The 523,577-nt window shown below is 42.5% G+C and overlaps 2 protein-coding genes and 1 pseudogene across 5 annotated transcripts; 1 reads left to right on the top strand and 2 right to left on the bottom strand.

The window, feature by feature from the left end:
* Nucleotides 1–169,894: 169,894 nt before the first annotated feature.
* Nucleotides 169,895–364,706, bottom strand: LOC139378765 (TBC1 domain family member 22B-like). Of its 2 annotated transcripts, XM_071121251.1 has the most exons (14): nucleotides 364,507–364,706; nucleotides 363,701–363,757; nucleotides 359,682–359,865; nucleotides 359,283–359,520; nucleotides 357,678–357,842; nucleotides 333,900–333,970; nucleotides 319,328–319,456; nucleotides 316,925–316,990; nucleotides 309,142–309,256; nucleotides 270,767–270,873; nucleotides 247,857–247,932; nucleotides 223,380–223,507; nucleotides 199,838–199,933; nucleotides 169,895–173,923 (listed from the first exon to the last, which is right to left on the bottom strand). In XM_071121251.1, the coding sequence occupies exons 1-14, from the start codon at nucleotides 364,566–364,568 to the stop codon at nucleotides 173,795–173,797; spliced, it is 1,623 nt and encodes a 540-aa protein (XP_070977352.1). In that variant the 5' UTR covers nucleotides 364,569–364,706; the 3' UTR covers nucleotides 169,895–173,794. The 2 variants fall into 2 exon arrangements, with proteins under 2 accessions (XP_070977352.1, XP_070977353.1); XM_071121252.1 differs by lacking the exons at nucleotides 169,895–173,923; nucleotides 199,838–199,933; nucleotides 223,380–223,507 and adding an exon at nucleotides 242,705–246,210 and having other exon boundaries at nucleotides 364,507–364,699.
* A 17,231-nt stretch (nucleotides 364,707–381,937) lies between these two features.
* On the top strand, nucleotides 381,938–409,327 carry LOC139379169 (ceramide kinase-like; annotated as a pseudogene).
* Nucleotides 409,328–446,026: 36,699 nt separating this feature from the next.
* LOC139378764 (GRAM domain-containing protein 4-like) lies at nucleotides 446,027–523,328 on the bottom strand. Of its 3 annotated transcripts, XM_071121248.1 has the most exons (20): nucleotides 522,989–523,328; nucleotides 519,072–519,288; nucleotides 503,407–503,527; nucleotides 467,143–467,263; nucleotides 466,288–466,361; nucleotides 461,688–461,832; nucleotides 460,506–460,531; nucleotides 460,296–460,387; nucleotides 459,636–459,727; nucleotides 454,952–455,000; nucleotides 454,759–454,830; nucleotides 454,609–454,652; nucleotides 454,369–454,478; nucleotides 453,816–453,970; nucleotides 453,241–453,258; nucleotides 450,033–450,177; nucleotides 449,833–449,926; nucleotides 449,487–449,577; nucleotides 449,257–449,325; nucleotides 446,027–449,165 (listed from the first exon to the last, which is right to left on the bottom strand). In XM_071121248.1, exons 1-20 carry the CDS (start codon nucleotides 523,090–523,092, stop codon nucleotides 449,052–449,054), a joined length of 1,953 nt encoding a protein of 650 aa, XP_070977349.1. In that variant the 5' UTR covers nucleotides 523,093–523,328; the 3' UTR covers nucleotides 446,027–449,051. The 3 variants fall into 3 exon arrangements, with proteins under 3 accessions (XP_070977349.1, XP_070977350.1, XP_070977351.1); XM_071121249.1 differs by lacking the exon at nucleotides 453,241–453,258 and having other exon boundaries at nucleotides 522,989–523,298; XM_071121250.1 differs by lacking the exons at nucleotides 519,072–519,288; nucleotides 522,989–523,328 and adding an exon at nucleotides 503,819–503,890.
* Between the last annotated feature and the right edge of the window lie 249 nt (nucleotides 523,329–523,577).

Below are 523,577 nucleotides of genomic sequence, written 5' to 3'. Positions count from 1 at the left end.
TGGTGAAGTGGCTTTGAACTCAGCATGTCGCCCACTGAGCTACCCATACCCACCGAGGACACTTCCTGATGGGAGAGATTTACAATACAAACCTACTGAACAGCAGGCGGTGAGACATGGTTGAAACAGAAACAGGCCGTTAGATAGGAGAAGTTTTACAGCTACAGAAATATTGGTGTATGGTGAAATTGTACCTAGTCGCTGACCTTGGGTCAGTTTACCATTTTCCCCACTGATGGTTAAGGCTAGGGTTGTGGCTGGGGAAGCTGATCCTAGCTCTGTACCTAAACTTCACCCTGGAACACACTACATTGTTCAAACAGGTTCTCACTAATTCCCTTTTATTCTAAAGGATCCTGAGGTCCATGAGAAATACAATCCGTCCATGCATGATAGATTAATCAGGTAGAATTTGTTCTCTACTGCTCTATTGCACTTGGAGATTTCAGAAGAAATACTTTTGTATAGCGTTGTATCCAGCAGGATAGACCCGCTTGTCTCTGGTGCTGTAATTACAGTCTGCTACAGAGGGCCTCTCCCAAAATAAGCCTCCAAACACGTTCATTATCATGTTCGAGAAAATCAAAGGGGTTGTTTCTAGCTGAATGTCCTAGTTCATAACACAATAGTTATACATGGGTAGACTTGAATGTCTTTTATTTTTTTATTAAATTCACCCCTTTATTAAGGGTAACATAGGCCTACTCTGCATCCCAAATGGTACTGTATTCCCTATAGTATTCCCTATGGGCCCTGGTCAAAAGGAGTGCACTGCATAAGGAATAGGGTGCAAATTGAGATGCGAACATGAACATCCTCCTGTGGATCATATACAATACTAGCAGCCAGAACAGACAGCAACAACATAATTAAACAGTGTTATTATACATGTTCCAATGCTTCCAAAGCTGGAATCGTCTATGAATACCTGAGTGCCAGCCAGGGTGACTGGGGAACTGGGCTCTGATGTGTGTGTGTGTGTGTATGTGTATGGCCTCTGATGGCTCTCTGCTCATATTGTGGGTACTCTCTGATATTTTACACTGGTGAGAGAGAGATCCTTCTGATGACCAAAGTACTTCTGTACATCCTGTTCCCTCAGTGATCATCTTCAAGAGGGATGATGATGTACAGAAAAAGAGCACCAAATCTAGCTATACAGACAATGGATCCTCGAGGGAATGTAATAACAGTGATTATATAATGGCATTTGAGACATTTTGATGGTGCGATTATACGCCCGGTGATAATTTGCACTTAGAGAGCAAAATTTGGGACATTAAAATACCCTATTAGAGAGGTCACTACAGATGCTGTGTCCTTACACAGAGTTTAAATGGAAGGAACTCAGTGACCTGGAAATAATTTAGTAGGCCAAGATTAACCTCACTACACAATTTATCCAGTGTTAAATCAACACAGAGAGTGTTACATTTACTACTGTTCCAGTGTCTATATAGGTACAAACTTTTCAGTGTTAATAAATTAACACACTGCTCCTTATTTCCATATTTCCCAGGTTGCCTTGCAAGTGAATTTTAGAGTTACCACCCATGACTGTATTTCTTAGTGACAGAGAGATGGTTGTTGCCTTCACCAACTGAGATCTTAAGCTAATATTTTATCATAAAAATTACAATGCAATACATACAGTATTTCATAAGAACATATTTCAAATGCCTAGTTTTTACCATAATATAGAGGCCTGAAACGCATGGTTTACAGGTCACATTAGGCCTGCAAGTCACATTATGCTGACTTGCAAAGTGATGTGTAATTCCTATTGGAATCCAGCCAGTGGGGATAGCCAACATTTTGAATTTTTATTCACCTGCATTCAAATTGACTGCCAGGACTGGGAAGACTAAGATATGAGACTACTACATAAGGCATCTGAACTGGAACAACCATTTTAGTAACGGGTGCAATAAATCCAAATAATATATTGCATTTGTTTAGAAACGTGTTATTTATATTTGAGTAGCAAAATATGAATTAATCAATCAATGTCCATGAAATAGAACATGCTGGGAAATATATTTGATTCTATTTTAAATTTAACCTTTATTTAACTAGGCAAGACAATTAAGAACTAATTCTTATTTATAATAACGTCCTACCAAGAGGATTGGATTAAAAATGAAAATGTAGAACAAAACACACCTCATGACAAGACAGACACCACAACGCTACACAAAGTGAGACCTAAGACAACAACACAACATGGCAGAAACACATGGCAACAGAGCATGGTAGCCACACAACATGACAACAACCCGGTAGTAACACAACATGGCAGCAGCACAACATGGTAGCAGCACAAACATGGTACAAACATTATCAGGCACAGACAACAGCACAAAGGGCAAAAAGGTATAGACAACAATACATCACGCGAAGCAGCCACAAGTGTCAGTAAGAGTTTACATGATTGAGTCTTGGAATGTAGAGATGGAGTTAAACTGTCCAGTTTGAGTGTTTTTTGCAGCTTGTTCCAATTGCTAGTTACAGTGAACTGAAAACAGGGGCAACCCGGGGATGTGTGTGCTTTGGGTACCTTTAACAGAATGTTACTGGCAGAATGTGTGTTGTATGTGGAGGATGAGTGTTGCAGTAAATATCTCAGATAGGGGGGAGTGAGCCCTAAGAAGGTTTTATAAATAAGCATCGACCAGTGGGTCTTGCGCCGGGTACACAGAGATGGCCAGTTTACAGAGGAGTATAGAGTGCAGTGATGTGTCCTATAAGGAGCATTGGTGACAACTCTGATGGCCGAATGGTAGCATGGGAAGGATGATAATCTGAATCAGGGTTAGTTTGTCAGCTGGGGTGAAAGAGAAGTGATTACGATAGAGGAAACCAAGTCTAGATTTAACCTTAGCCTGCAGCTCGGATATGTGCTGAGAGAAGGACAGTGTACAGCCTAGCAATACTCCCAAGTACTTGTATGAGGTGACTACCGCAAGCTCTGAAGGGGGGACATTCAACCACATTATCTTTGTTTTGGAGGAGTACCGAACAAGGTTAAGGGCAGAGAAAGCTTGTTGGACACTAGAAAGGTAATTAAAAAAACAGGACAAAGACCCCTCAGAGACACCAAAACTCCTTAGCCGACCCACAAGAATGGAATGGTCTACCGTATCAATAAAAATAGCAGCACATTGCTTTCCCCATGTGACCTACTTTGTGTGTATGTACTGACATGTACTGGCTTGCGAAAGTATTAACCCCCCTTGACATTTTTCCTATTTTGTTGCCTTATAACCTGTCATTAAAATAGATTTTTGTATCATTTGATTTACACAACATGCCTACCACTTTGAAGTTGCAAAATATGTTTTATTGTGAAACAAACAAGAAATTAGATTTAAAAAACTGAAAACTAGGGCCTCCCGGGTGGCGCAGTGGTTAAGGGAGCTGTACTGCACCAGAGACTCTGGGTTCGCGCCCAGGCTCTGTCGTAACCGGCTGCGACCGGGAGGTCCTTGGGGGCGACGCACAATTGGCCTAGCGTCGTCTGGGTTAGGGAGGGCTTGGCCGGTAGGGATATCCTTGTCTCATCGCGCACCAGCGACTCCTGTGGCGGGCCGTGCGCAGTGCGCGCCAACCAAGGTTGCCAGGTGCACAGTGTTTCCTCCGACAGATTGGTGCGGCTGGCTTCCGGGTTGGATTGTGTATTGGAGGACGAATGACCTTCAACTTTCGTCTCTCCCGAGCCCGTACGGGAGTTGTAGCGATGAGACAAGATACTAAAACAATTGGATACCACAAAATTGGGGAGAAAAAGGGGTCAAATTCACACACAAAAAAAATAATAATAACTTGAGCGTGCATTTGTCAATACTTTGTAGATTACAGCTCTCTTGTCTCTTGTGGTATAAGCTTGGCACATCTAGCCACTGGGATTCTTGCCCATTCTTCAAGGTAAAACTGCTCCTTCAAGTTGGATGGGTTACGCTGGTGTACAGCAGTCATACCAAAGATTCTCAATTGGAGGTCTGGGCTTTTCCCTGTATTTAGCGCCATCCATCATTCCTTTATTTCTTCATTTCTGACCAGTTTCCCAGTCCCTGCCGATGAAAAACATCCCCACAGCATGATGCTACCACCACCGTGCTCTCGGGGTGATGAGAGGTCTTGGAAGCCCCATTTTAGTTTCATCTGACCATAGTATCTTCTGTGTACTTATCTGGCTCCTGATCCACAATCCTCTCCTCTGTCACGTGAGAACAGCTGGCTCAAATAGGAAATATTCTCAGAGCGATTAGCCAGGTTAAATTAGTTTGAGCGAGTTGTATTGAGACATCTACATAGCCACTAAGGATGAGTCACACAATGTAGGTGAAATAATACAACATACAACATCTGTTTTCTTTGAATCGACGCATATAGTACTACTCATTTCAGACAATGCGAGCCCGACCCATGGTACTGTTTCACATAAATGATGTTGTTTTATTCATTTGATCATGAGAAAATATTCACTCTGCTACAAAAGGGGAATAGGCCTAGTTGATATTGTGTAAGCTATGTATCTCATTTCTCCAACATACTTTCTGCAGTCATCAAAGGCCTATTGAATACTCCTCCGGGACAGTGAGGATACCCACCTCATGACCCCATGAACCGTTGGAGTTGGCTGGTTTTGCTCAAATAACAAAGGATGACAGTTCCCTTTATCACCATAGAAATGCTTTCCCTGACATTTTATTTTGAGAGTGAGAGATTGAGAGAGAAATAGCCTAGTGCTTCTTGTTAGAGCACTGTAACGGCATAATTCACAGCTCCCAATTTGGACTCTGCTTATTTGAAAACAGTAGGCGCCCTTGCCTTGCACAAAAACTTGTGTCTCTGTGTTTGTTCATTTATGGGGCTTGGCTGAGTCTCAGAATCCCTCGGTTGCTAATTTTTCTTTCTCTTTCTTTCTCACTCTTTCTTTCTCCTCTACTTGTTTCTCTCCCAAAGTCATTCAGTTGCTCATTCATTCGTTTCCCTGCTACTGTAAGTAGGATCTTAAGCGAAGGTAGCGGTTGTCAGCAGCAGCAGGCTGCGACTAAGTTTCAGGTATTTGCACAGATTGACCTCAGGATGGTAATTGAACGAGGGGACTCTCAGAAGTCATGGTGGAAAACTTTTCTGGGTGCTTTGCTGTGAGTTTTGCTCGACCCATCGATCCTGAGAACCTGAAGTAGCGTGCCACTGGTCTATCAAAGTGTACCAGAGCCATGGTTTTGGTAGACCAACAGTTTTGGTAGACCACTGGCTACCATGCTGCTTTTTGGGTACAAAATATTGTTGTGGATGAATGTTCAAGTTCCGGGCTTGAACTCCAGTAGATCCCCCACCAAGCAAACCAAAGTTGGTAGAGCCCCACCAGACAAACCAACCCTCTGTCTGTCTTCATGTCCTAGCAGAGCCCTGATCGGATCCCCCCTGCCCATCTAGATCTCCAGGATCATAGTCCAGCCTTCTTCTTCATATCTTAGAGCTGAGGCCTGATCCTGTCTGATCTACCCACAGCCCAGCCCTGTATCTGTCATAGAGAGCCGAGACCCACAGCCTAGCACTCAGCCCTCTGACTGTAGAAGACTGGATCAGCATGAAGGAGAGACATTTGTATTCTCAGAAAAACACAAATTGACAGGCCTGGTCCTCAGGGTTGGCTTTATGGATTCTGTCTGTTGCTCTTCTCCCCTCTGTGCTGAGCTATGCTCAGTCATGCGAGACCAAACCCTGGAAGCAGGATGAATACAAGAATCCCTTAAAGAGATTCAGGAATATGCACGTCTCAAATGGCACCCTATTTCCCAAATGGCACCCTATGGGCCCTGGTCCAAAGTAATGTACTTTACAGGGAATAGAGTGTTATTTGGGATGTATGCATGGTCTGTCTGTGGTATAAGTTTCCTGGAAAGAGAAAATAAACTCCAGGGCTGATATACGATGCATCAGGAGAGGAATATAACCTGGCCTCTTGCATGGGGGAATGCTTATACATCTGTGTGTATTATCTGTGATAGCCGACAGAGAGCGGGATATACATTCTTAATCTCTCCATGTTGTTTGTGGTAACATATCTCAGCCGCTGCCCGCCTGGCGCCAACACGTTGGCTGCTGATTCCAACAAATAGATGTTCGCAGCTCACGCCTCAAACTGCATGACCCGGTGTGCTTGGAGGCGACGATGCTCCCATTCCAATGAAATATGGTGTGTGTATGTATGTGTGTTTGGTATTTTATTAGGATCCCCATTAGCCGCTGCAAATGTAGCAGCTACTCTTCCTGGGACCTATATACACTACATGACCAAAAGTATGTAGACACCAGCGCGCTGAACATCTCATTCCAAAATCATGGGCATTGATATGGAGTTATTCCCTCCTTTGCTGATATACCAGGCTTTCCACTTGATTTTGGAACATTGCTGCGGGGACTTGCTTCCATTCAGCCACAAGAGCCTTAGTGAGGTTGGATACTGATGTTGGGAGATTAGGGCTGGCTCGAAATCGGCGTTCCAATTCATCCCAGAGGTGTTTGATGGGGTTGAGGTCAGGGCTTTTGCTGGCCAGTCAAGTTCTTCCACACTGATCTCGACAAACCATTTCTGTATGGATCTTGCTTCATGCACGGGGCATTGTCATGCTGAAACAAGAAAGGGCCTTCCCCAAACTGTTGGCACAAAGTTGGAAGCACAGACTCGTCTAGAATGTCATTGTATGCTGTAGCGTTAAGATTTCCCTTAACTGGAAATGAGGGGCCTAGCCCGAACCATGAAAAACAGCCTCAGACGTTTATTCCTCTTCCACCAAACTTTACAGTTGACACTATGCATTCGGGCAGGTAGCGTTCTCCTGGCATCTGCCAAGGCATCGTCCGTCAGCATCGTCCGTCAGACTGCCAGATGGTGGAGCGTGATTCATCAATCCACAGAACGCGTCTCCACTGCTCCAGAGTCCAATGGCGGTGACCTTTACACCACTCCAACCGACGCTTGGAATTGCGCATGGTGATCTTAGGCTTGTGTGCAGCTGCTCGGCCATGGAAACCCATTTCATGAAGCTCCAGACAAACAGTTATTGTGCTGATGTTGCTTCCAGAGGAAGTTTGGAACTCGGTAGTGAGTGTTCCAACTAAGGACAGACAATTTTTACGTGCTACGCATTTAAGCACTCGGCGGTCTCGTTCTGTGAGCTTGTTTGGCCTACCACTTCGCGGCTGAGCCATTGTTGCTCCGAGACATTTACATTACACAATAACAGCACTAACAGTTGACCGGGGCAGCTATTGCAGGGCAGAAATATGATGAACTGACTTGTTGGAAAAGTGGCATCCTATGGTGGTGCCACTTTGAAAGTTACTGAGCTCTTCAGTAATGTTTGTCTATGGAGATTGTATGGCTGTGTGCTTGATAGCTGAATGGCCGAATCCACTAATTTGAAGGGGTATCCACATACTTTTGTATATATAGTGTATCAATCCTCTAGAGTAGCAATAATTAGTGAACACTGACTGTTGCTTGCAGATCTGATCTGACGATGCATATTTAAATATTTTCTATGTATTGGATTTGCTCTCAGGGATTCAGGTATCCGTCGCAGAGATGACATTTTCTCCTTTATGCGTCATTACTCAATTCCACTGACATGATGAAACAATCATCTATGTGGAATAGCTTCAAACAATATCACATTTACAAGTCTTCATACAATCTGACAGTTTTGATTAGAAATTCTACCCTACCTGTGTCATGCACTAAAGCGGATACCTTCTAGTCATTCCCCTTACATACAATCCCCAACACATGTGGAATAGCTTCAAACAACATCACATTTACACACAAGTCTTCATATTCTGACAGTTATGATTACACTAACCTATCTGCATCATACACACGCGATCAACAGCAGATACCTGCTAGCTATTATATTTCCCTTACATAAATGCAGTGTTAGACTGTCAAAAAACAACCTAGCTACCTGCCAAAATATCTCAGCTGAGGCCTTCTCCTCTGCTGCCTGTCTATGAGCTACTCTGAAACAGGGGCTGTGTGTTTGTTTGCTTCCGCTACAAAGCAAAAACACATTATTGATGTGCAACTGCAGAGCTCTACTCACTCTGTAACTCAAGCTGTCATGCTGTCAAGTTGTCATTCAGTTAGTTGGTGTAGAAGAAGGCACCTAGTCGGTGCCAACCTTTATTAGTTTAAAGAGCAGAAGCACTTGAGATAATTAATAAACATCAAATAAAGAGGATAGTCTTCATTCATTAATGACATATCCTGTCTGCATCTCTATAACTTATGTGTATTAAACGGATGTGTGTGACTGATAGTAATCAAAGAGAGCACAATGTCAATACGCGGAGCAAAGATAAACTGTTTGTCGTCATCACACACATAGTACAGTATGCCATCTTGAATTACTAGATTAACATTTTGCTGATAACTCTCCCGGCTTGTCTCTTAATAGTGTATTATGGTCAGTTTGATAGTAGATTATTTATCAAGCAGTCAGGACGGCAACTGTTGATATACATTTTATCCACTTTCAAAAACATCCCTTTTATTGGCTTTTCATTCATCTTCAATGATTCAAGTAAATTATGCCTAATTAGAGTAAAACTCTACACAATGTCTTAGTTAGAAATCACCAGTCAGGCTTACGTGAATATACTATAATATACAGTATCACATATGTTGACATTTACAATATGTTTCACAGTTTTTTTTTTACTGCTATACAAAAAAACAACTAGTGTCAACCCAGGACAGGTTCGTGTGGAGGGAGTGACAGGTCTGCTGTTTGCCGTCACCAGTAGAAGTCTCCAGGTGTTTCTCTATCCTAACCTTCCGGACTGTAGGTGGACAGGTGACAGAAGGACTCTGCTCCGCGCTCACCTACTTGCACTTGTGTGTGTGAGTGTGTGAGTGAGTGTGTGAGTGAGTGTGTGAGTCTGTGTGAGTGAGTGAGTGAGTGAGTGAGTGAGTGAGTGAGTGAGTGAGTGTGTGCATGCTTGTCCACATCTGTATTCCTGTCTCTATATGCTGCTGGGAGACCGGACAAGCTGTGGGGGATGGGGACCATCGCCATGCTAGAGAGAGAGCTGATAGTCAGGGACAGTGACAGGTTGGTGAGGGCCTGCTGCTGGTGGTGGGAGAAGAAATACAGTGCTTCCCAAACAAGACAGATTCAAGGATTCAATCATGGGCATCTTCACAGTCCCATACCCCATTCATACTTCTCAGCATGTTTCTCAAATGGCACCCACAGGGCTCTGGTCAAAAGTAGTGCACAATGTTGGGAATAGAGTGCCATTTGGGACACAGTCCAAGTGATTTTTAATGGCTGGTTCCCATCTCCACATAGCTGTGGCTCTTTGACTAACACCTTGCTGTTGTCTGTTACTGATGTACTGGTATGTGACTGTTAGTGAAGGATCGTCCCATTACCCAGACTCCCCAGTGCTCAGCTGTAAGTTTTAAGTTCCTCGGCATACACATCACAGACAAACTGAATTGGTCCACTCACACAGACAGCATCGTGAAGAAGGCGCAGCAGCGCCTCTTCAACCTCAGGAGGCTGAAGAAATTTGGCTTGTCACCAAAAGCACTCACAAACTTCTACAGATGCTCAATCGAGAGCATCCTGGCGGGCTGTATCACCGCCTGGTACGGCAACTGCTCCGCCCACAACCGTAAGGCTCTCCAGAGGGTAGTGAGGTCTGCACAACTCATCACCGGGGGCAAACTACCTGCCCTCCAGGACACCTACATCACCCGATGTTACAGGAAGGCCATAAAGATCATCAAGGACAACAACCACCCGAGCCACTGCCTGTTCACCCCGCTATCATCCAGAAGGCGAGGTCAGTACAGGTGCATCAAAGCTGGGACCGAGAGACTGAAAAACAGCTTCTATCTCAAGGCCATCAGACTGTTAAACAGCCACCACTAACATTGAGTGGCTGCTGCCAACACACTGACTCAACTCCAGCCACTTTAATAATGGGAATTGATGGGAAATGATGTAAAATATATCACTAGCCACTTTAAACAATGCTACCTAATATAATGTTTATATACCCTACATTATTCATCTCATATGTATACGTCTATACTGTACTCTATATCATTTACTGCATCCTTATGTAATACATGTATCACTAGCCACTTTAACTATGCCACTTTGTTTACATACTCATCTCATATGTATATACTGTACTTGATACCATCTACTGTATCTTGCCTATGCTGCTCTGTACCATCACTCATCCATATATCTTTATGTACATATTCTTTATCCCCTTACACTGTGTATAAGACAGTAGTTTTGGAATTGTTAGTTAGATTACTTGTTGGTTATTACTGCATTGTCGGAACTAGAAGCACAAGCATTTCGCTACACTCGCATTAACATCTGCTAACCATGTGTATGTGACAAATAAAATTTGATTTGATTGATATGATTTGATTTGATTTAATACCATGTCTTAAGTGGAAGTGGACAATCAGCCTGCAGCGTGGTGGATGGAGGCTGTGGGCTGTGTTGGGTTGTCATTTAACTGCCTGCTTACCTACTGCTTGGCTGCTTTCTCTCTCTCTCTGTGTGTGTGTGTGTGCGTGCCTGCGTGCTTGCGCGTGTGGGGACAATATGTTTTTTCAGTTTTGTGGGCAAGATGTGCTTGTCCGTTTTGACCAAGATGTTTTTAATCATGCAAGTAATCATCACTCACATCATGCCTGTCTAGAAACATTCATTCTTCAATATTAATTTCCTGTAAACATCCACTTTACTCTACCTATGCATGTCACTACACAGACATAATCTTACCCCAATTAAACAAGAATAATGTGTCTATACAATGAATGACTCCTACGCACCTGGAACAGACACTATTCAGTAGTAAGGACTTTAAAAGAGCACAGACAGCCTTTTACCATTTATACAATGAACCAGACGTACATGTACTTTATAGCATGAGTCATAGGCATAGTGCTAACCTCACTGGGGATCATCCATAGACGTACAGGCAGAGCTAGAGGCCCCAGGCTTCCGTGTTTCATTCAGCATTCACCACCATAGTAGAATCAATACCTCTGTCATTCATTCATACACACAGACACACACACAAATTGACTGTATATATGTATTTAAATTACTTCTGAGTAATTTGTTATTTGAATTACATTGGGCTGAACTATGTATTTTGTAACAAGATACTTTCGAGAGCTGTAATTTGTATTTTCAAAATACAAAATACTTTTCTATACTATTTTTTATAGCAGTTTACATTTTGTGGCTCTCTTTCACCCTGCATTGGAATCAGCAGTCTGATGGCACTATGGTGTGACGAGAGCATCTGCTAAATGAATCAAATATAAATGTAAATGTAAAAATGAACAATTGCAAAGCATTCTGAGTATTATTCTAATGAACTCTGCCCTGAAACAAGACCGATAATAATACCCAGTGTGCTTTGCAGTTTATTTAGGTATGTTTATTTTCACATATACATTTACATTTTGGTCATTTAGCAGACAGTCTTATCCAGAGTGACTTACAGTCAGTGCATTCAACTAAGATAGATAAACAACAGCATACTATACCAGACAATAGGAACCCTACAAGGTGTCGAATGCGTTCCACAGGGATGCTGGCCCACGTTGACTCCCATGCTTCACACATTTGTTTCAAGTTGGCTGGATGTCCTTTAGGTGGTGGACCAATCTTGATACACATTGGAAACTGTTGAGTGTGAAAAACGCAACAGCATTACAGTTCTTGACACACTCAAACCGGTGTGCATGGCACCTACTACCATACCCTGTTCAAGGGCACTTAATTATTTTGTCTTGCCCATTCATCTTCAAAATGGCACACACATCTCAATTGTCTCAAGGCTTAAAAATAATTATTTAACCTGTCTCCTCCCCTTCATCTACACTGATTGAAGTGGATTTAACGAGTGATATCAATAAGGGATCATAGCTTTCACCTGGTCAGTCTATGTTATGGAAATTATGAGCCCTCTGAGCAGGTTAAAGAGACATGGCCAAATCCGGAGGAGCTGGAGGCTGAATATATTAAATTAGAGCGGGTTTAATACAGGCAGACGAGGCAATAAGGAATCAGTCACTCAGTCTCTGGTCCTGTAGACAAAATGGAGACTCATGACCAAACGATCAATCCCGTTGGCCCTCCAACTACAATTAAAGTCTACAGAGAATAGGTAGGACACGGGACAGGTCAGGATAAAGCTAAGAGCTATAGTCTGCCATAGCGCAGTGATCTAATTATTTTTACTCTACAGCATCTAACAGTGTAATTAAGGCCCCTTTGTTTTGCCTGACTCGTGCAAGCTGTCAAGGAAAGATTCTGTCCCCTAGCGGTTTTACCTTGACAGGTCACATAAACCTCAGGGCCCTAAAAGTTAGTGATACAGGCAGTCTGATAGTCTGACTATTGGTTTACTGGGAGGAGAGAGAGGAGTACATATGAATGAGAGACTGCATGGTGCTGGGAAAATGTCACTGTGTGTCTGTTCTGCTTTGCCCTTTTACTGGTGTCTGGCTATGTGTGCTAACCAGACCCGGGTCTGTACCAGCTATAGAGGTGTGTGCGTGGGGCGAGGCATCTATTTTCCTCTTCTTTACTGTACAGGTAGCACGGGGTTCTGTACAGGTAGCACGGGGTTCTCGGAGAGAGAGAGAGAGAGAGAGAGAGAGAGAGAGAGAGAGAGAGAGAGAGAGAGAGAGAGAGAGAGAGAGAGAGAGAGAGAGAGAGAGAGAGAGAGAGAGAGAGAGAGAGAGAGAGAGAGAGAGAGAGAGAGAGAGAACAACCTGAAATGATCTGAGCCCAAAGGCAGATCTCCATAATGAAAGCATTAAGGTAACTCTTATTTTCCGGACAGCATTAACAGATAATTCCACTATCCTTGAGAACTGTACCTGAGCCTCTCTCGATCTCTCAATACTATTTTAATTCAATAGTTGTTCTATATCCTCCTGGCATCATTTCTTATTTCCCTTCAAGGTGTTTTCCCCCTTTATTTTTCTGTACTAAACTCTATTCTCCTTTATGGGCTTCTGAGGTACAGTAGCAGAGGTAGACCATGTGATGTGAGCACATATGCTGAGTCGAGTCCTATGTGTCCTGACTCGAGGCCGACACTCACTCAATGAGAAAATCCATTCACCTTGTAGCACAACAGCCACAGGCATACAATACCAAGTTACCAATAGCAGGTTCTCCCCCTTTATTTTCCTTTACTGAAACAATATTATTCTTTATGGGCTGCTGAGGCCAGTATGCTAAATCGTGTCCTAGATGTTGAGTAGTAAGGCTTCTCATCCTTGCAGGACAAGGTGATACTATTGCAACCTCGGTTTTTTCCCTCAAAGCCCAATTTCCCTTTCAAACTGCTTGTGAAAACCCCTCACAATGATCTCTAACTCTGTTGTTAATGCACACATTTATTTTTACATTTGAACTGTCATTACAATTGCTTCATGGGAACATGGTCAAATTAAGTTTGTAGTGTGGCTACCACTGGATAGCAATCAATGCACTGGCCATGCAGTCAACGCTGCTAATTAAGAGGGTGTGAATGATGCTGAATGGCTGTAGACAAAGAAGAGCTCTCCAGTAGGTGTACCAAAACATTCAAGGTCCATTTTCTAAAAAGTGGGTTGACAAGTTTAGCAACTTTCAAAGCAAAATTACTTTTCCATTGTTCCTCAACTGTAGTATACCATTTTGTAGCTCGGAGTCTCTACTTTTATCCAATGTAAAAAACACAATTTCAAATGTTGCTACATAAGGCCGAATCGAGTCGTTCGGTCACATATGTAAAAAAGAAAAAAAACTAAAAATACAGAATTTCAAGTAAAAAATCTATTTGTTCGTGCCTTTGTTACAATTATGAAACAAACAGCAAATGTGTTGGAACACAGTAAAAGTTTATTTTTATAAGGCAAAACAAATAGGGTTAAAAATACACAAACCACCAAGGCGCACGGTCACGACATAAAATATTAGAAAATATCAGTAGCATAAACATCAGTTTAAGCAGCAACCTGCTTGTGAATAGTGAAAATCAGCACAAAAGCAATAAAGGCATTGCAATGAATATGTGTCAATATGACAGCGGTCAACATTTTTATATTATTATCAGGACACATTATTTATGGCCTCGCTCCTGCTTACATTATGGTGTCCGTCTTCACGCAACAGTTGGATCTCATTTAGCTGTTACCTTTGTCCTATCAGTCACCACAAATCTTATTCTCTTTTCACTTGATTGCAACACTTCCCACAAACAAGTAGCTTGCAGCTGAAACAGGTGTTGTTGGTTCTGTTCCGAGTGCATCTGCTCACCTGGCAGCTTCTCCTCCCCGGGAGATGTGAGCAATTTGGCTCACGCAAGGGCGCCCATGGAATCTTTGATGCTGCCGCCTTGGCCCTCATATGTCTCTCACGTAGCCCATGTGCCAGAGTCATGAGGAAGTCTCTCCTGCTCAGGGTGTTGTTCATGCACTGCTTGAAAAATACGTGTGCGTAGATAGCAGCCAAGTCAAGCATGTTGTAGACCACAGCAACAGGCCAGCAGCGAGTTCCTTCTTTCACTGAGTACAGCTGATCCTAAACATTAGCCAACACTCGCTCACCTGCTGCCCAATAGGGATCCTTTCCCAGATATGGAAATCCGTTCAGCATGAACCAGAATAATAATCATCAGAGATTTGATTTGATTTATTAGGATCTACATTAGCCGACGCCAATGGCAACACTTTAGAATAAGTGTAATGTAACAAAATGTGGAAAAAGTCAATGGGTCTGAATACTTTCCGAATGCACTGTATGTTTTTTCAACAACAGGTTACGGTCAATAATGTGAAAGGCTGCACTGAAATCTAACAGTATAGCTTCCACAATCTTCTTATTATCAATCAGTCATTTGTGTCAGTGCAGTACATGTTGAGTGCCCTTCTCTTTAAGCATGCTGAAAGTCTGTTGTTAATTTGTTTACAGAAAAATAGCATTGTATTTGGTCAGTTTATATTTCCAACAGTTTGCTAAGAGCTTGCAGCAAGCATTGGTTGTTATATGTGTGAAATTCGTTTTGCTGTAGTTAAGGTTATTTTTCTAGGCAATTATCGGGGTGATTGTCAACTGGCCATGGTAACTTCAACTATCGGGAGAAGGAGTGGAGCAGGCCCTACTGTCCGGAGAAGGCGGAGCAACAGGGGGAAATTGGTTATACTCTAACTCAAGATTTGTTTGTGATAGTGAGATTCTAACAACGACAGCGTGTTATGTAGACTTATTTAGGAAAAGTCAAGGACGAGTGGTACATGACTTAAAATGGAAATTAGGCACTAAAATAAATGTTTTGTCATTATGATGCTCTCAGCAGTTCTAGTGTTAATAGACACAGTCACTAAGAAATCCATACAGTTTTTGTTTAGGAAGGTCATAAAAACATAAAACAAGACAATTTATTTCAAAAGAACACAATAGCATGTTTTGAGTTTTATTTATCTGTGCTCAGTAGCCAAGGCTATGACTGTGCCATGCCAATTAAACTGCCATACCACAGTCAACACATACAGTTGAAGTCGGAAGTTTGCTAACATCTTAGCCAGATACATTTCAACTCCGTTTTTCACAGTTCCTGACATTTAGTCCTAGTAAAAATGTCATGTTTTAGGTCAGTTAGGATCACCACTTTATTTTAAGAATGTGAAATGTCAGAATAGAAGAGAAAATTATTAATTTCAGCTTTAATTTCTTTCATCACATTCCCAGTGGGTCAGAAGTTTAAATACACTCAATTAGTATTTGGTAGCATTGCCTTTAAATTGTTTAACTTGGGTCAAGCGTTTCAGGTAGCCTTCCTCCTGACAGAGATGGTGTAACTGAGTCGGGTTTATAGGCATCCTTGCTCGCACACACTTTTTCAGTTCTGCCCACAAATTTTCTATAGGATTGAGGTCTGGGCTTTGTGATGGCCACTCCAATACCTTGACTTTGTTGTCCTTAAGCCATTTTGCCAACACTTTGGAAGTATGCTTGAGGTCATTGTCCATTTGGAAGACCCATTTGCGACCAAGCTTTAACTTCCTGACTGAGGTCTTGAGATGTTACTTCAATAAATCCACATAATTCTCCTACATCATGATGTCAAATATTTTGTGAAGTGCACCAGTCCCTCCTGGAGCAAAGCACCCCCACAACATGATGCTGCCACCCCCGTGCTTCACGGTTGGGATGGTGTTCTTCAGCTCGCAAGCCTCTCCCTTTTTCCTCCAAACATAACAATTGTCATTATGGCCAAACAGTTCTATTTTTGTTTCATCAGACCAGAGGATATTTCTTCGGATAGTCTGCATGAGGACCAGAGGACATTTCTAGTCTTTGTCTGCATGTGCAGTTGCAAAGCGTAGTTTGGCTTTTTTTAGCGGTTTTGTGAATGAAAAAACACTGAACAGATAATAATCACCCCACAAAACACAGGTGGGAAAAGGCTACCTAAGTATGATTCTCAATCAGAGACAACAAATGACACCTGCCTCTGATTGAGAACCATACCAGGCCAAACACATAAACACAACATAGGAAAATGAACATAGACTACCCACCCCAACACACGCCCTGACCAAACTAAAACAAAGACATAACAAAGGAACTAAGGTCAGAACGTGACAATATAGCTTTTTGTGCATATGGACAATTTCTGGGATCTTTTATTTCAGCTCATGAAACATGGAAGCAACCCTTTACATACTGTTTTTATGTTTTTGTTCAGTGTAAGAGAAGAAAATAGAAAGGATATTTTTCCCAGATGGCTATTGCTGATTGTCACCAGTAGCCTACTCACATGACGAACACGCACAGTGCCACTGTTTTTATGAGCAACTTGTAGTTGTTTGGCAAAAATAGGTTCATTAGCAACCTTGGACTCTGCTCTTTCTGAAATCAAAACGTCTGGCCTGCATGGACCTCAGTAGGATGGCATGGAAGAAGTGCTCTTTGCTAAGCTCCTTTCCCTTCTTTGTCAAGACACACTGGTCATCAGTCTCTTCATTCTTTATTTGACAACTGATAAAATTGTCACCCATCAGACTATTGTCAGTTTAATCTTGTCTTTATTCCCCATCTATTATTATTATTATTATTATTATATGTGTGAAATTAGTTTCAATATAGTTTAGGTCTAGTTTGGAAAGGCCAGCTGAGCAGGCAACTGTTGTCTTGAAGTTCGAAAAGTCCTATTTTTTTATGTACAGTCTATGTGCTTATGGATCAATCAATACATTTTCTGACTGATTACAATTTACATTTGGTGTTCTAAGGTTTCTTATGACCTATTTTAACATAATAAATGCATTCATTTAGCAATTTCTTATTTATTATGGAATATTTAAACAATTGAAATATCAACGGCCATTCAGAAGTTATGGAGTTCAGTCACTTGGAGTGTTAAACCGTGTATCTTTTGATGAAAACTCTCAGTTATTTGCCATCCATCTGAGCATTGAGATTGCATGTCCAAAATTCTGGGGCTGGGCTTAGCGATGGGTCATAATATTACCGTTGCTTCCTTGAACCCATTGAAGTGAGCATATTGAGTTACATTAAGCAGTGGTAAGAAAGCAAATGCTTTCCAAGTTCACATTTTTTATCCAATTTGATCCAAATCCCAAAATAATTAGCTTAAGACATTTCTTGTTCGCATAGGTCCCTGAGGTCTTTTCCATTTCTCAAATAGCATTAAGATATTTTAGTATTATGGCGCTTCAAAATATGTTTAGAATTGATTTCTATCTTTGCATAAATAGAAGTGAATAACAACCTGTGGAAAGTACTGAAGTCTCCAATGTCTCTGTTTCTGAGGGATTAAGTTTTGAGATCTTTGCCTTTAGGGATGATATGGGTTAGGCAGATTGGGTTTGCAGTGGGAGTGCTGTTTGTACACCACAAGTGTTAGTCCACTGCTAGCCCGCCGAGCTAAATGCTGGGCATTAGTGCTTGGCGAGCTAAAGCAAGTCTTCTGATCTCAGGGAAGGTTATCATCAAGACTGTGTTGAAACAGTGACATCCCTCTCTCGCAGACCCTACCTTAAAATATCCATGCATGCCCATCCCCCATCCCTCTTGGGAAATCACAGCAGCTGAAGGGCTGTCTGACTGACTTGACAAACTCTCATGTGGACATTCCGTTCTATCCTCTCATCTGGCTGTGCTGCCATCATCATCATTGACTAGTTCTGAGCTCTGTGACAGGAAGGATGGAGGGAAGAAGAAATGGAGGGTTGACTCAGATGTCCCTACAGAGGTGGTCTCTTGAGGCCTCTCCTCTCCTCTCTTCTATCTCCTTCTCTTCTGTTACCCTCTTCAAACATAATTTAATGACATATGATAATTATAGGTAATTATCTTCATCATCATTATCCAGTCTACCACAAGCTTCCTCCAGTAACTTCTGTCAGCAGCAAGGAATGCAAGAAGGGAAATAACTATGTGAGAATGCTGTTCATAGACTACAGCTCAGAATTAAACACCATAGTCACCATCACCAAGCTAGGGACCCGTAACCCCTCCGTTTGCAACTGGGTCCTAGACTTCCTGAAGGGGCGGCCCCAGGTAGTGAGGGTAGGCAACAACACCTTCGCCACACTGACCCTCAACACACCCGTCAGGGGTCTGTGCCTAGTCCCCACCTGTACTCCCTGTTCACCCACAACTGCATGTCCACGCACGACTCCAACACCATCATCAAGTTTTCTGACAACATGCTGGCGATGAGTCAGCCTACAAGGAGGAGGTCAGAGACTTAGCAGTGTGGTTCCAGGACAACAACGTCTCCTGCAACATCAGCAAGGAGCTGATCGTGGACTATAGAAGACAGAGGGGAGATCGACGGGGCTGTTGTGGACAGGGTCGAGAGCTTCAAGTTCCTTGATTTCCACATCACTAAGGACTTAACATGGTCAACACACACCCGCACAGTCGTGAAGCGGGCACGGCAGGAGGCTGAAAAGATTTGGCACGGGCCCTCGGATCCTCAAAAAGTTATACAGCTGCGCCATCGAGAGCATCTTGACTGGCTGCATCACCACTTGGTAGGGCAAATGCACCTCCCGTGACCACAAAGCGCTACAGAGGTTGGTGCGGACAGCACAGTACATCACTGGGGCCAAGCTTCCTGCCATCCAAAACCTCTATATCAGGCAGGGTCAAAGGAAGACCCAAAAAATTGCCAAAGACTCCAGCCACCCAAGCCATAGACTGTTCACTCTGCTACTGTCCAGCAAGCGGTACCATAACATTGGCTCTCGGTCCAACAGGCTCCAAGACATCTTACCCTAAGCCATAAGACTGCTAAATAGCCAGACTGCTAAATTGTTCATTAATGGAACCCACTATCTGCAATATCTTGCACTGACCCTATACGCAGACTCACTAGGCTATACAGTGCATTCGGCAAGTATTCAGACCCTTTGACTTTTTCCACATTTTGTTACGTTACAGCCTTATTCTAAAATTGGCGAAATAATTTTTACCCTCAATCAATCTACACACAATACCCATAATGACAAAGCAAAAACAGGTTTATAGAAATTTTTGCAGATAAAAAATATATATACAGAGAAACCCTTTACTCAGTATTCTGTTGAATCCCCTCTGGCAGAAATTACAGTCTCTTATCATCTTCGATATCATGCTACAAGCTTGGCACACCTGTATTTTCGGAGCATCTCCCATCCTTCTCGGCAGATCCTCTCAAGCTCTGTCAGGTTGGATGTGGAGCGTCCCTGCACAGCTATTTTCAGGTTTCTCCAGAGATGTTCGATTGGGTTCAAGTCCATTGAAGGACATTGAGACTTGTCCCGAAGCCACTCCTGCGTTGTCTTGGCTGTGTGCTGAAGGTAATTTTCTAGTTGGAAGGGGAACCTTCACCCCAGTCTGACGTCCTGAGTGCTCTGGAGCAGGTTTTCATCAAGGATCTGTCTGTACTTTGCTCCATTCATCTTTCCCTTGATCTTGACTAGTCTCCCAGTCCCTTCCACTGAAAAACAACCTCACAGCATAATGCTGCCAGCACCATGCTTCACCGTAGGGATGGTGCCAGGTTTCCTCCAGATGTGACACTTGGCATTCAGGCCAAAGAGTTCAATCTTGGTTTAATTAGACCAGAGAATCTTGTTTCTTATGGTCTGAGAGTCCTTAGGTGCCCTTTTGCAAACTCCAAGCGGGCTGTCATGTGATTTCTACTGAGAAGTGGCTTCCATCTGGCCACTACCATAAAGGCCTGATTGGTGGAGTGCTGCAGAGATGGTTATCCTTCTGGAAGGTTCTCCCATCTCCACAGCGAAACTCTGGAGCTCTGTCAGAGTGACCATCGGGTTCTTTGTCACCTCTTTGTCATCTTGTCTTGTTGGTTTCAAAACTTCTTCCATTTAAGAAAGATGAAGGCCACTGTGTTCTTGGACCTTCAATGCTGCAAACATTTTTTGGTACCCTTTCCCAGATCTGTGCCTCAACACAATCTACAATCTACGGAGCTCTACAGAAAATTCCACAACCTTATGGCTTGGTTTTTGCTCTGACATGCACTGTCAATTGTGGGACCTTATAGAGGCAGATGTGTGCCTTTCCAAGTCAATTTAATTTACAACAGGTGGACTTCAATCAAGTTGTAGAAACATCTCAAGGATGATCAACGGAAACCAGATGCACCAGAGCTCAATTTTGAGTCTCATAGCAAAAAATCTGAATACTTACAGTGCCTTGCGAAAGTATTTGGCCCCCTTGAACTTTGCGACCTTTTGCCACATTTCAGGCTTCAAACATAAAGATATATTTTGTGAAGAATCAACAACAAGTGGGACACAATCATGAAGTGGAACGACATTTATTGGATATTTCAAACTTTTTTAACAAATCAAAAACTGAAAAATTGGGCGTGCAAAATTATTCAGCCCCTTTACTTTCAGTGCAGCAAACTCTCTCCAGAAGTTCAGTGAGGATCTCTGAATGATCCAATGTTGACCTAAATGACTAATGATGATAAATACAATCCACCTGTGTGTAATCAAGTCTCCGTATAAATGCACCTGCACTGTGATAGTCTCAGAGGTCCTTCAAAAGCGCAGAGAGCATCATGAAGAACAAGGAACACACCAGGCAGGTCCGAGATACTGTTGTGAAGAAGTTTAAAGCCGGATTTGGATACAAAAAGATTTCCCAAGCTTTAAACATCCCAAGGAGCACTGTGCAAGCGATAATATTGAAATGGAAGGAGTATCAGACCACTGCAAATCTACCAAGACCTGGCCGTCCTTCTAAACCTTCAGCTCATACAAGGAGAAGACTGATCAGAGATGCAGCCAAGAGGCCCATGATCACTCTGGATGAACTGCAGAGATCTACAGCTGAGGTGGGAGACTCTGTCCATAGGACAACAATCAGTCGTATATTGCACAAATCTGGCCTTTATGGAAGAGTGGCAAGAAGAAAGCCATTTCTTAAAGATATCCATAAAAAGTGTAGTTTAAAGTTTGCCACAAGCCACCTGGGAGACACACCAAACATGTGGAAGAAGGTGCTCTGGTCAGATGAAACCAAAATTGAACTTTTTGGCAACAATGCAAAACGTTATGTTTGGCGTAAAAGCAACACAGCTGAACACACCATCCCCACTGTCAAACATGGTGGTGGCAGCATCATGGTTTGGGCCTGCTTTTCTTCAGCAGGGACAGGGAAGATGGTTAAAATTGATGGGAAGATGGATGGAGCCAAATACAGGACCATTCTGGAAGAAAACCTGATGGAGTCTGCAAAAGACCTGAGACTGGGACGGAGATTTGTCTTCCAACAAGACAATGATCCAAAACATAAAGCAAAATCTACAATGGAATGGTTCAAAAATAAACATATCCAGGTGTTAGAATGGCCAAGTCAAAGTCCAGACCTGAATCCAATCGAGAATCTGTGGAAAGAACTGAAAACTGCTGTTCACAAATGCTCTCCATCCAACCTCACTGAGCTCGAGCTGTTTTGCAAGGAGGAATGGGAAAAAATGTCAGTCTCTCAATGTGCAAAACTGATAGAGACATACCCCAAGCGACTTACAGCTGTAATCGCAGCAAAAGGTGGCGCTACAAAGTATTAACTTAAAGGGGCTGAATAATTTTGCACGCCCAATTTTTCAGTTTTTGATTTGTTAAAAAAGTTTGAAATATCCAATAAATGTCGTTCCACTTCATGATTGTGTCCCACTTGTTTTTGATTCTTCACAAAAAAATACAGTTTTATATCTTTATGTTTGAAGCCTGAAATGTGGCAAAAGGTCGCAAAGTTCAAGGGGGCCGAATACTTTCGCAAGGCACTGTATGTAAATACGTTTTTTATTTTTAGTAAATGTGACCCGTTTCAGGAAACTAGGTGTATGTCGCGGGTCACTACTTCACAGGAGAGCCGTTTCAACGTAAACTTCTTTTTTTTTAATCAAAATGTTTTTGGGGGGCAGAAATGCCTTCTCTGACATGTGAACTTTCATGTGCCTTAATAACAAATGTGTATGCCATCTGTAAATACAAGTAAAATGGTTCAATTGTGAGCTTGAGCCTAGTTGCTTAAACCACAGAAAAAGCGAGCAACCTTCCCGCTAGCCATGATTGGCGGAGATAATAAGTGGGCTGGACATTTCGAGAGATGAGTTTGGATTGGTCTGCCATATAGCACGCTTCTGTCTATTTGAGCTGGTCAGTAGGTAATCCTGTCTAACGTGGCTTTATTTATTTTTTATTGCGTATTAAAACTTAACAAAAGATTTGACAATGCAAGTATCCATTTCAATAGAACTTCACTGCAACAACTGTTTCAGAGCACTCTCGTCTGATTGTGCCAGAGCACAGAATAACTGATGAATTTACGAACGCTTAACACCGGTTGAATATGTCAATTAACATCTGCAAAAAAAGTGTCATTAAATTGTTGCCAGTAGCACAGTTACAGTCACCAACACTGGATAACATGAAACACCCTAACCAGCTCTTCTAGGGCGAGTGAAATGGTCAAAGTTTGGGTGGGGGCTAAAGCTTAAGATGATTCTTTAGGCATTGTACAGTGTGAACTACAGTGACGACACAACAACGGGCCAAGCAACGGAAACGACACAGGACGTCTTATTTAATGAAAGGGGTTGCAGTCTGCCTTGAAGCATCCATTCATGTATACAAGTAAGAGTCTAGCTACAGTTTCAGATATTATACGTTTCTAATTTGTCAGAAAGTTGTTTTCATTGCAAGTTCTAGCATACTGTTGGCTAGCTGACGTTAGATGACTGGCTCGCTAGCTAACATTATCTTTATGATCTGTGTGTAGCAATGTTCTCAGAACGCCATTTCACATTGCTAGTTATAGCCTAATGTTAACTAGCTAACATTGAATCTATTTGGTTAACTTTAGCTAGCTTTGACAATCGGTTTGTATTGCTAGTACTCTATGGATTAGGAGTATGGTTCATTGTTTAGCTAGCATGTCTTAACAAAAGACTCCACTCGGCAGATGATTACATGACCCATCAAGTTAGCCAGATGTGTCTGACGTGATTACGGCTATCTATTGTATAATAATGCCAAAATATTTGTGTCTGGAATTTGTCTTTCAGCATCAGTAGAACACGCCTGACTCTCCTCCACCAGTCATACAAGGAGAATGGTCTAATGCCTCCCATCAAAAAGAGAGCTGGCCCAAGCAAACACAGGTTAGACCTGAACCATGAGGACTTGCAGCGAGTGGTGAACTTCATCAACAACTATGGAGAGGATTATGCAATAGTGTTACCAGGACACCACCCATGACACAAACACTTTCGTGGAAAGCTGCTGCCATCCAATGTGACAAAAGCAGCAGTGTGGCGTCTCTACAAGGAATTGATGATAACACTTGTATGTAAAGAAAGTGCAGTCGCAAAAATCATCAAGAGCTATGATGAAACTTGCTCTCATGAGGACCGCCACAGGAAATGCTCTTTAATTATTTATTACGTTTATTTCATATTTTTGTAGGTGTTTTTCTTAAAACGGCATTGTTGGTTGTAAGTAAGTAAGTAAGCGTTTCACTGTAAAGTCTACACCTGTTGTATTCGGCGCAAGTGACTTGATAAACTTGCGATTTGATAAACAATATGTTTTGATTATTTAATCGACTTCCAACATGATTGGCGCTACTTCTACTGATCTCACATTATTTCTGTATTTTCCAGAGGTACGTGTAGTCGGGCTGTGTGTTATCATTTTAACTTTCACTTTCCAAGTTGATGTTCCTGTATGCAGTGCTGATGCTCTTCACATTTGTAGGTAAGGGACACTTACCTGATAATGATGCATTAAAAAATGGTATTACGTTTCACGTTTCATTTTCTTTTCATTAACTTACCTTAATGTTCTATTGTTTTTTGCAGGTGCACTATCCTTCTGACCCTATGCAGCCAGGTCCCATCTACTTTTAACGTCCCTCAATTGTAGCTTGTTTAGTGTCTGCTGTGAAGTTATACCACAACAAGTCAACTACATCATTGATGAAAGCATGTCATCCAGCAAAGGCAGCAGCGTAGTCAACTACATGCAACATTTCTTCACCAATTACGGAGTTAGGGAAACACATGTGGACCTGAACTGTTATAACTGCAGTGGCCAAAACAAGAACAGGTTTGTCCTCTGGTATTGTGCCTGTCGTACAGTCACAAGCTGCACCACAGTCTGGACCTTCACTTCCACAGATCACAGGCCCCACCAAATTTGCCCCCGACTGGTGTTTCGGCCTCATCAACAGCGCTTCAGAAAGACCTGAATTAACACTTTGTCTGAGATTGCTGGTGTTGTGAAGGACATCACTGTGACAGGGGTCAACATCCCACAGCTGGTTGGACTGGAGGATGGTTCAGTGCTGGTGGAAAGCTATGGCTGGCAACAACACCCGACTCCGTACTTCAGGCCGTTGCCACAGATCAAGCAGTGCCAGCACTTCAGGTGAATATAATTTTCATTGCATTGTATGAGGTTATTCTTCTTATCTTAACTTGGGAGGTGAATTGATGTTGTGCAAGGTTGTAATGTCTTAATTATTTTGTTATTTCCTGTTTTACAGCTTCGATGCTCTGGAGCCTGGTGTTATTGTTGCCAAGGAGCATTCCGACTCAGTCAGGACCAGGTTTCAGCTGCTGCACAACGCTGACATGCTTCCTCCCGTAGATGGTCTGCCTGTACAAGCACCAACTGGACTAGACACAGCTAGACAAACTTATGAGAAGATCAGGGAGTTTTGCAACGAAGAGGCTATGGACATCACATGCCCTGCACCAAAGTCAAGGGCAGGACAGAAACAAGCTCTCCGAATATAGATTGCCTTGTTCATGCGTGGTTCGGACGGACCAGTCATCAGCACTATCGGCAGTGCCTCTATTCAAATGACTCTCTCCTAACACATACGTTGCTGCTACTATTTTTTTTATCCTGCTGCTCAGCCACTTTACCCGTGATTGTATGCACTACCTCATCCATCACTGATATTGTTATTGATATTGTTCTTGTACATACTGTATATTTTATTTGTATTGGCACTATATTTTTCTGATATTGCTTCTATATGCAAGTAACCATTTGGCTGTACCGTTTATACCTTCTATAGATACCCATCCACTTGGCAATATGTGACTGGGGGTTATAGCATTTCTTTCACATGACCCATCAATTTAGACAAGTGTATCTGGTTAGGCTTCATCTAATATTTATAAAATATTTTTATCTGGACACTTTCTGTTTACCTGGAATTTGTCCTTATTGTAGGCTACTACTTTTACCACTTTTAGTTTTAATCTTAACTACACTACTCACTGTTTAGCACATGACCTCACACGTGAATCCTTAAAGAGATGGGTGGGGCTGGCTTAAGAGGGTGTGAACAATGCTGAATGGGTGAGACAAAGTAGAGCTCTGCAGCAGGTACCAAAACATTCAAAGAGCATTTTCTCAAAAGTGAATTTACAAGTTTTTTACCTTTATTTAACTAGGCAAGAACAAATTCTTATTTTCAATGACGGCCTAGGAACAGTTAGTTAACTGCCTGTTCAGGGGCAGAATGACAGATTCGTACCTTGTCAGCTTGGGGATTTGAACTTGCAGCCTTTCGGTTACTAGTCCAACGTTCTAACCACTAGGCTACCCTGCCGTTTGTCAACTTTCAAAGCAGAATTACTTTCCCATTGTTCCTCAAATGCAGTGTATGATATATTGTTTTGTAGCTCTGAGTCTCTACTTTTATCCAATGTAAAAAGCACAATTTAAAATGTTGCTACATAAGACAGATTTGAGCCAGTTAAAAACTGTTTCGCTTTGTCATTATGGAGTATTGTGTGTAGGTTGATGAGGAAAATTTGTTTTAGAATAAGGCTGTTCCGAATGCACTGTATACAGTATACACACCACATACACACTCACTCACACACACTACATTGACACATCTACAGTACACAATGCCCACATATGTTCACATTCACTACATACAGTACGCATCAAAAGTTTGGACAAACAGACTCATTCTAGGTTTTTCTTTATTTTTACATTGTAGAATAATAGTGAAGGCATCATAACTCTGAAATAACACATATGGAATCATGTAGCAACCAAAAAAAAGTGTTAAACAATTCAAAACATAGTTTATATTTGACATTCTTCAAAGTAGCCACCCTTTACCTTGATGAAAGCATTGCACACTCTTGGCATTCTTTTAACAAGGTTCATGAGGTAGTCACCTGGAATGCATTTCAAATAACAGGTGTGCCTTGTTAAAATGTATTTGTGGAATTTCTTTCTTTCCTAATGCATTTGAGCTTGTTGTGTTATGACATGGTAGGGGTGGTATACAGAAGATAGCCTTATTTGGTAAAATACCAAGTCCATATTATGGCAAGAACAGCTCTAATAAGCAAAGAAAAATGACAGTCTATCATTACTTTAAGACATGAAGGTCAAGCAATTCGGAACATTTCAAGAACTTTGAATGTTTCTTCAAGTGCAGTCGCAAAACACCATAAAGGGCTATGATGAAACATGAGGACTGTAAAATGAAGACCCAGAGTTACCTCTGTTGCAGAGGATAAGTTCATTAGAGTCACCAGCCTCAGAAATTGCAGCAAAAATAAATGCTTCACAGAGTTCAAGTAACAGACACATCTCAAAATAAACTGTTCAGAGGAGACTGCGTGAATCACGCCTTCATGGTTGAAATGTTGCAAAGAAACCACTACTAAAGGACACCAATAATAAGAAGAGACTTGCTTGGGCCAAGAAACACGATAAATTAAAATAGTCAAAATTTGAGATTTTTGGTTCCAACTGCCGTGTCTTTGTGAGACTCAGAGCAGTTGAACGGATGACCTCCGCATGTGTGGTTCCCACCGTGAAGCATGGATGAGGAGGTGTGATGGTGTGGGGGTGCTTTGCTGGTGACACTGTCAGTGATTTACTTAGAATTCAAGGCACACTTAACCAGCATGGCTACCACAGCATTCTGCAGCAATATGCCATCCTATCTGGTTTGCGGTTAGTGGGACTGTCATTTGTTTTTCAATAGGACAATGACCCAACACACCTCCAGGCTGTGTAAGGGCTATTTGACCATGAAGGAGAGTGGTTAAGTGCTGCATCAGATGACCTGGTCTCCACCATCACCCGACCTCAACCCAATTAAGATTGTTTGGATTGAGTTGGATCGTAGAATGAAGGAATAGCAGCCAATAAGTGCTCAGCATATGTGGGAACTCCTTCAAGACTGTTGGAAAAACATTCCAGGTGAAGCTGGTTGAGAGAATGCCAAGCGTGTGCAAAGCTGTCATCAAGGCCAAGGTTGGCTATTTTGAAGAATCTCAAATATAAAATATATTTTGATTTGTTAAAAACGTTTAGGGTTACAACATTATTCCATATGTATTATTTCATAGTTTTATTTAACTAGGCAAGTCAGTTAAGAACAACATTTTATTTACAATGACAGCCTACACCGGCCAAACCTGGACGACGCTGGGCCAATTGTGGGCCACCTTATGGGATTCCCAATAACAACCGGTTGTGACACCTCTAGCACTGAGATGCAGTGCTTTAGACTGCTGCGCCACTCGGGAGCCCCCTGTGTTTTGATGTCTTCACTATTATTCTACAATGTAGATAATAGTAAAAAAATAAAAGAAAAACCGTTGAATGAGTAGGTGCTCTAAAACTTTTGACCGGTAGTCTATATATAGAGAGGGTTATTTGGGGTTATTTTGTGATGTTTTTACCCAATTGTTCATTCTATTCATTCCATGTTGCTATGCTAAACAAATCAAGAAGCTAACTAGCTGGCAGAGGTTCAATGATGACAAGAGACAAGAACTTCAATAAATAATGATTTAATAAATAATTCATGAATAGGCAACAAGAACTTTAGCAAATAATGATTTGATAAATAATGTATAGTATAAATAGGCATAAACCAGCTGATTTTCAAGTTAATAATATAGTTATGGAGGATAGCTAGGCTAACATTATTTATCCTTTGCTAGGTAGCTAGCTAACTGAAGCTACCACACGATCACATCAAACAGCTGAAATGACAGCAAACTTTGTGCATTTTTGTTTGTTTTACCGTCGTTTCTATATTGCCATTTCTTTGGATATATCCATTATAATGATCCTGATAAACAAATCTGCCTGGTTCAAAGCTGTCAGTTTCGTCACTTTCATATGCAAGGCATGGTGGAGATCGCAAAAAACAAAACATGTAGCACAGGTCAGATAGGCACACAGCCATGCTTATATTAACCCCTGCTGTACCAAACAAAATGTTATAGGAAAATAAAGTCCAAACACTTTATTTAAATGTAATTGCCTGGCTGGGCTGTGGGACAGTGGATTGATACATTAAATGGAATTATAGCATAATGGAATTGAGAATAACTCACTGCTAACTCTTCCCATTGACTGCAAAGTATTGAGAAAAATATAAACCCTATGACACTCATATTTTCCCATTGACTACAATGTATTGAGAAAAATGTCAGCTATTGTGACATTTTGTATTTTTTGCCAGGATGATGCCAGGATGATGTTTGCAGGGTGATAATGGGCTAAAGGACCGTCACTCACCATGGTCGTTAGGTCATCAGGTGCTGTAAAAAATACGTATCTGCAAAAACAAATGATTGCTAGCTAGCTAAGTTTTTCTTTGTTATCCTATTTCGGCTTATGTGGATGTTGGTTTAGCTTTCTGTAACTTTGTAAGTTCTGCATGGTGCAGTGCTTTTAGAAAAGGTGAGGTGTCCTATATTTTCCAATTGTCCCGTATATCTGGTTTTATACCATGGCATTGTTAAATACTGGTTTCTGATTGGCTTGAAGGGCACTTTATAGTGTTAAGTATGTCCATATAATGCATGGTATAATTCAATGGCTATAAAGTAAATTCTTACATGTTCTATGTTTGAGCTGCTTTTGAAAGCAAACGTCAAATTGAAAACATTATTGGCATTGTTGAATTAGATTTTCATAATACCAAGCTAGGACTGATGGTTTGGTTAGATAAATTGGGAAGTCTGTTTGTTTGGTTACCAAGGCAACTACTGTAGCTATCTAGTAAACCTGCTAGCTCTATTTTAATTTCATCTGATCAAAGAACCAGTTCCAATCCAAGTGCCAATGCCATTTAGCAAACTGAGTTTATTTTATTTTTACAGGGACAGTGCACATAAATAACGTTTCAGTAAAAGTGCCGGTTTTAGCCAGCCGGCTAATTTTCAACTGCAGTCCCTGGGCAGGTTATTAAAAACAATTACAATATAGCTAATAGCAACATAGGACAAGCAATACATATCATACAGACATAGCAACATAGAACAAAAAGCAGCAAGACACAATTCATAAAAGCAACAAAGTGTTTCCACACCTCACAAGCTACAGACAACAGACAACATGGAAAGTGGCAAAACACAGCTAGGGACCATGTTGACAAATCTGATTGACCCTTCACCATGTCTTCAAGCATTTTGTGAAAGTGTGATATGTGGTGCAGTTATGTGTGTCTGATGGCAATGTATTCCAGACATGGGAAGCTCTCACAGAGAAAACGGATTTACTAAAGGTGCTTTTCCATACAGTCACCTCTCATGGCAGACCTTGTTGATCTGCTGCCATATGTTTGGGTTTTCTGTTCAACAAAAATACTGAGTGGAGGGGGAGCCAGGCCATTTAGGATCTTGAATACAAGACATGCGTCGGTGTATTGCGTAAGATTTTCCCAACTCAGGAGCTCATGCTTTCTGAGGATGCAGCAGTGATGATGGCTATTGGGCTTCCTATCAAGCACTTTGAGAGCCTGTTTGTAAACAGACTGAATAGGTCTTAATGTTGTACAGCAAGATTGGGCCCAACTAGTCAAGCAGTATGTTAAGTGGGGGAGTATCATAGATTTTAAGTACAGTTTTGCTACGTCTGTAGTCAAACAATTTCGTATAAATTGGAAATTAACTAGGTTGAATTTGGTTATTTGAATAACCTTTTTCACATGATTTTTAAAATAGAGGTTGGAATCAAGCTTCTCCCCTGACACATAGACATCTAGCTCAGTAGCATCTGTTGCCCTCTTTGTGAAGGACATGCAAACAGTTTTTTTCACATTGAGATGCAAACATGAGTCACTGAGCCACTTTGTAACCTGGACCATTACAGTAGTGAGTTCTTGTGCAGTTTGCTCTTTGCATGCACATATATCACTGTATCATCTGCATACATTTGAACTTCAGACCCAGTACAGACAGAAGGCAGAACAGGCTGAACAGGAGGGGCCCCAGTATTGACCCTTGGGGCACGCCCACATCATAGCTAAGAGTGGGCGACAGCTCATTGCTCACTCTGACACAGTTCTGCCTTCAAGGTATGATTTCATCCATCTCAAGGCATCAGGGGAAAAGTTTAACTTGGACAATTTTGTGATGAGAATCTCATGGTTAACAGTATCAAAAGCCTTCTTTAGGTCCAGAAACATAGCCCCAACAACGCCCCCTTTGTCCATCTTGGACTTCACATTTTCCAGAAGAAAGCAGTTGGCCGTTTCTGTGGAGTGTTTCGCTCTGAAGCCAAACTGCATGGAGTGTAATGTGAAGGGGCTGTTGTTGAGGTGGGCAATCAGTTGTTCTGCTACACACTTTTCAACAACCTTTGACACCACAGGTGTCTTGTAACGGTCGTCAGTGGAAGAAGGTGAGGACCAAAGCGCAGCGTGGTAAGTGTTCATATCTTTTAATTAAGTAATAGAACACTTGAACAAAACAAACGACCAACGAACAGTCACGTAAGGTGAAGGACAAAAAACACTAAACAGGAAAATAATCACCCACAACTAAAGGGTGAAAACAGGCTACCTAAGTATGGTTCTCAATCAGGGACAACGATTGACAGCTGCCTCTGATTGAAAACCATACCAGGCCAAACACAGAATCCCAAATTATAGAAAAAGGAACATAGACTGCCCACCCCAACTCACGCCCTGACCGTGCTAAAACAAAGACAAAACAAAAGAACTAAGGTCAGAACGTGACAATACTAATGGTCCTGTAGTTACTCACGTTACTCACAGGGTCGCCTGATTTAAAGATGGCCGTTATTATGGCCAACTTCCATACCCTTGGAAACACCCCGAGACCAATAGATGTGTTGGTGACCTTAGTAATGGGGCCAATGAGTGACTCTTTGTAGTTTTTAAGAAAGGTAGAGTCCGGCCCAAACACATCTTTGGCTTTAGAGTTCTTTTGTGAGCTAATCACCTTGTTCACCTTTGACTCAGAAACCTCCCTTATGATGAAGACAGGTTGAGCATCATTTACTAGCACTGAGCCCAAGAAATGTTATAGGGCAATTTTTCTTCCACTGGTCCTGGCGCTCTTGTACAGTATTATGGGAGTTTGTAGATTGTACTCAGCGTGTAACCAACATATTTAGTGGATTCATCTGCAGTACATAAAGGGAAGCACAGAACTAGGGTTGGGCGGTATCCAGATATTCATAACATCATACCGTCCTTCTCTCATCCCTGAATTTACTGTATTAGCGGCTTAGCACACAATGGGGTGCCAAAAAATGAATTATAAAAAGCCCATTGGGCGTCTATTACCAGAATGCTAAGAAAATGAGCACAAGTAATAGCAAATTTCCATGGAGGCTGCTAGCTAAATATGCTCACATGTAATTTCTGCATGGCATCAGACTAATTTTCTGCTTCAGTTGCACTTCTCCACTGATGAGAAATCACAAAGGGCATTTTATCAGCAGACAGGGCAGACAGCGCTGACTGATGTGTAGCTTCAATTCTCCCATACTTTTCTCTTTGTAGCCTACTTTTCTCTTGTAAAATGCTAGATTAACTTTAAACAAAACATTAGGAAATGTAGCTGGCTACATTCTATGAGAAACATTAGAAATAAGATGGCCATTCATCTTTTTTTGCAAAATATACCGTGGTTTTTCATTGTAAGCTTCTTCACTTGTGTGGCTGCCAGACAAATAGTGTTGCACTTCTGTTGTCATCTGATGAAAATGAAGCTATTTTCTGCCAAATGTGTTACACTAAATTATTTTCTGTGAAGGAACAGTTGCATGCCCCTGATCACTCTATTGTTGCAAAAAAAAACTTTCAATTTTAAAAGTGACTCCTCCTGGACTCACCTGCTCCCGCTTTCTCCCATTGTGCTATTTACAAACTGACACTTGACTGGCTCAACTGTTCTGGGAAACTAAGGTAAGCTTCATAATGTAAAATAATGTGACAGATGAAATTAAGAATGCAATCTGCTTTATCTCATAACATATTGCAGAATTTGACTGCAGGTATTTACTTAACAAGTAACTAAAAAATATTAAAACGTATTGAAAAACTTCAAATAAAAGAATTTCAAAAAGGATTGAAAAATCTTCGTGGCTATTTCCAAATACCCGGGTGTACGTTATATACGGTATACCGCCCATGGCTACACAGAACACAACCTTCGAAAAACACAGAGAATTTAAATGTTGGTTGTGTCCCACAGGATTCTTATCACAATTGGCTGAGTTGATCTGTTCCAGACCAGCGCTGCCTGTATCCATTAAATAATAAAACGCCCGGAGGACTGCGCTCTGGGAGGAGGTGAATTTGTACAGATAGGAGGAAAGACTGTGACATTTTTTTGCAGCTATTTTCTAAAAGTAAAAGTGGAAATACAGGAGCATAGCACTGGTGTGAAAGAACATAGCTGGGGAATATTGGTCCAATAATAAATTCATATTGGACTAAGAGTGTGAATGCCATCACTACATTAGTGTGCCCATACTTGAACCTTTTCTTTGAAATCCCACATAAAATAAAAGTCCAAAAGACTGAGGAGTCTGACAGCAGAAAAGATGGTGAGCTCTGCCAAAAAAAGAGAAACATATATACTTTCACTTGAATCTAAATAAATACATAATGAAAAAGCTCAACAGAAGATTAGCACGACTACAACAACAAACACAACATAAAAACATCCTTCAACAAGCTTAAATACCATGACCTTCCACACATTCAACCTCAGTCTGGTGAGCATTCGGTGTGTTGTTGTAAAACATACCATATCTAGTCATTAGAGTGCATAACAAAGAGCTCTAGTCGCCGCTGAAGGTACAGTAGCAGTAAGGCAAAAGTAAGGTAAAGTAAAGTAAGGTTTGTCCACATTGCTCTGGCTCCATGTCCCCTTCTCACTTAGAGAGAGACAGAGCTATCCAATTACCTTCAGCACAGAGAGACCTGGCAGTGCCTGCCCCGGGTGAGGGCATCGCTGAGAGCATCAAACCCAAACGCTGAGTCTCTTTAAGGGTCAGAGGTCAGCACGCACGCACACACACCCTCACACACACAGGCGTCGGGAAGGCGCGCACACACTGTACACACCGTACAAACAAACACATGCACAGGCCCACGAGGAAGAAAATAGCTCCTCTTTAGAAGATGAAGTCTCACAGCAGCCTGTGTTACATTTTTTTTTATATTGTTAGCACCTGTATGAAGTGACCTTTCAGTTCTCTGTTTACTCCCCAGCTGAAATCTGCAGTCTTTTGTGTGTTTTCAAGTCACTGCAGTATGGAGCCAGTGTGTGGAAAACAGAGAAGGTCAGGACTCTACTCATTTTCTAGTCTAGTGGAAGGGAGAATGGCCAGCCATATTTCAACATTATGTATATACGGTACAGTCGGTGACTCCAGTTGGTCTGTTGATGTATTACATGATGAATGTTAGAACGCAATGTTAGATCATTGATAATAGGGAAATTGACATTTAAATATAATTTCTTATTATCAATTATGCAATAATAACAACAAAACAAATTGACCCTTTGGTGTAATCTTGTGTTAATAGCTTTATTACAGAATGTCACAATGCTGACATATAGACATTTTACTTTAATGTATTATAATCGCATACTGCATACTCTATTTTCCACACACTGGCTCCATACTGCAGTGACTTTAAAACACACAACAGACTGCAGAACACCTAATTTAAAGGCTACCCAGACTATTTGCATTGCCCCCCCCCCCCCCCCTTTTACACCGTTGATACTCTCTGTTGTTATCATCTATGCATAGTCACTTTAAAAACTCTACCTACATGTACCTATTACCGCAACTAACCGGTGCCCCCACACATTGACTCTGTACCGGTACCCCCCCAGCTGTATATAGTCTCACTATTGTTATTTTACTGCTGCTCTTTAATTACTTGTTACTTTTATTTCTTATTCTTATCCATATTTGTTTAAACTGCATTGTTGGTTAGGGGCTCATAAGTAAGCATTTCACTGTAAGGTTTACACCTGTTGTATTCGGCGCATTTGACTAATACAATTAGATTTTTATTTAATTTGAAGGTGTGTACTTATACTATAACCTCCAATATACAATATCTCTATTCATAGACTGTATCAACAATCATTCATTTAAAGTGGAACATCAAATCAAAACCCTCCAGTATGTATCGATGCAACTTTCCCTGTGAGAAGAGCATCCAGAGAGGTTTCTTATCTAACATGGACACCACCAGGGAATAGCATGTAATGTACAGCATTCATCCTCCTCCACCTCTCATCTTCCACATGCACCTCTCAAAGCCCAGAGACAGATTCCAACCTCAAACACACATTTAGCATCTCTGGCTCTACATGATTAGCAGTGATGTATCAAACACGCCCCAGATCTCCCTGACTCAAATAGGGGGTGAGGTCCCTGTAGGCTGCAGTGAGTAGTCGCTCTGGTTTCTATGGTCTCTCTAGGCTACAGGATAGATAGCTTCTCCCCATGGTGTGTTACATTTTTTCTTAGCTAGGAACACAGCTTGAGACTTGCATACATGTGAGTATATATTGAAAAAATAATATTAATCTCTTCTGCTACTGGTGTTTATACTCAAATTTGACCCCTATCATCTTTCAAGTAGATTTTCCTCTGATCATAGATATAGGATTGTACCCAATACCAATTTTAACTCAATTGCCTTCTCTCTTTATCTCCCTCTCCCCCAACACTCTCCCCACACACATAGGCACACAGGATTTGAATTCATGTTGTAATTATGCTCCTCTTAGGTTACATACACTTCTAAAAATCTGTCCGTTTTTACAGTATTATACTATAAAACTAATAGCAATGTACCGTATTCATTATTTACATAAAATTACCATAAATCGTAAGGCTCTCTGATTTTAGGCATAACTATTAAATGATACAGTAAATTCCAATTAACCTTTCAGTTAACAGTACATTACTGTAACGAATTGCAGTATTTCAAATGACACTGTAATTCCACTCCCTACCATATTTTTGGAGTGACAAAAACCATTTGACCACTAGTGGGTGCGTGGTATTGTTGTTTCTGGCTCATTAACATATTTTGAGAGGATTAATTTGTTTCTCATACACTGAACCCTGAGTGAACCATGAGTGAGAGTGCTGTACCAATTTAACTGATATGTGGTAGTGCACCAACAATTCAATATGTGTAGGGGACAGATTAGAGTGGCAGCAAGCCTAAAACCTTTAATGGTTGAGTATTTGCAGTGTTGCTGGTTTGCGCTGTAGTTTGGAAGCTTTTCTTATGGCTTCTAGAAATGCAAGTGATATTAAAGACAAAATACTAATATATTTGATATGCTGTAATATGAAAATACAGTACCTAGCAGCCAAACTCATTCATTCATTACAATTGCTGTAAAAAGATTACAGTAAGAGCATTGGTACCACAAAACTAATTACAGTTACATGCTGTACTGTACATTTACAGCATTATACTGGCAGCACAGTTGCCAGAAAATTAGTGTAATTATATAATAAGCTATGTTGCTGTAATGATTACATAGGTATTTACCTGGAATTTGTTACATATCAGGATTATTGCAAATTCGTAACATATTATACTAATTGTAGTTCAAATGGATGATGGACATCCACAAATGAATACCATATGAAACGTAACATATACTATATGGAGGGAGACAAATGTACATTTAATATGTTACATCTACACCCGATTCCAGGTTGCGATGTTAGGGTCAATTCCATTTCACTTGCTGAATTGACTGAATTGAAATGGAATTGACCCCAACCCCCTAATGTCACTATAGCTGTCTTTATAGAAACTACTGTATACGAGTCTGATCATTGAAGAAAATGCACATTTCTGATTCTACCAAACACTCATTATCTTCATGATTGAGACAATTATGAACAATCTCATCCAAACAAATGTCCTATTCATGTGGACACTTGTCAGTGTGATTCTGATTGAAGAGCGCCTGAGAGAATGAGCTGAAGTGTCCTCACACATGCAAACACATGTACAGTATGCACACACACGCATGCACACATCGTTCTATTTCTCTTTCTTCTGCCCCAATAGCTCGGTGGCGTTTTCCAGGCTGTAACTGATGATGAATGAGGCAGAAAATAGATTCTAACAGCCATACAAAATATTGTGAAAGCGGCTATTGGCATGTCTCTGAGCCCACTGTGTAACTGCTGCTGTAACACTGCTAATAGATCTAGACTGAAGCATTTTATTTGATTAATGTGGTGGTGTGAATATAAACCTGACTGACTGGTTGTGTGGGTGTGTGTGAGGGTGTGAGGGTGTGTGTCTCATTGTTATGAAGACTATACCTAAAGAGGACTGCGAGAGGAGGTGGGTGGATAAGATAGGCCAGTATCTGTCTGGGCTTAAAGGTTCTGTCATCTACTGTCTAAGAGGACAGTACTCGTTTTGGATTGTACCTCTGGAAAATATGGTAGAAAAGAGAAGGATAAAGAGAGAGAGCAAAAAAAAAAAAGTTTAACTTTGAGACATCCTCATTACACTAAAAACACAATTTTACCCCTCCAGCACCCTAAAAATGCATTGCGTGCCACCACAACCTCTACACAATCACAATACACCTTACAGAATAACACAGTTCAATACACAGTCGGGCACCACAGTACAAACATCCTCTCCAGCCGTACATATTACCATCTCCCCCTGACCCAGATCTTTCTTGTTAGCCATACTTGGCCTGGCCAAACTAAAAAAGTATACAAAACTATCTGAATACCCCACAGAAAAGTACACCCTCACACACACAGACAGTCTACCAGAGACAGCATTATGAAAATACCCTGGCACTCACAGAACAAATACACGATGAACAGTCTGTTATTGCACAAAACAGACAACTCCCGCACCAAGCCTGAGCCAAAAAGCCATTGGTGACCAGGGCTATGGTTACCCTCCACTGGCGATCCCGTGTCCTTTTCGGCACTGGTAGCTTATCTGGCAGCTCAGAGTGTTAAAGTCCTCTGGACCCTCCTGCCAGTTTAGATATGAGATTTTATTGGCATCCCTATTAGCCAACATCAATGGCGACATCTAGTCTTCCGTGGGTCCAACATATAACAAAAAAACATTACAGGTAAAAATAATTTACAATTTACATACATTTTAATACATGAAAATAGACATTAAAGACTTACACGTTACAGGCTTTGGGTTTCCCATTTATGATTTCAGGTAGCACGTAGAGCTCGTTCTAGACAAACAATTCTTTATCTGATTTTGTTTTGTTCCATTTTTTTGGTTTGCTTCCTGTCTCTAAGTTTGGTGTGTTTTTTTTTTTTTTTGCCTCTTATTGGGTAAGTTTAGTGGGCGCTCATGGTGGGTGTCTTTTAGGTTCCAGTTGTTGCTAGTCAACTATCAGTGGACACCCCCATGAGTGTCTTTCAGAACTCCTCCTAAAACCCAACCTGTTTCATGTTGGTTATTGGTCCGTGACTCTGTTAGTTCCCTCTTCTGTTTGAGCTACATTTTTGCTGGGGAATGTAATACACATTACTACATATACTGTACAAATGCCTTAACTACACTGTTTTTTTTATCAGTAACTTACTGTATTAATCAACAGTACTGCATAACGTGAATGCAGTAGATTACCAGAGAATGCACAGTAAAATACCATACATTTGTTTAACAGCACACTGTAAGACCTTTCTGTAATTTAAACAGTTAAACAATGTAGAATGCACAGTAAAATACATTAAATGTGTTTTACAGTATTATATATGGTGCACTGTGGGAAAATGTTGTAGGTGGGGAAAGAGTCACTGGCTCATTAATATATTTTAAGGTGTGCCTTGTAAGAGGCTACTGTATATTTGTTGCACTCATGAGTTATAATGCTGTACCCCCACATAATATAGTAATATACACTATTTTAGAAACTACCCTAACCTTGTCCTACAACTCTACTTTAACTTACTGGCCATTTACTGACAGAAATGTACTGTAATTCAGAATACTGTACCATACTGCATTTTAGGAGCACACTAGTGGGTGCATGGTATTGTTGTTTTTCATGCATTAACATATTTTTTAGATGTCTTGTAAGAGGTTATATTTGTTGCACCCGTTAGTGAGAGTGCTGTACCAATTTCAGTAATATGTATGTGGTAGTGGTTCCCAAACAATTTTATTTATTTAGCTGACAGATCAGTGGCAGCAAGTCACAAACCTTTAATGTTTGATTAGCTAGCCATGTCCTTTAGATCTTTTTTTAAATTGTTTTATCAATGTTAGGTTAGAAGCCTTTGTTAAGGCCTAAAGTTCAAGTGATATGAAACACCATATATTAGTTGGTATGGTGTGATTTATATAATAAAATATTCACTATTTAATAAAATATTCACTATTTAATAATATATTATGGCAGTGGTGCAAAGTCCTTAAGTAAAAATACTTGAAAGTACTACATAAGTTGTTTTTTGGGGGGTGTCTGTACTTTACTTTACTATTTATATTTTTTGGCAACTTTTACTTCACTACATTCCTGAAGAAAACTGTGTACTTTTTACACCCTGACACCCAAAAGTACTCGTTGAATTTTGAATGCTTAGCAGGAAAATAACATTTCCTAATTCACACATTTATCAAGAGAATATCCCTGGTCATCCCTACTGCCTCTGATCTGGCAGACTCACTAAACACATACTTTGCTTGTAGATGATGTCTGAGTGTTGGAGCATGCCCCTAGCTATCCGTAAATTTAAAAAAGAACAAGAAAATTATGCCATCTGGTTTGCTTTATATAAGCAATTTGAAATTATTTCTACTTTTAATACTTAAGTATATCTAAAACCAAATACTTTTAGACTTTTACTCAAGTAGTATTTTACTGGGTGACATTCACTTTTACTTTAGTTATTTTCTATTAAATTAAGGTACCTTTACTTTTACTCAAGCATACTTTTTCCACCACTGCATTATGGTTAATTGTGGAGCAATATTGTGGGAGAAGAAAGAATCATTGTCTAATTAACATATTTGAAAGCGTACCTTGTAAGTGGCTATATTTGTTGCACCCATTTGTGAGAGTTCTATACCCTGAAAATCAAATGTATATAACCTTAAAATGGTTGAATATTTTCTAAGCATGTTAAATGTGCAACCAGAGGAAAAAGAACTCTGGACCACCTATTCTCCACACACAGAGATGCAAAAAAAGCTCTCCCTCGCCCTCCATTTGGCAAATCTGACCATAATTCTATCCCCCTGATTCCTGCTTACAAGAAAAAATTAAAGCAGAAAGTACCAGTGACTAGATCAATAAAAAAGTGGTCAGATGAAGCAGATGCTAAGCTACAGGACTGTTTTGCTAGCACAGACTGGAATATGTTCTGGGATTCCTCCGATGGCATTGAGGAGTACACCACATCAGTGGCTTCATCAATTAGTGGATTGATGATGTCGTCCCCACATGGGTGATTATGCAACTTCGGGCACTTTGTCCGTGAAATTAAAACGTATTCTAACACCATTTTACCAGTATTGTACTTGTCTTTGATTGGTCTAGAACCTATATCTGATAATGTCTGCTATTGTACTAAACGGAATTTATATATTTTTGTCATTTTTCCCCAGACAGCCATAGACAAATGTAATTTCCATCATGTCATTAAACATACATTTTAGTTTCTGTACCAAATATTAAGTTCTGATCTCTGTAATTGCAAACAAAGGCTTCTGTACCAAATATTAAGTTCTGCTTTTCTGATGTATCAAATACTTGTGTCATGCAATAAAATGCAAATGAATTACTTAAAAAATCATACAATGTGATTTTCTGGATTTTTGTTTTAGATTCCGTCTCTCACAGTTGAAGTGTACCTATGATAAAAAATTACAGACCTCTACATGCTTTGTAAGTAGGAAAACCTGCAAAATCGGCAGTGTATCAAATACTTGTTCTCCCAACTGTATGTTAGCCTCATGTTCTGGCTGCAAGTCATCTGGTGACTGAGGGGGTGTGTTGATTGATAGGTAGATATCCAATGAAACTGTTCTCTTTAAAGTCTGTCTTCTATTCCGTTGGTTACATTTCCATTGCCATCTCTTGTTTCTTTGTTCTCGCTTTGTAAGCTCAGCGATGCATTTAGCTTCTCCCTTCTCTTTTTTCTTCCAGTATCTCTCCCTGTCTTTTTGCAGATATTCCTGGTATCGTATAGGATCATTTTTTATTTTTAGTTTCTATATGTCTGTGACCTCTGTGCTGTTTTATGTGGCATCTTCTAAAAATAAAGACAAATACTACTTAGCTTTCAACTTGTGCTCACCTTGGAGCATTTTCTAGATAAAATGAATTTAAAACATGATTAAATAAGCCTAAAGTTAAAAAATAAAATAAAAAGTAAAGTATAAACGAATAAGATAGTGGATTTGTGTAATTTCCACCACTTTCTTTAATTTCCACCACATTTACGTTTGTGATGGAAATGACTGTGATGCAAATGACATTTCCACAGTTTATGGAGAAAATTGACAGACAGCTTAGCATGCTTTGATTAGTATTACAGCTAGCATATTGTTTACACTAAATACATAAAATATAAAAAATGTAAAAAAGTTTTACCACAAATTAAAGAAATTATAGCCTGTTTGATAATGACTGATAATTAAAATATTCTCTACAAAAGCAATATTTACCTCGATTTTACTTAAACTTCTGGACATCACATCTGGAACAACTGTCCACTGCAGCCATGTGCTTTAGTGTCACAATATGTTTCCATGGAAACTAAATTAACAATCTCTTCACTTTATTAATGAGGAATTTGGCCTCGGTGGTGGAAATGACACCACTCCCAAAGAACAGGTATATTTTGTGTAAAAAACAATATAAAGGGCATACTCACAATAAATATAGATTTTATTTAATTGACTCTTTCTGTAGAACATGACATTATATAATGTGTAATTATTAATGTTTTCTCATAGGAAAACATAGTAGAAGTTTAAAAGTCTGGGTCAGGGACGAGTGCAAAATAGTGAATTTGAGGTTTAAAATGCATCTGAAAAGTAGCTAAAATACTTGATAGAGAGGTGTTTAAAAAAGTATGGGGTGATTCCAGTGTGAACTTAATTAACATGCAAATAATTGTATTTTTTATTTTTTTATAAAATCCCTAAAATTGACCCGAGGACATGGAAGTGCCCGTAGTTGCAGAATCACCCACGTTCCCCAACTAGAAGCCATGGGTTACAAGGCAGCATCCGCACTGAGCTAAAGGCTAGAGCTGCCACTTTTAAAGAGTGGGACTCTCACACGGAAGCTTATAAGAAATCCCGCTTCGTCCTCTGACGAACCATCAAACAGGTGAGCTTGCCATTCCCAAAAAGCATGTATTGAGTAATATTAGTTTTACACTTGAGACATGACTCTGCCTTTGTGCTGTAGAATAAAGTGTCGATACAGGACTAAGATCAAATCGTACTCCACCGGCTCTGACGCTCGTCGGATGTGGCAGGGATTGCAAACCATTGCAGACTACAAAGGGAAGCACAGCCGAGAGCTGCCCAGTGACACAAGCCTACCAGACGAGCTAAACTACTTCTATGCTCGCTTCGAGGCAAATAACACTGAAACATGCATGATTGCACCAGGTGTTTCCGAAAGACTGTGTGATCACACTCTCTGCAGCCGATGTGAGTAAGACCTTAAAACAGGTCAACATTCACAAGGCCAGACGGATTACCAGGACGTGTACTGCGAGCATGTGCTGACCAACTGGCAAGTGTCTTCACTGACATTTTCAACCTCTCCCTGTCCGAGTCTGTAATACCAACATGTATTAAGCAGACCACCATAGCGCCTGTGCCCAAGAACACTAAGGTAACCTGCCTAAATAACTACCGACCCGTAGCACTCACATCTGTAGCCATGAAGTGTTTGAAAGGCTGGTCATGGCTCACATCATCATCCCAAAAACTCTAGACCCACTGTAATTTGCATACCGCCCCAACAGATCCACAGATGATGCAATCTCTATTGCACTCCACACTGCCCTTTCCCACCTGGACAAAAGAACGTCTATGTGAGAATACTGTTCATTGACTACAGATAAGCGTTCAACACAATGGTGCCCTCAAAACTCGTCAATAAGCTAACAACCCTGGGACTAAACACCTCCCTCTGCAACTGGATCCTGGACTTCCTGACAGGCTGTCCCCAGGTGGAAAGGGTAGGTAACAACAAATCCGCACACTGATCCTCAACACAGGGGCCCCTCAAGGGTATGTGCTCAGTCCCCTCTTGTACTCCCTGTTCACTCATGACTGGCCAGGCACGACTCCACCATCATTACATTTGCAGATGACACAACAGTGTCAACAGTAGGCCTGATCACCGACAACGACGAGACAGCCTATATGGAGGAGGTCAGAGACCTGGCCGTGTGGTGCCAGGACAACAACCTCTCCCTCAACGTGATCAAGACAAAGGAGCTGATTGTGGACTACAGGAAAAAGAAGACCGAGCACGCCCCCATTCTCGTCGACGGGGCTGCAGTGGAGCAGGTTGAGAGCTTCAAGTTCCTTGGTGTCCACATCACCAACAAACCAACATGGTCCAAGCACACCAAGACAGTCATGAAGAGGGCATGACAAAACCTATTCCCCCTCAGGAGACTGAAAAGATTTGGAATGGGTCCTCAGATCTTCAAAATGTTCTACAGTGCACCAAACTCTGTAACAGTATCAAAGTCACTATGGCCTCATGGTGAAATCCCTGAGTGGTTTCCTTCCTCTCCGGCAACTGAGTTAAGGAGGATGCCTTTATCTTTTCAGTGACTAGGTGTTTAGATACACTAGCCAAAGTGTAATTAATAACTTCACCATGCTTAAAGGGATATTCAATGTGTGTTTTGTACATTTTTACCCATCTACCAATAGGTATCCTTCTTTGTGAGGCTTTGGATAACATCCCTGGTCTTTGTAGTTGAATCTCTTATTAAAATTATATAACTCCATTCCTATTCTATTCAGAGTTTAGAGAAATTAATTGAACAGGAAATGAGCTATCATTAGGCTGGTTAATGCGATGCATGTCTGTTGAATTTGGAAAAATCCACCCGCACTCAGCCACGCCCCAACTACTCAGCCAGTCATTTGCATTGCGGCCGTGGCATTCTACATACTTTTTAGTAAACCATACTTGCTAAATAGTATGCGATGATGAGTACATAGTATGCAGTTTAAGTATGTAGTATACTAGTATGGGTATTTGGACACATCCATGGAGTCTGTGAAGGAAGAAACCACATGGTAAAACTGGTAAGCAAGTTAGGTCCAAAAAACAGATTTTCACAAAGTCTAATTAATTAGTTGTGTCAAAGTTTTAGCTGTGTGGGCTAATATAGGGAAAATGATTGCTGTGGGGTAAATTGAGCCATTTGGCCAGGGGCAAGTTGAGCCAATGGTTGAGAAAATTGAAGTGTTTTCTTTCCATGGCGTAATGCAAATCATTATTGTAGTATCATCTAATATAAGGAGGCTATTTTACCTGAACTGCACAAGGTTCTCTACTCCAACAATTAATCCACACATAAAACGGTCAACTGAATCGTTTCTATTCATCTCCCATCCTTCCAGGATTTTTCCTCTTTGGACTTTATATGGTGATTGGCATCTAACTTTCATAATAAGGTGTTTTACCACAGCCAACCAACCGACCTCAGTTCATCTCTCAATCACCCACATGGGTATAACAAATGAGGAGATGGTACATGGGTATATGCTTCCATAAACCAATGAGGAGATGGGAGAGGCAGGACTTGCACCGTGTTCAGTGTCACAAATAGAACTGACTTCTATTTTAGAGCTTGGCAACGCAGACGCTCGTTGGCGGGCGCGAGCAGTGTGGGTGCAATGATTGAATAACATGTCAATTTATTTTGCAGTGTGGTCAGCCTGTAAGCCTGTGTCCACCACATAGGAGGGTGGGGCCTCCACTTTCCTCAGCACTATTGATGGTGTCTTTGAGTTTGTAATCTGCACACATTCACCTTCTGTTAGCTCTGGCCTCGCCATAGCACGGTGTCTTCGATTAAAGTCACCAGTTTGTGTTTGTTTCAGCCGTTTGTCTCTCTCAGCGAAGGCCTTCCTGTTAGGCCATCAGGGTTTAAGCTGAGCAGGCGAGACAGGCAATGGGGAGCGCAGCCTCCTGTCCATCAGGAGCTCAGCAGGCGACGGCCCATGATGCAGTGGTATAACTCTGTAAGCTAACAGAGACCTGTAGGGAACCTTGTTCTTTTTCAGCAGTTCCTTGACTGTTTTCACTGCTCTCTCTGCATGGTAAGGATTACTGGTCATGTGTGAAGTCATATTCTGCAGCAAAAGCAGAAAAGGAGCTATCGAAGAACTGGGGAGTGTTATCTGTAACCAGGACCTCTGTGACCACTTGCCTGGAAAAAATGTACACCAGCTGATGTGGTTATGGATGTCTTTGCTATTTCAATCTATCTTGAATAGTTACCTACCACTACCAGATAAGCCCCTACCTTTTTCCATGGCCGTTTTGTCAGCTCCGTTGCCATCATTGGTTCAGGATGACAAGGTGGACATTTTGCACACACCTCACACTGGGCCACCACCTTGGCAATCTGAGTACTCAGACCAAGCCACCGACTGTTGAGCTCTCAATCTGCATTTGGTTATCCCCATGTGTCCCTCATGCACTCTGTTTAGCATTTCCAGTTGTAGAGTCTCTGGGATAACTATCCGTTGTCCTTTCATGAGGTCTCCATTACAGTGGAAGTCACTTTGGTGCACCCAATAGGGCTACAGCAGCTGAGGCAGTTCCTCCTGCCTGGGCCATCCCTTTTTTCACTGCTGTACTATCTGTCGGCAGATGTGGTCTCGCTGTTGCTCCTCTGCAATCTGCTGCAGTTTAGTCTGAGATGCAGGTAGGCTGTCTCTTATTGCATTAATGGACACCTGTACCTCACCCTCTAGACATTGATCTGTTAATGGACTGTACCTCTCTGGGATATGTGGTCAAAAGCCAGGGAAAAATGCAGAGCGCCAAATTCAAATAAATTACTATAAAAATCTAACTTTCATTAAATCACACATGTAAGATAGCAAATTAAAGCTACACTTGTTGTGAATCCAGCCAACATGTCAGATTTCAAAAAGGCTTTTCGGCGAAAGCAAACGACACTATTATCTGAGGATAGCACCTCCGTAAATAAAGAGAGAAAGCACATTTCAACCCTGCAGGCACGACACAAAACACAGAAATAAAAATATAATTCATGCCTTACCTTTGACGAGCTTCTTTTGTTGGCACTCCAATATGTCCCATAAACATCACAAATGGTCCTTTTTTCTTCGATTAATTCCGTTGATACATATCCAAAATGTCCATTTATTTGGCGCGTTTGATCCAGAAAAACACTGGTTCCAACTTGAGCAAAACATTTCAAACTTCTTTTGTAATACAACTTTAGATATTTTTTAACGTAACTAATCGATAAAATTGAAGACTGGATGATCTGTGTTCAATACAGGAGTAAAACAAACTGTAGCTCGCTTTCTGGTCACGCGCCTCTAACTAACAGTACACTTCAAGTGACCCTCGTTCAAGATGGCCGTACTTCTTCATTACACAAAGGAAAAACCTCAACCAATTTCTAAAGACTGTTGACATCCAGTGGAAGCGATAGCAACTGCAAGAAGGTCCCTTAGAAATGGATTCCCAATGAAAACTCATTGAAAAGAGAGTGACCTCAAAAAAATAATCTGAATGGTTTGTCCTCGGGGTTTCGCCTGCTAAATAAGTTATGTTATACTCACAGACATGATTCAAACAGTTTTATAAACTTCAGAGTGTTTTCTATCCAAATCTACTAATAATATGCATATCTTATCTTCTGGGGATGGCAGTTGAATTTGGGCATGCATTTCATCCGGACGTGAAAATACTGCCCCCTTAATGGAGAGTGGATCTGCTGTGATCAGTGCCTTCCCTGGCATATACACCATCTTGTAGGTGAACCTCAGCAATCTGAGGCAGAAGCGCAGAAATCTGGGAGGCAAGTCATCCAGTGCTTTTGTCCCTAACAGAGCCAACAGGGGTTTGTGGTCAGTCTCTGTGGTGTCTCTGCAAGCCAATAAGGTATTGGCTGAGCCTGTCACATTGCCATGTAATAGTCAATGCCTTTGTCTCCACTTGTGCATACCTTTGCTCAGTGCCGGATAAGCTTTGTGAGATATATGCTATTGGATGCCAATCCATGTTGTCCTGCATCTGTGTGAGGACCGTCCCTAGCCCAAAGGATGATACATCTGCTGATACCTTTGTCTTAGCGTGGGGACAATACTTAGCGTGGGGACAATACAATCTCCTTTGATTTTGTCAAATGCCACCTGTTGCATGTGACCCCATGACCAGTCATTGTCTTTGGCTAGTAAGTCTGTCAGAAGTTTGGATGTATCTGAAAACTATGGGAGGAACTTACCCACATATTTGGCCATGCCTAAGAAGGTCCTGACTTCAGTCACGTTCTGGGGGATGAGCATATTTGTGATGGCGCTGATATTGTTAGGGTCCGGCTCTATTCCAGCTGCACTGATTTTGTGTCCCAAGAACAAGACCTCTGACTGTGCAAAGGTGCATTTTTAATTGAGTGTCAGGCCAGTCTCCTGGAGTCTGGTCAGAACTGCTGTGAGCCTTACATCATGTTCTACTCTGTCCCGTCTGCAGCCCATTCAACAGCTGGGACATGCGTCTTTGGAAATGTTCAGGACCGGAAATGATTCCAAATATCAAAACGTTAAAACAGTTCCGGCAAAATGGTGTTATAAACGTTCTGGTGACAGGGGTATCTGCCAATCCATCCATCGCACTTCCTAATCTGCGGTGAATGATGAGCAATTTTTTGTGGGTTTTTTTTATACTTCAAAATCAAATAGCAAAGTGATAATTGGTATGACATTCTTAAGACAATTGCATACAGCTTAGTAGAATCCCACCCTCCTCCCCCGGCTTCGACAGAGCTTAGACTGTTTAGTGCCAAAATTAAGGGGTTAAATACAGTACATGTACAAAATTATGTTTCCTGATCTTTCTTATATCTACCACATATTGACAGACTCTACAGAACAAACTTCCTTTTATGGACAGACTCTCCAGAATTCATTTTAGGTGGACTCTCTTTTGTTCCATGTAGTGAATGTTATTCAATGCATTTATACGGGCTACTAGCCCAATTTTTTTTGATACTTCAAGGTCTTAAAAATCAAACTCAAATAGCTAAATTATCCTTGATATGACCTTCTTAAAACAATTCCATATAGCTTAGTAGAACCCCCCACTTCCACTGGCTTAAACAGGGTTTAGTCTCTTGTGGGATAAAAGTGTTTTAAAAGTGTTTGTTAGTTACTAAGCATGTGTTAAATTACGCTTAAAATTATTAAAATACAAAAAAGTGATTGTGATTTTGTTGAATTGTGCTAGGGAAGTATAGATAGACATGGTTTTAAAACGGTAGTGGTAATATTTAATTTAATTAATATTTGTGGGCTGCTCAACTTGTAGTTATGCTCAATACCCAGGGTAAGTTGTGCCAAGAGACAAGCTAAAACTGTTATGTTTACATGAATCCTGATTATTTCCAGATACATAACATCCGGGGATACATAACATCCGGAAATAAATGTAGATATCCTTGTACAAAATAATACAATATTTCCATTGATGTGGTGATGCTGAATGTAAAAAATGGCTCAATGTACCCCACTCTCCCCTACCAACCAAGAAAGGTTATCAGAGTCAACATGGCACCAGATGCTTTTTAGGGTACTCTTGCTGATCCAAATTTGCATGTGATATTAGACTAGTTCCCTTTGGCATCCCCCCCCCCCCCCCCCTCCCCCCAACTCACACTTCACTTTTTAATCTTACATTAATTCTCCTAAGATTTGTACCACATTGTTTATTGTAGAGAGAGAGAGAGGGGTGGGGTAGGTGGTGCAAGGGTGAACACATATACATATAGACTAGTCTTGAAAACCAGACCCTAGGCAACAGTGGTCTACCAAGCGTTCCATGAAACTCATGAAAAGAGAGGAAAATTCAGAGGAAGAAAAAAAAACCTGGATATTTCTCTTCCAGTTTTTTTTTATTTGACCACTGCTACAAGCCTTTTTGATGCGGGTATAAGACCTTCTCCCGTCCTCCTTTCAGCAAATCCGACCATGAGTCCATCTTGCTTCTCCCCACCTACAAACAAAAACACAAGAGGAAAGTTCCATTGATCAGGTCTGTAAAGTGTTGGTCAGACCAATCAGAATTCTCGCTCCAAGACTGTTTTAATCATGTGGACTGGAATATGCTCTAGGTCACCTCTGTAGATAACATCAATGAATATGCTGACTCGGTCACCGGATTCATAAAACAATGCATAGATGATGTGATACCAATAGTGTCTTTCAAAACATTCCCGAATCAAAAAGCAGCCTTGTAGAAAAACGGAAAGAGATGCTGCCTATAACAAAGGCAAGGTGACCGGGGAGAATAGTTTGCTTAAACAGTACAAATACGACCTACGCAGATCAACCAAGATGGTGAGACACAAGTATAGGGACAAAGTGGAGGAGCAATTCAGTGGGTCGGACACAAGGCGTACAGTACATAGCAGGTGCTCCTAACGATCACGGATTACAAAAACAAAGCCAGCCACATCACGGTCACCAATGCCACCCTACCAGAGGAGCTTAACACCTTTTTCTCACGATTCGAGCACAATGATGCTGAGCTGCCAAGGAGAGCCCCCGATGACAACGTGGGCTACACAATCAGTCTCCACTGAGGATGTATGTAAGTCATAACGTGTTAACCATCGCAAGGATGCCGGCCCAAATGACATCCCTAGCCGTGCCTTCAGAGCATGTGCAGACCAGCTGGTTGTTGTGTTCTCTGACATTTTCAATCTCTCCCTAGCTCAGGCTACCTACCTGCTTCAATATGTCCACTATCATTCCTGGCAGCCTGCCCCCAGGTGGTGAAGGTAGGCAACATTACCTCCTCGATACTGATTCTCAAAACAGGTGCTCCACAAGGGTGCGTTCTCAGTCCCCTCCCGTATTCCCTGCATACCCATGACTGCGTAGCCTCACACAGTTCCAACTCCATCATCAAATTCGATGACACAGTGGTAGGCCTGATTAGCAACAGCGATGATTAGCCTACAGGGAAGAGGTAGGCACTCTGACTGCATGGTGCCAGGTAAACAACCTTTCCCTCAACGTTAGCAAAACAAAGAGCTGATTGTGGACTTAAGGAGGAACCAGACTGGAAATGCCCCCATCAATGGGGCTGCCGTGGAGACGATCAATAACTTCAAATTGCTCGAAGTACACATCTCAGAGAAGCTGAGGTGGTGAAGAAGGCACGACCGTAACTCTTCAATCTTAGGATACTGAAGAAATTTGGCCTGTCCCCGAGAGCCCTCACAGTGTTCTACAGAACCACCATCGAGAGCATGCTGTCGGGCTGCATTTACATTTTAGCAGACACTCTCATCTAGAGCGACTTACTGTAGTGAGTGAGTATATTTTCGTACTGGTCCCCCATGGAAATCAAACCCACAACCCTGGTATGGCAAGTGCCATGCCCTACCAACTGAGCCACACGGGACTGCAGCACAGCCTGGTACAGCAACTCCACCGGCGCAGACTGCAAGGTGGTTCAGAGAACAATACATGCAGCCGAACGCACCATTGGGTGTACACTGTCTGCCCTACAAGACACCTACAACACCAGATGTTGCAGGGAGGCCAAAAAGATAATCAGGGACCCCAGCCACCCAAGCAATGCCCTGTTCTCCCCACTTCGATCCCACAAACACGGGCAGAACAGGAGCATCATGACAAATTGGACTACTGGCTAATAGTTTTCTACCCTCAGACCATCAGGCTGCTGAATAGCCACCACAAGTGATCTAGCTGCTCCTCCCTCCCCCTGCTACTCCCCCTATGGACAGTTTCACCTCACACCACATCAACGGTCACTCAACTTACATGCTGCTCTCCCATGGACATTTCCCCCCACCCCCACCCCAACAACACTGTTGCATTTAGTATGTACAGTATATTCTAGGTTTTTGTTTATTCTAATTTGGATTGTTTTAATTTCACTTGGCCCCCACTCCCCCTCAACGGTCATACTGCTCCCCCTAAACAGTCTTGCCACTTGAAATGGAATGGATGGTCAGGGGGACATTGAGAAATCCTTTTTAAAGTGGATCTAGAGATGCACTGTGACTCTAGTGACATAGCTTTCAAGCCTTTCATTTGAAGCCTCCCTCCATCTGTCTATCCTAAAGGATTGTAAAGAGAGAGCCGTCATTATTGCTAAACATATTGCCACAACTAAATGCTAGGTTTTTTTCTGTTATGGTGAGAAAGAAAAATGAGAAGCGGACAGAGCCCAGTGGCTTTACAAAAACAGATAGTGGTGAAATGATGCTATAGATTTAGGATGAATGCTATGCAGAGTCTGTCCTGAATGAGCACATAGCCAGCTTAGAAAACAGCTCATCGCGGTAGGCCATATGCTTTGACAGCATGGCCTTGGTGTGAGTGTACCATAGAGGGCACAGTGCCTATAGTAAGTCTACAACCCTTGAACTTTTTCACATTTTGTTGCGCTATAAATTGGGATCGAAATATATTTAATTGTAATTTTGTCATAGATCTGCATAAAATACTCCACAATGTCAAAGTGAAAACAGCATTCTACACATTTTTACAAATTAATATACAGTACATTTACTTACTAAAATATAGTCTTTGCATAAGTATTCTCTCCCTTTGCTTAGGCAAGCCTAAATTAGTTCAGAAGTCAAATTTGGCGTAACAAATCACATAATATGATATACGGAAATAATAGGGGTTGACATGATTTTTGAATGACTACCCCTTCCTCTGTCCCCCATACAGTCAAGTGTTGAATTTTTAGCACAGATTAAATTACAAAGATGAGGGAGCTTTTCAAAGGCCTCATAAAGAAGGGTATTGATTGGTAAATGGGTAACAATAACAAATAACACATGGAACATACACTACATGGTCAAAAGCTATCGGACACTTGCTCGTCAAACATCTCATTCCAAAATCATGGGTTTTAATATGGAGTTGGTCCCCCCTTTGCTGCTATAATAGCCTCCACTATTCTGGGAAGGCTTTCCACTAGATGTTGGAACATTGCTTCCATTCAGCCACAAGAGGATTAATAAGATCCAATATTGATGTTGAGTGATTAGGCCTGGCTCGCAGTCAGTGTTCCAATTCATTTCAAAGGTGTTCAATGGGGTCGAGGTCAGGGCTATGCAGGCCAGTCAAGTTCTTCCACACCGATTTTGACAAACCATTTCTGCATGGACCTCGCTTTGTACACAGGGGCATTGTCATGCTAAAACAGGAAAGGTCCTTACCCAAACTGCTGCCACAAACCATGAAAACAGCCCCAGACCATTATTCCTCATTCACCAAACTTTACAGTTGGTACTATGCATTGGGGCTGGTAGCCCCTCCTGGCATCCGCCAAATGCAGATTTGTCCATCGGACTGCCAGATGGTTTAGCGTGATTCATCACTCCAGAGAAAACATTTCCACTGCTCCAGAGTCCAATGGCAGCGAGCTTTACTCCACTCCAGCCGACACTTGGCATTGCGCATGGTGATGTTAGGCCTGTGTGCGACTGCTCGGTCATGTAAACTCCCGACAAACTGTTCTTGTGCTGACAGTTTGGAACTCAGTAATGAGTATTGCAACTGGGGACAGACGATGTTTACTCGCTATGTGCTTCGGCACTCTGCGGTCCCGTTCTGTGAGCTTGTGTGGCCTACCACTTCACGGCTGAGCCGTTGTTGCTCTTAGATGTTTCCACTTCACAATAACAGCACTTACGGTTGACCGGGGCAGATCTAGCAGGGCAGAAATTTTACGAACTGACTTGTTGGAAAGGTGGCATCCTATGACTGTGCTACGTTGAAAGTCACTGAGCTCTTCAGTAAGGCCGTTCTACTGCCAATGTAGCCTATGGAGATTGCATGGCTGTGTGCTCGATTTAATACACCTGTCATTAATGGGTGTGGCTCTACTGGCCGAATCCACTAATTTGAAGGGGTGTCCAGATACATTTTTACATATTGTGTAGGTTCAGCAGATTTCCTTATTTTATGGGACACTTTTAAATGTGCCTTTAGACGCCATGCAATTCAATACTCATCCTTAAAACAAAAGCAATTTAGGTCAAAAGAGGTAATATTAATAAAGGAAATAGAGGGACTAACCGTACAGATAGATAGCAATAAAAGATCAAGTGTAAAACATTATAAAATTTAAAGCAAACTGGATAGGCTAGCCAGCTGTGTCGATGGTTCACATTTGGTGATGAGAGTAGCATACTTAAATTAGCTTTCTATATACAGTGCCTTGCGAAAGTATTCGGATTAGATTAGAACCAGGGTGTCTGTAGTGACACCTCAAGCCCTGAGATTCAGTGCCTTAGACTGCTGCGCCACTCGGGAGCCCCTAAGCAAAGTACAGTGCCTTGCGAAAGTATTCGGCCCCCTTGAACTTTGCAACCTTTTGCCACATTTCAGGCTTCAAACATAAAGATATAAAACTGTATTTTTTGTGAAGAATCAACAACAAGTGGGACACAATCATGAAGTGGAACGACATTTATTGGATATTTCAAACTTTTTTAACAAATCAAAAACTGAAAAATTGGGCGTGCAAAATTATTCAGCCCCTTTACTTTCAGTGCAGCAAACTCTCTCCAGAAGTTAGGTGAGGATCTCTGAATGATCCAATGTTGACCTAAATGACTAATGATGATAAATACAATCCACCTGTGTGTAATCAAGTCTCCGTATAAATGCACCTGCACTGTGATAGTCTCAGAGGTCTGTTAAAAGCGCAGAGAGAACAAGGAACACACCAGGCAGGTCCGAGATACTGTTGTGAAGAAGTTTAAAGCCGGATTTGGATACAAAAAGATTTCCCAAGCTTTAAACATCCCAGGGAGCACTGTGCAAGCGATAATATTGAAATGGAAGGAGTATCAGACCACTGCAAATCTACCAAGACCTGGCCGTCCCTCTAAACTTTCAGCTCATACAAGGAGAAGACTGATCAGAGATGCAGCCAAGAGGCCCATGATCACTCTGGATGAACTGCAGAGATCTACAGCTGAGGTGGGAGACTCTGTCCATAGGACAACAATCAGTCGTATATTGCACAAATCTGGCCTTTATGGAAGAGTGGCAAGAAGAAAGCCATTTCTTAAAGATATCCATAAAAAGTATCGTTTAAAGTTTGCCACAAGCCACCTGGGAGACTCTGTCCATAGGACAACAATCAGTCGTATATTGCACAAATCTGGCCTTTATGGAAGAGTGGCAAGAAGAAAGCCATTTCTTAAAGATATCCATAAAAAGTATCGTTTAAAGTTTGCCACAAGCCACCTGGGAGACACACCAAACATGTGGAAGAAGGTGCTCTGGTCAGATGAAACCAAAATTGAACTTTTTGGCAACAATGCAAAACGTTATGTTTGGCGTAAAAGCAACACAGCTCAACACCCTGAACACACCATCCCCACTGTCAAACATGGTGGTGGCAGCATCATGGTTTGGGCCTGCTTTTCTTCAGCAGGGACAGGGAAGATGGTTAAAATTGATGGGAAGATGGATGGAGCCAAATACAGGACCATTCTGGAAGAAAACCTGATGGAGTCTGCAAAAGACCTGAGACTGGGACGGAGATTTGTCTTCCAACAAGACAATGATCCAAAACATAAAGCAAAATCTACAATGGAATGGTTCAAAAATAAACATATCCAGGTGTTAGAATGGCCAAGTCAAAGTCCAGACCTGAATCCAATCGAGAATCTGTGGAAAGAACTGAAAACTGATGTTCACAAATGCTCTCCATCCAACCTCACTGAGCTCGAGCTGTTATGCAAGGAGGAATGGGAAAAAATTTCAGTCTCTCGATGTGCAAAACTGATAGAGACATACCCCAAGCGACTTACAGCTGTAATCGCAGCAAAAGGTGGCGCTACAAAGTATTAACTTAAGGGGGCTGAATAATTTTGCACGCCCAATTTTTCCGTTTTTGATTTGTTAAAAAAGTTTGAAATATCCAATAAATGTCGTTCCACTTCATGATTGTGTCCCACTTGTTGTTGATTCTTCACAAAAAAATACAGTTTTATATCTTTATGTTTGAAGCCTGAAATGTGGCAAAAGGTCGCAAAGTTCAAGGGGGCCGAATACTTTCGCAAGGCACTGTACTTTACTTAGGGGCTCCCGAGTGGCGCAGCAGTCTAAGGCACTGAATCTCAGGGCTTGAGGTGTCACTACAGACACCCTGGTTCTAATCCAGGCTTTATGACAACTGGCTGTGATTGGGAGTCCCATAGGGCAGCACACAATTGGCCCAGTGTCATCCGGGTTTGGACGGCGTAGGCCGTCATTGTAAATAATAATTTGTTCTTTACTGACTTGCCTAGTCAAATAAAGGTTTTTGTAATTTTTCAAATTTCATGCACAACGTAGAGGATGGAGATTTCGTACATGTAGTGTATATACTTTTCAAGTTACAGTATTTCATTTACAATATTTTTTTATGACATCACAAAATAATAACCCATATGACATTATTCTTTAGCTCACCTCTGACGATTCCCTACGTTCTCTGTTAGGAATATTGTTCCATTATTCGCTTTAGAACATGTTAGAGTTTCAGCGGGAAAACTCTCTGGAGACAAAGGAACATTCCTGTGTGAATATGAAGAGGGAGACCCTGGATCTCCTCTCCTTTAATTTACAACCGGGTGTGAGGTGTCAACCCTCCATCAACTCCCTCCTCCCCCCTCTGTGGGTGAGAGAGGGCCTGGTTACTGGATTCCATTGCCAAGCTGATCTGACCCATTCGGATCCTCACTGAACAGTCATGACACCAGTGATTCACCAAATTATATTTTCTATCAATAATGTAAAATTAACAGCTGTACAGAGAGACTCATGTGAAGGCCAAATTACAGAGGAGGAACTTCTTGGTGCAATTAAAGCCTTTAAGTCCGGGAAAACTCCAATTGAGGTATATCAAAGCTTTTTTGATGTACTCAGACTACCATTATTAGCATTGTTTTAACCACTCCTATAAAAATTGTAGATGATCAGATTCTCAGCAAGAAGGTCTGATTTCACTACTGAAACAGGACCCAGGTGGTAAATATAAAGATCCAGATCATTAAAAAATTGGATGCAACTTACACTTCAATGTTGAGAAGCAAAAAATTCTAGCAGAATGCGTAGCACATAGAATTAAAAAGGCATTGTCGGATATTATTCATCCTAATCAGACAGTTTTTTTTACATGGACTATACATTGGAGATAATGTAAGACAAGTCCTGGAAACAATAGAACACTATGAAAAATCTAGGAACCAGGCCTGGTATTCATAGCTGACTTTGAAGAGGCTTTTGATAAAGTACAACTGGAATTTATATATAAATGCCTGGAATATTACAATTTTGGAGAACCTCTTATACAATGGGTTAAAGTTATGTATAGTAAAATTGTAAATAATGGCTACCTCTCAGACAGTCAAGGGGAGTAAAATAAGGTTGTCCACTATCGGCATATCCATGTTAGAAATTATAGCTATTAAAATCAGATCCAACAATAACATCAAGAAATCCAGGGCCTAAAGACAAAGGGTGTCATTGTGCGCTGATGATTCATGTTTTCTTTTTAATCCCCAATTTGGATCCCTTCATAGCCTCATAGAGGATCTAGATCTTTTCCTAACCTCTCTGGATTACAACCAAGTGTACAATATTACGTATTGGATCACAAAATAATTCTACTTTACATTGCTGTGTAATAAAGTGGACAATACCTGTCTATCTGTCAGGCGGTGGGTGTAGCTGGTGCATGAAGTCAGGCGCAGGAGAGCAGAGATGAGTGAACAACTCACTTTACCAAAGAAAATAGCACAAAGTAAACACATACCAATGTTCAAACAATAACGGTTGCCACAAAACACGGGTGAAAACAGCACCCAGAAAAAAACAGCCGGAAACGTACCGACCTTAACAATGAACAATCACACACAAAGACATGGGGGAAACAGAGGGTTAAATACATGACCAGTAATTGGGAAATGAAAACCAGGTGTGTGGGAAAACGAGACAAAACAAGACTGGCAACGTCGACCGCCGAACACCGCCCGAACAAGGAGAGGCATCGACTTTGGCAGAAGTCGGACACTATCTTTAGTCAAATCCCAGTTTAGCTATTTGCTTATGGCCCTGTCTACACCTAACAACTTGTTTTTTAAATTATATGAGCAAAGAATTTCATTGCAAGCCAAACAAAAATTAAACGGGCCTCTTTATATAATGAATATTGTCGTGACGTGAGTATCATTAATGTGATGATGATTCTTTTATCAAATCAATTAACTATGTTTAATTATTACGATGATTAAATTAATCATGTTACAATCATGTTCATTAGCAATCTTGGGGCACCACGGAAAAAGTGTATTTAATGAGTTACCATTTCCAGAATTAACTTAAGAATATCAGAATATATCGTTATCATATTTGTCATCCGTGAAATACTATTACCTCATATCAGTTTCATTCTGAACATTGTAATATTCTATAAATCTGCATGAACCCTACTCTAAATGATGATTCAGCGATACACAAATTGGCTTAATTATTTATTTACTAACTAAATATGTAATCACACTGAATTACATAAACACACACAGGATAGATTATACGTTAATTACTAACATAATGCAATGAAAAGTTCCTAGTGGACTAACCCGATATGATGGCTTGGTACACAATGAAAAGGGAGGGGCATGAAAGGAAATGGAGAGACAGAGTCAACTTATTGTACATACGTCAAAGTTATGCAAATGGAAATATGAATATGACACAAGACCCGAACACTCATTTGAAAGTAATTGCAATGTATATATATTTACGGCTTATTTACGTCTTTGTCGTATCTCTCTGTTGAAATCACCCAGTCCATCTATTGGGAGTCAGTTCAACAGAAGTCTCTGGTTTGTCCACCAGAGTTCACAATGTCCTCAGTTGTAGTAGTAGGCTTTCTTTGTTCTGGAAGTGTCTGTTAAAATGGATCCATCAGATGTACAGGACGGTGTTGAGAGGTAAATGTTCCTCTTTTCTCATCTTCGGTCGAGTTTCCCAGACTGGATCCTTCAGATGTTACACACGCGGTGGTGCTTAGAGATCTTCCTTGTGTCTTTGGTAAAAGTTCTAGACTACTTTACAATACAGCTGTAGACTGTGAATGTCAAGTCTTCAACTTCACTCATCGAGTGTTTGAGGGTCTTACCATTTGTAACGTCTTCAGCTCGCGCTGCACGCATTCTGGTCTGGTAGAGTCTGACCATTCGTCAGCAGTGTAGTCATCGCTCCACGCTGTCTGGTCTCAATGGTTGATTATTCAGGGTACATCAGAATGCACTCCCAGGAATCCCAGTTCCACAATAAATGTTTGTTTTGTTCGATAATGTTGTTTACTCTGGGCACCTTATTCATCCAAGATACTCAAGATACTGCCCCCAGCCATAAGAAGTTAAGCGTGTGAACATTGTCTGTCCTCGGTTGCAACACTCACTACCAAGTTCCAAACTGCCTCTGGAAGCAACATCAGCACAATAACTGTTCATCGGGTCCTTCATGAAATGGGTTTTCATGGCGGAGCCGCCGCACACAAGCCTAAGATCCCCATGTGTAAAGCCAAGCGTCGGCTGGAGTGGAGTTAAGCTCGCTGCCATTGGACTCTGGAGCAGTGGAAACGCATTCTCTGGAGTGATGAATCACCGATGAATCTGGGTTTGGCGGAAGCCAGGAGAACCTGAAACTACATTTTGGTGGAGGAGGAATAATGGTTTGGGGCGTTTTTCATGGTTCGGTCTAGGCCCCTAAGTTCCAGTGAAGGGAAATCTTAGCGCTATAGCAAACAATGACATTCTAGGCTATTCTGTTTTTCCATCTTTGTGGCAACAGCTTAGGGAAGGCCCTTCCCTGTTTCAGCACAATTCCCCTGTGCACAATTCGAGGTCCATAAAAAAAATGGCTTTCGAAATCGATGTGGAAGAACTTGACTGGCCTGCACAGAGCCCTGACCTCAACCACATCGAACACCTTAGGGATGAATTGGAATGTCTACTGCGAGCCAGGCCTAATCGCCCAACATCAGTGCTGGACCTTACTAATCCTCTTGTGGCTGAATGGAAGCAAGTCCCCACAACAATGTTCCAACATCTAGTGGAAAGCTTTCCCAGAATTGTGGGGGCTGTTATTGGAACAAAGAGGGGACCAACTCCAAATGTATGTCCATGATTTTGGAATGAGATGTTCGACGAGCAGGTGTCCACATACTTTTGGTAATGTAGTGTAGATGGGAGGGGTTGAGGGTAGCTGAAGGATGGGACTTAAAAAAACTAAAGATAAATAACGAAAAAGAATCTGTGTCCTTAAAAATGTACAGAATATGGTATGTATAACCTGGAAGTCGAGGCATAAGTGTTTTTGTCCATTAGTTTATTCCAATTAGGGGAGTGGTGGTAGGGTTAGGGGGAAATAATAAAGGAAAATATATATATATAAAATATATACATATACAGTACCAGTCAAAAGTTTGGACACACCTATTCATTCAAGGGTTTTTTCTTTATTTGTACTATTTTCTACATTGTAGAATAAAAGACATCAAAGACATCAAAACTATGAAATAACACATATGGAATCATGTAGTAACCAAAAAAGTGTTAAACAATTCAAAATATATTTTATATTTGAGATTCTTCAAAGTAGCCACCCTTTGCCTTGATGACAGCTTTGCACACTCTAGGAATTCTCTCAACCAGCTTCATGAGGAATGCTTTTCCAACAGTTTATGTTGAGCACTTGTTGGCTGCTTTCCCTTCACTCTGCGGTCCAACTCATCCCAAACCAATTGGGTTGAGGTCGGGTGATTGTGGAGGCCAAATCATCTGATGAATTGAAAGAAAATACATAAAACAAAGTTCACAGCAAATTTTCCAGTGTTGACTCAACACTGATAGTGTTAAATTTAACACGGGTCCAGTGTCCATACGGGTCCACACTTTTCAGTTTTACACTGCTTAGTGTAACGCCTTATTTGTATATTTCCCTGTGTTCCTTTCCTTTTGAGTGAAGTGTAGAGTTAATAGTGCATACGTGTAGAGCGCTGAGGCCATGGCCTATGCTCAGTGGTGCTGAATGTAAAGCGCCACTGATGCAGCTACACTAACCTGACAGGTATACTTAAAGCAGTAGCGGTGGTTCGGATCAACTCTGTGGTTCTGAAAGGACGCCTCTGTCTAGCAAACTGTACATTTTCCTGTTTGTGGGCAGTGAGACATTTTGTGGGAACCGTTTGTCACACTGAGCATTCATTAAACCAGTCCACCAAGGAATACATCAAGTTTACATAACAAAGCGCCAAGTCTAGGTCCAAAAGGCTCCTTAACAGCTTCTACCCCCAAGCCATAAGACTGCTGAACAACTAATCAATTGGCCACCGGACTATTACAGTACATTGAAGCCACCCTCATTTGTTTTGTACACTGCTGCTTATCGCTGTTTATTGTCTATGCATAGTCACTTCACCCTACCTATATATACAAATTACCTCTAACCTGTACCCCCACACACTGACTCGGTACCGGTACCCTCTGTATATAGCCTCGTTATTGTTATGTTATTGTGTTATTTTATATATTTTTTTTACTTTGGTTTATTTGTAAATATTTTCTTAACTCTTCTTGAACTGCACTGTTGGTTAAGAGCTTGTAAGTAAGCATTTCACGGTAAGTTCTACACTTGTTGTATTCGGCGCATGTGACGAATAAAGTTTGATTTGATTTGAAATAAATCTCTCGTTTCTCCACAGTTGCCATTTTTTTTTAGCATTGGATATTGCCAGTATTCACCAACTCACTAAACAGAATCGCTGATACAACACTACATTACTTTCTGAATCGAAGCTTCAGTAAATGTGATATCCTCCTTAATGAGTGTGTGTCAAAGGAGATGTCATTAACGATTGAGTCCCGGTAGAGGTCGAGTCTGGTGAGACATCTGATAGAGTGTCTGTTTGGCTTCATGAAGAGACTGTTGAGAGGCCACTGGTCTGCCTGTTAGAAACCTCAGCAGCAGACAGACACCCTTACACCCACTACACTCTCTGCAAGAACTCGCTCCTCTTGGTTCATTGGTCAAATAATAAGACGATGCCTGTCTCAAAGACTGTGCACATTGAGTTATGATAAACCAGTTTGTGATCTAAGTCTGTTGTTGTCAAAACATCTCACTAGCTAAATTATACACTGAGAATACAAAACATTAAGAACACCTGCTCTTTCCATGATATAGACTGTCCAGCTGAATCCAGGTGAACGCTATGAACCCTTATTGATGTCACTTGTTAAATCCACTTCACTCAGTGTAGATGTAACTCAATATTAGGAAGGTGTTCTTGATGTTTGGTATACTCAGTGTATGTTCCCATGTTAGCTTTATGAATGCTTGGTTGATTTACAGTACATAATTGCATTGGTTATTCAGGTCTTTAGGAAGAAAATAAGTTGATAGTTGAGGCATTGGAACAGAGACAAATTATTCCTTGGTGTGGTCGGCCATTTCATTCATTAACCTGCATGCATAATACATTCTCATGATAAATAATGCATTGTTATTCTTGTAGCAGAAATCACGGTTTAATTTAGATTATTCTCAGGCCAGAGAATCATTAATTAATTAACCACTGTGGCCTCATTCGAATTGGTGGGAAAATCAATTACTTTTACACTGACTTCTTCTGATCCAAATGGTCTCTTTAATTTCATCTACACATACATGCACGCACGCACGCACACCGCACACACACACACATCTGTCATATCCCATTTCTTTCTTGGCTGATCAAAAGAAAGCGGATGTCAATCAAACACACGCCCCCCAATCTGGACCTCTCGTCCTTCACTGCAACACCAGGTCTCCACTCCTCTCTCTGTCAGACATCATGTGAATACTCACATGATGCTCTGCCCTCTTTTCTCTGATATGCCACTGAGGACAGCTGTTGGATCTTATGGGTTCTACATTTGACCAGAGTATTTAACCTGTAGTGTCTACCAACCCTTACAAAAACAGTGTTTATAATGGATTCACAAGTTCTATTTTATTTTTTCAAACTTAACTAAAGTTTTTCCTCTACTGTCCTGATGTCACGACTTCCGCCGGAGTCGGTCCCTCTCCTTGTTCGAGCGGCGGTCGACATCATCGGCCTTCTAGCCATCGCCGATCCATTTTCCATATGTTTCGTCTTTGTTTTCTACACACCTGGTTTCAATTCCCCCATTACATGTTCATTATTTAACCCTCTGTTTTCCCCCATGTTTGTGTGCGTGTTTGTTCTATTGCTCAGGCTGTTACTGACGGCTGGTATTTGTTGCCACGCATCTCAGCTCTCCTGCACCTGACTCCTTTCACCAGTTACCCACAGCCTTGACACTTGATCTACCAATATTCTAGAAACCTGACTTCTGTCCTGTCCTGTCCTATTGAAAACCTTTCCTGTTCTGTCCGGAGCTCTACTGCTAATTGTATCACACATCCCACCAGATTATCTGATTTAAGTCTTGTTGCTGCAATGTTGTACCTGGTGCTGGGTGTTGGTTGAGTTGTCTGTAGAGCTAGGCTTGTAGGAGATCTGACCAGCCTTTTTTTCATTCCTGAACCCTATCACCTCCACATCCATATGAAACTTACAGTATCAGACTGTTTCTTGACAGAGTGGAACTTCTTAATAGTAATCTCTCTCTCTCTCCCCTGCCCCCTTTCCTCCTCTCTGCCAGTTAGGACAGCTGTTGTAATGGTGAATCTAAACTGCGGTCCACTGAGGATGGATGGGTGAATGGATGGATGTACCAGGTAAATTAATCTGCTTTTGCATTTAGATCCAAGCCAGATCATCACATCTATACAGACCTGGAGGGGCTTAAATTGTGAACATGTGCTAACAGGAAAACAATGAGACATAAACACAAGCCATTGACCAACACAAGTCTCCAATCCTATCCATACTCCTCTCCCTCTTTAGATTCTCTGTCCTCAGGCCTAAATCATATTACAGAATAGAGGGTTCGAGGTTTTGTTTCTGTTGGTTGTGATGGTCTATTTGATAAGGAATCCCATGTGTCTGGGTGGCTGTAAAGGCTGGGATGGAACCAGCTGGCCTCATCTCTGTGTTCTGTTGGCTTCACGGAGGCAGGAGAGGGGGGGGGGGACGAGCGAGAGGGAGAAAGAGAGAGGGGGGGGCGAAAGGAAGAGAGAGGGAGAGGGGGAGCGAGAGAGAGATAAAGAGGGAGAGAGAGAGTTGGCCTGCTCTGTATTCTGTTGGCCCTACAAGGCAGGATAAATGTGGTCCTGTTTGATGCCAGTGGAGCAATGTGGGATGGGGGGATTGAATCACCAGGACCAGAAGCACTGCCGGTTTATACACCTGCCCATAGGCACTGTATGGCCATGCAACTGTACAGTAGCCAAATTACACTGGATAGAGAGTGGTTTATTGTGATTTAGGTTAATCAGCTTGTTGGAGAATAGCATGATAAACCATTTGTAGGTTGTCTTTAGTTATTCAAACAGTATTGTTGTTTTTAATCCTACAGGTCCAAGAAGCTTCCAGGAATTGTTGTATTTGAGAGTTGCATACGATTCACTGCACAGGGAAGGATTGTCTCGCTCCAATTCAGGTTTGGCCAATGCCCAACTTCTGATGGTGCAGAGGCTCCTTTTGTCTTTTCCATTTTGATACTGTAATAATAAGTACATAGTAACAGATGCTTTCCTTTGTGGTACATTAAGTTCAATCATGCAGACAAACCTAGTTTGTAGTGTTTCACAGGCTGTAAAGCCAAGCTTTTGCACAGTAAACAAAGGATATATGTTTTAAACTCGATCACTCTGAAAACTGTTTTACCTCCCTTGAATAATTCATCTCATTTGATGAAAGTAGTAGTAGTGGTAGTAGTAGTAGTAGTAGTGGTTTGTGTTGCTCTCTGAAAGTTACAATGGCAATGGTGTTATGTTTAGCAGAGGAAATAAGGATGGAGGAAAACAAAGTATTTTTCCCCCCTGGTATTAATTTGATTAGCTGACAACTTCAGGACCACAGCATGGGTATGCCAATGGGATGACGGTATTAGGCCTTATATTGGCCATATACTACAAACGCCCGAGGTGGCTGATTGCTAATATAAAACTTTGCTAATATAAAACGTTACCAACATAAATAGATAGATAAAAAACATAAATAGAGAGTAAAAAAGTCATTTTGCGTCATATTTGTCTAATCTGAACCAAAATATAAATGCAATTTCAAGATTTTACTGCGTTACAGTTTACACAAGGAAATCAGTCAATTGAAATAAATGTATTATGCCCTAATCTATGGATTTCACATGACTGGGCAGGGGTGCAGCCATGGCTGGGCATAGGTGGACATTCCTGCAGTCAGCATGCGAATTGCACACTGCCTCAAAACTTGAGGCATCTGTGGCTTTGTGTTGTGTGACAAAATTGCACATTTTAGAGTGACCTTTTGTTGTCCTCAGCACAATGTGCATCTGTGTAATGATCATGCTGTTTAATCATCTTATTGATATGTGAAACAATGTGCGCTGAGAGTCGGGAAGCAACTTCAGAGAGTGAGTGATTTAATCAATAAACGAAACAAAATACAAAACAAGAAACCCAAAAGAACAGACATGAAACAGAAACAATGATGCCTGGGGAAGGAACCAAAGGGAGTGACATACATAGGGCAGGTAACAAGGAGGTGGAGTCCAGGTGAGTGTCATAATGCGCTAATGCGCGTAACAATGGTGATAGGTGTGAGCCATAATGAGCAGCCTGGTGACCTAGAGGCCGGAGAGGGAGCACACGTGACAATCCCCCCTCCCTGACGCTCAGCTACAGCCGCAGGACACCAACCAAGATGACGATCCCGGGGATCAGGAGCAGACCGGTCACCTCAGCTAAGGCGCGGGAACCTATCGATCCAGCTGAGGCGTAGGAGCATGGCAACCTAGAGCGCCGGAGAGAGAGCATAAGTGACAGGACCCCCTCCCCGGTGTCTTCGGCTCGAGCCGCAGGACGCGAACCACAGGGACGATCCCGGGGATCAGGAGCAGACCTGTCACCTCCGTTGAGAAGCAGAAACCTGACAAACCGGCTGAGGCGTGAGAGCCTGATGAACCGGTTGAGACCTCCCTGGTTGCCTCGTTCGAGGCACGGGAACCTGTTCACCCAGCTGAGGAAAGGGAGCCTATCAATCCCACTGAGGTAATGAAACCCGTCGAGCCAGCCGAGGCATGGGAATCCGACAAACCGGCTGAGGCCTCCCATGTACAGTGCCTTGCGAAAGTATTCGGCCCCCTTGAACTTTGCGACCTTTTGCCACATTTCAGGCTTCAAACATAAAGATATAAAACTGTATTTTTTTGTGAAGAATCAACAACAAGTGGGACACAATCATGAAGTGGAACAACATTTATTGGATATTTCAAACTTTTTTAACAAATCAAAAACGGAAAAATTGGGCGTGCAAAATTATTCAGCCCCCTTAAGTTAATACTTTGTAGCGCCACCTTTTGCTGCGATTACAGCTGTAAGTCGCTTGGGGTATGTCTCTATCAGTTTTGCACATCGAGAGACTGAACATTTTTCCCATTCCTCCTTGCAAAACAGCTCGAGCTCAGTGAGGTTGGATGGAGAGCATTTGTGAACAGCAGTTTTCAGTTCTTTCCACAGATTCTCGATTGGATTCAGGTCTGGACTTTGACTTGGCCATTCTAACACCTGGATATGTTTATTTTTGAACCATTCCATTGTAGATTTTGCTTTATGTTTTGGATCATTGTCTTGTTGGAAGACAAATCTCCATCCCAGTCTCAGGTATTTTGCAGACTCCATCAGGTTTTCTTCCAGAATGGTTCTGTATTTGGCTCCATCCATCTTCCCATCAATTTTAACCATCTTCCCTGTCCCTGCTGAAGAAAAGCAGGCCCAAACCATGATGCTGCCACCACCATGTTTGACAGTGGGGATGGTGTGTTCAGGGTGATGAGCTGTGTTGCTTTTAAGCCAAACATAACGTTTTGCATTGTTGCCAAAAAGTTCAATTTTGGTTTCATCTGACCAGAGCACCTTCTTCCACATGTTTGGTGTGTCTCCCAGGTGGCTTGTGGCAAACTTTAAATGACACTTTTTATGGATATCTTTAAGAAATGGCTTTCTTCTTGCCACTCTTCCATAAAGGCCAGATTTGTGCAATATACAACTGATTGTTGTCCTATGGACAGAGTCTCCCACCTCAGCTGTAGATCTCTGCAGTTCATCCAGAGTGATCATGGGCCTCTTGGCTGCATCTCTGATCAGTCTTCTCCTTGTATGAGCTGAAAGTTTAGAGGGACGGCCAGGTCTTGGTAGATTTGCAGTGGTCCGATACTCCTTCCATTTCAATATTATCGCTTGCACAGTCCTCCTTGGGATGTTTAAAGCTTGGGAAATCTTTTTGTATCCAAATCCGGCTTTAAACTTCTTCACAACAGTATCTCGGACCTGCCTGGTGTGTTCCTTGTTCTTCATGATGCTCTCTGGGCTTTTAACGGACCTCTGAGACTATCACAGTGCAGGTGCATTTATACGGAGACTTGATTACACACAGGTGGATTGTATTTATCATCATTAGTCATTTAGGTCAACATTGGATCATTCAGAGATCCTCACTGAACTTCTGGAGAGAGTTTGCTGCACTGAAAGTAAAGGGGCTGAATAATTTTGCACGCCCAATTTTTCAGTTTTTGATTTGTTAAAAAAGTTTGAAATATCCAATAAATGTCGTTCCACTTCATGATTGTGTCCCACTTGTTGTTGATTCTTCACAAAAAATACAGTTTTATATCTTTGTGTTTGAAGCCTGAAATGTGGCAAAAGGTTGCAAAGTTCAAGGGGGCCGAATACTTTCGCAAGGCTCTGTAGCTCCGGTTCTATCACCCGGACCCGACATCACCTCCAAAACAAAACAAAAACTAAAAAATCACTCCCTGATGCTTCCATTTGGTGAGGTGTCATTCTGTAACAATGTGCGCTGAGAGCCGGGAAGCAAGTTCAGGGAGTGAGTGATTTAATCAATAAAGGAAACATAATACAAACAATGACGCATGGGGAAGGAACCAAAGGGAGTGCCATTTATAGTGCAGGTAATCAAGGAGGTGATGGAGTCCAGGTGAGTGTCATAATGCGCTGATGCGCGTAACGAAGGTGACAGGTGTGCGCCATAACTAGCAGTCTGATGACCTAGAGGCCGGAGAGGGAGCGCACGTGACAATTTGCCACACTTGTCAGGTGGACGGATTATCTTGGCAAAAGAGAAATCCTCACTAACACGGTCTTACCTGGTTAAATAAAGGTTCAATACAAATTAACAGGGATGTAAACAAATTTGTGCACAACAATTGAGAGAAATAAGCTTTTTCTGTGTGTGTAAAATTTCAGGGATCTTTAATTTCAGCTCATGAAACATGGGACCAACACTTTACATGTTGTGTTTATGTTTTTAAATATAAATCACTTTGATAATGTCTCATTGCAGATAATTCAACCATTCCGTAACATAAAAATAAGAACGAGAATACAAGGCAACATGCAATGCATCATACAATTACCATTCAATGAATGAGTCCTCAACACCATCTAGTTCCTAGCCATTCTAAGAACACAACCTAGCCAGTGTTCCATCCCCAACCCTCTCTGCGTCATGCCTATAATCTCCTGGTGTGAGAGGCTCCATGATTAATGTCTAATTGACTTGATGAATGGTTGTGGGATTGTGTGAATCAATCAAAACATTCTGTAATTTAACAGTATTGATCACACCGCTGCATGATGGCTTAATGTGAATACAAATAAGCTCCATAATGTTAGGATTTGGATAGTTGGCAACGCCCACTGGTTATCTATGTGTCCTACCATCAGTACCATGAGTAGTCATAAGGAGGCTGTGCAGGGTGTGAGATTAATGTGGTAATAGTTTGTTAACGTACCACTCTCTCCACTGAAAACTAATACCAGTTTCAGTGTTTCAGATATGTGGAGAGGAGAAAAAGGTTGGAAAAGAATGGTGGAGTTTAAGAGAAAAGGAGTAGGAGCAACAGGAGTTCGAGAAAGAGCAAGGAATGAGAAAAACATTAGCTCAGGAAGCTAAAACAAGTCTTCAAGTCTCAGGAAAGGTTACTCATCACCAGAGCATGGTTCATCTAACCATCTTCTTTTCTTCTACATAGACAGCCAGGCAATTTCCACCTCTTTCCACCCTCTGTGGCCTCAAGGAGATTCAACAAACCCACATGTCGCTCGCTCTTTGAAGATGATCTACTCTGAAAAGGGACAAAACCTACAACATACTGTTTGATATCAATATGACATACACATATAAGTCATGGCATATTAAATCAATATCAACATGAACTTGCTTTGTTCCCTTTCAGTCGGCACTCTCGGTACAACACAATGGGATGTCGCGCTCGATCGATCTCTACTTGAAGGATATATAACCATTCCTGACAAGGCCAATGAAAACCGTGCCTCGCCGGAAGCCCCGCCTTCCACAGGTGATAACCTAGAGGCTGGGATTCATTCCTGCAATTCCCAACTCTTCAACTCATACTGAGCAAGAGAAATTCCACGCTAGTAAAAACAAGGATTTCTGGAACATGAGACGCTCTGACTTTTCACCAACTAAACTGCCACTTGGGTATTTGTTGCACATCCTCGAGGCATTGTGAGAGTTGGTATTTGTTCTCTATAGTTTACAAAACCACAAACCAATCTAGCTATGAGTAAGCTGGCTAAAAGATGCAAACGAATCAACGATGCGGCTACAATGGGTTCGGGGTTCACAGCCATGCCCCCAGTCATGCGGCTATACTATTTCTCCCAGAGATACACACAATCCTTGCAATGTTTGTCTCGACTTGCCACAATCTCATGTGGCACTTTCTCGTACCAGTCCATTGTAAACGGCTGTGCACAAACTCCATCGTTAGACGTGTAGCATTCTTATGAAAACTTGGGGTCATTGATGCTAACTTTCCTTTCCCGGATGGCTGTACGCAGCGATGGATTTGGGGTTGGTGTCTGATCAGATGGAGCTAGCCTCCCAGCAGGGCGATAATGAGCTGGCTGATTCAGTCTCTTATGGCCACACACAGGGCCTATGTTTGGATGAGGAGGGATTATGGCAGCCACTTTCCTCAATACGGACATGGTAGGGGAGTCCCTAGTATCCAACACATCATTCATAGAACTGGGCATCTACGCAGATGTGTAGTTGCCTACCCTCCCCACCTGAGAACGGACCGTCAGGAATTCCAGGATCCAGTTGCAGATAGAGGTGTTCAGTCCCAGGGTCTCGAGCTTAGTGATGAGCTTTGTGGGCAGTATGGTGTTGAACGCTGAGCTGTAGTCAATGAACAGCATTCTCACATAGGCGTTCCTTTTCTTCATGTGGGAATGGGCAGTATGGAGTGCGATTGAGATTGCATCATCTGTGGATCTGTTGGGTCGGTATGCGAATTGGGGTGGGTCTAGGGTTTCCAGCATGATGGTGTTGATGTGAGCCATGACCAGCCTTTCAAAGCAATTCATGGCTACCAACGTGAGTGGTGCGGGCGATAATCATTTCTGCAGGTTCTTTGCTTTCTTGGTCACAGGAACTATGGTGGTCTGTTTGAAACATGTAGGTATTACGCGTCCTGTTAATCCGTCTGACCACGCGGATTTGTGAATGTTGATCCTATTTAATGGTCTTGCTCACATCAGCTACGGAGAGCCTGATCAAACAGTTGTCCGGAACAGCTGGTTCTCTCATGCATGCTTCAGTGTTGTGGCTGGGTTTCCCTTCGTAGTCCGTAATATTTTTCAATTCCTGCCACATCCGACGAGCATCAGAGCCGGTGTAGTAGGATTCATCGTAGTCCTGGATTGATGCTTTGCCTGTTTAATGGTTTGTCTGAGGGATGTCTTATAAACTTCCGGAGTAGTGTCCCGCTCCTTGAAAGCGGCAGTTGTAGCCTTTACCTCGGTGCGGATGTTACCTGTAATCCATGGCTTCTGGTTGGGAAATGTACATACTGTGACTGTGGGGACGACGTCGTCGATACACTTATTGATGAAGCCGGTGACTGATACTCCTCATTGGATGAATCCCGGAACATATTCCAGTCTGTGCTAGCAAAACAGTCCTTTAGCGTAGCATCCGCGTCATCTGACCACTTCCGTATTGAGCGAGTCACTGGTACTTCCTGATTTAGTTTTTGCTTGTAAACAAGAATCAGGCGGCTAGAATTATGGTCAGATTTGCCAAATGGAGGGTGAGGGAGAGCTTTGTGTGCGTCTTTGTGTGTGGAGTAAAGGTGGTCTAGATTTATTTTCTCCTCTGGTTGACATGCTGGTAGAATTTAGGTAAAACAGATTTAAGTTTGCCTGCATTAAAGTCCCAGGCAACTAGGAGCGCCGCTTCTAGATCAGCATTTTCTTGTTTGCTTATGGCCTTACACTGCTCGTTGAGTATGGTCTTAGTGCTAGCATCGGTAATATATACGAGAACTCTCTTGGTTGATAGTGTGGTCTACAGCTTATCAAGAGGTATTCTACCTCAGGCGAGCAATACCTAGAGACTCTTTGATATTAGACATGACGCACCAGTAGTTATTGACAAATAGACACACAACCCCACCCCTCATCTTACCAGGCATAGCTGCTCTGCCCTGCTGATGCACGGAGAAGGCATTCATCTCTATATTATCCGTGTCGTCGTTCAGCCACGTCTCTGTGAAACATAAGATATTACAGTTTTTAATGTCCCGTTGGTAGGATAGTCTTAATCGTAGATCGTCCAGTTTTTTTCCAATGATTGCACGTTGGCCATTTAATATGGAGGGAATTGGTGGTTTACCGACTCATCTGCAAATTTTTACAAGGCCTCCCACCCTCCTCCCCTTTTTCCACCGTCTGTTATTCACACTGATGACGGGGATTTGGGCCTGGTCTTGACAAGCAGTATATCCTTTGCGTCGGACTCATTAAAGAAAAAATCTTCGTCCAGTTCGAAGTGAGAAATCGCTGTTCTGATGTCCAGAAGCTATTTTCGGTCATAGACAGTAGCAGCAACATTATGTACAAAATGAGTTACAAACAATATGAAAAAACTAACAAAATAGCACAGTTGGTTAGGAGCAAGTAAAATGGCAGCCATCTCCTCCGGTGCCATTATTTTATTGTATTGTCCTTATTTTCAGCATATCAAAAAGCATATCAAGATCTGGATATAGATCTCAGCCAAGAAATGCATGTCCGGACTTAATATACTGTTTAAAGGGTTGCCGGTAGGGGATATTTGTGCAGCGGGGAATTGGGGAACACCGCACACTTTTGTGAGGTTTTATCACTTGGATGTCACTGCTCTCAGCATGGCTCATAGTGTGCTGACAGCTGGGACAAGACAGGGTCATTTGGCAGTGAGCAGGTATGCAATACCCAGACTACCGCAGCTTGCAGATGGGAGGTCTGGATGGTCTGCTGTGGGTCTTTTCATTTTGTATCTGTTTAGGGCCGGCTTGGGGCAGGGTGCTACATCCCATAGTGTTGTACCAATAGTACAGAGTGAAAGGAAACGTACCGTTACGACTATAGCTACTGTTCCCTGAAGGAGTGAAATGGGGAAGAGGGATCTGGGCTTGGTAAAGAGCGGTACTGAATTGAAGGAATTAATCTGAGCCTCTGAGCCTCTGAGTAATCATCTGTGGAAGGCGGGGCTTCCGGCAAGGCACAATTTTCCTTGGCCTTGTCAGGCCTGGTTATATATCCTTAGTAGAGTTTGCTCATCCCATAGTGTTGTACCTAATTTCCCTCCTTCAGGAAACAGTATTTAAAGTCATACCTGTACATTTTCTACACTGTAACTGACAGGAGAGAGCAATGCTTTTGTTCTGTCGGAGGATATGCTGTAACTTTTCAAACAGGTTGAATAAATACAGGAGTACAAGATGATGAGAGTTCCATTTGAGTCACAGCTCAGGCTACAGTATACAATATTTGTCAGGGAAGATTTGGACATCTGTTGGTTATAATAGCAGTAGTTAACATATCTGTAACATACTTCAATTGTAACATTCTAAATGACACGTCAGGCACAATCTTCTATTCAAGCAACTTACAATTGCTGCAAGCCTCCTTATTCAGGCTTTGACTGAACTCATCTTAGCTTCTACCTAACCTCAGGCTGTGAGTGATATTAATGGTGAATATACAAACTGCAGATCTAATTTGGTATTTTATTTGGATTCCAATTAGCTGTTGCTGGGGTTCACACAAAACATAAAACATGACAAAGTGCATGATACTAATAGACAAGAACAGCCACACAAACATAAAATAAGAACAATTCAACAACAGAAAAAGTCCTGTATCACATACAGCATATACCGATGTCAGGTTTTAATTTGACCCCTTTTGTCACAGGAGGAAAATAATCCTGCAGCAGGAGGATTTTAATATCTGAAAAAATACAGTTTGTAGAATTGCTGCCAGTGGGCCGCTGGAAGCAGTGTTTCTATACAATGTACACCGTACCTACAGTGCCTTCGGAAAGTATTCAGACCCCTTCACTTTTTCCACATTCTTTTACATTAAAAAAAGTAACTAAAACTAAAATTGATTATGTTGTTCCTCCCCATCAATCTACACACAATACCTTATAATGACAAAGCATTTCCTAATTTATATTTTAAAAAATGAAATATCCCATTTACACAAGAATTGAGACCCTTTACTCAGTACTTTGTTTAAGCACCTTCAGCAGTGATGACAGCCTCGAGACTTCTTGGGTATGACGCAACAAGCTTGGCACACCTGTATTTGGGGAGATTATTCCATTGCAGATCCTCTCAAGCTCTGTCAGGTTGGATGGGGAGAGTTGCTGCACAGCTATTTTCAGGTCTCTCCAGAGATGTTTGATCGGGTTCAAGTCAGGGCTCTGGCTGGACCACTCATGAACATTCAGAGACTTGGCCCGAAGCCACTCCTGTGTTGTCTTGCCTGTGTGCTTAGTGTCGTTGTCCTGTTGGAAGGTGAACCGTTGCCTCAGTCTGAGGACCTGGGCGCTCTGGAGCACGTTTTCATCAAGGATCTCTCTATACATCTTTGCCTCACTCCTGACTAGTCTCCCAGTCCCTGCCGCTGAAACACATCCCCACAGCATGGTGCTGCCACCACCATGCTTCACCGTAGGGATGGTGCCAGGTTTCCTCCAGACGTGATGCTTGACATTCAGGCCAAAGAATTCAATCTTGGTTTCATCAGACGAGAGAATATTGTTTCTTATGGTCAGAGAGTCCTTTAGGTGCCTTTTGGCAAACTCCAAGCGGGCTGTCATGTGCCGATTACTGAGGAGTGGCTTCCGTCTGACCACTCTACCATAAAGGCCTGATTGATGGAGTCCTGCAGAGATGGCTGTCCTTCTGGAAGTTTCTCTCATCTCCACAGAAAAACTCTAGAGCTCTGTAAGAGTGACCATCGGATTCTTGGTCATCTCCTTGACCATGGCCCTTCTCCCTCGATTGCTCAGTTTGGCCAGGCAGACAGCTCTAGGAAGAGTCTTGGTGGTTCCAAACGTCTTCCATTTAAGAATAATGGAGGCCACTGTGTTCTTGGGGACCTTCAATGCTGCAGGCATTTTTTGGTACCCTTCTCCAGATCTGTGCCTTGACACAATCCGGTCCTGGAGCTCTACGGACAATTCCTTCGACCTCATGGCTTGGTTTTTGCTCTGACATGCACTCTCAACTGTGGGACCTTATGTAGACAGGTGTGTGCCTTTCCAAATCAATTGAATTTACCACAGGTGGACTCCAATCAAGTTGTAGAAACATCTCAAGGATGATCAATCGAAACAGGATGCACAATAGAGTATTGTGTGTAGATTACTGAGGAGTTTTTTTTTTCATCAGTTATAGGATAAAGTTGCAACAAAACAAAATGCGATAAAAGTCAAGGGGTCTGAATACTTTCCGAAGGCAATGTACATCAAATCAAAATCAAATCAAATGTTATTGGTAACATACACATATTTAGCAGACGTTATTGGTGGTGTAGCTACATGCAAGCTTGTCACGAGTCTGACCGAGGGTGGCTCCCCTTCCCGGTCGGGTGGGGCTCGGCGGTCGTCGTCCTATTAGCTGCCACTGATTGTCTTTCCTCCCCCTCCTTGTATGTTTATTGTTAGCACCTGTTAGTGAATCATTAGTTGGGCTTTATTAGACAGCCGGCCCGCCTGTTTCTTTGTGCGGGATTAATTATTGTGACCTTCGGTTATGTAGTAGAGGAACGTGTTTGTTCCTGGTCGTGTATTCTACTGTACTATCTTCGGCCCCCGTGTTTGGGGCATTTTGGTTTTGAGCACCCAGTGTTGCGTTAGTGCATTAAAGAGCACAGTATTGCACTCTCTGTTTCCTGCGTCTGACTCCACACCCACGACACCCGGAGCGATACACAAGCTACAGCGTATCTCATGTGAATTCTTATGTGGATTATAATAAATTGACATATGTATGCGTAGATTTTTTTTTACGTTCGTGAAAATCATATTTTTTTAGATTTTTTTGTATATTTTGAAGGCAAGCAATACGCAGAATACATTATTGGTTTCCTTAGTCCCTGTGTGGTCCAGTGGTTACAGCCACTGACCCCAGCACAGTCAGGATTGGTTTGTATCTGGCCCGCTGCTCTTTGACTCAGGGTGAAAGTCTATTTTTGACGCATTAATTCCAAGTGGTTACAGGGTTATTTCTGCGTGGTTACAGAAACAACTCAAAGGTTGACAGTTTAGGCAATCATTTTGAATGGTTAAGGGAAGGGCTGTGGTTTGGGGAAGGTTTCAACAAAATAATGAAAAAATATGCGCCTAAGTATCATCAGTATTCATAGTATTCCTAGTGCTTACTAGAGCATTGTGAACTGCTGTAGAGCAGTGGTCTAAGTAGCGCGCTCCAGCTCTGACCTTCGTGAGTTTGAGCCCAGTGCTGGGCAATATAGTGGCCAGCCAGAGCTTACTTTTGGCCAATAAATGAATTGCATTTATTTCAATAAGTAAAACGAATAGTCATCAAAGAAAAGTGTCTAAGCTCAATGAAATCATCTTTGGATTGGCTCAAATGCATTAACATCTTGACGGCTTTACGAAATGAAATATTAAAGCCACACAATACAGGCTTTCAGTCCACACCAAAAACCAGAACTATATTAACAAATTATACATAGCCTAACTGTAACGAATCTCTTAGTCGTCTGAGGAGGAGTAGGAAGGATCGGACCAATATGCAGCGTGGTAAGTGTCCTTGTTAATTTATTAGACTGAACACACGAAACAAAATAACAAAGTGAAAGGAAGAAACGAAACAGTCAGGTGAATACACAAAACAGAAAACAGAAAAAGGAACTAAGGTCAGGACGTGACACTAACTAGAAAACGTGGTCTAGCATCCACACCAGAGTAAAGTTTATCGTTCTACAGTAGGCCTATATCGGTCAATCAACTGATGGCCCAAATCAGCTCATCAAGCCAGGGAAACACAGACCATTATCGGTTTTCACATCTTTCATTATGTGACAGTGGATAAGGGTAGCCTACAGAATGCAGCCTATTGGAATATAATCAAATAACAAGGAACCTATTGCAACCATTAATGGCAATAGATTCTTTCCAGCTAATGTCTCGTTAAACCATAAATACATGCTACATTCACCCTTCACAGCTGATCTCAATAGCAACCATTATTGGTGACCTCATTCTGCTACCTAAAATATGATGTCGGTGTTACCCTTAGTCCTGCTTGCAACCAAAGTATTTTAAGATACAGTATGTTCACCATTTGGTTGACATTGTAATCGGAACAAATTACTCATTTTGAAACAGACTGAGGGTGATTTATCTATTTGACAAGCATTCCATACAGTAAAAATAAAGTATTTAATTGTTTACCACGGCAAATCTACTGTGGTAATTTACCCTAAATGAATGTAAACTAATGTTGGTGTGGCCTAGTGTTATTTTATTTATTTCCTATTTCTGTTATCCAAGTGTCTGGTATGGTCAATTTTTATCAAGATTGGGGGTAAAATATCCCTGGAATGTCCATATTTGAAATGTGTAACTAAATCAAGTACACCGAGGGATTGAGTTATTTGTGCCAGAAGGCCACAGGCTGGAATCAAACCCACACCGACAAGGTAGGCCCATATGCGCTCTGAAGGCAGCAACCATAAAAGTTAGACCACCCCAGGTAACAATTAAACTCAATGTTGACCTTATGATACACTTGGTACCTGAGCGGACAGCGCAGTACATCACTGGGGCAGAGCTGCCTACCATCCAGGACCTCTATATCAGGCGGTGTCAGAGGAAGGCCCAAAAAATTGCCAAAGACTCCAGCCACCCAAGCCATAGACGGTTCACTCTGCTACCGTCCAGCACCCACTCGGACCAACAGGCGCCGAGACAGCTGCTACACCCAAGCCATCTCACCTCGATCACACCTATGACGTAATGAAGCAAAATGGTAAGCAGCATTATCTGGATATGTGTGCCTTCTGCTACCATTTCTGTCAAACCGTATAACGCATACAGTTTGACGCATACTGTTGATAAATCCAACGCAGGCACCACACAGAATGCACTGCAATTGCAATGCAATTCCATTGGAAATTCATGTACCAAAATGCATTGATGCTATCGGTTTGAGTGAGGCGTAAGACTGATAAATAACAATAAGACTGCTAAATAGTTAATAACGGTTACCCGGACTATCTGCACTGACCCCATCTTGCACCGGGTGGCAGGTAGCCTAGTGGTTAGAGCATTGGGTTAGTAACTGGAAGGTTGCAAGTTCAAAACCGCAAGCTGACAAGGTACAAATCTGTCGTTCTGCCCCTGAACAGGCAGTTAACCCACTGTTCTAGGCCGTCATTGAAAATAAGAATTTGTTCTTAACTGACTTGCCTAGTTAAATAAAATTTAAAAAAATGGATTTGTAACTGAAAGTTTGCAAGATTGAATCCCTGAGCTGACAAGGTAAAAATATGTTGTTCTGCCCCTGAACAAGGCAGTTAACCCACTGTTCCTAGGCTGTCATTGAAAATAAGAATGACTTGCCTAGTTAAATAAAGTTCAAATTAAAAAACTCACTAGACTGAGTGTACAAAACATTAGGAATAATTGAGTTGAACCCACTTTTGCCCTCAGAACAGCCTCTATTCGCCGGGGCATGGACTCCACAGGGTGTTGAAAGCATTCCACAGAAATGCTGGTCCATGTTGACTCCAAATCTTCCCACAGTTGTCAAGTTGGCAGGATTTCCTTTGGGTGGTGGACCATTCTTGATACACACAGGAAACGTAAGTGTGAAAAACAGTGCTGGCACCAACAACCATCAAAGTTACTTACATTTTTTGTGTTGCCCATTCACCCTCTGAATGTCACACATACACAATCCATGTCTCAATTGTCAAGCCTACGAGCGGTTTTCCCATACTCCTGTTTTACCCCCCCTCTAGTCCTTGGTTTCCCGGTTATGACCATTCTGCCGTGGTGGAAACCAGTCAAAATCTCTCCGGATACTCATTGACTGTGGGGCCGATGAGAGTTTTATGGACGCCACTCAGCTGTCCGAAATGGCATCCCCACTCAGTCCCTCTCCATTCCCATGGACGTTAGAGAACCCACAATACCACTCCCATCAACCTACCAGTGTCAGGGAACCATTTTGAGGCTATACAATTCATGCTAATTAAGCCTTCTCAGGTTCCTATGGTATTGGGATTCTCATGGTTCTAGCAACACAATCCACTCATTGACTGGACTGCTGGTGTCATGGGCTGGAGCCCATTCTGCCATGCCCATTGTGTGAAGTCAGCGCAGCCTGCCCTGGGATGTCTTCCTGTGGGCTCGGAAGTTACCCCGGACCCCTCTGCCATTCCCGCAGAGTACCAGGACCTCCGGGAGGTTTTTATTAACCTCTAGCGTCGAGCAATCCCGTATCCGGGAGCGTAATCATTATTACCATAACGCAACGTTTCCTATTCATGAAAATCGCAAATGAAATGAAATAAATATATTCAAACACAAGCTTAGCCTTTTATTAACAACACTGTCATCTCAGATTTTCAAAATATGCTTTTCAACCAAGCATTTGTGTAAGAGTATTGATAGCCTAGCATAGCATTAAGCCTAGCATTCAGCAGGCAACATTTTCACAAAAACAAGAAAAGCATTCAATTAAAATAATTTACCTTTGAAGAACTTCGGATGTTTTCAATGACGAGACTCTTAGTTAGATAGCAAATGTTCATTTTTTCCAAAAATATTATTTGTGTAGACGAAATAGCTCCGTTTTGTTCATCACGTTTGGCTAAGAAAAACACCGGAAAATGCAGTCACTTACAACCCCAAACTTTTTTCAAAATTAGCTCCATAATATCGACAGAAGCATGGCAAACGTTGTTTAGAATCAATCCTCAAGGTGTTTTTCACATATCTATTCGATAATCTATCAGTGGTGGCAGTTGCCTTCTCATCAGGAGAAAACAGCTGGAGATTACGCAATAATTGCGACGGAGGACACCAAGCGACCACCTGGTAGATGTAGTCTCTTATGGTCAATCTTCCAATGATATGCCTACAAATACGTCACAATGCTGCAGACAACTTGGGGAAAATGTGGAAAACGTAAGCTGACTCATAGCTCCTTCACAGCCATATAAGGAGTCATTGCCATGAGGCGGTTTAAAAAAATGCGGCACTTCCTGATTTGATTTTTATCTGGGTTTTTTTCTGTAACATCAGTTCTGTGGCACTCACAGACAATATCTTTGCAGTTTTGGAAACGTCAGAGTGTTTTCTTTCCAAAGCTGTCAATTATATGCATAGTCGAGCATCTTTTCGTGACCAAATATATTGTTTAAAATGGGAACGTTTTTCATCCAAAAATTAAAATAGCGCCCCCTATATCCAAGAAGTTAAGGCCCGGGCCACTTCGCTTCCTCCGCACCAACCCATGACTGCGGGATTGACCTTCTCCTAGGCACCACACCACCCCGGGGACGACTGTACTCTGTCAGGTTCGGAGACCAAGGCTATGGAGACCTACATTGACGACTCACTAGCTGCAGGGTGTATCCGTCCTTCTGCCTCCTCCGCCGGAGCAGGGTTCTTCTTTGTGGAGAAGGACAAAACCGCGCCCTTGCTTCGACTACCGGGCCTCAATGACATCATGGTTAAGAACCGCTACCCACTACCACTCATTGCCTCGGCCTTCGAGCCACTCCAGGGGTGGCATTTTCTCCAAGTTGGACCTGCGGAACGCTTACCACCTGGTGCGGATACGGGAAGGGGACGAGTGGTAGACTGCCTTCAACATGGTCACTACGAATATCTGGTCATGCCATTTGGTCTTACCAATGCTCCAGCTGTGTTCCAGGCCCCGGTTAATGACATTCTCTGTGACATGTTGAACTGGTTCATCTTCGTCTACGTCAATTACATCCTCATTTTCTCCTGCTCAGCCCAAGAACACGTGCTCCATGTCTGACAGGTCCTCCAGCACCTCCTGGAGAACCAACTTTTTTTGAAAGCGGAGAAATGTGAATTCCATCACACCATCCCCTTCCCTGGTTGCATCTTCACTGCTGGGAATGTACATATGGATCCTGGAAAGGTGAGAGTGGTGGTGGATTGGCCCCAGCCTTTGTCTAGAGTGCAGCTGATATGTTTCCTGGGATTTGTCAACTATTATCGCCACTTTATCTGGAGTTATCAGCCCCTGCTCTTCCCGGAGCAAGAGGAAGAGGTCGGCATACCCTCGGCCCAGATGTTTGTTAGCCGCTGTTGCTGTACCTGGAAGAGAGCCCAGTCGGCTATTCTCAAGACCACCTCCGGGTATCAACGGTATCCCCGGTATTGTCTCGGGCAGAGGGTACATTATGGCTGTCCATTCGCTCTGCCCCCTTGGGTGGAGTCCCGCAAACTTTCCCCCGTTTTATCAGCCCTTTCCCCATCTCCAAGTTTCTTAGCTCCTCTGCTGTTTATCTTCTGTATCCCCGTACTCTCAGTATACATCCCAACTTTCATGTGTCTAAGATTAAAACTATGTCTCACAGCCCTTTGTCTCTTGTTTCCAGAACCATCCCTCACCCCTGTCTCATTGAAGGCCAACCAGTGTACACAGTGAGGCGCCTCCTGAAGGTTCCATCACAAGGCAGGGAATTACAGTACCTGGTTGACTGGGAGGGTTCTGGCCTGGTGGATAGGTGCTGGGTCCCCGCTAGGGGCATCCTGGACACAGGCCTCTTCGCTGAGTTCCACTGCCGGAACCCAGTCAACCAAGTAGGATGCCAGGTGGCGCCCCTAGAAGGGGGGACTGTCACACCTTGATTTGTTTAATCTGTCTTTGTCACCTGATTTGTATCATCTATCTGTCTCCACCCTCCTCCAGCTGTCTCCCATTATCCCCCAGTGTATTTATATCTGTGTTCTCTGTTTGTCTGTTGCCAGTTTGGCTTGTCTCGTCAAGCCTACCAGCTTTTTTCCCGTGCTCCTGGTTTTTTCTCTAGTCCCTATTTTATAGTTTTGACAATTCTGCTTGCCCTGACCCTGAGCCTGCCTGCCGTTCTGTACCTTGTGACACTGCCCTGGATTACTGACCCTGCCTGCCATTCTTTACCTTTTGGACTCTTGGGCTCTGTCATTTGCATGCTCTTTGTTTTTGGAATAAACTTTTGTTACATCGAACTGTCTGCATCTGGGTCTTCTCCTGAGGTCGTGATAGGGAAGGACTCATAAGAAAGCATTTAATGGTAGTCTACACCAGTTGTATTCAATGCAACAAAATCTACTTTTCTTTGAAACACTAGGTTGATTATTAACCTGAACTAGATTACAGGCACTGGTTACAGTGAGCAGCTTCCTCTTGATGAGAACCTGTCTACATGGTCACCCAGTATATAAACCTCTCTGTTAACATCACACATATTATCAAGAATTGCACACATATTAACTGTTACCACTTGGTGGCCTACAGCAGCAGCAATAAAATGCTTTAGATGAGGCAAATTATTTTGCAACCACAACACTTCAACATCATTAGACATGAGATCCTCTACCCTCTACAGCAACACCTCCCCCATAGACATCCCTGTCTCTTCTGTAGATGTTAAATCCCTGTATTGCTACTGCTGTATTATGAAATTAGTTAAGTGAATCTCAGAGTTGGCCAACATACATTTTCTCTGATGTTAGCAAGTTATTCATTTTATGAACCTTATTTCTAAGGTCCAGCCCAGTCACGGACCAGGATGTCTTGCTCCCAGGCAGACTAAATAACTTTTTTGACGCTTTGAGGACAATACAGTGCCACTGACACGGCCTGCAACGAAAACATGCGGTCTCTCCTTCACTGCAGCCGAGGTGAGTAAGACATTTAAACGTGTTAACCCTCGCAAGGCTGCAGGCCCAGACGGCATCCCCAGCCGCGCCCTCAGAGCATGCGCAGACCAGCTGGCCGGTGTGTTTACGGACATATTCAATCAATCCCTATACCAGTCTGCTGTTCCCACATGCTTCAAGAGGGCCACCATTGTTCCTGTTCCCAAGAAAGCTAAGGTAACTGAGCTAAACGACTACCGCCCCGTAGCACTCACATCCGTCATCATGAAGTGCTTTGAGAGACTAGTCAAGGACCATATCACCTCCACCCTACCTGACACCCTAGACCCACTCCAATTTGCTTACCGCCCAAATAGGTCCACAGACGATGCAATCTCAACCACACTGCACACTGCCCTAACCCATCTGGACAAGAGGAATACCTATGTGAGAATGCTGTTCATCGACTACAGCTCGGCATTCAACACCATAGTACCCTCCAAGCTCGTCATCAAGCTCGAGACCCTGGGTCTCGACCCCGCCCTGTGCAACTGGGTACTGGACTTCCTGACGGGCCGCCCCCAGGTGGTGAGGGTAGGCAACAACATCTCCTCCCCGCTGATCCTCAACACTGGGGCCCCACAAGGGTGCGTTCTGAGCCCTCTCCTGTACTCCCTGTTCACCCACGACTGCGTGGCCACGCACGCCTCCAACTCAATCATCAAGTTTGCGGACGACACAACAGTGGTAGGCTTGATTACCAACAACGACGAGACGGCCTACAGGGAGGAGGTGAGGGCCCTCGGAGTGTGGTGTCAGGAAAATAACCTCACACTCAACGTCAACAAAACTAAGGAGATGATTGTGGACTTCAGGAAACAGCAGAGGGAACACCCCCCTATCCACATCGATGGAACAGTAGTGGAGAGGGTAGCAAGTTTTAAGTTCCTCGACATACACATCACAGACAAACTGAATTGGTCCACTCACACAGACAGCATCGTGAAGAAGGCGCAGCAGCGCCTCTTCAACCTCAGGAGGCTGAATAAATTTGGCTTGTCACCAAAAGCACTCACAAACTTCTACAGATGCACAATCGAGAGCATCCTGGCGGGCTGTATCACCGCCTGGTATGGCAACTGCACCGCCCTCAACCGTAAGGCTCTCCAGAGGGTAGTGAGGTCTGCACAACGCATCACCGGGGGCAAACTACCTGCCCTCCAGGACACCTACACCAGCCGATGTCACAGGAAGGCCATAAAGATCATCAAGGACATCAACCACCCGAGCCACTGCCTGTTCACCCCGCTATCATCCAGAAGGCGAGGTCAGTACAGGTGCATCAAAGCTGGGACCGAGAGACTGAAAAACAGCTTCTATCTCAAGGCCATCAGACTGTTAAACAGCCACCACTAACACTGAGTGGCTGCTGCCAACACACTGACACTGACTCAACTCCAGCCACTTTAATAATGGGAATTGATGGGAAATGATGTAAATATATCACTAGCCACTTTAAACAATGCTACCTTATATAATGTTACTTACCCTACATTATTCATCTCATATGCATACGTATATACTGTACTCTATATCATCGACTGTATCCTTATGTAATACATGTATCACTAGCCACTTTAAACTATGCCACTTTGTTTACATTCTCATCTCATTTGTACATACTGTACTCGATACCATCTACTGTATCTTGCCTATGCTGCTCTGTACCATCACTCATTCATATATCCTTATGTACATATTCTTTATCCCCTTACACTGTGTACAAGACAGTAGTTTTGGAATTGTTAGTTAGATTACTTGTTATTACTGCATTGTCGGAACTAGAAGCACAAGCATTTCGCTACACTCGCATTAACATCTGCTAACCATGTGTATGTGACAAATAAAATTTGATTTGATTTACAAACAGTGCCTTTGGAAAGTATTTAGACCCCTTCACTTTTTCCACATTTCGTTACGTTACAGCCTTAATCTAAAATTGACTAAATAATCTAATCTACACACAACACCCCACTGTGCATCCTGTTTCCATTGTTCAACAGTGAGATGTTTCTACAACTTCAACATATTGTAAATTCAATTGATTGGACATGATTTGGAAAGGCACACACCTGTCTATATAAGGTCCTACAGTTGATAGTGCATGTCAGAGCAAAAACCAAGCCATGAGGTCGAAGGAACTGTCCGTAGAGCACCAGGACAGGATAATGCTGAGGCACAGATCTGGGGCAGGGTACTAAAATATTTCTGCAGCATTGAAGGTCCCCAAGAACACAGTGGCCTCCATCATTCTTAAATGGAAGAAGTTTGGAACCACCAAGAATCGTCATAGAGCTGGCCGCACGGCCAAACTGAGAAATCGTGGGAGAAGAGCTTCCTGATGGTCACTCTGACAGAGCTCTAGAGTTCCTCTGCGGAGATGGGAGAACCTTCGAGAAGGACAGCTGTCTCTGCAGCACTCCACCAATCAGGCCTTTCTGGTAGTGACCAGACGGAAGCAATTCCTCAGAAAAAGGCACATGACAGCCCGCTTGGAGTTTGTCAAAAGGCACCTAAAGGACTCTCAGACCATAAGAAACAAGATTCTCTGGTCTGATGAAACCAAGATTGAACTCTTTGGTCTGATTGACTAGTGTAAAGTCTGGCACCATCCCTACGGTGAAGCATGGTGGTGACAGCATCATGCTGTGGGGATGTTTTTAAGCGGCAAGGAATGGGAGACTAGTCAGGAATGAGGCAAAGATGAACGAAGCAAAGTACAGAGAGATCCTTGATGAAAACATGCTCCAAGAGTACTCAGGACCTCAGACTGGGGCGAAGGTTCACCTTCCAACAAGACAACGACCCTAAGCACACAGCAAAAACAACGTAGGAGTGGCTTCAGGACAGGGCTCTGAATGTCCATGTGTGGCCCAGCCAGAGCCCGGACTTCAACCCGATCTAACATCTCTGGAGAGACCTGAAAATAGCTGTGCAGCAGTGCTTGAGAGGATCTGCAGAGAAGAATGGGAGAAACTCCCCAAATACAGGTGTGCCAAGCTTGTTGTATCATACCCAAGTTAACTCGAGGCTGTAATTGCTGCCAAAGGTGCATCATCAAAGTACTGAGTAAAGGGTCTGAATACTTATGTAAATGTGATATTTCATTTTTTTTATTTTTTATTTGATAAATTACTAAAAATATATACTAACCTGTTTCTGCTTTTCATTATGGGGTACTGTGTGTAGATTGAGGGAGAATAAAAAAAACAAAAATATTTGGAATAAGGCTAACTTAACAAAATGTGGGAAAAGTGAAGGGGTCTGAATACTTTCCGAATGCACTGTATATTAATATGCCAATTTTATGCCCTTTCCTGGGTAGCTTAACGAAGATAGACATAAAATTAAAAAGCTACTATAAAGCATATATCTAGCCTTTCATTTTTAACTGGGTCCATGTTACCCATTCTCTTTGTGTTCCACAATCACTCTAGTTTCACAGAGAGAGTAGATAATGAAAGATCTTGACTTGGTGTTATGAATATTTGCTGGTAGTGAACGTTAGCGCCACACACACCACCACCCCCCCCCCCCCCCCCCCTCCCCTCCCCTCCCCTCCCCTCACCCCCTATGATTCAGCTAAAAGCCTCAGGTATTTACCTAACAGCCATTAGCTGGGGCTATGTTTTCCCTTCTCTTCTCTCAAAGTGTTAATTTCCCTTTATCTCTCTCATTGATCGCCCCCCCCCCCCCCCCCCCCCCCCCCCACACCTACTGAACATCAAATAAAATCCATTCCCTGGGAGGGTTGGCTCTATCCAGCCTCTGCCTGCATCCCAAATTGCACCAAATTCCCTTTACAAGGCATTACTTTTGACCAGAGCTCTATAGGTAGCCCTAAGGAATAGGACGCTATTTGGGACACAGCCTCTGGACCTGCGTCCGAGTGGCTCTGTTTGACAGCTTACAAATGAACCTGACCCCTGGTCACCCGGAGTGGCCAGCTCACTGCTCTCTTCTCACCCAGACCCCTCGGCGTAGCAGAATAGTGTAGAGCAGCACACAAAGCATAGCGTAACACACACACACACACAAACATACAAGCACAAGGAGGCGCACACGCACATACACACACAAACTCCACCCAACCATATCCTAACCTCTACCCCTGGTGCACTTTTTCATGATGTTGACTTGTACATTACGATCTCCTAACATAGATACATGCTTTTTCCATCACTCTTATACATGGGCAATTACATCAATAGTGTATTGTTACTGTAAAATTCACCCCACCAAATCTTCCGACGTGAAATTTACACAAACGCCTGAGCAGAAAATGTATGTTTTACATTTGGAGAGAGAGAATGAAATATTCATGTTGAACCCTTGTGAAAACCTAATGTAGCTACATTAATATTTATCCACAACTTAACTATTTATTATGTTTGCTGTGGAAGAATGTTCCAGCCTCAAAGAAACCTGAGGTCCTTCTAGATGAGTGGCGTACTGGCCATGTCTGCAGACAGAAAGCGGAAAACAAAGCTGAAAACTCGTCAAACAGTTTTGGCCAGCTAGCGATGTGATCTTATTTTCCAGACCAAATAATGTATACTTTACCTGCTTGAATGGACCTGAATCTAAAATTGAATTGAACACAACCCTGGTTTACATTTGATATTGCATAGATAGACCCAATATCTAATGAACTACCAATGAAATAATATATATTTTTGTACATACAGTGGGGCAAAAAAGTATTTAGTCAGCCACCAATTGTGCAAGTTCTCCCACTTAAAAAGATGAGAGAGGCCTGTAATTGTCATCATAGGTACACTTAAACTATGACAGACAAAATGAGAAAAAAAATCCAGAAAATCACATTGTAGGATTTTTAATTAATTAATTTGCAAATTATGGTGGAAAATAAGTATTTGGTCAATAACAAAAGTTTATCTCAATACTTTGTTATATACCCTTTGTTGGCAATGACAGAGGTCAAACATTTTCTGTAAGTCTTCACAAGGTTTTCACACACTGTTGCTGGTATTTTGGCCCATTACTCCATGCAGATCTCCTCTAGAGCAGTGATGTTTTGGGGCTGTTACTGGGCAACACGGACTTTCAACTCCCTCCAAAGATTTTCTATGGGGTTGAGATCTGGAGACTGGCTAGGCCACTCCAGGACCTTGAAATGCTTCTTACGAAGCCACTCCTTCGTTGCCCGGGCGGTGTGTTTGGGATCATTGTCATGCTGAAAGACCCAGCCACGTTTCATCTTCACTCAAAATCTCACGATACATGGCCCCATTCATTCTTTCCTTTACACGGATTAGTCGTCCTGGTCCCTTTGCAGAAAAACAACAACAAAGCATGATGTTTCCACCCCCATGCTTCACAGTAGGTATGGTGTTCTTTGGATGCAACTCAGCATTCTTTGTCCTCCAAACACGACGAGTTGAGTTTTTACCAAAAAGTAATATTTTGGTTTCATCTGAACATATGACATTCTCCCAATCTTCTTCTGGATCATCCAAATGCTCTCTAGCAAACTTCAGACGGGCCTGGACATGTACTGGCTTAAGCAGGGGGACACGTCTGGCACTGCAGGATTTGAGTCCCTGGCGGTGTAGTGTGTTACTGATGGTAGGCTTTGTTACTTTGGTCCTAGCTCTCTGCAGGTCATTCACTAGGTCCCCCCGTGTGGTTCTGGGATTTTTGCTCACCGTTCTTGTGATCATTTTGACCCCACGAGGTGAGATCTTGCGTGGAGCCCCAGATCGAGGGAGATTATCAGTGGTCTTGTATGTCTTCCATTTCCTAATAATTGCTCCCACAGTTGATTTCTTCAAACCAAGCTGCTTACCTATTGCAGATTCAGTCTTCCCAGCCTGGTGCAGGTCTACAATTTTGTTTCTGGTGTCCTTTGACAGCTCTTTGGTCTTGGCCATAGTGGAGTTTGGAGTGTGACTGTTTGAGGTTGTGGACAGGTGTCCTTTATACTGATAACAAGTTCAAACAGGTGCCATTAATACAGGTAACGAGTGGAGGACAGAGGAGCCTCTTAAAGAATTAGTTATAGGTCTGTGAGAGCCAGAAATCTTGCTTGTTTGTAGGTGACCAAATACTTATTTTCCACCATAATTTGCAAATAAATTAATTAAAAATCCTACAATGTGATTTTCTGTATTTTTTTTCTCGTTTTGTCTGTCATAGTTGAAGTGTACCTATGATGAAAATGACAGGCCTCTCTCATCTTTTTAAGTGGGAGAACTTGCACAATTGGTGGCTGACTAAATACTTTTTTGCCCCGCCTACAATATCTTGACAAGGTGATAACATACAGTAAATTATCTACATTGAACTTATTGTATATTTTAACCAAACCCTCTGTTGAGAGCTGTTAGAAGATAATGAAGGGTATTATTTACAGAAGGGTGGAGAGGTGGAGGACACAGAGGAACAGAGGAGCTGGCTTACAGAGAGGAGAACAGATGTGATGTGTGTGTAGAGCCCAGCGGCCCAGAGCAGAACTGGCCCATCTTGGCCTGCCTCTCTCTGCCAGCACTACACACTCACACACACACATATTACTTCACTAACACGCACACGTGCACACACACATCCCCCTTCACCCTCACCCACATTCACAGAAACACACATACACTCCTCCGCAACATCTGTCCAAGGCTAGCCCAAAGAGAGACCCCAGCAGCAAGGAGAAGCTTTAACAGCGGTTTGGCTCGACTGACGAGACCAACACAGCACAGCACAGCAGCTGCCCTCAGACTGTCAGAGAGAGATGGGGAGAAGTACAACCGTTTATACATGTGTACTCTACAGTCAACAAGCTCTCACAGTCTCACTGCAGAATTAGACGTCTCCAAACATCAAAGTGTTTTGTTGCTCCTGCTGCTCTGTATCATTCAATTTTTCCAAAAGTCAAATTTCTAAGTTAAGGGTAAGTTTAGGTACTTATTAAGGTAAGGGTTAAGGTTTGGGATAGGTTTAAAACATAACGTTTAGGCACTCATTCCAAATGGTTATGGTAAGAGTTAAGGTTTGGGATAGGGTTAAAACCAAAAATAAAAAACTGGTGTCCACGACACAACCTTCTGATCCAGAGTCATGAGATTACGCCCATCCACAACAATCAACACTTTACTTGATGGTAATAGTTGCACTGTTGCCCCTAGAGGCCGGTTTTGAAGAAATTTCCCAATGTTCTCAGAACATGGATAGATGTCCAATTTCAATCTTGGACAATCTGGCTGCTATAGTATCAGAGCCGAAGCCTGTCACTTATCAAACTACTCATGTACGGTATGGAAGAGCCTTAGAGCTATGAGTGTGTGTGTGTTTGCGCACAAGTATACGTGTGTCACACACGTGTGAACTCCACAGTGAAGACTGAACTCAATCAAGCAGGCAACATGCAGATGTCATGCAAATACAAAGCCACTGGAGAAAATAAATAATATTTCCATTCCACTACCTCTACAGCCCTCAAACTCAACTGTGGACCTCGAAGCCAGTTCCACTGCTTTCTTCCATTGTTCCCGTCTAATCACGGACTGATTTAGACCTGGGACTCCAAGTATCATGTAGAACAGAAAACTAGCAGGCTCCAGGGCTTACCTCTTAGAGTAGGAGTTGAATACCCCTGCTCTACAGTATACCAGTCAATCCGTGTTAAACTGAGGAATGCAAATAGTGTACCTTTATCGGCAATCTGTTGTTCCTTCCTTAGAATGATTCCCTTTTGTTCTCTTATTCTTCCCTGAACAGGGTTGAGTAGCAGTGTTTGAGTTGCACTCCCCTCCATTCCCCCCTCCCCCTATTCCGCTCTCTCCCCTTCCCTCCATCACTCTCTCTCTCACTCTCTACCTCCCCATCATCCCCCTCTCCTCCCTCTCTCTCTTTCCCCTTCCTCCCCCTTCCATCCCTTTTTCTCCCTCTCTCTCCCAAAGTCATCCTAATTAGTGTTTAGAGGAGTACTCCCGTCGGCAAGGTTGTCAAGGCAATGCCAACCCATAATGAGAGGGCCTATCTCCTGCCATCAGCCGAGGGGGGAATCATACGCCTGCTCTGGGACACCCACCCGGCCCTGTGCCCGCCAACCCGCCACACGTCTGCCTCAAATATTATTAACAACATTTGCTCAATTACACCCCCTGATAATGGAGAGTGGAACCTCAGAGAAAGAGGTTCTGTAACAATTAAGGACTCGCCAGTGGGGGAATACTACCCTGTTGAGGAGAGATTTGTGTAGTAGTTGTAGTTTGGTCAATGTTTCGTGAGGCAGCCTGCTCCAACCCCTATACTGCAAACAAAGGAGCAAGGCCCCATCTCCCAAAACAATGAATAAACCCTTTTGACTTCTGTCATATTTTCTCTCCTCATTTCTTTCCATGCTGCCTTATTTTAGATGCATTTCTCTTGTTTATCTGTGTTTTCCCTTTGGGTAGCAGATGAAAAAACCCGGCAGAAGGGGAAAATGTGTGCAGGGATTTTAATCCATGCCCACGGTTGTTTTTTAAGCACCACATCCTGTGTACTGAGTGTGTGTTACACACAGGGTAGGGCAGATCAGTGTGTGTGTGTGCCACAGGCAGGCCAGTCAGAGCCTCTGAACCACAGCAGTGAACAAATCAATAGCCCGGCCAGAGATTATTAAATGTTTCGCTTACTAGTAGGTGTGGGGGAGTGGGATTATGTGCGTGCATTCGCGCGTGACCACCACCCGGTGATGATTCACTATGGCCCAGGTAAAGTGTTGGGAGAGAGGGTTGGTTAAATGGGCATCAGGGGGGGCTGGGCATCAGGCCAATGGCTAGATACAGTGGGGTCCAAAATGATTAGATCCCTTGATAATGATGAGAATAAAAGACTGTATAAAATATATAATACAAATGCGGTATGAAAAAAAAGAACTAACAGTATCAGTCAAAAGTTTGGACACCTACTCATTCAAGGGTTCTTAATTTTTTTACTATTTTACATTGTATAATAATAGTGAAGACATCAAAACTATGAAATAACACATATGGTAGTAAGCAAAAGAGTGTTAATTAAACAAATCAAAATAAATTTCAGATTCCTCAAAGTAGCCACCCTTTGCCTTGATGACAGCGTTGCACACTCTTGGCATTCTCTCAACCTGCTTCATGAGGTAGTCACCTGGAATGCATTTGAATTAACTGGTGTGCCTTGTTGAAAGTTAATTTGCTTCATAATGTGTTTCAGCCAATCAGTTGTGTTGTGACATGGTAGGGTTGGTATACTCGTCCTCGGTTCCGTGGACCCCGGGCCAGACCGTAGCTCCTGCAGTTGACGAATGCTTCAGGTGCGCAGAAGTGTGGAGTGAAGCTCACGTGAGTCCAGCTCACCGTCCCCCGTCAGAAGGAGCAGGCAGACCGCCACTGCAGTGCGACCCCGCAGGGGTTCCTGGTCCCCTATCTGATGCTGTCCCCAACCGGACATTGGGGGGGGGGGTCCGGCCTATGCAGTCAGACATCTACTGGACTCCCGACGTCGGCTCCAGTACCTGGTGGACTAGGAGGGGTATGGCCCAGAGAATCGTTGTTGGGTTCCGGTGGAGGACATTCTGGATCCCAACATCATCCGTGATTTCCACCTTCGCCACCCGCTCCTCGTCCTCAGGGTCGTCCCTCTGGTCGGCGTTGTCTTGTGGCTGGACCTGTGTGTTAGGGAGGGGGTACTGTCACATCTACTCCCTCCGGCGTTCGACGTCGCCAGTATACTAGCCACCGGTCCTGGCATCCATCATTACGCACACCTGCACTTCATCATAAGGCACACCTGGACTCCATTACCTCCCCTATATCTGGCACTCCTTTATGTTCTTTCCCCAGTCAGTATTCTTTACGTGACGACGCCACTTTTTTGTTGTCTCGTTCCATGTTTGTTGTTTTATTAAACACTCGACTCTCAGCGTCATCGTTACATTGTTATTTGTGTGACCACATTTCCAAAAACTCTATCTACCCTGAATTAAGATGCAAATATGTCTGCAGGAAGAAGGTGGTATCGCAATGATATGACGCCTTCAGTTTTTAAAAAAAATCTATTTTGGTTATTTAACTACAGTAAGTGGGTCAAAACCTGGTGACAGAATCTGATCTGATCTGTACTATACAGAAATGCATAATCATGAATATCATTCTCTTCATGGTGATGTATCCTGACTAGGTACACAAAGGTAGAAAAAGTAATTGCCTCCTGTGCATGTTTGGGTTTTATTCTACACACTGGCTATTGTTCTGAGCTCCTCCCCTAAACAAGTAAACATTTGGCTGGTCCAGAGTGGACCAAATCTGTACCAATCATAGACATCTTTCACAAGTTTGGACAGCAGAGCACAGTACAGTTGCATTCAGTACAGTAGTGTACAGGACGGTACAGTAAAGAAAGGTAGAGCAGAGTATTACATTATACTGAACTATACTACTTTACTGCACTGTGCTGTACTGCAACTGATTTGTGACTATGATTTCCAATTCAGTCATTCTGTTACAGATTTTTCAATCACTCTAACGATTTGGTAAGAGTGACGCATTTTAATCCATGAACAAAATTATCAGTAAAAACACATTGGTAGGTCTACTTTTACTACATTTGTTACTTCTGTGAACTTTCATAATAGGAAATGTTGCCTAGTGTCTTGACATTTACCAAAAACCAATTAGGAGAGAAATGTGAAAATATCTGAAAGATATGTGGGTTTTTGGTAACAGAATGACAAGACACTAGGCAACATTTCCTAAATTTACCGAAGGCAAATGATTTCTGCAAAACAATGTAAATGTTATTAGTTGGCAGGGGCCTTTACATTATTGTGTTTTGATGCATTTCTGATACCTTAAAAAACATCTACTAGAAAAATGCTTAAGGCCCCTTTTCCATCTGTGTGACCACAAATCAAAGCCTTTGCTTATTCCAATGTACCTATGCCTTAATTTCCCCAGAATATAGACTCTTAGCTTTCATTTGCACCAAATGTCATATGCTCCTATAAACTTCACATGTTGGCCCTCCTGGATCCTTTTACATGGAAATGACCTCAACCATTTCTTTGTGGATTTTGATGTGTGCTTGGAGTTGTCGTCTTGCTGGAAGATCCACATGCCACCAAGTTTCATCCTCCTGGCAGAAGCAACCAGGTTTGTGGCTAAAATGTCCTAGTCCTGGGTAAACTTCATCATGCCGTTGGTCTTAAGAAGGATCCCCAGGGCCAGTGGAAGCAAATGATTATTTTGCATGATTTTTAAAATACTTTTCTTGAGTGCTTAGTAGGACTTAGCTTACCATTCCATTCTCATTGTTGCTTGGAGACCTATGGTCGAACTGACATCACTGCCAGGTAGTGGGGACTAGGAAACTATCAAAGAATCAGTTATTAAAGCAAGGAAATAACAAAGGAAATAAATATCCCTCGGCTTCAAAATAATTACACACCGACCACAGAGGAACTATTTCTTTAATGGTTTTCCATTACTTTCTATTCAGGAAAACTCCCATTGTGAAGAAAAGTACATTATGGCCTCACACAGAGAAGGTTAAATGTACATGAAATGTTATAAACCGAAAGAAAAAAAGAACGTTAATCTCTGCCTACTTAATCTTTCCATTTGAGTATTTTAAATGATAAATAAAACGTATGATACATTTACAGTAAATATAAAGATGCGTTAAATGTACAGTAAATGTTATGAACCGAGAGAAGAGGCTTAGGAGTGGAAAGGCTAGAACGACATTCATCTCTGCTTTCTTACCCTTTATATGTATGAAAAATGGTCCAATGCAAATCTTATGCACAACCAGGATTGCATACGCCCAGCATTAAACAAGTGAGATACGCTGTATGAAGATGATGCATGCCTGTCTATGATAAACACTCCTACACGTTTCTATACATTTTAATGTATTTAACACGCTTTCACACTCAAAGTGGGCATTTGAAAAGGTTAGATTTTGTATTTATTGTTGTTTTGTTTTTTTTACCTTTATTTAAGAACAAAGTTGAGAACAAATTCTTATTTACAATGACCGCCTACCCGGCCAAACCCGGACGACGCTGGGCCAATTGGGCCAATTGTGCGCCGCCCTATGGGACTCCCAATCACGGCAGGATGTGATACAGCCTGGATTCAACCCAGGGACTGTAGTGACACCTCTTGCACTGAGCTGCAGTGCCTTAGACCGCTGCGCCACTCGGGAGCAAAACATTTTATTTAAACAAAGTATTTATATTACTGTAAGTAAAACCACTTAAATAGCTATTTATCCATCCACTAACTGTTTAAATTAGAATGGGGGATAGCTGCTGGAGTGTATGTTCGCCTTAGAGATTTCCTGGCATCATTAAGCTAAGTAATAGTAGCTCTCCCAGATAGACCCATTGGAAAGTAAATGTTATTTTGATGGCCCTCCACGTTCCTCTCAAAGTGATATCCCTTTCAGAGGTAGAGTGATAATGTGTCTGTAACAAAAAAGAGAGGAAGGAAACCTTGCAGTATATCACAGTCTCCGAGAGAGAGCGAGAGAGAAGTATTTTTTCTTATTTTGACTCTATGCTCCAAAGGTTTGATATCAAACAATGACTATGCAGATAAAGTGCAGACTGTACATAGTCCCCCCCATTTTAGGGGGAAAAAAGGTATTGGGACAAATTCCCTTATGTGTATTTAAGTGGTATAAAGTTAAGTATTTGTTCCCATATTAATAGTATGCAATGACTCCTTGTGAGTCTACAAATTTGTTGGATGCATTTGCTCTTTGTTTTGGATGTGTTCTAGATTATTTTGTGCCCAATAGAAATGAATGATAAATAATGTATTGTGCCATTTTGGAGTCACTTTTATTGTAAATAAGAATATAATTTATTTCTAAAAGCTTCTACATTAATGTGGTTGCTACCATGATTACGGATAATGAATGTCTCATGAATAATGATGACTGATAAAGTTACAGAGGCACAAATATCACACATTTCACATTACCACATCATTTTTAGGTCCATTTTGATAATGAGATCTTTAAGCTAATTATAATGTATAGTCAATGTGTGTGCTGTGCTGGTAAATTCAATTATTTACTAAGATCACTGTTACCACCAATTGTGTAGATTTTTTTGTAAAACATCAGTTATTTGATTAAGTAGAGGTTTCAAGAAATATTGGTTTACAAATCCCATTTAATTTACTTGAAGCCACAATCTGGAGTTTGTGTTTCAGCAAAGAGCAACCGCCACTTTTAATGGAGGATAAACCTTATTTTCACATATGTACCTGTTTTAGCACTTACCTATACTGTTATATGATATTCCAAGGAAGTTTTTGGTCCACATCCCACATATTTAGACAGTTTGTTATGTAATTTGCCCATAGGATCCCATTCAATTTAGAAATACATCTAAAATACCTTAGAACCACAAATATCCATCTCCTAATACACCAATATTACCTGTAAAGACCATGGAGAAATTATATATATTTTTAAGTCACTTTTTATGCTTAAACTCACTTTTAACATTTGAACATACATGCACGTAATTACAGTACTTATACTTAGGCTAAAATAAGTGGTATTTTAGTCAATTGCATTAAGATCAGTGATTTTAGTTGTATGCAAGTCATTTGACACAGTTTGATGATGTATTGGGTTACTGAATCTCTAACAGTTCTCAGTACAGTTTTTCAATGGCAAACTATGAAACACTCATCTCCGAAACCTGCTTATCATTACAGTAATGCATTAATATTTAGGAAATATTAGGACAAATACAATGTATACTTTAGTCATTTTGGTTTAATCTGATACAGTGCCTTTTGTTCTTTATCTAAATAATGGGTACATCTATATCTAAATATGGGTACATAAAAATAACATGTATAAATAACTATATTCAGAAAATGTTGTGTTGTGTGAATTACAAAATAGATTTTAATTTATATCTGTTTTCAGTGTCATGTTTAACTTTTATCAGGTAATTGAACCTTTATTTAACTAGGCAAGTCAGTTAAGAACAAATTCTTATTTACAATGACGGCCTAAACCGGCCAAACCCTAAACCGGTTTATATACAAATGTATACATAAGAACAACAACTTACAGACGCACACAAACAATGACTACATCTCATATGCCCAGACATGCATGCTTATACCCCCATCCCTAGTGCCTGAATTATTGTTTGCCTCTTGGCCTTAAATTGTATACATTTGTTTTTCTCTGTCACCTATGCTATTTCAATATTCCAATAATAAATCATTTAATTGTTCCACTGTGTTAATGATGGCATATTGATTGATTTCCAAGTTTTTAGTATACGTTTTTTGAAGATGAGTGATGAGAAGAGAATCAGCCAGCCCATTGGGTATCGCACTAGACCCCCATATGTCATGTCTTGAAATATGCAGACAGACGGATTAAAAGTAAGCCAACCTTCTAGCTTCGCCCACAATTTCCTGACTTTATAGCATTCCCAAAAAGCATGTGTTATTGAATCATTATTTGCTTTACACTTAAGACATGACTGTTGTTGTGCTATATCATTTGTGAATTGTGTCTTTTGTTTAATAAATTCTATAAATTAGTTTATAAGCGTACATTTTTGCTAACTGTAATTTTGTTAGTTAAGCTCCAACTTTCACTCCATCTTTCCCTCCAAGAGATTGTCAGTTGGCCCTCAGGTGATTTTATTTGGCCCCCCAAAAAATGTAAACACACACAGTATATAATCTTTATAGTCTTAATTGTTCGGCATAAAATGACCAGGAAATCGGCTCATTTTGATTTCAATTTAAGAAATCTGTTTCCAAGTATTCCCAGGCATAAATAAAGAGGCATATGCAATCGTATCCCAATGTAATCCAGGTTTGATATGATTCTGTTTTTGTCAAATACTATATCTGTTTGGGACTTAAGGTCAATCTGCAGTTTAAAATGATATTTAACTATGTTCCGGCCCCGCTACCATCCTCTCAAGGAAAAATCGGCCCATGGCTGAATGTAATTCAGTGTGTGAGTGTGAGGGCTACTGGTCTAGGGGCATAAATCCAAATGTCTATATACATGAACACAGTGACGGAGTTAATGGTTTAAGTGCTGTGTTCAACCACTCATTTCACATGAAACAGAGTCCAAGTCAGATTGGGTTTAACCCTGGGTTCAAATAGTATTTGTATTATTTAGCTGCGCTTGATTGAGCTTGCCTGGTGCAATGGAACCAATAGAATAGTCCCATAAGTGCCAACCCCACCCATCAAGCACTCCAAGCAGGCACAATAACACACTCCAAAGTATTTTGAAAGAAAACAAATACTCCTAACGTCCTATAGGCAGAAACTCAAACAGGACGTCCCAGTGACGAGCACCATTCAACGCTGGTCTGACCAATAGGAAGCCACGCTTCTTTTGATCACGTGGACTGGAATATGTTCCGGTCAGCCTTGGAGAACAACATCGACCTATAAGCTAACTCGGTGAGTGCATTTATAAAGAAGTGCATTGGAGATGTTGTACCCACTGTGACTATTAAAACCTACCCAAACCAGAAACAGTGGATAGATGGCGGCATTCGCTCAAATCTGAAAGTGCGATCAACCACATTTAACCATTGAAAGAGGTCTGGGAATTATGACAGTGTAGTTATTCCCTCCGCAAGGCAATCAAACAAGCGAAATGCCAGTACAGGGACAAGGTGGAGTCGCAATTCATCCGGCTCAGACACGAGACGTATGTGGCAGGGTCTACAGAAAATCACAGACTACAAAAATAAAACCAGCCAAGTCACGGACAGAGAAGTCACTCTTCCAGACAAACTAAACACCTTCTTTGCCCACTTTGAGGATAACACAGTGCCACCATCGCGGCCAGCTAACAAGGACTGCATCCCCCCTCTCCTTCTCCTTGGCTGACGTGAGTAAAACATTTAAACGTGTTAACCCTCGCAAGGCTGCTGGTCCAGACGCCATCCCTAGCCTCGTCCTCAGAGCATGTGCAGACCAGCTAGCTGGTGTGTTTATGGACATATTCAATCGCTCCCTATCCCAGTCTGTTGTCCTCACATGCTTCAAGATGGCTACCGTTGTTTCTGTACCCAAGAAGGCAAAGATAACTGAACTAAATGACTATCGCCACGTAGCACTCACTTCTGTCATCATGAAGTGCTTTGAGAGACTAGTCAAGGATCATATCACCTCCATCTTACCGGCCACTCTAGACCCACTTCAGTTTGCATAACACCCCAACAAGTCCACAGATTACGCAATCACCATCACACTGCACACGGCCCTATCCCATCTGGACAAAAGGAATACCTATGTAATAATGCTGTTGACTACAACTCAGCATTCAACACCATAGTACCGTCCAAGCTCATCATCAAGCTGGAGGCCCTGGGTCTCAACCCTGCCCTGTGCAATTGGGTCCTGGACTTTCTGACGGGCCACCCCCAGGTGGTGAAGGTAGGAAATAACATCTCCACTTCGCTGACCCTCAACACTGGGGCCCCACAAGGGTGTGTGCTCGGGGCCCCACAAGGGTGCATGCTCAGCACCCTCCTGTACTCCCTGTTCACCCACGACTGCATGGCCATGCACGCCTCCAACTCAATCATCAAGTAATGCAGAAGACACAACAGTAGTGGGCTTGATTACCAACAACAACGAGACAACCTACAGGGAGGATGTGAGGGCACTCGGAGTGTGGTGTCAGTAAAACAACCTCTCACTCAAAGTCAACAAAACAAAGGAGATGATCGTTGACTTCAGGAAACAGCAAAAGGGAGCACCCCCCTATCCACATCGAATGGACAGCAGTGGAGAAGGTGGAAAGTTAAGTTCCTAGGCGTACATATCACAGACAAACTGAAATGGTCCACCCACACAGACAGCGTGGTGAAGAAGCCGCAATAGCGCTTCTTCAACCTCAGCAGGCTGAAGAAATTTGGCTTGTCACCCAAAACCCTGACAAACTTTTACAGATGCACAATCGAGAGCATCCTGTCAGGCTATATCACAGCCTGGTACGGCAAGTGCACCGCCCTCAACCGAAGGCTCTCCAGAGGGTGGTGCGGTCTGCACAACGCATCACAGGGGGCAAACTACCTGCCCTCCATGACACCTACAGCACCCGATGTCACAGGAAGGCCAAAAAGACCATCAAGGACATCAACCACCCGAGCCACTGCCTGTTCACACCGCTACCATCCAGAAGGCGAGGTCAGTACAGGTGCATCAAAGCTGAGACTGAGCTTCTGTCTCAAGGCCATCAGACTGCTAAAACAGCAATCACTAACTCAGAGAGGTTGCAGCCTACATTGAGACCCAATCACTGGCCACTTAAATAAATTGATCATTCGTCACTTTATACAATGCCACTCTAAATAATGTCACTTTAATAATGTTTACATATCTTACATTACTCATATCACATGTATATACTATATTTTATACCATCTATTGCACCTTGCCTATGCCACTCGTCGATCGCTCATCCATATCTTATATGTACATATTCTCATTCACCCCTTTAGATTTGTGTGTATTAGGTTGGTTTTGGAGAATTGTTAGATTACTTGTTAGATATGACTGCACTGTCGGAGCTAGAAGCACAAGCATTTTGCTACCCTCGTATTAACATCTGCTAACTATGTGTATGTGACAAATACAATTTGACTTGCTTGGAATCCAGGTTTTGGTGTTAGGAGTCTTCTAATGGTCCTCTGAAGCACCTCTCAGCCCTGCCCTCCCCCTCCATCCCTCTCCCTCCCACAGCAGTTGACACTGGAGCACCTAATCACATTTAGACAGGCAGTGGGTGGGCGAGAGGACGATCAGTACAACTCCAACTCGAGTGCCTATTGTTTTCGACTCATTGCGCTGTGGCAGTTTAGATTTGCAACATTGCCCTTTTCTGTGTGTAGTGGGAGACTGGGTGGTGTCACATGTCGGACAGTAGCAGTCCTAGGAATGATGGATGTGCCTACAATGCAAAGGAATCACTGAATCCTACATATAGAATAAACTAGTAAAGTGGGGTCTGAAATGATTAATCCCCTTGATGAAGATGAGCAAAAAACACTCAAATAAATAATACAAATACTGAGCTTTAATTGTATACTCAAACATTTTAGAAAATGACATTATTTGCTCAGAGAATTACAATTGCTCAGAGAAATATTTGTTTTATTGGCACCACTGTTTTCAATACTGCACCTTGCAATTTGATTTGTGGCCATTAACCATTTCTTTGTGGATGTTTTATTTTACAGTAGGTATGGGGTTATTTTCTGCTTATGCATCATTATTTTGACACTAAACCCACCACTGGTGAGCATGGCCAGGGAGCTATGTTCATGTCATCTGACCAGAGCAACGATTCCAATCCATCTCCCAGTGCCTTTTTAGCAAACTCTAGATGTTTACATTTGTTGGATCACATGAAAATAGAGCTCTTTGGCCACGCACACTGCGGTGGTGAGTTTGGCCTTGAAATAATGATGCATACGCAGAAAATAACCTAATTTTAATAGTATAAAATAATATAACTTCCCTTTTTATATAGCATGCAATATATATCCCCAATATAGCTCAATATTTGTATTAAATATTTGATACAGTCTTTTTTGTTAATCTTTATCAAGGGTGCCAATAATTTCCCACACACTGTATATTCAGATTTATATGCATATTTTTTTCCAAAGGAATATGAATTTATGTTGTGAACATGTTTATGTACTGTATGTATTTGAACATATACATACGCACCCAATATGTTGTGACATATCACTGCCAGCTGTGTGCTCTGACCGTGCTCTCTGCTGTGAGTCTGACCCGTGCTGCAGCTCCTGGCTCTCTGCTGTGAGGCTCCAGGCTTCAGGATGGAGACAGAGAGAGAGAGAGAGAGAGCAAGAGAGAGTGAGAGCAAGAGAGAGAGAGAGAGAGAGAGAGAGACTCAGTCAATCACAACCCTCTTTTGGAACAGATCTGTCATCACCTGTCCCTCTCTTTCCCCCTCCTTTCTCTCTCTCCCTCTCTACCCCTCATCCTCTCCTCCCCTAACAGATAACCACTCTGACCTGTATCTGTCGGCTCTGGATTGGTCCCAGGTTTGGTTTAAATGCCCCAATTATTCTCATGAATTATGGTGCTCATCTCTAAACGCTGCTGGTGTGTTGGCACTGCTTCAGGAGAGGGGTTTTCAACACACTCAGAGTTCTAGAGCAATGCAATATATATTATAAGGAATGTGGGAATAGGCGTATTCTCATCATAGTTCTGTGATCAGTACATTAGTTCTCATTTCTATAAATGTAATTAGGAAATACAAAATGGTTAAAAAGGAAATAGGCCAGAAGGCTCAGTGATGCAGTGTTCTAGTCCTGATGAAAGGGAGAAGGCCTATATTTGATCAAATTTCTTCAATTTCATCTCGCTGCATGGTGAGTGTTTAAATTAAATGGAATATAAATGGAATATTTGATCAAATATAGGCCTTCTCCCTTTCATCAGGACTACAACACTGCATCACTGAGCCTTCTGGCCTATTTCCTTTTTAACCCTTTTGTATTTCCTGTAAAAGCCTAACCCATTAAACCTAGGAGGCATATGTTCAGGCAGCACGCTGTAGATTATAAGGTATTAAAAGGTATGAAATCTAGAAGGCCCAGTACATCACTGGGGCCAAGCTTCCTGCCATCCAGGACCTCTATACCAGGCGGTGTCAGAGGAAGGCCCTACAAATTGCCAGACTCCAGTCACCCTAGTCATGGACTGTTCTCTTCTCTTACCTCTACCTACATGTACATATTACCTCAATTACCTCGACTAACCTGTGCCACCCCACATTGACTCTGTACCGGTACCCCCTGTATATAGCCTCGCTACTGTTATTTTATTGTTGCCCTTTAATTATTTGTTATTTTTCTATTTTCTTATTTTTATTTTATTTCAGTTTATTTCAGTAAATACTTGAACACTCATTTTTCTTAAAAGTGCATTGCTGGTTAAGGGCTTGTAAGCATTTCACTGTAAGGTCTATTCGGTGCAAGTGACAAATAACACTTGATTTGATTATTATCATCTGGCCCTTTTCTTCCCTCCTGTAACTGATCATATCATATGTGGCCCCGTCGTTTCCTTCAGAATTAATCAGGAACACGTAAACTCAGCATTAATCACAGTAACCACATGCCATCCCCATTCCTCAGCCCACTGTAATGAGATAATAATCTCTTAAACAATTAATAACCCCTTGAACAACAGGACAGCCAAGGTCTGCGGTGGCGACAGACGTCCTTGTGCTCTCCCTTCCTCCCAACTCCATACGGAGTGTTATTTTAAGCCCAATAGCCAGGGATGATTGAAGGGTCAAAATTGGATTTATTAGTGGTGGAGTAGAAAGGGGAGAGCAGGGTGAGCTAGGGAGACCGGTTGAGAGAGAGAGAGAGACAAAGAGAAAGAGAGACATAGGGAGATGGAGACAGGGAGAGGGAAAGAAAGAGAGAGAAAGTGAGAGCGAGAGACACTGAAAGATAGCATGAGAGAGAGGGAGAGACAGACAAAGAGAGAGGGAGAGAAAGAGGGAGGGAGAGATAGAGAGAGAGAGACTGAAAGACAGCATGAGAGAGAGAGAGCAGAAGTGAGAGAGAGAGAGCAGAAGTGAGAGTGAGAGAGAGACTGAAAGACAGAATGAGAGAGAGACTGAAAGACAGAATGAGAGAGAGAAAGAGAGAGAGAGAGAGATAGAGGGAGGGAGAGAGACAAAGAGAGAGGGAGAGAGAGAGGTTTGACACATCATCGCCGTAGTCCTATGCAACATGTCCGCTCCGGTTCGTATCCAGGCATCAATCCACTTTATCACTTCCACATTTTTTTTTCTCTCTCTGTGTTTTTCTCCTTTAATGACCCCCCTGTCACCTTCGCAGTGATTAATTTCAAACACTCAGTACTTGCATGCGCACGTTGGCCAGCAGCCCTTCAGGAATTCAGATAATATCTGCTTTAAGGCATCACATTCTCCAACAGTACATAAAAACAGAGCGACCCACTCCCAGCGAATGAGGAATTAGAGAGCTGGAATATAGATAATTCTCTAGAAGGGCATGACACACTTGGAGGTAAAGGCTATGAGAGAGAGAGTTCACTCTCTAATGCACTGAGTAAAAACTCAACTCTCAGCTGCACCAAAGAGAGAAAATGCCAGTGATATGATTACAGAATACATTTACTAACTGGCTGTCATCGTAGAATCTGTCTCATACTATGTATGCATCTTCAACCGCAGGTGGTATCAGAATACAGTTACCATAACATACAGTTGAAGTCGGAAGTTTACATACACCTTAGCCAAATACGTTTAAACTCCGTTTTTCAAAATTCCTGACATTTAATCATAGTAAAAATTCCCTGTCTTAGGTCAGTTAGGATCACCACTTTATTTTAAGAATGTGAAATGTCAGAATAATAGAAGAGAGAATCATTTATTTCAGCTTGTATTTCTTTCATCACATTCCCAGTTGGTCAGAAGTTTACATACACTCAATTTGTATTTGGTAGCACTGCCTTTAAATGTTTAACTTGGGTCAAAAGTTTCAGGTAGCCTTCCACAAGCTTCCCACAATAAGTTGGGTGAATTTCGTCCCATTCCTCCTGACAGAGATGGTGTAATGGAGTCAGGTTTGTAGGCCTCCTTGCTCGCACACGCTTTATCAGTTCTGCCCACAGATTTTATATAGGATTGAGGTCAGAGCTTTGTGATGGCCACTCCAATACCTTGACTTTGTTGTCCTTAAGCCATTTTGCAACAACTTTGGAAGTATGCTTGGGGTCATTGTCCATTTGGAACATCCAATTGCGACCAAGCTTTAACTTCCTGACAGATGTCTTGAGAAGTTGCTTCAATATATCCACAGAATTGTCCTGCCTCATGATGCCATCTATTTTGTGAAGTGCACCAGTCCCTCCTGCAGAAAAGCACCCCACAACATGATGCTGCCACCCCGTGCTTCACGGTTGGGATGGTGTTCTTCGGCTTGCAAGCCTCCCCTATTTTCCTCCAAACATAACGATGGTCATTATGGCAAAACAGTTCTATTTTTGTTTCATCAGACCAGAGGACATTTCTCCAAAAAGTACAATCTTTGTTCCCATGTGCATCGTAGTCTGGCTTTTTTATTGCAGTTATGGAGCAGTGGCCTCTTCCTTGCTGAGCGGCCTTTCAAGTTATGTCGATATATGACTCATTTTACTGTGGATATACAGTGCCTTGCGAAAGTATTCGGCCCCCTTGAACTTTGCTGTATTTTCTTGTGAAGAATCAACAACAAGTGGGACACAATCATGAAGTGGAACGACATTTATTGGATATTTCAAACTTTTTTAACAAATCAAAAACTGAAAAATTGTCCGTGCAAAATTATTCAGCCCCTTTACTTTCAGTGCAGCAAACTCTCTCCAGAAGTTCAGTGAGGATCTCTGAATGATCCAATGTTGACCTAAATGACTAATGATGATAAATACAATCCACCTGTGTGTAATCAAGTCTCCGTATAAATGCACCTGCACTGTAATAGTCTCAGAGGTCCGTTAAAAGCGCAGAGAACATCATGAAGAACAAGGAACACACCAGGCAGGTCCGAGATACTGTTGTGAAGAAGTTTAAAGCCGGATTTGGATACAAAAAGATTTCCCAAGCTTTAAACATCCCAAGGAGCACTGTGCAAGCGATAATATTGAAATGGAAGGAGTATCAGACCACTGCAAATCTACCAAGACCTGGCCGTCCCTCTAAACTTTCAGCTCATACAAGGAGAAGACTGATCAGAGATGCAGCCAAGAGGCCCACGATCACTCTGGATGAACTGCAGAGATCTACAGCTGAGGTGGGAGACTCTGTCCATAGGACAACAATCAGTCGTATATTGCACAAATCTGGCCTTTATGGAAGAGTGGCAAGAAGAAAGCCATTTCTTAAAGATATCCATAAAAAGTGTCGTTTAAAGTTTGCCACAAGCCACCTGGGAGACACACCAAACATGTGGAAGAAGGTGCTCTGGTCAGATGAAACCAAAATTGAACTTTTTGGCAACAATGCAAAACATTATGTTTGGCGTAAAAGCAACACAGCTGAACACACCATCCCCACTGTCAAACATGGTGGTGGCAGCATCATGGTTTGGGCCTGCTTTTCTTCAGCAGGGAAAGGGAAGATGGTTAAAATTGATGGGAAGATGGATGGAGCCAAATACAGGACCATTCTGGAAGAAAACCTGATGGAGTCTGCAAAAGACCTGAGACTGGGACGGAGATTTGTCTTCCAACAAGACAATGATCCAAAACATAGAGCAAAATCTACAATGGAATGGTTCAAAAATAAACATATCCAGGTGTTAGAATGGCCAAGTCAAAGTCCAGACCTGAATCCAATCGAGAATCTGTGGAAAGAACTGAAAACTGCTGTTCACAAATGCTCTCCATCCAACCTCACTGAGCTCGAGCTGTTTTGCAAGGAGGAATGGGAAAAAATTTCAGTCTCTCGATGTGCAAAACTGATAGAGACATACCCCAAGCGACTTACAGCTGTAACCGCAGCAAAAGGTGGCGCTACAAAGTATTAACTTAAGGGGGCTGAATAATTTTGCACGCCCAATTTTTCAGTTTTTGATTTGTTAAAAAAGTTTGGAATATCCAATAAATGTCGTTCCACTTCATGATTGTGTCCCACTTGTTGTTGATTCTTCACAAAAAAATACAGTTTTATATCTTTATGTTTGAAGCCTGAAATGTGGCAAAAGGTCGCAAAGTTCAAGGGGGCCGAATACTTTCGCAAGGCACTGTAGATACTTTTGTACCTGTTTCCTCCAGGATCTTCACAGGGTCCTTTGCTGTTGTTCTGGGATTGATTTGCACTTTTCGCACCAAAGTAAGTTTATCTCTAGGAGACAGAACAAGTCTCCTTCCTGAGCGGTATGATGGCTGCGTGGTCCCATGGTGTTTCTACTTGCATACATATTGTATGTACAGATGAACGTGGTACCTTCAGGCATTTGGTAATTGCTCCCAAGAATGAACCAGACTTGTGGAGGTTTACAATTTTTTTTCTGAGGTCTTAGCTGATGTCTTTTGATTTCCCATGATGTAAAGCAAAGAGGCACTGAGTTTGAAGGTAGGCCTTGAAATACATCCACAGGTACACCCAATCGACTAAAATTATGTAAATTAGCCTATCAGAAGCTTCTAAAGCCATGACATCCTTTTCTGGAATTTTCCAAGCTGTTGAAACGTACAGTCAACTTAGTGTATGTAAACTTCTGACCAACTGCAATTTTGATACAGTGAATAATAAGTGAAATAATCTCTCTGTAAACTTCCAACTTCAACTGTATACGGTACTTTCGAAAGTATTCAGACCCTTTGACTTTTTCCACATTTTGTTACGTTACCATCTTATTCTAAAATGGATTAAATAAATAAAAATCCTAATCAATCTACACACAATACCCCATAATGACAAAGCAAAAAAAAAAAGTTAGAAATGTTTAAAAATGTATTAAAAAAAACTGAAATACCTTAATTACATAAGTAGTCAGACCCTTTGCTATGAGACTGAAAATTGAACTCAGGTGCATCTCGTTTCCATTGATCATTCTTGAGATGTTTCTACAACTTGATGGGAGTCCACCTGTGGTAAATTCTGATTGATTTAGAAAGGCACACACCTGTCTATATAAAGTCACACAAGCCAGGATTGTGTCAAGACACAGATCTGGGGAAGGGCACCAAAAAATGTCTACAGCATTGAAGGTTCCGAAGAACACAGTGGCCTCCATCATTCTTAAATGGAAGACGTTTGAAACTGAGCAATCTGTGGAGAATGGCCTTGGTCAGGGAGGTGACCCAATGGTCACTCTGACAGAGCTCTAGAGTTCCTCTGTGGAGACAGGAGAACCTTCCAGAAGGACAACCATCTCTGCCGCACTCCACCAATCAGGCCTTTATGGTAGAGTGGCCAGACGGAAGCAATTCCTCAGTAAAAGGCACATGACAGACTGCATGGGAGTTTGCCAAAAGGCACCTAAAGGCCCTCAGACCATAAGACACAAGATTCGCTTGACATTCACGTCTGGTGGAAACCTGGCACCATTGCTACAGTGAAGCATGGCGGTGGCAGCACCAGCATGTTTTTCAGCAGCAGGGACTGGGAGGCAAAGATTAAGTGAGCAAAGTACAGAGAGGTCCTTGATGAAAACATGCACCCAGAGCGCTCAGGACCTCAGACTGGGGTGAAGGTTCACCTTCCAACAGGACAACAAACCTAAGCACACAGCCAAGAAAACGCAGGAGTGTCTTCGGGACAAGTTTCTGAATGTCCTTGAGTGGTCCAGCCAGAGCCCGGACTTGAACCCGATCAAGCATCTCTGGAGAGACCTGAAAATAGCTGTGCAGCAACGCTCCCCCTGACAATGCTTGAGAGAATCTGCAGAGAAGAATGGGAGAAACTCCCCAAATACACGTGTGCCAAGCATGTAGCGACATACCCAAGAAGACTCTATGCTGCAATCGCTGCCAAAGGTGCTTCAACAAAGTACTGAGTAAAGGTACTGAATATTTATGAAAATGTGATATTTACGTTTTTGTTTTTAATCAATTTGCTAAAAATCTGTTTTTGCTTTGTCATTATGGGGTATTGTGTGTAGATTGATGAGGTGGAAAAACAATTTAATAAATTTTAGGAGAAGGCTGTAACGTAAAAAAGATTTTGGGAAATGTCAATGGGTCTGAATACTTTCCAAAGGTACTGTATTAGGACAGATTTTTACACACCCCAAAAATGCCTGGAATTTCTCATCATCCTTAGTGAACATCTCCATCTATTCAATCCCAACCCATCCCAAACTGCTTTACTGTATTCTGTATTGTTGCTCCCTACTGCTGGTATTCTGGCTCATCTAGTCATTCAGAAACGTCTGTCTGTAAATGATTAATGTGAAGTCTGTTCTATTCTGACCCAGAGCCAAAGATCCAGGAGAAACAGGGATGGTTGGGCAGAGGCCAGACAATAGGGGAAGGATCAAAGCAGAAATCAGTAAGCACTAGCTTACTCTTGCCCTTTGAAGCTCCCTATCAATCATAATGGTGAAAAGTTCCCCTTGTGGTTGCAATGGCATCCTGCAGGGGCAGATGTTACAGGTGTTAGGGCAGATCTAGACAGATCTAGGATCAGCTGGCCTACACACAGATCCCAACCTTAAGCATTAGAGGGGGGAATGCAAACTGACCAGAGATCAGTGTCTAGGCTGAGGCATACTGCTGTTTGTGATGCCCTTGCCTGCTGCAGTGCTATTGTTCACTCTCCACCCATCCACAGAGCAGTGATCTGAGAGGGCTGACAGATGAGGATATGTCAAGCTACCATCACTCTCCATTCCCCCTACTAACACTAGACACTATCATGTCTGTGCACATGTTGGAGACCGCATTGACAGTAATGTAATGGGATGACATTCAGAGAACAAGATACTGAAACCACCATTCAGAGATTCAGATCAACGACAGAACATTTCTCTGATTCTCCTTGACAAGAGACTGATGTGATACTCTCTCTTTCTCCTTCACTTTCTTTCGTCTGTGCATTTTATATTAATCCGAAAGCTTTTGTTCATCCATAACTGTTGTCTGGCAAACTGAAAAGTGCATACTGTATATACTGTAGCCTGATAACCTCTGTAAGTCATCTGAAAATTCTGACTTGACAAATCTGCTTTCTCTCTCTTCTCTATCCCTTTGTTCTATTTGTCTCTCTCTCTATTTCTCTTTTTCTATATCTCTCCTCTCTTCCTTACTTTGTCTCTCTGCAATACTTTATTCCCTCGCATTCTGTTTCTGTCAATGCAAAGGCAAATAATTGTATTATGATGGCAGGCACTTTCCTCCTTTATGTAGAATATAATGCAAGGAAAAACGATGTTCCCACTGCCAGCAGTATTTATGTACAGTATAATGTATAGGCATAATTCCAAGCCACTATGGAGCTATCCGAGCTATCCTTATGCACAATGTGTCAAGCTGTCTCTAAAGTCGGGCTTGCCTCTCGAAACGGCACTGAATTCTATACATAGTGCACTACTTTTGACCAGGGCCCAGTGTACTATGTATGGTATAGGGTGCCATTTGGGATATAGACTCAGGCTTCTATTGACCTCTGTAAATAACAATACAACATAGAAGCACATTTGTTCCCTGTGTGCACAAGTCATTGCGTTCCAACTCAAACAGCCTGCAGCTATACTTTTAGTGTGTCTGACGTGTTTAAGGATTACATGAAGGGAAAATTAGATCTGAATGTTCTGTCTAATGGGGGAACTTTCCCCTCGTATTATAATGCTACTCATAATCCTCCAGATAATAACAAAGTTCTATGTTGAATATTGTATTAATGACTAGGTGTTTGTTTCAAATCTGTGCAGGCTTGCCAATATTCCTCAAATGCATAGTTTAGTTTCGATATAGGGCTATAAAATGGAAAAGTTCTAATTTACTAGGCGGTGTGCAGAGAAACTTCTACTCAACTCCATCAGGTGGTGTGATGTCACATGACATTGGTCGAACAAATAACGCAGTCCCATCTAAAACACATTACTGCTCTTCCCTCTCTACCGGCTCTCTTTCTCTCCCTTCTCCCTTCCACACTGCAGGGGGATGGAGCTTATTCACACAGCAGCTCTATTTATTCTACTCCATTATAAAACTACACCAAAAGGTCCAGGTTACCCTCAATGTGCTGTCATAACAATCTAATTTTCGCTCCCAGTGTCTGCAGGCCTTTTGTTATTATTCAAGTTTGTGGAGACATTGGGTCAATGGGGGACCTCGCAAATGGGACACATCCTTCTCAGCCCCAATGTCCTCAAAAGCCTAGAAGCACGTTGGGATAACTTCCATTTTTTTTCAATCTTGTTTGTTATTGTTTGCTCTTGGCATTTTGGAGAGAAAATTATCTTTCGCAGATCCATTTGCAAGCAGTGCTCTCAGTGTTAGTTGAGTGGCCCTAGCCTGTTGCGCTCTTGTGTTGGTTAGGTAGCAGGCTGTGGTGTAGACACGGTGAATGGCACTTAATGGTTTGAGAGCTCTTCATATGAATGAGTACACGTAGATGTGTTTGCTTTTTCACAGTCAATTATCCTTTCCATTTGTAGATGTGTTTGCTTTTTCACAGTCAATTATCCTTTCCATTTGTACCATGACGTACTTTCATATTTCAATTGTCTAAAGACTTTTTCCCCCAGGGATTTTTTTTCTTCTCCCTCAAGCCAAACATTATCTCCATCTATTATTGTGGTAGCCCCCAATATTATGGCATTGGTTGAAGCTCAATGTAAATTTCAAATCTCCCTACCATCATCTCAAAGCCGATATGACACCAATCTCAAAGAAAATTCACAAATCAATTTGGAGGTACACAACACACTCCCTGCCTCTCCTCATCAGCCATCCGGCAGTTACCGAGAACCACATACCAGATTTGTTTAACAGGGTCATTAGCAATCTAGTTTTCAGAGTATTTTCTGCACCTACCTAGACCATTGGACTTAAAAAAATGTCTGATTGACAAAGTTTGTAAGTTTGTAGGTCAAATCAAATCAAATGTCACATACACATGGTTAGCAGATGTTAATGCGAGTGTAGCGAAATGCTTGTATTTGCCAGTGGTGCAAAGTACTGAAGTAAAACTACTTTAAAGTACTACTTAAATAGTTTTGGGGGGTATCTGTACTTTACTACTTATATTTGTCAACTTTTACTTAACTACATTCCTAATGAAAATAATGCAAATTTTACTCCATACATCCCTGACACCCAAAAGTACCTTTTGAATGCTTAGCAGTAGAGGAAAATGGTCCAATTCACACACTTATCAAGAGAACATTCCTGGTCATCCCTACTACCTCTGATCTGACAGACTCACTAAGCACATATCTTCATTTGTAAATAATGTCCGAGTGTTGGAGATAGCCCCTGGCTATCCGTACATTTTAATTAAAAAAATGGTGCCTTCTGCTTAGCTTAATATTATTAATACTTTTGTCTTGTTTTGTACACTTTGTACAAAATAATATAATGCAGTACTACAGGATATTTCTTAGCGTAGCTCTTTATTAGCTAGCTATAACTGGCATGATCACGTATCGCCAACCAGGATCAAACTGACCATGACCTAACCATTTGGGTGGTCTTAACCAATCATAGCACAGTATGATATGGCGGTAAAATGCATCCAATTACAATGCAGTATGTTTACACATATGAATATTACACTCCCCTTCTTTTAAAACATTTTTTTTTTTTTACATATTCTAAGGGTTTCTTTTGAATACATGCTCTGTAGTTTGAACTCAAGGTAAGTAACCATTTATATTGCATACTACACCAACTGAATCAACATAGACTCTGAAACAATGATCCAACATACTGTTACTTTTCAGACAAGGGATTCTCAGCAACTCAGCTTTCACTGTAGAAATAACATCTTAACATTTCAAACAAATACAAAGCATTTCAAGTGAACAGTTTACAGTCTGGAACTCTTTTAGGGCAGCGATCCGCCTACACCCTTTGACATTTCACAGGTCTAGGACAGCTCTGGGCTTGACCTCTCTTCCTGACCTTGTGCAATATGATGCTGAGCATGCTTCTATGTCAGTCAACAGTTCTTGTGGTGTTGCAGGTAAGTATGGTGTATGTTGTGCTGTGTGTGGGTTTAGTCCATCACGTTCTCTTTTAGGGGAACAGTTCATCTCATCAGTGTGTTGTTCTTTTGTGTTCAGTAGGTGACGACGATTGCGGCGGTACACCGCTCCTTCTGTGGTGCGGATGTGATATGAACGCTCAGTGTCAGCTGGCTGGATGACGACCGCTGGCTTCCAGAGGCTATATGCTCCTGGATTCTAACTGACTCTCCGTCGATCAGTGGTGGCAGTAGTCTAGCTGACCTGTCGTAGTATCGCTTTTGTTGTTGTCTCTGTGCGTGTTTTCCATGTATTTCCTTGTAGCTGACGACCTCAGGTTAAAGCTGCTGGTTGGTGCTGGGAAGGATTGAGCGAAGGCTGCAGCTCATCAACAGCTGGGCTGGTGATTTGAAGTTGTCAACTGGAGTGTTGCGGTATTCAAGGAGACTGAGGTAGGGGTCCCTCTTGTCTGCTTTTGCTTTATCCATGAGTGATTTAGCAATCTGCACAGATTTTTCAGCAAGGCCTTTACTTTGAGGGTAATGTGGGCTTGTGGTGACATGTGTAAACTCCCATGCTTTTGTGAAGGATTCAAACTCATTTGATTTGTAACAGGGCCCATTGTCAGATATTAAAGTCTCTACAATGCCATGCCTGGCAAAGGCTGCTTTCAGCTTGTGTATCACAGCTGCAGATCTGGTGCTGTGAAGCTTATCGAGTTCGAAGTATCTGCTGTAGTAGTCCACTGTTACGATATAGTCCTCGTTGTTCCAGGTGAACAGATTGGTTACCACGACCTGCCAAGTTCGGTCTGGGATACAGTGAGGTAACATTGGCTCTTTGGTGTTTGAGGGGCGTCGTTCAAGACATATGGCGCATTTACAAACAATGTCCTCTATTTGTTTGCACATTTCGGGCCAAAACAAAATGTCCCGTGCTCTCTGTTTGCACTTTTCCATGCCCATGTGTCCAGCATGGATCTTTGTCAAAATCTTTTCTCTGAGACTGGTAGGAATAATGATCTTCTCTCCTTTGAAAATTATTCTGTTGATCTGTGATAGTTCCAGAATTCTGAGACGCTGTGAGGGTATTTTCTCCTCTCCTCAGGCCATCCATCTTGTATGACTTTCCTCAGCTGTGCGAGTTGTGAATCCTTTTCTGTTTCTGCTTGGATCTACTTCAGTTTTGTGTCACTAACTGGTAAGTTGCTGTACACAGTGTGCACTTGCATGTCCATGCCTTCACTGAGGCTGCTGTCCTTATAGGTAAGAAACTTCCCGGAGAGTGTGTCTGCGACAGGGATGTCTTTGCCTGGACGGTGAGTGATTGTGAAGTCGTATTCTTGTAGTTGAAGGATAATTCTCTGTAGCTTTGGCGGGGCTGCGGCTAGTGGTTTCCTCATAATTGACTCAAGGGGCTTGTGGTCGGATTCCACAATGACTTGTCGTCCATATATGTACTGATGGAAACGTTTACATCCAAACAGAATGACATAGAGCTCCTTTTCGATTTGAGCGTAGTTGATTTCAGTTTGTGAGAGATTTGGAAGCGTAGCCGATGGGCTTTCCTTCTTGCAGTAGCACTGCACCTAGTCCATACTTCGACGCGTCCACTTGGAGTCTGAGCTCTTTGTCGGGTCGTAGTAGGCAAGGATTGGTCCTGGTTCTCTCGTGATCAAGTCTTTCACATTCTGGAAAGCAATGTAGTGGTGCTTGTCCCAGAGAAACTCACTGGACTGCTTTAGCAGTTGACGCAGGGGTGCATCGGAGAGGCTGGGTGCAAACTTGGCTAATTAGTTGACCATGCCAAGCACTGTTACCAGCTCTGCATGGTTCTTTGGTGGCTCCATTTATTTTATGGCTGAGATCTTCTGTGGATCTGGCTTGATTCCAGTCGCTGTGAGAAGATGTCCGAAGTAGCTGACCTTTGTAGCGCCGACTGTGCTCTTCTCGGGCTTGAGCCGGACTCCTCTCTCGCGGGACCTTTGCAGCATTGCGAGGAGGTTTCGGTCGTGCTCCTCTTTGGTTCGACCATAGACAAGGATGTCATTCACAATGGCCACAACTCTGTCGAGGCCTTCGTACACTTCGTCGATCTTTCGCTGAAACTCGTCTTGGGCTGAGATAATCCCAAAAGGCAGGCGACAGAACCTGTATCGTCCAAACGGTGTGTTGAATGTTGTGAGCTTAGATGACTCTTCTGTGAGCTTGATAGCTCAGTAGCCTGATCTAGCGTCCATGACACTGAAGTAGTGTGCTCCAGCTAGCTTGTGTGTGATGCCATCTAGCGTTGGTAAAGGGTAATGGGGGCGTTTGATAGCCTTGTTCAAGTCTCTTGGGTCGAGACATACTCGGAACTTGTTTGTGCGTAGTTTCTCCAACACCACTAAGGTGTTTACCCAGTCAGTCGGTTCTGTAACCTTGGTGACTATGTCAGATTGCTCCATGCTCGCCAACTCTTTCTTCAGACTGGCACGGAGAGCAAGGGAAATCTTTCTCGGTGGGTAGACCACAGGGGTTGCGTCTGGGTCAAGGTGAATGGTACATTCTCCTGGGAATAATCCTATTCCTTTAAAAACATCAGCAAACTCCTCCAGTACATTGTCTGCCTCTACTGGTCCTGTCACTGATAAAACTAGCTTGATGAGGTCCATGTCTAAACATGCTTTAAGACCTAGCACTGCAGGTGCTCTAGTGTCAACAACATAAAAGTCCAACATCATGTCACTTTCCTTGTATTTGCATTTGAAAGTGCATGTGCCTTTTACTGGGAGCTGTTCACCACCATAACCAGTCAGTCTGCGCGTGGTGGGCTGTAGCTCGCACTCAGATGTCAAGCTGTGGTACTTATTCAGAGGAATAATGTTTACTTGTGCACCAGTGTCTAGTTTGAACTTTCGTTCTGTGCCTTGTGTTCCTATCTCAATGTCAGCAAAGGCTTGCTCTGTCTCTGATATTTGACTTTTCTGTGTCACTGAATCAATAAACAGTTCATCAGCGTTTGACTCTTTGATTGACATTTCATATTCACTCACTGTGTGTACTGTTTTTCCATGGTAAGCTCTGCACACTTTTGCAAAGTGATTCCATAGGCCACATCTAGTACAATGTTTGCCCTTAGCTGGGCAATTTCCTTGTTTACCATGCACTTTGTATCCACATGTTTTGGGGCATTTTGAGTCTGTGTCACTGTTTTGGAATTATGTCTCTCTCCGTTCTAAAACGCGCTCTGTGTGCAGCGGAGGTGTGCTTTGATGTCTGCCTGACTGCTTGTTCATGTGATGCGCTCGTGCTGCGGCGCGAAATGGTTTTCATCTGAGCCTGTGCTAGCACTTGAGATCTGGCTATGTCGATGGCTTTGTCCAGCGTTACCTCAGACCCAACATTCAAAAGTTTCTCTCTCACTCGCGGTGAGTGTATTCCAAATACAATACGGTCCCTGACCATCTCATCCTTGTTTGCATAATCACAATCTTTCACAAGCAGACGCAGCTCTGTCACAAACTGTTCAAAACACTCGCTAGCTCCCTGTACTTTCTCATGGAATTTGTACCTAGCGAATATCGTATTGGTCTTCGGCGCAACATATGCTTCAAAACGATCATAGTATGTTTTCAGTACCTTTGATTCAGCCTCGGTAAGTGTCCATGTGTTGTAAATATCTCTCCCTTTTTCACCGATCCAGAAGAGCAGGTAGCTGCATTTTTCCTATTCTCCTCTGTCCTTCAGAGAACCCGTGAACATTAGCTTCACATGCTGTTTGTACTTACGCCATGCATTGGGTAAGTTTGTAGACTCCCAGTTCATTCGAGGTAAAGGAACTTCTGAAAAAAACGTATTTTAAGACATTTTACTGTGACACCATGTTTTGTACACTTTGTACAAAATAATATAATGCAGTACTACAAGTGTATTTCTTAACGTAGCTCTTTATTAGCTAGCTATAACTGGCATGTTCACGTATTGCCAACCAGGATCAAACTGACCATAACCTAACCATTTGGGTGGTCTTAACCAATCATAGCACAGTATGACATGGCGGTAAAATGCATCCAATTACAATGCAGTATGTTTACACATGAATATTACAACTTTCACTTTTAATACTTAAGTATATTTTAGCAATTAGAGTTACTTTTGATACTTACTATATTTAGAACCAAATACTTTTATATTTTTACTCAAGTAGTATTTTACTGGGTGACTCACTTTTACTTGAGTAATTATCTATTTAGCTATCCTTACTTTAACTCAAGTATGACAATTGGGTACTTTTTACACATCTGGTAGGTGCAAACGTTTATATTAAATGTATCACTCTCAACATATTAATTTCTGTCCATTAAGAACCAATGATGTGCTACCTTTTTGTAGCATTTCTCATTTCCACTAATGCTAACAACTTTTCAGCTGTATCTCAGTTCTTAACCAGGTACCAGCCAGGCTAGCAGCTGCAGTGGCTGTCGGTGCTGCCGTTTAAGTTTTTTTTATTTTTTTTATGAGCATGGCCTTATTTCTATTACAACATATTGGATGACTGCTGTTCATATTCCATTCACCCAGTTCAACGTAACATCGATAGGTTTAGACTACTACATGATAATCACATTTTCCCTATACCCATCATGAGGTTACTACAACCTAGCCTATGAATGAAAGTTTACAAAGTAGGTGCACACTGGTCGAGATACAGAGAGTGACACATTCAAAACCAACTTGCACACTCTTTCCTGCATCTAGCTGATCTAGGGTGTAATCATTAGTCCAAAAGTAGCAAACAATAGTTTTTATGTTTATCCCTGTATTATTACACTTGCTTCCATTTAAGAAACGATTTTCATCAGGATCGGCGGAATGAATACACCCCTCATCACTCGTAAACACAGTTAACTTTTTTTAGCCACCACTGTATTCCTTCTCGCATCTATGCGCTCTCCTCCTCTTACTTTTTCCCTTCGTTTGTGGACTTCAATGCACATCAGCACACAACACATCAGCGTTATGTGGCCAGTCGAAAAAAACTTTCCAAGCCAAATCATATCATAACCTCTACACATGCCTATATGGTCATCACCATATTAGCTAAAGTAATGTCATAGTCAACATAGCTAATAGACCTAATGTGTTTGTAAAGCCGCTACAATCATGCAGTAATGTTACAGTGTATAGCAACAGTTACACTGGCGGACGCCGGTGGCAATACATTTGTAAAACCAAAAGTTTACCTTGAATTGGAAGAGTTCCAATGTTGTGACTTGAGACTCCACTTGATAGAAAATAAAATAACTTGAGACTTGGATCCTCAAGACTAGGGACTTGGATTTGACTTGAGACTGATTACTTGAAATTATCTGGCCAGGTTTTGTAACATTTTGTCATAAATTTTGTTGCACAGAGTTGCACTTGAAGAAAAAAACTGATTGGCTAGTGAAAGGCACACTCAGCCCTCTAATTGGACCAGCATACTGTCAATCAAGCAATAATTACTATCATAGGCTTACTGTTATTGGTATGTCAACATTGTTTGAAATGTATTACTTACTTATGAAGCTCGAGTTTGGAATTTGTTGTTAAAGTTAATTATTACATAATCTAAATGTGTTGTAGACAAAATAATGAAAAGGGCTGTTTGGTAGCCTCAATAAATAGACAAAGATTTGTCGTTGAATAAGTCATTGCCTGTATATATATTTTTTTACTTGACTTGAAAAAAATATTTGACTTGCTCTTAGAATGCACGACTTGAACTTGAATCGAGACTCGACCTGTTCTCCTTGGCACTTGACTTTTGACCCTTGGACCTTATGACTTGAGACTTGCTTGTGACTCAAATAATAGTGACTTGGTCCCACCTCAAATATACAGTACTGCCCATTGATCAGCACAGAAATTGATCAAACAGGACCATGTTTTCAAAACGTATGTCAGTGTTACACAGGTAAGCTAATGGTTGTTATGTTGGGCACCTAGTAACCAAAAAATGACATGTATTGTTGAAATAAAGATTTAAGGAAATACAGGCAGGCACCACATGACTACAAGAAAAAAACAGCTTACTCAATCAAGCATAATGGTCTTGTAAGTATAAAAGCAAAGCTTGCTTTCAAATACTTAAAAAAAGCTTTAAAGGGTAGTGGAATGGGATTAGTGTGGTGTGTGAAGAATCCAATACTTTAACTTGTATGCAGTACAAATTACATTATTGTGGGTGCAGAATTTGGCTATTTGAGAAGGTTTTAATGCTAAGCAACCTGTATACACATTATTTGAAGTACAATTGACCAACAGAGCTACTGTAGTAGGTCAAAGTGTAACGGCAGATTTCCTCCTCTTCGTCTGAAGAGGTGTAGCAAGGATCGGACCAATACGCAGCTTGGTAAGTGTCCGTGTTTTTAATAGAAAAGACTGAACATGACACAAATACAAAATAACAAAGTGAAATGGAAACTAAACAGTCCTGTGTGGCACAAACACTGACACGGGAAACAAACACCCACAAACCAACATTGAAACCCAGGCTACCTAAATATGGTTCTCAATCAGGGACAACGATAAACAGCTGCCTCTGATTGAGAACCAAATCAGGCCAAACACAGAAATAGAAAAAACATAGAAACACAAACATAGACTGCCCACCCCAACTCACGCCCTGACCATACTAAATAAAGACAAAACAAAGGAAATAAAGGTCAGAACGTGACACAAAGCTGTGTGCTGGAAAAACTTGGTAGAGTAGACATCATGAATTTCCTTTCTTTTTTGGCTTCAGACCAATGCCTACTTCGCACTTAAAGCATATTTTTTTAAATTATACTTTCAGTTGGTTTGTTGTTACTCCAATTGATTGATAATGTTGACGCAGGGAATATTTTATGGAGAAAATCTTATTTATGAGGATTTGATGTGAAGTGAAATGCCTATTTAGTTCCTCTTCAGTGGGTTTTGTAGCTCTGGTATTGATTTGTCCTCTTTGCCAAAATGCCACTGCCAGAAAACAACTTAACATCATTTGGAAGTTTTGCTCTTGTTTCAAATGTTTCGCAAACAGCAGAGGAATGAATAATGATGTGGGAAAGAATCAGAACAGTGAAAACTCTCTTTATCATATTTGTTATTTTAATCAATCCTAAAAGTTCTCTATAAGCTTGTGTGTGCGTGCATATGCGCCCATGTGTTTGTGTGAGAGAGAGGCAGAAATATGTAATGAAATTGAGACAAAGCAAGAGAGTGAAAACTAAAGAGGGGGGATAGTGAAATCGAGAGAACGTGTGTGTGTGCTGTTTACACGCGTGCGTCTGTGTGTGCGTGCCTGCATGCGTATGTGTGTGTGCCGCCGCTTCACCCTCCAGCGCTCGACAGCTGTGCTGCTTCTTCTTCTCTGGTTATGGAGCGTGTATTATGGAAAAGCTCACCAATTAAATATTGAAATGACACAGAAATAAAGACAATCTGTGGAGTGCGAGGGGTGTGTCCGACAACTGCTCCTAATTTGCAGGCACAATATGAAACCCATCACGCAAGTCATCTCTTTTTTTCAGACGGCTTCAGATACCTCTATATGTTTGCATGAATAAAGAATGAACCAAGAAAAAAAACGTGTGGCTCAATTGGTAGAGCAAGGCCCCGTGTGGCTCAGTTGATTAAACATGGAGCTTGCAACAACAGCGTGGTGGGTACGATTCCCACAGGGGACCAGTATGAAATGCGCTAACTACTGTAAGGTGCTCTGGATAAGAGTGTCTGCTAAATTACTCTAATGTAACATGAAGGAATTGTTGTTATTGTCATCTTCAGTATCAAGCAGCGTTGCCACTTTTATATGATCTAGCATACTGTATAGGAGCATAACATGCTCCTGGCCTTCCCTGGCCTATGACACAGTACGTGTCATCTAAATGGTGCAGATTAATTAAAGCTCTATCTATACCTGTAGGCAAATTCCTCAATATCATGACGTTGGTATGACATATAGTTCAAGTAATAAGTTACCATTCTTCCTTAATTCTCTAAACCTACAGGCAGATACTCATTAGCTCACTCAAAGAAGAGATCTAACACGCAGAACTAAAATGAAAATTCATTTAGAGGCCACAATGGTGCATATATTCTCTTGTCAGGTCTCTTCATAGAAATATACACATAGATAGGACCTCTATAGTTTTATTTATGCTACAAAGCTCTGCATCGTGTCACAACACTTTCCTGCATGTGCTCAGGATTCCTATATGTTTAGTAAACTACAAAGCCTTGCATCGATTCACAGCATTTCCCTGCTTTTTCACTGAGTCTCATTGGAAAGAGAATATGCTCTGGTCATGTCTCTAGGGCTTCATTCCATATGCAGATGTGTCGTCCTCATACAGTTGAAGTCGGACGTTTACAGGAACTTAGGTTGGAGTCAATAAAACTCGTTTTTCAACCACTCCACACATTTCTTGTTAACAAACTATAGATTTGGCAAGTCGGAAAGGACATCTACTTTGTGCATGACACAAGTAATTTTTCCAACAATTGTTTACAGACAGATTATTTCACTTATAATTCACTGTATCACAATTCCAGTGGGTCAGAAGTTTACATACACTAAGTTGACTGTGCCTTTAAACAGCTTGGAAAATTTCAGAAAATGATGTCATTGCTTTAGAAGCTTCTGATAGGCTAATTGAGATAATTTGAGTCGATTGGAGGTGTACCTGTGGATGTATTTCAAGGCCTACCTTCAAACTCAGTGCCTCTTTGCTTGACATCATGGGAAAATCAAAAGAAATCAGCCAAGACCTCCAATTTTTTTTTTTAGACATCCACAAGTCTGGTTCATCCTTGGGAGCAATTTCCAAACACCTGAAGGCACCACGTTCATCTGTACAAACAATAGTACGCAAGTAGAAACACCATGAGACCACACAGCCGTCATACCGCTCAGGAAGGAGACTCCTTCTGTCACAGTAAAACGAGTCCTATATCGACATAACCTGAAAGGCCGCTCAGAAAGGAAGAGGCCACTGCTCCAAAACCGACATAAAAAAGCCAGACTACGGCTGGCTGAAAAAGCGTGTGCGAGCAAGGAGGCCTTACAAACCTGACACAGTTACACCAGCTCTGTCAGGAGGAATGAGCCAAAATTCACCCAATTCATTGTGGGAGGCTTGTGGAAGGCTACCCATAACGTTTAACCCAAGTTAAACAATTTTAAGGCAATGCTACCAAATACTAATTGAGTGTATGTAAACTTCTGACCCACTGGGAATGTGATGAAAGAAATACAAGCTGAAATAAATAATTCTCTCATTCTGACATTTCACATTCTTAAAATAAAGTGGTGATCCTAACTGACCTAAGACAGGGAATTTTTACTAGGATTAAATGTCAATAATTGTGAAAAACTGAGTTTAAATGTATTTGGCTAAGATGTATGTAAACTTCCGACTTCAACTGTATATGGGACCATATGGTCACAGGAGATGGGAGAAGGGAAAGGGAAATATTCTACTACAGGAATTATATTGTGTTATTTCTACATTGCCAATCATTTCCACCACCACCACTACTACTGATGCAAGTGTACACAGTCATTTCCATGTAAAAGGACCCATAAGTCCCCAACTAATTTTCCATCCTAAAAATAATGGAATTAAGCAAAAGCTTTAATTTCTTGTCAAAAGATGGAGAAATGTTTTAGAAAACATACTAGAAAAAGTCTTGAAAGGTATTAGAAATACTTCAAATCAAATGTTGAAGAGTTGAAGAGCCCTAACTAATATCAACACTTAAGTTTAGGATCATTTGATCCTTCTATATGTTTAAGAAACATTGCCTTGTACGTTGAAATTCCATTACCAAACACCTACATGCAGTGCCATCAGAAAGTATTCAGACCCCTGGACTTTTTCCACATTTGTTACGTTACTGCCTTATTCTAAAATGCATTAAATAAACTAAATCCTCATCAATCTACACACAATACCCCATAATGATAAAGCAAAAACAGGTTTTTAGGAATGTTTGCGTCTTTAAAAAAGTTTTCAGACCCTTTACTCAGTACTTTGTGGAAGCACCTTTGGCAGCGATTGTGCCTTGAGTCTTCTTTGGTATGACACTACAAGCTTGGCACCCCTGTATTTGAGAAGTTTCTCCCATTCTTCTCTGCAGATCCTCTCAAACTCTGTCAGGTTGGATGGGGAGCGTTGCTGCACAGCTAATTTCAGATCTCTTCAGAGTTGTTCGATCGGGTTCAAGTCGGGGCTCAGGCTAGGCCACTCAAGGACATTCAGAGACTTGTCCCGAAGACACTCCTGCGTTGTCTTGGCTGTGTGTATAGGGTTGTTGTCCTGTTGGAAGGTGAACCTTCGCCACAGTGTGAGGTCCTGGGCGCTCTTGAGCAGGTTGTCATCAAGGATCTCTCTGTACTTTGCACCGTTCATCTTTGCCCCGATCCTGAATAGTTTCACAGTCCCTACCATCGAAAAACATCCCCACAGCATGATGCTGCCACCACCATACTTCACTGTAGGGATGGTGCCAGGTTTCCTCCAGACGTGATGCTTGGCATTCAAGCCAAATAGTTCAATCTTAGTTTCATCAGACCAGAGAATCTTGTTTCTCATGTTCTGAGAGTATTAAGTGCCTTTGGCAAACTCCAAGCGGACTGTAATGTGCGTTTTACTGAGGAGTGGCTTCCGTCTGGCCACTCTAGGTCTTGGTGGTTCCAAACTTCTTCCTTTTAATAATGATGGAGGCCACTGTATTCTTGGGGACCTTCAATGCTGCAGACATGTTTTAGTACCCTTCCCCAGATCTGTGCCTTGACACAATCCTGTCTCGGAGCTCTACGGACAATTCCTTCGACCTCACGGCTTAGTTTTTGCTCTGACATGCACGGTCAACTTTGGGACCTTATATAGACAGGTTGGATGGGGAGCGTTTCCAAATCATGTCCAATTAATTGAATTACCATAGGTTGACTGCAATCAAGTTGTAGAAATATCTCAAGGATGATCAATGGAAAAAAAGTTCAAGTTCAAGCGTCTGAGTTCAATTTCGAGTCTAATAGCAAACGTCCTGAATACATATTGAAATAAGGTATTTCTGTTATTTAATTTTAATACGTTTGCAAAAATAAATAAAAAACAGTTTTTGCTTTGTCATTATGGGGTATTGTTTCAAATATATACAAATTTGAAAAAGGCTGTAACCTAACAAAATGTGGAAAAAGTCAAGGGATCTGAATACTTTCCGAAGGCAGTGTATCTATCTATTAAGATATTTTCAAATTTTTTCTACCTCATGAGGAGTGTTGATAATGAAAGTTCACAGAAGTAACAAGTAAAGGTAGCCCTATCAATTAATTTGGGTTTTCACTGATAGCAATTTTGTTTATGAATTATTATTTGATTAAAACTTCTGCAATTGAATTGGCTACAAAGGAAGATATTGCTGTCACACCCAGATTGTTTTTACCTGTCTTTGTGCTTGTCTCCACCCCCCTCCAAGTGTTGCCCATCTTCCTCATTATGCCCAGTGTATTTCTACCTGTGTTCTCTGTTTTTGTTGCCAGTTTGTCTTGTTAGTTCTTATCAGCGTGTTTTCCGGTCTCCCTGCTTTCTCAAGTTCTCTTTCCTAGTTTCCCCGGTTCTGACCATTCTGCCTGCTTGCCATTCTGCACCTGCCTGACTCTGACCCATTTACGAACCTCTACCTGTCCTGAACCCGAGCCTGCCTGCTGCTCTGTACCTTATTGACTCTGCCCTGGAATACAGACCTCTGCCTGCCTTTAACCTGTGTTTTAACTGTGTTTAATACTTTTTTAACTCAACGTGTCATGTCATAGCTGACACCCCATTATTCCTGCAGACATCTTTGAATCTTAATTCGGAGCAGATATTTAACAGAGTTTTTGGAAAACGTCACAAAAAGAGAGAGAGGATACAGTACATTTTCCTGCTGACTCTGTTATTTGAAAACACAAGTGCAATCAGAGGTAAGGTTTGACCCAGTGTTTGTGTGTATCTCTCTCACACACACACAAACTCACATACTCAGGTGGTGAGGTATGGGGCTTGAGGGAAACTTTCTCAGCCAGGGTAAAAAATAACCTAAAATATTGATATTATTCTCACCTCTAAAGAAAACTAAAGAAAACAGACATTCCTCCAAGCTTACCAAGTGACACATTCAGGGTTTTGAAAAACAGATTGTAGCTTTACAGCTTACTGCATATGATCATGCACATTGTGATTTGAGGAGGAAAATAGCTCAACCCGTCATCCACGCAGAAGATATTATCTGAGTGATATTGAAACACCTCAGTTATTGAAATCAAAATTCACAGAGCCATTTCTTCACACTAATGCGGATATGAACCTTTATTCCTCTCTCTTACCAGTCCCCTTCTAATGAGTGACATTGACTCAACCAACTAGAGGTCGATCGATTAATCGGAATGGCCGATTAATTAGGGCTGATTTCAAGTTTTCATAACAATCGGAAATCGCTTTTTTGGACACCGATTTGTTTTGTTTTTTACACCTTTATTTATTTTTTATTTAACTAGGCAAGTCAGTTAAGAACACATTCTTATTTTCAATGATGGCCTAGGAACGGTGGGTTAACTGCCTCGTTCAGAACCACAGATTTTCACCTTGTCAGCTCGGGGGATTCAATCTTGCAACCTTACAGTTAACTAGTCCAACGCTCTAACCACCTGCCTCTCATTGCACTCCACGAGGAGACTGCCTGTTACGCGAATGCAGTAAGCCAAGGTAAGTTGCTAGCTAGCATTAAACTTATCTTATAAAAAACAATCAATCAATCAACCATAATCACTAGTTAACTACACATGGTTGATGATATTATCTAGCGTGTCCTGCGTTGCATATAATCGATGCGGTGCGTATCGTTGCTCCAATGTGTACCTAACCATGAACATCAATGCCTTTCTTAAAATCAGTACACAGAAGTATATATTTTTAAACCTGCATATTTAGCTAAAAGAAATCCAGGTTAGCAGGTAATATTAACCAGGTTAAATTTTGTCACTTTTCTTGCGTTCATTGCACGCAGAGTCAGTGTATATGCAACAGTTTGGGCGGCCTAATTTGCCAGAACTTTACGTAATTATAACGTAACATTGAAGGTTGTGCAATGTAACAGGAATATTTAGACTAATGGATGCCACCCCTTAGATAAAATACGGAACAGTTCCGTATTTCACTGAAAGAATAAACGTCTTCTTTTCGAGATGATAGTTTCCGGATTCGACCATATTAATGACCTAAGGCTCGTATTTCTGTGTGTTTTTATGTTATAACTAAGTCTATGATTTGATAGAGCAGTCTGACTGAGCGATGGTAGACACCATCAGGCTCGTAAGCAATCATTCAAACAGCACTTTTGTGCATTTTGCCAGCAGCTCTTCGTTGTGCATCAAGCATTGCGCTGTTTATGACTTCAAGCCTATCAATACCCGAGAATAGGCTTGTGTAACCGATGTGAAATGGCTAGCTAGTTGGAGGGGTGCGCACTAATAGCGTTTCAAACGTCACTCGCTCTGAGACTTGGAGTGGTTGTTCCCCTTGCTCTGCATGGGTAACGCTGCTTCGAGGTTGGCTGTTATCGTTGTGTTCCTGGTTCGAGCCCAGGGAGGAGCGAGGAGAGGGACGGAAGCTATACGGTTACACTGGCAATACTATAGTGCCTATAAGAACATCCAATAGTCAAAGGTTAATGAAATACAAATGGTGTAGAGAGAAATAGTCCTATAATTCCTATAATAACTACAACCTAAAACTTCTTACCTGGGAATATTGAAGACTCGTGTTAAAAGGAACCACCGGCTTTCAAATGTTCTCATGTTCTGAGCAAGGAACTGAAACGTTAGCTTTCTTACATGGCACATATTGCACTTTTACTTTCTTCTCCATCACTTTATTTTTGCATTATTTAAACCAAATTGAACATGTTTCATTATTTATTTGAGGCTAAATTGATTTTATTGATGTATTATATTAAGTTAAAATAAGTGTTCATTAAGTATTGTTGTAATTGTCATTATTACAAATAAATAATAGAAATCGGCAGATTAATCAGCATCGGCTTTTTTTGGTCCTCCAATAATCGGTATCGGTATCAGCGTTTAAAAATCATAATCGGTCGACCTCCACAACCAACCCTCCACAATGACCCGATGACCTGAAGTCATAAAATCTAAATGAATGAGCTCCAGAAAAATGTATCTATTAGCGTCTCTGAGTCTGACGGGTATGGAGTAGAAATTTACAGCTCAATCCCACCGTTTTCCATTGTATTAGCGAGGTTAGACAAGTGAGAGAGCAGTGAGAGCAGTGAGAGCGGACAGCTGCATAATAGTAATCTCAATAAGCCACAGAACATGGCCTGTAAATGATTATAGTTAGAGAGTAAGAGAAAGTGAAAGAAATATTCGAGGAGCTCAGGTGAGTGTGTGAATACAGGTGTGTGTGTGTGTGTGTGTGTGTGTGTGTGTGTGTGTGTGTGTGTGTGTGTGTGTGTGTGTGTGTGTGTTACATCTTTATAAGACAGGCCGTCTGAGCATCTTCAGTCCAAATGGAGGATGATGGGAGGTGAGCTGAGGGTAATGGGAAAACTCCAAACCCATTGGCATATTTACATAGAGGATCCGTCTCAAATGGCACCCTATTCCTTTTATAATACACTATGGGCCCTGGTCAAAAGTAGAGCACTATACAGGGAATAGGGTGCCATTTGGGGCTCAGTTAGTGGCCTGTGAAGATAGAAGAAAAGGGCCAGAGAGGTTTCAGTCCTAAAATGAATTTATGAATTATCCTGCTTGTCTGATTTATTACGGAATTTGATTTAACACAAAATCAAACAAAATAAATCACTTAGAGATAGTGGATAATGATGTTTTCTGAGAGGGATTTCTGTGTGTGTGTGTGTGTGCATGCGTGCCAGATTGAGAGTCAACAGAAGGCATCATGGAGTTAGAAGGTTATTTTGGTAACATGAAGTCCAGCCCTGAGGGATCATGATTAAGACAGTGAATCAGACCTCAAATCAGACCCGACAACCTAGCATCCCAGACAGACGCATGCAATTTTAACCTCTTCCTACTCCACTCTGAGCATAGCCGCAAGAAGTAGGGGTGCTGGGGGTGCTGCAGTAGTGTAACGGCTGTTGGAAGGAGAGGACCAAGGTGCAGAGTGGTACGTGTTCATGGTAAATTTAATAAAGAAACTGAACACTAGAACAAAAAAACAACAAAGCGGAACAAACGAAACAGTTCTGTCTGGTGCAGACACACAAAGACAGAAAACAACTACCCACCCCCATAGTGGGAAAACAGGCTGCCTAAGTATGGTTCTCAATCAGAGACAATGATTGCCAGCTGCCTCCGATTGGGAACCATACCAGGCCAAACACATAGAAATACAAAACATAGAATGCCCACCCCAACTCACACCCTGACCCAACTAAAACAGAGACATAAAAAAGGAACTAAGGTCAGGACGTGACAAGTACTCCCTAAAAAATCGGAATAAAATATGTATATTAACTCAGCAAAAAAAGGTCCTCTCACTGTCAACTGCGTTTATTTTCAGCAAACTTAACATGTGAAAATATTTGTAACGAACATAACAAGATTCAACAACTGAGACATAAGCTGAACAAGTTCCACAGATATGTGACGACCAGAAATGGAATAATGTGTCCCTGAATAAAGGGTTGGTCAAACTCAAAAGTAAGAGTCAGTATCTGGTGTGGCCACCAGCTGCATTTGAGTACTGCAGTGCATCTCTTCCTCATGGACTGCACCAGATTTGCTTGTTTTTGCTGTGACCCCACACACTTCCACCAAGGCCCCTGCAAGTTCCCGGGCATTTCTGGGGGGAATGGCCCTAGCCCTCACCCTCCGATCCAACAGGTCCCAGACGTGCTCAATGGGATTGAGATCCGGGCTCTTCGCTGGCCATGGCAGAACACTGAAATTCCTGTCTTGCAGGAAATCACGCACAGAATGAGCAAGTCAGGATGAGCCTGCAGGAAGGGTACCACATGAGGGAGGAGGATGTCTTCAATGTAACGCACAGCGTTGAGATTGCCTGCAATGACGGACCCTCCACTTCCAAATCGATCCCGCTCCAGAGTACAGACCTCGGTGTAACGCTCATTCCTTCGACGGTAAAAGCGAATCCGACCATCACCCCTGGTGAGACAAAATCGCGACTCGTCAGTGAAGAGCACTTTTTGCCAGGCCTGTCTGGTCCAGCGACATAGTCGACGTTGTTGCCGGTGATGTCTGGTGAGGACCTGCCTTACAACAGGTCTACAAGTCCTCAGTCCAGCCTCTCTCAGCCTGTTGAGGACAGTCTGAGCACTGATGGAGGGATTGAGGGTTCCTGGTGTAACTCGGACAGTTGTTTTTGCCATCCAGTACCTGTCCTACAGGTGTGATGTTCGGATGTACCGATCCTGTGCAGGTGTTACACGTGGTCTGCCACTGCGAGGACGATCAGCTGTCCGTCCTGTCTCCCTGTAGCGCTGTCTTAGGCATCTCACAGTACGGACATAGCAATTTATTGCCCTGGCCACATTTGCAGTACTCGTCTCCTTGCAGCATGTCTAAGGCACGTTCATGCAGTTGATTTTTTTGCTTATATATAAAAATGTTTACATATAAAAATGAATAATAATTGAAAATGTATATTTTTTTCTCACAAAAGTAGTACACTGGGCATTTACTAGTCCTGTATTTATTAGACCCATATAGTCGTCTGTAGTGCTGACCTCAACAAATATTTGGATTGGTTTAGAGGTTCGGATTGTTGTGCCTGATCTAAGGTCAGCTTTTAGATTATAGGGGTAGAGTAATTCTGATTCAAGAGTAGTTAAAGCTGCACTATGTACGTTTGTGCCATCACCTGCAGAGAATCCTGTTTGCTATGGCTGAGCATGGAGGTCAGAACTCAACAACACAGCATTCATCCAGACAGCCTCCAGAGACTTTTAGAAAAGGGCTATTGTACAATATAATTGAATGGACATTGAAAATGTTCCTGTTTTCTTTGGTAGGAGTTGAGTAACTGACTTGTTTTCAGCCTCACAAAAGGAAAAATTAAAGCTGGATTCCTTCTTTTTATCTGAAACTCTGTTCTTCTCCCACAATGAATTCCTAGTGAAATGAAGCCACCAGACTAAGAACAGTAAGACAGGGACTATACAGTACATGCCTCTCCCCACCTCCCCCTCTCTCCCTGTCTCCCCATCTCCACCCACATCCCTGCCTACACCTCTCCCCGGTCTCTCCTTGTCTCCAATGCGACTCTCTCCCCTCAGCGCCTCCTTTCCCACTCTGAGGCCTGCTCGAGCACTGGTGAGTCACTGGGTAGAGATAGAACCCAGGCAGTTTGATGGCTCTCTCTCTCTTCTGCCAGAGGCTCAAATGTTTCCGCTTCAGCCAACATCCATGCCTAAACCCCTCCCACCCCCCATTCCTCTATCTCCCTCTCTTCATTATCTTCTCCTCCATTGAACAAATATACTGTAAACACTGGGTCTCTACTAGCAGCCCTAATCCAGTAATCTTCCCCTATAGCCAGTAGGACATGAGAAAAGTCCTCTCCTCTCCTCCTCTACCAGACCTGACCTGCTTAGGCACAGATCCCTTAGGCACAGATCTAGGGTCAGTTTCCCCTCCACCAACCCTAACCTTAACTATTAAGGAGGGAAAACAACAAAACTGACCTTAGATCAATGTCCTAGGTCAACGCCATGCTTCTTTCCCTGTATGTCCTGATGGGTTCTACATCGTTTAGCACAGCTAAGGGGTTACACCACTATACTATATTTGTAGTTCATGATACTGTTGTAGCTGCTTCGTGTCACCAGAGAAGATAGAAAATGTTTATACATTTAACTATTAATATTTCACTACTGCATCTGATTATGCTGTCATTTTCTCGTTGAGAGCGCTGAAGCAGTGTGACTGGCTGGGAACAATCGGTGTTGTTATGATGTGTTACTCAGTGCGTTTGGGATGGCATTGCTTTGTGCAAGCTTGTTTGCGCTCTCCCAGATGAGGGGATGTTTACAGACACAGACACATGCAGATATGCGCACACACATACACACACACGCACACACACTAACACGGTGAAACTACTGTGAAAATAATACATCTTGATAGATCCAGCCATTCTTTACCTCTAGTTAGCTCCTCTCCTCTCACCAACGTCTAAATTCTCTCCTGTATTTAACTCCTCCTACCACAATGTTCATTAACTAGTGTTACTTCAGATGGGAATCCACTGACACTGTGCCTAATACCAAATTAGAGAGCATTATGAAAAATACCCCACTTATAGGATGTGATCAGGGATCTGAGCCCACTTATAGACTTTATTAACCTTTCCACACATGCCAGCAGTAATATCCCCGTCGCCCAGCGCATGTTGGCATTTGTATGAGACATGGAGCTAGGGTCTCTGCTAAATGTCATAGCTATTGAAGCCACCCTGCCGTGGTGGCCTGGTCCACGGGTAATAACCCCCAATGGAGTGGCTGTAGATGTAGCTAGCTCCTATACTCTCACCAACGTCTAACAACTTTCCTGTAGTTAACCAGCACCTCCTTACATGATGTTCCCTAATTAGCGTTATTTCAGCTGGGGATCCACCAGCGGAGGCTGCTGAGGGGAGGACGCCTCATAATAATGACTGGAACGGAACGAATGGAATGGCCTCAAACACATGGAAAACCCTGTGTTGGATGCATTTGATACCATTCGACCAATTCCGCTCCAGTCATTAACACGAGCCCATCCTCTCCAATTAAGGTGCAAACAACCTCATGTGGGATCCCCTGACATTGGGCTAATATCAAATTAGAGAGCATTATGAAAAATACCCCGCTTATAGGATATGATCAGGGATCTGAGCCCACTTATAGACTTTATTGACCTTTCCACACATGCCAGCAGTAATATCCCCGTCGCCCAGCGCATGGTGGCATTTGTATGAGACATGGAGCTAGGGTCTCTGCTAAATGTCATAGCTATTGAAGCAACCCTGCCGTGGTGGCCTGGTCCACAGGTAATAACCCCAACGGAGTGGCTGCGGATCTGACTTTTACTGAACCTTTCTTCCCATGGCTAAAGATCCCAAAGTTTGCGCACAGCCTTTGCTCTACTCGTGTGTGATTTTGTTGGTGGGGGAGGGTTGTAATGTATGTGTGTGTGTGTGTGTGCGTGTGTGTGTGTGTGTGTGTGTGTGTGAGAGAAAGAGAGACGAAGAGAAAGAGAGAGAGCTTAATATAAAGAGAGAGAGAGAGAGAGAGAGAGAGAGAGAGAGGGAGAGAGAGAGAGAGAGAGAGAGAGAGAGAGAAAGAGAAAGAGAGAGAATTTGATACTTTTCGTAGGAGTTCTGAGGTGCTGAGGAGCATGTTGGCTGTGCATTACAGGAGCACATAGCAGAAACCTGATTCTCTGGCTCTCTTGGGGCTTTTCTCAGACAAACATGAAGTTCACTCTATATTTTATGACACAAGGAGTGTCAAACATGCAGGCAGGAGATACTGTACAGATGCTGACATTGGAAGGAGGTAAGCTTGTATTGTACTGTATAATTTATTGTATAGCAGTAAAAGACGTATCCCCAACAGGATCGTGCTTTGGCCACTCATATAAAAATGTGCCCTAATGTAATGGCATACATACAGTATGTTTGCTTACCTGTCTACAGAGCAGTCAGTGGGTTTGCCTTTGAAGGTCCTTCATTACCTGCCAGTGCCAGTGACAGACAGTGTAACCTCGACCTCTACAGTGCATTGTTGTGCCCAGATAGGGGCTAAGCCCTATTGTTCTGGTGATGCAGAGAAGAGGACCCTGGAGATATGACTGGCCACTGCAGATATAGATAGACAGAGAAATGACTGATATAGCCTGCAGGGTTAACTGAACAGAAACCATACACATACAGACAGATATACACACAGTACATGCAAATCTAATAATAAACATATGCACATACATCAAATCTCTGACACAAACACACAGATACATATTTGTAAAACATTATGCACAGAAATAGATAGACATAGTTGTACGTATACATTAAAGATACTGTGTGTAGGAATCCCGAGCGGTGCAGCGGTCTAAGGCACTGCATCGCAGTGCTAAAGGCGTCACTACAGACCCTGGTTTGATTCCAGGCTTTATCACAACTTTCCGTGATGGGGGTCCCATAGGGTGGTGCATAATTGGCCCAGCTTCGTCCGGTTTTTAGAGAGAGAGAGAGAGAGAGAGAGAGAGAGATGGTGGTTTGGAATGGACAGACAGAAGTCCTCTCATAGCATGGTGGTAAGACACAGTAGGGTACAGGGTAGCCGACATGTTAGTCTACCAGTAACACAACAGTCAACAATGGCTGAAATGGGTATACAGTGCATGACATGATTATGGCTTCGAGCTAAGGCTGCTTTCTCCTGATCTCTTCCTGTGGCAACCCAGCCAGAGGCCAGCCAACTGGCCAGGCGCCGCAACAACGGACACAACACAGACCGGTAGGCAATAACCATAAACCATGTGAGGTAGTTATATTTGTTAAGGAGAAACAATGTACCAGTTATGATGAATTCCCTGTTTTTGTATGCTTCCTAGAAATGTTTGGGCAGCAGGAGGAGATATTGATAGAATTTTAAAAAGATTGTTGTTTAATGTGACTATTGCTCATTCGGCTGTAAGTAATGGATGGTGACAAATATGTACTGTAGATACTGTATCTGGCAGGCTACTGGTTTTGATTGAGAGAGAAAGAGAGAATTAGAGAATGCGAGAATGAGGTGTGTGATAAAAGAAAATGAAGGCCAGTCATCAGAGATCAGAGATGAATCCCCCCGCATGCAGGAGATACTGTACAGATGCTGACATGGGTTTTTTGGAAGGAGGGAAGCTTGTATTGTACTGTATCATTTATTGTATAGCAGAAAAACACATTTCCCCAACAGGATCATGGGTTCGATTCCCGCTTTGGCCACTCATACAAAAATGTGCCTTCGTGTAATGACATACAGTATGTTTGCTTCCCTGTCTGCAGAGCAGTCGGTGGATTTGCCTTTGAAAGTCCTTCATTACCTGCCAGTGCAAACTCGACCTTTACAGTGTATTGTTGTGCAAAGATGGGTGCTAAGCCCTATTGATCTGATGATGCAGAGAAGAGGACCCTGGAGATATGACGGGCCACTGCAGATATAGATAGACAGAGAAACGACTGATATGGCCTGCAGGGTTAACTGAACAGAAACCATACACAAACACACACAGACAGATATACACACAGTACATGCATGTCTAATAATAAACATATGCACATACATCAAATCTCTGACACACATTAACACACATGCACAGATACATATGTATTACACACTGAGTAAACATAATAATTACATAATGTAAACAGTTCCGCATAGAAATAGACACATACATTAAAGATACTGTGGGGGGGATAGAGAGAGAGGGAGAGAGAGGTACAGATCGCGCAAGCGAGAGAGAGAGATGGATATAGGGAGCTGGAAAGGGACTCGGCATGTCTGCTGAGTGATTGACATTGACAACCACTTTAATGTCTCTGTTGTGGTCTGGAATGGACAGACAGAAGTCCTCTCGTAGCATGGTGGTAAGACACAGTAGGGTACAGGGTCGGCGACATGTATAGTCTACCAGTAACACAACAGTCAACAATGGCTGACATGGGTATACAGTGCATGGCATGGGTATTACTCAGAGCTCGGGCTACCCTCTCCAAGGGACACATTTATCAATATTGCTTACAAACTATCCTAAAATACGACTTACAAATGGAGTTTAGAATGTTTATACGCATAGAAAAAGTGTGATTTATCAAACAATTCTACTAGCCTCTTACGCACACCGGAAGGAGATTACCATTGATAAATATAAATTGTTCTCAGCCTCAGTGCTCATGTACGACCTTGGCTATTTGCATTTTGAAACGCCCCTAATTAACCATATATCGTCAAAATAATCCCTTTAAAGCCTGTGGGGAATATACAACGCTGTACAATGGAATATAAGAGCTCAACAACAAAAAAAGCTAAGAGGTACAAGTGTCAGAGATTGACACTACAACCAAAAGGTTGTATTTTGCTAGCTCAGTTGTGGCTTGACCAGTAAAAATAAAAACATAGCTACAAAGAGAGAACCATTAGGACAACTCGAGTTGCTTTAGCAATGGAAAATGTGTTTCAAATGAGTAGACAACACTCGCCAATAAGCCATCCGTCCTCAACAGCCCCCTCCTGTAAGGCATATAAGCCACCATTGCTGTTCTGCAGAAAAAGTCTGGCTTTTCACCTTTCCACCACATTCAGCAGCGTCTTTTGCGCATCACATAACCTATCATCTGCACACAAAGAGTTTTTGGGATGCTGATTTTATGACGATGTGGGTGCCGTCTATTGCTCCGTTCATATTTGTGAACCCATTGAATGCATCATGGCAAAGAAACCTCTCTTGACTTTAGCCTGTTGTGCAATGCTGTATGGAAACTGTGTGTTACTGTTCGTGTTGATGATGATTGCATCCAAAGCATTGGTTTATCAAGGGCTGTGAGATGCTGACCAGCAAGCTCTCTCTGAAAAGTGCCCGTTGCCAAAAACCCCAAGGGTGGATAGCACTTGGATGTGCACCGGAAGGGCACTGTTTTGACTTTTTAAAGTCTTAAATCCATACAAAAAAATCTATAAGATTGGTTTTGGGAAACAATATCTTTTGAGCCAATCTGTACTTTCTGCAGCAAAAGTAGCACCTGTCTCTAAAATCCTGCTCTCTGTGAAATGCAGCGTGCCTTCAAACATAGCAAAATCAGCCATCTCTCATTCAATTTCCCATTATCTCAGTCTTTTATAGTATTTAACCAATGGTTTCACTTTCACACGTACCTCTAATTTAACAAATTACTGTACTTGATATTATTATCTTACAAAATGCACTGATGTGGTCAAATTATATAGCATGTCAAGCAAGATATGTTGCATCAATTCACAATGGATATACAATTAAATCTAAAAATGATTTAATGATTTCTCACACAATTTCACACATTTTCAACATACACTGAGTATAAAAAACATTAAGAACACCTGTTCTTTTCGTGACATTGACTGACCAGGTGAATCCAGGTGAAAGCTATGATCCCTTATTCAATCGGTGTAGATGAAGGGGAGGAGACAGGTTAAACAATTGAGACATGGATTGTGTATGTGTGACATTCAGAGGGTGAATAGGCAAGACAAAACATGTAAGTGCCTTTGAACCGGGTATGGTAGTAGTTCGAGGGGCACCAGCTTGTGTCAAGAACTGCAACGCTGCTGGGTTTTTCAACCTCAACAATTTCCTGTGTGTATCAAGAATGGTCCACCACATCCAGACAACTTGACACAACTGTGGGTAGAATTGAAGTCAACATGGGCCAGCATTACTGTGGAACGCTTTCGACACCTCGTAGTGTCCATGCCCTGTCGAATTGAGGCTGTTCTGAGAGGGTGCAAAAATATTAGTACGTTTTTTTTTCCCTATTCTATGCTTAACAAGCAGTTCCCTTATTCTACCACCTGGCACTGTAAGTAAATTTACGCACACTCTCAAGCAAACGTTCATATTGATAACTTTCACACTTGCGTGGAAATGATACCACCCACGCATGGTTTACCCACAGATTTGTGCCTTCAAGTGATTAATCAATGAGGCTCCTGGTTCCCTGATATCTTCCTTCTTTTCTCTTCCTGTGGCCACCTAGCCAGAGGCCAGCCAACTGGCCAGGCGCCGCAATAATGGACACAACACAACATCGGTAGGCAATAACTATAAACCATGTCCAATGTTCCAGTTATGATGCAGTCAACACGGCCAGGTCTCTGACCTCCTGTCTCATCATTGTCAGTGATCAGGCCTATTGACATTTGTGTCATCAGCTAACTTAATGATGGTGTTGGTTTCATGCCTGGCTGTCCAGTCACGAGTGAACAGGGAGTACATGAGGCAGCAGAACACAAACCCCTGAGGGCCCCCGTGTTGAGGATCAGCGTGGCGGATGTGTTGTTACCTACCCTTACCATCTGGGGACAGCCCATCAGGAAGTCCAGGATCCAGTTGCAGAGGGATTAGTCCCAGGGGGGCATGCACTGCCCCCTCCTGTACTTAGTCCCAAAGTCCTTATTTAGTCCCAGGGTCCTTATTTTAGTGAAGAGCAATAGAGATTGCATCATCTGTGGATCTGTTGGTGTGGTATTCAATTTGGAGTGGGTTTAGGGTTTCTGGGATTATGGTGTTGATGTGAGCCATTTCAAAGCATTTCATGGCTACAGACGTGAGTGCTACGGTTCGGTAGTCATTTATGCAGGTTACCTTAGTGTTCCTGGGCACAGGGACTATGGTTGACTGCTTGAAACATGTTGGTATTACAGAGTCAGACAGGGAGAGGTGGAAAATGTCAGTGAAGACACTTGCCAGTTGGTCAGGGCATGCTCAGAGTACACGTCTTGGTAATTCGTCTGGCCCTGCAGCCTTGTGAATGTTGACCTGTTTGAAGGTATTATTCACATGCTCTCATGCATGTTTCAGTGTTACTTGCCTCAAAGCAGGCATAGAAGTTACAGTGCCTTGCGAAAGTATTCGGCCCCCTTGAACTTTGCGACCTTTTGCCACATTTCAGGCTTCAAACATAAAGATATACAACTGTATTTTTTGTGTGAAGAATCAACAACAAGTGGGATCATGAAGTGGAACGACATTTATTGGATATTTCAAACTTTTTTAACAAATCAAAAACTGAAAAATTGGGCGTGCAAAATTATTCAGCCCCCTTAAGTTAATACTTTGTAGCGCCACCTTTTGCTGCGATTACAGCTGTAAGTCGCTTGGGGTATGTCTCTATCAGTTTTGCACATCGAGAGACTGACATTTTTTCCCATTCCTCCTTACAAAACAGCTCGAACTCAGTGAGGTTGGATGGAGAGCATTTGTGAACAGCAGTTTTCAGTTCTTTCCACAGATTCTCGATTGGATTCAGGTCTGGACTTTGACTTGGCCATTCTAACACCTGGATATGTTTATTTTTGAACCATTCCATTGTAGATTTTGCTTTATGTTTTGGATCATTGTCTTGTTGGAAGACAAATCTCCGTCCCAGTCTCAGGTCTTTTGCAGACTCCATCAGGTTTTCTTCCAGAATGGTCCTGTATTTGGCTCCATCCATCTTCCCATCAATTTTAACCATCTTCCCTGTCCCTGCTGAAGAAAAGCAGGCCCAAACCATGATGCTGCCACCACCATGTTTGACAGTGGGGATGGAGTGTTCAGGGTGATGAGCTGTGTTGCTTTTACGCCAAACATAACGTTTTGCATTGTTGCCAAAAAGTTCAATTTTGGTTTCATCTGACCAGAGCACCTTCTTCCACATGTTTGGTGTGTCTCCCAGGTGGCTTGTGGCAAACTTTAAACAACACTTTTTATGGATATCTTTAAGAAATGGCTTTCTTCTTGCCAGATTTGTGCAATATACGACTGATTGTTGTCCTATGGACAGAGTCTCCCACCTCAGCTGTAGATCTCTGCAGTTCATCCAGAGTGATCATGGGCCTCTTGGCTGCATCTCTGATCAGTCTTCTCCTTGTATGAGCTGAAAGTTTAGAGGGACGGCCAGGTCTTGGTAGATTTGCAGTGGTCTGATACTCCTTCCATTTCAATATTATCGCTTGCACAGTGCTCCTTGGGATGTTTAAAGCTTGGGAAATATTTTTGTATCCAAATCCGGCTTTAAACTTCTTCACAACAGTATCTCGGACCTGCCTGGTGTGTTCCTTGTTCTTCATGATGCTCTCTGCGCTTTTAACGGACCTCTGAGACTATCACAGTGCAGGTGCATTTATACGGAGACTTGATTACACACAGGTGGATTGTATTTATCATCATTAGTCATTTAGGTCAACATTGAATCATTCAGAGATCCTCACTGAACTTCTGGAGAGCACTGAAAGTAAAGGGGCTGAATAATTTTGCACGCCCAATTTTTCAGTTTTTGATTTGTTAAAAAAGTTTGAAATATCCAATAAATGTCGTTCCACTTCATGATTGTGTCCCACTTGTTGTTGATTCTTCACAAAAAAATACAGTTTTATATCTTTATGTTTGAAGCCTGAAATGTGGCAAAAGGTCGCAAAGTTCAAGGGGGCCGAATACTTTCGCAAGGCACTGTATTTAGCTCATCTGGGAGGCTCGTGTCACTGGACAGCTCTCGGCTGGGCTTCCCTTTGTAGTCTGTAATAGTTTGCAAGCCCTGCCACATCCGACGAACATCAGAGCCGGTGCAGTACGATTCGATCTTAGTCCTGTATTGACGCTTTGCCTGTTTGATGGTTTGTCGGCAGGCACGGAGAGATTTCCTATAAGCTTCCGGGTTTGAGTCCTGCTCCTTGAACTCGGCAGCTCTACCATTTAGCTCAGTGCGAATGTTGCCTGTAATCCATGTATCTGGTTGGGGTATGTACATACAGTCACAGTGACTGATTTGGTGTACTCCTCAATGCCTTTGGAATAATCCCGGAACATATTCCAGTCTGTGCTAGCAAAGCAGTACTGTAGTTTAGCATCTGCTTCATCTGACCACTTTTTTATAGACCGAATCACTGGTGCTTCCTGTTTAAATGTTTGCTTGTAAACAGGAATCAGGAGGATAGAATTATGGTCAGATTTGCCAAACCAGTGTATGTGTGCTCTCCGTCTGGTCTTGGTCAGAACCCGTGCTGCAGCATTCTGTATGTTTTGCATTTGACCAATGGCTTTCTTGGGTAGACCAGACAGGAGAGCATTACAGAGTCTCTCTGTATCAGCCTGAGAGAGAAACGGCTGCACCTTGGCAATATTTTCCCGTTACTGCATTAAGAATATTGTACAGTAACTGGGCATGCATACTTCTCTCCCTGTGCGGCACTTGTAATTTGAATGCACCTCTGATTTTGCTGTTGCTTACTCATTTTGTTGGCTGAAGAAAATTAAATGTGGACAACAATCTTTGGTCTCATTTGGTCACGGACACATCAGGATCCGACCCAATTTAACCCCTGTGTGTGTGTGTGCGTCAATAATCACTCCCATCTCCTGATTCCTAACCTAGAGTGTGTGTGAGAGGAAGAGAAGAGAGAGAGAGAGAGAGCGATAGGGCGAGAGAAAGGGAGGAGGACGGGGTGTGTATTGAACACAAAAACACACACTAAGATAACACATACAGGGTTTGGGGAGACATCCATATCAATCAAACAACAGGGAAAGGGGGATACCTAGTCAGTTGTCCAACAGAATGTATTCAAATGAAATGTGTCTTCCGCATTTAACCCAACCCCTCTGCTGCCTTAATCGACATCCACGTCTTCGGGACCCGGGGAACTGTCCTCCTGAGAGCTGAAAATCAGACACACACAGGCAAAAATATACACATTTATCCCCCCTCACACATACACCTCCCAGGTACTCAATGCACTGGTCGATTTACCAGTGTGATCCCCGGGTGTGTGTTGTGCTCCATTAGGTATGGTGGTAATGAGCTGAGAGTGACTCCCTGTGACTCCGGCAGGGGAGCCCAATGGCCGCTGTGTGTGTGTGTACAGGCAGGGGAGCCTGACGCTCGCTGTGACTGTGTGTGTGATGGAAGGGGCACCCAGCAGTCACAGCCTCTTTTGCACAGTGGGAGTGAGTGAGTGTATGTGTTGAGAGCCTCTTATGCAGCTGAGCTAGGCAGCAGGGGCTCCAGTGGAGCCATGCATGAGAATGAGCATGAGCAGAGCAAAGCAGGCTGGGAGGGGTTGAATGGCACCCCGCTGTGTGTGTGTGTGTATATATGTATGTGTGTGTGTGTGTGTGTGATACATTTATAAAGAAAGAGAAAAGAGAAAAGAGAGAGAGAGAGAGAGAGAGAGAGAGAGAGAGAGAGAGAGAGAGAGAGAGAGAGAGAGAGAGAGAGAGAGGGAAGGCTGTAACCTCACTGTACCCCATAAGCTGCACTTGGGATCCTACAGTAGTCAAGCCAAAGGGTTTTCTGAGCTCTAGAGCTACTGGAATGTGTGTGCGTAGAACGGTCGACTTTGTGAGACTGCAGTGTACAAACAACATGATGCAAGAACCCGCTCAGACCAAAGCCTCTTGTATGTTTAGCTGATCTCAATGTTTATGGATCTGTGTCGCATCTTTGCATTGTGAATCTATTTTTCAAGTGAGCTGAGATATTGTTGTTGGCATTCTGTTGTAAAAAAGGCTGCTTTAATTGAAATCTTTCCAAGAAAATTGGCAATGAATCCTTTCTTTAAAGTCTGCTAGTTATTACACTGTCAAACATGAATGTTTTATGCCCAATATTCTCAGCTTGTCTGTTAAGCTCGTTCTTTCTCCATCCGTTCTCTCAGCGTGAGTCCAGACAAACAGCATGGCTTCCAACAGCACTTATTCTCCACTACCACACTACCACCCACACAGGCGTACAGTACAGCAGCCCCCCCCCCCCCCCCCCCCCCCCCCCCCCAATATATATATATAAATGGACTGGTGGTAGTGTGAAGAGAAGAATAGAGAGGCTGTCATGAAAATATGAATTCAAAAGCAGACAAACGCACTTCACTGGATGGCTGACAATGGGTTGAGTATGTAAATGTAATAGAACCTAGCTAGCCAAGTTCAAATAAATATTTAATTGCACATTACACTTAATGGTTGGCTGGCTGCTCGCTGATGAGGGGAATATGTAACGCGTCTCTGATCACTGAACACTAAGCCCTGCTGAAATGGTGGGTATTTCACATGAAAGGATGAAATTACAGACACAAATTGCAGCAAATAGGCTACAGAGATGTTGCCTTGTTAATGACGGCTATGATTCGTTTATGTAATTTCATGATGTGTCAGCTAGGACGCATTAGCATATTGCTAAAGGTCGTAGGTTATGAATGTCCATGTACGGCTCAGTAATGCATTAGCTGTAAGCAATTGAAGCTATAGCTGGTTTGGTAAAGTGAATGAGCACAAGGAATACAGAAATAGATACAATGAGTGAAAACAGGAATTATAGCACATTTTCCCCCAACATCAGACACCCCTTCACTTGGGACACACTAGCTGTTGGAGGACTAAATCACCTTGAGCTCAAAATGTAAATGAACTGGAAAAGAACAGTATGTTTTGCGACTAAATAGTGCAGTACTGTATCTGCTGTGCCTGCCATGGGGTTCCCCTTCACCAGGCAGAGGCTGGTGAAATACACCAACAAAATAAGCAGGTATTTGGTGTTCTATGTGTACACGCATGTAGAATGCTGGACTGACTGTTCTCAATGTGTGTGACGTAAAGGTGGATGTGTATGGTGATCACAAAATTAAAATGTTCATCCTGGATGAACAATTCCTATTCTATTCCAGGTTTAGGCACCCAGGGGAGCAATCCCACCACTGGGGAAGAGGTGATGGGAAATGCTGAGGAGGCACAAGAACCTGAGCATGAGGAGGCCGGACACCCTGGATAGGGAGAAGATGAGTGTGCCACCCGTCCAACATTGGACACCTTCTCCACTTCTTGTGAGAAGCACTTGGAGGAAAGTGGGTTGAGGGAAAAACCCAGACAAATCTATAACTGTGATGAGTCTGTGTTTCGTAGCGACCAGAGCAGGCACAAAGTGCTGGCTCACCGAAGAGCAAAACATGTGTACCAGCAGGCTCCGGGGACCAAGGAGTACATCACAGTGCTAGCCTGCTGCAACACAGCTGGGGAGGACATCCCTCCCCCAAGCCTTGTATAGAAGGTCCAACAGTAGCTACATTGAAAGGGACCTGTTTCAGGAAGTGGTTTCAGCACTTCATTAAGCATGCAGTAAAGGAACGCCCTCTCCTTCTCCTCTTCAATGGGCACAGGAGCCACATGGACCCGGAGGTGCTCCGGACGGCACTAGGGGAAGGGGTCATGCTTCTTTGTCTACCACCACACACCCCCATGTCCTGCAGCATCTGGACGTGAGATACTTTGTCCCTTTAAAGACTGATTCTCCAAGGTAGCTGGAAACCTCAGCCATTTCAACTACTCCAACATGGTAAACAAATCAGAATTTACCAGATTATTCCGCTACCCATACCAGCGCTGCCAGGACATGCTCTATGTGATGGAAGGGATTAAGAAGTGTGACCTCTTCCCTTTGGACTCTTCAGCCATTGAAGGATCCTGTTTAATCCCATCTCGGTCCCTACCGGGTCACAGCACAGCCTCTCCTGAAACCAGAAGCACTGTGCCGTCGACCAGCACACCCTCCCCATCCTCAGCCTCTGCTCCAGGCCTAGCCGTAGAAGAGCACCCCATAATAGAGGGGGTGCTGATAGCGAAGGACCTGGGGCACATCCTTACCGTCCTGAAGTATCGGCCCAGACCAATACAGAAAACTCCCTGTGGTCGCCACATGCCTCTCTGGGGAGGAATATGTGTGCCAGTGACAGGAGAGGGGTGAGAAGGAGAGGGACGAGGCAGAGGAGAAAGAGTGTCGGGCAGCGCTCAGAACAAAGAAGGCACAGGAGAGGGCTGCCATGGATAAGACCATCGATGCCATCGCCTCTGCTGGACCCCCACTGGAACCACTCCTGACAGCTGCATCACCACCGCCAGTGCCTCCCTGTGTGCAACACCTGTAGGAGCCGCTGGAGCCCCCAGCTGTAGAAGAAGGCTACGTGACTGCTCTCCTGGCCACACCACCATCGGCCCCTCAACCACACCACTACCAGCTCCTCCAAGCCGTCGGTGGTTTCGTCCACCACCACCACGATGCACACCAGCCCCCCCCCTGTCTTTCACCACCGAAGCGGCCTCCTCTGGACCAACTGCCTCCTCCATCTCACCTGGTCACCACCACAGCAGGCTCGTCTTGTGTCCCTGCCCCCTGCAATTTGAATACAGCCACCGCCACATGTTAAATTCTGAAAGAAATACTGTTTGTTATTTGTTTTATAAAACTGCTATGTTAAAAAAATATATATATTATCTTTACATACAGCATCTACCGTCCATATCACCAGCCCACAAGTCAGGTCCACCTCCTCCAAAACCTCTGCAGCTTCACCCAGTGGATGATGTAAAAAAAAAGAAAGAAACATGCTCTGTCTGACACTACTTTTACTCTCAACTGCAGCACAGAAAAGTAAGAGGAAAGCGCCACCGGCCACCTTTGTCACGCCACCCATGGCACCACCCTCAGGTACTTCATCATCTGTTTGTTTTCGTCTCGCTCAGCTTTATCAATTACTATTGTTGCTCTAGTACTTCTACATTTGCAAACCATGTTAATCAATCTTATTGCATGATCCATCTGTAAGCTCCCCACAGGACTGTGAGTCCGATGTGCCATGGGAGTGCTGTGACTTCTGGCAGCATTAGTTCCACTACAGGTGTGTGCAGTGGGATCCAGAGTTGGCGATGGAGCTGGATGTTTATCGTGATTTCTGTGACAATATTGGAATGGAGGTTGAGATTGAATTGTTTGTTTTTATTTGTTAAAAAAATAAATTTCTGAAATGTAATACAGTATATATAGTACCAGTCAAAAGTTTCTAATTCAAGGGTTTTTCTTAATTTTCACTATTTTCTACATTGTAGAAAAGTAGTGAAGACATCAAAACTATGAAATAACACATTTGGAATCATGTAGTAACCAAAAAAGTATTTAACAAATCAAAATATATTTGATATTTGAGATTCTTCTTTACTTGATGACAGCTTTGCACACTTGTGGCATTCTCTCAACCAGCTTCATATGGAATGCTTTTCCAGCAGTCTTTAAGGAGTTCCCACATATGCTGAGCACTTGTTGGTTGCTTTTCCTTCACTCTGCAGTCCAACTCATCCCAAACCATCTCAATTGGGTTGAGGTTGTGGAGGCCAGGTCATCTGATGCAGCACTCCTTCACTCTCCTTCTCAGTCAAATAGCCGTTACACAGCCTGGAGGTGGGTTGGGTCATTGTCCTGTTGAAAAACAAATGACAGTCTCACTAAGCGCAAACCAGATGGGATGGTGTATTGCTGCAGAAGGCTGTGGTAGCCATGCTGATTAAGTGTGCCTGGAATTCTAAATAAGTCACTGACAGTGTCACCAGAAATTCACCCCCACACCATCACACCTCCTCCTCCATGCTTCACGGTGGGAACCACACATGCGGAGATCATCCGTTCACCTACTCTGTGTCTCACAAAGACACTGCATTTGGAACCAATAATCTAACATTTGGACTCATCAGACCAAAGGACAGATTTCAACCGGTCTAATGTCCATTGCTCATGTTTCTTGGCCCAAGAAAGTCTCTTCGTATTATTGGTGTCCTTTAGTAGTGGCTTCTTTGCAGCAGTTCGACCATGAAGGCCTGATTCACTCAGTCTCATTTGAACAGTTGATGTTGAGATGTGTCTTTTACTTTAACTCTGTGATGCATTTATTTGGCCTGCAATTTCTGAGGCTGGTAACTCTCATTAACTTATCCTCTGCAACAGAGGTAACTCCGGGTCTTCCTTTCCTGTGGCGGTCCTCATGAGAGCTAGTTTCATCATAGCGCTTGATGGTTTTGATGACTACCTCATGAAGCTGGTTGAGAGAATGCCAAGAGTGTGCAAAGCTGTCATCAAGACAAAGGGTGACTACTTTGAAGAATCTCAAATATAAAATATATTTTGATTTGCTTAACACTTTTTTGGTTACTACAGATACCATATGTGTTATTTTATAGTTTTGATGTCTTCACTATTACTCTACAATGTAGAAAATACATATTTTTAAGAAAAACCCTGGAATGAGTAGGTGTGTCCAAACTTTTGACTGGTACTGTATATTTATTCAACCCACCTTCTGTGTTTTTTCCTTTACTTTCCAAGTGCATCTCTGACACACAAACTCCAACACAGTGTTTTCTTTGTTTTTGTCAATGCACATCACTGAAAGTTTTATTTGATGTTATTATTCATACTAATTTATATTTTAATATTAAACTGTTATCTACTTTCTGAAAACATACATTTTATCTTTAAAATAAATTATGAGACATCAAAATGCTGATAATAGTAGTATTTCCACTGAAATGTCAACCATGCTAATTGCTAACCGGTTAGCTAACATTTTACGACACCAATAATCACAAAACAGTGACGTCTTGATCACCAGATAACATTGAAGGTAATATATATCTTAAATGCTCGGGAAAATACGGGGTTCCAAGCTACATTATAAAAAAGCACTATTACCAAACGCTCAATAAACAATAAAGTAAGTACTTATTTCCGGAGTGGCCCTGCCTAGTTGGATGGGTTGGGCCAATGGCCTTGGTTGGAGGTCTGACCATGGGAATGATATGGCTCATACTGTATATGGCTCATATGGCAAGGGTTCATGAGTCACCCAGAATGCATCAGGGCATAAATGTGGATAACTTACAACAACATTATAAGTATGGGAAAAGCATACACCACTACAGTCGCGTTGGCTAGATCATATATAGATGGATAATCTACAGCAGATTAAAAATAGACCTTTATCCTGTGAATGAACCTCGACGACGTCAGACAAACATTTAAACGTTCAATGACTCCCTGTGCACGGTCAACAGGCAATGTAGAGCGATGCCAATCGCTCAGAGTAGACCTCCTTTTCGTGTCGCTACACAATGCTCTATGCCCTGTCATCCCAGAATCACTGACCTTTTAACAGAGAGTTAGATAGATAATACCAGAGTAAAGTCTTAAAGTAAACAAGGTAACGGCAAACATGAGTAATGGCAGGCATTTTACTCTCAGGCTTGTTGTGTAAGAGTGAAGATTTACACTTTGGGAAATGCTGCGCTTCAATGCTTTAGAGACACATCAATCAAATGAAAGCTATTCAGCCTTTCTCTATATAGACACCTGTTCAAGACTTCTAACACTTATACCACACTGAACAAAAATATAAACACAACATGCAACAAAATATTTTACTGAGTTACAGTTCATATAAGAAATAATACATTCATTATGAACTAATCTATGGATTTCACATGACTAAGAATACAGATCTGTTGGTCACAGATACCTTAAAAAAAAGGTAGGGGCGTGGATAAGAAAACCAGTCGGTATGTGGTGTGACCACTATTTGCCTCATGCAGCGTGACACATCTCATTCGCATAGAGTTCATCAGGCTCTTGATTGTGGCTTGTGTAATGTTGTCCCACTCCTATTTAATGGCTGTGTGAAGTTGCTGGGTATTGGTGGGAACTGGAATGCACTGTCGTACACGTCGATCCAGAGCATCCCTAACATGTCTCGTGAGTATGCAGGCCATGGAAGAGGTGGGACATTTTCAGCTTACAGGAATTGTGAACAGATCCTTGCGACATGGGGCCGTGCATTATCATGCTGAAACATGAGGTGATGGTGGCGGATGAATGGCACGACAATGAGCCTCAGGATCTTTTCACAGTATCTCTGTGCATTCAAATTGCCATAGATAAAATGCAATTTTGTTTGCTGTTCATAGCTTATACCTGCCCATAGCATAACCCCACCCCCACCATGGGGCACTCAGTTCACAACGTGACCACACATCGCCATACACAGTGTGCTATCTGCCCGGTACAGTTGAAACCACGATTCATCTGTGAAGACCACACTTCTCCAGCATGGCAGTAGCCATTGAAGGTGAGCATTTGCACACTGAAGTTGGTTACGACGCCAAACTACAGTCAGGTCAAGACCCTGGTGAGGACGACAAGCATGTATATGACCTTCCCTGACACAGTTTTAACACTTTGTGCAGAAATTCTTCAGTTGTGCATACCCACAGTTTCATCACTTTAATAATGCCACTTTAAGAATGTTTACATATCTCGCATTACTTATCTCATATCTATATACTGTATCCTACACTATCTATTCTATATTATCTATTGCATCTTAGCCGCTCTGTCACTTCTCATCCATATATTTTATATCTATACATTCTTATCTCATTCCTTTACTAGATTGTGTGTATTAGGTTTTGTTGTGGAATTTGTTAGCTATTAGGTTTTGTTGTGGACTTGTTAGATATTGCTGCACTGTCAGATCTAGAAGCATAATCATTTCGCTACACTCTCAATAACATCTGCTAACCATGTGTATGTGACCAATACAATTTGATTTTATCAGCTGTCCAGGTGGCTAGTCTCAGTCTCTACCAGGTGAAGAAGCCAGATGTGGAGGTCCTTGGCTGGCATGGTTACATGTTGTCTGGGGTTGTGAGGCCAGTTGGATGTACTGCCAAATTCTCTAAAATAAAGTTGGAGGCAGCTTATGGTAGAGAAATGAACATTCAATTATCTGGCAACAGCTCTGGTGGACATTCAACTCATGAAACATGGGACGAACACTTTACATGTTACGTTTATGTTTTTCTTCAATGTAATAGTAGCTTGTTATCACTTCACAACATTTTTTACTAAGGTTTTCACCATTAACATCTTAAAAACTGGAAATATTGTATGTTGGCGAGTGCTAGGCATGCTTACCCATAAATGCGGGCATCCCACACAGTAGATTCATATCCACCGTTTTACTCTGCAGGGGCTCTGATTGAGATTCCTCCTTATTAAAAACCCTCTCACTGCCTGGCTGCCTGTCTGTCTTAGGAAATAACCACCGTTGGCTGGGGCGAGGGGGTTGCTGTGGGGAGCTCTTTTGAAGTTGTGAACTCCTAATTTGTTTTGCCTAGTAGGCTGCCAAGTGGAACATTTGCAAAATGCTCTTTTAAATATTTTCGTGAAGAGAAGTCAATTCGGCATAGATGCTCTATAGATGGAGGGAGGGAGGAGATGAGAGGGATGCCGGTGAACCGCTAGAGAAAGAAAACAACAGGTGGAGCAACAAAAGTTTGGTACCTGCTCAAACAACTTCACTGATCTATACAACGGAGTTTATCAAAATACACTGAGTGTACAAAACATTAAAAACACCTTCCTAATATTGAGTTGCACCCATCCCTTTTGCCCTCAGAACAGCCTCAATTCGTCAGGGCATGGACTCGACAAGGTATCGAAAGCGTTCCACACGACTCCAATGGTTCCCACAGTTGTGTCAAGTTGCCTGGCACCTACTACCATACCCCATTTAAAGGCACTTAAATCTTTTGTCTTGCCCATTCACCCTCTGAATGGCACACATAACGCAATCCATGTCTCAATTGTCTCAAGGCTTAAAAACCCTTCTTTAACCTGTCTCCTCCCCTTCATCTACACTGATTGATGTGGATTTGACTGACATCAATAAGGGATCATAGCTTCCACCTGGATTCACCTGGTCAGTCTGTCATTGAAAGCAGGTGTTCATAATGTTTTGTACACTCAGTGTAGCTCTCTCTCTGTGTAATGAGTAAACAGGTGGGACCATAGCAACCAATGCATTAGAATATCCCATCCCCTCCTTTTCTCTCTCTGTGTATTTTCCTCTATGTGTACCAGTATCCACAGCCTGTGTGTGGTAGAAGTAATGGCCTTTATAAAAACACATAGTCCCCACAGCCCACCACGCTTAGCTTAGCGGAGCGGCAGAAGCTTCAGGAAAGAGAGGTCTGCTGCCCGGAACAAGGTTTAATGCCTAATTAACATTTCTGTAGCGAGCTGAGACTCAATGGGAGCCCAATTCTTTCTCTCCAATAAACAAGAAGAGCTAGGGCTCACCAGAGAGATGCCTGGGCTGTGGCTCTCCTGAACTACTCAGTCGTCAACTCAGCCAGAGAAGGTTAGGACGTGAAAAGCGCTTTGAAACACTGCCAGAACACACTCTGACACAATTAGCTAGAGTTTAGGACGAAGCCAGCATGTTAAAGGGACAGCTAGTCTTTTTTTGGTAATAGTGATGGGACAGAATGTGGTTCACTAGTTGAGTTTACTTAGCATCCAACACTGTTAATAGAAACACGAGGAAAGTCATGTTTAGAAGAATGAATGCAATATTAGGCTAGTGGCAAGGCTTCCAACATTTTGAGATACTCCCACCCAAGTTAGAAAAAAACACAACCATGTTTTTTCACATTTCTAATGTCTCCCATTTATGAAATGGATGACTGTGAAAAAAATGTTTTACTGCAAAAGTTGTAAAATTGATAGATATTGTGACACACCCACTAAACAAAAAATGTGCAGAATAATGCCTTGGTGGAGGGGAGATGGGCCACATAAACTTATGTAACCCAATATTGCAAGCTCTGATATTGCACAAATTTGGAATACAAGTAGTTAGTTGTCTGCCCTACATACACAAACAAACAGCATTATGATGTCTTAAAATCTTTTAGATGTAAAGTCCCCTGTTCAGGGGACCTTTGTGGTTCTGGTACCGGTTCCGACCGACATTTCCGCTTATAAATCGATCTGTGGACACCGTAGATCAAAATAATTGGGCGATAGCCCTGGCTCCCGCGGACATAGTAGTATATTTTCTGAGCCTGTGTGATATTGGTTGTGAAATCTGAAACCATTTGAAACTGGGATGTCCCTCCTACGATTTAATTCGCTCTTTCGACTGTCCATCAACTCCTGGCTGAACCCTACATCACAGCCACTGGCCAAGCACATGCCTGCAATCCATACATCGTAGCGCAGCAGGAGTGTCACGTTCTGACCTTTATTTCCTTTGTTTTGTATTTATTTAGTATGATCAGGGCGTGAGTTGGGTGGGCAGTCTATGTTTGATTTTCTATGTTTTGGGGGTATTTCTATGTTTCGGCCTAGTATGGTTCTCAATCAGAGGCAGGTGTCATTAGTTGTCTCTGATTGAGAATCATACTTAGGTAGCCTGGGTTTCACTGTGTGTTTGTGGGTGATTGTTCCTGTCTCTGTGTTTTGCACCAGATAGGGCTGTTTTGGGTTTTCACATTTCATTGTTTTGTAGTTTATTCATGTATAGTTTTCCTTTATTAAACAAACATGAATCATCACCACGCTGCGTTTTGGTCCGCCTCTACTTCACCCGAAGAAAGCCGTTACAAGGAGAGAGTAGTTGCCTCTCCATAACACTACCAGGGATAGATTTATAGACATTAATCTAAAATAATTCAGATTTTAAATAAAATAAAAAAACGTTCTGTTTGTCATAGACTAATATGAGATGAAAGGTGAGTTCCTAACAAGTTAAGGAGGCCAAGCAGACCTTGGTGAGATGTTCACAGCGATGGGGACAGAAGCATTGAGAGAGAGAGAGACCTTTAGAAAATATACAAATTTTCTCTAACACAAAATTACAAATATGTTTTTAACAGTTATAAGAAAGGTAAAATCTTATTGTCGTTTTATAATTTGGTTGTATTATAATGAGCAAAAATACTGCAACATGTAAAGTGTTGGTCCCATGTTTCATGAACTGAAATAAATGATCCCTGAAATAATTTGATCCAATCAACATTTACTGGTCGCGTTCACAGATTTACAGATTTATAGTTATAGCAGGTGTAGTTGAAATGCTTATGTTACTATCTCCAACAGGGCAGTAGAATGTCTAGCAAATACAATACAAATACACAAATAACAAAACATCTAAAAAATAAATGACAGAACGAGTCCAATTAACAATCCAAAGTAGATATTTTAGTGTGAGCATGTCAGAATCCAGAATATACAGTGCACCCTGAAAGTATTCAGACGCCACTTTTCCATATTTTGTTATGTTTTATATATGTTATCTTATATATATTTTATTCTAAAATGGATTCAATAAAAAAAACATCCTCTTTAAATCTACAAACAATACCCCATAACGACAAAGCGAAAACAGGTTTTTCAAAATGTAAATATCTTCTTAACATAAGTATTCAGACCTTTTGCTATGAGACTCGGAATTGAGCTCAGGTGCATCCTGTTTCCATTGATCATCAGTGAGATGTTTCTACAACTTGATTGGAGTCCACCTGTGGTAAATTCAATTGATTGGACATTATTTGGAAAGGCACAAACCTGTCTATATAAGGTCCCACAGTTGACAGTGCATGTCAGAGCAAAAACCAAGCCATGAGGTCGAAGGAATTGAGCTCCGAGACAGGATTGTGTCGAGGTACAGATCTGGGGAAGGGTACCAAAATATTTCTGCAGCATAGGAGGTCCCCAATAACACAGTGGCCTCCATCATTCTTAAATGGAAGAAGTTTGGAACCACCAAGACTCTTCCTAGAGCTGGCCGCCTGGGCCACACTGAGCAATCGGGGGAGAAGGGCTTTCGTCAGGAAGGGGACCAAGAACCTGACGGTCAATCTGACAGAGCTCCAGAGTTCCTCTGTGGAGATGGGAGAACCTTCCAGAAGGACAACCATCTCTGCAGCACTCCACCAATCAGGCTTTTATGGTAGAGTGGCCAGACGGAAGCCACTCCTCTGTAAAATGCACATGACAACCCACTTGGAGTTTCAGGACTGGCTTCAGGACAAGTCTGTGAATGTCCTTCAGTGGCCCAGCCAGAGCCCGGACTTGAACCTGATCGAACATCTCTGGAGAGACCTGAAAATAGCTGTGCAGCGTCACTCCCCCTCCATCCTGACAGCGCTTGAGAGGATCTGCAGAGAACAATGGGCAAAACTCCCCAAATACTGTTGTGCCAAGCTTGTAGCATCCTAGACTCAAGGCTGTAATTGCTGCCAAAGGTCATTCAACAAAGTAATGGGTAAAGGGTCTGAATACTTATGTAAATGTGATATCAGTTTTGACATTTTTAACACATTTGCAAAAGTTTCTAAAAACCTGTTTTTGCGGTGTCATTATGGGGTATTGTGTGTAGATGGATGAGGGGGGAAAGCGTTTAATCTATTTTAGAATAAGGCTGTAACATAACAAAATGTGGAAAAAGTTAAGGGGTCTGAATACTGTACAGTATATAATTTGGAAAGAAAATGGTATGTAAAGTAGTCGGAATATTAGGATGAGATATGTCAAGAATACAGTTTATACAGGGAACTGCCAAAATAATGGTAACACTTGAGTAAATGAGGGATACAAAGTATATTGAAAGCATGTGCTTCCACACAGGAGTGGTTCCTCAGTTAATTAAGCAATTAACATCCCATCATGCTTAGGTTCATGTATAAAAATGCTAGGCAGGCCATTATTTTGGCTACCATACCTATGCCCCATAGGATAACCATGCCCCAATCCACAGGACATGAGTGGTCACTGAATGGTTTGATGAGCATGCAAACAATGTGCAAGATCTCAGACCAGATCTCAACCCAATTGAACACTCATGGGAGATTCTGGAGCGGTGCCTAGCCACATTTTTTAAGTTTCTCATGTAAGAATGTTGTCGCATCCCCCCAATAGAGTTCCAGGCACTTGTAGAATCTATGCCAAGGTACATTGAAAATGTTCTGCCTTGTGGTGGACAAACACCCTATTAAGAACACTTTATGTTGGTGTTTCCTTAATGTGGCAGGTACATCAGTGGAGGCTCGTCCTCAGAGGAAGGGGAGGACAATCCTCCTCAGTGAATTTCATAAAAATGTTAATGGTAAAACTTAAAAGTTATCATTTTTGGATAAAACTATACTAAATATAGTCATGTCTCCAAATAATTGATTAAAACATACTATTCTGCAAAGGTCTACAGTAACCTCAACAGCACTCTGTAGGGTAGCACCATGGTGTAGCCGGAGGACAACTAGCTTCCGTCCTCCTCTGGGTACATTGACCTCAATACAAAACCTAGGAGGATCGTGATTCTCACATCCTTCCATAGACTTACATGGTAATTATGAGTACTTCTGGAGGACATCCTCCAGCCTGTCAGAGCTCTTGCAGCATGACCTGACATGTTGTCTACTCAATCAAAGGATCAGAGAATTTATCTAGTACTGAAAGCAAAAGCTACAGCTAGCTAGCACTGCAGTGTATAAAATGTGGTGAATATTTGACTCAAAGAGAAAGAGACAATAGTTGAACAGTTTTGAACAAAGTCATTTTTTTTCAATATGAAGGGGGAAGCAAGAGAGAAATATTGTCATTTTTTTCACTTTCAGTTTCACTTACTTAGCTAGCAAATGCAGCTAGCTAGTTTAGCCCACTGAGACACCCTTCTCAAACAGAGGGATGTTATGTTAGCTAGCTGGTTATGACTTTCCAACACAACACTGGAACTCTTCCAAGTCAAGGTAAGCTATTGGTATTACTAATTTATTGCCTCAGGGGCACGCCGGTGTAACTGCTTTCTGACCTGTACACTGTAGCCTTACTGCATGATTGTAGAGGGTTTACTAACATGTTAGCTCTATTAGCTATGCTAATTATGAGTTTACTTTAGCTAATATGGAAAAAACGATGAAGGCTGTGTGTAGCGGTTTGGCTTGGAAAGGTTTTTTCGCCTGGTGAACTGTATTTACACGTGATCAGGGGGGAACTCCTTCCACCGATTCTGTTGAAAAAGGATTCTCTAAATAGAACAAAACGGGGATAAACATATGTTGGGAAAATTATGATTAGATGACTGAACAAATCATTTTAAATGGAACTGTAACTAAGTAAAACTTATACTCTGTTTTATTATATCTGATTAACAATATGAGTTCATAAGAAGGGATTGTGTGATACGGACAAGGAGTAATTAAAGTTAATGAACACCATTCCAACTAGGAAGAAATGGTTGGGGACTGTGTAAACACATAAGGTCGTTAGCCTATGGTTGACCCTACAGAAACTTAGCTCTGGGGTTTTTAGATAAGACAGTGAGTGCATTCCTAAGTTTTCTGTTAATTAGAACTGTCAGCTCAGTGGTGATCGATAATGTTGAGGGGTCAAAAGTTATCTGGGAGTGTGTTAGTAAGTTAGAATGAACTTTTCACCTCACTTTGTCCCGGTCGAGAGGAGGGGATTCTGTTAAAGCAATGAAATGACGTCATGATCTGTATATAAACTGTTGCTCGTGGTTAAGTGTCAGCGCGCTTAGAGAATAAATTCTGTTACCTATTATTGAAAGACTGGTCTGCGTCTATTTGATGCAAACAAGAATATTATAAATTCTCATAAAATAGATTAAGGGTTTCCAATTGATGAAAGCACATTGGCATAATTAAATTACAGTAACAACATACCCCAATTTGTCCAATAGAAACTCTTGTTTGCAACTGATTACATCCTATATCATCTAGATGCAGGCAAGAGTGTGCTCATGATGGGTAATAGGGAACATTTGAGAATCATGTAGCCTAAACCTATCGCTGTTACATTGAACTGGGTGAATGGGATATGATTGAGTCTCATCCAATTTCTGTAATAGAAATTAGGCCATGCTCATGAAAAAAAAAATGTCCTCCCTCATCTTAATAAGGCTCAGACCCTTTTTAAATATATATTTTCGTCTAAAATGACATACCCAAATCTAACTTCCTGTAGCTCGGGACCTGAAGCAAGGATATGCATGTGATACCATTTGAAAGGAAACACTTTGAAGTTTGTGGAAATGTGAAATTAATGTAGGAGAATATAACATATTAGATCTGGTAAAAGTTAATACAAACAAAAAAACGTGTTTTTTTTTGTTCCATCTTTGAAATGCAAGAGAAAGGCCATAATGTATTATTGCAGTTTAGGTGCAATTTAGCAGTGTGTGTGTGCAAAGTTTCATTTTGATCCAGTGAAGCATTTCAATACTGGACAATATTTTGTATCAAGTCTGCCCAAATGTGCCATAGAGAACATACAACAATTATATGGTAATACAACATTTAAGTTTATACACCCAGGAATGTCATACATGATGGATCATTAGCTTATACACTAACTTTCACACATCTCGATGGCAGGGTGGGTATGGAGCTAGACACAGCAGGGGTTCAAACTGTAGAACCCAGTTCCTACATTTGAATATAACATGGATTTTATCAAACAAAACTATTCTACATTTTATCTCTGCGACCCTCAGGATGACAAATCAGAGCAAGATTATTGAATGTCAATTAACTTCAGAGGTGAAGGTATCAAACCAGTTGCCGTAATTAAAGTTTTTTATTGTTGTGCAGTCTTCTCAAACAATAGCATGGTATTTTTTCACTGTAATAGCCACTGTAAATTAGACAGTGCAGTTAGATTAACAATAATTGATGTTTTCTGCCCATATAAGGCATGTCTATGTCCTGGGAAATGTTCTTGTTACTTACAATGTCATACTAATCACATTAGCGCACGTTAGCTCAACCATACCGGTGAAGGGACACCGATCCCGTAGAGATTTAAACAGCACGGACCGCCACTGCTGTATATATACAGTCAATAAACAACAGTATATAAACAGAATATGAGGTGACCAGCATTCAATGACTATATACATGGGGCATTTGTCTCGAGGTGTAGGGTAGTGTACTGGGCAAGTAGCTGGGTAGTTCAACAGTCTGATGGCCTGGAGATAGAAGCTGTTTCTTAGTCCCGGCTTTGATGCACATGTACCGTCTCTGTCTGCTAGATGGTAGCAGAGTAAACAGACCGTGGCTCGAATGGCTGATGTCCTTGATGATCTTCTTGGCCTTCCTTTGACAGTGAGTGCTGTAAATGTACATTAACTGCCAGAGGGGGGACTGATGGTGGAGTGGGCCTATCGAGGACAGTTCTGGGAGATGCAGGATGGCATTTAAATTGGAGAGGTGTGTTGGTTCAATGTGGTGAACACCTGCCACATGAGCTTATCATCACGTGGTTGGATCCTCCCCATAATGTTACCAAGTCAACATGTACGGCAACTCCAGGGCAGACTGGGAGATTCAGGATGGCATTGACATTGCATAGGCACAATACCTATGACATGTGAAGGCCCACTAAGTTGATTGCATTTCTTGTCAATGCGTGTCAGGTTATGTTGTGTTATTGTAGTGAATACCTGCCTTATTTGCTTGTCATCATATGTGGTTGCATCCACCCCATACACCATAATGTCCCCAAGTCAACATATAAGTTATCTCCAGGGCAGACAGCCAGGTTGGTGAACATGCCAGCTCAACCCAAACAGCATAAGAGTGCACCGGAACATCCCAATGTGCATCACGAATGCAGTGAGCCAGCGGAAGGTCATGTTGGATTCAAGCAGCCATATTGGACGAGCAATGAACCAAAGCTTACTTCTAAATAATAAGGAGGTGACAGAAGAGCCCAATCCTGGAGCTACAAGCTGTACCACAGTCCGAGTTGCCTAATTGATCCTCAAAGTGGCTTGTGACTTAGAATACTTAGTGTTGCCATGCCAAGCAGTCTGCCATATCCAGACAATGGTGTTTGAGTGTAATTATGGCAGGCCTATTGGATTTCCAACAGTTAAATTACACAAAAATAGTATTGAGTACAGTACACAAATCTAAAAGATGTCTCTCATTTAAAACATGTACAGTAGAAGTCGGAAGTTTACATACACTTTAGCCAATACATTTAAACTCAGTATTTCACCATTCCTTTTAAAAAATATATATATTTCACCTTTATTTAACCAGGTAGGCTAGTTGAGAACAAGTTCTCATTTGCAACTGCGACCTGGTCAAGATAAAGCATAGCAGTGTGAACAGACAACAACACAGAGTTACACATGGAGTAAACAATTAACAAGTCAATAACACAGTAGAAAAAAAAGAGAGTCTATATACATTGTGTGCAAAAGGCATGAGGAGGTAGGCGAATAATTACAATTTTGCACTGGAGTGATAAATGATCAGATGGTCATGTACAGGTAGAGATATTGGTGTGCAAAAGAGCAGAAAAGTAAATAAATATAAACAGTATGGGGATGAGGTAGGTAAAATTGGGTGGGCTATTTACCGATAGACTATATACAGCTGCAGTGATCGGTTAGCTGCTCAGATAGCAGATGTTTGAAGTTGGTGAGGGAGATAAAAGTCTCCAACTTCAGCGATTTTTGCAATTCGTTCCAGTCACAGGCAGCAGAGAACTGGAATGAAAGGCGGCCAAATGAGGTGTTGGCTTTAGGGATGATCAGTGAGATACACCTGCTGGAGCGCGTCCTGACATTTAATCCTAGTAAAAATTCCCTATCTTAGGTCAGTTAGGATCACCACTTTATTTTAAGAATGTGACATGTCAGAATAATAGTAGAGAGAATGATTTATTTCAGATGTTATTTAAATTGTTTAACTTGGGCCAAACGTTTCGGGGAGCCTTCCACAAGCTTCCCACAATAAGTTGGGTGAATTTTGGCCCATTCCTCCTGACAGAGCTGGTGTAACTGAGGCAGATTTGTAGACGTCCTTGCGCGCACATGCTTTTTCAGTTCTGTCCACAAATGTTCCATAGGATTGAGGTCAGAGCTTTGTGATGGCCACTCCAGTACCTTGACTTTGTTGTCCTTACGTCATTTTGCCACAACTTTGGAAGTATGCTTGGGGTCATGGTCCATTTGGAAGTCCCATTTCTGACCAAGCTTTGACTTCCCGACTGATGTCTTGAGATTTTCCTTCAATATATCCACATAATTTTCCTCCCTCATGATGTCATCTAATTTGTGAAGTGCACCAGTTCCTCCTGCAGCAAAGCACCCCCACAACATGATGCTGCCACCTCCGTTCTTCACAGTTGGGATGACGTTTTTCGGCTTGCAAGCCTCCCCCTTTTTCCTCCAAAAAAAACGATGGTCATTATGGCTAAACAGTTCTATTTTTGATTCATTTCTCCAAAAAGTACGATCTTTGTCCCCATGTGCAGTTGCAAACTGTAGTCTGTTTTTTTAATGGCGGTTGTGGAGCAGTGGCTTCTTCCTTGCTGAGCAGCCTTTCAAGTTATGTCGATATAGGACTCTTAACGTGGATATAGATGCTTTTGTACCTGTTTCCTCCAGAATCTTCACAAGGTCCTTTGCTGTTGTTCTGGGATTGATATGCACTTTTCGCACCAAAGAAGGTTAATCTCTAGGAGACAGAAAGCGTCTCCTTCCTGAGCGGTATGACAGCTGCGTGGTCCCATGGTGTTTAGACTTGCGTACTATTGTTTGTACAGATGAACGTGGTACCTTCAGGCGTTTGGAAATTGCTCCCAATGATGAACCAGACTTGTGGAGGTCTGGTTGATTTCTTTTGACTTTCCCATGATGTCAAGCAAAGTGGCACTGAGTTTGAAGGTAAGGCCTTGAAATACATCCACAGGTACACCTCCAATTGACTCAAATTATGTCAGTTAGCCCATCAGAAGCTTCTAAAGCCATGACATCATTTTCTGAGCTGTTTCCAAGCTGTTTAAAGGCACAGTCAACTTAGTGTATGTAAATGTCTGACTCACTGGAATTGTGATACAGTGAATTATAAGTGAAATAATCTGTCTGGAAAAATTACTTGTGTCATGCACAAAGTAGATGTCCTAACCGACTTGCCAAAACTATAGTTTGTTAACAAGAAATTTGTGGAGTGGTTAAAAAACTAGTTTTAATGACTCCAACCTAAGTGTATGTAAACTTCTGACTTCAACTGAATATACAGGTGATTAAAACCACAATGGCATTGTAGCAGCCATATTGAATTTTGTACACCATAATGGATTTGGAGTCAAACGGATTTTGAGCCTAACATGCCGCTTGCATCGCGTGCATTACAAAATAAATTTAAACATACGTTATTCAATTATTGCACCCACACTGCTCGCACACGCCAACGAGCATCTGCGTTGCGAAGCGCTAAAATAGAAGTCAGTTCAATTTGTGACGCTGCAAGTCCAGCATCTCCCATCTCCTCATTGGTTTATAGAAGCAGATACCCACGTGCCATCTCCTCATTGGTTATACCCACGTGGGTGATTGAAAGATGAACTAGTTTGGCCGGTCGTCATGGTAACTATGAAAGTTAGATGCCAATCATCATATAAAGTCCAAAGAAGAAAAATCCTGGAAGGTGGAGAGAAGACTAGAAACGATTCGGTTGACCGTTTTATGTGTGGATTAATTGTCGGAGTAGGAGGACCTTGTGCATTTCAGGTAAAATAACAACTCAACATTTATATCCCAGGACAAATTAGCAAGCAACAGCAAGCTGGCTAAATAGGACAAATTAGCTAGCAACTACAAGCTAAATTGCCATGAATGTTTAATGCTTTTCGACCTGAAAAATCTATTTGCGCTCGATGACGCACGCACCCGGCCGGTTTGGGTACAGTGTAACATCAAATCTACAGAGGAACCTTTGACTGAAAATAAATGACAGTTTTAACTCTCAACCCACTTCTTTTCCTTAGAGCCGATTATATTACAATAGCCACAACGTCATAAAACATGTGTAACTGTATGTATTTTTGTCAGGTAGGATCATACATCACTGAATGAGAGCAAATTTGACTCTGAAAGTTCTGCATATTGTATCTCTGTGTTATCGGTCTACATTCCAAGACGCATTAAGATATCCTAATTCTGTTTCATTGTGTATGTAGTGCAGACAATTGACTACCTGCATTCGATATTTTAGCAATATCAGAGTTTGCGATATTCGTTTACATGAGCTTATGCGGCCTACCCCCCTTTAGCCAGGCATTACTCTGCACTTATTGAGTTTAGGGAATGTTTTCTTTAGAGCTGATTAAAATAGGCACGTGTAACTGTTCTTTTTGTTGTCAGGCAGGACCATAGAGTACATTTGCACATTGAGGTTAGTGGGTGTGCCACAATATCTACCAATTTAACTACTTTTGCAGTACAACTAGCAAAATCATTTTTGACCACTTTACACATATTTTGGGATTCCCCCTCTCACAGGAGGCTGGTGATGGGAGAACGGCTCATAATAATGTCCGGAATGGCGCAAATGGAATGGTATCAAACACCTGGAAACCATGTGTTGGATGTATTTGACACCAATTCACCCCTTCCGCTCCAGTCATTACCACAAGCCCGTTCTCCCCAATATCCTCTGTAAACATAATTTGCCTGATGTGCTAGTGGACAAGGAAAGTCTAATTTCATACAAGCGCATTTGTTTCCACATTTACTCTCCTCGCCTCCTCTCCTCAATCACTTTTGAACTTTAAAAAAATAGGTGAGGAGAGGACAGAGGTAGGAGGAGTTAGCAAAACCAACTGAGAATGATGACACAATGGGACCTTGTATGTTACATATTTACCTAGGGACGATACTCAATGTTTTACTGTATACTTTGGGAGCGTTCCACATTGCAGCCGATTTTAAAGGTGAGTCAAGACTGACTAATCTACAAATCATCTTGCATCATAAATATCTACTCAATATTATTTGTAGATCAGTCAGTCACAATTTACCCATGATACATCATGGTTTTGATACTCTTGAACACAGCCTTTATGTACGTACATTATATACATAAAATGAAGTGTATGATATGCAGAAGTCTGTGGCTCGGATTTTAGAATCTCACCCCACAAGGGTTGCATGTTGGAACACAGGTCACCTCTGAAGCATGGTTACATGGTTGCAAGTGAAGGACACGTATATAAAAAAATGAAATAAATGTGGAGCAGAAAAGTGAACACTTAGTTTTATGAATGGAAAAGTACATTTATAGAAAACTAAGTGCCCCACTTTCTGTGACATCAATACACAGTAGCTCTCTTTCACATTTCATTGTCTACATGAGTGGGAGTTCAACAGCCCCTCTACATCAGCGTGCCTCATGCAGCGTGCCTCATGCAGCGTGCCTCATGCAGCGTGCCTCATGCAGCGTGCCTCATGCAGCGTGCCTCATGCAACGTGCCTCATGCAGCGTGCCTCTTGCAGCGTGCCCCATGCAGCGTGCCTCATGCAGCGTGCCTCATGCAGCGTGCCTCATGCAGCGTGCCTCATGCAGCGTGCCTCATGCAGCGTGCCTCATGCAGCGTGCCTCATGCAACGTGCCTCATGCAGGTGCCTCATGCAGCGTGCCTCATGCAGCGTGCATCATGCAGCGTGATCCATGCAGCGTGCCCCATGCAGCGTGCCTCATGCAGCGTGCCCCATGCAGCGTACCTCATGCAGCGTGCCCCTTGCAGCGTGCCTCTTGCAGCGTGCCTCATGCAGCGTGCCTCATGCAGCGTGCCTCATGCAACGTGCCTCATGCAGCGTGCCTCATGCAGCGTGCCTCATGCAGCGTGCCTCTTGCAGCGTGCCTCATGCAGCGTGCCTCATGCAGCGTGCCTCATGCAGCGTGCCTCATGCAGCGTGCCTCATGCAGCGTGCCTCATGCAACGTGCCTCATGCAGCGTGCCTCATGCAGGTGCCTCATGCAGCGTGCCTCATGCAGCGTGCCTCATGCAGCGTGATCCATGCAGCGTGCCCCATGCAGCGTGCCTCATGCAGCGTGCCTCATGCAGCGTGCCCCATGCAGCGTACCTCATGCAGCGTGCCTCATGCAGCGTGCCTCTTGCAGCGTGCCTCATGCAGCGTGCCTCTTGCAGCGCGCCGCATGCAGCGTGCCTCATGCAGCGTGCCTCATGCAGCGTGCCTCATGCAGCGTGCCCCATGCAGCGTGTCCCATGCAGCGTGCCTCATGCAGCGTGCCCCATGCAGCGTACCTCATGCAGCGTGCCTCATGCAGCGTGCCCCATGCAGCGTGCCCCTTGCAGCGTGCCTCTTGCAGCGTGCCTCATGCAGCGTGCCTCATGCAGCGTGCCTCATGCAGCGTGCCTCATGCAGCGTGCCTCATGCAGCGTGCCCCATGCAGCGTGCCTCATGCAGCGTGCCCCATGCAGCGTGCCTCATGCAGCGTGCCTCATGCAGCGTGCCTCATGCAGCGTGCCCCATGCAGCGTGTCCCATGCAGCGTGCCTCATGCAGCGTGCCCCATGCAGCGTGCCCCTTGCAGCGTGCCTCTTGCAGCGTGCCTCATGCAGCGTGCCTCATGCAGCGTGCCTCATGCAGCGTGCCTCATGCAGCGTGCCCCATGCAGCGTGCCTCATGCAGCGTGCCCCATGCAGCGTGCCTCATGCAGCGTGCCTCATGCAGCGTGCTCCATGCAGCGTGCCCCATGCAGCGTGCCCCATGCAGCGTGCCCCATGCAGCGTGCCCCATGCAGCGTGCCCCATGCAGCGTGCCTCATGCAGCGTGCCCCATGCAGCGTGTCTCATGCAGCGTGCCTCATGCAGCGTGCCCCATGCAGCGTGCCCCATGCAGCGTGCCTCATGCAGCGTGCCTCATGCAGCGTGCCCCATGCAGCGTGCCCCATGCAGCGTGCCTCATGCAGCGTGCCTCATGCAGCGTGCCTCTGCTCTTATTATGAATGAAGCATGGATGACACCATGAAGCGCTGCTCTCTGGCTCTGCACCTCTAGAAACATGCCTCTTCTCAGTCTGAAGTGTGTGTGAGCACCTCTGTATGAATCAGGCCTTGCGTTAGCTATATTGCTGTGGTACTCGGTCAAGCTATCTAGCTAATCCTGTTTCATTCCCTGGGTAAAGCGGCACAGGAGAGCTGAGTCAGGAGGAGACGGATCCACCCAGCCCTCCCTGCATTCATCCTCAATTTACACAGCCTATTGAAATGTTAATTCAGAAGAAGTGATTCCATATACAACATTCATAGGCCCCACACTGAGTACAGAGATGACATACATTTTTACATGATTCTACTGCTGCATGGATCAGAGATGTGATTTACCCATATTAATGCATAATATGTATTACAGATGCGTGCGTGTGTTGTAAGACAGCTGAATAATGACTACACTGATTTAGGCCTACTGCACACACACCACTCAAGGATTCTATGAATAAACACATGATCCTAAATGGTTGTTGACTGTGTGTATTAGTTTCATAGTGATGCAATTCATAGTGATGGAATCTGTTTGGTGGCAAATTTGATCTTCTCATACACAATTTAGATTGCGAAAGTGCAAACCAACTTCAATAGTAACATATGTGTAGACTTCTATCACTACAACATGCTAATAGACCAATGTCTATGTGCTAGACGTAAAGGCATGTGGGTAAGCTGAGCTCCTCTGGATCAGTGGGTTTGTATTATGATTCAAGTATCTGATCCTGTGGGAGGATGTTCCCAGCTGTGCTACATGTGAGATACATGGTTTTGTCAGCGGGATGCTTTTGTGATGCGTCCGTCACAGAGAAATCTGTCCCAGAGGATTCCCAGATTTATAGAGGGTGCATCCCAAATGACACTCTATTCCCTATATAGTGCACTACTTTGGGTTAAACGAGTGCCAATTGGGACACACACAAACATGTACTGCTAAGTGAGATGCTTCACAAGGCAGCTAAACTAATCAGAAAATCTATACTTCATGAGACCGACACACATATTCATCAATACATCTTGACATTTTTAACAGGGCCTAAGATGGTAAGAGTGCTTTGAAAGGAGGATGCAGTGACCACACTCCTGTTCATCCAGCATTTAAATCAATACAGACAGTAAGGCATCTTTATATGGTCGCCATAACAACAAACTCCAAGACTTGGACCACGGTAACAGGTCTATGATTCTACCAACGCATGGAACGTTCTGTGGCTAGAGAGGGAGGGAGGGAGTGAGTGAGTGAGTGCGAGAGAGAGAGAGAATACCTGCGTGGTATTTGCTATAAAAGGAGAGGGGAGAGTTGCAACTCAAAATAACAATAACAATCAACTACAAACAGCGGGCTAAAGCTAAGTAGAGCAGAGTTACTCGACTGGGGGTTCGGCATCTGTTTAAGTCAATTAGCAGTAAAACAATGAAATGCAACTGGAAAACACAGTGCCTTGTTCAGCTCAGTGAGGGGTCTTAAACAGGAACCGTGTAGTCCACACTCATAACTAGGCTAATGTGTATTAGCTCATCACCATCATGGCACTGAGGACCCAGGGAGTTCAGAGACTGCCAGGGGCTTTCAGAGCCTCCTGATTAGAAGGGGAATAATCTGAATTACATCAACAATGATTTTTACAATAATAAACAAATGCTTGGCAATATTATGGTGCGTTTCCCTTGTCAGACTTTGCACCAGTGTTTTGGCCCAAAGATGTTTCCTTTTGTGCTTCCACCTCCGAGGCCTGGCCCAAAAAGTCACTTTTTATGTGTTGATGAGGAAACATCACTTTGAGCTTCTTATATGGCCCTTGACCTTACAATCAGTCAAACACCACTTGCTTATTCATTGGGGTGCAACATTGCAAAACGTTGCATATGCCTTTGGTTACTTCTACAATACACATTGTACAGTATACAAACAGATGCTTAGCTAGCTGTTTCAGTGGGCATCAGCCTTCTTACGCTTTGTGTTTTGGTTTCGTTGTGAAGGTTAAAAAACACTGGATGCGCAGCTTCTTCCTAAGCTCCCTATCCTCTCCTTGGCCGCCATGCTTCTCCCTGCCTGTATGAAAATGCAGCAGTGAGAGGAGCTCTGCTCTGAAAACAAGATTAATATTAAATCACGTCTGCTAACGAGGCGGACCGCATAATAAGCAGACAAAAGGGCTCTGATTCCCTCCCAGCGCTTCCTGATAAATAATACTGCGATTTCTGGAGGATATAGGACAGCCCAGGCTAGATTCATGTGTGTGTGTGTGTGTGTGTGTGTGTGGAGGGAGGGGGGGGGGGGGACTGTTTCACTGTAGTCTGATGGGTCAGGACAAGGAAGGGCAGGGGAGGGGTGTTAGGGATAGAGGATCGAGAGGGCATGCTGAGACATGACACACCTTCCTTGGACAACTTAGCCCAACCAACCAACTCACTCATTCTGCCCGCCCAATTATATGCAGGCTCATGCCTTTGAGCACTTTGTCCTAGGCTGCATCCCAGGTGGCACCCTATTCCCTATTTCGTGCTCTACTTTTGACCAGGGTCAAAGTAGTGCACCATATAGGTAATAGGGTGCCACTTGGTACGCAGGCAGAGACTCAGAAAGCAGGGCTGCTGAGTCATAAATTACGTCTGCACTTCGCTAATAATTAGCTTCTCAGTATTCAAATGTGGCTGCTGGAGCTTCTACTGTAGCCTACATTATGCGTGTGAGAGAGAGGAGAATATGAGAATATGTTTGAGCAGCCCACCATTGCTACACATACACATTATCATCATAGTTGTGTGTGTGTGTGTGTGTATATAGTCCAAGCATGCGGTTCTTTAGGGGTAAATGCGCCAAGCTAGCATGTTATTATTCCATTGAGCTGTCATTTGAATAAGTGGTTGTGACGTTTGGCGTTAGGAGGGAATGAGTGTCCAGGGCTCAGACCGGGGCTGGGGGATATCCCTCGAAGGCAATTATGTGTTCCACATGAGCTGGCTGGGCAGCATCAAACCATTATGTCTTTATCACTGCAAGACTTAGGGCTGCCAAGCCTGCAACAATTCCAGCCAGCACAGCAGCAGATATATAGCCTATAGCGTGAGGCAAAGGATCAGAATCTCAAGGACAAAACTTTGATGTGTAGCTAGTTAGATGGAATGTTACATTGTTCTTTGTAAAGCCTTTCTTACTTAATCATTTCTCAGTAAAAATAGACATCACTGCATAGGGGAAGATGGGAGGAGTGAGAGAGAGAGTGTTTGTGTGCTTACTTTAGCTATATGTGTTGACATTGGTTAATAGCTGTTAACCCAATCTCTGTAGCAGTATTAATAAGCGTCTACTTTACAAATAACTACACATCTAAACTCAACTCAAACTCATCAACATCCGTGTTATGACTTCATACCATGCCATCAGGAGCATTAGTTTGTAGGCCTTAGTCTTTTTCATATTGTAACATTGCCCACTCTAGATAAGTGGTTTTCAAACCTCCTCTGGGGGACCACCAGACATTTCACAATTTTGTTGTATCCCTGAACTAATTCACCTGATCAAGGCTGGATAATTAGCTGACAAATTGGGTCAGCTGTGCTAGCGCTGGAATACGTTGGCTGGGGGTCCCAGAGGAGTGGTTTGATAACCCCGGGTCTAGATAGCCTATGTCATATCTGTCACGGCTTGATATTTGCTTCAGCCTTGAAGTCACAGGGACATTTGTGAGCGTACAAGAGGGGCACTGTGTTTCCACTTGAAAGAAAAAGGAGAAGGGAACAGGCTGCAGTGTTCACTGAAGCAGATCTTTGAGCGACAGAAGCAATGGGAGGATGTCAGAGCATAGATACAAGTCTATTGGTGACTGGAGAGTAGCACTAAACTGTGTGTGGGTGTGTGCACGTAAGAACACTGATACAATTGCAGCTAGCTAGCATGCAATGTTTTGATTATGCCTACTGTACGGAGGTTGAGGATGGGGAAAAGCCCAAATACAGAGGTGTACAGAGATGGCCATAACTGTATGGAGGACTAAGTTAAAAGGCAACTCCTGAATTACTATTGAAGTGTGTTGTGCTTTCTGGCCCCTTGTGACTGCCGTACCATTACCCAAGTGGGTACTGCATTTTGGTAGTAGGAAGAGTAGCTAGCTACTAGTCCAGTGGCTTGTGTCAAGACATTGTCATTGTTAATATGATGACATGCTATTTATCAAATAATTAACTATGTTTATAATTACATGATTTAATTAATCAGGTAACCATTAACTCAGTAACCTGGGGCACCACGGGAAAAGTTTGTTTAATGAGTTACAGTTTCCCGAATCAACTCAAAGAATATCAGAATATCGATTTCATAGCAGTCACCAATTAATTAATTTCCTCATCAGTCTCATTCTGAACGTCGCATAATTAGTAAATCTGCGCAAACCCGGGTCTCACTAAATCATTCCGTACCACACAAATTGAGTTGATTTATTTTCTGGATACATTTGTAATATGCTGCTCATATGGGTCAGAATTATAATGCCTGTATTTACACTACCGTTCAGAAGTTTGGGGTCACTTAGACATTTCCTTGTTTTTGAAAGAAAAGTACATTTTTGTCCATTAAAATAACATCAAATTGATAAGAAATCTAGTGTAGACATAGTTAATGTTGTAAATGACTATAGTAGCTGGAAACGGCAGTTTAAAAAAAAAAATTGAATATCTACATAGGCGTACAGAGGCCCATTATTAGCAACCATCTCTCCAGTGTTCCAATGGCAAGTTGTGTTAGCTAATCTTAGTTTATCATCTTAAAAGGCTAATTGATCATTAGAAAACCCTTTTTTCAATTATGTTAGCACAGCTGAAAACTGTTGTGCTGATTAAAGAAGTAATAAAACTTGCCTTTAGACGAGTTGAGTATCTGGAGCATCAGCATTTGTGGGTTTGATTACAGTCTCAAAATGGCCAGAAACAAAGAACTTTCTTCTGAAACTCGTCGGTCTATTCTTGTTCTGAGAAATAAAGCCTATTCCACGTGAGAAATTGCCAAGAAACTGAAGATCTCGTACAACACTGTGTACTACTCCCTTCACAGAACAGCGCAAACTGGAGGAGTGGGAGGCCCCGTTGCACAACTGAGCAAGAGTACATTAGTGTATTACTGAGTACATTAGTGTGTCTAGTCCTCAACTGGCCGCTTTATTAAATAGTATCCACAAAACACCAGTCTCAACGTCAACAGTGAAGAGGCGACTCCGGGACGCTGGCCTTCATAAGACAAATGCCTTATGAACCATAAGCCATTCCAAATAATACCACATTTGATCTGTAGGCCCATCTCTTGTACATCTCTTAAGATAGTTCGAGAGAAGCTAAAGGATTGTTTTTTGATAAATCTGGAAAGCCGATTTTACATGTCCATTTAAATCCACTTCACAATGGCTTATCAACTAGAAACGTTGTAGGCTAATCAAATACTTTACCATGATAAGTTTCAGGAAACTATTAACAATTCATTTTTTTTCACTATGTAACGCTAATGCTTAAAATAACAATAAAAAACCTTCATGGACAAAAAGTCAAATTCACACCAAATGTGATATTTGGACTCATCACAATAGTCCCTAAAGAGTTTGAGATAATACCGTTGATTAATTAAGAGATTGCCACACTGTAGATGCATATTAAGACAGACGTTAATATGCTAAAAATACTTCTAAAATCTTATTTGCATGAACCATAGGACCAAATTACACCAAATTTGGAATGTAGGCCCATGGTACATGTCTTAACTTTTTTTTAAATGTGCCCATTTAAACCACTGTAAATCCACTCCACAGTGCCCCCCCCTCAATCTACATACAATACCCCATAATGATTCAGCAAAAACAGGTTCATAAATGTTAAAAACTATTTATTACATTTACATAAGTATTCAGACTGTTTATTCAGCACTTTGTTGAAGCAGCTTTGGCAGAGATTACAGCCTTGAGTCTTCTTGGGTATGATGCTACAACCTGGCACACCTATATTTGGGGAGTTTCTCCCATTCTTCTCAACAGATCCTCTCAAGTTCTGTCAGGTTGGATGGAGAGCGTCGCTGCACAGCTATTTTCAGGTCTGTCCAGAGATGTTCAAGTCTGGGCTCTGCCTGGGCCACTCAAGGACATTCAGAGATTTGTCTCGAAGCCACTCCTGCGTTCTTGGTTTCAATAGACCAGAGAATCTTGTTTCTCATGGTTTGAGTTCTTTTGGTGCCTTTTAGCAAACTCCATGCGGGCTGTCATTTGTCTTTTACTGATGAATGGTTTCTGTCTGGACACTCTACCATAATGGCCTGATTGGTGGAGTGCTGCAGAGATGGTTGACCTTTAAGAAGGTTCTCCCATCTCCACAGAGGAACTCTGGAGCTGTCAGTGACCATTGGGTTCCTGGTCACTTACCTGACCAAGGCCCTTCTCCCCTGATTGCAGTTTGGCCGGGCGGCCAGCTCTAGGAAGAGTCTCGGTTGTTCCAAACTTCTTTCAGTTAAGAATGATGGAGGCAACTGTGTTCTTGGGGAGCTTCAATGCTGCAGAAATGTTTTGGTACCTTTACCCAGACACAATCCTGTCTCGGAGCTCTATGGACAATTTGACCTCATGGCTTGGTTTTTGCCCTGACATGCACTGTCAACTGTGGGAGCTTATACAGACAGCCTTTCCAAATCATGTCCAATCAAGTTGTAGAAACATCTCAAGGATGATCAATGGGAGGGAACAGGATGCACCTGAGCTCAATTTCAAGTCAAATTGCAGAGTCTGAATACTTACGTGAATAAGTTTTATTTTTTATAAACATTTGCAAAAATGTGTAAAAACCTGTTTTTGCTTTTTCATTATGGGGTATTGTATGTAGATTGACGATAAAAAAAAAAAAATTCGTCAATTTTCAGAATAAGGCTGTATTGTAACAAAATGTGGAGAAAGTCAAGGGGTCTGAATACTTTCCGAATGCACCCATGACTGCAAATAAAGGAAAATAATTCTTACATGATAGAGGGCTTGCTTTATTATCCATCTGATCGCATGTCCTTTCTGTCATCCTGTGAACCCTGTTCATTGCTGCTCACAGCTATATTTAATATTATTTTTCATTACAGACTGGAGGAGCACTAAAGCAGAGTTCACTGATGATAACCATGGCAACCTTATGTACTGTACAGTATGGACAGCTCTCTGTGAACTGCGGTCTCTCTATGGAGACATTCTGTAGACATAGCTACAGCATGTAGAGCCATAGACATACAGCAGCTACAGAGTTCAGACTAATCCATTACAAACACTCCAAACACTCTTGGAACATGGCCACCATTATAATTCGAAGGCAAAATCCCAAATCACTTCCTATTTACCACTGTACAAATTAGTACCACTGTAGGGTGGTATTTGAGCCATCATCAATCTCAAACAACGTTTGTCAAACTCTATATTTCTCTGCTCTGTACAGCAGTGTACATGCCCTACAGCTGAATGTACCTCCGTAAAAGGGGGTCATTGTGAGTCCCATCTCGGCCCATGCCACCTGTACCAAGTGTGAGCGACTCAGGAAGTCCAGGTGATTCTAATGACTTTTTAAATTCCTGCTACTGTGAACATCAGTTAGCTTAATGAGAGAGAGGGAGGGGAAAAGGAGAGATAGAGAACGAGGGACTCCCTCCACACACGAAAAGGGCCTAATTACCACCACCACTCCACAGGATCACAACAAACCTGTTTACCAGCCAAGGCGTCTGTGTGGGGAGCAGCCGCCACACGCATATAATACAGAAGTTATTAATACAACAGTCTAGGCAAACAATGCAGAAGCTATTACAGCCCTTATTTATGCAGTTGCTAGGCATGCCTGGGTTGAAGTGCCCTCAGCCGAGGTGAAAGTCATTTAAATAACAACGTAAATACTTGTAATTTTCATGTTTTCATTGTGTGGTATGGAGACTTGAAACCACTGGGTAATTCTGGTGTTGAATATATACAGTTCTAATCTTATTTGATATTATAAATTGTTGGTTTGAGCCCTGAATGCTAATTGGCTGACAGCTGTGTTATATCAGACCGTAAACCACGGGTTTGACAAAACATTTATTTTTACTGCTCTAATTACGTTGGTAACCAGTTTATAATAGCAATTAGGCCCAAGAGGGTGTGGCATATATGGCCAATACATCACAGCTAGGGCTGTATATATTGAAGCATGATATTCAGATTTGATATTATAGTACAACGTGTTTACATCCATGAATATATACAAACAGTTTGGTCATATATAGCATTTATTTACACTTTTCTATTTACAGATCTTTGTTTCAAAATTAATTTGCTCTGTACACATACATTTAAAAAAATAATAATCACAATCCCTCTCCGCTGTATGAGATTCACACTTTCAGATGTCTTAGTCAGAAGTCAGAAGGGAAAGAGGACCAGTCTTAGTTTGGTCAGAAACATTTTAACATCTCTGAAAAGAAACAGAACAAAAGAAAGAGTGAAATTCAACCCTTAAAAAAAGCTTTAGTAGGGAGACCAAACATGTTAGGTCATGCCCCATGAGATGCTGACCGCAATGTCCAGTATGTGTGTCCGAGGGCTCCAGCCAGCAGACGGACACCTGGTCACCACAGTAACCATGGTAACCAAGGGCTTGTGACTTTTACAGAAGGTGTGTCTGTAAAGGTTTGTTGGGAGCATCAAACCAAGTTGAAACACATAAGGATACCAGAGAAGGCAGCTGCTAGACTTACCGATGTGATTCTGTGTACTCACTGGTTGCGCCCCAAATGGCACCCTATTCCCTATATAGTGCACTACTTTCGAACAGAGCCCATAAAGTAGTGCACTATATAGGAAATAGGGGGCCATTTTGGATGCAGTCACTGTCATGGCTTAGCAAACACAGAGAGTGAATGCATCAACTGAATAAACGTCCTCGTTTCATTTGCAGAGCTTAAATTAAGGTAAAATAAATATCTATGATGATCTGCTCTCTCTACATTAGGCACAACTTAACAGGCTCATGTAAACAGTATGTAAAAAAGGGAGGAGAGAGACTGATTTTTAAAGCGGATTGCAAATAATATATTTCGTACAAAAAAAGGGAAGAAAATGTACTTTTATCAAGTGCAGTTTTTGAAATTTCTAATCAATGTGAGAATAGGAAATTGGGCCTGGAACTGACATGGAGTGCAAAAACGTTACCGACATGATCAAAAGAAGCTGAGGAAGTTCAAATACTGAGAGTATTAAGCTGCCCCATCTATACATACACTCCCAACCCCACATACCAACAACACACATCATCGAGGGGCTCATGCAACAATTATTGATATTCAGTGTTACCTGACAGGATGTTTTTTGATGATACAAGTTGTACATATTATTTCAACATCTAATTTACATCATATATCAATCCTCTACACAAGGGGTATACAACTCTTACCCCACGTGGTGCAGAGCCTGCTGGCTTTCTGTTCTACCTGATCTTTAATTGCACCCACCTGTTGTCCCAAGTCTAAATCAGTCCCTGATTAGAGGGGAACAATGAAAAACAGGAGTGGAACTGAGTTGAGTTTGAGCAGTCAAATGAAGGCAAACGGAGAGAGTTAATGTATTACACCCTAACGCCCTCAGTCAGTAAGTGTTTATGAATAGACTGAATAACCAACAAAGCTACTGGACTGGATACAATGACCCATGTCAGCAATTTAGTTCATCTTTTCCAAAAATCTAACTATAGGCCCTAGTTCTGGGCTATGAGCAGTTACAAATTGTCGTAGTCCAGGAGTTTTGCCTGACCACGTAGCCTGACCAGAAAAAAACAAAACTCGTGGTCCTATTTCTGTGTTTTGGGGAGTCATTTTTAACCCTTTACACTCGTTGAAATCGGACAATATGGATAGGGCTAAATTGAAATGTTTCTTACAGAAGAAATATGAAAAACATATGCATGACCATGGTAGCAATTGAAAGGGAACAGTTAGGAGTTTATGGGAAAATGATTACACATGATTTTATGTGCGTTCTACATTTACTGTACTTTCACTGCATTTGTTGGTAACAAAATCTGAAAATACTCTGGATATATTCAGTAACATGATAAGAACATTCCTGGAAAATGTGGGGTAGGTGCAACATAAGACAAACCGATTACAAGGGTTTGAGAGCGAGGACTAACTGGTGTCTCCTTGTGGCCACATACCTCTCCAGTGTCCACAGTTCCTAGGTCATTTCAAAGCACTATGTCTTCAACTATAAGGTGCCTTTATGAGCTCTCCTAGCTGTGCCGTTGAGGAACTAGCGCAAATACACTTGTAGTTGTTTTGTTTGGAACACAACCCTGCATTCGCATCATCACACAATTACTGTTGTTGTTTACGCAGTCCAAAAACGGTCCATTATAAATCGCAATCTGGGTCAGGTGGGCCTCATTTGAAAGCTTGTTCTACTGCCAAAACTGACTAGCTAAGTTATAAAATGTGATATTACTTGCTTTCACAATGCAATTCAGGGAAACAGATGATAATCTTGGTGCGCAAAGAAAGGAGTCTTGAGTGCATTCAAGTGCGTCTGCCGTGGCAAATTCTCTTCACAATAGACAAACATAGGCTCATTCTGTTCAGAACAACGCAGTGTATGACACCATGCCATCTTGTAACTGTATATCAAACATAGTGATCATAAACGTTGACACTATATATGACATGAGTTTTATGAAATGTGAAGTGCATATTTGAACTCATGGGTGTTTGTCTTGCTTGCATGACAAAACGGTATTTATTATAATCCTCTATGCCTCACCTTTCAAAAAAATGTACAGCAATTTTCAGTTTTACCCGGTAAATTGACTGAAAACACATTCTCATTCACAACAAGGTCACGCGAGGTGCTCAAGTTCAGAACGGCTGTCAGTCAAAAACCCATACAGCGATGTGAAGCGCAGAGCAAGAGCTCTGACATGTATAGCACGTTACTGTACAGCCACTGCGTTCCAATTTAGTTGTTTACTAGTGCCCAAATCTGCCATTATCAACCCGTATATGGTTACGAGTGTAAAGGCCTACGGCCTGGAGTTGTTTTTTTTTTTCAGACCATGTGACCTAACTGGGAAATCTCCTGGCCTAAAAGGTGACTGCTCACCACTGCATGGTGCTGTGCCAACGTGTCTAACTGATAGACTGATCGAGTTAGTCAGGCAGAGTCACGCGACACTCGTCCCTCCCTCAGCCAACCGACAAATATCTGACATAATACAATAGAGTTCAGAGAGTGTTGTTAGACCTTAAATTATTAGACCAGCCCTGCGGACCATGTCAGAGTCAGAATGAAACCATCCATAATAATACATACTTTATGATTTCCCTATTAGCTAATTATTGACTTTTATGTGAATGTGTTTCTGTTTTTAACTAAAAAACCCACTTGTCTCTGGGGGATTGACCGCTTGTCTTAAACTGAAAGCATGGAGCGTGGAGATGAGAGAAGAGCTCGATGCCAGCTAGGGATGACTAGAATGATGACGTGTGTGTCCTCAGTTCCCTTAGGAATTAAAAGTGACAGATATCAACCTAGTACAGAAGGTCTCACTCTCTATCCCCCCCCCCCACACTGGGTTAGTTCAGGACTACAATTAATTCATTAGGTCTCGGGACATGTTGAGGCTGCTGTGGCCAGTCAGGGACAAACAGTACAGTACAGGACAGTCTAGAACAGTCATCCATGGGTCTGCAGCAAGATCTCCATTATCATACTGACTGGAGGTCTTTCTTTTTTGGTTGGGGTCTACTTCGATGGGACAGGCATTGATGTTGTTGCAGTGTTGCACAAATGTAATTTCATTGTTAAGAACAAAGAGAAGAGGAGTTAAGAAGAACAGTCGGTTGGAAAGATACACACATACCAAGAAGCACTGGTTGGATGCTTCCCAAATGGCACCCTATTCCCTACATAATGCACTACTTGGGGCTCTGGTCAAAAGTAATGCACTTTGTAGAGAATAGGGTGCCATTTGGGACCTAAATGTGGTTTTTGTTTTAATCTACTATTAGCAATGGTCGTGGACTGCCGAGGGACAAGAAAGTCGAGGAGGGGGTCCATCCGTCCTCCAGGGGGCCTCTGTCAGGGGTTCAGTAGCTAACTGTCAGGGGCCACATGGGCCAGACTCATCTCTTGTAGTGGTTGGGGGCGTCAGCGAAGGCAAACTTCAGCCTGTAGGCCTCGGCCAGGAGCACGCTGACCTCCTCGTTGCCCCAGTGCATGGTGGGTAGGTTCTGCAGCAGGATCATCAGACCCTGTGGGGCAGAGAGAGAGAGAGAGAGAGAGAGAGAGAGAGGGGAGTGCAGTGAGACAGAGAATAAGTGATATGGCCACAGAGAGAGAGTGAGACAGAAAGACAGCGAGGACCAAGTGAGAGAGAAGGACACATCACTCTGAACATTACAGTGTGTGAATGTGAAGGTGTCGCCAGGGGCAACAGTAGTGAAACCATCAGCTCAGAGGAGCAAGAGGAACACACTTACACTTTTAATCAGCGAGTAATTCTATTTAACAATCTGCTGTATGTCATTTCATTCTGAACAGAACTAATATGTTTTTCATTCAGTTCCACTGTTCTGACCAGCATAATACAATTCTGAACCGGTTTGAACCAGAATAAAAAAGTACCGGTTCATATAGTTCCTTTCTTAACTTGTGAAATCAACAGTTTTTACATTTAGCTCATTAAATTACTCAAAAATGTGTGCAGATAGAGCAGGTTTCTATGAACCAGACAAGCTAGCTGTTTGCATGCTCGATAGACAAGTGTAGGGAGTGAGATGTGACTGAAATGCAGCGGGGTTGGGGGAGCGCAAGAGATATGAGACATGGAGGCTTGGCTTAAAGCGCTGGGCATCATGATAAGACATGCATTACAATGTGTTTAGTATTTTAGTAGGCCTAAGTAATGACTTCACTGAATCAAATAAATATATCCTAACAAGGACGAACGTCGGAAAGTTGGCTCAACGCTGAGGCTAGCTCAACTCCTTGGACCAGAGCTAGCTAACAACCTTGTGTGCGCAGCGGCACCAGAATTCAAATCACATCTTACCTTATTGTTGTAAATAAATCCAATGTGAAACGGAATAATTATAGCATTTTTAAATAGCCTAGAAAACCAGATGGCAGGCAGACACAGGAAAGAGAAGCTTCTAAGTGACAGAGTAAGTTTTCTTGCATAGGCGCCTTGATGGTGTTTTTTTGTGGGACAGAAAAAAATGTTTGAAATTTAAAATAATGTTATTAACCGGTTCCCATGATTTGGATATGAAGCGCAAAAATGCTAATATAAGTACCACCGACTTGCATTGGATCTGTGCCATTAACGCTAAAAAGTTAGCATTTGAAACAATGGCCAGGTAAACAAAACCAAAGCATGGGTTGCTGTCATACCTGCTCCATAGACTGATTACAGTTAGAAAACAACATGTATTTGTAATTTAGGTGAACTATCCCTTTAACAATGGAGGGGTATTCTTAAAAAAATTATCACCTAATAGCAGAACAGTGTCATCTATTGGTCAGAACCTGGTATTATCAGGATATTTTCCTTGCCCAACAAAACGATACCAATAACCGATTTAACATTTTTTTGCGGCCTTTTAAGCATTCTAGTACAGTTAAATAGTTAACACACAAACATGGACGCAGCGTCCTAAGGCACTGCATCTCAGTGCAAGATGCGTCACTACAGTCCCTGGTAGGACATTATTTTATTTAATGCAATTAATGCATTACAATGTGTTTAGGATTTTAGTAGGCCTATCAGGACCCTTCTGCAAATAACAAATGTGTTTCTGTTCCAAGGTTTTATTTCTGTATCAGAAAGGGGTCAGATGGTAGGCGTGGTAGGGGCGATCCCGCAGGTGAAGAAGCTGGGCTGGCGTGATTACACGTGGTCTGCAATTGTGAGGCAGGTTGAACGTACTGCCAAATTCTCTAAAACATTGGAGGCAGCTTACGGTAAAGAAATGAACATTTAATTATCTGGCAACAGCTCTGGTGGACATTTCTGCAGTCAGCATGCCAATTGCACGTTCCCTCAACTTGAAACATCTGTGGCTTTGTGTTGTGTGACAAAACCGCACATTTTAGAGTGGCCTTTTATTGTCTCCAGCACAAGGTGCACCTGTGTAATGATCATGCTGTTTAATCAGCTTCTTGGTATGCCACACCTGTCAGGTGGATGGATTATCTTGGAGAAATGCTCACTAACACGGATGTAAACACATTTATGCACAGAATTTGAGAGAAATAAGCTTTTTGTCCATATTGAACATTTCTGGGATCTTTTATTTCAGCTCATGAAGCATGGGACCAACACTTAAAACCTGTTTGGGATAGGAGGCAGCATTTTCACATTTGGATGAAAAGCATGCCCAGAGTAATCTGCCTGCTACTCAGTCCCAGTTGCTAATATATGCATATTATTAGTAGATTTGGATAGAAAACATTCTGAAGTTTCTAAAACTGTTTTAATGATGTCTGGGAGTATAACATAACTCATACGGCAGGCGAAAACCGGAGAAAAATCCAACCAGGAAGTGGGAAATCTGAGGTTTGTAGTTTTTCAAAGCATGGCCTATCGAAAACACAGTGTCTATGGGGTCAAATTGCACTTCTTAAGGCTTCCAATAGATGTCAACCGTCTTTAGAAACTTGTTTGAGGCTTCTACTGTAAAGGAGGGGCTCATAAGGACTCTTTGAGTCAGTGGTCTGGCAGAGTGCCACAAACTCGTGACACTCGTTCACGTGAGAGGTAGCTCTTGTTCCATTGCTTTTCTACAGGAATTCTCCGGTTGGAACATTATTGAAGATTTATGTTAAAAACATCATAAAGATTGATTCTATACATCGTTTGACATGTTTCTACGGACTGTAACGGAACTTTTTGACTTTTTCTGGACCTAGTGCTCATGCCTCATGAAGATGGATTACTGGGCTGAACGCGCTAACAACAGGGAGGAATTTGGACATAAATTATGAACTTTATCGAACAAATCAAACATTTATTGTGGAACTCGGATTCCTGGGAGTGCATTCTGATGAAGATCATCAAAGGTAAGATAATATTTATAATGCTATATCTGACTAATGTTGACTCCAACATGGCGGATATTTCTTTGGCTGTACTCAGATTATTGCATGGTGAAAAGTTTTTTTGAAATCTGACACAGCGGGTGCATTAAGGAGAAGTCTATCTTTAATTCTGTGAATAACACTTGTATCTTTTATCAATGTTTATTATGAGTATTTCTGGAAACTGATGTGGATCTCTGCAAAATCACCGGATGTTTTGGAAGCAAAACAAAATCACCGGATGTTTTGGAAGCAAAACATTACTGAGCGTAACGCGCCAATGTAAACTCAGATTTTTGGAAATAAATATTTTAATTTTGTATTTATTTTTAATTCACCTTTATTTAACCAGGTAGGCTAGTTGAGAACAAGTTCTCATTTGCAACTGCGACCTGGCCAAGATAAAGCATATGTAACAGTATAACTTTAAACCGTCCCTCGCCCATACCCGGGCGCACCAGGGACCCTCTGCACACATCCACAACAGTCACCAACAAAGCATCGTTACCCATCGCTCCACAAAAGCCGCGGCCCTTGCAGAGCAAGGGGAACCACTACATCAAGGTCTCAGAGCAAGTGACGTCACCGATTGAAACGATATTCAGCGCGCACCACCGTTAACTAGCTAGCCGTTTCACATCCATTACACATAGCAGTGTGAACAGACAAAAACACAGAGTTACACATGGAGTAAACAATAAACAAGTCATTAACATAGTAGGAAATAATCTATATACATTGTGTGCAAAAGGCATGAGGAGGTAGGCAATAAATAGGCCATAGGAGTGAATAATTACAATTTAGCAGATTAACACTGGAGTGATAAATGATCAGATGAACATGTGCAGGTAGAGATACTGGTGTAGTCAGTTTTACTAGGGTAAGTTTTGCGGCGTGAGTGAAGGAGGCTTTGTAGCGAAATAGAAAGCCGACTCTAGATTTGATTTTGGATTGGAGATGTTTGATATGAGTCTGGAAGGAGAGTTTGCAGTCTAGCCAGACACCTAGGTACTTATAGATGTCCACATATTCTAGGTCGGAACCATCCAGGGTGGTGATGCTGGGCGTGCGGGTGCAGGCAGTGAACGGTTGAAAAGCATGCATTTGGTTTTACTAGCGTTTAAGAGCAGTTGGAGGCAACGGAAGGAGTGTCGTATGGCATTGAAGCTTGTTTGGAGGTTAGATAGCACAGTGTCCAAGGAAGGGCCAGAAGTATACAGAATGGTGTCGTCTGCGTAGAGGTGGATCAGAGAATCGCCCGCAGCAAGAGCAACATCATTGATACAGTGCCTTGCAAAAGTATTCGGCCCCCTTGAACTTTGCGACCTTTTGCCACATTTCAGGCTTCAAACATAAAGATATAAAACTGTATTTTTTTGTGAAGAATCAACAACAAGTGGGACACAATCATGAAGTGGAACGACATTTATTGGATATTTCAAACTTTTTTAACAAATCAAAAACTGAAAAATTGGGCGTGCAAAATTATTCAGCCCCTTTACTTTCAGTGCAGCAAACTCTCTCCAGAAGTTCAGTGAGGATCTCTGAATGATCCAATGTTGACCTAAATGACTAATGATGATGATAAATACAATCCACCTGTGTGTAATCAAGTCTCCGTATAAATGCACCTGCACTGTGATAGTCTCAGAGGTCCGTTAAAAGCGCAGAGAGCATCATGAAGAACAAGGAACACACCAGGCAGGTCCGAGATACTGTTGTGAAGAAGTTTAAAGCCGGATTTGGATACAAAAATATTTCCCAAGCTTTAAACATCCCAAGGAGCACTGTGCAAGCGATAATATTGAAATGGAAGGAGTATCAGACCACTGCAAATCTACCAAGACCTGGCCGTCCCTCTAAACTTTCAGCTCATACAAGGAGAAGACTGATCAGAGATGCAGCCAAGAGGCCCATGATCACTCTGGATGAACTGCAGAGATCTACAGCTGAGGTGGGAGACTCTGTCCATAGGACAACAATCAGTCGTATATTGCACAAATCTGGCCTTTATGGAAGAGTGGCAAGAAGAAAGCCATTTCTTAAAGATATCCATAAAAAGTGTAGTTTAAAGTTTGCCACAAGCCACCTGGGAGACACACCAAACATGTGGAAGAAGGTGCTCTGGTCAGATGAAACCAAAATTGAACTTTTTGGCAACAATGCAAAACGTTATGTTTGGCGTAAAAGCAACACAGCTCATCACCCTGAACACACCATCCCCACTGTCAAACATGGTGGTGGCAGCATCATGGTTTGGGCCTGCTTTTCTTCAGCAGGGACAGGGAAGATGGTTAAAATTGATGGGAAGATGGATGTAGCCAAATACAGGACCATTCTGGAAGAAAACCTGATGGAGTCTGCAAAAGACCTGAGACTGGGACGGAGATTTGTCTTCCAACAAGACAATGATCCAAAAAATAAAGCAAAATCTACAATGGAATGGTTCAAAAATAAACATATCCAGGTGTTAGAATGGCCAAGTCAAAGTCCAGACCTGAATCCAATCGAGAATCTGTGGAAAGAACTGAAAACTGCTGTTCACAAATGCTCTCTATCCAACCTCACTGAGCTCGAGCTGTTTTGCAAGGAGGAATGGGAAAAAATGTCAGTCTCTCGATGTGCAAAACTGATAGAGACATACCCCAAGCGACTTACAGCTGTAATCGCAGCAAAAGGTGGCGCTACAAAGTATTAACTTAAGGGGGCTGAATAATTTTGCACGCCCAATTTTTCAGTTTTTGATTTGTTAAAAAAGTTTGAAATATCCAATAAATGTCGTTCCACTTCATGATCCCACTTGTTGTTGATTCTTCACACAAAAAATACAGTTTTATATCTTTATGTTTGAAGCCTGAAATGTGGCAAAAGGTCGCAAAGTTCAAGGGGGCCGAATACTTTCGCAAGGCACTGTATATACAGAGAAAAGAGTCGGCCCGAGATTTGAACCCTGTGGTACCCCCATAGAGACTGCCAGAGGACCGGACATCGTGCCCTCCGATTTGACACACTGAACTATGTCTGCAAAGTAGTTGGTGAACCAGGCAAGGCAGTCATTAGAAAAGCCGAGGCAACTGAGTCTGCCGATAAGAATATATGCCCTTTATCGAACAAAACACACATGTATTGTGTAACATGTAGTCCTATGAGTGTCATGTGATGAAGATCATCAAAGGTTAGTGATTCATTTTATCTATATTTCTGCTTTTTGTGACACCTATCTTTGGCGGAAAAATGGCTGTGTGTGTTTTTGTGACTTGGCTCTGACCTAACATCATATCATATGTTGTGCTTTTGCTGTAAAGCCTTTTTGAAATCGGACATGATGGGTAGATTAACAAGAAGTGTATCTTTCATTTGGTGTATTGCACTTGTTAATGTGTGAAAGTTACATATTTCAAAAAAATATTTTAGAATTTTGCACGCTGCCTTTTCAGTGGAATGCTAGCGGAGCCCCTAGCCATAAGAAGTTTTTAACATGTTGAGTTCATATTTTTGTTCAGTATATACAGTGGGGCAAAAAAGTATTTAGTCAGCCACCAATTGTGTAAGTTCTCCCACTTAAAAAGACGAGAGAGGCCTGTAATTTTCATCATAGGTACACTTCAACTATGACAGCCAAAATGAGAAAAAAAATCCAGAAAATCACATTGTAGGATTTTTTATGAATTTATTTGCAAATTGTGGTGGAAAATAAGTATTTGGTCAATAACAAAAGTTTATCTCAATACTTTGTTATTTACCCCTTGTCTGCAATGACAGAGGTCAAACGTTTTCTGTAAGTCTTCACAAGGTTTTCACACACTGTTGCTGGTATTTTGGCCCATTCCTCCATGCAGATCTCCTCTAAAGCAGTGATGTTTTGGTGCTGTTGCTGGGCAACACGGACTTTCAACTCCCTCCAAAGATTTTCTATGGGGTTGAGATCTGGAGACTGGCTAGGCCACTCCAGGACCTTGAAATGCTTCTTACGAAGCCACTCCTTCGTTGCCCGGGCGGTGTGTTTGGGATCATTGTCATGCTGAAAGATCCAGCCACGTTTCATCTTCAATGCCCTTGCTGATGGAAGGACTCAAAATCTCACGATACATGGCCCCATAAATTCTTTCCTTTACACGGATCAGTCGTCCTGGTCCCTTTGCAGAAAAACAGCCCCAAAGCAGGATGTTTCCACCCCCATGCTTCACAGTAGGTATGGTGTTCTTTGGACGCAACTCAGCATTCTTTGTCCTCCAAACATGACGAATTATTACCAAAAAGTTATATTTTTGTTTCACCTGACCATATGACATTCTCCCAATCTTCTTCTGGATCATCCAAATGCTCTCTAGCAAACTTCAGACGGGCCTGGACATGTACTGGCTTAAGCAGTGGGACACGTCTGGCACTGCAGGATTTGAGTCCCTGGCGGCGTAGTGTGTTACTGATGGTAGGCTTTGTTACTTTGGTCCCAGCTCTCTGCAGGTCATTCACTAGGTCCCACCGGTTCTGGGATTTTTGCTCATCGTTCTTGTAATCATTTTGACCCCACGGGGTGAGATCTTGCTTGGAGCCCCAGATCGAGGGAAATTATCAGTGGTCTTGTATGTCTTCCATTTCCTAATAATTGCTCCCACAGTTGATTTCTTCAAACCAAGCTGCTTACCTATTGCAGATTCAGTCTTCCCAGCCAATTTTGTTTCTGGTGTCCTTTGACAGCTCTTTGGTCTTGGCCATAGCGGAGTTTGGAATGTGACTGTTTGAGGTTGTGGACAGGTGTCTTTTATACTGCTAACAAGTTCAAACAGGTGCCATTAATACAGGTAACGAGTGGAGGACAGAGGAGCCTCTTAAAGAAGAAGTTACAGGTCTGGCAGTAGCTCAGTGACTTTCAACGTGGCGCCTTTCCAACGAGTCAGTTCGTCAAATTTCTGCCCTGCTAAAGCTGCCCCGGTCAACTGTAAGTGGTGTTATTGTGAAGTGGAAACTAGGAGCACCAAAGGCTCAGCCACGAAGTGCTCACAGAATGGGACCGCCAAGTGCTGAAGCGCACATTGTGTAAAAATCGTCTGTCCTCAAGTTGCAACACTCACTCAGTTGCAACACTTCCAAACTGCCTCTGGCAGCAACATCAGCTCAAGAACTGTAAGTCAGCAGTTTAATGAAATGGTTTCCATGGCCGAGTAGCCGCACACAAGCCTAAGACCACCATCTGCAATGCCAAGCATTGGCTAGAGTGGTGTAAAGATCTCCGGCATTGGACTCTGTAAAGTTTGGTCTGGGACTGTTTTTCATGGTTCGGGCTAGGCCACTTTGTTCCAGTGAAGTGAAATCTTAACACTACAGCATATAATGACATTCTAGACAATTCTGTGCTTCCAACTTTGGGGAAGGCCCTTTCCTGTTTAAGCATGTCAATGCCCCCATGCACAAAGCAAGGTTCATACAGAAATGGTGTGTCGAGATTGGAGTGGAAGAACTTGACTGGCCTGCACAAAGCCCTGACCTCAACCCCATCGAACACCTTAGGGATGAATTGGAATGCCGACAGCGAGCCAGGCCTAATGCCCAACCTCACTGAGTATATGGACCAGAGAATACTCAATAGGACAACTCATTGGTATTCAGTGTCCTACCTAATGTGTAGAATAAGCCAGTAGTCAAAACCACCTCCCTGGTGACTGGCTGGTGAGAGTCCTTCATTAATGACGTAAACATTCTAATGACCAGCTGTTGGCTATCATTTATATTCCGCTAATGAGCTTAATAGACCTTAATTACACACATCTCACGAGCTGCTGCAGAAATCACTTTACTAACACAGGAGGGGCACTTCAGAATGAAGGGGGTACAATGTCTGTGTGTCTAAATCTTTTAAGTCACATTCAAAACAGCATCAAAAGAGGCCCCCCAAAAGACTCAAAAACATCTGAACAATTAACAGCCTCTCTAAAGAAGCAAGGCCAGGGGCAGAAATGCATAATGTTTAGAAAATGACGGGTCCGTTTGTTAAAGCATCCTCTTCAGGAAGTACAAGGCTTTTCAAGCCGACCGCTTACGCAAAGTACAGTTCTATGGAATCAAGCACCTGCACAAAAGGTAAACCAAAGACCCATTGATTCAATTGTACGAAGACGAAAATGCTCTCCTAACACTGAATAGGACATTCCTGGATGGTGCTCAGATTGTATTAAGTTAAATGAAAAGCCTGGTATGTCTCAAAAGGACTCTGCTATCTTTTCTCCCCACAGAGCTAACGAGATATCAAATTGGATAGATGGATAGAGGGTGGACTGTGTGTGTGTGCTTAGCGTATGGCTGTGCGTGTGTGTGTGTGTGTGTGTGTGTGTGTGTGTGTGTGTGTGTGTGTGTGTGTGTGTGTGTGTGACAGTGCTCCTGGGGATCATAATGGACTAACACATTACGCAAGATTTTATCTTTGGTTTAACCGAGATTAAGGCGCAAGGCACAGTCACAGACGCAAAGCCAAGTCACAGACCCAGAATAAACGTCACAGGCCCAGTAGAGGTAAAAGTTCACAACCCCGTCTCTCCAAGTTGTCCTTGTGTCCCGGTCTCTCTTCCCCAAATCACCTCCTAAGATAGCTCCTCAGCCAAATCTATCTCCGCTGCTCTCACTGCTTTCTGATTGGCTCTTATGTAAGGCAATAATGACATTTATTTATTTAGCCTCTCTGAAATCACTGAAATGAGGCGGCTATGGTTATTGAGTCCTGTCCGTATCGCAGGCGGCACATAGCGAACAGGAGCCAGAAAGAAGCAGTTTAATTATTTAGCTGCGCTTTTGGCTCACTGTGGTGGGTCCGGGCCGAGCCAGACACGCAGCCACGCACACTGATAAACTGCAGGGCCAAAGACAGGTCTGGCAGCAAGGCAGACCGCCGCACCACAGGCCGCTGGCGTGGGGAGTGATAACTGCTTTTAGGACATTTGTGAGTACGGATGAAAAACTGAGCCCCTCGTCAGCATCAGAGCCGTGTGGCACCCTGGTGCGGTGTTTATTGATCACCGATGGAGAATGCAGGGGCAGTCACTATCAAACTGCAAAGAAGTCTCAACACTTATACTGTATATCACTGATGGAGAATGCAGGGGCAGTCACTATCAAACTGCAAAGAAGTCTCAACATTTATACTGTTTTTCACTGATAGAGAATGCAGGGGCAGTCACTATCATACTGCAAAGAAGTCTCAACACATATACTGCATATCACTTATGGAGAATGCAGGGGCAGTCACTATCATACTGCAAAGAAGTCTCAACACTTATACTGTACAGTTGATGTCGGAAGTTTACATACACTTAGGTTGGGGTCATTAAAAATGGTTTTTCAATCACTACACACATTTCTTGTTAACAAACTATAGTTTTGGCAAGTCGGTTAAGACATCTACTTAGTGCATGACACAAGTCATTTTTCCAACAACTGTACAGACAATTCCAGTGGGTCAGAAGTTTACATACACTAAGTTGACTGTGCCTTTAAACAGCTTGGAAAATTCCAGAAAATGATGTCATGGCTTTAGAAGCTTCTGATAGGCTAATTGACATCATTTGAGTCAATTGGAGGTGTACCGGTGGATGTATTTCAAGGCCTACCTTCAAACTCAGTGCCTCTTTGCTTGACATTATGGGTAAATCAAAAGAAATCAGCCAAGATATCAGAAAAAAAAACATTGTAGACCTCCACAAGTCTGGTTCATCCTTGGGAGGAATTTCCAAACGCCTGAAGGTACCACGTTCATCTGCATAAACAATAGTATGCAATTATAAACACCATGGGACCACGCAGCTGTCATACCGCTCAGGAAGGATACGCGTTCTGTCTCCTAGAGATTAACGTACTTTGGTGCAAAAAGTGCAAACAATCCCAGAACAGCAGCAAAGGACCTTGTGAAGATGCTGGAGGAAACAGCATCTTCAGATACAAACGTATCTATATCACCTCCTATTGGGGCAGTAAGCAGACCCTGGGTCTCGACCCCGCCCTGTGCAATTGGGTCCTGGACTTTCTGAAAGGCCGCCCCCAGGTGGTGAGGGTAGAAAACAACATCTCCACCCCGCTGATCCTCAACACTGAGGTCCCACAAGGGTGCATTCTCAGCCCTCTCCTGTACTCCCTGTTCACCCATGACTGCGTGGCCATGCACGCCTCCAACTCAATCATCAAGTTTGCAGATGACACTACAGTGGTAGGCTTACCAACAACGACGAGACGGCCTACAGGGAGGAGGTGAGGGCCCTCAGAGTGTGGTGTCAGGAAAATAACCTCACACTCAACAAAACAAAGGACCCCCCTATCCACATCAATGGGACAGTAGTGGAGAAGGAGGAAAGTTAAAGTTCCTCGGCGTACACATCACGGACAAACTGAATTGGTCCACCCACACAGACAGTGTGGTGAAGAAGGCGCAACAGCACCTCTTCAACCTCAGGAGGCTGAAGAATTTTGTCTCGTCACCAAAAACACTCAAACTTTTACAGATGCACAATCGAGAGCATCCTGTCAGGCTGTATCACCGCCATGTACGGCAACTGCTCCGCCTACAACCGTAAGGCTCTCCAGAGGGTAGTGAGGTCTGCACAACGCATCACCGGGGGCAAACTACCTGCACTCCAGGACATCTACAGCACCCGATGTCACAGGTAAGCCAAAAAGATCATCAAGGACAACAATCACACAAGCCACTGCCTGTTCACCCCGCTGTCATCCAGAAGGCGAGGTCAGTAGAGGTGAATCAAAGCTGGGACCGAGAGACTGAAAAACAAGGCCATCAGACTGTTAAACAACCTTCACTAACATTGAGTGGCTGCTGTCAACATACTGACTCAAATCTCTAGCCACTTTAATAATTAAAAATTGGATGTAATAAATGTATCACTAGTCACTTTAAACTATGCCACTTTATATAATGTTTACATACCCTACATTACTCATCTCATATGTATATTCTGTACTCTATACCATCTACTGCATCTTGCCTATGCTGTTAGGCTATCGCTCATCCATATATTTATATGTGCATATTCTTATTCATTACTTTACACTTGTGTGTATAAAGGAAGTTGTTGTGAAATTGTTAGATTTCTTGTCAGATACTACTGCACGGTCGGAACTAGAAACACAAGCATTTCGTAACACTCGCATTAACATCTGCTAACCATGTGTATGTGACCAATACAATTTAATTTGATTTATAGCCACAGTAAAACAAGTCCTATATCGACATAACCTGATCAGCAAGGAAGAAGCCACTGCTCCAAAACCACCATTAAAAAGACAGACTACTGTTTGCAACTGCACATGGGGACAAAGATCATACTTTTTGGAGAAATGTCCTCTGGTCTGATGAAACAAAAATAGAACTGTTTGGCCATAATGACCATCGTTATGTTTGGAGGAGAACGGGGCTTGCAAGCCGAAGAACACCATCCCAACCGTGAAGCACGGGGGTGGCAGCATCATGTTGTTGGGGTGCTTTGCTGCAGGAGGGACTGGTGCACTTCACAAAATAGATGGCATTATGAGGCATGAAAAATATGCGGATATATTGAAGCAACATCTCAAGACATCAGTCAGGAAGTTAAAGATTGGTCGCAAATGGGTCTTCCAAATTGACAATGACCCCAAGCATACTTCCAAAGTTGTGACAAAATTGCTTAAGAACAACAAAGTCAAGGTATTGGAGTGGCCATCACAAAACCCTGACCTCAATTCCATAGAACATTTGTGGGCAGAACTGAAAAAGCGTGTGCGAGCAAGGAGGCCTACAAACCTGACTCATTTACACCAGCTCTGTCAGGAGAAATGGGCCAAATTCACCCAACTTATTGTGGGAAGCTTGTGGAAGGCTACCCGAAACATTTGACCCAAGTTAAACAATTTAAAGGCAATGCTGACAAATACTAATTGAGTGTATGTAAACTTCTGACCCACTGGGAATGTGATGAAAGAAATAAAAGCTGAAATAAATCTCTCTCTACTATTATTCTGACATTTCACATTCTTAAAATAATGTGGTGATCCTAACTGACCTAAAACTGGGAATTTTTACTATGATTACATGTCAAGAATTGTGAAATACTGAGTTTAAATGTACTTGGCAAAGGTGTACGTAAACCTCCGTCTTCAACTGTATATCATTTTAAGTGTATACTCTCTCCGGGTGGTATAGAAAAGCCAGTGCTACGATACTTCTATCTCTGTATCATATTGTCGAGCACCGTGCGATATGGTTGTGATGGCAGCAACATATGAGGCAGTCACACTCCCAACCTGTTCTCTCACAACTACCAGGCGAGACCTATCTTAATCATGCAGAAGTTTACACCTCCTCATCTCAGTGTAGAGGTCTTAATAGACTCACAGCCATAACTCAGCCAGGCATCCGATGCCTGACAAGCATCCGATGAGCTCCACACATCAATCTCTACTCCCAAAATACATTTGTGGAATTTGTTTATATACAAAAACCTTCATTCAATCAAGGGCATTTTTTATTTTTTTATAATAAATTACATTTAAAAAACTCACCACTACCCCCACTTCTATCTCTAAAAGTCCGGCAAGTGCCAATCGAGTTATAGGCCTAGTATGTGTACAAATTCTCTCTCAAAAAAGGAGCATCATTTCCATTTCTTTTGGGAGTAGAGATTGATGTGTGGAGCGTGTCGGATGCTTGTCGTTTAGCTGCTGGCTGCTGTGAGTTATGGCTGTGAGTCTATTAAGACCTCTACACTGAAAGATGAGAAGGTGTAAACTTCTGCCTGATTAATACAATGCCCCCACCATTCATCAAAAAACATGTAATTTTGTCCAAACTTTGGCTGTGAGTGGAAACTCATTTAAACTGCGTGTAGCTTGTTGAATCACCGTGCGCATGCATGCACGCCGGCACACACTCATTCACTCACTCAGAGGGAGGGAGGGAGAGACGGGGAGAAAAGGAGTTAGAGAGGAAGGGAGAGAGCGAGAGAGCTAGAGGCAGGGCCTCCCCTGTAAATTGGCTTTAAAACACTCTGTTAATGGAGTCTCTCGCATCGGCAGTATGATTCCACTCAACACAGGCATTTACTGAAAGGAATGAAAAAAAACAAGATAATACTGTGGATGTAATTGTATAAACTCTCTCCCTGCATCGTTCTCTCTCTCCCTCCCCTGCGTGTCTCTCTCTCCCTTTCTTTCTCTCCCTGCTTATCTCTCGTTCTCTCTCTCTCCTGCTAATGTGTGTGGCCCATTGTGTATATTATCCATAAAACCCAGGACCTCCTGATAAATAGAGCTGTTGGTAAAGTTGCGCGCAATCAATCACCCGTCTGTGGTGGTTAGTGTGTGTGTCCGTGTGTTGGTGCCTGTGTGTCCGTGCGTTGATGCCTGTGTGTCCGTGCGTTGGTGCCTGTGTGTCCGTGCGTTGGTGCCTGTGTGTCCGTGCGTTGGTGCCTGTGTGTCCATGTGTTGGTGCCTGTGTGTCCGTGTGTTGGTGCCTGTGTGTCCGTGTGTTGGTGCCTGTGTGTCCGTGCGTTGGTGCCTGTGTGTCGGTGCGTTGGTGCCTGTGTGTCCATGTGTTAGTGCATGTGTTATATACCTTCATTTAACTAGGCAAGTCAGTTAAGAACACATTCTTATTTTCAATGACGGCCTAGGAACGGTGGGTTAACTGCCTTGTTCAGGGGCAGAACGACAGATTTTCACCTTGTCCGCTCGGGGGATTCAATCTTGCAACCTTACAGTTAACTAGTCCAACGCCTGCAGAAGCAGGCGCGTAAACATTCATTCAAACAGCACTTTCGGGCGTTTTGCCAGCAGCTCTTCGTTGTGCGTCAAGCATTGCGATGTTTATGACTTCAAGCCTATCAACTCCTGAGATGAGACTGGTGTAACCGAAGTGAAATGGCTAGCTAGTTAGCACGCGCTAATAGCGTTTCAAACGTCACTCGTTCTGTACCTTCTAGTAGTTGTTCCCCTTGCTCTGCTTCGATGTGGCTTTTGTCATTGTGTTTCTGGTTCGAGCGAGGAGAGGGACGGAAGCTATACTGTTACACTGGCAATACTAAAGTGCCTATAAGAACATCCAATAGTCAAAGGTTAATGAAATACAAATGGTATAGAGGGAAATAGTCCTATAATTCCTATAATAACTACAACCTAAAACTTCTTACCTGGGAATATTGAAGACTCATGTTAAAAGGAACCACCAGCTTTCATATGTTCTCATGTTCTGAGCAAGGAACTGAAACGTTAGCTTTCTTACATGGCACATATTGCACTTTTACTTTCTTCTCCATCACTTTGTTTTTGCATTATTTAAACCAAATTGAACATGTTTCATTATTTATTTGAGGCTAAATTTATTTTATTGATGTATTATATTAAGTTAAAATAAGTGTTCATTCAGTATTGTTGTAATTGTCATTATGACAAAACATAATATTTTTTTAATTGTCCAATTAATCGGTATCGGCTTTTTTGGTCCTCCAATAATCGGTACCGGCGTTGAAAAATCATAATCGGTCGACCTCTAGTCAATACATGTTAGAATCCCCTTTGGCAGTGATTACAGTTGTGTCTTTCTGGATAAGTCTCTTTGCACCCCGGGATTGTACAATACTTGCATATTTTTTATATTTTTTATTCTTCAAGCTTTGTCAAGTTGGTTGTGGATCATTGCTAGACAGCTATTTTCAAGTCTTGCCATAGATTTTCAGGCCAATTTAAATCAAAACTGTAACTAGGCCACTCTGGACCATTCAATGTTGTCTTGGAAAACAACTTCAGTGTAGATTTGTCCTTGTGCTTTAGGATATTGTCTTGCTAAATGGTACATTTTTCTCCCAGTGTCTGTTGGAAAGCAGAACCAGGTTTTCCTCTAGGATTTTGCCTGTGCTTAGCTCTATTACATTTTTTTTTAAATCAGCAACAACAAAAAATCCATAGTCGTTGCTGATGACAAGCATACACATAACATGAAGAAGCTACCACCATGCTTGAAAATGTGAAGAGTGGTACTCAGCGATGTGTTCGTCTGGATTTGCACCAAACATAACACTTGTATTCAGGACAAAATCATAAATCCTGAACTTATTTAGGATTTGCCATAACAAAGGGGTTGAATACTTATTAACTCAAGACAAAAGAGCTTTACATTTTTTATGAATTTGTAAAAAATTCTAAAAACACAATTCCACTTTGACATTATGGGGTATTTTGTGTAGACCAGTGACACAAAATCTCTATTTAATCCTTTTTAAATTCATGCTGTAACACAACAAAATGTGTAAAAAGTCAAGGGATGTGAATACTTTCTGAAGTCACTGTGTACACTCAAAAGTATAGGCCTACAGACATTGAAGTAGCACCGATATTGCTATAGTATAGAGTTATACACTCAGTACACAAAGTCTAACTATTTTCTCTCTCTCTCTGCTAAGAGTGTCTATGTTTGTGTGTGTGTGCCCACGTCTGTTTCCCACAGTGACATTGTGATCTTTGATTTACACCAAACAAATAGCTTTATGTGCACATGCCAGTCAGGCCGGAATTAACTATCCAACTGACGCTCCAAGCATTTATTCAATACCAGATAGTAATGAAATCATAGAGAAATGGCATGGCGGCTGTATCGAAGCCATTGCTATTCTTGCTACATGAAACATTTGGTCCTCAATTAAATTTGATGAATTCTAGGAAAGAAACATAACAGGCTCCCCACTCTTCTGTCCACTTGACCTTTTGTCACTAGCTGACTGGTCCAAATGGAAAGGCACCATTGAGTATAATTTGATATGATAGCCTTGACATCAACTTTGTGAATGCTCGTAATTCTTAGCAAAACATGATTGTGCACTTTATCCCTTGATACAGCTACAGGCCAGAGTGTTGGACGGATCAAGAGTTCTAGCATAGCGCTACTGTGAGCCAGTTAGAGCCAAACTCTTAGTCAATGTTTTTGGAGTATCTAGGGGTATGGTGGTAATGTAGAATGGCAGTGAGTGCTTCAGCCTTCTGAAAACAGCACCTCGGGCACTCTGCAATTCTTCCAGAGCCCTGAACAACACATTGTGTGTGTGTGTGTGTGTGTGTGTGTGTGAGAGAGGTAGAGGCAGAGTTTGTGAATGTGTTAGAGAGAGAGAGAGAGTCAGTGAGAGAGATCGTGAGAGACAAACAGAGACAAAGAGAGAGAGAGTTGGTGTGTGTGTGTGTGTGTGTGTGTGTGTGTGTGTGTGTGTGTGTGTGTGAGAGAGAGAGAGACAGACAGACAGACAGACAGACAGACAGAGACAGAAAGAGAGAGAGAGTTGGTGTGTGTGAGAGGGAGAGAGAGCGAGAGAGAGTCAGCGAGAGAGATCGTGAGAGAGAGACAGAAAGAGAGAGAGAGAGAGAGAGAGAGTTGGTGTGTGTGTGAGAGAGAGAGAGAGTTGGTGTCAAGTAAGTTATTGAGGCAGACAGAGCGGGATACCAGTTACAGTCGCAACGGTTCCCAGCCACCTGAGGTGGATCAGTAGAGAACATTTTCAGAGAACGTTCTGCCTGCTAGTTTCCACTTAGTCATTTACCTGCTTAACCAATCGAACCCTTTTTCTTCTCATTTAATTACTTACAAAATGTTGTTGTTTTGTTGTTTTTCTGTCTCTATTGTTTCATTACACTGCCTATTAGGGGTCTAGGAGGGCATCAGAAACTTCCCTGAAGTAAGTGTGATGCCTCCATTCACCTCACTTCAGTGTGCCGGTGAACCGACTCTCCCCAAGTAGAGCCCCACCAGCCATATAATTTGGGATGCTTTTAAGGCATACATTAGGGAATGATAATTTCATATTCTGAAAAAGTTAAATCTGAGATAGAAATTAAAATGAAAGATAAATCACTATCTTAGAAAAAGCCCATAGAAAATCTTTACACGGTAAAGAAGAAAATATATTTTCTTAACTTAAGCAGGAAAATGATCTTTTACTTTTGAAGAGAGCCAACAACTACAGGTTAAACTCAAATAAAGAATACTACAGTGGTTCTTCCGTTAAAAGTTATGAGCTTATGCCGCGACCGTTAGTGGTAGATGGTGGCATTCTGTCATTGCACCACACTATCACAAGGGGGAGTAGGAACGCTGCTCTATCGGTAGTCTAAACCGTGGCACAAATTGACTTTTCGTAAATGAATGAAGGCGTTTTCAGTCTGAGAGTCTCTCTTCTCTGGCACAAGAGTCCTGCATCAGGCAACAACAACAAAAAACTGTCGGTGGTCCTGGAGTTAACAGAACTTGAGTAAATGCAACGGGGGAATTACACTTGACATGTTGCCTGAAGATTTTCGAAAATTAGGCACAGTGGGCTTTTGTTTTCTCTTCCTCTAAAAATAGAAATAATTCTAAAAAAAACAAATTGGCTTTATTTACAAATTAGTAAGAATGGCTCACCCCATGTTCAAGAATGGCGTTTTTCACTTTATTCAGATTACAACCGCTCACTTTCGGTTATTTGAAAACGAAATCTCCAAAATATAGTTATTTTATAAACAAGCAAATAAACCTGGTAAACACAGCCCTCACAAAACCAACTAATACACACAAAACTAGTTAAAAGATACACAAAACATTGCAGAAAGCCTATACAACTAAACTATTGTAACCAACACCTAAAAATAACTGATATGGGCACATAATGGAGTGAGTGTTAGAACACAACAAACTAAATGACAGTTAACAGAAATGTATGCTTAATCCAGTATAAACTAATGTACAGAATTGTTTATACCAGAGATAAAAATCAACAGCACAACGGCAGAGTCATCTCTTAAACTAACAGTGCTAGAAAGTCCAAAAGTTATGGGCGGAGTTAGAGTTGGCTGTTTTACAATATCAATGAATTACAATATCAATTTTAAGACATGGCATATGAGGGTGCGGTGAGATACCCAATGAGTTGGACTGATTGTACTTTTGTCATCAATCATTTTTAAAAACTTTTGCTAAAAAACTGGAAATCAAGACAGTGGATAAATCAAATGCATTATTATCTAAATACTAAAAAAACGTGGGCTACAGAGAGAGGCAGAATCGTGCAGTTCGAAGCTAGATGGCATGAAGTATTGCAAACACTGGTGATGTCCAGGGGATGAGAAATGAGAAAGTGTTATTGTGAGACGGGCAGGATGGGTGAAGTTACAGTGGGAACATGTGGGTCTGAGTAAGTGTGAGGTCATTAATATTTGTGTATGTAAATGTTGAGTTGTCTATTATTTTTGTATTGTCCAAAAAGTTGACAAATATTATTTAAACAATTAAAAATAAACCAAGTGTTATAAACCTGATGGCAGAAGAACATTTAAATGGCAACTGCAGTCTAATATTAAGGGAATGAATGATACAGTGTGAGTGAGGCATGTATTATATAATGTGATATTGTAAGTGTGAGTTAACATGCAACTTACTACATGGCCATACATCCTCTCTTTTTAATTAAAGCCTGCACTCATGTATGATGTCGATAATAAGAGTGCATTACTTCCAAGTTTTCTGCTTCACACGTTTGATTGGCTGCTGGAGCTGCAAGGGCCATCTCGTGCGTGTGTGTATGTGTGTATGTGCCATTGCTCGACGACTGTAAGTGTGTATCAGGGTAAGTGCTCCAGGGCTGTGGTGTAGAACTGTGAACAGATACAGATTACAGAACGCTGGAACAGCCATACAACAACCCCTGCACGACAGCGTCTCAACTCCAAGCCCTCACCATTAGAGGCTAAACTCAATTTAAATCAAGTCAAACAGTGGAAGATTGATTAGACCCGTTTCTATTTTCTTTCTCCCTCACCCCATCTATCCACATTTAAACGTGTTACACTGGTTTCAGACTCAGGGGGACTGGTCACAAAGATCACAGGTGTCTTTCTCAAGAGAGTAAGAGACAGACACACAGAGATAGAGAGGGTGACAGAGGCCTACGACTCTCTTCTGTACAGGGCTAGGCTGGGAGGGAAGGTGTGTGGGAGGTGTCAGGTGAGCCAGCCCCAGGTGTATGGCAGGACAAAGACATCTGTATCGGACAAGTAATGGACAGCTAAGACAGCAGCTACCGCTAGATTGCTTGTAGACTGCTGACTTTAGACTGGCTAATGATGCTCTGAGGAATCTGTATGAGCATAGGAATGGCTGTTTAAGTAGCACCTGTATATAAGCCGTATAAGCACAGGTTATATCCTGCAATAAAGATCATTTCGCCCCAGTCCCTTTGTTATAATTTTTGTTGTGTTGATTCAACGGAGAAGAGGAGCATCCGGCAGCATGGTAAAAAATATTGCGGTACATATTCTGCTGTTCTATCGCGCGTGAGATGATGTCAAAATGGTTAAAAAAAAAAAAAAAAAAACAGTGTTCATTGATTGCAGGAACTTCTTTGTTGTTGTAATATCCCAAACGGACATATCAGGATTTCTCCAATTAAGGATTCTAGCTTTAAGGTAATGTCCAGGATGCATTACAAGATAGTGGGCCTAGATTCTGTCCTGATTTGTAGACAAGTTATATCATCACATCATTTTCTGTGGAACCGGAGGCCAGGGGAAATGTAATCGCTAATCAAAGCCTGGAAGGAAAAAAAATCTTTGGATGAATCCCAAATGGCACCTTATTCCCTACATAGCGCACAACTTTTGACCAGAGTCCTGTTCAAAAACAGTAAAGGGAATAGGGTACCATTTTGGGCTGCAGCCTTTGTGTCTGTTTCATTAGCCTGAGAAAAGGCTTCCCATTATGTGATAAACAAATAGATAATGAGGGCTCATTTGCTGCATATTGGCCTCAGTACATGCCAGCGGGCTCTGACATTTGGCTGTCTGTGGCCTGTGGTGGCTCACTGCAGGGGGGCCAGGAGGGGATAGATGCGAGAGGGGTAGAGGAGAGAAAGAGGAGAGCAGATGGCAGGCACAGTGGAGAGGAGTGGTGAACTCTTCAACTCTTTGTCAACACACACAACAAGAAAACTAACTCTGTGTCTGCACATGCATGTGCGCACACCCACACACAAACCCGATGCACTTTGTGTCACAAGCAGTGCTCTTGGGAGCTATACGAATATACTCAGTGATTAGTGGCTGACCAGAACAAGGTCTGTGAACCACAGGAAGCTGTCATTACCCCCCCCCCCCCCCGGCTAACAGGCTGACTACACCGCTTGCGTTGCGTGCGCTGCAAAATAAATTTAGACATACATGTTATTCAATTATTGCACCCACACTGCTCGCGTGCGCCAACAAGCGTCTGCGTTGCCAAGGGCTAAAATAGAAGTCAGTTCTATTTCTGACACAGATAGCGCTGCAAGTCCTGCCTCTCCCATCTCCTCATTGGTTTATAGAAGCAGGTAGCCACATACCATCTCCTCATTGGTTATACCCACGTGGGTGACTGAAAGACGAAATAGGTCGGTGGCGGTAATGCACCTAATTTATGAAAGTTGCCAATCGCAATATGAAGTCAAGAGAAGAAAAAGCCTGGAAGGAGGAGAGAGAACTTGAAATGATTCGGTTGACTGTTTTATGTGTGGATTAATTGGCAAAGTAGAGGACCTTGTGCATTTCAGGTAAAATAACAACTCAACATTTATCCCAGGACAAATTAGCAAGCAACAGCAAGCTAGCTAAATAGGACAAATTAGCTAGCAACTGAAAGCTAGCTAGCTAAATTGCCATGAATGTTTAATGCTTTTCGACCTGTCCCCAAATTAATATAATTGGTTCAGAGTTTGTTTTGATATTTTAACCTGCGTGTCGTGATCGTGTTTGGTGTGGGCGGACAAATTCAATTTGCGCACGATGACGCAAGCACGCGGCCGGTTTGGGTACGGAGCCAATGGAATCACTATGCACTGCACTTATTACATAACTCCTCTATGGGTCATCCAGTTTACTGGAGGTGGAGGAGGGATGCAATAACCCTTTAGACTCAGAGTCAATTCAATGCTCTATCCTGCATTGAGTTGAATTGCATTGGAATGAGCCCACAATCCAACCACACAACAAGGAAGCAGTGAATAATGGATTACTGAAGCCTGTTTTCTTTTAATAATCAGTCATCATGTCAATGACTTGCTACACCCTACCAGGGGGGCCCTAGTGTTCACTCCATCAATACTGAGCCTTGCTGTAGTCCAGTGAGGAGAGAGGAAGAGTGTATGTCTCAAATGGTACCCCGTTCCCTTTATAGTGCACTACTTTTGACGAGGGCCCATAGGGCTCTGGTCAAAAGTACTGCACTATATTGGGGAAAGAGAACCATTTGAGACTCAGTCAGAAAATTTGGGCAAGAGTAGCTTGGAGCTACCAGAAGAGTACAGTAGTGTGAGAGGAAAGCAGAATAGTGGGAGTTAGTGTGGTCTGTACCGTCACTGGATGGTAATCACAAGACCCAGACGAAAGGTCACTGCTGAGAGAGACAGACTGGGTGTGGGAGTAATGGAGCAGACTGAGGCCTGGCCAACCTGTGAAGATGGTGCCAAGGCCTGGAGCTGGGCTGGGTCAGGGTGGGTGGGCTGCTGGTGGGGACCAGCCCCATTGTGGGGGGGATTTCCTGGGGCTATCAACTAGAGTCTGAGGTCGGTTTGATGGAGGCTAAGGTCAAAGCCAAAGCCACTTAATAGGGGCAAAGCCAAAGACTAGGGTGGGTTAGTTAGCTTGGAGCCAAACACAGTCTTGGATGTGAGTTTGAAGGGAAGAAGCCCAGAGGTAGGATTGTTTTTCGGGGGATCAAAGCCCTATTACTGGGGTGGGTTTGCTTGAGGCAGGTTGGCCTGAGATGATGGAAGGAGGTACGGTCTGGCCTCTGGTCCTCCCCTGCCTGCCTGTTAAATAATGGACCTGAGGTTGGGAGGGGAACTCGGATCTAATGTCAAGTTCTGGTCCTCCGCTGCCTGGCTGCCTAATTAGGTCAAACTTATTACCAGCCTTTCTGCCAAGAATAAGCCTGGCCTAGAAGACATCAGTGGTCAGTACAGAGGAGGGGACTGGCTAGCTGGGGCTGCAGATGGTCAAAGAACTGTCAGAGCAGGAGGCACAGAACACTGACAGGGAGAATGTCAGCCACACACACACACAGACTCAAACACATACACACAGACTTGCACACAGCGGCATTAACCCAAGTCTCATCCTGTAACACGGTCGCCGTGGTGACTCATTGTATAGCCAATCCACACATTTAGATTGAACACTCATTTCAGTTCTCATAATCACACTTCACTCTTTTCTCTGCCTATACCTCTCTTTGATGCCTATCTCTCTGCAGGGTATCACACTTATCCCCAGAGGGAAATGCCAAACCTCCACCCCATTCCAAGTAGACTCGATACAGTACTGTATGGAATTAAGTAAGAAGAAAAGTGAATGTAGCTCTATAGTCAAAAAGGAGTAGATGTTCTCTTGAGGTTTCACAGTGGGTGTAAGGTATGGGTGTAAATCAGTGGTGACTGTATATATACAGTGCATTCGGAAAGTATTCAGAACCCTTGACTTTTTCCACATTTTGTTACGTTACAGCCTTATTTTAAAATTGATTAAATAAATACAAATCCTCAGCAATCTACACACAATACCCCACAATGACAAAGCAAAAACAGGTTGTACATTTTTGCAAATTTATTACACATTAATAACAGAAATACTTTATTTACATAGATTTTTAGAGCCTTTGTTATGAGACTCGAAACTGAGCTCAGGTACCGAGCTCATGTTTCCATTGATCAGCCTTGAGATGTTTCTACAACTTGATTGGAGTCCACCTGTGGTAAATTCAATGGATTGGACATGATTTGGAAAGGTACACACCTGTCTATATAAGTTACCACATTTGACAGTACATGTCAGAGTAAAAACCAAGCCATCAGGTCGAAGGAATTGTCTTAGAGCTCCGAGACAGGATTGTGTTGAGGCACAGATCTGGGGAAGGGTACCAAAATATTTCTGCAGCATTGAAGGTCCCCAAGAACACAGTGGCATACATCAGTCTTAAATGGAAGACTCTTCCTTGAGCTGGCTACTCTGAGAAACTGAGCAATTAGGGGAAACGGGCCTTGGTCAGGGAGGTGACCAAGAACCCGATGGTCACTCTGAGAGCTCCAGAGTTCCTCTGTGCAGATGGCAGAACCTTCCAGAAGGACAACCATCTCTGCAGCACTCCAACAATCAGGCCTTTATAGTAGAGTGGCCAGACGGAAGCCACTCCTCAGTAAAATGGACATGACAGCCCGCTTGGAGTTTGCCAAAGGCACCTAAATACTCTCAGAACATGAGAAACAAGATTCTCTGGTCTGATGAAACCAAGATTGAACTCTTTGGCCTGAATGCCAACCGTCAAGTCTGGAGGAAACCTGGAACCATCCCAACGGTGAAGCATGGTGGTGGCAGCTGTGGGGATGTCATGCTGTGGGAATATTTTTCAGCAGCAGGGACTGGGAGACTAGTCAGGATCAAGGCAAAGATGAACAGAGAAAAGTACATAGAGATCCTTGATAAAAACCTGCTCCAGAGCGCTCAGGACCTCAGACTGGGGTAAAGGTTCACCTTCCAACAGGACAACAACCCTAAGCACACAGCCAAGACAACACAGGAGTGGCTTCTGGACATGTCTCTGAATGTCCTTAAGTGGCCCAGCCAGAGCCCGGACTTGAACCCGATCAAACATCTCTGCAGAGACCTGAAAATAGCTGTGCAGCAACGCTCCCCATCCAACCTGACAGAGCTTGAGAGGATCTGCAGAGAAGAACGGGAGAATCTCCCCAAATACAGGTGTTCCAAACTTGTTGTGATATCATTTTTTTTTTTTTTTTTTGCTGTGTCATTATGCGGTATTGTGTGTAGATTGATGAGGGAAAAAATGGAATCAATTTTAGAATAAGGCTGTAACATAACGTGGAAAAAATCAAGGGGTCGTATACTTTCTAAATGCACTGCATGTTCAGCTAAAGAGAGAGAGATGGATGGAGGTAGAGAGAGCAAAAGAAAATGAGCAAAAGCAAAAGGGAGAGAAAAAGGATAAAGAGAGAGAGAGGAGAGAGGAACACTGAGGGTCTGAAGGAGGGAGAGGTACAGAGAGTGATGAAATAAAGACAGAGAAAAAGAGAGCCACCTCTCTCTCCCAGGGGAGGAGGAAAGGAGGATAGATGGATGCGAGTGTTAGGGCCTCTGGCACGTCGGTGGCAGTCTGCATGCCAAGGTGTGTGTGTGTGTGGTGCAGCCGTGCAGCAGGGATAATACTAAATCAGTGGGCACTGTAAACACTATAAATCAACTGCGACACACATACACACACAGGCGCATGCTCACACGTGTGCACACACCGACACACACACACAGAGCCCCTCGCGGCATGCACCACTGAACCTCTGCATATTCAACCACACACCAGTTTCAATTCAATTTGCACAGAGAAGGAAGAAGGAAGAGGGGGAGGGAAAAGGAGGGAGAGGAAGGTTAATGAGGGACTAGGAGGTAGAGCAAAGGAGAACTTCGAAACGGGTCTTATTAAAGTTGAAGAAGCACTCATTGACCTAAAACTCTTCAGAGTGTGGTTGAGAGAAGACAAGAGAAGATACATCCGTCAATAAGAGAAACGGAGAGAATAGAAGAGAGGAACTAGGGGAAAGGGCCCAAAGTCTGATTCCTGCTTCATGCCAATGTCACCTTGCAGCAGCTGCTGCTGTCATCCCACTAATGCAGCCATTGTGACCCCTGATCCCTGTAGTTAATGATGAGCGTGGTGCTGGTCTGGGATGTGCTGGGGGAGAAGAGGACACTGGCTGGCACACTCTGTTCAGCCCTACTGGGACTCACATTCATACTTAGTGGAACAGTCTCAAATTACACTCTATTCCCTGTATAAACAGTGCACTGCTTTTAAACAGCACCATCTGTGGTCAAATGACCAAAGCCCAAATTACACAACTTCTTAAATAGAGCAACATGGGAATAGAGTGAGACCTCACTCACTCTTTCAAATATAAAGTGATGGAAACATCACTATTAAGTGGGGTATTTTTCTCACCCAGAACCTCAGTAAAAGGTGATGTAGGTATGACAACATACATTTCCATCCTTCGCTCTCTTACCTGGAAATCTCTCTCATCCAGAATCTCTTTCCTCCATCGCACCAGGAAAGCAGCACACACGTAGAGATGGAAGTGAGAGAATCCCTCTGGTTCAGCCTGCAAAGAGAGAGAGAGAATTACACAACAAAACACATTTTCTAACATATCAGGCGTTAGCAGCAGTGGAGCGACAGCGAAGATAATACTGTAGCATCTTCCCAGTGCCCTCCATCTGCATCTCTCCACTTAGGCCTACTCTACCTTGACATTATGTTTGATAGGAAGACAAATCTACACTCAGAGTGGGAATTTGGACACTTACTGCCTGGCAGAGCGAGAGAAGACAGGAAAAAGAAAGAAAGACAGAAGATATTAAATATTTTCTGTCACAATCAGAGAATTTACAATCGACTAGAAGCTGAAAGACAAATCCCTGTTAAATTTGCCCTTTACTTTTTCTCCTGCCTTCTTTCAGACGCTCATTACATTTCCAGGCCGGCTTTTACAGGGCTAAATAAAGGAGGGGAATTAAAGTGAGAGAGAGCGAGTCTGAGATAGCCCTCTTCTATAGCCCTGGATAGCCCTCATCTAAAGGGCTATCCAGGGGAAGACAATTAAAGCTCTTAAAACAGACTGAAGAACTAAAGGAGTGGAAATGGGACAATATGTTCAAGTGCTAACAGTAATACTGGTCTTCACAAACTCTCAACATCCAGTCAACTCAACTGCATACAGTTGAAGTCGGAAGTTTACGTACACCTTAGCCAAACACATTTAAACTCAGTTTTTCACAATTCCTGACATTTAATCCTGGTAAAAATGTCAGAATAATAGTAGAGAGAACACTTTATTTCAGATTTGATTTCTTTCATCACATTCCCAGTGGGTCAGACGTTTACATACACTCAATTAGTATTTGGTAGCATTGCCTTTAAATTGTTTAACTTGGGTCAAACGTTTCGGGTCGCCTTCCACAAGCTTCCCACAATAAGTTGGGTGAATTTTGGCCCATTTCTCTTGACAGAGCTGGTGTAACTAAGTCAGGTTTGTAGGCCTCCTTGCTCGCCCACACTCTTTCAGTTCTGCCCACACATTTTCTATAGGATTGAGGTCAGGGCTTTGTGACGGCCACTCCAATACCTTGACTTTGTTGTCCTTAAGCCATTTTCCAACAACTTTGGAGGTATGCTTGGGGTCATTGCGCATTTGGAAGACCCATTTGCAACCAAGCTTTAACTTCCTGACTGATCTCTTAAAAATGTTGCTTCAATATATCCACATTATTTTTATTCCTCATCTTTTGGGTAGCCTTCCACAAGCTTCCCACAATAAGTTGGGTTAATTTTGGCTCATTGCTCCTGACAGAGCTGGTGTAACTGGGATTGAGGTCAGGGCTTTGTGATGGCCACTCCAATACCTTGACTTTGTTGTCATTAACCCATTTTGCCACAACTTCGGAAGTATGCTTGGGGTCATTTTCCATTTGGAAGACCCATTTGCGACCAAGCTTTAACTTTAACTGATATTGAGATATTGAGATATTGCTTCAACATATTTTTCCTCCCTCATGATGCCATGTATTTTGTGAAGTGCACCAGTCCCTCCTGCAGCAAAGCACCCCCACAACATGATGCTGCCACCCCCGTGCTTCATGGTTGGGATGGTGTTCTTCAGCTTGCAAGCCTCCCCCTTTTTCCTCCAAACATAACGATGGTTATTATGGTCAAATAGTTCTATTTTTGTTTCATCAGACCAGAGGACATTTCTCCAAAAAGTACGATCTTTGTCCCCATGTGCAGTTGCAAACCGTAGTCTGGGTTTTTTATGGCGGTTTGGAGCAGTGGCTTCTTCCTTGCTAGCGGCCTTTCAGGTTATGTTGATATAGGACTCGTTTTACTGTGGATATAGACACTTTTGTACCTGTTTCCTCCAGCAAGGTCCTTTGCTGTTGTTCTGGGATTGATTTGCACTTTTCGCAGAAAAGTATGTTCATCTCTAGGAGACAGAACGCGTCTCCTTCCTGAGCGGTATGATGGCTGCATGGTCCCATGGTGTTTATACTTGCGTACTATTGTTTGTACAGATGAATGTGGTACCTTCAGGCATTTGGAAATTGCTCCCAAGGATGAACCAGACTTGTGGAGGTCTACAATTTTCTTTCTGAGGGCTGATTCCTTTTGATTTTCCCATGATGTCAAGCAAAGAGGCACTGAGTCTGAAGGTAAGCCTTTAAATACATCCACAGGTGCACCTCCAATTGACTCAAATTATGCCAATTAGCCTATCAGAAGCTTCTAAAGCCATGACATCATTTTCTGGAATTTTCCAAGCTGTTTAAAGGCACAGTCAACTTAGTGTATGTAAACTTCTGACCCACTGGAATTGTGATACAGTGAATTATAAGTGAAATAATCCGTCTGTAAGTAATTGTTGGAAAAATTACTTGTGTCATGCACAAAGTAGATGTCCTAACTGACTTGCCAAAACCATAGTTTTGAACTTTGTGGAGTGGTTGAAAAACAAGTTTTAATGACCCCAACCTATGTGCATGTAAACTTCCGACTTCAACTGTATGTATATTTGCATATTATCTCAGCCAAAATCAACAATCAAACAGAGGGAGCAGAGAGATGGAGCAGAGAGATATAGTGTGCGCATACTGTGTGTGTCTGGGAGCGAGAGAGCAGCTCCCACTAAGCAATAACCCAATAACCACATTGGGTCGGACTGGGCCAGCTTATGATTAGTTCCACCAGTGTCTCTACAAAACCTCCCTGGGACGTCTCTTACAGACGCAGCGCCATGTCAAAGACTCTCTGAAGGAAGGGAACTTATTCCCACTTTCCTGAGTAAATAGTCAGGACTAATGCTGTTCTCACTGGAGAAGAGGGGGTTGTTCAAAAATGACATTCTCCATTCCGGGGCAGGCGTGCTGCAGTTCAGTGGCGCAGCACAGTGAAGCAAAGCACAGGGCGAGGGTGATATTTGCGTATTCACAGCGAGGGGCGAAGGGCCGTCGTTTATGCCAGACACGGAGAGAACGTAATGAAAATCAATGGCTGTGTTCCTTCCTCAAGCCAATAAACAGGCAGGACAGACAGGACAGGGATAGTGCTCTTCAAGGGTAACTAACTGTTGGAGGTACGGCTGTGGAAACATTCCCTTCACATTGAGGTTAAAACATACACAGGTTTGACACACTGCAGAGTGCAGACTGTTAATATGGATATAGCTGTGTAGGGAACATTGACTAAGCCAACAGCTAAGCAAATCACTTCTCTGCATGGAAATTCCAACACATCTATGCTATGTACATATTATGAATAGAGGTCGACCGATTATGATTTTTCAACGCCGATACCGATTATTGGAGGACCAAGAAAAGCCGATACCGATTAATCGGCCGATTTTTTTATTTTTATTTTTATGTATTTGTAATAATGACAATTACAACAATACTGAATGAACACTTATTTTAACTTAATATAATACATCAATAAAATCTATTTAGCCTCAAGTAAATAATGAAACATGTTCAATTTGGTTTAAATAATGCAAAAACAAAAGTGTTGGAGAAGAAAGTAAAAAGTGCAATATATGCCATGTGAGAAAACTAATGTTTCAGTTCCTTGCTCAGAACATGAGAACATATGAAAGCTGGTGGTTCCTTTTAACATGAGTCTTCAATATTCCCAGGTAAGAAGTTTTAGGTTGTAGTTATTATAGGAATTATAGGACTATTTCCCTCTATACCATTTGTATTTAATTAATCGTTGACTATTGGGTGTTCTTAAAGGCACTTTAGTATTGCCAGTGTAACAGTATAGCTTCCGTCCCTCTCCTCGCTCTTCCCTGGGCTCGAACCAGCAACACAATGACAACAGCCACCACATTGAAGCAGCGCTACCCATGCAGAGCAAGGGAAACAACCAACCGAAGGCTCAGAGCGAGTAGCGCGCGCTAACTAGCCAGCCATTTCACTTCGGTTACACCAGGCTCATCTCGGGAGTTGATAGGCTTGAAGTCATAAACAGCTTGACGCACAACGAAGAGCTGCTGAAAAAAAAAACGCACGAGAGTGCTGTTTGAATGAATGTTTACTCGCCTGCTTCTGCCTACCACCGCTCAGTCAGATACTTAGATACTTGTATGTTCAGTCAGATTATATGCAACGCAGGACACGCTAGACAATATCTAGTAATATCATCAACCATGTGTAGTTAACTAGTGATTATGATTAATTGTTTTTTATAAGATACGTTTAATGCTAGCTAGCAACTTACCTTGGCTTACTGCATTTGCATAACAGGCGCTCTCCTTGTGGAGTGCAACGAGAGAGAGGCAGGTCGTTATTGCGTTGGACTAGTTAACTGCAAGATTGAATCCCCCGAGCTGACAAGGTGAAAATCTGTCGTTCTGCCCCTGAACGAGGCAGTTAACCCACTGTTTCTAGGCCGTCATTGAAAATAAGAATGTGTTCTTAACTGACTTGCCAAGTTAAATAAAGATTAAATAAAGGTGTAAAAAAAAAATATATATATATAAAAATATATATATAAAAATATATATATATATATATATATATATATATATATATATATATATATATATATAAAAAAAAATACAAAATTAAAATGAAAAAAATCGGCAAATCGCCGCCCAAAAATACAGATTTCCGATTGTTATGAAAACTTGAAATTGGCCCTAATTAATCGTCCATTCCGATTAATCGGTCAACCTCTAATTATGAAGCATGAGATATGGTAGCTTCACATGAGTTACTATCAATTATTATGCCTTTATAATTTAACTAGGCAAGTCAGTTAAGAACAAATTCTTATTTACAATGACGGCCTACCCCGGGCCAAACCCGGACGACGCTGGGCCAATTGTGCGCCGCCCTATTGGGACTCCCAATCACGGCCGGATGTGACGCATTCGAACCAGGGACTGCAGGGACCCCTCTTGCACTGAGATGCAGTGCCTTATAGACCGCTGCGCCACTCGGGAGTCTACTCCATACTATTCCCCCATAAAACTAAAACATACAAGAAAGACATCCAACCGCTCTAACTTCCTACTAGAGGTCACTTTCAATAAGCAGACAGTATTAAATGGTAAACTAGACTAGTGGGTGTAATCATACATCATTAGAATTATACATGGCAGTGATGCCAGGGTACACCTTAAAGGAAAATATACACTATATTTTGGTATCTTTTTCATTAATCCACTGTTGATACGGAGTAAGATGCTTTTAGCTCTGAAGCAACTTTGCAGTATTTTTTATATTCATTATTTCTGACAAAACTTTTTTTTTTTTGTGTGTTATTACATACCACCGGAAAGCATTGCCACTCCGACATTTCACGTCCTATTATTTATTTAGTTCTTAATTCTATTATTTTACTTTTAGATTGGTATGTATTGTTGTGAATTGTTAGATACTACTGCACTGTTGGAGCTAGAAACACAAGCATTTCGCTACACCGGCAATAACATCTGCTAAATAAAATTAGATTGATACAGTCCCAAAATGTTGTGTATGTCAGCAGTCACGTTTTCAAGAAGCAAAGTGTCACATCATGATGATGTGTTTCGCAATATCTTGAAAACTTGCATGCAAAACATTTTGGGACTATATTAACAATGGACTAATGAAAAAAAAACTAAGATAATTTAAGTGGAGTTTTCCTTTAAGTGTCAGTTAACTGCAGCAGCGTCTACTCGTGGATCATTTTAATTGTTTCTCTCTCACTGCTCCTCGGGGGAATGGGACCTTAATAAATGACCACAATAAAAGAAAAGGCACTGGATGCTCTTTCTCCTTCTCTCTCTATGACTTTCCTTGTCCTTTATGCCTTCCAAATTTGTGCCTTTGCTTTCTCTCAAAACATTTTTTTTTTTTTTTTTTTAAATGTAAACTTTATTTAACTAGGCAAGTCAGTTAAAAACTAATTCTTATTTACAATGACGGCCTACCGGGGAACAGTGGATTAACGGCTTTGTTCAGGGGCAAAACGACAGATTTTTACCACGTCAGCTCGGGGATTCGATCCAGCAACCTTTCGGTTACTGGCCCAACGCTCTAACCACCTGCCGCCCCAAAATACATATTTGCACTCTAGTTCTTTCTTAGCCTCTGTCTTCCCTCTCAGCCACGCTCTCCTTCCCTCTCTCTCCTTCCCTCTCAGCCACTCTCTCTACTCTTCTTCTCTTCCCTCTCAGCCACTCTCTCCTATTCTTCTTCCCACTCTCCCGCCCCTCCCTCTCAGCCAATCGCTGACTCTCCTCTCCCCTCTCGGGCAATCTCAGCCTCTCCTCTTCCCTCTCAGCCAATCTCAGCCTCTCCTCTTCCCTCTCAGCCAATCGCAGCCTCTCCTCTTCCCTCTCAACCTCTCCTCTTCTCAGCCTCTCCTCTCCTCTCTCAGCCAAACTCTGCCTCTCCTCTCCCCTCTCAGCCAAAATCTGCCTCTCCTCTTCCCTCTCAGACAAACTCTGCCTCTCCTCTCCCCTCTCAGCCAAACTCTGCCTCTCCTCTCAGCCAATCTCAGCCTCTCCTCTTCCCTCTCAGCCTCTCCTCTCCCCTCTCAGCCTCTCCTCTCTCAGCCAAACTCTGCCTCTCCTCTCCCCTCTCAGCCAAACTCTGCCTCTCCTCTCCCCTCTCAGCCAAACTCTGCCTCTCCTCTCCACTTCTCTCTCAGCCTCAGCCTCTCTCCCTCTCAGCAACTCACTCTCTCCTCCCCTCTCAGCCACTCCTCTCTTCTTCCATCTCAGGCTCCCTCCTCTTCCCTCAGCCTCTCCCTTTTCCCCCTCAGCCTCTCCCTTTTCCCTCTCAGCCTCTCCCTTTTCCCTCTCAGCCTCTCCCTTTTCCCTCTCAGCCTCTCCCTTTTCCCTCTCAGCCTCTCCCTTTTCCCTCTCAGCCTCTCCCTTTTCCCTCTCAGCCTCTCCCTCTTCCCTCTCAGCCTCTCCCTCTTCCCTCTCAGCCTCTCCCTCTTCCCTCTCAGCCTCTCCCTCTTCCCTCTCAGCCTCTCCCTCTTCCCTCTCAGCCTCTCCCTCTTCCCTCTCAGCCTCTCCCTCCCCCTTATTCTTCCCTTTCAGCCACTCTCTCTCTCACTCTCTCCTCTTCTTCCCTCTCAGCCACTCTCTCTCCTCTTTTTCCTCTCTCTCAGTCCGTTTCTCTCTCCCTCCCTCCCTCAGCCCGTTTCTCCGTTTCTCTCTCTCTCCCTCGGCCCTTCTCTCTCTCCCTCCCTCGGTCCATCTCTCTCTCCCTCGGCCCTTCTCTCTCTCCCTCCCTCTGTCCATCTCTCTGTCCCTCGGCCCCTCTCTCTCCCTCGGCCTCTCCCTCGACCCCTCCCTCGACCCATCCCTCGGCCTCTCTCTCGACCCCTCCCTCGGCCTCTCCCTCGACCCCTCCCTCGGCCCCTCGGTCTCTCCCTCGGCCCCTCGGTCTCTCCCTCGGCCCCTCGGTCTCTCCCTTGACCTCTCGGTCTCTCCCTCTCTCTCTCCCTTGGCCCCTCGGTCTCTCCCTCGCTCGGTCTCTCCCTCTGCCCCTCGGTCTCTCCCTCGGCCCCTCCCCCTCTCTCTCCCATGGCCCCTCGGTCTCTCCCTCGCTCGGTCTCTCCCTCGGTCTCTCCCTCGGCCCCTCGGTCTCTCCCTCGGCCCCTCCACTCAATAAGGACATGTCTGTTAAATAAGTTTAGACTGGCCAATACATGTAGCGTGGAATGTAGGCTAGATTGGGAGAAAGGTCTTGCATAAAACGCTAATATGACTGGGATTCACCTTCTCGAGAAGGAGAGATGAAGATGGAGGAGGAGTGGTGGAATTAGAAAACAGAGGGAGAGATTGAAGAGAGAGAGCTAAGACATGGCAGAACACACACCTCATCTTCCCTGTCAATCAGTCAGGCAGGGGACAGGCAGAGAGGGTACAGGGCGGAGTAGTAGAGAGAGGGAGAGAGACCGAGAGAGAGAGAGACCGAGAGAGAGAGAGAGAGAGACACCGAGAGAGAGAGAGAGACCGAGAGAGAGAGAGAGAGCCCGAGAGAGAGAGAGAGACCGATAGACTGAGGCATAAAGAGAGAAACAGATAAACTGACAGAGAGCGAAGGAAGAAAAACAGAGATACAGAGATAAAGTGAGTGAGTAAGAGAGGGAATGATAGAGAGAGGGAGAGAGTGAAGTGTTTTGCAGAGTGAGTTATGGTCTGGCTGATGATTGCCTATTGGTCTACCCTCACGGCTTTAATCTGACCAGCTGATGGGTAGGAATCAGTCGCGCGCACATACACAGACAGAGACACACTTTATTAACAGAGGGACTTCTGGGAGTGAGAGCGTGATCACCAATCGCTTGTGATTACCTCAGCCCCATGTTCTCCAACATTTCTCTGGGTCTATATCTCACCTCACGCTCTCGCTCAATATCCCCCCATTCAACTCTATCTTCCACCCTCAGCCTTTCATACAGACTACCTCATCCTCCATATAAGTCTTCACACTAAAAGACTACAGTACACCCTCTGATAATTACTGACTTCAAGTTTCTCTATAGTGTGCAGTATGCTTCCATCTCCTTCCCTATTGTTATTCCTGGTGCCAGTCCCGGTGTCAAGAGTCACAGTATTGGAGAAGACAGGCATGGGTTTGTCTGAGTGGGCCTGACCTGCAGACATGGTGTCCAGTACTGAGGTTCTCTATGTGATCAGGAGAGAGGTGCAGAGTCAGGGAGTCAGGCGCTCCAAACTGTATCGCAAGCTGTCTTGTCTCTCATCTCAACCTTAACTAGTCCTATTTGATGTGGGACTAAAAACGTCTGCTCTTTGTGGAAAACTGATAACCAGGATTCAAACCCTGAAGGTGAGAGTAACCAGGAGAGTTGAGGTAGTGGGTGATGTGTGTGTGCCTGTGTGTGAGGAAAAACTCCTGCTGAGAAAACAAATCTACAAAAGGCCTGTTGCTGTATCCTGAGTGAGACAGAGGACATCCATGGGAAGGACGTGTGTGTGTGTGTGTGTGTGTGTGTGTGTGTGTGTGTGTGTGTGTGTGTGTGTGGAGTCAGTTCAGCAGCAACACTTCACACACAGGGGGTTAGCACTTGGCGAAATGCTGCAGCATACTGCAGACCAGAGCAGTGTGAAAGCACAGCAAGGTGTTTACGGTGTGTGTTGGGTTCTGTGTGTCAGTGTGTGTCCTCACACGTGAAAGCTCAGTCCTGAATGGATTCCGACACAGCTTGCCAGTGTGTTTGTATGTCTACAGCATAGGAAAAAAAGGACAGAGAGACAGAGGGATGAAGCGAACATGGCCGTGGAGGAGAGGGATAGAGTGAAAGAGAGAACGGTGTAGAGGAGGAGAGAGGACGAGAAAGATGGAGAGAGCGGTGCATCAGAGGAGAGGTATAGAGAGATGGAGTGAGCGAAGCGGCAGAGTTCTGTTTTTTAGAGAGAGCCGAACAGATTAAGTATTGATGCTTGGGGCCGTGTGGCTGACCCCACCTCTAACCCTGTCTGTGCCTGCTGGGGATTGGCTCTCTGTGTCACCAATCAGCCAATCATTAGGAGGCCCCTGGGGGCCTGGAGGGGAGGGGTAAAGGCGCTGGGGCCACATCCCTGAGGATCATTTTGCCGTTCCTGTGCCCTGCAGAGGTATACACTCGCTCTTCCTCACTCAATCTCCCTCAATATCTCTGTTGCGCTCTCTCCATCTCTCTCATTACTTCTCTTTAAGCCCTGCAGTCTCCATCTGTCATTCTCTCTTTCCTTCTCGCTCTCTCTGGATAGACATAACGTAATAAGGTAAAACATTACAGCAATCTCTGACAATATAGTCAACCAAAATATAGGAAAATAAAGAAAGAAAAATCTGAACAGACAAATGTTGGCTATACCATTGCCAAAGATAACACTCACATTTCAAGTTAGAGTACGGCCATTGGCAGCGTGTGAGTTTCAAGTTCGGGGAAGCAACAACAACAAAAATCATGTTTTGTTTTTTTATCTTTAATGATAAGTATACCATGCATCTATCATCGCATTTTCAGACTCATGTAAGATAGTGTACTAGTCCTAATGTGATGAGTAGATTGGATAGTCCAGAAATTAGGCTAATAATATAACTGACTCACTGTTTGCAGGATATTTCATGCAGACATTCTACGACACTTTGCTCTCCACGACTGGAAATAATAGCAGCCTTTTTAATACACAAAAATTACAGGGCAGACTACACTGCTGACACGGAAAAAGTGAGAACGACATTGTCGTGAACGCATCCATCTAATTGAGGCCGATGAAAAGGGGAGACATGTCGTAGGCTTTGACGTCCATCAAGCCTGGATGAGGTAATTGCTCTAAAAGAAAACTGTTCAGGAGCACGGACTCACCCAATGATAAAGACAGTGAATATGCGCACTCACCGGGGATATGGCTGATGCTCTCCCAATAAGATAAGCTACTGTTCGCTCAATAAATAGCCTATTGCGAGTTGAGCATTTTTATGGCCTCACTAACGACAGGTTCTAGTTTTATCTTTGTCTCCTCTCTTTTGTGTTTTTCCAGCGATTGTATTTTGAAATATTACGATAGACCTAGGCCTATTTTAGATGCATTTCGCTGACAGCCGCAAATCAACAATCATCTATTTGACATATTATGCGCGGTGCCCAATTTGCGCGCCTCCCGACTTTAGGAAATGCCCTGGCCTTGTGATTTCAAAGAATCTGCAGCTATTGTTCGAAAAATAAGCTAATGATAATCTGTGGCAAAATCATGCTCTCTGGTGTAGTGTCTTGAAGGATTGTAATATATTTTTGGAAAGACAGCAGTAATTATATACTGTCATTTTTGTCATTTTCTTTAGGGGAAGCTTCTATTAGGGCAGATATGCTGTGAACTGTTCCAACAACTAGCACAGTTCTGCCTAAACCTAACTCTCTTCTGCCCATATGAACAAAGTTGTTTCTGGCCATATAAAGAACAGGTACGCATGATTTCATGAAAAGCAGCAAACGGACAACATTGCGTCTTTTATTAAAGTAAACAAAACAGAAAACAAACAGAAACAAGCAATTGGCCACAGCTCGCTTCACAGTTTCCCTGCCAAATAGGCCTATATGATACCTTCCACAAACAGTTTTGCTCGACAACAACACACATAGGCATAGTTCTAGAGGAGGGAATCTACCTCCCTGCCTTTGGGGCTCTTTACAATGGAGCGGTGTAGCAGTAGTGATGGGGGGCAAAAATGTATACGGTTACATATGGGGATATTATTTTTGACCATACATCGTATCGTTTTTGACATTATCGTACCAAAACTCCAGTATTTTTCCTCCACAGCTTGTTCTCCTTTTCTTTCTTTTTTTAAATAGAGAGCCAATTTGTTTTCAGCACTCATTTCCATGACTGAGCACAAATGGTTTTCTCATGGCTCTCGCTTGTTCCTCTGCAGCGGACATGTGGTGAGAAATATTTTGGGGGGGAAATGGAATTGCAATAGATATAAAATCAGGAGAATCGCAATACATATCGTATTGGCACCTAAATATTGTGATAATATCGTATTGTCAGGTCCCTGGCAACTCCCAGACCTATGTAGCGGCAGACATTCTGCACCATGCATACCATGTTTCTATCTTCCTGGTTACACAAAAGGGGGGAGGGGAGGGGGGGGTGCTTTCTGCTCCCTAACACCCCCTTGCTAATGCATTCACACAGAGCCACTTGCTAATTTCATGCTCTATGCAACAAGGATAATTTGGACACCCCTCTGTCAGGGACGAGTGGAGCGTGGAGGGAAGGAAGGGTGGGAACAGTGTGAATGTGTGTGTGAGGGGTTTTAGGAACAGTGGTTTGGGTGGGTGTGTGGTATGGGTATGAGAAGAAGCCATTAATCCATTACATGCAAACACACACTTTGTCTTTCTCTCTGGCACGCACGCACGCACGCACACACACGCACACACACACACACACACACACACACACTCAAAGCCCACCTTCAAAAGTCATATTTACTCTATTTCAGTCCTGCCAGTCATATTGGTAATACAATGGTAATTCACACATTAACTTCTCTGTGTGAACAGCTGTGGAGGGCCGCTGCTTCATGTCGACCGTTTGACATTTGACCTGTGATGTGTGGCAGAACCACCACCGTACTTCAGCGGTCAGCAGCAGAACCCCTAAGGGCTGTACATGCCGTGCCCTGATCCTGCCTGCATTAACGCGACACACACACACACACGTTGACACACATGCGAATAGCCCTAGGGCTGGCTGCAGGCGTTTCCACCTCCAGGTCTGTCCACAGTAACTGTCACGGCTGGCTGAAAGGACTGGACCGAGGTGCAGCATGGTAAGCGTACATTTTCTCTTTATTAGAAATGACGCCGACAAAACAAAGAACAAAACCAAACCGTGAAGCTTTGGGCTAGGTGCCCTGAACAAAGTCAAAGTTACCTTCCCACAAAACAGGTTGGGGAAAAGGGTACCTAAGTATGGTTCTCAATCAGAGACAACGATAGACAGCTGCCTCTGATTGAGAACCACACCTGGCCAAACACATAGAAATAGAAAATCATAGAACATAGACTGCCCACCCAAATCACACCCTGACCAAACCAAAATAGACAAAAAACGCTCTCTACGGTCAGGTCGTGACAGTAACGACCTGTGAGAGCAGATACAGGACCCAACCAATGACTAAACTGTATAATAAGGCCACAGCACACAGCATGGCAGTCATGCCTCAAACACACACGATGGCACGGCAATCATGGCATGGCCAATACCAACCTGATACAAATCGAATAATCCCACATAGATGTGGTTAGGCTGTGTAATTTACACGCATATGTGTGTCATTTACAAAGCAACTAAAACAGGCGACGATAATGAATTAGAAGGTCTTGTGAGTGCATACGGGCACATGGCATTACATATGGAGGATGTGTTGGAGAGCAGATGGGCTGACTGCAGAGAGAGAATTTCAACACAGGTTAAACCCTCCCCTGACATACTGCTGCTCTAATGGCACAATACAGCCCTGTTGAGGCTCAGCGGCTCACATTGACCACGCACGCACGCGCACACACACACACACGCACCAGCCTAACCAATAACTACATATGCTCTGACATTGCTTTGCACTTTCTCTGGCGTTCATGAAAACAAGCACTAACTGTGCAACAGCACACTTATGCTGCCACTCGATGGACAACATTCTATACGTGACCTTCTACAGCCTACATTCTACAGGCTTGGAAACAAAGCCAACCTCTCCAAAATCTCACCTTGACTTCACAACACAAGACGTATACATACATGTACTCATACAGTGCCTTGCGAAAGTATTCGGCCCCCTTGAACTTTGCAACCTTTTGCCACATTTCAGGCTTCAAACATAAAGATATAAAACTGTATTTTTTTGTGAAGAATCAACAACAAGTGGGACACAATCATGAAGTGGAATGACATTTATTGGATATTTCAAACTTTTTTAACAAATCAAAAACTGAAAAATTGGGTGTGCAAAATTATTCAGCCCCCTTAAGTTCATACTTTGTAGCGCCACCTTTTGCTGCGATTACAGCTGTAAGTCGCTTGGGGTATGTCTCTATCAGTTTTGCACATCGAGAGACTGAATTCTTTTCCCATTCCTCCTTGCAAAACAGCTCGAGCTCAGTGAGGTTGGATGGAGAGCATTTGTGAACAGCAGTTTTCAGTTCTCTCCACAGATTCTCGATTGGATTCAGGTCTGGACTTTGACTTGGCCATTCTAACACCTGGATATGTTTATTTTTGAACCATTCCATTGTAGATGTTGCTTTATGTTTTGGATCATTGTCTTGTTGGAAGACAAATCTCCGTCCCAGTCTCAGGTCTTTTGCAGACTCCATCAGGTTTTCTTCCAGAATGGTCCTGTATTTGGCTCCATCCATCTTCCCATCAATTTTAACCATCTTCCCTGGCCCTGCTGAAGAGAAGCAGGCCCAAACCATGATGCTGCCACCACCATGTTTGACAGTGGGGATGGTGTGTTCAGCTGTGTTGCTTTTACGCCAAACATAACGTTTTGCATTGTTGCCAAAAAGTTCAATTTTGGTTTCATCTGACCAGAGCACCTTCTTCCACATGTTTGGTGTGTCTCCCAGGTGGCTTGTGGCAAACTTTAAACAACACTTTTTATGGATATCTTTAAGAAAAGGCTTTCTTCTTGCCACTCTTCCATAAAGGCCAGATTTGTGCAATATACAACTGATTGTTGTCCTATGGACAGAGTCTCCCACCTCAGCTGTAGATCTCTGCAGTTCATCCAGAGTGATCATGGGCCTCTTGGCTGCATCTCTGATCAGTCTTCTCCTTGTATGAGCTGAAAGTTTAGAGGGACGGCCAGGTCTTGGTAGATTTGCAGTGGTCTGATACTCCTTCCATTTCAATATTATCGCTTGCACAGTGCTCCTTGGGATGTTTAAAGCTTGGGAAATCTTTTTGTATCCAAATCCGGCTTTAAACTTCTTCACAACAGTATCTCGGACCTGCCTGGTGTGTTCCTTGTTCTTCATGATGCTCTCTGCGCTTTTAACGGACCTCTGAGACTATCACAGTGCAGGTGCATTTATACGGAGACTTGATTACACACAGGTGGATTGTATTTATCATCATTAGTCATTTAGGTCAACATTGGATCATTCAGAGATCCTCACTGAGGGGCTGAATAATTTTGCACGCCCAATTTTTCAGTTTTTGATTTGTTAAAAAAGTTTGAAACATCCAATAAATGTCGTTCCACTTCATGATTGTGTCCCACTTGTTGTTGATTCTTCACAAAAAAATACAGTTTTATATCTTTATGTTTGAAGCCTGAAATGTGGCAAAAGGTCGCAAAGTTCAAGGGGGCCGAATACTTTCGCAAGGCACTGTACGTGTACGTGTACAGACTCTCAGGTTTGAAAGGTAGAACTATGTCCTCCTCCTGACACAATAACCACTAATGTAAAGAAATCCCCTCTGAACCTTGTGTGACCGAATTTATCTTTGGAAGCATGTCGAGAGCAGCCTTTGTAAATACAGTATAAACCTTCCCAGTCTGATGGAGAATGTAGGGGAGGCATAAAGGAAGAGAAGAGGCGAGAAGAAGAGGTCTCCAAGACAAACGTGCCCCAGTGAGAGCAACAGACAAAGACAGTGAGGTACTGCTGTGTTGTCAAAAGGCCATATGGCTCAGCAGGAGATTCAATATTAAGGTGTGAAAGTGGGCTAATTCGGACACTACTGAGATTTCCTCATGGTGAGTTAAGGCGTCCGCATGCTTCCCAGTTGGGGCAGGTAGCGTTGGGGCAGGTAGCGTTCTCCTGGCATCCGCCAAACCCAGATTTGTCCGTCGGACTGCCAGATGGTGAAGCCTGTTTCATCACTCCGGAGAACATGTTTTCACTGCTCAAAAGTCCAATAGCGGCTAGCTTTACAACACTCCAGCTGACGCTTAGCAATGGAAACATATTACATGAAGTTCCCTACGAAAAGTTAATGTGCTGACGTTGCTTCCAGAGGCAGTTTGGAACTCAGTAGTGAGTGTTGCAACCGAGGACAAATTATTTTTACACGCTACGCGCTTCAGTACTCGACGGTCCTGATCTGTGAGCTTATGTGGCCTACCACTTTGCGGCGAGCCGTCGTTGCTGCTAGATTTTTCCACTTCACAATAACAGGACTTACAGTTGACTGGGGCAGCTCTAGCATGGCAGAAATTTGACGGACTGACTTTTGTTGGAAAGTTGTCATCCTACGACGGTGCCACGTTGGAAGTCACTGAGCTCTTCAGTAAGGCCATTCTACTGCCAATGTTTGTCTATGGAGATTGCATGGCTGTGTGCTCGATTTTATACACCTGTCAGCAACAGGTATGGCTGTAATAGCCGAATCTACTAATTTGAAGGTGTATGCACATACCTTGGTATATATAGTGTATTATGACGAGATTTTGTGAAGTTATTATTCGTTTTAGACTTCGGGGAGTCTTTTTCCGGCTGTTTAGGCACACCCAAAAAATTGCGAGGCAAGTCGAAGTTTGGAGCCGAAGTCTACGCCCCTTCGTCTGTGACTGATCAACAGTAGGTATTCTTCAATGAAGTCTTTGTTGTCATTCAACGAGAGACGACTCGTTTTCATGCACATTTTCTCATAAAAAAATGACGTAAAATTGCGCGACTAAGATCTCTTTGGCAAAAACGTTAAATTTAATGACAGATTTCTTGAGTTTTCTTAGATTAATTCTGACTATTTTGAGGAAGTGTATTTGGACAAACAGTACTATTGCCGCTTTTTTCTTGTTTGTCAAGCGAAGGCTTTTAAAGGGAATTATGGGAGCACACTCGCTCGGTTCGACTAGGCGCCAGCTGCACTGAAGTATGCTGATGCCTTTACTGTGACACAGACTGTCTCAGGAGCATGTGGAAAGGAAAGGAGGAGAGGGAGGGACACAGACTGTCATAGGTCCCTCAGAGAAGGGGGAGAGAGTGTCGTCATTCTCAACTATTTTGCAAATTTATTAAATATTAAAGGACTGAATTACATTCTATTTTTTGGTTTTGTTGAGGAAATTCATCTGTTTAAACTCTCTTTTATGGTATACTTTTTCATGTTGTATAATTATTGATAATCATTTCTCCACCTTGCTACAGCAGCCTAAACTTCAAAGTTAATCTCAGTGCCTAGTCTTCAATTTAGTTACTAGGTTACTATATAAAGACCCCTTGACTTATTCCACATTTTGTTGTGTTACAGCCTGACTTATGATTAAATATACTTTCTCACCCATCTACACACAATACCCTATAATAACAAAGTGAAAACATGTCTTTAGAACATTTTACATTTTGCTAATTTATTGAAAATGAAATACAGAAATATCTCATTTACATGTATTCACACCCGAGTCAATACCTTGTAGAAGCACCTCGGGAAGCGATTACAGCTGGTAGTCTTTCTGGGTAAGTCTAAGAGCTTTGCACACCTGGATTGTACAATATTAGCATTTCTCCTTTGCCAAGATAATCCATACACCTGACAGGTATGCCATATCAAGAAGCTGATTAAACAGCATGCTCATTACACAGGTGCACCTTGTGCTGGGGGTAATAAAAGGCAACAATAAAATGTGCAGTTTTATCACACAACACAATGCTACAGATGTCTCCGGTTTTGATGGAGCGTGCAATTGGCATGCCGACAGCAGGAATGTCAAGGAATGTTAGATCTAGTCCTTTTATTTTTATCCTAAAAAACTCCCTTGTCCTTGCCGACAACAAGCATAGCCATAACATGATGCAGCAACCACCATGCTTGAAAATATGAAGTGGGTACTCAGTGATGTGTTGAATTTTCCCCAAACATTACCCTTTGTATTCAGGACAAAAAGTTCATTTCTTAGCCACATTTTTCACAGTATTACTTTAGTGCCTTATTGCAAACAGTATGCATGTTTTGGAATATGCTTTATTCTGTACATGATTCCTTCTTTTCACTCTGTCATTTTGGTTAGTATTGTGGATTAATAATGTTGTTCATCCATTCTCAGTTTTGTCCCATCACAGCCATTAAACTCTGTAACTGTTTTAAAGTCAACATTGGCCTCATGGTAAAATCCCTGAGTGGTTTCTCTGAGTGGTTTCCTTCCTAACCGGCAACTAAGTTAGGAAGGACGCCTGTATCTTTGTAGTAACTGGGTTTATTGATAGACCATCCAAAGTGTAATTAATAACTTAACCATGCTCAAAGGGATATTCAATGTCTGCTTTTTTTAAATTTACCAATGGGGTCTTGGTTGTTGAACCTGTGTTTGAAATGAACTACTGGACTAATTATATGTGTAGGATACAGAGATGAGGTAGTCACAAAAAAAATATGTTGACTATTATTGCACACAGAGTGAGTACAAGCAACTTATTATGTGACTTGTTAAGCTAATTTTTACTCTTGAACTTATTTAGGCTTGCCACAACAAAAGGGGTTGAATACTTATTGACTTGGACATTTCAGCATTAAATGTTTTAGAATTTGTAAGCATTTCTAAAAACATAATCCCACTAACATTTTGGGATACAGTGTGTAGGCCAGTGACATGAAATCTCTATTTAATTATTTGAAATTTGAGGCTGTAACACAACAAAATGTGGAAGAAGTTCAGGGGTGTGAATACTTTCTGAAGGCACTGCACATTACCTTTGTGCCCAGACATAAAATGGCCCCATTTACGAGTGGTTTTCCTCCTACTCAAAATGATTGGGGAAGGGATCAATTCTACACTGTAGACCCTACTTGGATATCAACCCCCACTATGGTAGAACCACACATCTGTCTTTAATCACTGATGCAGTATCAGACATTTTCTCTCAATGAGAGAGAAGACATACAGCTTTTTATCGTTTCGCTACGTATTAGAGTGTGTGTGGGTGTGAGACTTGCGTGTGTACCGTGTGCGTGTGTGCATGTGTGTGCTGAGTATGCGTACCGTGCGTGTGTGTGTGTGTGTGTAGGGGGGTTGGAGATGAAGAGCCAAGTAGAGGATTGAGAGGTCCCTGTAGACAGGTTGTTGGCAGTGATCTTACGGTCATAACTGAGGGGAACAACCGAGGTTGTTAGCCCAAAAGGTCAACCACTCAGGGTTTAATTCATGTCGCGGTCACTCCTTGCAGGCCCGACCATTGATTAGAAAAACTCCACTCATTCACCACTCAAACCTCCAAAAACTCATATCAGCAAGAATGAAGTCTAGACAGTTATTCCTTATCACAACCCATCATCAGTGGATCCATAGTACAGGCAGCACATACTTTATATCTGCCAGGGCCTGCAGAACCAGGGCTCAGAAGTGTTTTTGGAGAAAGTAGGCTATGTGATTTACTACCAATAATTCATAGGTTGAAATCAATTGAGTTTTATTTTGCAATACATTTTTGGTAGGCAGCAGCTCAGTGTTGACTTCATAAAAGCTGAACGTTTGAGGCCTTCCTGACTGCTGCTCTCTGGGATTACGACCTGGGAATTTGACTGGGTGAGTTCATAAGCAGTCAGAACAGTGATCTTGAGAGTGTATTAAACTTCATAACAACGTCATGAGAGTTTACAGGCTTACCACTTACTGTATGGTCAGTGACTTTATCTTGCCACTAAGGGGCTTCTCCTGCCATTTTGTATTATTATTACGTGTCATAATGCTCTCTGACTGAATCTACAACCTTCACTTTGCCTGTGTGTGTGTGTGTTCTCTCCCAGTCAATAAAGGGGGTAGAACGGTAATTGAAGGAGAACAAGGGTATAGGTACACAATTACACCCCTCTACCCTCCGAGCGCCCCACCAAGACATTGATGCCACGGTAATTAAAGTGAGTCATCAGGAGAGGAGGGTCAGCTTCCTCTACATCCCATAATGTAGACACACATTTTATACTCCAACACAACTGAGAATCAATAGAGACGCAATAAGTAATATCCTGCTATTATTGAATCCTAGTGTTATCCTAACAAGAGAGCACACAACAACAAATTACATACGTCAACAAGCATCTAAATCAATGGCAGGGTCTGATAGTTGTGGATACAGAGGTACAGAGGAAGCCCTCCATCTCTCCCTTCATAATTTCCTCCCTCTCTCTAACGCCTTGAGGTAAACAAAATAAAAGCCACGGCCGCTGTCAGACCACACACACACAAGGGTGCACGAAGTCTGTGTGGCTGGTCGATAGGACTGGAGAGTTTTGACCACCAGCTAAATTCTAAAGTCTTCACACGACCTTAAGGAAGTAGCTGATTAGTAGAACCAAGTGAAAAGCCAGGACCTCTCCAGAGCTACTCTGTGTGTGTGTGTGTGTGTGTGTGTGTGTGTGTGTGTGTGTGTGTGTGTGTGTGTGTGTGTGTGTGTGTGTGTGTGTGTGTGTGAACGAAAGAGAGAGACAGAAAGAGATGTGCATGATAAAATAACCCCGTCCGTCCGTCAATCTATTAGAATGTCATTCCATATCACTATGAAACATTGATTAAGTGTTGTTGTCCATTAGTTTACTCCAATTAGAGGGGTAGTAGGGTTAGGGGAAAATATATTAACAAATATATATATAAAATAATATACATTTATGTAAAAATATATATACAGTTGAAGTCGGAAGTTTACATACACCTTAGCCAAATACATTTAAACTCTGTTTTTCACAATTTCTGACATTTAATTCTCGTAAAAATTCTGTGTCTTAGGATCACCACTTTATTTTAAGAATGTGAAATGTCAGAATAATAGAAGAGTGATTTATTTCAGCTTGTATTTCTTTCATCACATTCCCAGGGGGTCAGAAGTTTACGTACACTCAATTTGTATTGGTAACATTTTCCTATCTATTTTGCGAAGTGCACCAGCCCCTCCTGCAAAAAAAGCACCCCCACAACATGATTCTGCCACCCCCGTGCTTCACGGTTGGGATGGTGTTCTTTGGCTTACAAGCCACCCCCTCTTTCCTCCAAACATAACGATGGTCATTATTGCCAAACAGTTCTATTTTTGTTTCATGAGACCAGAGGACATTTCTCCAAAAAGTACGATCTTTGTCCCCAAGTGCTGTTGCAAACTGTAGTCTGGCTTTTTAATGGCGGTTTTGGAGCAGTGGCTTCTTCCTTGCTGAGCGGCCTTTCAGGTTATGCCGATATAGGACTCGTTTTACTGTGGATATAGATACTTTTGTACCCGTTTCCTCCAGCATCTTCCTTTGCTGTTGTTCTGGGATTATTTGCACTTTTCGCACCAAAGTAAGTTCATCTCTAGGAGACAGAACGCGTATCCTTCCTGAGCGGTATGACAGCTGCGTGGTCCCATGGTGTTTATACTTGCGTACTATTGATTGTACAGATGAACGTGGTACCTTCAGGCATTTGGAAATTGCTACCAATGATGAACCAGACTTGTGGAGGTCTTGGCTGATTTCTTTTGATTTCCCCATGATGTCAAGCAAAGAGGCACTGAGTTTGAAGGTAAGCCTTGAAATACATCCACAGGTACACCTCCAATTGACTCAAATTATGTCAATTAGCCTATCAGAAGCTTCTAAAGCCATGACATAATTTTCTGGAATTTTCCACGCTGTTTAAAGGCACAGTCAACTTAGTGCATGTAAACTTCAGTCCCACTGGAATTGTGATACAGTGAATTATAAGTGAAATAATCTGTCTGTAAATAATTGTTGGAAAAATGACTTGTGTCATGCACAGAGTAGATGTCCTAACCGACTTGCCAAAACTATAGTTTGTTAACAAGAAATTTGTGGAGTGGTTGAAAAATGAGTTTTAATGGCTCCAACCTAAGTGCATGTAAACTTCCGACTTCAACTGTATGTGTGTTTCCTGTCCTTCATGAGATCACCAAATGAAACACACTCGACATGACTGTCCCTTAAGTGTCCACGGACCACTCCCACATTCTCAATCTCGAACACTACAGAGCATAGAGGCAGCGTATTTTATGACCGCCCATAAAACAGCCGACTTCCCGCTCTCCCCCATAAAACAGCCGACTTCCCGCTCTCCCCCTCTACGAGAGAGTGAGAGAGAGAGAGCATGTGGTAGTGTGGAGCCACTGTAACCTGATCCTTCAGATCGCCACCGGGGAGTTACGACAGTAACTAGGCTTCCCCAAAACTGCACTCTGATATGCCTACCAAACTTGCCAACAACCAATAGTTAATTGTGGGTACTCAGCACCCTGTTGTCTCTCTAATCACTCTGACATGAATGCAAATGCAACGCAATTCAAATCAAACACTTTGTGAGACCCTGAGTTTGAGTGGAATAGGGTTACTTGATGCGCAGCGAGTCAGCTCCTCATAGCTGGTTGATGCCTGGAATTAAATAAGTGTTCCTATAAACCCATGTTGTGCAACATTTCTATAGACTATGCCATGGAATTGAGAAAACAGTGTTTTGATGGCCTCTATTAAAAAAAGAAGGATCCCTTCAGCTTCCTATAGGCTAGGCCTACTATACATTTATTTTGAAACTTTCCTAATATTAAGCACACTGCTTAATATACAACTGGAGTAGCCTACCTGGCTGGCAAGAAAATTAACTGCAGGAAAAGCGTCCTGCATTCACTACTCAAGTGTCCCTGTTCCGACAGGTGCATGATAACGGCCCATTCGAAACAGTCCACAGGGATGCTGGCCCATATGGACTCCAATGCTTCCCACAGTTGTATCAAGTTGGCAGGATGTTCTTTGGACCATTCTGGATCCACACGTGAAACTGTTGAGTTGAGCGTGAAAAACCCAGCAGGATTGAAGTTCTTGACACAAACCGGTCCGCCTGGCACCTACTACCAGTCCCCAATTCAAAGGTACTTAAATCTTTTGTCTTGTCCATTCACCCTCTGAATGGCACACATAACACAATCCATGTCTCAATTGTATCAAGGCTTAAACCTTCTTTAACCTGTCTCCTCCCCTCCATCTACACTGATTGAAGTGGATTTAACAAGTGACATCAATAAGTGATCGTAGCGTTCACCTGGATTCACCTGGTCAGTCTATGTTTTGCATATTCAGTGTATAGTGCACTACTTTTGATTAGAACCCATAGGGATCTGGTCAAACATAGGGAGTAGGGTGCCATCTGGGAGATAACCAAAGGCCGTAACACTTTATGGTTTAATTAGGAAGTAGAATAGAGAGAGGGTGCTGTGTTTTTATGTCCTTACAAAACGCCTTCCTTGGCTCAGTGCTGTGCTGTAGCATGGTGTATTATACCGTACGTGGCGGAACAAAGGAGAGATGTTTGTTAGATAACCTACCTGTGGCCTAGGGTGTACTAGCGTTTAAGCAGCTCCCTCTGGAGCACATGTACAATAAAACAAAAGAAAAGAAAAAAAGATAACAGGCTACCTTAGATGATGCACTGCTGAGGCAAAGGAACACAATGCAGGACACATACACCTGCTTCCTACATGGAACCAGTCCTTCAGAGCCGCAGTCATTTTTTATCTCTGCGATACTTCATGGATCAACTCATGTCATTGACGAACCGCCAGTTTATAGAAGTCAACCGCCAGTTTATAGTCAGACAGAAAAGCAGCAGACACTGTGGCCCTTCAGGGCCAAGCCACAGAGTTCTGCACCATTGTCCTACTGCAGCCTTTCAGAGGCTAGCTAGGTCGTACAATCTGAGGGGAGGGATGGGAAGAAGTCGGGGAGTTATAAAGGATGGTTTGTTAACAAGGCTTTTGTTTAGTAATAGTTCAGTGGTGTTGAGGCACGGGCTCATTGCTCTGAGCTGCTGACAGACCGAGAGAGAGATTGAGAGATAAAGAGCCAGATGCACAGGCCACAGAGGAGAGGACTGACAGAGATGGATGACCTCCGCTGGATAGGGTCTTACGAAGGAACACAATGGGAGAATAATACACACACTGTGAGTGAGTGAAATGTGACAATTTGTGTGAATGCATGTGAGTGTTTTGCGTGTGATCCTGCGCGCGCACAGGATGTGTGCGTACGTACGCGCGTGTTTGTGGTGTGTGTGTACCTGGTAGGTGTCCCAGAGGCGTATAGTGCAGCGTAACGGCAGCTCTCTCATCAGCAGGTTGTTCATCCAACGGAAGGCAAACTGGAGATACTCCACTTCATACTGCTGCATGTGGACGTGCACCGTTTCTGAAACACACCCATATACACACAGACTCGTTAAACTGAAACACACACACACTTCCGTCAAACAATGATCAACGCACGCACATACAGTATGCACACACACGCCGGTCAGACACTGATGAACACACACATGCGCGGTTCACATGGACAGCCGCTGATAATCTTCTGATATCCACAGCGCACACACACACAATTCTCTTTCCACCGATGATGGCCGGGCGGTCAGACAATACAGCAGTAATTGCATAGCTGTCAGTGGACCTCTCAAAGAACATTAAAGCTCCTATAGAGCTAGGGAGAAAGACAGCATTATAACAGTGTGTGTTGCGTGCAAGCGTGCGTATTACTGGGAGCGATTGACACTGGGAGCAGGGAGGGAGAGACGAAAGACAGCAACCAACCAAGCCGCCTTGTGCTATAGTAGACTAATAGCTGTCATACAGCTAGGGTATTTATCATCAGATATGATTACGTAGTACCAGTCAGTCTTGACTGCATCAAACCCGGGAGAAGCTAGTTTAGCTAGCTAAAGTTAGCTAGCTAGGCAAAATTGAGGGTACAGTACATGCGCTTTCTCATCCAACAGTTAAAAATAACTCCATTCAGAATATTAAGTAGCAGCCTTACCTGTTGGCTCTTGGTCGTTGTATTCTATACCTCTCTTTTAACTTTTAATTTCGTAATTTTAATTATATCTTCTATTGATTAGATACACAATATTCACAAAAGTATGAGACACCCCTTTAAATTAGTGGATTCGGCTATTTCAGCCATAGACAAACACTGTAGAATGGCCTTACTGAAGAGCTCAGTGACTTCCAACGTGACACCGTCATAGGAAGCCACCTTTCCAACAAGTTAGCTTGTCAAATGTATGCCCTGTTAGAGCTGCCCCAGTCTACTGTTGTTACTATGAAGTGGAAAGGTCTAGGAGCAACAATGGCTCAGCCGCAAAGTCGTAGGCCACACAAGCTTACAGAACAGGGCCACCGAGTGCTGAAGCGCGTAGCGAGTAAAAAGTGTGGCCCTCGATTGCAACACTCACTAATGAGTTCCAAACTGCCTCTGGAAGCAACGTCAGTTATTTTAATGTTCTTCAGGAGCTTCATGAAATGGGTTTCCATGGACTAGCATCAATTATGTTGTAGACTATTCTGTGCTTCCAACTTTGAGGCAAACAGTTGGGGAAGGCCCTTTCCTGTTTCCGCATGACAATGCACAAAGCGAGGTCCATACAGAAATGGTTTGTCAAGAAGAACTGGTCTGCACAGAGCCCTGACCTCAACCCCATCGAATACCTTTGGGATGAATTGGAACGCAGACTGCGAGCCAGGCCTAATCACCCAACATCCGTGCCCAACTTCACTAATGCTCTTGTGGCTGAATGGAAGCATGTCCCCGCAGCAATGTTCCAACATCTAGTGGAAAACCTTCCCAGAAGAGTGGAGGCGGTTATAGCTGCAAAGGAGGGACCAACTCCATATTAATGCCCATGATTTTGGAATGAGATGTTCGAGGAGCAGGTGTTCATACACTACATGACCAAAAGTATCTCCTAACTTTTGCCACACACGAGGCTTTACGACTGTAGCCTATTGCCACTTTGATGACTTATGATTGGCCAACAACAAGCTACAAGCGTCACACTCCACTTGTGAAAAGCAAGAGCAGCAGCATAAATGATAAAATGTCTCCCGCTCTCTCTCTACTGCAGCAGTCACATTCGGGATCTGTACGGGCCCTTCCGGACTAGTCAGTTAAAATGACACATACCCGAGACCCGCAACAATCATATCAGATCCGACCCGTTACATTATTTACAGTTCTGTGTTCGGAACGACTCGTGTCCCGGATTAGGTCTTGGGTACAGGTGGTTTTGTGAAGACCTCTAGTGTGCATAAATCTGAGACTCTGACACAGCTAATCAGTTTGTTTGCATCAACAGAGTGACCAGGGGAGTGCAACTAGTTTTTCTTGACACACAATAAATGAATGCAACACATTCAGCAGAAAATAGCTCCATTTTCATCAGATGAAAAGAGAAGTGCCACACTATTTAGCCAGCAGCCACACATAAGTACATTAGCTTACAGGGAAGAAAAAAAAACAAGGTATTTATTTGCAATCGATTCCTCATGTTTATCATAGAAGAATGTAGCCAGCTACATTTCCTAAAGTTTTGCTTGAAGTTCATATTGCATTTTAACTACCCGGAGAAAAGTACGCATTAACGTGACCCCTGGTGTACCCATCACGATCCACTTCATTTGTCACCCAACACATGTCAAGACACATCAACACTTCACATTAGTTCGTTCTCGCACGCACACCCACACAAACACTCTCAGAGGGTAAGGTAAACAGTGAACACTTTCCCCTTTTTCGCTCTCGTCTCCGCAGTTTAATTATCACATAGCTATGCTCCTGCGTAAACAACTTAGGCCTACCCTCATTAACAGTGAATAAATCACAGTAATATATCACTTCCAAACAGCTTCCCTAATAAGAGGCAACAAACACTTTAGAGGAAATAAATAAATAAAACATCTTGAAATTAAACTTCTCACATGTAGTCAGAGGAGTTGGCTTGGCTAAAGTACACTCAGATCTGCTACCAGGCTAAGACTCATGTTAAGAAGAGTAGAGAAACCATCCTACTATGTGTGTGTGAGAGTGTGGAGAGAGCGTGAGTGAGTGAGTGAGACACAGAGAGAGACTGAGTAGTGAGTGAGTGAGAGAGAGAGAGTTGTCTGAGTTCCTCCTGGTCCCCTGGAAGTTAATTAGTTAGTTATTGTTTATCTGTTCTAGAGCCAGTAGGAGAGAGGAACAGCTGCTATAGCTGGGGAAGGAAGACCGAGAGAGTAAGATTATTAGTGTTTGTTTCAGTACTACGGAACCACTCTTTCTGCTCCCTCTCTTTCTGCAATAGAGAACATTATTTTACTCCGTTACAAACCCAGGGAGGAGGGAAGCACCTGCTTTTTTTTTGGTTGAGGGTGAATTCAGTCAAGCCTGTGGTTGAAATTGTTTGCCCCAAAAAGTACTTTACCAGATCAAAATCAAAGTCAGTGGTAATTAACTCATGAATTCTGTATGCGAGTAGTCAGACTATAATATGGTAAAGAAGATGCAAGTTTTAGCAGGACTGTTTTTTTAGTAGAGCGTTTTGTAGCAAATTTAGCATCTGGGCAGACTCCGACTGGCAGCGCACGGCCTGCTAGGTAGATTTGGGTTGCGGGAGGACAGTTGGAGGTCAGGGGTCAGAGAAAAGACAAGTGATGGCGCTGAGATGCATTCTGCTGAGCTCCACACTTCTCCCTGACTTCTGCTCTCCTCCATCTATCCAATAATTACATATGCGCAGTGACCCTCTCTTTCTCTTTCCGCAGTCTCTCTAACGCTCTCGTGCACGCTCTTTGTCCCTCATCTCTCTCCTCTTTCTCTCTCTTTCTTTACTCCTCTCTTTCGCCCCCTCTCCCTCCCTCTTAGCTACGTTTTCCGTGTGCATGCCCTGTCTGCATGGGTTCTCTGCGGAGCTTTTTCTATTACTTTACCAGACCTCCAGTACTCTGACAGTACTCTATAGAAATCATTTTCCATGGCATACAAACAGCGTGTCTTTTTGCATCTGTGACAGCTCTGACGTAGTCCTTGTCATGTTTCAGTGTCAGGCAAAGTTGATTACATAAGGAGATTGATAAGACACACCACAAAACTGTGCATCCTATATTCTTGAGTGTGTGTGTGAGTGTGGGTGTGTCTGTATTCTATATCCCAGGATGACAGTGTCTGTATGCCAGGCTACCAGTTCTGTCTCTCTGTGCTCTTAGTGATGGCATTTGTCACAACATCAGGAATGCGTCATTCAGTGCATCCTTCAATCACACACAGGGCTACAGCACTGTTGACTATGATTTAAACCATCGACCAGGGACTCCAGTGTCCAAGATCAAAGTCAAATCCAGCTATAAAGAAGAACTCCTTCATACTCTCACTTACAAATCTCTTCAAAGCACAATAAACACATTCTTTTTTGATGCCAATGAATTAATGCATATTTGAGTTGCTTTTATGGTCAACAATATAGCAATATGCATACAGCTGCTAAGACGGTAGAGGAAAGCCAAGCTCTATGGGCCTGTGTGAATCAATAGGTTATGTGTAGGTGGATTGAGAGGTCTAGAGGAGATGAGAGGAGCTCAGAGGAGAGGCAGAGAGATCAAAGGTGGGGTGACTGCAGGTTGAATCCTCACAGCAGAGACTTGATGTCAGAACAACATAAAGCTCTGCCATGGACCTGTAATCACAGGCATACTTAACTTCTTGGTGACAGGGGGGCAGTATTGAGTAGCTTGGACGAATAAGGTGCCCAGAGTAAACTGCCTGCTACTCTGTCCCAGATGCTAATATATGCATATTATTAGTGGTATTGGATTGAGAACACTCTGAAGTTTGTAAAACCTTTTGAAAGATGTCTGTGAGTATAGCAGAACTCATATGGCAGGCGAAAACTTCCACCCAGGAAGTGGGAAATCTGAGGTTTGTAGTTTTTAAACTCTGCCATTCCAATATACAGTGTAAATGGGGTCATATTGCACTTCCTAAGGCATCCACTAGATGTCTCCAGTCTTTAGAACTTTGCTTGAGGCTTCTACTGTGAAGTGGGGGCGAATGAGAGGGGATTGAGCCATGTGTCTGGCAGAGTGCCACAGGCTTGTGAGGCGCAGTCATGAGAGAGTTAGCTCTCGCTCCATTGCTTTTCTACAGACAATGGAATTCTCCGGTTGGAACATTATTGAAGATTTATGATAAAAACATCCTAAAGATTGATTATATACTTAGTTTGACAAGTTTCTATGACCTGTAATATAACTTTTTGAACTTTTCATCCGACGTACGGCTTGACCTGAACGCGAGTTTGGATGTGTTTACCAAACAGAAACTATTTGGACATAAATGATCAACTTTATCGAACAAATCAAACATTTATTGTGAAGCTGGGATTCCTGGGAGTGCATTCTGATGAAGATCATCAAAGGTAAGTGAATATTTATAATGCTATTTCTGACTAATGTTGACTACACAATTTTGGCTGCTTTGTTGTCTGAACGCTGTACTCAGATTATTTCATTGTTTGCTTTTTTAAAAATTCTTTAAAAAAAAATCTGACACAGCGGTTGCATTAAGGAGAAGTATATCTCTAATTCCATGTATAACACTTGTATTTTCATCAACATTTATGATGAGTATTTCTGTAAATTGATGTGGCTCTCTGCACAATCACTGCATGTTTTAGAACTACTGGACGTAACGCGCCAATGTAAAATTAGATTTTTTTATATAAATATTCACTTTAGCGAACAAAACATACATGTATTGTGTAACATGAAGTCCTATGAGTGTCATCTGATGAAGATCATGAAAGGTTAGTGATTCATTTATCTCTATTTGTGCTTTTTGTGACTCCTCTCTTTGGCTGTTTTTCTGTGACTTGGTGGTGACCTAACAATCGTTTGTGGTGCTTTCGCTGTAAATCCTTTTTGAAATCAGACACTGTGGCTGGATTAACGAGAATTTCATCTTTAAAATGGTGTAAAATACTTTTATGCTTGAGGAATTTTAATTATAAGATTTTTGTTGTTTTGAATTTGGCGCCCTGCACTTTCACTGGCTGTTGGCGAGGTGGTACACTACCGTCCCACATATCCCAGAGAGGTTAAGAGAGAGTGTGAAAGACACACGCAGGGAAGCACGCACAGTCACACAGACACAATCATGCGCAAACACACGGAATAATACCATCTAACATCTTCAAACAAAAGAAACATACAAGGTTTTTCTTCATAGATACACTAGTCAACTGTTTTCCATTAATTCTATTCATACTTCTGCCTCAACAATCGAACCATGGGAGTCTTACATGTACATGATTCAGAGTGCAGAAACCATGCTGTTTCCCTCCTTCATTTGCATAAATAAATTCACCTTTAGCAATTTCCATGCTGATGAACCCTGAATGTATTCTGTATTCACACAGAACAGAGAGATGAGGAAAAATGTACCAACCTTACAGAGAGACACATAAAAAAATAAAAAATAAAAATTGAAATTCATTTTAGGGGGTAGATCAGCTTTAATATTTCAGATAGATTGTAGCTTCCGGTGAACATTGGCGTGCCGGTAGAAATCACACGCTTTAGTGTCACGATAAGAAAACGGGGCTATCGTTTAATACTGTGTCGTTAGTTAGAGCGAAGCCCCTGATTGTTGCTAAAAGCACCCGGCGACGGATCTGCCTTTTGGCTCCTGAGTATAGGGGATTAAATGAATTGCATAATGAGGGGAGCAGGGGCAGCCAGGGGTGGAGAGGGGAAGAGTTCCACAGATTAGAGACGGCTCTGTTTTAGCTATAGAGTCAAAGGGGGGAATCCCAGGGCCTCAGAGAGAAGATCAATAGGTTAGGAGGATCTCCGCATCCAGATCAGGACTAAGTGGCTAGAGAGTTAACTCACCTTGTGTCCTATGTCCGACAAGAGTCATCTCACGCTACACTACCACTCAACAGCCTAACGGTCCAACTGATAGAACAGCCCATCATAACTAAATGGACATAAACCTAAATACCTGTCTGCATTTCTCAACACTTCTGGAAAATTGTGTCTAATTCACTGACTAATGTCACCTGTACATCAACTCAAGTAGAAAAATGAAAAGTGAGCATAAAAGATATCTTTAGCTGTGGTAGGCTAAACGCATAAAAAAAACGAACCCCCCTTTTGGCTTAAACTAGGTTTTGTTCCCGTCCCACTCTCCTGGATTGAAGGTGACCGTTTTCTCCTCCTCATTTATCTAGAGCACACCCTGTGCACTACCACCTCAGCGCATTCATTTGAACTGTGAATGCACTCATCTCCATGCCTGGTTCTGTTTAAAGGGCTTGAGAGCTAGGATGGTAGTGTGGGCCCGGACGGAGCAGGGGAACATGGGGGATTACAGGACGAGATAGGGGGCTGTCATCGATCACGTGGAGGGACAAACTCAACACACATCTATATGCACACACACACACAGCACCTTATCTCTGCTTCAAAGAGATATAGATAACTTCAATTAGTACATAGCTTCCATACTGTACTGCACATACAGGAGGCCATCGTTCTACTCTTCACAAACTCCTTGTAGCATATAACATGTTAATACCCATCTAATCAACACATCAATCAAATTATGAACCCCGTTCTTAAAAAAAAGCAATAAAAAAAATTGCAATCTCGACCACCACGACACCCTGGTCAGGCAGCTAATGACAGACAGCAGTGACCCTAAGGAGGCTACTGTGCGGTGAGTGAACACAATGGCATGACTGACTGATTTCTAAAGCTATAGTGAGTGAACACATTGGCATCGACTCCTTTCTATAGCTCCACACGGCCCAGGCCATCCATCCATCTACGGGAGTGTTTTTCTAAAGAGCAGAGAGAGAAGAGAGGAGACGAGCTGCCGCGTCCCTGCATCAGTCGGTCAAACGTAAACAAAGCCCAGAGAGAGGCAGAGAGAAGGGGAAAGGAAATGGAACAGAGGGAGATCGATGCTGGGGGGGGGGGCTTTGTGTGTGATCTGATTCCCATTTCTGTAATAGCCTCACACCAGCCTCTGTCTTTTAGAGAAACACAGCCCCACACAAAGGAGGATGAGGATAGAGAGGAGGAGAGGTGTGTATTACTCCTGCTGTGTTGTGTGGAGAGGAGATTAGGCCCTGAGAGAGAAGAGAGGAATGCCATGTGGAGGACGAAGAGGAGATTTGAGGGACGCACAGTCCCACACACGGTTAGGGTGCACGCAACCCCAGTCTTAGTCAGAAGTGGTAAAATGTACTCTTCATATTCCGTTTTAACCCTGTAAGCCTCTTCAGCTGGAATCTATATATCTCTACACACTGTAGCCTATATTTTAGATGTAGTGCACACGTACAAAGGCATGAATGTCTGAATGGCATGCAATGTTCTTTTCGAACCCTTACAAGAGTAGCATGGCTGACACCAGCTCTCAAAGACACAGCTCGTTGTGTAGTCACATGGGTCACGCCGCAGCCAGGCTGTTACAAAAGCAGACGTCTTTCATACCAGCTATCGCCATATCAACTATTATACAACTGTCTGTCCTTGGATATACCAAGCTTGAATAACCTCTAACACATTACGGAATCGGAGCGAATCTCCAACATACTCATCTGTCTCAGTGCGCCTATAAAGTATACGCTCCCTGCACTAGTTCAGTTACACGGTCTGAGCTAAAGTGAACATTCTTTGAAACATTCTGTGGAAGTCTGCAATAAATAATATAGTATAAAGTTAGATATTCAATGAGGGGGGAGTACAGCAGGTACCCCTCATCCCTTCATCCTTCCACTTCTCCTCCCCCGTAATAATGCAGGCCTGTAATAACAGAGCTAGAGGAAGCAGGAAACTGCTACAGGGGGACAGGACCCATTGGCTCCCACTGCCTCTCTGCTCGGAGATGTACAGGTGAGATGGTACGGTAAGCAGAGACCTGGTTATACTAGAATAGGGGTAGGCAACCATGTTCCTGGAGTGCCAAAGGTACTGTATGATTTTGTTCCATCTAGGCACCACACCTGACCAACTGAGCTAATTGATCAGTTCAGTGATTGCCTAAATTCAACACACCTGGTCTTCCAGGTCGGTTAAATCAAAAAGCATCTAGTGCCTGCGGCACTGCAGGACTAGGGTCGCCTACCCCTGTACTAAAATAACCAGGGTGGTTGTTTTTACCCGAGACGGGTCGTGCACCAAAATGTGTTAAGTGATTTGTCAGCGGCCTATTGGAGGTTGAACATTCACTCCTCTGCTAAATTCATCAGGGATTGGTCAGAGAGCCTAGACTATGCTCTCTGCTATATAGGCTACTGTACTCTATGGACCTAGTGCTACACAGAGGCAGAGAAAAGGGAGAGTTCTTGAGGCATCATGCCAAACCGTTTTCCTCTCTCCACCCCTGCCGATTTGAGAGGCAAGTGTGGGTCCAGGGAGGGCTGTACCCTCCCGCTCTCTCTATTCCCCTCTGTTCTCTCTCTATTCCTCTCCCTCTCTATTCCTCTCTTTCCTCTTCTCTCTCTGGTCTCTCTTTCCCCACGGTGTGTTTGTGTTTTTCTTTCTACTCGCTCGCTCTACTCTCTCTCTCCTTTGCTCTCTGTTTGAGGGAGATAAAAGCAGGTGAGCTGGCAGTGTTTGGGCTGAAGGGCAGGCAGGGAGAGACTGAAGGACAGACCTGAGCCGCTGATACAGAGCAGACGAGTCACAGGGTAGGACGGGACGAAGCGTTAATGCAATCAGACACTGGGGTGAGATCAGCACCACTTCACCACCTCTCCCCTCCGTCACAGGTGGTCAAATTGGACTGGATCAGCCAAGATATGAGGAATTACAAGACTCTGTGGAGGCCGTATAACACAACAACACAGATCAGTTTCTGTATTATCATCATCATCATCAGGTGGGGATCAGTTTCTCATGTCATCACAAATTTGCTATGCATGTAATTTAATCTATCAGCATCACTGCAAAGGACAATGCAAGGTGAGATCAATTCACCATTACACTGTCAACTCGTAAGGCACCTTGAAAAGCCCTACAAAATGCAGCATCATTAGTATCTAAAATAATTACAGGGGCCACATTAGAAAATACCTCTTCATACAGTGCAGTCTGGGCAGATATTGTGGTTGCTGTTCCAGCATGATGTGGCTATTCAGCTGTATGACCACAATGTGTCTTTGCTGATGGCATCACAAGTGAGGGACAGTTTAGGTCTTTCTCTCACACCATCTCCACGCCCTCCTTCCACTCCCATCTTTCTCTGTCGCGTCCAGACGCTCCGCTGTGCTTACAGACATTATGTCAGGGAAGGCTGGCAGGCTGGTCAGATTCTGTGATGTCCCTGTGGTGCTAAGCTAGCTCCTTCCTTTCGGTCACCTGACAGAGCAGAGCCATATGGCTGAGGAGCCAGAGGTGTGCTTCAGGAACATGTCTGAACATCAGGGCCACAGCCCATCAAGTAGCACCAATCTTGGCAGGCCATCTTTCAGTGGTACACCTCCAGCCCTGGCTAGCACACACCGTATAACAGCAGACTGTGGTAGGGGAAAAATACACTGTGGTAATAGGATCAAATACAACCTGGTTTGTGTACCACATAGAGCAAGAGACTAAGGCTGATATGTGTCTCTGAAGGAAGGGAATGTAGCAAGGGCACTGATCTATCTCTTCACCGCAGCTGTTGCATCTGATGCTTTCTTCCCATCTTCCCTTTTTCTCTCTCTTCTTCTTCACTGGCTCCATGTCCTCCTCTTCCTTTCTCTTCCCCTTTTTCTCTATTTTTCTTTCTTGTGCCCTGCTGTTCTCTGCACTCTGAACAATTTCCTCTTTTCAAGATGTAAATTCCAGTGTGGAATGGTGGTTAGGTGGTTATTTTTAAGTCACTCTGGGCTTTGTAGGACTGTTGTTACACTGTGCCATTATCCCAAAATGACCCCCTTGGAGCCATGTCCTGTGTCAGGTTTAATCAGCTAGCAGAGAGCTGGCAGAGTGGTGCTGCATAACATCTCCCCTGGAACAGCCCTAATGGATCTAGTTACGCAGAGGTGGAAATCAATCCACACCAACTCATACATGTACAAGGACATACTCACACACATAAACATGCATGGGCAAACACACAAACTGATATGCACACGCACGTGTATTTGATTATTTGTTATTTCCTGTGTATTTAAGTCATTGTGGCCTGAATCAACTGGAATATTGGAAGTATTTTCAAATACTTTCCTACAAATAGCCTACTACTTTAAAGTATTTTCACAAACATATTTCGAAATACATTATTTAAAATACCAAACAGAAGTGGTTTAAGTGCATATACTTCCTAGATGTAGAAATAAATGTGGAAATGTAAAAATAGGTGTACTTCCTAAATTAAGAAAGCTAAATCAAGTTACTTTCTAAGTTATATCACAGACTCTGCTGGTGATCCATCTACATTTTGGAAAATAGTTAATGCATTGAAGCGTGGCAATTCATCTCCTTCCCTGCATAAGCAAGTTGTGTCAGACACTGGCATCATTACTGAGAAAAATAAGACAAGTGATGCTTTCACCATTTTATCTCTCCAGGCTTTTTATTTTAAGAAATGCTGGTTAAATCGACCCTGGGCAGTCAGTCGACTACTATTCCCTCTCCCAGCAGCCACTTGGCTCGTTGGAAGATCAGTCAACTTCTAGTGAATATGTTTTCATTTTCAACAACCAGAGCTTGACATTAACTTTTTTAGCCACTTGTCCTTTGAACAAGTAGGACAGATTTTGTTTTACTTGTCCGAAAGCTGAAGTCACAAAATAAAAGGTCAGTCAAAAGTGTGACTGAAAATGTCAAAAATTAGTCAAAAGTGTGACGGAAAATGTGTAAAGTACATAGTAGTGATATGAAAAAAAATTATGCGCTTGCCCATAGACCACGTGTCAAACTCGTTCCACGGAAGGCTGAGTGTCTGCGGGTTTTCGCTCCTCCCTTGTGCTTGATTGATGAATTAAGGTCACTGATTAGTAAGGAATTCCCCACCTGGTTGTCTAGGTCTTAATTGAAAGGGGAAAAAAACTATAACCAGCAGACAATAGGCCGTCCATGGAATGTTTGACACCCCTGCCATAGACGATGTTATCTCCCCCTTGCAGCCATCCAAAATAACGTACAAACTCATTTATTTGATTTTTTTAAAGAAAGACTGCTACGCATTTGCTGGCATGCTATTGGAAGGACGAGAAGAATCATGACATTGGCAAAATACATTTAGCTGAGCCAAATCTTTTCGAATAGCTTATTTCACTCTGGTGGAGCTGTGACACGAAAGAGATGTGTAGTAGCCTAGGCCTATCTGGCTAGCTTTGTCTGCCAAAGTGTGCAGATGGAGCGAGTGACACAGTCAACGAGCCTCGCTAGCAGTGCGTCTTGTGCTGGGTTGTCATCACGGGCTGCAGAGCAACTCTGCTATCCTCAGAACTGGAAAATTATAAACTGATTAGCATTTTTTCCTCATCCTCTTCTCTTATTAAACCTAGGCTATTATATGCATTGTAAGTAGGTTGCACTATGCTAGAATAATATGGAAATAGGCATAGGTCACCTACTCATTTCATTTCATAAGCATTCCTCAGCTGAAGCCTAAGTTTTTGACTCCTCATTGGATTGAGAATAGCATAGACTCCGACTTCCATAATTCATCTCATTTAAAAGCTGCAACTTTAGGACATTAAACACTCAAATATTTTGGAAAATACTCTTCATAACTTTAATTTGTCTTAATGCTTTTATGATATTTTATTTGGTTTATAAAGCTTTTGGTTGTTTGGTTCACAATGGCAAGGAAGGATTTTTGTTGGGGCCTCGTATGCATAAAGTCTGTCTTATAATGCTTTGCTCAACAAGAAGGTGTTGTTCAAATTTCTCATTAGATGTGTATATATTGCTATCGTTTCTTCTCTCTCTCTCATTATTATCATAAGCCTCGGGGTTATTACCATAAGGCTTGGGGTTATTCAAAAACAATAAAACTTTCTGAGAAAGTCCAGAACTCTGTTACATTCATTTATTGCACCTTGATCATGAAAAGGTCATATTCATATCAAAACTACATTTTCTGACCGGATATTTTGAGGTGCTTTGGTGAGGCTCTTAGCTCGATCTACATTGTTCTCGTTTTGTATAAATATAACTTATTTAGAGAAATGTGTTATAGCAAATTGGAATATAGGCAATTTACTCAGAATGTAAACCATGCACTGCGGCGCTGCTTGATCCAATTCTGATCGGAGTAATAGTTTGATAGTGATTTTCTACTGAAATCTATATTCTGGTAATTCAACAATTTTTGTAAAAAAATGTTTTACTTACCCCATACAAGCCTTAATGTAGAGCCCTGAAAACATTATATTAATTAATTGACAACTTAGATCCTTCCTTCCTACGAGATGTATTCTAAATGCTCACCAGTCTGGTTTCATGCTGGTTTATAGCACCATCCCTAATGCAACATTGGTGTTAAACGATGTGGTAAAGGGTATGGATAAGAGAATACTGTTGACCACTCTTTATTGATTCAAAGATTGTCTCCAGTCGTTTGACATGTTTGACATGTGTCTGTGGACATTATGGATATTGTTTGGAATATAATATTTGTCTGCGTTGTCGTGAACGCTCTTTCCTGTGGATTTCTGAACATAACGCAACAAACAAACGTCAGTATTTTGGGTATAAAAATAATCTTTATGGAACAAAAGGAACATTTTATGTGTAACTGGGAGTCTCGTTAGTGAAAACATCCGAAGATCATCAAAGGTAAACTTTTTTTTGGATTGCTTTTCTGATTTTCGTGACCTAGCTACTTAATGCTTAGTGTACACAATGTTATGTTATGCTATCGATAAACTTACACAAACGCTTGGATTGCTTTCGCTGTAAAGCATAATTTCAAAATCTGAGACGACAGGTGGATTAACAAAAGGCTAAGCTGTGTTTTGCAATATTGCACTTGTGATTTCATGAATATGAATATTTTTTAGTAATATTATTTGACTGTGGCGCTATGCTATTCAGCGGTTGCTGATGACAATTATCCCGGTACCGGGATGGGTAGCGTCAAGAATTAAGAAGCAGTGCGGCTTGGTTGGGTTGTGTTTTGGAGGACGCATGGCTCTCGACCTTCGCCCCTCCCGAGTTTGTGCGGGAGTTGTAGCGATGAGACAAGACAGTAACTACCAGCAATTGGATACCACGAAATTGGGGAGAAAAAAACATTAAATAAATAAAAATAATTTTTTTCTGATGGTGTTAGCTTTTATTGATATTACGAAAGGTGTCCCACATTAGGTCCTGTGCTTTTTACTGTCCATATAAACAATCCTGTTCCATCTACAAAAAAAGAACAGACGCCTTGTATGCAGAATTATCATAATGCACTACTTATTATGGGCGATGGGTCCGGTACACATCACTGCATTCTGTATGAGAAAGTAGGCTCTAAAGTATAGTACTTCGATACCTTGCACTCTTTTTGGTTATAAAGCCTTTCTACATAAACTTAGACATACAAGATACTCTTTAAAGTATTTTGCTTTATTATGCGTTACTTCTTACATTATTATTATTATTATTAGCCCAGAAAATGTTTTGTGTTATTACATACAGCCAGGAAGAACTATTGGATATCAGAGCGTAGTAACTCACCAGCACTTTGACCAGGAATACGACTTTCCCGAATCAAATCCTTTGTTCATACCCCCCAGGGAAATTGAAGAGAATTATCTTTGGTTATAGTCACAGTCGTGTATATCCCCCCTCAAATAACTTCACTGGACTTTATGCAAACTGGAAACCACAAATCCTGAGGCCGCATGTATTGTAGCTGGGGACTTTAACAAAGCAAATTTGAGGAAAAGAATGCCAAAATGTTATCAACACATTGACTCGCGCTGCTAAAACAATCGACCACTGATACTACAACTTCCGGGATGCCTTGCAAGGCCCTCTCCCGCCATCCTTTTGGCAAATCTGATTTGGACTCCATTTTGCTACTCCCTTAATATAGGCAGAAACTCAAACAGGAAGTAACCATGCTAAGAACTATTCAACGCTGGTCTGACCAATCGGAATCCACGCTTCAAGATTGTTTTGATCACATGGACAGGGATATGTTCTGGGTAGCCTCCGAGAATAATAATATATTATTGACAAATATACTGATGGTGACTGAGTTTATCAGGAAGTGTATAGGAGATGTTGTACCCACTGTGACTATTAAAACCTACCCTAACCAGAAACTGTGGATAGATGGCAGCATTCGCGCAAAACTGAAAGCATGAACCATCGCATTTCACCATGGCAAGCTGACTGGGAATATGGCCGAATACAAACAGTGTAGTTATTTTCCCTCTGTACGGCAATGAAACAGGCAAAACATCAGTAATGAGTTAAACAGGATTTGCAATTCAATGTCTCAGCCACAAGACGAATGTGGTAGGATCTACAGACAATCACATACTACATACTACAAACTAGCCACGTCGGACACCGAGATCTTGCTTCCGGACAAGCTAAACACCTTCTTCGCCCGCTTTGAGGATAACACAGTGCCACCGACGCGGCTCGCTATCAAGGACTGTGGGCTCTCCTTCCCGTGGCCGACATGAGTAAGACATTTAAACGTGTTAACCCTCGCAAGGCGGCTGGCCCAGACGGCATCCCTAGCCGTGTTCTCAGAGCATGCGCAGAACAGCTGGCTTGAGTGTTAACTGACATATTAAATCTCTCCCTATCACAGTCTACTGTCCCCACATGATTCAAGATGTCCACCATTGTTCCTGTACCCAAGAAAGCCTAGGTAACTAAATGACTATCGCCCCGTAGTACTCACTTCTGTCATCATGAAGTGCTTTGAGAGACGATGCACAGACGATGCAATCACCATCGCACTGCATACTGCCCTATCCCATCTGGACAAGATGAATACCTATGTTAGAATGCTGTTCATTGACTATAGCCCAGCATACAACACCATAGTACCCTCAGAGCTCATCATTAAGCTTGAGGCCCAGGGTCTGAACACCACCCTGTGCAACTGAGTCCTGGACTTCCTGACGGGCCGCCCACAGGTAGGGAAGGTAGGAAAACACACCTCCACTTCGCTGATACTCAACACTGGGTCCCCACAAGGATGTGTGCTCCACCTGTACTCCAGGTTCACCCAAGACTGCATGGCCTACCACGCCTCCAACTCAATCATCAAGTTTGCAGGCGACACAACAGCTGTAGGCCTGATTACCAACAACGACAATACAGCCTACAGGGAGGAGGTGAGGAACCTGGGAGATTAGCGCCAGGAAAATAACCTCTCACCCAACATCAACAAAACAAAGAAGATAATCGTGGACTTCAAGAAACAGCAGAGGGAACATCCCTCTATGCATATCGACTGGACCACAGTGGAGAAGGTGGGAAAGCTTCAAGCTTATATATTTGTGTGTATTGTTGTTAAATTGTTATATTTGATCTGCTTTTAGGGTTTTTTGCAGCTTCCTTGTCCAAGGTTCTCAAAAAGGTTATGAATTGATGCCTCTAGGGCAATTCAAAAGGCTGATTGTTTTCTATGATTGTGTTTTGATTTGTGTATTGATGTGAATATTGATGTGCATTATTAATGTTTATGTGTGTTAATGCAGGGCTCAACTGAGAAACACACATTGGTCTCAGCATGACTCCCTGTTGAAAAAAAAGTATTAAAAAAATGTAGAGTATTTTCAAATATTTGCCAATACTTTCCATTCCCATATCAAAAAATATCAAAATACTTGCATCCAAATGTCTTTAAAAGTAGTTTAAAAATACCCTAAATAGTATTTGAACCCAGGACTCACGCGCACGAACGAACCCTGTGCAAAGTATTTAACCACAGCCAATTAACACATTGGATTTGTCACATTCGCCAAATACAACAGGTATTAACCTACAGTGAAATGCTTACTTACAAGCCCTTAACCAACAATGCAGTTTTAAGAAAAATACCAAAAGAAAAATAAACAAAAGTAACGAGCATCAGTAAAATGACAATAGCAAGGCTATATACAGGGGGTACTGGTACAGAGTCAACGTGCGGGGGCACCGGTTAGTCGAGGTAATTTATGTAATATATACATGTAGGTGGGGGAGTGCAATGCAAATAGTCTGGGTAGCCATTTGATTAGATGTTCAGAAGTCTTAAGGCTTGGGGGTAGAAGCTTTTTGGAAGCCTCTTGGACCTAGACTTGGCGCTCTGGTACCGCTTGCCGTGCGGAGGCAGAGAGAACAGTCCATGACTAACGTGGCTGGAGTCTGACCATTTTTAGGGCCTTCCTCTGATACCGCCTGGAATAGAGGTCCTGGATGGCAGGAAGCTTGGCCCCAGTGGAGTACTGGGCCGTACGCACTACCCTCTGTAGTGCCTTGCGGTCGGAGGCCGAGCAATTGCCATACCAGGCAGTGATGAAACTGCCTGTCGTTGGTGCAGCTGTAAAACCTTCTGGGGATCTGAGGACTCATGCCAAATCTTTTCAGTCTCCTGAGGGGGGATAGGTTTTGTCGTGCCCTCTTCACGACTGCCTTGGTGTGCTTGGACCATGTTAGTTTGTTGGTGATGTGGACACTAAGGAACTTGAAGATTTCAACCTGCTCCACCAGAGCAATGGTGAGAATGGGGGAGTGCTCGGTCCTCCTTTTCCTGTCTTCCACAATCATCTCCTTAGTCTTGATCACGTTGAGGTTGTTGTCCTGGCACCACACGGCTAGGTCTCTGACCACCTCCCTCGTCATTGTTGGTGATTAGGACTACCACTGTTGTGTCAATGGCAAACTTCATAATGGTGTTGGAGTCGTGCATGGCCGTGCAGTCATGAGCGAACAGGGAGTACAGGATTGGACTGAGCAGGCACCCAAAGTGCCAACGTGTTGAGGATCAGAGTGGCGGATGCGATGCCACTTACCCTTACCACCTGGGGGGCGGCCCGCCAGGAAGTCCAGGATCCAGTTGCAGAGGGAGATGTTTATTCCCAGGGTCCTTAGCTTAGTGATGAGCTTTGAGGGCACTATGGTGTTGAACGCTGAGCTGTAGTCAATGAATAGCAGTCTCAAACAGGTGTTAATTTTGTCCAGGTGTGAAAGGGCAGTGTGGAGTGCAATAGAGAAGGCATCATCTGTGGATCTGTTGGGGCGGTATGCAAATTGGAGTGGGTCTAGGGTTTCTGGGGTAATGGTGTTGATGTGAGCCATGGCCAGCCTTTCAAAGCACTCCATGGCTAAAGACATGAGTGCTATGGGTCGGTAGTCATTTAGGCAGGGATGAGAGAGCCTCGTATTTTCAACCCGACACCACACACACACACACACCAATTGATTAATGGACTGCTGAATGTATATTTTTTTCTCTTGCTTTGTTTGCTCTTTTCAGTATTATGTCTGTCTCTGATAAGCTACCCAGGAAAGGACTGAAAATAGCCCATATTAATATATGCAGCCTTAGAAATAAGGTTCATGAAATCAATAACTTGCTAACATCAGATAACATTCATATATTAGCCATTTCTGAGACTCACTTAGATAATTCATTTGATGATACAGCAGTAGCAATACAAAGCTATACCATCTATAGAAGATGCTTATTGGGGGGGTGTTGCTCTATATATTCAGACCCATATCCCTGTCATGCTTAGACAAGATCTTATGTCAAGTGTTTTTGAAGTGTTGTGGTTGCAGGTTCACTTGACACATCTGAAGCCTTTTCTTTTGGGTTGTAGCTATAGGCCATCAAGTGCTATATATATAATATGTGTGAAATGCTTGCTAGTGTATGTGATGTAAACAGAGAGATCTACTTTCTGGCGACCTGAATATTGACTGGGTTTCATCAAGCTGTCCGATGAAGAGGAAGCTTCTTACTGTAACCAGTGTCTGTAATCTGGTTCATGTTATTAATCAACCTAGCAGGGTGTTTACAAACACTACATGAAAAAGATAATCCACATGTACCGATCACATTTTTACTATTACTGTAGAACTTTGTTCTAAAGCTGTATCCGTATCCATTGGATGTAGTGATCACAACATTGTGGCTATATGCAGGAAAGCCAAAGTTCCAACAGCTGCGCCTAAAGTTGTATATAAGAGATCATACAACATATTTTGCTGCGACTCTTATGTGGATGATGTTAAAAATATCAGTTGGTCTGATGTGATTAATGAGGAGCATCAAGACGCTGCACTTGATTAATTTATTAAATCGTTTCTTCCAATTATTGATAAACTGTTAAGAAACTGACTGTTAGAACTGGTAAGGCTCCATAGCTTGAGGAATTTGAAAAACTGTATGGTTGAAAGAGATGGGGCAAAAGGAGTGGCTAATAAGTCTGGCTGCACATCTGACTGGCTTACTTACTGCAAATTGAGAAATATGTGACTAAACTCAACAAGAAGAAGAAACTGTATTATGAAGTCAAGCTCAATGATGTAAAGAATTATGAAAAAAAACTTGAGTACTTTGAATGAAACTATGGGCAGAAAGACAAATTCAACTCCATTCATCGAAAGCTTATTTATCACAAAACCATTTGATGTTGCCAATTATTTTAATGATATTTTCACTGGCAAAGTGGGCAAACTTAGGCAGGAAATGCCAACAATGAACAGTGAGCAATTGTATTCATGCAAAAAATAATAATAATAATGAAAGAATTGTGGTTTGAATTGTGTAAAGTAAGTTAGTGTGGGAGAGGTGGGGAAATGACTTATCGATCAATGGTGACAAATCTCCTGGCATTGACAACTTAGATGGAAAGCTACTGAGTATGGTAGCTGACTCTTTTGCCACTCCTCTGTGTCATATTTTCAATTTGAGCCTAGAGGGAAGTCTTTGTCCTTAGGCGTGGAGGGAAGCCAAAGTAATTCCGCTACCAAAGAGTGGTAAAGAGGCCTTTACTGGTTCTAACAGCATACCTATAAGTTTGCTGCCAGCTCTTTGCAAACTGTTAGAAAAAAATGGTTTTGACCAAATACAATGCTATTTCTCTGTAAACAAATTAACAACATACTTTCAGCAGAGAAGGGTACTCAACATGTACTGAACTGACACAAATGACTGGTGAATGGTTGAAAGAAATTGATAATAGGAGCTTTACTGGGAGCTTTACTGTTAGATTTCAGTGCAGCCTTTGATATTATTGACCATAGCCTGTTGTTGAAAAAACTTGTGTTATGGCTTTTCAACCTCTGCCATATCGTGGATTCAGAGCTATTTATCTAATAGAACTCGAAGAGTTTTCTTTAATTGAAGCTTTTCTAATGTCAAACATGTAAAGTGTGGTGTACCGTAGGGCAGCTCTCTAGGTCCTCTACTCTTTTCTATTTTTACCAATGACCTGCCACTGGCATTAAACAGAGAATGTGGGTCCATGTATGCTGATGATTCAACCATATACGCATCAGCAACCACAGCTAATGAAGTCACTGAAACCCTTAACAAAAAGTTGCAGTATGTTTTGGAATGGGTGGCCAGTAATAAACTCCTGAACATCTCTAAAACGAAGAGCATTGTATTTGGTACAAATCATTCCTTAAGTTCTAGACCTCAACTGAATCTGGTAATGAATTGTGTGGCTGTTGAACAAGTTGAAGAGACTAAATTACTTGGCATTACCTTAGATTGTAAACTGTCATGGTCAAAACATATAGATTCAATGGTTGTAAAGATGGGGAGAGGTCTGGCCATAATAAAGAGATGCTCAGCTTTTTTGACACCACACTCCAAAAAGCAGGTTCTGCAGGCTCTAGTTTTGTATAATCTTGATTATTGTCCAGTCGTGTGGTCCAGTGCTGCAAGGAAAGACCTAGTTAAGCTGCAGCTGGCCCAGAACAGAGCAGCGCATTCTGCTCTTCATTGTAATCAGAGGGCTGATATAAATACTGTGCATGCCAGTTTCTCTTGGCTAAAAGTTGAGGACAGACTGACTGCATCACTTCTTTTTATAAGAAACATTAATGCATTGAAAATCCCAAATTGTTTGCATAGTCAACTTACACACAGCTCTGAGACACACACTTATCCCACCAGGCATGCCACCAGGGTTTTTTCACAGTCCCCAAATCCAGAACAAATTCAAGAAAGCGTACAGTATTATATAGAGCCTTTTGCATGGAACTTCCTTCTATCTCATATTGCTCAAATAAACAGCAAACCTGGTATAAAAAAAGGCAAAGCAACACCTCACGGTACAACGCCTCTCCCCTATTTGACCTAGACAGTTTGTGTGTATGCATTGATATGTAAGCTAAAATAAATGTATGTAGATATGTTCTTGAGCTGTTCTTGTCTATTGATGTTCTTTATTATGTCATTCTGTATTACGTTTTATGTGAACCCCAGGAAGAGTAGCTGCTAATGGGGATACTAATAAAATACCAAATACCTTAGTGTTCTTGGGCACAGGGACTATGTTGGTCTGCTTGAAACATGTTGGTATTACAGACTCAGACAGGATGGTTGAAAATGTCACTGAAAACAATTGCCAGTGGGTCAGCGCATGCTCGGAGTACACATCCTGGTATTCCGTCTGGCCCTGCGGCCTTGTGAATGTTGACCTGTTTAAAGGTCTTACTCACATGGGGATCCTAATAAAATATCAAATACCTTAGTGCTCTTGTGCACAGAGTCTATGGTGGTCTGCATGTTATTGGGGTAGCGTAGTGGTTGGAGCGTTGGACTAGTAACCGGAAGGTTGCAAGTTCAAACCCCAGAGCTGACAAGGTACAAATCTGTCATTCTGCCCCTGAACAGGCAGTTAACCCACTGTTCCTAGGCCGTCATTGAAAATAAGAATTTGTTCTGAACTGACTTGCCTAGTTAAATAAAGGTAAAATAAAATTACAGAGAGTGTGATGTGTGATGTGATCACACAGTCGTCCGGAACAGCTGATGCTCTCATGCATGTTTCAGTGTTACTTGCCTCGAAGCGAGCATAGAAGTAATTTAGCTCGTCTGGTAGGCTCGTGTCACTGGGCAGCTCTCAGCTGTGCTTCCCTTTGTAGTCTCTAATAGTTTGCAAGCCCTGCCACATCCAACGAGCGTCGGAGCCGGTGTAGTACGATTGCATCCTAGTCCTGTATCGACGCTTTGCCTGTTTGATTGTTCGCCGGAGGGAATAGCGGGATTTCTTATAAGCTTCCGCTCCTTGAAAGCGGCAGCTCTACCCTTTAGCTCAGCGTAGATGTTGCCTGTAATCCATGGCATCTGGTTGGGGTATGTAATTTTTGCTTATAAGCAGGAATCAGGAGGATAGAATGATGGTCAGATTTGCCAAATGGAGGGCGAGGGAGAGTTTTGTACAAGTCTCTGTGGGTGGAGTAAAGGTGGTCTAGATCCCCCCCCCCCCCCCCCTGGTTGCACATTTAACATGCTGGTAGAAATGAGGAAAAATGGATTTAAGTTTCACAACATTGAAGTCCCTGGCCATTAGGAGCGCCGCCTCTGGATGAGCGTTTTCTTGTTTGCTTATGGCGGTATACAGCTCGTTGAATGCGGTCTTAGTGCCAGCATCGGTCTGTATGGTAGTATGTTGACAGCTACAAAAAGTAGAGGATGTAAACTCTCTAGGCAGATAGTGTGGTCTACAGCTTATCATGAGATACTCTACCTCAGGTGGGCAAAACCGTGAGACTTCCTTAGATATCGTGCACCAGCTGTTGATTACAAATATACATAGACCACCACTCCTTGTCTTGCCAGAGGCTGCTGTTCTATCCTGCCGATACAGTGTATAACCTGCTAGCTGTATGTTATTCATGTCATCGTTCAACCACGACTCGGTGAAACATAAGATATTACAGTTTTTAATGTCCCGTTGGTAGGATAAACGTGCTTTTAGTTCATCCAATTTATTATCCAGTGATTGTACGTTGGCCAATAGTACCGATGGCAAAGGCAGATTAGCCACTCGTCGGCGGATCCTCACAAGGCACCCTGATCTCCTTCCGCGATACCTTTTCCGTCGCTTTCTCCTGGAATGACGGGGATGGGGGCCTGTTCGGGTGTCTGGAGTAAATCTGGTCCGAAGGATTGCACTATATAGAGGATAGGGTGCCATTTTAATATCAGATGAATTAACACATTGGGATTCTTAGAAGAATTCCCAGGAGAAAATGTTTGTCCCTAATTACAATGAGTACAGAGTTTGCTTGTAGTGTTGGTTCTACCTATAAGGAGACCTGTGAACATATAAGTGTGCGCATGTATAGGTGTGTCTTTATGGTTCAAACCTTTAAGGAGCTGTGTGTTGAATTAATGAGCAATATGTTCAATTGTAAAAAAATAAATAAATTGAATAATAAAAAAAACATGTTTTTGTCATTTAGCAAACGGTCTTATCCAGAGCTACTTACAGGATCAATTAGGGTTAAATGCCTTGCTCAAGGCTACATCAACAGATTTGGCTCAGGGATTTGAACCAGCAACCTTTTGGTTACTTGCCCTTTTGGTTACTGTTACAAATCAACAGAGAAAAGGCCACCCAACAGCTGTTAAAAATATCACAGAAATAAATACCTGGCAAGGTATGGTTCATTAATCAGTATTTACCGGTAATTTACAGTAGACATGTACTGTAGGATCAAGAAAATGGAGAAGGCAACAAAACTGGAAACTCAAAATGATAAAGTAAGAGAAAAATAACTGAAGTTCTCAAGGAGGACTGGTAAAGTTCAATATCTGTTTAAGAACAGTCTCTTACTCCAGAGAGGGTAAATCTAACCTGCGACCTAAAGACATTTATCTAGTCCAAAAAGACCAACTCAATTTCCCTCCCTGCATAAATTTGGTTGTTAAATATAGCCAAGTCCAAACTGAGCAGAGACGTCAGGAAGAAAGAAAATATAAGACCGTTTTGGAATACAAATGCCTGGGTCTGGGCTGGATCTGGCAATAGGGTATAGCGCTAAGTCTGGTGTTGAATCTGGGTCTAGAACTGGGCTGACTGTGTGCAGTGCAGGGCTCGGTTTCTGTCCCTGTTCTGTAAGAAGATGTCCACTGAATCCTGATTACAACTCTCTAATATTAAGAAAGTATAGGAGTATAGGACTAGGACTAGAGTCTAGATCTGGTCCTGGTCTGGCTTTGTGCTGTGCAGGGACCGGTCTCCCTCCACCCTGGCCTTATCCTGCTCTGTGAGGAGATGGCGGGAGGAGAGGATGGCCAGTGAATTCTGATTACACCTCAGTAATTTAAAGTAATGAGAGGATCTCATGCTCTGGTGGCTCCTGCTTCCCCCCGGCGGACGAGACGCCAGCCAGCCACCACTCTTAAAAGCCACACTGACCCGCCACTGATTGGTGATGACACACAGCAGTCAGGGTCTGTGTGTGTGTGTGTGTGTGTGTGTGTGTGTCTGTGTCTGTGTGTGTATGTGTGTGTGTGTGTGTGCGCGCGTGATCACTCTGACAGAAGGACAGACTAATCATCATTCTGACAGACAGGAAGAGAGATATGGTCAGACAGACAAAGAGAGAGAGATATGATGCAGGGGTGTGCTCAGAGACAGGATTTCCCTTCTGGAAACCACACAGATCGAAAGAGGGAGATAGAAAGTGGGAGAGAACAAGCCAAGGGGAGGGAGGGGTGAGAAAGATGGAGAGGAAGAGGGAAAGGACCACAGGAGAGTAGAGGACCACAAGAGAGGACAGGAGAAAGAGTGAAAGGGAGAGAAAGCACTCACCATCGATCCTGCTGACCAACTCCTCCAGAGCCTTGACTTTTCTTTGGATCCCAGGCTGTGCAAATGTGTAGTTGTCCTTGATTGGAGAGAGAGCGAGAGAATGTGAGAGAGAGAGAGAGAGCAGAGAGAGTGAGAATGTGAGAGAGAAGAGAGTGTGTGAGAGAGAGCAGAGAGGAGAGAAAGAGAGAGATGAATTTCACAGTAAGGTGAGGCCTGCACTATTATTGATTTGACTTAAAAACAGAGTTGTACCAAACTGTAATTCAGTAAAGAAAAAGAGGATGTGTGTGAGGAATAGTAATGATGACATATGAACAAACATCTGTGTATACTAGCTGAGGGACACTGGCACACAGAGCATACACAGTCTCATCTCAAGGGCTAGCTACCACAGCTCGTGATCACCCTGTGGCCATTTTGAAGGGGGCGGACAGACAGACAGACAGAGAGACAGAGAGATGGGGAGAGGAAGAACAGGAGAGATCAGGAGTTGCGCTGTCCTCTCAACCAATAAACACATGCTGACAGGGGATTAAATGCAACATTTACAGTCTAAATGCAAATATCAGACAGCAGGGCTTGAAGGGTGGCTGAACTCACTGATTTGGCATCTGTTTTTCTCCTCCTCATTACTACATTTGACTGTTTTGAGACTAGAATGTATGTTTATAACTACAGTGCCTTGTGAAAGTATTCGGCCCCCTTGAACTTTGCGACCTTTTGCCACATTTCAGGCTTCAAACATAAAGATATAAAACTGTATTTTTTGTGTGAAGAATCAACAACAAGTGGGACACAATCATGAAGTGAAACGACATTTATTGGATATTTCAAACTTTTTTAACAAATCAAAAACTGAAAAATTGGGCGTGCAAAATTATTCAGCCCCCTTAAGTTAATACTTTGTAGCGCCACCTTTTGCTGCGATTACAGCTGTAAGTCGCTTGGGGTATGTCTCTATCAGTTTTGCACATCGAGAGACTGACATTTTTTCCCATTCCTCCTTGCAAAACAGCTCAAGCTCAGTGAGGTTGGATGGAGAGCATTTGTGAACAGCAGTTTTCAGTTCTTTCCACAGATTCTCGATTGGATTCAGGTCTGGACTTTGACTTGGCCATTCTAACACCTGGATATGTTTATTTTTGAACCATTCCATTGTAGATTTTGCTTTATGTTTTGGATCATTGTCTTGTTGGAAGACAAATCTCCGTCCCAGTCTCAGGTCTTTTGCAGACTCCATCAGGTTTTCTTCCAGAATGGTCCTGTATTTGGCTCCATCCATCTTCCCATCAATTTTAACCATCTTCCCTGTCGCTGCTGAAAAAAAGCAGGCCCAAACCATGATGCTGCCACCACCATGTTTGACAGTGGGGATGGTGTGTGTTCAGGGTGATGAGCTGTGCTGCTTTTACGCCAAACATAACGTTTTGCATTGTTGCCAAAAAGTTCAATTTTGGTTTCATCTGACCAGAGCACCTTCTTCCACATGTTTGGTGTGTCTCCCAGGTGGCTTGTGGCAAACTTTAAACGACACTTTTTATGGATATCTTTAAGAAATGGCTTTCTTCTTGCCACTCTTCCATAAAGGCCAGATTTGTGCAATATACGACTGATTGTTGTCCTATGGACAGAGTCTCCCACCTCAGCTGTAGATCTCTGTAGTTCATCCAGAGTGATCATGGGCCTCTTGGCTGCATCTTTGATCAGTCTTCTCCTTGTATGAGCTGAAAGTTTAGAGGGACGGCCAGGTCTTGGTAGATTTGCAGTGGTCTGATACTCCTTCCATTTCAATATTATCGCTTGCACAGTGCTCCTTGGGATGTTTAAAGCTTGGGAAATCTTTTTGTATCCAAATCCGGCTTTAAACTTCTTCACAACAGTATCTCGGACCTGCCTGGTGTGTTCCTTGTTCTTCATGATGCTCTCTGCGCTTTTAACGGACCTCTGAGACTATCACAGTGCAGGTGCATTTATACGGAGACTTGATTACACACAGGTGGATTGTATTTATCATCATTAGTCATTTAGGTCAACATTGGATCATTCAGAGATCCTCACTGAACTTCTGGAGGGAGTTTGCTGCACTGAAAGTAAAGGGGCTGAATAATTTTGCACGCCCAATCTTTCAGTTTTTGATTTGTTAAAAAAGTTTGAAATATCCAATAAATGTAATTCCACTTCATGATTGTGTCCCACTTGTTGTTGATTCTTCACAAAAAAATACAGTTTTATATCTTTATGTTTGAAGCCTGAAATGTGGCAAAAGGTCGCAAAGTTCAAGGGGGCCGAATACTTTCGCAAGGCACTGTATGTTGTGATGTGACAATCATTAACGTGATGACTGTTATTTACCTTATCAACTAACTATGTTTAAGTGTTATTTGATTAAATTAATAATGTAGCAATTAACTCATTAGGAATTTGGGGCACCATGGAAGAAGTTGTTAAACGAGTTACCTTCGCCCGAATTAAACTCAAAAGATATATAGATATCTTACATCAATAACAGTCCATTATTACCTCAATCTCACTCTGAACGTGGCATAATCCTTGGATCCGGAAGAACCCTAGCCCTTCTGAATATTCAGTACTAAACAAATTGATTTAAATAATTTATTTACCAACAAAATATTAACGAAGAATACACAAAATACACCTACATGAGATAAAAGTCCCTAGTGGACTAACAAGATATGACGGCTTGTTACACATGGAGAGGGAGGGGTAGGTAAAGTTCCCTCCTACTTAAATGGAACTTACGCTCAAAGGAATAATAATTTGCACATGAACCACCGCTCTTTCGGATAAGAAATGAAATATATATACCAGCATTCAAAAGTTTGGGGTCACTTAGAAATGTCCTTGTTTTTGAAGGAAAATATCATTTTTTGTCAATTAGAATACCATAAAATGTATCAGAAATACAGTGGAGACAGTAATTTACAACATTAACATTGTACCTTTATTTAACTAGGCAAGTCAGTTACGAACAAATTCTTATTTTCAATGACGGCCTAAGAACAGTGGGTTAACTGCCTTGTTAAGTGGCAGAACGACAGATTTTTACCTTGTAAGCTCGGGGATTCGATCTTGCAACCTTTCGGTTACTAGTCCAATACTGTAACTACTAGGCTATCTGCCACCCCATACATAGGCGTACAGAGGCCCATTATCAGCAACCATCATTCCTGTGTTCCAATGACAGTTGTTAGCTAATTTACAGTGGGGCAAAAAAGTATTTAGTCAGCCACCAATTGTGCAAGTTCTCCCACTTAAAAAGATGAGAGAGGCCTGTAATTTTCATCATAGGTACACTTCAACTATGACAGACAAAATGAGAAAAAAAATCTACCAGAAAATCACATTGTAGGATTTTTAATGAATTTATTTGCAAATTATGGTGGAAAATAAGTATTTGGTCACCTACAAACAAGCAAGATTTCTGGCTCTCACAGACCTGTAACTTATTCTTTAAGAGGCTCCTCTGTCCTCCACTCGTTACCTGTATTAATGGCACCTGTTTGAACTTGTTATCAGTATAAAAGACACCTGTCCACAACCTCAAACAGTCACACTCCAAACTCCACTACGGCCAAGACCAAAGAGCTGTCAAAGGACACCAGAAACAAAATTGTAGACCTGCACCAGGCTGGGAAGACTGAATCTGCAATAGGTAAGCAGCTTGGTTTGAAGAAATCAACTGTGGGAGCAATTATTAGGAAATGAAAGAAATACGACCCTGATAATTTCCCTTGATCTGGGGCTCCACGCAAGATCTCACCCCGTGGGGTCAAAATGATCACAAAAATCCCAGAACCACACGGGGGGACCTAGTGAATGACCTGCAGAGAGCTGGGACCAAAGTAACAAAGACTACCATCAGTAACACACTACGCCGCCAGGGACTCAAATCCTGCAGTGCCAGACGTGTCCCCCTGCTTAAGCCAGTACATGTCCAGGCCCGTCTGAAGTTTGCTAGAGAGCATTTGGATGATCCAGAAGAAGATTGGGAAAATGTCATATGGTCAGATGAAACCAAAATATAACTTTTTGGTAAAAACTCAACTCGTCATGTTTGGAGGACAAAGAATGCTGAGTTGCATCCAAAGAACACCATACCTACTGTGAAGCATGGGGGTGGAAACATTATGCTTTGGGGCTGTTTTTCTGCAAAGGGACCAGAACGACTGATCCGTGTAAAGGAAAGAATGAATTGGGCCATGTATCGTGAGATTTTGAGTGAAAACCTCCTTCCATCAGCAAGGGCATTGAAGATGAAACGTGGCTGGGTCTTTCAGCATGACAATGATCCCAAACACACCGCCCGGGCAACGAAGGAGTGGCTTCGTAAGAAGCATTTCAAGGTCCTGGAGTGGCCTAGGCAGTCTCCAGATCTCAACCCCATAGAAAATCTTTGGAGGGAGTTGAAAGTCCGTGTTGCCCAGCAACAGCCCCAAAACATCACTGCTCTAGAGGAGATCTGTATGGAGGAATGGGCCAAAATACCAGCAACAGTGTGTGAAAACCTTGTGAAGACTTACAGAAAACGTTTGACCTCTGTCATTGCCAACAAAGGGTATATAACAAAGTATTGAGATAAACTTTTGTTATTGACCAAATACTTATTTTCCAACATAATTTGCAAATAAATTCATTAAAAATCCTACAATGTGATTTTCTGGATTTTTTTTTCTCATTTTGGCTGTCATAGTTGAAGTGTACCTATGATGAAAATTACAGGCCTCTCTCATCTTTTTAAGTGGGAGAACTTGCACAATTGGTGGCTGACTAAATACTTTTTTGCCCCACTGTAAGTTAATAATTTCAAAAGGCTAATTGATCATTAGAAAACCCTTTTGCAATTATGTTAGCACAGCTGAAAAATGTTGTCCTGATTAAAGAAGCAATAAAACGGTCATTCTTTAGACTAGTTGCAAAAATCGCTGAAGTTGGAGACTTTTCTCCCTCACCAACTTCAAACATCTGCTATCTGAGCAGCTAACCGATCGCTGCAGCTGTACATAAACTATCAGCAGATAGCCCACCCATTTTTACCTACCTCATCCCCATACTGTTTTTATTTATTTACTTTTCTGCTCTTTTGCACACCAATATCTCTACCTGTACATGACCATCTGATCATTTATCACTCCAGTGTTAATCTGCAAAATTGTAATTATTCGCCTACCTCCTCATGCCTTTTGCACACAATGTATATAGACTCCCTTTTTTTCTACTGTGTTATTGACTTGTTAATTGTTTACTCCATGTGTAACTCGGTGTTGTCTGTTCACACTGCTATGCTTTATCTTGGCCAGGTCGCAGTTGCAAATGAGAACTTGTTCTCAACTAGCCTACCTGGTTAAATAAAGGTGAAATAAAAAATAAAAAATAAAAAAATAGTTGAGTATATGGAGAATCAGCATTTGTGGGTTCGATTACAGGCTCAAAATGGCCAGAAACAAAGCACGGTCTTCTGAAACTCGTCAGTCTATTCTTGTTTTGAGAAATGAAGGCTATTCCATGCGAGAAATTGCCAAGAAACGGAAGATCTCGTACAACGCTGTGTACTACTCCCTTCACAGAACAGCACAACAGCACTGCCTCTAATCAGAATAGAAAGAGGAGTGGGAGCCCCGGTGCACAATTGAGCAAGAGGACAAGTACATTAGTGTCTAGTTTGATAAAACAGACACCTCACAAGTCCTCAACTGGCAACTTCATTAAATAGTACCCGCAAAACACCCGTCTCAACGTCAACAGTGAAGGGGCAACTCCGGGACGCTGGCCTTCTAGCAGAGTTCCTCCGTCCAGTGTCTGTGTTTTTTTGCCCATCTTAATATTTTATTTTTATTGGCCAGTCTGAGATTTGGCTTTTTCTTTGCAACTCTGCCTAGAAGACCAGCATCCCAGAGTCGCCTCCTCACTGTTGACGTTGAGACTGGTGTTTTGCGGGTACTATTTAATGAAGCTGCCAGTTGAGGACTTGTGAGGCATCTGTTTCTCAAACTAAACACTAATGTACTTGTCCGAGTAGTACACAGCGTTGTATGAGATCTTCAGTTTCTTGGCAATTTCTCAGAACAAGAATAGACTGACGAGTTTCAGAAGAAAGTCTTTGTTTCTGGCCATTTTGAGCCTGTAATAAAATCGAACTATTTATCACATGCCCTGAATACAACAAGTGTGGACTTTACAGTGAAATGCTTACTTACAAGCCCGTAACCAACAGTGCAGTTCAAGAAGAGTTAAGAAAATATTTACCAAGTAAACAAAAATAAAAAGTAACACAATAAGAATAACCAGGCTATATACAGGGGGCACGGGTACCGATTCAGTGTGCGGGGGTACAGGTTAGTTGAACCCACAAATACTGATGCTCCAGATACTCAACTAGCCTGAAGTCCAGCTTTATTGGTTCTTTAATCAGTTTTCAGCTGTGCTAACATATTTGCAAAAGGGTTTTCTAATGATCAATTAGCCTTTTAAAATGATAAACTTGGAATAGCTAACACAGTGTGACATTGGAACACAGGAGTGATGGTTGCTGATAATTGTCCTCTGTACGCCTATGTAGATATTATTATTTTTTTTAAATCAGCTGTTACCAGCTACAATAGTCCACATTTACATTGTCTACACTGTATTTCTGATCAATTTCATGTTATTTTAATGGACAAAAAATGTGCTTTCCTTTCAAAAACAAGGACATTTCTAAGTGACCCTAAAACCTTTTAATTGTAGGGTATATTTACGCATAGCGGTCCTTGATTGCCGTCTCTCTGTTGAACCACTTTCTCAAAAAGGGTTTGGGTGTCCTATCCCACTTCATTGTGAGACTCGGCTGGTCTTGGAGTGTTTGTTAGGAGAGATACTTCAGATGTACCAACGGTTGTCTGAGAGGGATTCTTCCTTCCCACCTCATGTCTTCAGTCAAAGTTCTAGGACCACTTTTAGATGCACAGCCGCAGACTGAATGTTTCTGGTCTCTCTCTTCTTCACCCGTGTTGAGAGTTTCTGAGTTTCTTACCATTTAGTAGCGTGTAGCCCCGCTCCACACGGTCTATTCTTGTAGTTTTAACCATTTGTGACGTCCAGCTTACACCGTCCGTCTGCTTGGTCTCAAGGTTGATTATTCAGGTTCAGGCTCCCGACCATTTTACACGCCAGCAGCAAGCAGGCAGGCATGTTTTGGTCTCACCATTTTCAGCCGTGTAGCCACCGCTAAACGCTTTCTGCTCTGGTAGGTTCAACCATTCGTCTGTCTCACTGTCCGTCTACTTGGTCTAATGTAAATTTTGTTACCAAGGCTTTTATCCTCGGGTAAAATGGGGGCATTCCATTACGCCTACACAATGTCTGTGCTCACTTGGGCATGGTTACTGACTGACCAAAAGTTTATGACAAACAATTCTAATTTAGAAGACTAAAATCACATTTCTATTTTCACAAAGTATTCTCATATTTAATCACATATTTTATACAACATTTAGATGTAAACTTGATACATAGAAAGCGTACACGTCCAGAGTTAGTTACTTTGTTATACCACCCTTAACGACGTCACAAAATAATAAACAATATGGCATGATTATTCTTTAGATCCCCACCAACCATTCTTAACATTCCTATCTATTGAATATTGTTCCAAAGTTCATTCTTTGGCCGTTCGAGTTTTGGCGGCAAAGGTCTTCTGTTCACAAAGGCCTTTCTTTGGTGGATTTTTAAAATGTATTTAACCTTTATTTAACTAGGCAAGTCAGTTAAGAACAAATTCTTATTTACATTGATGGCCTACACCGGCCTAACCCGGACGACGCTAGGCCAATGGGTCTCCCAATCACGTCCGGTTGTGATATAGCCTGGATTCAAACCAGGGTGTCTGATGATCCCTCTAGCACTGAGAAGCAGTGCCTTAGACCGCTGCGCCTCTCGGGAGCCCAATACTGAAAGGCAGAGAGGGAAAGTTCCCTCCTACTTAAATTTACGATCCAGTGTTAATGTATCATGCACGGCACAGCCCCCCTTCCCCTCTTCTGTGGGAGAGAGGGGGTCTGGCTATCTTCAAACATTTGCCTAGCTGATGGGTCCTTTCATCCACTGTCTGGAGAGTCATGACAACTACTACCGATGCCACAAAGGCCGCTTTTCAACCAGAGAAGTCGTTTTTTGGTTCAGTTCCTCTTAAAGTACTGAGACTATTATACATCCATTGATGTCGCCTTTAGCCACAGTATGAATAGATGACAGCTCTTGAAGAGCTAATGATGTCTCCTTATAGCATAGTGAAGAGGGTATCCATCTAATGGGCACATGTACGATCAACTTTATATAACAAGCTCCATTTAGAGAGTGCATATGGGTGTGCTAATAACATAGGCGAACAGTAATTGGAAATTGAAAAGTCACATGTGTTTGAGGTTTGTCCTAATGTACAAATTGTCATTGGAAGTGGACTTAACATAGTGGAGCAAGTCACATGTACATACAATCCCAGTTTTGATCCTAATGTACATTTAAGTAATCAAATAATGTATTATTTGATTAAGGGCTTCGGGGACAAAAAGCAGCAACCTCACAACAGGCCTTGGATCAACCATGCATTTACGAAATTATAAATGATAAAATCATGGGCACTAAGTTTAAGTTACTACAAATGTTGTGTGTGTGTGTGTGTGTGTGAGACCGAGGGAGCGAGACCGAGGGAGCGAGACCCAGGGAGCGAGACCCAGGGAGCGAGACCCAGGGAGCGAGACCCAGGGAGCTACACCCAGGGAGCTACACCCAGGGAGCGAGACCCAGAGAGCGAGACCCAGGGAGCGAGACCGAGGGAGCTAGACCGAGGGAGCTAGACCGGGGGAGCTCGAGACATTTTAGACAGAGAGCGAGACAGAGAGCGAGAGACATTTTAGACAGAGAGCGTGAGACATTTTAGACAGAGAGCGCGAGACATTTTAGACAGAGAGCGCAAGACATTTTAGACAGAGAGCGCGAGACATTTTAGACAGAGAGCGCGAGACATTTTAGACAGAGAGCGCGAGACATTTTAGACAGAGAGCGCAAGACTTTTTAGACAGAGAGCGAGAGACATTAACCGATAAACAATTGCTGCCCGACCTTCAGGCTCAGCTGTGCATCCTGCAGTGAGCGTTCTGGTGCCTGAGTGTTGTGGCCATGAATACAGGAGTGCCTCTGGATACAACACACTACTGAGGGGAAGAGAGATGGAGAGATGGAGAAAGATAGAGAGGGTGGGGGGGCAGAGATAGAGAGCGAGAGAGATAGAAACCTTGGCCTACCATCACCTCTCCCTTCACTGTGACCTTCCAGTGCTACTGTACAGCCCAGCTATAAAGAAGCTACTTCAAGAAAATAATACACTATGTAAAATGTGACAAGGATTTCACGTAGGCTGACACATATAAATGATATTTCAATGGCTGGCATGGATTCAGGAGTACACAGCAGTACCGGGTCAAGGCATTTTCCTTTGTTTCTTCCTTACCTCGCTCCCTCCCTTGCTCCCTAGAGTTACCTCTACTCCTCATCTAACTCCATTCAGCAGGAGTCAGTCCATTTTCCTATAGTAGAGCTACAGGGCCAGACTAGACAGTAATCTCCCTAACCTAACCACATTAACAGTGAGTGTTCTGAATCCCCTGAAATCACTACAGTGAGATCATATCTAGTTTGATGGGCTACGGTCTGACTTATTGAGACTTTCTGGCTCCATCTGCACACGTGCAGTAGCCATGTCCCCGGGTCAAAAGACCATAATACGCTTAATCGCTCTCCCTCCCTCTTTCTCTGTCCCTAAATGCAATTACCTGTTAAGAGAGTGAGCAGTAGGCCAGTTTGAAGCATGCATTAAGACTAACCCAGAGCCCACAGGCACCAATAAGTACGTCAGCTTTAAGATCCCCTCCCTGCTTTAATGAAGTAGCTACTGTACCGGTCTCTCTGGTCCACTCTAAGCACTGCTTCATGCAGAGAGTCGTAAATAGGGAGGGCCTAACGGACACATGCACAAACTCTTAAACAGCTGCATCAAAGTGTCACCAAAAAAAAAAAAAAAAAACAACAGTAGGGTTGGCTAATAAGTCTTTCGTTTTTGGGTTATGCGCAGGTAAAACAATTGGGGTAATCTATAATTCCATATTTCCAAGGTATTAAATTAATTGTAATGACTGAAAATCTGACAGACTTTGGTTTTTAATGTGAAGATATGGCCAAATCGTATTAATATCTGCAGAATAAAGCAATGGGTTAGAAGAAGTCTACATAACCAACCCATAAAGTAAAATGCAAAATCCATGTATGGCCAGCTATGTAAACTCTAAACACTGATTTATCCTGCAACAGATGTTGTTGAATTAGTAATATAATGTTTTGTCTTATGGGGAATGTAATCTAAAAGTAACTGAAAGTAATCTGATTACATTACTGAGTTTGGGTAGTCCAAAAGTTACCTTACCGATTACAATTGTGGACAGGTAACTAGTAACTGTAACAGGCTAAGCATGCTTAATACCTGGCCTACTGCAGAGCACTGGGGAAGTACGGAGTGAGGCCACAGCGCAAGTGTAAGGATTATGGTACACTTAACCTGACCCATAGCACTCAGATGATACCCTGTGATCTAAACTGTCCAGCTCAGTATGAAGACAGTGTGATGCTGTCTCTCATATCTGATTCTTCCCCTCCCTATAGCACTCTCTCACTTTATATCCCAATGCCCCAGGGCAGTGAATGGGGACACTACCCTGTGTATGTGGGGTTCCGTCTTTCGGATGGGACGTTAAACGGGTGTCCTGACTCTCTGAGGTCATTAAAGATCCCATGGCACTTAACGTAAGAGTAGGGGTGTTAACCCCGGTGTCCTGGCTAAATTCCCAATCTGGCCCTCAAACCATCACGGTCACCTAATAATCCCCAGTTTACAATTGGCTCATTCATCCACCTCCTCTCCCCTGTAACTATTCCCCAGGTCGTTGCTGCAAATGAGAATGTGTTCTCAGTCAACTTACCTTGTAAAATAACGAATAAAAATAAATAAATCTATTGCCCTCTCTCTCTCTGTACTGCCCTCACTCTCTGTACTGCCCTCGCTCTCAATCACACTCTCTCCATCCCTTTCTCCATCACACCATCCCTCGCTTCTTCTTCTCTCTTCCTCCCTTTCTCGCTCCCCATATCTCCACAAAGCCATATTGTCTGTGATAAAGTATTTGACCGTAGCTTTGATCCTCTGAGGCAATGGCAGGAAATTTCACATTCCACACTTTGTTCTTCTTCTTTTATTTTCTCGCTGTTCTGTTATTCTCAACTAAAAACTGAGCCATTGGGTCACTGTCTGTCTCTGTCACGTCTCTGCCCTCACCAACAATGACAACTATTCCCTTTTTCATCCCAGGAATGACAAGACTCTCACGATCGATGCATGGCTAATGAGGTTTTCAGGGCAGCCATTTCTTCCCCTTTCTATTCTGTTAGTGGCTAAACAATGTAAAACACAATCTTTGGAGACTGAGGCTATTTATTGTGTGTGTCGGCGCCTATCAACAAAGTGAACAACATAGAAAGTGTGCCTGGCTGTCTGTCTGTCTGTCTGTCGCTGGAGGCGTCTGCTACAGAGATGACAGCTACAGATAACCCTGAGTCACAATAGACCTGCTGAACACCGGGTTGTATGCACACACACACACACCCCTACAAACACACAGGAGGCGTGTTGAGGAGGACAAAGCCATATTGACGCACCTCCATCAACCTTCTCTCCATCTATCGCTCCCTCTGCTGACTGGCAGATGGCTGTGTGTGTGTGTGTGTGTGTGTGTGTATGTGTGTGTGTATGTTCAGGGATAACCTGGCTCCTCACTGTGTGGGAACAATCAGCAATCATGGGCTTAACTGAAAAAGATCTCACTCACACTGAGAACCTGTCCTCTTCTCTTCTCCCCCTACCTCTCTAAATCTAGGACTCATTGATTGTGAGTGCTCTCACATATTTTAACGGGGTCTGCAAGGTACTTAAATGTGCATGTGAATGGGGTCTTATAGTTTGAGTATTTGTTAGATGTGTCAGCAAAAGGACTGAATAGAGAGTGTGAGTGCTGGCTGTGTGTGTGTGTGTGTCAGAAACAAGGAGAATATGAGTGACAGGCCTCTCTATCAGCTGTGTGATTGAGTAGCTAGCGGAGCTGAAAAAGAGGCATCTAGCTGTCAATAAAAAGGTAGGGGAGAGAGCCGCAGTCAGCCAGAAAAACTCCCTCTTCCCCCTGCCTCCCCAGGTCCCCATCACTCCCTCCCCGTCTCATTCCATTCTCTCAGTCTCTCCTGCCTCTGCCTCCCTCCTGCCTGCCACTCTCCCTCCCCCCTCCCTCAACCTGAGTCTCGCTCCCAATGTTTCTCCTTACATCCCCATTGTTTCATTATCCTACCTAAATTTAGAATTGGCCGAGCTGCACATTTTTACATGGTCACCTCCTATTTTTAGGAGGCTAAAACCAGGATTTGGTCAAACAGAAAAGTAAATTATCCCCATGATTCTTATAATGAAAGTGTCTGCCTGCTATGAGAGGGAAAAAAAGTGGTTCTGATTGTATAACATTTTAAAATCCAATATCGGGGAAAACACAGCGATCCTGTTGTCACAGTTAAGGAGGTTCTCAGCTTTCTGTACTTTAAAAAGAATCAACTCAATTTTGAGCTCAATAGCAACTATTTTACAACCAAGACATTTGATATGGCTTTGAGATAGAGTGTGATAAATGCCTATTGGCCATTGCGATTGCATAGGCCTCATTGGGTGGTAGGCTACAACTGCAAAGGTTTTTGGAGATTACATTAACTTTTAGACTAATACATGGCTATTAGTGGGTATTACAGTATATTTAGAGTTGGTTTAACAGTAAAATATAACAGCTTAATTGTCTACCCAAAATGCATGACCCACTGGATTAGTTTGCAAATTAGAATATCTTGAAACATGAATAGATATGATTTTTTTTTATTATTGAATACCATCTCAGTAGTCGATTACACGTTTTAATAAAGAACTGAATAACTTTATAAGATGATAAAATGTTGCTCTATCACGTGACGCTGCGAAGAAAAATGGGTGCAACCAAATTATGGACTGGTGCCACCAACTGAAAATGTTTGGAGCCTTGTTCTCCCTCTCCTTTACTCTCATTCTCCCCCTCTCCCTGGCTCTGGCTCTTCTCCATGTCTCCCCCGCCTCCTCCTGGGCACAGTTGAATGAATCTAATTGGCAGGGGTGCGCTAGGGTGAGATATTCCCCCAAACAAAGACTGGCATCACCCTTCCCTGGGCTCCAACCACAGCCACCCCCACACACACCACACACACAGGAGCAAGCTGAACCCGGGCAGAAGCTATGAGTCACGGTTCATTTTAAACATCCCGGAGCAGTAATAACAGGATAGCAAACCACTGCACCTCTCACTACATCGCCTCAACACCGGCTACACCAGCAGGCTGCACCAGCCTCCCACAGCAGGGACCCTTTAGCTCACAGCTAAACCAGCAGATAGTCAAGTGAGTGCCTGTGTGTGGTCTCTCCAGTTGCTTGTGAGACAGACATTACACAAACCTTGCTCTTAATCCACCGCTCTAGCTATGTCAGGGATGGGCCTCCTTTTGAAGGACCAATTCCCCCCAGGTCTCAACTTACTGTTGCGAGTTCGAATAGTACAATACACAAGGTGCAATGTAAACATTTATTTGTGCGTCAACAGTTTCTCTCTTGTTATGTCAGTCACTGATAGTCAGCCAATTAGCCCATGTCAGCAAAAGTATTTTAGATTGCCAAATCATACTGAACAAAAATATAAACATGATATATAATATCATAATGTAAAAGTAAAAGTTCCCAGAAATTTGCCATATGCACAAAAAGCTTCTCCTGGCTAGTGAGCATTTATCCTTTGCCAAGATAATAATCCATCCACCTGACATCTGTAGCATTTCAAGAAGCAGATTAAACTGCATGGTTATTACACAGGTGCACCTTGTGCTGGAGACAATAAAAAAGGCCACTCTAAAATGTACAGTTTTGTCACACAACACAATGCCACAAGAGGGAGTGTGAAATTGGCATGTTGACTGCAGGAATGTCCACCATACATACATTCTTCTCACTTTGCCCCCACAACATGATGCTGCCACCCCTGTGCTTCACGGTTGGGATGGTGTTCTTCGGCTTGCAAGCCTCCCCCCTTTTCCTCCAAACATAACGATGGTCGTTATGGCCAAACAGTTCTATTTTTGTTTCATCAGACCAGAAGACATTTCTCCAAAAAGTACGATCTTTGTCCCCATGTGCAGTTGCAAACTGTAGTCTGGTTTTTTAATGGCGGTTGTGGAGCAGTGGCTTCTTCCTTGCTGAGCAGCCTTTCAAGTTATGTCGATATAGGACTCTTTTTAACGTGGATATAGATGCTTTTGTACCTATTTCCTCCAGCATCTTCACAAGGTCCTTTGCTGTTGTTCTGGGAATGATTTTCACTTTTCGCACCAAAGAAGGTTAATCTCTAGGAGACAGAATGCGTCTCCTTCCTGAGCGGTATGACGGCTGCGTGGTCCCATGGTGTTTATACTTGTGTACTATTGTTTGTACAGATGAACGTGGTCCCTTCAGGCGTTTGGAAATTGCTCCCAAGGATGAACCAGATTTGTGGAGGTCTGGTTGATTTCTTTTGACTTTCCCATGATGTCAAGCAAAGTGGCACTGAGTTTGAAGGTAGGCCTTGAAATACATCCATAGGTACACCTCCAATTGACTCAAATTATGTCAGTTAGCCTATCAGAAGGTACTAAAGCCATGACTTCATTTTCTGGAATTTTCCAAGCTGTTTAAAGGCACAGTCAACTTAGTGTATGTAAATGTCTGACTCACTGGAATTGTGATACAGTGAATTATAAGTGAAATAATCTGTCTGGAAAAATGACTTGTGTCATGCACAAAGTAGATGTCCTAACCGACTTGCCAAAACTATAGTTTGTTAACAAGAAATTTGTGGAGTGGTCAAAATGACTCCAACCTAAGTGTATGTAAACTTCTGACTTCAACTGAATATACAGGTGATTAAAACCACAATTTAATGGCATTGTAGCAGCCATATTGAATTTTGTACACCATAATGGATTTGGAGTCAAACGGATTTTGAGCCTAACATGCCGCTTGCATAGCGTGCGTTACAAAATAAATGTAAATTTAAACATACATGTTATTCAATTATTGCACCCCCATTATTGCACAAAGTAAATGTCCTAACCGACTTGCCAAAACTATAGTTTGTTACCAAGACATTTGTGGAGTGGTTGAAAAACAAGTTTTAATGACTCCAACCTATATGTATGGAAACTTCTGACTTCAACTGTAGATATTACTGATTAAAACTCAGCAAAATAAGAAATGTCCTCTCACTGTCAACTGTGTCCAACCTTGTTGAGGATGGCTCATTGTCAGGCTCAAAAAGCCTCAAATTTGTCCGGATGGCCACCAATTTTTCAACCCTGTTGCGTGCTTTGGTGTGTGTGCTCCCCTAAAAAGGTCCAGTTGCGCTCTGAGGCGGCTTATGTTGGTGGGATTTGGAGGATGATGGAGGCAACAGGGGAAAAAGCATCAGATCCACAAAGTCCCTTCCACCAGGTGGGTGATGAGATACTATATGTTGGCACAATTGCCATATTGCATCTCCATCCCAAAGCCCTTGCTTGGAAGTGTACTTCGCCAGACTGCCAAGAACCTTGCCCTCATCCAATCCAAGGTGACGAGACACAGTAGTGATGACACCATAGGCTTTGTTGATCTCTGCACCAGACAGGATGCTCTTGCCATACTTGGGGTCCAACATGGACACTGTGGCATGTATGGGCTTCAGGCAGAGGTCTTCACATTTCCTTCATGTTTCCTCTGCTTGGAGGAACAGTGAAGAGGGCAGGGCAGTACGGATTTCTTTGCTTACATCTGCAAGCAGAGTCTGAACATCAGACAGGAAGTCTCCCTCAATCCGTGCAATGGCTAACGCTATAGGTTTCAGGAGTTTCGGGCTGTTTACCACTCTCTCCCAAAATAATCCAGGAGGATCCTCTTGATGGGGCTGTCCATATCGGCAGGCTGTGATAAGGCCATTTCTTGGAATGACATCTTCCCCTCCAGGAGACTGTCAAACATGATGACAACACCACCCCGAACGGGTGTTGATGGGCAGCTTCAATGTGGTGCTCTAATTCTTCTCACTTTGCTTGGGGAGGTAGATCGCTGCTATAAAAATACATAAGCGCAACACATTCGGCAGAAAATAGCTTCATTTTCAACAGATGACAACAGAAGTGCAACGCTATTTGGCTGGCAGCCACACAAGTAAATGAGCTAATGATGAAAAGGCAAGGGTTTTTTTTGTTGCAAAAATGATGTATGGTCATCCTGTTTCTAATGTTTTTAATAGAAAGAATGTAGCCAGATACACTTCCTAATGTTTTGTTTAAAGTTAATCTTGCATTTAACTGGAGAAAGGTGGGCTGGCTACACTGAGAAAAGTACTGGAGAAAAGTAGCTACACATCAGTTAGAGCGCTGTCTGCTGATAGAATGCCCGTTCATGAATGAATTCTCATCCTCGTGGAGAAGTGCAACTGAAGCACAACATTTGTGTGATGCCGAGCAGAAATTACAATACGAAGAATTTTAGATCTGCGTTTAAAAAACGCAGCAAGATATTTCTTGTGTGTTTATTTATTTATTTCCTGCGTGACAAAAGCTGAATTCTGCATTAACTAGCAAGTGAAACTTAGGGGTCACGTTAGCAAGTAAGTTGCTGATTTAATAAGGTGACGGAGCCTCATATTGTGTTAGCTTTCTGCTGTGTTTGCAAAGTCAAAGCCCTTTGGATGCGATATCTGTATAACTGCCGTTGCCATCTTGACAAAGACACAGCGTGCACACATGCTGCTCAAGAGCCAGTAATGTTCTTCCTTCAGACAAGCATGCGTCAAAACTTTGTTCATTTTTAATGTCTCTTGTTCATATTCGCTTGTAAATGTCCAAACTCACAAAAAATATAATTTGGTAGCTTCTATGTACAAACCTATGTACAAATTTATGAGCTGGATTGCCTGTCTTTACAATTCTTTCTTTTTGTTTGCACTCGTTAGCATATTTAGCTAGCAGCCACCATGAAAATTTGATATTACTTGTGTATTAATCCATTAATACTGTAAATCCCGGGGTGAGAGAAGGACGGTATGAAGATATGGAAATCTGGATACCGCCCAACCCTAGTGTGTGGGGCTAGCTAGCCAGTGTTTAACCTCTTTGTATGTTTGAGTGTCTGTCTGCATCTAGTTAAGTAGTGCAGCAGATTACTGAAAAAATTGTAAACAGCTAATCCAGACAGACAAGAAGATTTCGGAAAGACTGAGACAACAGAACAAATGGCACTTTAAACAACCATGTAAAACTAGACGCCAATACTAGTTTTATAACACAACAGAAAAGCTCAATTAAAAAGAAGGCCATTGTAACGACAAGTAACCTAGTTGCTGGAAAATCATTTAAGCTCCATTTAAAGTTCAAGCTGAGAGGAATTTATTAATATATTATGGAAAGAAAAGCCTTTTCTATTCCAGATCTGATACTACTCTCACAGTGGCTTTCACAGTGTTTTATACCACTAATCTCTAGGGGCTCTGAGGTAAATGCTTCCAATTTCCTTCTCTGTTAAGTTAGCTATAGAGCACGTTAAAAATAGGCTATATAAACAAGTGGCTCATTAATATCACTGAATGTGTTTTAGCGACAAGGCCCCATAAGGGACCTATTTATTTAGGAGATTTAATAAAAGCGTGCTTCGGCTCCTTTGTCCCAGCGTAAATGCTACTACATTCTGTCGACAGCAGCAGTTCCTACAGGAGCACCAGAGAGAGGGTGTGCGTGTGCATGTGTGTGTGTGTCTGTGTGTGGTTCCTGTGACCTTGTCTATATCTAATTATGTGTGTGTGGCAGAGAGGGGTAGGGGCACGTCATTTTGCCCCTAATGGTTTCTAAACAGTCTTTACGGGCCTGAACACCTCTAGCACCTTAATTAGCTAGTTTGTTATCCATCCTGTCCCAGCCGTTAACTTATTCTCTCTGATACCCACTACTACAATAGCCACAGAGGAGACGGGGAGTGCAGGGGTTAAATAGCAGAGGAGTGGGGGGTCTAGAAAGCCATTACCCTCTTTGGGTGCGGATGTTTTATAGGGTGTTTTCAAAGGATGTATGTCAGTTCTTTTGTCTTGCTACTGAATACAATTACATTATCAATTCCTAGAGAAAATCCAAGTGTTTGTAGGTGAGTGCACTTCACTAGAGCACCTTTATTGGTCTTTTGGTCAAATAAACACCAACTAAAAGACTCCAACTCTGATAACCAGCTTCACAAGCAAGCTGTGTGGCCCCTTCCCTCCCTGAGAGAGCTGCTCTCCTCTCTATGACACCATACATCTGTTTACAGATCACCTAGCCGTGCTAATCAGAGATGGGGTCTCCCAGGGCCCAACACAGGGGTCCGAGGTCGGCGTTAAGCAAACGGCAGCGTGGTGCCGTGTCCCGCTTCGGCGAATCACAGGGGTTTAGGCTGCACCGCTCACATTTCAGTCATCAAAACTCAACATCTGGTGATGTGTGTGAGTGTACCCACAGCTGTGTGAGTTCACCGTGTGTGTGTGTGTGTGTGTGTGTGTGTGTGTGTGTGTGTGTGTGTGTGTGTGTGTGTGTGTGTGTGTGAGAGAGAGAGGAGTGGTCTTGTTGTGTCGTTGATTGAGTGCCATACGAAGAGCCTCTAGGGAGCAGAATCAAAGCCTGTAAAGTCTCTCCATCTGTCTCTAAACCTAATGCTCAACATAAACAGCAAGGATTAAAGAAATGCATGTTAGCTTCCACACAGGTCATTGTGACATGTAAACGGCATCAAGTGGTGCGGGAGACTAATAGAAGAACAGCTAAACAGAAGATGAGGTTAGTTAGCTAGTCTCATGCTTGATTCTGATGCATGCTGGTGCAAAATGAAAGAGAATATGACAAGTGATACACATTGAGTATTGTACATTGCTATATGAAGCAGTGTTTTTGTGGTGTACTGCCTTCAGGGCAGAAAGCTGTAGAAAGCTGTCTGAAAGCTGGATGTTATTGTGAATTTTACTTTAGAGTTTTTAGGAAACCAAGATTTCAATAATAGCAGTCTGCTTTCTATACTAGGAGCAATGCCATCTAGTGTTGTTAGCCTCATTGAGGCTGCATCGCAAATGGCACCCTATTTCCTATATAGTTCACGTCTTGGTCAAAAGTAGTGCACTATGTAGGGACTAGGGTGCCATATGGGACACATCCTTAGTGGTGTTAGCCATCCTTTGTATTGTCCTTGAATGTCCAAAGATCAAGGTCAAAAAAGCAATTTGCTGTGATACAAAATGTTGTTTACTGCTTAATACCTATTATGATATGTTCATCACGATCTTATATCATTCCGTGGAGATGTAAGAATGCTATGGTGTCAGATAATCTTCAAAGTAAGCATTCCTTTCTACTGCAATAATCAGAGGCAGTCCCTGTCTCTCTCTCTCACACAGACACAGCCCCACACAGACACACACAAACACCTCTAAGCACTGTGTAAAAGTGAAGTACGAATATTCCTGGGTTATAACTGAGTATACTGTGAAGTTATGAAGAAAATCATAAGTGCCTGTGCGAATCAGCTTTGTACACACAAGTTACTGCGGTAATTAGGGACAAAACAGCACAAAAGGGTAGCTGGCTGGGAGTGCATCCTAATGCACTGCTACCTCTGAAGAGAGGTGAGTCACCAGCATACAAATGGCCCTCTCTGGAGTAGAGAGAGACTGGAGTGAAGGAGAGGAGAGACCGCCTTCTGAATGACAGATACAAAGAGGCCAGGAAAGACGATGAGAGGAGAGAGATGATAGAAGTAAGCGAGGTGAGAGGTGAGAGAAAGAGCGGGAGAGAGAAGAGCGAGCAAGAGAACGAGAGATACAGTATGTATATGATTGCCATAGCCTAAGAGTCATCCCATGACCATTAATTCCATGTAGTATTTACATTGTATATAACTTATAAGTAATAAATAGTGTAACCATCATGCATGTACATTTTGTTGTTTATTTATTTCCCATTCCGTCTTTTTCTTTTATAATCTTAAAAGGTATCTGTTGAAGATTACACAATACAACAGCAGTAGTGTTGTACCTGTATACATGATTATATGTACAATTATTATTACTACTCAAATGAACTGTATTTCATTATTTTTTTAAAACATATTGATGAGTAAGTTAAGAAGCTGAGAGTACCCCCTAAAACAAAATACCTGCAAAAATGGAAGATAAATAAATAAAAACAAAATAAAAATGGGCTTCTTCTATAGAAATAGGCACTGCCAACCGCTAAACTGTAGAAAACAGAATATTCAGTTGATGTTTCTATCAGTCCTAGACTACAGTGGCAACGTCTACAGTTAAAGTCGGGAGTTTACATACACTTTAGCCAAATACATTTAAACTCAGTTTTTCACAGTTCCTGACATTTAAACATAGTAAAAAGTCCCCGTTTTAGGTCAGTTAGGATCACCACTTTATTTAAAAAATGTGAAATGTCAGAATAATAGTAGAGTGATTTATTTCAGCTTTTATTTATTTCATCACATTCCCAGTGGGTCAGAAGTTTACATACACTCAATTAGCGTTTAGTAGAATTGCCTTTAAAATTGTTTAAATTGGGTCAAACATTCCAGGTTTGATTCCACAAGCTTCCCACAATAAGTTGGGTGAATTTTGGCCCATTCCTCCTGACAGAGCTGGAGTAACTAAGTCAGGTTTGTAGGTCTCCTTGCTCACACATACTTATTCAGTTCTGCCCACACATGTTCTAACTCTTATTCTAATTCTGACCCACTGAAATTGTGATACAGTGAATTATAAGTGAAATAATCTGTCTGTAAATAATTGTTGGAAAAATTACGTGTCATGCGCAAAGTGATGTCCTAACCGACTTGCCAAAACTATAGTTTGTTATCAAGAAATGTGTGGAGTGGTTGAAAACGAGTTTTAATGACTCCAACCTAAGTGTATGTAAACATCCGACTTCAACTGTATATGAACACAGCTGCCACTTCATTACAACAGTTAGTTGCAGTTCATCATAGCGCACAGAGCTATATTACTGGGTGACAATTTTAGTGCTCATCGAGGCATTCTCTACCGGAAAGTTGGCTGGCCCTCTTTGATGTCACGTAGGTTGATACATTTCTGTTTTAATTTATACTTTACTAAACTTTAGACATACTAGTTACCACACACCCGGTTTCAGGGATAACTTTGGAAATTCCTTTGGTCTCTACTGAGTTCGGTAAATGAGCTTTAAGTTCTTGCATCTTATTTAAAAAAAATTATCTTCAAAATGTTCTTAAATTTGATATTTTGGGGACTCGAGGGCAATTCAGAAAGCTGATTGAGGACCGTATCACTGATGAAAGCGTTTGTTTTTTATGACCGTGTTCTTCTTTCTGCTTGCATTTTCTATTTATGTGTGTATTTTCTGTCATGTATGTCATTCAGGGCTCATCTGTAAAAGAGACCTTGGTATGACTCCTTGATAAAAAATAAAGGTTAAGTAAATACATTTAATTATCCTCATTGTATTTACTGAAATGCTGTACATCCGATCTTGCTTTGGCAAGATCTACAAATTGTATTTCATGCCAAAAAGGCAATCTGTGTGTGTGTGTGTGTGTGAGTGAGTGAGCGAGCGAGCGAGTGAGTGAGTGAGTGAGTGAGTGAGCGAGCGAGTGAGTGAGTGCGAGAGAGAGAAAGCGCGAGAGAGAGCGCGAGAGAGAGAGCGAGAGAGAGAGCACGAGAAAGAGAGAGCGAGAGAGAGTGCGAGAGAGAGAGAGCGAGAGAGAGAGCGAGAGAAAGAGCGAGAGAGAGAGCGAGAGAGAGAGAGCGAGAGAGAGAGAGCGAGAGCGAGAGCGAGAGCGAGAGAGAGCGCGAGAGAGAGCGCGAGAGAGAGAGCGAGAGAGAGCGAGCGAGAGAGAGAGAGAGCGAGAGAGCGAGAGAGACAGAGAAAACGAGAGAGTGTACGTACTGGTTGAAGTAAATCGAATCCTCTTCCGCACCCTGGTGTAATTACACAACATTTCATCCCTAGCGAGTGTTTAGAAAAAACCACAGCGAGACAAAGCGGTGGAAGCGGGCAACACCCGGGAGCAGTGTCGGGCGTGTGGCTAGTAGCAACACTCCGCTCTGAACACACTGTTGAATGGCTGTATGGAGAATATAGCCTTGCCACCTACCTGCCTTCTTCCACTGCCTATCTAACTCTGTGTATGGGGCCATTTACATCAAGGCCAAACACACACTCGCATGCTCACACATACGGGCGCACTCACACACACACGGGGCTCTAATGTTATGGCTGTAAATCAATAAGCGACAAAGAGAGCGAGAAAGTGAGGAGGCGGACCAGTTCCCTGGGTGATATGCTCAACGCTGCCCGCCACCAGGCTGACGGGTAAAAGGCTGTATTTGGCTACGGTACAGTGCAGAAAGAGAATATGTACCACACACTCTAATTCTGAAGAGATGGAACAGAGGGGGAAGGTGGGAGGGAGCAACTAACCTACACACAGGGGAACCTATTGTGACTAAACCTGTATGCATTCATGTTTGTGGCCAAATCAACACACACACACACACACACACACACACACACACACACACACACACGCCTAACCGTTCTCTCCTGGGGCGGTGCTACACATACACAAGCGCACACACACAGGCACACAGTGAATGTAAACAGCGGAAAGGAAAGGAGAATCCATGTACCTGAATGCCGTCCAACAGCTTGCTCATGCACCAGAAACTGTCAGCCTCGATGTTCCGCAAAGTCTCCTCCTGCAAGCTGGACACATCAAAGTTCTCCACCTCCTCCTCTGTACCAAGAGAGAGAGAGAGAGAGAGAGAGAGAGAGAGAGAGAGAGAGGGTGAAAATAAGAGTGAATTGGGTCTACCAGCATCACAGCAGGGGCCTTCTATTAAACTGGGAAAAAAATAAGAGAAAGATGTTCGTGAAGAGAGCCTGGGGAGTCGCTCTCCTTGATGAAGTGTAGTGGTACAGATGGTGGTTCTCAGCGCTTCATGGAGGGTCTCTCTAACAACACCTGTTAATGTGTCAATTTCCTCTCCACCCCCATTCACACACACATTACTTACATTATAAAAATAAAAATACATGTATTTCACCTTTATTTAACCAGGTAGGCTAGTTGAGAACAAGTTCTCATTTACAACTGCCACCTGGCCAAGAATAAAGCAAAGCAGTTCGACACATACAGCAACACAGACTTACGCATGGAATAAACAAACATACAGTCAATAATACAGTAGAAAAAGTAAATAAATAGGCCATGGTGGCAAAGTAATTACAATATAACAATTAAACACTGGAGTGATTGATGTGCAGAAGATGAATGTGCAAGTAGGGATACTGGGGTGCAAAGGAGCAAGATAAATAAATACAGTATGGTTGATGAGGTAGTTGGATGGGCTATTTACAGATGGGCTATGTACATGTGCAGTGATCTGTGCGCTGCTCTGACAGCTGGTGCTTGAAGCTAGTGAGGGAGATATGAGTCTCCAGCTTCAGTGATTTTTGCAGTTCGTTCCAGTCATTGGCAGCAGAGAACTGGAAGGAAAGGCGGCCAAAGGAAGATTTGGCTTTGGGGGTGACCAGTGAGATATACCTATTGGAGCGTGTGCTATGGGTGGGTGCTGCTATGGTGACCAGCGAGCTGAGATAAGGCGAGGCTTTACCTCTACCAGTGGGTTTGGCGACGAGTATGAGGCGAAGGCCAGCCAACGGGAGCGTACAGGTAACAGTGGCGGGTAGTATATGGGGCTTTGGTGACAAAACGAATGGCACTGTGATAGACTGCATCCAATTTGTTGAGTAGAGTGTTGGAGGCTATTTTGCAAATGGCATCGCCGAAGTCGAGGATGGTCAGTTTTACGAGGGTATGTTTGGCAGCATGAGTGAAGGAGGCTTTGTTGCGAAATAGGAAGCCGATTCTAGATTTAATTTTGGATTGTAGATGTTTGATGCGAGTCTGGAAGGAGAGTTTACAGTCTAACCAGACACCTAGGTATTTGTAGTTGTCCACATATTTTAAGTCAGAACCGTCCAAAGTAGTGATGCTGGACAGGCGGGCAGGTGCGGGCAGCGATCGGTTGAAGAGCATGCATTTAGTTTTACTTGCATTTAAGAGCTGTTGGGGGTAACGGACGAAGAGATATGGCATTGAAGCTCGTCTGGAGGTTAGTTAACACAGAGTCCAAAGAAGGGCCAGAAATACACAGAATGGGGTCGTCTGCGTAGAGTTGGATCAGAGAATCGCCAGCAGCAAGAGTGACATCATGGATGTATACAGAGAAGAGAGTCGGCCTGAGAATTTAACCCTGTGGCACCCCCATAGAGACTGCCAGAGGTCCAGACAAAAGGCCCTCCGATTTGACACATTGAACTCTATCAGAGAAGTAGTTAATGAACCAGGCGAGGCAATCATTTGAGAAAGCAAGACTGTTTAGTCTGCCGATAAGAATGGGGTGATTGACAGAGTCGAAAGCCTTGGCCAGGTCGATGAATACAGCTGCACAGTAATGTCTCTTATCGATGGCGGTTCTGATATCGTTTAGGACATGCGTGGCTGAGGTGCACCCATGACCAGCTCTGAAACCAGATTGCATAGCGGAGAAGGTACGGTGGGATTCAAAATGGTTGGTAATCTGTTTGTTAACTTGGCTTTCGAAGACCTTAGAAAGGCAGGGTAAGAAAGATATACGTCTGTAGCAGTTTGGGTCTAGAGTGTCTCCACCTTTGAAGAGGGGGATGATCGCGGCAGCTTTCCAATGTTTGGGAATCTCAGACGACACGAAAGAGAGGTTGAACAGGCTAGTAATAGGGGTTGCAACAATTTTGGTAGATCATTTTAGAAAGAGAGGGTCCAGATCGTCTAGCCCGGCTGATTTGAAGGGGCTAGATTTTGCAGCTCTTTCAGAACATCAGCTATCTGGATTTGGGTGAAGGAGAAATGGGGGAGGCTTGGGCGAGTTGCTGTGGTTATGCAGACTGATGCTTCTTACTACATCTACAACCACAGTCATTCAACTACATCTACTCTCCACAGTCATTCAAATATACAGCACTAATCTATATTTTAAAAAAAATACTGATAACAATTTTAGTGCCATCTTACTCTTTCAGTATGTGCTCTGCACATAGACCTATCATCTAAGCCATGCATAATATCTTCAAAAGCCATGGAAATACAGTACAGATTATGAAGCTCTACATCAGCAATGAAGTCCATCCGTGGGTAACATATTGCAAAAGGGTTTTCTAATGATCAATTAGCCTTTTAAAATGATAAACTTGGATTAGCTAACACAGTGTGACATTGGAACACAGGAGTGATGTTTGCTGATAAATGGGCCTCTGTACGCTTATATTCAATTTAAAAATCTACCGTTTCCAGCTGCAATAGTCATTTACAACATTAACAATGTCTATACTGTACTTCTTTTCAATTTGATGTTATTTGCTTTTCTTTCAAAAACAAGGAGATTTCTAAGTGACCCCAAACTTTTGAACGGTAGTGTACATACGTACAAGGGTTGAATGGTGGGAACCCGGTTACCGAGATTTACTGCCCAAAACCACTCCCTTTGACCAGGATAAATAACTGAGAAACCAGTAAATTATCTATATGAACAGCATAGCTTGAAATGGACCTGCTAAATGATATGTGATGTCTAAATCTGGCATTGCTACGGCCTCTGCATGATGAATCAACACTCAGGGTGGGGACAGACAGCCCATCGCCGTATGCAACGCAGTTCACAATGCATGTAGACCAATCATCTCATCATGTTAACTTTCTTTTCTTGTGATAGGTAATATAAAGACTGAAGTCTTGTCTAATTTACCCATCTCCATCTGGCTTTCGGGGGATCATATTATTTTTTAATTGCAAAGATATATTTTTTTTAATTGCCGCTGCAGATTTTTTTATCAGCCTATCACTTGAAAATCGTTGCTTTGAATCAATGCACGTGTGAGCACTTTCAGTCTTTCTCTCTCTCTCCATTAACTCTATTTAAATTGCATCCAAAATAGATAATCCTGTTCTTGATTGATATACAATCCTATATATAGATGTCCTAGCCTACTTATTTCGGGTAATACATTCAATGCAGTATTAGCCTTTAATTTAGCTAAATAATGATGGATTATGCATAATAAGCTTATAGCCAGCCTCTGTCTCATGCGCAATACGCAAGCACCTGTGCTCCGCTGGCCTCTCATTAAAAAAACACTACTTAGCTCTTTTGCATTTCTTATACCAATAGACAATTCGAAGAGGGACACAAGCTCATTTTTGATGAATGTTAAACACGATAGCCAAAAGAAGAGCGAACCTGCGATGGCGGTAAGCTATAGCAGTTATTTATTCAGGCCCATAAACATTCAATGTTTGTGAAGAGAAGTGAAAGCCATCTGCCTCTAATTCTAGTCTTATATTATTAAAGGATGTTATTAGAATGATGAAGATAAGGACAACAAAACGTATTGCATTTACCTGTTGAAAGGCGAGGAATGAATGAAGCAACAATAATAACATTAGGGGAAATATTATTAAAGCTATATACTGTATGCGTAAGCCTACTAATTATACAAATAGGCCCTAATATATTTCCAAATTAAAATCCCAATTCGCTAGCCTGTACTTGTAACTTTGTAGGCCACGTGCTGAACCAGAGTCTCATGTTATCTTCTGCTTTAACATTATTTGAACGATGTGCGCAATTCCTGGTGCTGGAGCAGGTTTTATTTATGTACTCAAGAGAGCATATTGCTGGCTACATCTATGGAATTTTCTGTTTTTCTGCCGTGCGTAATGTGCAGTAGCCTATATCATATATGTATTGGATAACAGCAACATCATTTGGGCTTTTTTGGGGGATCGGGCTCGTTAAATGTCATTAATGTTGGGCTCAAAAAATGTACACTGCTCAAAAAAATAAAGGGAACACTTAAACAACACAATGTAACTCCAAGTCAATCACACTTCTGTGAAATCAAACTGTCCACTTAGGAAGCAACACTGATTGACAATACATTTCACATGCTGTTGTGCAAATGGAATAGACAACAGGTGGAAATTATAGGCAATTAGCAAGACACCCCCAATAAAGAAGTGCTTCTGCAGGTGGTGACCACAGACCACTTCTCAGTTCCTATGCTTCCTGGCTGATGTTTTGGTCACTTTTGAATGCTGGCGGTGCTTTCACTCTAGTGGTAGCATGAGACGGAGTCTACAACCCACACAAGTGGCTCAGGTAGTGCAGCTCATCCAGGATGGCACATCAATGCGAGCTGTGGCAACAAGGTTTGCTATGTCTGTCAGCGTAGTGTCCAGAGCATGGAGGTGCTACCAGGAGACAGGCCAGTACATCAGGAGACGTGGAGGAGGCCGTAGAAGGGTAACAACAAAGCAGCAGGACCGCTACCTCCACCTTTGTGCAAGGAGGAGCAGGAGGAGCACTGCCAGAGCCCTGCAAAATGACCTCCAGCAGGCCACAAATGTGCATGAGTCTGCTCAAACGGTCAGAAACAGACTCCATGAGGGTGGTATGAGGGCCCGACATCCACAGGTGGGGGTTGTGCTTACAGCCCAACACCGTGCAGAACGTTTGGCATTTGCCAGAGAACACCAAGATTGGCAAATTCGCCACTGGCGCCCTGTGCTCTTCACAGATGAAAGCAGGTTCACACTGAGCACGTGACAGACGTGACAGAGTCTGGAGACGCCGTGGAGAACGTTCTGCTGCCTGCAACATCCTCCAGCATGACCAGTTTGGCGGTGGGTCAGTCATGGTGTGGGGTGGCATTTCTTTGGGGGGCCGCACAGCCCTCCATGTGCTCGCCAGAGGTAGCCTGACTGCCATTGGGTACCGAGATGAGAGCCGCAGACCCATTGTGAGACCATATGCTGGTGCGGTTGGCCCTGGGTTCCTCCTAATGCAAGACAATGCTAGACCTCATGTGGCTGGAGTGTGTCAGCAGTTCCTGCAAGAGGAAGGCATTGATGCTATGGACTGGCCCGCCCGTTCCCCAGACCTGAATCCAATTGAGCACATCTGGGACATCATGTCTCGCTCCATTCACCAACGCCACGTTGCACCACAGACTGTCCAGGAGTTGGCAGATGCTTTAGTCCAGGTCTGGGAGGAGATCCCTCAGGAGACCATCCGCCACCTCATCAGGAGCATGCCCAGGCATTGTAGGGAGGTCATACAGGCAAATGGAGGCCACACACACTAATGAGCCTCATTTTGACTTGTTTTAAAGGACATTACATCAAAGTTGGATCAGCCTGTAGTATGGTTTTCCACTTTAATTTTGAGTGTGACTCCAAATTCAGACCTCCATGGGTTGCTAAATTTGATTTCCATTGATAATTTTTGTGTGATTTTGTTGTCAGCACATTCAATTATGTAAAGAAAAAACTATTTAATAAGAATATTTCATTCATTCAATCTAGGATGTGTTATTTTAGTGTTCCCTTTATTTTTTGAGCAGTGTATTTAATATATATGTGTATTTAATATATTTAATATATAATATATATGCAGTGTATTTAATATATTTAATATATAATATAATAGTATAATATATAGTTTCATCAGACTCGGGAAGCATCAGGTTAAAATTTCCATGCTGATCAAAGCTCCAGACATATTTATATGATTTATAATGCTTTCAATGACACTTCCGGTTTTGGCGGGAAATACCGGGTTACCCGGAAGAAAGGTGAATTATTCTCGGTATGTAACATTTGTAAAATACCTGGAAAATATTAAACCCTAATACTTACAGTGCCTTGCGAAAGTATTCGGCCCCCTTGAACTTTGTGACCTTTTGCCATATTTCAGGCTTCAAACATAAAGATATAAAACTGTATTTTTTTGTGAAGAATCAACAACAAGTGGGACACAATCATGAAGTGGAACGACATTTATTGGATATTTCAAACTTTTTTAACAAATCAAAAACTGAAAAATTGGGCGTGCAAAATTATTCAGCCCCCTTAAGTTAATACTTTGTAGCGCCACCTTTTGCTGCGATTACAGCTGTAAGTCGCTTGGGGTATGTCTCTATCAGTTTTGCACATCGAGAGACTGAAATTTTTTCCCATTCCTCCTTGCAAAACAGCTCGAGCTCAGTGAGGTTGGATAGAGAGCATTTGTGAACAGCAGTTTTCAGTTCTTTCCACAGATTCTCGATTGGATTCAGGTCTGGACTTTGACTTGGCCATTCTAACACCTGGATATGTTTATTTTTGAACCATTCCATTGTAGATTTTGCTTTATGTTTTGGATCATTGTCTTGTTGGAAGACAAATCTCCGTCCCAGTCTCAGGTCTTTTGCAGACTCCATCAGGTTTTCTTCCAGAATGGTCCTGTATTTGGCTCCATCCATCTTCCCATCAATTTTAACCATCTTCCCTGTCCCTGTTGAAGAAAAGCAGGCCCAAACCATGATGCTGCCACCACCATGTTTGACAGTGGGGATGGTGTGTTCAGGGTGATGAGCTGTGTTGCTTTTACGCCAAACATAACGTTTTGCAATGTTGCCAAAAAGTTCAATTTTGGTTTCATCTGACCAGAGCACCTTCTTCCACATGTTTGGTGTGTCTCCCAGGTGGCTTGTGGCAAACTTTAAACAACACTTTTTATGGATATCTTTAAGAAATGGCTTTCTTCTTGCCACTCTTCCATAAAGGCCAGATTTGTGCAATATACGACTGATTGTTGTCCTATGGACAGAGTCTCCCATCTCAGCTGTAGATCTCTGCAGTTCATCCAGAGTGATCATGGGCCTCTTGGCTACATCTCTGATCAGTCTTCTCCTTGTATGAGCTGAAAGTTTAGAGGGACGGCCAGGTCTTGGTAGATTTGCAGTGGTCTGATACTCCTTCCATTTCAATATTATCGCTTGCACAGTGCTCCTTGGGATGTTTAAAGCTTGGGAAATCTTTTTGTATCCAAATCCGGCTTTAAACTTCTTCACAACAGTATATCGGACCTGCCTGGTGTGTTCCTTGTTCTTCATGATGCTCTCTGCGCTTTTAACGGACCTCTGAGACTATCACAGTGCAGGTGCATTTATACGGAGACTTGATTACACACAGGTGGATTGTATTTATCATCATTAGTCATTTAGGTCAACATTGGATCATTCAGAGATCCTCACTGAACTTCTGGAGAGAGTTTGCTGCACTGAAAGTAAAGGGGCTGAATAATTTTGCACGCCCAATTTTTCAGTTTTTGATTTGTTAAAAAAGTTTGAAATATCCAATAAATGTCGTTCCACTTCATGATTGTGTTCCACTTGTTGTTGATTCTTCACAAAAAAATACAGTTTTATATCTTTATGTTTGAAGCCTGAAATGTGGCAAAAGGTTGCAAAGTTCAAGGGGGCCGAATACTTTCGCAATGCACTGTATGTTCTTTTAGTCACATATGATATTGCAGACACCAAATTCCAGACTTTGAACAAGCATATCTCCTGTCCCATTTGTGTTAGTCAGTTTTTCATGATTCCTGACATTTAATCCGAGCAGAAATTCCCTGTCTTAGGTCAGTTAGGATCCCCACTTTATTTTAAGAATGTGAAATGTCAGAATAATAGGTTTCCTTTTTTTATTATTAAAAATGATGTCAATTATCCTATCAGAAGCTTCTAAAGCCATGACATCATTTTCTGCAATTTTCCCAAGCTGTTTAAAGGCACAGTCAACTTAGTGCATGTAAACTTCTGACCCACTGGAATTGTGATACAGTGAATTATAAGTTAAATAATCTGTCTGTAAACAATTGTTGGAAAAATTACTTGTGTCATGCACAAAGTAGATGTCCTATTCGACTTGCCAAAACTATAGTTTGTTAACAAGAAATTTGTGGAGTGGTTGAAAAACAAGTTTTAATGACTTCAACCTGAGTGTATGTAAACTTCCGACTTCAACTGTATATGCATCTTCTCATGCGCAACATGTTTCCCATAAGGACCTATAAGCCATACATACAGCGAATGAAAAAAATACAATAATTTGTTGCCTTGTTAACCATACGTCCTTCTAATTACCTCTACATGTCCATCATGTGTCGACCTGGGTTAATATAGACCAGGTGTAATATAATTTGTTATCACGCTGATGGGTGCCATATGGGATCATGAACATATAACCCGATTGATTAGGTGAGGCGTGGGGAACATGAGGTGTGTGTGACAGATATGGTGTGGGCTTTAGGGAGGGCTGTATGTAGGGTTTGACACATTCTTGACAACTGCAACAGAGTGGAACACTAGAGAGAGATGATACTGATTAATCACACTCTACTACTCTCACACACCTGACAAACCACTCTCTCTTTATACACATCACTGGCCAGCCGCCTATTACGTTTGTGTGTCCTCAGTGGCTACTCTGACAGGTAACACCAGGGGAGGTGAGCAGCAGCCGCCCTCAGGTAAATAGGGAGAAGAGAGAAGAGACAAACTGCTGAAGACAGGCTCTAATATAGACAGGGAGAAGGAATGGCTGGATGGATAGATTGTGGAGAGCCTTTTCATGAGCCCTTAATACAGTGGTCACCAACCGGTCGATTGTGATCGACTGGTCGATCACCAAACATTTCTGTAGAAAAGCCAACGATATAGCCTTGCGCTCCTCTCTATCTATTTGTATTCGTTTTGCGCTGCTGGCGGTAGGTCCACTTGATTCAGAAGCCCTGCACCCCGGGTGGGTGAAGTTTTCCCATTTTTAACCGTTTAATTTGTCTGAAGGGACAAACTCCGTCTACCCGGCAGACCAGGAGAGCTAAATCAAGTGCGCCTACTGTGCTGGCCAATCGGACAGCTCATATCAACGTGCCTACAGCTTCCACGAAACTATCAAAGAATTCAGCCTTGTCACAGTTTTTTTCTCCAACACTTTTACAAAACATAAAATATGCTTATCCCTACTTCCACTCGTGCTACAAGCAGCACTGCAGCTGCAAAGAATGAAGTAGCCAAGTGTATCAATATGTTGCGTTTTTATTATTAGCAGCTTGTCGTGTCTATTTTAATATCGAATAATATTTCACTTGTTCTGGTCATGCGAACACCATGAATTCGTGCATGAGGCAGAAATAAAGTGGTGCGACTCGAGTTGCCCCATGAGGTGGAAGACTGTGTCCCCTCTGTTCAGTCTCACCAGAGGAAAAGAGAGAGCAGGGGCCATGAGAGGCAGACACTCTGCTGCTCTCTCCTTTCCTCCGCTGAGACTGACCATCAGATACAGATCAAGTCCAGTAAAATAAAAAAAAGCAAATTATTTCAATTTATGCTCAGCTGTGCCTAGCAAGTGATGCAACAACTGATCTATTTTGTTATCAAAGCACGAGTTTTGAAATATAATATGGTCTGAGAAGAACAATATTGGCAGGCCAATCATAGCCATTATGCTGTGATAATGTATTAGACCTGCTGCACAAACCTCATTCCTACAGAGCTTTTTATTAAGTTTTTTTTTTTTTATCCGAGTGGTAGATCTCGACTTGGTGACCACTGCCTTAATACAAATCAGACCCTCCCCAGGTCATCTTAACTGCCAGTTTAACATTGTTCTGTTCAAGTGAGGTGAGGGTAGGGGAGACACTTGTATAGGAGTGTGTACAAGTGTCTTGGGGGTAAGGGGGTTGATGTGGAATTGGGGCTAACTCAGAGTATGCATGAACAAGGGTACAAGAAAGAAGGCGCTGTGTTTCTATTCGTCTGTGCTACTTGTTCCACAAATCAACAGCTCCCCCTGTGGTCCCTGGAGGAACTGAAGCCTGCTCTGATAGGACAATGCTAAAGAAGTGAATTTCCATTGCGAGGGAAGCACAGCAAATGATTTCCTTTGTTATATTGGGAGATCTGAGTCACCTACCAAGTGTTCTCTGCTTTATTCAGCCACACACTCACTCTACCTCTCTCCCCTACACACTCTTTACTAAGACAAGTCACTGGGCCACCACTCAGTTTCTGACGTCATCAGTAGTAGACGCCACAAAGCTAGAATGAGTTCTATTTCTGAGTCAACATGACACACAAACCCAAGGTGTAGTTCATATGCAATAATAAAAGCCTGTCAGTAAGAGTGTGTTACGGGCATTATAGGTGAGCAGTCAGATTATGAGGGTTAAATAGGCAGAGTGAAAAGTCCCAAGCTCTGCACAAACACACACTTTCCCTCCCTCTCGAACGATAGGACCATGCCATCTGTCGAAGCGTATCGTCAGGAGAAAGAGAGGGGCTGTAGCCTGTGATCAGCCACTACAGAGGCAAGGTGACATGGCCACTGAGCATCACAAACACACAGACAGAGCGAGAGCGAGGACACAGGCACTGAACATCACACTGACTGGACACAGGAACCAGAGAGAAAGAGGGACAATAGAGAACAGAGGACCAGAGAACAGGGATGCAGCCATACGAGGTGAAGCCCAGTTCATGGGAGGATGAGATAAAGGTGTTTGACCATTGATAGCGGGATACAGGTGTATGACTAGACACACACTAGTACACAGGAACAAGCAAACACACACACACACTAGGGCTGAACCCCAATAAGTCAACTGGTCGATTGTTTAGTCGATAGGCTGTTGGTCAATCGAGATTGCGAGCAGTAGGGAAAAAAAGAAAGAAAATGGTCATGGTGTAGCCTACAAGGCACCTGTCTGATTCGAGTGTACTGATCCACTGTGGAGGCTGTTGGGTGGCACGGTCCATCAGTCTAAGACATGTGCTACTGAAATTGTATATGGTTATTATTGTGTAAGAACAATGGTGCCACACAAATAAAAAATATTATACAAATGCGCTTTCTCCCGTGTTGGATAGCTGTTGCAGTTAAATGTGCCTGGCTTTATAAATCATCCATATATATATATTTATATCTACAGAAATAAGATAAACAGGGAACACAAGCAGGATCTGAGTGTTTGTTTAATAGCACCAAGCCGCACGCAACCGGTCGATTGTTTGATCGATAGGCTGTTGGTCGATCGAGACCACAACATGCCGGATAAACAATTTCACAAATTCGACTGTTTTTAATATTTGCTATGCTTTACACTTTTTTTTGTTTGTTTGTTAGAACAGCCTCTCTGGTATTACTTATCATTTCTTTAGTGTTGTTCACACTGTTCTAAATTGTCCGAAAAAATATAGTTATAATAATAACAATCCTTTCTCTTGATCTCCGTCTTATAGTTATTATTACTATTATGATCATCATTAACAAGGCAATTAACCCACTGTTTCTAGGCCGTCATTGAACATACGAATTTGTTCTTAACTGACTTGCCTAGATAAATAAAGGTCAAATAAAATACAAAAATAAGTAATGCCATTATCATTAGCAGGCTGAGTATAGCGGCCTTGTATAACCATTGAGCTGTAGGCCTTAGACCGCATCCTGCTTAGTCTTAATACCGTAACTTGCTTAAGCCCATATTTCAATACTTATATAGGCTATTGTATAAATCAATCATTCATTTGTTCATGTCATCACACAGCATATGAGTCATTCATGACTTCAAATGCAATCAAGCGTTTACATTAAAAAAATATATATATATATAAAAATGCGGCACTTGAATAATTAGCAAACCATTCCATTTTGGCAATTGCATTCACGAATGCATGCGACTGTTTAGTCTTTGCTGTAATAAAGGCTTTAAAAAACAACAACAATACAACATACTCTTTGGTTTGCTTATAATTTATTTAGTGTTGTTTACATTGTTCCAAACGGTCAGAAAATGTTTTATTGTCATCTAACAGCACCTGTTTCGCACACATTATGCACGCAGCGCTTGCTGCTTACCTTGATATCCAGTATTTTCCACAACTACTCAAATGTATTCCACACATCTGACTTCCACTTTATCCCCTGAGCAACCAAACATTCCCCCGTTTCGAGTTTGTCATGTCATTTGCATCTATTTCGCTGCCACATGTTTTACAGTGTTCAGCATTTGTTATAACCAATTTATTGATGTGATTATGATGTGCTATAGGTCAGACCCTATTGGTCACGTGCATGCGATGCATATGCCTCACGTAAAGAAAGCAAGGGTTGAGGGCACAGGGAATATTTTTCCTAAACAAATGAGGGATTTCGGCAAGATAACTTTTCAGTCAGAAATGGCTGTAATTATGTTGCAGCTTCAGCAACACACACAACGCAATAAACACTGTTAATGTTCTGTGGTGGACGGTGCAGTAGGGAGGAGAGAGCGACAATGGGTGCTCATCACACAGTCACTCGCTGTCATTTGTTTAAAACACAGCCAGTTTGAGTCTTGCCCGGCACAATCAAATCAATTGTGGTCAGACTCCCTCTAGTCATTTGTGCGTCTTAATTATTTATCAAACAGGGCACTTAAAGCATCAGACAAGCTCAGTGCATATAGTTGATTAAAACACATAGGATGTGCCTATACAGTGCCTTGCGAAAGTATTCGGCCCCCTTGAACTTTGCGACCTTTTGCCACATTTCAGGCTTCAAACATAAAGATATAAAACTGTATTTGTTTGTGAAGAATCAACAACAAGTGGGACACAATCATGAAGTGGAACGAAATTTATTGGATATTTCTGCATCTCTGATCAGTCTTCTCCTTGTATGAGCTGAAAGTTTAGAGGGACGGCCAGGTCTTGGTAGATTTGCAGTGGTCTGATACTCCTTCCATTTCAATATTATTGCTTGCACAGTGCTCCTTGGTATGTTTAAAGCTTGGGAAATCTTTTTGTATCCAAATCCGGCTTTAAACTTCTTCACAACAGTATCTCGGACCTGCCTGGTGTTCCTTGTTCTTCATGATGCTCTCTGCGCTTTTGACGGACCTCTGAGACTATCACAGTGCAGGTGCATTTATACGGAGACTTGATTACACACAGGTGGATTGTATTTATCATCATTAGTCATTTAGGTCAACATTGGATCATTCAGAGATCCTCACTGAACTTCTGGAGAGAGTTTGCTGCACTGAAAGTAAAGGGGCTGAATAATTTTGCACGCCCAATTTTTCAGTTTTTGATTTGTTAAAAAAGTTTGAAATATCCAATAAATGTCGTTCCACTTCATGATTGTGTCCCACTTGTTGTTGATTCTTCACAAAAAAAATACAGTTTTATATCTTTATTTTTGAAGCCTGAAATGTGGCAAAAGGTCGCAAAGTTCAAGGGGGCCGAATACTTTCGCAAGGCACTGTATATGAAAACCTACAAGTGATACAACTTTGACCAATTGATTGATTGGTCGAAAGAACAGATGACACTCGGTATACCAAGATTTATAAAGTCAGGGACAGCCCTACATATATGCAGCGCACAAGCCATCGCTCTCTCTCTCTCGCTCGCTCACGCTCCTGCTCACTCACACACACACACACACACATACACACACTAACACACACACACACACACACACACACACCCACACACACACACACACACACACAGAGAGATCCTTAGAGCCTGGTGTTGTGATCATCTGGGTTCATTAACCTTTTCCCTACAGATTAGAAAGAGAGGGCTGGTAAAACTAGTGCTGCAGCTCTACAGACCACAAATTCCAAAATAGAACCATGCATGTCTTCGGCCACCCGGGGAACAGTGGGTTAAAACTGCCCATTCTTCAAGGCAAAACTGCTCCAGCTCCTTCAAGTTGGATGGGTTCTGCTGGTGTACAGGAATATTTAAGTCATACCAACGATTCTCAATTGGATTGAGTTCTGGGCTTTGACTAGGCCAATCCAAGACATTTAAATGGTTCCCCTTAAACCTCTGGAGTGTTGCTTTAGCAGTATGCTTAGGGTCATTGTCCTGCTGGAAGATGAACCTCCGTCCCAGTCTCAAATCTCTGGAAGACAAACAGGTTTCTCCACCATTCCTTCAATTCCTTCAATTCTGACCAGTTTCCCAGTCCCTGCTGACGAAAAACATCCCAAAAGCATGATGCTGCCATCACCATGCTTCACTGTGGGGATGGTGCTCTCGGGGTTATGTGAGGTGTTAGGTTTGCGCCAGACATGGCGTTTTCCTTGATGGCCAAAAAGCTCAATTTTAGTCTCATCTGACGAGAGTACCTTCTTCCATATGTTTAGGGAGTATCCCACATGCCTTTTGGCAAACACCAAACGTGTTTGCTTATTCTTTGTCTTTAATCAATGGCTTTTTTCTCACCTCTCTTCAGTAAAGCTCAGCTCTATCGGGTGTACGGCTTAAAGTGGTCCTATGGACAGATACTCCAATCTCCGCTGTGGAGTTTTGCAGCTCACTTTTGTTGCCAGCGGTTTAGACATTAATGGCTGTGTGTTGAGTTATTTTGAGGACAGAAAATGTACACTGTGATACAAGCTGTACACTCACTACTTTACATTGTAGCAAAGTGTCATTTCTTCAGTGTTGTCACATGAAAATATACACTCAAATATTTACAAAAATGTGAGGGGTGTACTCACTTTTGTGATATACTGTATATGCTGAGATCATGTGACACTTAAATAAAATCCACCTGTGTGCAATCTAACTAATTATGTGACTTCTGAAGGTAATTGGCTGCACCAGATCTTATTTAGGGGCTTCATAGCAAGGGGGGTGAATACATATGCATGCACCACTTTTCCGTTTTAATTATTTATTTATTTTTTCACTTCACCAATTTGAACTATTTTCTGAATGTTCATTACATAAAATCCAAATAAAAATCTATTTAAATTACAAGTTGTAATGCAACAAAACACCAAGGGGGGTGAATACCTTTGCAAGGCATTGTACATGGTGATTTTCCCCATGCAAATCGAGTGTGGAAGGGTGGATTTTAGTGTGTGTGCGTGTGTGTGTTTCCATGAGTCTGTTCCACTATCAGCCTAACACAGGTCCTCCCCTCCTCTACATCTGCCAAGCCCGAGCCAAGTGGCTTCTTATTGGCCGTTGAAATACCACAGCTTCCAGTCTGCAATCTTCGAATGAAATTTTTTGTTGTTGGGGAAAACAATCATGGAACCAATAATTGCTTCTAATAGATCATATGCATAGCGATGTAAATTAACCAATTATTTTAAAATTGCACACAGAACACATAAGGATAATTTAGTTGCTAATGGCAGCCTGCAGGAGGCTTTATCCGGCTTACCTTAACTGGGAAAAATTGTGTAGTAATTATTTTGGAGTCTGTGACAACTTGGATGGCATTTAGAGTCAAACATTTGGACACACCCACTCATTCAAGGGTTTTTCTTTATCTTTACTATTTTCAACATTGTATACAGTGGGGCAAAAAAGTATTTAGTCAGCCACCAATTGTGCAAGTTCTCCCACTTAAAAAGATGAGAGGCCTGTAATTTTCATCATAGGTACACTTCAACCATGACAGACAAAATGAGAAAAAAAATCCAGAAAATCACATTGTAGGATTTTTAATGAATTTATTTGCATGTACTTAAAAACCTGTTGCGTCGAGCAATCCCGTATCCGGGAGCGTAATTATAGCCTCAAGCTCATTACCATAACGCAACGTTAACTATTCATGAAAATCGCAAATGAAATGAAATAAATATATTGGCTCACAAGCTTAGCCTTTTGTTAACAACACTGTCATCTCAGATTTTCAAAATATGCTTTTCAACCATAGCTACACACGCATTTGTGTAAGAGTATTGATAGCTAGCATAGCATTAAGCCTAGCATTCAGCAGGCAACATTTTCACAAAAACAAGAAAAGCATTCAAATAAAATAATTTACCTTTGAAGAACTTCGGATGTTTTCAATGAGGAGACTCTCAGTTAGATAGCAAATGTTCAGTTTTTCCAAAAATATTATTTGTGTAGGAGAAATCGCTCCATTTTGTTCATCACGTTTGGCTAAGAAAAAAACCCGAAAATTCAGTCATTACAACGCCTAACTTTTTTCCAAATTAACTCCATAATATCGACAGAAACATGGCGAACGTTGTTTAGAATCAATCCTCAAGGTGTTTTTCACATATCTATTCGATGATAAGTCATTCGTGGCAGTTTGGTTTCTCCTCTGAACCAAATGGAAAAATGCACGCAGCTGGAGATTACGCAATAATTGCGACAGAGGACACCAAGCGACCACCTGGTAAATGTAGTGTCTTATGGTCAATCTTCCAATGATATGCCTACAAATACGTCACAATGCTGCAGACACCTTGGGGAAACGACAGAAAGTGTAGGCTCATTCCTTGCGCATTCACAGCCATATAAGGAGACATTGGAACAAAGCGCATTCAAAATCTGGGGCATTTCTTGTTTGAAATTTTATCTTGGTTTCGCCTGTAGCATCAGTTCTGTGGCACTCACAGATAATATCTTTGCAGATTTGGAAACGTCAGAGTGTTTTCTTTCCAAAGCTGTCAATTATTATGCATAGTCGAGCATGTTTTAGTGACAAAATATCTTGTTTAAAACGGGAACGTTTTTTTATCCAAAAATTAAAAGAGCGCCCCCTATATCGAAGAAGTTCATGTATTTCAGCCAATCAGTTGTGTTGTGACAAGGCAGGGGTGGTACACAGAAGATATCCCTATTAGCCTTATAAATCCATATTATGGCAAGAACAGCTCAAATAAGCAAAGATTACTTTAAGACATGAAGGTCAGTCAACCCGGAACATTTTAAGAACTTTAAAAGTTTCTTCAAATGCAGTCGCAAAAACCATCCAGCGCTTTGATGAAACTGGCTCTCATGAGGACCGCCACAGGAAAGAAAGACCCAGAGTTACCTCTGCTGCAGAGGATAAGTTCATTACAGTTAACTGCACCTCAGATTGCAGCCCAAATAAATGCCTCACAGATTTCAAGTAACAGACATCTCAACATGAACTGTTCAGAGGAGTCTGTGTGAATCTGGCCTGCAAAGAAACCACTAGTAAAGGGCACCAATAAGAAGAAGTGACTTGCTTGGGCAAAGAAACATGAGCAATGGACATTAGACCGGTGGAAATCTGTTCTTCGGTCTGATGAGTTCAACTGAGATTTTTGGTTCCAATTACCGTGTCTCTGTGAGGCGCAGGTTAGATGAATGGATGATCTCCGCATGTGTGGTTTCCACCGTGAAGCATGGAGGCGGTGGTGTGATGGTGCTTTAACGGTGACACTGTCTGTGATTTATTTAGAATTGAAAACACACTTAACCAGCATGGCTACCACAGCATTCTGCAGCGATACGCCATCCCATCTGGTTTGTGCTTAGTGGGACTATCATTTGTTTTTCAAGAGGACAATGACCCAACACACCTCCAGGCTGTGTAAGGGCTATTTGACCAAGAGTGATGGAGTGCTGCATCAGATGACCTGGCCTCCACAATCATCCGATCTCAACCCAATTGAGACGGTTTGGCATGAGTTGGACAAGAGTGAAGGAAAAGCCAACAAGTGCACAGCATATGTGGGAGCTCCTTCAAGATTGTTGGAAAAGCATTCCAGGTGAAGCTGGTTGAGAGAATGCCAAGAGTGTGCAGAGCTGTCATCAAGGCAAAGGGTGGCTACTTTGAAGAAACAAATCTCAAATATATTTTGTTATTTGTTTAACACCTTTTGGGTTACAACATGATTCCATGTGTTATTTCATAGTTCTGATGTTTTCACTACTATTCTACAATGTAGGAAATAGTAAAAATTAAGAAAAACCCTTGAATGAGTAGGTGTCCAAACTTTGACTGATACTGTATATCTTCAACCTAGTCCGAGTACCCAGATTGTTTGTCTAAAAACATTTGTTTTTCGCAATAAATTTTTGCCCAAAACGTGTTACATTCACAACTGAATTTTCTTCATCAGGCTTCCCTTAGCTGAAAACATTGTGGAGAGATGGTTTTGGAGTCTATGAAAGCCTGTATGTCATATCTAGATGTGTCAATATCATCTTGTATAGTCTTCACAGAGCCAAGAGTGGCCACAAGCCACAGATATCAGTAATCTCACTTAGATTAACCCAACCTGACTAACACAAGCCAACTATCCTTAAACCTAGTGTTGGTTAATGATTATCACATAGATTCCTCTCAGGTAGGTAATTGAAACAGTGGATAATTAATATGAGAGTAAAATCTGGCAAAGTTGTTTTAGTAGAGAGAAACAAGTGATGCTGGGAGCGTAATTACACAGTGTGAGAGAAAGAGGCGAGAGAGCATTGTGAATCCATCTGTGATTTATGGAAATACACATTGTGCGGTAATAAACAAATAGATATGCACTCTGTGTGTGTGCGTGTCTTCCTCCTATAGTAAACATATGATAGCCTACAGAGGACACAAGCTAGAGGATGAAAATAACTGCCTGCGGCCATAGGCTTTGCACTGGACTAGACTAGCACCAGCCCAGCCCACGCAGTCAGCCAACACACACAGCTGCTTCTCCTCTACACCCAACCAACCCAGCAGTACGACCCACCTACCAACGCTTGCTCCGCAATCATGTAACCATGGCGATGGTACAGCAGCAGAGCAGAGGAGAGCAGAGCTGCATTTCAGATCGGTTTCTATGGCTGTATCTGAAATGGCCTGGCACTGGGTGCCATTAAAGATGCACAGAGATGTTGTTGCCGTTGTCTCTGCGGCCTGCTGGTTGCTTGGCTAGTGGTCCAGTACTGTATCTAGGGCTCTCACTGCCACATAGAAATACATGAGCCATAGATGATAGACATATCAATTGGACAGATGTGGGGTACAGGTCTTCGTGGATCGACCTATACCCGATCCGGGACCCGAACAGATCTGGATCCAGAGTTCTAAATCCTTTCACAGGTCTGGGTAGGAGCTGATATGATTGTCACGGGTCTTGGGTAACTGACTTGTCCAAAAGGGCCCGTAGAGATCCAACCTCGACTGCTGCAGTAGAGAGAGAGAAATTCTATAACTTATGCTGCTACTATTGCTTTTCACGAGAGAGGAGCATGGCGCGTGTAGCTTGTTGTTGTTGTTGGCCAATCATAAGTCATCAAAGCGGAAATAGGCTATAGTCATAGAGCCTCGTGTGTTGCATAATTTTTGAGATATCGAATCAATGGAAGATGTAATTAAAATGACGGAATAAGTTAAAGGAGAAGGATAGGCTACAACGACCAAAAGCCAACAGGTAGGCTGCTACTTAATATTCTGAACTTACTGGTTGTCATTTGTAACTGAGGGATGCTGCCTTAATTAGCCTAGCAGGCTATCTTAACTAGCTTCTCCCAGTTTGATGCAGTCAAGACAGGTACTACGTAATCATATCTGATAATCTAGCTGTATGACAGCTATTAGCGTACTAAAGCACGAGTGTGCTTGGTTGGTTGGTGTCTCTCGTCTCTCCCTCCCTGCTCCCCGTGTCACTTGCTCACAGTATGGCCCTTCCCCCATCTGCTAGAGAGGCACCTCTTTCTCCCTCCTTTCGCTCTGTATCAGCTCCGGTTAAAAAAGTAGCTTAAAAAATGACTTTTCTTCTGCTTCCCTCACTCGGATTGGGTCTGGATCCGACCAGGTCTATATGGAACGGTTCTAGTTGTCCACGAGTCCATTCGGAACGATTCTCTAGGTTTTAAAAATGTATTTATGAAAAACGTGTATGGGTGGGAAAGCCCCAGGCACATTTCCGAACGAGTCCCGTGAAGACCTCTAATGTGGGGAGAACTAGGCTCTAACTGTTTGTCTGGGAAGGCTATAGTATAGCTATACTATAGTCTACACACAATGTGAACATCTTACCGCTTACTTGATTACGGCATTGTTGGGAAAGAGCTTACAAGAAAGACATTTCACTGTACTTGTGCACGTGACAAAACTTGAAACTTACCACAACATAACAGAACACTAACACTATCCCCACCGACTTCACCTGTTATTGAGGCAGAGATAAACAGAGAGTCATCACTCTAGATGAGCTGCCACTAACGGAGAAAAGAGGACGATAAGAAGAGGGATCATTTCTAGAGTGTGAAATACGGAAGAATCCATTAAGAAATTAATTTGCACTCTCACAGAAATCATTAGAAGTATAGTTAATGGGGGCCTCCCGAGTGGCGCAGTGGTCTAAGGCACTGCATCGCTGTGCTAGCTGTGCCACTAGAGATTCTGGGTTTGAGTCCAAGCTCTGTTGCAGCCGGACGTGACCGGGGCGCACAATTGGCCCAGTGTCATCCGGGTTAGGGGAGGGTTTGGCCGGCAGGGATGTCCTTGTCCCATCACGCACAAGCACCTCCTGGCCGGGCGTAGTGCACGCTGACACGGTCACCAAGTGCACGGTGTTGCCTCTGACAGATTGGTGCGGCTGGTTCCGGGTTAAGTGGGCATTGTGTCAAGAAGCAGTGCAGCTTGGTTGGGTTGTGTTTCAGAGGACGCACGGCTCTTGACCTTCGCCTCTCCCGAGTCTGTACAGGAGTTGCAGCGATGAGACAATTGGATACCACGAAATTAGGGAGAAAAACAAGGTATAAAAATATATACAGTGCCTTGCGAAAGTATTCGGCCCCCTTGAACTTTGCGACCTTTTGCCACATTTCAGGCTTCAAACATAAAGATATAAAACTGTATTTTTTTTGTGAAGAATCAACAACAAGTGGGACACAATCATGAAGTGGAACGACATTTATTGGATATTTCAAACTTTTTTTAACAAATCAAAAACTGACAAATTGGGCGTGCAAAACTATTCAGCCCCCTTAAGTTAATACTTTGTAGCGCCACCTTTTGCTGCGATTACAGCTGTAAGTCGCTTGGGGTATGTCTCTATCAGTTTTGCACATCGAGAGACTGAAATTTTTTCCCATTCCTCCTTGCAAAACAGCTCGAGCTCAGTGAGGTTGGATGGAGAGCATTTGTGAACAGCAGTTTTCAGTTCTTTCCACAGATTCTCGATTGGATTCAGGTCTGGACTTTGACTTGGCCATTCTAACACCTGGATATGTTTATTTTTGAACCATTCCATTGTAGATGTTGCTTTATGTTTTGGATCATTGTCTTGTTGGAAGACAAATCTCCGTCCCAGTCTCAGGTCTTTTGCAGACTCCATCAGGTTTTCTTCCAGAATGGTCCTGTATCTGGCTCCATCCATCTTCCCATCAATTTTAACCATCTTCCCTGTCCCTGCTGAAGAAAAGCAGGCCCAAACCATGATGCTGCCACTACCATGTTTGACAGTGGGGATGGTGTGTTCAGCTGTGTTGCTTTTACGCCAAACATAACGTTTTGCATTGTTGCCAAAAGGTTCAATTTTGGTTTCATCTGACCAGAGCACCTTCTTCCACATGTTTGGTGTGTCTCCCAGGTGGCTTGTGGCAAACTTTAAACAACACTTTTTATGGATATCTTTAAGAAATGGCTTTCTTCTTGCCATTCTTCCATAAAGGCCAGATTTGTGCAATATACGACTGATTGTTGTCCTATGGACAGAGTCTCCCACCTCAGCTGTAGATCTCTGCAGTTCATCCAGAGTGATCATGGGCCTCTTGGCTGCATCTCTGATCAGTCTTCTCCTTGTATGAGCTGAAAGTTTAGAGGGACGGCCAGGTCTTGGTAGATTTGCAGTGGTCTGATACTCCTTCCATTTCAATATTATCGCTTGCACAGTGCTCCTTGGGATGTTTAAAGCTTGGGAAATCTTTTTGTATCCAAATCCAGCTTTAAACTTCTTCACAACAGTATCTCGGACCTGCCTGGTGTGTTCCTTGTTCTTCATGATGCTCTCTGCGCTTTTAACGGACCTCTGAGACTATCACAGTGCAGGTGCATTTATACGGAGACTTGATTACACACAGGTGGATTGTATTGATCATCATTAGTCATTTAGGTCAACATTGGATCATTCAGAGATCCTCACTGAACTTCTGGAGAGAGTTTGCTGCACTGAAAGTAAAGGGGCTGAATAATTTTGCACGCCCAATTTTTCCGTTTTTGATTTGTTAAAAAAGTTTGAAATATCCAATAAATGTCGTTCCACTTCATGATTGTGTCCCACTTGTTGTTGATTCTTCACAAAAAAATACAGTTTTATATCTTTATGTTTGAAGCCTGAAATGTGGCAAAAGGTCGCAAAGTTCAAGGGGGCCGAATACTTTCGCAAGGCACTGTATATAAAAATGTAAGAATGTGAGATATTATGCTCTACGCCCCATATGGCACCCTACTCCCTACATAGGGCTCTGGTCAAAAGTAGTGCACTATGAGACGCAGTCAAAAGTAGTGCACTATATAGGGAATAGGGCACCATTTGGGACGTAGTGTTGGTATACAAGGCTGAGTGAGATGTTAATTGATAAATAAACTCAGCCAGGACACTGTCTTTCAAAGACAATTTGTAAAAATCCAAATAACTTCACAGATCTTCATTGTAAAAGGTTTAAACACTGTTTCCCATGTTTGTTCAATGAACCATAAAAATTAATGAACATGCACCTGTGGAACAGTCGTTAAGACACTAACAGCTTACAGACGGTAGGCAATTAAGGTCACAGAAAACTGCGTGAACGTGCCTTAGGCGTGCTGCAAGGAGGCATGAGGACTGCAGATGTGGCCAGGGCAATAAATTGCAATGTCTGTACTGTGAGACGCCTAAGACAGCGCTACAGGGAGACAGGACGGACAGCTGATCGTCCTCACAGTGGCAGACCACGTGTAACACCTACACAGGATCGGTACATCCGAACATAACACCTGTAGGACAGATACAGGAAGGCAACAACAACTGCCCGAAATACACCAGGAACGTGCAATCCCTCCAGACTGTCTGCAAAAGGTTGAGAGAGGCTGGACTGAGGGCTTGTAGGCCTGTTGTAAGGCAGGCCCTCACCAGACATCACCGGCAACAACGTCACCTATGGGCACAAACCCACCGTTGTTGGACCAGACTGGCAAAAAGTCGCAATTTTGTCTTGAACTCTGGAGCGGGATCGATGTGGAGGGTCCGTCATGGTCTGGGGCGGTGTGTCACAGCATCAACGGACTGAGCTTGTTGTCATTGCAGGCAATCTCAACACTGTGCGTTACAGGGAAGACATCCTCCTCCCTCATGTGGTACCCTTCCTGCAGGCTCATCCTGATATGACCCTCCAGCATGACAATGCCACCAGCCATACTACTGTTCGTTCTGTGTGTGATATCCTGCACGACAGGAATGTCAGTGTTCTGCCATGGCCAGCGAAGAGCCTGGATCTCAATCCCATTGAGCACATCTGGGACCTGTTGGATTGGAGGGTGAGGGCTAGGGCCATTCCCCCCAGAAATGCCCGGGAACTTGCAGGTGCCTTGGTGGAAGAGTGGGGTAACATCTCACTGGAAGAACTGGCAAATCTTGTGCAGTCAATGAGGAGGAGATCAGCTGCATTAAGTACTGCAGTGTGTGGCCACACCAGACACTGACTGTTCCTTTTGACACTTTGACCCCCCCTTTGTTCAGGGTCACATTATTCCACTTCTGTTAGTCACATCACTGGAAGTTATTCAGTTTATGTCTCAGTTGTTCAGTTTATGTCAGAGTTGTTGAATCTTATGTTCATACAAATATTTACACATGTTAAGTTTGCTGAAAATAAAGGCAGTTGACAGTGAGATGACGTTTCTTTTTTTGCTGATTTTATGTGGAGTAGCTACAAGCTGAATTACTATCAGAAGAGTGGAAGATTATTCAACAACAAATGTGTATCTTAAAAAAAGATGACACTCAATTGCATCATGTCAAGTGCATTTTAGCGGGGTGACAAAATGATAAAGGAGCAATTTTTCATGGCGAGAAATCCAATTTATGCCTTTTTATAGTAGAGGAATTAACGTAATACCAAAATATTCAATAACCGTGATTATTATTCATGGAAATGTATTACATCTTGACAAGGTGTTTTTTCAGAACCATTCTCGGCTCCAGTGCATTTTATGGAATCAGGAATGATGAGAAAATGTGTGGAGAAAGTCTCAAAATAGATCTAGTGTTTCAGTTCCTGGCCATTGGAATAATGAGTCAGCTTCTCCATCATCTTCAAGAAGAAAATATTTCAAGACGTGATACGAACTATTCCAAGTACTGTACTTATTAGTATGATAGTGTATATTATATTTCACAACAATGATTTAAAATTTAAATAAACTAGAAATATGAGGAGTGTGTAATAAATAAATATCGATGAAAAGCCCAAGTTGAAAAAAAAGTGGCTCAAGCCAAAACAGATTCTAAATAACCCTATTTAAAATAACAGAGCAAGAGGCAAAAACAAAACTAAAGTTAAGAGTCTTTCTTTCTAATTGCTAGGCCTACTTCAGATGCACATTTCTTTACTACTGCCAATAAGTACTATGTGTGTGCACTGTTCCCTGCCTCCCACATCAGTCTACTAGACACAAACTTGGGTCAATGGGGAACTCCATCAGAGAACGATAGAAGAGGGGGATAAGAGAGAGCAGAGGAGGAAAGAGGGAGGGAAACCTCCAGTGAATGCCAGTGGCCGTGCAGAGGCAATTACTTAATGACTCGTTAGAGCAAATAAAGAACGTTAATCAGCTAAGCGTTAAAATCAGCGCCTGGCGATGGGAGACTGCGAACAAACCGATACTCATTAAATACTCAGCAACAAGACACACCACACTGATCCCCCGCTCAATCAACAGACAGCACGACAGAGAACCAACACACCCCACTGACACTAAACTCAATCCACAGACCAAATGACAGACAGCCAGCTGAACCTCCGCTCAATCCACAGACACCAGATAGACTACCCCCAACTGACCCAGTGTTAGACAGACACCAGATAGACTACCCCCAACTGACCCAGTGTTTGTTAGACAGACACCAGATAGACCACCCCCAACTGACCCAGTGTTTGTTAGACAGACACCAGATAGACTACCCCCAACTGACCCAGTGTTTGTTAGACAGACACCAGATAGACTACCCCCAACTGACCCAGTGTTTGTTAGACAGACACCAGATAGACTACCCCCAACTGGCCCAGTGTTTGTTAGACAGACACCAGATAGACTACCCCCAACTGACCCAGTGTTTGTTAGACAGACACCAGATAGACTACCCCCAACTGACCCAGTGTTTGTTAGACAGACACCAGATAGACTACCCCCAACTGACCCAGTGTTTGTTAGACAGACACCAGATAGACTACCCCCAACTGACCCAGTGTTTGTTAGACAGACACCAGATAGACTACCCCCAACTGACCCAGTGTTAGACAGACAGACACCAGATAGACTACCCCCAACTGACCCAGTGTTAGACAGACAGACAGACAGACACCAGATAGACTACCCCCAACTGACCCAGTGTTAGACAGAGAGACAGAGAGACAGACAGACAGACAGACAGAGAGACAGAGAGACAGAGAGACAGAGAGACAGAGAGACAGAGAGACAGAGAGACAGAGAGACAGAGAGACAGAGAGACAGAGACAGAGACAGAGACAGAGACAGAGACAGACAGACAGACAGACAGACAGACACACACACACACACACACACACACACACAGACACACACACACACACACACACACAGACACAGACACACACACAGACACACACACACACACACACACCCCTCTGGCCCTCCGCTCAACCCACAGCCAGACCAAACTGACAGACAGTAGGCGTGATTCTCTGTCGTGCTGTCTGTTCATTGAGCAGAGGGTCAGTGGTCTGTGTCTGCGCTGTCTGTGGATTGAGCGGGGGATCCGTGTGGTGTGTCTTTAGACAGTAGGCGTGATCCTCACACAGTCGATACGGACCACTTAAACATGGATAAACTAAACCAGCCTGGTAGTAGCTGACAAAGTAGTTGGCTAAAGCTACAAGACTCTGATGGAGAGACAAGTAAAACAGAAGAGTGACATTTTGACTGCGATTCATGACATCAAAAGTCTCCCGTTTTAATCACATGGTGTAAACACAAAATATAGGCCCACTACTCACAATCACAGCGTGTTGACTTCAGTCGCTTCTCTGCTTAGTAGGAAGGGATCATCTTTAGCTTGCTTGGAGTAGTCCAATAGGGCTGTTGTACAAGCTCAATATGTGTATTTCTCTCTCGTCCACATAGTTTATAATTTAGGCTGAGGGGGAATTCCTCTATTCCCCAATCAAAATGTTTTTTCCCCGACTGCTCCGCCTACAATCCCCATCCCTCTGTCAGATGCTGAGAGTGACACACACAATAAAAAAATAAAAAAATTAAACATTAGCACTGCTTAGAGTTTGTCAGAGATGCCCAGTGTCAGCTAGGTCTCAGACTGTAAACCAACCAGCCATGCTAACAACTTGCTAGGATAGCACTGCTAACAGAACAGGTAGATTCTCTTCACTTAGCTTATTTGGTCTTCTTTCACACTGTTCTGTTGCTGTTATTAAAACCAACCTTCATGTCTATGCGTCGGCTTACAGTGTAGACTCCGTCAGAGCTTGGCTATATGTCTGGTTTATTATTCTGAATAAAAACCTGATAAGTAATGTATTTGCCAGCTCTGTCACAATGTATCATTTTCAATTTCTTAAGAAGTGCACAGTTGGAGCTAGGAACACAAACAAGCATTTCGCTATACCCTCAATAACATCTGCTGAATATGTGTATGTGACCAATAAAATTTAAGTGATGGTTCACTTAAGACACAGTGAGCTCCAAAAGTATTGGAAGAGTGACACATTTTTGTTGTTTTGGCTCTTTACTTCAGCACTTTGAAATGATACCATGACTATGAGGTTAAAGTGCAGACTGTCAGCTTTAATTTGAGGGTATTTACACCACTTTTTGTATATAGTCCACCCCTTTTAGGGGGAAAAAAGGTATTGGGACAAATTCCCTTATGTGAATTAAAGTAGTATAAAGTTAAGTATTTGGTCCCATATTCATAGCACGCAATGACTTCATCAAGCTTGGGACTCTACACATTTGTTGGATGCATTTGCTCTGTTTTTTTGGTTGTGTTTCAGATTATTTTGCGCCCAAGCGTAATTTTGTAGTAACTTTTATTGTAAATAAAATATCATACCCCCAAGACATGCGAACCTCTGACAACTACAATAACAGTGGAAGTTAGCATTATTGAGCGGATATTTGTGTCTGCAACTTTCTCACTCATTATTATTCACAACTCATTCAGGATTATCCCTAATCATGGTAGCAAGTATAAGTAGAAACATAAAAATAAAATAAAAATTAACAGCTAATGGGGATCCGAATAAAGGGGATTTCTCCCTTGAGCTCCTCACTTCCACTCTTTTCCCCCCTTCTCTATCCTTCTCACAGCCTCTTCCAATCCCTGCCTCTGATCCTCTCTCAGCCCGTCTCAGTCACTCACTGCCCCTCTATTTCCCCTCAATGCCAGGACCAGCAGGCAGGACTTGAGGTAGTTGAGAGCTCTGGACAGACAGGACTGAATGCCCACCTCATTCCTCCCTTTATTATTACATTCATTCCCCTCACCTCTCCGCCATAACTCCTTGGCCGTGACACCATCATGGTGTTCTTGCCTACTGCCCACTGGCACACTGCCTGCTGCCCACTGGCACACTGCCTGCTGCAGCCCCCTTTATTACTCCTGACCGGACCCCTACACTCACTCACACAGACGCAGTCACAAGTTATATTATCCTTTTCCATCGACTTTGTACTGACATCACTACTGCTCCTGTATAAAGCCCAGCAGTACTATCATAGGTCATCTTCCAGGAAACACGTGCAGCTTCCTTCTGACAGCACGGATCCTCTCTCTCCAGTCTCCACACTGACAAGAAAAAGACCAGAGCTCATCTGTCCTCTCCTCCTGAACTTCATCCAATCCAAATAAAAAATGTGATACACATTTTTTTTATAACATATTTCAAAAAAATTATCTTCACAAAATCTTCCTCGCCTGAATAGCCTCGTTTCACTGCCAAAGATAAAATTAAACCATCTCGAACCACAATACAGGTAGCCTAGTCAAATAATTAACATCCAATCACATTAACCGTTACTCTCTCGCGGGAATTCCACTAACGGTCCGTATTTAGCTGCTGCTCCTGTTGGTATCTGTACTGATGGTGCAAAAGCCATGACAGGGAGGCATAGTGGACTGGTAACACGCGTGCAAGCAGTTGCTCCCGACGCCACTTGGGTACACTGCAGCATCAACCGAGAGGTTCTTGCTGCCAAGGGAATGCCTGACAGCTTGAAAGACGTTTTGGGCACTACAGTGAAAATGGTTAACTTTGTTAAAGCAAGGCCTCTGAACTCATGAGTATTTGCCACGTATTGACACATTGCTACTACTTTTACTACACTACCTTACTCTGTTTAGCACATGGCTTCATATGTGAATCCTTAAATAGATGAGTCGGGCTAAAGATTAACTTCATGGTGACGGGGCAGTATTTTCACGTCCGGATGAAATGCATTCCCAAATTCAACTGCCTGCTACTCATCCCCAGAAGATAAGATATGCATATTATTAGTAGATTTGGATAGAAAACACTCAGAAGTTTCTAAAACTGTTTGAATCATGTCTGTGAGTATAACAGACCTTATTTAGCAGGCGAAACCCCGAGGACAAACCATTCAGATTTTTTTAAGGTCACACTTTTCAATGGGGAATCTAGATTTCTAAGGGACCTTCTTGCAGTTTCTATCGCTTCCACTGGATGTCAACAGTCTTTAGAAATTTGTTGAGGTTTTTCCTTTGTGTAATGAAGAAGTACGGCCATCTTGAACGAGGGTCACTTGAAATGTACTGTTAGATAGAGGCGTGTGACCAGAAAGCTAGCTACAGTTTGTTTAACTCCTGTATTGAACACAGATCACCCAGTCTTCAATTTGATCGATTATTTACGTTAAAAAATACCTAAAGTTCTATTACAAAAGTAGTTTGAAATGTTTTGGCAAAGTTTACAGGTAACAAGATGGAACTGGTGTTGTTCTGGATCAAACGAGCCAAATAAATTGACATTTTGGATATATAGACGGAATTAATCGAACAAAATTACCATTTGTGATGTTTATGGGACATATTGGAGTGCCAACAAAAGAAGCTCGTCAAAGGCATGAATTATATTTTTATTTCTGCATTTTGTGTCGCACCTGCAGGGTTGAAATATGCTTTTCTCTCTTTGTTTACAGAGGTGCTATCCTCAGATAATAGCATTGTTTGCTTTCGCCAAAAAGCCTTTTTGAAATCTGACATGTTGGCTGGATTCACAACAAGTGTAGCTTTAATTTGCTATCTTGCATGTGTGATTTAACCTCTAGCGTCGAGCAATCCCGTATCCGGGAGTGTAATCATAGCCTCAAGCTCATTACCATAACGCAACGTTAACTATTCATGAAAATAGCAAATTAAATGAAAGAAATATATTTACTCACAAGCTCAGCCTTTTGTTAACAACACTGTCATCTCAGATTTTCAAAATATGCTTTTCAACCATAGCTACACAAGTATTTGTGTAAGAGTATTGATAGCTAGCATAGCATTAAGCCTAGCATTCAGCAGGCAACATTTTCACAAAAACAAGAAAAGCATTCAAATAAAATAATTTACCTTTGAAGAACTTCTGATGTTTTAAATGAGGAGACTCTCAGTTAGATAGCAAATGTTCATTTTTTCCAAAAATATTATTTGTGTAGGAGAAATCGCTCCGTTTTGTTCATCACATTTGGCGAAGAAAAAACCAGAAAATTCAGTCATTACAACGCCGAACCTTTTTCCAAATTAACTCCATAATATCGACAGAAACATGGCAAACGTTGTTTAGAATCAATCCTCAAGGTGTTTTTCACATATCTATTCGATGATAAATCATTCGTGGCAGTTGGGTTTCTCCTCAGTAGCAAACGGAAAAGTACTACAGCTGGAGATTAAGCAATAATTGTGACGGAGGACACCAAGCGACCACCTGGTAAATGTAGTGTCTTATGGTCAATCTTCCAATGATATGCCTACAAATACGTCACAATGCTGCAGACACCTTGGGGAAACGACAGAAAGTGTAAGCTCTTTCGTGGCCCATTCACAGCCATATTGGGAGTCATTGGAACACAGCGCCTTCAAAATCTGGGGCACTTTCTGTTTGAAATTTCATCTTGGTTTCGCCTGTAGCATCAGTTCTGTGGCACTCACAGACAATATCTTGCAGTTTTGGAAACGTCAGAGTGTTTTCTTTCCAAAGCTGTCAATTATATGCATAGTCGAGCATCTTTTCGTGACAAAATATCTTGTTTAAAACGGGAACGTTTTTCATCCAAAAATTAAAATAGCGCCCCCTATATCCAAGAAGTTAATGAAAGTTCGATTTTTATAGTAATTTATTTGACTTTGGCACTCTGCATTTTCCCTGGCTTTTGGCCAGGTGGGACGCTAGCGTCCCACATATCCCAGAGAGGTTGAGAGGTTGTGAACGATGCTGAATGGGTGTAGACAAAGAAGAGCTCTCCAGTAGGTGTACCAAAATATTCAAGGGACATTTTCTCAAAAGTGGGGATATCAAAAGTTAACCTGTTGAGTCTATGGGGGAGCTATTTCATTATTGGATAAAAAAAACGTGCCCGTTTTAAGTGCAATATTTTGTCACGAAAAGATGCTCGACTATGCATATAATTGACAGCTTTGGAAAGAAACAGTCTGACGTTTCCAAAACTGCAAAGATATTATCTGTGAGTGCCACAGAACTCATGCTACAGGCGAAACCAAGATGAAACTTCAAACAGGAAATGAGCAGAATTTCTGAAGCTCTGTTTTCCATTGTCTCCTTATATGGCTGTGAATGCACCACGAACGAGCCTGGCCTTTCTGTCGTTTCTTCAAGATGTCTGCAGCATTGTGACGTATTTGTAGGCATATCATTGGAAGATTGGCCATAAGAGACTACATTTTCCAGGGGTCCGCCCGGTGTCTTTTGTCTAAATTGGTGCGTAATCTTCAGGTGCGGGCATTTTCTCCTGGGATTCAGGAGAGAAAGCACACTTCCACGAACGATATATCAATGAAGAGATATGTGAAAAACACCTTGAGGATTGGTTCTAAACAACGTTTGCGATTTCTCCTAAACAAATAATCTTTCAGGAAAAACTGAACATTTGCTATCTAACAGAGTCTCCTCATTGAAAACATCTGAAGTTCTTCAAAGGTAAATGATTTTATTTGAATGCTTTTCTGGTTTTTATGAAAATGTTGCCTGCTGAATGCTAACGCTAACGCTAATGCTAAATGCTACTCTAGCTAGCTACTGTTACACAAATGATTGTTTTCCTATGGTTGAGAAGCATATTTTGAAAATCTGAGATGACAGTGTTGTTAACAAAAGGCTAAGCTTGAGAGCTAGCATATTTATTTCATTTCATTTGCGATTTTCATGAATAGTTAACGTTGCGTTCTATATACTTCCGGCCCGTCCTTGGACACTGTGCTATCTAACCTCCAAACGAGCTTCAATGCCATACAGCACTCCTTCCGTGGCCTCCAACTGCTCTTAAACGCTAGTAAAACCAAATGCATGCTTTTCAACCGTTCGCTGCCTGCACCCGCACGCCTGACCAGCATCACCACCCTGGATGGTTCCGACCTTGAATATGTGGACATCTATAAGTACCTAGGTGTCTGGCTAGACTCTAAACTCTCCTTCCAGACCCATATCAAACATCTCCAATCGAAAATCAAATCAAGAGTCGGCTTTCTATTCCGCAACAAAGCCTCCTTCACTCACGCCGCCAAACTTACCCTAGTAAAACTGACTATCCTACCGATCCTCGACTTCGGCGATGTCATCTACAAAATTGCTTCCAACACTCTACTCAGCAAACTGGATGCAGTTTATCACAGTGCCATCCGTTTTGTCACTAAAGCACCTTATACCACCCACCACTGCGACTTGTATGCTCTAGTCGGCTGGCCCTCGCTACATATTCGTCGCCAGACCCACTGGCTCCAGGTCATCTGCAAGTCCATGCTAGGTAAAGCTCCGCCTTATCTCAGTTCACTGGTTACGATGGCAACACCCATCCGTAGCACGCGCTCCAGCAGGTGTATCTCACTGATCATCCCTAAAGCCAACACCTCATTTGGCCGCCTCTCGTTCCAGTTCTCTGCTGCCTGTGATTGGAACGAATTGCAAAAATCGCTGAAGTTGGAGACTTTTATCTCCCTCACCAACTTCAAACATCTGCTATCTGAGCAGCTAACCGATCGCTGCAGCTGTACATAGTCTATTGGTAAATAGCCCACCCATTTTCACCTACCTCATCCCCATACTGTTTTTATTTATTTATTTTTCTGCTCTTTTGCACACCAATATCTCTACCTGTACATAACCATCTGATCATTTATCACTCCAGTGTTAATCTGCATAATTGTAATTATTTGCCTACCTTCTCATGCCTTTTGCACACAATGTATATATAGACTCCCCTTTTTTCTACTGTGTTATTGACTTGTTAATTGTTTACTCCATGTGTAACTCTGTGTTGTCTGTTCACACTGCTATGCCTTATCTTGGCCAGGTCGCAGTTGCAAATGAGAACTTGTTCTCAACTAGCCTACCTGGTTAAATAAAGGTGAAATAAAAAAATTTAAAAAAAAATGAGCTTGAGGCTGTATTCACGATCTCGGATCCGGGATGGCTAAGTGCAAGAGGTTAATCAAATTTCAAAGCAGAATTACCATCCCATTGTTCCTCAACTGTAGTGTATGATCTACAACTTTATAGCTCCGAGTCTCTACTTTTATCCAATGTAAAAAATAAAATAAAACTTCAAATTTTGCTACATAGGACCGAAACAAGCCAATTAGTCACAAATGTGGAATAAGTCAAGGGGTATGAATACTTTGTGAAGGTAGATTAAACAGAGTCAATACTGCCCCTAGTGGTAAGGCAGGTTAAGCAGTGTGTTACAGTACACTACAAAATCCTATAGCCAACATGCTAGAGCTACATTATGTAGGCCTACTGACTACCGCAAAACAAACCTATACTTTTGAGAGCATATTGGCCTATAGGGGATATTTGTAACCACCTGAAGAAGTGGGAACTCAGCACACTTATCTAGCTAACTCTAAATATGATATTGTAGCTATATTTCCATGTAGGCTAATTGATTCATCTATCAGTAAATGTAGGCTAGTGTTCCTACAAAAACGTTCCAGACCTAGGCCTATAAGCTACTTAATTGTAGGCCTATTCACTGCAAATGGCATACTCCGCTCCGCAGGCGCACCAAAACCATACTAACTACAGCCTACACCAGTGACAAAGTGGTGCCATGAACTCAATGTTGAGAACTACATTATATGACTATCCTCTCTGTAACTAGACAGAAGTTGCTTTAAAAACTGTATTTTTCTCTCGAAAGCATTTTGAGCAACGGTAATATGCTTGTGCTTCTCAGAACCCATCTTTCCCTACTCCGTGCGCACAATGGGGAGAGGGAGAGAGTCAGCAGACAACGGGCAAAACAGGGACAGGTAGATACTTTCATAGCCTATGCATTATGTTGATTCCAGCTATCACTGTTGAACAAATAGTATAATATAGAAAAGGTGGATTTTTATTAAGATGCAAAGAGGAAAGCAGTGTCGTTCTTGTCAGAAAAATATTTTAACTGCATGCTGTTGTTCAATGCAGAGTGAATCTTGAGTATGAGGAACTGCCTGGTTGAGTGACAGGGGGTGGGGCTTGGTGTGTGGGATTTGGAAGCAGCCAAAGCATTAGTGTCTGCAGTTGCATCCCATTGTTCTTGCATGAACCCCCGCCCCCCACCCCCCTTGAGCAACCCACTGGTTTCTGCATGAAACACAACGTCTTAGTTCTTGCATCATCAAAGGAAGGAAGATAGACGTTTGTTTGAAAACTAGCAGCAACAAAGGAACAAAAATAGAGACACAAAAAAAGCGATAGCTTAGCGTTGTTACAGAGCGAAGGCAAGGCGAGAAGACAGAGATGGAACGGCAGCCTTGATCCTGTCTGATAGACGTATTTAGATGGTGTTGATGAGAGAGAAAAACACCTAGTGCAGGTGGCCATCTTAATAATTTCCCTGACAGAGGAAACTGTGATTCACATTTGACACAGCATGTCACTCAACTTCCTCACATCTTTAACACTTCTCTCTGGTGTTACAGTGCCTTCAGAAAGTACTGACACCCCTTGACTTTTTCCACATTTTGTTGTGTTACAGCTTGAATTAAATTATTTTGTCATACCCCATAATGTCAAAGTGGAATCATGTTTTTCAATATTTTTTACAAATCCTTCAAAAGCTGAAATGTCTGAAGTCAATAAGTATTCAACCCCTTTGTTTTGGCAATCCTAAATAAGTTCAGGGGTAAACATGTGCTTAACAAGTAACAATGTATTTTATTTAACCTTTAGTTAACTAGGCAATTCAATTAAGAACAAATCATTATTTACAATGATGGCCTACCAAAAGGCAAAAGGCCTCCTGCGGGGACCGGGGCAAAATATATATATATATATATATATATATATATATATATATATATATATATATATATATATATATATATATATATATATATATATATTGGACAAAACACACATCAGGACACCACAACACTACATAAAGAGAGACCTAAGACAACAACATAGCATGGCAGCAACACATGACAACACAGCATCGTAGCAACACAACAAGACAACATGGTAGCAACACAACATGGCAGCAGCACAACATAGCAGCAGCACAAAACATAATAATTACTCTGTTTGCAATAATAGTGTTTAACATGATTTTTAAATGAGTACCCCATTTCTGTACCCCACTACAAAACACAGGTGTCCTTCCTAACTCAGTTGCGGAGAGTAAGGAAACCACACAGGGATTTCACCATGAGGTCAATGGTGACTTTAAAACAACTACAGAATTGAATGGCTGTGATAGGAGAAAACTGAGGATGAATCAACAACATTGTAGTTACTCCACAATACTAACCTAATTGACAGAGTGAAAAGAAAGCCTGTACAGAATACAAAACTAGCTAGCTAACATTGAACCTAGTTGGGGGTGATTACAGTCATCTATTGGACTAGATAAAGTGTATTTTTGCTATTACTTTCACTCTTGAAATCTTTGGTTGTTTCCTACACTACCTTACTCTGTTTAGCACATGGCCTCACATGTGAATCCTTAAATAGGTAAGTGGGGCTAAAGCTTAAGAGAGTGTGAACGATACTGAATGGGTGTAGACAAAGAAGAGCTCTCCAGTAGGTGTACCAAAACATTCAATAGCCATTTTCTCAAAAGTGGGGTTATCAAAAGTTTATAAACTTTCAAAGCAGAATTACTTCACCATAGTTCCCCACCTGTAGTGTATGATGTACAATTTTATAACTATGAATACTTTCTGAAGGTAGATTAAACAGAGTCAATATTGCCCCCAGTGGTCAAGCAGGGTGACAGGTTAAGCAGTGTATTACAGTACACTTCAAAAGCCTATAGCCAACATGCTACAGCTACATTGTGTAGGCCTACTGACTACCACAAACAAACATACACACACATCTCTCAAAAGTGTATGTGCATAAGTGTGCGTGAGTGTGTGTGTAGCAGAGGGGGAAAAAAGGTTTGTTCTTCTATAGAGAGCAATAGCAATGGTGTCTTTTTGGGCAAAGCCTATGAGTTTTTGGATAAACGCAGAAGGTCTGCCAAACACAGGCTTAGGAGATTTTGTTCTATGAGAATCTTCTTCAGCTAAAATCACCTTTTGTGAATGTTGAAGCATTTATGTAATTTAAAAAAGTACATAAAGCACATAAAGGCTTCATAATTCATAAAGGTCATGCTAACTGACTGATATCTCATAGAACAAAACGTAGATCTACTAAGCCTGTGTGAACTTAAGCCCTTATGTTCTGCATTCATCCCAAAAACCTGAATCTTTCCGCATACATTTTCCCAGAAGGAGCAGCTGAATGAGGTAACTCATTTCCGGGTTTTAGGACTACAAGCTGGCAAGCACTATAATGCATGGTACCTGACAGCAGCAGGCACAACACAGCATGACTTACTGGCCTTTCTATTACATCCCTGTCATCATGGGACGGCAGGTAGGCTAGGGGTTAGAGCGTTGGACTGGTAACCGAAAGGTTGCAAGATTGAATCCCCGAGCTGACAAGGTAAAAATATGTTGTTCTGCCTCTGAACAAGGCAATTAACCCACTGTTCCTAGGCCGACATTGAAAATAAGAATTTGTTCTTAACTGACTTGCCTAGTTAAATAAATGTAAAAAAAGATATATATATATATTTTTTTAAATGCATATTTAACACACAGGGATTCAACCAGCACAATCCAGTGAGTACGAATCACGATATGGCTGCAACTACTGCAAACTCTGCTGAAAAACAACACACACACACAAACAGATCCAAACACACACTAGCACACCTCCTTTCACCCTCCTCCTTTAATAAGAGAGAATCAGCTAAAACAGAAAGCAGCAATATCTTCAACAGTAATGTCCCCCAAGAGTTTGTACTAACACCTTGTAAAATGCTACTGAAGAAAAAGTGATTAGGAGTGTACAAACCCATCTACTTCCTTTAAAGAGAGACAGGGCCTGCTAGTCAGTGGAGCTTTCTGACAAGATCAGGAGACTAAAGCCAAGTACAACAACACACAAACACACACACAGACAGCGAGAATCTGACTCAGAGAGAGATGTCCTACACTAACAGCTTTCAATTACTCTGAAATCTCCAACCCTCTGACTTCTTTCTTCTCTCTCTAGTGATGGAGAGTTCTTTCTTTTCTTCCCAAAGTGATAGAGAGAGGGAGCACGTTAAATAAAGTTGAGATTTGATCCCTTTCATTAATTTCAGTCAGACTGCGATGTTCACGCGGTCTGACAAATGAATGAAAGGGATAAAATCAAACTTTATTTAACGTGCATTTTCAATCACTCCAATGTCAGCCCTCATTAGGCTCTGTAGAATACTGGGAAATAACAAATGGCTGCCAGCTAGCTGTGACGCAGCACCATCAAAAGTTGAACTGAGTTTGTGTGTGCGTATACAAGATAGAGTGTGTGTTTGAATGAGTGAGCGAGCGAGCGAGCGCATATGAGAGAAAGCCTCAGACAGAAGGGTAATTAGCCTGCTCATTCCCCGGCATGAACGCCCAAAAATCGCTCTATCCCTCTCGCTCTCTTTCTCTTAACCTCTCAAAAAAAACACGAGCGAAAAGCAACAGACAGCACATCAAACCATCGTGTTACGTGTCAGGCGGAGCACGTTTGAAGGTTTGTTGGCTTTGTAAGCTTCCAAGGCTCATCAGTAGCAGCACATGAAGATGCATATAAACAAAGCGAAGCAGGCCAGGAGACTTTGGGGATCTGACAGACCGACAGAGAGACAGGGTCTGAGTCAGAGACAAGGAAAGAGAGGGGAGTCAAAAGCAACAGAAATAACTATTTTCTGTTTCACGCTTCAGCATACAAAACAGCTGCAATCCCCCGGGTTCACAACCCAACTTCTCACCATGCCTTTAGAGCAACCCCTGGAGTGGCAGAGGAGCCATTTATTCAAGCACAAACACACTAGAGTGAAAGCACGTGCATACACACACACAATCCCCCCCACACACACAAACGTCATTTGAGATGCTTTACTCTCTGCAAATCAATGTTTGCGGCTCAGTTCAGTCTACACAGCACAAGAGAACATAGTCATCGATTTAATGAAACATTCATAACACAAATAATTTACACCACATAAACTCATACAGCAGGGACCCAGGCAAGCTCTATTGTGAGGAGAGCCTATTAAAACATTTAAACTAGGATCTCTTCATGGCTTGGTATTCTCTCGAGTGAGGGAAGTGGACGCTACTATCTAGTATTTGGCTATCTACTCCAGTGATTGAAGCAAAAAAAGAGGACAATTCCCTTAAATGAGAGAAGCGGCTAGAAGAGAGGGACTCACCAAAGTACAAACGCATACTATCTAGTCTTTGGCTTTGGCTATTCCCTTGAGTAAGGGAAGAGAGGGGGGAGGAAGAATAGGGAGGAAGAGGACAGAGGAAGAAACGGGAGGACAAAGAGCGAGGACGAAGACGGAGGAAGAGGGACTCACTGATGTACTCAAAGACATAGACGACGAAGAAAGGCGTGACGAGGTCGTTGATGCCCTGCACGTAGCCGCTGGCCGGGTGGCGGATCGCCCAGATGAACAGGATACGCTCAAAGATCTGACGGACAGACGGAGGAATACACAGGTCAGCACACACACTATGTATAGAGCACAGTATATAGAAGAAAATTGAAGCTACTTCTAGAATCAGTATACGCAAGCTATCTTGTTAATATTTGTAAACTGAGAGGAATAAGTAAGCTTGCTTGTTTTAATGTGAAAGTCAAAGTCCCTCTCAAGGACGATAAAGTCAATCTAGCCATCTCTCCATCTAAGACATACCTAAATAGGAACAGACACAATACAGATGACACATCCATGTAAAACAGTGAATAATGTAGACTTACTTCTATGTTTTATATATTTGACTTTCTTTAACAAGGTCACATGACGGTTTCAAACCAACCGAGAAAAGCCCCATCCCATGCCCACCAGTCAATCAAAGAGCAATATCAGATTAAATTCTAAAAATTTACATAAAGGTTTGATCGTGTTAGAGAAGTAAGGAAATTAGTCATAGGACATGCATGTGCGGTGAGCGTACACACGACAACATCAACGTAAATGTCTCGACGCCATGCTGGACCCATCTGTCTCTCTAGTACTGCTGGATCGAGAACTTTGAACACACAACTTTTTAATTTTCTCCCTTCTTTTCTTCTTTCTCTAATCTTTTTCTGGAAGGCAAACACCTCCATCTTCGTTACAGCCTCGGTTTTAATGTTCCACCTTGCTGCTGTCATCCCCCAAGAATTAAAGGAGGCTTGAAGTTCAGCACAAATCAACCACACAACACCCTGCGTCCCAAATGGCACACTATTCCTCCCCAAAAATAGCGCACTACTTTTGACCAGGTAGCATTCCTGTCAAACGTAGTGCACTATATAGGGAATAGGGTGCCATTTTGGACGCACCCTTGGATTTCCATTCTCTTTCTCATCCCTCTTCTAGTCTGGCCCCTGAATGTCTGTGCCGGAGTTCTGACATGTCAGGCGATGCATTACACATGTAGAGCACTTTCTCGGACGCCATGTTTCTGTCATTTTTCTAAATAAACACATTTCTCAAAATTGTGATCGCCCCGGCTTCCAAAAACATGTTGGTAGGCTGCCTGGGATGCTGGCGCGTTATGCTAGCTAGTATGGTTTGGCGGTGTACCTTTAAAATGCTGTTACATGGACATTCACATCTCCCTACTGCTGTCCCCCTTCTTTCATCATCAAAGTCACATCTATCAAAGCGGGGCGGGGAGGAGAAGGAGGGGGAGTAAAGGCGGAGTGCTAATGTGAGTTTCTCTCTTTAACAGCCCACCCTCCCTTCTCTCCACCCCATCCATGTCTTCCCCTTCGCCTCCCTTTCCTTCCCACGCTAATGCTCTCCCCTCCTCATCCCCCCCCCCCCCTCGTCACCCACCGTCCCTCTTCTCTTTTTGTCCTCTCACTCCCTGAAACAACCCATGTTCTTGCTTCTCATCTCTCTCTCACCCATCATCTCCTTGCAGCTAGAATTCATGGCCAGAGCACCCACAGTCCGTCAGAAGCCCATCAGAGGGTGGAAAATAGACACTAAACCAGGTGGAGGAAATCAATGGCCAGAGAGAGTGAGTGTAAGAGAGTTAGGGAGAGAGGCCAATAGCAGATTCAAGAGGCTGAAAGACTCTGCCAACATAATAAAATAGTGTAATTAAAAATAAATGGATCAACAACAATAAAAAAACACACGCAGCAGAGTAACAGATGAGGTATGTTAACCTCGTGGTGGTAACTGATTAGATAGTGGTGTGATCAGAAGAGGACAGTGTTGAACAGTGTCAGTGTGTGAGGGTTAGGTCCAGACATTAGTGTGTTATGTTTATGCAGTGAACAGGCTGCCCATCAAGCCACAAGCACAGGGAATAAAGGACAGTGAGTGGTCAGTAAGCCTGGTCCCAGGTCTCCATGTTATTTTGCCAAAAAATGTAGTAGCGAGGAGTTGGCTTGGCTATTGCAGATCTGGGACAAGGCAAGCTTTACAATACAGCGCTGATGAAAAAACATTTTAAAAAAGGGACAAAAGGCTACTAAAAATCATAGGACTGATGAGTTATGTTTTCATCCAATAGCTTGTGCATAATTCAGTGCACCATCACGGAATTATTTTAATTTGATCATGCATAAAAGCACAACTTGCTTGGATGAGCATTAGGCTTTCACCCCTCCGTCACCCTCCGCATCCTTCTCCTCATTCCACCCACGCTGCTACAATTGCCTCCTCAAGGGAAATCATGAGGACAGAAATGTATGTATGGACACATGTGCGCTTCTCTCTGGCGCTAGCATCACTGCTAATGTGTGAACAGCATGTCTACAGCCATAGTGGTGCACCGAGGCCAAGTTTATGTCCAGTGCTGTAGGTCCCTTAGGAAGAGACCTCGCCCCACACGGTGTAAAAAACTAAATGTTGCATTACTCAGTAATGTACAGTCTCAGGAGAGTCAGAGTACCTATAGAAAGTCTACACCCCCTTGAACTTTAATCACATTTTGTTGCATTGCAACGTGGAATTGAAATGTATTTATTTGTAATGTTTTGTAATTGATCTCCACAAAATACTCCATAATGTGAAAGTGAAAATAAAATGACTTTCTCCAAATGAACACAAAAATTATATAACTAAAATAGTAATTGCATAAGTATTCACCCCCTTTGTTAAGGCAATCCTAAATGAGTTCAGGAGTAACAATTGGCTTAATAAATCACAAGTTACATGGACTCACTCTGTGTGAAATAATAGAGGTTGACATGATTCTGAATGAATACACCTTCCTCTATCCCAAATACATACTTCTGTAAATTCCCTCAGTCAAATATTGAATTTCAAGCACAGATTCAAACAAAGATCAGAGAGTTTTCAAAAGCTTCATAAAAAAGTGATTGGTAGGTGGGTAACAATAACAAATCAGATATTTAATATCCAGTACTAGTCAAAAGTTTGGACACCTACTCATTCAAGTGTTTTTCTTTATTTTTACTATTTTCTACATGGTAGATAATAGTGAAGACATCAAAACTATAAAATAAAACATATGGAATCATGTAATAAACCAAAAAAGTGTTAAACAAATCCAAATATATTTGATATTTGAGATTCTTCAAAGTAGCCAAAATTTGCGTTGATGACAGCTTTGCACACTCTTGGCATTTTCTCAACCAACTTCATGAGGTAGTCATGGTAGTCACCTGGAATACATTTCAATTAACAGGTGTGTCTCGTTAAAAGTCATTTGTGGAATTTCTTTCCTTTTTAATGATTTGAGCCAATCAGTTGTGACAAGGTAGGGGTGGTACACAAGATAGCCCTATTGGTAAAAGTCCAAGTCCATATTATGGCAAGAACAGCTAAAATAAGCACAGAGAAATGACAGTCCATCGTTACTTTAAGACATGAAGGTCAGTCAATGCTGAAAATGTCAAAAACTTTGAACGTTTCTTCAAGTGCAGTCGCTTACACAATCAAGAGCTATGATGAAAGTGGCTCTCATGAGGACCGTCACAGGAAAGGAAGAGTTACCTCTGCTGCATAGGATAAGTTCATTAGAGTTATGAGCCTCAGAAATTGCAGCCCAAATAAATGCCTCACAGAGTTCAAGTAACAGACAAATCTCAACATCAACTGTTCAGAGGAGACTGCCTAAATCAGGCCTTCATGGTCGAATTGCTGCAAAGAAACCACTACTAAAGGGCACAAATAATAATAAGAAGCTTGCTTGGGACAAGAAACACAAGCAATGGACATTAGACTGGTGGAAATCTGTCCTTTGGTCTGATGAGTCCAAAACTTGAGATTTTTGGTTTCAACCAACATGTCTTTGTGAGACTGATTTATTTAGAATTCAAGCCACACTTAACCAGCATGGCTATCACAGCTTTCTGCAGCGATACACCATCCCATCTAGTTTGCTCTTAGTGGGACTATCATTTGACTCATCATTTGTTTTTCAACAGGACAATGACCCAACACACCTCCAGGCTGTGATGGAGTGCTGCATCAGATGACCTGGACTCCACCATCACCCTACCACAACCCAATTGAGATGGTTTGGGATTTTATTAATTTACCTTTATTTAACTAGGCAAGTCAGTTAAGAACTAATTCTTATTTTCAATGACGGCCTAGGAACAGTGTGCCTGTTCAGGGGCAGAACGACAGATTTGTACCTTGTCAGCTCGGGGGTTTGAACTCGCAACATTCCGGTTACTTGTCCAACGCTCTAACCACTAGGCTACCCTGGATGACTGAGACCACAGAGTGAAGGAAAAGTAGCCAACAAGTGCTCAGCATTTGTGGGAACTCCTTCAAAACCATTGGAAAATAATTCCAGGTGAAGCTGGTTGAGAGAATGCCAAGAGTGTGCAAAGCTGTCATCGTGACAAAGGGTACTGTATCTTTAAGCATGGTCAAGTTAATGATTATGTTGTGGATGATGTATTAAACCACCCAGACACAAAGATGCAGTCGTCCTTCTGAACTGAGCTGCAAGACAGATAGGAAACTGCATAGGAATGTCTTTAAGAGGACATTGACGATTTAAAAACAGCTACAGTTAAATGGCTTTGAAAAGAGAACTGAGGATGGATCAAAAACATTGTAGTTATTCCACAAAGAATAATATAAATATATAAAATAAGAATATTCCAAAACATGCATCAGTATGCAAAACACATAGCCTAAATGCAAGCCTTATGTTTGAGGCAAATCCAACACCACATCACTGAGTAACTTCCTCCTTAGTCCTTTAGGTGCCTTTATAGGCTCCGGAGTGGCGCAGTGGTCTAAGACACTGCAGATCCTGGTTTGAATCCAGGTTGCATCACATCCGCCCGTGATTGGGAGTCCCATAGGGCGTCGCCCGGATTAAGCCATCATTGTAATTAAGAATTTGTTCTTAATATTTAACTGACTTGCCTAGTTAAATAAAGGTTAAATAAATAAAAAATATATTTTCAAACATGGTGATGGCTGCGTCATGATATGGGTATGCCTGACATCGGCAACGACTGTGGAGTTTTTCAGGATGAAAAGAAACGGGATGGAGATACAGGCAAACACAGGCAAAATCTGCTTCAGTCTGCTTGCTTCACACTACACACATATAGGAATTCACCTTTCAGCTGGAGAATAACTTACAACACAAAGCCAAATCTACACTAGAGTTGCTTACCAAGAAGACTGAGTTGAGTGGCCAAGTTACAGTTTTAATCCCACTTACAGTGCATTCGGAAAGTATTCAGACCCCTTAACTTATTCCACTTTTTTTTTTACGTTACAGCCTTATTCAAAAATGTATTCAATATTTTTTTGCCCTCATCAATCTACACACAAAACCACATAATGACAAAGCACAAACAGATTTTTGCTCATTTATAATAAAATACAAAACTAAAATATTTACTTAAGTATTCAGAACCTTTACTTAGTACTTTGTAGAAGCACCTTTGTCAGCGATTACAGCCTTGAGTGTTCTTGGGTATGACGCTACAAGCTTGGCACACCTGTATTTGGGGAGTTTCTCCCATTCTTCTCTGCAGATCCTCTCAAGCTCTGTCAAGTTGGATGGGGAGCATCGCTGCACAGCTATTTTCAGGTCTCTCCAGAGATGTTCGATCGGGTTCAAGTCCAACTCTGGCTGAGCCACTCAAGGACATTCAGAGACTTGTCCCGTAGCCACTCCTGCGTTGTCGTAGCTGTGTGCTTAGGGTCATGTCCTGTTGAAAGATGAACCTTCGACCAAGTCCTGACCAAGTCCTGAGCGCTCTGGAGCAGGTTTTCATCAATGATCTCTCTGTACTTCGCTCCATTCATGTTTCCCTCGATCCTGACTAGTCTCCCAGTTCCTGCCGCTGAAAAACATCCCACAGCATGATGCTGCAAGGTTTCCTCCAGACATGACGCTTGGCATTCAGACCAGTGTTTAATCTTGGTCTCATCAGACCAGAGAACTTCGTTTCACATGGTCTTCAGAGTCCTTTAGGCGCCTTTTCGCAAACTCCAAGCGGGCTGTCATGTGCTTTTTACTGAGGAGTGACTTCCGTCTGGCCACTCTACCATAAAGGCCTGATTAGTGGTGGCTGCAGAGATGGTTGTCCTCAGCCAGCATTTTCCCACCCCCACAGAGGAACTCTGGAGCTCTGTCAGAGTGACCAACGGGTTCTTGGTCACCTCCCTAACCAAGGCCGTTCTACCCGATTGCTCAGTTTGGCTGGGCGGCCAGCTCAAGGAAGAGTCTTGGTGGCTCCAAACTTCTTCCTTTTAACAATGATGGAGGCCTCTGTGTTCTTGGGGACCTTCAATGCTGCAGAAACGTTTTGGCACCCTTCCCCAGATCTGTGCCTCGACACCACCCTGACTCGGAGCTCTAATGACAATTCCGTCGACCTCATGGCTGAGTTTTTGCTCTAACATGCACTGTCAATTGTGCAACCTTACATAGACAGATGTGTGCCTTTCCAAATCATGTCCAATTAATTTAATTTACCACAGGTGGACTCCAATCAAGTTGTAGAAACATCTCAAGTATGATCAATGGAAACAGGATGCACCTGAGCTCAATTTGGAGTCTCACAGCAAAGGGTCTGAATGCTTTTGTAAATAAGGTATCTGTTTTTTATTTTTGATACATTTCCAAAAATGTCTAAAAACCTGTTTTCACTTTGTCATTATTGGGTAATTGTGTGTAGATTGACGAGGATTTTTATTTATTTAATCCATTTTAGAATAAGGCTGTGATGTAACACAACATGGAAAAAAGGAATGGGTATGGAAACTTTCCGAATGCACTGTATAACACAATAAAATGTGAAGAAATGCAAAGGGGATGTAGATTTCTATAGGCACTATGTACACAGACTAAGAGAGACTGAAATGTGTGATTTTTAGACAGCTCTGCGGTAGCATGCATCACCACCACAAGTTATTTCGGGACAGAAATAAAAAATGATCCCCAATTAAATTCTCTAAATATTTCAACGCAGGCCTGCGGCCAGATACACCAGCATGCAAGGAAAGGGAGAAAGATGAGGAAAAAGAGCAGCATAGGGAGAGAGTGTCTGAGGAATTAAAAAATAAAACAGTAGGAAGAAGGAAAGAGGAGAGTTGGAAGAGGGGAAGAAAGGGGCAGCTAGAGAGAGAAATAGGTGAGGGACAGAGAAAGAGGCAAAGGAGGCTGGGAGAGAAAGAGAGGTATACGAAGAAAGAGGGAGACACTTTAAATTAGGAAAAATAGATATTGGGGTGGGTGTGTGTGAGGACGGTTGGCCCATTCATTAGTATTCTCTCATAGCACTGAGGTAGGAGTGTGGTCTGGGAAGGGAACAGAGGTAGAGACCAATAGAGGACATTGAGGAAGAGGGGTGTGACTCGCAAATACTGAACAAACTTATCCAGGACACACAAGCAAACACGGTCCATTATAGCCAACGACAAAAACAATCTGTTTTCTAAAATACTCATTGCAGAGTGCAAAAACGACTCATACCAGAATGCAAACAAAACAGCAAAACCACACGGGAGAACCTTTCATTACACCAGATTGTTTCCACTCTTCAGTAGTCAAGAGGATGCTTGAGTATACGTGCATGCATGCATGGTGCAGTGTGTATGTATGTATAATAAGACGAACAGGATGTCATACACTAGCTAGGTCTAGGTGAGGCAGGGCAGTCAGTGTGTTCTGTATAGAAGGTCTCACCTCTTGGACAGAAGCTTGTTGAAAGAGAGGAATAAGGGGATTGGTTCTCGGGATGTCAATGTGAATCTGCAGAGAGGAGAGAGGAAACACAAAACAGAAGAGCAGCCGAGGTTATCATACGCCGTCACAGAGAGGGAAAAGAGAGGAGAGAGAGAGAGCTGGTTAGTGGATTCACTGGATCGAGGGTCCAGGGCATGTATTCACGACAGAGAACTGAAGAGACCTGGAGCTCCTAGGCTATATTTCTGAACTTGGTGGCGGGGTAGTGTGTCTCACAAGCTCTCCAAACCAAACCCTGTTTTCTCTACAGAACCACAGTGGGTCAGTGCAGGGCACAAGCAAATACACCATGTCATCACTTATGTGTGCAGGAGAGCTTCGTCAAACCAGAGAACCACCGTCAACCAGTTCAGAACTTGGAGCCTGCAAACAGACGGACAAACACAGACAGGGCAGACCAGACGGGAACCGGACCGGTGTCATTCTGGCGAGTGAGGGTTGGTCGGCAGCCCCTTTAACCAGTCTTACCTCTGTCACCATAGGCTGCAGCAATAGACACTCCCGGACTCATCCAGGGGATGTCTATACGAATCTGGTGGCGTGGAGAAAACAGTTAACACAAACACATTACACCCACACGCATACTCAGTCTTCACGCATACACACACGGACCGTGCACAACACACCCACACTAAGGAAATAAGTCAACACACTCAATTGATCAGATATCCAGTGGAGTTTTTCCCCAGCCCTAGATGAGGGGGGAAAAAAACAGCTGTTTTTCCACAAACAGTACATACCGCTAAACGCACAACAACATGAGACAATTCAACAGGAAACAGTACAGAAGTCTGACTGAAAATGAAAATATGAAAACTCTGACAGATTCGAACATGTCAACACTAAAAACTACTGTAGATGTGTGAGAGAGTGCCTGACAGTACCCTCCTGAGAGTGTGGGCGGGGAGTGCCTTTCTAGAAAGTTTTTCCTAGCCACCGTGCTTCTACATCTGCATTGCTTCCTCTTTGGGGCTGGGTTTCTATATAAGCACTTTGTGACATCCGCTGACGTAAAAAGGGCTTTATAAATACATTTCATTGATTGATTGATTGAAAGAGAAAGTTAGAGCAAGAGGGAAAGCTTGAGTGAGAGAGGGAGAGACAAGGAGAGAGATTCATGTACAAAAACAGAGAGACAGACAGACTACTGTAGGGAGATGAGAGGAGTTACAGAAGAGAGCGACTGGGGAACAGACTGTCACAGGAGGCTGACCGTCAGGTCAGGCAGACAGACAGACAGAGGTCTTGCAATGCCAATGTCAGGAAGTTGAGCGCTGACTTGGGAACAGCAGGGAGCCTGTGATCAGCCAGAAAACATCCTCTGCCACTGAGCACAGAACTGAGATCAGTGGAGAGAAGGACTCTCTCAAGACTCCCTGCTGAGACTACATTTCTACTCGGTTTACTGGAAGCCTAAAACTCTCATTTTAAAGTAAATATCAGTCATTTTCTTAAAGGCAAAGAGAGGACTTTTCTCTCTTCATCTTACTCTAGCGGGAAACGGGTGTATATCTCAGCATAGTAAATATTGACGCACCAAAGTAAATATCGACAATACACCTCATAGTAAATATCATGCGCGCATGCGGTGTGTATTACTATCCTCGTGGGTACCGGAAATCTCCAAAAGGATATTAAAACAAGGACAATTCCCCCTTCTTAGGGAAAAAGGTTATTTTAAGATTAGGGGTTAGGTTTAGTGTTATACAATTAGGGTTAGGGAAAATTGTACTTTGAATAGATTTTGTTTTCAAGGTAGTAAAACGTGTGTATGTGTGTGGGTCAGCAGAAGTGATTTCCCTGATAAACAGAGAGTGAGGGAGAGAGAGAGACTGACACCAAAGGTGGGAGGGAGGGGGGGAAGAGAGAATTTTGAGAGGGAGAGAGAGAGAGAGAGGGTCATTCTTGTCTAGCCTCCATAGTGGCACTGCTATGTGTGAGAAGAGAGCAGCATGGAAAACCACTTATCACCGTATAACTGGATCTGTAAAGCAGACTCGTGGCCGCCGACAGGCAGTGGCTTGGCTAGTCTGGGCTGCGGGGGAAAGAACACATCAGGGACAAAGGGAAGGGCCTGGTAAGAGGGCTTGGGGATTTACACCCACAAGACAGCCCATTCTAACTGTAGATGGCTGAGGAATTATATTTACCCACCACTGGAATGGATGAACTATGGAGGAGCTGAGCTTAGGACAGACAGACTGCTCTCAATATATGAGTGCATGGCTCAGCGGATATAGGAATACAGAAAGACATGGGGGAGGAGGAGAGAAAGAGAAAGAGGGACTGAGAAAGAGAGAGAGAATGTGACTGTGTGTGTGTGGTCATAGATAGCATCCTTACCTGTCTGTATGTGTCTTGGTGGTGCTCGTCATTGCGCGAGTCGTAGTACTGTTCTATGAAACCAAAGTATTCCTGTCTCTTCCTCTGTAGCGTGCTCTCTCTCCTCTCTGTGTTGGCAGGAAGGTAACCCTGGGAAGAGTACACCAGAACTGTTAGGATAGCATAGGGTCCTTCAAACTCAACACTGTACCGCGAAGCCAGTTCCACTCTTTTTAAAAATATTTTTCCCTTTATTACTTTCCCCTAGCCCCTCCCCTAATTGGAGTAAACTAAATGGACAACAGGATTCTATTTCCAGATTAAAAATACCATAAATATTTTACAGACACAGTATATCTTACATTACTTATCTTTTGTTTGTTTTTAGTCCCATCCTCCAGCTACCCTCAACCCCTCCCATCTATCTCTGAAAACCATCCAGTTTTGATTTCTATTTGCCATATACTGTGATGTGATGTTCAACAAAAGTTCTGAACCTTTCGATTCTCATAGTTTCTACAGATTGTAAATTAAATATAAATATTTTTGGTAAGAGTATTATTATATTATTGATCGATTGACTGACTTTTCAGATCACCCAGCAGTGCTATTTGCAGAGTTAACTCCAGGTAAATTCAATTCTTCAGCCATTCCTGGACCTGCGACCAAAAACAAGCTACATATGGATAGTACTAAAAAAATGATCTAATGATTCTGTCTCTACGCAGCTAAATCTGTAGAGCTGGGATGGCTGCATCTCCCCACATATATAACATTCTATTGGTTAAAAAAATGTTGTATAATAATTCAAATTGAAAAACTAAGTTTTCAATCTGGTTTTGTGTTTCTCTTTATGTACGGTAGTGTCTCTCTGATCATGATGTGTGTTTTGTCCTATATTTTGATTTGATTTTTAATCCCAGCCCCCGTCCCCGCAGGAGACCTTTTGCCTTTTGGTAGGCCGTCATTGTAAATAAGAATTTGTTCTTAACTGACATGCCTAGTTAAATAAAGGTCATATAAAAATAATAATAATACGTTTATAAACCATGTACCATGGAACCAGTCCATCGAAAATCTATATGGCACAGCTGCCAATTTTTTGGTCCTTAAATGAAGCTGGCATACTTTTTATTTATCTCAGTTTTCTTTAACCAATTTTGGTCTTTAATGCAGGGCCAACAGGTTCCTTACCATCTTCCCTCTTCCATTTTTGAAGTAATGCTGCAATTAGTTGGACGCAATTTTTGATAGAGCAGACATTTCCATATATTCTTGTTAGCTGCATGTGAGACATCGTTTACAAAAATTTGACTGTTTTGATCGATTCTTTTTAATCAGTTAGCATATTTGAGTTTAACAATAATATTTGTTGAAATAATTGTTCTGTCTTTTCTAGTGTAAAAAAACTGAAATTGCAACTTTCTATGGCTTGTTTAAAAATACAGATATTTTCAAATAACCGAAAGTGAGAGGTTGTAATATGAATAAAGGGGAAAAGGCCACACGGGGTGAGCCATTCTTACTAGTCTGCCAGGGATCCAGTTTGGATGCAAGTATAACTTTTGGATGACTGAAGCCTCTAAATGGTTTAATATTTAACAATGTCTGCCCTCCGAATTCATATTCATTATATAAACATGCCGGTTTATTTTGGTCTGGCTTGCAATTCCAAATAAAATTACATTTTTTGCTCATATAATTTAAAAAACAAGTTGTTAGGTATGGGCAGGGCCATAAGCTAATAGGTAAACTGGGATATGACTAAAGAGTTAAATCAGGGTGATTTTACCACAAAGAGACGGGTATTTCCGTTCCGTGGTAGCAATATCTTATCTATTTTTGCTAACTTTCTATTCAAAAGGCACTCGCACATCTGCGCTATCTTTGTTGCAGGTGCATGGTAACAATTGAATAACATGAGAAAAAATAAGAAACCTGCACACTGCTCTTGCTAGTATCACTGCCTTTTATTAAGCTTTATATATATCGGACATATCGGCCTCAAGGCCTTCGTCAGAGGTTAGAAAAAATATCTAGACCCTCTATTGTGGATTTCAATCAAAATCCAAATCAAAATTGTATTTGTCACATGCGCCGAATACAACCTTACAGCGAAATGCAAGCCCCTAACCAACAATGCAGTTAACACTAGTTTTCTTAAGAAAGTATTTACTAAAAATAAACTAAATCTAAAATAAATCAAATAAAAAAAATAACAATAATAGGAATATAGCCTCGCAACAATAAAATAACAGTAGCGAGGCTATATACAGGGGGTACCGGTACACAGTCAGAAAACAATCATCAGCGTACAAAGACACCTTTGTATTTAAGCCTTGGATTTCTAGCATCTTGATATTATTTTTTTAAATAGCTAATACTTCAATGGCAAAAAATAAATAAATATGCCGATAATGGACAACCTTCTTATATTTCTCGTTAGTTTAATACTTTCTGAGAAGTAGACAATATTTACTATTTTACATAACTTTAACCCATTGTATAAGAGATTCTCCAAAATGGAAAAATTCCAGGCATTTATATATAAATTCCAGTCGTACTTTACCAAAAGCTTTTTCATTGTCAGCTTCGAATACCAGGCTGGTTCCCTTGATTTTTCATTGTGTTCAATTGTTCCAGTACTTGTCTTATATTATCTCAAATCTATTGTCCATGTAAAAAAAAACTTCCTGATTGGGATGAATAACATCCGAAATTACCTTTTAAATTCTATGCGCCATGCAAATTTTTTGCATCACAACACAGATGTGTTGTATGGGAACTCCAATTTTTTTTATGGATTGGATCTTTATACAGTGCATTCAAAAGTATTCAGACCCCTGAACTTTTTACACATTCTGTTACAGCCTTATTCTAAAATGGATTAAGCACATTTTGTTAATCATCAATCTTCACACAGGATTCAACATTTTTGCAAATGTATTAAAAATGAAAAACAGAAATACTTTGTTTACATAAGTATTCAGACCCTTTGCTATGAGACTCGAAATTGAGCTCAGGTGCCTCCTGTTTCCATTGATCATCCTTGAGATGTTTCTACAACTTGATTGGAAAGGAGGATACCTAGTCAGTTGCTCAACTGAATGCATTCAACTGAAATGTATCTTCCGCATTTAACCCAACCCCTCTGAATCAGAGAGGTGGGGGGGGACTGCCTTAATCGACATCCACGTCATCGGCTCCTGGGGAACAGTGGGTTAACTGCCTTGCAGAATGAGATGTTTAGCTTGTCAGTTCGGTGATTCGATCCAGTAACCTTTTGGTTAATGCCCTAAGATTCCTATAAGCTAGGTTACCTGCTGCCCGAAAGGAGTCCACCGGTGGTAAATTCAATTGATTGGATATGATTTGGAAAGGCACACAACGGTCTAAGGTACCACAGTTGACAGTGTATGTGAGAGCAAAAACCAAGCCATGAAGTCGAAGGAATAGTCCGTAGAGCTCCGAGACAAGATTATGTTGAGGCACAGATCTAGGGAAGGGTAGCAAAAACATGTCTGCAGCATTGAAGGTCCCCAAGAACACAGTGGCCTCCATCATTCTTAAATGGAAGAGGTTTGGAACCACCAAGACTCATCCTTGAGATAGCCAAACAAGCTAAAAATATCAATTGGGGGAGAAGGTCCTTGGTCAGGGAGTTCTGATGGTCCTTGGTCAGGGAAATCTGATGATCACCCTGACAGAGCTCCAGAGTTCCTCTGCAGAGATGGGAGAACCTTCCAGAAGGACATCCATCTATGCAGCACTCCACCAATCAGGCTATTTATGGTAGAGTGGCCAGACGGAAGCCACAACAGCCCGCTTGGAATTTGCCAAAAGTCACCTAAAGGACTCTCAGACAATGAGAAACAAGATTCTCTGGCCTGAATGCCAAGCGTCACATCTGGAGGAAACTTGGCACCATCCCTACGGTGATGCATGGTGGTGGCAGCATCGTGTTGTTGGGATGTTTTTCAGCGGCAGAGACTGGGAGACTACTCAGGATTGTGGGAAAGATGAATGGAGCAAAGTACAGAGAGATCCTTGATGAAAACCTGCTCCAGAGCGCTTAGGGCCTCAGACTGGGGTGAAGATTCACCTTCCAACAGGACAATGACCCTAAGCACACTGCCAAGACAATGCAGGAGTGGCTTCGGGACAAGTCTCTGAATGTCCTTGAGTGGCCCAGCCAGAACCCGGACTTGAACCAGATCGAACATATCTGGAGAGATCTGAAAATAGCTGTGGAGTGACGCTCCCCATTCAATCTGACAGAGCTTGAGAGGATCTGCAGAGAAGAATGGGAGAAACTCCCCAATTACAGGTGTGCCAAACTTGTAGCGTCATACCTAAGAAGACCCGTGGCTGTAATCGCTGACACAAGTGCTTCTACAAAGTACTGAGTAAAGGGTCTGAATACTTACAGTATGTAAATGCAATATTTCAGTGTTTTAAGTTTAATACATTTCTAAAAAGCTGTTTTCGCTTTGTCATTATGGGGTATTATTCCTAGATTTATGAGGGGGGGGGAACAATTGAATCAATTTTAGAATAAGGCTGTAAGGTAACAAAATGTGGAAAAAGTCAGGGGATCTGAATACTTTCCAAATGCACTGTATTTACCACATGGGTCCTGTTACAGTACTAGTGAAATCAGACCTTGTTCAGTATCTGATTATCTACCATTTTTATAGGAGTGGTTAAAACATGCTAATAACGGTCCTCTGAGCACATCAAAAAATGTTTGATACCTTAGCTTGCCTTAACCGGTATGCAATCTAGCCCTGGAGTTTTCCCGGACTTCAAGGCCTTAATTGCATCAGGAAGTTCCTCCTCTGTAACTGGCACAACTCAGGCCCATACTCTACACAGACCGGTGCACCATAACCAATCAGAGCTGCAGTATCCCTATATGCAAATAGACCATTGACATATATGGATCTGTGCCATTCACTTTGCAATGGACTGTGTTTACAGCATGAGTGGTAGTGAATAGATGTGTTTGTTTTGCGATCAAACCAACAGCTGCATGTAGCCAGGTGTGTGCATTTGTTCATATTCTTTGCAAGTAAGTGAGTTATTAGCCCAGTTATAGCTCATTGCTAGTCAGCAATGGGGGAGTGGTTGCTTCCTACAAGAGCACAACAAGTGCATTTTTTGCCATCTTTGAAAAGCAAGTCAGGTAAAGAGCTTTTGTTCTGCAAGGGGCAGTGTTGTATTTTTAGACAGGCTTGAATAAGTTATGGCCAATAGGCAGCATAATTTGCCTGAATCTCCGTAATAATGGAATGAGAAAAACATTGCATTTTATGTTGTAAAGTGGTTTCTTGAATCAAACACAACATGTTCAGTCACCTCCTTGTCTGAAAGACAAGTGGATAAACAGGTTAATATCAATCCCTACAAATGTCTGATGGAATGTAGGCCTACATTGAACACCACACATTGGCTGCTACTGTAGGATGAAATACAGGACAGCTATTTCCATGTTAAAATTCTGTGATGCATTTTCTCCATAGTTTTTTATGCTAGGCCACTCTGATAGGCCCATATTATGATCAAATAGCCACAGTAGCCTACTTGGCCACTGTTATACCTGTAACTTAAAGCGGGTACAGTGTCAGTGTTCACAGTAAAAGTGTGCCAAAAGTCGCACAGAATTTTTACAACTTTCATGTTTGCACTAAAATGTGCTAAAAGCTCTGCAGTTGTGCATTTGATTTGACAATGTACTAGCTAGTTAGCTATCTATCTAGCTAAATGGTTAGATTCTTCCAAAATCAAGCTTCACTTGGTAACAGCAGAGAAACCCCTGCTCGATCAAGAGCCTTGTTGTCTTAGATTTGTTTTGTGCATGGCGAAAACTGTGAGTAACTTTTTTTAGTTGCTTGTTTACTTGTATGGTTTAGTTCAGAGACTGTAAAAAATGTTTGCAATGCACTCGTTAGCATTTAGTTGTCATTCTCTATTGATTTTTAAATGTACCTCTAACTGCTCACCTTTGGATTACAGCGCCTCAGTGAGGTTTAAAAACAGTTCCCTTTGTGTCCAGTGGCAGTATTACCCGATATCTCAGTATGGCACAAGGTCTGTGTGAAGGTATGACAATCTGGATACCACCCAAGCTAAAGCCTAATAACTAGACTGAATCAAACATACAGCTTTGAATCAATTCACTCTGAAAAAAAAACAGCCCACGCTAGGCATGCTAGCCTTGTGTGTGGTTGAGAATGACTTCTCACAAGCCCAGCTTACACACTAGTCTAGGCTAGACGCACACACACCCATGCATCCACACACATCGTGAGAACTACGTTAGGGATACAGTAACTTCCAACCACTTTAAATCTGCTAAATGGACTGCGCTCCAGTGGGCCTCACGCTGGGCAAATGTAGTGCACTACTAGGGATGAGGGTGCCATTTGGGACACAGCCTGTTAGAGCACTGTACTACTGACACACTTCCACTGCATGAGCAAATGTTTCAGTATGCCAGGAGAACTTGAAAAGGGAACTGTTCAGGTTGTTGGCCATATGAAGAGAATAATATCAACCCACATTCAATAACAGATGGGCAGAGATTAATGCAGAGAGGGTTAATGTCCTAACAGTGGCATAACATTGAACACACACACACTTCTCCCTCTCCTCCAGTGAGAATGTATCTAGCTACAGTATACACCATATGTCTGGGACAGAAAAGACAAGTCCTGGTGGTGTAGACTAGGCCTATAGTGATTCAGTAATTGATTGCCTGGAAATCTACAGCCCCAGAAAACCATTCATCTCTGGAGCAGTTGAGGCTTGTGCCCATTCTTCACTCCCACGGCCCAACAAAATGGCTCTAACAAGACGTATGTGTGCCAGGCAGCCCCCTGAGCACTGGCTGTAAGGGCCATTACCATATATCCATGTAATCACACTGACTCTATAATGTGCTGTAAAGGAAGGAGGTGAGGGTTGGTATTCTATTGTTGGTGACAGTGGAAGGTCAAGTATTTGAAGAGACTCGGAAGTATTATCCGAGTGCTACTGCTGTGAGATATGCAGTGCATAACTACGTTTGGTGGGGGTCAAATCCCTTTGAAAACTCCATTAAATCAGGATGCGAGTGGAAGTTTGATTCGTGAATCGAGAGAGGAGAAATGGGTTACTTTATTGATGGAACATGTTGGACTTTCCAGCAGTGGTTAAGTCAGAACATGAATAGGAGTCCTTCGAAAGTTGAAACCCCTCCGTGATACAGTACAAACACAGTTTGAGTGAGTCACACACGGGTTATAGTAATTTGGAGGTGGGCTGGCAGTATGTTTGCTGGATACAGTAGAGAGCACATCAAATATTAGAATTTTCTCCTCTTCACCTACAAAAATATATGTCAACAGTAATAAAATGTTGATCAGCGCGAGCTGTCAGTTCCAAACAGGTTCAGGAGGATTGCCTCTTCCTTTGGAGTCAGTACTGTCATAGTTGTGAGCAGATGTTCTCTACAGCCAGGCAGGCACACAAACCACAGTTAGGTAAATGAAAGTGTCATTCCTAAAATGAGGTGTCCTCCTGTCCAATTAAAAATCGACCCCTAATCCTACCGTGTAACCCCATTAGTGAAGATGGGAGAGGAGAGTGGTCAAATCCAAGCAAATCTTCATCAAACTTACTTTTCGAACTATAAAGTGTGAATTTGTGCTCTTTTTTTTATTTTGTGAGTGTTTGTACATAGCCTTGTAGGTGTTATTTTTGGAGAGGATGTTGTGAGAATATTAGAGGCTGTGAGATGAGCTGGAGCACCTTGCTGTCTCCCCAGCTGCTGCCAGACTTTACATAATAAAGGGAAGAGAACGTTTCCTCCACCAAGGTTAATGGAGGGTGAACTGAGGGTCAACAAGGGAGAACACACACACACAGCCGAGGGAGGCACTGCACTTTATCAAGGTTTTTATAGGCCTGTAAATGTCTCCTACAGCATGCTGCAGTCTTTAAAACTACACAGTAAGAAACACAGGCAGAGGGAGCTGCTTGGGGGGGTTTATGGTTGTGTTCGGTATCTGTGCCAAGGGTTGGAACTGGTTTCGAGAACAGAACCGAATAATTCAAGGGTGCCAATATATTTGACTACATCTGTTCTTGTGAAAATTAGAAGAATCAATAGCCAGGCCCTTGTGAAAGTTTTGGAAGAGGAGAGAGTAAAACTATGAGGTGCTGACAGTCAATAGGCTACTGTATTACAGCTGGCCAGCCGAGAAACATCTAAAGATCCCTTTAACTTGCTGGTGATTCCTTTCACCACTAATCGCTCTGTGAATCCATGGGCTGGCACCTGACACAAACAACCTGTTCTCCCACCGCTCTCCCTCAGAAAAAAAGAAGCCTATGGAATCAATTTAGGGATTAAATGAAATCTTTATTTTCTAGTGAGAACTGACAAACAAAAAAAAATGTCTACTTAGTAGAGTGCTGGGGAGGGTTGCTCAAGTCTGAACAGTATGTGTGTGTGCGCAGTAGGTTGTGAGAAGTCAGCAGGATGAAGAGAATTGATTTTGCAGGAAAACAATAGCGCCTCAAACGGTGACGGCAGCCCCCTCTGCTCCCACAGAGGCCTGACGAGTCATCGCTCTAGTTTAAAGATGATTCCCTGCTGTTTTAATTCTTATGTCAAAATCACAGATACACAAACACAGGACTAGATGCAGAAAGACACAGAAGAAGGATACCAAGAACACAGACAGAAACGCACATACCAACCCTCACCACACAGGGGGTTCAATAGCGTGCATCGATGTGGAGTGATTGAGTGGAGCTCGAGCTCTGGGTCTGAGTCAGGATGACAGATGAGCGAGCAGATGAAGGTGAGACAGGTGAACTAGATATGGCTGTGTGTGTGTGTGTGTGCCAGTGTTTTCTGTGCAGTAATTTAATTGTGGCACAGCGCGTAGAACGCCACCCTACCTCAAAATCAGTTTATTTGGAGTGATTTTATTTATTTTCTTTACATTTTTAGTTGAGTGGCAACCAGGGAAAGTGTTGGGGGATAAAATGGTGATGGTTTCTGTGAGAAGTACAGGCAGTGGGCATGATAGCCCAGGTGGCGGGTTTCCAAGTTAATGTAGGCCTACCTGTTAGGTTAAATTCACTGTGTTTATGCAATTTTTTGGGGGACATAGCATCCTATTTATGAATTTTAACTAGTTAAAATATTAAATTTCAGATCTAGCTAATGATTAGCCCAATAGGGTAAATGCAAATAGGCAACCCCATGCTTCAGCTTATTTATTTATAGCCACTATGCTGCATCAGTTGTGCTACAGATGATAATGCTTATTGCTAATAGCATACCTGATAATATGGACCATGTTGTACCAAATAATTTTCTCAATATGTTAGGCTCATTTCTGGAGGTGGAAATTATATTTCAGATGGTGCCAGTACAATTTTATTTTCATTCGGTTTGGAGTAGTCCTTTTTAAAAAGCCACCTGAACTGAGCTTCTCAGTCTTTCTACATAAAAATCAGAGGTGTTTGTCCCTCACCAGAGACCGTTCAGAGACACGGGCCGTGATAGCACCTTTCTATCACCTGCTGTCTCCCCTGTCCTTCATTGGCACCTCCATCATCAGTGTGCCAGTCTCAACATGGCAAACACTGAGGCACCAGGGCTTCCTGTAGCCTGAAATGGGACATAGTCCTGGCCTGAGGGGAGAAGTACTCAATGGCATGGTGCCTCTCGCCCACCCAAGCAAGACACTAAATGACTCAAAAATGGTATGTATCTAAATGGTCATAAAGTTATGTTTGTACTAGAGTTAAGCTGGTTATATCTGCTACTTTTCTGGTTTAGTGGCACTGAGTTATTTTGAGTGCAGAGATATGATTTTCTATATACAGTTTCTACATGGGTCATTGCATATGAAAATCAACTAATAAAAAAAATGGCTTAGGAAAAAGGCCCTCGATTTGATATAGAATGACCCATAGGCCTATATGCTACAGCTAACATGCTGTGCTGACTATGGGGTCTACACTAGGCTATATATCACATCTGGCCTTGCAGCCACATCAATACCACAAAGCCAGTTAGCTGCTACTTTACCAGCACTTAACATTTAACAATTCCGCTCCATTAGGAAAGTGTACACATTGCCACGGGCGGCTTAGCCATTCTTATCACCGAAAATCCACTTAATTGACTCCCTCCAGGCACTGGATCGCAAGTGGACGATTCTTCTTTAAAAAGCTTCTTATTCATTATTCCAGAAACACTTATTATTTTTCACAGAGCCGGAAGCTGAAGTTCTCTCTGTGTCTTATGGTACAGACAGACAGAGACGAGTCTCAACATAACTGTTGCGTATAGAGATATCACCCAGGGAGAGGTAGAATGACGAGAATATAAAAAGGGCTCATTCACTATTTTCTTACCTTATAATTACCTCCGTTTCCTAATAATGATTGAGACAGTTATGTATAATTTGTGCAGTCAGGTGATAAAATGCAACTGGGGGGGGGGGGGGATAGTATGGGTGGTGATGCAGCATTAAAATGTATTAACAACCTAGAATGCCTGATTGTCTCTTTCAGAGGAGGTAATACAGCTAGCACTAACCAGCCTCTGGAAAGGAATAAATTGAATATCCACGGCACGGTCGGGAGCAGAGAAGGTCACAGGGGACGCGCCGAGAGTGAAGTTTTATTATGTGGCTCCAAGTTTATGGAATAGCGGTAGAGGGTGGAGAATAGATTCTCAGAGCCTCTCCTGTCTATCGCAGACCGCATCTTGACAGAGAGGATTTAAAGGTCAGGGGAGTGTTCAGATATCCCAGGATCCTTCGGGGGAGGATAGGGATGGCATGTTGCAGGGATTAGGCATCTCTTTCTGTCTCCTCCCTTTCCATTTTTTTTCAAACCACAAACACTTGCATCTCTCGTGTGTCTGTTGTGCAGTATAGGCCTATATTAAAAATTTGGTGGGACAAGGCTGGGGGTCTAAGGGAACCTATCAAATATCCCAGAAACCCAATCCGTTGAGAGCTAACAGCACAACCTGATATTGGATTGGGATATTGATAACTAATCTGAATCTGATAGCCATATTGTATCGATGTGCCACCATCATCAGAAAAATAATAGGTGATTCGTTTAGAGGCAAAGCACAGATAGAGTGCAATGTACTGTAACCCCATTACTTCCCTAAAGTTTCCAATACACACCATGTCCTATCCTGCTAAGCATTCAAAATGTAATGAGTACTTTTGGGTATCAGGGAAAATGTATGGAGTAAAAAGTACATTATTTTCTGTAAGAATGTGTTGAAGTAAAAGTAAAAATTGTGAAAAATAGTAAAGTACAGACACCCCAAAAAAGAACTTATGTAGTACTTTAAAGTATTTTTACTAAAGTACTTTACACCACTGCATCTCAGCCCCTCAGACCGAACTGGGGACCTCTGACACTAATTTGTGTTGACAACAAAAATCTTTGCCATTCCCCTAGGCAATTTAATGAGCTATTGTCGGTGGGACATTAACTACACACAGCAATTAATGTGAAAGTCACACCACTCAAAGTAATGCTCCACACACTGAAGTGATCACCAGACTGAAGTCACTCACTAGTTGGGTCACTGTAAACTGCAACAATAGCTTAATGAGTAAACATTCGGTATCGTGAATACATTATTTGTGCCTGGCAATTAATTTCTAAATGGAGGTAAAGAGCGTTATTAATCTCCATGAATCACAGGGAGAGAGAAAGAGAGACAGACAAAGAGAGAGCGCACCCGAGAGAGAGAGTAGAGAGCATGCGAGAGAGACAGAAGAGAGACATAGAAGAGAGACAGAAGAGAGCATGCGAGACAGAAAGACAGAGAGCGAGACAGCGCGTGAGAGAGCAAGAGAGAGCGAGACAGCGCATGAGAGAGCAAGAGAGAGGAGTGAGTGAGCGAGACAGAGAGCGTGCGCCAGAGAGAGTGAGAGCGAGCGCCGGAGAGAGTGAGAGCGAGCGCCGGAGAGAGTGAGAGCGAGCGCCGGAGAGAGTGAGAGCGAGCGCCGGAGAGAGTGAGAGCGAGCGCCGGAGAGAGTGAGAGCGAGCGCCAGAGAGAGTGAGAGCGAGCGCCAGAGAGAGTGAGAGCGAGCGCCAAAGAGAGTGAGAGCGAGCGCCGGAGAGAATGAGAGCGAGCGCCGGAGAGAGTGAGAGAGCGAGCGCCGGAGAGAGTGAGAGCGAGCGCCAGAAAGAGTGAGAGCGAGCGCCAGAGAGAGTGAGAGCGAGCGCCAGAGAGAGTGAGAGCGAGCGCCAGAGAGAGTGAGAGCGAGCGCTGGAGAGTGAGAGCGAGCGCCAGAGAGAGTGAGAGCGAGCGCCAGAGAGAGTGAGAGCGAGCGCCAGAGAGAGTGAGAGCGAGCGCCAGAGAGAGTGAGAGCGAGCGCCAGAGAGAGAGTGAGAGCGAGCGCCAGAGAGAGAGTGAGAGCGAGCGCCAGAGAGAGTGAGAGCGAGCGCCAGAGAGAGTGAGAGCGAGCACCAGAGAGAGCGAGCGAGGGCCAGAGAGAGCGAGCGAGGGCCAGAGAGAGCGAGCGAGGGCCAGAGAGAGCGAGCGAGGGCCAGAGAGAGCGCCTGGGAGAAAACTGACAAGATGGTTTTAGGGTGTTTTCACACATGGTGCCTTTCAGACCATTTTTGTTAACAAAATGAATGGTCCCTTTCAGACAATTTGTGAACACTCCAAAGGAACTCAAAAGAGCCTCTGAATGTGAACACAAAGCTCCACACGTTCTCTCGTCATTATTCTCGACTCGGCTACTGCAACACCGTTTCCCCTGCCATAATCCCTCACATTGGTGCCACAAAAGAGAGACGATGATGTACAGGTTCACAGAAGAAACGTGTGTCGTTTTTGAAAATTGATTAGCGATTGTCATGAATGCACAGAAATTCCAAAATGTGTGTGGAGTTTTGTACTGACACAATGTTCAGATAATTATTTTGCAATATGTTATCTATAGAGCTTCATAAGCTGTTTATTTGATTGTGAGGCTTGAATAGTGTGAGAAGAGAACATATTTGGTGACAATCACAACATATGGTACAAAATCAATGCAGGCTCTTAAAGGGGCAGTAGCCTACATTTGGTGTTACATTTTCAATTAGAGCATTATGTAATTAAGCAATAATACGAGGCCACAACAGCCACCAGAGCCATGGTAAAAATATCATAACACATGGACTCGAGTGTAGAATTGCTTTTATACAACAGGTTACTAGCATTAAAAAGCAAGATTCTTTCCCAAACCATAAATTGTTCAACAAAATGTGATGCTATATTCACTAACGCTAGTTCTCCAAGTGCAATTTTAAGCATTCTCTGGTCATTAGCTCTATTCATACTGACTGCCATGTAAAGCAAAGTCACCCGAGAGCTGGTTGACATTCCAGAACTTTGCAGGTTGCTATGGCAAAAAAAGGGTTGATATGGAGGCTCCTCCCCCCCATTGCTAGCTGGCCAACTACACAGCTAACACAATCACTTTAGACTGAAGCAGGAAAGATAGCAAAGTAGCTGCATTTCATTTCAATAGTTCTTTTATTGACATTTCTTTGTATATATCCATAAAAACTATGCAGATTCCATGATTTCGACTGGCTGAGAAAAGGTGTCTGTCTGTCTCATCCAGACTCCCAACAGGTTCATTATTATAGCACAGTGAAGATCGAATTTCAATATTGCAAATGTCTAGATGCTTTTTACAGTGGAGATAAAGTTTAGAAGTTGCACGGCTAGGCAGATGAGAAAGTGGATCTGTAAAAGTAGTAGTGCGTTGCTAGGTAACAACGTAAACAATGGCACTTTTTATGAATGTGGCCATGTGCATGTTGCTTTGTATATCATGGGCAGGATAGGCTCTAACAATGGGAATTCCAAACCATCTGTAGTAACTAAGCAATAATACATGAGATGCCATGTGTTATGCCAATTGTATCATAGCTGTGATGTGGTCATAACCACAAGGGAAAGATCAATAAATTGGACTGAGAGAGTTTTTTTGGGGGGGGGAGGCACATATTGTCCTCTTTAATGTGAACTCTGGGGTAAAACTTTGAAAGAGGACTCAACTCTTTTGCCAGTTCACTTCACCTATTTTGTGGACCGAGTCCTCTTAGCATTCACATTGTTATGTTAAGGAATCAAGATCATTTTCCAACATTCACTCTGGGTTTTTACAAAGTGCTGAACAAGCCATTTAATCAGAATGTGCTATCGGGCAGCTAGATATACCTACTTACATTTTGGAAGCTAATAGATTGCGTTTAGTTAAAATATGAGACATAATAATTGTAATCAGAAGATACTATTAACATGTACATTTGATTAGACACCCTAGGTAGGCTAAGCCCCCCCCCCTCTCGAGATGGTCTCAGTTCGGTTCGCATCGGGGGCTCTTCTCTTTTGAGGGGTCTGAGTTCTTTATGAGTGTTCAAACTACACACAGAAAATTGACAGAGTTCACAAAAATTGTCTGAGAGGGATCAAGGGTGAAAACACCCTTAAAGACGACTGAGAACATTCTTTTAAAAGAGGACTGTGTGTGAAAACACCCTTACTTACCGATAGGAGCTTCCACGTGATTGGACGAACCTGGCGAGGAATTCCAGACCAGCTCAACTTTCGTAATTCCTCTGAAAGGGGAACAGGCAGAGAATTACATTATGACACTTTCAAAGAATATACAAGACCACTGAGATTCTTTGCCTGAAGAAAGCAAAAGAAAAGAGAATAATTAAATAAACACAATGAACACGTCAACAATTCCATATTCCACTACTAAGCCTTAGGATACAGATAAGCCTACAGCATCAGCCTAATGCATTTATCATGTTTGCTTCGGGGGGAAACATATTTCCTGGAAAGACAGCGACACGCATATTTACTGTACAGCCTATTTCCCCCAAATATTCAGAATTCCCAACACCTACAGAGATCATGATGCCAGAAAATGAACCCAAAACATATGGTCGCTCTAGAGGAAAACATATTTCCTTGAAAGACAGCTAGCATGCAGATTTCTGAATTGCTGTATATTTTTCCCACATTCCCTGATATCCAACACATACAGGCAACGGGGTGCCAGGAAATGAATTCCAAACCCAAAGCTTCTCCTCACTGTCTCTGACTTCCATAACATTAGAATTTGATGGGTTTAAAGAGGTTTCCCACCACATTGTCAGGAGGCCGGGGTCTGGGGCCCACGAGCGTTAATGTGAATAAATCTCACAGAGAGGTGCAAATTGGACTTTTAAATTGGGAAAGATGAGCTCCCTCTGGGTCTATAAAACCACCCAAAAAATTGTTTATGCTGGATTCTTCACATAGGTTGCAAATTGGGACACAGCCAATGTAGTGCACTTTTGACCAGGGCCCATTAGTGCACTGGTCTAAAGCAGTGTACTACTGTATATAGGAAATGGGGTGTCATTTGGGATGGATGCAGCCATGGTTTAACGCTGGATACTTTCACAATATGTCCACTGCATACTTCAAACTCTGAGAGAGTGGACAGTGCTAAATTGGGCATAAAAACACCCCTATTTGAAGAGGAAAGGTCTTTATTTCCATTTCCTGTTGACAACATGGACACCTATGCTGGCTACTCTACCCATTGACTACTGTAGATATGATGAGTATTATCATAACAAAAAGACTGATTGAGGAAACTGGCTGAGTACCTAGCAGAGGAACATTTACATATTCAAAACAGGACAATCAGAAATGAGCTAGATAGCGTTCCTATCACAAAATAAAAGTATGACATTGATTGGGGACTTGCTAGCTGAATAGTTTTGCTTTGTACATAACTTTATAGTTCTATGGTTTGTGCACTACTCTACAGAAACCTAAAGAAATATGACCATGAACAATTTCTCTTCACTTGATGAGAGTCCTTGAACATACATGCATATAGCAGTGAATGCACATGAGGTACAACAATTGTTTGCATTAGTCTGTGCACTAAACTATAGGAACCTTTAGATAGAGATATGACATTGAACCATCTCTCAACTCAGAGAGCCCCTGTATATATATATATATATAGAGAGAGAGAGAGATATGGAGATCCTATTGAATTGCAGTGAATTCTCAGTATTGCTATAGTTTGCAACTAGATTCAGCTGTGAGAAGATTTTTGTTGGAGTGGATGGAACATAATTAAAATAATTTACGCTCTGCAAATTGAACACAACTAAACCTAAAAATAGATTTTATTTTAAAATAATAATTTCATAGCTTGCTTATATATACTTGAGAATACTTGATTTCCTAAACTAAACAAATTTTGGGCTGAATTACTGGCTGGACGGTAAAGCTAAATCAAATCTAAATAAAATCACTGGCGGTACGGTTTTGCTAGCGGGCCAACTGTTGCCGACCCCTGCCCTATACAGTACCCTACTTTTAGCCAGAGCCCTATTAGCCATGGTAAAAAGTAGTGCACTATAAAATGGAATACTAGGATGCCATTTGGGACGCACACAAGACCTTCACCGGTGTCATTCAGCCATAATTCACAAATGGCCATGCATCGAGCATCGCTTCAGCCTAACTAAAGTTTAGGACTGTATCATTAACATTCCGCTTGCCTATTCCAATCCAAATTCAACAAGAATCTCTTCAGTGTAATTGCATATTGTGCATTGTTTCACTCGTGTTAGGAGAGCGGGGGAAACTGATTTGAGTGTAAATGAGATGACACCGGCAGGCAAAACACCGCTTCCTCTTCCCCTCCCCCACACCACCTCCCCATCCATCCATCCCTCCCACTCTACCTCCCTCCATGTAAAAACAGAAGCATCCCCGACTTAGGCCTAACCTCAACTCTTGTTCAGAACGCTGGCATGAAATTGGTACAACACAGCAGACATATTGATTAGTTCCAAATTACTTTGCCCGGCAGTTCTAAAACAAACGCAATAGAGTGTTGTGTTACTGACAGATATTGCAATGGGAAATGTTGGCATGTTCTAAACAGGAAAGGCCTTGATTAGTCCATTGGCTAAATCAAGCATCCACTTATACAATTACTAATACGTTGTATAGCCTATCACTAATGCTTTGTACACCATTAAGCTAAACAACATTCTGAGCATGTTCGTTTTTCATTTATTTATCCTTTTATTTATTATTTTCATTCCCATTGAGATTCAAAACCATTTTCAAGGCCTCCTGAGTGGCGCAGAGATCTAAGGCACTGCATCGCAGTGCTAGCTGTGCCACTAGAGATTCTGGGTTCGAGTCCAAGCTCTGTCGCAGCTGACCGGGAGACCCATGAGACAGTGCACAATTGGCCCAGCGCCATCTAGGTAAGGGGAGGGTTTGGCCGGCAGGGATGTCCTTGTCCCTTCCGCGCACTAGCGACTCCTGTGGCGGGCATTGTGCAGTGCATGCTGACACGCCAGGCGTACGGTGTTTCCTCCGACACATTGGTGTGGCTGGCTTCCGGGTTAAGTGGGCATTGGTTGGGTTGTGTTTCAGAAGACGCACAGCTCTCGACCTTCGCCTCTCCCGAGTCCATAAAGGAGTTGCAGCGATGAGACAAGACTAACTACCAACTGGATACCACTAAATTGGAGAGAAAACTGGGTAAAAAAATTAAATCAAAAAAAGATAACATTTTTCAGAAGGGAGCAAGAAATCAAGCATTTATTAGATATACACCATATAAAATCAACAACACAGTGACAGTAGGCATAGGATAAAGGCTTGCCTATAGGACATAGCAATTGATCCATATTTCCTCTCTGTATCTCCAGGGTCTCGACTGACATACATAGATTCTATAGTGAATCACAGCCCACAGAACACTATGGCCGCGTCCCAATAATCTCGCCTTCCTCCTGAAGTGTGCAATCGTAACTGACATTTACCTCACGGTGGGGAGAGAGAGTCGTACACAGCCTTATACATTTTCTCTCCTCGGCGTCGATGATCTCCAAAGACAACAGTTCTCATGGCCATACGTGCAAGGCTTCAGTGTTTGGGAGGGCTGGAGGCCAGACATTTACCTGGCACCAGCTGGCCATCAGTGTGAGAGCATCTGCCTGCTGCAGCCACACATCACAGGAGGAATATCACCGAACATGACGGAACACACCCTCTGTGCTCGCTGCATTTTAAAACACTACTCGAAACTGACAAAGGTGGCCGCAGCTGGAAAAATCCAAACTGGGAAAATCTCAAATTACATTCTGTTCACGCATAGGGATTAGGTCAAAAGTACTGCACTACATGGGTCCCCTCTGATTGAAAGAAGTGCACTAACAGTTGAAAATGAGTGCACTATAAAAGGTTATAGAATGTTATTTAAGATGCGGTCTGCATGTCCCTTTAACATCCTCTCCCTAGCTGACTCAGTCAGATAACTGATGAGGAAATTCCATCCGGAGCTCCTGCTACATGGGGAAGGAAACAACACGACCTTGCTCAGTTTCCTTGAGCCAGGTCTTAAAATTGCAAATGCTGTTTCATTACTGGCCGGAGCTGTCTTGTTTCTCAGAAAACAGGGCTTTTTCAAGAATGTTCATTAGAATAAAATAGCAAAGCCTGAAGCACTAGATGAACAAGGTCCCTGGGGACGTGGAACAAGGTCTCTGGGGACGTGGAACAAGGTCCCTGGGGACGTGGAACAAGGTCCCTGGGGACGTGGAACAAGGTCCCTGGGGACGTGGAACAAGGTCCCTGGGGACGTGGAACAAGGTCCCTGGGGACGTGGAACAAGGTCCCTGGGGACGTGGAACAAGGTCCCTGGGGACGTGGAACAAGGTCCCTGGGGACGTGAAACAAGGTCCCTGGGGACGTGAAACAAGGTCCCTGGGGACGTGAAACAAGGTCCCTGGGGACGTGAAACAAGGTCTTTGGGGACGTGGACCCAGAGCTAAATCAAATCAGAAGTCTCAGAGCCCTGTGTGAGATTATAAGGGGAAAGCACAGTGTGAAGCACGTCAGTCAGCATTGTGATGGTGTCTGAGCTATGAGGCTAATCTAAGAGAAACAGAGGAAAGGCGTATCCTGGACAGGGTGATACAGGCCAAGTCAAATTAAAATGCCAGCACAGACTACGAATGACAAATAGAATATACTGTAGGCCTATTTATTCTAAAGAGGGGGGGGGGGGGGGGGTGACTCAGTCAGGCTACGAACCCTGGAATCACAAACACAGATAGTTAAGACATGGAAAATGTGTAGAATTGCAGGAAATAACCTTTAAAAACAGCAATACTCTGCCCCATGCAAAATGTGTAAAATTGGTTGGAAATTAGCTTTAAAACTGCAAAACACAACAACAGAAAAAGAGAAAAAAAGGGGGGGGGGGGTGTAGAATTGCAGAATAAAATGAGTTTTAAAACAACCACCACTGGCCATGCCCCCCCCACTAACATTTCCACCGCTGCTGAAAAATCCTAGGGGAAACACTATGTTATGTCATAGACTCTCTCTCTCCCTGAGACCACTTCCTATCCTATCCCAGTCCTTAGACTAGAGTTAATGGTTTATTCATGAGCTCACACTGGACAGGTCTTGGCTACAGTACAGTTTCACTTGTGGCCACGCCGGTACTTTGTAACATCGTGTACCTCCCGTTTAAGCATTGTGACAACTGTATCCCTATGGGTGAAGTTGAATTAATGGATGCTAAATACCTTAAAAATATGGCCATGTTTATAATGTACTGTACAATCCCAACAGATTGTGTTGTTTCATTCTCCAGCTGGAGAGTCAAGTGCTTGGATTTGAGTCCAAATCATGTGTGTGTGCGTGAAGAAGAGGAATATAATAAAATATATAGAAAAGGCAAGACAGGCCATTTATCAGGAAAGATGAGAGCTGTCAGTCTGTGTGCTGACTGAGTGAGGTAGTCAGTTGGGAAGCCGGAGCCATGCACGATTCAAACACTACTCAGACGGAGAGGGGGCAATGGGGCGGACAGACAGCCAAGAGGTCCTCACACACAGCTCACATTCACAGACTCACACACAACCAAAAAGCGTAGAAAACACCCATCAATAAGCAAACACCTCACTCAACTTCTTCTGACTGACTCCCCTGTTGCCACAAATCCACTACAGCCCCCCATTTTCAACAAATACCAAAACATAGCCCTCTCTTGAATAAAAGCATGTCAACAACACAAAACAAACACTTACTTAATAAAGTGATACGCTATAATATCAGACAGCGACAGCAGATCCCGTAGGCCTATTTCTATCACGGCCGACAACAACCCAATAAAGAAACATCCCCAGCAACATCCCGATACACTCCGATGTAGGCCTGTGTAGGCCTGTAAAACTAAAGGTGGACAGGCTACAATCTCAGTGGCAGGCAGATCCCCTTTTCTTCAAACGCAGGGGCCCAAGACAACATCCCCAGCAGATAAACTAGGGCCTATCTCCACATCATCACTATCATGGCTAACAGGGATGTCATCCGGCCTGACGCATTTATGCAGCGCTGTAAAAGTTTTAGCTGATGCTCTAAACCTTAAGCACTATGTCTGTCTGTGTGAGAGGCAGAGTACAGTGCTGTTAACTCAGGTAAAGGACGAAGAGACAAGCAGCTGGTGACGACAGGCTCGTGAACTAATAGGAGTCTTGTAAAAAGATACTCCTCCATATTACCACCTGGATTCTGGACGATGGAATGTACTCTACATCCCAAATGGTACCCTACTCTCTATAAAGTGCACTACTTTTGACCCAAGCATATATAGCACACTAGGCCTATATAGGGTATAGGGTTCCATTTGGGACGTAGCCATGGTGAGATATAGTGCAGATGACTGGGGAGTGAATGGTACAGTAAGGACCCTGTCAACTCCCCCCTAGCCCGGCCTCTCAAAGTCACTGCAGAGAGAGGTGGTCGGCTTCTTAAACTGATTGCATTATAAATTCCCCTACTTCTTATAAATGATCCTACTTCTCTCATGATGTTAACAACGTACAATATTCTAATTTCAGATGACACTTTTAAAAAACTTTTTTGAACTTCTACCTAGTCTCTAAAGTGTGTGTGATGCCAGCTTTTTAATGAGGTTGAGTAAAATCAAAAGTTTTAGTGCCAGTTTTGAGGCAGGGATTATGAGGAAGCCACCAGATCTCTATATTGGTTGTGATTTGGCTCATGGGGAGTTCACAGTCAGTCTTTGTTCTACTATGGGAAGACCAAGTTCTGCATGGCTGCCATTGAACCACACAGTAATCTAGTGAATCATACTTTTTCACTTTTTCCACATTTTGTCACGTTACAGCTTTATTCTAAAATTGATTTTTTTTTTTAAATTCCCCTCATCAATCTACACACAATACCCCATAATGACAAAGCAAAAACAGGATTTTAGACATTTTTGCTTATTTATTCTAAATAAAAAACTTAAAAATCACATTTACGTAAGTACTCAGACCCTTTACTCAGTTCTTTGTAGAAGCACTTTTGACAGCGATTACAGCCTCGAGTCTACTTAGGTATGACGCTACAGGCTTGGCACACCAGTTATTTTCAGGTCTCTCCAGAGATATTCTATTGGGTTCATGTCCGGGCTCTGGCTGGGCCACTCAAGGACACTCAAAGACTTGTCCCGAAGCCACTCCTGCGTTGTCTTGTCTGTGTGCTTAGGGTTGTTGTCCTGTTGGAAGGTGAACCTTCTCCTCAGTCTGAGGTCCTGAGCGCTCTAGAGCAGGTTTGCATCAAGGATCTCTCTGTACTTTTCTTTGTTCATCTCTTCCTCTTCCTCTAACCTGACTAGACTCCCAGTCCCTGCAGCTGAAAAACATCCCCACAGCATGATGCTGCCACCACCATGCTTCACTGTAGGGATGGTGCAATGTTTCCCCTAGAACTTACATTGGCATTCAAGCCAAAGAGTTCAATGTTGGTTTCATCAGACCAGAGAAATGTTGTTTCTCATGGTCTGAGTCCTTTAGGTTCCTTTTGGCAAACTCCAAGCGGGCTGTCATGTGCTTTTTACTAAGGAGTGGCTTCCGTCTGGCCACTCTACCGTAAAGTCCTGATTGGTGGAGTGCTGCAGAGATGGTTGTCCTTCTGGAAGTTTCTCCCATCTCCACAGCGAAACTCTGGAGCTCTGTCAGAGTGAACATCGGGTTCTTGGTCACCTCCCTGACCAACGGCCTTCTCCCTCGATTGCTCAGTTTGGCCGGGTGGCCAGCTCTAGGAAGAGTCTTAGTGGTTAAAAATGTATTCCATTTAAGAATGATGGAGGCCACTGTGTTCTTGGGGACCTTCAATGCTGCAGAAATGTTTTGGTACCCTTCCCCAGATCTGTGCCGACACAACCCTGTCTCGGAGCTCTAGGACAATTCCTTCGACCTCATGACTAGGTTTTTGCTTTGACTGTCAACATTGGAACCTTATATAGACAGGTGTGTGCCTTTCCAAATCATGTCCAATCAATTTAATTTACCACTGGTGGACTCCAATCAAGTTGTAGAAACATCTCAAGGATGATCAATGGAAACGGGATGAACTGGAGCTCAATTTCGAGACTCATTGCCGAGGGTCTGAATACTTATGCAAATAAGGTATTTTTGTTTTTTATTTGTATTAAATTTCTTAACATTATTAAAAACCTATTTTCCCTTTGTCATTATGGGGTATTGTGTGTAGAATGATGAGGGAGGGAAAGTATTTAATACATTTTAGAATAAGGCTGTAACGTAACAAAATGTGCGAAAAGTCAAGTGGTCTGAATACTTTCCGAATGCACTGTATATTATGACGACTGGTTTTCATGCAAACTTTTTCATTGAGAGGTACTGCAACAAACATCTCAGTTAGATGTAAAATTGTGTGACTATTATCTGCTCGGCTAAAATGTAAAAAGAGTAATCTTAGATTAATTCAGACTATTTTGAGGAAGTGTATGTATACAGCGTCTCAAAATGGACAAACAGTACGATTGCCGCTTTTTTCTCGTTTCTCAAGCGAAGGTCTTTTAAGGTAATATGCGAGCACACCAGTTCGATTCGCCAATAGGCAGCAGCTTTTAGACACACTTTCCTAAGAAGCTCGTCAGCCACTGAGTACTGCATAAGTTCAACTGGGGAAAAATTCCATCTTTGGTGGCCAGAGGCCTTTCAAGTCTGGATTCCTCCAATGGGGATGAAAAGCTGTTGATAAAGTCGAAAGGACACAAACACACTAAAAGCAACTCAAGTTGGTGCTCTACAGCAGTTAGGAACTTAGGCCTACTTCAGAGTAGCCTTAACATATTACTGGCCTGGACAGGTAAAACCAACTTGTATTGGTTACCATACACCTGACTTTGTGTGCTAAGTAATAACGCACAAAGGAATTAGCAATCAGAAGAGGGAGACAACTGGCACTTGAGGGCCTGCCTGGTGAGACCAGCTACAGTTGAGCAGCTTTCGGCCTAGGGCATCGCCATGAGAGACATAATCATCACAGTACTTGTCATTTGGCCTCTGGTCTGAAATGAACACTAGTTCCGACTGCATTGTCGGAACTAGAAGCACAAGCATTTCGCTACACTCGCATTAACATCTGCTAACCATGTGTATGTGACAAATAAAAATTTGATTTGATTTGATTTGAAATGCTGTACCACACCAGACAGAAACTTGAGCTACTATAGTGGTTCAACTTTGCAAAATTGAGATGCTGTTAATGTTTTTGCGGGACGAGTGTCTTTCGCTCCTACTCTACAGTCCACTCTCCAGGGTATTCATCATTGGATGATCGTCTTAATAGACAAACTTAACTTAACTAAACTCTGAGACTTTTTCATAGAAAACCATATTTTGGAGGATCATACTTTCATCTAAATTTTCATACACACTGGAGAAATACATCAGAAACGCAGTCCCAGTACAGATTTTCAACGAAATGTCAGAATTGAGTTGAATTAGATGCCCACTTTGAGTTCTGATGTCAACTGAGGGCACACAGTCAATGTATTGTAATGTTTTAAAAATTGTATAAACCGCCTTAATTTTGCTGGAACTCAGGAAGAGTAGCTGCTGCCTTGACAGCAGATAATGGGGATCCATAATAAATACAAATGTTTCAGTCAGAAGGCAGGGAGGGGCAGAACTAGCCTAACTTTCCTTTTTCAAAGAGGATATATTTTATCCCCCAAAAAAGGAGGTTAGATTAAGATAATGATTCATGTCTGTGTCTGGAATGGCAGCCTATTTTCATAGGCCTATATTGCACAACTTTTGACCAGGTGCCATTTCAGACACATCCCATGCACAGTATTTTTATCAGTTATCAATCAGTGCTTAGCTAGACCCCTGCCTGAGGCCAGGGAGGTTCAGTTGGGTAAACTCCAAAGCAGGATCAATGAGTTAGCCAGCTATCTTTGATAATAAAGCTCAACTTAGATATGCGTTTTAAGCTGTTGAATCAATTAGTCCAGGGGTTCCCAACCTTTTTTTCCCCAGGGCCCCCTTTTTTACCTTTGAAAAATGTCACACCCTCCCAGCTTTCTTATTATTGTTTATTGAGATAGCCTTTATTAAAAATACTTTCAGCTTGATTGTTTAATTCGAGGGACGTAGGAAACTTTTGTTTTGAAGCTAATTTAATGCAATTGTACATAGTCTAAACAGACTCATGATTTATTTTAGGTAGGCTATCATAATACATTACAATTATAAATGGATAAGAAAAATAAAGTGCAGACCAGATTTAACCAAATTGTATTCCGCTACCAAATATGTTTTATGATCATTTATATTAACCCTCAATTTAATTATACATGATGTTTTACAGATATTGACTAGATGAATTGATAGCGACAGAGTCACACATTGTATTACAATACTTCCCATGCAAAGTCAATTTGTTTTTACTCCTCCACTTTATAGAGTCGTATCTCCGATTCTGAATGTCAGAGACAAATCAAAAAGATATCCCCATGTGCAGAGTCGCGTTTTCCTCGGGCAAATCAAGGAAGGCCCCGCACCTACACACGAAACGTTGGTGCCCTCTAGGTTGGGAAGCCCTGAATTAGACCGTGCCCACCCATTTCAAGCTTATATTTCCAAAACAAAATCGAAATATTTAGTTAGCTTGCTAACCCCATGGACTTTGCTTTGTAGTATACCCCTCTGGTTCAGAAGAAACCTAGCCTGGTGACTTCTGTGACCTCATTGGGTCCCAAAATTAGGCTATTTTCAATGCTAACTTTGCATACAACCTATTACGTAAAGCACAGTGTACATAAACATTTTGACAGATGGAATTTCATGACTTTTCCATTATTTTTAACCAAATTACCAAGACCAACAATTGGAGGCATCTCTACGCAAGTATACATTTCTTTTTTTTTGTCTTTTTTTAGCAGACGCTCTTATCCAGAGTGAATTACAGTAGTGAGTGCATACATGCTCATTCTTTTTTCCGTTCACACAACCCTGGGGTATCGACACTGGGAGGCTAATCTCTATCACATGTAGCCTACTGTCGTTCTGCAAGGCACTTAAACCCCCCCCCCCCCCCCCGAGACCAGCCTCCCAGACAGCTGATGAAACTGAGGAGTATTTCAGTCTGTAATAAAGCCCATTTGTGGAGAAAAACTCATTCTGATTGGCTGGGCCTGGCTCCCGACCAGGTGGGCCTATGCACTACCAGGCCCACCCATGGCTGTGCCCCTGCCTAGTCATGTGAAATCCATAGATTAGGGCCAAATTTATTTATTTCATTTGACTGACTTCCTTATATGAACAGTAAAAGTAAAATCTTTGTTGTTTATATTTTTGTTCAGTATATATCAAAAATCAAACGAATATGTTAGGCTACAAATCTTTTTATACAGCTGAATTAAGTCCACAGTTTTTCAGGAAATATATACTGTATTTTCTAGATTAGTCATATTTATCGTAGAAGTGTTTATTTTGCAGGCTGACTAGCAAATATTAAGTTGCAATGTCCCATACATTGGATGCCCAAATCAACTGGAAGTATTGCAGCCACATAATCCCCAAAAATGTCATATCGAATCTCTTTAGAACGAGGGAGAGACAGAAACAGGTGACATAGCGAGAATGAGAGAGAAAGTGACAGCAAAAGGGAGAGAGAAGGGGAGACAGAGTTCAAATGAAAGAGATGAGAGGCTGTGAATGAGATCCATTCATATTCTCGCTCTCAGTGATGATAAATGGGTTTTGCCTGCTCTTGCCATGGTCTATCTGGCCTTAGTGCTGTAAAGCCTGCTCTGTTCCACTGTCAGCCTGCCTACCTCTGCAAGGTTCATTGCTCTGTCTGGAGAAACCCAGAAATCCTGACATAGACAGACTGCACTAGTGCTAAACATCAAAACACACCCACCCACAAACACAGATGGCTGATTGCTTGAATTAGATACAAAAACTAAATATTACATCTGGAAAAACTAAAGTACCTGATTGTCACAAAGATTTTGAAAATAAAATTAGGAGCATGGGAACTGGGAATGACAAGAAAAATAATGATTACTTTTTTAGGCCTAAGGGTTTCAGCCTTGTTCTCTCCCATGACTCATCTACTAATCATTAAACAGGTGAGAGTGGAACAGTCAGTCAGTTGTTAACACACAACTCTGGAGACAAATCACAACATGATGGAGGGCTAGACCCACAAACGAGGCTGCAATCCATCAGGCTGAAGAAAGAAGCGCACGCACACACCTTCCCTGATACACACACACACACACACACACACACACACACACACTTCCCCCAACATCAAGGACAAGAGTTATAGCAGTTGTTCTACACTAGAGGGCAGAGTCTCCCCCGATAGATAGCTGTGTGATTGAGAAAGGGATGAGGAGATTAGGTTTGAGCGAGAAAGAGCGACAGTGTGTGAGAGATGGAGGTTTAAGCGAGCTCCGTTGGTGGTGAAAGGACTGATCAATGGCTATGTAGTGCTACAGATGCTGTGATGTCAGAGGGGAGACCAGGACAAAAACCAGGTCGGCCACTTCAACCACTGAACAACACAACCATCTGTCTCTGTCAACACCTCTCTCGCTGTCTGTTCACTCGCTCCCTATAGGCTCTCTCTTTCTCTCTGTCAATCAATCCATCTCCCTCTCTCTCTGTCTCTTAATTATGGCATCTGAATTAAGTTCATCGCTGGCACCATGTGTCTGGCTAGTATAAGACTATTTTGAAGATAAATACACAATGCAGAGAATGAGAGGACGAGAGTACTATAAACTAAATATAACACTAATGGTCAATAGGGAATTGTCAATGTAAATAGGAGTTGGTTTTCAGTTCTAAACAGCTGTTTAGAATCTGTGGAATGTCACTCCTGAACTCAGAGCTACGTTCTGTACATTGAGTCTGGAGCAGGATACTGGTTATCTGGCCATTGGCCCAGTGGTACTGCAAGGACTTCTGATTGGTCAACCCCAGGCTAGGCTGGGGGGCTATAAATGGCATTCTGTTCCTTTGTTCGGTGGAGAAAAGCTGAGGAGAGGGGAGACTGAACATGTACCTCCCAGCATAACATCTTGATTTGTCCTTCTCAAATAAACCTATTCTTCTCCCCCTGATTTGCTTTGGAGTTTGTGTTATTGAAGAATAACATAAATTGCTAACACTAGTCAGTTTGGATATGTAATAAAGCAGCGACAACTCCATTTAAAAAGCAGATCCCGACTGCAGGCCTGGTATAATCAATGTTGACAGGCTTAGAATCACTGACTGTACCCTGCTGCCTGACCCGGCCTCCATCCATCTCTCTTTCTCTCATCCTCCTCCCAAGACACTAGAATAATAGAGAGACAGATGAAGACATGCATAGGTATATGGATGGCTTTAAATCCTCATATGACCTCGCCATCCTGGATTGTTGCCGTTTTGCAAGCTTAGACCCAACTTTGCTATTTTGTGATTATTTTGTCATTTATTTTTACTCGATTTTCATGAAATGTATCCGCTATTATTTCTTACCACCGACAAGAACTCTTGAACATCAGATCGGCAGTTACTTACCCCAATTCCGGCTTCTAATTCGACTCATCTGCCCTGGGCTCTCTCTGTAATTTTCGGGCTACCCAAAAGGGAAAACGCCGGCGTTACAGAGGCAAGAGAGGGGGATCCTGGTGAGATAACGCGAAGGGAAAACCGGCCACCTCTTCCCTCCATTCTACAGTCACTTGATAATAAGATAGATGACCTCCGATCTAAGATTTGCTACAAACGAGACTCTCGGCCCTTACAAAAATGTACCATGGTCCTACTTTCACTTATACCATGATATAGTCAATCATGGAAATGTACCATGGTTTTAGCTTTGAAGTATGATGGTAATGCAATGATCCTAAATAATACCATAGTATTGCCTCATTGAAATAGCATGGTTTTAAACTGCATTACAAATTCAACCAAAAATGATCATACGGTACCATCTTTATTAATTGTGATTTACCGTTGTACAATATAATTATGCTTTAAATAAATAAACCCCACAAGGTCAAAAGAGGTTGGTTGGCATTACAGTTGGCATTACAGAGATGCTTGTTCCAAGTCCCAAGAAACAAAGAGATCTTCTGTTGAATCATTAATCTTAATGGTTGTACAGTCGTCTCAAATAAAACTGTGAAGGACCTCGGCGTTACTCTGGACCCTGATCTCTCTTTTGAAGAACATATCAAGACCATTCCAAGGACAGCTTTTTTCCATCTACGTAACATTGCAAAAATCAGAAACTTTCTGTCCAAAAATGATGCAGAAAAATTAATCCATGCTTTTGTCACTTCTAGGTTAGACTACTGCAATGCTCTACTTTCCGGCTACCCGGATAAAGCACTAAATAAACTTCAGTTAGTGCTAAATACGGCTGCTAGAATCCTGACTAGAACCCCAAAATTTGATCATATTACTCCAGTGCTAGCCTCCCTACACTGGCTTCCTGTCAAAGCAAGGGCTGATTTCAAGGTTTTACTGCTAACCTACAAAGCATTACATGGGCTTGCTCCTACATATCTCTCTGATTTGGTCCTGCCGTACATACCTACACGTACGCTACGGTCACAAGACGCAGGCCTCCTAATTGTCCATAGAACTTCTAAGCAAACAGCTGGAGGCAGGGCTTTCTCCTATAGAGTTCCATTTTTATGGAACGGTCTGCCTACCCATGTCAGAGACGCAAACTCGGTCTCAACCTTTAAGTCTTTACTGAAGACTCATCTCTTCAGTGGGTCATATGATTGAGTGTAGTCTGGCCCAGGAGTGGGAAGGTGAACGGAAAGGCCATGGAGCAACGAACCGCCCTTGCTGTCTCTGCCTGGCCGGTTCCCCTCTTTCCACTGGGATTCTCTGCTTCTAACCCTATTACAGGGGCTGAGTCACTGGCTTACTGGGCCTCTCTCATGCCGTCCCTGGAAGGGGTGCGTCACCTGAGTGGGTTGATTCACTGATGTGGTCATCCTGTCTGGGTTGGCGCCCCCCCTTGGGTTGTGCCATGGCGGAGATCTTTGTGGGCTATACTCAGCCTTGTCTCAGGATGGTAAGTTGGTGGTTGAAGATAACCCTCTAGTGGTGTGGGGGCTGTGCTTTGGCAAAGTGGGTGGGGTTATATCCTTCCTGTTTGGCCCTGTCCGGGGGTGTCCTCGGATGGGGCCACAGTGTCTCCTGACCCCTACTGTCTCAGCCTCCAGTATTTATGCTGCAGTTGTTTATGTGTCGGGGGGCTAGGGTCAGTTTGTTATATCTGGAGTACTTCTCCTGTCCTAATCAGTGTCCTGTGTGAATCTAAGTGTGCGTTCTCTAATTCTCTCCTTCTCTCCTTCTCTCTTTCTTTCTCTCTCTCCTGGGACCATGCCCCAGGACTACCTGACATGATGACTCCTTGCTGTCCACAGTCCACCTGGCCGTGCTGCTGCTCCAGTTTCAACTGTTCTGCCTTATTATTATTCGACCATGCAGGTCATTTATGAACATTTAAACATCTTGGCCATGTTCTGTTATAATCTCCACCCGGCACAGCCAGAAGAGGACTGGCCACCCCACATAGCCTGGTTCCTCTCTAGGTTTCTTCCTAGGTTTTGGCCTTTCTAGGGAGTTTTCCCTAGCCACCGTGCTTCTACACCTGCATTGCTTGCTGTTTGGGGTTTTAGGGTGGGTTTCTGTACAGCACTTTGAGATATCAGCTGATGTACGAAGGGCTATATAAATAAATTTGATTTGATATTGATGAATTTATTTACCTGTATGGGCAAATTTCTAAGAAAGTCAGAGGCAGGCTACCATTGTTGGTCCTAGTTTGTCTGTTGCTGTGAAAAAGGGTAAATACTTTCTGTATTAATACAGTGCCTTGCGAAAGTATTTGCCCCCCTTGAACTTTGCGACCTTTCGGGCTTCAGACATAAAGATATAAAACTGTATTTTTTTGTGAAGAATCAACAACAAGTGGGACACAATCATGAAGTGGAACGACATTTATTGGATATTTCAAACTTTTTTAACAAATCAAAAACGGAAAAATTGGGCGTGCAAAATTATTCAGCCCCCTTAAGTTAATACTTTGTAGCGCCACCTTTTGCTGCGATTACAGCTGTAAGTCGCTTGGGGTATGTCTCTATCAGTTTTGCACATCGAGAGACTGAAATTTTTTCCCATTCCTCCTTGCAAAACAGCTTGAGCTCAGTGAGGTTGGATGGAGAGCATTTGTGAACAGAAGTTTTCAGTTCTTTCCACAGATTCTCGATTGGATTCAGGTCTGGACTTTGACTTGGCCATTCTAACACCTGGATATGTTTATTTTTGAACCATTCCATTGTAGATTTTGCTTTATGTTTTGGATCATTGTCTTGTTGGAAGACAAATCTCCGTCCCAGTCTCAGGTCTTTTGCAGACTCCATCAGGTTTTCTTCCAGAATGGTCCTGTATTTGGCTCCATCCATCTTCCCATCAATTTTAACCATCTTCCCTGTCCCTGCTGAAGAAAAGCAGGCCCAAACCATGATGCTGCCACCACCATGTTTGACAGTGGGGATGGTGTGTTCAAGGTGATGAGCTGTGTTGCTTTTACGCCAAACACAACGTTTTGCATTGTTGCCAAAAAGTTCCATTTTGGTTTCATCTGACCAGAGCACCTTCTTCCACATGTTTGGTGTGTCTCCCAGGTGGCTTGTGGCAAACTTTAAACGACACTTTTTATGGATATCTTTAACAAATGGCTTTCTTCTTGCCACTCTTCCATAAAGGCCAGATTTGTGCAATATACGACTGATTGTTGTCCTATGGACAGAGTCTCCCACCTCAGCTGTAGATCTCTGCAGTTCATCCAGAGTGATCATGGGCCTCTTGGCTGCATCTCTGATCAGTCTTCTCCTTGTATGAGCTGAAAGTTTAGAGGGACGGCCAGGTCTTGGTAGATTTGCAGTGGTCTGATACTCCTTCCATTTCAATATTATCGCTTGCACAGTGCTCCTTGGGATGTTTAAAGCTTGGGAAATCTTTTTGTATCCAAATCCGGCTTTAAACTTCTTCACAACAGTATCTCGGACCTGCCTGGTGTGTTCCTTGTTCTTCATGATGCTCTCTGCGCTTTTGACGGACCTCTGAGACTATCACAGTGCAGGTGCATTTATACGGAGACTTGATTACACACAAGTGGATTGTATTTATCATCATTAGTCATTTAGGTCAACATTGGATCATTCAGAGATCCTCACTGAACTTCTGGAGAGAGTTTGCTGCACTGAAAGTAAAGGGGCTGAATAATTTTGCACGCCCAATTTTTCAGTTTTTGATTTGTTAAAAAGGTTTGAAATATCCAATAAATGTCGTTCCACTTCATGATTGTGTCCCACTTGTTGTTGATTCTTCACAAAAAAATACAGTTTTATATCTTTATGTTTGAAGCCTGAAATGTGGCAAAAGGTCGCAAAGTTCAAGGGGGCCGAATACTTTCGCAAAGCACTGTAGTACTGTTTTTTTTTGCTCATATTTTGGTTCCCTGTGTTGCCAACCTGAAATGTGGGAGAATGTGAGATATCTGGTAGCCTTATCTTTGGAATTTTGGAATAATTTACAGTAGTTATAGTCAAGGGGTGCTGTGCTTGTTTTGGCCCACAGAGAGAGCCGCTCGCTCTAGTGGTTTCTTCACACGCTCTCACGCTACAGTGGCTCCTTTGCTAGACTGCCTAGTTAGTGAGTCAGTGAGAGAACCACCAGAAAAACAAAATATTTTAAATGTTACCATTACGGTGAGAGAGTTATAAAGGGTATGGGTATGAAACACCAAGTTAAGCGGATTGTAACAAAATAGCTAATTGTCATTTTCCGATGACGTTTTGATAGTTTAATTAATTAATAAAAGTCTGTTAGCATAAAAGAAAACGTCAGGTAAAGTTAGCTTCAGTCAAGCTAGCCTATCATAGTCATGGTGACAGGACCAACGAACATTCACACATAGTATACACAAAGGGAAACATTGTAACTTGGTGTTTTTAGGAATATGTTTAAGCAACAAGGCCCAAGGGGCTGTGGTATATGGCCAATATACCACGGCTAAGGGCTGTTCTTAAGCACGACGCAACGCGGAGTGCATGTATATAGCCCGCAGCCGTGGTATATTGGCCATATACCACAAAGCGCTGAGGTGCCTAATTGCTATTATAAACTGGTTACCAACGTTACTGGAGCAGTAAAAATAAATGTTTTGTCAGCCAATCAGCATTCATGGTTTTAACAACCCAGTGAATAATAAGAATTACATAATTAAAATGTATCTATGATATAAGAATGTATACACTGCATGACCAAAAGTATGTGGACAACTGCTCGTCGAACATCTCATTCAAAAATCACGGGCATTTATATAGAGTTGGTCCCCACTTTTCTGCTATAACAACCTCCACTATTCTGGGAAGGCTTTCCACGAGATGTTAGAACATTGCTGTGGGGGCTTGCTTCCATTCAGCCACAAGAGCATTAGTGAGAACGGGCACTGATGTTGGGCGATTAGGCCTGACTCGCAGACGTCGTTCCAATTCATCCCAAAGGAGTTCAATAGGGTTGAGGTCAGGGCTCTGTGCAAGCCAGTCAAGTTATTCCACAACAAACACGACTAACCATTTCTGTATGGACCTCGCTTTGTACACAGGGTCATTGTCATGCTGAAACAGGAAAGGGCCTTAGCCAAACTGCCACAAAGTTGGAAGCACAGATTCGTCTGGAATGTCATTGTATGCTGTAGTGTTAAGATTTCCCATCACTGGAACTAAGGGGCATAGCCCACACCATGAAAAAGAGCTCCAGACCATTATTCCTACTCCACTACCATGCTTTCATATATGCTAATACAAAACCATAGTATTTTTTTCATTGTACTACCATGGTTAACATTTGTACCAAGGTAGCAAGTCCAATTAAAAAAATGTCATGCTTTTTGGTCACTACCACGGCAGGAAAATACCATGGTATTTTCGTGCCATGGTCGTTTTTTCACTGTACTACCATGGCAGGAAAATACCATGGTATTTGCACAAGTACCATGGTATTTTCCTGCCATTTTTTTCCCCATTGTACATTTTTGTAAGGGGGAACTGCAATATTCTTTGTTTTTCATAAACATGTCTCTCGGACAAGATACCCCCACGGCTATCCAACTCGATGGATTCTCCATTCACAGGGAGGACAGGACAGTGGAGTCGGGGAAATCGATGGGGGGGGTTGCCTCTTCATCAAGTCCAACTGATGTGTTAATTCCAGCTCGGTGGAAGTGTTGACCCACTGCTCACCTATCTTGGAATACCTGATGGTCAAATGCCGACCTTTCTACCTCCCGAGGGAGTTTTCAGCTGTTATCGTGAATGCTGTATACATTCCACCAAAGGACAATCAAAAGAACAAGCTGGCGCTTAACAAACTGTGCAAGGCTATAAACAAGCAGGAAAACTTACACCCAGAGGCTGCCTTTCTGGATGCTGGCGATTTTAATTTGCCGTCACAAAGACACGTGATGCCCAACTTCCATCAACACATCTCCAAAGCCACTCTAGGCGATAAAGTCCTAGACGACTGCTTTTCTACCCACAAGAAAGCAACAAGACCCTCCCTTGTCTGCCGTTTGGCAAATCAGATTGTGACTTACTTCCTGTTTACAAGCAGAAGCTCAAACAGGAAGTACCCGTGATTCACTCTGTTGAGAAATGGTCACCAGAATCACAGGACTGCTTTGCTAGCGCTGATTGACGAGATAACCACCTCCGTCACCGGCTTCATTAGAAAATGCATCGGCGACGTTGTACCCACGGTGAGGGTTTGCTGCTTCCCCAATCAAAAGCCCTGGATTAACACAGAGGTTGTCGTTAAACTAAACAGGGCTACCACACACAGAGCTATTGTAGACAACCCTGATGCTACGGTCAAAGAAAGGAATAAGTACAAGAAGGCCCGCTATGACCTACGCAGAGTCATCAAACAAGAAAAATAACAATATAGGAATAAGGTGGAATCCTATTACACAGACTCTGCCGCCCGCCGCATGTGGTTACAGTCCATTACGGATTACAAAGAAAGACCCAACCATGGTCTGCCCAACGATGCCGCTCTACCAGACGAACTCAATGCATTTTATGCACGCTTTGACAACAACATTGAGCCTGGTGTCACTGACCCAGAGGATTTGGTGATCTCGCTCACCGAGGCCAACGTGAGAAGGGTCTTTAAATCAGGTCAACACCCTCAAATCCACAGCCCCCAATGGTATTCCAGGGCGCGTGCTCAGAGCATGCACAGAAAGGTTGGCAGGCAAATTCATAGTAATTTTCTAAATCTCTTTGTCCCTGTCTGTAATCCCCATGTTTAAGATGACCACAATCAATCCTGTTCCTAAGAACATTAAGTCTTCATGCCACAATGACTACTACCCTGTAGCACTCACTTCTGTAATCGTTACGTGCTGGTTATGGCACACATTAACTCCCTCACCCCAGACTCCCTAGACCCACTCCAGTTTGCATACCGCCCCAACAGATCCATAGATGATGCAATCTCAATTGCACTCCACATTGTCCTCACTAACCTAGATAAGCGGAATACTTATGTGAGAATGCTGTTCGTTGACTACAGCTCAGCGTTCAACACCATTGTCCCCTCCAAGCTCGTCACCAGGCTTATGAATTTGGGTCTGAACACCCAAGGTCACTGGATCCTGGACTTCCTGATGGGACAACTCCAGGTGGTGAGGGTAGGCAACATCACCTCCGCCACGCTGACCCTTAATGCAGGTGCCCCACAGAGGTGTGTGCTTAGTCCCCTCCTGTACTCCCTGTTCACCCACAACTGTGTGGCCACGCATGAAACCATTATCAAGTTCGCTGACAGCACAACGGTAGTAGGCTTGATCACCAGCGATGATGAGTCAGCCTACAGGGAGGAGGTCAGTGACCTGGCAGTGTGGTGCCGGAGCAACAACCGCTCCCTCAACATCAGCAGGACCAGGGAGCTGATCGTGGACAGGAAACAGAGTGGAGGGGGGGGGGGTGAGCACGCCCCCATCCACATCAATGGGGCGTCTGTGGTGTAGGTAGACAACTTCAAGTTCCTCTGCTTCCAAATCACTAGACTTAAAATGGTCCAAGCACACACACGCACAGTCGTGAAGAAGGCGCGACAGTGCTGCTTCCCCCTCTGGAAGTAAAAAAAAAAGTCTGATATTGGCCCTCAAATAATTCCACAGCTGTACCATTGAGAGCATATCAACTCCAGCCACTTTAATAATGGGAATTGATGGGAAATGATGTAAATATATCACTAGCCACTTTAAACAATGCTACCTTATATAATGTTACTTACCCTACATTATTCATCTCATATGCATACGTATATACTGTACTCTATATCATCGACTGTATCCTTATGTAATACATGTATCACTAGCCACTTTAAACTATGCCACTTTGTTTACATACTCATCTCATTTGTACATACTGTACTCGATACCATCTACTGTATCTTGCCTATGCTGCTCTGTACCATCACTCATTCATATATCCTTATGTACATATTCTTTATCCCCTTACACTGTGTACAAGACAGTAGTTTTGGAATTGTTAGTTAGATTACTTGTTATTACTGCATTGTCGGAACTAGAAGCACAAGCATTTCGCTACACTCGCATTAACATCTGCTAACCATGTGTATGTGACAAATAAAATTTGATTTGATTTGACTGGCTGCATCACTGCTTAGTATGGCAAATGCACCGCCCTCAATTGCATGGCGCTACAGAGGGTTGTGTGGACAGCCCAGTACATCAATTGGGGCGAGCTCCCAGCCATCCAGGACCTCTATCAGGCGGTGTGAAAATAAGGCTAGGAAAAATCGCCAACCACCCAAGCCATAGACTATTTTCAAGTCTGACACCAACAGGCTCCTGAACAGCTTCTCTCCCAAAGCAATACGACTGATAAATAGCTAACAAAATATCTACACAGACTATCTTTTTTGACCTTTTATTTCAATCTTTCACTGTCTCTATGCACACTCACACACACGGTCACCCCAACACACACACTCACTCCATGATTTTCTCACTCACACATAATATGCACATACATTTATACTGACTCTACACACCCGCTCACATACAAGCTGCTGTTACTCTGTTTATCTTATCTTCCATCCTGTTGCCTAATCCCTTTACATATCTTCCTCCATCACTCCAGTATCCCTGCCCATGTAAATATGGTATTAGAACTGACTTAAATATTTCCAGTATATAGTATGCTTACTTACTTTGTGTATTTCATATTCTTATTTCTCCTGGTATTGATTATTGCATTGTTGGGTTTTGAGTTTGCAAGAAAGGCATTTCACTGTACTTGTACATGTGACATTAAAACTTGAAAAAAACTCGCCACTGTTTGTGTATCAACTGAGCTCTATATAGTGGTCCCTTCTTTAGTCATGAGCTGTCCAGGTTAAATGTGTCTATTGAAAAGGAACAGGTGGCAAAAAAAAAGGTGAACCTGTTATGGTCTTCGCCTTTCAAAATCGGACGTGGTCTTTTGACATTCAGCGCGTCACTTACCACACTCCTACGCCCTCATATGTCTCTGCACGACCCTGAACCACCTCATGACTTGTAGCTCACCTCAGGTTGTATAGACTAGACAGACAGCCGGTGACACTAAGCCTCACTAAATGATACAGCTAGTGGGTTGAATCAGCGCTATCACAATGACTCAATAGCATTGACTCCCTCACAGGTATAACCTCACCAAGACACCTTCACCTCTGGCTCAGGCACAACGACGGAAGCTGGAATCATTGAGGCGGAACAGACAGCACACACACAATCACACAGGACATTCAGAGCATTACGAAAGACGACTGCAGGGAAAATCATCAAGGGTACAAGAGGGCTAAGAGTGAGTCTGACAACACGTACACACTCGCGCACACGCCTGAGCAGCTCCAATGCAGCTCACTAGCGATCTGCCCCCATGCCTTTCCAGGACGGAGCTGATAAGACAGACAGATGCTGCAAGATTAGGGGACTGACAAAGAACAAGACCTTGAAACTTATAGGAGAACAAGTGGGAGTCAAAGGGTGAATAGACTCCTTCAAATCGCCCATAGAAGTTTAAAATCCTCCACAGAATAGCCCGTAGAAGTTGAAAGCATAACCCATAAAACTTTCAAATCGGCCATATAAATGCCCATAGAAGAACTATACCAAATCTACTGCCGTTACCCCATTATGGCCTTGGATCACAAGTTAAGCACCATCTCATCTCATCCAGGCTGCATCACATCTAGCGGCACACAATTGACCCAGCGTCGTCCGGGGTTTGGCCGTCATTGTAAATAAGACTTGCTCTAACTGGCTTGCCTAGTTAAATAAAGGATAAATAAAATAAAAAACATCTCAAAGAAGTACAGTAGAAGTAAGCTAAAGAACGAGCAAGTAAAAACTAAAATCATCATTTGAATCCCTTGGATTATGCACGGTGGCCACTGGCCAGATGGCAGAGCTTAGTTCCCCCTCAGCTATTCATATGGCATCGTTAGAACACCGCAGATGTTTCACTGCTTGTTTTCTCAGATGGAGTTCAATACCACAGAGCTGGGAACTGTGTTTTCAAAAAAAAATTAAAAGAGGATGTCTTTATCTTAGCAAGGTGAGACAGGGAGGTGTTGTAACCCAAAGCAATGATACAGGATCAGATATATTTTCCCAAAAAAATGGTTTAGTTCAAGATTGGGGTGAACCTGTGTGGTTAAGTGATAACGTTCCTACACAAAGCACATACAAGCTTCAAACGTTGTGGGTTCAATGATCCCTATGACCACCATTCCTACAGGTGTCTGATCTTAGATCTGTAATTAATATCCAGAAACATACCAAGGTCAGTGTTGGGTCCAGCCAGGACCTGTCTGAACTTGTCCAGGCGAGAGGCCTCTCTCTCCGTCATGGCTGGGGTCCCGGATGTGTTCTGGTCAGCTATACGAGCCACCATGGGGATGGTGGGCCGGTGGGGCAGAGACTGCTGTCTGTGGAGCGACACATCTGGATAAACAGAGAGAGGGTACAGATACTGAGAACAATAAACACGCAGACACACACAAAGATGCACACACACTTGGTCACACGCAAAAACACACAGACAAACACGCACACACACCTGTTGCAAGCACCTTTCCTCCGAGAGCACCCATTGAAGTCACACGTCAAACAGACACACACAAATACTGTGTAACCCAAACAGAAACCCAGAATACAGGCAATTACAGGGAAGAGTCTAGTTTTTTCCCAGCAGCAGAAGGTAGAGGACAGTGGAGGACACCCAGAGAGGGTGTAGAGTGCTGCGGGGTCAAGGTCAGCTCTCTCTGTCTGTCTGTCTGTCTGTCTGTCTGTCTGTCTGTCTGTCTGTCCTGTCCATTAGCAGAGAGCAAGCAGCCTGAGTGCAGGCTGGGTGCTGAAGCCTAATGAAAGCCTTGCAGTGGGCCATTATCTAATATAGGACTAGGCAGCTGGGTCCACAGAGACAGACCACAGCAGCAGACAACAACAACACATCAGAAGGTAGGGAGGCAGGGGAGTGCCAGGTTAGACAGACGGGAGAGCATAGAAAGGGGTAGAGAGGAGCTACAAAATAGACACAACAAGATTATAGTGATGTGACTAAAGGAAAATGAACACTGAGGTTTTATGTGATGAGTTGAGCTCAAGGTGGCACCTTTGTTTGAACACAGCATGCAAAGGGGAGTGTGTGAGTGCTATCACTTCATGCAGACAAAGAACAAGAAGAGAGGGGGTAGCTCAACAGGCACTGCATTATCACCATGATTTATAATTTACCCAAACACTACAGTTGACTCAATAATAGAGAGCGGAACAATCAGAGATAATATGTCGTCTCTCACAGGAGGAAGAGGAGTGTGTGAGCAGGGGGCAGTATGTGTGTGTGTGCGCGTGCATCTGTCTTTGTGTGTGTGTGTGTGTGTGTGTGTGTGTGTGTGTGTGTGTGTGTGTGTGTGTGTGTGTGTGTGTGTGTGTGTGTGTGTGTGTGTGTACTGAACAACACAGGTGAATGGAGCAGACACGAGACAGTATCTGCTCAGCCAGTGTCTCCTCCATGGAGATAACTACTGGTGTTAGGGCGGCTACGGGCTGCTTTCTTATCTCCTGCACCACCACAGACAGCAGACAGGCATTCCCTACTGCGCAACACAAACACCACCCTCTGCTGTTGTTACCACACTTACAAATTAACATGAAAAGCCTAACAGGCTCAGAGCAGAGGCAAGGAGAGAGGAAATATTGTGTATAGAAGGAGTGGGTGGAGACTGGAGACAGTTAGGAAGTTGATAGTCGCATCTGTCACCTCACCTGTAGCTTACATTTGTTTGTTTGTCTTTTTGTTGATTGATTGATTGATGGATAGAGAGGAAGAGAGAGAGAGCGGGAGAGCGAGAAGTGAGAAATGTGCAACAGATGTCAACTTACCCTTAGGTGATCCGATGGGGGCCTCACTCAGTGACTTCACAAGTCTGCCATCACCAAGCGGGCTGGGCTCAGAGGCAAACGACACCTCAGGGGTTGATTCCTCCCCTTCCTCCCCCTGCTCTTCCTCTTCTTCCACCTCTTCTTCATTTGCGTCCTCTTCCTCTCTCTCCTCCAGCTCTGATGCGCCAGCATCGTCCTGTCTCTGCTTCTCCTGCTGCTTGCTGTGGTTCTCGATAACCTGCATAATGATAATAACGATACATTACATTTTTGAACTCCTTACAAACAGCTGAATGTATTATAAGGGCTTATATGTTAACATAAAAAGGTCTTATGAGTGCATAATAAGCGCCTTTGAAACACCCAAGGATGACTGACTGCTGTGTATGTTTACATCACCTTGTTGGCGGTTTCCATGACGACCTCGATGTTGAGGTTCTGTGCGGCCATGGCGAGTAGCTCGTCGTCGTCGTCCCCCACGTCCCAGGCATCGCTGGTGATGCTCTCAAACTCCTGGAAGGTGGTGGCTTTCTTTGGCTTCCCTCCCGGTGTCGTCTGGGGCTTGTTGCCCGCTTTGATTAGACTGAGAGGGAGAAACATAAGGAGAAGTTTAGGGTACTAGAAGTCATCCAAAACATTAAAGAAGTCATCAAAAAGCACCAAAAAGATTCATGTATTTTCAAATTCATGTTATTTTTTGAGGAAGGTGGAAGGGGTTGGTAATAATGGTGATTTGAAGGACAGGTGTAAAACTTAGAAAGGATGAACAGAAGGGCCATGAAAGATTAGGACAGGGAGCCAAATTTACTCTGGAAAGGAAACTTCAAACAACCTTCAACTGTCCATTAGATGGCATTAAGATTCAAATGCCAAATACGGTTTGTCACAAAGTGCCTACTTCAGCCAAAGAGCATAACCTTGTACTAAATTCAAAAAATGCACGGGTCCTTTTTAAGTTATATTAGTCAGACTGCAGGTGTGCCCTTGATATCGACAGGCTACGGGGATGGATATTCTCACGTTGACGCAGCGAGCCAATGTTGAAAATAACTGACTGGCGATAATGTTGGAAAAAACTGAATGACGATAATGAAAGAAATTAGACAACCACAAAAACATTCCACAAGGACAATCAACGAGTCAGCATCTATTTAAATTATTTCAAAATGGTTATTGTAAAAGGTACACAATCATTGCGCAGAGATTAAATCAATTAAAAATACAATCTCACAGAAAACCTTCCTTTGTGTATGAGAGATGTTTTCTTCAGGGGGAAAATGTAATAAAAAGTCAATTTAAATGTATCCTTTTTCCTCTCATGTCCATGAAACTCAGGTGTGCACTAAAGATTGAAAAACAGCACACGTGGAAGAAGAGAGGGAGGGGGGACCCTTCCTTTCCATCTAATTATTTTAATTTAAAACCAAGCATTAGCATAACAAAAGCAAAGCCAAGTTCAATATGACTCTGCCTGTCACTAGCCCACTCCTGACAGGTGATAAAACTATGGAACTCAGCCTAACAATAACAAGTAACTGAAATAAACCCCTCTGTGGACATCAACCACATGATTAAACTTGCTGCACTTTAATCTCAATGGCAAAGCAACAAAAGCCTATTACTGAAGATCAGCTGCTTCGTGTATTTCCGCTCCCTCCTTGTCAACCCACAACCAACAGTTGGGAGAATATACTTGGTATACTGGTATGTGAGCAGATGGGTGGAGATTCAGAACTGTTCTAGACTGGACTGCACAGCCCAGAGAGCCAGCAGAGAGAATATTATACTGTTACCTATATTTAGGCCTAACTTGGATCTGTGTGTGTTAATCTTAACAGATGTCAAATGGTGATAAGACAGATCATAAACAAATATATAGTCGGTGCCAGGCAGCCTGAGAAGTAAGCCCTTCTAGGTATCAGTCTGTCTCTGCTTTAGGGAATTTCCATCGAAAAGGACACATGAGCACCGACATGTGAAGTTCATAGGCACATATAAAATTGTGTCAAATGAAAGCTATATATTTGGGGAAAATTAAGGCATTGCTCCATTTTTCAACCATTTTCCATCTTAAAAATTCAGCATAGTCAAGGCTTTGATTTCTGGATAATCAAATGGAAAAAGGCCTCCCGAGTGCCTGAGACGTCACTACAGATCCGGGCTTGATCCCGGGATGTGTCGCAGCCGGCCGCGACCGGGAGACCCATGAGGAGACCCATGTGGCTTGGCAGGGTCGTGTTTCAGAGGACACATGGCTCTCAAGTCCGTACGGGAGTGGCAGCAATGGGACTTGACTGTAACTACCAATTTGATATCACAAATATTGGGGGGTAAAAAGTGAAATAATAATTATAATGGAAAAGGGATCTTAGAAAAAAAAAATCTACGAGAAAAAGTAGTCAACGGTGTTAGAAATAAATCAAAAGACCATAATGTTGATGTATAATAATATCATATTAGTATTGGAGAAATTGCTTACCTTCAGTACGTTTAAGAAATATTGTCTTGTACCTTGTAATTCTGTTACCAAAAACGGATACCTTTAAGATATTTTCAAATTACTCTTCCTCATAAGGGAGGACAATGAAAGTTAGCAGAAGTAACAAGGAATGGTAGACCTACCAGTAGTTAGTGATTTTACTGATATAAATTGTTATGTAATTAAAACTCGTAATAAACCTACAAAAAAAAAATCAGTAATGGAATACCTGCAACTGAATTGGCTACAATGGGAAATAATAAGTCACAAACCACAGTCACCTTCTATTGTCCTCCCTTCCACTGGCACACTTATGTTCAGCTCAAAATGAATTTGTGTCTTTCTGTTGTCTGGTAGTCTAACCAAGAGTCTAACCAAAACAGTCTGAGTCCCAGTTAATGTCTTACTGACACCTACCCATGACCCCTCTCTCTTTCCCTCTTTTCATTTACATTAACTAGCATCCTCACCCACTGAGCACTGACCAGCACCGGACGTTTATGAACATTGAAAAGTAGTTCCTTTGGTCAGGACACCCTGGCCTTGACGTTAACACCCAGACAAAACGGACTAGACCAAATCTGAACCTACTGTATCGTAGACGTAACTTTGAATAGCACAGTGCAGATTAGTGAGTAGAGCACAGTACAGTGAGTAGAGCACAGTAGAGTACAGTCCAATACAATAGTACAGTATAATATAGGACAGTAAAATACAGTACTATACTTTACTGAACTCTACTCTGCTGTATTGGACTGTCATCTTCTGTGCTGTTCAAACTCGTAAAATATGAGGACAATAACATCATATCCACAATTATGCATTTCTGTGTAGTACAGATCAAGGAGCCATGTTGTAATGCCATTACCATAATTATATTACCGGGTGTAAATCCAACTCACTGACTGTAGTTCAATAACCAACATTTTAAAAAATCAAACAAGGTGCCATGTCATAGCTGACACCACAATCTTTCTGCAGACATCTTTGAATCTTAATTCAGAACCGATATTTTTCAGAGTTCTTGGAAAATGTGGTCTCATAAAAACCTAAGGGAGATTTTACCGTAATTCCATTACCATAGTCATTGTGCATAGATTTGTATGGTCAGGTCAACTTTGAATCAATGTTTTTTGTTTGGCATACATCTGAAAGTGAAAAAACTCAGTCAAAGCATAATTCTGTTACCGTGGAAAGTGCCCTTTAGCCAATCTGCTGTTGTCTTGGCAAGGCAACGATGTAGCTAGTGTTGATTAAACTGTTAGATAGCCAGGCTAAAGTGGAGCGGACATAATTCCCTATTCTCAATCAAGTCAAACGGGTGCTTAAAAAGACAGTCAAACTAGGACATGCAGTGTTTCTGTAATTACAATAGCCCTAACGCATAGATCACACTGACAGCGTCATTGTGCAAAATGGTATGAAGCATCATCTGGATATCTGTGCAAAAGTTCAACATTCACCTTCTGCTACCATTTCTGTCAAGCCATACAATTTGATGCATATGTTCGATAAATACAATGCATGCACCACACAGAATGCACTGAAACTGTCTCTGCAATGCAATGCTGCAAGGAAAACACAGCGATCCATTGAAAATGAATGTACTTCTGGTGTACCAAAACGCAATGTCGCTGTATGAGGCTTAAGGAAGTTACAATAGCATTGAATGTCGGCCTCAGTATTTTCTGAAAGTGCTAAACACACCCAGTTTATTGACTGGATTTTCAGGTACGTTCACTACTTCAACCTGAATGACCATCTTAAATCCCCAAAGGACCAACAGTCACCATTATAGAATATGTCCCAATATTATAGATATTATAGAATATGTCCCAACGTTATTCCCTATATTGTGCATTACTAGAAGGACATGGGGTGCCATCTGTGACTCAGACATACTGTTGGGCCTATACAGTACAACTAATCAGACACTTACTTAGCATGCAGAAGAGGGTCGAAAGGAGGATGTTGAGCACCATACACATGTTGTATGCTGTGGAGAGGAAAGAAAACACAGTGACCAATTGCTATGCTTTGACAAGAAATCTATTGAATGAATGTATTACTGTATTACAGTGTGTTATAGTGAACAGTGGACAACACGTCTCTGTCAACTAATGCCTTGATTCAGTTAAAGTGCACTCAAATAAGGAGCAAAGTCGTAGAGCATGAATGAGCAGACTAACTTTGGTTTACTCAGGTTTCATTTGAAAACAACAGAAGTTGGCAATGTGATGCCCCATTTCATTATTTGATGAGCATGTAAGTTAGCTAGCTAACCTAAATGTGAAGTTACTTGAAACATGGCTACACATCAGAAAGAAGTTCAATAAGTCGTCTTATTTCATTGTTGGTGTGTTTACAATACGCTCTGACAACGAGTCAGTTCAATCAGAAAAGGCTATTAGCTAGCTAAATGAAAACCCTAGCAAGTTAGCGAACTGGCTAGCAAGGAATGTTAGGCTGGTTAGCTAAGCTAGCTGTTTACCTATCCGACTAAATTATACTAGCCTTAAGCTAGCAAATGGCTGCTGATATGTTCTCTGAACTCACTGTCACATGCACACGTTTGACAACCCCATAAAGTATAACATAAAGCAAGAAATCATTCTTGGTATGTGAAAATGTTAATGTTTTAACGTTACAGTCAGTGTGATATGCATTTTCAGATTCAATAGTGCAACGTAGCTAGCTATCAAGCAGTGGGTAAATGTAGCTAACAAGAAGGAACACGTCACTAACCTGCCAGGGACCTTAGCTGTGTTTCTTTTCCAGAATTGTTTCTTGTTTCCGTCAGTTGACATTTTACTTACCCGGTACAATATGTCATATACACAAAAGTGCGAGTGTTGTTAGCTATAGCTTTTAAAACGTCTAACGAGTGTTTATTTACACCCAGTTCCCTCCGCCATGTTGGATCTGGGTTCCTCTGAGCAAGCGCTGCAGGGATTGGTCCGTTTCACATTTCCTAGCCATCGCCCAATCACAAGTACGATCTACCGAAAGTGATTTGAGACGCGGTTGACGTCAGTTTCAACTATTGTCAGTTGCTGAATTCACGTACTAGCATTTTACCTCATAAATCTAATTGTGCTAATGGCAAAGTTTCACATTCATACATGTAAATTCACTAATTTAAAAAAAAAACACTCTTCCGTGATTTCTATAAGGAATTCGAGCAGTACATTAAGACCATTCTACATTCTTCTAATAAGAAAGCTGTTAAAACAATCAATATGTGTGTTTCTTTTAAGGTCTTTGTAGAATCTGTAATTTGTTGTAACGTTACCCCCTAGCATATGGTATCATTGTCTATGTACTTATTGTATGTATACAGACTTTTCTACATTGGTATTAAATAAAACAAAATTTAAAATGAATTTTAAAAAATTATGTGCTAATCGATACTAGAAACTCGGAAATGTCCGACTACTTTCCTGGTTTAAATTATTTACGTGCCGCGTTGAACGATTCAGCAAATCGGGCATTTCCAAGGTTCATAGTTCCGACTAGCTTCGTGAACGCGGCAAATGTCGCTGAGGTATAATGTTGCGTTATCATGGTAGTCGGAATAGGAAACTCGGAAAATGTCCGACTTTTATTTTTTTATTAACAACAAATCAATACAGGAAGTACATGTAGGAACACAAGCTTATATAAATAATATACAAAGGACAATTGTGCTAGGGGGTACAATATCACATTACATGTCCCTTAAGGGACATACATAGAATTATAAGTGTAACAGCTTTTTTGTTTGTAGAGTATTTAATTGTCTTAAAATATAGTTCAATGTATTTTTGTAAGGTAAGAAAATGTGGTGTTTTGTTTGTAAATTTACATTTGTGAATATGAAATTTGGCCAAAATAATAATTACATTAATTGCATAAAATAGTTTCATCTTATTTCTATCGTAGGTAAAGAATCCAAGCAGTACATCTCTCCATAATAGTGTAAACTCTTCATAAATGTGTTCAATTATAAGTCTACGGATGTCTTGCCACAGTTTCCTTACATGAACACAATGCCAAAAAAGATGCAACACGTTTCTTGGTTGTGATTACAAAAAGGTACAACTTGAGTTTGTTTTCCTTAAACTTCTTCATATAACGGTTGGCAGGATAATATTTATGAACAATTTTGTTAACAAGTAGGTATGTGTGGCAACATCCAAACTTTTTTCCAACAGATATTATCAATGAAACCATTCCAATAAGGCATGACATAAGGTCATGGATACAACATCCTACTGAAACAAGGTTTGTATCGCTCTGTTGTTGAACGGACCAAAAGATAAAAAAATCTTTCCTACTGATGAGTCAACAGGATTAATGGAAGGTAGGCTTTGAGGGATAGTTCTTGACACGTTCCTGAATAATAAAGCAGCACATGAGGGAATGGCATCTAAAACAATTGCAAAATCTTTAGGTGTTACAGGGAACTTATAAAGTGATAAGAATTCCTTATAACTAAGTAAAACAACCTCTGCATTTAGAAGTTGGCTCACCAGGAGGATATTATTTCGGAACCAATATTCTAAAAACAAATAAGTATTTTTATACAATATATCCCAATTATTCCGTATATAATATATGTGTGGAGAAAAATTATGCTTATAAATTAAGGACCATGACAAGAAAACCTGCAGATGAAAAGCAGAAAGTTTCATTGGAACTTTGTCAATATTATAATTGCAAACCAATATGAAGTTAAGGCCACTTAAAAGTAGAGAAGACATGGTGAGGAATAAAATTCCACATAGAAGTAGGTCTTCTTAGGAATTGTTTTATTAAATTGATCTTAAAAGTATTATTTAAGGTAGTAAAGTCCAGAAAATTCAGTCCACCAAGTGTTCATTACAACAGTTTTCCTGGTGTAATGGGTACGGTTTCTACACAGAAAGCTGAAAAGCATCTGGTCTATCTCCTTGTTTATTTTACTGTCAAGATCTAAAAACAGAGCGCCATATGTTAGCCTAGAGATACTTTCAGCCTTGGTTATTAGGACGCTTCCTTTTAAAGATAAGTCCATCTATAGCCGTTGATTTAGCTTCTTCTGGGGTTTTTTAATAAGAGGAAATGTCCGACATCATTGAACGCAGTACGTGATTAACGAAAAGCAGTTAGCAAGTCGGACATTCCTAGTTTCCTAGTTCAGACTAGCACTTGAACACGGAATAATATGAACAGTCAGAGCGATGATAATTTCCTGTACATAGAGGCAGATAGTCTAGTGGTTAAGAGCGTTGGGCAAGTGGCCTAAAATGGCCTAAAAGTAATATATAAAAAGAAATATCAGAGGTTTGGACGATTCACGAAATACAGTTGAAGTCGGAAGTTTACAAACACTTAGGATGGTGTAAATAAAACTCGTTTTTCAACCACTCCACAAATTTCTTGTTAACAAACTATAGTTTTGGCAAGTTGGTTAGGACATCTACTTTGTGCATGATACAAGTCATTTTTCCAACAATTGTTTACAGACAGATTATTTCACTTATAATTCACTGTATCACAGAAGTTTACACACACTGAGTTGACTTTAATCAGCTTGGAAAATTACAGAAAATGATGTCATGCCTTTAGAAGAATCTGATAGGCGAATTGACATCATTTCAGTCAATTGTAGGTGTACCTGTGGATGTATTTCAAAGCCAACCTTCAAACTCAGTGCCTCTGCTCAACATCATGGGAAAATCAAAATAAACCAGCCAATACTTAAAAAAAAAAACTGTAGACCTCCACAAGTCTGGTTCATCCTTGGGAGCAATTTCCAAACGCCTGAAGGTACCTTGTTCATCTGTACAAACAATAGTACGCATCATACCGCTCAGGAAGGAGAGGCGTTCTGTCTCCTAGAGATGGATGTGCTTTGGTGTGAAAAGTGCAAATCAATCCCAGAACAACAGCAAGGACCTTGTGAAGATGCTGGAGGAAACAAGTACAAAAGTATCTATATCCACAGTAAAATGAGTCCTATATCGACATAACCTGAAAGGCTCCTCAGCAAGGAAGAAGCCACTGCTCCAAAATCGCCATAAAAAAGCCAGACTACGGTTTGCAACTGCACATGGGGACAAATGAAATGTCCTCTGGTCTGATGAAACAAAAATAGAACTGTTTGTCCATAATGACAATCGTTATGTTTGGAGGAAAAAGGGGGAGGCTTGCAAGCCGAAGAACACCATCCCAACCGTGAAGCACGTTGGTGGCAGCATCATGTTGTGGGGGTGCTTTGCTGCAGTAGGGGCTGGTGCACTTCACAAAATAAATGGCATCATGAGGTTGGACAATTATGTGGATATATTGAAGCAACATCTCAAGACATCAGTCAGGAAGTTAAAGCTTGGTTAGAAATGGGTCTTCCAAATGCGCAATGACCCCAAGCATACCTCCAAAGTTGTTGGAAAATGGCTTAAGGACAACAAAGTCAAGGTATTGGAGTGGCCATCACAAAGCCCTGATCTCAATCCTATAGAACACGTGTGGGCAGATCTGAAAAGCTTGTGCAAGCAAGGAGGCCTACAAACCTGACTCAGTTACACCAGCTCTGTCAGGAGGAATGGGCCAAAATTCACCCAACTTATTGTTGGAAGCTTGTGGAAGGCCTACCCAAAACCTGTGACCCACTGGGAATGTGATGAAAGAAATAAAAGCTGAATTAAATCATTCTCAACTATTATTCTGACATTTCACATTCTTAAAATAAAGTGGTGATCCTTACTGACCTAAGACAGGGAATGTTTACTAGGATTAAATGTCAGGAATTGTGGAAAAACTGAGTTTAAATATATTTTTCTAAGGTGTATGTTAACTTCCAACTTCAACTGTATATCTCGATTTCTTGTTTTTCTCTAAACAAAATAAAAAAGGCCAAGACATAAAGCTTAATTGAATTTTCTTGATTAAAATAAAACAAATATACAAGGCCTCGAGGCCTATTTGTGCAAAACAAATGGACAACACACACCCACACGTCTACTCTATTGTTTAGGAATGTTTGACCACTATCTGTTTGAATATGTAATTTATATCATCATTTTGATTGAAAATATATTAATTTAGTTAATTTGTTATAATTAAAACAGCCTGTGGTTATTTGCTATTGGATTGGCAGAATAACACAACTACTGACACATTAGCCTACAGCAATTTCCAGTCTTCAATTATGTAGTGGACTGTCAAACTTAGGTATGGCTCTGCCGTACTGCTCGTCAATAGATTGGCTGTGGTGAAAAAATAAGAAACACTAGCCAGCTTCTCTGCGACTCTTTCGGGGTTAGCAGTGGATAATCGAGTGAAATACTTGTGGCTTGACATCTGATATTTGTGGTCAACTGTACCTAACAGCTATTTAAAGCCTGTCTTTCTACTCTAAAGATTGGGGCCATATCTTTCGCTATGTAATAGGTCACTGCATCCGTTATCTCCTTCCACCTCAAACATTTCTTGTCATAAGGGAATACGTTTGAAAAGGATGCAGCAATGGTAGTTTGTCTTTTAGCAGACATTTTGGGAATCGGGCGACTGGAATCGACATTGCGTATTCCCAGGTGATGGAAGAGGTTGGTTGCGCTGCTACTTGTCTTTTGACACATTCGTTTTCTGAACATCAGACCTCTTCAACCCGAACGAACCACTTCCATAGTACTGAAAAAACATTGCTACCCTTTTTGGGGGTGATTTGATCCTCACGAGAGGCTGAGCTGCAAGAATTTCACTACACTCGCATTAACATCTGCTAACCATGAGTATGTGACCAATAAAATTGGATTTGATTTGCGCTGGCTTCCTCACTTTCCATTTTGGTGGAACTCTTACCGCCGCTACACTTCTCCAGCAAGGTTACAATTTGTGACAGGCTGTCTAGGGTTGTGATTGGTGGATAACCTCGTGATTAGACATTGGGCTGACAGAGAAGAGATGCTGCATTTGTAAAATGTTACAACATAACAGAACCTCGATTCTTGCATACAGGCATTTTCCATATCGCGCTAAAACATAAACTGGAATATATAAAAGAAACTCCATATATCCCCCAGCCCTAATTCAGAGACTTGTCCCGAATCCACTCCTGCATTGTGATGGCTGTGTGCTTAGGGTCATTGTCCTGTTGGAAGGTGAACCTTCGCCCCAGTCTGAGGTCTTAAGCGCTCTGGAACAGGTTTGCATCAAGGATCTCTCTGTACTTTGCTCAGTTCATCTTTGCCTCGATCCTGACTAGTCTCCCAGTCCCTGCAGCTGAAAAACATTCCCACAGCATGATGCTGCCACCACCATGATTCACCGTAAGGATGGTGCTAGGTTTCCTCCAGACATTGCGCTTGGCATTCAGGCCAAAGAGTTCAATCTTGGTTTCATCACACCAGAGAAACTTCTTTCTCATGATCTGAGAGTCCTTTATGTGACTTTTGGCAAACTCCAAGCAGGTTGCCCAGTGCCTTTTACTGAGGAGTGGATTCCGTCTGCCCACTCTACCATAAAGGTGGAGTACTGCAGAGATCGTTGTCCTTCTGGAAGGTTCTCCCATCCTCACAGAGGAACTCTGGAGCTCTGTCAGAGTGACCATCAGGTTGTTGGTCACTTCCCTGACAAAAGCCCTTTTCCCCTGATTGCTTAGTTTGGCTGAGCGGCAAGCTCTAGGAAGAGTCTTGGTGGTTCCAAACTTATTCCATTTAAGATTGATGGAGGCCACTGTGTTCTTGGGGACCTTCAATGCTGCAGATATTTTTTGGAACCATTCCCCAGATCTGTGCCTCGACAATCCTCTCGGAGCTCTACGGACAATTCCTTCAGCCTCATGGCTTGGTGTTTGCTCTGGCATGCACTGTCAACAGTGAGACCTTAAATACAGGTCTGTGCCTTTCCAAATCATGTCTAATCAATTTACCACAGGTGTACTCCAATCAACTTGTAGAAACATCTCAAGGATGATCAATGGAAACAGGATGCGCCTGAGCTCAATTTCAAATCTCATAGCAGAAGGTCTGAATACTAATGTAAATGAGGTATTTCTGGGTTTTATTATACATTTGCAAAAGTTCTATAAACCTGTTTTCACTTTGTCATTATTGGATATTGTGTGCAGATTGCTGAGGATTTTTATTTTATTTTAATCTATTTTAGAATTTGTAACAAAATGTGGAAAAAGTCAAGGGGTCTGAATACTTAACGAAGGCACCGTATGCATTGTTTATTATTTAGATTTTTTTTTAAACAATTGTTGGTGTTCTGTGTTTTACGTGATTGATGGGTGACTAGGTGCATTCTTGTCAAATAAATATTCATAATCATTCATGATTAGTGTTACGAATCCCTTTTGGCGCGACAGTCTAGGGGGATGGTAATGAGACCCGTAACATAACTCATGTAAATTATAATTGTGACAAAGTAAAAGTGTGAACGTAATAACCAGGACAACTGCAATCTACCGTCAAACTCAAGGTTTATTTGATAAACACACGGTAATGGGGGGAGCAGGAAAAGGGGCTGAGCTGGACCCAATGAAAGAAACATATGCAAAAACACCCCTAAGCTAGACTAGCCTACTTTAACAACAGCTAACTAACTAACCAAAAATACAGTGGGTGGTCCGCCCAGTTCTAACTAGTGTGTTTAACAAAGTTGACCTACGGGTAGTGTATGCCCATGGGCGACTTGTCTTGTTTTCCCCTTTTCCCACCAGCAACAAACAAACACCATAACCAAAACAATACTCACAGGTGATGACAAAGTGCTATGGAGGTGCTCAAACAAAAGAGAGGTTAATTAATACACAGAGAGCGAGCGAAGAACAGAGATCTACAAACATGGCATTTACAAAGATATTGAGCTCCTGAAATCTATGAAGAACAGAGATCTACCAACATGGCATTACAAAGAGATTGAGCTCTAGAGCAAACAAATGATGGGGTTTTTAAACCATGGGGAAGGAACTGTGATAGGGTAGGAAACAGGAGGAGGTGTGTCTTCTGATTGATGGGTTGATTGTTGACTGATTGGGGAGTGATGATTTTCACCTGTGAGGGGAGAAGGAGAGAAAAGAAACACACACACACACAGGATACACACACAGGATACTTGTATCCGTAACAATTAGTGACACCTTCTGCAATGAGTTAATCTGGCTTTGATTCTGCAACAGAATATGTCAACAAATTAGTTTGGAATTGTTTAATACAGCAGTGCCTTCTGACACCATGAATTGAAATAGATTTCATCTTGTTCATATAGTTGGCAGAAATTACAAGGGATTAACTAAAGACCTCCGCCGGCTGAAGGAGAAAAGGATCTGCTAAAATAAGGGTATGCTGCTAATATCATCTAGGTAGGTAGCTTGCTAGCTACATCGCTTCTTTGGGAGAAAAAAAATAGCCTAGTATTCATGGCACATAAATATCTGACTGCTACTAGGATAGTTATCTGTACAAGACTAAATAACTAAGAAAAATATTAGTTAAAATATGGAACAGGAAATTAAAATATTGAATATATCTTTTGTTTTGGATCAAGTAGCTAGCTAGGTGACAGCAAAGGCGTCGGCTAGTGATGAAGGGCAGGAGCTTGCAGGGATTTGTAGTATTGTGAATGTATATTGATAAAAATCACATTGTCTCCTAGAGATTTACATGGTTATTAAAAAGTTGTGCTATGATAAGCCTACACAAAAAAACGTTATTTGAAGTGATTCTAAAATCCACAATGGAAAAAATTATTGATGAAAAAACGATTGGAACGATTTCTGTGTTTGGGTTTTATGGGTATTATGACAAGTCCACTGTGGGGCTCAATAGGAGGGCTGGCTCATTGTAATGGCTGGAATGTAATAAATGTGATGGAGTCAAACTTGGTTTCCATATGTCTGGTGTTTTTTAGATACTATTTAATGAAGCTGCCAGTTGAGGACTTGTGAGGAGTCTGTTTGTCAAGCTAGACACTCTAATGTACTTGTCCTCTTGCTCAGTTGTGCACCGGGGCCTCCCACTCCTCTTTCTATTCTGGTTAGAGCCAGTTTGCGCTGTTCTGTGAAGGGAGTAGTACACAGCGTTGTACGAGATCTTCAGTTTCTTGGCAATTTCTCGCATGGCAATTTCTCGCATGTATATATATCCATATCTATTTTTTTAAATATTTTTTTACACCTTTATTTAACCAGGTAGGCTAGTTGAGAACAAGTTATCATTTACAACTGCGACCTGGCCAAGATAAAGCACAGCAGTGTGAACAGACAACAACACAGGGTTACACATGGAGTAAACAATAAACAAGTCAATAACACAGTAGAAAAAAAATAGTCTATATACATTGTGTGCAAAAGGCATGAGGAAGTAGGCAATAAATAGGCCATAGGAGCGAATAATTACAATTTAGCAGATTAACACTGGAGTGATAAATGATCAGATGATCATGTGCAAGTAGAGATACTGGTGTGCAAAAGAGCAGAAAAGTAAATAAAAACAGCATGGGGATGAGGTAGGTAAATTGGGTGGGCTATTTACAGATGGACTATGTACAGCTGCAGCGATCGGTTAACTGCTCAGATAGCAGATGTTTGAAGTTGGTGAGGGAAATAAAAGTATTGTTCCAGTCACAGGCAGCAGAGAACTGGAAGGAAAGGTGGCCAAAAGAGGTGTTGACTTTAGGGATGATCAGTGAGATACACCTGCTGGAGCGCGTGCTACGGGTGGGTGTTGCCATCGTGACCAGTGAACTGAGATAAGGCAGAGTTTTACCTAGTATGGACTTGTAGATGACCCAGTGGGTCTGGCAACGAAAATATAGCTCCGCCTTATCTCAGTTCACTGGTCACGATGGCAACACCCACCCGCAGCACGCGCTCCAGCAGGTGTATCTCACTGATCATCCCTAAAGCCAACACCTCTTTTGGCCGCTTTTCCTTCCATATATAGCGAGGGCCAGCCCACTAGAGCATACAAGTCGCGGTGGTGGGTGGTATAAGGTGCTTTAGTAACAAAACGGATGGCACTGTGATAAACTGGGGCGGCAGGGTAGCCTAGAGGTTAGAGTGTTGGGCTAGTAACCGAAAGGTTGCAAGTTCAAATCCCTGAGCTGACAAGGTACAAATCTGTCGTTCTGCCCCTGAACAGGCAGTTAACCCACTGTTCCTAGGCCGTCATTGAAAATAAGAATTTGTTCTTAACTGACTTGCCTAGTTAAATAAAGGTAAAAAAAAAAAAAGCATCTAGTTTGCTGAGTATTGGAAGCTATTTTGTAGATGACATCGTCGAAGGATAGTCAGTTTTACTAGGGTAAGTTTGGCGGCGTGAGTGAAGGAGGCTTTGTTGCGAAATAGAAAGCCGACTTGAGATTTGATTTTGGATTAGAGATGTTTGATATGAGTCTGGAAGGAGAGTTTACAGTCTAGCCAGACACCTAGGTACTTATATATGTCCACATATTATAGGTTGGAACCATCCAGGGTGGTGATGCTAGTCCGGCGTGCGGGTGCAGGCAGCGAACGGTTGAAAAGCATGCATTTGGTTTTACTAGCGTTATATATAAACTCATCAAAAAAAGAAATGCCCCTTTTTCAGGACCCTGTCTTCAAAGACAATTTGTAAAAATCCAACTAACTTCACAGATCTTCATTGTAAATTGTTTAAACACTGTTTACCATGCTTGTTCAATGAACCATAAACAATTATTGAACATGCACCTGTGGAACTGTCGTTAAGACACTACCAGCTTACAGACGGTAGGCAAATAAGGTCACAGTTAAGAAAACTTAGGACACTAAAGAGGCCTTTCTACTGACTCTGAAAAACACCAAAAGAAAGATGCCAGGGTTCCTGCTCATCTGCGTGAACGTGCCTTGGGCATGCTGCAAGGAGGTATGAGGACTGCAGATGTGGCCAGGGCAATGTATTGCAATGTCCATACTGTGAGACACCTAAGACAGCGCTAAAAGGGTGACAGGATGGACTGTTGATCATCCTCGCAGTGGCAGACCACATGTAAGGATCGTTACACAGGATCAGTACATCCGAACATCACACCTGTGGAACAGCTGCCCAAGTTACACCAGGAACGCACAATCCCTCTATCAGTGCTCAGACTGTCCGCAATAGCCTGAGAAAGGCTGGACTGAGGGCTTGTAGGCCTGTTGTAAGGCAGGTCCTCACCAGACATCACTGGCAACAACATTGCCTATGGGCACAAACCCACCATCGCTGGACCAGACAGGACTGGCAAAAGTGCTCTTTACTGACGAGTGGCGGTTTTGTCTCACCAGAGGTGATGGTCGGATTCACGTTTATCGTCGAAGGAATGAGCGTTACACCTAGGCCTGTACTCTGGAGTGAGATCGATTTGGAGGTGGAGGGCCCATCATGGTCTGGGGTGGTGTGTCACAGCATCATCGGACTGAGCTTGTTGTCACTGCAGGCAATCTCAACACTGTGCGTTACAGGGAAGACATCCTCCTCCCTCATGTGGTACCCTTCCTGCAAGCTCATCCTGACATGGCCCTCCAGCATGACAATGTCACCTGCCATACTGCTCCTCTGTGCGTGATTTCCTGCAAGACAGTGTTCTGCCATGGCCAGGGAAGAGCCCGGATCTCAATCCCATTGAGCACGTCTGGGACCTGTTGGATCGGAGGGTGAGGGCTAGGGCCATTCCCCCCAGAAATACCGGGAACTTGCAGGTGCCTTGGTGGAAGACTGGGGTAACATCTCACAGCACGAACAGGCAAATCTGGTGCAGTCCATGAGGAGGAGATGCACTGCAGTACTTAATGAAGCTGGTGGCCACACCAGATACTGACTGTTACTTTTGATTTTGACCCCCCTTTGTTCAGGGACACATTATTCCATTTCTGTTTGTCACATGTCTGTGGAACTTGTTTAGTTTTTGTCTCAGTTGTTGAAACTTATGTTCACACAAATATTTGCACATAGTTAAGTTTGCTGAAATTAAATGCAGTTGACAGTGAGAGGACGTTTCTTTTTTGCTGAGTTTATATATGCTGTATATATATATATACAGTGCCTTGCGAAAGTATTCGGCCCCCTTGAACTTTGCGACCTTTTGCCACATTTCAGGCTTCAAACATAAAGATATAAAACTGTATTTTTTTGTGAAGAATCAACAACAAGTGGGACACAATCATGAAGTGGAACGACATTTATTGGATATTTCAAACTTTTTTAACAAATCAAAAACTGAAAAATTGGGCGTGCAAAATTGTTCAGCCCCTTTACTTTCAGTGCAGCAAACTCTCTCCAGAAGTTCAGTGAGGATCTCTGAATGATCCAATGTTGACCTAAATTACTAATGATGATAAATACAATCCACCTGTGTGTAATCAAGTCTCCGTATAAACGCACCTGCACTGTGATAGTCTCAGAGGTCCGTTAAAAGTGCAGAGAGCATCAGGAAGAACAAGGAACACACCAGGCAGGTCCGAGATACTGTTGTGAAGAAGTTTAAAGCCGGATTTGGATACAAAAAGATTTCCCAAGCTTTAAACATCCCAAGGAGCACTGTGCAAGCGATAATATTGAAATGGAAGGAGTATCAGACCACTGCAAATCTACCAAGACCTGGCCGTCCCTCTAAACTTTCAGCTCATACAAGGAGAAGACTGATCAGAGATGCAGCCAAGAGGCCCATGATCACTCTGGATGAACTGCAGAGACCTACAGCTGAGGTGGGAGACTCTGTCCATAGGACAACAATCAGTCGTATATTGCACAAATCTGGCCTTTATGGAAGAGTGGCAAGAAGAAAGCCATTTCTTAAAGATATCCATAAAAAGTGTAGTTTAAAGTTTGCCACAAGCCACCTGGGAGACACACCAAACATGTGGAAGAAGGTGCTCTGGTCAGATGAAACCAAAATTGAACTTTTTGGCAACAATGCAAAACGTTATGTTTGGCGTAAAAGCAACACAGCTCATCACCCTGAACACACACCATCCCCACTGTCAAACACGGTGGTGGCAGCATCATGGTTTGGGCCTGCTTTTCTTCAGCAGGGACAGGGAAGATGGTTAAAATTGATGGGAAGATGGATGGAGCCAAATACAGGACCATTCTGGAAGAAAACCTGATGGAGTCTGCAAAAGACCTGAGACTGGGACGGAGATTTGTCTTCCAACAAGACAATGATCCAAAACATAAAGCAAAATCTACAATGGAATGGTTAAAAAATAAACATATCCAGGTGTTAGAATGGCCAAGTCAAAGTCCAGACCTGAATCCAATCGAGAATCTGTGGAAAGAACTGAAAACTGCTGTTCACAAATGCTCTCCATCCAACCTCACTGAGCTCGAGCTGTTTTGCAAGGAGGAATGGGAAAAAATTTCAGTCTCTCGATGTGCAAAACTGATAGACACATACCCCAAGCGACTTACAGCTGTAATCGCAGCAAAAGGTGGCGCTACAAAGTATTAACTTAAGGGGGCTGAATAATTTTGCACGCCCAATTTTTCAGTTTTTGATTTGTTAAAAAAGTTTGAAATATCCAATAAATGTCGTTCCACTTCATGATTGTGTCCCACTTGTTGTTGATTTTTCACAAAAAAATACAGTTTTATATCTTTATGTTTGAAGCCTGAAATGTGGCAAAAGGTCGCAAAGTTCAAGGGGGCCGAATACTTTCGCAAGGCACTGTATATATATATATATAGATATATATAGATATATATATCTATATATATATAGATATATACAAAAAAAATGTCACCTTTATGTAACCAGGTAGGACAGTTGAAAACAAGTTCTCATTTTCAACTGCGACCTGTCCAAGATAAAGCAAAGCAGTGCGACAAAAACAACAACACAGAGTTACACATAAACAATCGTACAGTCAATAACAAAATAGAAAAGAAATTAGAAAAATCTATGTACAGTGTGTGCAAGCGTAGAAGAGTAGGGAGGTAGGCAATAAATTGGCCATTTTGGCGAAATAATTACAATTTAGCATTAATACTGGAGTGATAGATGTGCAGATGATGATGTGCAAGTAGAGATACTGGGGTGCAAAATAGCAAGAGGGTAAGTAATAATATGGGGATGAGGTAGTTGAATGGTTGTGCTATTTACAGATTGGCTGTGTACAGGTACATACAGGTACAGCTGCTCTGACAGCTGATTCTTAAAGTTAGAGAGGGAGATTTAAGAAGCATTCATTGGAAGCAGAGAACATGAAGGAAAGGAGGTCAAATTAAGTGTTCGCTTTGGGGATGACCAGTGCAATATACCTGCTGGAGTGTGTGTTACGGGTGGGTGTTGCTATGGTGACCAGTGAGCTGACATAAGGCGGGGCTTTAACTAGCAAAGACTTATAGATGACCTGGAGCCAGTGGGTTTAGCGACGGATATGTAGTGATGGCCAGACAACGAGAGCATATAGGTCGCAGTGGTGGGTAGTATATTGGGCTTTGGTGACAAAATGGATGGCACTGTGATAGACTACATCCAGTTTGCTGAGTAGAGTGTTGGGGGCTATATTGTGAATGACATCGCCAAAGTCAAGAATCGGTAGGATAGTCAGTTTTACGAGGGTATGTTTGGAAGCATGAGTGAAGGAGGCTTTGTTGCGAAATCAGAAGCCGATTCTAGATTTAATTTTGGATTGGGGATGCTTAATGTGCATCTGGAAGGAGAGTTTACAGTCTAACCAGACATCTAGGTATTTGTAGTTGTCCACATGTTCTAGGTCAGAACCGTCCAGAGTAGTGATGCTAGTCGGATGGGAGGGTGCGGGCAGCAATCGGTTGAAGAGCATACACTTTGTTTTACCAGCATTTAAAAGCAATTGGAGGCCACGGAAGGAGTGTTGTATGGCGTTGAAGCCTGTTTGGAGATTTGTTAGCACAGTGTCCAACAAAGGGCCAGATGTATACAGAATGTTGTCATCTGCGTAGAGGTGATCAGAGAATCACCAGCAGCAAGAGCGACATCATTGATATATACAGAGAAAAGAGTCGGCCCGGGAATTGAACCCTGTGGCACCCCCATAGAGACTGCCAGAGGTCAAGACAACAAGCCCTCCGATTTGACACACTGAACTCTATCTGAGAAGTAGTTGGTGAACCAGGCGAGGCAGTCATTTGAGAAGCCAAGGCTATCAAGTCTACCAATAAGAATGCGGTGATTGACAGAGTTGAAAGTCTTGGCCAGGTTAATGAAGACAGCTGCACAGTACTGTCTTTTATCGATGGTGGTTATGATATCGTTTAGGACCTTGAGCGTGGCTGAGGTGCACCCATGTTCAGCTTCGAAACAGCTGAGCTGTTGGCCGGTGTAGGGGTAGCCAGGTGGAAAGCATGGCCAGCTGTCGAAAAATCTAGCCTTAGCTTTCCTAACTGACTGAGTATATTGGTTCCTGACTTCCCTGAAAAGTTGCATATCGCGGGGGGCTACTCGATGCTAATGCAGAACGCCACAGGATGTTTTTGTGCTGATCAAGGGCAGTCAAATCTGGGGTGAACCAAGGGCTATATCTGTTCTTAGTTCTACATTTTTTGAACGGGGCATGCTTATTTAAGATGGAGAGGAAAGCACTTTTGAAGAGAATCCAGGCATCCTGTACTGACGGGATGAGGTCAATATCGTTCCAGGATACTCGGGCCAGGTCGATTAAAAAGACCTGCTCGCTAAAGTGTTCTAGGGCGCGCTTGACAGTGATGAGGGGTAGTCTTTTGACTGCAGACCCATTATGCATGCAGGCAATGAGGCACGTGATCATTGAGATCATGGTTGAAGACAGCAGAGGTGTATTTAGAGGGCAAGTTGGTCAGGATGATATCTAAGAGGGTGCCTATGGTTACGGATTTAGGGTTGTACCTGGTAGGTTCCTTGATGATTTGAGAGAGATTGAGGGCATCTAGCTTAGATTGTAAGAAGGCCGGGGTGTTAAGCATGTCCCGGTTTAGGTACCCTGACAGTGCAAACTCTGAAGATGGATGGGGGGCAATAATTTCACATATGGTGTCCAGGGCACAGCTGGGGACTGAAGGGGGTCTATAACAAGCGGCAAAGGTGAGAGACTTATTTCTGGAAGGTGGATTTTTCAAAGTAGAAGCTCGAATTGTTTGTGCACAGACCTGGATAGTATGACAGAACTCTGCAGGCTATCTCGGCAGTAGATTGCAACTCCGCCCCCTTTGGCAGTTCTATCTTGTCGGAAAATGTTATAGTTAGGGATATAAATTTCAGGATTTTTTGTGGCCTACCTACGCCAGGATTCAGACAGGGCAAGGATATCCGGGTTGGCGGAGTGTGCTAAAGCAGTGAATAAAACAAACTTAGGGAGGAGGCTTCTTATATTAACATGCATGAAACCAATGCTTTTACGGTTACAGAAGTCAACAAATGAGAGCGCAAGGGAATGGGAGTGATGCTGGGGGCTGCAGGGTTAACCTCTACATCACCAGAGGAGCCGAGGAGGAGTAGGATAAGAGTACGACTAAAGGCTAAAAAAACTGGTCTAGGCGCGGAAGAATAGATTCAAGGCATAATGTACAGACACGGGTATGGTAGGATGTGAGTACAGTGGAGGTAAGCCTAGGCATTGAGTGATGATGAGAGATGTTTTGTCTCTAGAGGCACCATGTAAGCCAGGTGCAGTCACCGCATGTGTGGGGGGTGGAACAACAGGGCTAGCTAAGGTATATTGAGCAGGGCTAGAGGCTCTACAGGGAAATAACACAAAAATCACTAACCAGATCAACAATAGACCAGGCATATTGACATTAAGGAGAGGCATGTGTAGCCAAGTGATCATAGGTTCAGTGAGTAGCTAGGCGAGCTGGAGGCACAGCGATTCAGACAGCTAGCAGGCTAGCAGATGAGCCTCAGGGGACCTGAGGAGAGCCTGTTGAAAACCCCTCGGACGGTTACGTCAGCAGACCAGTCATGATGGATTGGCGGGGCTCCGTGTTGGCAGCAAAGGTCCATGCCCCTTGGCAAAAGAGGTAATTGAAGCCCAGGAATTGTCTGATGGTCCAGGAATTGTCTGAATTGTCTCCAGGCTATCTAGTGCTGGCTTCAGGAAAGAGACGTCAGCCAGGAGTAGGCACTCGGATAGCAGCTAGATAGCTGCGATGATCCGGAGTAAAGGTTCAGAGCTTGCAGTAGGAATACAGAGATGTGGTAGAGAAAAGCAGTCCGATGTGCTCTGGGTTGATATCGCGCTGTGCAGACTGGCAGGAATTGACCTGGCTGAGGCTGGCAGATGTTTGAGTTAATGATGATGACCGCTAGCAGTGGCTAACTGACTACTATCTAGTAGATAGTTAGCTGGCTGAAGGGGGTTCCATATTGGGTGAGGTGGGTTGCAGATCCATACCACATTGGGTGAGGCGGGTTGCATGAGAGTATGTTCAGTTCGTAGATGGAAATTGAGATTAAAAATATAAAAAAAATATATGAAATACACACAAAGAAAAACTATATATAGACTGGACGGGACAAAACAATCAAAACAGACATCCCACTGCTACACCATCTTGGATATACATGACCAAAAGTATGTGGACTCCTGCTCGTCGAACATCTCATTCCAAAACCACGGGCATTAATATGGAGTTGGTCCCCCCTTTGCTGCTATAATAACCTCCACTCTTCTGGGAAGGCTTTCCACTAGATGTTGGAACATTGCTGTGGGGACTTCCATTCAGCCACAAGAGAATTAGTGAGGTCGGCCGAATAAGCCTGTCTCGCATTCAAGCATTCCAAATCATCCCAAAGGTGTTCGATGGGGTTAAGGGGAAGGCTCTGTGCAGGCCAGTCAAGTTCTTCCCCACAGATCTTGACATACCATTTCTGTTTGGACCTCGCTTTGTGCACAGGGGCACTGTCATGCTGAAAAGGGTAAGGGCCTCCAAACTGTTGCCACAAAGTTGAAAGCAGAAAATCGTCTAGAATGTCATTGTATGCAGCAGCATTAGTTCCAGTGAAGGGAAATCATAAGTGGCCCAGCACGAACCATGAAAAACAGCCATTATTCCTCCACCAAACTTTACAGTTGAAACTATGCATTGGGGCAGGTAGCGTTCTCCTGGCATCCGCGAAAACCCAGATTCGTCTGTCGGACTGCCAGATGGTGAAGCGTGATTCATCACTCCAGATAAAGCACTTCCACTGGTCAAGAATCCAATTGAGGCAAACTTTACACCACTCCAGCCGACCCTTGGCATTGCGCATGGTGATCTTTGGCTTGTGCGGCTGCTCGGCCATGAAAACCCACTTCATGAAGCCCCCAATGAACAGTTCCTGTGCTGATATTCCCTCCACAGGCAGTTTGGAAATCGGAAGTGAGTGATGCAACCGAGGACAGACAATTTTTACGTACTACTTGCTTCATTACTCTGCCGTCCTGTTTAGTGAGCTTATTTGGCGACTTCGCGGCTGAGCCGTTGTTGCTCCAATACTTTTTCACTTTACAATAACAGCACTTACAGTTGAAAGGGCCAGCTCTAGCAGGGCAGAAATTTGACGAACTGACTTGTTGGAAAGGTGGCATCCCATGTCGGTGCCAGGTTGAGAGTTACTGAGCTGTCCACATACTTTCCTTTGTGTATGAGCACAGGGGTGGGTGAAATCAGTCGGGGTCTCAATTTACTTTTGAGAGAAAGAATAGTAAAATACACCAGGTGCAATTTCAAAATTTGGTTGTGCCTCAGGAGTTTTTCTCTTATCTCAGTCACTGACAGTCACTCAATTATCTGTCAGCCATGTCATGTATTTTGCCAGTCATTCTCACTGATATCATTAACATGTCATAAGTCATTGCAAAATTGTAGGAAATTATCTTTAAAACTGCTATTTATTTCTCTCCACCCCATGACAATATCTGTAGAATTGCAGAAAACTTACTTTGTTGTTTTTATGAAATTGTTTTAATTAAATCATTTTTAATCATAGCTAAAGTTTCCGATTCCGCAATGCGGTCAGGCTTTATGGCTGGAACCGCAAGTTTTTCTCCCGGATTCCTGTTAAGTAGCAGTTAGCTGCTAGGCATCATGAAAAGAGATCAGGCTAACGCTAGCAGTGCTAGCCCACCGGTGTTTTTTCCACAGCTGGGCACAAATGTGTCAGGTGTCAGATGTTTTCCACACAATTACACAATGAAGATAAGGTGGAACTGGAAAATAGACATGGATTTGTCTGCCCAAAATGCACCACCATCAAGCAGCTTAGGGAAGAGATCCTCTGGCTGTTCGCTCGGCTGTGAGAAAAGGATAAACTGCTTTCTAAGTACACCGACCTTGCTGTAATCCAGGCAAACCGAATCTCAGTTTTAAAATGCCTCCTATAGCAAAGCTGTTGACGAGTCGGGTGGCGTTGTCCCAATCCAACGGACAGATGTTAAGCTCAACTCCGAAGCCCATGGGAGACTGGAAACTCACAAGGTGTAGGAGATTGGGGAGGCAGTCTGGCCACTCTTCATCTATCCGAGAAGATCTGACCCAGCTATCAAACATCTTTCCCCCACTTGAGACGGATCTACTAGCCCCGGGAGTCAGCACGGATCCTGGGTATATACCAACAGCCGGCGGCCGCCCAGTGGCACCCTCCACAACAGCCACCGCAGTTCAGCAGGTCTCTTCCCCATCGGATTCCATCACGACCACCATCATGGGAAACTCGATGGTGAGACATTTTGGCCTACCTATTGAACTGTGGATCAACAAAGGTCCACTGTCACCCAAGAGCCCATGTCTATGACGTCAACTCCCTCCTGCCCACGGTTCTGGCCAACTACCCCAATATTGACACCATCCTCACTCACGTAGGTTTTAACGATCTTCGTTTTAGGCGATCTGAGGAACTGAGGGAGGACTGCAAACATTTTTAAACACCCTCGCTAGCACAGGGAAGAGAATAATTATCTCTGGCCCCCTCCAGTGCTACTGAAGGGATTCGGAACATTTTAGCCGATTCTTTGCCCTGAAAGAGTACCTATAGAAACTTTCCAACGACAGGAATGTCTCTTTGATTTGATGTGGGAGCAACCAGCACTTTTTAAAAGAGGCTCATCCTAACTGCAGGGGTTCCAGGATTTTTTCCAGCAACATCGAGTTTTAGAGACAGACAGGGTCTCCAGTTCTCCCTGTCAGAAAAATCAAGAGAGGACTTGGCAAGCATATGAACTCCTTTAGAAATGGCACTATGGTTATTGTGAGTAATTTTATTTACGTTCCTTTAACTCCTCCTTCTATTGAGTTTATATGGTACAAACTGTCCTCTCCTACCATTCTGATAGATTGGAGACGGTCAGAAAACGTGTTTGTAATGTTAATCATTCTCGTAAATTACCTCATTACTGAGCGCAAAGTTGATTGCATGTCCTTGAGAACTATGATAAAATCATTGTGTTGGGCGACTTTAATATTCATGTTGACAAAGAGACTGTCTCTAAGGCCATTGAATTTATGAATCTTTTGAGCTCTATGTACTTTATCCAACATGTTACTTGGCCCACCAATACTGAATATAAGATCAGCGTCAACTCACCATCAGTACGACCAAGAATACGCTTTTCGCGACGCGGATCCTGTGCTCTGCCTTACAAACAGGACAACGGAGTGGATCCCATGCAGCGACCCAAAAAAACGACTCCGAAAAAGAGGGAAACGAGGCGGTCTTCTGGTCAGACTCCGGAGACGGGCACATCGTGCACCATTCCCTAGCATTCTTCTTGCCAATGTCCAGTCTCTTGACAACAAGGTTGATGAAATCCGAGCAAGGGTAGCATTCCAGAGGGACATCAGAGACTGTAACGTTCTTTGCTTCACGGAAACGTGGCTTACTGGAGAGACGCTATCCGAAGCGGTGCAGCCAACCGGTTTCTCCACGCATCGCGCAGACAGGAAAAAACATCTTTCTGGTAAAAAGAGGGGCGGGGGCGTATGCCTTATGACTAACGTGACATGGTGTGATGAAAGAAACATACAGGAACTCAAATCCTTCTGTTCACCTGATTTAGAATTCCTCACAATCAAATGTAGACCGCATTATCTACCAAGAGAATTCTCTTCGATTATAATCACAGCCGTATATATCCCCCCCCAAGCAGACACATCGTTGGCTCTGAATGAACTTTATTTGACTCTTTGCAAACTGGAAACCATTTATCCGGAGGCTGCATTCATTGTAGCTGGGGATTTTAACAAGGCTAATCTGAAAACAAGACTCCCCAAATTTTATCAGCATATCGATTGCGCAACCAGGGGTGGAAAGACCTTGGATCATTGTTACTCTAACTTCCGCAACGCGTATAAGGCCCTGCCCCGCCCCCCTTTCGGAAAAGCTGACCACGACTCCATTTTGTTGATCCCTGCCTACAGACAGAAACTAAAACAAGAGGCTCCCACGCTGAGGTCTGTCCAACGCTGGTCCGACCAAGCTGACTCCACACTCCAAGACTGCTTCCATCACGTGGACTGGGACATGTTTTGTATTGCGTCAGACAACAACATTGACGAATACGCTGATTCGGTGTGCGAGTTCATTAGAACGTGCGTTGAAGATGTCGTTCCCATAGCAACGATTAAAACATTCCCTAACCAGAAACCGTGGATTGATGGCAGCATTCGTGTGAAACTGAAAGCGCGAACCGCTGCTTTTAATCAGGGCAAGGTGTCTGGTAACATGACCGAATACAAACAGTGCAGCTATTCCCTCCGCAAGGCTATCAAACAAGCTAAGCGTCAGTACAGAGACAAAGTAGAATCTCAATTCAACGGCTCAGACACAAGAGGCATGTGGCAGGGTCTACAGTCAATCACGGACTACAGGAAGAAATCCAGCCCAGTCACGGACCAGGATGTCCTGCTCCCAGGCAGACTAAATAACTTTTTTGCCCGCTTTGAGGACAATACAGTGCCACTGACACGGCCTGCAACGAAAACTTGCGGTCTCTCCTTCACTGCAGCCGAGGTGAGTAAGACATTTAAACGTGTTAACCCTCGCAAGGCTGCAGGCCCAGACGGCATCCCCAGCCGCGCCCTCAGAGCATGCGCAGACCAGCTGGCCGGTGTGTTTACGGACATATTCAATCAATCCCTATACCAGTCTGCTGTTCCCACATGCTTCAAGAGGGCCACCATTGTTCCTGTTCCCAAGAAAGCTAAGGTAACTGAGCTAAACGACTACCGCCCCGTAGCACTCACTTCCGTCATCATGAAGTGCTTTGAGAGACTAGTCAAGGACCATATCACCTCCACCCTACCTGACACCCTAGACCCACTCCAATTTGCTTACCGCCCAAATAGGTCCACAGACGATGCAATCTCAACCACACTGCACACTGCCCTAACCCATCTGGACAAGAGGAATACCTATGTGAGAATGCTGTTCATTGACTACAGCTCGGCATTCAACACCATAGTACCCTCCAAGCTCGTCATCAAGCTCGAGACCCTGGGTCTCGACCCCGCCCTGTGCAACTGGGTACTGGACTTCCTGACGGGCCGCCCCCAGGTGGTGAGGGTAGGCAACAACATCTCCTCCCCGCTGATCCTCAACACTGGGGCCCCACAAGGGTGCGTTCTGAGCCCTCTCCTGTACTCCCTGTTCACCCACGACTGCGTGGCCACGCACGCCTCCAACTCAATCATCAAGTTTGCGGACGACACAACAGTGGTAGGCTTGATTACCAACAACGACGAGACGGCCTACAGGGAGGAGGTGAGGGCCCTCGGAGTGTGGTGTCAGGAAAATAACCTCACACTCAACGTCAACAAAACTAAGGAGATGATTGTGGACTTCAGGAAACAGCAGAGGGAACACCCCCCTATCCACATCGATGGAACAGTAGTGGAGAGGGTAGCAAGTTTTAAGTTCCTCGGCATACACATCACAGACAAACTGAATTGGTCCACTCACACAGACAGCATTGTGAAGAAGGCGCAGCAGCGCCTCTTCAACCTCAGGAGGCTGAAGAAATTCGGCTTGTCACCAAAAGCACTCACAAACTTCTACAGATGCACAATCGAGAGCATCCTGGCGGGCTGTATCACCGCCTGGTACGGCAACTGCTCCGCCCTCAACCGTAAGGCTCTCCAGAGGGTAGTGAGGTCTGCACAACGCATCACCGGGGGCAAACTACCTGCCCTCCAGGACACCTACACCACCCGATGTCACAGGAAGGCCATAAAGATCATCAAGGACATCAACCACCCGAGCCACTGCCTGTTCACCCCGCTATCATCCAGAAGGCGAGGTCAGTACAGGTGCATCAAAGCTGGGACAGAGAGACTGAAAAACAGCTTCTATCTCAAGGCTATCAGACTGTTAAACAGCCACCACTAACATTGAGTGGCTGCTGCCAACACACTGACACTGACTCAACTCCAGCCACTTTAATAATGGGAATTGATGGGAAATGATGTAAATATATCACTAGCCACTTTAAACAATGCTACCTTATATAATGTTACTTACCCTACATTATTCATCTCATAGGCATACGTATATACTGTACTCTATATCATTGACTGTATCCTTATGTAATACATGTATCACTAGCCACTTTAACTATGCCACTTTGTTTACATACTCATCTCATATGTATATACTGTACTCGATACAATCTACTGTATCTGCCTATGCTGCTCTGTACCATCACTCATTCATATATCCTTATGTACATATTCTTTATCCCCTCACACTGTGTACAAGACAGTAGTTTTGGAACTGTTAGTTAGATTACTTGTTGGTTATTACTGCATTGTCGGAACTAGAAGCACAAGCATTTCGCTACACTCGCATTAACATCTGCTAACCATGTGTATGTGACAAATAAAATTTGATTTGATTTGATTTGAATAACGCGGCCATACTCGGGGCCTGGTTATTACCAAGGGGCTTTCTACTGATTAACGTGCTCAACATCTGCTCTGACGACGAGCTCATGTCTGAAGGAGACGACACCTGCGAGGGTAAAAAAAAAACACGCCCTGTTAAGAACTATTTTTATTTTTTTAAATATTTTTTTTATATATATTGACTTTCAAGATTCCTGCAAAAATATTCTTTGAAGATGTCTAATCACCACTGTATTTTTTAGTACCTTGTTGCCCATAGCACGTTTTAATAACGCATTATTAAAACGTAATCTTACCTCTGAAGTTGCTACAGATTTTGAGTGTATGAATAATACTCCACCACCTATTCTGCAATTCTCTTGTGATGATTTGGTTGATAACTTTAATAGCAAATTAAGGGCAACCATTGATGCCATAGCTCCAGCAAAGTTGAAAAAGGCCACATAAAAATGGAGAGCGCCCTGGATGAGTGAAGAAACTAATCAATTAAAGAGAAATTGCAGAAAGGCAGACTGGAAGTAGAGAAGGTCAAAGTTGCAGGTCCATTATGATATTCTGAGAGGGAAACTTGGCATATATTACAAAGCAATTAGAAGGCACAGGCACATTTTTGTAACGTGATCACTATTAATCAGACTCATTTGAGAATACTCTTCTCGACCATTGATGGCCTGATAAATCCTGCCCTCGCAAACCTGTGAACCTTCCTCCTTATCTAAATGTGATGAGATGTGGCATATTTCAGAGATACACAGCCTAATGTTGGTTATCAGTCAAGCAAGACCGGATGAGAAGTTTGATATGTGCCCTAGCCTACCATGCAAAGGCTCTGTCGTGACTTTACTTTCATTAATCTGTTGACTGTTATTTATCGAATAAACTAATTACACTACCATTCAAAAGTTTGGAGTCACTTAGAAATGTCCTTGTTTTGAAAAAAAAGCAAATTTTTTTGTCCATTAAAATAACATCAAATTCATCAGAAATACAGTGTAGACATTGTTAATATTGTAAATTACTATTATAGCTGGAAACGGCAGGATTTTAATGGAATATCTACATATGCGTACAGAGGCCCATTATCAACAACCATCACTCCTGTGTTCCAATGGCACGTTGTGTTAGCTAATCCAAGTTTATAATTTAAAAGGCCAACTGATCATTAGAAACCCTGTTTGTAATTATGTTAGCACAGCTGAAAACTGTTGCCCTGATTAAAGAAGCAATAAAACTGTCCTTCTTCAGACTAGTTGAGTATCTGGAGCGTCAGAATGTGTGGGTTCGATTACAGGCTCAAAATGACCAGAAACAAAGGACTTTCTACTGAAACTCAACAGTCATTCTTGTTCTGAGAAATGAAAACTATTCAATGCGAGAAATTGCCAAGAAACTGAAGATCTCATACAACGCTGTGTACAACTCCCTTCACAGAACAGCGCAAACTGGCTCTAACCAGAATAGAAAGAGGAGTGGGAGGCCCCGGTGCACAACTGAGCATAAGGACAAGTACATTAGAGTGTCTAGCTTGAGAAACAGACTCCTCACAAGTCCTCAACTGGCAGCTTCATTAAATTATACCCACAAAACACCAGTCTCAATGTTGTGACCTTAGAGATCCTTTTTATGTCTCTATTTTGGTTTGGTCGGGGTGGGCATTCTATGTTTTGTGTTCTATGTTTTCTATTTCTGTGTGTTTGGCCAGGTGTGGTTCTCAATCAGAGGCAGCTGTCTATCGTTGTCTCTGATTGAGAACCATACTTAGGTAGCCTTTTCCCACCTGTGTTTTGTATTTTCATGAATGTTTAATATTACGATTTTGTCATTTGAATTTGGCACGCTCCAGCTTCACCGGATGTTGTCGATTTTGATCCCTTCAACGGGATCTGTGCACATTGCACACTGCCATTGGCCTTTCTCTAAGTGGAACCAAATGTCCATTAATAACCCTCTAAAGCTCTTAGGTCAATGTTCAACTAGCAATATCAAACACACAGATTCATACCCTCGACCAGCACACTGACGACAAGGGTCACTGTCCTTATCTGTAAACGAAACAAGGGCCGGGGGAGTCGGGATGTTAACCTGGCTAATAACTCATTAGGGCATTTCCATTGAAAAGGACCCATGAGCACCAACAGATGAAGTTCATAGGTGCATATCAAATTGTGTGTCAAATGAAAGCTAAGAGTCTGTATTGTTTTTAAAATATAGATATATAGATATAGATATATATATATATATAGATACATTTTTCAACCATTTTCCATCCAGTAAAACTAAGCATAAGTAAAGGCTTTGATTTCTGGATGAATAGAGGGGAAAGGGATCATAGAAAACATCTACCAGAAAAAGTATTAAACAGTATCAGAAATACATCCAAACACAATAATGTTGATGTAAAACCCCTGACAACTAATATCAACACTTATATGTCATTTTTTTTGTTTACCTTGTGCCGTGTAGTTCCGTTACCAAAAACACACATACCTTTAGTATATTTTTTACTTTCTCTCCCTCAAGAGGAGGGAGGATAATGAAAATAACAAATAATGGTAGACTAAAACCATTTAGTTATAGTGATTTTACGGATATTAACTTTGTTTACTAATCATTAAGTGATTAAAATTCATAATTATTTTACCAAAATTGGTGACGGAATTACAAAAAAATCCTAAACGAAATTACTGCAACTGAATTGGTTAATGGGAAATCACAAACCACAGTTGAGTCACCTTCTACTGTCCTCCCTTCCACTGCCATACTGTTATGTTCAGCTCATAACTGTTTTTTTAATCTTTCTGTTGTCTGGTGGTCAAACCAAGAGTTTGACAATCTCTCTTTCGTTAATGTCACCTCTCCCAGCTCTTACTGACACCTACTCATTAGCCATCTGTCTTTCCATTTATTTCAACCAGCATCCTCACCCACTGGGCACCGATTGACGTTAAAAGTAGTTGAGATTTGGTCAGTTCCCCTGGCCTTGATGTTAACGTCCACAGACTGACCGGACTGGACCAAATCTGAACCTACACTACATGACCAAAAGTATGTGGACACCTGCTCGTCGAACATCTCATTCCAAAATAATGGGCATTAATATGGATTTGGTCCCGCTTTGCTGCTATAATAGCCTCCACTCTTCTGGGAAGGCTTTCCACTAGATGTTGCAACATTGATGTGGGGACTTGCTTCCTTTCAGCCACAAGAGCATTAGTGAGTACGGGCACTGATGTTGGGCGATTAGGCCTGGCTCGCAGTCGTCATTCCAATTCATCCAAAATATGTTTGATGGGGTTGCAGTCTGGGCTCTGTGCAGGCCAGTCAAGTTCTTCTACACCGATCTCGACAAACCAATTCTGTATGGACCTCGCTTTGTGCACGGGGGCATTATCATGCTGAAACGGGAAAGGGTCTTCCCCAAACTGTTGCCACAAAGTTGGAAGCACAGAATCATCTAGAATGTAATTGTATGCTGTAGCATTAAGATTTCCCCTCACTGGAACTAAGGGGCCTAGCCCAAACCATGAAAAACAACCCCAGACCATTATTCCTCCTCCACCAAACTTTACAGTTGGCACTATGCATTGGGGCAGGTAGAGTACTCCTGGCATCCGTCAAACCCAGATTTATCCGTCAGACTGACAGATAGTGAAGTGTGATTCATCACTTCAGAGAATGCGTTTCCACTGCTTCAGTCCAATGGCGGCGAGCTTAACACCACTCCAGCCAACACTTGGCATTGTGCGTGGTGATCATGTGCTGCTGCTCGGCCATGGAAACCCACTTCATGAAGCTACCAACGAATCGTTATTGTGCTGACGTTGCTTCCAGAGGCAGTTTGGAACTCAGTAGTGAGCGTTGCAACTGTTGCTCCTAGACGTTTTCACTTCACAATAACAACACTTACAGTTGACATGGGCAGAAATGTGATGAACTGACTTGTTGGAAAGGTGGCATTCAGACGTTATCGATAGATGGGCAGGGACACCGCTGTCCTGGCTTTAGGGGGAAGCTTGCCTTGTTCCACTATTGGGGTGCCATGACAGAGAAGAGCTTTGACCGAGCAGAAACTGCCCTCCCGTAGGGGTGGGAGGGCCAAGAGAGTTGGAATGTAGGGTTTGATCATAGCCTAAAGGTAAAGAGGTGCAGTTCCCCCTGCTGCTCCGTAGGCCAGCACCAGGGTCTTGAAGATGATTCAAGCTTTGACTGGAAGCTAGTGGAGTGTGCAGAGGAGCGGGGTGACATGGGAGAACTTAGGAAGGTTATCATTTAGAAATTGTAATATCCCATTATCAGGCCAAGTAGCAATGGGTTTGAGGTTAAAAACTGCTTTGTTGGTACTTTATAAAAAACCCATGCTTTGTTTTACACAGCTCACCTTTTTATGGATTTGTTCTTTATTTTAGTTGTAGCTGGAGGACTGCCAATTCCCCCTTTGGGATGTTTGTATAAGCCAGATATTATGAGATAATATTCACACTTCTTCCCTTGGTTATATTTGACTGTACTCATTAGGACTAAGTTGTTTTTCCTGACCACATGACCTGACTATAAAAACTCTGGGTCCCAGTTAGGTCTTGGTGCTAATACAATCTCGAAATCCTGTGCATTCTATACACAGTAGTTGTCAGACAACTTCTCTTGGTTATAGCTGTGCCAGACCAGTGAATTATGTGTGGAAAAATCTCCTGTGTTTTCTAACCTGTGTCACACCATCAGGTCAGGTCACATACTGTCCAGCAACAGTAATTGGGTTGTGTGTTCAGTGTGTTAGGTGAGTCAGTTGTGCAAGCCAGTGATTCAAGGCCGTGCTTACTTAGCCGCCTGCTTTAGAGGCTTTACGCAAATTGGGTCTGCTCTATAATCATCAGCTCCTAATGCTGACATATCTTGAAGAGGAAGACCCAGTCACAGAAGACTGAGGCCGAGCAATGCACACGTGACACTGTAGTTCACTTATCCTCACTTTGACAGTTTCTTGCTGACCAGATTTTTTTGTTGTTCTTAGGCGTTATGCCATATAAAGGCAGAGCATCTTTGGGTCCGTTGGAATGTCAGCCATTGTTCCAGCGGAACTTTCCACTTACCCAGTTTAGTGAGGGTTGTCGTCTTCATACTTGGGTGCCCCAGAGACGGGGCAGAAATTCTCAGGCACCTCTCTTATTTGACCCGTTTGAATAAAAAAATAGGAGCCTAGCATAGTGTTTGATCAATGTATTTAATTATATTTTTAGTGGAGTGAATCAAAGTTTGGTTTATTCCATCATGTCATACATAGAGCCGTAGCGTCACAGTGATACAACAGATTCAGCCCAAGACCTTATGATTATGACGGGCTGTAAACCTCGAGTCACCCGTCCCATCTCTCTGCTATCACTAATCAGAGTCCACATGTGACTAAAGAATAACCCCTCCTGTTGATATACTGTCGCTAATATACTGGAGAATGTACAAGCAATACCGCCCTTCGCATTGTTTAGCATTGTCAGTACTGGAATGTTTCGAAAGCTCCATTGTTCTTTATGTTGAGAATAATGTGTGATATTATGACTAGATATAGGCTCCAGAGCGGCATAGCGGTCTAAGGCACTGCATCGCAGTGCCTGAGGCGTTACTACAGACACCCTGGTTTGAATCCAGGCTGTATCACAACCGGCCGTGATTGGGAGTCCCATAGGGCGGGGCACAATTGGCCCAGCGTTGGCCGGTGTAGGCCGTCATTGTAAATTAGAATTTCGTCTTAACTGACTTGCCCAGTTAAATAAAGGCTAAAAAAAATAGAAACAATTGTTATACTACTTGACCGAGCGGGTGTAAGTTGGTTGACTGCCTATATCACAACACTAAAAGGTACAACACACACAAATGGCAGGTTTCAATCAACTATATTCCTGAGAGGATGGTCAGAACATATTTCCCAAACAGATATAACTTTTGACTAAAACAATGATTTCAAACCTTGCTCACATTTGTGAATGTTCACATATATCTCTTTATTTCAGGGTGTTTTATTGTCTTTTATGCCCAACAACAACAACAATTAAACACTTTTTGGGGGGGGTCAGGACTTTGGGGGCCAAACAAAATCACCCGCAGTGCAAATTCCTCCAGAGGGCACCCATTCTTCAAGTGTTGTTTTTGCTGCCCTCTATAATTTTCATGGTGTCGGCTAACTTCCTCCAATAGCTTTCATCATGACGCAGGTTAGGCTGTACTGTAGACCTAGACGTTTATGTATGTCAGCGTTAGGTGGTAACTGTGTATGACTATGAGGTAGATGATTAACGTCACCTAGTGCCTGGTCTAAACCCTCCACTCCCTTGAACAAAGCCATAACCACTGTCACCCTTCCCCCAGTATGTCACAGTCACATGACATGTTTACTGGCATCCAGTGACGCAAACTGTAGTGCCCACAGCCTGTTAATAGGAAGGTCAACAAAACAGGAAAGCTCATTCCCCCAAGACAGATACAATCCCAAGACAGATACAATGTTCCTTGATTTAAGTCATACAACCACTGGGAATATGACCCTAAAAATATGCCCAAGTTAACCCCAGGTTATCTTTGCCTTTTAATATCATATCTCTATTATCGTTGAATTGTTAATCCTGACCGCAGGTCAAACTGTCCTTTCTGTAATTGATGTGTTATTATGGGCAGACCATCATTTTCTCCTGGTGTCTGAGATAGTTGGTGCCAGAGAGACCAAAGAAGACGACCAAACAAACTAAGATGGTCGAAGGAAGCATAAAGTTCTATTGTATCCGTCTGCATTCACAGGTAGGGGAGGGATACATCATCTGGCATGGGATGGTTTGTGGAGGCAGAAATCTTTGTTTTGTTTAATCTACCCTAACAAGACAGAAATTCATTTTTTTGTTGGAATGATAGAATCCTTCTGGACTTTTTACAGTTTTTCAGTCTCTGTCTTTATCGCTCTCTCTTTCTCTATTTGTCTTACCTTTTTCTAATTATAGTGTCCTACATGGAGAGGACCAAACATCCCTGCTGGCAGTGTAGACATCATCTTCCATTGCTTGGATGAGGCACAGCGTCAACAGTGGGTCCAGACCATCAAAAACCAGCTCTCACTACTCAGTATGTCCTCTTTCAATGCAGACTGTTTTACTGGCTCTACTTTAAACAAACGCCAACTTTAAAGGTTCATAATTTGTGAAACATCTATGAAGGCCTAACCCTGTAAATGTGTTGTCTGTGTAAAGTGGGACCATTTACCCGAACCATTAGCATACTATTTAGCATCTTACAAAGAAGTACCTTTCCAATGCTTTTTGCTCATCTAACCTTCAATATCCCAACAATTTATTCCCATAGAACATTAAGAGAATCAGTCAGAGGAATTCCGTTTGATGATGACGGAGCATTTCTGTAAAGTTTTGTTGGTTAATGAAAACTTCATGAAGTTGTCAGACAGTCACAGACTACCATCCGTTAAACTAAATGTTGAGTCCTCCGTTTTAATGACCAAACCAGACTCTTCTTCACTTTGCAGGCAGCCGACCGAAACGCTTGCTAGTGTACATCAATCCCTACGGTGGAAAACAGCGTGGGAAGCGGCTTTACGAGCAGAGAGCAGCACCACTCTTCTCCCGAGCCTCCATCTCCACCGACGTGATCAGTGACTTACTGTCATAGGGCCTACATTAACATTTAAATAACAAATGAGCATTTATGGCCGGCAAATATTTATTTGTTGACTTGGCAAACAGCCTATACCCGCCAACCACTCCCAATAATATGGTTTTATTTATAGCACCATCCATCAAGGGAACACTAATGGAAGCTGTGATAGTCGATAAACATGAGAATCCATTCCAAACACATCTATGATTCGTGGGATGCTTTGAGAAGATCATGGATCATCTAGGGCAGGGGTACTCAACTCTCACCCTATGAGGTCCTGAGCCTGCTGATTTTCAGTTCTACCTGATAATTAATTGCACCCACTTGTTATGCCAGGTCTAAATCGTGAACCCTGATTAGAGGGGAATAATGAAAACGAGTACTGGAACTGGCTTCGATGTCCAGAGTTGAGTTTGAGGGGTCTAGGGTATTGGCAGGGGGAGGCATCACATAGGTTGGGAAGATCAAGGATCGTCTAGGGCAGGGATGGGCAACTCCAGTCCTCAGGGGCTGGAGTGGTGTTTAACCCTTTCCCCATCCCTAACAAACACAGCTGATTTAAACTAATTGCATTCTAAACTGAAGATCATGATTAGTTGATTATTTGAGTCAGGTGTGTTAGCTGGGGCTGGGGCAAAAGTGTGACACCAATCAGGCCCCCGAGAACTGGAGTTGCCAGTCCCTGGTCTAGGGTATTGGCAGCTCGCGACCATAGAACCGTCATGGGCTTAAGTCTGGACCCAGCCCCATAGCTCGAGGTGTTTTAATTTGTGTTGGCATTTCACCATTAGTTAGAACACCTTTTTTTCCTTTTAGACAATGGGAGGAGAAATACTGTGTGCAGGATTCTTGGCTTAACTATTTTGTGTTGTTTGTGCAACATCTTGACAAGCTTGTGAGATATTCGTCATGGGTTTCTAATACTGACCATATAACTTGTTGCCATAGTTACGGACAGTGCCAATCATGCCAGGGATCACTTGAAGACGGAGGTAGATCTGAAGCAATGTGACGGGTGAGTTTTAGACCTTGCAGGAAGACACTTCAATCACCTGGCATAGACTTTATTATCTCGGTCAGAAATGACTTTGTTGGTGCAAAAGACTAAGTGAAGATTTCCATACAAAACAGTCCATGTCCAACCACAATGCATTCATATCTGAGGAAAGGGGACTGCTGAGAGCAAAGTGGACATTAATGGCAGCATCAATGCAACAACAACATTAAGACGAAAGCTTAGGGGGACAGAGTGTCTGCGGGTTTTTACTCCTCCCCTGTACTTGATTGATCAATTAAGGTCACTGATTAGTTAGGAAATTCCCTCACCTGGTTGTCTAGGTCTTAATAGGACACAAATTGAAGGGAAATAACAAAAACCAGCAGACACTCTAAGGCTGGTCTCAAAGTAGTGTTTTCATGCATCGTGGGTGTGTGTGTCCCTGATCAGGGTGGTGTGTGTGGGAGGGGACGGGATGTTCAGTGAGGTTGTCCACGGCCTGGACCCAGAGTGATTCCAGAGTGGACCAGAACCAATCGAACCAGGACCTGGTTCCATGTGTGCTCCGCATTGGAATCATCCCTGCAGGTGAGAGAGGAGGGGTGAGGAGAGGAGAGGGGAAGGGAGGAGAGAAATGGAGAAGAGGAAAGAAGGGGAGAAGGTAAGAGCCAGTTATAGCCCATAGACTGTGTTATAACTGTTAGTGGCCATGGCTATGATTGACTCTCACAGTGGCTAACTTCAGCTCCCATGTTCTGTTATCTGGCTGTTGCTGAGTTACGGGAAGGAATCCCGATAGCAACGGGACACGGGGTCCTACAGGGGGTTGTGAAGACTCTATCACTCAAAACTGCATTAAGAGGGGGCCTGTTGTGCTGCGTGACACTTCTTAAAATAATATATTTCACCACCGTAAAATCCATTACTTCACAATACCTAAGGTTAAAGATAGAGGAGGAGAATCAAATCACAGCTGGTTAGGCCTTAGAGCATTGGGCCAGTAACCGAAAGGTTGCTGGATTGAACCCGCAAGCTGACAAGGTAAAAATCTGCCATTCTGCCCCTGAACAAGGCAGTTAACCCTGTATGTGTAAATGGCTGTAAGGGAGTCAGATGCAGGAGAGCAGATATTGGGTAGCCAACGGAGCCTTTTATTTAGGCGAACGTAAAACACACAGCAAAGTGAACACGAAATAACAATACGGGTTAACATAACCCAGCGCAGGAGAGGCATTGACTTCAGCAGACGTCGTGACAAACCCACAGTTCCCCGAAGACGTGGATGTTGATTAAGGCAGCCCCCCTCTCTGATTCAGAGGGGTTGGGTTAAATACGGAAGACACATTTCAGTTGAAGGCATTCAGTTGTACAACTGACTAGGTGTCCCCTTTCTCTTTCCTAAAGCTTCAGTGATTCTATAGGTTAATGCTACTTCTTAGCATCAAGTGCCTGCTGCTGCTGGGGCCCAGAATTACAGCCTTTTCCCGGTCAGTCAGATGAAGGTGAAATCATTTTTTGTCACCAAAGTATAAGCCAGTTGACATCTATATCTAGAGAAAAGGACTCACAGTATCACAGTTTTTGTTGTGCATTTGCCTTGGTTGGTTTCTCACTGACAGGTTTCATGAGGTCAAGTGTGGCCTCTTCTGCTGCCACTGCTCAGGCTGTATAAACCTTTTAAATATTGTTACCTATCAATCAATCATTATATAATTTTTGAGGCTGATAATAATAACACAAAGTAATAATGATGTATTAAGTAGACATGTGGTAAGATAGCGAACAAAACCTCTCAGTATCAAATAGACGTTCACTGACTAATGTGAGCAACACAGCACACATACAGCCTTGGTTAGAGTATCCAAGTCCCCCCAGTTTTATCAGGTAACCTACTTAGATACCTAGTGGCTGTGTGTAATTCAACACATTGTCTTATCACATATTTTCTAGGTACTATGTTCAGGTAAATGACTGAACCTTGACTGTTAGTCTGTTAGTTAGGCAGACAGTGAGAGAAGCTTTGGAAAGATTCAAATGAGGAAGTGAGTCAAAACTGCAGAAAATATCTCTTCGATAAGAATTTGGAAATCCACAGAGGGATATATTTAGCTGAGAGAGTAGCTAGTTTCCTCTCTTCTGTGAATATTTTGGCTGGGTGTTAAGATTTGTTGTTTGATCATGAATACATGCTTGGCTCACACAGTCACACACCCAAGGCAGCCAGGCTTCCTTCATACAGATGTCTTCACTTGAGTAAGAAATAAGGAAGTGTAAACCAGTCTGTAGCACTACAGTAAGTTTTCATTTAAATTCAAGAACTTTTCAGAAAGTATTGGAGAAGCAAACCAGTCAGTCTGCTGTGTCATTGTCAAAGATTCTTCATAAGAGCATTATGAAAAGGGAGGAGTGTGATTACTAAGCAATGATGAAGAGAGGAAGATAACTCATCTTCGTACTTATCTCTGTGTCCATCTGTAAACGGCAGGGCTGATTTCCCTGGCTGCTTTCTGCTCTGTCACGGTTCACTGAGTCAGCTGAAAACATCTAGCTTGCATCCCAAATAGCACCCTATTCCCTATATAGTACAATTTTTTGGATCAGGGCCTATTCGGGAATAGGGTGCCATTTGGGAAGCATCCCTAGCATCAGTCTGCTGTCTAGCTGTAGAGATGGAAATAGGAAATAAGTCTGTCTCCTCACCAGTCTGTCTTGGTGTCGTTGGTGCGTCTCAACAGATAGTGAATTATCAAACTGTGACAGATATGCCTGAAATTACTGTCCCCCGGCTAAACGGTAGTGCACGGTCGATAGAGACCTATTACCATAATATAAAATCAGAGATTTCAAAGTAAAACTGAACATTTCTCTCAAGTGCCAGGCAGGGTCTGCGTCTCACTTTCCACTAATTTACTGTGTAGTGAGTGCTAATTGACCAGACCCAGACAGACCCATTGGCTATGATATCTTTCTTTGGCTCTGATACATATCACCTCTTTTCTGCCTAATAAAAAATCTATTAAAATGTTGTTTGTCACACTAGACCTTACAGTGAAATGCTTACTTTACAAGCCCTTAACCAACAATGCAGATTTAAGAAAATACCTTAAAAAAAAGTAAGAGATAAGAATAACAACTTAAATAACAACTTTAAGAGCAGCAGTAAATAACAATAGAAGGGCTATATACAATGTGCGGGGGCCCCGTTGTCGAGGTTTTTGAGGTAATATGTACATGTAGGTAGAGTTATTAAAGTGACTATAAAGTGACTATGCATAGAAAGTAACAGAGATTAGCAGCAGTGTTACGGGGGGGTGACTGATATTGAATTGGAATTCACCCCGACTCTGACTCCAATACTATTCTATTTTGAGTGCTCTGTGACAGTATTCCAACCCGTTGAATAAGACCCTTTCTGTCGGTCTTTCTGTCTGTTCTGTTTGTTCCTCCTCCAGGTGACTCCCAACTCATGGTCGTGTGTTCTGTCCGTCACAACAACACATTCCTCAAGTAAGTCTCGCTGCTCGGATACGGTTTCTACGGAGACCTCCTGACGGACTGCGAAAGGAAGTGCTGGATGGGGCCTCCCAGATACGATCTCTCAGGTAAATAACGGAGCTATAATTGTTATTACAATGTAATTACCACATTATTAAAATGTAGTCACAATTGCAGTCAAACAATGTAAGAATGGTATTATTATTAGTTACTATGTCATGTAATTGAAAAAAATATATATTATAATATTTCCAAATATGACCAACAGAGGAAGGGAGGAATGAGTGGAGAAACTAAATATTTCACACAATGTCACCATCATGATTTCCAAAGCCATGCACTGCTTCTGTTATGAAGGGACTGTCGCTTTCCTGCCCACTGAGGACAAACCTGGGGAACCTTAGAGACAAGGTCAAGTGCAGAACTGGGTGCCATATCTGTGAGCAGGTTGCCAACAATAGGCAGCCCGTCTTAGGGGATCATGTCTACTAGATGGCTGAAGAGGACTCTGACGAGGGTAAAAGGTTATATCCCTCTGTAAGTCTGTGCTGTGTGTAATCTTTTCCCGGTTGCCATGTCTGTTAATAAAGCTGCCCATTATCCAGTCATAAGCATGATGTCCTTCCTGTCCCCACGTCTGTCCCTCGTCTGTCTGTCTCTCCCTCACTGCCATGACACCCTACAGACAGTCAGAGTAGACAGTTTGGTGTTGAACACACACACACACACACACACACACACACACACACACACACACACATACTACTCACAGCCCACTCTTCTCATCACAAACCATTATCTACCCCCCCAAACCCACTAACACCGCACATACACACACTACAGTCCCCACTATTGGGAAATGGGAAACTCTCTTCTCATCCAGCATTTGTTTATTCCGAGCAGCAGATAGGAGGATAAGTCATGTTTACTGAGAGCCACAGAGAGATCCCCTTTCTCCTCTCCTGGGACTCTAATTGGTGTTAATTTCAGGCTTCTCTGTCGAGGCTGGCTGGAGCGCTGGCTGAGGCGACAGGTTCCTGTGGAGCTGGGACACACACGCGCACACACAAAACACACAGAGGGAGACCGAACCCCACTAATCAGAGTTGGCGGGGAACTTGCTGCGCTCATTTTGGCAAGGAAATCTCCAACAACTGCTTAAACAATGGGGCAAGACACCGGCTGGGTGCCTCGTTGAAAACAAGCCTCCCAAAATACTAATGTGTAAGGGACACTTGAGAGGTTCCCGAGCTAAGACAATGCCAAGTCCCACAATAAAGTTTGTAAATGTCTCATCATAATCAGATTGGTCGTTTTTAAGACATCTAATCATTTACCCTCCAATTAAATGGGACACATACCCAATGATTTGTTTTTTAATCCCCGTGGACTTCATGTTGGTTCAGGTTTTAGCTCCTGTGATTTTGTTATATGAGATAAGAAGAAGAAGAATTAAGCTTTTATGGCCTCGGATCACATAATATTCCCCCTGCGATCAGATATAATATTGTAAAACACTCAGGCATTTTGGAGTTACTGTATATCCCCCATTAAACCACTCAACCACTAATTGAATGGCAGAAGACTTTGATTCATCTGAGTGTTACCTAGTGGCATCACAAGAGTGTAATAACACATAATATTTTGTCCAGCCTCGTTCCAGATTTTAGAGTACCCCAAAGAGTTAACAAGAGTGTTTATATTTTACTAGCATTCTACAAATCAAATCAAACTTTATTTGTCACATGCGCCAATTACAACAAGTCTAGACTTTACAGTGAAATTGTCACGTTGATAACAATGATTCAGCAGACAGGCGCAGGAATGCGTAATAGTTTTTGAAAATTACGTCCCAAATTACGGCGTGCCGTGTAAGGGCACGGGGACAAAGACCAAACAAACACGTATACAAAACACAGGGTTGAAACCCAAACAAAAGAGCGAGGAGTACCTCGAATAAAGACACACGCGCACAATGATTAACACATGGGACGAGACCCGTAATCATATGCGCAATCCACAAGGGCACGAAAGCCCAAAACTCACAGCACAGGTACTCGCACACACCAACGGACATTGTAACAATAATCGACAGCCCAGTGGAAACCAAAGGGCACACTTATACCAGTACAAATCAGTGGGAATAGGGGACAGGTGTGGGTAATGAAAGTTCTGTAGGGATCCGTGACAGAAATGCTTACTTACAAGCCCTTAAAAGCCCTTAAGCAACAGCGCAGTTCAAGAAGAAGAAAATATTTACCAACTAGGCTATAATAAAAAGTAACACAATAAGAATAACAATAACAAGGCGGGGGGCACCGGTCAGTGTGCGGGGGTACAGGCTAGTTGAGGTAATCTGTACATGTAAGTGGGGGCGAAGTGACTATGCATAGGTAACAAACCATCAGCGAGTAGCAGCAGTGTACAAAAGGGAGGGTGTCAATGTAAATTGTCCGGTAGCGATTTTATGAATTGTTCAGCAGTCTTATGGCTTGGGGGTAGAAGCTGTTGAAGAGCCTTTTGGTCCTAGACTTGGCGCTCCGGTACCGATTGCCGTACGGTAGCAGAGAAAACAGTCTATAACTTGGGTGTCTGGTGTCTCTGACAATTTTATGCGCTTTTCTCTCACATCGCATATTATATAGGTCCTGGATGGCAGGAAGCTTGGCCCCAGTGATGTACTGGGCTGTTGTCATGCCCTCTTCACGACTGTCTTGGTATGTTTGGACCATGATAGTTCGTTAGTGATGTGGACACCAAGGAACTTGAAACTCTCGACCTGCTCCACTACAGCCCCGTCGATGTTAATGACTCGGTCAGGGAGAGGTTGAAAATGTCAGTGAAGACACTTGACAGTTGGTACAAGCATGCTTTGAGTACAGGTCCTGGTAATCCGTCTGGCCCAGCAGCTTTGTGAATGTTGACCTGTTTAAAGGTTTTGTTAACATTGGCTACCGAGAGCGTTATCACAGTCATCCAGAACAGCTGGTGCTCTTGTGCATGCTTCAGTGTTGCTTTCCTTGAAGCGAACATAAAAGGCGTTTAGCTCGTCTTGTAGGCTCGCGTCACTGGGCAGCTCACGCCTGGGTTTCGCTTTGTAGTCCGTAATAGTTTTCAAGCCCTGCCACATTTGACGAGCGTCAGAGCCGGTGTAGTAGGATTCAATCTTAATCCTGAATTGAAGCTTTGCTTGTTTGATGGTTCGTCTGAGGGCATAGCGGTATCTCTTATAAGCGTCCGGATTAGTCTCCCACTCCTTGAAAGCGGCAGCTCTAGCCTTTAGCTCGATGCAGATGTTGCCTATAATCCATGACTTCTGGTTGGGATATGTATGTACAGTCATTGTGGGGACGACATCATCAATGCACTTATTGATGAAGCCGATGACTGAGGTGGTGTATTAATCAATGCCTTTAAATGGATCACGGAACACATTCCAGTCTGTGCTAGCAAAACAGTCCTGTAGTGTAGCATCCACGTTATCAATACTTCCGTATTGAGTGAGTCGCTGGTACTTCCTGTATTACAGGCACAGCAATGCAGGAAGAATTTCCCCAAAGGAATGACACATTTAATCGATCAACTCCTTGTGTTTATAGAGACAAGCAGTGATTGTGTATGGCGGTTGATCCGGGGGAAGTTCCTAGCAATCAACGCTGCCGGCATGAGCTGTGCCTGTCCTTGCAGCCCAAGATGCCTGTTGCCAGAACCGGGCGGCCCTATACACTCACTACGCAAGTAGGACCCTGCAAATTACGCTAGGGCCCGCCTCCCCCTTGTGTCAAAGCGAGTGTCAATGTTTACAACTTCGATGAGAGGATGAAGTGGAAGTATCCTTCTGGTCACGAAAAGAGAGAATAAAACACCATGAGAGTGAATTGTGGGAACAGCAATCAGGTAAACTTGTGTTCTCTCCTCTCCAAGTTTGATATCAGCAAATAACAGTAACGTTAAGTTGATGTGCTAGCTTGCAGTGCATCTCTCTCTAGTCTGTCTGTCTTGCAAACCTGGCTGGGTAGTGCATCTCTTGGTCTGTCTGTGTCTTGCTTGCTTGCCAGCCACTTCCAAGGCTGTGTTCTGTGACCTTGTGCCTAACAAAAGTGAGAGTGAAATAAAACTATTTATTACGTTTGACAAACGCCAACGGACAATGGTGTTTATAAACTGCAGCTCGGAAAAGATAACCGCGTTGCACGTGAACATTAGTTCATATGTGCGTGCACGAAATGAACCTCACGCTTTCCAGCAGCAACCTCTGTGGGGACCAGTCCAGAAAATATATGGGAGTGACGGTACTCCTCATAGGCGCACATAATTTTAAAACAAGAAAATTATTATTATTAAATAACTCTGGACTAATGCAAGATTGAAAGCAATGGATTGACATTAACTATTGATTTATATATTGAATTAAAAATGTTGATTAGCTGGGCATACTGGGCAATATAGAAACACATCTCTCAGTAAATAATAACCATAAATTACTCAGCCAAGCCATAGTATAAATAGTATTTTATGTTTGAAAATGTATAAAAGGAAATCTGGGGGAGCCAGTTTGAATGAGCCTGATGCAGCTGATAAAATTAATAATAGTATTGTTATCTATAATTTACAGGTGCTATGCTTACGTTTCTCAGCAGCGGAGATGCTGGATCATCAGCCAGTACAAGCACAGTTGATCCACATCCAGCCTCAGCCAGTACTAACACAGATCCAGGTGAAGTACAGGCAGCCTCAGCCAGTACTAGCACAAACCAGAGGTGTACAGCCAGCATCAGATACTAGCAGCTCAGACCGCAATAGAACAGTTGCTGCTCCACAAAATGCCCCAGCAGATTGGCCCCCAGTCTTAACAGACTTTATGAGGACTGAGTTAGTGCTCAGTGGTCCATTCAAACCAGGACTGGATTTTTCTTACCCTAAAGACAAGTCTAGAAGAGGTTTCCATTCAGGCTTATTACAGAGACAGCTGTCAAATGGGGGAAAGATGAGCTGAGCAAGTTGTGTATTGTTTTAGCTGTAAGCTCTTTTCTACAAAAGACTACAAAATAATAAAGGAAGGCGTGAATGACTGCTCAAATATCAACGCCATTCTGAAACACCATGAGGGTCGTCCTGAACACACAAACAATATGATTAAGTGGAGAGAACTTGATCTGCGCCGAAGTCGGGACAGACTCTCGACCAGATACAATTGACCATTTTGGAGGCTGAAAGAAAGAGATGGTGAGATGTCTTTACACGTTTAATAAGTATCACCCAGTCTCTGGCTGAAAGAAGCCTAGCATTCAGGGGTTCATCAGACAAACTCTTCCAATCAGATAATGGAAACTTCCTAAAATAGGTTGAATTGCTAGCAAATTTGACCCCATTATGGAAAATCTTCTCAGCAAAATTAAAGATGGAGAGACACATGCTCATTACCTTGGGAAGCGCACATAGAATGAGCTGATATAGATTGTGAGTGACAAGATTCTGGAAGCAATAGTGACTCAAGTAAGAGACTCAAAGTACTTCTTCATCATCTTGGACTGTACACCTGACATTGGTCACAAGGAGAAAATGTAAATTATTCTGAGACGTGTGGCTTTAAAGGGAAAGCCAGAGATCAAGGACCACTTCCTCGGCTTTGTGAATGTTGAGGTTTTACAACAGGCTTGAACCTGTCCACTGTCATCTTAGATAAGCTGAACGAGCTGAAGATTCCAGAGGGCAAGCTTATGATAATGGGGCCAAACATGAAGGGCAAGCACCAAGGAGTACAAGCCAGACTGCTCAAAGAAATTGTCCCATGTGGAGCACATACTCTAAACCTTATCATTACAGATGCTGCCAAATCTTCAAAATCTTCAGAAGCCTAGCATTCAGAGATTCACACTTAAGAGTGTTTTTAAGAAACACGTGAACATAACTGTGAAGTCATGGAGTGACACATGGGAGAGTAGGCTACAAAGTGTTCATGCAATCAGGTATCAGGCTTCTGATGTCCGGGAGGCATTACTGGAAGCCAGACAGATGATCAACGATCCTGTGGCCAAAGTGGAAGCACAAGCACTTGCAGAGGAAGTTGGGTCCTACCGCTTATTGATTTGCTGTGTCGTATGGTGTGAGATACTGACAATGACAAACAAGGTGAACAAGCTCCTCCAATATGTCTCAATTCAGTAAATTCGCAGTGAATTTAATCTCAAATGCAAAGGCCTCCCCCAATACATACCGGGAAACTAGATTCTCTGTGACCCAGACAACAGCCAAAAGCATTTTTGAAGAAATGAATGTGGAGGATGTTCTGAAAGAGAAGAGACTGAGAAACAGCAAGAGGCATTTCATCTATGAGGTCGCTGATGAACCAGTGACTGATGCACTGAAAAACCTTCAAGTCAACTACTTCATGTCACTGCTGTGATATTCATGGATGAGAGTTTTGAAACACTCAACCAGGTGAAAACCAAATATGGAGTGCTGCTGAACTTCCGCACTGCCTCCCAGATGTCCAGTGAATCTTTAAAGGTTCACTGCATGGAAGCTGAAAACACTCTAACCTTCAGAGACGACTGTGACATCAGTGGAATGGATCTGGCACACGAGATTCAGAATTTACCTGATCTTCCATCAGATAAGATGACTGCCTTGAGCTGCTTTCCTTTCTCTGTGCGAAAAACCTGGAGGAACTCTAGTCTAACCTTTGGATAGCCCTAAGAATTGCAGTCACCCTACCAGTAACAGTAGCATCGGCAGAGAGGAGCTATTCAAAATTAAAGCTCATCAAAAGCTACCTGTGACACGTTTGTTCCCGTCGGGCCTCAGCCGGATTGTCAGTTCTTGTTCGCCCGGCCGGTCCAGGAGTCTTTTTTGTTTTGTTGGTGACGTCGGGGTGGATTCCGCCGTCGATGGACCCGGGGGTGCCTAAGCCGGCACGTCGGGCTTTCACGCCCTGGCTGGCTCGAGCGGTTTCCTTGCCTCGGTTGGCTCAGCGGCTTCCCATCAAACTTCACACTCCACCGGATCTTCGGGCTCCCCCTCTGCAGCGGGGTTGACAGGCGTCTTGCCTCAGCCGGATTATCAGGCTTCCATGCCTCACACGGCTCGCCAGACTCTCACGCTTCCAAGCCCCAACCGTCTTGCCCAGCGCCCATGCCTCGGCCGGTTCGCCCAGGTGGGACACCGGGTGGCGCCCTTAGAGGGGGGATACTGTCATGTCTGCTCCCACTCCCCCCTCTGTTCCCCGCTTCTGCATTAATTGTTTTTTTTTGTCTGTATTATTAGTTTGCTGACGCTGTTACTGTCTCGTTCCATGTCCATTCTTTATTAAAAGTTTTACTCCCTATACATGCTTCGTCTCTCCAGCGTCATCCAATGTGACAACCTGAGGTATTCCATGTCACAGGAACGTTTGAGTGGTCTGGCCATCATGAGCATAAACCATGACGTGGGGAAACACATGTCCTATGATGACATCATTGATGATTTTTCTCAAAGTGCAGAAGAGGAATATTTTGATGGTAAGATTTTAATTCAAACATTGAAATGTTTACATTCTTCGTGACATTTAAGATTGTATGGCAGAAGTGCATTTGTGTAAATGACTGCTTAACTAACTATGTGACATACTTTCTCAATTTCTTCCAGACAGTCCAGATAGACTGGTGCTGATGCTGGAAATGCCCAGACTGCAGAGGGAACCAAAGTTAATCACACAGCTGTATAGGTTTTATTTGACTATTTTGAGACATGTAGCTGCAGGCACAGCCTATAGGTTTATGTTTACATTGTATAGACAAAGCAAATCACACAGCTGTATAGGTTTTATTTGACTATTTTAAGACATACAGATGCAGCCAGAGCCTATAGGCTTATGCTTACATTGTATAGACAAAGCTAATTGTATTATACTGTGAGGACTGGACTAATTACCAGGCAGCAGAGCCAAAGCTCAGTGTTATATTTGATTATTTTCTACGTTTGATATTTTCTACAATTTCTTATTTATGTTCACGTTAATATTCACTTATCTTAAGATTCTATAGAAAATATTCTATTTATTAAAATTGTTTGTTTATACCTTTGTCTGTATAGGTCTACTTATTCTTAGATTGACAGGTGGAAACTATTTTAAAGGAGGGGGGGTTGTAGTGGGAGCACTGGGGGGGGGGGGGGGGGGGGGGGGGGGGGGAGGGTGTGACTGTGTGGCAATGGCAAATGGTTTACATGGCTCACGGTTCAGGTGGGAGGGCCCTTTAGCATAATTTTTGTTTAGGGCCCCAGGGAGGCCAGGACCGGCTCTGCCTGTTGCCCTGCACCACAGACCTCATCCTCTGCACCACGGACCTCATCCTAGTACGCGAGGCTTCACGCCTCGACTTCCTCCGACACCTTATACGACACACCAACAAGGATGACCATGTAGGGAACTCTTTGAGTTGATAATTGTTTTGCTATTATTTATTGATTTTGACATAGGCAATCATAAAATATAATTAGATGTAAGATGATTCAATCAGAGGGGGATATCACCCCCCCCCAAAAAAAGTTAGAAGATTTAGCAAAGTTACTTGCTAAGTAAGTACAGATTTTTTCCATACCATATTAATCTCAGGTAATGTATTATGGATCAAGCCAGTAAAACTTTTGAAAGTCACAAGGAGTTCAGGAGGAGATGAAGAATGCCTCAGTCACTTACTCACTCAGTCACTTACTCACTCAGTCACTCCCATGTACTGCATGTCATGGGTTACTCAGCTTTCACAGAGAGATGGAGATTGAGTGGGAGAGAGTTTCCCTGTACTTTGCTTGCACACCTCATGGTTTAGTTTGCTGACACAGCTCCTTCTAAATCGGGGTATACCTCAAATCAGACATGCTCTTGCTTCCCACTCTTGCGCTCTCACTTTTCGTAAATATCCCAATTCTACAAAGTGATATCCCAATTCTACAAAGTGCTCTGGATAGCTTGCATCATCCTCCTACACGCACACGCACAAGCGGGATGGTAGGATGTTCATTGCATAATACCTCTGTAATATCTGCATAGCCCATCCACCAAGGAGAGAAACAAGGAGTGAGAGGCCACTAAGTGTATTCATAGTTTTGACAGAAAGCTTTTTAGGGGAAACTTGGTATGAATACTAACCAGGTCCAGTCATAAAGTAAGTCTGATGGAGAATAAATCGCTCCTCTCCTCTCAGACAGTCTGTGGAGTAGAACTGAGTAGTGATGGGGGGGATAAAGAGATTGTTTTCTGGGGCAGTGAAAGATTGAGATCTTTGGTACTGTTGATTAACCCCTTCTTTTCTGCCTCTTTTCCTTACTCTCTATCCATCCCCTCTTGTCTTTACTCCCTTCTCCTTATTCCTACCTCTATCCATCCCTCCCTCTCTCCATTCCTCCCTCCCCTAACTTCCCTCCATCCCTCCCTCTCTGCCTCCACAGTTTGTCCTTCATGTGGGTGCACCGTGTGCGGGAGTTCCGGTTTGTTCCGAAGCACAGCCATGTGATCTCAGAAGTGGACCCGAGTGAGACCAGCGGGAAGAAGATCTGTAACCAGGTCTGTATGGCCCATCCCAGCTACGACACAGGCCATAGCAACTGGAACTGTGATGGAGAGATCATGCCTCATGCATGATACATGTCAGGTACGCTATTCATAATTTGAATCTGTTGGTTTTGTTAAGAGATTTAGGAGTTTGAGGTTTACCCACGCGCAAACACACACACACACAGTGGTCCCATATCTTCCACCACAACATCAGTAGAGATGTTTTTATAGCATGATGGTGGCCCTCCCTCCACCACCACAACATCAGTAGAGATCTTTTTATAGCATGATGGTGGCTCTCCCTCCATCACCACAACATCAGTAGGGATCTCTTTATAGCATGATGGTGGCTCTCCCTCCACCACCACAACATCAGTAGAGATCTCTTTATAGCATGATGGTGGCTCTCCCTCCACCACCACAATTTCAGTAGAGGTCTTTATATGGTACAACAGTGGCTTTCCTCCTGAACACATCATTTACTTTATGCTCCATTATACTTTGCCAATGAGGCATGGCTGTGTAATTCTAGTTTATCTAATTTAATATCCCTTCCACTGTTAAGAGCCTACTCCCTTTTAATTAAAACACAAGTCCATTCATTTATTGCCTTTTTCCTCTCTAGTAATTGTTCTTGGAATGAGTCAGCAAATGAGCGGCTGAGATAATTGATGGTGATAACCCCGATCTCCCCCCAAAAAACTAAGAAAAAAAGAAGACGGAGAGAAGTTGGCTGCTTTCTTTCACTGCTAGACACAATATTAGTAGGTGACTTCAATAGTATATTTTTTTAAGTAAATATGGTTAAGTGTTTGGTTGCGTCTGTCTGGATTGCCTGATGGGCAGTGCATGCACAGTTGGGCCTGTTCAAATATTATTTGAATCACCAGTGTGACTGACTGGAAAATAAAATCTGTATGGTCCTTGCAGCATCATCTGAGTTTAATTTTTATTAAAGTCGGGGACTGCATTAACAACTGTCTCACTACTAACGGACCATTCCAAGTCCCATCACCAGTGTTTCTGTCACCAAACCACGTGAAATCTAAATACCAATCTCCATTTTTACTCTAAAATGGGCAATAAAGTTTCTGAACTTGGAACTTGATCTGCATTCCATTAGTTTTACATCTGTGATATGGACCGTAAAGTCAGACTGGAAACGAACACTCATTATGTTGATAAATGTGTAGCTGTCCTTTTGTGTGTCTCTCTAGTGTTCACTGCCTGCTGATCAGACTATTTGCCCGAGGTGTTGAAAGAGGGACCATAATAGGATCAAATCTCTCGTGGCAAGCAACTGTCCCGAATTGTGCTAGAAAGTCCTGCATTTGGGCCCTTTAGCCCTCATCCTTTAACCACACATGCATGTCCTGCATTTAATTTATTTTTTGAAGTATAACATTAAAAAAATTAAAGTCAATTTGTCACGTATTTGACTTCCCATTTATTTGATGAGAATTAGCATCAGGTTGCGGTTTTGACAAGATATATAGGCTATCACATGGTGCTTTCCCTTCTCAGTCAAGTATCTTGCTTGATGAATCTCCCCCCCAGAACGTACTGTTAGAAGGTATCTGATATCTGACACAATTATGCAAGATTTTAGTTCAGGTTTCCGAGATTATGGAGACCCATACCCACAATGAGATGAAAGAAAAGAAGGAATCTGTTTTCTGTATTCCTCAATCAAGTACGTGACTGATATTCTGTGTGGACATCCGAAGACAATGTGAGGAAGTAGAAATCACCTAGCTAGACTGTCAGTATTGCATTACTGTTTCCGCATATCACTGTGATACGATGTGAGGGCAGAGAGACTCATGGGCAATCAGAGGTTGAGTGATTTTGCTTCCCCAGGAAGTGTCACACCTGTGGCACAAAGCAACAGTTTGTCTATTTAGAAGTTATTTAGTTAAGACTAGTAGCCCCCCTCACTAGCGGGGTGGGATGCTGCCAGTGGGTTGTCCTTTGTGTGTAGGGTAATGTCTTTGTGAGAGTGCCATCATAATGAGTTAGCTCCGTTACAATTATACACCAGACTGCCATCAGACAGATGCTGCTTCCTACAGCCAAAACATCAGCCAACTCTAGGACACACACACACACACACACACACACACACACACACACACACACACACACACACACACACACACACACACACACACACACACACACACACACACACACACACACACACTCATCCATCATCTGCCACTGTGAAACCACACACACACCTAAACTCTCAACACCGTGGGAGGCTCTGCCTTTTCTTTTAGAAACCTCTCCAAGATCATTAGTGGTTGCTGTGAATGACCATGATTATATTTCAACTCTGAGCTGTGAGTGAATCAGGTAGTGCTATAATGTTCCCTGTGGGTGTAAGGTGTCTGTGGCTGTCAGATTCTGATGAACTGGCTGAGGTTAGTCTCTTTGCTGTATAATACATATATCTGTGTGGAACCAAAAGGTGCTATGTCAGTCCCACCCTGACTCACTAAGCCAGCTGACTAGGGGGAACATTTTGACTAGCACATGGGTCTTGTATGGATATGAGTTTATAATGACTGAATATTATGTAATCCATTGCAGGTCTCAAGATGTGTGTAACTAACCTGTGATGTGGATTAGGAATTGATAAAGATTGAATATGTATGAATGTTTGGATACAGTGGTTTTAAACTAATATTAGCTTGTTAGCATGATTTTTTTTCTTTCTAGAAATGGGGGAGGGCATTTTGAAGATTGTGATTTTGGTGTCAAGTGCAAGTGAGATATTTTATAGTAGTCTTTGAAGAAATGTAAAGCCTTCATCAACCCTGTGAAGGTTTTGGAGTGGGTTTATGTATGTTGCTTGTTCATTTATTCTCAGTGTGTCTTCTCTTGTTATTCCTTTAACAGGGAAGGACATTTTCCACACACAAAAACACAGTCCGAAAAAACAGGCCCCAGACTCAGCCCTGTCTGTGGCAGGCAACCCTATCCTCTCTTGGCATTGTTTACAGGATGTAATTACAAATATACCACATGAAACCAATACATGTTTCCCTGTTTTCTCTAAGGGTCTTCCATAATGCCGGATGCGCCGCAAAGCCCATTCCGCTGACAAATATGCGTCACTGGGGCAAGGGACGAATGAGACGCCCACAGCATTTAATAGGCTTATTACATAAAAATGACTGCAGGTGAGATAAAAAATTGTCTCTGGCTCCTCTCTTCTCCCCTGGCATCCGATGGAGAGATATTTTGCCTCGACCACATTTGTTCATCCACCCAGTCTCGCTCACTGTTTTGATATGGCCCATACATTATGGTGCTATCTGGACCGGCATGGCAATGAAGCAAGGTAATTGTCCGATTTTCCAACCCGCAGAGTAAGTTCGGTTTCCTCCCTTCTCTCCCGTTTTTCAGGCTTCACTGTGTCTTCATTGAAGGCGGTTGCGGGTCGCCTTCCGTGGGGACCCACTGTCCCATTCTCCTTATTAAGAACCTGTTCTGAGACACCACAATAAACACACACACACAGCCAGTTCCTGTCCTCGGCTCACACCTAAACTGGATGGAGATTGGTGACAACTCTTTGTGAGTGTGATTACGCTTGCATTTTTTATCAAGTCGATGAGCTTCCATTCCCATCCACCTTGAGACCGCTCCGCTCTGTCAGATCCCAGGATAGTACCTGTCTACACTGATCCCTGGTCTCGGGTCTTAAAGAGCCACAGCTAGGATCAGGTAATGCATTCTAATGGGCAAGAGAAACAGCCACTCTGGGTAAGGAGCCTATGCAGCGATGCGGAAGGAATCATAAGGCCATGTGACGCAGAACTGGGTAAGCAAACCATTTGTGGCCTTAAACGGTCAGTATTTTTTCGAAAATAACTAAATATATCCCACATTGATGGGGGAAGGGAAAGTGGATACCTAGTCAGTTGCACAACTGAATGCATTCAACCAAAATGAGTCTTCCACATGTAACCCAGTCCCTCTGAATCAGAGAGGTGCGGCTGCCTTAATCAACATCATCAGCACCAGGGGAGTACTTGTTGGGGGTTAACAGCCTTGCTCTGCACGAGGATTTGAACCAGCAACCTTTCAGTTACAGGGCCAACTGCCACCACCTCTGAGTGGGAGAGATGGAGAAAGAGTGTTTTGTATTTCCTGAGGTGGTGGCTGTGAGCAGAGGAGAGAGAACCGGGATCAGAAGAGTGAACCCAAACTGTTGCTGGCTGCCACAGGGCTCTATCTGTCTATTGATTGTAGCAGTCCTCCCGTTTCCATGTCTCAGCAATGAACTCCTGTGAGACTGCCACAGATCAATGAGTCTATAACACTCTCACTTCAAACACCATGATACCTTGCCCCCATCACAGCAGACCATGAGAGGACTGACCACACATACAAGACACACACACACGCACAAACAAAAACGCGTCCACACACACAGACGGACACACAAGTACATACACACACAAAAACCACTGTGCCAGTCTAGCTGCTATGTGCAGCCTGCTATGAGAGCCGTGTAAACCCAATTACCCCAACCCCTAGCTCTCAGTGCCTGCTGGGCCTACACCGGCCCTCACAGTGTAACCCTTCATAGCCTCTCAGTGGGACACTAATAAAAGCTTCACAGGACTGGCTGGGGAGAATGTTACCTACTGGGAGGTCACAGACAGGAGTGAACACTGTAGAGAGTGTGGTGAGTAAATGACTGTATTGGTAAAGAACCGGTCTCTGTCTACGATTGGAGCCATGCTTCATTGCAGTCGAATGATTTGTCATCCACAATAATCAGCTGTCAGATGTAATTCCCAAAACACTGGTATTTGCTGCTGTCATTTACTTCCTATTTAGTTCGAAACAGAAGATGATGCATGACATGGCAAGGTGAGCAGAGACCTTTCTGCCTGTAGCAATTTACCTTCAGGTGTAGTAACAGGCTACTGCAGGTACCAGGGTTTAGGTAAATGTTGTATTGAAAGCAGTCAATTCAGGAAGTAAACTGAAGACAGTTAGTCAGTTGATTAGGACTGTGTGTATACTGAAACAACGTAGCTTTTTCTCTGTCCAATTCAGACCAGCCTAGCTGGACTTGTAGCGAGACACTCCAAGTTATTGCATTCCTAATGGTGCTTAAAGTAATTACACTTCGTAATGTTCCTCCTTTTTCCCCTTCACCGAGCCCCATCAGATCAGCCCAATCCAATGGGAACAATGTATACATCCCAAATGGCACGCTATTCCCTACCTAGTGCACTACTTTTGACCAGGGCCCATAAGGCTCTGGTCAAAAGTTGAATAGGGTGCCATTTGAGACACACTCAATGTCTTCCATTCCCCTCTAAATGACGCTATTAACCATGTTGCATTTGCTGACTCTCAGGCAACTGAACTCAAATGAGGCTCGGTTCACTGAGAGTTTAATTGACCGGATACAAGGTTTATCTAAAAGATTCCATGGTTGGATAGAAAACAACTACAGCATAACAATTGGTTAGAAGGGATTTATGTTATTAGGCAGTTGATATAAGATCTGTTGTGCATTGTTATACATTCATCACCACAACCTTAGGGCTACCTTGGAGGAAATAGAGACATTTTTAGCCCCAGACCATTATTCCTCTTCCACCAAACTTTACAGTTGGCACTATGTATTCGGGCAGGTAGCGTTGTCCTGGTGTATGCCAAATACAGATTCGTCCACCAGACTGCCAGATGGTGAAGCGTGATAACGTGTTTCTACTACTCTAGAGTCCATTTGGCGGCGAGCTTTACACCACTCAAGCCGACACTTGGCATTGCGTATGGTGATCTTAGGCTTGTGTGCGACTGCTCGGCCATGCAAAACCCATTTCATGAAGCTCTCGATGAACAGTTGAGCTGATGTTGCTTCTAGAGGCAGTTTGGTAGTGAGTGTTGCAACCGAGGACAGACGATTTTTATGTGCTGCGCCCTTCAGCACTAGGCACTCCCGTTCTGTGAGCTTGTGTGGCTTACCACTTTGAGGTTGAGCCATTGTTGCACCTAGACGTTTCCACTTCACAATAACAGCACTTACAGTTGACCGGGGCAGCTCCAGCAAGGCAAAAAATTTACGAATTGACTTGTTTGAAGGGTGGCATGCTATGACGGTGCCACATTGAAAGTCACTGAGCTCTTCAGTAAGGACACTCTACTGCCAATGTGTGTCTATGGAGATTGCATGGCTGTGTGCTTGATTTAAATACCCGAATCCAATCATTTAAAGGGGGGTCCACATCAAATCAAAATCATATCAAATCGAATTTATTTATATAGCCCTTTGTACATCAGCTGATATCTCAAAGTGCTGTACAGAAACCCAGCCTAAAACCCCAAACAGCAAGCAATGCAGGTGTTGAAGCACGTTGGCTAGGAAAAACTCCCTAGAAAGGCCAAAACCTAGGAAGAAACCTAGAGAGGAACCAGGCTATGAGGGGTGGCCAGTCCTCTTCTGGCTGTGCCGGGTGGAGATTATAACAGAACATGGCCAAGATGTTCAAATGTTCATAAATGACCAACCAGCATGGTCAAATAATAGATCTGGGACAGGTACCACGTCCGATGAACAGGTCAGGATTCCATAGCCGCAGGCAGGACAGTTGAAACTGGAGCAGCAGCACGGCCAGGTAGACTGGGGACAGCAAGGAGTCATCATGCCAGGTAGTCCTGAGGCATGGTCCAAGGGCTCAGGTCCTCCGAGAGAGAGAAAGAAAGAGAGAATTAGAGAGAGCACACTTAAATTCACACAGGACACCGGATAAGACAGGAGAAGTACTCCAGATATAACAAACTGACCCTAGCCCCCCGACACATAAACTACTGCAGCATAAATACTGGAGGCTGAGACAGGAGGGGTCAGGAGACACTGTGGCCCCATCCGATGATACCCCCGGACAGGGCCAAACAGGAAGGATTTAACCCCACCCACTTTGCCAAAGCACAGACCCCACACCACTAGAGGGATATCTTCAACCACCAACTTACCATCCTGAGACAAGGCCGAGTATAGCCCACAAAGATCTCCGCCACGGCAAAACCCAAGGGGGGGGGGGGAGCCAACCCAGACAGGAAGATCACATCAGTGATTCAACCCACTCAAGTGACGCACCCCTCCTAGGGACGGCATGAAAGAGCACCAGTAAGCCAGTGACTCAGCCCCTGTAATAGGGTTAGAGGCAGAGAATCCACATCCTTTTGTATGTATAGTGTACTTCTTCCCCTGCCTCAATTTCTGTCTCTCCATTGGTCTCATAGAGCTTGGGGATGTTTGATTAGAAGTTTACAATACATTAGTTTCTTCCCCCCTCCTGTGTCACTTTATTTCACATGACTCTCTTCCTGTTTGTCATTGATGGGGATCATGGGCCATTGCGTCAGTGGAAAGGTCCCTGTTGGAAGCACAGCATGACAATGACAAACAAATATTGTCATTATCTGATAGGGTTAAACTGACGTTACCTCCAGGACGGAGACATTTTTATCTGTGTCGGGGAGGAAAACACACACACACAAGCACGCACACACACACAAGCAAGGGCACACACACAGACACACATGGGTGCACACACTCAAACACACACATTGTCTGTGGGAAGGGAAGAAGCGTTGTTGTGAGAGAGCAGCCACATCCTATTCCTCTTTACGGCACAATAAATCGTCCCAACCTGGCTCTCCAAGAGAGAGAGAGAGAGAGAGAGAGAGAGATATAGATAGATAGATAGATAGATAGATAGATAGATAGATAGAGAGAGAGAGAGAGAGAGAGAGAGAGAGGACATGTCCCTGAGTCTGCCGTCCCCATTTGTTAAACTGTCTGTGCAAAGAAGAGGAGAGAGGAGGAGAGAAGAGGAAAGAGGATAGATGGTCCTACAGTGCCCCCCTCAGGTTGTCCTATGTCACTTTCTCTTTTCTCTCTCGACACTCGTGTCTCTCTCTCTCTCTCTCTCTCTCTCTCTCTCTCTCTCTCTCTCTCTCTCTTGTGTATCTCCCCCTTCTACTCTCTCTCAATCCCGCTCTTTTCTCATTCTTTCTTACCCTGCCTATTTCCCTCTCATTCTCCTACGTCTCACTCCCTCCTTCCCTGTCTCTCTACAGTCTTTCCCCCTTTATCATGCACCTGGAGCCGTGCCTTTGAACCCATTAAAATGAGCAAAGAGAACATCCAGATCCACAAATACTGTGCGGCTGTTGGAGTGTGAACACACAGAATGGAATGATAACACTAGCTAGGTGTGTTGGAGTGTGAACACAGCACGGAATGATAACACTAGCTAGGTTTCCAATCCAATTGGCGACAGACTTTCATGTGAATATTCTAAAATCTGCACATTTTCCTGCCAGTGTTGTGTTTTTCACCGAACAGACTTGTTGCGGATGAAAATCAGTGCATGATGATGTAGTGCACACAAATGTACTTTTTTCACTTAAGATTCCGTGTACCGAATAAAAAAATCTAAAGTTCAATGTGTTTCCATCGCATTTTCAACTAGTTTGGTCACAAAAACGGTTGCGTTAAATAGCAAAATGTACCAATACAGTGCAGGTAGGGTGCGCGCTCAGGCAAGTCTACATAATCATATTATTATGGATAAGAATATTTCAATTTGTCAAACATAGTGCTGAACGAGTAACTGACATTTTTTTTTGTTGTTGTTAAACAACTAATTGACCAATGTCAGTTCAATGATTTAAATTCCATTTCTTTAGGGTTTTTTCTGTGAGCTAGATGTGGAGTTTCTGTAGAGATAAATCAGATGAAGCCTGAACTGTGTGATGTAGTAGAGAGTTGTAGTTTGCAACAGGTCAATATTCAATATAGTTTAGCGCAAAACACGTGGTAATTAACTACAATGACCATAATCCTTTGCGCACCCGCTTAAACTTGTCCGATCTGTGCTGAGCAGACACAGAGACAGAGAGAACACACATTGATTATCTGAATCAGCTGATCTAATTGATTGATAGTTGGTATTCGGCAGTCATAAAGTATGCCATATTTACTTTGAAGAACTACTAAAAACTACTGAAATCATAAACCGTGATCATTTTTTTCTAATAAAACTTAAGCAACCTCAAAAGGCACTAATCGCTCAGCACTAGTCAAACAGCAGTCAAGAATCGACCATCATGTCACCAGAAAAAGACCCTCAATATTTATTGGAAAATAAGAGGGAAAGGAGCATCAAGATCACACTGCACTTTCGAAGTTCACCATAAGTTGTTTCGTCTGTAGCATAAACTGCATGGTTTCCTGAGTCGTAGTGGGAGGACCACACACCATATCATTGCGTGACTCCAAGTTTACTTCAATATGATGGTTAATATTAGCCATTTCTCGCATAATTCAATTTACCACACAAAAAGATCCCACCATGTCGAGCTAACAAATGATCTGTTGGCATTTCTAAAATTGTACCGAAACTTCCTGTTTCCATCACAGCCGTTGTGTTTTTAAAAAAATACAGTATGACTTTACTCGCATAAAAACTGTGAATGGATACGTGGTTAGTGACACACACACACATGGACACACAGTGTTGGAATGATAACACTTCTGTCAGGTCACTGCGTACCATCTGGGACGGTAAACAGGTAGGTTTGTTGGAACAGTAGACTATTTCTACACCTGCTGGGGTGCTAATATTTGACCTTACTCCTGCATGCATGTCTGTAATGATGTCTACAGGGAATCATAGTGCCATTCTCTGTTGGATTCCCTTTGTAAAATAGTAAAGCTCAACCGCTCTCTCTCTCTCTCTCTGACGGTGTTCAGATGTCAACACCTTCTGCAGCCTGGTTAATGGATGAGATCCCGGCTGGCATATACTATATCATACAGCACTGACCTACTTATTTCATAGACCATTGACCACACTCATGTATTCCCTAAGTGTGTGTGTGGGGGGAGGGGGGGGGGGGGGTTGAGATGGACTAGAGGTGTACTGGTCCGGAGAGGCTGCTGAGGACAGGTAATGGCATCATTGATCACAGTGGTCCCCAAAGGGTGGTCGCTCTGACCGTCGTCAAGGCCCAGTCAATCAATCAAATGTATTAATAAAGCCCTTTTTACGTCCGCAGATGTCAAAAAGTGCTATACAACCCCAAACAGCAGCAAGAAAGTACACCTGCACTTCGCTGATCCTCAACACTAGGGCCCCACAAAGATACATAATTGAGAGCATCCTGTCAGGCTATATCACCGCCTGGTACGGGAACTGCACTGCTCGCAACAGCAGGGGCTCTCCATAGGGTGGCGCGGTCTGCCTAACGTTAGGGGCATGCCCTCCAGGACACCTACAGCACCCAATGTCACAGGAAGGCAAAAAAGATCATCAAGGACAACAACCACCCGAGCCACTGCCTGCTCACCCCGCTATTATCCAGAAGCGATAATACTGGGACCAAGTGACTGAAAAGGCCACCAGACTGTTAAATACTCATCACTAGCACATTAGAGGCTGCTGCCCTATACATAGAATTGAAATCACAATCAAGCCTGTCCACGACCATTCTCTTGCCTATTCCCTTTGGATTTATTAAACATCGTAAACTCCAACCATCTGCCTCCTGTGTCTGCATTTGTGTCTCGCCTAGTGTCATGACAAACACGTGTATGTGACAAATAACATTTGATTTGATTTGAATGCAGATGACTCTGTGTGCCACCTCCTCTTCACTGCAGATACCCTCATACCTTGGGTGCATTCATGTGGTTGAAATGTTAAAGACCACTGCAGACAGAAACAGTTTGTGCAGAACAGACATAATTCTCTAACCTGCTCTTATTTCAGTTACAGCCAGCAAGATGGTTCCCCCTGTAACTCATCCACCTATGAAACACATACATTCTCCACCATCTAACCCCAGCCCATAGATATGGAAAAAGGTCTAAACTTGTATCTGTGCCATTATGGCGTCTGTGATGGCATGGGCAGTGCCATTGAGGCTTTCTCCATTTAAAGTAGTATATTTTCTTCTTCTGTGTTTGAAAAAAAGTGTAAAGCTAATATTAGTGATATACTGCCATCTGCAGTGCTGGAGTTCTGTACCAAATCATTATTCATTCATTTATTGTGGCCACTAGATGGCGGTGATATATCTTAAAGCCATTTACAAACCATAGCATCACATTTGAAGAAGACAATGCTCTGCTCATTGACTGATTGCTTCCAACCCATAGGAATCCCCACCCAGTCGACTACTTTAAAATGGTGGAAGCCCTCAATGGTAAGGTCCATTCAAAAAACGGGTTATATCCACATTGAGTCCTATAACTATCTCTTTAAGCCCCAGCCCAACCTCAAGTCCTCCTTTCATTTAGGCCCTAACTTAACAGAATCATTGAAAAGAACAAAGCAATAAATATTCAACAGGTCCAGCCTTCCATTAAGATTCTCTTAAATATATGAACCTAAACAGCAAAAACATTTTGGCCCACAGAAGCAGAGCAATCATTCACCTCACTTCTCCAACATGGCATGCTAAAAAAAAACATCTCCTTCCGAGTGTCGGCCGTGTGTGTGTGGTGTATGTTGCGTGTGTGTGGTGTTTGTTGTGTGTGAGTGTGTGGCGCATGTTGCGTGTGTGCGTCTGTGTTCAGGGCAGTGTCTGCGGTGAAGCAAGCTTGGCTGTGCTGATGATTTCTCGCTGCTGACAGTTGGATTCTCACATTCCCGGGCTGTGAAGTCAAATATGGCCCGCTGTGTCAGGATCCATCATCTCAAAGGTTACATTGTGCGTCAGGCAAACAGGAGGCTGCAATGTGTCCCAAATGCCATCCTATTCCCTATTTAGTGCACCACTTTTGACCAGGGTATACTACACTAAAAAGGGTGCCATTTGGGACGCAAGCCTGCCTGTTACAGTCTGGTTACACCCACTCCTCATGAGGGCAAACCACCAGTCAATCTAGGCAGCACTGGCCCAGGAGACACATGCATATGTATGATCACGCAAACACATAAACAGCTGCCATCTACAGCAGCATTTGTTTGAGTAAGCACTATATTTGCCATGTGACATTCAGATAGATTGGATGCTAATGATTTCCCCCCCTGCCACCGACAGCATAGGTTGCGGATTGCTGAAAGGATGGAAAATGGCAGCACTGACCATGAGAAGGAAGAGAGTACACAAGGCCATCGTCTCTAACTATAACCCTACCTAGCCCTTAGCCCTGACCCTAGCTTTATGTCCACATCTCAGTTCAGCTGCTACCCTAGCCTCAAACATAACCCTAATCCTATTTTCTTTTCATATCTTTTGTTGACGTTTTTCTTGTTTTGTTTGTGTAAGACCATTCCACCTGGTGGCGGACAAACAACAGATTCATGCAATAAAAGACAAAACAACATGAACAAACAATTGACAATAGCGCAAAGAGTAAAAACAGTGGCATAGTTTGGGTCCTTTAAGACACTAACGAAGTTGTGATGTGAGCTTGGAACCCTAACCCTTACTCTAGCTTCATGTCCACAAGCAGGCCCCACCCCGGTACGCTCTGAACACACGTGCACACACAAACGGCTAGGCCGTTGTCTATACCAGTGTTTCAGTCCGAAACTCGATCCGGCTTTCAACTTACTCTTGACTGTTGTAATGGTAAAATGCACAAGCTGCAATTTCGAAATTGGGCAGTTTTCCTCTTTTCATGTCAGTCATTGCATACCGTAGAGAGCTATTTATAACTTGTCAGAAATGCCTAGATCAACTAGCCCATGTCAGCTAATGTTTCATTATTTTGTTTTTTGTTGTAATTTGTTTGTCACTCAAATCACATGAATACACATTAGACATGTAAAAACGTATAGAATTGCAAGAAACTTTGCTTTAAACTGCAACATTTTCTTTGCACCCGATGAACACAAATGTGTAGAATTGCAGGAAACAAGCTTAAACCTGCAAAATTCTCTCCACCAACAAGAGGGGTGTGAACAGTTTGTGTCATGAACGGTGCTTGTGCCCAAGGAAATAGACGTTGTGCATGTGTGCGCACGCCGGTGGGGGCGTGGGATGTTCCCCATTGCTGGAAGTTGGGCCCTAAGTGAAAAAGTTTGGGAACCCTTAGTCTATACCTGCGATTTTCTGACATTTTCGATTTTCTGTTGATTTGAATATGAGTAGATGTTGATTTTTGTATCGAGGTTAGGGAGACAGGAACGTTGATTTGAATATGAGTGGATGTTGATTTCTGTATCGAGGTTAGGGAGACAGGAACGTTGATTTGAATATGAGTGGATGTTGATTTCTGTATCGAGGTTAGGGAGACAGGAACGTTGATTTGAATATGAGTGGATGTTGATTTCTGTATCGAGGTTAGGGAGACAGGAATGTTGATTTGAACATGACTAGATGTTGATTTTTGAGAGTAATGTAAGGGGCTCTATTCAACCCGTACGGGGGAAGTTCAACGTTACAGCGTGATTGACATTTAAAAGGAATGTTCCTGCATTAGCGGAGACTCTCACGGCAAATGCTGCCTACGCAGGCTCAATTGGAAATGACCTTAACATTTCTATCACACAATCTGTAATGCTTCAGCGATTAAATAGAGCCCTAAGACAAAGTTTCATCCACACTGCTGTTCCGCTCTGCGGGGAATACCCAGGGTATGAAAAGCACACACAATAAATACCCTGTTATTAAAACACAGAGGAACAAAACTGAAAATCCATTGTTCAATTATACTTAATTGAATTGAGGTAATAAAAGAAGCTAAAGAAAACTGTGAATATAATATAAAGCCACTCAGATTTGACATATTCTACAGCCTTACACAAACATACTATGAAGGTTGCGTGTAAATTCAGAATGTATCAAAACCGTTATGGCTATTGGATTAGGTCCCCATTTTCAGTTGGAGTGCAGAGTAATGAACTGACTCAGAGAGATTTGCACCTTTTTGATTTTTAATATGGAATCCCGCTAAGGCAGACAAAAGACTCTCCGTATCAGCACAGTACAGTCTGTCTACTGGAGTCCCCTAATGGGCTCTGGACACATTGCGAAGCACGCATACACACACACACACACACACACACACACACACACACACGCACACACTCGCACAAGCAGTCACACGTGCACGCAGGCATACACACACACACAAAACAACGTGGGAATGAATGTGGCTCACACAAAGGCATGGTAATGAGAGCAAGGATCTATTCAGACAAGGGCCGTCAACGGAGACCTGCTGTGTGTGTGTGTGTGTACGCTTCCGTGCAAGTGTGTGTGTATTTGAGTGTGTCTGTGTATGTATGTATTATGTATGTGTGCGTGCGTGCGTGCGTGTATGTGTGTGCATGCATGTATGCTTCCATGCAAGTGTGTATGCTTGTGCGCTCAGGGCTGTGCATGCGTGCGTTCCTGAATGTGTGTGTGCGTGCATGTGTGAGACCATCAGTAGGGATCTGTGTCTCTCTCTGCCCCACTGACATGGTACAGGGTCCAGGACCAGCAAGATTAGAACATAACAGTGGTGGAAAAAGTACCCAAGTCTCATACTTGAGTAAAAGTAAAGATACCTTAACAGAAAATTTGTAACTGTAAAAGTGAAAGTCACCCAGTAAAGTATTGGTTTTTAAATACAGTTATGTATCAAAAGTAAATGTAATTGTTAATTGTTAAAAGTAGAAGTTTAAATCATTTCAAATACCTTATATTTAAGCAAACCAGATGTCACAATTATTATTTATTGACGGATAGCCAGGGTCACACTCCAGCACTCAGACATCATTTACAAACGAAGCATTTGTGTTTAGTGAGTCCACCTGATGACCAGGGATGTTCTCTTGATAAGTGTGTGAATGGACCATTTTCCTGTCCTGCTATGCATTCAAAATGTAACGAGTACTTTTGGGTGTCAGGGGAAATGTATGGAGTAAAACGTACAGTATTTTGTGTGGGGGGAGAGAGGGGGGAGAGAGGGGAGAGAGTACATTATGCATGTGTGTGCATTTGAGGCGCATGTGTGCGTGTTTTCGTATGTGTGTGTGCTTATTTCTTTCTATTGTATGTATGCTTCTTCAGAAACCTTGAGCACTAGCTAAAGAGGCTCAGAAACCTTGAGCACTAGCTAAAGAGGCTCAGAAACCTTGAGCACTAGCTAAAGAGGCTCAGAAACCTTGAGCACTAGCTAAAGAGGCTCAGAAACCTTGAGCACTAGCTAAGAGGCTCAGAAACCTTGGGCACTAGCTAAAGAGGCTCAGAAACCTTGAGCACTAGCTAAAGAGGCTCAGAAACCTTGAGCACTAGCTAAAGAGGCTCAGAAACCTTGAGCACTAGCTAAAGAGGCTCAGAAACCTTGAGCACTAGCTAAAGAGGCTCAGAAACCTTGAGCACTAGCTAAAGAGGCTCAGAAACCTTGAGCACTAGCTAAGAGGCTCAGAAACCTTGAGCACTAGCTAAAGAGGCTCAGAAACCTTGAGCACTAGCTAAAGAGGCTCAGAAACCTTGAGCACTAGCTAAGAGGCTCAGAAACCTTGAGCACTAGCTAAAGAGGCTCAGAAACCTTGAGCACTAGCTAAATAGGCTCAGAAACCTTGGGCACTAGCTAAAGAGGCTCAGATGCACACAATGCCCTGAAGTCATGTTTCATTACACAGGTCTGCTATAACCAGACAGACATTTCCCTTTGTCTCCTTGGCTGAGATGAGAATATAAATTGAGTCTATTCCATAGACTGGCCATGGCTTTGAGAACAGAGAGGGAGGTCTGTACAGCACTCCGACAGCAGCACCTTGGGTTGTTAACACCGCTATCATTCTATTGGTTGCAAGAATTTTGTCAAATCATTTAAATTGAAAAACTTTAAGTTCATAAACCAAGTGCCATGGAATTGGTACATCGAAAACCTCTTTCCAACTATTTAGCAATCTATATGGCACAGCTGTCAATTTTATGGTCCTTAAATGGAAGTGGTATACTTTTTTATTTTTCACAATTGTCTTTAACCAATTCTGGTCTTTAATGCAGGGTCGACAGACAAGTTCCTCTTGCCTCTTCCATTTTTGCGGTAATACTGCAATCAGTTGGTTGTCATTTTGAGTAGAGCAGACATTTCCATATATTTTCGCTAGCATCATGTGTGACATACCTACCTAGTCCTATGTATGTTAGAATTTACAAAGATTATACAGTTACATTTTTTTTCTAAAAATATAGTTTGTTTAATCAATTACTATATTTTAGTTGAACCATTTGTTGTAATAGTTGTTCTGACTTTTCTGGTGGATTAAACTGACATTGCAACCACCTTTCTACGGATTTCTTTAAAAATAGCAATATTTTTTAAGAATATTTCATTTTCAAATAACCAAAAGTGAGAGGTTGTAATCTGAATGAAGAGAAAAAGGCCATTCTTGAATACTAGGTGAGTCATTCTTAATAATCTGCTAGAGAACCAGTTTGGATTTAAGTATAACTTGTGTATGACTGAAGCCTTTAGTGAGAGGTCTAATGCTTTAATATTTCATCATTTCTACCCTCTGAATTCATATTCATTATATAAATAGGCCCATTTAATTTTGTCTGGCTTGCCATTCCAAATAAAATGTAATATTTTCTGCTCATGTAAAAAAAACAAGTCGAAAGGTATAGGCAAGAAGATGAGCAAACAGGTAAACTGGGATTTGACTAAAGAGTTAATCAGGGTGATTTTTTCCGACAAATAGACAGGTATTATCCTTTTCATAGTAGCAAAATGTTATCTATTTTTGCCAACTTTCTATTCAAATGTATTGTAGTGAAAGCATTTTTTTTTTTTGGGATATGAATACATAGTATGTTCACTTCAGGCTGTTATTGGTCAACTACACGGTAATGTAAAAGCTGTATTTTTTTGTGATCCAATACGTAATATAGTACAATTATCATGATTTGGTTGTAATCCAGAGAGGTTAGGAAGTATCTAGATCCTCTATGAGGTTGTGGAGGGATCCAAATTGTGGATTTAAAAGAAAACATGATTCCTCAGAGTACAATGACACCTTCGTTTTTAAACCCAAAATTTCTAGGCCCTTGATATTATTGTTGATTTAGATAGATATGCTCATAGTGGACAACCTTGTTTTACATCTCTTGACAGTTTAATACTTTTGATAAATAGCCATTATTTCATAATTTACACCTAGAGTTAATATACATAACTTTAAACCATTGTATAAGAGATTCTCCAAAATTGAAATATTCCCGGCATTTATATATAAACTCCAGTCGTACTTTATTAAAGACCTTTTCAAAGTCAGCTATGAATTCCAGGCCTGGCGTCTCAGATTTTTCATAGTGTTCTATTGTTTCCAATACTTGTCTTATCTCCAATGTATCATCCATGTTGAGTGGTACATTGCAGTGAGATGCAACTGCCATTATAATCTTCTTTTTTTATTCAATTCCATTTATTGACCTACGATTACACAATACAACAGCAGTAGTGTTGTACCTGCATACATGATTATATGTACTGTTATTATTACTGCTATTATCCTCATTGCATTCTACTGTATTTATGCTGTACCACTATCCTGCTTTGGCAATATCCACACATTGCATTTCATGCCAATAAAGCAATCTGAATTTGAATTTGAGAGAGATAGAGAGATGGAGATGGGGAGCGGGAGACAGAAAGAGGGTTTAATAGGTAAAACCACAGGAGGTTGGAGCACAATGTAGGACGCATACGGAGTCAGCTAATAACCCGTGACCACAGCGTAATTATAAACAATTTTGCAATAATGAATTGCTTTCGTAGCGGTGTTATGACCGCGACACGCTAAGCTGCTCTTAGCTGCCTGCGGCGAAGATAACGAACAACAACGGAGAGCAAGCGAGAGCCTTGGTGTTGAGCTTTACTATTTTACAAAGGAAATCCAAAAGAGAAAGTCACTGTGATTCCCTGTAGACAAAATCATTACACTCTTAGCCCTAAATCCTGTCTCATTTGGGGGCTCTGGGTGTAACAAACAATATCTAGTGTAAAGAAGAAATGGTGGATGGCTGGTGGTGGGTGGTGGAGAAGGAGGCCTACTGAGTGTGTCCCAGTCGAAGTGCCTGAATCTGGGCTTAGAGCAGAGCGGTGGCAGCCTCTCCCTGGCTCTGGTGGAATGAGATCTGACTGGGGCTGGATGGTTATTAATGTGCCGCTGAGTTTGGGGGTGCGGGGCGCATGCACGTGTGCGTTTTAGGCTAGCAAGAGAAGATAAATCCAGAGGCAGACTGCGGGAGACAATCTGATTACAGTTCCCCTCAAGCTTTTCATCTTCATACTGCTCAGAGCTCACCATGGCAACCGGGAGAAAGACCTAACTGCCACCAACAGTTAGACAGTCACCCTATAGCCGCATGTCCTTGCAGGATCCAAAGGAGGGTGACAACACAACCACACAACCTACAGTACACCTAGCATCTAACTAGCCTCTATCTTTTGCTCATCCTTTTCAGAATTTGGCCAAATATTTGTCTCTTCTTATACCATTGTGTGGTGATTACAGGGGACAGAGGGAGTATTACAACCAAAGACATAGACATAAAAAGGACCATCCTGACAATCCTGGACTATGGCGATATACAGTACAAGTCAAACGTTTGGACACACCTACTCATTCAATGGTTTTTCATTATTTTTTTTACTATTTTCTACATTGTAGAATAATAGTGAAGACATCAAAACTATGAAAAACACGCATGTAGTATTTTGATTTGTTTAAAAAAAAAAATAGACTACTACATGATTCCAAATGTGTTATTTAATAGTTTTGATGTCTTCACTATTACTCTACAATGTAGAAATGAGTAGAAATAAAGAAAAACCTTTGAATGAGTAGCTGTGTCCAGACTTTTGACTGGTCCTGTAGTTTACAGGCTTGCACCGTAAACCTCCCTCAATAAACTCTATGTAATTTATCACACAGCTATCCTCCTTGTTACCAGTGCTCCCTGCAACATTCATCACTGGGACCTTTACACCCTAGTCAACAGGCCCTTGTTACATACACAACGTCAGACCCACTGGTACCAATTTACTTACAAGTCCCTCATAAGCAAGTCTCCCCTCTACCTCAGCTCACTCTTCAACATCTCCACTACCGATAGCAACCTGCGCTCTGGTAAATGTATCACACTGGTCATTCCCAAAGCCTGCACTTCCTTTGGCCATCATTCATTCCAGTTTTCCACCACCAACAATTGGAACGCGCTGCAAAAGACCCTCAAACTTGACACATTCATCCCACTAGACTCCTTCAAAAACATTAACTGAGCTGCTACCTGATCAATGTATCTGCTGATCATTAAGTCTGTTGTGTTGCCTTGGACTTTTCTGCTCTAACCAACCCACTGTGAATATTTCTTATTGTTGTATATTTGATACATTTGCACCTTTCCTCTGTATATTGTGTTTTATTTATTTTTAGTGGTATCGTGTGCTGTCCTGTTCACTGTTGCAATGTTATTTAAATGAGTATCGGTTCTCAATGGACTTATCTGGGTAAATAAAGGTGAAATAAAACAAATAAATAAACATAGCAAGGTGGAGCCAAGTCTAGACACCAACCATACTCCATTCCTTACTCGTGATAAAAGTTGGCTGGGGTTCAGGGATTTAGTTGTGTGTGGGAGCTATCAAATCGAATTTTATTTGTCACATGCTCGGAATACAACAGGTGAAATGCTTACTTACTACAAGCCCTTAACCAATGCAGTTTTAAGAAAAATACGTGTTAAGTAAAAAATAAGAAATAAAAGTAACAAATAATTACAGAGCAGCAGTAAAATAACAATAGCGAGGCTATATACAGGGGGCACCGGTACAGGGTCAATGTGCTGGGGCACCGATCATTCGAGGAAATTGAGGTAATATGTACATGTAGGTAAAGTTAAAGTGACTATGCATAGATAATAAATAGAGAATAGCAGCAGCATAAAAGTGTGGGGGGGGGGCAATGCAAATAGTCTAGGTAGCCATTTGATTAGCTGTTCAGGAGTGTTATGGCTTGGGGGTAGAAGCTGTTGAGAAGCCTTTTGGATCTATACTTGCCGCTCCGGTACTGCTTGCCATGCAGTAGCAGAGAGACCAGTCTATGACAAGGGTGGCTGGAGTCTTTGGCAATTTTTAGGGCCTTCCTCTGACACCGCCTGGTATATAAGTCCTGGATGGCAGGAAGCTTGGCCCCAGTGATTTACTGGGCCATACGCATTACCCTCTGTAGTGCCTTTTGGTTGGAGGCCGAGCAATTGCCATACCAGGCAGTGATGCAACCAGTCAGGATGCTCTCGATGGTGCAGCTGTACAACTTTTTGAGGATCTGAGGACCAATGCCAAATCTTTTTCAGTCTCCTGAGGGGGAATAGGTTTTGTTGTGCCCTCTTCACGACTGTCTTGGTGTGCTTGGACCATGATAGTTTGTTTGTGATGTGGACACCAAGGAATTTAAAGCTCTCATCATTGTCGGTGATCAGGCCTACCACTGTTGTGTCATCAGCAAACTTAATGATTGTGTTGGAGTTGAGTCTGGCTATGCCGTCATGAGTGAACAGGGAGTACAGGAGGGGACTGAGCACGCACCACTGAGGGGTCCCTGTGTTGAGGATCAGCGTGCGGATGTGTAGTTACCTACCCTTACCACCTGGGGGGCGGCCCGTCAGGAAGTCCAGGATCCAGTTGCAGAGGGGCGTGTTTAGTCCCAGGGTCCTTAGCTGAGTGATAAGCTTTGAGGGCACTATGGTGTTGAACTCTGAGCTGTAGTCAATGAAGAGCATTCTCACATAGGTGTTCCTTTTGTCCAGTTGGGAAAGGGCAGTGTGGAGTGCAATAGAGATTGCATCATCTATGGATCTGTTGGAGCGGTATGCAAATTGGAGTGGATCTAGGGTTTCTGGAATAATGGTGTTGATGTTGGCCATGGCCAGCCTTTCGAAGTACTTCTTGGCTACAGGTGTAAGTGCTACGTGTTGGTAGTCATTTAGGCAGGTTACCTTAGTGTTCTTGGGCACAGGGACTATGGTGGTCTGCTTGAAACATGTTGGTATTACAGACTCAGACAGGGAGAGGTTGAAAATGTCAGTGAAGACACTTGTCGGTTGGTCAGCGCATGCTCAGAGTACACATCCTGGTAATCCATCTGGCCCTGCGGTCTTGTGAATGTTTAAAGGTCTTACCCACATCGGCTACGGAGAGCGTGATCACATAGTCATCCGGAACAGAAGATGCTCTCATGCATGTTTCAGTGTTACGACGCAAGCATAGAAGTAATTTAGCTTGTCTGGTAGGCTCACTGGGCAGCTCGCGGCTGTGCTGCCATTTGTAGTCTGTAATAGTTTGCAAGCCCTGCCACATCCGACAAGCATCGGAGCCGGTGTAGTACGATTCGATCTTAGTCCTGTATCGATGCTTTGCCTGTTTGATGGTTCATAAGAGGGCATAGCGAGATTTCTTATAATCTTCCGGGTTAGCAGCTCTACCCTTTAGCTCTGTGCGGATGTTGCCTGTAACCTATGGCTTCTGGTTGGGGTATGTACGTACAGTCCCCTGTGGGGACGATGTCATCGATGCACTTATTGATAAATCCAGTGACTGATGTGGTGTACTTCTCAATGCCATCGGAAAAATCCCGGAACATATTTCAGTCTGTGCTAGCAAAACTGTCCTGTAGCTTAGCATCTGCTTCATGTGACCACTTTTTTATTGACCAAGTAACGGCTGCTTCCTGCTTTAATTGTTGCTTGTAAGAAGGAATCAGGAGGATAGAATTCTGGTCAGATTTGCCAAATGGAGGGCGAGGGAGAGCTTTGTATGCGTCTCTGTGTGTGGAGTAAAGGTGGTCTAGAATTTTTTCCCTCTGGTTGCACATTTAACATGCTGGTAGAAATGAGGTAAAATGGATTTAAGCCCCCGGCCACTAGGAGTGTCGCATCTGGATGAGCGTTTTCCAGTTTGCTTATGGCCGTACACAGCTCATTGAGTGCGGTCTTAGTGCCAGCATTGGTTTGTGGTGGTAAATAGACAGCTACGACGAATATAGATGAAAACTCTCTTGGTAAATAGTGTGGTCTACAGCTTATCATGAGATACTCTACCACAGGCGAACAAAACCTTGAGACTTCCTTAGATATCATGCACCAGCTGTTGTTTACAAATATACATAGACCGCCACCCCTTGTCTTAACAGAGTCTACTGTTCTATCCTGCCGATACAGTGTATAACCCGCCAGCTATATGTTATTCATGTCGTCGTTTAGTCACGAAACATAAGTTATCACAGTTTTTAATGTCCTGTTGTAGGATATACATGCTTGGAGTTAGTCTATTTTATTATCCAATTATTGTAGCTTGGCTAATATGACCGATGGTAATGGCAAATGACCCACTCGCCTCAGGAACCTCACAAGGTACCCCGACCTTCGTCCTCGATATCTCTGTCTCTTTCTCCTGCAAATGATGGGGATGAGGGCCTTGTCGGGTGTCTGGAGTAAATCCCTCTCGTCCGACACGTTAAAAAGTAATTGCTGTCCTGATTTCTAGAAGCTCCCTTCGGTCATAAGAGACCGTGGCAGAAACATTATGTACAAAATAAGTTACAAATAACACGAAAAAACACCCACAATAGCCCTATTGGTTAGGAGACTGTATGAGGGCAGCCATTCTCTCCAGTGCCATTCACTGTAGTTAGTGGACAGACCAGAGAGAAGATGGTAGGAGGTAGGTAGGAGAGTGGGATGAGAAGAATATCACTTGTCTTTTTTAGTGAACAATTATAGATGACAGGACTGAAATGTTGGTCTTTTAATAGCTTAGCCCAACAAAGGGACCAGTTCTTAATTGAAGATAATTCCTTATGCTTCTTTGATACTTTAAACCACGTTGTAAGTGTTTGAAAGCTCTGACTGTAGACCTCCAAAGCTGATTTGCCTTTATAACATACTGTCAGGTTGTTAATTGCTTCTAAAATGAGAACATTAAGCATTTTGTGAACTTGTCTTGAGGAGAGAGGAGAGATTTGGTAGAATTAACACACTTACCACCACACATAACTAATCACTGTGTTTTGATTGGTCTATTTTCAAACCATTTAAAGAACCATGCCCAGAGAACATAGCAGAACCAAACCTTTCAGACCTAGAAACCACCACTGGTGAGGGAACATGTGAGTAGCAGGTACACACTTAGGTACATAATCACACACAGGTACACACAGCAGGTAGACATTCACTTATGGACCAGCCAAAGCACTGAACAGAGCGGGGTGTCGACCACAGTAAATCACCAGTGTTGTTTGCTTCTCTCACTTGTTGAAGAAGAAAGCTTTTGCTTGACAGAGCAATAAAGAGAGAGAGAGAGAGAGAGAGAGAGAGAGGTACACTCATGTAGTCACTCAGCAGTTTATTAAGTCTGGTACAGCGCAGTGAGATACAACTGCCATTAGACGGAAAGCGTTTTAGAAGGGTAACCTTGGTAACTGCAACTGCTCTCAGGATAACAAGAACCTTTACAGTGTTAGAGCTCCCATGAGCCTCAGTATGGGTGTGAGACCAGACAAACAGGCATCCATTGACAGTCCTTACACACATGCACACACGCTCATAAGAGCACACACACACGCTCTCTCTCTCGCACACACACTCTTGTAGTGCAACATGAGAGCGCTGCACTAACACAGGATGCTTTTCGTCCTCTGTTACTATGTGGACAGCAGTCAAGGATCAGGGACCTCCCTGTTTTTACTGGCCTCAGTACAGTACTCACTACCATGTTCAGAGACTGCCACACAGTGGTCACCTGGGGTATTACAGATAGTACAGCACCCACAGAGTTCGAGCTAAACAGCATGCACTTACAAACATATTAACATACAGATAGAACACCATATCTATTACATAGGTAAATTGTGTGAAATCACACCGCAAAGCATAATTGTGAGCACAAAGAGTTGTTGTTATTGATATCATCATCATCATCATCACAGATAATTAATTATACTTTCTCACCTAAATCAGGTCTCACTGGGCACACACTGGTTGAATCCAATGTTATTTCAACTAAATTACATGGAATAGATGTTGAATTGATGTTTGTGCCCAGTAGGGTGCGATAGAGTAAGACTCTTCAACAGCAGTGTGATTTATACATTTAATTACTTGTGAATCAAGTACATAGAAAAATATTGTAAAATATGATTTAGTCTTATATTCAAGTAAACCCATACACAGTTCACCATTTTCAACAGTTTCTTCTAAATCAAAAGGAGATGATGGTAATTGCACAGGACGTCAGACTTATTGTCGTTATTATCACACATCAAATGTCTAGACTTTGTTGTTTCCACCATCTTAGCTTCACAGCAAGCACCAGTCTGTCCAACTAAACAGACCACTTAAAGTGATGCTAGAGGCTTCAAAATACCTCATAACCACTTTCTCCTTTGCATCCTAGTGTTTCCTCTGCTCCCTGCAGGATGTTCAGTATCCTACATCCCAAATTACACCCTATTCCTACTTTTGACCAGGGAACATAGCGTAGTGCACTTTGTAGCCAGGGAATAGGGTGCTATTTGGGCCGTTACTTTAGCCTCAGCCCCCTTTGGCTCTCTACAGCTCCAGTCAGCAGCTTAAGTAAAGTAAAGGGCCTGATCTTCCATCACCTGCTGTTCAGAACATCTCCTTCTCTTCTCTCTCTCCTCCTCCAGCACAGTGTCTGCCTGTCTGCTACAACCCTCTGAATGGGGTAAAATAATCCTTTTAAAGCCAGTAAACAAAGTGACCTTAACACAACTCTTTTTGAAATTGCCATAACCAGTGGTGTAAAGTACTTAAGGAAAATACTACTGTACTTTACTATTTATATATATTTTTTAAAACTACTGTACTTTACTATTTATATATATTTTTAAAACTTTTACTTCACTACATTCCTAAAGAAAATGATGTACTTTTTGCTCCATACAATTTTCCCTGACACCCAAAAGTACTCGTTACATTTTGAATGCTTAACAGGACAAAAAATGGTCCAATCCGCACACTTATCAAGAGAACTGGTCATCCAGTCACTGGCGGACTCACTAAAAACAAATGCTTTGATTTTAAATGATGTCTGAGTGTTGGAGTGTGACCCTGGCTATCCGTAAATAAAAAAGGAAAAAAGGAAATTGTGTCGTCTGGTTTATTTAACATAAGGAATTTTAAATTATTCGTATTTTCACTTTTACTTTTGATACTTAAGTACATTTTAGCAACTAAATTTACTTTGATATTTAAGTATATTTAAAAACAAATACTTTTAGACTTTTACTCAAGTAGTTTTTAATGTGTGACTTTCACTTTCACTTGAGTCATTTTTATTAAGGTAACTTTACTTTTACTCAAGTATGAGAATTGAGTACTTTTTCCTACCATTGGCCATAACTAAACGCAGTGGTCCACAAATGGTGGGTCGAGAATCAACATGGGTTGGTGAAAATGGAAAGGTCTTGGTGGGCCACTGCACAAAAAGGTTTGGTAACCATTGGAGGATAAGGAGAGAATATTTGACATGGGGAAGGGGAGAGTGGAGAGAGTAGAGAAGTGAAGAGAGGCTTGAGGTTTTAGAGAGAACATCAGCTCAGTGTCACACCTTGATCTGTTTCACCTGTCTTGTGATTGTATCCATCCCCCACCAGGTGTCTCCCATTATCTTTTGTATTTATACCTGCGTTTTCTGTTTGTCTGTTGCCAGTTCGTCTTGTCTCATCAAGTCCTACCAGCATGTTCCTGTATTTCCTGTGCTCTAGTTTTTGCTTTTCCTCGTCTTCCCAGTTCTGACCTTTCTGCCTGTCCTGATCCTGCTTGCCGTCCTGTACCTGCCTGACTCTGATTACGACTCTTTGCCTGCCTTGACCTACCGATTGCCTGCCCCTTGTACTGTAATAAACTCATATCTCTCCAGACTTGGAAGTGCCTTGGCTACAGCTCTCTACCACCTCCATACAGCATTAAAATATCCCTAATTAGCATAACCTAACTGGGGAGCATGTCCACATTTACAGCAAATACATTCCTTTAGTATCTTAGCTACCGCTACCGTCCGAAACACCACGTATGATTAGCCAGCGCTGTGTGCATCACACAGAAGCGTATGCCACAAAGGTAATTTAATCTGCCAGTGTAGTGTGGACAGTGGTTACATCCCAAATGGCACCCTAGTCACTACAAAGTAGTGTACTATGTAGGGGATCAGGTGCCATTTGGGACCTGGATGAGAAGGAAATTAAAGAGTGATTGTAGGAAGGCAATGTCATCAGGCTTTATTATGATAAGAGAGGGGTATTAAAGGAGAGTTAGATTGGATTTACCGCTCACAGTTTGGTGAACCACGCTTACACGATAAGGAACCTTGCCTGAGACCTGACGTCTTGTGTTAGGCCTATATAAATCACTAGGCGCTATGGTAAAATCTACATCTGCATGGTCTGCATGTTTGCAGGCCATTGAGCAGCAGACCCGTGGTGGGAAATGCACTGAAGTGCTTAATACCAAACTATCTGTCCATTATTAGTCAGTGTTATGCAGGGAGGGGATGGGTGGGAAGCTGGGAATCTCACATAGTTTAGTTCATGTTGGTAGGCTAAGGCCTACATTCAATCAGATCAAGCATTAACAGGTAAAAGCCGATACCTGCATAGCTGATGTTTTGGTGGTGTGGGAGGAGTAAGTGCATTGGAGCTGTCAAATCGGTGAGCAGCTGCTCTTGTGATCATTGTCAAGCCGCACCTGTCCCGACAAGTTAGAAGTTCAGAACGGGAAAGTGTAGGCTATATCGAAATAATCACACTCAAATTGAAAATCATTGAACTAAATAATGAGGATTTCTATCAGCCTAATCGAGGTGTAGATAACATCTCACATGTCAGTGTTCCAAATTGTAAAATCAAATCAAATTGTATTTGTCACATGCCTCATCAAAAACAGGTGTAGACTAACAGTGAATTGTTTACTTACAGGCCCTTCCCTACAATGCAGAGGGAAAGAAAATAGAGAAATAATAGAAAAGGAATAACAAAAGGAATAATAAATACACAATGAGTCACTAACTTAGTTGTATACACGGGGTACCAGTACCAAGTCGATGTGCAGGGGTACAAGGTAGTTGAGGCAGACATGTATTGTACATATAACTACAGTGACTTGGAAACAGGATGGATAATTAACAGTAGCAGCAGCATATGTTATGAATCAGAAAAGTTAGTGTAAAAGGCTCAATGCAGAGAGTCCAGGTAGCTATTTGGTTAACTATTTAACAAACTACTTAGCAGTCTTGCACTTGAGTTGGAAGCTGTTCAGGGTCCTGCTGGTTCCATAGTTGGTGCATAGGTACCATTTGCTGTGCGGTAGCAGAGAGAACAGTCCTTTTGAGGACAGACCTTTTGAGGATCTGAGGGCCCATGCAAAATCTTTTCAGCATCCTAGGCGGGAGGAGGCGTTGTCGTGCCGTCTTCACGACTGCATTGGTGTGTGTGGACCATGATAGATCCTTAGTGATGTGGACACCGAGGAAGTTGAAGATCTCGACCTGCTCCACCACAATGTAGAAAATAGTACACATTTTTGACTGGTACTAATATATATATATATATATATATATATATATATATATATATATATATATATATATATATATATATATATATATATGGTGTCTACATCACTAAGGATCACCACATCACTAAGGATGTATCATGGTCCACACACACCAATATACTGTAAACATACAGTTGAAGTCAGAAGTCTACATACACTTAGGTTGGAGTCATTAAAATTTGTTTTCAACCACTCCACAATTTCTCATTAACAAACTATAGTCTGGCAAGTCGGTTAGGACATCTACTTTGTTCATGCACAAGTAATTTTTCCAACAATTGTTTAAAGACAGATTATTTAACTTATAATTCACTGTATCACAATTCCAGTGGGTAGAAGTTTACATACAGTAAGTTGACTGTGCCTTTAAACAGCTTGAAAAATTCCAGAAAATGATGTCATAGAAGCTTCTGATAGGCTAATTGACATCATTTGAGTCAATTGGAGGTGTACCTGTGGATGTATTTCAAGGCCTACCTTCAAACTCAGTGCCTATTTAATTGACATCATGGGAAAATCAAAAGAAACCAGCCAAAAATTGTAGACCTCCACAAGTCTGGTTCATCCTTGGGTCCAATTTCCAAATGCCTGAAGGTACCATGTTCATCTGTACAAACAATAGTATGCATATATAAACACCAGGGGACCACGAAGCCGTCATACCGCTCAGGAAGGAGACGCTTTCTGTCTCCTCAAGATGAACATTCTTTGGTGCGAAAAGTGCAAATGAATCCCAGAACAACAGCAAAGGACTGTGTGAAAATGCTGGAGGAAACAGGTACAAAAGTAACTAAATCCACAGTAAAACGAGTCCTATAATCGACATAACCTGAAAGGCCGCTCAGCAAGAAAGAAGCCACTGCTCCAAAATCGCCATAAAAAAAGCCAGACTACTGTTTGCAACTGCACATGGGGACAAAGGTTGTACTTTTTGGAGAAATGTCCTCATGTTTGATGAAACAATAATAGAACTGTTTGGCCATAATGACCATCGTTATGTTTGGAGGAAAAAGGGGGAGGCTTGTAAGCCGAAGAACACCATCCCAACCTTAAAGTACGGGGGTGGCAGCATCATGTTGTGGGGGTGCTTTGCTGCAGGAGGGACTGGTGCACTTCACAAAATATATGGCATCATGAGGCAGGACAATTATGTGGATATATTGAAGCAACATCTCAAGACATCAGTCAGGAAGTTAAAGCTTGTGGGCAGAACTGAAAAAGCGTGTGCGAGCAAGGAGAACGACAAACCTGACTCAGTAACTCCAGCTCTGTCAGGAGGAATGGGCCAAAATTCAGCCAACATATTGTGGGAAGCTTGTGGAAGGCTACCCGAAACGTTTGACCCAAGTTAAACAATTTAAAGGCAATGCCACCAAATACTTATTGAGTGTATGTAAATGTGATGAAAGAAATAAAAGCTTAAATAAATAATTCTCTATACTATTATTGTGACATTTCACATTCTTAAAATAAAGTGGTGATCCTAACTGACCTGAGGCAGGGAATCTTTACTAGGATTAAATGTCAGGAATTGTGAAAAACGAAGTTTAAATGTATTTGGCTAAGGTGTATGTAAACATCCGACTTCAACTGTATGTATGTATGTATGTATTAATTAATATACAGTGGGGCAAAAAAGTATTTAGTCAGCCACCAATTGTGCAAGTTCTCCCACTTAAAAAGATGAGAGAGGCCATTAATTTTCATGATAGGTACACTTCAGCTATGACAGACAAAATGAGGAAAACAAATCCAGAAAATCACATTGTAGCATTTTTCATGAATTTATTTGCAAATTATGGTGGAAAATAAGTATTTGGTCAATAACAAAAGTTTATCTCAATACTTTGTTATATACCCTTTGTTGGCAAACGTTTTCTGTAAGTCTTCACAAGGTTTTCACACACTGTTGCTGGTATTTTGGCCCATTCCTCCATGCAGATCTCCTCTAGATAGTAGGTAGGCTTTGTTACTTTGGTCCCAGCTCTCTGCAGGTCATTCACTAGGTCCCCCCGTGTGGTTCTGGGATTTTTGCTCACAGTTCTTGTAATCATTTTGACCCCACGGGATCAAGGGAGATTATCAGTGGTCTTGTATGTCTTCCATTTCCTAATAATTGCTCCCACAGTTGATTTCTTCAAACCAAGCTGCTTACCTATTGCAGATTCAGTCTTCCCAACCTGGTGCAGGTCTACAATTTTGTTTCTGGTGTCCTTTGACAGCTCTTTGGTCTTGGCCATAGTGGAGTTTGGAGTGTGACTGTTTGAGGTTATGGACAAGTGTCTTTTATACTGATAACAAGTTCAAACAGGTGCCATTAAGAGGAAAGTAATCTCAAAGTAACGGAATGTAATCAGATTATATTACTAAATTTGGGTAATCCAAAAGTTACATTACTGATAACCATTTTGGACAGGTAACTAGTAACTGTAACAGATTACATTTAGAAAGTAACATACCCAACCCTAGTCATCAGTGATCAGGCCTACCACCGTCGTGTCGTCAGCAAACTTAATGATGGTGTTTGAGTCATGCGCGGCCACGCGGTTGTGGGTGAACAGGGAGTACAGTAAGGGACTGAGCATGCACCCCTGAGGGCCCCCCATGTTGAGTATCATCGTGGTAGATGTGTCGGTGCCTACCCTCACCACCTGGGAAAGGCGCGTCAGGATGTCCAGAATCCAGTTGCAGAGGGAGGTGTTCAGTCCCAGGGTCCTTAGTTAGTGATGAATTTGGTGGGAACTATGGTGTTGAACACTGAGATGTAGTCAATTAACAGCATTCTCACATAGGTGTTCCTCTTGTCCAAGTTGGAGAGGCCAGCGTGGAGTGCAATAGAGATTGTGTCATCTGTGGATCTGTAGGGGTGGTATGCAAATTTGAGTGGGTCCTGGGTGTCTGGGATGAGGGTGTTGATGTGATCCATGACCAGCCTTTAAAGAATTTAATGGCTAATTAGGAAGATTGTTATGGGGAGATAGTAATTTAGACAGGTTACCTTGGCGTTCTTGGGCACAGGGACTATGGTGGTCCACTTGAAACATGAAGTTATTACAGACTGGGTCAGGGAAAGGTTGAAAATGTCAGTGAAAACTCTTGCCAGCTGGTCACCGCATGCTCTGATTACACATCCTGGTAATCCGTCTGGCCCTGTGGCCTTGTGAATGTTAACCTGTTTAAAAGGTCTTACTTACATCGGCTATGGAGAGTGGGATCACACAGTCATCCGGAACAGCTAGTGCTATAATGCATGGTTCAGTGTTGCTTGCCTCAAACTGAGCATAGAAGGAATTTAGCTTGTCTGGTAGGCTCACGTCACTGGGCATTTAGCGGCTGGGTTTCCCTTTGTAATCGCTTCTAATTTGCAAGCCCTGCCACATCCGTTGAACGTCAAAGCCGGCGTAGTAGGATTTGATTTTAGTCCTGTATTGAAGTTGCCTGTTTGATGGCTCGTCAGAGGTCGTAGTGGGAGCTACCGGATTAGTCTCCCACTCCTTGAAAGCGGCAGCTCTAGCTTTGTCGCAGTGCGGATGTTGCCTGTAATCAATGGCTTCTGGTTGGGATATGTACCGTATGTACAGTGACTGTGGGGATGACATTATCAAACTTATTAATGAAGCCGGTGACTGATGTGGTAAACTCCTCAATGCCATCGGATGGGTCCCAAAACATATTCCAGTCTTTGTTAGCGAAACAGTCCTGTGATTTAGCATCCGCTACATCGGACCACTTCCATATTAAGCGCGTCACTGGTACTTCCTGTTTGATGTTTTACCTGTAAGCAATAATCAGGAGGATAAAGTTATGGTCAGATTTTCAAAAAGGAGAGTGAGGGAGAGCTTTGTATGTGTTTCTGTGTGTGGAGTAAAGGTGATCTAGAGTCGTCTCCACTAGCTGCACAGGTGAGATGTTTGCGTATGGCACTACATAGCTTTGTGAGTGCGTCCTTAGTGCCAGCATCTGTTTCTGGGGGTAAATAGACAACTACAAAAAATATAGAGGAAAATTATCTTGGTAAATAGTATGGTCTACAGCTTATCATTAAGTATTTTAACTCAGGCGAGCAGAACCTCAAGCCTTCTTTAATATTAGAGATAGCACTGCAGCTGTTGATAACAAAGAGACACACACCTCCCCCGTCAGCTTACCAAATGCTGCCGTTCAATCCTGCCGATGCATAGAAAAACCAGCTAGATGTACACTTAGTAGACCAAACATTAGGAACACCTTCCGGGAAACTGTTGAGCTTGAAAAACCCAGCAGCGTTGTAGTTCTTGACACAAACCGGTGCACCTGGCACCTCTACTACCATACCCCGCTCAAAGGCACTTCAATCTGTTGTCTTGCCCATTCACCCTCTGCATGGCACACATACACAAGTCTTAAAAATAATTATTTAACCTGTCTTCCTCCCCTTACTCTACATTGATTGAAGTGGATTTAACAAGTGACATCAATAAGGGATCATAGGTTTCACCTGGATTGACCTGGTCAGCCTATGTCATGGAAAGAGCAGGTGTTATTAATGTTCTGTATAATCAGTGTATATTGTCCATGTCCTTGTTCATCCACAACTCAGAGAAACATAGGGTATTATAGTTCTTCAGGTCCCTTAGGTAGGATAGTCTCGAACGGAGCCTGTCCCGTTTGTTTCCCACTGATTGTATGTTCGCCAATAGAACGGAGGGTTGAGGCGGATTATACATTCACCAACGTAGTTTCATTAGGGTGCCCGCGCTGCTGACTCTATGAAGTAGAAATCTTCCTCCAAGTTGAGGTTTGTGATCGCTGTTCTGATGTTTGGAAGCGCTTTTCGGTCATAGGAAACGATGGCGGAAACATTATGCACAAAAAAAGTTATGACCAGAGCAAAAAAACACAAAATAGCATAATTGGTCATGAGCCCGTAAAATGGCGCAAAGCAACCAACAAGGCTGCATGGGACTACTTTTAATGCAACTCCGGGCAGCCAATGGCAATGTCCTCTTTAGGTATAATTGTCGGGAGCCGCTTGTAGATCTGACAGCTCTAATGCCTCATTCACATCACATATGAGCAGTCCGTTGCATTGCATTGCGGCAGATGTCATTCATTTCAGTGGAGACCGTTCGCAACGAACTGGTATCGCAGCACCCCCTTGCCTGTTGAAGGCGCCATTGCGAAATGGATACTTAAAATATTACCAAATGTTGCAATGTCTATATGGACTGAGGTTACTACATGCCGCGCCCACTACACGTCACTACAAGCAGTGCCCACTGCCATTGATGTTGCTAGTGCCGTCTCTGGCCCACACTCCAGCACAGTAGGTGGCGGTAATGCACCAATAACATTGACAATTGCCAAAATCCCCCACTGTTTTCTGAATGATAGCACAGTGAAACTAAAAAAGATTGGTAGCTAGCTGGAGTAAGTTATTTATTTAGTGATCAAGCTAAAGCTGGTAGTTCAGTCGGTGCTCTGCTTATTCAGGCGGTACGAGCTAGCTAAACAGAAGGCTTTGAAGAGCATCTGTGTGACGTCGCGCACCCAAGACGGGTCAACCAATCACCCGACGGGACTCGTGAATATTTATGACGCCGTCCCCAGTCATCCTTTGCCAGGGAATTTTGCGTCCAGTTGCGGAACGAGATTCTGTGAAGGTGACGTAGGTCACAATAAATATGTCACAATGTGTATGGGCATAACAGGGTTCCACTTCTGACACCGCCAAAACAAACACAATGCGGATGTCAGCAAGCAGAGATCTGATAATGTAAACTCCCTAACTCCCTAATACTTCATCACCAAAGCCTCCTCACCCAAATCTCCGTTGTCAAAGTTATCTGACTTCTTATGAATATTTAATATTTGAATATGAAGTTTCCTATCAGAGGATTTAGTGGTTCTCCCTGCATGAAAACCCTTCATTAATTAAGGGGATAATCTCCTGTTGTTTCTCTTTCTCTCGCTCTCTCTCATCCTTAATGTTGGCGTAGAGCCCAAACTGTTAGATGATTGTGGATGGTAATGAGCTGGTGCAGTGTTTACCCGAGACGCATGGTCTGCGACACACGGGGGAGGTGGGAAGAATTGTTTTAATGATGTTGATTTGCCTTATATTTGAGGAGAGGGAGCGTTTTGACTGATCAGCAGATGCTTAAGTTTAAGGGGGGCACACCACAGATGTTTGATCAACGTTGCAGAGAAACACCGCTATTTCCCCCACACATATTTAAAAGGGTCTTGGCCTCTCAGATAAATTCAACAAGTGTACCGGAGAGATAACATTTCTTGGGTTTGTTTTTGTTGTCTCTTCATCAGTAAATTTTCAAGCAACATGTTTTGTGTTTTCTTATTTTTCCCTCCTGAACAACAGTAAACAAAAACGTGCTCACTGTTTGCCAGAGGCAAAGTCCATAGACTATCCATTACGTTACTGCAGACCTTGTGCTCTATTCAATCTGTACCATGGAAGTTCAGCATTACAGCATGATTGTTTACATTTCAATGTTCCCAAGTCAGTGGAGACCGCATACACGTTGGCTCATTCGAAAAAAATCCTTTAAATTTCAATTGTGGAATCTGGAACACTTCGTCGACACAGATCGAATAGAGCCCCTCGTCTCAAATCACTCTAATGACAGAGGATCAATAGCCCTGCCTTTCATAACAGTAAACAACAGTAACGTTAATTGCTTTCTCTGAGGCTCTGAGCATATAATCTGTGTATTGTGGGCAAACACTAGCCAAAATGGAAAACACCGCGAATGAGTCTTGACGGTGGCTTGACCCCAACTAGCCTCCCCTCATTCCGCAGAGTTTGGCAGCTTAGTATGAGCAAGGGGAGGATGGATAATAAAAAGTGACACTGCCACTTGCTGTCACCACATTGCCTTAATTTCTGCTTTTCACCAAGAGAGAGAGAACATTGTGTGTGCGTGTATGCTCCATGACAGTGGAGGGATGTGATTGCTCTAGAGCTCTTTAATACATATACATATATAATATATATAACACACACACACACACAGTTGAAGTCGGACGTTTACATACACTAGCTAGCTAGGTTCATTGTTTACCTACCTAACTAGCTAGCTAAGTCAGAAGTTTACATACACTTAGGTTGGAGTCATTGAAATTCGTTTTTCAACCACTCCACAAATTTCTTGTTCACAAACTATAGTTTTGGCAAGTCAGTTAGGACATCTACTTTGTGCATGACAAGTAATTTTTCCAACAATTTTTTAAAGACAGATTATTTCACTTATAATTCACTGTATCCAAAATCCAGTGGGTCAGAAGTTTACATACACTAAGTTGACTGTGCCTTTAAACAGCTTGGAAAATCATGTCATTGCTTTAGAAGCTTCTGATAGGCTAATTGACATCATTTGGGTCAATTGGAGGTGTACCTGTAGATGTATTTCAAGGCCTACCTTCAAACTCAGTGCCACTTTGCTTGACATCATGGGAAAGTCAAAAGAAATCAGCCAAGACCTCAAAAATAAATTGGAGACCACAAGTCAGGTTCATCCTTGGGAGCAATTTCCAAACGCCTGAAGGTACCACGTTCATCTGTACAAACAATAGTACGCCAGTATAAACACCATGGGACCACGCAGCCGTCATACCGCGCAGGAAGGAGACGTGTTCTGTCTCCTAGAGATGAACGTACTATGGTGCAAAAAGTGCAAATCAATCCCGGAACATCAGCAAAGGACCTTGTGAAGATTCTAGAGGAAACAGGTCCAAAAGTATCTTAATCCACAGTAAAATGATTCCTATATCGACATAACCTGAAAGGCCACTCAGCAAGGAAGAAGCCACTGCTCAAAAACCACCATAAAAAAAGCCACAGTTTGCAACTGCACATGGGTACAAAGATCAAACTTTTTGAGAAATGTCCTCTGGTCTGATGAAACAAAAATACAACTGTTTGGCCATAATAACCATCGTTAGGAGGGAAAAGGGGGAGGCTTGCAAGCCGAAGAACACCATCCCAACCGTGAAGGACGTGGGTGGCAGCATCATGTTGTGGGGGTGCTTTGCTGCAGGAGGGACTGCTGCACTTCACAAAATAGACGGCATCATGAGGATGGAAAAGTATGTAGATATATTGAAGCAACATCAAGACATCAGTCAGGAAGTAAAGCTTGGTCACAAATGGGTCTTCCAAATGGACAATGACCCCAAGCAGACTTCCAAAGTTGTGGAAAAATGCCTTAAGGACAACAAAGTCAAGGTATTGCAGTGGCCATCCCAAAGCCCTGACCTCAATCCTATAGAATATTTGTGGGCAGAACTGAAAAAGCGTGTGCGAGCAAGGAGGCCGACAAACCTGACTCAGTAACACCAGCTCTGTCAGGAGGAATGGGCCAAAATTCACCCAACTTATTGTGGGAAGTTGGTACCTTCAGGCGTTTGGAAATTGCTCCCAAGGATGAACCTGACTTGTGGAGGTCTACAATTTTTTTCCTGATGTCTTTTGATTTTCCCATGTCAAGCATAGAGGCACTGAGTCTGATGGTAGGCCTTGAAATACATCCACAGGTACAACTACATCCACAGGTACAACTCCAATTGACTCCAATTGACTTCTAAAGCCATGACATTTTCTGGAATTTTTCAAGCTGTTTAAAGTCAACTTAGTGCATGTAAACTTCTGACCCACTGGAATTGTGATAGTGAGTTATAAGTGAAATAAGTAATTTGTTCAGCAATTGTTTGTGTCATGCACTAAGTAGATATCCTAACCGACTTGCCAAAACTATAGTTTGTTATCAAGATATTTGTGGAGTGGTTGAAAAATGAGTTTTAAATGACTCCAACCTAAAGTGTACGTAAACTTCCGACTTCAACGGTGTGTGTGTGTGTGTGTGTGTGTGTATAAATATATTTATATAAAACACACACGCTGAATTGTGTATACAACCAGGCAGGCTCTAAAAGGTTTTGGGAGTTCTTCACCTTATGCCACTGCCCTCTAGTGTCTAAAGGGTCATTATCAGCCTCCATCCATCTGTCCTGCAGTGACATCAAGTTGCCGAATGTGGGAATTGCAGTCAGCACTCGACCACACCATCTCCTACTACAGTACCTTCGTGTTAATTTGGAATGTCTAACATTATTCTTATAATTATCTATAGGTGTACTACAAAGGGTAACAATACAGAAGGGCAAATACTTAATTCATTGTATTTAAATTAAAAAAATGGACACCACATATTTTACAATGGACATTGTTCTCTTTAAAAATCAATAGATTACGTTATTGTCTACAAATTCCTCTTTTGTCATTTTAGTCCTCGGACCCACAGATGACAAATAATTACCCACAACTGACAGATGATTACAGTATATTGAACTTTGCAGTGATATACTGTAGGGAATATCATGAAAGAAATTGACTAATGTTTACATTTGCGTTACAACTAATACTTGGTTAACACAACGAGAGCCACAGAAGTGGAAACCAATAGAAACCAGTGGACAGAAGCTCTCGGAGTCGCCATGACGACCTCTGCTGTCTGTAAGGAAGGCCTGTGAGTGATCCAAAAAGCTAAAAGATGATGATTTTAGCATGTACTGCACGCCACTACCATTATAACGATCACTGACAGTTGTTTTTGCAGCGTGATTGACGTACAATATAATCTGACTAGAATGTTCTCTGATGTCACCGTCTATCTACTTTTAGCCTGGTCCCAGATCTGTTACTATATGCTTGATCCAACTCCTGACTTTCATTACCACGCTATGCAGTACATGTGTAGTATTTGCCATGACAACAAACTCAACAGAAGAGCTAAACTTTAGCTTTAGCTATTAAAGCATTATAAAACAGATCAGAGATCAGGCTTACGTTTGCTGTTGGGATGAAGGTGCGCAGCAGAGGTTGTCCTGAGACCAGTCTGAGCAGATTTAAAAGCTGACAGTGATTCAAACGCAAAAGGAAGATATCTGTCCAGTCTTCATGACTCCACCTGTGGCTAGGAGCTCAAACCGACATTCCAAACAAAAGAAAAACAAATCAATAAAGGTTTTTAACCCAACCTTCAGTAAACATCAGTGTAGGCAGAGTATGGCGGGCAGTAAAAGAAAGAAAGAAAAATTACATTTTGGCAGCAAAAAAAATGTAACTAAGCGTTTACAGCAGTAACGCAATACATTCAGTGTGCTTCTTTTAGGACAGACCCTGATTGCAGATTTCACAGTTAGTTGTTACTAATAGACTAAGAAAGGTTCCAGGTAAGCATTAAGACTACAGTAAAGTACAGTCAGACAATCATTCAAAATCAACACACCAACAGCATGAGTTCCTTAGACAATAGACCATCTCCAGAAATGAAATTTCATATCCAGTCGTAACACAACTGGAGATTGGGTTTTGTAAGACAATAACTGACTAAGTTTATATGGGCTTGTTAACAGTGTGGGAAGATTAATGCGTTTTAGGGGACTAGCTTGTTGTGCGGAGGCAAAAAAGGATCTGAGAGCATGGTATAACCTCCCCTCTCATTTGCAGTAAACGATAAACGAGAAATATTTACCCACAATAACTCTTCCAGCCATCTTACAAAACACAGAAAGTGTGCACATCCACTTGGTTTGGCATTCGTTACAATTCTACATATCAAACCTATCTGAGAAATAAAAGACCAGCTTTTAATCTAGAATGGTGACAAAGTGACATTAAAATATTCCTTTCAAACTTCTACTTCCTCCTGCTGTCAATTAATACTACAGAACTAGGCCAGTTGACTGACTCGATTTTGCATTGAAATACTGAGATAAGTCATCCAGGAGTTAACTAGTTACTAGTCAAGTTAAATTACTTCTTAACTTGGTTAACAGGACAGCACATTGTACACATCTGACCACTCCAGTGTTAATACTACAGGTTGGTATTACCGTAGGACTACTATAGTACTACTATACCATAACATGTCACTAAAGACTGAAGTAAACACAGGTTTTGGGCCTTAGTATGTTTATGTGACCTACAGTATGCACCTTAAGAATGTGTTAGCCTACGAGGCTAAAGCCAAGGCATTAACTCATCTTTAGGTCTTAGGCCTCGGGGTTACTCAGCACACAAGTTTAGTTCACTGAACCAGTTATGTTACATTTAAACCATGTACCTTCAGTTTAGACACAGTATTCAGGGTTTAGGTCTGTTATGACTCTCTCTAACAGCGAGTGTGCTTTAGTTTTATAACACAATCCACAGATCCAGGACATAATTTAACAAAGTCCAGATCCTCATCATTCCATTGGCTATTACAAAAATAAGCAGAATTCAAAAAGAAAGGCATTTGAAAACATTTCACAATGAACATCATCGCCAAGGTCCCCACTACTGTACGTGACACAGTACAGTTCAGTAGTGAGTGTTGAAAGTATAACACATACCACACGTCATATGCAAAAAGACACCTGAAAGCAAACGGTTTGTTGCGGAAACGTGCGTGTCTCCACAGAAAATCCACAGCAACGATGTAAACTAATGGAAAAAGGCTTCGTGTCATGTTGAACGTTGTTCAGATGTTGGCTCGACTTTCTCACAGCTTTCTGTTTTCTACACAAACATCTAGCTACCGTACGGCATACTGTCCGTACGGTTCCGTGCAAGACCAGCAGTAACAGTTACACGGACTCAGACTTTGCGAGAAAGACAGAAAGAAGACAGGTGAGTAGAGACGCACGCTGTCTGGGCAGGCACACACACACACACACACACACACACACACACACACACACACACACACACACACACACACACACACACACACACAACACACACAACACACACACCTCTGAAGCGAATTAAAGCTGTCAGTCAGGCAAGCAGGCAGGAGAGCCAGCTCCTTCTCCTATGATGAGATGTGTGTTAAAAATGCCCCCCCCCCCCCCATCCCCTCTTCTTCATCCCCCTCATCCACGGTCCGACATAGAAAGAGTGCAGGAATGTGTGCACCATCCCTATTGGACTACAAGTCCTACTTCCAGACAGACGCGTGCACAGACACCTCTCAGTCATAAAAGAGAAGATTGTCCAGTCACTGTAAATAAGAGAGGGCGGAGAAGAGGTGTGTGTCCTGTCACTTTCCTCCAATTGTCTTTCCTCCAGCCAGGGAGGGTTCAGGGGAAGGTGGCCCAGCCCTGACCCCAGCCTAGCCCTCTGTCCATGGGGATGGCAGGGCTACAGCTCAGGGCTGCCCGAGGGTGGCCTGGAGGTGGTAATGATCTTCATATACTGGGTGAAGATCGCCTCGAAGGCCTCGTCTCGATGGATCATGGCACCAAACACCAGAGGCTGAGGAGGAGACAAAGAAATCCACAAATTAATTGCATTTATTTGCAAATCTGTGAAGGATAAATGGTCAAAGGAGTCTTTATTTCCAAACCTTCTGTGTGGAGGGAGTGGCTATGGAGATTCCCATTCCAGACCCAGGTAAGACAGACAGCACTTTGTACTGGGAACAGAGAAGAGATGGTATCAGATGCATACAACCATGATAGCTTCATTTCAAAAGAACCTATCAGTTGTTGGAAGATGCATTTCAGGATGTGATATCACAGAAAACATAGAAACGATATGATACAAATATTGAATTAGCTGAGTGTAGATAGACACCTTCTGGATATCTGTGATGTCCACCAGCTTAATAACCTTATTCTTCTTGGAGGAGGCCGATTTGGAACTGGAGCTCTCGAAGCACAGATAACTGAGAGACAAAGAGACAAATGGCGAGAGAGGAGAGATGGAAAGATGGAGAGACGAGTCAGCACAAAGCAGCCGCTCTTGGATCTAGCTCTGAGAATCTGCAACATAATGGCACTATTTCGTGGCATTGTTGTACACACCCACATTAGAGAGTAAAGATAGCACACCAAAAAGGAATAGCAGACCACGAGGTGAAAAGCTACTGTGATTAAGTACTTGAAGAGACAAGCTAGTGTGATGAGGTAGGTCTACTTACTTCTCTGTAACGTAGAGCATGCCGTTTCGAATGTAGTCGGTTGGCATCTTCCGGTCTCTGTTGATGAGGCAGCACCTCCACCCATTCTCACACACTGTAGAAACACACAACAACAGAACAATAGTTATTACAAGCGGCTGGACAGCAGAGGGAAATGTTTTTTTGAATAAAAATATTTTAGGTGCAGTAAGTACTCTGACCTGGTAGAGGGCGCTCATTCTCTGAGACATTGAATATCTCATGAAAGGCTCCCTTCTTGGTGCTATGAATCCTGGCGCTGTCACCATCCAGGTTTACACCGCATGGGACGGTTGCTAAGCTACCTCTTGCCACCACAGGCTGAATCTAGACGGGAGGAGGAGGGGAAGTGGGAGGAGGGGGGACGAGGAGAAGGAGGATTTGGGGAGCGGGTGGAGGAGGAGGAAGAGGAAGAATTATACTACAGAGCACTACTGTAGCCATCTTCCACTATGGATTCTCTCGGAGACTAAACTGGTAGACAGCCTCTCACATAGAGGAAACATAAGATGGAGGCCATTCATCTGTACACAGTAGGAGTACGTGCTCCTCGTAACATAGCCTTGCAAACAACTTGCGGCTTATCTAACATCAGCCTCAGGGTGAGGGTCTCGTGCAAAGCGCAGAGCAGTTCCGACCCCCCCCCAGTACACTTACAGTACATGTAGGTAGTCAGTCATCTCCGTTAGTTTCATTTCTAAGTGAGGACATTTTTATTGAACTTAATTTATTTAATTGTCTGTGTTCTAAGGGTATCCTCTACCCTTCTGCCCTGAAGTGTTCACTGGTTCACTACCCCTCACTAGTGTATATAATTATGGTGGAACATTGCCCACCTGTCTTTTGCCTATGCATCCTTACACCCACCAATCCAATGTTTTAGTGAAGACTAAATCCCTGAAGGGGGGTGAGCGAGTGCACACTTCAGGCAGAGGGGTGGTGGGGGGGGGGGGGGGATCAGATGTCAGTGTACAGTATAGACAGGATGGTATAGTAGTGGATTAGTTAGTGTTTGTAATGCTGGGAGTGAGAGTAGGGAGCTCTGCAGATAAATGGCCATGCCATTTACAGCTACAGTACAATATACTCCCTCATGCTGCAGGCAGGCAGGCCCCTAGCTATACCAGCAGGTAGACGGGATTATTTGTAATGTTACGTAGAAGTAGAATAGAGTAGAAGTCTTCAAATAGCTGTAGAATAAGTCTTAGTTACATGGTTGGGAAATTCAGACACTAGTTGGCTCTGTTTTTCAAGGGTTACCTGGTAAATTATTCTAATTGAGTGATTGTTATACACAGCCTACTACTAATTGGAATCAAAAGAAAGTTTTACCTTACCTGATTGTCTTACCATCGATATGAAGGAATAAACATTTTAGTGTTCTAGAGGTAAACTATGGGGGAAATAAAAGTGCTACTGAAAACCAGACAATAGTGTATCCTACTCTAGTCACACTAAAGTTGCTTTTGACAGTGCTGGTTTGGGGTTGTGTCATTACACTGAACACCTGGTTACTACAGAGTATGTCTGTGAAAATGGATAAAAAAAAGAAAAAAAAAGTCAAATGAATTCAGAATTGTATCAATTAAGACGGGTTCAATTAAAAGCTTAGAAAGTGTCTCTTTTGGACTGAGTTTAACGTTATGTCATTATGGCCCACTAAAAGTGGATACATGCATTGATATTTTTGATCCATTTATTCACAAACACTCAGTTAATGTTGGGAGGTTTGTCGTGAACCACACGCACACACTCAGTGCGCACACACACATACAGACAGACTAACCGGTCAAAAGTTTTAGAACACATACTCATTCAAGGGTTTTTCTTTATTTGTACTATTTTCTACATTGTAGAATAATAGTAAAGACATCAAAACTATGAAATACTACATAAGGAGATATGTAGTAACCCCCCCCCCCAAAAAATAAGTGTTAAATCAAAATATATTTTATATTTCAGATTCTTCAAATAGCCACTCTTTGCCTTGATGACAGCTTTGCACACTCTTGGCATTCTCTCAACCAGCTTCACCTGGAATGCTTTTCCAACAGTCTTGAAGGAGTTCCCACATATGCTGAGCACCTGTTGGCTGCTTTTCCTTCACCCTGAGGCCCAACTCGTCCCAAACCATCTCAAATTGGTTTGAGGTCGAGGGATTGTGAAGGCCAGGTCATCTGATGCAGCACTCCATCACTCTCCATCTTGGTCAAATAGCCCTTACACAGCCTGGAGGTGTGTTGGGTCATTGTCCTGTTGAAAAACAGATGATAGTCCAACTAAGCACAAACCAGATGGGATGGCGTATTGCTGCAGAATGCTGTGGTAGCCATGCCGGTTAAGTGTGCCTTGAATTCTAAATAAAATCACAGACAGTGTCACCAGCAAAGCACCTCCACACCATAACACCTCCTGGGGAAATACACATGCGGAGATCATCCGTTCACCCAGACCGCGTCTCACAAAGACACGGCGGTTGGAACCAAAAATCTCAGTTGGACTCATCAGACCAAAGGTCAAATTTCCACCAGTCTAATATCCATTGCTCGTGTTTCTTAGCCCAAGCAAGTCTCTTCTTCTTATTGTTGTCCTTTAGTAGTGGTTTCTTTGCAGCAATTCCACCATGAAGGCCTGATTCACACAGTCTCCTCTGAACAGTTGATGTTGAGATGTGTCTGTTACTTGAACTGTGAAGCATTTATTTGCACTGCAATTTATGAGGCTGGTAACTCCACTGAACTTGTCCTCTGCAGCAGAGGTAACTCTGGGTCTTCCATTCCTGTAGCGGTCCTCATGAGAGTTTCATCATAGCGCTTGATGGTTTTTGCAACTGCACTTGAAGAAACTTTCAAAGTTCTTGAAATTTTCCGTATTGACTGACCTTCATGTCTTAAAGTAATGGACCGTCGTTTTGCTTTTCTAATTTGAGCTGTTCTTGCCATAATAATGCTTTGGTCTTTGACCAAATAGGGCTATCTTCTGTATACCCCCCTACCTTGTCACAACACAACTGATTGGCTCAAATGCATTAAGGAGGAAAGAAATTCCACAAATTAACATTTAAGAAGGCACACCTTTTATTTGAAATGCATTTTAGGTGACTACCTCATGAAGTTGGTTGAGAGAACACCAATAGTGTGCAAAGCTGTCACCAAGGCAAAGGGTGATTAAGACTTTTTTGGTTACTACATGATTCCATATGTGGGATTTAATAGTTTTGATGTCTTCACTATTATTCTACAATGTTGAAAATAGTACAAATAAAATAAAAACCCTTGAATGAGTAGGTGTTCTAAAACTTTGGACCGGTAGTGTATATACATGTTTTAGCTGGTGGCACACACAGGCACTACGTAACGTAAGGGGACAGAGGCACACCAGAGTCCCTACCTTCTCAGACCCAGACAGCTGAGAGAGAGAAACAAAACACAACGTATAGTGACAGTCACTAAAGCAAAGCCCATCTAGCACCACTAACATTACTGCCAATTGGCTGAGGAAACAAACCAAGATAGCCATTGCAAACACTCAACAGAGTCTCGCACACACACACACACCACACCCACACACACACCACACCCACACACACGACATTCAGGTGACAGTGTCGAGGTAAATTAAGTAAGGGCTCAACATAAAAAAAGGGTTAAGGCTCATCATAAGATAAAATAATTACAATGTTTGTTTGACAGTAGTTACGACAATTATAAAAAAAATATAAAAAAAATACAAATCTATCCTTCAGTTGTAATAGATACTTTGGGGTTTAGTTATTTAGCATTTGGATATAGGCCAGTGTTAGGGAAGTTTGGGTTGGATAAAGAATTGGTTCCTTTCTCTATGGGGCCAAGTAATTTTTTTAAGTTGTCAGATGACAGCCTGTGTGTTATTGTATACCGTATATGCTGTGTACGTGTGTGTGGATATGTATACATGTGTATGCATTCATAAGTGCGTGTCCTCACCCGTCGGGACATTGTAGCGTTGGTCCTCTCCTTCAGCTGTGGATCAGTTGGTAGGTTGTTCCAGTCGATGTGAGGTGTGTCATATTTGTCCCTCAGCTTCGGACAGCTCTTAAACAAGAAGTCTATGATGAAGAATTTGATCCCTGCATACAGTCCTGAGAGCGAGAGAAAGAAAAAGTACAATTATTATAAAACAAAAAAAAGTTGACAGTAATTTTGTAAAGTACAATGATTGTACCAAAACATATATGTTGGTATACTTTTTTATTTACACGTTTTATGTATTTCTAAAAACATGTGTCTGCTGTCAACTAAATGGCTCAGTCAGTCTCCTTCCTCTTAAAGCCTCCACAGCCACCAACAGGGAACACACAGGAGAAGACCATTTGCTTTAGAGAGGAACAAAAATTGTGCCAAGAGACAATGCCCCCGAGCAGCAAAGAGTGGTGGTGTTTTTATATTGAATGTTACGTAACCATAGCATTTCACTCAGTGTGTGTGTGTGTGTGAGGGCTACAGCAGCGTGTGTATGATTGTGTGCGCGTGTACTCACCAATCATGAAGCCCACAAGTTTAAAGGGCAGTATGCAGGAGGAGAGAAAGGCAACCCACAGGCTTATGTAGAGCTTCTGAGTGATCTCAGGCTGCACCCACATGAACAGGCTGAACACACACACACAGAGAGAGAGAGAGAGGGCGATAGTGAGAGGGAAACCGTTTGATCAACTATTCAGACCAACTTAGAGAAGAAGTACAGAACGGTAAGACAGTGAAACAGCCATTTCTTACTTACTTCTTTATTTTCTCCAAAACATCCGCCATCTTACCAAAAAGGTTCTGTGAAAAAAGGCCAAAAAAATGACTTTTCCGAAACATACAATGTCTGAATGTGGTGTGTTTGCGTGTATGTACGCATGCTTGTGTATGTTCACTACTACTGTACCTGGGCTTTTTGTGCAACGTCAAGCACTAACTGGAACTTTTCAGACACAGTCAAGTCATCCTTTGACGGTTCCTACATGAAACAAACTCAAAAATTTAAAAATCAGCTCATTCCATTCCAAAAAGGTAGGAAATACGACAGGCCACTTCCTGTGAGGTCAGAGGAAGTCATGTGAAAATGGGAGGTCTCTTACTATAGGATCCGTAATATCCGGCACAATGCTCCACTGAATCCTCCAACCTCTGAAAAGGAAAAAAAAGGGAAGAGATCAAAATAACTGTAAAGACGTCAAAACTCTAAAGCAGGGATGGACAACTGGTGGCCCGCACCTGCGGATCAATTTCAATTCCTTTTTTAAGAACTCAGTCGGGGTCTCAACTTACTGTTGAGAGTTAGAATAATAGAATACACAACATTTGGTTGTGCATCAGAAGTTTCTCTTATGTCAGTCACTCAATTAGCCCATGTCAGCTAAATTTCTTTAGATTGGTAAATTAGTCTAGCGGCCAGCTATCTACACTTGTAGTAATCGTTGTTGAATTACTGACCCATTGATTTTATAAGTCACTCAGAATTCATGCAATTCTCTCTCTCCAGCCAATGGCAAAATGAGTAGAATTGCAGGAAATTAAATCTGCAACTTCAAATTTTCACTCTGCTGTCAAGAGGGCCGCTAAAAATGTTTTGTTCGCAAGGCGGGGTGGGTTACAAGGTTTTGCTTAGGGTCCCCTTAAAGAGATGGCTCTGACTGCATGTGTGGGTATAGATGAGGGTACAGAGACCTGCGAGCCACTGCAGTCCCCCATGGTGAGTTCAGATTTTGTGGCCCCCACCCCCATCAAAGTTGCCCATCCCTGCTCTAAAGGACATTGAAAATGAGTTGCCCCACATTAAATATGTAGGTACAGTGTAATTACATGTAATTGAGAGCAGAGTATGGATTTATTGATCCCAACTTGGTAAATATGAACAAAAATAATGAACATAAATAAATGTAAGTGTTGGTCCCTTGTTTCATGAGCTGAAATAATGTCCCCGAAATTGTCCTTATGCAAAAAAAAGCTAATTTCTTTAAAATGTTGTACATCCTTGTTAGTGAGCACTTCTCCTTTGCCAAGATAATCTATATACCTGACAGGTCGGCATATCAAGACACAGATTAAACAGTATGATAATTACACAGGTGCACCTTATGCTGGTGACAATAAAAAAAGCCACTCTAATATGTGCAGTTTTGTCACAACACAATGCCACAGATGTCTCAAGTTGAGCGAGCATGCAATTGGCAAACTGACTGCAGGAATGTCCAAGCTGTTGCCAGAGAATTTCATCTTAATTCATTTCTCTACCATAAGCCGCCCCCAACGTCATTTTGGAGAATTTGGTAGTACGTCTAACCGGCCTTACAACCGCAGATCACGTGTAACCACACCAGACCAGCACCTCCACATCACACAGCGTGTATGGCGTTGTGTTGACGAGCGGTTTGCTGATGTCAACATTGTGGACTGAGTGCGCCAGGGTGGCGGTGGGGTTATGGTAGGGGCAGGCATAAGCTACGGACAACGAACACAACTGCATTTTTTCGTTAGCAATTTGAATGCACAGAGATAACGTGACGAGTTCCCGAGGCCCATTGTTGAGCCATTCAACTGCCACCATCACCTAATTTCAGCATGATAATGCATGGCCCCATGTCGCAAGGATCTGTACACCTTGCCTGGAAGCTGAAAATATCCCGGTTTCTTCCATGGCCTGCATACTCAGACATGTAACCCATTGAGCATGTTTGGGATGTTCGTGAAATTGTTGCATGTTGCGTTTATATTTTGTTCAGTGCAGCGCATGTGAGCCGAGTTGAGCGGTTGGAAATCCCGCTCTGTCCTTTCCTATCGCTCTGCTAAAAAACGCTCCAAATAAGCTCCATTAATTAAAATAAGTTTAACCAACACATTTTTCTTTCTATATGTAGGCCTAAAGGTTTTTAGGCTAAAAAACCCAATCAAAACAAAAAGCTGCTTGAATGTGGGAATATTCCAGGCCTATTGGGTGTCACTACAGTCCCTGGTTCGAATCCAGGCTGTATCACATTCGGCCGTGATTGGGAGTCACATAGGGCGGCGCACAATTGGCCCAGCATCGTCCGGGTTTGGCCGCCATTGTAAATAAGAATTTACAATGAAGAACTGACTTGCCTAGTTAAATAAATGTTAAATAAAATAAAAATATTATTGGGCCATAATCAATGATGGCCTATTGTATAGATAATAGAGGTCGACCGATTAATCGGAATGGCCGATTAATTAGGGCCGATTTCAAGTTTTCATAACAATTGGAAATCTGTATTTTTTGGACACTGATTTGGCCGATTCTTTTTTTTTACACCTTTATTTAACTAGGCAAGTCAGTTAAGAACACATTCTTATTTTCAATGACGGCCTAGGAACGGTGGGTTAACTGCCTTGTTCAGGGGCAGAATGACAGATTTTTACCTTGTCAGCTCAGGGATTCAATCTTGCAACCTTACAGTTAAACTAGTCCAACGCTCTAACCACCTGATTACATTGCACTCCACGAGGAGACTGCCTGTTACGCGAATGCAGTAAGAAGCCAAGGTAAGTTGCAAGCTAGCATTAAACTTGTAAAAAACAATCAATCATAATCACTAGTTAACTACACATGGTTGATGATATTACTAGTTAATCCAGCGTGTCCTGCGTTGCATATAATCGATGTGATGCGCATTCGCGAATAAGTACTGTCGTTGCTCCAATGTGTACCTAACCATAAACATCAATGCCTTTCTTAAAATCAATACACAGAAGTATATATTTTTAAACCTGCATATTTAGCTAAAAGAAATCCAGGTTAGCAGGCAATATTAACCAGGTGAAATTGTGTCACTTCTCTTGCGTTCATTGCACGCAGAGTCAGGGTATATGCAACAGTTTTGCCGCCTGGCTCGTTGCAAAATAATTTGCCAGAATTTTACGTAATTATGACATAACATAGAAGGTTGTGCAATGTAACAGGAATATTTAGACTTATGGATGCCACCTGTTAGATAAAATACGGAATGGTTTCGTGTTTCACTGAAAGAATAAACATTTTGTTTTCGAGATGATAGTTTCCGGATTCGACCATGTTAATGACCTAAGGCTCGTATTTCTCTGTGTGTTATGTTATAATTAAGTCAATGATTTGATAGAGCAGTCTGACTGAGCGATGGTAGGCACCAGCAGGCTCGTAAGCATTCGTTCAAACAGCACTTTTGTGCGTTTTGCCAGCAGCTCTTCGCTGTGCTTTTTATGACTTCAAGCCTATCAACTCCCGAGATTAGGCTGGTGTAACCGGTGTGAAATGGCTAGCTAGTTAGCGGGGTGCGCACTAATAGCGTTTCAAACATCACTTACTCTGAGACTTGGAGTAGTTGTTCCCCTTGCTCTGCATAGGTAACGCTGTTTCGAGGGTGGCTGTTGTCGATGTGTTCCTGGTTCGAGCCCAGGTAGGAGCGAGGAGAGGGACGGAAGCGATACTCTTACACTGGCAATACTAAAGTGCCTATAAGAACATCCAATAGTCAAAGGTATATGAAATACAAATCGTATGGAGAGAAATAGTCCCATAATTCCTATAATAACTACAACCTAAAACTTCTTACCTGGGAATATTAAAGACTCATGTTTAAAAGGAACCACCAGCTTTCATATGTTCTCATGTTCTGAGAAAGGAACTTAAACGTTAGCTTTCTTACAAGGCACATATTGCACTTGTACTTTCTTCTCCAACACTTTGTTTTTGCATTATTTAAACCAAACTGAACATGTTTAATAATTTATTTGAGGCTAAATTGATTTTATTGATGTATTATATTAAGTGTTCATTCAGTATTGTTGTAATTGTCATTATTATAAATACATTAATCGGCTGATTAATCGGTATCAGCTTTTTTTGGTCCTCCAATAATCGGTATCGGCGTTGAAAAACCATAATCGGTCGACCTCTAATAGATAATAGAATGAAAATGAACGAAAGTTTAACAGCTCAAATGTTTTGTTTATAAATACTTTGCTACAATGACACACAATGTTTAACACACACACACACACACACACACACACACACACACACACAATGTGAAACGGCTAGCTTAGTTAGCGGTGGTGCGCGCTAAATAGCGTTTCAAATCGGTGACGTCACTTGCTCCGAGACCTTGAAGTAGTGGATCCCCTTGCTCTGCAAGGGCCGCGGCTTTTGTGGAGCGATGGGTAACGATGCTTCGTGGGTGTCAGTTGTTGATGTGTGCAGAGGGTCCCTGGTTCGCGCCCTGGTATGGGCGAGGGGACGGTCTAAAGTTATACTGTTACACACACACACACAACTCCCTTCTTTTAGCATGTGCACGTTGTAAGTACACCATCATGCTTTTTGGATACATGTCTTTTCAGACTCTACAATGATTCTTTAGTTGTGGACACTATCACCGCACTCCCTCTCTTGGTCCTCATCTTTGCAAGTCACCTTGATTTAGCACCTGTGTGTTTTATCAGTTTCTTTATGAAAATATTTAGGGAACACCATTTCAGTAGCTAAAGCAAGGGGCTATATCAGCACACAAGTAAACTACAAACGCATGCTAGGGTGGGCATGCTCGGAGCTCGTGAAGTGAACGCTGCTGGAGCAAAATTGGAGCGGGTGAGGAGGCCGACGCTCCAGCCTTTGGGAATTTCGCTCCACACTCCCGTCAAATTGGGCACGCTCCGCTACTCGCTCCAGCTCCGCTCATATACTCTGGTTCAGTGTAGCTGCATCACTCATTATCATCAATAAATGTAATATATATAAATGTGTGTGTGTGTGTGGTATGCTTGTCTTACTTAGCAATGAGGTAATTCAAGGAGAGCCTCAGGATGGCCAAGAAGAGGAACATGGGGATGGCCCAGCCATGCCACGCAGCATTCATGTAGATCTGAGCCCGGAGGAAACACAAACGACATTCATAATTTATATACAGTACTTAGCCTACATCCTATTTCTCACAATCAGATTTAATATATAAGTCTTCCAAATGACAAGCACTACTGAATAGAGTGGGAAATTTGGGATATTGAATGAGAGGAACTTGAAGAGACAAGCATTATAGCATGTGTCAAAGCCGTGAGATAACGTTTACAGTAGTAAAAAAAAACTTTATTTAACTAGTCAAACTTATACAGGACAGCTCACTAAAGGGATAGTTCTCCCAAGTTATATATTAGTTTCCTTACCCTGTAAGCAGTCTATGGACACGGTATGACAGAAATCCATGCTTTGGTTTTGTTTGCCTGGCCATGTTTCCAAATGCTAACTTATTACATTTGTGGCACAACTCCAAGGCATGTCAATTATACCGATATTAGCATTTTTCACACTTCATGTCCAAATCATCCTAAAGTTCCTCAAATTAATTGTGTAGCTCAATGAAGTTACTTTCAGATGGATTTGGACATGACTCGCATATCCCTTTAAAAAATACAGATCGGAGCAGTTGTACTCACTATGAAGGAAATAGCTGAGGTGTATACTGAGTGCCAGTTGGATAAGGCTGAGAGGTTCCTCATGAAGTTAGTTACCGGTCTGGCTCCTCGCTCTGAAAAAAAATTATAATAATCAGTCGTCGTCAACCCATTGTCACACTACAACAATATCTGACAACAGTAGCTCAATGGCAGAAAGTTCTGAGTGGGTATTAATCTATAAACACTCACTGAGTCGCCTCATGTTTTCTGTTAGCCTGGAGAGAGAGAGAGGGGGGACATACAATGGTAGATGAAACAACATGAACTTTAGCAAGCACTTCACACACAGACACCACACCGTGGGGGAACAGAATTCTCAAACATCTACTACAAAGAGCGAAATGTTTCCTGCTAGCGGAGGTGGCTACACCTCAACCCACTGATCATTCTGTTTATGAGTCACGCAGAGGCGAGGAGGAGGAGGAAAGAAAGAAGAGCTCAATCTATTTCTCTGTCCTCTCCATTCTCCCCTCTCCACAAGGTCAGCTACAATACAGCACATCCTTTATTCCTAGAGCTTTCTACCTGCACTGACAACTTTAATCCAATCCGTGGGCGCTTCAAACTGTGTATGTATTTGTGTGTTTACAGTAGCTTCCTGCCTAAGGTCACAATCGGATGTGTGCTTAGCAGGAAAATGAGCCAAGTCCTAGACTGAACCCAGCCAGCTTAAAGTGGAGTAAAGAGGAGCATGACATATGAGTTGCATCTCATATGTCACCATTAGGAGTTTACCCCCTAATGGTAAAGGTTAGAATTGGGGGATAGTGAAGCTGATCCTAAATCAGTACGCCGAGGGCAATGTCTATAGCCTCAGTCAATGGCTGCAGGGAGTCGTAGTGTTGTCAAGCCACCACCAGAGGGCACAGACATTGTATTCACTCCCTGTGGCCAATATGCCTTACATGACCTCATATTAAACCCAGACAGGAAGGGCCTACCAGCCAATCAAATGTCTGAACATCGCACTAATGTTTCTGTGAGTGTTACATGGTTTCACACCGTTTTAAAATAGCTTACTTCCTACTGAAAACCACCCTGGTCATGTTGCTCATGCAGTGATGTGCAACATATACAGAATGTCCAGAGGTCTTCTGTCTGTATAGAATTCACATCACTACCATTAAGGTTAGGGTAGAAGACTACTACAGTTTCTGTGAGTGGTAACGTACTGGCCATGAGGGGTGCAACAAATACACAACGTTCAGATAATGACTACTACAACACAGCCTCTCAATGTGACTGCTGTTTTCACCACCTAGTCCAGTACATAGAAATAAGATTACAAGAATAGACATTGCCATTCAAAACAAATATTCCATGATGGGTGGACCCATTCATTCAGCACATCGTAGGAACACAACAATGTACCTTTTAGCACTTAGCGGTTCCTCAGCCTCCACAGTGTTCTCCTCCGGGACGAAGCGGAAGTCTTCTATGTAGACCCCCACCCTGTCGTAGAGCCATCTCCACGCCCGCAAGTACAGGGTCTCCCCCTGTGGCGGCTTCTCTTTGTCTGGAGGGGCCGAGTTGAAGATCATGTTGTCATTAGGCTTCTTTTTTTGTGTGCGGGTGTTTTATGTTATTGTATACTTGGAAGAGGACGCATGTATGCTCTTTCGTCTTTTATCTTGTTACTGAATATAAATAAACATACATTCAAAAGACAGAAAGAGGGAGAGCGAGAACAAGAGAGACAAGAAGAGAGGTTACAGGCAGCACAGGTTTATAATTAGTACAATGAAGTTGCCTCCCTGTCGGTTTGGCATTTCTGTTCCTAGATCTGTGCCTAGGGGCAACTTCTATAACTACCTGGAGCTGTTTATTGAAATGAAGACAGGTACAGAAGGAGATACAGGTCTGTAGATCTCCCAGTTCAGAAGCTGCTTTAATTTAGAAGTTAAGACCCATTAACCTAAATTACACACTGAGCTCCTTGTGTCTCTCTTACAGAAACAAATTCATGTACGCACACATACACAGATTCTACATTTGGTGAGGCTGCTCTAACACTGTGGGCCTGTCTGGCCTAGATTAAAAACTTAGCCCATTTCCTAAAATAAAAACACCCTTGCCAGTGTCACCAGCACCTGAAGCTACTAGACGAACAACTGGTTCTGGAACCCTAAAATAATTTATTTTCAAGAGATACTTCTACAGCGCCTCTCCCCCAACCCACGCACACAAACAGTGTATTATTCCAGCCTGCTGACGGATAGGCTGCCTGGCAGTAATCTGTGCTCCACGCACACTAAAATATCTCTGCTAATGAGGATGTTCAGCACCCAGAAAGTGTTTTGCACTAAACACTGCTATTAAAGCTGCCTGTCCTTACTGCTGGGTTATAGTTTTAAAGTTAATGTGTGTGTGTGTGTGTGTGTGGGGGAGAATATGTGATCCGTTTCAGGAATCTATGCGTATGTCACAAGTCACAACTTAACATGAGAGCCATTCATTTTTCTTGTTGGCAGAAAAAAATGCCTTCTGGAACATGTGATCTTTCATGTGCCTTAAAGTTGTATGTTTAATCTGTAAATACCAATAAAATTGTTAAAATTACAAGCCTTGATTGGCTGAGAATGAGTGGGCTAGACATGCAGAGAGAGGAGTTCAGATTGATCTGCCATATAGAACGCTGTCTATTTGGGCTGGTCAGTCTGTGTTGGTAATCCTGTCGAACACGGCTTTAAATAAATATATGTATTGTGTAGTGGAGCTACATAAGTGTTGCTCTCCACTTTCTGGAGGATCGAGTTTTAAAATCGGTGGAATTAGAGTATGATAGAGAAAACACCTATTTCCGGATTACATCTTCAAACTTAGGGCAACAGTGGCATGGCATCCGTGACAGGGAGACGCCTCCATCATGCACGATAGTGTGACCTTACACGTTTACCTAGCTAGCTAGCTAGCTACATGTCTTAAGCTAAAGTGTACTGTTAGCTAGCTAACGTTAGCTGGCTGGCTCCCTAGCTGACGTTATTATTCATATCCCAGAGCCATTTGCTTTGCTAGTTAGAGCCTAATGTTAGCTAGCCAACATTGAACCTGGTTGGTTAGCGCCCAGCAGATTCATGCAGGGTAACATTAGTACAGTGGTTTTTCCGTTAATTTTTTTTTGAGATAGATGGTGGCATATTGTGGTAAATTGCATCATTCTGGCAACAATGGCTGAGACTTAAATAACATGCCATAGAATTTTTGAGATAGATGGTGGCATATTGTGGTAAATTGCATCATTCTGGCAACAATGGCTGAGACTTAAATAACATGCCATAGAATTCTGCAGCACCCTGCAAGCTGTGCTGCAGTACACAGCAACTTTTAAAGGAAGAACCACTATGTTCATTGCTGTTTAACTAGCTAACGTTAGCTGGCTGGGTCGTTCGTAGTGTGATCTTCCACATTGTTTACCTACCTAACTAGCTAGCTAAGTCGGAAGTTTACATACACTTAGGTTGGAGTCATTGAAATTTGTTTTTCAACCACTCCACAAATTTCTTGTTAACAAACTATAGTTTTGGCAAGTCGGTTAGGATATCTACTTCGTGCATGACACAAGTAACTTCTTTCCAACAATTGTTTACAGACAGATTATTTCACTTATAACTCACTGTATCACAATTCCAGTGGGTCAGAAGTTTACATACACTAAGTTGACTGTGCCTTTAAACAGCTTGGAAAATTCCAGAAAACGATGTCATGACTTTAGAAGCATCTGATAGGCTAATTGACACCATTTGGGTCAATTGGAGGTGTACCTGTGGATGTATTTCAAGGCTAATTTTCAAACTCAGTGCCTCTTTGCTTGATGGGAAAATCATGGGAAAATCAAAATAAATCAGCCAAGACCTCAGAAAACAAATTGTAGACCTCCACAATTCTGGTACATCCTTGGGAGCAATTTCCAAATGCCTGAAGGTACCACGTTCAACTGGACAAACAATAGTATGCAAGTATAAACACCATTTGACCACGCAGCCGTCATACCGCTCAGGAAGGAGACGTGTTCTGTCTCCTAGAGATGAACGTACTATGGTGCGAAAAGTGCAAATCAATCCCAGAAGAACAGCAAAGGACCTTGTGAAAATGCTGGAGGAAACAGGTACAAAAGTATCTATATCCACAGTAAAACGAGTCCTATAACCTGAAAGGCCGCTCAGCAAGGAAGAAGCCACTGCTCCAAAACCACACTACAGTTTGCAACTGCACATGGGGACAAATATCGTACTTTTTGGAGAAATGTCCTCTGGTCTGATGAAACAAAAATAGAACTGTATGGCCATAATGATCATTGTTATGTTTGGAGGAAAAAGGGGGAGGCTTGCAAGCCAAAGAACACCATCCCGACCGTGAAGCACAGGGGTGGCAGCATCATGTTGTGGGGGTGCTTTGCTGCAGGAGGGACTGGTGCACTTTACAAAATAGATGGCATCATGAGGGAGGAAAATGATGTGGATATATTGAAGCAACATCTCAAGACATCAGTCAAGAAGTTAAAGCTTGATTGCAAATGGGTCATGACCCCAAGCATACTTCCAAAGTTGTAGCAAAATGGCTTAAGGACAAAGTCAAGGTATTGGAGTGGCCATCACAAAGCCCTGACCTCAATCCTATAGAAAATTTGTGGGCAGAACTGAAGAAGCATGTGTGAGCAAGGAGGCCTACAAACCTGACTCAGTTACACCAGCTCTGTCAGGAGGAATGGTCAAAATTCACCCAATTTATTGTGGGAGGCTACCCAAAACATTTCACCCAAGTTAAACAATTTAAGTTAAACAATTTAAAGGCAATGCTACCAAATACTAATTGAGTGTAAAAGATTCTCTAATATTATTCTGACATTTCACATTCTTAAAATAAAGTGGTGATCCTAACTAACCTAAAACAGGGATTTTTTACTAGGATTAAATGTCAGGAATTGTGAAAAACTGAGTTTAATTGTATTTGGCTAAGGCGTATGTAAACTGCCGACTTCAACTGTACATGTCTTATTAAGCTAAAGTGTACAACACCCATTGAACATGGCCGGTGTCAGTAAACAAATCATTGGACAGAGCGTCAATTGTACGCTCAGAAAGCAAAACGAGATGGGCGGGGACAAAGCTTAAGAGGGTGTGAACAATGCTGAATGGGCGTAGACAAAGAAGAGCTCTTCAATCGATACGAAAACATTAAATCGGCCATTTTCTCAAAAGTGAGTTTACAAGTTTATTAACTTTCAACGCAGAATTACTTTCTCATTGTTCCTCAAAAATGCAGTGTATGACATACCATTTTGTAGTGCTGAGTCTCTACTTTTATCCAATGTAAAAAACACCATTTCAAATTTTGCTACATAAGATCGAATCCTGGTGGTGAGTCACATATGTGAAATCCCCCATGGAGAAAATAGATACCCCACCATCCTAACCCCCCCCCCCCCCCCCCCCACAGGGTTATTACAGTCTTCCAAGAATAGTCATCACTACACACTCCCACTGTAAAACACACACATCCACATATCCCAGTCCCTAAAGTGTCAGAGCAAACGTCGGTTCCTCCCCCTGTTCTGTCTCCTGTCCTTTTCCCTTCAGCTCTACAGTCCCACCAGACTCCCACTGGCTTCAACCTAACTCCTGAATGCCTTCCCACAGTCTCTCAGTCCCTAGCTGCCCTGTGGCCCTACAAACCCTTTTATTTCAGTGATCTATGAGAGTTACTGCAATTTCTAACAAAGGTTTCTTCTGACCCAAAGCTTGAAAGCTTAGCTCGTTAAAATACTGAAACTAGCATCTGATTTAAGTGACTTTTCTACAGATGATTCCCTTATCCTTTTCAGTCTTTGCAGATCTGAAGGACTGGGATAGGTGTGAGCAGTATCAATCCGGTCTCTTCAATTCCATAAACAGTAAAGGTAGGGGCAGTTTTTGGTGTATACTAATCAGCAGTCATAGGTGTTACGCCACAGTCCACTTTCTGCCTTGCTTACCTGTGTCTTTGCCATTGGCAGCAGGCGTTGGAGACGGGGGTTTACGGGCAGGCTGTGGCGGCGAGTCTTCCAAACTGATAGAAGTATAGAAAAAGAGGAGAGGAGAAAGAGTGAGTCTTTGCAACACTATGTAAACAAACATTCATGGGCTTTATGCACCCCAAGATGTTGGTTATTTGATGTGTAATGTGTCTTCATGCCACCACTATGGCCTTGTGGACCTTACTGTACGGCCAAGGAGACATTCCACATGGTGTCCTTTTGGCAGGAGCTAAAATGCCACTGAAATCCATTCTGAGTAGACAGGGTGAACCCGAAGCTTTACTTAAAAGGAAAATTCCACCCCAAAAAAACTATTTTGGTATTTGCAGCATTTCTGTATTTTGAAAGTTATACATGTTAAACTTGATTGTTGACATGCAAAATATGTTTGGGACTAAATCAACAATGGACTAATGAAACAAATACCAAAAGATAGTTTTGGGACACAGAAGTGAACGTCCCAAGACTAACATAACTGCTGCGTCATGCTCTGTGCTCTGATATAGAAGCGCGTGATTTGATTATGACACATACAAACACTACAGTGAGCACACACACACGGTCCTTGAGGACTTCCCTGCCATGTGCCAACCAAGCTGCAGCTATTTATACCCACTGCAGCCCAGGGTGATCCACCCCACCAAAGGACCCCTCACTGGGATAGGCAGGATGGTAGGCAGGGAGTAGAGTGTTGCAGCACTGAAGGCAGCACAGACAGACAGAGTGAAGTGACTAACTAAGTGTTCTCTAAGCAAGCAACACTTCGAGAATGAGACGACACACATTGTTCCCCTCACTCTCTCCATCACACACCTGGATTTTAGCACCTCGTTCATCCTCAGTTCGAGGTCGAGCCTCTTCCCTCGCTCTCTCTCCAGCTCTTCCTTCATCTTCTCCACATTGGTTTCCTCTCGTAGCTTCCTCAACTCCTCTTCTGAAAAACACACATACACACACGACTGGTATCATCGCAATTCAACGGCTCAAGCACGAGACGTATGTGGCAGGGTCTACAGTCAATCACGGATTACAAAAAGAAAACCAGCCCAGTCGTGGACATTGACGTCTTGCTCCCAGACAAATTAAACAACTTCTTTGCTCGCGTTGAGGACAATACAGTGCCGAGGCCCGCTACCAAAGCCTGTGGGCTCTCCTTCTCCATGGCCAACGTGAGTAAAACATTTAAAACGTGTTAACCCTCGCAAGGCTGCCGGCCCAGAAGGCATGCCTAGCCGCGTCCTCAGAGCATGTGCAGACCAGCTGGCTCGTGTGTTCACAGACAAAATCAACCAATCCCTATCCCAGTCTGTTGTCCCCACATGCTTCAAGATGGCCACCATTGTTCCTGTTCCCAAGAAAGCGAAGGTAACTGAACTAAATGACTATCGCCCCGTACCACTCACTTGTCATCATGAAGTGCTTTGAGAGACTATTCAAGGATCATATCACCTCCACCGCACCTGACACCCTAGACCCACTCAAATTTGCTTACCGCCCCAATAGGTCCACTAACGATGCAATCGCCATCACACTGCACTATCCCATCTGGACAAGAAGAATACCTCTGTAAGAATGCTGTTCACTGACTACAGCTCAGTTAACACCATAGTACCCTCCAAACTCGTCATTAAGCTCGAGACCCTGGGTCTGAGGGGCCACCCCCAGGCGGTGAAGGTAGGAAAACAACATCTCCAACCTGCTGAACCTCAACACTGGGGCCCCACAAGGGTGCATTCTCAGCCCTCTCCTGTAATCCCTGTTCACCCATGACTGCGTGGCCATGCACGCCTCCAACTCAATCATAAAGTTTTGCAGTCGACAAAACAGTGGTAGGCCTGATTACCAACAATGACGAGACCACCTACAGGGAGGAGGTGAGGGCCCTCGGAGTGTGATTTCAGGAAAATAACCTCTCACTCAACATCAACAAAAAGGAGATGATCGTGGACTACAGGAAACAGCAGGGTGAGCACCCCCCAATCCACGGGACAGTAATGGAAAAGGTGTCAAACTGAAATGGTCCACCCACACTGTTACACAGACATCACCAACATAGAGAGACTGCTGCGAACCCAGACTCAAATCTCTGGCCACTTAATGGTTGACTTAATAAAAAGGTATCACCAGTCACTTTAAATAACACCACTTTAATAATGTTTACATATCCTACATTACTCATCTCATATGTATATACTGTATTCTATACCATCTATTGCATCTTGCCTATAGGGCACGCCATCGCTCATCCACACATTTATATGTACATATTCTATTCATCCCTTTACATGTGTGTATAAAAGGTAGTCGTGAATTTTTTTTTTTTACTTGTTAGATATTACTGCAGTCGGAACTAGAAGCACAAGCATTTCGCTCCACTCGCATTAACATCTGCTAACCATGTGACCAATAAAATTTTATGATGATCATCATCAGATTTCTTTAACCCCTTTGTTAATGCACATAGACTGATGTGTCTTCTGGAATCTATGTGTCTTTGTTCAAGATCTGGTAAAAAAATACAAATGAAAACCCAAAACCTTTGAGATGTTCCAGATCACATTGTAACATCTTTACAAGGGGCCGTTTCAGAATAATAACGGTGTTATTCTGGTAGCTTCTGTGCTGTGATACAATTTCAACCCCTGCAGACTGCAGTACAGAATGATAATCACGGGATGAGATCGTGATCCTCTTACATTGTCCCACTTGGCTCCTTTCACTGCTCTGCCCTGTACAGAGCCACAAAGGTTACAGAGTGATCGAGGTGCTAAGAGGCTGGTCACTAGTCGATACACACCTGACAGACGAGACTCTGGTAATTGTTTCACTAAACGTCTCGTTTCCTCACTTTTCTCTTTGTCTCTCTCATCCTCTTACTGACCACTTTCCCCTCCTTCCCCCTCTCCTCGCCTGGCTGACTCCAGTAGTGTCAGGTGTCATCGGGTGACTGGGCAGACCATGCCTCCTCTTAGCCACACACCGGAGCACAACACAGTGTTCCTGCTCACCTTTTGTCCCTGCACACACAACCACAGAGTCTCATGAATACCGGAAGAGAGAGAGGGCAGCTCCTCTCACAACCTCACACAGACTGGAGGCACATGGTAAATAAACAGCTACACAAAACGACGTTGGATTCAAAACATTAGAGAGTTTATCAATTTCAATTATACAAAATTACACTGGACAGAGGAAGATGGGGGAGGGGGGGGGGAGTGTTATGGACAGACGAATCTAAGTTTGAGGTGTTCAGATCACAAAGAAGAACATTTGTGAGACGCAGAAAAAAAATGAAAAGATGCTGGAGGAGTGCTTGACGCCATCTGTCAAGCATGGTGGAGGCAATGTGATGGTCTGGGGGTGCTTTGGTGGTGGTAAAATGGGAGATTTGTACAGGGTAAAAGGGATATTGAAGGAGGAAGGCTATCACTCCATTTTGCAACGCCATGCCATACCCTGTGGACGGTGCTTAATTGGAGCCAATTTCCTGACCCAAAGCACAGCTCCAAACTATGCAATAACTATTTAGGGAAGAAGCAGTCAGCTGGTATTCTGTCTATAATGGTGGCCAGCACAATCACCGGATCTCAATGCTATCGAGCTGTTGTGGGAGCAGCTTGACTGTATGGTACGTAAGAAGTGCCCATCAAGCCAATCCAACTTGTGGGAGGTGCCTCAACAAATAGACAACTAGAATGCCAAAGGTCTGCAAGGCTGTAATTGCTGCAAATGGATGATTCTTTGACAAAAGCAAAGTTCGATTGACACAATTCTTTCAATTAAAAATTATTATAACCTTGTCAATGTCTTGACTATATTTCCTATTCATTTTGCAACTCATTTCATGTATGTTTTCACGGAAAACAAGGACATTTCTAAGTGACCCCAAACTTTTGAACGGTAGTGTGTGTGTGTGCGTATATATATATATATATATATATATATATATATATATATATATATATATATATCTGCAATATATATATATTTTTTTCAATTTGCAATATATATATATTTTTTTACAAAAGGACTGGAGGAGAAGACGAGATGAGCAAGATCCAGTCCATCTGGGAATCAGAGTTGTCAGTTGAAAACAATAGAAGCCATACTCTTTGTTCGGGAGCAACAGAGCTAAGTGAGGGGATCCACCGCCCTTATACAAATGGTAAGGAATGGGAGGGTAAACACTGCCATACTGTAGATCAATGCTGAGGTGACTGTTGTCAAAATCGAATATCAGTGATAAAAATAGGTGGCCAAACGCTGATCGGCATTCGCGGTGAGTCAAGTAACGCTCCCCATATTTTCAAAGCAATTTTATTTTTCGGCAAAAAAAAAGTGTAGAAACAGTGTTTACCCCTCACTACACCACTGTCTGTTGTTGTGCGTAGGCTCAACACTCATGGTACTTATTGTCTATGGGAATGTCAATTACAGTAAAGAAACACAGCTCAACAGCCTATGGAACTAACATCCATTATAAATGACTATCCACATCACAACACTAGTCTCCATACAAGTACTACGTTGAGTCATTTATAATGTCCCGTCACTCACACCAGTCACAACTCTGTGGTTGACTTCATGCTATAAGCTACACACAAAGTAATGCACCCCCCCATATAGATATTGGTATTACTTTACTCCACAGCCTTTGATCAGTCTCTTAATAGTGCTGCGCCAAAAAAACATGCCGATACTAACGTACCATCTCATTCTGAGTCGACTATGTACTGAAGCAACCTTACATGGCAATCATGCTAGCCTGTACAGTGTGATTAGACACCGTCACCAGGATCCCTCTCAGATCCCAAAACAGCACTGCGACACTAGGGGTCAAAAATCAAACAGAACAAAATCAGAGGATGAGAAGAAAAAAGAAGTACACCGATCAGTAAATGTCCACCCGGTGAGTGCATGTTGAGAGAAGAGAAGGGGGGGGGGGGGGGGAGAAAGGTTGACAAAGAACGAAAGAGAGCAGCTACTCCCACCTGTAGGGCGACATGTATAATTCAGTTCCCTCTACCACCATCTCCTTAATTATCTACCATAGGAGATTTATACTACCGCAGTGTCACTCTTCTCTCTCTCCATCACTCTCGTTTCTACCCGTTACCCCTCAAACATAATAACCTTTGTTTAGAGCAAAGATTTCGCTCCAAACAATCAATTGGAAACATGATTGTCATCTTACAAAAATATTTTTTTTAAAGGCACAATTTCAAAGATTTTACAGAGTTACAGTTCATGTAAGGAAAATCAATTGAAATGACTAGGAATACAGATACTACGGATCTTTTGGTCACAGATACCTTAAAAACAAAACGGAAAGGCATGGATCAGAAAACAAGAGAGCATCTGTTGCGACCACCATTTGCCTAATGCAGCGCGACACCTCTCCTTCGCATAGAGTTGATCAGGCTGTTGATTGTAGCTTGTGGAATGTTGTCCCACTCCTCTTCAATGGCCATGCGAAGTTGCTAAACATTGGTGGGAACTGGAGCACGCCGTTGCACATGTCGACCCAGAGCATCCCAAACATGCTCAACAGGTGACATGTCTGGCCATGGAATAACTAGGAAATGTTCCGTTTCAGGAATTGTGTACAGATCCTTGTGACACGGGGCCGTGCATTATCATGCTGAAACATGAGGTGATGGTGGCGGATGAATGGCACAACAATGGGCCTCAGAATCTCATCACGACATTCAAATTGCGGGTTACGACGTCGATTGCAGTCGGGTCAATTCCCTGGTGAGGATGACAAGCATGCAGATGAGCTTCCCTGAGACGATTGACAGTTTGTGCATAACCACAGTTTCATCAGCTGCCTGGGTGGCTGGTCTCAGACGACCCCACAGATCCTGGGCTGGCATAGTTACACAAGGTCTGCGGTTGTAAGGCAGGTTGGACATACTGCCAAATTCTCTAAAACAGTATTGGAGCCAGCTTATGGTAAATAAATTAACATTACATTCTCTGACAACAGCTCCGATGGACATTCCTGCAGTCAGCATGCCAATTGCACGCTCCCTCAAAACTTAAGACATCTGTGGCATTGTGCTGTGTGACAAAAATGCACATTTTAGAGTGGCCTTTTAATGTCCCCAGCACATTCTGTTTTAATCAGCTTCTTGATATTCCACACCGATCAGGTGTATGGATTATCTTGGCAAAAAGGAGAAATGCTCAATAACAGGGACGTAAACACATTTGTGCACCAAATTTGAGAGAAATAACCTTTTTGTGCATTTGGAACATTTCTGGGATCTTTCATTTCGGCTCATGAAACAAGGGACCAACACTTTACATGTCACGTTTATATTTTTGTTCAGTGTAAGTATGTGTGGATGGAGGGTAGGTCACGATAGGGTCGGCAGGTAGCGTACCGGTTAAGAATGTTGGGACATTAACAGAAAAGTTGCTGGATAGTAACCCAGAGCCGACGTTAAGGGACACCGGTCCGGTAAAAATTACTGCAACCAAATCATGTGATGTGGTCATCAACTGAAAGTTAGTTGCACCAGTGCCACCCGTGGAAAAAGTTAGTCTCGACTAGAGCCCTGTGTGGTATAAGTAGCTTAGTTGTGACCTCGTGCTAAGTGCCAGAGAATGCCTGTAACCCTATTAGACACCAGCTGACAGGACAGAGAGGCAGGCTAGGTAATAAGAGAGAAGCATGCTGGGTAATGTAACAGAAAGGCCTCCGTCCCTCTCCCCATGCTTGTGTAATGGGTATTGAATGATTGGAGTAATCAGGCAGAGCCAGTTACACTGTCACTCTTCATCCCGTCATCGAGGTGGACCCGACACTGGGCCTGCCTGCCCTAAGCCCCCACCCACTCTACCCCCCTAAACATCTAAGGTTGCTCATCAACCGAGGATGCTTTTACATCCACTCTCCCCATTCCACCCCTTCCTTGTGGGCCGGAAACAAGTTAAAAAATAAAATGTAAAAATATGTGGGGCTTTATTGTCTATTTGTATAGGTTGGACTTTAAGATTCTTTACAGAGTCAAGTATATTTGGGGGGGCTCGGGGGGTGCCCGAGTGGCGCAGCGGTCTAAGGCACTGCATCTCAGTGCAAGCGGCGTCACTGTAGTCCCTGGTTTGAATCCAAGCTGCATCACATCCGGCCGTGATTGGGAGTCCCATAGGGCAGCGCACAATTGGCCCAGCATCTTCCAGGTTTGGCCGGGGTGGGCCGTCACACTAAATAAGAATTTGTTCTTAACTGACTTGCCAAGTTAAATAAAAAGGTTCAATTCTTTTTTTTACATCTATATATCAAAAAATCACAACTGTCCAGGCCTCAATTGCTACTTGACTAGCATCATTCGCTCTCACTGTCAATACTTCTAAATGTTCTAACAGTGACTGGGGCGATTGCCATCTACAGTGGGGCAAAAAAGTATTTAGTCAGCCACCAATTGTGCAAGTTCTCCAACTTAAAAAGATGAGAGGCCTGGCGAATTTTCATCATGGGTACACTTCAACTATGACAGACAAAATGAGAAAAAAAATCCAGAAAATCACATTGTAGGATTTTTAATGAATTTATTTGCAAATTAAGGTGGAAAATAAGTATTTGGTCACCTACAAACAAGCAAGATTTCTGGCTCTCTAAGACCTGTAACTTCTTCTTTAAGAGGCTCCTCTGTCCTCCACTCGTTACCTGTATTAATGGCACCTGTTTGAACTTGTTATCAGTATAAAAGACACCTGTCCACAACCTCAAACAGTCACACTCCAAACTCCACTATGGCCAAGACCAAAGAGCTGTCAAAGGACACCAGAAACAAAATTGTAGACCTGCACCAGACTGGGAAGACTGAATCTGCAATAGGTAAGCAGCTTGGTTTGAAGAAATCAAGTGTGGGAGCAATTGTCATAGTTGAAGTGTACCTATGATGAAAATTACAGGCCTCTCTCATCTTTTTAAGTGGGAGAACTTGCACAATTGGTGGCTGACTAAATATTTTTGCCCCACTAAGTGCCCAAAAAATTTGAGGCAGTGCTGCCTGCCAGTAGTAAGTCTGATTGATTGAGAGATTCATGGAGCTACTGAAGTTTAGTAACATAGTAGATGCAACGCATTGAATATTTATGTTCATGCACCTCAATGAATTTTGTAACTTTGTCCCAGAAGCTTTTAACTGCAGGGCACTCCCACATTATATGAAGGAATGTGCCTACCTGATGTAGGGGGGGGAACAGTAAACAGTTGGGTCAAATTAAAATGTTTAAATTGATGGTTTGGATTACGGGATGTCAAGACTATAATTTTTCCATATTCTGTTCCAGTTAAAGTGTTGTTCAGATTCACTTAGATCTGTGGACCATACTTTAAAAAAATGGCTAGCTCAGAATATAAGCTTTCCAGAAGTTGTTTATATATTAGAGATCAATCCTTTCGAGAGGACCGAGAATTTATTTATAAATCCCATCATTGGATGGTTCTGTAGTTGGGTTTCCCCAAGGGATTCTATAGGCCAGCATAGCTGCCCTAAATTGTAAAAATAGGAGAGAGAAAAAAAAAAAGAAGAGTTGCCCGTTAAAGTACACTGAGAAACATTAACACCTGCTCTTTCCATGACAGACTGACCAGGTAAAACCTATGATCCCTTACTGAGCTCACTAGTTAAATCCACTTCAATCAGTGTAGTTGAAGGGAAGGAGACCGATTAAAGTCTCAAGACAATTGAGACATGGATTGTGCATGTGTGCCATTCAGAGGGTGAATGGACAAGACAAAATATTCAACTGCCCTTGAACGGGGTATGGTAAGTGCCAGGCTCACCGGCTTGTCAAGAACTGCAACAATGCTTGGTTTTTCACACTCAACACAGTTGCCCGTGTGTATCAAAAATGGTCCACCACCCAAAGGACATCCAGCCAACTTGACAACTGTAGGAAGCACTGGAGTCAACATGGGCCAGCATCCCTGTGGAACACTTTTGACACATTTTCCATGCACGAAGTGAGGCCTTTGAGGGCAAAAGGAGAGGAGGTACAATGCAATATTAGGAAAGTGTTCCTAATGTTTAGTATACTCCGTGTATATGGGTCTTCAAAATCTTGGAATGTTTTAAAATCATTATGTCCATGATTTCGGCAAGGGTACAGATTCCAACTGGAGGCTGCCCTAATGTTCGCAAGGCATTATTGTGAAATATTGGAGCATAGCATGCCATTTTGTGAGAGCAATAATTGGACCAAGGCGTAGTTTACATTGTTTAAGGGATATAGTGGGGAGAACAAGTATATGATAATCTGCAAAATCGGCAGTGTTTCCTACTTACAGAGCATGTAGAGGTCTGTAATTTTTATCATCCAGAAAATCACATTATATGATTTTTAAGTAATTCATTAGCATTTTATTGCATGACATAAGTATTTCACCTACCAACCAGTAAGAATTCCAGCTCTCAGACCTGTTAGTTTTTCTTTAACAAGCCCTCCTGTTCTCCACTCATCACCTGTATTAACTGCACCTGTTTGAACTCCTACATGTATAAAAGACACCTGTACACACACTCAATCAAACAGACTCCAACCTCTCCACAATGGCCAAGACCAGAGAGCTGTGTAAGAACATCAGGGATAAAATTGTAGACCTGCACAAGGCTGGGATGGGCTACAGGACAATAGGCAAGCAGCTTGGTGAGAAGGCAACAACCTTTGGAGCAATTATTCGAAAATGGAAGAAGTTCAAGATGACGGTCAATCACCCTCGGTCTGGGGCTCCATGCAAGATCTCACCTCGTGGGGCATCAATGATCATGAGGGAGGTGAGGGATCAGCCCAGAACTACACGGCAGGACCTGGTCAATGACCTGAAGAGAGCTGGGACCACAGTCTCAAAGAAAACCATTAGTAACACACTACGCCGTCATGGATTAAAATCCTGCAGCGCATGCAAGGTCCCCCTGCTCAAGCCAGCGCATGTCCAGGCCCGTCTGAAGTTTGCCAATGACCATCTGGATGATCCAGAGGAGGAATGGGAGAAGGTCATGTGGTCTGATGAGACAAAAATTGAGCTTTTTGGTCTAAACTCCACTCGCCGTGTTTGGAGGAAGAAGGATGAGTACAACCCCAAGAACACCATCCCAACCGTGAAGCATGGAGGTGGAAACATAATTCTTTGGGGATGCTTTTCTGCAAAGGGGACAGGACGACTGCACCGTATTGAGGGGAGGATGGATGGGGCCATGTATCGCGAGATCTTGGCCAACAACCTCCTTCCCTCAGTAAGAGCATTGAAGATGGGTCGTGGCTGGGTCTTCCAGCATGACAATGACCCGAAACACAGAGCCAGGGCAACTAAGGAGTGGCTCCGTAAGAACCATCTCAAGGTCCTGGAGTGGCCTAGCCAGTCTCCAGACCTGAACCCAATAGAAAATCTTTGGAGGGAGCTGAAAGTCCGTATTGCCCAGCGACAGCCCCGAAACCTGAAGGATCTGGAGAAGGTCTGTATGGAGGAGTGGGCCAAAATCCCTGCTGCAGTGTGTGCAAAGCTGGTCAAGAACTACAGGAAACATGATCTCTGTAATTGCAAACAAAGGTTTCTGTACCAAATATTAAGTTCTGCTTTTCTGATGTATCAAATACTTATGTCATGCAATAAAATGCAAATTAATTACTTAAAAATCATACAATGTGATTTTCTGGATTTTGTCTCTCACAGTTGAAGTGTACCTATGATAAAAAATTACAGACCTATACATGCTTTGTAAGTAGGAAAACCTGCAAAATCGGCAGTGTATCAAATACTTGTTCTCCTCACTGTATCAGTAAAGACCACCTCTTCCAGGGTAATAGGAGACACCATATTTCTTTATACCCAGCCAGGGAGCAGAAGAATCATGTCTAAAACAATTTAGGATGGGACAAAATGCTAGTACCTGGAAATACTTAAAATAGCATTTATACAGAAGTGATAATTAAATAGAACTATGAAAACAATGGAAAGCACACCTGTGCTCCCAAGCAGAGAGAACAGATGCACTAGTGTGCTTCACAAACACATAAGCTTTAAAATCACGAGTGCAGTTTACCCTGGGTCACCAAGGCACAGTAACAGAGCGTGTCTTTCACTTGTTAGGGAAGATTCAGAATTTGTTGGTAACATATGTTAGATGTTTTATATTTATCAAATGGGTGTAAGTTAATTCTCATCAGAATGGTATTTTTGTGTAGTTCTGTGGTGAGGTTGCAGTTATCTGTTCTATGTCAAAACTAAGTTGCCTGGGCCGCTGAGAGGGGAGAGGTCAAAGTGTCATCATGTGTAAACATATCTTTCACTCTCTACCTTTCCCATAGTGGGGAAAGGAAGGTTGCAGTGTCTGGAATCATTCTATGCTCCCTCTTATGTTGTTTCTATCTTAACCTATAGCCTCACCCTCCTCTCCGTGAGTTTGTCCAGGAGTTTGTATTTAGAGTGGGTTGTATATAAATGACAATTTGATATATGCCTGTTGATATGGATTTGGTTTATGGTTTCACGGGTTTGGGAAAGGAGACAAAGCTGAACGATGAGTTATGTCTATGCTGTCTGACTATGTGTGTCTTTGCTATTAAAGGAACTCAGTTGCATTGTAAGGGGGCTCTCAGAGAATTCATGGTTAGACACTGAATCGATCTGAGAGTCACAGGGTTGTGATAGAGCTCATATAATTAAAGATGGACTTTGATAACTAACTCTGACTTGTGTGTGTGGTTTGCTCCCATGATTTGGTAAATAGAGGAAATTTCCACGACATTTGGCGACGAGGAGGGGATGTGAATCTTCACTCGGTGACCGTTCCTACGATCTAGGTAAATAAATCGTGCACGAGGGATCCCCTAAACTTGGGATCTCAGGGAGAACCACACTTCGGGAAACGGAGCAGATGGACCAACCTTTGATCTAAGAGGAAGCGAGCCGAGTGGATACCACATCTCGAACTGAGTTTTTTTTAAGAAAAAGGTGAGCGAACCACACACAGATTTGAAGTCGAGTTTTTTAATTATGCCTGTTACGTATACTCTGAGCGTGAATTCCTTTGTAAGGAAGGCACCTTGGCGGCGTAAGCAGGGCCGAGTCAGAGGAGAGTAATCTGGGGGTTTTGTGGACTCAAAAGATACTCTGCGCTGTCCGGTTGCCAGTGACCAAGAGCCCTCCTGACACTGAATTGATCACAGTGGGGATTTGGTGAGGTCTGTCGGGGTGAGGGGCCAGGGGGTCTGTGTGTTCTAGGTGAAACACGGCACTTGGTGAAGCCCTATTGGAAGAAGGACCTCATTCTGTGCGTCTGTGTGATTTGTCTAAGTGACCCTCAGATGTGGTGAATTCCAATTATTTTAAATGTGCTAGCCAGGTATGCCCTAGGGTTACTCTGTGTGAGTCGGACCGTTCTGTGTGAGCGGGGTAGAGTTTACTCTGTGTGGGCAAACCTTTTGATGTTCTGTGTGGACGTCAGAAAAGTTCTATGTGAAAAATCTGACCAATCCTGTGTGGATGATCCTGAAAATGTGTGAGTAACTAAGATTTCTTAAATTTTATATGGATTCTGTGAATTATTTGAAATTGTGATAAATGGTATGTGTGTATAAAGTAATGCTGAAAATGATTAGATACAATTTAAACCACCCATTCGTAGACGTACGTAGGTTTTGAGTTGATATCTTAAATGGATAATTTGATAAAGATGAAGTTTTTAAGCACTATTAAAGTAATCTACAAAATCTGGGAAATTGAGCTCTAGAAACTGATTAGAGTGTGTCCACTTTTGGTTATCTTACCCTAACGATGTAACTATAGAACGCATATTGGATTATCTCCGTCTGGGCGAAACATTTGAAATCAAACTGCCCTTAAGGTCTGAACATGTTATAATTTTTCTTCCCAGTATGAGAGAAATTGCGGGATTTATTGAATAAACTGTTTTCCATAAAGTTAAAGAGAATTCGAGGGATGCTCGATGTAATTTATAATGTTGTACAAAGCCTAAGGTTTTCCATCAAACGAATTATCCTTGCGTGATTAATGTGATGTAGTAAAGTAATTGAAATATGTTGCATAAGTAAACATAATCTACTTTTACTGTTTCCTAATCATTAGTGTCGATTTTATTCTTTGATTGCTAATGTATTCATTTGGAATTTGAGAATCATAGCTGGAGTAACGTTTGTACTATTAAAATTGGGCTATTATACTTCTGGGAATTACCGATAGTGACGTGTTTTGATTTTACTTTGTAAATGGGGTTTATATCCGGAGAATTTAGGTTATTGGCAATAGCATTAGTGGTTCAGTGGTAGAAATCTCGCCTGCAACGCGGGAAGCCCGAGTTCCATTCCCAGTCATGGCGCTGCCTGAATTCAGAGTTTTTGATTGTAAAATCATCTATTTGTATGTTTTTCCTGGAAAGTTATGGTCGCTAGTGTTTGTATAAGAGATAAATTGAACGTTTTCAATAGATTTAGGTTAAATTGATAGGCTAATTCAATTTAAAATAATAACGAAGCGAATACTGATGCAAGACGATGTCTGTTCACTAAATGATCTGCTGGAATAATGTATTGAGAATTGGGTCGTATTTGAATTACTGTATCAATAGAGAAGACAGTTACCTAAGTTAAAGAAACTCTGAATGATAGCGGGGAGAGAATGGCGATAGGAAAGTGGTTACCGAAATGTTTTTCATTCTTATAGATTGACTGACGCATGTTATAATTTTTGCGGTGTGTGTGTTATTTTTAAAGAAATATGATACATTTCATAAGTGTGGAGAGCAAAGAGAAGAGGAAGTTATAAAGTTGAGGTTTTAATCTTACGATAGAGGTAAGGAAAAACGTTGAAATGAGAGGGGTTATATTTTTGCCCAACTGGGGGAAAAAGAAATAGGAAAGTTGAGTTGAAAGTATGGAAGAGAGTGAGTTGTTATGTTGGCTGCTCATTGTCAGGGAAAGTTGCTGGAGGCAGGTAGATTGTTGTAGAATAACGTACATTTGCGTTATTAGTTTGAATATACAATAACCTTACTCTAATTGTTTTAACCGTTGTTCAGGTACATTTTTGTCTGTGTTTTCTAGAGGCTGATTCGCTAGGTGGGCATCATAGATTTGTGGGAGACTGGATGTCTGAATCATGAAATATTGTGAGAATAGATTCTGATGGTTATTGATTCTTGGTTTGATTGTTTAAGTAACACCAGTTAATTTGAGCAGGAAAGTTCATGTACTCTAAGGTTATGGTATGTTTCCATTATGTGGAACAATGTCAGGTCATTAAAGGTGATTGCTGGATTGAATGGTATGAGAACCTGTTGACAGAAGACTGAATGGGTATGAATGTTGAAAAGCAAGCTTGGGCCAAACTAGTAAACTAGTATGTTAAGTGGGGGAGTATCATAGATTTTAATTATAGTGTTGTTATAGTAGTTATATAGTGTAGTCAAAACGATTTCATATGTTTTGGGAATTAGAAAGGTTGAATTTGGTTATTTGAGTTCCTTTTTTATTTGCTTTTTAAAAGAGAGGTTGGAATCAAGTATGATGCCTTGGCACTTAAAATCAGATACCACCAGGAGCTTTTTACATCAGTACTTGTTTTTTGATGAACATGCAGACTGTGTTTTATTTTATTGAGATGTAAACATGAGTCTCTGAGCAATTTTGTCATCTGAATCATTATAGTAGTGAGTTTTTGTGTAGTTTGTTATTTGCATGAATTTACCACTGTATCATCTGCATACATCGGAACTTCAGACCCTGTACAGACTAAAGGAAGGTCATTAATGGATGTGCTGAACAGTATTGACCTTTGTGGATATCAGTGGGGGAAAAAAATAAGTTTATTTTTATTTTACGATGATGAGACAGCACCGACTTTTGAAGGATTTTAGATTTGTTTAAAAAAATCAGGATTGGTTTTTACTAAATTTATATCAACAGATTGAAATTATTAGGGTTGCTGATTAAAAGTTTTTTTTAGGAGTTGATTTAACTTATCATGCATATACATTGATTTGATTAAAACTTATGATTAATGATTTGAGGTACAGTGGAATTATCATTAGGTTTGGTTTATAGTTCACGTTTGAGTTTTTGAATCGATGTAGTGTAAATGAATAATAAGTGTTTTTGTGTTTTCTCCGGGAAAATTGATATTTCACTGTCTCTCTGGAATGTTTCCAGGGAATATACTCTTGGGGAGAGTGAGTGAAATTGGGGCCATAAACTACCACATTGAAGGGGGCACTCACCACATTGGGATTGTAATGAGTTTTTATTTTCTGACTTTTCATTACACACAAATTCTTTTGATAAAGGAATGTTCTGGGAACATGGAATTACGAAAATGTTTGGAACTAGTTGATTATTGTTTGCAAATTGTTTCATATAGTGCAAAACACTGCTTTGGAGGGTTTTGTATGACCTATGACCTTCTGATGACTTTCCGTTGTGGCTTGATCACCCGCATTGGAAAGCCATTTGGATAATGAAATTATGGTCATTTGTAATACTGCTTTCAAAATAAATTGTGTAATTGGTAAATATGTTTCTTAATCCATATTTGTAATTTGGACCAGTGTGAAGAGGGCATTGCTTTTAACTAAGGGTATGCTGCTTTAAGTCTATTTTCCTATGACCATAGGGGTTAAATCATTTTTCTTTGTGGAGTGTTTTTTTTTTAGTTTAGTGATTTTAATTTGATTAGGTTAGCTGAAATTTTGTTTTACATTACTCTCATACGGAGAGATGTGTGTAAAACATGGGGGAGGATTCAGTTTTTTGAGGGTTTGAATTGAAGTTATACAACTTAAGTGATATGTGAATGAGTGTATTGTATTGTTGAGTGTATTGTATTGTTGAGTGTATTGTATTGTTGTGTTTGTTTTGTTCTATTCCCGAGAGATATATGTCTAATTTCTTGATCCTTGGCTCTACGATGGAGTTGACAGTGAGATGGGGAGTATAAACCAATTTGAAAGAATAGTTTCAATAGAATGTTTTGATATTCTCTGTGAAATATGTTTAGATATGTGTGTTAAGAATAATTGGTAAAAGTAATCATTTATCATGTAGTTAATGAACTGAACTAAACTGTTGTTCTGATCTGTTCTTTCGAGGTTATCATGAAGGGTGACATCAGACGGTATCTTAATGCATGGAAGAGATAATTTGGACCGAATGGTGTGTGTACCTCAAAACCCCCTCTAACTGGCTGAAGAAGAGAGACAAAGGCATTGAAGGAGGCTTTCCAAACCACTTCTACCGAGAGAAAATAACCAAGCCAGAAATTGGTGTACAGTATCAGATCTAAGCTATCAACTGCTTTTCTTTCATGGTTCTCTCATACTGTGAGGAGTCCACTTGGAGTGATCATGGAGAAAGATCTGTTCTGACATTTTCTTATGATGCTGGTATGTTGGTTGACGAATGGACAAGACATGAGTGGTAAAGATGAGACATTGAAATTGGGACATTATCAAGGGCCGTCCACTTTGAACTGTAAAGCTATTTGAAGAAAAACGAAGATGCCAGAAGATGCCGTGCCTGAGAGGGGGGGGTTTAATCTAACTGTGCCATTAAAATTGTTTATACTTTTGTGGTATCAGATTGATTGAAGAGGTCTACACCATGTAAATTGTAGTAATTTAGATTAAGAATGCATTGAGATACTGATCTATATTAAAATCATGATTAAAAAAGTTAATAGTAGAATTATGGGATAATTATACTGTATGTAAATCTGCTAATATTGATGTGTGTTAAATTGAGGTTTTTACTTTGCGTGATAAGACACATTTGAATCACTGAGGAATGCTATTCTAAATATTGGTTTGATAAATAGTTGGGTTGTTACTTATGATTTGTAATATGAATGATTTAAATGACCTATTCTCTATTCCTGAGTATATTTCTGAGCATGAGTACTTAGAGGGATGTCTGTCCTATATGTTGTGAGGAGGCCTGTGTTTAGACACAGGTTCTCATGTAACTTACAGAGCATAAATATGTTTTTATTTTCCTCAAATGGATTATTCTGTGTTATTAAACATGTGCAAGGTTGTCTTGTAGAATAAAGGTTGTTGTAATCTTAGTTTCAGAAGGGAGGAAGCTTACATATAAGCTAAGGTATTTGACATTGAGGGGATTTGAATTTTAAAATATTGAGTATGTTACTATTCTGATTCTTCAAAAGGGACTGAGTCCCTTGAGAGGGGAATGTTAGGGAAGATTCAGAATTTGTTGGTAACATATGTTAGATGTTTTATATTTATCAAATGGGTGTAAGTTAATTCTCATCAGAATGGTATTTTTGTGTAATTCTGTGGTGAGGTTGCAGTTATCTGTTCTATGTCAAAACTAAGTTGCCTGGGCCGCTGAGAGGGGAGAGGTCAAAGTGTCATCATGTGTAAACATATCTTTCACTCTCTACCTTTCCCATAGTGGGGAAAGGAAGGTTGCAGTGTCTGGAATCATTCTATGCTCCCTCTTATGTTGTTTCTATCTTAACCTATAGCCTCACCCTCCTCTCCGTGAGTTTGTCCAGGAGTTTGTATTTAGAGTGGGTTGTATATAAATGACAATTTGATATATGCCTGTTGATATGGATTTGGTTTATGGTTTCACGGGTTTGGGAAAGGAGACAAAGCTGAACGATGAGTTATGTCTATGCTGTCTGACTATGTGTGTCTTTGCTATTAAAGGAACTCAGTTGCATTGTAAGGGGGCTCTCAGAGAATTCATGGTTAGACACTGAATCGATCTGAGAGTCACAGGGTTGTGATAGAGCTCATATAATTAAAGATGGACTTTGATAACTAACTCTGACTTGTGTGTGTGGTTTGCTCCCATGATTTGGTAAATAGAGGAAATTTCCACGACACACTTCCTTCTCTGGCCACAATGAACCCCAGTACAATGACTCTGTCCCTGGGTTTAAGGCATGCACAAATGTCATGTTTGTGGTTCAAGTGTCCTTAAATAGGTAAGACAATCTGTCACATGCCAGAGTGTCTCTCCTGTTCTCTTCACTAACCAGCTGAGAATAAACTGATTTGCTGTTCGAGTGCAATCTCCTATGAATCCATATCCCATTCATCCACACACAGTGGGGAGGCTGAGCCCTCCAGTTAGAGTGCTGTGCCTCACAACCCAGAGCTGCTGCTAACCAATGAACTGACATCTAGAGGTACAGAGACAGGTCTGATAGCTAGGAGACAGAAAAGACAGGTAAAATATTCTGGGGCTATCGAGACAGACAGACAAATGGGTCATATGAACCTACTGACGTTGAGGGAGAGGTCTTATAAACAGATAGGTCATGTTAACTTACTGAGGTTGCGCTTGCAAGATTTAATCTAGGCCACTGCAGTCCTCCATCTCCTCTGACCCCCCCCCACCAGACCCACTGAACCAACCCACTCACCTCACATACACAGCCAGCACCCTGCTGTGTTCGGATATTGACTGACACCACAGGATCCCACTCTCCAACCGGACTATGGTATTGACCAAAACCAGAAGCAACCCAACTCGCCACACCTCAGAAAATACCCGCCAGCACTCTGATTCTAGAGGTCGACCGATTAATCGTAATGGCCGATTAATTAGGGCTGATTTCAAGTTTTCATAACAAAATCGGAAATCAGTATTTTTGGGGGGCCGATTTTCGATTATTTTTTTTTTATACAGTGGGGCAAAAAAGTATTTAGTCAGCCACCAATTGTGCAAGTTCTCCCACTTAAAAAGATGAGAGGCCTGTAATTTTCATCATAGGTACACTTCAACTATGACAGAAAAATAAGAAAAAATATCCAGAAAAATCACATTGTAGGATTTTTAATGAATTTATTTGCAAATTATGGTGGAAAATAGGTATTTGGTCAATAACAAAAGTTTCTCAATACTTTGTTATATACCCTTTGTTGGCAATGACAGAGGTCAAATGTTTTCTGTAAGTCTTCACAAGGTTTTCACACATTGTTGCTGGTATTTTGGCCCATTCCTCCATGCAGATCTCCTCTAGAGCAGTGATGTTTTGGGGCTGTTGCTGGGCAACATGGACTTTCAACTCCCTCCAAAGATTTTCTATGGGGTTGAGATCTGGAGACTGCCTAGGCCACTCCAGGACCTTGAAATGCTTCTTACGAAGCCACCCCTTCGTTGCCCGGGCGGTGTGTTTGGGATCATTGTCATGCTGAAAGACCCAGCCACATTCCATCTTCAATGCCCTTGCTGATGGAAGGAGGTTTGCACTCAAAATCTCACAATACATGGCCCCATTCATTCTTTCCTTTACACGGATCAGTCGTCCTGGTCCCTTTGCAGAAAAACAGCCCCAAAGCATGATGGGGCTGCCTCTCTCTCGTTGCACTCCACAAGGAGACTGCCTGTTACGCGAATGCAGTAAGCCAAGTTATGTTGCAAGCTAGCATTAAACATATATCTTATAAAAAACAATCAATCATAATCACTAGTTAACTACACATGGTTGATTATATTACTAGATATTATCTAGCGTGTCATATAATCTGACTGAGCATACAAGCATACAAGTATCTGAGCGGTGGTAGGCAGAAGCAGGCGCGTAAACATTCATTCAAACAGCACTTCCATGCGCTTTGCCAGCAGCTCTTCGTTGTGCGTCAAGCATTGCGCTGTTTATGACTTCAAGCCTATCAACTCCCAAGATGAGGCTGGAGTAACCGAAGTGAAATGGCTAGCTAGTTAGTGCGCGCTAACTAGAGGGACGGAAGCTATACTGTTACACTGGCAATACTAAAGTGTATATAACAACATCCAATAGTCAAAGGTTAACCTGTTGCGACGACCAAACCCGGATCCGGGATTCTATTTATAGACCTAAGCTCATTACCATAACGCAACGTTAACTATTCATGAAAATCGCAAATGAAATGAAATAAATATGCTAGCTCTCAAGCTTAGCCTTTTGTTAACAACACTGTCATCTCAGATTTTCAAAATATGCTTTTCAACCATAGGAAAACAATCATTTGTGTAACAGTAGCTAGCTAGCGTAGCATTTAGCGTTAGCATTAGCGTTAGCATTAGCGTTAGCATTTAGCAGGCAACTATCACAAAAACAAGTAAAGCCTTCAAATAAAATAACTTACCTTTGAAGAACTTCTGATGTTTTCAATGAGGAGACTCTCAGTTAGATAGCAGATGCTCCGTTTTTCCAAAAAGATTCTTTGTGTATTAGAAATAGCTCCGTTTTGTACATCACATTTGGCTACCAAAAAAAAAAAAAAAAAAAAAAAAAAAAAAAACGAAAATTCAGCCCTCAAAACGCGAACTTTTTTCCAAATTAACTCCATAATATCGACTGAAACATGGCAAACGTGGTTTAGAATCAATCCTCAAGGTGTTTTTCCACATATCTCTTCAATGATATATCCTTCGTGGAAGCCTGGTTTCTCCTTGCTCTCAAATGGAAAAATAATTGCACCTGGCTTTACGCTCCAATTTCGACGCAGGGACACCAGGCGGACACTTGGAAAATGTAGTCTCTTATGGTCAATCTTCCAATGATATGCCTACAAATACGTCACAATGCTGCTAACACTTTGGGGGAACGACAGAAAGTGTAGGCTCATTCCTTGCGCAATCACAGCCATATAAGGAGACAATGGAAAACAGAGCTTCAGAAATTCTGATCATTTCCTGGTTGATGCATCATCTTGGTTTCGCCTGTAGAATGAGTTCTGGGGCACTTACAGACAATATCTTTGCAGATTCTGAAACTTCAGAGTGTTTTCTTTCAAAAACTGTCAAGAATATGCATAGTCGAGCATCTTTTCGTGACAAAATATCGCGCTTAAAACGGGAACGTTTTTTATCCAAAAATGAAATAGCGCCCCTAGAGATCAAAGAGGTTAATGAAATACAAATGGTATAGGAGGGAAATAGTCCTATAATTCCTATAATAACTACAACCTAAAACTTCTTACCTGGGAATATTGAAGACTCATGTTAAAAGGAACCACCAGCTTTCATACGTTCTCATGATCTGAGCAAGGAACTGAAACATTAGCTTTCTTACATAGCACATATTGCACTTTTACTTTCTTCTCCAACACTTTGTTTTTGCATTATTTAAACCAAATTGATCATGTTTCATTATTTACATGAGGCTAAATAGATTTTATTGATGTATTATATTAAGTTAAAATAAGTGTTCATTCAGTATTGTTGTAATTGTCATTATTACAAATAAAATACAAATTGGCCGATTAAATCGGTATCGGCTTTTTTGGTCCTCCAATAAATCCGTATCGGGGTTGAAAAATCATAAAATCGGTCGACCTCTGATACAGGCCCAAACTTCGCTGAAGCCGGGATTCAGTGGAAGTTTACTGCCTAACGGGCCTGACCCCAATCAACTCCGAATCTCCCTGCACTCAAATACAGCTCCCAGTCAGCCCGTCTAGGTGTCAAGTTTATAGCCTAGCTTCACACAGCGACATGGTGTACCAAACAAACAAACAAACCTCACAGCTGATCAAAACTCCAGAGGAGAGAATGAGGGAATGTGGGTCTGGTCTGCTTTGAACTGGTCACAGTTGGATCCTACAGCATAAATACAAGAGGCTTTGCAGTCTGCAGAGTTAGAGATGGAGCCTTGTAGAGTCCCTAAAAACAGCCTGGAATCTACCAACCAAGTACGTTGAAGCCATACACCACTCCCCTCCCATGCTGTCTTTCCCTACAGAACCCCAGGACCCCTGTACTAGTCCCGAGGAAGTGTCCAGTGTGTATGCAAGCAGATAAATACATTCCCTCTCATCGAGTCTTAAAGAGCCGGGAGAAGGAAAAGTAATGCATGAGATTATACCAGCAGAACAATGGGTCCATTCACACACAGAGACCTGTTGCTGGTTTACGGCTGTTTATTGTTCACATTCTGTACAGTACTTAACACGCCGACGACTGACTGACGAGGAGCAGTAGTTAGAGCAAGACGGCGCTATGCAATGCATACATGTTCACATCAATAAAATAAAACACATGGTAACGTTACGTACTGTATAGTATGTAGTCTTCGGTTTAAAACACACAAGAAAAGCTGAATTGACCATCGGTAGGTGAGGACATTCAGAGATTGTGATTGGCTGATCTATTAACCCCGGCAGACATGGAAAGCGCATGTACTCATACACACACACACACAGAGTCCATCTGTTTAACATCAACACCGACCCTACAGGTCACAGGGACACTGCACTATTGACCCCAACTCTATCCTACTGTGACCCTGATGTCACCATGGCTCATGCTACTGTTGATTTCCCTGCTGTCCTGACACAACCCAAATGCATTCCATACAGAGCCAGAGGGGGGAAGATTACAGTTTATTCTGTTTTTTACTGTATGCATTCAGGCTGTGGAACAGTTAGTTCTGTTTGTGACTGATCAATATTCTCCTCTAGCTGCCCTACTTCCCACTGGGTTAGATCAACACACACACACACACACACACACACACAGTTTAGAACTAAACAAGGTTATGACAGGAACATTATGGCAGGAAATGGTGATAAAGGAAACATTGTTCAGAAGTAAACACATTCTCCAAGCGTTGTGGACTAATGGATGTGAGCATGTACTGACTGGCTGGTAAGCCTGTCAACATCTCGTTTCGACGGGGCCTCCCGAGTGGCGCAGCAGTCTAAGCCAGTGCTAGCCGTGTCACTACAGATCCTGGTTCGAATCCAGGCTGTGTCACAGCCGGTCGTGACCCGGAGATCCATGAGGCGGCGCACAATTGGTCTAGCATGGTCCGGGTTAGGGGAGGGCTTGGCCAGCTGGGAAGTCCTTGTCCCATCGAGTGACTCCTGTGGCGGGCCAGGCGCATGCACGCTGACACGGTAGCCAGGTGTACGGTGTTTCCTCCGACACATTGGTGCGGCTGGCTTCCGGGTTAAGTGGGCATTATGTCATGCAGTGCGGCATGGTAGGGTCATGTTTGGAGGACGCGCGGCTCTCGAACCTTCACCTCTCCCGAGTCCGTACGGGAGTTGCAGCGATGGGACAAGACTAACTTCCAATTGGATACCACGAAATTGGTGAGGTAAAAAGTTTTTTTTAAAGACGAAAGCAAATGGAATAATCGTGGGGCTAGATAGCTAGCTACTCAACACCCTGCTACTACAACGCAAAGTTGTGAGAGACACAGAGTAAAATGCTCTTGAGCCAGGTAAGCAGAAACAGACAGCTTTATTTACAAGTGGTGGGAAATAAATGCAGTCTTTATACTTTCAGTGTAGTGAAAGTAGAGCTAACAAGGATGCTAGCTAGCCATCTCGTCAAATACCGAGTAGTGACTCGGTTTGTAAACCAAGAACGAGGTAGAAACACACAGCCAGGTCATCTTTAACAGGATAATAAAAAAATGGGATGGTGCTTCAATGGTGGTGTAACACTAGGAAAAAAAACAGCACCGCTTGTGTTAACCAAACAAACTGAATGGGGGTTGACAGCTAAAACCCCTGTGGTGCCGTTAGCCCACTAGCTAGCGAAGACATGGGAATGTTCAGCGAACTCTGAACGATGTGAACCGATGGGGAGATAGAGACCACAGGTAAAAGTAGCTAAAACTATTGGAAACCTGCGGGATGCTAAAGCAGTGGCTAGCGAGCTATCAATGCTAATTGCTTGTAGGCCAGGCAACAGGTGAACTGTAGCTAGCCGACTACAAAAAGCGCTCTTAACAAGCTCACTTCAAAATCGGTAAAGTGAAGCTCAAGTTAACAGAAATCCTGAAAATGGAAAAGAAGCCACTCAAAGCTCCGTGGTGGGTGGAATCCCCCAGGAAGGGTAGCTGGTGCTTTCGCAACAGCGAATGGTGATCCTAGTGAAATATCAAATCCACACCGAAATGAACAGTTAAGAGCTAGTTTTCTGAAGGAAGCTACTTAAACGAGCCAGTAACCAAATAGACTTGTGAAGAGGCAAAGAATGAAGTTACCAGGGCATTATATAGATTGGCCTGTTAGAAGTGCTTGAATAAGGCTTAACCAATGACACATAGTGAGATCTGAGTTGACTGAAAGAACTACAATTATATTCTATATAAATTAAACTACTTGATGGTATATGCCCATGTTGTCATCATTCATATAACTCATTGAATATAGTTGAACTGCTGTGTGTCCTTAGCAGCATTATTACAGTATTAGCCTGCTGACAACCAGGGAGATGCTGGAGGAGGATGCTGCTAGTTTGCTGCTGCTTACTGTTTTATGTATTGAGCTAAACTCCTTATATAATTTAAGCATCCATTGTGCAATGTCGTGATATCTGCAGTACTTTATGCTAAAAGGTGGCATCTGCCTGCAGAAGGCAGGCTGCAGAGTCAAGAAGTACAGACACACCCCCGACAACCACACATAACAGGCTGCAGCAATAGAAACCAAACCAATGACTGTGCAGAAGCGGAATATGCAGAACAGGGAGGTAGAACAATTAAGCAACCCAACTACCTGCTATGATCGTCTTAAAAATCGACTAGTAAGCAAAAACCACAGTTTGTGCCTCCAACAATGACTCCAACAACAGCCCCTATCAGATAAAACCCTGATAAAAGGCAGCATAGCTATCAAAACTATACCTGGAATCTATTACATGTATTGCAACTGAGCCCCGGAGTGTTCCGCTTCTCTTTTCTACATTTTCCTATTTACCAAAAAGATCACGCGGCCTAGTAGACATCTGATGTCTGATCCTATTCACATAGTTACCTCACACGTATTTCTTAATGACTTATCAGCTACAGTGCTTATCAACCATTAGCACACAGGGCTAATACTGTTAGACTCAATAGACACCCTCTGGGCCAGTTCCATAATAGGGTCTTCCTGTAGTCTAGCTGTGGTCTGGTAGGGGCTTTGGCCTAGCTATAGTCTGTTATTTTTAAGAGTCTCTTACGGACTTATAAACACAAGGCTAATACTGTTCCATGTTCAATAGCCACACCTAAGCCATTTGGGCTCTCCTGTGATAGAGGCAGAGGCGCTGGTAGGACAGGGTGCCAGGTAGCCAGGTACCCTAGCGGTTGGGACAGTAACCAAAATATTGCTTGTTCGACTAGGTGAGAAATCTGTCGATGTGCCCTTGAGCAAGGCACTTAACCCTAATGGCTCCTGTAACTCGGTCTGTATAAGAGCGTCTGATAAATTACTAAAATGTAAATATAGTTTGTGTATAGTATGGGCTTTAGCCTAAGTATGCTATGATATAGGCTTTAGTTAAGCCTAGCAATGGTATGGACTTTGAGTTCCTTCACACAACCAACTAATCTTTAACCCGCCAACTGGAGTCCCAGTGTTTTTTCTGCGATGCAGTCTGGCTTCAAAACTGAAGGTTCTAAATCATATCTGCTTTTGACAACAAGGAGTGTTTTGCGTCTTTTTATTGATCTGGCTAAAGGTTTGGAATCAGTTAGGCACTGCATCCTGCTCAATAGACTCGTCGATCTAGGGTTCTCAGAAAATTGTCTAGCCTGGTTTGAAAACTATTACAACGTGTCAAATCCGAGGGCCCAACCACTGCGTATATTAACAATGTTGCGCATGCTGCTGGAAACTCCCTCATCCACCTTTATGCCGACGACAACACTATCCTGTACACAACTGGCCCCTCCCTGAACACTGTACTGACCACCCCGCAACATAGCTTTAACATCCAGCGTGCCTTCTCTGACCTTCACCTACTCTTCAATACCACAAAAAAATATATATATATATGCTCTTCACCCGGAACCTACCTCAACCTGCATGCCATCTTAACATTCTCACCACGAATGGGTCAGAGCTAGAGTATGTCGACACATACCTTGGTATATGGCTGGACTGCTCACTCCCAATCCATACACACGTCACACACCTTCAGTTGAAAGTTGGAACCAATTCTGGATTTGTACTGTGACAAAACATCCTTCACCCACTTTGCTAAGCACACCATCCAGCCAATTGGCAATGTGGTTTTACAGGCTTGCCCCCTAAACCGCCCTCAAACTAGACGTAATTTATCACACTTCTATCCGCTTTGTTACCAGTGGTCCCTGCAACACACATCACTGGCTCTCGTTACATATACACGTCAGACCCACTGGTACCAATTTATTAAAGTCCCTCATAGGCAAGTCTCCCCTCTACCTCAGCTCACTCCTCAACATCTCCGCTACCAATAGCAACCTGCACTCTGGTAGATGTATCACATTGGTCATTCCCAAAGCCTGCACTTCCTTTGGCCATCATTCATTACAGTTTTCCTCCGCCAATGACCCTCAAAACTTGACACATTCATCCCACTACACTCCTTCAAAAACATTAACTGAACTGCAATCTGATCAAGATTCCTGCTGATCATTAAGTATTTTATTTAACTAGGCAAGTCAGTTAAGAACTAATTCTTATTTACAATGACGGCCTCCCCCCCCGTCAAACCCTCCCCTAACCGGGACTAGGCTGGGTCAATTGTGCAGTGCCATATGGGACACCCGATCAAGGACGGTTGTGATATAGCCCGGAATCGAACCAGGGTCTGTAGTGACGCCTTTAGCACAGATGCAGTGCCTTAGGCCACTGCGCCACTCAGGAGCCCTGCTGTGTTGCCTTGGACCCACTGTACATTTTTTATTGTTGTATATTTGATGTATATTTATTTTTCCTCTGTAAAGCGTTTTATGTATTTTTAGTGGCATTGTGTGTTGACTTACCTGGTTAAATATGGTGAAATAAAATCTTGAATGAACTCTGCTGTCCCTCTATTTTGTCACATACTTACTTAATTGTCCCCATGGGGAGATTTTGTTGCAGTGTCATGTACACATTTAAAGTGGCGTTTAAATACAAAACAAAATTTACAATACAGCTTTCATAACAGTTACACACCAATAAAAATAGTAAGAAATAAAACATTAAATAAAAAAATAAAAAGACTAGCCTGCTGGCCTTATGGAGTCAATAGGAACAGTCGCCCGAGCTATTTAGGAGGGATATCACACCTGGCACAAATGATTGTCTCGTTCTGTTTTTCCTGCTGAGGGGTGCCCTATACCTGCGCCCAGAGGGGAGTAATTCAAACTCCAGGTACAGGGGGTGACTTGGGTCTAAAATTATTTTGTGAGCCTTACAGAGGGCCCTGACCTTAAAGATCTCATCCAGAACTGTCTACATACATGGTTAGCAGATGTTAATGCGAATGTAGCGAAATGCTTGTGCTTCTAGTTCCGAAAATGCAGTAACAACCAACGAGTAATCTAACCTAACAATTCCACAACTACTACCTTATACACACACACACACACACAAGTGTAAAGGGATAAAGAATATGTACATAAAGATATATGAGTGATGGTACAGAACGGCATAGGCAAGATGCAGTAGATGGTATAGAGTACAATATATACATATGAGAAGAGTAATGTAGGGTATGTAAACATTATAGTAAGTGTCATTGTTTAAAGTGGCTAGTGATACATTTTTACATCAATTTAGATAGAAACTGTTTTTCAGTCTCTCGGTCCCCGCTTTGATGCACCTGTGTCCTTGATGATCTTTATGGCCTTCCTGTGACATCGGGTGTAGGTGTCCTGGAGGGCAGGTAGTTTGCCCCCGGTGATGCGTTGTGCAGACCTCACTACCCTCTGGAGAGCCTTACGGTTATGGGCGGAGCAGGTGCCGTACCAGGCGGTGATACAGCCCGACAGGATGCTCTCGATTGTGCATCTGTAGAAGTTTGTGAGTGCTTTTGGTGACAAGCAGAATTTCTTCAGCCTCCTGAGGTAAGTGGCCAGAGATTTGAGTCTAGGTTGGCAGCAGTCTCTCTATGTTAGTGATGTCTGTGTAACAGTGTGGGTGGACCAATTCAGTTTGTCCGTGATGTGTACGCCGAGGAACTTAAAACTTACTACCCTTTCATTGACGAAAACAAAAAGCGCAAAATACATCGAGAATCGGTGAACCGTTCACACAGTACATGCCTCTGCTCAATGGTGTCTAAGTAGTAGCATAGTGCGCCTTAGTCAACAGCATCCAAGTTCTGCACTGTACAAACCTACACTGTGTCAATGACTCTGGTTAGTCCGACAACGGCACTGGCTAAAATGGTCCCTGTAGAACTGAAATGAAAGTAGTGATTGAGTATTGATATTGTCAACTAATGTGATAAAGGTGATCAGGCAACACAATAACAAACAGGATCCCCACAACACAGACAATCCAGTTGTTCCCTCACTGGCTCACCATCTCACATAGCAACACTGTATGCATTCCAAATGGCACCCTATTCCCTACATAGCGCACAACTTTTGGGCCCTGGCCTAAACAAACAAAGTGGGCTTGGATTATCATCCAGGTACTGGTGAAGACCACAATGCCTTCCTGCAACCTCCAGAGACTGCTCTACTCTGCCATATCTGCATCCTCTGCTGCAGATGTCACCAGAGAAAGAGAAGGGTGATGAGAGGCCATGGGTGAGGGGGAAGCACTCATGGGGAATCGATGACAAGTGAATTCATGAAAGGTGTAGATGGGAAAGAAGCCCATAAAGGCAGATCGGGGGGTGAGTTGAGCGCTTACAGCGAGTGACTTCAGAGGACTGAGTGACTGTCCTATTAGCACATCACCTCTGACTGCACAGAGATTAGATGTCTTCTGCTTTAATCTGCTAGCCTCAAAACAGTAAAACATATAGAACTAGCACTGCAAAAGCTACTTGTCAATTACGGTTGCATCCCAAATGGCATCCAATTCCCTACATAGTGCACTACTAGAACCTTATGAGGGCTGGTAAACTGTAGTGCACTACAAAGAGAATACGGTGCCATTTGGGACACACATTGGTTGGCCGAGCGCAACCATTTCATCAGTATTATGAACCTTCATGGGTTCTATCAAATCCATGCTGCCATGTCTAATAGATGTGGTAAAAAGGTCAATGGACTGCAGACCGCAGGGGATAGAATGCCAGAATGCCAGATGCCAGATTGTTAGACCAGATTTGTTGAATGTGCGCCAAAGTGGCTATTCGTCACATCAATCATGATTTACTTATTGTAACAGGCCCACAATGTGGCTACCACAGTCCGATTTGATATACATTTGGCTGTTATCGCAGCATAACATTTAGAAGTTGCCCCTTTTCAGGTTTAGAAGTAACTGCTAAATGCTAACTCCTGTTCGTATAAGCTGGTAGCATAGTTAGCATACAGTAATCGGTGGTCGTTTTGAAGTGTAATGCAGTTTATTGGTGATGACATGAACATGTACTGGGGTTGACATCCATACAAGCATTATACTCTGATTTTTTTCTCAACATAGTGTGAAATACACAACCAAGAGACGAAATGTATAGTTTTTGGTCGATTGATCTCTATCGCATGTATACAGATTGTTTCAGAGTTCTAGTAGCATATTAGCCTGTCTAGTAGCTTGAGGTTGTCAGCTGTTCAGAGTGGGGCATCAGATGGACTATAGGTAATGCTATAGTCTAACCACTAGCCAGTCAAGTCTCAACCACTCAGACCCCACATGCCCATCTCTTTCTCAATTCACCCTGCTCCACCACACACACACACACACACACACACACACACACACACACACACACACAACTGTGCAGAGATGAACACAAAAGAAAGCAGAGATTAACAGAAGAAAGCAAGGATGAACAGAGCAAAGTCCATTTAGCTGCTAATGGATTCTCCTGCTTCACCGCTCCTACTGGTCCAATTACACTGGGAGGAAAAGAGGGGTAGAGGACGGGAGAAAGAGAGCAGAGGGGCCTGGTCAGGACCTGTATTACCCAGAAACAGATTCACTCTAGTTCACGAATACAACAGGTACCTACTGCCATTCAGTATGAAGTGTGCAGATATTTTTAGTCCCTGGCCTGACATCTCTATTCTGACCTTCAGCAAGGCAAAGCTGCCATGTTGTGACAGTATAGCATTTATAGCATGCTAAACGCTAACTCAAACATCAGCTATGGAAGACTGTCATTGATAGCAAAGCAGAGTTTAATAATGCATGAGTATGTCCAGTATATATGCAGATTCTTATACAACAGTCCACCTTCCCTCTCCATACAGATCCTACACAAAACAGGAGTGAACTTGAAAACGGCCAATTACCCTGAGAAAAGAGTGTGCTCAGTACTAATGACACAATGGTACTCAACTCTGTAGACAACATTCATCAGGACATATTTGTCTGTCTAGATGAGTAGTGGTGATGAGACCATATTGTTATTAGATGCTGAGTCTCTCATCCATCTGTGTGTGTGTGAGACAGGCTCTTCATAAGGACCCTCTACAGGGCTGAGATGGACTACGCCTAATTAATTCAACTAATGTCAGGAGAACAATAGCCGAGGGGATAAGAACAGACCGACAGAGAGAGACACACGCACACTGAGCGACACAGGCCGAGCAATCAAGGAATATTGAGACTGGTAGCAGCAGTCCTAGCTTTAGCTAAAAATGTGTAATCTGGCATATTGTTGGATTTGAGATCAAAATGTTTGGAGGCAACAGTACAAAATGTCACCTTTTATTTTGAGGTATTCTCATACATATCCATTTTACCACTTAGAAATTAAAGCATTTTGTGTCAAATCAAATTTTATTGGTCACATACACATGGTTAGCAGATGTTAATATAAGTGTAGCGAAATGCTTGTGCTTCTAGTTCCAACAGTGCAGTATTATCTAACAATTCCCCAACAACAACCTAATACACACAAATCTAAAGGGGTGAATGAGAATATGTACATATAAGTATATGGCCGAGGGGCATAGGCAAAGTGCAATAGATGGTATAAAACAGTATATACATTTGATATGAATAATAAGATATGTAAAGATATGTAAACATTATTTAAGTGGCATTATTTAAAGTGACTCGTGATCTATTTATTAAAGTGGCCAGAGAATGGGTCTCAATGTAGGCAGCAGCCTCTGAGTTAGTGCGCTGTTGAGCAGTCTGATAGCCTTGAGATTGAAAAACAGCTTCTGTCTCTCGGTCCCAGCTTTGATGCACCTGTACTGACCTAGTCTTCTGGATGGTAGCAGTGTGAACAGGCAGTGGTTGTTGTTCTTCTTCTTAAACCTTTTGGCCTTACTGTGACAAGGGGTGCTGTAGGTGTCACAGAGGGCAGGTAGTTTGCCATAGCAGGCGGTGATACAGCCCGACAGGGTGCGCTCGTTTGTTCATCTGTAAATGTTTGTCAGGGTTTTGGGTGTCAAGCCAAATTTCTTCAGCCTCCTGAGGTTGAAGAGGTGCTGTAGCCCCTTCTTCACCACACTGTCTTATGTGGGTGGACCATTTCAGTTTGCCCGTGATGTGTACGCCGAGGAACTTAACTTTCCACCTTCTCCACTGCTGTCCCTTCGATGTGGATAGGGGGGGGGGGGGGGTAACGATCACCTATGTTTTGTTGACATTGAGGGAGGTAAGAATGAGTAAGAATTCTCTTGGTAGGTAAAATGGCCAGCATTTGATTGTAAGGAATTTTAGGTCGGGTGAGCAGAACTTTAGCTCCTGTATGTTGTTATGATTACACCATTAGCCGTTAATCATGAAGCATACACCCACGCCCTTCCTCTTCCCAGAGAGGGGTTTTGCTCTGTCAGCACGATGCATGGAGAAGCCAGGTGGCTGAACCGATTCCGACAACATATCCCGAGAGAGTCATGTTTCCGTGAAACAGAGAATGTTACAAGCTGATGTCTCTCTGGAAGGCAACCCTTGCTCAAATTTCATCTACCTTGTTGTCAAGAGACTGGACATTGGCGTGTAGTATACTCGGGAGCAGTGGGTGATGTGCACGTCTACGGAGCCTGACCAGGTGGCCCCTCCGTCTGCGGCGCCGTTGTTTTGGGTCAGCTACTGGGATTAGATCCATTGTCCTGGGTCGTGATTCCGAACAGAGGATCCGCTTCGGGAAAGTTGTATTCCTGGTTGTAATGTTGGTTGACGTTGCTCTTATATCCAATAGTTCTTGTTAGTTTATGTTATAAGATTTCCTGGGGTAACAATGTAATAATAATACATTAAAATGTTTTTATAATACTGTATAGTTTCCTAAGAACTCAAAGCGAGGCGACCCTCTCCGGCACCATCTTGAAGTCCACCCATTTGAAGGTGTCGTAAGGTCATACCCCCAAAACATGCTAACCTCTCACCATTACCAATAACAGGGAGGTTATAATTTTGGGGGGGGGTATGATATTTATGCTTCTGTAACTTTGTCATTCATTATTCACAATTCATTCATGATTGTCACATCGCCAGTTTACTAACCACAGCTCCTGGCAACCCATCATTACACACACCTGCGCCTCATTAGGCACACCTGGACTTAATCACTTCCCTGATTACTTGCCCTTTATTTAGCCCTCTGTGTTAATCAGTCTTTAGATGTTATCATCTCTCGTTCAGTAGACTTCTCATGTTGGTTCTTTTGCATCTGTTCCATATTAAAAACTCACCATCTGCACCTGCTTTCGGACTCCCGGCGTATATGTAACAGATTATCCGTAATCATGTGTCATGACGCTAGCCCTTTCAGTGAATTGCCTAGCAGAGATGTGAACAACCCCCTCCCCTATTGGGAAGGTCAGGTTTACAATTTAACCCCCACATCATAAATTGGGTAAAGAGGCTCTCCCTGGCTATGCAGTGAGTTTCACAGTAGAACTTCTACTACATCACAGAATTTGAGAACTGAACAATATCCATATTTTGGAGAATGTGTAAACGGTCGGTGGAGAAGCCAGCTACGACCCGGTCCGTTTTGTTTCATGTTTGTGACCTCATGAAAGACAATACAGCCATATTACCTTAACTCGGTTTATACAGGTGCCTCCATTATGAGGTTTGCATCTAATTATTGTATAAAAGTGATGTTAAACCTTTAATGTGAGAGAATTGTATTCCCTTTAAAGTTTAACTAAGTCATTGGCCCGCCCCCATGAGCACAGACATGATCTGGCGTCATGGAACCACCTTTTCTACTGTTATGAATAAAACCCCCTCCTGAGAAAATCCTCTTCAGACCACGCATGCTGAGGTGGCACAGGTTTGAGTACCAGGACTAAGCAAAGCCACAGCGTGAGCTGTGATTGCGAATAGTTATTGAATTCCTAACCATACCACGTGGAGCATTGGCTACAGGGCTGGAAATAGTTAAACTCAGACTATCGATCCCCACAGAATAAGAGCAAATCTTGGATTCTAGTCTGCAGCTAGAAAGGATGTAAACCTGGGACGAGAATACCGACAACCGCCAAAACATTATTCTATGAGAACATTTCTGAATGGTACTCTGAAGAATCCATTCTAACCACGAAATGCTGATCTTCAGGGAAACCGACTCGGATGAACTCTCCAGCAGACGGATCAGATTCCAACAGAGAAGATCACAACACATGGGGCGTAAATATACATTGAATGCAATTATTCCCGAATGAATGAGCATTCATGCGCAAAGGATTAGCATTTCAATTAATATAATTTAACTGTGTAATGATCCCTTTTTTTCTTTCCCGCTTCTTTCTCAGTCCACACCCACTTCCCTTTGTCCACCAAGCCGTCATATCGGCTCAGCCCACTAGGGGATCTTCCTTATCATTGTTAGTAACCAATAGCTACTGTTTGTTTAAGCATTTCTGTGATTAGTTAGTTAGTAAATAAATGATTAAGCCAATTGGTGAATGGATGATTTATGGTTTAGGCTGGGTTCATGCAGATAACCAAGAATCCTACAATGTTTGAAATGAGACTAACGTAAGGTAAAGAATAATTTATTAATAGACTAATTGATCAGAAATATATTCTAATTTACAATTAAAAAGTGACTCCAAAATGACACAAATCATTATTTACCATTCATTTCTATTTGACACAACATAATCCGAAACACAAAAAACTGCATATGCATCCAACAAGTTTGTTGAGTGCCAAGCTTGAAGTAGTCATTGCATGCTAGGAATATGGAACCAAAATAGTAACATTCTGACTACAGACATGTAGATAGGAATCAACCAGTGCCCGAGCACCTGCCCTTCTAAGAGAAAGTGCCCTCACTGGATTTTTAAAATTGTATTAATTATTTTGAGTGAGTATCCACATGTCTGTAGTCAGAATTTTACTATTTTGGTTCCATATTCCTAGCATGCAATGACTACTTCAAGCTTGGCACTCAACAAACTTGTTGGATGCATATGCAGTTTTTTGTGTTTCGGATTATGTTGTGTCAAATAGAAATGAATGGTAAATAATGATTTGTGTCATTTTGGAGTCACTTTTTAATTGTAAATTAGAATATATTTCTGAGTGAGACTGAATGAGCATGAAAGTCAACACAATTGAATTTGCTTCTCCTCAGGCTACGGAGCATCCCAAATCCCTCTTCCATTACTCCCAAGATTCTTTTAAAAAATGAACACGTTTGGAATGTCACAATTTGCTCATCAAATTAGCAAAAAAATAATAAATAATTGTTTAACTTTTGCATGTTATTTCAGTTTGCAAACAAATATTTTTTATAGTAACTTAGATAATAAAACCGCATACAAATATTATGGTCTCTTTTTTGCTTTCTTAAGGCAGGTGTTTCAGTCAAACTCAGTGCATTCTGCGGTGGTGGGACAGCCAGGGAATAGGGTGATTGGCTCAGTGTTCTGTTACTCATGGGGACACCAAGTCACCGCAAAATATATGGGGAGAGCTCAAAAATTCGAGCCCCTTGGACGCTACCATAGATTTACATTAGAAGTGCCCATCCAAGAAGGCTCAATGTCATTGGCCACAGATAAAATGGCATAAAATCACATCTACCATAGCGTTGATTGGAGTGATCATGTCAACATCTAACTTTCAAAGTCTTAGTTAGCAGTCATCATGAATCAAGTCGATCTACTGGCAAACCCTTTTCTAAACCCTTGTCATAATGAAGAGAAATTATAGATAACATATTGGTGCTCATTGGCCATAAACATTACCCAACAAGTTGGAAATCGCAAACTCAGCAATGAGTGGTTTGGAAGGAATCAGTGGTTTGTAAAGCAATCACTTGCCTGCTATTCAGTGGAGTGGGTGTATGGTCCAAGTCTGGGTTTATGGTCTCTTTTCCAAGCTTAAAAAGGTTATAGACATTCACATGCCAGAAAAGGTTGAATACATTGGCCACGCTGCCAATCCAGCATGACTTCTACCACGTTCAAAAGAACTGGAAACTCGGAAATCTCAGACTTCAGTGAGTTCAAGACAATTGGGAACTCAAGTGCTTCACCCTAACAATTTGGTCCCTTCCCCCTCATAACTTAGCCTACTGTTCTGAATTGTTGGTGCACATGTAGCCTATAGCCTGTTTTAGAGAAATGTAATCATTGAACATTGTAAGAGCTTTCATTGTCTGCTTATATGCCCCTCTTATTTATCCTACGGTTCCGACTTGGTGTACAGGGAGAATACTGTCACCTCTTTCCCCTGTCGCTGTATATTTCAAGTGCTGAACAAAGTTATATTCACTACGTCCGTCCGAGCTTGCTCATTAAATGTCTTAAATCGAAATTACAGATTGCCTCTTATTTGCTTGTACAAACTATGGCATGAGGGACAACATCTCAATTGTCAGTAGAAACCACATTTGTTTAAGCAAGTCAGCAATATCAGCTATGTTTTTTTTTAAAGGCAGTAAAATATACCAGACAAGGCTCCGCTGACAGCCAGGTAAAGCAGTGGTAAGGATTCACTCCACGGTGCTATAATGTAGGCCCTAACAGTTTGTGGGCACCGTTTGTCACCGTTATAGTGAAATTAATGTAAGTGTTCCGTTGTGGCATGCATTAACAAAAAGATTTACATGCCAAAATTGCCACTGGTAAGAGGCACATCAGCAGCAGAAAAAAATATATATATAATAATTGGGGGACAGCATAGCTAGCTAACTAGCAGATTTACATAATCAACTTCCCGATGTCAATCATGTCTTTAGGAGGCATTGTCAGTAGCTTGCTTACAAAGTCTGATGAGCGAGTGTTGCAAAAAATTACAATTAAAATTTCACTACAGAGGCAGTTGGTATGTTAAGAATTATGGAAGTTTATTTCTGTGTGCTGTTTTTTTTTTTTATTTTTTTTTTTTTATATATATATATATTTTTTTACACCTGCTGCCTCCCCCCAGTCCTGACACACTAAATGAGTTATCCAAATACTTGACACCTTCAAAATGTGGGGATAGATACATAGTGCTTTCATTTCTAAATGATAAAACAGATAGATATGTATGAAAATACCCTAAAATAAAAATGTGATATTCTGTACTGTCGCCACATAAAACAAAATGCTGGAGTAGAGAGCTAAAGTAAACGTTTTAGCTTCACTGTCCAAATAAATACTAGGGGAGTGTATATTAAGCACTGCAACTTTAGCCATAGCTTTAACCATATAGCTTTAGCTTCACTGTAGCACTATAGCTTTGGACATATAGCTTTAGCCTTGGCGATTAGCAATAACCTATAGCTTTAGCCATATAGCCTTAGCAATAGGCTTTAGTCATACAGCTTCAGCAATGCAAGCTCACACTCTCGGATGGAGAGGTACACTGGCAGACCTGTGGATGGAAAAACTGCACGCACGTCAGCTACACGTGGGGTAGCACACCCACACAAACAGCACAGGCCACTACACCGTAGTGAAGGCTTGGTACAGTGTGTACCCATCCCTGAGTGGGGTTAAATGGGGCAGGGCAGCCACATTGGCCAGAGGCATTAGTGGCTGACCCAGCGCAGAGGTGTGTGTGAAAGAATAAACATGAGTTAGCACAATTGAATGTGCTCCCCCTCAGGCTACGGCGCATCCCAACTCCCTCGTCCATTCCTCTCCGCCACCCATCCCTCCACCATCCTCTTTCCCCGTTAACAGCCAATCCTCCAGCCCCTCCCATTCTCACACTGACTCACCAATTAATGTGCTCAAGCAGATAGCTACTACAGCAATGGAGGATGAATAAACAGCTAAAAATGTGTGCTAGAGTTGTTAAGGTTACTTACGTAGGAAGTGCTTCTCCAGTAAGGCAATCTCTAGATGACCCTTCATCTCATTTAGCCGGTCTGACTCGCTCCTCTGGAAGTCTTGAAATGCTGCAGCCATGGTGAGAGCCCCCGAACCCGCCTGCACAGAGGAGATACGCACGTTCATACAGGCGTAATATCAACGCACACAGACTGGAAGAACTGAAAGGCGGCCTCCATGGCGAGAGCCCCAGAACCGGTCAAAGCAAGAACAACAAAGAGAGGCGAAACTGACATTAATACAGGCATGACAGCAACACACAGGTACACACGCACGCCAAAACATGCATGAGAGCGACTTTCAACAAAACATGCATGAATTAAAAATTGACACACGCATCACACACACACACCATGGCGGAGTAGCTATATCTCCAGTATGATGACTCACAGGCAGTGCGTTTCCCTCCCGTTTGGAAACGCGTTGCAAAGGAGATCCCTACCGACTGACTGTCTGTCCTCTAGTCTAAACACTACACTGATGACTCAACCACTCTCCCTAACTGACTGACTCAGATCTTTAGACCACGTAACCGCATTACTCCATAGATTACCAGACTAATACCAGGTGAGCGAGATGGTGAGAGGGGAAGAGTGGAGGAGCAGATGAAAAGAAGTGTCAAGAGAAAGCGACAGAAATAGGCGTGTTAAAGAAAGCGACAGACAGAGAATGAAACGAGGGAGGAGAGTGTGGAAGCTACCGTGCTGTGTTGCTATTCTGAGCCACTGCAGGTTTACCAGCCACCAACTGACCAACGCAGGCAGGGTGTCCCTTTAAGAGGCTCCCGCCACAGACAAAGACACACACGGACAAACACATACACTGCAGCAGCTTCTTCTCCCTGCAGCAGTCCTGACTGCAGCGTGTCTTAATCTATTATGCTGCCTGTCAAGTCCACGAGAGACACACACACACACACCGCATGAGAAAGCGAGAACAAGGGATGAGTAGAGAGAAAGGAATGAAGGAAAGATGCCCTACTTAGGATGCAGCCAGTGATCAACAAGGGATGAAGAATAAAGGCAGTGAGACAAATGAAAGACTAAACAGACAGCCTTCGCTCTGTAGCTCAAATGTCAGAGAGATGGCGAGGAGGAGGATCGAGAGGAGACGGGGGGAGGACAACAATAGAGAGGGATGATGAGAGTGAGGAGAGAAAGAGCAAGCTGGAGAGGGGAGGGGCTAGACTGGGTGGGTCTGAAACAGGAAGAGGATTTGGAAGTAAACACCTAAGTCATGTGACCTGGTCCTGAGGGGCAAAGAAGAAGCAGTGCAGAACTAGCACTGAGGATGGAGCAGTGTGTGTGTGTATATATTTTATTAATTCAACCTTTATTCTTATTTACAATGATGGCCTACCAAAAGGCAAAAGGCCTCCTGCGGGTGCTGGGATTCAAAATTTAGGACAAAAAACACACAGCATGATAGAGACACCACAACATCATATAGAGACCAAAGACAACACAGCATGGTGTGTGTGTGTGTGTTTGTTGGGGATCGTTGCAGCAGAGCCCAGGATCTCAAAGAACTAGGACCCTGCATAGAGAGATAACCTTTGTTGGGCTAACTCTTTGAATTACTGGGAGAGGCATATTACTGGCATCTTCATTTACAAAACCATTGTTCAGGTCTACTCCCCTCAGTTCTATGCTTCTACGATTGCGAAAGTAGTTTTCCAGACAATGACTAGAAAGTCAGCAGCAACCTCACACATACAGGTGGCACGGAGCTGGTCTCATGACTGTTCCTGGGCAGAAAATATATCATTATTAGGCTTGGGCCACATACCGTTTATCTGGTTATTTTGAAATATCGACAGTATGACTTTCGATACCGGTTTTGTGGGTACCCATAAACCCCCCCCCCCCCCTCCTTAGTTATAAGTGCCACTGCTTATAAACTTAAATATAACTATAAGAAATCTAAGATGACAAATAATTTCCCTAGCTCAGTGCTCTTTCATTTGCTAACTAAATGTTAAGATGAAGCTTTTTGGTTACACCAAATACATTCAATCCCCTCCTGGATCAAGATCCCTGTTGCCTAAATAGGTGTGTAAATTTTTTTTATAAATCATAAAAATATTGTTTTGTACAAAAGAGTGTGAAAGACCAGGCGTTCTTAATGTTTTGTACACACTTGGCAATCTCTCCCCCAGCTTCATGAGGAATGCTTTTCCAACAGTCTTGAAGGAGTTCCCACATATGCCAAGCACTTGTTGGCTGCTTTTCCTTCACTCTGTGGTCCAACTCATCCCAAACCATCTCAAATTGGGTTGAGGTCTGGTGATTCTGGAGGCTAGGTCATCTGATGCAGCACTCCTTCTCTCATTCTCGGTCAAATAGCCCTTACAGTCTGGAGGTGTGTTGGGTCATTGTCCTGTTGAAAAACAAATGATAGTCGGACTAAGCACAAACCAGATGGGATGGCGTATCGCTGCAGAATGCTGTGGTAGCCATGCTGGTTAAGTGTGCCTTGAATTCTAAATCAAATCAGAGTGTCAACAGCAAAACACCCCCGCGCTTCATGGAGGGAACCACACATGTAGAGATAATCTGTTCACCTACTCTGTTTCACAAAGACACGGCGGTTGGAACCAAAATTCTCTAATTTGGACTCATCAGACCAAAGGACAGATTCCCACCAGTCTAACGGCCATTGCTTGTGTTTCTTGGCCCAAGCAAGTTTTCTTATTAGAGTCCATTTATAGTGGTTTCTTTGCAGCAATTTGACCATGAAGGCCTGATTCACGCAGGCTCTTCTGAACAGTTGATGTTGAGATGTCTGTTAAGTGTTTGGGCTGCAATCAGAGGTGCAATTAACTCTAATTAACTTATCCTCTGCAGCATTGGTAACTCTGGGTCTTCCATTCCTGTGGCGGTCCTCATGAGAGTTTAATCACAGCGCTTGGTTTTAGCGACTGCACTTGAAGCTTTCCAGATTGACTGACCTTCGTGTCTTGAAATGAACGGACTGTCATTTCTCTTTGCTTATTTGAGCCGTTCTTGCAATAATATGTACTTGGTCTTTTACCAAATAGGGCCATCTTCTGTATAGCACCCTTCCAGTTAAGTCAGTTAAGAACAAATTCTTATTTACAATGACAGCCTACCGAGGAACAGTGCCTTGTTCAGGGGCAGAACAGATTTTTACCTTGTTGCTGGATCGAATCCCCGAGCTGACCTTTCGGTTACTTGTCCAATGCTCTAACCACTAAGCTAACTGCCACCCCTTTTAACTAGCAATACCTGTTAACTGAAATGCATTCCAGGTGACTACCTCATGAAGCTGGTTGAGAGAATGCTAAGAGTGTGCAAAGCGGTCATGAAGGCAAAGGGTGGCTACTTTAAATCATCTAAAATATATTTTGATTTGTTTAACCCTTTTTTGGTTGCTACATGATTCCATACGTATTATTTCATAGTTTTGATGTTCACTATTATTCTACAAAGTAGAAAATAGTCAAAATAAAGAAATATCCTTGAATGAGTAGGTGTCCAAACTTTTGATTGTATCCATCCATCCACAGTTATTCTGTTTAATGGCGCCCCTTAAGAAAAGTTCCAGTAATACAGTACAGAAACGGTATGATAAAACTGGATACCGCCCAACCCTAATAATTATATCTGTGGCAGGAAATTAAACCTTCACTCAAACCACAAGCTGGCTACATAAATGGTACATTTGATGTTTGGTTAAAGGGGAAAACAATTATCCATAAATATCCTCGATTAAAATCTAGCTGTGCGTTTCAGCCCAACAGGAGAGCGTTTCCTGGTCATGACTCGGTGCTGTAGCAGGTGTCGTATCATCAGCGGATTGGCATAAAAATGGTTTTGTCCAATTGAAGACCAATAACAGACACCAACAGCACAGAGGCAGACCACTCACAATCAGACCCTGTGGGACATAATCAGAGAGAACTCCTAACAACAGAAAGATATCATCCCTATTAGAGCATTCTAGCAAAGATCAATGACAGATCAACCCACCTGGGCTGCTGTGATGGGAGGGAGTGAGGGAAAAAGGATGGATGTTTTATAGCAGAAACCATTGAGAGGAGAGGACACACATACACACACATATTGATATAATGTTTTTCCAGCTCTAGTTAGTGCCCAGTTGGATGTGTGCAAAACAGTCTGTTCATATAGGGAGCAATAAGGGCTCCATTAGCAAGCTGTAGGCTGTACCCCTCAGGCGTGGCCTGATGAAGAGCAGAGTAGCTGGACTGGACTGCTATACAGTCTGCCAGACAGACTACTAAGGTAGGCAGGCGCCTGTTCGCGGTGATATAATTCCTTCCATGTTAGAAGGTTAAGCAAACAGACAGCGCCTTAGCAAATGTCTGGAGTTTAAAAAGCAAGTCTTACCTCTGTCTGACAGAAAAAAACGGTGTTTCTACTGCTTCTATTCCTCTTGGTTCAGTTACAGGCCATGCTAATGACTTGCAAAACACTCCTGCTGAGATTTGCTCTACTTAGAAGGGGATTAAAATGGGCAAAACCATAACATTACAGAAGCATGGAATAGATTCATGGATTGATCCGAGATCGAGTCATCAGCTGTTACAGTATTCCTGCTCAATACAACAAATCCGGACAGTTCCATAGTTAAGCTAAATATGGATTAGAATGCATCGGTGACTTGTACCTTTGCAGAAAGACTTAAAAATCAGGAATGAGGACAGTGGATTGACATGTGGATAATCACTTGCACCTACAATCTGTGTTGTATGAGATATTGAATGAGAGCTAGATAGGCCGTTCTAGAACGGCCTGAATATCTCAGCTGAGGAATTGCCTCCCGTCATGTTATTTGTTTTGGCTTATTCTCCCCTAAGCTACAGACCGGCTGAGACATCTTATTGAGCTGAAAATAAACATTTACTCCACTTCTCATCCATCAATAGCGTTCTCCTGTCATCATCTAACCCACAGAGACAAGACAGAAAGGAGAGACAGAAAAATGGAGGAAAACAACTATTTTTGTATCCTCTGATGCCAGAGGCCATCAGGCATAAGGTGATGTAACGCTAACACCACAGTAACCTGAAGCAGCAGCAGTACTCTAGGCAACTGGGAAGCTGGCGTGGCAATGGTTGGTCACCCAGTATCTCTGGCACTGGTCCTAGTGCAGCCTTAATCACAGAGGGAGGACATTGAGTGTGCTGTGGCCAGGGGATTAATACTCGTGACCAGGGCCTCTGTGCCAGTTAACCAGTAAGAGTAGGGGTGTGAAACTCATTTCCCCAGGGGCCGCACTCAGTCTTCACTAAGGTCTGCAGGGCCACACTTCATTTATTATACTTCCTTGCCCTCAAAATTAGCAAAACAAATATTTTTCCATCACTTTTGGAACTTTCAATGCTTTCCCAAGATTTAGTTGTCTAGATTTAGTTTTGATGACTGTTAGCAAGCAGCACAAAGTAAACCAACCACAAATGTAGGTCCATTAAGTCTACACAGTTTTGATGTGGTTTTAGTCATTTCAAAGTCAACAGAAGCTTTCCCCCAGAAAAGCCACCTGCGGACCAGATTGAAAGGGCTAGAGGTCCGGGCCTTGAGTTTGACATGCGAGTTAAAGGTTACGCACAGGGGAATGGGAGACTCAAGTCTAGAGTCCTACTCTCCTTGTTTCACCTTCCTAGCCTGTATATGTATCCAAATGCCCCTGTCGGACTCATCTGCTCTGACAGGCGCAATAAGGGGAGGAACAGGAAGAATACAGTGGAGGGTAAAGTATGTGTATACAAAGCCTTCTGAAAGTATTCAGACCCCTTCCCTTTTTCAGTCAATCTACATACAATACCCCATAACAAAACAAAAACTGTTCATTTAAAAAAATATATAAATTAGCAAACATTTCTGAAATATTACATTTAAAAGCCACCTGCGTACATTGTTGAAGCGCCTTTGGCAGCGATTACGATCTCAAGTCTTCTTGGGTATGAAGCTACAAGCTTGATACACCTGTATTTGGGGAGTTTCTCCCATTCTTCTCTGCAGATCCCCTCAAGCTCTGTTAGGTTGGATGGGGAGCGTTGCAAAGGGTCGGAAACGTTCAGGTTAAATTTCCAGAATTTTCCCAGAAATTTTCCATGGGAAGTTAAGCCTGGGAATTTTGCTTAAATTCATCAAAAAAGTTAGCTTATAACAGTGAAAATGTTTTGCTTATAACAGTGAACCTTTGAGAATCACATGTACATGTGATTCTCAAGATCTTGCACAGTAATGAGATGCTATTGAGCCCAGACTACTACACTGTCTGAGCCAAGGACTACATGCTTTCTGGTAAGTTTTGATTACAATACTGGGTGGGGTGAATATATTTGATTACATACAGTGGGGAGAACAAGTATTTGATAACCTGCAAAATCGGCAGTGTTTCCTACTTACAAAGCATGTAGAGGTCAGTAATTTTTTGGTACACTGCAACTGTGAGAGACGGAATCTAAAACAAAAATCCAGAAAAATCACATTAAGTAATTCATTTGCATGTTATTGCATGACATAAGTATTTGATACATCAGAAAAGCAGCGCTTAATTGGTACAGAAATATTTGTTTGCAATTACAGAGATCATACGTTTCCTGTAGTTCTTGACCAGGTTTGCACATACTTGCAGCAGGGATTTTGGCCCACTCCTCCATACAGAACTTCTCCAGATCCTTCTGGTTTCGGGGCTGTCGCTGGGCAATAGAGACTTTCAGCTCCCTCCAAAGATTTTCTATTGGGTTCAGGCCACTCCAGGACCTTGATGCTTCTTACGGAGTCACTCCTTAGTTGCCCTGGCTGTGTGTTTCGGGTCGTTGACATGCTGGAAGACCCAGCCACGACCCATCTTCAATGTTCTTACTGAGGGAAGGAGGTTGTTTGCCAAGATCTCGCGATACATGGCCCCATCCATCCTCCCCTCAATACGGTGCCCTTTGCAGAAAAGCATCCACAAAGAATGTTTCCACCTCCATGCTTCACGGTTGGGATGGTGTTCTTGTGGTTGTACTCATCCTTCTTCTTCCTCCAAACACAGCGAGTGGAGTTTAGACCAAAAAGCTCTATTTTTGTCTCATCAGACTACATGACCTTCCTCCTCTGGATCATCCAGATGGTCATTGGTAAACTTCAGATGGGCCTGGACATGCGCTGGCTTGGGCAGGGGGACCTTGGGTGCGCTGCAGGATTTAATCCATGACGGCGTAGTGTGTTACTAATGGTTTTCTTTGAGACTGTGGTCCCAGCTCTCTTCAGGTCATTGACCAGGTCCTGCCGTGTACTTCTGGGCTGATCCCTCACCTTCCTCATGATCATTGATTGAGATCTTGCATGGAGCCCCAGACCGAGGGTGATTGACCGTCATCTTGAACTTCTTCCATTTTCGAATAATTGTGCAAACAGTTGTTGCCTTCTCACCAAGCTGCTTGCCTATTGTCCTGTAGCCCATCCCAGCCTTGTAAGGACATCAGGGATAAAATTGTAGACCTGCACACAGCTCTCTGGTCTTGGCCATTGTGGAGAGGTTGGAGTCTGTTTGAGTGTGTGGACAGGGGTCTTTTATACAGGTAACGAGTTTAAACAGGTGCAGTTAATACAGGTAATGAGTGGGGAACAGGAGGGCTTCTTAAAGAAAAACTAACAGGTCTGTGAGAGACAGAATTCTTACTGGTTGGTAGGTGATCAAATACTTATGTGATGCAATAAAATGCTAATTAATTACTTAAAAATCATACAATGTGATTTTCTGGATTCTTGTTTTAGATTCCGTCTCTCACAGTTGATGTGTACCTATGATAAAAAATTACAGACCTCTACATGCTTTGTAAGTGGGAAAACCTGCAAAAATCGGCAGTGTATCAAACACTTCTTCTCCCCACTGTATATGATTTTTTGTTAACTAGTAAATAGTAGCCTACAGCAAGTGTTACATGCCATGCCCTTCTCCCCCGATTGCTCAGTTTGGACAGGCCGCCGGCTCTAGGAAGAGTCTTGGTGGTTCCAAACTCCTTCCATTTAATGGAGGCCACTGTGATCTTGGGGAAGTTCAACGTTGCAGACATTTTTTGGTACCCTTCCCCAGATCTGTGCCAACACAATCCTGTCTCGGAGCTCTACGGACAATTCCTTCGACCTCATGGCTTGGTTTTTGCTGACATGCACTGTCAACTTTGGGACCTAATATAGACAGGTGTGTGCGCCTTACCAAATCATGTCCGATCATTTGAATGCACCAAAGCTCAATTTCAAGTCTCATAGCAATGGGTCTGAATACTTAGGTAAATAAGGTATCTTGTTTTTCTACATTTGAAAAACATTTTCCGCTTTGTCATTATGGGGTATTGTGTGTTGATTGCTGAGTATTTTTATTTATTTAATCCATTTTAGAATTAGGCTGTAAAGTACCAAAATGTGGAAAAAGTCAAGGGGTCTGAATACTTTCCAACGGCACTTTATATGAAGTGAGAGGACTGTGTACGCAACGACTGACTGTCTTTTCCTGAGGCCTCCTCCAGTCAGTGGCATAGAAACACACAGGGCGGGCAGCCTGCGACATCCACACACACAAAACGTACACACACACACTCAAAATGTGTACACTAAAGTCCTAACTCTGCAAAGGCCTCAGTTTATATTAGAAAATCAGCAGATGAGCACAGGAAACTGACCTCTGAGGAAATTAGACAATCAAGTGACCAATCTACTGTTTCAATATGGGGGAAAACACTGACTGGCTGATGGTACATGAAGCATGAAAAAGTCAAGATGACAGTGCAGTTTAAAATATCCCGTTGAGAAAGTCCAAACACTGAGATCATCAGCAGTAATGATATATTCAATTGGCAAGCAGGGGCCGATAAATTCAGAGTAACCATGGTGGCTGAAAGCCTATAAGAGGTTGTGTGTGTGTGTACTTTGTATCCCTCCCTCCCTCTGAGGAATGAGTAGAGTAAACAGGAAGAATGCCTATCAAACCACCCTGTGCTTCCTTTTCTCTTTCCCCTCCCACTCTTGCTGAAGTACGTTCTCCATTAAGTCTCCCTGAGGGATAAGTAATCAACTTCACTGGAACCTGTCTCTCTCTCACACACACACACACACACACACACACACGTCTGTAGCAACATTAAAACAGTATCTTTGCTTTCCCCAGGAGGTGCAGGAGATGTTAAGCTAAGATCAAACTTCGGTCTGCAAAGTAGGCTAGATGTGTGGGAAAACACGTCTGCCAGTAGGAGCTTTTTGGGGAAACATCAAACGGAGGACAAGCGGAACATTTCAGTGGAAAGAAAATAGAAAATGTTCTGTAGGCTACAGTCAGATGGTGGAATGATTTTGTGCCCAATTTACACTACCGTTCAAAAGTTTGGGGTCACTTAGAAATGTCCTTTGTTTTTGAAAGGAAAGCTATTTTTTAATTCATTAAAATAACATAAAATTGATCAGAAATACAGTGTAGACATTGTTAATGTTGTAAATGACTATTGTAGCTGGAAACTGCAAATATTTTTATGGAATATCTACATAGGCGTAGAGGCCCATTATCAGCAACCATCACTCCTGTGTTCCAATGGCACGTTGTGTTAGCTAATCCAAGTTTATCATTTTAAAAAGGCTAATTGGTAATTAGAAAACTCTTTTGCAATTATGTTAGCACAGCTGAAAACTGTTGTACTGCTTAAAGAAGCAATAAAAAAATAAAAAACGGGCCTTCTTTAGACTAGTTGAGTATCTGGAGCATCAGCATTTATGGGTTCGATTACAGGCTCAAAATGGCCAGAAACAAAGGCCTTTCTTCTGAAAAACATCAGTCTATTCTTGTTCTGAGAAATTAAGGCTATTCCATACGAGAAGTTGCCAAGAAACTGAAGATCTTGTACAATGCTGTGTACTACTCCCTTCACAGAACAGTGCAAACTGGCTATAACCAGAATAGAAAAAGGAGTGGGAGGCCCCGGTGCACAACTGAGCAAGAGAACAAGTACATGAGTGTCTAGTTTGAGAAACAGACGCCTCACACGTCCTCAACTGGCAGCTTCATTAAATAGTACCCGCAAAACACCAGTCTCAACGTCAGCAGTGAAGAGGCGACCCCGGGATGCTGGGCTTCTAGGCAGAGTTCCTGTCCAGTGTGTGTACTTAAGCCCATCTTAATCCTTTTCTTTTTATTGGCCCGTCAGATATGGCTCTTTAAACTCTTAAAACAGGTTTAGACATTTTTGAAAGTCTATTAAAAAAAAATAAACACACACTACCGGTCAGAATTTTTAGAAAACCCTTTATTTTTACTATTTTCTACATTGTAGAATAGTAGGGAAGACATCAAAACTATGAAATACCACACATGGAAACATGTAGTAACCAAAAAAAAGTGTTTAAAATCAAAATATATCTTATATTAAAGATGCTTCAAAAGCCACCCTTTGCCTTGATAACAGCTTTGCACCCTCTTGGCATTCTCTCAACCAACTTCATGAGGTAGTCACCTGGAATTAATTTCCATTAATAGGTGTGCCTTCTTAAAAGCTAATTTGTGGAATTTTTTCTTCTTAATGCATTTAAGCCAATCAGTTGTGTTGTGACAAGTTAGGGTGGTATACAGAAGATAGCCCTATTTGGAAAAAAAAAAAACAAGTCCATATTATGGCAAGAATAGATAAAATAAGCAAAGAGAAAAGACAGTCCATCATTACTTTAAGACATGAAGTTCAGTCAAACTGGAAAATGTCAAGAACTTTGAAAGGTTCTTCAAGTGCAGTCGCAAAAACCATCAAGCACTATGACAAAACTGGCTCTCATGAGGACCGCCACAGAAAAAAAAGACCCAGAGTTACCTTTGCTGCAGAGGTTAAGTTAGAGTTGCCAGCCTCAGAAATTGCAGCCCAAATAAATGCTGCAGAGTTCAATGCAGCCCAAATAAATGCTGCAGAGTTCAATGCAGCCCAAATAAATGCTGCAGAGTTCAATGCAGCCCAAATAAATGCTGCAGAGTTCAATGCAGCCCAAATAAATGCTGCAGAGTTCAATGCAGCCCAAATAAATGCTGCAGAGTTCAATGCAGCCCAAATAAATGCTGCAGAGTTCAAGTAACAGACATCAACATCCACTGTTCAGAGGAGACTGCGAGTCAGGCCTTCATGGTTGATTGCTGCAAAGAAACCACTACTAAACGGACACCAATAAGAAAAAAACTTGCTTGAGCCAAGAAACACGAGCAATGGACATTAGACTGGTGGAAATTTGTCCAAATTGGAGATTTTTGATTCCAACCGCAGTGTCTTTGTGAAACGCTGTGTGGGTGAATGGATGATCTCCTCATGTACATTTCCCACCGTAAAGCATGGAGCAGGTGGTGTTATGGTGTGGGGGTTCTTTGCTGGTGACACAGTCTTGAATTTATTTAGAATTCAAGGCACACCAGCATGGCTATCACAGCATTCTGCAGCAATTCTCCATCCAATGGATTGTGCTTATTGGGACTATCATTTGTTTTTCAACAGGACAATGACCCAACACACCTGCAGGCTGTGTAAGGGCTATTTGACCAAGAAGGAAAGTGATGGAGCGCTGCATCAGATGACCTGGCCTCCACAATCACCCGACCTCAACCCAATTGAGATGAGTTGGACTGCAGAGTGAAGGAAAAGAAGCCAACAAGTGATCTGCATATGTGGGAACTCCTTCAAGAGTGTTGGATAAGCATTCCAGGTGAATCTGGTTGAGAGAATGCCAACAGTGTGCAAAGCTGTCATCAAGGCAAAGGGTGGCTATTTAAACAAATCAAAATATATTTGAGATCCTTCAACACTTTTGGTTACTACATGAATCCATAAGTGTTATTTCATAGTCGAGGTCCTCACTTTTATTCTACAATGTAGAAAATAGAAATAAAACTCTTGAATAAGTCAGTGTTCTAAAAATTGACCGTTAGTGTACCTTATTTACATAAGAATTTAGACCATTTGGTATGAGACTCAAAATTGAGCTCAATTGCATCCTGTTCCCATTGATCAGCCTTGAGATGTTTCTACAACTTGATTAGAGTCCACCTGTGGTAAATTCAACTGATTGGACATGATTTGGAAAGGCACACACACCTGTTTAAACACCCCAGTTGACAGTGAATGTCAGAGCAAAAACCAAGCCATGAGGTCGAAGCAATTGTTCGTAGAGCTCCAAGACATGATTGTGTCGAGGCACAGATGTGGGGAGGGGTACCAAAACATTTCTGCAGCATTGAAAGTCCAAGAACACAGTGGCCTCCATCATTCTTAAATTGAAGTAGTGTGTAACCCCAAAGACTCTTTCCTAGATCTGGCCGCCCAGCCAAACTGAGAAATTGGGGGAGAAGGCCCTTGGTCAGGGAGGAGACCAAGAACCCGATGGTCACTTTGACAGAGCTCCTCTGTTGAGATGGGGAGAACCTTCCAGAAGGACAACCATCTCTGCAGTACTAGACCAATCAGGCCTTTATGGTAGAGTGGCCAGATGGAAGCCACTCCTCAGTAAAAAGGCACATGAGAAACAAGATTCTCTGGTCTGATGAAACCAAGATTGAACTCTTTGGCCTGAATGCCAAGTTTGGAGGAAACCTGGAACCATCCCTACAGTGAAGCATGGTGGTGGCAGCTTCATGATGTGGGGAGGTTTTTCAGCAGCAGGGACTGGGAGACTAATCAGGATCGAGGGAAAGCTGAACGGAGCAAAGTGCAAAGTGTGTCACCACTTCATTGCTCCAGACCAGCACAAGGGTGAGCTAGAGCACCGATTATGCTTTTGGGGCCTACTGAGTCTAACTGACAATGAACGTGCAACATAAACCTAAATAGAAACTGAGTTGTGCACACCTTCAGTAATATTTACTAAAATTGTTGTTACACTAAGGTTTCAATTATTTTACTCTTACTGTAGTAGTGTAGCGCACTCCCGAATGGTAACATTGTACAGCGACTGAGTGGCACAACGGTCTAAGACACTGTATAGCAGTGCCAGCTGCTGGTTCAATACCCATGCCGGCCTCTACTGGGAGGCCCATGAGATAACAGAAATAAATAACAAAACTGGCTTTATTTACAAATTAGTAACAATGTCTCACTCCATATTCAAGAATGGCCCTTTTTCCTCAGTCATTTTACTTTATTTGAAAACATGTTTTAATAATAATCACTTTGTTTAATTTAGAATGATATAAAAGCCCCTTGGATATTCTCACAGATATTATTAACCCTATTAGCAGGACAATATATATTGGTCATGGCTCCCGAGTGGCGCACAATGGGATTTCCTTGCAGTTCTACAGCTGTATCCACTGAAAGCGCGCAAGGTTCAAGGCACGAGGGCAAGGGGCACGGGATGGGCCACAGAGCTGCGCACAGAAGACAGACCTAGCCCATGGGGAAGGGAGGAGGAAGAGGGATGTGGACCCCCACCACACTAGGCAGCACAGAGCAACATTTTAAGGGGCATTGCACTAATAATGGCCCCAACTAGGGAAACGTTCCCGCTGTTCTTAGTGCCAGTCTGCACGTTCAAACTAAGACAACATAACTAATAATGGCATTTTTATGCTTTCGTTGATAAAAACTTTAAAAATGCCAATGTTTATTTAGTTAAGGATCCATAACTAATTACTATGGGAATAAATATCACTGAATTACAGAAATATTGGAACAAAGTTTTCTAATGAAGGTAAACAAATTGTTGCTTACTGGAAAATACTATTTCTAACACACATGGTCATGTTGTACAGCGCCATTATGGCTATTAGCAGGTAGCTGGACAATAGACTTGCCTAGGAGGGGGGTGGCGGGAGAATTCTATTGTCAAATTAGTTAGGTTGCCTGTATCATAACCGGCCCGTGATTGGTTGCAATTTCAGTTTAATCCACCAGAAAAGACTAAACAAATAATACATCAAAAGGTATTATGTATCACATCCGACTTCGGAGTCCAATAGGACGGTGCACAATTGGTCCAGTGTTTCTCTCCTCTTAAAACAGAAATAAATGTTTTGGTCAATACTAATATTATTTTGGTCTTTATTCACTTTACAATCACCGAATTTCGTTTATTTATTTATTTAATAAATAACCTCATATTTTTAGATATCAAGTTGATGGCACAGTCATGTAGCGGCACCTACACAAAGCTGAGTGACTAACTCATTCATGGCTTTGGATCAAAATAAATAAGTACCAACATTCTTTCTGATAGTCTTTAATAAAGAAATGCTTTGGTTATCCTGACCTGGACACCATGTACAGTATTATAATAGCCCGTTATGGGCTATTAGCAAGATAATATACCTTTACCAACACCTCTCTGTATTTTGATACTTTGTGGATGGGGCCTCCCCAGTGACACAGCGGTCTAAGTCACCACATCGCAATGTAAAATGAGTTGCTACAGATACCCGTGCCGGCCGCCACCGGGAGCCCAATGAGGCGGCTTTTGGTTTTAATTTAGAATCATACAATCCTCGATATGTAATTATTGGCAGAGAGTCACGCCATATTTTTCGATATACTGTAGGCCTACTAGTGTTGAGTAATGTGCTGTTAAAAGTGGTGTAGGTCTTATTTAAAGAGCATATTGAAGTTAGAAGCAATAGGATTTGAAGCAGTAGCCTACAACTATTTTAGCACTGTTTCGCGTTCCTGTGAGACAATCATGGGGACTAGCATTAATGGTACCAGTGGTTGCCACTTAAATAACGTGCCATAGAATTCTGCGGCACCACGCAAGCTGTGCTGCAATATGCTGCAACTTTTAAAGGACGAACCACTATGTAAATGTCATATTTCATTTTTTTTTTAAATTAGCAAACATTTCTACAAACCTGTTTTTGCTTTGTCATTATGAGGATTTGTGTGTTGATTGAGGGAATAAACAGTTCAATCAATTTTAGAACAAGGCTGTAACAAAATGTGGAAGAAGTCAAGGGGTCTGAATACTTTCCGAATGCACTGTGTAGTCTGTGTCCAGATTTCAGTTTACATTTAACCCATCTGAACAGTAGGTTACCGTTCCTTTGACGTGCCATTGGCCTATTTGAAGTCCTTTTGTATAGAACCTCAGATCATCACACAACATCCACTATTACCACATCAGATTTTTACCAAACATTACATTTCTGGCCCTCACTTCTTTATTTTTAACTCTCCCTTTTGCAGCTTTTCTCTTGACATTTTTTTTTTTTTTTTTTTTAAACAGACATTGTTCTTTTTGCCTCAGTGGATTGAAGATAATTTTTTCTGACCATTCCCAAGAGCTTGGCAATTGGTGTGTAGGCTGTCACGCGTAAAGCCTAAGATTTAGGGCCTACACACTAATTCCATAGCGTAAACATTATGTAGAAAAAAAACTCAAAATGTAGCCTATAGATCTAAATTGCTCAATAATTATACAATTTATTTTGTATGGTTTTCTGTTGATGCAACCCGACTGCCACCCACCCGCCCTTCATCCACACAATATTTCAAGACCCGTTAGGAAACACTGACGTAGAGTTTTTCCAGACCACCTGATACGGCCTATAACTATGACCCAGAGTTTTCCTGGTTGGGTCCCGTTGAAAGGAAAAACTGCTGTCCCTGCTCATGGTCTCTCATTTGAGTCAAAGAACACAGCTAAGTAGAATGAATACTTACAGGGTCTCCTAGTTCTTCCGTGTCTTGTGTCTTGAGTGAAGGCTTCGTCCTCAGCAGGATGTCATCGCTACATTCATTGTCGGATCCGTTGGGGGACTCTGCTAGATCCAGGAAGTCGTCTCGCTTCTGCCCTCTGAACCTGATTTTGTCCAGCCGCTTTAGCATGTTCAACACCCCTCTCGTCGGCGGCTTTACCTTAGCATGGTGTACAGCATTTCTGAAAAGACAAAACAGAGAAGGGTCAAAGGTTCCCCTTTGAAACGCAGTGAAAATGAAAGGGACACATTTCTTTGCATTAGAAGTTGCTTTTGTAAATAAGTACCTAAACACTACAGAACACAGATGCACAAGTTAAGACAATTGTTGAGTGTGGCCAATACAAGCCTTTTTTTTTAATTAGATGCATAAATAGACACCATACAGACAAACTAAAATATAGGCCAGCTAGGAGCCACAGTATCCTAATAATGTAGCAGATCACTCCATTTAAGATGTCATCTCTGCCCCAGTATCCAGTTAAAGACTATCACCTTTCATAATTGTGTTTGTCATCTCTGTCTATGACTCAGACAGCCTAATGACAGAGACTGTGTCCCAAATGGTGCCCTATTCCCTATATAGTGCACTTTTGACCAGAGCTCTATAGGCCCTGCTCAAAAGTAGTGAGCTATGAAGGGAATAGGGTGCCATTTGGAACATATAGATCTAGCGGTAGATCCATCGAAGGCTCAGTGTTAGAGTCATCCGCCATCATCCAGGGCCACGTCTCTTACTGCTTAGGAAATTATCACAACGAGGCGTGGAGCGAGATGGAGACAAGAGGCGATCACCCTCTCACTTCAAAACACTGTCACCAAAAATATATACTATATAGACTTAACGACTTGATTAATGTGAATCCTTTTGACCTAGATCTACACTCCCCTGCGTATTTATTTAGGCATTGAAGCTAAAACGTTTAATTTGGCTCTATAGCCTACTCCAGTATTTTGAATTTGAGATCAAATGTTTTATGAGGCAACAGCACAGAATGTCACATTTTATTTGAGGGTATTTTCATACATAGCTGTTCTACCATTTAGAAATAAAAGTACTTTATGCATCTAGTCCCCCCATTTGAAGGGGCCATAATATCAAAACATGCTAATCTCTCACCATTACCAATAACAGGAGATGTTAGCATTTTAATGCCTCCAACTTTCTCACTCTGTATCTAATCCCCCCCATTTGAAGGTATCATACATATTTGGACAACTTCCCTTAGTGGACCTACATTTTGTCAAAAGTTTAGAATTTTGTCCCATATTCCTAGCTAATGATGCTCAAGGTAGAAGTTACCCCTAACCACAGATCTAGAATCAGATTACCCCTGCCCCAATCCTAACCATGACCATTTCGGAGGTTGATTAACCTCTGACATTAGATCAGTCCTTAGGTAACATTCTCTAGTCAGATAATGACCCAATAGCCCAGAGCTCACCACCATCAGCTTAGCTTAGTGAAGCATCTAGACAGTCGCAGGAGCAAGGTGAGGTGAGAGGGTACCATAGGGTAAAGCTGTAATGTTGTTCAGAGAAGAGTGAGTTTTTCTCAATGGGATATACCTAGAGAGCTCTTAAGTACTGCTTAATCATACACACAGTCAAACATATACAAGGTTAGACTACACAGACTCAAGACACTCACCCACACCTCAAATATTCAGGCGAATTGACACTGTACTCGACACAGTAGACTGCACATCAGTCTATACGCCTATGAGAGCCATTGCAATGGCAGCCATGAGTGCTGTCGTGTCTCACTTCAATGAGATTACCACCTCTGATGTGAATCTTCTGAATAAAAGAGAAGGGGCCACAGAGTCTTGACTTGACTATGCTCCCCTCAATGCCTAGTGTGTGTTTGATTGAGCACTTTGAGATGAAGAAAACCGCATTCTAGGAACTGGATAGTCAATGGCATCGTTTAGTAGTGATGGAAGGCCCCACACTTGCATACAAAATAGGACATTGTTGAATTAAACAAAGATATTAATCAGACATTGTTAGGTTTAGGGTGAGAGATAAATGAACAGATCTTTCTGAGCATAATACAAACTAAAAACTCCCACCCGGAACCCCCTCCTGAGACCCCCATTGGCAAGTGCTTTACACCTCTCACACCCACCTGTAGGCATCACATTTATTTTAGGCACAGTCACCTCACAGGTTTTGTTTCACATGAAATACACCAAACCCCCTGTCAATGTCATTCCTGGTTGCAGACCCACTGAACCTGTAGTCGACATGCGATTGTTCATTCAGAGACTGAATTCTGAATGAATGTCAACGTTAGGCTAAATGTTTTAGAGTGTTTGGTCATTTTTATTAAAAATTCAGTTAAATAGGAACAAAAACAACCTGATTTCAACAATTATTATTATTTAGAAAATATGAAATAATATTGATATATTTTATCTGAGGACACCAGAAAGCTATTTGTGCATCTTTCCAGGCCATGGGACTTTTGTCTGAATGGCCAAATCTGTTTTTTTTTTTTACCCTTGTGGTTTTTAGACTGTTATTTGGCATTTCTTGTTGCTTACTACCTACTATCACAGTGACAATAACATGTGGTAGCCTGTTAGCTTGTTAATGGTTTCCAAACAAATTCATGAATGTGATAACAAGCTAGATAGCTGTATAGTTTTCTAACTAAGTTGACTGCCTCGACTAGCCAAAATTGACAATTGACTTGTTTTGAAAGTTGGATGATCTTATCCTTTGAGGCTTTAAACGTGTTCTTACTGGGAAACATCCATGGCAGGCATTGTTGTCACCTTAGCACACCACAGAACTTCGGAACATTAACATGCATCGCTTGCGGTACGGGTTTGGAAGCACCTTATCTTTCATATCAGGAAGAAAAAAAAAAGATTTAAAGAAACAATGTTAAATTGATACACACCTTTTTTTAATAGGGTTGGGGTTAGTGTTCCCACATGGCCATATCTCCATGTTAGTGTGTGCTTACAGAAGACATGGACCACCTGTGCTAAGTAGCTATCTAGCATGCCCCCGAACACCTGTGTGTAACAGAAGGCCGCCAGAAACATGTTGTCACTGAAAAATACTGTTGGCTGCAACTGGGATAAATCAAAGCCTTGTACACAATGAAGGCCTTAATGCCCATTTCAGTTTTGTTTTTCAAATCAGTTTTGTAACACTGACTGTCCATAGACAAGTGACCTAATTGGATTTGTGTGTGTTCAGACAGCAGTCATTTGCTGACATGGCGACGCTAGTTGTCATAATAATGACACGCGTGTGTACAGTTGTGTAGGCTGATTGGTGTTGGTGCTCAGGCTGCCGATCACTCAGAAAGAGCTTCGGGGTTCTTTTAACAAACCTTCCGCTTACAGAAGACGCCTTCGTCCAATTACTTGTGTGACGTAATGGAACAGAGTTATGATCAAAGGCTAAGGCACTGTGAGCGGTCATAGCTAAGCAGCAAACACAAATAAAACGGCTTATAAAATGAGCCTAACACAGGGTGATAATTGACGGAGTATGAAGGACCAAGAATGTATGGCTTCACTGTACCCGCGACGATTTGTAACAATCCGCGTGAGCAACAGTAGGTGTTGGCCCGTGGTGACAACGTGACAAGTCCGTTATGTTCGTCTTCGCTTCATTATTGAAACTATGGCGATGCAACATTTAATTTGTAATACTTTCATTTACTTGTAGTTCCCATTTCTCAATTAAAATTGTAATCTTCGTAGAAGACAGACTACGCACAGTAGCCCTTGCGCTCTATTAAATACATTAATTACCCAACTAAAAGCCAGACGTTTACATAAACATCACAAGCAAAGACTTGAGCTAGGCTACTTTACATGATATGATTTATATTAAAAAAAATACGTTTTTTCTTACCCAGCCCGTAAATCGTAGCAAAGTTTCATTAACACAGAGAATTGCCTTTGAATGTATCCAGTAGCGTCCACCTGCTCAGATCCGCCAAGCCACAAGCTGTTCATTGAGACTCAGCCCCGCCATCGCAATCCGCTCTTTTGTAAACCAAAGAAACGAGTTTACATCCCGCTGCAGCCTTGATTAGTTTTGCAGGAATGCCAGTTCCCCCCCGATAGATAATAGTATAGGCGATCTCCGTCAGTACCGTTTGAAACCAGTCACTCTCTCTCTTAATTCCATAGCTCTCGCAAGCCAGATCAGGGAATTCCGTCAATGTCAGCAGACTTCCTTTCTTAAAGGGGCCGTTTATGGAGTTTCAAAGTTATCAACAAGCCTTCCCTTTCTGTTATTGTACCGCCCACTCTGTATTCGTCTGCCTTCATAATGCCCATCAGCATCCTCTGTTGGATGACAATGTTATAACAATGCAGGCCTACCAACAGTATTGTATGTGCACAGTTGATTTCATATATTATTCGACAGTTCTTTCATGTAATACTGGTGATAAATAAATACATTTAATGAATTGACATTTGCACGTATAAACATT

Source organism: Oncorhynchus clarkii, chromosome 21 (assembly GCF_045791955.1).
Source record: "Oncorhynchus clarkii lewisi isolate Uvic-CL-2024 chromosome 21, UVic_Ocla_1.0, whole genome shotgun sequence".
Classification (NCBI taxonomy): domain Eukaryota; kingdom Metazoa; phylum Chordata; class Actinopteri; order Salmoniformes; family Salmonidae; genus Oncorhynchus; species Oncorhynchus clarkii.
The sequence above is the reverse complement of the archived record's forward strand: the minus strand, read 5'-3'. Positions and strand labels throughout refer to the sequence as shown.

What these genes read in the sequence shown, in the direction of transcription:
- LOC139378765 (XM_071121251.1), bottom strand. Translation starts at nt 364,568, where the DNA reads ATGTCAACTGACGGAAACAAGAAACAATTCTGGAAAAGAAACACAGCT. An exon ending in ACAGCTAAGGTCCCTGGCAG is followed by an intron (nt 363,758 to 364,506) that starts GTTAGTGACGTG and finishes TCCTCTCCACAG; the next exon opens with CATACAACATGTGTATGGTG. An exon ending in TCATGGAAACCGCCAACAAG is followed by an intron (nt 359,521 to 359,681) that starts GTGATGTAAACA and finishes ATCATTATGCAG; the next exon opens with GTTATCGAGAACCACAGCAA.
- LOC139378764 (XM_071121248.1), bottom strand. Translation starts at nt 523,092, where the DNA reads ATGAACAGCTTGTGGCTTGGCGGATCTGAGCAGGTGGACGCTACTGGA. An exon ending in CGGAAGAACTAGGAGACCCT is followed by an intron (nt 503,528 to 519,071) that starts GTAAGTATTCAT and finishes TCCTCTGTGCAG; the next exon opens with GCGGGTTCGGGGGCTCTCAC. An exon ending in ACATCACAGATATCCAGAAG is followed by an intron (nt 449,326 to 449,486) that starts GTGTCTATCTAC and finishes CTCTGTTCCCAG; the next exon opens with TACAAAGTGCTGTCTGTCTT.